Source organism: Lithobates pipiens, unplaced genomic scaffold (assembly GCF_037356315.1).
Source record: "Lithobates pipiens isolate NorthernLeopardFrog02 unplaced genomic scaffold, aLitPip1_a1.2 Scaffold_13, whole genome shotgun sequence".
Taxonomy (NCBI): Eukaryota; Metazoa; Chordata; class Amphibia; order Anura; family Ranidae; genus Lithobates; species Lithobates pipiens.
Window position 1 is genome coordinate 344,368,686 of NW_027507718.1, and position 576,716 is coordinate 344,945,401.

The 576,716-nt window shown below is 41.4% G+C and overlaps 1 protein-coding gene and 1 long non-coding RNA gene across 2 annotated transcripts; one reads left to right on the forward strand and one right to left on the reverse strand.

Moving 5' to 3' along the window:
- Window positions 1–34,438: 34,438 nt before the first annotated feature.
- Window positions 34,439–442,712, reverse strand: DCHS2 (dachsous cadherin-related 2). The gene is made up of 20 exons (XM_077477070.1): window positions 439,733–442,712; window positions 230,685–230,876; window positions 180,935–181,166; window positions 128,153–128,389; window positions 118,817–119,824; window positions 116,052–116,239; window positions 115,615–115,714; window positions 113,551–113,708; window positions 104,843–105,680; window positions 94,820–95,059; window positions 89,868–89,996; window positions 81,093–81,302; window positions 76,941–77,801; window positions 74,850–74,960; window positions 73,491–73,702; window positions 69,685–69,836; window positions 53,778–53,908; window positions 53,387–53,673; window positions 46,254–46,392; window positions 34,439–39,735 (listed from the first exon to the last, which is right to left on the reverse strand). Exons 1-20 carry the CDS (start codon window positions 442,178–442,180, stop codon window positions 37,121–37,123), a joined length of 10,488 nt encoding a protein of 3,495 aa, XP_077333196.1. The 5' UTR covers window positions 442,181–442,712; the 3' UTR covers window positions 34,439–37,120.
- A 120,058-nt stretch (window positions 442,713–562,770) lies between these two features.
- LOC143976117 (uncharacterized) lies at window positions 562,771–564,372 on the forward strand. Its single transcript, XR_013272518.1, has 3 exons — window positions 562,771–562,889; window positions 563,029–563,107; window positions 564,068–564,372. It is a non-coding gene; the product is annotated as an uncharacterized LOC143976117 (long non-coding RNA).
- The last annotated feature ends 12,344 nt before the right edge of the window (window positions 564,373–576,716 follow it).

Consider the following 576,716-nt stretch of genomic DNA (forward strand, 5'->3'; position numbering starts at 1 on the left):
TCCTTATAAGAACTTTTGTGGACCAAGCAGGTTGTGTATTAGTGTTTAGCAGACTGTACGTCAGTCCCTATACCGCTGAAGGACTGCTGCAGTATAGGGCAGCGGTCAGCAGTGGTGCACGTCAACCCTATCTATTGTGGACCGATAGCGGTCCTTACAGAACAGCAGACTGTACCGCACTCAAGCCTATGTACCGTAGCACCCTATACCAAGTTACCAGTCCTTATAAGAACTTTTGTGGACCAAGCAGGTTGTGTATTAGTGTTTAGCAGACTGTACGTCAGTCCCTATACCGCTGAAGGACTGCTGCAGTATAGGGCAGCGGTCAGCAGTGGTGCACGTCAACCCTATCTATTGTGGACCGATAGCGGTCCTTACAGAACAGCAGACTGTACCGCACTCAAGCCTATGTACCGTAGCACCCTATACCAAGTTACCAGTCCTTATAAGAACTTTTGTGGACCAAGCAGGTTGTGTATTAGTGTTTAGCAGACTGTACGTCAGTCCCTATACCGCTGAAGGACTGCTGCAGTATAGGGCAGCGGTCAGCAGTGGTGCACGTCAACCCTATCTATTGTGGACCGATAGCGGTCCTTACAGAACAGCAGACTGTACCGCACTCAAGCCTATGTACCGTAGCACCCTATACCAAGTTACCAGTCCTTATAAGAACTTTTGTGGAACAAGCAGGTTGTGTGTTAGTGATTAGCAGACTGTACGTCAGTCCCTATACCAATGAAGGACTGCTGCAGTATAGGGCAGCGGTCAGCAGTAGTGCACGGCAACCCTATGTATTGTGGACCGATAGCGGTCCTTACAGAACAGCAGACTGTAACGCACTCAGGCCTATGTACCGTAGCACCCTATACCAAGTTACCAGTCCTTATAAGAACTTTTGTGGACCAAGCAGGTTGTGTGTTAGTGATTAGCAGACTGTACGTCAGTCCCTATACCAATGAAGGACTGCTGCAGTATAGGGCAGCGGTCAGCAGTAGTGCACGGCAACCCTATGTATTGTGGACCGATAGCGGTCCTTACAGAACAGCAGACTGTAACGCACTCAGGCCTATGTACCGTAGCACCCTATACCAAGTTACCAGTCCTTATAAGAACTTTTGTGGACCAAGCAGGTTGTGTGTTAGTGATTAGCAGACTGTACGTCAGTCCCTATACCAATGAAGGACTGCTGCAGTATAGGGCAGCGGTCAGCAGTAGTGCACGGCAACCCTATGTATTGTGGACCGATAGCGGTCCTTACAGAACAGCAGACTGTAACGCACTCAGGCCTATGTACCGTAGCACCCTATACCAAGTTACCAGTCCTTATAAGAACTTTTGTGGACCAAGCAGGTTGTGTGTTAGTGATTAGCAGACTGTACGTCAGTCCCTATACCAATGAAGGACTGCTGCAGTATAGGGCAGCGGTCAGCAGTAGTGCACGGCAACCCTATGTATTGTGGACCGATAGCGGTCCTTACAGAACAGCAGACTGTAACGCACTCAGGCCTATGTACCGTAGCACCCTATACCAAGTTACCAGTCCTTATAAGAACTTTTGTGGACCAAGCAGGTTGTGTGTTAGTGATTAGCAGACTGTACGTCAGTCCCTATACCAATGAAGGACTGCTGCAGTATAGGGCAGCGGTCAGCAGTAGTGCACGGCAACCCTATGTATTGTGGACCGATAGCGGTCCTTACAGAACAGCAGACTGTACTGCACTCAGGCCTATGTACCGTAGCACCCTATACCAAGTTACCAGTCCTTATAAAAACTTTTGTGGACCAAGCAGGTTGTGTGTTAGTGTTTAGCAGACTGTGCGTCAGTCCCTATACCGCTGAAGGACTGCTGCAGTATAGGGCAGCGGTCAGCAGTAGTGCACGGCAACCCTATGTATTGTGGACCGATAGCGGTCCTTACAGAACAGCAGACTGTAACGCACTCAGGCCTATGTACCGTAGCACCCTATACCAAGTTACCAGTCCTTATAAGAACTTTTGTGGACCAAGCAGGTTGTGTGTTAGTGATTAGCAGACTGTACGTCAGTCCCTATACCAATGAAGGACTGCTGCAGTATAGGGCAGCGGTCAGCAGTAGTGCACGGCAACCCTATGTATTGTGGACCGATAGCGGTCCTTACAGAACAGCAGACTGTACTGCACTCAGGCCTATGTACCGTAGCACCCTATACCAAGTTACCAGTCCTTATAAGAACTTTTGTGGACCAAGCAGGTTGTGTGTTAGTGATTAGCAGACTGTACGTCAGTCCCTATACCAATGAAGGACTGCTGCAGTATAGGGCAGCGGTCAGCAGTAGTGCACGGCAACCCTATGTATTGTGGACCGATAGCGGTCCTTACAGAACAGCAGACTGTACTGCACTCAGGCCTATGTACCGTAGCACCCTATACCAAGTTACCAGTCCTTATAAGAACTTTTGTGGACCAAGCAGGTTGTGTATTAGTGTTTAGCAGACTGTGCGTCAGTCCCTATACCGCTGAAGGACTGCTGCAGTATAGGGCAGCGGTCAGCAGTAGTGCACGGCAACCCTATGTATTGTGGACCGATAGCGGTCCTTACAGAACAGCAGACTGTACCGCACCCAAGCCTATGTACCGTAGCACCCTAGACAGACCAAGTTACCAGTCCTGATAAAGAGCTTTGTGGAACAAGTGAGTTGTGAATGATTAGCAGACTGCAGCAGAAGGGCAGCAGTCAAGTATAATATTCTTTCTATATTTGGAAGAAAGAATATTATACGTGTACAAGCCTATTACCGTACCACTGATACCAGTCCTGAAAAGAACCTTTGTGGAACTAATAGTAACAGCAAGTCTTTAAAATTATCCTCACTGCCTGACACACTGCTTCCTGCCTGTCCCTATACAAATTGGCAAAAAAGAGTAGGCTGGAACGATTAGCTGGAACAGCTCTTTTGTGGACCTGATAGTAACAGCTAATGATGATGATGATGATGATGATGAAGAAAGACTAATCTGGCTGAGCTGTCCCTAAAATAGCAGCATACAGCGCTCTGTCCCTTTATCTAAACTGACAAAAGAAACTCAGGCTGCTGACCTAACACCTATACCAGTCCTGAAAAGAACTTTTGTGTACCAAATAGCTAGCGTTTTCTCTGTCCCTACTCCACACAGGATCCTTTCCCTACAGTGACAGAAGAAAGAATGTAAAATGGCCACCGGATCGGGTGTATTTATAGGTTAGGGGGAATGTCCAAGTGTCCATGAGCTGTCATGTCTCAATTGGTTGTCCTGTAACACATGATAAACGTGTCACGAAAGGTTAAAGTTCTTGTATACATTAAACACGTAAGTCCGCCGGGGCGAACGACGGAAAAAGGCGTTCGAACCCGCGGACGGCGAAAGTCGGAAATTCGCCGCGAAACGACCGCCGGGCGAACCGTTCGGCCATCACTAGTTATAAATGAAAGACTATTGAGAAACACTGAACTTAAGTACTCAGGTAACCTTTGTGGAGTAGATGGATCATGCAGAGAAACTGCGTGATATTAGGCTCTAGCTTGGTTGCCCACATGCCAGTACTGACAGTAGAGGGTCACTCACCTGACTGCAGAACACTTGCAAAGCTACCTCTGCCTCATCAAGTGTGGCCTCTCTGATCTGCTACGGGAGGAAAGCTGAGGGTCTTATCGTCCCTAAACATAGCGTTAAGGAGTAAACAGGGAGTTAAAGGGGCCTGATCCTGCATCTGAGCATGGTGAGTAAACAGGCACTCTGCTAAAGCCACAGACTGCACTACTGGATCACTGGTCTCCCCCAGAAGGGTACCAGCAAGGGACTAGTAATGGTAGACATAGAAAAGCAAAACGGAATTTAGAATGAGGGTTTTTAAATAAAAAGATAAGTATTATCCCAAGACTTTCAGCATTTTTTTGGTCAGATGTAAGTCTGTAAAAATAAGCACAAAGTGTACAATATTATTGAAATAATAATACGGCCCTTTAGCCAGAATAGTTTTGCAGATAGCAAATTACCAAAAAGCACAGCTGAATTTATACATATAAAATGAATGTTGTACTTTTCCAAGAACTAATATATTTATATGGTGATCCTGATTCATTGTGTAATGAGCAGGCTAGAATTGGAAAAATGAGAGAGAGAGTAGAGTTGTGTGAATCACAAGACTGGCTAAAGAGGTTTACAATATTTTGGTAAGTGAAACAGTAAATCTATATGTACTTTAAATGTTTATGTAGCTTTCTGTATGGAGTTCCATTTTGGAGTTTATGTATGTTATCTTAACTATAAACTTCTCTTATTTGCTCCTTTTTGGTCTGGTGGATATCCCATTAAAAGTGATTTGCTGTAGTTGTTTAACTTACTGCATTGGCTGCATTGTTATTAGTTATCTTGTTCTGAGACTACAGAACCCCGCTCATCTATGCTATGGACTAGAGGGCAGAGGCAGGGGAGAATTCCACATGGTCTGTCCCTTTTCTGTTTTATTGATACAGTACTGTGATGAAAATGTTGTCATACTAGGACAGGAAGGATATTATTGGCAAAATTGTTACATAAAAGTAAAAGAAACAATTCTGAAAAAGAAAACAAATGCAGTCACCATATTCAAAGATTGGAAAGCTGATATATACAATATATAATATTTGTTTTCTAGTTGTAGATATGCTTTAGGTAGATTTCTGTTATGGAGATTTTCATTCTATTCTGTGTATTCATGTTCTATACAGCATTTTTATAAACAGGGGCGGCAGGCGCAACATTTTTTTGGGGGGTGGCAAACAAACCTGGCCCCCTCACACACAACCCCCCCCTTTAGCTATCAATCTTGATGAGCCCGCTGATTCGTGGGAGACCACAAAGCTCCCGGGTTTATGCTGTTGCTTGACTCTGGGTGGCCTCCTCTTGCTGTTGCTGCGGTAGAGGCGCGGGGAGGAGGACAATGACGAGGTGGTAGTGTTGGTGCTGGATCCAGGGTAGAGCTCCTGGAAGAGGCTGCTGCTGCCCCTCAACCTGCTGCACATGGCCCGCAGCCTGCGGAGGGAAGAGCTAGGCCATTGCTTCTCCTCCCGTATGAACAGGAAGCAGGTCCTGAGACCCGATTGACCTCCAATCAGGTCTCAGGAACCCCTTCCTGATTGGCCGGAAGGAGAAGCAGGAAGATATTATGTCACACAACTGGGTGAGCCAACCCTTTCTGAAGCCAATTAGAGCCTCATGCTCTATTCATGTGCTTAAAAAAAAACACATTGAAATCCATGTGTCCAGTGCCCTGCACAGAAAATAGGGGCTGGGCGCATGGAATAGAGGGATGGAGCCCCTGCACCCCCTATTGAGCGGACCACCTCAGTTTTTGAGTGTATAAAACCACTCACATTGATCCTTGCTCCCTGAAGAAACTTAGAATTTAGTATCCCTACCAGAGAAATGCAGGCACACATACTGTAGTTTCGTCAGAAATCAATTTAGCAAAATAGTCAGACACAATGGAATGTAAACACTTCACACTTCAGTGGGAATTCATAAAGGGTGTCATAGACACCCTTTAGAATTTTTTGCTTCTGAAATTATTGGTGTCCAATTCATGTACCTTTCAGACTCATGACATTATTCTTTTAGAGCCCAGCACTGAAGATGGAGTGCCATACTAGACACTTTGCACAGTGCGCACTCTCCCTGACCCTTCCACTGTTACACGACAGGAAATTAGCCTATGGGTTCTGTAATATAGTGGGCAAAACTTGATGGTGTACTAAGAGACTAGTTCCCCATCAGGTTGTCTTGCTATTTATTGACAATGCATGGCAGTGGGAGGGTCCATAGCTATGATTCAGTACAATAGTGGATTTCAAATCCACCCTGTGCCATGAGCTCACTGTTTATCAAAAGTAAGGAGGACCTGATAGGGAACTAGTCTCTCAGTTCTCCAGGAGGTTCCATCCACCCAACAAAGGCTAAAGCCATATGATCCAGTCATTTCCCAAAGATGGGCATTGCCATATTTGGGTAATGGCATCATCAGTATCCCTAGCCCCCTTGTTTACAGTTTGCTTTCGGTCAGAGAATTATAACAGCTTCCCAGGAAAAACATGTTCTACTCCGAGCACAGGAAGACCTCCATATGCCAGCTCAGAGCTGGTCCTAATTACTGCCTGTGTCCTAACCTATGCACTGGTGGTAATTCTTTAACAATCTGTTGCTACCCTAGTGGCAGGTTCTTAAAGAGAGTAGTTAGCACAACCTGAATTCGGCACATATGTTGTAATACTGAAACCTGCTCAGTGCTTGCCTGAATTAGGCACAAGTAGTTTTAAATGAAACCTGTAAACCCTTTACTGAATTCCCCCAGTGTGTCTTGTAGAACTGGGCCCAGGAAACCTGTAAATCCTTTGCTGAACTCCCCAGTGTCTCTTGTAGAAACTGGGCCCAGGACTCAGGAAACCTGTAAACCCTTTACTGAATTCCCCCAGTGTGTCTTGTAGAACTGGGCCCAGGAAACCTGTAAATCCTTTGCTGAACTCCCCAGTGTCTCTTGTAGAAACTGGGCCCAGGACTCAGGAAACCTGTAAATCCTTTACTGAATTCCCCAGTGTCTCTTGTAGAAGCTGGGCCCAGGACCCAGGAAACCTATAAATCCTTTACTGAACTTCCTCACTGTCTCTTGTAGAAACTGGGCCCAGGACCTAGAAAACAGATAAATCCTTTACTGAATTCCCCAGTGTCTCTTGTAGAAACTGGGCCCAGGACCCAGGAAACCGATAAATACTCTACAGAATTCCTTTAGTGTCTCTTGTAGAAACTGGGTCCAGGACCCAGGAAACCTGTAAACTCTTTACTAAATCACCTCAGTGTCTTTTGTAGAAACTGGGCCCAGGATCCAGGAAACCTGTAAAACCTTTACTGAATTCCCCAGTGTCTCTTGTAGAAACTGGGCCCAGGACCCAGAAAACTTGTAAACCCTTTACTAAATCCCCTCAGTGTCTCTTGTAGAAACTGCGCCCAGAACCCAGGAAACCTGTAAACCCTTTACTGAATCCCCTCAGTGTAGGGTGACCACAACATCCGTTTAATCCAGGACACATATGAATTACACAGGTTCTGAGACTGATTTAATGCAGATAAGGCACCAAGTGAGTTTAATTATCACCTTAATCAGCCACAAAACCTGTGTAATTGATGTGTGTCCTGGTTTAAAGGGATGATTTGGCAACCCTACCTCAGTGTCTCTTGTAGAAACTAGGCCCAGGACCCAGGAAACCTGTAAATCCTTTACAGAATCCCCTCAGTGTTTCTTGTAGAAATTGGGCCCAGGACCCAGGAAACCTGTAAATCCTTTACTGAATTCCCCAGTGTCTCTTGTTGAAACTGGGTCCAGGACCCAGGAAACCTGTAAATCCTTTACTGAATTCCCCAGTGTCTCTTGTAGAAACTGGGCCCAGGACCCAGGAAACCTGCACATCCTTTACAGAATCCCCTCAGTGTTTCTTGTAGAAACTGGGCCCAGGACCCAGGAAACCTGTAAATCCTTTACTGAATTCCCCAGTGTCTCTTGTAGAAACTGGGTCCAGGACCCAGGAAACCTGTAAATATTTTACTGAATTCCCCAGTGTCTCTTGTAGAAACTGGGCCCAGGACCCACTAAACCGGTAAATCCTTTACTGAATTCCCCCAGTGTCTCTTGTAGTAACTGGGCCCAGGACCCACTAAACCTGTAAATCCTTTACTGAATGCCCCCAGAGTCTCTTGTAGAAACTGGGCCCAGGACCCAGGAAACCTGTAATTCCTTTACTGAATTCCCCCAGGGTCTCTTGTAGAAACTGAGCCCAGGACCCGAGCTCTGTAAGGACAGAGTGCAAACCACACAGTCACATTGCTGTCTCATTTAAAGTTAACCACAGTTTTCCAAGTATAATTTATCTACCTTGTAAAAGTTTGTAAAGTGTGAATGTAGGGCGATTTTAGAATTAATGCATGTAACAGTCATTTGTGGTAGACTGCTAATCCCAAACACAACAGGTTAGCCTGTAAAATATGGATTACTGCTGATTTTGTCTACTAATATGTTATACAACTTTGTCAGTATCCCCTCGGCATGCTATCAAAAATGCAAAGCTGAACCAGGCATACTGAAGCAAATGATGTGAGTTTCTGCCACAGGAATGCTGAGGGAATAATCAGTAAAAAAATTCTATGAGAATTCTCTCTCGGACAACTTTAAAAGCCTCGGATCTGATTCAATTAAAGTAAATCTACATCAATGTGTGTTACAGCTTGTTACAGATGTGATAATAATCTTTATAGATTGCTTTTAATAGCTTGTGGGGGTTTCGGTGAGAGGACACTTGATCATGAGAGTTTTAAGAATCTCGACAGTGATGGGGGTATAAATTATCCTGGAACCTTTGTTTAATTGCTTTTAGCATAGAAAAAATCCTAATACCTGAAAGGCATTACATTGAAGCATGTGTGACTTTATGGAGTGGAAGATACAACAGTTTGAAAAAACAGATGGTACTTAATGGCCGCTATCACAAAAATACCGCACCTGCATTTGATTAAAACATGAAACATTAGTATATGAAATATATAAAAAGTTAGTGAACAGCATATTCATTAGGTTTTATATATTTTTTGGTTATCTTTATTTATTTTGTTCTCCAATCTGCAAGACAAGCTATTCGGTAAAACTGATGGCACCAAGGGTTGGGACAAATAACATTGCCAGGGGGCTCTCTACGTTCACATGGCTTAAAGGACAACTTCATTTCACAGTGTAGTTGTCCTTTACCACAATGTCTCAAAAATAAAAAAAAATGCGATTTTATTAAAGACATCCAATAAAAGGAACCAATATCTGCAATTATTACAGGTATTGATTTCTTTTATTGGATGGATTTAATTAAATCGTACAATATATGTTTTATTTTTGAGACAACATGGTGCCAGATTGTTTTTTCTTTGATTCTCTAACTCATCCTGTTTATCATTTTGGGATAGCAGCATTATTTCAATAGATGCATGTAGTTGTCCTTTAAGTGCCTCTCTTCTCCCCCACCCTTCTGAGTGCAACCCATTTGGTGAAATACTGTCCTTCCTCCATGTTCCCACAATCTTCACTGTGAATCCCTACCTACCCAGTGCCACACAGTCTTTATAAAGAAAGGTACTTGGTTTGCTTCTTTTCCTATTCCACATGCATGTCACAAACCCATTATTTTATTCATTTATTTCAGGTACCGTATTTATCGGCGTATAACATTTTATGAATGGTGAAAGAATCCTGTAACTCATCAGACTCTCCTCCATTCACAAATGTCTTCTCATGCATGAGAGCAATGAAAGAATGATCCTTGTTGAAAACTTTTTCTCAGCAACTTCACAGAAGATTCAAAGCTACTAATCTCCACAACACCAGAAGTTCGGAGACAGAAAAAGGATGGGGTGTCCCTGCAGTGAAGATTTCCACAGGATCCAGCTGCCTGCACGACATCGGAAATCCTTCATTACATGTAAGTCAGTAAAGCTATAGAGAATGCTTTTTTATTTTACAGCTACATTTCATCTTTAGGGGGTTTATCTACCAACGTGCATTTATAAATGGCCCGATATACAAGTGATCAAAGCAAGTTCAAGGGTGCATCTGTTGGTTTTTGAAGCCAGTGAAGGAATAGATAGCTTTTATGGGGCTCTAATCATGGACCCCCTTGCTGTCTGTTTCCAGGAACTGAAGATTCCAGGACTTCAGTCATGGCAGTGAGAGCAGGAAGTGATTGGGGAACATCCAATCCCTGATAAACCCTATGTGTCTAATGATCCTGTAAGCAACATTTATCACATCACTTCTGGGTTCACAGCTGTCATGTCATGGCTATTGTAGCTTAGTTAGCAGTAGTAAAGGGCAGGGGAGACATCGAGAGCTTGTTAGTCCCCTTTTGATAGTAATAAAGTTGAGAAAAAAAAAAACGTGCTTAAAAAAAAAAAATAATAAAAACTTAAAGCACTCTTATCAACCTCAAACACACCCCAATTCAAATATCCAGTGTAGTAGGGCAAGCATGTATATCTAAATGTACAGTGTCGCCAATGGTTAATTGTGGGTACCATTGTATTTTTTTTTTTTTTTTTTTGCTATTTTAAAGGCATGTGCAATTTTATAGCTTGACTTGTTTGATACCTTGATGCAACCTAATATTTTATATTTTACAAAAAAATTGGGAATAATATTTTTTCTCTGCAGTAACATTTTAATGTATTTTTTCCTGGCAATACGACTTTGATAAATTGTTTTGCAATTCTAGTGCAAAAATTGTATATACCACCATTTTATTCTCCAGAATCTACTGTAGTCCTTTGCCTTCTGCTAGTCTTTTTTGTAGGCATAGCTTTTCCAACACAGCTCATCTTTAATAAACTGACTAAGGATAAATGAGGCATCACTCTACAGGTCATTTCTGACAGATAAGTCATTTTGAAAAGTGTGGGGGTCAAATTATTGCTGTTTGAAAACTCTTGAAGATTTGTGTGTAATCCCCTTGAGATATAAAAAAAACGTTAGAAGGCAGAAGTTCAGCAACTGACCTCAATAATAACACACACACAGCCAGTGTCTTCCTTTTCTGACCAATATTTTTGTACCTTACCCTTTTCTTGCATAGATCGTTCATTTGGCAGACTGTGCAGGAGCTGAGCGATCACATAACAGCCTAGCACTGAAAATAGGAATTGAAATAGGAGAAGTATGTCCCTGGAAGTCTATAAAGCTCATCATACACTACTTTAGATCTATCATCAACTGTGTAGTGCAAGGGCCTGCCTGACTGGATATAGAGTGATTGAATAGATTGGTGTGTCCTATATTATATAGATTTCATAAATCTAAAGGAGATTTACATAGATAGTACAATCAAATTTTATACTGTATGGCCACCTTTATACACTTAAAATGAACTAGTTGCACGTTTGATGCCATTACTTTTTAACAGCACCCCAAACATGGAGGCAAATGTTCATTTTGTCGAGTGCAAAAATGCTCAGTAAAAATGTGCAAACCGCAGTGTGCTAAAAATGCCCTAGGAGCTACTTTGCTGCATTTGTTGTATGTAGGGTAGACCATTGAAATCGGTGGGCTGCCTCATGCATGTCATGGGAAAAACACACCAAAAATGTGGACTTACGCTACACTAAGTGTGAATAGGGCCTTAAAGTGTGTTTTATACTCTCACCCTCCCCAAGCTGGACCTGGGTTACAAGAACACTGGCAGCTGAATCTCACTCTCCCATGTACTTGTATAAATCTGGCCAAACACTATGCAATATGTTTGTACAATCTCTATAAAATTTCCTTTTGATTTACTAAAATGATGCAATGCGAGAACCCACCTGAACAATCCATTCAATTTATCCCAAATTAGACAGGCCCTTGCACTACATTGTTGATGGTAGATCTTAAGGAAATTGTACAGTAAGGTTGTACAATGTATGGCCACTTTATAAGAAGAAGTAGGAATGTGAGTGGTACAGTAATGAGTGTGGTGTGTTCCAGAGAAGTAGAACACACCCTATTCTGTGATGCAGTAAGGCAGTGCATGATAGGAAATGATGTATCCAAGAAGGTCACTTGATGCCACAGAAAGTGTTGGGCTCAGAATGCATTTTTTACCATTTTGAACTGAGAGGTGTAGATTTAATCCTGACATAAGCACATTGGGATGGCCTTGGGTAGAAAAGGCATTCAAAAATAATTTTATTTATTATGAAAAGTGAAATTCTGCCTGAAAAGGTGAATTTAGCCTTTAAAGTTATTGTAAAGTCTCCTTTTTCTTCACTAAAAATAACAAACATGTTATATTTACCTACCCTGTGCAGTAGTTTTGCACAGAGCAGCCCCGATCCTTCTCTGGTCCCTCTTTGCTGCTCCTGTCGAGTGCCCCCACAGCAAGCAGCCTGGCCCCACAATGATGGCGCTGCTGCTGTGTCTCAGCCAATCAGGAGGGAGAGTCTTGGACAGCTGAGACATTCGTGGACATCGCTGGACTGAGATGGGGCTCAGGTACGTATTAGGGGGTAAGTATTAGGGGGTGCTGAGGCAGCTTCTGCACACAGAAGGCATTTTATCTTAATGCATAGAATGTATTAAGATAAAACACGTTCTACCTTTACAACTCCTTTAACACTCTAGCACATCTGTATTGTCTAAACCTAACACTCTGTGATATCCATCTTTTTTTTTTAAATTGAGTAGTTATTACTACCCATCCAATAAAGAAGTTTAGTACGATGTCAGGACACTGTGGACTTATCACAAAAACATATATAGTTATCTGGTAACTACTAGAAACATGTATATACAGTATCTTGCAAAAGTGCGTACACCCCTCACATTGGCCAAGACCATACAGCGATTTACCAGGACAGGTTCCACTCAGAACAGGCCTCACCATGGATGACCAAAGAAGTTGAGTGCATGTGCTAAGCATCATATCCAGAGGTGTCTTTGGGAAATAGACGTATGAGTGCTGCTAGCAATGGGGTGGGGGGTCAACATGTCAGTGCTCAGACCATACTGCATCAAATTAGTCTGCATGGCTGTTGTGCCAGAAGGAAGCGTCTTCTAAAGATGATGCACAAGAAAGCCTGCAAACAGTTTGCTGAAGACAAGCAGACTAAGGACATGGATTACTGGAACCATGTCCTGCGATCTGATAAAACCAAGATAAACGTATTTAGTACAAATGTGTTAAGCGTGTGTGGCGGCAACCAGGTGAGGAGTACAAAGACAAGTGTGTCTTTGCCTACAGTCAAGCATGGTGGTGGGAGTGTTATGGTCCGGGGCTGCATGAGTGCTGCCGGCACTGGGGAGCTATAGTTCATTGAGGGAACCATGAATGCCAACATGTACTGTGACATACTGAAGCAGAGCATGATCCCCTCCCTTCGGAGACTGGGCCGCAGGGCAGTATTCCAACATAACGACTCCAAACACATCCCCAAGATGACCACTGCCTTGCTAAAGAAGCTGAGGTAAAGGTGATGGACTGGCTAAGCATGTCTCCAGACCTAAACCCTATTGAGCATCTGTGGGGCATCCTCAAACAGAAGGAGGAGGATCCCAAGATGTCTAACATCCACCAGTTCCATGATGTCGTCATGGAGGAGTGGAAGAGGACTCCAGTGACAACCTGTGAAGCTCTGGTGTTGTCACATGAAAAAGATATAATAAAATATTTACAAATGTGAGGAATATACTCAGTTTTGTGGTATACTGTGCATATTTTAAAGAGCATATTCTAGGAATTATTTCTGTTTAATTTATGAATATATTCTCAGTCATGAGTAGCAGTTGTGGAACAACAGAGGGAATGCTGTTCCAAGGCGGTCCACCTAATAACACACCTCACACACATTCTAATCTGGTGCCAACCCAGCTCACAAGGCTGTACATGTATGTAATAAAGAAGATCCAGATGGCAGTGCTCCAAAATACAATTCCATAACAGGTAAAAAAAAGCAGCATAAAATAATAAAAATGACACAATGGAGGGAAAAAAAGGTTGATGCGTTTTGTGCTCCTTAGCACTTAATCATAACACACTACACTGATCGCATGGCAGCCTAATGCCGCGTACACACGAGCGGATTGTATGGCGTACTTAGTCCGTCATACCCTGTTTCCCCGATAGTAAGACACCCCCGATTGTAAGACGTATCGGGAGTTTCAGAGGGGTCGGCTAATATAAGCCGTACCCCGAAAGTAAGACATATGTCTTACTTTCGGGGAAACACGGGGGTATTGCCGCCTCCCTCTCATCTAGCTGCGCGCCGCCTCCTGCCCACGTCCGCACCGTCCCCCTCTCCATACGTCGCCGCGTCTGCCATTTCCCTCTGATCTTAATGAGCGCCGCCTCCTGCCCACGCCTGAGCCGTCCCCCTCTCCATACGTCACCGCGCCGTCCCCTGCACTTGTCACTGCCGCCTCCTGCTTAAAATATGGTAATGCACACAGTATTAATCATACATCAGTAAAACATACACACTGGCATACTGGGGTATCATCTGCTGTATGTAACCCAGTGGGTATCAGCAGGTGTCACACTGGATTAAATACAGCAGGTGGTACTGTATCACACATAAATCTGTTTTATCCTCCAGTATTCCACTGTTCGTTCTTACCATTTTTCATTGTTTTACATGTTATGCAATGTTGTAACAAGACATTCTTGGCACTTCCTTTTATAAAACTGTTTTGTGGTGAATACAATACTGTTCAGGTTGTTAATAAATGTTAATTTTATGGTTAAAACAAAAAAATCGACAATTTTTTTCCAATATAAGACATACCCCGAAAGTAAGACATAGTGGGGCTTTTGGGGATAAAAAGAAAGTAAGACACTGTCTTACTTTCGGGGAAACACGGTACAATCCGACGGACAGTCCGTCGTACTTTCCACTGAACGGACTTGACCACACACGGATACACAAACAGTCCGTCAAAAGCTTGCGCGATGACGTGTACAGCACGTACGATGGGACTAGAAATAGGAAGTCCAAGACACAGCAAAGCACCCTTCCGCCGTGTAAATCCTTTCTGGGCATGCGCCATTCTTAGTCCGTCGAACTAGCATACTGACGACCGTATTGTCCGCTGAAACCAAAGTACGACGGACAGAATTTCGAAAAAACCGAAATACTTAGTACTCCGGACTGCACGCTGAAAAAGTCCGCTGAAGCCCACACACGAGCGGATTGTCCGCTGAAATGTGTTTCGACGGACTAAGTACGCCATACAATCCGCTCGTGTGTACGCGGCATAGGCCGTCTCTCCAGCTGCTGACAATTGACTCTTGATGTCTCTCAAACACCTGAATCGTTCATCTTTTCTTTATTGCATATAATAGACATGGAAGTATTTAACCCTCATACAGTCATGGCCAAAATTTTTGTAGAAAATCAAGTATTTCTCACAGAAAAGCATTGCAGTAACAAATGTTTTGCTATACACATGTTTATTCCATTTGTGTATATTGGAACAAAACAAAAAAAGGGAGGAAAAAAGGCAAATTGGACCTAATTTCACACAAAATTCCAAAAATGGGATGGTCAAAATTCTTGGCACCCTTTCAAAATTGTGGATAAATTAGATTGTTTCAAGCATGTGATGCTCCTTTAAACTCACCCGGGGCAAGTAACCGGTGTGGAAAATATAAAAATCACACCCGAAAGTAGATAAAAAGGAGAGAAATTCACTTAGTCTTTGCATTGTGTGTGCCACACTAAGCATGGACAACAGAAAGAGAAGAGAACTGTCTGAGGACTTGAGAACCAACATTGTGGAAAAATGTCAGCAATCTCAAGGTTACAGGTCCATCTCCAGAGATCTAGATTTGCCTTTGACCACAGTGCGCAACTTTATCAAGAACCCCATGGCACTGTAGCTAATCTCTCTGGGCATGGACGGAAGGTTGATGAAAGGTTGCAAAGCAGGATAGTCTGGATGGTGGATAAGCAGCCCCAAACAAGTTCCAAAAGAAATTCAAGCTGTCCTGCAGGCTCAGGGAGCATCAGTGTCAGCGCAAACTAAATGAAATGAAATGCTATGGCAGGAGACCCAGGAGGACCCCACTGCTGACACAGAGACATAAAAAAGCAAGACTACAGTTTGCCAAAATGTACTTGAGTAAGCCAAAATCCTTCTGGGAAAACGTCTTGTGCACAGATGAGATCAAAAAAGAGCTCTTTGGTAAAGTACATTATTCTACTGTTTACCAAAAACAGAATGAAACCTACAAAGAAAAGAACACAGTACCTACAGTGAAATATGGTGGAGGTTCAATGTTGTTTTGGGGTTGTTTTGCTGCCTCTGGCACTGGGTGCCTTGAACGTGTGCAAGGCATCAAGAAATCTGAGGATTACCAAAGGATTTTGGGTCGCACCATAGAGCCCAGTGTCAGAAAGCTGGGTTTGTGTCCGAGATCTTAGGTCTTCCAGCAGGACAATGACCCCAAGCATACGTCAAAAAGCACCCAGAAATGGATGGCAACAAAGCGCTGGAAAGTTATAAAGTTGCCAGCAATGAGTCCAGATCTAAATCCCATTGAACACCTGTGGAGAGATCTTAAAATTGCTGTTGGGAAAAGGTGCCCTTCCAATAAGAGAGACCTGGAACAGTTTGCAAAAGGAGAGTGGTCCAAAATTCGGGGGGAGAGGTATAAGAAGCTTGATGGTGATAGGAAGCAACTGATTTCAGTTATTTTTTTCCAAAGGGTGTGCAACCAAATATTAAGTTAAGGGTGCCAATAATTTTGACCAGCCCATTTTTGGAATTTTTGTATCACATTATGTCCAATTTTCTTTTTTTCCTCCCTTTTTTTGTTTTGTTCCAATACACACAAATGGAATAAACGTGTATAGAAAAACATGTGTTACTGCAATACTTTTCTGTGAGAAATACTTGATTTTCTGGAAAAAATTCTGGGGTGCCAACAATTGTGGCCATGACTGTAGCATTAATCCGGACTCTGATGCCGCGTACACATGCCCGGACTTTCCGGCAGACTAGGTCCGACGGGATCAGTCCATCGGACAATCCGATCGTGTGTGAACAAGTCCGATCATTTAAAAAAAAAAAATCAGACGGACTTAGAAATAGAATGTTTCAAATCTATCCAACGGACTCAATTCCGACAGACTAAAATTGGGAAGACTGTTCGTCTGTGTGCTAGTCCAACGTACCAAATACGACTCAAGGGCAGCTATTGGCTACTGGCTATTGAACTTCCTTGTTTAGTCCCGTCTTGCGTCATCACATTCAAAGCGAACAGACTTAGTCCGTTCGTGTATGGCCAAGTTCGTTTGTTCGGAAAGTCCCTCGGAACTCCACTGAAAGTCAGTCGGGAAGACCGTCGGACCTAATCTACCGGAAAGTTCGGTTGTGTGTACGCGGCATGATACACACTTGCGTCATAATACTAATCTACTTGACTAGAAATTAAGACTCTCTCTTCAACACATAACTGAAGGGGGCAGGTAGAGAAGCAGTTGGTGCAGCGTTCTGCCTTAAATTATAACACAATTATGTAAGCAGGTATAGGCTGCAGCATTTTTTTCCAATCTGGAGATGGCACTTTACCCTTTTATACACATGCAGAAACCCATTTTGGGGAGGAAAAGAATCCTAAAAGATATCAAATTTCCACAAAATTTGGGCAGCCATCTTGGCTCAGAACAACACCATATAAATATTTAGTATAGTTTATTTGTCATTCGGTATGCCTGCAGCGTGGAACTAAGATAAGGACAGAGTTCCCACTGGATAGGGAGAGCAGCATTAGGGAGAGGTAGCTGAGAATGAGAGAAAGAGCAGGTTTGCCCTAACAGGGTCTCCTTTGCCAGCTTCCTAAACACTGACTGCTGGAAATCCACAGTGGTTTGCATGGTATCATCAGTAATACCATCACCACTGCAGGGGAAATGCTCTTCTGGCATCCCGTAATCTTTAATGTATATCATAACAATGCTGGAATCTTGAATTACTTATAAATAGGGATGCACTGATACCATTTTTTACGATTACGAGTACCAATTTTTATTTATTTTTTGTATTTTATAATAAGCTTTATTGGATTTTAAGAACAAAAACAATAAAAGCAAAGTATTCATGAAAGTAGGTGAGCGAGAGAATTATATTTATAGTGCTACAGATAAAAATAACCTTGGTGTATCGTGATTACAACATATAATATCAAATATCAACTACCAGAGGGAGAGGATTAGCGAGAAGATACGGAATGGACCATTTCCCTTAAATTTTCCACAAGCAAGTATAATTGGGTGATGGGAAATGGGGTTGTGAGAGCAGCAAAAAGAGGGGGGAGGGGCTAGCTAATTTCCTGGCTTTTCTAACATAGAAGTGAGCAAAAAAAAATAGTAATAGTATTTTAATTGAGAAGGAGAATAAGGAGTTAATTAAGGCTGATTAGATTAAATTGCGGGTAAATGAGGGGTTAAACTGAGGAAAATTTATTAATAAATAATAATAATACAATTTTTTTCTACGTGACAGGTTGCTTAAACTGACTTCATCAACAGATCGAAGTTCATACCTTTGATCTCTAGATGAATAAACAGAAAGATACAAAAAGAAACAATGTTTCTTTTTATCTTTCAGTTCAGCGGCTGAGCAATGTGGTTAATAATCATTGCCTGACTGCTTTTTTTTTTTTTTATATCTCCAATTGCCAGGACTTCATTTACATTTCAGCTGTCAACACCGGAACCCCACCGACAGCTGAATGAGTCATCGGTTGCAGCGGCCCCACTCCTTAACAACTGATAAACGCAAGCTTTTTTTTTTTACATTTCAGCTGTCAGTGGGGGAATCCCACTGACAGTTGAAAGAAGCGAGCATGAAAGTATCAGTTTCAGGTATTTACTCAAGTACCGATACTCATGCACGTGCTTAATATTAGCTCTTTCTTTACCTGAAGAACAGGTATAATCGACAACATGTGTAGTACCAATGCCATAACTCCCTTGTTTGTATAAAGGGTGTTCAGATAACTCTGCGTGGTGATTTCTCTCAATCTTCGGGTACACTGAGTAGACCCCACCTACAATTCTGTGCACACTTATTTTACCCTATAAGAATAATCCATACTACTGTGTATAGTCATACAGCAAATATACATACAAATATGACCTTCTTATTTTGCACCTGAAAGCACCCAACTGTGTCACAGTGATAGGGATTAAGTTGTCAAATTACCCTATACCCATTTAGTCAAACTAATTATCCATAGCAGGAAGGTATCCTACATTCATCCAGGTAACCCAAATAAAAACGGAAACCCTGATTGTTGAGGTTGGGGCTTCAGGCTAAGGGTTCGACATGTGTTCCTTCATCCCCATTCTGTACACAAAAAAGCAAATGAAATGTTAAAAAATCTAAAAAAGGAGACCCAGACCATTTAGGGGCTGTATAGCTGTGATGTACGTAAGTCTTTTTTTTAATGTGCCTTCTGTCACATAAATAATTTATGCTATATAAAATATTGTCTGTCATCATCAGTTTCTTTACATGTTTATCAGAGATTGCTCAGAGTTCATGGGTTGTGTAAAGTTTTTACGTTCTGTTCAAATACAACTGATACACAAGAAATACATCTGCATGGTGTTGTTCTTGGTAGTACATGCACAGTTTAGACATTTACAGCATATTAAACAGAACTAAAAGAACCAGACTTGGTGCTGAGTTTGCCTTTCTGGCCAACTGATGATGCAGCGGCCCACACAGACTTTATGATTTCTGCTCTAGCTGACAGAACTTTTTATGCAGAGGTTGGGTCAAAATAAATACATTAAAAATAATGCCCCTCCATTAAAGAAGAACCCTTTCCTACAGTTTCAAAAGACAGAGCTTTTAGGTCTCTGAATATAATATATTTAGTTTTAGTTTTTGAAGCTATTGATTTACAAAATATCTGTTCTTCCATGTTAGTGCATGCCCTACTTCCCAATTACAGGAAGAAATGCTGTGTCTGTCTCAGTTCCTATCATTGCATAATTATGACTAAGGCACAGTTAGGAGAGATGGTTAGCGGCATTTACTTTTCTCAGCGCTGTCTCTGTGTGAGGAAAGGAAAGCCAATAACTGTCTATTCTGTAAAAGCACACATTTACACTGTTTATCAGTGCAGCCCCTTCAGTGCCAATCAGTGCCCATTAGTGCAGCATATCAGTGCCCATCTGTGCAGCATATCAGTGCCGCCTATCAATGTCCATCAGTGTTACCTTATCAGTATCAGTATCAATATCAGTACCAGCTTATCAGTGAAGCCTCATCAGTGCCTCCTCTTCAGTTCCCATCAATGCAGCCTATCAGTGCCTATCAGTGCAGCCTCATCAGTGGCCATAAGTGCAGCCTCTTCAGTGCACATCAGTGAAGAAGAAAAATTACATATTTGCTAAATTTTAATAAAAAACAGAAAGAAAGAAAAAGTTTTTTTTTTCTTCTAAATTTCTGGTTGTTTTTGTTTGTTTAGAAAAAAATAAAAAAAATAAAACTGGTGATTAAATACCACCAAAAGAAATCTCTGTCTCCAAAAAAGTATACAAATTTCATATGGGTACAGTGTAGCAATCATCATTCAAAATGCAACAGCGCCTAACACTGAAAATTGATATGGGAAGGAAGGGAATGAATGTGCCCATTAGGCAAGTAGTTAAGGCACAAATGAACATTACCAAGGCTGTGTAATCTTAAAATTGTGGGAACATAACTTTATTATTTAGGTTAGGTTTAGGTTCCATAGCTGGCTGTTGGCTGAACTAATTCTCCACATGTTGGTTATCATAGGCTTCAAGGGCAAGTTGCCAAAGGAAATCATTTTATTCTAAAAGAGGAAAGTAAAAGAAGCAAAAAAAAAAATGGCAAACAAGAAGGGAGAGGTTGGGGGATAGATGGGCATATTCTAATAGGATAATTAGGGAAATACCGTTTATGGTGTATTTTATCACCCTCAATAAAAAAATAATACTTAGGCCAATAATAAAAACTGCCCTACCCCCTGCTTTTAGTTGATGTGTGGGATTAATATTTTGGCTCACTTAGTTCAGCTTTAAGGGCAATGTTTGAACTCCATAAATTATTCATATGTGGCAAATAACAGAAACATTGTGTACATAAAGGCTAATTTTTAAATCAACAGATGGTGAGTGATAAAGTTATGATTCAGCAGGAACACATTTACAAGTGCCTGTAAAAATGAAATGTTTTCATTCCAGTTTAGGTCAAATAGTTTGGATTAAATTTCGCTCAGCCAAAGACCTTCATGAAATGTACTGATTTTCATGAAAATATGTTTCTCTATATGGTATAGTCTAGGGGGTGGAGAACAACGGCAAGTAAAACTTGATATATGGACTTTTTTTATGAACGGTGGTCTATTGAGCAGTTACCAGTTGAAATTGTGTGATGAAAAAACTGTAAGCCCTTGTACACATGGTCAGAGATTCCGACTACCAAATCCGTCAGAGTAATTCCGACGAATTAATTCCGGAAGAGGTCCGGAAGTGATGTTGCATACACACAGTCGGACTAAGTTGTCGGAAAATCCGATTGTATATAACGTGATGACGTTATTTCATTAGACGGGACTACATTCAGGCTAGTAGCCAATAGCTTTGGTCTAGGAATTTGATCATTGAGCATGCGTGGCACTTTGTCCGTCGGAGTAGGCTACACATGATCGAAGTATGTCCGATCGGAGCATTTTATCGGAAAATTTTACCGGCAAGTTGGAAAACTTGATCCGTCGGATATTCTGACGGAAACAGTCGGATGCAGACCACACACAGTCGGAATATCCGACAAAACGGTCCGATAGGACACATTCCGTCGGAATCTCCGACCGTGTGTACAAGGGCTAATATCCACTGTTAGTACCCATACAGGAAGATAATTAGTAAACAACAGAATTCAAATAGCTTCATAGATGGTCACTATTCAAATTTGGACAGAATGAAGCAATGAGCAGCAATGAGCAGCGGAAAGTGAATAGCATGTAGCAACACAGCATAAATGGATTGATGGCACATCTTGGCACCCAGAAGATGAATGGCAAAGCAGAGGAAAGATACACAGAGCCGATGGAGCAGGCAAACTCAAACAGTAAGTCCTCATAAGAAGCAATGCACGAGATACACCAATCAACCTCAAAATTCCGAACAGCACTGAACAATCTTCAGAGTGTGGGGGACCTGGCCTCTGAGGTCACATCAATACCATGTCGGGTATAATACAGTCTCCACGATGTCCTGATGTGCTGCATGAATCGCCTCCACTGTGGTTGCCTGTTGCTGCCGATGTGTCTCTGTGGTGCTCGGGCTACATCTATATGCTCGTGTGGGAGTCAGCCCTACCCACGTAGCTAATCAAATTAGTGAAAGGTGTTGATCTCATGACTAGTGGAGTCTAGCATACGTCTGCATGATGTCAAGGCATTTCACTGGAGACCCAGCTTCGTCAGGACACCATACAATACTTTTGGTAATATAGTGTAGTGTACTAAAGAGATGTAACTGCTTATTAACCCTTACATATAGCAAACCCTTGCTTATAAAAAAGGGGTTCTTGGTTCACATCTATTGCAACACCGTGTTCAAGCTGGCCAACTGTGTCAAAGTGATCCCTCTCTCAAAATTCACAATGTATTTTAAAGAAAATCAAGACATTTCATGAAGGCATATAGTATATATAGTATGTATATATATATATATATATATATATATATATATATATATATATATATATATATATATATATATATATATATATATATAGTATATATCCTTGGAGAAAAGCTGCTTTTAAGGGTGATTATCTCAGTGTATTTTTGAAAAGAGAACCAATCTGCAGTCTTATAGAACTAAACAAACAGCAGATATTACATGTTTTAGCTGCAAATTAGAGATACTTCATTAAACTATATGTGTCCTGAAATGTCTCATCTTTTCTGCATAGTGAATGGTTAAGTAAAGTCTCTCTAAAGATGAAGAAGATGTGTGCTGGTGACATGCTTGCTGCACCAAAGGCATAATCACCCAAGCCACTTTAGCACCCACTACTCTCTTGCCCAGTTTCCATAAACTGGTAAGAATGACATTTGATCACTGATGCATATGACAAAACTTTTTTATAAACGTTAAAAAGATTGAGCTCTTTAGTGAGCCACAAATATTACTGTAGCTGTGTGGATGATGGCGCATTGTTGTATCCTATTAGTGTTTTGTTGCTACATAATAACACTTTCATATATTATAGCACACATCTCTTCTTGTTTTAATTGCGTTACAGGTTACCTATACAGGAAAAAAGAAAAATACATTTTCTAGTGTGTATCTTGTGTGACATTTATTGTTACAATTTTAGAAAATCAGAAATAGCAGAGACCATAGAGAATAAAATGTATTTGCGCAGCGGTCTTTTGAACGCAATTCTTTGGGAAAAAACACACTTTAATGATTTAAAAATAAAAAAATAGTATTAGTTAGCCAAATTTTGTTTTGTATAATGTGAAAGATGATGTTATGCTGAGTAAATAGATACCTAACATGTCATGCTTTAAAACTGCGCACGTTTGTGGAATGGCGACAACTTACGGTACTTAAAAATTCTCCATAGGCAACGCTTTAAATATTCTTAAATGTTACCTGTATAGAGTTACAGAGGAGGTCTTGAACTAGAATTATTGCTCTTGCACTAATGATCGCACCGATCATTAGTGTGGTTAAAACACCGTTTACTTCTGTTCGCAAGCTCAGAGGGATGGGGCACTTTAAAAAAATAATTCTTATTTACTTTACTTTTTATATTTTATTTTTAAACTGTCCCTTTGATTTGTATTTATTTTTTGATCACTTTTATTCCTATTACAAGTGATGTAAACATCCCTTATAATATAAATAAGCATGACAGGTCCTCTTTATTGAGAGATTCAGCATCAAAAAGACCCCAGATCTCTCATTTACCTTTTAAAGCAAAAAAAAAATGAATTTGTCCTCCAAGGGCATAGAACCATGTGGGGGGCTACCTTGCCTCACTCAGCTTCCTGCCCAGGGATCAGCTCCAGGTTTACCAACAGGTCCATTAAGCTCAGAGACGATAGGGAAGCAGCAAGGGAGGGGCACCGCTACTAATAATTATTCTGTAGATTTATAAAGCATTAAATAGCCATGTTTGCAGATTTATTTTTGGTAATTTTATTTTTATTCTATCCTACTCTATATTTATAAAAAACAATGTAAAAAAAAGAAGCAGAAAGTAAAACTGAGTTTTAGTTCCCCCTTTGTATCAGTCTCATATAGAAATTGCATGTTCAAAATAAATGTATGGTGTTGTATATTAAATTAAAAACATAAAAGTAAAGGATATTCAAAATAAATGTAGATCCTGGACTACAAAATGGCTGCTGCATTAAAAGGGTTCTGTATTGTATGGAGGTGGTGGACGTCTCAGTGTTTAGCTTCCATCTTCCTTTCAGTTCAGAAGTGCACCTCCTTACCCTTCCTCCTGGACCACACACAGTGCGCACAGAGGCCAGAGGAATGACAGTCCTCTACAGGCTGCAGTGGAGAGGAAGTGATGTCATCAGTGGAAGGAAGAAGGGGGCAGAAGCTTTCTCTCTCTTCTCTTTTCAGTATATAAATGCAAAGGTGAAAGCAAGGGGGAAGCGAGGACAGGGGAAGCAGTGTGTAGAGGCAGAGTTGCTCGTTTGCAGAAAGGTGCAGTATCTGGGGTGTTGGAGGTCATTGTCAGGGGCACTGGGAGCTGGGGAGGTTGAAAGTCAGGGGGCAGTGCCAGGGCTGTTTAGTTCTTCATAGGTCCAAATGCTGAAGCTGTCTACTTGGTAGCCTGCAGGGAGGCTTCTATGACTGAGTGCTATCCCCAAAGATATAAACTGCTTTTTGGGATAGCATATTGCATATATATGTTAGTTGCAAAGGGTTCAGTTAGCATGGGGAGGGATGTCATTACAATTAAGTTGTTTCAAAGAAGTTAGCTTTTAGGCCTCCTTCAGACCTACATATTGTGCTAATGTGTATTTTACTGCAATGATTACACAAGACAATCAGCGGGGGAAGTTGAGGTGCCATTCACTTAGAATGGCACCCCAAAGTACAAGAACATTAGGTGGCAAGAGAATCACATGTGCCTTGCATTGTAGTACCCTGTATTAAAAAAGGGTCTGTTTTTTTGTTTTGTTTTTTGGCCTTTTCATACAGTGGCAGTCCCTTCTCAATAAAATGGCTGCTTTAAGAGATCACATGTTTACTTGAATGCAGTAGTGCACTGCAATGCATACTGTGGAGGAAGTTTTAATAATTTCATCTGTGCTGCTTGCCATGTGAAGTGTGCACCATGAGGGCCTAGGAGTGTTCAAATTGATGGAAACCGTGATTTCCATGGCATTTTCTAAACATGCTTTACTCTTTTCCTTCCTCCCACTGTGCTAATTTATCCACCCTCCCCTTTCTCCACTGTATACTCACACGGTTCAACTGGAAACTAGTTCCACTGTTTACCAGTGGCTGGTTAGTCTGTATTCAGGAGACTAACCTGTCTTTGGACACCATGAAAGTCAATACCGTTCTACTGTGCATGTGTAGGTGGTGGGACCCAGATCCAGCATCTACTGACAGTAATGCTGATCTTCTCTAAACTGCAAGAATGCCTGCACATACCAACAATTTGCTCCTGGCACAATCTTTCATGCATATAACTAATTTGCAGTTCTCTTCAGTAAATCTTGTGACATGTGGGTCCACTCTGGGGGTATTGTAGAGTCTTTTGGGATAAGACTAAATTGTGTCAATACTTAGGGCACAGTAGCAGCAGAAAGATGATAACATTTCCTGCTGCTACATATTTATGGTATGATCAACATGTAAGCATAGACTAGTGCTATTCACAAAAGCCATAACCATTGTGTTGCACATCCAGAGTAGTGACTGCAGCAGGTGTGCCTGTGCCCTTCAGCTCGCACCACCTCACTATCCCAAACATCTGCTGTGGTTTACACCACCACACCTGCAACCCGCCTTCGAACCACTAAGGATTCGATTTGAGCTATTTGCAATGTAGAATTTGCAAGGACAAACAAACCGAATGGCCATATTGGGCCTGAACTACTGCCACTAAATTAAAAACTCTCTCTGCGCAAGCTGCATTGGTCACTAGAATGCTGGTGCCATATGCATCCTAGTATCCGGAGACCTTGTGCAGGACATCCATCTGCATTCTAGCAACCAATGATGTAATTTATGTTTTGATGACCTTTATTTGAGAAAAGGGACTAATACGTATTTTAGGATGTCCCCATGCAAGAAAAAAAAAAGAAAAGAAAAAGGTGTCCCCTCAAAATCTATAAACCTCCATTTGAGCAATATGGTCATTGATGTCACACTAACCCTGCCTTTTTGTTTACATGGGTGGGGATTCACACCCAATAAATAAATTGGACTGGATGACCTTACTAGTTGTTAAGGACACAGCAACCTGCCATCTCTTTAGCAACCTTTGACAGCAAGGAAACTGTCATAGTAGCGGTAGAAATACGGCTACATTAAAGAAGTTGTAAAGATTCATGTTTTTTTAAAACAAACATGTTATAATTACCTCTTCTGTGCAAGGAAATTGTATGACAGTTTCCTTGCTGTCAAAGGTTGCTAAGGAATTGGCCGGTCGCCGTGTCTTTAAAGGGTTTGTAAACCCTCAAGGTTTTTCATCTTAATGCATTCTATGCATTAACCACTTTCAGACCGGACCATTTTGCTGGTCAAAGACCAGACCACTTTTTGCGATTCGGCACTGCGTCGCTTTAACTGACAATTGCGCGGTCGTGCGACGTGGCTCCCAAACAAAATTGACGTCCTTTTTTCCCCACAAATAGAGCTTTCTTTTGGTGGTATTTGATCACCCCTGCGGTTTTTATTTTTTGCGCTATAAACAAAAATAGAGCGACAATTTTGAAAAAAACGCATTATTTTTTACTTTTTGTTATAATAAATATCCCCCAAAAATATATAAAAAAACATTTTTTTCCCTCAGTTTAGGCATATTACGTATTCTTCTACATATTTTTGGTAAAAAAAATCGCAATAAGCCATTATTGATTGGTTTGCGCAAAAGTTATAGCGTTTACAAAATAGGGATAGTTTTATAGCATTTTTATTAATAATTTTTTATTATTTTTTTTTTTACTAGTAATGGCGGCGATCAGCGATTTTTATTGTGACTGCGACATTGAGGGGGACCCATCGGACATTTTTGAAACATTTTTTGGACCATTGTCATTTATACAGTAATCACTGCTATATAAATACAGTGATTCCTGTGTAAATGACACTGGCAGTGAAAGGGTTAACCAGTGGGTGGCAATGTAGGGGTTAAGTGTTCCTAGGGGTGTGTTACTAACTGTGGGGGGGTTGGGCTTTCACTTAGTGAACACTGATCTCTGCTCCAATCACATGGAGCAGAGATCAGCGTCACTAGTTGCTAGGCAGAATGGAGAAATGCTGTTTACGCGGCATTTCCTCCATTCAGCCGTCCCGTGAGATGATCGCGGGTATGCCCGCGCCGATCGAGTCCGCGGGTCCCGCGACCGGACTCACGGGGGTCCCGACCAGCGCGGGACCTCCACTCACTACAGGATAGAGTGGGTCAGCATGAGGAATAAGCGAGAGCACTTCTGGGAGTGTCAATTGCCCAGTATAGTTCAGAGGGCCATTGCAGGAAAAGAGCAGCGATAAGGAACACAGACAGCAGGAAAAGTAAGTATTTACACTCATTTTTTTACGAGTATGCAATTTCTAGGAGTTTTCTATGCATTTATGTTAAGTAAATGTAATACCTCCAGATAGCTATCACCGAGATCAGTATACTCCCACTGACAATACCTTAATCTAATTTCTTTTTCAGAAAAATTAAACATTTTTTGTTCAGGATTTATACAGCCTCAGCATCTCCTTCCTGCACTGTGATGCTGGCTCAGAGATGAAAAAGTCTCCTAATTTTTAAAGTCTATACAGTTCTAGGCTGTGTTCACTAATGCCGCGTACACACGATCGGAATTCTCTTCGGAAAAAGCTCTGATGCTTTTCCCGACGGAATTCCGGCGGAAATCGGCTCAAGCTGTCTTGCCTACACACAGTCATATTGAATTCCGATGCTTTATAACGTGGTGGCGTACAACACGTACGACGTGACTAGAAAAAGGAAGTTCAATAGCCAGTAGCCAATAGCTTCTGTCTCGTAGTTGAATCTGAGCATGCGTGATTTTTGGCATGTCGGAATTGCATACACACGATCGGAATTACCGATAGAAAGTTTTTCCGTCTGGAAAATTGAGAACATGCTATCAATTTTTGGCTGGCGAAAATTCGGACAGCTAAATTCCGGTGGAGCATACACACGGTCGCATTTTCTGATGAAAAGCTCTCATCTGTCTTTTATTGGCCGGAATTCTGATTGTGTGTATGCGGCATAATGTCAGAGACATTCAGCTCCCATTCAGACTGAGAAAATGATTCCTTCTTCCTGCAGCTGATCGATTACATCATCTCAGCCTTAAATCACTGATAGGACCTCAATGATTATTTTTTATGATAAAATGAAAGTTTATTAGCTATATATTGGGGCATGTCAGTTATAGAGTAATGCACAACTTATGAGCCCTAGAATTTGGAAGATTAACAATGAGATTTGATTTATACTTATGGATTACACTGAACTGGAGAAGATGTATCTACAGTATCGGTAGTATTATTATTTTTTTGAGAACTCTATCGTTAGAGTTGTATAAACTGTTTTTGTTCATCTATGATTATGTTTTTTTTTTCTTTTTGTTTCTTGTTAAGTACAATGATAAATAGCGTGCCATTGGGAATAATATATCGATTTTTTTTATCATATATAACATAATATTTAAGTGTCGCACTTACTAATAATAAAACATGTTCAGTGGTTTTGTTCACCTGAAGAATCTGTCAGTTTCCCAGTGTAATAAAGAACAAATTATTTTGGCATGGCAGTACAAAAACATTTTTATACTAAATTGTTATTTCCGGCTTCTTAGCCATACAACATTTTAGCTGTCAACTTTCATTTATTTTTCTGCTATGTCATTTAATTTCTTTTTCTGCTATGTACAGAACATCCATATTCAAACTACCATTCTAAACTAAGTCAAACATATGCACTCGACATCTTACAAATAAATACCACATGCTTCAATTACTTAAATATATATTTTCATAAAATTTGTACAATAATACAGAAAAGCTTTTTTTTTTTTTTTTTTTTTTTTTTTACAAAGTCTTTATTTTGGTTTCAAATGAACATTGCATTGGAAAGATGTTATTTCAGTACATTTTGGTTCAATAAAAATAATTTTCTGCTTGTTTTATTTACAGACTTTCCTGAATGTAATGTATCTATAGAATATAAAACAATAATGTCAGGACAGGTCACTATATTTGAAATGTACATCCATAAGAATTTCCCACTCAGCCTCACAAAATAGATCCTTGGTGGGATAAGAATAGACAAGCTGAAATTTCAAAAAATTATAGGAATTTTAGATCAGAAATGGGAAACTGCTCAAAGTATCTCTGTCCCTTTATAAAAACACAAAAAAATAAAAACAAAACAAACTAAAGCTAACATGTTTAAAGTGTTTTCACCTAGAGTATCTGCCCATACCTACATTCGTTTTCAGTCCCCTCTCTCCTCCCAGGCCCTTTACTGTTTTGATCAGGCAAAGTTTCTGCAACAGGCAACAGTTTCTGGTAGATACCTGTCTACTGCTCAAGTGTTAAGATGGGTTTTCTCACTGGCCAGTAGAAATGGATGGAAAGAAGGGGGCAACCACACTACTGGGCAGTGCTGGAGCTTATGACCAATTAAACCTTAAAATACTAATGGGCTCTCTAGACTTTATATTCTCCATCCTAAAGCAGAACTCCAGGCGTATAACTAAAACACGACATGCAAAGTTGACCAGTGTCGACACCTTGAATGATGTGTGCAACTGGCTTATGTTTGACCCTAATGGGGAAAGTACATTCATTCAGGTGTCCAAAACTGATTCTCATTTGCAACTTTCTGTTATGGTGACCACTTACAGTATCTACATTCCTTTTCAGCTGTCTACGGATCACAAATTTACTTCACAGCAGGAAGCTCTAGCTTCATTATGTCTGTATTACATATGGTTGTGCCCTCCAACAGGTGAGAGTTCTGCATAATTTACCCATCTACTCACTGCTTACCACAATCTTCCAGTGCATATACTCCCGATAAGATGAGCTATGACCACTTTGCTGTCACCAACCAGAATTCCACCTCAAAAACCCACATGGACTATTTCATATAGTGGCTTCTTCACATCACTTATGGCATTTGTGTTTTTCAGCTGCTGCTGTCTTAACAGGATGAGAACCCTAATAATGTTTACAGTGATGGAGTGAACAAATAAAACATCACTGAATATATATTCAAATACAAATGTGATAAACAGTTACTCGTGACACTTTTATAAAAACAGAGGCAAAAAAAAAAAACACAATACGTGAAGAACACAGACAGATCATTTCCACATGTGCCCTGTGCCCATGGTTCAGCTGTGAAGATAAAGATATTTGTAAAACAATAGCCAATGTTGCAGCATGCCATTTACTTTCATTACCGTCTAATAACTGTGCCTGATTTGTATATACCTATAAGCATTTGAGAAGCAAAATGATACCCCAGCTCCACTGCCAATATGGTGATCTATAAACTGTGGACTGGTGTTCTAGCCAGGATGTTCAGGCCCCAAAATTTTGCTTAAACGTGAAGTCTGTTGGATCCATACCCTCAATACTAGAAAACCGTATGATTTGAATGATAGGTTGGACATAAATCTTTTTTTTTTTTTTAACATAATCGCATTCTTTAACATAGTCGCATTGTACATTTATTAATACATTTATTGCACAATTTGGAATATGCTTTTTTTGTTCATGATATGTCCCTCATATGCCTGCTGTTCTTCTCTCCCTTTTTTTTCTCCATGTGTTTTTAATTGTTCTAATTGCTCTGATTAGGATGCACCCGTCCCATTTGGAGTGCTTACTCTGTTATAAATATCAGTTTTTAAACCAAACACGTATGCTTTGATGAAGGCTTCTTAGCCGAAGCGCGTCAGTGTAGCCTGTGCCCGTATACTCATGCAACCAAATAAAGGACTTTTATTCAAGAGCATCTGAGTCGCCAGCCCTTTTCTGATTCAACTATAAGCATTTGATTTGAAATATCTGGCTGTTGCTGTGTAATATCAGTAAGCAGCCAGATAGCTCTGAGCCTCCTGTGCTGCTTGACCCTACAGCAGATGAACAGTGGTATAGGGTTCAGCTAAAAATATCACTCAGCCATGTGGTGAAATGAAGCCACAGCTGTAATAAATAGCTGTATGGCAGTAGACAAATCTGTAGTTAAATAAATAACCTATCAAACAAAGGTAATGAATCTGGTTAAAATCCTTCATACAGATTTCCTTTATCTTCCCCTCTATGGATGAGGTTCTGTTTGACCATCACCATGGTTACAATATTTGTAGTTCATAGAATTCATGCTCAGAATCCCCTAAGAACATTTTTTTTAAAACAATAATGCACTACATGACCTTTGATTTACAGTCAGCAGCATGGGGTGGTTCATGCAATGTGGGAGACACCTTGCAAGGAGGAGAGAAGAGATGCATGGTGTCTCTATGAGAGGAAACAGCCGCTCCCAGTACACATCTTGCCACCATTCACCCACTGCCTGACAAGCCACAAAGATGGGGTTAGATGTCAGGGCAGACTGCGGGCAGGGGGGTGCTCAATGAGCGATTTCCCATAACCACGGGTGGGAGGACATTAGGGTCCTCCTGGATCAGTCTGTTCCAAAGCATCCTCCCCATGTTGAGGGCATGTGGCCTGGTACGGTTCAGGAGGGGGGAGGGTGCTCTCTTTTCCTGCGGCCTACCAGGTTGGGTGCTAAGATAAGGGTCTGGTATGGATTTTGGTGGGGGGACCCCTTACATCATTTGTTTTTTAATTTTAGTGCAGGGTTTCCCTTAAAATCCATACCAGACCTGAAGGGTAATTTTTATTGTTTTACTTTAAGCATTATTAAAATCACTGCTCCCAAAAAAACTTCAATTTTTAAAACTTTTTTTGCATTGACCTGTGGTAGGACCCGGGTCCGCAAACAATTTTTATGACAATAATTTGCATATACGCCTTTAAAATTAGCACTTTTTATTTTCCATGTTAGTGTCCCATAGACTTTACAGGGTTCCACGGATTTTGAACTTATGCTTGGGCCGAACTGTATGCCCATCCCTACTCCTGAGTTTCCCCAAAAATGATCTGCAAAGTGGCCCTATAGTTCACTATCAACATATATCACATTACTGTGCTGAACTTAGGGATGGGAAGACCTGGAAAAATTTATATAAAAAAAAAATGTTCTACATTTTTTTTAAAGCTTTTTTGGGTTTTTGTATTTTTCTGGAAACATTAAAAAAAATTAAGTGTGGAATATGTTCTCTTACAATGATAAATACTATATCTATGACATGGTTTTCAAACCAAATAACAAAGACCTTAATTAAAGATTTCTGAGACATTAGGTAAAGTCTTAAACTATTGCAAGTTCTCTCAGCTCAAACAAGCAAATCCTGGAATACAATTCAAGTAACACTGTACTTCTCAATGTCGTTCTCAAACAAGATAAATATGCATATCTGCCACTAGGGGACACTTTAGGGGAAAGGCTCCAGTTTAGTTTGCTTGTGGGCTCTATATTTTATCAGTTGGGTGATTGTTGGGATACAGGAGATGGTAGTTTCTGTCCTCTCAGGCATTAATTGACAGGTAAGAGGGTAAATTTGTCTGACAAATCAGTGTCTTTATAACCTTTAAATGATTCCTATTATTGTTCTACACCAGCACAGCATAATGTCTACCTATACTCTGGTCAGTAAATTGATCTTTTCCTTCTCGGTAAAATGGTGAGACCAATATCTATAGTTTGGGAACATTTCCACGGTGAAACTTCGGCTGAGAGCAAAGTTGCAATTTGTAAATATTGTAAAATGAAATATTCTTTACCAAATGCTACAGTGATGACAAAGCACATCCTTGCATGCCAGTTGTGCCCTAAAGACATTAAAAACATGTTATGAAATGAGATGATGAGGGCCATAATGAAAGTGCAAGAAGCTCCAGTGTAAGAAGCAATCTTTCTGTTGCTTCTGGATCATAACAAAGCGTTTCTTCCCCAGCAGCATCTTCAAGTAAGGAAGTATAACAAACCACTGCCACACAAAAATACACAATACCCTAATTTATAGATAAAATAACACCTGAAAATCAGGAGAACGTTGATCAAGCTCATGCAAGCGCAATATATGCTTCTGGATCAGCATTGTCAATAACTGAAAATGCATATTGGCAGGAAGATTTTACAATATTATGAGGGAAAGGGGGTGGTTACACGTTCTCATGTTTAGCTTAAATGTTCTTAACATATACAGTCCTTGTTATTCTATTTGTAATAAAATACAATTTCAAAAAGCAAGTTTAGTTTATTTACTGAATAAGCTGTACTTTTGTTTCAAACATAATATTTTTTTATACACTGCACTATACCTTCCCAGTGTAACAAAATGACTTTCAATTTGTAAAACTACTCTACACTAAAAGAAAATTACATTTTTCCAAAATTTCCATTTTGTCTGAAACAAAACAGGGGAAAAACATTTTTTCCCAAGGCTTGAAAATTTCTGGAAATTTTCCATCTCTAGTTTAACCCACTTCCTTAACCATAGTTAGTTTTGGTCTTGAAATTATTTTGAAAGCTTCCATTGGCATTTAACATTATTAAGAATTCCCATCCCTGAATATTGATTTAGTTAATCCCTATTTGTCTGCTGATATGGAGCTGTCAGTATATCAGAAATGATATTCAAATACAATTTCCATTCCTGACAGAATCCATATCAGCAGATAACCCCCCCATTCTTGTGGCTTCCTACGGAATGCTGTGGGCTTGGCAGAGTCAAAATTTGTTGGCATATGGTCCTGGGGTGGGGGTTGAAGGAGGGCAGAGTCTGTCCATTTATTTGCTAACATGGAGCTTCTCAGGAAAGGAAAGTTATGATAAGTGCTTGAACATACATAATACACATAGAAATGGCCACTGAACCTCCTGAAAACTTCAGCCCAGATTTCCCTGTACTGACAAATCCCACACTAACAAAAATACCCTATTTTATAGTCTAGTATCAACTGAAAATGTCATCAAAGTATACAACATCAACAAATATAAAGCTATGGAGCTTTTCTCTTTTACATGACCTTTTTATTGAGACAAAAATTAAAACCAAAGCATTTGGTTTACATTCTTGTATAAATGAACAAGTGTTCTAAAAGAAAAAAGTCCAAAGATATTATATTTGTTGTAGTATTTTCAGTCTTTGGTAGTTCATAAAACAGGACTTTTTTTGTCAGTGTAAGTATTTGAATACTATTTTCTGATTTGCTGATTCTGATTTCAAAGACTTATGGCAACTCAGGTAAGTATCAGTATATTTCCAGTTACAAGGACACAAGAATCGCAGTGGTTGCATGAGTGAATGGGCCTTAAAAAAATAGGAGGTTTTCTCAAGCACCCTCTTTCTACGCCAGTTGCTACTGATGTAGCTGGTCAACCTTCACATTATACACCTTCCTGCTCATCCCTGTGGTTCCTCAACTTTCCTGCAGCTGTCATTTAGCATCAAAATAGTTCCATATGTGTCACTGTTAGCGAATGACAGTGGAAGAAAAGTGAAGGAGTCATGACAACAGACCCAAAAAGTAAGCTGGGGTGTTTAATGTTACTATAAATGGCATCAAAAGGTCAGAGAAGGGGACTTTTAACACTTGTGTAAAGACACTTCCCATCTTCCATTGACGAAACACCTGCAGGTAAAGTAAGTGCTAGATACACAACAAAAAATTCCAAATAACATTGGCAAACATGGAGTTCTCTAAAATGTGTAAAGTATTAAATCTTACTTTGCATTTATATGCACACAGTTTCGCAAGTACTAAAAAGTGAAAGTCATATTTTTCAGGCTGCTCCAAATATATGATCATACACATTGTAAATTCTTATATTCATGGGGTTATCTATGCTGGTACTGATACATCAGGATCAGTACAGGACATTGTTATGAATTACCCTTTTCTGCTAAAATCTAATTTAGCAGTTTCCAAATTTTTTGGAAGATTATTAAATCATCAGGTTACAGAAACACTTTTTGGAGAAGAACATGTCTCTATTTTAACTACTGAAGAATCAAAGATTTTTCCAACATCTTTTGTGTCCCCCATGAATATATAACATATTGATTTTTTTTATATAAAAGAATAATAGAAAGGGAGGACCCCACGATCTCAACATCCAATGAGTATATGTAGAGATTGAGAGGGTTTAAAAACTCTCTCAATTTTTATTTATTTTTTTATACAAATACTGCCTCATGGTATGCCCACAACGTCTGCCTTTTTTTGAGAGAGTTTTTAAACTCTCTCAATCCTTACATATAAAAGAATAATACAAATTTGTCAGTTTCCAAATTTTTTGGAAGATTATTAAATCATCAGGTTACACAAAAACTTTTGGGAGCAGAACATGTCTCTTTTTTTACCTACTGAAGAAACAGAAAGATTTTTCCAACATCTTTTGTGTCCCCCGTGAATATATAACATATGTTGATTTTTTTATATAAAAGAATAATACAAATCTATCATGTCAAATTGTATTGTGTTTAAATATCTTTTGCTTAAAAATTGACAAATAAATGATACAAACGTTTCATCAAAGTATGATGCATTAATATAAAGCATAAAAATACACTGGACTTTATTTATAAACAGCAAATTAATTGGAAATTGAGTTGGTGCCCATAGCAACCAGATTATAGCTACTGTACCAGGTTAAAATAATCTTAGTCTTGCATCCTCCAAACACATCCAGATTTAGCAAGGGTAACACAGGACTTCTGGATGGATCTGTAGCTTTTGATCATATGATTGTGATCTGTGCTCTTAGTACACAAGTATAATTGTGCTACTCTAGCTTGCTGCATGGTAAAATCTATATATAGTTGTGTTGTGATTTACCTAATTAACTGAATGGTAGTATAGACAGCAGAAGTAAATATGGAGAGTGCAGGTGGCCATGGGGGTGATACGTTTATAGTGGCAAGGTGGGCCTCTGATATAACCATAGTGCATTAACCACACGCCTGGGTGAAACACAATTCTCCCTCGGTAGGGAGGCTCTGATTTCTCCATGCAGTCTATTAATACAGTCCATACCATCATTTCAACTGGGATACGCATTTAAAGCAAACACCTATTTGGTATGGGCAAACCACCTAATTTCAACATATTTACATTAATGAAATCCACTATGGCAATATGACAATCACCCATAGCGGTATACAAGTAGACATTCATTCTTCACTCCATAAATTATGTTTGCCGAGGTATACATTTATTTCCTGCTGGAGTGGTTTCTAACAATGAGCTCTATCAGATTCCATACTAGTGGTTATAGGAAAATAAAATACTGTACCAATAATAACAGTTACTGTAAAGGATTATGAAACTTTGTAATCTTTCCACCAATCAGGGCCTTAGTATAAGGCCAAATAGTGAAATAAGCAACTTTGTAAATAGCATATCTTTCTTACTCCATTATGCATGTGTAGGTCTTTAAAATGTGTAGTGTACCCAGTGACAAATGTTTATATTTTTTTCTGTTTGCCATGGAGGTATGTCTACTGTTATACATGGCTGCTCAAAAAATGTCAGCCTAGACAAAGTATTCCATGTGTTTGCAAACATTGTTTGTTTTCATCTGGATTCACTGGGTTCGTTTTATTCTGTTGGGCTCCCATGATACAGTAAGAGCTCCACAAGCATAAGGGAACAAGTTAATAAATGCCATATACACAGTTCACAGTTTAGTAATTCTGCATTTCAACATCAAATCTATAAGAAAGCTAGATTTGGGAAATTTAAGGATCTCTGTATTACAGTTATTTCGCTAGCTGTAAATGTCAGTTATTTTTATGGATGGCAATATGTGTCATCTAGTCAATGTACATAATTCTATAGTTCAGTCCATAAATATTAACTTCTACTAATGGTAGTATTATTATATGTTTAAATGCTGGTAAATACTGGCCAGTTACAATGAAGTTACTGCTTGCACACATGAGTTTTGATTGAAACTTTTCATGCACTGTTGCGGGATTACAGGTATCCACCATGACAGGTTTAGACGTGTGGAACAAAATGTTAGCCTGCAAGTAAAATCCAGAGCAACCACCTACTTGACACTTTTTGATTGGCTAAGATTTATGCTGTATCAAAAAATGTAGGTAGCACAAATGTAACAATTGACAAACAATGCAGAGTCAAGCTGATTAGTTTAGACATGCCCTTTCTGGTCCTCATAAGTGTCCATAATTGAAAACATTCATTTTCACACCTGAAACTCTTGCTGTATTAGCAATTCTTCAGAGAGAGCAGGCACTGAAGTTCCACTAAGACCTGAATGCACAGGTGAGGTGGAAGGCGTGTGTACTGTGAGCATAGATAAGGAAGGAGAAAAGTTTGGGGGCATGACTGAAGACTGACATGCCAGGCTGGAGAAAAAAGGAGAACGGGGATATTTTACAAAGGTTTGTCCTGACATAATAGTTGGCATTCGAGGTGGTACAGCTCTTATCCCTGGCTGTGCAACAGATGTGATAAGAGGGGGTGGGAAAATAAAAGGCTTCTTTTGCTTCTGTACATTCCTGTTCATATTTTCATCTTTTAGTCTGCCAATGTCACCAAAAACCGAGGAAAGTGTCTGAAACCTGGGCTCCCAACTAAGCAGGTAATCCCAGTTATAGCTTCCTCTCAAGTCCTCATCAGAAGCTACTAAGGATGCCAGAGAACCGTATCTAGAATCATAGGACATGGGGACATAGATATAGTCTTGATTGATATCTTGCAAAGTGTTTTTGTCCTTTGGATTTGTGTCATTGCTGTGGTGGGTGGGTGGCAGTTCTGTTTTGCAGGTATAATGTACTTGACCCTCTCCATTTCCATTGTCCTCCTTAACTATCTCAACACTTTCATTCCTTTCTGACCCGATCACCACATCTGTTTCATCTGACTCACATGAAAGCAGATCAGACTCTCTTGGAATTCCAGAGTCTGGAACTCGTGAACCTCTTTCACTCAGAACAGAGCCAGATTCTTTTCTAATAGGGTATTCATTGATCATCTTTATTTCTTCATCTTCAGCAGTTTCCCCTTCTGTGGAGCCATGGCCACTTGAGTCTGAATTCCTGCATTTGTTCCCAGTGTCTTTCTTTTCTCTGATGCCAACTAATCCTAACCACTCAGATGTGTCTGGAGTTATGCCGTTCTTAACATTTTCAAACTTTGGACATTCATCAGGCATGCAGTCTTTAACATTTGACTTGGGAAGTGCAGGGATGGCAGCTTCTTTTATCCCACAAGCATTTACTACATCTTTGTGCTTGTATCTAAGAATAATTCCAATAAGGCTTATTGCCAGTAGCAAGAAAACCACAAACGAAATGCTAAAACTAATGGAAAGTATGTTTGCTGACATACCAAAGTAGCCCTCCAGAGCTGTTGAAATGTTAACTCGAACAGTACAAGTTGATGACTTTGAGTCTAGCTTTGGGCTTTGAGCTTTTACTACTAACTCCAAAATGTCATCATTTTTCTTAGCATTACTTCTTATTTTATGAACACTTCTGGTTAGATATATAGCTCCGCTCGTAACATTAACAGAAAAAAATTGTGAAGGTTTTTCAAGCGAATATTGGACAACACCATCATCTCCTTCATCCTTGTCTGAAGCTCCCACTTTACCAACAATTTCTCCAGGTTTATTTTCTATAGGCAAATCAAATAAATACTGATCCTCATGAAACACAGGTGGAAACTCATCCTGTCCATTAATGTCCACATATAGTAAAATACAAGCTGTAGATTCACTTTTATCTTTCACCTGAACAATAAGGCAGTATCTCTTCTGTGACTCGAAGTCAACTTTATACTTGGTATAAATATCTCCAGTTAATGAGTCTATGAAAAATGTATCTTGGCCTTTGGGTTCGTTTGGGCAAGTTGAAGGAATAGAGTAATTCAAGACACCAAATGGCCCAGAATCCAGATCAATGGCATTGGCTCTACATACTGGTGTAAAAGGGGGCATGTTTTCATACAGACTGCAGCTTAAACTGTTGAACAGGAATTTTGGTATGAAGTCATTATCATCAAGCACATTTATATAGAGTTTTGAAAAGGCATCATGCTTTCCATTTCCCCAACCATCAGTAGCCTTTATTATTAAAGTATAGATCATTGCAGCTTCATAATCCAGATGGTATACTAAAGCGACAGTACCATTTCCTGGATCTATTGTGAAAAATCCTTCATCATTCCCAGACACTATGCTGTAAATAATTTCTGCATTCTCTCCACTGTCGATATCATTGGCTGAAACAGAAATCACTTCACTTTTTATGGGATGATGTTCTTGGATGCTAACATGATATTCATTACTCTGCAGTAGAGGAGGATTGTCATTTGAATCAATAATAGATATCAGGACAGTGGTGCTGGAACTTAAGGAAGGTAATCCTCGATCTGAGGCAATTAACAGTAGCCTATGGTTTCTGTTGATTTCATAGTCCAAAATCCCATTTATAGCTAGTTTTCCAGTAACAACAAAAGGGGGCTGGGAAAGAATTCCAACACTTTCCACAACAAACATGTTTTGCATATTTCCACTGGCAATAGAAAAGTCAATGTATCCATTTTCATGGGTCCAGTCCAAATCTGTCGCTGTGAAAGTGAGAATGGTTTCCCCAATGGATGTATTTTCTCTGACACAGATCTGGTAAACTTCCTCTGAAAATATTGGTGCATGATTATTTGTATCGTGTACCTGGAGCTCAATAATCACAGTTGAGGTTAAAACTGGGAAACCATTGTCCTGAGCTTCTACCAAAATTGGAATCACTGTATTCTTGTCCTTGATTTCAACTGGGGTATCTGTATGTAATGAACCTAAAAAGAAAATTGAAAAAAAAATGAATAAGTACTTCAATAATTGTTATAAAATATAACATATTTTGGCGTACCTATTCTGCAGTACAGTAAGCTACAACAGGAAATGGACAAAGCACAGTTTAAAAATCTAGATCAGGGTTTTTAAAAGTCTTGCCATCTAAAGAAGAGGAGTGACCAGACCATGACAATTTGGGGTATGATCTGGAGCATTTAGATGCAATTGACTACATTTGTAAATAAAAAATAAAAAATGTAGTCTCTTTGCCGACGATGTGATCTTCTCATTAACCAACCCTTCCTCTTCCCTGGCTTCGGTACAGACTCTGTTAGATGAATTTAGTCATGTGTCTTACTATAGAATTAATGCGTCCAAGTCATACATACTGCCCTTAGCGATATCTCCTGAACAGCAACAGTACATGAGCGTCCAATACCCTTATATATGGTCTGCAAACTCCATCACATATCTGGGCATTAACCTGACAAGCTCTACCAAAGATTTTTACAAATCAAACTTCCCTCCATTCCTTACCACACTTTCTTCTGACCTAACGAATATCTCCAAACTCACACTGTCCACCTCAGGCAGACTTTCAAAATGCTCAAGCTCCCCCAGTTGCTATACCTGTTTCGAGCGTTACCCATACCTATACCTACTTCCTTCTTCAGGCAGACTCAATCGATAATTCATAAATTTATATTGCTAGGAAAAAAATCTAGAGTAGCACGTCGCACACTTATGAAACACAGAAAAATAGGTGGCTTGGGGTATACTGTTGTTAGAGACTATTATTTTGCAGCCACCCTGGCCCAACTCAAAGCCTGGTTCACTCCGGATCCTAACATCCACTGGTGTGCCATGGAAGCTTCTCAAGTGTTAGGAAATAATTTACATAACTGGCTTATCTCTAATCCTAATATTACGTCATCTAACAATTCCTTATCCCCAACCATAAAAGCGTCGGTAGCAGCATTCTCCTACTTCACAACACACTTTCCTTCTACGGCTCCCACCTGCACAATTCCCCTCCCCATTGAAACTCTTAACCTTCTAACCCAAGACATTCAGCTCTCTCCTTGGAAGAATAAGGGTATTTCCCATATCACTGATCTCTACGATGACGACTTCCTCTACTCTTTCACCTCCCTGCAAAATAAATACTCGCTCCCAACTAAAGAATACTATACTTATATTAGAATATCACATTGCCTAATTGAAACCCCCTCCCTCCGTCGTAATATCCCTAAAGTGGCATGGGCATACTTTTCTAATACTTCATCAACCATTAAGAGCATCTCCCTCTTCTATACATTATTGGATGGCAAAGATACTTTTGAGAAATTACCCCCTCTACTAAAGTGGGAAACTAAACTGGGTACCTCATTTTCCTCACAACAATGGCAGACTGCTTTACGAGCCACGTTTCTGGCTACGAAATCGGCAAATCTCTGGGACCTCACATACAAGATAAACCTTAGATGGTATATCACTCCATTGCAGATTCACAGATTTAGTCCCGCAACAGACCCTGCCTGCTGGAGACTATGTGGTCTCCCTGACAACCTATTTCACATTTTTTGGTCTTGCCCGAAAATAACCCAGTTTTGGGCAGACATCTTTTTAATCATATCAACTCTCACTCACATTGCCTCCCCGCCTAACCCAGCACTGGCGCTCCTAAATATTGGAATTGACAACTATCCACATCATCTCCAATGTATTGTTACGCACATATGCCTAGCAGCACGGTTGACCATTGCACGTAATTGGAAATCCCCTGACCTCCCTTCACGTACTGAAGTCATACGAACAACACATCTACATGGCATGTATGAACGTATGTATGCCTCTGCAGAAGGTCTAATGTCTAAATCCATTACTCGCTGGACTCCCTGGCTAGACTGGTACCAATCATCCATGCCTATACCTCCTTGAACATTCATCCCGTTTAGTATGAGAAGAATGTCTCACACAACTCCATGTACCTCTTCCACCTTTTATTCCCCCCTCCTCCTCCCTCCCCCCCAATTTTTTTTCTTTTCTTCTCTCGCTATTTCTCACCCCTCCCCCCTTCCTAAATATATCATCTACACAATAGATAACTGGTCAGTATTAGTCCATACCTTACGGACTTCTCTTCCCCATCATTATCCTTTAAGTCTTACGGTTACTATCTCATGTTATATACCCATACGGTACTATGCCTTACTCTTTGTATATATTGAGTATAGTGAAAACGCAACGGGGCTTGACATCATTGCTGTTTTTAACACGGGAGTGTTCCCTTGCTCCTGTGTACAGTGTGTTCCCAATTGGGGTACAAGGAGTAAGGCTATGCCCTCCTTTACTTTTTCTGTTTTAATAGCTAGATCCTATACTTTTAGAGGCATTGTACTATGTTTCCCATATGTTTTATGGCAATCTGCACTATTGATATCATACATTGTATTGTTACGGATATTCTGCGAATGTAATCTTCTTATTGTGTGATTTGCATACTTCCGTTAAATAAAAAATTATTGAAATAAAAAAATGAATCTAACACATATGCATAAAACTGCAATATGATGCAATTTGCAGACCAGTTATCTTTTTAGATCTCAACAGCTGGTAAGCCAAGGTATGCTGGCCATGGTAATGATTTGCCATTGCCACATGTCTGCCAGAGTCCTGCAACATTCAGTAAAGATTGAAGTTTTTGGGTTCTGCATTACATTGTAGGGGGAAATATTTTTGTGAAATTGAAGTAACATGAAGTATCTATGACATTGTGTTCCTGCTGCTTTACAAGCTTGCAAAGCAGCGTGGGGGCATTTATATAGTAGAGAAAAAGATAACTAGGGAAAGATGTTGTAGAACATTGTGAGGTTATGTTAGACATATGGCTGCTGCACATAGGCGTGCACAAGGGGTGTGCCGCATGTGCCTCGGCACACCCTAATCCTGGGGTTGGCAACCTGTGAATGGTTGGCAGTTGACAGGTAAACCGCAATCCTTCCTTGCCGACCCTCAGAACCTGTGCAGGAGAGGTGGCGGGGATGGAATTTAGTGTATCCGATCTGTATTGTCCTGCAGCAGCTGAAAGTAGGCTTCTCCTGCTCTCCCTTTTGTCAACATTCAGCTGCCACAGGAGGAAAATATAGGGGATTGGTACTTATATATACCACCCCTCCTTTCCCTGTTCCTCTTCCTTCTGTTGCCTGGGTCCACCATGTGCTCCCTTGCTCCCCCTTCCTCCCATTATTTCAGGATAGAGAGCGGGGAAGAGGCTGGTAAATATGTCAAACGCATATGTGTTGGAACTTTGGGGTGCACACCCTAATGCAAGAGGCTGCGCACACCTATGCTGCTGCATATGTTATAATAAATGTAGATAAATGGTTAGCAGAGATTCAAATAAGAAGATATCACAATGATAAATCAGTGACTCAGAGCTTTATGAATGGGAAGATTTATGAATGAGCTGTATGTGGATGAGTATGTTATTTTACATTGGGTTTAATCAATGATGGGGTTTGTTGACAAAAAAAAGCATTTAACTTTTAAGGAGCTGATGGGAGCAAGAAACCTTTGTCTGCTGCACAAATGTTTATTTCCAAGGCCTCCACATGGACCTCCTCTGTGCCTTTTTCCATAGCTAAGCAACATAACGCATATCTAGGATTAAAAATCAGCAATATCATTTAACCTCCCTGGCGGTATGATTATTTCAGATTTTAGGTTCTGAAAGCAGTGCAATTATTTTGCATGGAAATTTGGCGTTTATATTGTAGGCCTGTAATTCTTAGGAATAACTCACTTAAATCTGTCCAAACAAGAGTCTAGTAGACATCCCGGGTATGATAAAGTTTGAAAAACAAAATCATAAATTATAATATAATAAATAAAACTAAAAATAATTATAACAAATAATAATATAATAATAATAAAAATTATTCAATAATGTAATCAAATCAAAAACACTGAAATTTGCTCAATTGCAGAATTGTCGCTGTCATTACTTTCAGTATTTGATGACAGATTTCCCCACAAATCACTATCACTCAATTCTGCAAGTGATTCTAATTTATTATCGCTGTTTTCTAGCTGATCTAAAACCACTTTTGATGAAAAGGGACGGTTTTGTTTGCTATGGACAATCTCCAGTTTCCAGGCAGAAAGAACAGCATTTATAATATAAAACACTGGACAAACCACTAAGGACGAAAGGGATGTGAAATAAATTGATACAGTAATGTAATCTGTAAGATTACAGTGTACTGTTTATGTATTGTGTGTTTTACTTTTTGAATTTGGAGCCGTTCTCTGTCCCGTGTGTTGCAATGCTCAGTGCTCACAGGGAATGGAGCTCGGCTCTGTGATAGATCGAGCGGAGGACGGCTCACACACAGTGCAGGGAGACATGGCAGGATCCTGGGGACAAGGTAAGTAAGCTGTACCTGGATCCTGTGATGTGATCCCAAGTGTGGCTCGGGGTTACCGCTTTTTGTACTGAAAATCCACCATGAGCCACACTTGGGAATACCGCCAGGGGGGTTAAACTACCATCTGATGATTGCCAAAATAATAGGAGAGATGGAGGCATGGATGCACCTAACTTTGTCACTATTCAGGAGATGCCACTTATTCCAAATGGATTGCTTTGCCCCTCTTTTATATCCATTACAGACTATACCTTATTCAGCAAAAGGACATGCATAGGATACACAAAGCTATGCCATCTTTGGTGTGGGTCAATAAAAAACGTTGTATAGCTTTATCTAAACGTTATCTCTTGAAGAGTGAAGGCAGGGCGAAACTTGTAAATATCAGAGAGTATAATCTCGCTTGTCTCCTTCGTAATGGCCTGGATTAGATACTGCAAGCTACATGTTAGAATAATTATGGCTTTTAGAATAAGAAATTATATCTCCCTTTAACTTATCTGCTATATCACATTCCAGACTTAAGTTGTCACCTAATTGTTACAAAGCTGTCAACCTGAGTGAACAGGTTGGGCAGGACACAATGGTGGTGTGAACAATGCATAATCGATAGCTTTACATGATGGGAAGTACATCGATTCATTTTGCCTTGCAGTGAACATTACGCCAAGGTTTCACCTAATGCGAAACAGTATCTTACATGACAAATCTACCTACTGCAAAATAGTACACTATGCCCAATTATCAGGTGTGGTTTCAGTGTTCAAGAATAAACCAGTGAAGTGTACAGAGTTAAGGGGGTTGTGAGCAGACAGGTGGAACACAACATAGCTGGAAAGTACAAAATAAGGAGAAAAATATGTTTTGTTAACAGCTGATGTCAATGGCATAAGGCATAAACATTCCCACTGGCAACTGCATATGTTTATGCACTGTGCAGACAATCTTGATCTGAATGGAACATTAATGACTGACTATAAATGCATATCTAGATTTAGTAGTGGGTACTCCAATGACCTATACATAGTGTACATTTAGCCTCCAAATATTTGCTGAATGAATATTTGTGTCAGTTCATAAACTTTATTTAGTCTTACCAAAGATAGTTTATAATATCAGAACTGGTATTCCCTGTACAACAGTGTCAATGTGTAACTGGAATCATGCATGGATTGTACAAGTAGCACAATTTTATAGTTTACATAAAGGAACCCACTATTTTTCCAGGTAGCAGTGGATTTGTTTTGTATATTTACAGCAATCTATAAGAACTTATTTAGTATCGCATGCTTAATGGGGGGAGTGATCTGGGGAAAATGCACACTTAATAGGCCTTGAGTTCTGAGGTTGAGAAAAACTGAACAAACTATCACATTTTGACTGAAAGAGTGGTCTTAATAAAAATCTGCTGCAATATTTCCTACATTTAGAAAACTTAGTACTCATTACTCATTAAAAAGACTAAGAAGCTTTTTAACATTTATGCTGATGAGGCAAAGCGTCCAGTTTCCACCTCAACACAGTCATAAAAATAAATGTGTAGATCTGCTATTTAGAGAATAAAACAGTGGAATACTCTGTGTGATTTGAATGTGTTAGAATCCCTTCACACTGAAAAATATTTGTGTGGGTACACCTTGCTATGAGTACTATTTGCTAACAAGTAGGAAAACTAACTGTGTTTGTAAAGAAAATGATGACTCTAAAATATTAAATTGAGTTTATTTTGTAAAAAATGTAAAACTATTTTGAGTTTATTTAAATTTTATGCAGGGTGGATTGGTGGGTGATCGCAGGCACCACATCACTTATGAAAGCAAAAATCCCCAATTTTTGTTGTAATGGGACTTTTTTTGTGTTTGGCACCAATATAATCCCACCAAAACAAAGAACGCATATCTTTATTTTAATCTTGTTTAAAAACCAAAAATACATTTGTCAGATTACCCAGCAGTGCAAAATATTATTCCCTCTTCTCTTGGTAATAAATTAAGGTTATTTAATGAAACCTTACATCACTTGGTGAAAAATTTGCAGTTATTTGACCAAAACACATGCAGTATGAACAAAATATCAATTAATTTACATACCCGTGGTTGGATTAATTACAAATCCCTTACGTGGAGAAATAATTCTGTAAGAAACAGGCCCATACATCTCAGAGTCCCTGTCTGTAGCAGTTACAGATATGATAAACATATTGGACTCGGTCAATTCAGGTACAGTTACCTTCAGGGGAAAAAAAAAAAAGGAGAAAAGTAAAAAAAAAGTATAAATTGTCACAAATTAGCATTTTGTCTGAAATTTGGAAAAGAAAGCACATTTGACTCCAAAAAAATATACAGAATTTCACTAGTATTTTCATTGCTGATCTATGCAAAGTATTAAAAGATTTCTGAACGGTTCCAGAATTCATATGCCCTTTCTGATTTATTAAAGCCCTCAATTGGAGATGTGGATTTACATAGCATCATATCCTGGGCAATCTCGTGATGCAGCAGGACAGGGTGTAATTTAACACTAATAGAAGCAAGGCTTCACACAATATCACTGTCTGTGTTGGCTTGTGGTGGAGCAGCAGCTGCCATGCCATTGTAAATATACCCAGTGTTCTGCATACTTTCATAGGTTTGATTGACTTTGTACTTATTTGTATAATTTTTTCATCTTTTGCCTTAAGAGTCCATCAATATATATGATATCTGATATATGTGGAGATGGGCTAAAACTGAACTCTTTGTTAATGTTTTATCAAAGGGGCTTTACATCTAACTGTACTGAATACCAGAAATGAAAATATCATTATTTTCTTAATTCGTTATATCTCATGTGGTGGCTAAAAATTTCACCTTTAAAAGAGTTACGTACTTCGGTCAGATGATACAGAAGAGTTAAAGTACAGTATTATTTTCTTATTTTCAACAGTGAAATAAATGTATATATTATTATATTTTAAAGAAGCATACATCTATGTATTGGTTAGTCATTTGTTTTAATATGATAATATCTCTTTTTATCACATATTCCTTTACTAAAACTATCTGCCACATTTCATTCAGTAAGTTTTAAGAGAAATCAACCCTTTTTTTTAACTCATTGTATCACATTGCATTGATTTATTAAAGGAAAATAGGCTATTCCCTTTGTTAAGGAATTTTCACTTAGCTTAGTGAATGTGATGATTGGATGATCAAAGTAATCAGAGATTTACCATATTAACTAAGCCAATAGAAAATTCCATTGCAAAGCGAAAACCCCCTTGCAAAGAGAACAGTCTATTTGTCTTTAGTAAATCAAGCCCACTGCCTCTACCTATAGTTTTAATTACAAAATGAATCTTACACAGTCATATTGGTTTGAGAAATGGTGTTCTTTTAACGCATATATAATTTTAACTGGTTAAATAAAATTATACGTTTAAATCTACCATGTACTTGCTTTGGATGAATCATGGACTTTGTCTGGGCATCAGGGAGAGAAAGAAAAAAATGTGGAATGACAAATAGCCTTTGTGGTTCTTTTATATAACTTCATAAATTATAGTTTTTAGGCACTCCTCATGCTTTATAAGATTGGGGGAATGCAGTTGGTGTCTTAATTGTACACTATATATGCATGTCAATGTGGTATGAATCACCCATAAACTGAATACTGCTGGGTTTAAATTAAGATTATTGCCCAGGTGTTTTAAATAAATGAAAATCTTCCTAGTCTGGAAGCATGTCTTACTGCATTGTGGCAACCAAGAGAGAACCTCAGCATGGAGCCAAAAGAGGGGTTGTGCCTCTGGAACCAAGGATAAGCAATAACCAGCAGAAACTTAGGTGAGGAAACAACTTGGAATTTGATTATCTCATGATGAAGAGCCCCTACGGCCATGGACAATGGAACAGTCTCATGAGTCACATGGGCAGGCTGTAGAGGTCTCCCTTCAAGAGCCTCAATGACAAGTGGAGTGTCACGCTGCTGCAGCGGAATCAAGTGCTTCGATACAAAAGCAGCATCAATGAACAGGCCTGTATCTCGACGGACGACTCAGCCAAAGATAGGGTAACCGAAACCAGGGGCTTATCCTGGATAACTAGGAACCAAACAACGGCAGCTAAGGTCTGTCCCTGACAGGACCAGGCATTCCCTGAACAGGTAGGACAAGACTTCAAAAAGGGACCTGCCTGGCCACAATAAAGCACACTCTCTCCCTCCTTCTAAGGGTTCTCTCATCCGCAGAGAGACGTGTGAAGCCCAAGTGCATGGGTTCACCTTCACTGACCGACTTAGTACCAGGAGGCATGGGGTGTGAGGGAGGCAAGGGTAGGACTGCAAAGCTCGGAGACAAATGTACAGGAGGCTTCCGCAAGCGCTCCTTAAAAGAGAGTCTTTCTCTGAGTCTGGAGTCAATGAGGATGGCAAACATGATCAACTTCCCCAGCTCAGTGGGTATATCTCATGCTGCTATCTAATCCTTGATGGTATCCGAGAGACCATGAGTAAAAGCAGCCACGAGGGCCTCATTGTTCCAAGCAACCTCTGCTGCCAGAGTACAGAATTCAATGGTGTAATTGGCAACAGTTTTCATACTCTGTTTGATGGACATGAAAAGAAGCCACAAACTCAGAGTAACTCAAGACAACAGGTTTTTGCTTCTCCCATAGAGGGTTTGCCCAGGCCAAGGCTCTCTCAGAAAACAAAGATATCATGAAACCTACTTTGCTTCTCTCTGTGGGAAATGCCTGGGGCAGCATCTCAAAGTATATCTCAAACTGGTTGAGAAACCCTCTGCATTAGATTGGATTGCCCCCAAATTGCTGGGGAAGCAGAGCGGAACCAGACATACCTCTTATAGAGGTAATACTCGAGGCGGGTGCCTGCACAGAGAATGGAGCAGCAGCAGGGATGGCCTGCAATACAGGTTGTATCGGAGCAGCCACAGTGTGAGATTCCAGGTGAGCCGTGTGATTCAGGAGCATTTGTAACGCCTTGGCAAACTGATCCATGCAGTGATCCTGCTCATCCAATCTGGAAAAATTATTACCAACAAGTGGATTGACTGTATCTTCTGAATTCATGGAGTTCGCCTACTGTCAGAAACTATGAATCAGACTGAGACAGAAGTACAGTTAAATCACACTTGTTTAATAATAAAAGTAAATAGAACAAACAGAGTCAAAACATAGCCAAAGTTTGGTAATCGGAATGGATAGTCAGACAAGCCAGAAAGTCAGGAAGCCAGAGATCAGCATAGTGGAACAGAAAGCAGGATCTGGAGCCAGAATGAATGTCAGCCAAGCAAGTCTTTAACAGGAACGCAGGAGATCACTGTGATTTTGACCAAGGCGAAGGCAGAGATCATCTGGGCTAGACGGCTTAAGTAGGCAGGACTGACGAGCAGGATATCATCAACAGGTGAGTCACTGTGGAGAGATGGGAGCTGGCAATTAACCGATAGCTGACCAGCTCAGAGGAAGGAAGGGATGAGCCCAGCCCTGACAAGTACTTTCTGTATCCCTGATGCAGATATGCAATTCTGGAGCTTTAACTTCACTTTAGTCCTAATTAACTAAGCTTTATCCAAGGATAAGGATCTTTATATTCAGCCATGTGACTGTAATTTTAAATGTCATTGGACTTAACTGAAAAAATGTTTTTGAATATCCCATTAAAAGATAAAATAACTAAACCAGCTTTGCTACAATAATTACCTTAATGTCAGAAATGATACTGCCATCTAAAGGAGGTTGGGACACTGGCAAACATAACAATTATAAGCCAGATTCCATGTAATTTGAACCAGGGACCCCTATTGGTACAGGATCATCATCATCATTTTGGTCTTTCTCGGCTCCTTCTGATGAGACCAAGGCTTCCACAGAGACCTCCATGCCTACTTAAGATTTCCTAAATGTTTCTGCTCATCTACAAGGGCATTCTGCCCACATAGGCTTTCAGCAAGCTTTGGCCCCATCACCTTCTGAGTCTGTTTCTGACCCTCCTATGCCCTTTATATCAAACCAGGCTTGTAGCCCCAGTTACCATCTATGATTCAGGTCCCAATAGTCTATCCATGAAAAACTGCTTTTGAAACTTAGGCCGCGTACACACGGGCGGACTGTTCGCACAACTTAGTCCGCTGAACAGTGTTTCAGCGGACAGTCCGCTCGTGTGTGGGCTTCAGCGGACTGTTTCAGCGGACAGTCTGACGAACAAAGTTTTTCGGAATTTCCGTAAGACAGTCCGCTGAAACTTGGTTTCAGCGGACAGTCCGCTCGTGTGTAGGCTTGTTCGACAAACTAAGTTTCGCGCATGCTCAGAAAGGATTTACACGGCGAAGGTTGCATTGCAGTATATTGGACGTCGAATTTCTCGTCCCGTCGTACGTGCCGTTCACGTCATCGCGCACGCTTTCAGCGGACTGTTCGTTCATCGTGTGTGGTCAAGTCCGTTCATGCAAATTTTGAGCGGACTGTTTGTCGGATTGTTTGACGAACTAAGTTGGGCGAACAGTCCGCCCGTGTGTACGCGGCCTTAGATTTGCATTGAGTTGTTTCAGATCTTATTAATGAGGTGCATAGTACTGCATCTGGAGGGTCAGCCTTCTGTTCCAGGCCTTGGTTCTTTTAGAGCTTGGCACCCACTGACATCCTTAACAACCACTGACAGTGGAAAGCTGACATGTATAATAGCGGTATACATGATGTTTAGCTGAACGGGTGTTTGGGTCTTCATCCAAATGCCTGAATAGCCAAGGTTTCGTCCAAACTTGTGTTTCTGACCGAACCATAACCTCATCCTTAATGAGGATAGCTGTCCTTTGGAAGTTGTCCCCTCTATTCCCATTTTAGTGACTCAAAATTGTGGATTTTCCCTCACTTTCAGTGAATCATACTGAATCGAATTACTCTTTACACCATTCCCTTTGCATGTGATTAGTAAACACACATATGAATGCTAGGCTGAAATACTATTTAGCGTTCCTTTAGTGTCACATTGAAACATTAAAGAAAGACATAGCATTTGACTGGCATCACCTATTTTATTCCTCACTGGGTTTAATATATAAGTGAAACAGTAAACTTCTGGAGAAGTGTGAGATAAACTTGTGGGTGCCCAATTACATGGCAGTTCTTGGAAATCATATGAAAAAAAACAAGTATGAATACAAAAATAGGAAATTGTTGAAGCACATTTGTAAGCAATAACAAGCTTTAAAAACACCAGAAATACCAATGATGAGCAGTTAAAGCTGAACTTTTATGAAAAATTCCCTATTCCTTAACCACTTCCGGACCGGCGCACGCTGATGTACGTTGGCAGAATGGCACGGGCAGGCATATTGGTGTACAGGTACGTCCATTTCTATATGCAGCCCTGCCATTGCTTGCGCGCCACCGGCGGCGTGCTCGCGTGTCGGTCGACCCCCGTGAGTTTGATCGCGGGTCCCACAGACTTGATCGTTGTGGGGATACCCACGATCGTCTCATGGGGAGGCTGAACGGGGAGATGCCATTGTAACCAGCATCTCCCCGTTCTGCCTAGCAACAAGTGACACTGATCTCTGCTCCATGTGATTGGAGCAGAGATTAGTGTTCACTACCACAAAGTCCAGCCCCCCACAGTTAGTAACACGCCCCTAGGAACACTTAACCCCTACATTGCCACCCCCTGGTTAACCCCTTCACTGCCAGTGTAATTTACACAGGAATCAGTGCATTTGTATAGCACTGATTGCTCTATAAATGACAATGGTCCCAAAAATGTGTCAAAAACGTCCGATGTTTCCGCCATAATGTCGCAGTCACAATCGCTGATCGCCGCCATTACTAGTAAAAAAAAAAATATTAATAAAAATGTCATAAAACTATCCCCTATTTTGCAAACCAATCAATAATCGCTTATTGCAATTTTTTTTTACCAAAAATATGTAGAAGAATACGTATTGGCCTAAACTGAGGGAAAAAAAGTTTTTTTATATATTTTTGGGGGATATTTATTATAACAAAAAGTAAAAAATAATGCGTTTTTTTCAAAATTGACGCTCTATTTTTGCTTATAGCGCAAAAAAAAATCGCAGGGGTGATCAAATACCGCCAAAAGAAAGCTCTATTTGTGGGAAAAAAGGGCAATTTTTTTTGGGAGCCACGTCGCACGACCGCGCAATTGTCAGTTAAAACAACACATGCCAAATCGCAAAAAGTGGTCTGGTCTTAAGCCAGCAAATGGTCTGGTCTGAAAGTGGTTAAGGACATACACATACAGTAATAAATAAACTCCTCAGGACACTCAAGATTGAACATTTTATCCAAGAAAAAGAGGAGGGGAGGAAAGGGATATACAGGCATACACCACTTTTAAGTACGCAATAGGGTTTATTTACTAAAGCTCACTTCTGCATAGAAACCAATGAGCTTCTAACCCCAGCTTGTTCAATTAAGCTTTGGTAATAAAACCTGGAAGCTCATTGGTTTTTATGCAGAAGTGAGCCTGATTTTTCACTTTCCAGCTTTAGTAAATAAACCCCAATGTGTACTTAAAAGTGGGGTATGCCTGTATATAAATATGTGTTCATATAGTAGACTAGGGCATGTGTATAAAATCAACAAAGACAAACAATATTAGCCTGATAAGGGATGTATAGCCTCGAATTCATCAGCTACAGAATCAACTAAATAATCGTCACTTTGAAGGTATGCAAATGTAATGTTGGTCACAATTTATTTGTATATTTTTACATGATCCTAATAATTTAATTATTCACCTGCCTAGAATGTACTTAGATAAGATATTGGTGGATTGGTGCATATGATTTTCCACACAAAAGTAAAAGAGGTGTTGTAGGTTAGGATTTTGTTACCGAGTGCCAAAGACAGCTTTTCTTTCGTTTTTTGTAAAGCTGATTTTTGGCTATTAACGTGACTCAGCAAAAAAAAAAAAAAAAATGCATCTCCTGCTGAAATACTCACCTCCTTTCTGGAGATGACATTTGCGGGCTTATTTCCTCAGATGTCCAGTGCTGGACCTCTTCTGTTTAAATAATGGTCAGTGTCATTATTACACACCTAGGGATGTGGTCACCATGTAGACCTGAGCTCACATACAGCATAGAGTGAAGTCTTTAGTGAAAACCAGGAGCTGTTTAAAGAATAAGGGGTGACCTAAGGTGGTCACCTTGCAGTCAGCAACCATGGTCATGATATGATTGTATATGTTTGCATTTTTTTATGCTTACCTTATAGGAATCTTTGGTAAATAGTGGAGGGTTGTCATTAACATCCAACACCTGTACAAGGAGCTCTGCTTTAGTAAGATGAAATAAATCAGATGCCTGGATCCTAAGGTGATGTTGTGGTTTTTCTTCATAATCCAACAACCCAATAAGGGTTAAAACACCAGTATACTTATCAATGTCAAACTTCATACCAGGGTTACCATCTTCAGTAAAACTGTATGATACATTTGGTTTTAGATCCACATCATTGGCGGTTACACACATTACAACGTAGCCAGGAGAAGCATCTAAAATAGTACAGAGCTCTTGATTAACATTCAAAGAAAATATCTTGATATCTTATAAATTAGGTATAAATACTCTGCTGCAAATTATTTTTTCACTATATTACCTTCATTAATGTAGACGGTCTCCAGAGGAGGAATAGTGGGTGCATTGTCATTTATATCTGCAACCAAAACCATTACTATACTTGTTGCAGAAAGACTTGGTGATCCTCTATCAGCAGCTTGTAGAACAAGTCTAAAATTAAGAGAAATGTTCTTAGTAAATACAGCATAACATTCAAAATAAATATTTAATTCAAAATATTATTATAAAACAATATGTTCTGTGAAAAAAAAAACTTAAAATACAACTAGCATTGGATAGATTTGGAAAGGAAAGTGTAGTGTTCTTATATAGGTTTAGATATGTATAGGGCACCTTCCTAATGTTTAAACTTGCAGCCAGTAAGTAGTAAATGTAAGGTAATGGAGATATATGGACATCGGGCTTTGTTACTACTTTGTTGTGAATAGTATGTTGTAAATTACAGATTATACACACACTAACCACTACATGCGTGAATTCAGGGACACATCCCCCATTCTTTCTTCTATCTGCATGAGCAGTCCAAAAGTGTAGGGCTAGTGCTTGGCTTTCTTATTAGCAAGCCCAGCATACTGTTGTCAAAACGATATTTTAGAAGCATCCTGTATTAAATGTTTATTGTAAAATAAATAAAGAAATATACAAAAAATAAATATACAAACAGCAGTGCATACACTGGTATATGTTTTAAATAAACTAAATTCACAAATACATGGACTAAAATCCCTTACAACTTTTTATCAACATGTATACAAGTGTATAGCATGTACATATCTTGTTATAAACTCAAGGAAGTCAGTCCAAGTAGCTCAAGACCCAGTAAGATTTTTTTTTTTTATTGCATTAGCTTGCCCTGTGCTGTCCTGCACCATTTCCCTTTTTATGCCACCACAATATGTCAGTGCCATTGAGAAATAAAGCAAACAAACCTGAGGGGTGGGGTCTAGCAATATGGTATGGTCCATCCAAAATACAGTATAGGCCAGTAGCAGCAAAGTTTTGACTGCTCCAAAGCTCACCACAAGTTACAATCTGATTGTACAATCTGTTAAGCCGGCCATAGAAGGTGTGATTTTATTTCCTGCCACCATGGGCTGCAGGAAAGAAAATCGCTTGATTACCCCATCAACACAGTCAGAGTTGATAGGGGAATCCCTCCTGCGGAGCTATAGCCACTGGCAATAATTGCGTTAAGAATCTGACAGGCTGGTTGTACCCAAGTTGATCGATCAATCAACTTGGGTACAATCAGCCTGCCCATACATGGTTCAAACCATCTATGGGCGGCCTTATACCTACCAACCAGTATGTAGCGCAATGACCTGCCTTATTGGATAGTTTAGGTGGATCCTCATATTACATCACTTTGATAGATCTAAAGAGGATTGTACAGAGATTATAGGATTGGATGACAACGCATCTAGTGATCCTAAGAGATCTGATTTGCCACAGGTCACATGATTCTACTTGTAGCTCTAATAGTAAAGCTTGTTTTTACTGCAGTTACAAGACTAAATTGTAATGGTATGCTTTATATAACAATTTTTTTTCAGCCCAATTAGCAGTTTGTGAAAAAGTTCATCTATTTTTTAGGCATGGGCTATTGCCGAGAGGCGAGGAAAATTTGTATCATAGATAGATAGATAGATAGATAGATAGATAGATAGATAGATAGATAGATAGATAGATAGATATTAACAAGCAGATTTTTTATTTGAAAAAAAAATGTTTTTAGTGGAACCAGTTTTAATGGGTGAAAACTTCACATGCTGTGGGAAAAGTGCATTTTTAGTATTTATTCTGAATGCATCCTACAAGGGGTACCAGAATAATGCAGCTATCAAGCAGCATTTCTTAACACTAGCTCTTGTACTCTCCCTGTAATGCACTCAAAAATGAATGCTGTATTAATTTCAAAGAAAGATTTCAAAGAGATTTGCATAGTGAAATGTAAAGCTAGCATTTTTAGAGCACCGTCCAAAAATAGCTCATTGTTATGATCGACATACTGCTGTGCTATTGTTAGCAAATTTTGGCATTTAAATACCTGAGTGAAAAAGTAATTGTCCATGGAATGCAATCAACAAAATCTAAAGAAAAATAGAGAAAGTTTGGAAATAATGGTGTAAAATATCCAAATTTTACGCCCATGTTTAGTAACAGTAACTCATAACATATACTGCTTGTAAGACTGCAGATATGATTTGTTGTTTTAGAGTGGTGTGAAATGGCCAACAGCCAGTAAGATGAATCCAAACCCCACTAAAGTGTTTTCTGAGATTCATAATTAATGACTTGTTATTTTTAAAATACTACTTTCAAGCCAATTTTAAACCATAACAAATGTTGGATAACTACGTTAAAGGGAGACTAATGGACTGTGCCTTGTCTTGAAGAGTATTCATTTTATTATACAGTAAATGTCTCCCATTTGCCTAGCTTGAATACGTTTTTTTTTTTTTTAACTCTCCTTGTTGTTTTTTCAGGCTTTTATATTAGTTACCACTCAGGAATGATTTTAAAGTACTTTGTCAACATTTGTTTTATATCCAAACATATGAGAAGGATGTTTGGGCATAGAGCAGTGCTGCTGAAGGGGCTCTGTTCCTCACCAGGGTTAAGAATATTCGGTTGGCTGCTTATTGTCAGGGAACTGATCAGCAGCGCAAAGAAAAGTCTTTATGCTCTTTAGCATATATATATATATATATATATATATATATATATATATATATATATATATATATATATATATATATATATATATATATATAGAGAGAGAGAGAGAGAGAGAGAGACACACAGTATTTCAAAAAAGTGAGTACACCCCTCAGATTTTTGTGATGATCTTATTACAACTTTTCATGTGACAACACTGAAGAAATTACACTTTGCTACAATGTAAAGTAGTGAGTGTACAGCTTGTATAACAGTGTAAACTTGCTGTCCTCTCAAAATAACTCAACAGCCACTCATGTCTAAAACGCTGGCAACAAAAGTGAGTAAACCCCTGAGTAAAATGCCCAAATTGGGCACAATTAGCCATTTTCCCTCCCCGATGTCATGTGAATCGTAGTGTTACAAGGTCTTAGGTGTGAATGGGGAACAGGTGTGGTAAATTTGGTGTTATCGCTCTCACTCTCTCATACTGGTAACTGGAAGTTCAACATGGCACCTCATGGCAAAATAACTCTCTGAGGATCTGAAAAAAAGAATTGTTGCTCTACATAAAGATGGCCTAGGCTATAAGAAGATTTCCAAGACCCTGAAACTGAGCTTCAGCACAGTGGCCAAGAACATATAGCGGTTTAACAGGACAGGGTCCACTCAGAAAAGGCCTCGCCATGGTCGACCTAAGAAGTTTAGTGCACATGTTCAGCGTCATATCCAGAGGTTGTCTTTAGCAAATAGACATATAAGTGCTGCCAGCATTACTGCAGTGGTTGAAGGATGGGGGGGGGTAAGCCTGTCAGTGCTCAGACCATACATTGCACACTGCATCAAATTGGTCTGCATGACTGTCGTCCCAGAAGGAAGACTCTTCTAAAGATGATGCACAAGAAAGCCTGCACACAGTTTGCTGAAGACAAGAAGACTAAGGACATGGATTATAGGAACCATGTCCTGTGGTCTGATGAGACCAAGATAAACTTATTTGGTTCAGAAGGTGTCAAGCTTGTATGGGGGCAACCAGGTGAGGAGTACAAAGACAAGTGTGTCTTGCCTACAGTCAAGCATTGTGGTGGGAGTGTCATGATCTGGGGCTTCATCAGTGCTACTGGCACTGGGGAGCTACAGTTCTTTGAGGGAACCATGAATGCCAACATGTACTGTGACATAATAAAGCCCAGCATGTACCCCCTCCCATCAGAGACTGGGCCGTAGAGCAGTATTCCATCATGATAACAACCCCAAACACACCTCCAAGACGACCACTGCCTTGCTAAAGAAGCTGAGGGTAAAGGTGATGGGCCGGCCAGACATAAACCCTATTGAGCATTTTTGGGGTATCCTCAAATGGAAGGTGGAGGAGCATAAGGCCTCTAACATCCACCAGCTCCATGTCATGGGGGAGTGGAAGAGGACTCCAGTGGCAACCTGTGAAGCTCTGGCGAACTTCATGCCCAAGAGGGTTAAGGCAGTGCTGGAAAATAATGGTGGCCACACAAAATATTGCCACTTTTTAAAGGGGCTCATGAATATGGATGTGGTACCCAACTGGCCCATATTATAGATTTATAAATGAGATACATGACAGACTCTTTGCCCCCCTACCCACTGATACTCACTTTATTAGCATTTTTTAGCTGCTCCTTACCCCATTGCAGCCAGAGACGATACCTAGTGCTCCCTGGTATGAGTGGAGCATGTAACCTCCTCCAATGAACAGTCCGCAGATCCAGCAGCCAGATGTTGGGCCTCAGCAATATCACTTGTCAGAAGTAGTTATGTCAACATTCCCCTCTAGCGTCCATCACCAGATGATACTGGGGATTTTAGTGACAGCTCTACTCTTTCTATTGTTTTGGACCTCCTCAAAATCTCCTAATTTAATTTCTTTGTGATCATGTGATCAGACCTCCTGTTAGAGGGTGGCTATAATTGCCCTCCACTGTATGTGGGATTGTAGCCACATGGGATTTCTAGTGTGCACAGAGCCCTATGCATGACTGCAACTAACATGTACTAGTCATTTCAAACATACAGAAGTACGGATGCACTCTCAAAGACTTCAACCAATACAAATCTGCCCTCCAGAAATACTATTCTTTCCTCCACACTGCCAAGCAGACCTATTTTACAACTCTTATTAACACCTTCTCATCCAGTCCCAGGAAACTTTTCTCTACCTTCAACTCTCTACTTCATCCTCCACAGCCTCCACCCACTGACTCACTGACTGCCCAGGAGATTGCTAATCACCTCAAAACAAGATTGATACAAACTGTGATTTTCCCCAATGCTCTAAAACATGCACTGGTCACCCCCATACTTAAAAAGCCATCCTTGGACCCTACCAATCTTAACAACCTATGCCCTATCTCCTTTCTCCCCTTTTCATCTAAACTCCTCGAAGGCCTGGTTTACAACCAACTGAGTGACCACCTCATTAAGAATAACCTTCTTGATCCCCTTCAATCTGGATTTCACCCTCAACACTCCACAGAAACTGCTCTTTTAAAACTCACAAATGACTTACTAACTGTAAAAACCAACGGACACTATTTTGTACTCCTACTTCTGGATCTTTCAGCTGCCTTTGACACAGCTGACCACCCCCTCCTCCTCAAAAAACGTTACTCCCTCGGTCTCCGTGACTGTGCTCTTCAGTGGCTCTCATCCTACCTATCCCAATGCACCTTCAGTGTCACTTACAATTCTACTTCCTCCACTCCTCTTCCCTTCTCCGTCGGGGTTCCCCAAGGTTCTGTTCTTCGACCTCTTTTATTTTCAATCTACACCTCTGCCCTGAGTCAGCTGATAGCCTCTCATGGCTTTCAATATAATTTCTATGCTGACGACACCCAAATTTATCTCTCCACCCCTCAACTCACTCCATCAGTCTCCTCACGCATCACTAACTTGCTAACAGACATATCTGTATGGATGACACAGCACCTCCTCAAACTCAACTTGTCCAAAACTGAGCTTATAATATTTCCTCCCCCATGTGCCTCTTCCCCTGACTTCTCTGTCAACAGCAATGGCACAACCATCCACCCATCCCCACATGCCAAGGTTCTAAGTGTTATCCTGGACTCTGAACTCTCCTTTCGGCCCCATATCCAATCACTTTCCAAAGCTTGATGCCTCAACCTCCGCAACATCTCCAAGCTACGTCCCTTCTTAACCAAGGAACCCACAAAGCTCCTGATTCACTCCCTGGTTATCTCTCGCCTTGACTACTGCAACTCCCTCCTCATTGGCTTACTTTTAAATAGACTATCCCCCCTTCAGTCCATCATGAATGCTGTTGCCAGACTCATCCACCTTACAAACCGCTCAGTGTCTGCTACCCCTCTCTGCAAATCCCTCCATTGGCTGCCACTTGCCCAACGGATTAAATTCAAAATACTAACATTAAGTTATAAAGCCATCCACAACTCTGCCCCCAGCTACATCACTAGCCTAGTCTCAAAATACCAACCTAATTGCCGTCTTCATTCCCCCCAAGACCTCCTGCTCTCTAGCTCCCTCATAACAACCTCCCATATCTGCCTCCAGAACTCCTTCCGAGCCTCGCCCATCCTCTGGAATTCGCTACCCCAATCTGTCAGACTGTCTCCAAATGTATCCACTTTTAGGCTAATCCTGAAAACGTTCCTCTTCAGAGAAGCCTATCCTGCCTCCATCTAACAACTGCACTATTTTCTCCATTAGCTCACCCCCCACAGCTATTACCCTTTTGTATAACTTGACCCTCCCTCCTAGATTGTAAGCTCTAACGAGCAGGGCCCTCTGATTCCCCCCTGTATTGAATTGTATTGTAATTGTACTGTCTGCCCTAATGTTGCAAAGCGCTACGTAAACTGTCGGCGCTATATAAATCCTGTATAATAATAATAATAATAATGCACTCAGTACCGGCACATAATCACACCTTGGTCCTCCTCTGAGCCTAATGATCGCCCACTTATCTCTGCCCTCATGTTTTGACAGCAGCAGCAATTAAGAACCTGCACTGAACCATGGCATTTATAGTGCACAGTGAGCAGTGCATGTGACCACAACATGCACTGCTCATTCAAATAAAACGGAAGTGAGTGGGCACAGAAGAAGTATGGGAGCCTGAATCGGACTGCAGGAAACACAAATCAGTTTGCATGGTGAGAGGGAAATGCTGCTAATTCATTGATTGCTTCACTGCTATCAGTTATAACTAATTCAATTGTAGTGGAAAGAGGAATGGATAATGTCAACCCCTGGATACAATTAAGAAATGTATTGCTTAGATGCATTAGCTAAACAATATTTTTGATCAAGGTCTCTACTAGTATCTTGGAACAAATTACCACTACATACAAAATACTGTAAGTGTTTTGTTGGCCTGTTGCCTTTATATCATTTCCACTTTCCCAGGAATTGAAATGTATCAATGTAAGCAACAATTGCTTAGAGCCTCCATCTGTTAATTATGATATAAAACAAAGATAGCTCAACATTAAATTCCCAGAGAGACTCAATGCTTAGTCAGATTTGTTACTTCAATTTTGTATCATAATAGGCAGCTATCAAGAATTGAGCAAGTTTTACTGCATTACTGCATGTCCTATGTTGTTTATATGCGTAAAGCAGACCTTTTTTTTCACTTTCCATCTATTAAATCTTCTGCCCTTGTTGTTTTAACTTTGGATAGTATTTTTTTTTCTGCCAGTAAATACCTTATACAGCCCACTTCCTGTTTCTTGTCTGGTCATTAGCCTAGGCTTATGACATCATGTACAGCTCTCTCTTTAACTCTTGGAAGAGTTTGCCAGGAAGGGAGAGGGGGTGAGTCAAAAGAGGGCCAGTGAGAGCTGCATGGATGCAGAGCTGGTGGTTTGCCTCTGTGTGTCTGTGTAAATTCAGGAAGTAAACAGGCAGCAGCTTCAGCGGCCCACAGTTAAAATGGTTGCAACCAAACTAAGTGGAGGGAGATTTCTGAAGCATATTTGGCAAATACAGATTCACAATACAGTGAAACCTTGGTTTTCAAGTAACGCAGTTAACAAGCGTTTTGAAACATGAGCAACTGTTTGAAATTTTTAAAATCCTGACTCGGTTTGCGAGTGTTGTCTCTCAAAACGAGCAGGATTCAAGCCAATGGGGTGTGCAGTACCGCATTTGGCCAGAGGTGCGGGGGGTGCCGGAGACATTCGGAACGGTTCAGAGCCACTCGGAAATACTCAGAATCACTTGGAAAAACTCGGAAATACTCCATTCCCGAGTGTTTCCGAGCCTTTCTGAGTTCAGCCAAGCTGTCTCCGAGTATTTCTGAGGCTCTCCGGCGACCCCCCCCCACTTCTGGCCACATGCAGTATTGCATGCAATAGAAGTCAATGCAGAACAAATTATCTTTGTTTCTATTGATTTTTATGGGGAAACTCGCTTTGATATGCGAGTGCTTTGGATTACACGCATTCTCCTGGAACAGATTATGCTCATAATCCAAGGTTCCACTGTATATATAAAATAATATTCAAAGTGGTTGGAGGGAAGCTTCAAAATGACAAAGATAGTTTTATTACAAATTATGTGAGCAGACTGCAGTTCCTCTTTAATAATTGTCTTAAGCAAGGTAATCTGGTAGACTTTTATTTTTTTATTTTTTTTATTGCTTTGTACTTGTGGCATAAACCTGAAGCATAAGATGACCTTGTATTTGACCTGGAAGAGCTCCGAAAATTCAGGGGGTGAGTGGGTGTAGTCATCACGGAAGAATTAATTGGATTCACTGCTGGCTTTAGTGTTGTCCTAGGTTAAGTTGAACGACTAGCACGCCTACTAGTTACTTATTTTGATTCACAAAATATGTGTAACAAACAAAATTTCATTTAAATCATAACCATGTAAAATAAATAATGGAAAAATGTAGTAAAATAAAATACAGTAAAACTTTGGTTTGCATGTAACTTGGTTTGTGAGTGTTTTATGAAGGCCCTAATATTATATAATATTATTTAACTGCAGGTCACCTTGCTTTGCTGCAATGGCGGGGGTTCTTTTCAGGCTTCTTTATATGGAGGGGTAAACTGTTTACATGTGTGTATGTTGAGGATTCTATATGTTTACATATGTGTGGAGTTGTTATAGAATTTCATTGTAATTTGCTTGCGATGACAATAAAGTATTTATCTTATCTATCTTATCTTAAAATAAATGATGGAATTGTATTGCAAGTAACTTGGTCTGTGAGTGAAGAGGAGCAATTTTTTTTAATAAATTTTAACTTGATAAATAAAGCTGGATACACACTATCCAACTTTTGTTATTTGTTTTCATTTAGATTTACCTTCAACTATGTAGTGCAAGGGCCTGCCTGATTGCATACAAATTGAAAATGTTTAGGTTTGACCTCATATTACTGTATATGTTTTTTGGCAAATATAAAGGAAAAAATCTAAAGAAAATTATATAGTGTGTATCCAGCTTTAGGCTTGGTTCACACTGCTGCGACTTGGGATCCGACTTGTGAGACTCCAAGTCGCGTGACATGTGAAATCCCATTTTAGTCAATGAGAGCTGTCTTAAAGTGGTTGTATAGTCCGTTTTGGGACTTTTACCTACAGGAAAGCCTATAATAAGGCTTACCTGTAGGTAAAAAAAATCTCCTAAACCTGTATGGTTTAGGAGATATTCCCCTCGCAATGCGCCACTGACTGCAGCGGCACATGCGCACAGGGGATTCCCGGCTGAAAGCCCGGCAGACGACAGACCTTGCCGGGAAGAAATCTCCTGCGCGCATGCACGGGAGTGACGATATCACGGCTCTGGCCACTCTCAGCGCCGGGGGCTTCGTTCTAAGGTAAGTATTTCATAATGAGCTAGTAAGGCTCATTATGCCTTTTCCTTTGCAGGTAGGAAAAAAAAACACATCAGCGAGTATACAACCGCTTTAGCAATACTTACTCCATATGATTGTAGCAGAGATCAGTGTTCACTCTTTCAGTGTAAATGAAAGCCCAGCCCCCAACAGTTAGTAACACACCCATAGGAACACTTAACCCCTACACTGCCACCCACTGGTTAACCCCTTCACTGCCAGTGTCATTTACACAGGAATCAGTGCATTTATATAGCAGTGATTGCTGTATAAATGACAATGGTCCCAAAAATGTGTCAAAAATGTCCGCCATAATGTCGCAGTCACAATAAAAATCGCTGATTGCCGCCATTACTAGTAAAAAAAAATTATTAATAAAAATGCCATAAAACTATCCCCTATTGTGTAAACGCTATAACTTTTGCGCAATCCAATCAATAATCTCTTATTGCAATTTTTTTACCAAAAATATGTAGAAGAATACATATTTGCCTAAACTGAGGAAAAAAATTATTTTTATATATTTTTGGGGATATTTATTATAACAAAAAGTAAAAAATAATGCGTATTTTTCAAAATTGTCGCTCTATTTTTGTTTATAGCGCAAAAAATAAAAACCGCAGGGGTGATCAAATACAACCAAAAGAAAGCTCTATTTGTGGGAAAAAAAGGACGTAAATTTTGTTTGGAAGCCCTGTCGCATGACCGCGCAATTGTCAGTTAAAGCGGCGCAGTGCCGAATCGCAAAAAGTGGTCTGGTCTTTGACCAGCAAAATGGTCCGCGGCTGAAGTGGTTATAGTGGAGGGCCACCCTAAAAAAATATATATATATATCATTAATATTCTTAAAACATGTAAAAAAATATATATATATATTTTTTAACTTACCTGAAATGAAACCGCTGTTGCTAGACAGTCTTCCTAATCTGCCTCTTTCTATTCCGTGGTTCTTCCTCCTCTTCGGCGAGCGGCCCCGTGGCCTTCTGGGGCATGTGTGTATCCCAAAAACAACAGGGCCATTCACAATGTGCCGTGCGACTCGCGCATGCGCAGTAGGAAGCCGCAAGGCTCCACTGCCTGTTTACCTTCATTAAGGTGGAGGCGCCGGCAGCTGATCCGATGGACAGATCGGCCTTGGGCAGCCGACATCATGGGCTTGCTGGACAGGTAAGTGTCCTTATTAAAAGTCAGCAACGATGGTGTTGGTAGCTGCTGACTTTAAAAAAAAATCTTCGCCGGGACGTCCCTTTAAATTAGATCTGCCAGTTTTACAGAGCTCTGGGAGGCTAGCTATTTCTAAAGTTTCAGATCTCTGAAGTTGCATGCAGCTGCTGTGCCCACCCTCCTGTCTGCTGCCCATTCACAGAAGCCTTTGTATTTTGTGCACTCATTCACAAAATAAAAAAGGCCTCTATGAATAGGCAACAGAAAGGGGAAGGGGGTAAGGTCAGAGATGCTGTGTTTGAGGACACAACCTCCCTTCTTTCAGAGCCCCTGAAAGAGGTGTAGCACCTCTTGGGGCACCTTAAAGCTAACAGATCTACTTTAAAAAGATAAGTCTATGAGGTGGCATGCACCTTTAAATTTAAATAGCCATCCAAGTGCTAATTTAGCACTGACTTTAGTTATAACTTTAGTTATAAAACAATGAAAGTGGAAAAATTCCTCCAATACTCACGCTCTATGATATGAGTATATCACATTTTTTTACATTTCTGTATTTATGTGCAGACTTTTCAAGTCTACAGATTTAAAAAAAAAGAATGTTTCCTTTAAATTGGTTGTAAACCTCTGATTGTGATTTTTACCTATAGTTAAGCCCAGAATAAAGCTTACCTATAGGTAGGGCGCCATTTAGGAGATATTTGTTGTACACTGCGCCAATGATGTCATTGGCACATGCGCTGTGAAGAAACGGCCCTCCGTGCCGTTTCCTCACTCACAAGTCCTGTGACTGATGGCTCCCGCGCGCATGTGTGGGAGTGACATCACGCAGCTCTGGCCAGTCACAGAGCCGGAGTCTGCGGCTCCGGAAGGAAGAGGTGTGAAGACGGATGCAGCCATCAGCGGGGACAGCGTGGGCTTCGTTTGCAGGTAAGTGCCACATCATGGGCTAGTATGCAATGCATTGTAGCCCATTATGCTTTTACTTTGCAGGGGAAAAAAGAGGAAGTAAAACCCATCAGTGTTTACTTCATCTTTATCTTGAAGTAAATATCCAATAATTTTGCCCAGTCAAAGGGACTAAAAACAACTGAGATAATAAAATCTTTCACATACCCTTGCACTCTATTTTAGTTTTATACAGCTCTTATTTAGGGCTATATCCATCGAACATTCATATTTCAGTACTGGGCAAACACTGCTGTGCGGAGTTACACACCAGTTTATATCATGCCTAAACCTCAGTGCCAAGACTTACCCACTAAAATTTACAAACACGTCTCATGATCTCCCCATCAAATGTAAAGTAGTTATTACTGGAGATGGGAATCACTATTACATTGAACATGTCAGGTAGGGATGGTCCCGATTCATAGAACAAATGAACATATGGGGTGCTTGCGGGAAGTTCGCCCACTGCGATGCGCCCCATAATGCACTGCGAGATCTCAGTGCATTGAAGGCTGCTGATTGGCCAAAACATGCACCTGACCTGTGTACTTTGGCCAATCACAGCAGAATGTGACCAATCATGGTTTAGGGACTAAGTCCACACCCGACACTAAAGAAGGCTGCTTACACAATGTATATAGTGTTTATGAATAGAGAGAGATTAGGCAGGTTGGTTAGTCGATTGAGAATGCAGTCGGTGTAGTGTATATAACCATACAGTCTAGAGTATATAGTGCAGACAGTGTAGTGTATATAATGCAGTGCAGAGTATATAGCGCGGTCAAAGTAGTATATATAATACAGTGCAGATTATACAGTGCAGTCAGTGTAGTGTATATAACACAGTGCAGAGTACATAGTGCAGTGCAGAGTATATAATACCGTGTATTGAAGTGGTTAAGGGGAACCCTATGACAGAAGAAAAAAAAACAGCATGGGGTCCCTCCCAAAATTCATACCAGGACCTTTGGGTCTGGTATAGATTTCAAGGGGAACTCCACACCATGCAAGCAGCCTTGCAAGCCAGGAAAGGGGGGGACAAGCGAGTGCCCCCCCTCTCCTGAACCATACCAGGCCCTCGGCCTGGGGAGGGTGCTTTGGGGTACTCCCCAAAGCGCATTGTCCCCATATTGATGGGGACAAGGCCCTCTTCCTAACAACTCTGGCCGGTGGTTTCGGGATCTATGGGCAGGGGGCTTATCGGAATCTGGAAGCCTCTAGATCCCACCCTCCTATGTGAATGCGTATCGAGTACCACCTACCCATTCACCAAAAAAGTACTCAAACGGTAAAAACCACCAGAGACCGTATTTGACAAATATTTTTTTTTTTTTTTTTTTTTTTTTTTTTAAGTGTCTGGCGATGTAAATCCACCATCAATTACGTCACCCGAGGGACTTGAAAAATAGCAAAAATGAAGACACACCACCTCCATGGGAGGCCTCCTGGCGAATGCTGTCTCTTCGCTTTCACGGCTCTTAAATAGGCAAGGGTGGGGTCACCCGGTGACATAACCGGGTGACCGTGCCTATTCTGACACCACATGAGAGTTTTAATTTTTGCTATTTTTCGGGTCCATCAGGCAGCATGATTGACGGTGATTGCGGGAGACTTTTTTTCTTTTTTAATCATTTCCATACCGGGCCTATTTTGGCACTTCTTTCCTACATGTAAAAATCATAATTTTTCTGCTAGAAAATTACTCAGAACCCCCAAACATTATATATTTTTTTTAGAAGACACCCTAGGGAATAAAATGGCAGTCATTGCAATTTTTTATCTCACACGATATTTGAGCAACAATTTTTCAAACGTTTTATGATTTAGAAAATAGTAACAAAACAGGAAAGTTAGCCCAATTTTTTTATATAATGTTAAACGATGTTACGCTGAGTAAATAGATACCCAACATGTAATCCTTTCAAATTGTGCACACTCAAGGAATGACGCCATACTTCAGTACTTAAAAATCTCTATATGTGACACTTTCAATTTTTTTACAGGATACATGTTTAGAGTTATAGAGGAGGGCTAGTGCTAGAATTGTTGCTCGCACTCTAACGCAAGTGGCAATACCTCACATGTGTGGTTTGAACGGCGTTTACATATGTGGGCGGGACTAACATGTGCGTTCGCTTCTGAGCACGAGCTACCGGGGACAGGGGCGTTTTAAATTATTATTTTTTTATTTTTTTATTTTACTATATTATTTTAAATTTTTACTTTCTTTTACAACCTTTTTTTTTATCACTTTTATTCCTATTACTAGGGATGTAAACATCCCTTGTAATAGGAATCGTTTGTGAGAGATGCTGCAGACATCATTCAGATATCATCTTTTAGTGTCGGCGATTCCCTACACCATAAGAATGATCATAGTCGCTGTTCCACCGCTTGATCTTTCTTACGGGTGGCGAGAGGGGACACCCCCTCCCACCACCCTCCGGTGCTTCTACCGACTCACCGCTTCCAGCGGTGAGTCGGAGACAGGATCCACCAGCCCTGGATGGTGATCATAGAGATTTCTGGCAGACCAGATGGTCGCTGGAGTCTCTATGATCGTTCGGGGGCCGGGCACGATGTTATGACGTCACGCCCGGCCTCTGCATTCAAACGAATGGTGCCGCCTCGCCTGGGAAGCCGTGATCGTAAATGTTTTTTTTTTGGATTTCAGGCTTCCCAGCCTAGAGGTGAGATGTGGGGGTCTTATTGACCCCACATCTCACTTTAAAGAGGACCGATCATGCCATATTCCTATTAAAAAGGATGTTTACATTCCTTGTAATAGGAATCAAAGTGATCAAAACAAGTGTCAAACTAAAAAACTAAACATAAAACTAACAATCTTTTTTTTTTTTAAAGCGCCCCTGTCAACGTGTGCTCGCACGCAGAAGTGAACGCATACCTAATTCCCACCTACATATGAAAACGGTGTTCAAACCACACATGTGAGGTATTGCCATGAATGTTAGATTGAAAGCAATAATTCTAGACATAGATCTCCACTGTAACTCAAAACATGTAACCAGTAAAAAATGTTAAAGCATCGCCTATGGGGATTTTTACGTACCGAAGTTTGGCGCCATTCCACGAGCAATTGCAATGTGCAATTCTGAAGCATGATATGTTAGGTATATATTTACTTGGCGTAACTTCATCTTTCACATTATGAAAATAATTGGGCTAACTTCAGTGTTTTTGTTTTTAAAAGCATGAAACAGTTTTTTTTCCAAAAAAAAGTGTTTGAAAAATTGCTGCGCAAATACCGTGCAAAATAAATAGTTGCAACAAACGCAATTGTATTATCTAGGGTCTTTGATAAAAAAACATATATAATGTTTGGGGGTTCTATTTCATTTTCTAGCTAAAAAAATTATGAATTTTACATGTAGGAGAGAAATGTCAGCATTGACCTGGATGGGAAGTGGTTAATAAAGGATTTATCAAAAACTGTCTTTTGTGGTTTTTACTTTTTTGAACATTTTTGGTGAATGGGTAGGGGTACGGTGTACCCGATACCCATTCACATGGTTGGGTGAGATCTGAGGACCCCCTTGTTAAAGGGGGCTTCCAGATTGCGATAAGCCCCCTGCCTGCAGACCTTGACAACCAACAGCCAGGGTTGTCGGGAAGAGGCCCTTGTCCCTATCAACATGGGGACAAGGTGCTTTAGGAGGCACCCCAAAGCACCATGCCTATGTTGAGGGCAAGCGGCCTGGTATGGTTCAGAAGGGGGGCGCTCGCTTGCCCCACTCTTTTTCTGGCCTGCCAGGCTGCTTGCTCAGATAAGGGTCTGGTAGGGATTGTGGGGGGGTACCCTACGCCATTTTCTTTTTTTATAATAAGGGACCCCCCCCCCGGCAGGATATTTAAAGGAATGTTTAATTTTTATTGTTTCACTTTAGGCATCATTAAAATCACTGCTCTAATAAAAACAATCACTTTAAAAATGTTTTTTTTCCATTGATATATGTCCCCTAGGGCAGTACCCGGGTCCTCATACACTTTCTATGGCAGTAATTTGCATACAATCCTTTAAAATTATGACTTTTGATTTTTCATGTTCGTGTCCCATAGACTTCAATAGGGTTTGCATGACAAACATATGATTAGTTAGATCATAACTAATTAGTTAAATCAAACATATGATTTTGTTAAAGACTAAAGAGGAGAGATGAGATGTGAAAAATAATCATCACTACACATTGTCATTTTTCAAAATGTCAGACCAAAAACATATTCCAATTCATAAAATACAATAGCCTACATATTAAGACAGGTAACAAACCTGTAGGAGGATTTTATTTCACGATCAAGAATAGCATTAGTTGTAATAATGCCCCATCTGGAATCTACTAAAAAAGCTTGATTTTCATTGCCATCCACAAATGAGTAATCTATTTGCCCGTTCATGCCACTATCTGCATCAGTGGCAAAAACCTATAAAATAGACAAGAATTACATAAACATTACAAAGAATTATTATTTTTTTAATTGCAGTGTAAAAAACATACAAAGGGAAGAAGAAACATGCAAAAATATGATGAAATGTATACATTAATATTGTATAGAATCACAAAGTGCATACAAGTGTGGTTGATTAACTACAACTGGGATTTTCCAGACTCTCTGTACCACCAATAACCTTTTACTGGTATATGTCCAGCTTTAGTTGCAGATTTCTCCTAGAAACAGATAGGGGTTGACTTGATTTACAAAAACTGGAGAGTGCAAAATCTGGTGCAGATGTGAATGGTAGCCAACAGCTAGTTGGCTAGTTCAATTAAGCTTAACAAGAAAAGTCTTTGCTAAGCTGCACCAGATTTTGCACTCTCCCATTTTAGTAAATGAACCCCAAAGTTCTAAAGCACATTAACATGTTGCTTATGTTAATCACTAAATAAACTATTCAAACAAGTCCTAGATCTCTAACTTTGAGTGTCAACATAATCAGTGGGTATCCAATACGCACTAATAAAGACCGACTAAAAGAAAAAAGATCAATGCACAAGTACACCTATCACAGCAATGTAAACGTGATCACCTTTACAAAACAGTCCATCACTGGCTGAAAAAACAATGCCAAGATCATTAGCAGCCACAATCTTGTAATAAATGCTTGCTGACTAGATGTTTATATTCTTACATCGGTTAGTAAGTGGTTAAACTTACAGTTTACTGAACAGATTCCGAGTAGGAACTGACAATGCCAACACAGCCAAAGTGGCAAAGAGATACAATATAACAAAAAAAGATGCATACAACACAATACAATGTACAACAGAAAATAAAAAGATTGCAATAACATGGCTATCTTGAATCAGTTTGACTAAATGGTCACTAGGTGGCAACAGAGTCTATGAAGCAGTGCGTAGAGACGTAATCAGTCAGTACTAATGACTACTTGCATTTCCCTTGAAGTTGCTAGTGGTCCAGGTGAGCAGCTGAAGGATGCCTTAGGCCTGCTCCACAGGGCGGTTACAGAAGGGTCTCTGCTCCAGATACACAGGATAATGGTTGCATGCACTGGGTCACCCTACTTTAGGTTTAGGACTTGGGGCGCAGTGCTCTATGTAGTGATCTGGGCTTAGAAGGAATCTGCATATTCTTGTGCTTAAATAAGGTGGCCCACAGACCTGAACTACAGTAGGCAGGCCACTCACCTGATTACAGCTCACATGCCTAATCACTGCTGTCTCATCAGGTGCAGTCTCTCTGAGCACCAAAGGCAGGAGAGAGATAGCAATCTCTGGGAAACAGAGTCAAAGAAGCCCACGCCTGCATTTGAGAATGGTAAGGAATGGGGCACTCCACTACAACTGTTCTGTACAAGACCATGTTTTTGTCAAGCACTGCACAGCAGAAAAGCACATATGCTATGTATAAGTAAAAATTACTGTTTAACCTAGAACCTAAAGAACATTACAGTCAATTGATAATTAAGGTGTATGCAAGGCATTTTGGATGGAATAGGGCAGGATTAAAACCCGCGTCAATTTGTTGGATTTATTTGCCATCTGTGTACCATTGGGGAGATTTGACCTCACTTCCTGTCCTTTAGACACAACAGGAAGTGAGAGGAACCTGAGTGAACTCCTCTATTAGAGAGTTGTTTTCAGAACAAGTGTGTCTGTTAGAAGATGTCCCCGCTGTGACTGTCCCTTTCAATCCCAGCGACATTGATCACCAGAGCAAATAGAAATGGAGAGTCTCCCCGGGGGGGACTCAGAGAGCAATACAAACTTGGCAGGGGTTCCCAGCTTGTACTATTCTTTTAAAACTAGATGGGCTTCTGTCTTTTTTCAGCCAGACTATGTAAGTATCAATATAAAGTATCAGTATAAAATTAGAAGAAAAGAGGTCTAACCTTAAGCTACGTAGAGGGTTCTTTAGCGGCAAGGATGTGGAATTCCCTTCCACGGGCAGCTGTCTCAGCAGGGGGCATTTATAGTTTCAAGAAACTATTAGATAAGCACTTGAACGACCGCAACATACAGGGATATACAATGTAATACTGACATATAATCACACACCTAGGTTGTACTTGTGTCTTTTTTTCAACCTCACCAACTATGTAACTAGTAAGAGCATGGTGATTTACATCATGAGGAAGCACTGCTAGATAGCCCATAACTCAGCAAATTATGGGGGGAAGACATCCGTCATAGCCCATCACATTTTCTCCTAAAACCTGCAGGCCAAGGTTGTCTAGTGGGGTCTGGTGGTGCCTATACATATAATTTGTCCTATCTGGCTGATTTTGGATGTACTGGGGAAACTATCTCATATCCAAGATCACCTTCTAAAATCCATTTGAACAAGACTGCAGCAAATCCAGGCATGAGCAGACTTTCTCCCCCATACTTTTGATTTACAAATATGTAGTAATTGTGTGCTAGAGAGGATTATTTTTTGCTTGTGTTTAGTCAATGATAAACTCTTTGAGACTGTGTAATGTCAAAGTCCCGTCCCTCTATATATTCAGATTTAACATTCTCGGTAAAGGCTCATTCACACCTATGTCTTACAACACACATGGTTTAATATGCATGTGCAGAGATTCGCCATTTTAATGTTGCTAGTTCAAAAATATGTGGTACGTTAATAATATGTGGTAGCCGAATAACTCTCAAGTCTGATTTTTCAGCCATTGACAGGCATTATAGGAGCATTTGATAGAAATGGCAGCACATATTGGTGTATGACATTGCACCTGCCCAAACCAATAAAAAAAACAATGAAAGGGGAGACAAATGGGCACAAAGTCAGCTTAGGCTTTTTGGAATATATCAATGTTATATAAAAATAAACTGCTACTGTGTACAGTATATATAGTGTGGAATAATGTGAAGAGGTCAGTTTTGGAACTATGTCTCATAAAATCTAACGATATTACTACTTGAAGTTATTTTTCAATACGTGGTAGGAAAATTGTTGAAAAAAAAACTTAGCAGTGAGTACTTGGAGCCTAAACTCTTTGTGATTTTATGTTATAAATTATGGATCTGGGCGTTTGAAGCACAAAAAAATATATCAACTGGCAGTAGCAGCAGTAGTGGAGTATTAACAAATTTATGTTGTGGTCTCAGGCAAAGAGCATTTATAATCTCATACCATTTCCTACCATTTTCATGCTATAAATCTGGCGGTAATGAAATATTACATAAAAATACACTTCTGTATTAGCAAAACATATTATACTTCATAGTTGGATTATAAATTTAGGATTAAAATCAGTGTAAATTTGATAATTATGCAGGACTACAAGTGAGGAAAACACCTGAAATGTTGAGGTTGATTTACTAATGGAGTTTAGAATCTTTATTCAAAAATTGTGCAAATATTCACTTCAATTTTCAAATCCTATCAAAAGTATTCGCATTTTAGTGGGTACAGGAATTTTATATTACGGACTGGATAATTAAAGTGAATATTTTCACAATTTTGAGTGAAAATTCTTGAATCCTTTAATAAATTAAGCTAGTTATTTTTTAGATAATATTTAGATAACATTTAAACATTGAAAACCCCAAGTGTAGATGCTACTAAAATAACATGAACCAAATCCAGCAGAATTGTATGCAGTTACTGTACCTGGATAACAAACAGGTTGTATCCCTGACCTTCCAAAACAGAAGTTATATACTGGTCTCGATCAAACACTGGTACATTATCATTTTCGTCTTGGATCAATACTGAAACTCCACAGTATGCCACAGAAGTACTGCTTGTGGCAGCGATGACTAGATTCATTTTCATGTTGGCCTCTGCATCAAGTAACAAAGGCTCCCTCACTGTAAGCTCTCCTGTTAGACAAAATACAACAGATTTAAAAGATCTATAATGAAACCAACTTCTACAATGAGAACATGTAATCAAATGTATGGCAATTAAACTGTCCATTTTATACCACAAAAAAATTACAGCTAAATATTATTTACAGGAAACTTATAAATAGTGCAATGTAGATTTATTATTGCATTGCTTTTATTTCTTAAAATGTGTGTATTACCCACTTCATGACCGCCCACCACACATATACTGCAGCAGAGTGGCCGCTCTGTTCCAGATCACATACTTAGAAGATGATCTGACACTTCCAGGTGTGGGGCCTGCTCCCACTGTGATCACACACAGTGGGAGGCCAACGGCGGGTACCACAGACTCGATGTCCGACGGCCATTGGCTGATTGTTTAGTACAGAGGCATAACGGTGATCTGCCTATGTAAACAAGGCAGGTCTAAAAAAAAAGGAAAAGAAAGGCGCCTCTAAGTACAGTATGCAACATTTTATAAAGTGCACAAAGGGTTAAAAGCACTTACAAGATCTTTGAGTATTAAAAGACATGCTCTGACGAAGGAGCCGCACATGCTCTGAAACGTGTTACCGCCCTCTTCTCTCCACTGATACCATCAGCCTCATGTGTCCCGCAGTGAATACAGGCTTCTCTGCTGCCTCCTCTCTCCAACACTTATGAGAACGCTTTACAGCTTCTGGACGGCTCTACACTGTATGTTGTGGATGGTTTCCGTAGTTTTTGATGATTTTATTTTTGTATTATTTTTAACTTTTTTTATTATTATTTTTTTTAAATTTAGGAGCCCTGTTGGGGGGGCTTTGGTGAAATATCAGCAGAGGGAATCTGCACTCCATGAAGTGATTAGGGTGTGCCCCGATACAACTAGCACACCCCCTGCACATGCCTATGCTGGTTACTCTGCCAACGGAATGTTAAAGGGTAAAACTGATGTCACTTCGATTACCCCATCATGCTTTAGCAAAATACACAGTAAACAGGTTTTGTAGCTAAGATACCGAATATCTCCTTTTATAATAGAGCTAAACTGATAAACCATTAGAGGTTACTAAATGATAAAAAAAAATGCATTTCATGCTTTTATTTTTATTGTTACCCAAATGGTGGATTTATCACTGTAAATATAATAAAATACCTGTTTCAGAGTTTATCATGAAGGTCCCTTTGTCACCGATGATAAGGCTGTAAAATATGGCATCTCCATTCGGATTTTGGCATTTGGCTTCTACGGTCACAACTGAGGAACCTGCATTAAAAAATAATGTAGTAAAGACAAATAATATGCACGATATACAGGTGGATATAAAAAGCCACCTCTAAGTTTACTAACCAATATAACAACCAAAGTTAATATTTATAGTACAGAAGATATCTATGCACAGAAAGGAAAAAACGATTAAAGGTTGATGTGTGTGTATAAAAAAGTGTTAATGTTAAATACAGGCATACCCCACTTTTAAGTACACAATGGGGTTTATTTACTAAAGCTGGAAAGTGCAAAATCAGGCTCAATTCTACATAGAAACCAATGAGCTTCTAACCCCAGCTTGTTCAATTAAGCTTTGGTAATAAAACTTGGAAGCTCATTGGTTTCTGTGCAGACGTGAGACTGATTTTGCACTTTACAGCTTTAGTAAATAAACCCCATTGTGTACTTAAAAGTGGGGTATGCCTGTAACTGATGTATAAAGTTATACAGCATTAATCTCCTTTTATTTGCCATGCTCAGTGTGCACGTTCACAGACTGGCACAATCTCTAACTATATGTTTGATGGATGGAAGTTTTAATTCTTAAATGGAAAATTCAGGTCTCAGAATAATTAGCTATATCTATATTACGGTGAATCTTACAGCCACAAGGCCCGACGCTCTTTTGACATTTAACAATTATTTTTATTATTAAAGACCCCATCATCTTTACTTCCACTTGTTTCTGTGCACTTCCTAATTCACCCATTCTTTGCACATTGCAAATTATTAATTATTTTAAGTCTAAAATTCTCACCTGCATTCTCTTCTTACTTCCGTGGCTAGCAAAGAGGTTTTAATGAATTTGTAACAACAGATTTTGAAGAATAGAATAAAGCACACAGAAACATTCATTTCAGGCTATATGACAGAGGAGCAATTACTCTAACGTCCAATCATAACCCCGCTAAAGGTGTTGAGGTTTTAATGAAATTGCAACAATAGATTTTGAAGATTAGAATAAAGCATGCAAAAACATTAATCTCCGGCTATGTGACAGAGGAGCTGTCACTTTAATGTCCTAAACAGAGTAATATTCTACTAATTTATTGCCATTTATACTAAAGCATATAGTTCTGGCATGTTGGGCAATAGTCAGTAACAAAATGCCCCCCATGTCACGTTATAGCATTATAGTTATTAGTATTTACAGTATATAGCCTCACAATAGTAAGCATTACTTAACAGTGTCTTCATACTGGTGTGGGAACCTATTGCATTAACTGCATCTAAGTCCCTAACACCTCTACACCTTAAACTTGGAACAGGCCTGTCTGCTGCACGGGCGACTCCTTGTGGCTTGGACAATTTTTGCTTGTGTTTTTTCAACACTTGCACACAAACACACATGTACCCGCCCCCCTTTAATTGTGTTCTCAGTTATGGCTCATCACTGCCACTATAACAATGCTAAAAAGCAGTTTTAAATTTCAGCATTCCCTTTATAGGAAACAGAAAGCCTGAGACTTCTTTTATTGACTATGGCAGTGGTCATAGCTGGATAACTCAGGGAGAGGTGGGGGATTCAACCAACAGGCATGAACAGAAAATGAAATGAGCAGTTTTGGTTAGAATTATTCTTAAGAATTTAGTATAATATCAGCACATTCCTAACCTATAAAACAAACTCATATATAGTATTTAAAAGCGGTGTTATGATGTAGGGAGAAATAAATTACAGTACTCATTGGAGTTGATTTGCTAAAGCCAAATAGATTGTGCATTTTGCAAAGTGCAGTTGCTCCAGAGCTTTGTAACCGAGCAGAAGCCCTGCTGACTTCAATCATTAAATCATGTGCAAGCAAAAATTATGTTTTTTTTTAATTTTCTTTGCATGTGATTGGGTATTCTTTGCAAAGTGAAGATTTACCTTGTTTATTAAGCTCTGGAGCAACTGCACTGGCAGAGAGCACACTTTATTTGCCTTTCGTAAATCAACCCCATTACATCTAGCTAAGGTTTCAATAGAAAACATACCTGGTTCACTGTTTTCCAGTATTATGGCTTCGTATATACTCTGGAGAAAATAAATATTTATTTCCAGTCCTTCTAGGGTAACTGTAACAAGACCTGTGGATGTTTTTGCTGGGGTACCAAGGTCTGAAGCCTCCACTTTGAGAACTGCATTTGTAAAAGTAACGGGGGATAGCAGCTTAATGACTTTAATATCTCCTGTTTCTCTATTAATATGAAAGTGTGGATCAGCTTTCACAAGACTGTACACTACTGTTCCATTTAAGCCCAGGTCTGGGTCACTTGCATATACAGTAGCGATGGTTGTATTTACAGAGTGTTGGAGAGAAACAAGGACCTGCATAGGGTTAATTGCAAATATTGGCTCATTATCATTGGCATCATCAATATGTACTATAACTTTGGCAGTGGCACTTTTTTGACCATATATGCTACAGTCAGTTGCTAGCACCCTAAACACATATTGATGTTTAAATTCTCTGTCCAAGGCCTTTTTCGTCTCGATGTTTCCTGTTGTTTGGTTTATAGTGAAAGCGCCTTGTGTATCATCAATCAAGGAGTACATTAATTCTCCGTTTAAGCCCTCATCTATATCAAATGCCTGCAGGCTAAGAACCACTGATCCAATGGTTATGTCTTCTCTGACAGATGTGCGGTACTGGCTCTTAGAAAACGTAGGTGGATTGTCATTTTCATCCAAGACCTTAATGTGCAGTTTGGCTATGGTGCTTTTCCGGGGGCTGCCCAGGTCATAGCATTCCACAGTGATGGTAAAATTGCTGACATCCTCTCGATCTAAGCTGCGTGTGGCCCAGAGCTCCCCCGATGTGTTATTGATGGCAAAATATCCGCCTGTGTTTCCACCTTCAAAAGTAAAAGAAGCATTAAGCAAAAATTGACAGTAAAAGACAGACAAGCGGAAAGATATGTCATCATGGGAACACCAATGAAAAAATTGTTAATTCCAATAATATTAAGGATTTCTGCTTGTACAGCAAATGCTTAAGTGTCTCTGGCTTGTGACTGCCATGTGTTTGAATTAAAACCTGCATTTCATTTAAATCGGTGGGTGGCACTGACAGTAAATGTAGGAGCCCTCATCCATTACTGTGAAATTACTTTACCAGATGTAACCCTTTCTTCAAAAGTGATACACCTTATAAAATATGTATCTTAATACAAAATCAGCATGAGGACACGTAGCAGCTTTTTCATACAAATACAAAAAAACGCATTCAGTGCCAAAAACAACACATGTAAACTGTCCTCTGGTACCAAACAGCATCTAATTAACTGAAGTGGAAAGTTCTTTTTAGTATGATACTACCATCTACAGGGACAACAATTTATTTTAGAATGTGTTTCTAGGGGGTTGCCACTCACTGCTATCCTGAGTGAAGCTTCCTTAGCAAAACTATACATTCACCAACGAATGCAGGTCTCTGTAGGGGTTATTTGCTAAAATTGAAGAGTGCAAAATCTGGTACAGCTCTGCAAAGAATCCAAACAGCTTCCAGGTTTTATTGGCGAAGATTAATTGAACCAACCAAAGTTAGAAGATGATTGGCATCTATGCAGAGCTGCACCAGATTTTGCACTTTTCAGTTTTAGTAAATCAACCCCTATTGTCTTTTGCACTTTTGGCCACTATTAAAACGCACTTGTTATTTAAAAGATAACCTCTTAGCCCTTGTACACACGGTCGGAGATTCTGACGGAATGTTTCCTATCGGACCGTCTAGTCGGATATTCCGACTGTGTGTGGTCTGCATCGGACTGTTTCCATCAGAATATCCGACGGACCAACTTTTTCAACTTGCCGGTAAAATTTTCCGACAAAATGCTCCGATCGGACATACTCCGATCATGTGTAGCCTACTCCGACGGACAAAGTGCCACGCATGCTCAGATCAAATTCCTAGACCAAAGCTATTGGCTACTAGCCTGAACGTAGTCCCGTCCTAATGAAATAACGTCATCACGTTATGTACAATCGGATTTTTCGACAACTGAGTCCGACCGCGTGAATGCAACATCACTTCCGGACCTCTTCCGGAATTAATCCGTCAGAATAACTCAGACAGATTTGGTTGTCGGAATCAGATGTGTTAAATAAGTTATTACTAATGCAGAATCAAGAGTAAGCAATCACCATTGCCTCCTCTATACAGTGATCAGTACCTGAGCACTGCTTTCTGCCCAGAGGTAAATGAACCTCTACAACGTATTCTTCTACTCCTGTAGGTTACCTTTTGACATATATATATATATATATATATATATATATATATATATATATATATATATATATAGAGAGAGAGAGAGAGAGAGAGAGAGAGAGAGAGAGAGAGAGAGAGAGGGAAAGAGATAGCTAGAGAGAGAGAGAGAAAACAAATGGTGAGCTGCTTGCATTGCCATTATCAACATTCCTTGCTACAAACATCCTGCAGGCTTCCAAACACTGCTACTTATATGAATCCATCCAAAAAACAGAAGGGATGTAGCACAGATCTTCTTGTGTTTTCTTTATTTAATTTCTCAATTGACAAGAAACATAGAAATATGCAAAGAGCATAGAGCTTTAAAAAACTGCGACCTGTCATTATAGTTATCTGCACCTAGCCCACAATCACAGCAATAATCAGATTACTGCCGCTGTGGTGTGAACCGGCCTAAATCGCCAGTTTGAATGTAGCCTAAAGCCTTGTACACACAACTAGAACAAAAAAAACTGACAGCTCTGGTCGGAGCCACTGCACTAACAATCTGATGTTAGTACAGTGATATCCCCTGTTGTGCTATTGTGTTGTGACAGGGGGACAGCCCCCGCCACTCTGGTCATTGAGCCTGTCTGTAGACCTTTTTCGGTCATGACCCTTCTGTAGGACTGGCTGTCGTACACACATGGGTCAAATGTTGTCTGGTTTCTAATGAACTGGCCAATGCTGCTTGACATTCCACCTGTGTGTACTAGGCTTTAGTAATACATTATCTTCAAACAATAGTAGAGGTAATGTGTGCTTTTTAAATGTGCAGTTTATATTGAATATATTTAGAGTTAGATGGTAGCTTACTCTAGGTTACTAATAAATCAGCTATTAAATAAGTATGAATTCATGCAATAGGTATATATTATATACATTTGTTTCTTCCAATGGTAATTCCAAATTTTAAAAGCGTATACCTATGTTAGATGTATTGCTGAGAATGGAAGAATTATCAGTGCACCTACACAACCAATATTCCCATTTCTAAGACATATGGCTTCCCTGGATATCTTTTATGAAAAACCCTGACTTTGCAACCTTATTTTTCTAGAATTCCTTCATCTGACCCTAAAACTCCTATATATAATTATTATTATTTTTTTAATAGTATTGGAGATCTTGTCGACATGTCCATGTCACTGTTATTCCCCCTTTTTTCTTTTTTTCTCCTCTTTTCTTTCTCCTGTTCTCTCTCTTTTCTTTGCCCTTTTCTACATTTACTTATGGTTTTCAATGATTAATCTCTTAAAGTACAATTGTAATTACATTTAATTTTTTTATGGTAATCTATGTTATGATCCATAGGTATATCACTAAACATATTTATTTATTTGTTGTTAGTTGCATCTCTTTTCTTCCCCATGAAAACATTTTTTACATGTTTATGATGAAGATTTCAATAAAAATATATTAATCAAGATGTATTGATGCATTTGTTTCCCTCGCGTATTAAAAAATCGAATACACTTTTCAAAAGCCTTTACCTAGGTTTTATTACTATAGATACATGTAAAATATATACTGTTATTTAGGTAGAATTATACCTTATGTAAATTGTAATCTTAAAAACAAATCACACATTGGGGCTCTAAAATGTTAGAAGCTGACTTTGAATATTCAAATATGTTCAAGGGAAATGAAAAAACTGAATTTTTGCCATCACAGGACTGCTTTTGAAATGTACAGATTCATCGTTTTTACTAAGTTTAGTGAATATTCAAGTTGCAAAGTGAACATTTACATTACTAAGTGAACAATCTATGGTGCTTTATTAAATAAACACATCATAACCCCAAACCCATAATACTGGATACATAACAGGTAAAAATCTATATTTCATGCCGTGTTAGACATCTGTGCAGGCAGTTTAGGAAACATTATTAATTACCAATTATTTGGAAATGCACTCTGCCATTGTTGCCAGTATCCTTGTCTGTAGCCAGCACATTGTGAATTATTCCTGGAGCTTGGTTTTCTGGGACATGGATCTCAGCCTCAGGAAGTAAAAGCTCAGGAGTATTATCATTTTCATCTAGCACTGTACAAACAATTGTTGTGGAGCTGGAGAAGGAGGGGGTTCCACCATCTGTCACCAATACTAATGATAGAAGAATTACAGAAAAGGCATAGATTAGCAGTAAGGTCCAGAACCTAGCAGTCAAACACAATGTAAATAAGACAATGCAAATAATATCATATGCTATAATGATGATGTGCTAAACATAAATAAAAAGAAACTTGACAAAACTCACAGGTAGATGATATATCTCTATAGAGTTTGCAGCCCTCCATACTCTGAAATCAGTATGTCAGTTAATTATTCTGTTTATATTCACGTAGTGATAGTTTACAAGTTTACCTTATAACACACTATGCATGCAATTAAAAGACTGCATACAGTATTATCCTGTATGCATAGGAAGTTTTTAAAGTTGATGGAAAAGTGGAAAGGAAAGATGACATTTACTACAAGACTTTAATCGTCATATTTCAATCAATTGGTCAGACTGCCATGTACAATGCAATCCAGGCTCCTCATTTACATAGAAGACATTTACTCTTGATAAAATCAATTGGTTTTAAATGTATGGTAATGAGGCTCATTATAACCATGCAAAAGGGTTACAAACTTAAAGGTAGATAAAACGTAAGTCTGGGAGTCAGGAAAACCATGTCTTCCCCCAATGAGATGTAAAGAAAATGTTTTTGGACAAAATTAAGGTTTAAAGGTTATTCTTACTCCCATTTTATTTCATGACCACCCATCGAATATTGAGTAGGTCCCCCTTTCTCCACCAAAACAGCCCACAGGACCTTTGAATGTATGCTGTGGTATCTGGCACCAAGCCGTCATTAGCAGATCCTATAAGCCCTGTAAGTTGTGAGGTGGGGCCTCCATGGATAGGACTTGTTTTTCCAACACACCCCACAGATGCTCGATTGGATTGAGACCTGGAGAAATTAGAGGCCAAGTTGAAACCTCAAACTCATTGCTGTATTCCTCAAGCCATTCTTGAGCCATGTTTTCAGTGTGGCAGGGTGCATTATCCTGCTGAAAGAGGCCACTGCCACCAGAGAACACAGTTTCCATGAAGCAGTGTACTTGTCCAGCAACAATGTTTAGGTAGGTGGTATGTGTCAAAGTAACAGTTACATGAATGTCAGGACCCAGGGTTTCCCAGCAGAACATTGCACAAAGGATCACATTGCCTTCTCCAGCTTGCCTTCTTCCTATAGTGCATCTTGGTGCCACCTCGTCCCCAGTTAAGCAATTCACACCCTCCTGGCCATTCACATGATGTAAAAGAAAACATGATTCATCAGACCAGGCAACCTTCTTCCATTGCTCAATAGTCCAGTTCTGATGCTCTTGCACCCGTTGGATGTGCTTTTAACTGTGAAAACAGGTCAGCAGGGGCATTCAGACCAGTCTACTGCTATGCAGCTGCATACACAACACACTTTGATGCCCATTTTTTCTTCTTTCAACATATCAGCCTCAGGGACAACATGTTCACTTACTGATTAATATACCCTAATGATTTGGGGTGCCATTGTAACAAGAAAACCAATGTTATTCACTTTATGAGTGGAACCGGCCAAGATTCAAGCCGTGTATGGGCAGGCTGAATTTACCAAGTTGATTGATCAATCAACTTGGGTACAAGCAGCCTGCTGGATTTTACTTGTGATTAAGGCTAGCGGCTGCTATAGGTGCTAGCAATAATCACTGCCTTCTCCCGGTGGGGGAGGCTTCCCTCCAACCACAGGTTTCAGGAAATTTGCACCGTCTATGGCCTGCTTTAACCCCCCGAGCGGTAATCCCGAGTCTGGCTCGGGTTAGGAATTTGCTGATAGAAGCGGTAACCCCGAGCCAGACTCGGGATCGCTTCGCTGGATGCAGGGGAGGACACAGGGAGAGTTACTTACCTTGTCCCCTGGATCCAGCGATGTCCCCCGCACTGTGTGATCGAGCTGTCCTCCGCTCGATTCACAGTGCCGAATGGCGCCGAGCTCCGTTCCCTGCGACGTTACGACGCACGGGAGCGGAGAACGGCGGCAAATTCAAAAAAGTTAAAATACACAAAACACACACAGCACTGTAATCTTACAGATTACAGTGCTGTATTAAAAATGACACACCCCCTTTGTCCCTAGTGGCCTGTGCAGTGCCCTGCATGCACTTTTATATTATAAATACTGTTTTTTCTGCCTGGAATTTGGAGATTGTCCATAGCAACCAAAAAGTGTCCCTTTTTCAGTGTTTTTGGATTTGATTACATTATTGAATAATTTTTAGTATTCTTTATTATATTATAAACTTTATCATACCCGGGATGTCTGCTAGACTCTGGTTTGAACAGATTTAAGAGAGTTATTCCTAAGAATTACAGGACTACAAAATAAAACGCCAAATTCCCATGCAAAATAATTGTACCGCTTTCAGCACCTAAAACCGGACTGAATCATACCGCCAGGGAGGCTACTCTAGCAAACATACTGCTACACATATTTTGTTGACAGCAAGATTTAAGCCTCATACACACGATTGGATTGTTCGCCAACAAAACCGTGGAATTTTGTCCAAAGGGCGTTGGCCCAAACTTGTCTTGCATATACAGGGCCACACAATTGTTGGCCAACAATTACGTAGTGACGTTCTAGACGTACTACAAGCCGATAAAACGGAAGTTCAATAGCCAATAGTCATGTGCCACCTTTTGGGCTGCTTCTGCTAATCTCGTGTCGGTGAGCGTTGCTTCGCGCTTTTCATTTCACGCTTTTTATTTCGCACTTTTCATTTCGCACTTTTCATTTCACATTTTTTAGTTTGTTTCTAAACGGCAGCCATTTTGCGGAATTGGAGGAGATAAAGTGTTATTTATTATTGGCCTTGGAGTTATTGCTTTGACATCTTTTTGGTTGAATAATGATTTGATTTGGTATATTTTCTATATTTTTAGATGCATAGAATGCACTTTTTGGTTAAATTCGTTAAGTTCTATTGGCAGATAGCATGTCTAATTTTATTTGTTTTCTTTTTTTTTAATGCACGATAAAAAAATTGTGAAGAATAATACTTGGCTATGTATTTTACTTCAAATGACAGTTTGGGAGTAGGCAGTTACTTTAAAAAAAATACAATGTAAAATTGACAAGGGACACCAACGCAGTTGTATCTTAAAAACTACAGGATAACGGTGTTGTGGTAACAAAAAAAAGCATAATGATATTATTCTTGATATCACTAGAAAAAAAAAGCCTTTGAAAATTTGTTTGCAATAAGACCCCTTTCACACTGGGGCATTTTGCAGGCGCTTTACTGCAAACGGCCCTAAAACAGCTGCTCCCAAGGGCTTTCACACTGGAGTGTTGCGCTGACAGGGCGTCAGAAGTCCTGCCAGCAGCTTCTTTGGAGCGGTGAAGGAGTGGTGAACTCACTGCTCCTTCCCATTGAAATCAATGGGGCAGCGTTGTCATACCACCGGCAAAACACCCCTGCGGCAGTGTTTTGTGGACAGATTTAACCCCTTTTCGGACACTAGCGGGGGTTAAAACTATGGTAAAGCGGCACTAAAAATAGTGCCGCTTTACCGCTGATGCCCGGAGTGGCACAATGTGAAAGGGGTCTAACTCCATCAGTATGACCAGCAAAGCAGCTACATTATTATCCCATTAAAGAAGAAGAAAATTTTGCGCTGCATTTGGAGATTTCGTAAATTTGCCACGTCACAAATGCTAATTCTCCATGACGAGCGCTAGTTTACAGGACCGACCGCTTCTGCTTCCGAGCATGCGTGTTTGTACTTTGGAGTTTTGTCCGACGGATTTGTGTACACACACTCTGAAAATCCGACAACATTTGTTTGCGGAAAATTTGAAAACCTGCTATCAAACATTTGTCCGACAACAATTGTCCGATGGAGCATACACACGGTCGGATTTTCCGCCAACAGCCTGTCATTGAACATTTCCTGTCAGAAAGTGCTATCATGTGTACGAGGCTTTAGTGTAGCTAGGCATTGGAAATCTCCTCGCACCCTTGTGATCCTAGAGGTAAACCTAATTCAAATGCATTGCTCCTATGAATTATTGATAGTCTCTAGTAAGTCTCAGCAATATCCTTATGGCAACCCTGTTCACTTTTGCAAATGCAGTTGCTCCGGAGTTTAGTAAATGAGGTAAAGCTTCACTTTACAAAGAACACCCAATCACATGCAAGGAAAATTTAAAAAAAGCAGCAATTTTGCTTGCACATGATTGGATGATGGAATTCAGCAGCGCTTGCCTTCATTTACTAACCTCTGGAGCAAGTGCACTTGCAAAAGTGCTCAGTCAATGTGCCTTTAGTAAATCAACCCCAATGGTTCCAAGGCACATACTGTACTTGGCTGGTATCTCATAATACCTATCACACTTTTTCCTTAGCCTACTCAAGTCCTTGTTCTGGTATAGGGGACTCTTCGATTATTGGTTACTTTGACCTTTTTAGATAATGCATTTTATGGGGTTGATTTACTAAAACTGGAGAGTGCAAAATCTGGTGACGCTCTGCATATTTGTCAAAGCTTAATTGAACAGGCTGAAGTTAGAAGCTGATGCTGCCCATGACACCAGCTTTTGCACTCTCCAGTTACAGTAAATTAACCCATATGTGTTTAAGTCACTGCTTATTTTTAACTGCTTAAGGACCGCCTGCCGCAGTTGTACTGCGGCAGATTGGCTCCCCTGCACAAATCTCCATCATTGTACGTTGGCTCACGCAGGTGCAGGCTGGCCGTGGGTTGGACGGACTTGATTTCTGCCGATGGCCTAGTAGAAGGCGGATCCCCATTCTGACAGATGATATGACACAGATCTACTGTTCCCAGTTATTGGGAACAGTGATCTTTGTCATGTCCAGGCAGCCCACCCCCCCCTACAGTTAGAACACACCTAGGGAACATAGTTAACCCCTTGATCGCCCCCAGTGTTAACCCCTTCCCTGCCAGTATCATTTTTACATTATTCAGTGCATTTGTATAGCACTGATCAATTCAATAATGTCACTGGCCCCCAAAAAGTGTAATTTGGGGTCAGATTTGTCCGCTGCAATGTCGCAGTCCCACTAAAAATGGCAGAATGTCGCCATAACCAATAGAAACAATAAAAAAAAAGTCTCTAAATCTACCCCATATTTTGTAGACCCGATAACTTTTGCACAAATCAATCAATATACGCCTATTGCAATTTTTTTTTACCAAAAATATGTAGACTGATATATATCGGCCTAAACTGATATATATATACCGTATATACTCGAGTATAAGCCGAGATTTTCAGCCTCTTTTTTGAGGCTGAAAGTGCCCCCCTCGGCTTATACTCGAGTCATCGCCGTCTGACTGCTCGATCAGCATATCGAGCAGACAGACGGCGGACATACTACAATTCGAAAGCCGCGCCTCCGCCTCCGCTTCCGCCTGTGATAGGCGGAACACTGAATTTCCCAGCAGCCTGTGTTCCGCCTATCACGGACATCGTCTCATCCTCGTCCGTAGTACGAGGATGAGACGATGTCCGTGATAGGCGGAACACAGGCTGCTGGGAAATTCAGTGTTCCGCCTATCACAGGCGAAGGAGGAGGCGCGGCTTTTGAATTTTAGAATGGCCGCCGAGGCGCCGACGAAGAGCGGCGATCCTGGCACGGGACGGGACGGAGGCAAGGCAAGGCACGGCACGGGACGGGACGGAGGCAAGGCACGACACGGGACGGAGGCAAGGAGGCAAGGCACGGCACGGGACGGAGGCAAGGAGGCAAGGCACGGCACGGGACGGAGGCAAGGAGGCAAGGCACGGGACGGAGGCTCGGGACACAGGTAGGCTGGACACACACACACACACACACACACACACACACACACACACACACACACACACACACACACACACAGGGATGGATGGATGGAGACACACACACACAGGGATGGATGGATGGATGGAGACACACACACACAGGGATGGATGGATGGATGGAGACACACACACACAGGGATGGATGGATGGATGGACACACACACACACAGGGATGGATGGATGGATGGACACACACACACACACAGGGATGGATGGATGGATGGACACACACACACACAGGGATGGATGGATGGATGGACACACACACACACAGGGATGGACGGACACACAGGGATGGACGGACACACAGGGACGGACACACACACAGGGATGGACAGGCATGTCTCACCCTCGGCTTATACACGAGTCAATAAGTTTGCCAGTTTTTTTGGGGGTAAATTGGGGGCCTCGGCTTATATTCGGGTCGGCCTATACTCGAGTATATACGGTATATTTTTTTTTTGGATATGTGTTATAGCAAAAAGTTAAATAAATTGTTTTGTTTTTTTCAAAATTGTCACAATGTACATAGAAAAAGTCATAGATCTTTAAGTTCAGCTCATGATAAATAGTGGCAAACACAAAAGTGTTGCTTTTATAATTTTGCTCAGTGTATGTAGAATACATGTTGGCCTAAACTGATGAAGAAATTAGATTTTTAAAATAATTTTATTGGATATGTTTTATAGCAGAAAGTAAAAAATAATATTTTTCTTTTTCAAACGTGATGGTCTTTTTTTATTTATAGTGCAAAAATAAAAACCGCAGAGGTGATCAAATACCACCAGAACAAAGCTCTATTTGTGGGGAAAAAAAGCTGTTAATTTTGTTTGGGTACAGCGTTGCCCAACCGCGCAATTGTCAGTTAAAGCGACAGTGCTGTATCACAAAAAATGGCCTGGTCATTAAGGGGGTAAATCCTTCTGGTTAAATGATGCCCGTGATACTTGATTTTGCCCGTTTGTGACTTCACGGTACCAATGTCTCATCCTGGCCATGCTGTATATTTTGTACCTACTGGAAATGAGATGGATGCATACTCTTTTCTTGGTCTATAGTTTGTTCCTTAAATTTCATTCTAGAAACTTCAATAAACAGTTATTAAAATGAAAAAATAAATTAATATTATTTATGTAAAAGACAAAGTGTAATATATAATGTGGAAATACTGATAAAAACGTGCAGCAGAAGTATTATATGTAAATGTACCTACTTGTGTGATATGGTGTAAGAGTTATTTGGGGTATTAATTTTGCTAACTTGAATGTACATAGTACTTCTTGTATTCAGACACCTTTACTGTTTTGTACTGTACTGTAGACATGTGCTTTCGTTATTGGGCAAATGCATTTTCGCCGAATTTCGGGGGTTTCCGTGTTCGTTTTAACAAAACGGTAATGAATGCGCAGAATTCAAAAATCCGAAAGATCCGAAAAAAAAATCTTTATTTTCGTATCCATTATATTTTCATATTGTTGCAACAAAGGTTCGATATAGATAGATATGGCGGTGACAATAGCGATTTGTGTCTATTGAACCTGCGGTCGACTGTGCCTAACCTAACTCTATTAGTCCAAGAATATTCGACATAAAGGGAAAAGATTCAACACTATAGAAACAATAGTAAAAGAACTGTTAGTGGTCACTGTTGGAATGGGTGGAGGAAGTAAAATGATGATGATGATGATGAATGTTATTGGCTGATCAAAAAATATGTATAATAACCATTCGACGTGAAGATTTGACGAACCGGCTAAAAACATAGGATCGCCGCAAGCGGACATTTGCGGTCAAATGCTCTGCCCATAGGCTATAGAAAAATTCTAATGTTGTTTGAGTAGAAATAAAAATTATAATTATTACTAGTCAAACAACATTAGAATTCTTCTATCGCTTGTGGGACGAGCATTCAACCAGAAATGTACGATTGCGGCATCGTACAGTTTAGCTGCTTCGTCTAATCTTCTTAGAACATCCAACAGACACCATAAGCCTTCAACAGATTCGACCTTGAAGCGGAGTTCCACCCTTCACTTCCTGATTCCATTACTGATAATGCCGGCGTCTCCACCTGGGAGACGAGGGACGGGTCGGCGTCGGGTGAGGACATTGCAGGTGCCCTGGACAGGTAAGTGTCCTTATTTTAAAAGTGTAGTATTTGTAGCTGCTGACTTTTAATTTTTTTTTTCCGGGGGAACTCCATTTTAACCACTTGCCGACCACTGCAAGCCGATGTACGTCGGCACAATGGCAGCGGTGGGCAAATGGGCATACCTGTACATCCCCTTTAATTGATGGGGTTAGCAGCGTGACCGTGCCCATGGGACCGGTGGACTCGATGTGTCACGGAGCCGCAGAATGGGGAAGTGCCTATGTAAATAAAGGCATTTCCCCGTTCTGCCTTGTGCCATGACAGAGATCGCTTAAAGTGCAAAAAATAAAAATCGCAGAGGTGATCAAATAAAAAAAAGAAAACTCTATTTGTGGGAAAATAAAATTTTGTTTGGGAGCCACATTGCATGACCGCGCAATTATCAGTTAAAGAGGCACAGTGCCGAATCGAAAAAAGTGCTCTGGTCAGGAAGGGGGTAAAATCTTCTGGGGCTGAAGCGATTCATTTATTCAGATTTTCGTATGAATGCATTTTTTAACCAAACAAAATAAATAAAAATTAATTTCGGGAGTAACTAAATGTATTTTTCGAATATCTACTGTACTGCAGAAACATGTTTATATATTACTCATAATTCAATACAAGCAATTCAAATACCTCTAATGATAAAGCGGTCCTCTTTCTCTCTGTCGAATGTTGCTGATGTAACAATTTCTCCGGTCTCAGGTATTATTTTGAAAAGCTCATGGCTTGGCAAAATGTAGTAAGTAAGTATAGCATTCACTCCTGCAAAATATAAATAACATTCCACATAATCTTTCTAATATTAATTACCTTTTCTGGCAAGTTCAGTGTGTCGCCTGTGATCACAATCTAAGTAGAAAGAGATTACTACTAATGTACAGCTGGACGATGTTCATAGACAGGGACATATATAATAACCAACGTTATCACTGCGCACATACAGAAAACACTGAACTGCCCGCAGATGGATGCACAGCTATTATAATAACCTATCTGTGTGCATACATATTTCTGGTGTGTTGTGAAAAACAGCAAACAGGGTGGATCAAATGCAAAGCTTGAGGTAAATACTAAATGTAAATTATAATTGCCAACCATACCAGATTTGCTGGAACAGACCTGCTTTTTTGTCAATTATCCCACAATCGTTGTGTTCCAGGCCGTGTTTTGGGATAATAACACTTGCCAAAGCTTACTTCCTACTGCGTATGGGCATAGTGGGAAAAGCAGGTCCAATCACTAATTACCCTCCCCTAGCATGCCCAAGAGCCTAGATTTTTTATTTTTTTAAGCTGACCATACTCATCAAGAACTGGCCGAATTTTGGTCCTTGTATGGGCAACCTGGTTGTACACAGGTGGATTTATCGATTGTCTTGTGTAGAACCACCCTGTTGTGTTTTTCCCAAACAATTAATGCCACCAGCTATAGACTGCAACACTAATCATTGTGTTTTGCTGGCATAGAAGGATTGCCACACTCTCCGCTGACTGAAAACAATAGCTCTACTGGAGGAATTGACCCATCAACATTGATTTTGTTGATGGGGGAATCATGCAATTTTCTTTCCTTCCACCCATGGTGAAGGGCAAGAAAATTGCCTAATCTATGGCCTGCCTTGGGCATGCTTTCAGCAATCCATTCAGTCACACTTACTGACAGGCCGCTGCTTTGTTTTTGACAGTTTATGCAGTAGCAGCATTAGTGCTGCCCACTAGTCCTTCCTCCTGACTGCCGACGCTTCCAGCAGCATCAGTAGCCAAGCCCACTGGACCTACCCTCTGCCAACCCACCTTCAGATTGCAATGCTAGCTTATTGCATAATAGGCCGGTGGTGGGAGCATATATGAAGATGAGAAAGTGGCTGCTTAGAGACTCAGGGGTTGAGTTACTATAGGCAAAAAGACTGTGCACATTGCAAAGTGCAGTTGCCATCTGCAAGTTCAGTTGCTCCAGAGCTTAGTAAATGAGTCTCTATACATTGGGGGTCAGTCCTCTTATAGTCACTGACCACCAATGTGTGCATGTGTATGTGTGTGTGTAGAGGGGTTAACAGCACAACCACTGACTAGAGATGGTCCCGATTAGGGATGATCCCAATTTTCGAATCAGACGTAAGTTCAACTTGAACATCAGATGTTGGTTTGTCCGCAGAAGAACCAAACATATGGGGCAAATTCGAGTGCCGCAGAGCTCCCCATAATGCACTGTGAGATCACAGTACATTGACGACTGCTGATTGGACAAAGCATGCACCTGACCTGCATACATTGGCAAAATAACAGGGCAATCTGCTGGGAGAGCCATCATTGGCCAAAGGTTTGCATGTTCCATAGAACTTTTTGCCTGTTCACATGTTCTGGTGTAAACCAAACCGGGGGGGGGGGTTGGTCTTTCCTATCACTTACTGCCAATGCACTGACCACTGACCACTAATGATGGACTGTATTAAATAACACTACTTGAGACCATCAATGCAGTAAGCATGTTAAAGGGGGGATTAAATAACATAACACTGACCGGCAATGTGGATTTTATTACTGTGAGCCCATGCTGTGTTTTTTTTTCTCACTCACCAGTGATGGGGATTATTATTGCAGTCACTGGCACCAATGCTGGGGGTTATTATTGCATCCAGACACCCATGTTGGGGGTTACTATTGCAGCCAGTGACATCAATCCTGGGAGTTACTGTTACTGACACTGACACCAATGATGGGGCTTATTTTACACCTTCTTTCTCTTCAGTGTACCCAGCAGTAAGAAAAATACAGCAGGATCACAATTTTCAGGTGTTGAGGTGCGGTATAGCCCATGAATGGGCTACCTAACTCAATTCAATGCAGCTCAATGCATGAAAATAAACTGATTTTATGCATCCCTATTTCATTTTTTTTTGACCACCACTGAGCTACAAAATGTAGATAAAAAAAACAGCATTTATAAATCTTTGTATCATTGTCTTTTATAAAAAAACAAAAACAAAAAAAAACAACTTGATTATCAGTTTTGATCACTAATACTTGCACTCACAACTATGTAATATAATCATAAAAGCCTGGACAACACTGCCCCCATGTGGGAAAAAATCATTTAACAAGTAGATTTATAAAGCACAGACTGCATACCAGGTACTAATCAAGGAATGTCATGCTGAAACATTTCATTTTTACTGCAGGTGCTGGCATTGCCTGAAACTAGTATGTAAAAACTGACTTCAAAGGCTCTAAGGCCCCATTCACATCTGGCGTTTCGAGATCTCAGGCAGAATCCCTGCGATTCTGCCCGTGATATCAAATCACAATGCAATAGTGGCAAAATGCATCATGCACATCCAGGTGCATTGTGCAAAGCCTGTCAACCAAAATAAACTCTTGTTCCTTTTTGGGGTAACAAGCTTCACGTGATGCGCGGCAATCGTAGCGTTTATGTGCCATTGAAAAATTAATGAATGGCACCCCAGCATGCATTAGCATAACAACTCTTTATGATACCCTAATGTTGTAAAGCTCTGTGTAAACTGTCGGCGCTATATAAATCCTGTATAATAATAATAATAATAATAATGATACAGGTATGGGAGCTGCATCATTTAAAGTAGTATTAAACCCCTAACAAATTGAAGCCAAATTCCAGCTAATACCTTATAAGCAGTTACAACAAACAGTGTTTTTCCTTGTGGGATAAAGGCTAAAAATAAGTAAAAGCTGATCATTGTAAGCATCCCTGTTAGTGTTAAATGGTTTATCTCATCTCTGTAACTGCAATATAGATATTTAAAAAGACTGGACAGTGGAGCTGATTTGCCAAGGAGTTAAGAACCTTCACACAAATTTTGTGAATATTCACTTAATTTATCCATTCATGTGCAGATGAAATAAATAAACAGGTGATGTGACATGATTGAATAGCTGAATTCAATATTCAAACAATCTATTGTGTGAAGATTCTCAATTACTTTGGTAAATTAGACTTAATATCTATCTCTCTGACATTTTGGCTTGGTTCATTCTACCGCAATGTGACTTTGATGCGATTTCACAGTGCAATTATGTGGTGTGACTTTGATGCAACTTGGCATATTCTTTAGGGCCAAATAACATTGTAAATTGCACCAAAGTAGTGCAGGAACCTTTTCCAAAATCGCACCATTCCGGAGCACATTGATTAGAACAGGAACCATTGAAAACAACATGATTTCCCTTGTCATGCAATTCAAGCTGCACCAGAAGTCACACTAGTGTGAACCAAGTCTTTCTAAAATATAATTACCTGTATCCAGGGTTGCTAGACATAATTCTACAACTGGGGAGTAATGCTACTATATGTGAGAATCATATTTTCATAAGATGACTCCAATATAACTTACGAAAAATCTATTTTAAAAGTGGAACCTAAGGCAAACCACGAAATACACATTTTAAATATACAGTATAAATACATATATGTCTACTCTTGTGGTTCCAAAGGCAGAAGGTTTTTTACCTTAATGCATTTCATCCATTAGGGTAAAACACCTTCTGGGCACAGATCCCCCCTTGCATCTCGATCCAGCGATGTGCATGAGCAGCAGCTTTGTCTCCTCATTGGCTCACACAGCAGAGGGAGCCATTGGCTCCTGCTGCTGTCATTAAAAGCCAGTGAGCCAATGAGGATAGAGTGGAGGGCGGAGACAAGCCATGCTCCATGTGTGAATGGACAATATCCATTCACAGGAGCGAGGCTCAGGAGCGAGTGGTTTTCTATTGGGGACACTTGGCAGAGAGGGGAAGCCAGGGCCGCCGGTAGGGGATCCAAAAAGAAGAGAATCTGGGCTGTTCTGTGAAAAAACATTGCATAAAGCAGGTGAATATAACATGTTTGTTTTTTTTTTTGTTTTTTTATTTAACCTATAGAACCACTTTAACCTGCTAAAGCTCAGTCAAGCTTGAGATTTATATACATTTCCCAAACAGCACAACCCAACAGACAACACCTGTAGTTCTTAAGCAATTCATTCTACTATTTCACACACAAGTAAACAGACTATATACATTTAAAGTGGATGTAAACCCTCGGCTATACCCAGTGAGCTGAAAAGCCTTAGATGATACACAGAGATGAAACAAATATTCCTACATAAGTTTTACTTGCATATCTGCTATCTGCAGGTTTCTAGACACTTTAGAAAGTGCACATTGTGTTGTAAATGTTTTTTCCTGTTTCAGCAGTGGGAGGGGAGTCTGGGTATACACTGTGTATGAGCTGATTGGAGGAAAGGCACACCCCCCACATGCAGAAGTATGAAGAAACTTGCAGAGCTGTGCTGTGAATAGACCAGCTCTCTGCTTATCTATCTCTAAGTTCCCTCCCTGACACAAATTTCCAGCTGTTTTTATCTCCTGTGTTGGAGAACTTGTCAGAAGTTATCATGCTGATAATAGAGGAATGGAGCATATGGCTTTGGAGAGAGATAAGTAAACACTACAGATACTGTATATGTGCCCAGGTAAGATTTCATGAATAGGGTTTATATTCACTTTAAGTTACCTGTATATCATTTACTGTAAAAAACAAAATACAATATATAAGGTTCTTTTAGTTACCTGTATCCATATCCTCAGCTTCTACTTTCATTACATGCACTCCAGGTTCCTGGTTTTCAAGAACTGCAGCTTCATAGACGGCCTGCTTAAATGTTGGTGGCTTATCATTGACATCACCCACTGTAACTGTCAAAATCTGTGTAGCAGAAAGAACTGGAGTGCCATTATCTGTAGCCAGAATGGTCAAAATATAAGTCTCCTGAATCTCACGGTCTACTGTGGAGGATAAAGTTAACCAACCTGGATAAATAAAATATGTAACAGAAATATTACAATCAATACAAAAAAATATGAATACACAAGATTATAGAACTGATATTTGAAAAATATGATTATTTGGCACACTTGGCATTTGTATTTTGCTTCTGATTTATGTTATATGTCAAGCTTCTAAGGAATGCAGTATTCACTTACATTCCTTTTAATAAATTATTTAAAGGAGTAGAGTGCGCATGCGCGGGACTCACGGGAGAACCTCTCCTTCCAGGGGAACAAAGTTCAAATTTTTGCAGATATCTTCCCCACTACTATCCAAAAGCAGAGACCCCTTAAACCTCTCCTTGAAGTACTGGCGTAAAAAGCCATCAAATATCGCTGATCATTCCCTTTCTGTCTCCAGTTTCAATTTAGAGACAAATTATATGGATTCACCAACTTTTGAGATGGCAAACGCTTGTGTCACAGACCTAGCCAGGACAGAGGCTTTTGGAGGGGACTGAATGCTAGTCTCTTGCACACCGATCAGGGGCCTTGGCATTTGGGGGAACAGTGCTCTTTGTGAGCTGTATGCCTTGTGACCCTCGAGGTGGTGTTACTTTGGATTCAGGTCTATATCCCCCCAAGACATACAGACTCTGGGAACACTGTATATGCCATATTAGAAATAGTGATTGATTCATACTGTTGGCACACATACTGTTAGATGCTAATGTCATCAACTCCAGCCACCTGTCTGTTGTCTTCTACAATGTAAATGGGTCTAGTCTGGCTTGCCACAGCTTCTAAGAGTCTTTCACCCTTTGTAGTTTGTGCTAATTAACCTTGCTATTGTATGAAGGAGTCCTGGTTTGAGATGTATGATAATGTGTAGTGTAGTTAGGGAGTCACATGCTGCTTTAAGGGATTAGTTAATTAGCTCATGTTAATTTATGTTTCTGATTATAGGTGTATTGTTAGAGTAATATCAGCAGGAGGGGGGAACCTCCTATATAAGACTTGTATTCTGGTTCCATGTTCAGCAACTAAACAAGTATCGTCTTGTTTTGTGCTTGTTAGCGGTTGGAATATCTGATATCTATATTCAGACTGGGAGGAAGTGGTAAGTGGAATGTTTCATTACAGCTTGCTATTGCAACTAGGATTTATCACCCAAGAATTTCCACCTCAGCAACCTGCAACCAAGCCAGGCTTCTCCAAGCGACCCTTTCTGAGCAGCCCGCTGACCCTGTTGTGGAACAAGCAACTTTCAAAGAGACACCAAGACACCAAGACGCTCACCCCCCAAGATGAGATGCTCTCTCTTCAATCCCCAATGGGATGTTTTACCCTCGCTTCCGGGGCCGGTCCACTACACATTTGTTCTGGTGACTGGTTACCTTGTTAGACCCTTGGTCTCTTTAGGTTGGGTCCGATTAGCCCTCCTAATGGCTAATTGGGATACCTTCCTCTCCTCCAGTCCCCTACCCAGGTGAGCTCACTACCCACCCGCCAATGACTTTTTGCACAAAGTTATGCTCCCACTAGTTATCCTTCTCAGATGTATTTTGGCTTCCACCCTCCCCTCCTCTTCTCCTCCTTCCCTGGCAGAGATCCCCATAACTTAAAGTTAATGTGTGATGTCATTTACTGATGTGTTTTGTTGCTTCGAACCTGAATATTCCTCATAAATCCCTCCCTCTAGGGTCTCACAACTCCATGCTCCCCTATAGGGGGACCTAACGGCTGGAGCGGCCCAACATGCCACTCTTTCTGTTGTGATGCCGAGGAGCTTCCATCCTCTGGTGACACCAGGACAGCAACCTTTACTAGGGTTGCCTCTTCACCTATCCCACCCCTATCGGGGGGTTTGGTCTAGGACTTGGCTTGCCAGTCCTGTTGCTACTTTTTTAGATGCTGCATTTGTCTGAACTCATTGTTTCTATTTTTTTCTTCTCGCCCCTTCTTCTTATTCTCTCTATGCTCTGTCTCCCCTCCTCCAACCTTTCCAACTACTTCCTAGAGGAACCTTCTCGGGGAATACCCCCCGATCTGTACTCAGGACTTCCAGATACTCCCAGGGTCTCGAGGGTCGATCCTCCATCTCCAGAGGCAGAGGTAAGCTCACATGTACTTGCTACCCCCCTCAAACGCTAATGGTTGATTGAACCCTAACCATATGTCTCTCAGGATTGTTTCACACAACACAGGGGCTCAACTCACAATCCAAACTGCAGAAGGCACTTCAAAGCTACCACGCTAGAGGCCTTGATATTGTATTACTACAGTTAAACCCCATCCTTCCTCCACCGTAATTTCCCCACCTTCTATTTGGTGAATGCCAACTCCAAAAAAAAGGGGGTCGCCATCCTTTTAGCTAAGTGGATCCTATTTACACACTCACACACAGTTAGGGATCCAGATGGCAGATATATTCTGATTAAAGGGCTCGTTGAAGGGGTGATGTATTCCATCATCTCATACTATGCCCTTAACCGAGGCCAAGCGCACTTTTTTTCTCCATGTTGTCAACCCCTTCCCCTTACTGGAAGGCAGACGATTATAGGAGGTGACTCCAACATCACATTTACATAGTTACATAGTTAGTCAGGTTGAAAAAAGACACAAGCACATTTGATCATTTGCTAGACAAGTCAACCCATGACAGACCACATCTCAAACAACCACCTAAACAGAGTCTCCATATAGCCCGTCTACTGCACGACCTTGGCTTGATTGATGCCTGGAGGGAACTGAACCCCACAGTCAAAGACTATACACATAACTCGGCCCCACACAAGACGTAAGCCAGAATCGATCATATCTTTATCTCCAACTCGGAGAGCCACACACGCATCAATTCATGAGGTACCCTGGTCAGACCACTCTTTGGTTATCATGAGAACCACCAGCTCCTTTTTCCCCTCCAGGACTCCCCCCAATGGCGCCTTAGTGAATCCCTCCTTTCCAACCCAGTTCATTGTACTATGCTTCAAAAGGGAATTTGGGAATTCCTATGGGGGGGTAAGGGATTTAAAAGGGTAAAATGATCCAGCTTGCTTCCAAATTAAAAAGAGAAAAGAAGTCAGATATAGAAAAACTAGAAAAAAACTTCAAATCCCTCACCCAATCCCACAAGCGTAACCCTACTTCTGATGCAAATCTAGAATCTACTAGAGTGGCCCTGAATCTAGTCCTGATCACCAATGCGGACAAACATTTTAGCTGGGTGAGTGGCAGATTCTATTTGCAGGCCGACAAAATTGGCCCACACTTGGCGGCCAAACTTTCCCCCAGAATAAAAACTTTTTCCCTCCCCAAATTCAAATCTCTATCAGGTACCCTGACCCAGAACCCCAAAGGAATTCTGGAAACGTTTCACTCTTTTTACTCCAAACTTTACTCCGCACATGACCCGAATAACTCTAACTCTATTAAATACTTCCTGGAGGACATAAAACTCCCCAAACTCTCAGATTCACACGGCTCCATTCTAGAATCTCCCTTCCACGAAAATGAAGTTCTAGAGGTCATTAAAAATCTTAAAAAAGGCTCAGCCCCAGGCCTTGATGGCTTCTCGGCTCATTATAACCCCAAATTTTCTGAAGTCCTCTCTCCTCATCCGTCTCTACAACTCCCTGCACGAGGGCTCCCCCCGGAACTTAGCTTATATCACTGTTATTCCCAAACAGGGTAAAGATCCCGGTGAAGTGGGGAATTAGAGATCAATTTAGTTAATTAATAACTATTTAAAGATTATGACGAAAATCTTAGTTAATAGACTGGCTTCCTTCATCGATACCTATATCCATAAGGATCAGGCGGGATTTATCCCTGGGAGGCAGGGGCCGGACCAGATTAGGAGAGCGGTGGACTTAATTTCCCTTATGCAATCCTCTTGGGATGGAGACCCATTCCATGAGGGATATATCCTTTCCATAGATCTCCAAAAGGCCTTTGATACGGTCACCTGTCCCTACCTCTTCACCATCTTACAAAAATGGGGTTGCGGCCTGTAATTTATGAGAACCCTGGAAGCCCTCTATTCTTCCCCTAAAGCCCAAATCAAACTACAAAGTCACTTCTCTGACCAATTCCCCATCCTGAAAGGTACCAGGCAAGGATGCCCCCTTTCCCCCATTCTTTTCGCCATTGCAATAGAATATTTGGCATTAGCTATCAGACAACACGCGGACATACATGGGGTAAAATGTCGTCAGTTGACCCACAAATGTGCATTATTCACCAACAATGTTCTTCTTTTTGCCATCTCCACCCCCAATATTCCCTGACCTCCTAAAAACATTTGGATCAGTTTCAGGCCTGAAAGTTAACATGACCAAATCAACAGCCCTAAACATCTCCACCCCCCAAGACCTAGTTGATAGATTAAAAAAACATTTCCCCTTCTCCTGGAGCCCATACTCTGTCCCCTACCTGGGCATTCATCTCACTTCTAAAATTGAGCTATTACACCAATGCAATTACCCCACTATGTTTAAGAGATTGTCAGAAGACCTCTCTCAATGGTCCCTATATAAAATGTCCTGGCTGGGAAGAGTTAATCCAGTCAAGATGACTGCTCAGAATACTGTACCTCTGCTCCCTCCCCATACCCATAACAAAGCGTCTCCTAGATAAACTGCAGTCGGCGATTATATACGTTTAATCTGGGGTAGTAAGGGACAACGTCTATCCAAAATGGTTCTATTTAGAATCAGGAAAAAAGGGGGACTAGGACTTCCTAATCTATGGTGGTATTATCATACTGCCCAACTCTGCCAATTCTTTGTCATTTATTCCAAAGGCCCGAAAACCAGACTGGGTAGACACAGAAACACAGGCGACCCCCAACCATACCCTAGATCTCTTAATCTGGAGCCCACAGAAAGATCGACCCCCAATTCTTTCTCCCACGCTCTCACATTCAATGACCCTATGTGATTCCCTACAAAAACAACACTTTCTGACATCGGCCTGGCATCCCCGGGCGCATATTTTCCATAACCCCCTGCCCCCCCCCCATACAGAACAGGGCAATATTTCAATGATAACGGCCCTATCACACTTAGCTATTGCATTTCTATACATTTCTTGCGCCAGGTGTGGAAGAGTTCTGAGAACCCGCTCTCTGTAACTCAATATGAGCTTTGTTGTTCCTCTGCCTTGAGCGTGAGAGGGGGAATCTCCCTAATCTATTCAGCTTTAGATGAACCCTTGGAGAAAGCGACCTACATGCTGAAATGGGAGCAAGAGCTCCAGTTTGAGTGGAACCTGGATGAATGGCACACAGATTTTGCCTGCTCCTACAGGGGAGTCCTCAATAGTTTCCTTGTGGAGGTGGACCTCAAAGTCATTTCCCACTGGTCCCCACCTGTCTCACCAAATTTTACCCTCAGTCCTCTCCACATTGCTTTAGAGGATTTGGCCACATAGATTCCCTCCTGCACACTTTATGGGAATGTCCCAGAATAAGTACTAGAACAGAATCTTTAATCTAATCCGAAAATCCACTGGATATATAATATATTATAGAACTCCTTAATAGCTGAATCCCTGATGTACCCAAATTGACCCAATCCCTAAGCCACTTTATCATCCTGGGGGCCAAGATTACAATAGCCCGTGCATGGAAGTCCCCCTAAATCTCCTTCCACCTAACTAAACAAAAGATTTCCTGGATTATGTCTCAGGAAAAAATTTCTAACACCATGCTCGACACATCAGAGAAATTTAGACTCACTTGGGTACCCTGGGCCAAATATATAGGAATCTCTCTACTTCCCTAAGGAGCAGAAGCCTACTTAAACCTGAGCAAGGTATGCTGCTGGCCTGCATCCTCTACCCTCTGCCAAGGTTCCCCTCTCCCCTTTTTTCTTCTCTCTCAAACCTCTTTCTTCCAACTCTCTCTTTACCCCTCACTCTTCCTCTTCCCGCAAATTTCTTTCATTCTACCCTATGATCAACCTTAGGTTGAACTAGCCTACTACACGTTCTGGAGTTTGCTAACACTCCAGAATGGCTCATCAGTCAAATGTACTTACTCATTTGGTGGAAAAAAAAGAGGAGATTTTTTTTGTACCCTCCTCTATGATCTCAATTTGAGCACCACAAGTTTCTATTGTTAATACCATGTTTATATACTTAACATGACTCCCACTGTGGTATATATCGCAGGCAGGGGAGCGTCCTGGCCCTCTCCCTGCAGTTCCTGGTTGTACCCCCAGTTGCCCCAAGCACAGCAGGCTCCCATTTGGGGTGCGAAGGGCGAACGGGGGATGACTTTATGCAGAGTAATTTAGAATAGTTTTACCTACCAAAACCGGTTCATTCCTCTGTTTTGTTTGTTTTGTCTCCTTTATGTTTATGATGGAGATTTCCCTCATATTGCACCAGCTCCTCATATGGTCTTTCCCATTTTAGTACAACTGTTATATTTTTTGAATAAACATTTTAAAACTTAAAAAAAAAAAAAAATTAAAGGAGAAGTCCAGCCTGAGCTTGTTTGACTGGGCTTCTCCTCTGGGTCACAGGAGTGCAATTTGTTTTGCACTCCTGTGACTCGTTTTTTAGTGTGGAGAGTGGACTGAATCTGTCACTGCCATCAGTAGAGGCAGCGTGTCAACCCGACTTCCAAAGTCTGGATCTGCCAGCTACCTTGACTGATGGCAGTCTCAGCCTCTCAGCGAGCCGCTGAGATGACCGCTTCCTGCCCCTCCACAGCTCAGTGCTCCAATGAGCATGGAGGAGCAAAGAGGAGAGACACTGACTGACAGCCAGCAGTTCTCCTCTCGGGGATCTGTGAGAACTGAGCCATTGTTGATGTTTGGTGGCTTGGTTCACAGTGCAGAGATGGCGGGGGACAGGTGCAGCATCAGTCTGATGCTGCATCCACCTAGGTAAGTATGAATCTGAAAAAAAAAACATACTTTTCTTTTAAGTGACAAACAACATAGACACAGCCACCATTTTCCACTTTAAACATTGTGTGATGGGCACGGGTTTGGCAAGTAAGCTAATGTACATTGCAAACTGAACCTTCAGACATTTTGTTTCAAATATACAAATGCAAATCTTTAAATGGCTGGTTCAAATATACAAATGCACATCTTTAAAAAGGTTTTTTTTTTTGGGGGGGGGCGTAAACAAACCCCTCCAGGTCATCACTCACCAGAGGACACCGTGCATTCCATGGGATTAGAAGCCGGAAACTGGAAGTGACGCATTTACATATATTGATATGCTAAAATCAAAAGTAGAAGGGTTTGGGGTGCAGTACTCTGCGCCCCAAGGACAACCTAAAACAATCCAAATGGAACCTCAGCCTCAAATCGCATGCTTGCAAAAAATGTACGGACCTAATAGACACCCATTAGTCTGGTGCCCCTCACAGTGCAGGCACATAGAACAATTTATTTTTAAATAAATGATCATATGACTAACATTTCTTAACCTCTTAAAGTAGCTTTCTTCTTTGGCAAACTAACTTTGGGAACTTTGGGAGGGAGGTGCCCCTTATGGACCGGCCGCCACTGATTGGCAGTAAAAGTTAAACTAAGGAAAGAAGGTGGGTGACTAGAGCTCTGGGTTAGGTGGAAGGGAAGGGAGAGCAAAGATAGGGTTGGAGTTCTATAGAGGAATAAAATGTTTAATGTGGGGGTGAAAGCCTAGAAAAAAAGGAGAAGAGGGGAAAGAAGAAAAAAAAGTGTGGCGCTAAGAGGAAAGATGGGTAACTGTAAGAACAGGTAAGCTGGAAACACAAGAGGGCCCTGTGGCACGCTTGTAGAATTTAGCATTCAGTAAAGGGACCTGTATTCAGGAGTTCATTTTAAATCCTGACAGTAGAACAATATTTTCCTGAATTTCTCCTCTTGGCATCTAATGCAATAAGGACAGCTATCTTTTGAGTTTTGTTAACTGCGCAAACCCAGTGACTGGGAAAAGGTGAGTAATGGTTTTCTCATTTAGCCAGTATGCAAGCTCTGGCTACATTAAGACATTTATGTTTTTGTAAGTGCAGCATGTTCTATATTATTATGTTACTGATTTTATTCTTCGTTACAGTTCAAAGGGAAAAAATGGGAATGAATGGTAGATTAATTTACTTTAAAACATATATCAAGACATTTTAATTGTATTTCTAACATTGACATACATAATTAGTTGCATGTAAATCTTCCCCATTTCTTTCCAAGACTTGCCACTTTTGTTTTCCAGATTTTTCAATGTCCATATTTTTTGTTTTCAAATTTCCAAAAAAAGCTAATAATTAGGCAATGCCACTTTTATGCCACCTTTATTTCCCTGAGGGTGTATAGTGGTAAAAACATTATAAATCAGCATCTGCTTTGAATTCTCATTGGAATTCTAGTTTAGTGCAGAAATACCACTCAGGGGCGGTGTGATAGTGCAAAGCCCTGCCAATTTGAAAAGGGAAGTAGACATGACCCATTTGCAGAATTTGGGGCTCAGAAATATTGATTCTGAACAAAAAAATGTGTTAAACTTTCCCTGGGTTTTGATATTCCCAGATTGGGTTCTGGATATTTAAAAAAAAAATTGGAGGGAAGAAATACCCAATCCAGTATCCCGATCTTGCAGGAGACCATCAGGCTGTGAGTGCAGCGTGCACAGCTCTTATAATGATGGACCACTCTCGTTAGGAGACAGGTGTGTTCCACTCATGAGACAGCTCTCCTCCAGCACATGCTGGAGGAGAGATTCATTGTCTATAGGGCTGTGAGAATTATGAAGGCTACATGAGTCAGGGAGAGCCAAGCTGACTAGGTGAGTCCAGGGGACTGAGGAAATCTGAAAGTCTTGGAGGGGTGAGAGTGCCTAGGTGTCAGGAGGACTCATACCGAGAAGCTAGGGAGTAGGTCCAGACAGCAGGGTGCAAAAAGAGCCGAGTGAGTTGAGAGAGAACTGCAACTGGAAACATAGAGGTACTGTGTAAAGTGGTCTGGGGGATCAGAAGCCAAAGGCCAAGGGTTGGGACCCTGCTAAAGAGAGAACCAGGTCATATATGAGGAGTTCCTTTTTAAGGATTACTTTACTCATGTACCTAGTTTTTTGGTCTCTAGTTTTAATGTTGACACTATTACTGTATGAGTTATGGAAATCTAAGTTATAATGTATAATGACATAATATATTCCTTCATGTCGCTCTCTTTTATTAAAAGCACTTGCCTGTTCTTGAAAATATACAGTATTGAAAATAAACTAAGGAATAATCCAGAAGCCATTGACACGATTAGATAACGAAGTGTGAAAATAAATGGAGATTGCCTCATTGGAGTTTTGTTTAGCATTCTTCTACATAAAATGCAGTTGGTATCTGAAAAAAAATTACTTTGTAAGCTTCTAAGAGTTTTAAGAATGATTAATGCTGCATCCCTTTGCAGCATACTTTTCATTGTTATTGTCGGTCAACGTAAAGTGCTGTCTGTCGCAGTCAATCATTCCACTGCAGCTATATTTAAAATTAGACAATGTTATTCACATACTACATAACAATAAAGTCAGCGTTAACAAGCAGCAGAATAAACTGTCAGCTATTGGTGATTATACCTTACCATGCACAGACCATTTATTATCATTATTTCATTATGATATTTTACATAAACTAAACCCAGATGTGTTGAGCATTTTCTTAGCCAAGAATAGGTCCAGGCATCTGCACGAACAGTTAGAAGTGGGAAAATGGATCATCTGAAATACTTGTTCCAGAAACACATTTTCCCTTTTCAACCACCAAGTTGCAAATGTATCTACTGTCATATTTGAGTCCAAGGAAAATTGTCTCCCTTGAAAAATTAAGTACAATACCTGTTGTTTGGTCCAGCAAGAAAACTTGCTCTGAATTCCCATCCATGATGTAAAAGGTTATTTTTCCATTCCTTCCCTCATCCGGATCTTCGGCTACTACATGATGTATAAGCGAGCCAATTTCTGCATCCTCCATAACAAAGGCAGCTGGAGATGATAGGAAATTTGGACTGTTGTCATTGACGTCTTGAATGATAATCTGAGCTGTCAGTGAACCGTGTCGACGCTGTGTTATGTTAGCGGCCTGATCTGTTGCAATTACTGTAAATACATATGATTCAACCGCCTCTCTGTCCAGTTCTTTGTCTGTGATCAAGCTTCCATCCCATTCGTGAATAAAGAAAGGGTATTCTCCAGGTCCATCTGTTTTTAATGAATATTTAACTTTGTTGTTTGGTACATTCCCATCTCCATCTTTTGCTTCGAATGTATACAAGACGGTTCCTATAGGTACATTCTCTTCAAAGCCAATGACTACCATGGGGTGAGGAAAGACAGGATAGTGATCATTCTGATCTTCTATTTCAATCTTTAGGATGACAGAATGGTTTTGCGGAGGAATCTTGGTATGGTCCTGTATGTTAATGAGTAAAAGGTAGTTTTGGCTTGTTTCATAATCTAGTGGTCTGGAGAGGTATAAATCTCCTGAGGAATTTTCAATGACAAAATGGCTGTTGGGCTCTTCCTGAGAAATTTGGAACTGTATTTTTTTATTTGATAAAAACTTTTCACGTGACATTATTGAGCCTACTACTTGAGAAGGTTTTGCATCTTCTGGAATCTTCAAGGTTTTTAGTTCGACCGTGCCTTTCAATTTCTCTTTAGTAGTTGAAATGACCTAAAAGATATGATATAGAAATATTATGGGTCTAATAATATTCTGATGTTATTTACCATAAGGATGAGCCCTGTCAGTTCACCTCAAAATGATATGAGAATTGCAGGTTCACAAGGCTGGGCTAAATAACCGACTAACATCTTATAACTCTTGAGAATACCACCAATTAAAATGTCCCCAAATCAGTTCTCAGAACTACTCCTCAAATGACTTCCTCCTCCCGTTTAGTACTCTATTATTTAATATTAACTTTAAATCCAGAAGACATCCAGCAGACAATTTCCTGTCTTTAAAAAAGTTGGCATCTGTAAATGGCTATGAATATTTATGTGACAGTACAACTGGCTGCTTAGGCACTGAACACTGAGTTGTGGAAACCAAATGTGAATGTAAATTTTTTCTTGGGGCTCTGGCCTAGATTTGGGTGTAGGGAGTAGAGTGAGGAAGTGCCTTGGGATGCCTGTGGATTGGTTAAGTAAGCCTGTACTTAATACAACTTTACTCTAAAGTAATTTCATACGTGAGGTCAGATTTATAAAATGGAAACTGTACTGTAAATAAAGGATTCATTTTAACTTTTGGCCAATAATATACCATTTGCAGATTGTCTGCAAAGCAAAATGATCTTGCAGCAAGCACTATTAAACACAAAGCACAACCTTGATAAATAAAAAAGTACTGGTATATACATCTCCCTCCATGTAAATGTATCATTGCAAATTATGAATGGAAACAAATGCTGAAGTATTTAACACACTCAGACATTAATAACTCTATTTATACCAAGCTGGTTTACAATCAAAGTAAAGTGGTTTGTAAATATTTCTTTATTTAGTATTGTCAGCATTAAAAATACAATTAAAAACATATTTTTTACTTAAGTACTCTTGAACATTTTATTTTTATCCCCAGCCAACAGGTTACGTTCTAGGCACCTTTTTATATGTTTACATGTTTTACCTTAAAGCAAAACTAAAGTCTGCATCATGTTAGGCTAGGTTTACACCTATGTGTTTTGCAGTGCGTTTGCAGATGTGCAGAAACACACTACAGTCCATTTAGCATTAGTTTCTATGGGTCACGTTCACATTTATGCAGTTTCCACTGGTGTGTTTTTGGAAAGGTGCAGGGACCTTTTTAAAAGCAGCACAGTGCTTTTTTGGCTCCATAGACTGCAATGAAATTGCATCAAAAAAAGATGAAAGGCATATGTACATGCGTTTTTGGTACCTTTTTGTTGCGTTTTACTGCATGACAACAGGCACCTGCTCCTAGCAACATTAACACATTCCAAATCCACACAACACAATAAAAACTTATTAAAAATACATGAAAAACAAGCTTGAAAAAATGCTGAACACGCTGGAAAATGGGCCTCAAAAACATGCATAAATGTAAACCTAGCCTTAGGTGGCGTTGTTCTGTCACACCAATGGTGTATCCATTACTGTTGTGTTGTTTTGCATCATTAATGAATTAATGACGCCTAGTGGCCATTCAGTGTTATTACGTGTTTATTTATGCATATATCAGTGGTATGACCCAGCTCCCCTCTCTGTTGGGGCTAGTTAGTTTAGTCCTTTAGACAGACCCTCTCTTTTTATGTTCCCTCAGTGAGCTGCTATCTTTCAAAGACTGCAAAGATTATTGTCTTTTTACACTTCACATGAAGTTTAAGAAGTGAAATTATATTGGATTAATCGTCCGTGTCTTATTGAAGAGTTAAAGCAGAACTTCATCCAAAAGAGGAAGTTCTGCTCTAAGGCCTCCTCCACAACTCCTCTTCAACAAGGGCAATTTTTTGGGGTGAGGAAGGGAGCAGGTACATGGTTTAGACAGGTACCAGCACCTAATTCAACTCGGATTGCCTAGGGGACCCGAGCAGACCAGACGTTCTCCTCCCCCTTCCTTCCCCACAGTCTTTTGGGACAAGCCACGTGTCCCAGAAGACAGCAGGACCATTCGCAATCTGGTTCACGCAGTGGAGAGCCAGCTGTAGAGCCGCAACTGTCACAGCCAAGTTCCCACAGTTGCCGGCGCTGTCTTCGGCACTGGATCCTGGGACCAGGCAGTGCCTGTTTATTACAGTTTTAGTAGCTGCTGACTTTCAGAAAAACGACTGGTGCCCTTCTTTAAGCTATCTGTGGAGGGAGCATATTCAGCAGCTGATCATACTGTCCAGGTGGACTGGGGTCCAAAGGAGGTATGTCAAGGCATAATGCGGTACTTGAAACAGAACAGGGGTTTAGTAATAAAGTGAAAATATGCACAGCACCTTTAAACATTATTGCAGACTTAGTCTGCAAAGTACCCACCCTACAATTCAACATCTGTGGCCCCACCATTCCTTTTTTTCACTACCAGTGGGTCCATCACCTTCTGCTAGGGTTTAAGAATGTGGCCGTTGAACACTTACTACTGTGAACCGCACATTTGCTCTGTATTCCAGGTTCTGTTCCCTGTGAGCATCGCAACGCATTGGGGGCGGAACAGGTGGCAATTACAAAAAGTATAAAACAACACATACACAATACATTGTAATCTTATTGGATTACATTACTGTATCAAATTATTTGACCTCAGTTTGTCCCCAGTGCTTTGTCCAGTGCCCTGCCTGCAGTTTTACTGTTCTTTCTGACAGTAATTCTGCCTTGAAACTTGAGAATGACCAGCTTCAAAACAGCAATAGCGAATTAGAATCACTTGCCGAATTCAGCACTAGTGATTTGTGTGGAAATTTGTCATCAGACATGGAAAGTGACGACAGCGACAATTCTGCGACTGAGCTCAGTGATGTGCGAACATGGTGCTCTATTGACTGCGGTACGGATCACGCAGTGCCCCAAAGATTCCCATTTACTGGAGCACCTGGTATGAAAGTGGATTTTGAAGATGACAATCCCTTGGCATACCTACAACTATATAGTTACGGAGACAAACCAGTACCAAGAGCAACAAGCTACAATGCGTTGGAAGTTTTCCAGAAGTAGAAAGTGGGAACCAGTGACCAAAGATGACATTTAGAAAATTTCTGAGCCTAATAATACTTCAGCGAGTGGTGGGGAAAATTTGGGAAGTATCTCAAATGATTCCAAAATATTTCCAACTGAACTATGTGTCAGAAAGAGATATTAGCATAGATGAAAGTATAATGGCCTACACGGGAAGGCTCAGCAGGATACAATACATTGCAACAAACAGAGTATGATTTGGCATAAAATCCTTCATGCTTTGCGAATTGTTAACTGGCTACATTTGGAACTCAGTCCTATACACCGGGAAAGGAATAAAATTCAACCAAAAATACAGAAAGTATGGAATGGCAACATCTTCTGTTCTTTCACTGATTGAGCCATTGCTAAATCAGGGCTATTGTGTAACAACCGTCAACTTTTACATATCTCCTAAACATTATTAGTTTCTTCTGCAGAACAAAACAAATGCCAATGGATCTGTTAGGGTTAACTGGTGTGACATGCCGCCAATGTTCGGCAATAAGAAGCTGAAGACTGGAGAAATGGTTGCCTCGCAGAAAGGCAAAATTATGGCACTGCGATGGCGTTACAAGAAAAATGTGTGCCTAATGACCAAGGAAGACATTCTATCCAGCAATGAGGAAACTGCAAAAAAAGTACTACAAAAAGATCTTCATTACATTTTCTTAAGTAATGCTTGTGGAATGACTACATTCTGCTCAAAAAAGAGAGTGACAAGCCTGTAATCCATTCTGACTTTTGGAAAGTTTCTGAACTGATCTTTGTGTCAACACAGCGAGCAAAAGTCAGCACCTACAAGGATGTGCATGGTTTTTTGCTCGAAGCCAGATGACAGAGAACACAAAATCGGAAAGGAAACCAGGTTCCATTGTCCTGATTGTGACGTCTGACTTTGTGCAGTCCCATGTTTCACAATTTTTCATACCGGGATGTTTATTAAACCAATATGCAGTGACTAGTAATATTGCGCCCTTGTTTGGACAAATGTCAGTGTTTTTGACTTGATTACATTATTGAATAAAATGTATTATTATTATGTTATTATTTATAGTTAATTATTATATTATAATTTATGATTTTGTGTTTCAAACTTTATCAAACCCAAATGTCTACTAGACTCTTGTTTGGACAGATTTAAGTGAGTTATTCCTAAGAATTACAGGCCTACAATATAAAACGCCAAATTTCCATGCAAAACAATGTATCACTTTGGCATTCTAAAATCAGACATAATCATACGACCATGGAGGTTAGAGTGAGCTTAAGGTCCTCATTTTATTTTATTTTTTATAACAAACATGTTATACTTACCTGTCTGTGCAATGGAATTGCAGAGAGCAGCCCCAAGCAAGGAGGACAGAGTGAGCACATCAGCACTCTCGTGATTCACAACGGGAGAGATTGCTACATGTAGCAAGCTTTCAGCAGCGCTGTGCTTAACCCTTCCTATCCTTTGCCCTGGGAGATCTTAAGAGCAGCCAGGTAAGCTGGTAGTTCCTGCAGGCAGTAGAGCTCGAAGCAGTTCTACAAAGGAGAGGAGATACTCCTGTATGCAGTTTACAACATACTGTACTATTTTCTAAAGGGGCCTGAGAGCTCCGAGTCATCAAGGGACTTCTGCTTTTTTTTTGATCACTAAGGACTGATGATGTCCAGGAAGGAAAACAGTCCAGGATTTTGTACATAGGAAGGAAGTTGTTCCTATTCATTGCTTTGCTCATGCTGGGCGTCCCATAACCCCTTTACCCCATCCAAGTTATTATTCGTAATAAAACAACAAAACCAAGCTTAAAGACTGTTTTCTTGTGCACAGGTGAAAGTGGAAAATGCTTTATGCCTGGCTGTGCAGAAATAGGGGAACCTGTTACCAGCTGCCCCTCTGGCGGTAATGCTACACTTTCTTTCTAAACGTTCTGCATTTATCAATGACTAACAAGGTACAAAAATCAGCTAATGATATTACTTAGTATGTATGCATAACCTACAGTATACCATAACAAAATATCTACAAGAATGGGTAGACTTTAGGATATTTAGGAGTTGTCGATAATATATTTTTGTATTGTTCATACAGGATATAGTGAAAGAAACTGCCTGGATCTTTTTTCTTACATTTCAGTGAAATTATCTTTGTTCCAGTACAAACAATGAGTCCTACAGCAAGGCCAGCTTTGCTGTGTCTCATTAGCTTTACAGAGCATCTCAGTGCAAAACTGCAGGGGTAGCTGTTTGGCAGGAAGTATGAATTTTCTGCATATTATTAAACTGATTGGCAAGGTGACAGTGAACTTTAATTAAACCCACAGTGTTCGCTTTTCTCTTGATAGTCTACAAAGTCATCGTAATTGATATAAAATATTATGTTTGCAAACTATGCTACTTGCAGCAACTAATATTTTCAATGACTCTGCTGCAACAGTGTTTTGAAACATGACAATGGGGCCTGTCTGCACAGAGTTTTTTGGAAAAGACAAAAGTAAAACTAAAATGGTTACCTAAACGTCTCTAATCTTTGGGATACACTTCTTAAGCAAGCCTTAAAATGTAAGCCTTCCCTAGCTGAACCATAATGCCCCATACACACGGTCGGAAAATTCAGACGGAAAAAGTTAGATCGGATTATGTTGTCGGAAAATCCGATCGTGTGTGGGCTCTATCAGACTTTTTCTGTCGGAATTTCTGACGGAAAAAGTTTGAGAGCTGGATCTTAAATTTTCCGACAACAAAATCCAATCAGACTTTTTCTGATCGCGTGTAAAGAATTCCGAAGCACAAAGTGCCACGCATGCTCAGAAAAAATTTGGCTACTGGCCTCTACGTAGTCCCATCGTACGTTTTGTACGTCACCTCGTTCCGAATGATCGGATATTCCGACAACTTTGTGCGACAGTGTGTATGCAAGACAAGTTTTCGGCCAAAATCCGTCAGAAAAAATCAGATGGATTTTGTGGTCGGAATGTCCGACCGTGTGTATGGGGAATAACAGTTAAAGGGGTTGTAAAGGCAGGAGGTTTTTAGATAAAAATATTCTGTGTGCAGCAGTTCCCCTTAGCCCCCTAATACTTACCTGAGCTTCATCTCTGTCAAGCGATGTCCATGAGTTCTTCGACAGTCCGAGACTCTCACTCCTAATTGGCTGAGACAGAGCAGCGGCACCATTGGCTCAACCAAAGTCAGTCAGCCAATCCGGAGAGAGGGGGGCGGGGCCACGGGCCCCATGTCTGAATGGACACAGGGAGCTGTGATTCTGTTTGTCCTGTTTACCATTGTTACCGAAAGTGAAAGAAAATCCAAAATGTCGGGTTGTCTTTAGAACAGTAATAGAGGGGAAATCTAGTGTCCCCATAGTTCTGGTGACCTTGCTGTCAAGCAAGGATTTCCTCTATATTCATGTTTTGAGACAAAAAGTAATGGGAAATCTCCCCAATTGGACACAGATGAAAAACTAACAGAGGTTATAACCCTCCCTTACTCTATTCAAGATGAAAACTGAGACTCTCCTCTAACATTGCTGAATCAAGATGGGGCTCAAGTAAGTATTAGGGGGCTGAGTTTTTTATTTTTTTTAAAATTAAACAAACCCTCTGACTTTACAACCACTTTAATCCCTTTACAGTTGACCATAACGATCCTCACACCAACCCAACCCCAACTTAATCTTAACAAGAAATGACATCTGCTGCAGCATACATACCTTATTAGGTGCCCTTAAAGGGATATCAAAGGCTCACTTTTTTTTAATAATAAACATATTTAACCTGCTCTGTGTAGTGGTTTTGCACAGAGCAGCCCCCTCCTCTTCTCGGGTCCCCCGTCAGCACTCCTGGACCCTCCCCCTTGCTGAGTGCCCCCATAGCAAGCCACTTGCTATGGAGGCACTTCTGCGTGCTCGCTCCCGAACTGCATCTGTGTGCCAAAAAGACACACAGAGCAAGGGTAGGCCCTGTCTGCCACTCCCTCCTTACTGGCGGCGATTGACAACAATGGCTCTCCCTGCTGTGTCTCAGCCAATGAGGATGGCGAGACCCAGGAGAGCCGCTGTTCTCGTGCACATCACTGGATCAAGATGGGGTTGGGATGATGCCGCACACAGAAGGTTTCAGAATGTCAACATCTAACATCACTAAAATCACAGCACTAAAACCTACTGATCCAGGAGACCGGTCACCAAACCAAGTCTTGTCAGTGGGGATACAGACAGCAAGCAAAGGTCCTAACCTAATCCTATTATATTGAAAACATTTTTTAACTAAAATACCACTTGACTTATGATTTGCCAACACTTTAACTTGTTATTGTGAGTTCACTTTCACAACACTGGCCACACCTTGAATATGTATGAAGTATCCCTTGGCTAAAATATCCTGATTTGTAGTAAGCAAGTGTCATGCTTAAAGTGGTTGTAAACCCACATTTGTAAGATTTACCTATAGGTAAGCCTATAATAAGGCTTACCTATAAGTAGTGGAAATATCTCCTAAACGTGCTCCATTTATGATGTCATCGACGCATGCACTGTGAAGAGATGGACCATACGTTGTGCCGTTTCCTCACTCGTACAGTATGTGCTGTGACTGACGGCTCCCACGCGCATGCATGGGAGTGACGTCATGTGGCTCCGGGCCAGTCACAGAGCCGGAGTCCGTGGCCCTGGAAGGAAGAGGACAGAAGATGGATGCGTCCACCAGCGGGGACACCACAGTCTTCGTTTGCAGGTAAGTGGCACATAATAGGCTAGTATGTGATGCATACTAGCCCATTATGCTTTTACTTTGCAGGGTTTGCAGGGGAACAAAGAGGAAGTAAAACCCATCAGGGTTTACTTTCTCTTTAAAGATGTTTACAACAATAGGTCAATACACTTGTAACCTCACCTGAATATTCACAGTTGCATATTCCTCTAGAGGAGGGACTCCCTGATCCCTTGCTGTTACTGTTAAGCAATAGTATGACTTCAGGCTAACTGAGAAAGGTTGTGTTGTCCAAATTTCACCAGTAGAAGCATTAATAAAAAAATGACCAAGATCATCATCTGAAAACAAAAAGAAACATGAATAAAACTGACATCAGTTTCTAAAAATACATTTTATGCACTTGGCTGTACTGAGAGAAAAATCAGCTAGCTTGGCCAGTTTATGAAAGTTTGGGTTGCTGGATTTTACAAAATGCTGGTGTACATGGCAGAGCAGAGTTGTATGACGATAGCGAATTAATATTCACTTTTTTCTTTCTGATTCTCCAATCAGACCCGACTCGATTGACCAGGGAGTCTTATGCCGCGTACACACGATCAAACTATCCGCCTGTGTGTGAGCTCCGGCGGACTTTTTTTTACCCAAAAGTCCGGCGGACTCGCAGTCCGGCCGACAATACGGTCGTGTGTGTGCTAGTGCGCCGTACTTTTGAAATGAACGGACTTTCCCGCACAGAGAAAAGTCCGTTCATTTTGAACGCGGCTCCAGGTAGCCGGGACTAGCAAAGGAAGTCAATGTCGCCACCTTCAGCGGCAAGGTTGACACGTCGCTGGCCCCGTCACCTGGTATGGACTTAAAGGGGAAGCCCTACCCCGAAAAAAGAGCGTGGGGGTCCCCCCCAAGGTCCATATCAGACCCTTATCTGAGCACACTACCGTCCGGTCAGGAAAGGGGGTGGGGACAAGCGAGCGCCCCCCCCCCCCATCCTGAGCCGTACCAGGACGCGTGCCCTCAACATGGGGTGGTGCTTTGGGGAAGGGGGGCAGGTTAATTATATTTTCTGTAGTTCAATTTTTTAGTCATCTGTTGACTTGGAGTTCAGTTTAAAACACCTCTTTTATATGTTTATGATTAAAATTTGTTCTTAATGGTGTAATAGTTGAGGGCTGAATAATTCTATAGGGCATTTCAGGCGCCAGGCACCAGAAGTGTTCACTCAGCAGTTCACTCAGCTGTGTTAGAAAAGTGAATGAATATTTGCTTCCCTAACACTGAACCGCCTCTCCTCAGGTCTGTTACCTGTCACCTGATTGGCTGAAACAACAGGCGCTGTAATTGGACGCCTATCAGACATCTAATCATAGGAGAGGATGGGAGAAGACATCAAGGAGGAAACTGCTCGCCGCTCACCGCTGTCACCCGCTGCCCCACCGAGACGGGGCAAGTGGCGGGCAGATGGTGTGCAGGGGGGCACAGTGGTGGCATTCGACGGACACAGAGGGAGCATTTGATGGCACAGATGCAGCATTTGATGGCACAGTGGCTGCAAATGATCAGACAGTGGCAGCATTTGATGGCACAGTGGCAGCAGTTGATGGCACAGTGGGAGCATTTGATAGGCACAGCGGGAGCATTTGATGGCACAGTGGCAGCCTTTGATGGGCACAGTGTCAACTTTTGATGGGCACAGTGGCAGAATTTGATGGGCATGGTGGCGGCATTTGATGGCACAGTGGCATGAGTTTGATGGGTACAGTGGTGGCAATTGATGGGCACAGTGGCTGCGTTTGATGGTAGAGTGAGGCTGCAATTGATGTTTTTTTTTTCAGTTTGTTTGCGCCCCCCCAAAAAAAAAATTTGAGCACCATCTGCCACTGGATATATGTTATTCCTACTAGAATTTATTTGTTGCTACTTCCAATACTGGCCTTACCTTGTAGCCTACCCTCCTCTCGCGGGGGGATTGTTCTCTTATATCATACACTATTGAGTTCTACATGTCTGGTCAAGGCCCCTCTCTTGTTGTTCTTTCAACAAACCAATTGTTGATGACATATACTCTGTGTCTCTTTGTTGTTGTCTCTTTTTCCCCTTGTATATTGATATTTGTGTATTGATGTGCACACTGTTATACAATAATACAATATTTGAACAAGAAAATGGGATGTATAATGTAAACCGTAAAACACAAAATTAGTACAACTATTATCACATCTCATAAAACAGCATCAAGTTGTTGCTTACCGGAAGACAATGAATACCGTACTGTCCCATTACCACCAGCATCAGGGTCTTTTGCAAAAACAGCTGTCACCAACATGTGTCCTTTCTGACCTTCTGGAACCTGGAAAAAAAGAATTGAAAGCTGGTGAGTTATTAAACCTAAAACATGTGATGCCTCATTACAACAACACCTGATAAAACATTATAGTGCATTGCTGGCACAACATTCACATTTCCTGTGCATTTTTTTTTTTTTATTCCCTCTAATGAGCTTTTTTTTTTTGTTTCTACACAATTTTTGTATCTTAGCACAATATATTAAAAAGGAACAATTACTGTACAATTGTAATCACAAACATCTTGCTCGGTGCAGCATCCAGACAGAACACTAGGTGGCAGCCAGCTTTCACAAAAGGAGTAAAATTACACAGCTGTTTACTTTCCAATATTTAACAAACCTTGACATGCAGTTGCTTTCCTAATGGCAGTTGTGGAAAATATGGCTTGTTATCATTAAGGTCAGCAACTGTGATGTAAACTGTGGTTGTGGCATTACGACGTGGAGTGCCATGGTCCGTCACTAACACAGTAAACTGATGGTGTGTTTGCTTTTCATGATCTAAAGCAGCACAATTTATAATTTCACCTAAAGAATGCAGAGAAAGACACAAAAACATGGTATGATTTGCAGGTTCAATACAGCGGTAATAAAAGTGATTTTTAATTTTTTTTGCAAATAATCACAACCAAGTAGCTTTCCAGTTTCTGCAGTCATATTAGTTCACAGAAGATTTCTGATTGGTCGTCTTAGGTGTCTAGTTTTTGCCCACAGCAGCTGTACTTTAGGCTGCCTTATTAAATAAGCCTATGGGAGAGAGGTTCAATTTAAGCCTTATGCCACATGGATGAACAACAAGGCTCATTATAAGTCTCCATGCACACTGGGCTTAAAAAAAACATCTGTTCTCTTGGGAGTAAAAAACGCTCATATAAAGCATTTTTTGTAAAAGTCTAGACGAGTTTAGAAGAGTTTTACTTTTTTTTGCCAGTGAGCTCCAATCAGAAACGCGTACCAGAAGGTTTTCTTTTTCTTGCTTCTAAACGTTGAGCTCAATATATGTCTGCAAACGTCCTAATGAATATGGACACATAGGATAACATTGAGCCGCTTCTACAGGCAGAACACAAAACTCCTGTAGAAGCAACATTTTTTAATCCAGTGTGCATGGAGCCTAATTGTCCAGCATAGCATGACACAGTGGGGTTGTAAATAGGCATAGTTTACTTCGCAAGGAAATTTCCCTTAGCTTGGTAAATGTGGTGAAAATCCACTTTGCAAAGAATGCCCATTAGGCAAAGGAACCAAATTAAAACAAAAACAAAAAAAAAACAGTATTTTTGCTTGCACATTATTGGATGATAGAAGTCAGTGGCAAGTCACCACATTCACTAAGCTAAGGGAAATTTCCCCTGTAAAGTGAGAATTCCCTTCTGAAAGTGAACAGCCCATTAGCCTTTAGTAAATCACCCCCATTTTAACTAATATGCATTTTTTTATGTACATTTTTTAGTTTGTGAAATAGGTTTCTACAAACATATTATAAACACCTAAATAAATCTAGTTGCCATTAAATACACTGAAACTTAACATAAATAGTTTAAAGCACAGAACAAAGATAAAGGATAACATGCAAACAAAGGCTTCTAATGAACATCAACATATTGAAAAAGTAAATAACAAAAATATTGAAATAAAGCAGGCACCGGAAGGATGATTGGCCAATGCTAAAAAGGAATTAAAAATTTTAATTTTGTTTATCAGAATGTTGGTATAGAGATTATTTCAGAACCACATATTTTCAAGCGTTTTTTTTTTTGTTTTGTTTCATAAATACAAGCTTTTCAATCATGCAATACCATGTGATTACATGTGATACCATTCAGATCTATGAAACCCATTTTTTTTTTTGCTGGAAACCACATTAAAGTTGCAGCAAGCAGGATTTCTGCTAATGCAACACATCTAAAATGTGTAAATGTGAACAGAGCCTCAAGGCTCCCATTCTCATTGGGTTTTTTGATTTTTTGATTTATCATTCATTTTATGAAAGTGCTGGACTTAAAGTAAACCTGGCTGAAATATTGGCTCACTGGCTGCCATGCTGATTATAGACTCTGTTTGAAAGACCTGCAATAAGTATGGAAATTAGAGGTTCTGACTTCACCGGCTGTTTGCAAATTCTAGACCAGTGACTTAAAAAGTATGAGGGTCAGAGACAGCTAGGCAACTACCATTTTCCGAAGCATATCACCAATGGAAACCTTTATATTGCTCCCAGTATTTGTTTCCTTTTAGACCTCATTCACACCGCACGTGCATAAAAACTGATGGAAAAAAGCACAGATCTGACTTGCATAGAATATTTTGGGCTTGTTCACACTATGTACAGAGATGTGCATATTTATTACGTAGCAAACACACTATTCCCAATGCATATGTTCCTGTAAAAGTGGCTGTATTTAAAAATGGGTGCTAAAACGACCACCGGCTGGAACCGTGAACAATCAGAGCGAGATATGTCACCAGCACACCATGGGTCTCCAAAGTTGGGTCCGAAGGTTTATTCAGCCACGCAGGACCTCTTCATTAGGCAGGTGTCCAGCGCCCAGATCATATGCCTGATGAAGGGGTCCTGCGTGGCTAAGTTGCTGTTTAATGATGTGATGGATGAATGAAGCTTTGAACCCACGTTTTGTAGATCCATGGTGTGTTGGTGACATCTCGCTCTATTTATTATGTAGGTCTCTGCATTGAGACAAAGAAAACACAAGTTTCCTATGTGTCGTATTCACTGCATAACACTTCTGTCACGTGAGGGGTTTTTTCTGCGTGGAAATATGTAACATAAATTTTCTGCAAGGGCACAGAGAAATCCATTGTTCTCTATGTGCCCTGTTTACATCACAATGTTGATGTCACGTGGGGGTTTTTTTGTTCTGCACAGAAAACAGACACCAATGTTGTGGTATGATCAGGGCACATGGAGAACAATGGTTTTCTGTATCCCCTTACAGGGACAGGTGCAGAAAAACATGGTATGCACAAGGCCTCATATGGATGCCAAAATATTGTCTTCTATGATGCTAATCCTATGTTGAATATTGATGGGCTATTCCAGCTAGTAAGTCTGAAAACAACATAGTTGATAAGCCTATACATTACCTGTCTTCGAACTGATTTGGAAATAATTTTCTTCGGACAAGAGGAAAAATGAAAGCTGCCCATTTTTCCCAGAGTCTTTGTCAGATGCTGTGATTGTGCCAATTACTCCATTAGGACTAGAACTTTCCACAGTGGTGAAAAAATACATGGTTTGACTGAAAGCAGGGGAATTGTCATTAACATCCAAGACCTTGACAATTACTGTAGTAGAAGCCGTTTGCTCCTCTACAAAGTCTGTACAGCTTGCCACTACGATCAGATTGTACACATTGGTTCTTTCAAAATCCAGAGACCGACGCAAGAAAATCGATCCGGTATTGCGATGAATTGCAAATGGAACTGAACTTTCAGGCCGCAAAGAGTAAATAATCTTTGACAGCTGGCTTTGTGCGCCTTCAATGTATGCTTTCACCTGGAAGATTCTGGAATATACTGCAAAATCTTCATTGATTTCAATTCGATGCGCTAAATTACCAAAGGTCAAAGTGTTAATTGTGTCTGGCTTTGTGACACTGATGGTTAATGTAAGAAGAGAACTTAAGAACGGATGTCCATTATCTTCAGCTGTTATCAGCAGAATATGTTCACACACCATTGTTAAAGTAGTATTGAGGTACAAGATTCCAAAATTGGGGTCAATGACAAACACATCCTGGTTTTCACTTGCAATGCTATATGAGATGAGTCCATTGTATCCACTGTCAATATCCTGTGCCTGAGCTATATACAGGGCACTGCCAGGAGAAGTGTTTTGCTGCACACTTATTCTGTCATTCTCTCTTGGAAATACAGGTGGATTGTCATTCACATCAGTTATAGTTACATTGACTTGTGTGCTACTATAGGCTGGAGAGTTTCCTAGTTGGGACTGGATAGTGAGCACAACAACAGGCTGAGTTTCATGATCCAGTTGCTTTGCTGTAGTAATAATACCAAACTGGGGGTTTATGGAGAACATCTCTTGCAGATCGCCAGATAATATCCTGTATGAAATTGGCTCCATGGAATCTTTAAACAAGCAAAAACAGACTTGATTAAAAATGAATATTAACAACACATAGAAAATTGGAACTCAAAATATGAAGATGGATTATAGCTGTGACGATACATTACAACTACTGCATATAATAATTCATACCCTTATCTGCAGAATATATGAATATCTAATAGTTTAGCACTTTTCAGTATGTGTGAATGAATTGTTTACATCAAACTCTCAGCAACACCAGAAAATAAATGTTTTCCTAATAGCCTTCTATCCCCCACTCTTTATGTAATACATTGCTTGCCAACAATTTGACAAGCCAATGCATGTCTTTCTCAAAATGTCTTGAGAAAGACATATAGGGGTTGATTTACTAAAAACAAATCCACTTGAAAGTGCACTTGGAAGTGCAGTGGCTGTAAGGCCGCGTACACACGCGGGGACTGTTCGCTCAACTTTGTCCGTCAAACAGTTTCAGCGGACAGTCCGCTCAAAATTAGCATGGACGGACTTGCCCACACACGACGAACGAACAGTCCGCTGAAACCGTGCGCGATGACGTGAACGGCACGTACGACGGGACGAAAAATACGACGTCCTATACACTGCAATGCAAACTTCGGCGTGTAAATCCTTTCTGAGCATGCGCGGAACTTAGTTTGACGAACAAGCCTACACACGAGGGGACTGTTCGCTGAAACAGAGTTTCAGCGGACAGTTTTTCGGAATTTCCGAAAAACTTTGTTCAGCAGACTGTCCGCTGAAACTGTCCGCTGAAAGCCCACACACGAGCGGACTGTCCGCCGAAACACTGTTCAGCGGACAAAGTTGAGCGAACAGTCCCCGCGTGTGTACGCGGCCTAAATCTGAGGGTAAGATCTGAAATGAGGGGAAGCTCTGTTGATTTTATCATCCAATTATGTACAAGCAAAAATGCTCTTTCTTATTGTCCTTGCATGTTCCCCCTAATCTACAGTGGCTATAAGAAGATCGCCAAGACCCTGAAACTGAGCTGCAGCACGGTGGCCAAGACCATACAGCGGTTTAACAGGACAGATTCCACTCAGAACAGGCCATGCCATGATCGTCCGAAGAAGTTGTGTGCACGTGCTCAGCATCATATCCAGAGGTTATCATTGGGATATAGACGTATGAGTGCTGCCAGCATTGCTGCAGAGGTTGAAGGGGTGGGGGGGTCAACCTCCCAGTGCTTAGACCAGGGGTAGGGAACTTTGGCTCTCCAGCTGTTTTGAAACTACAAGTCCCATGAGACATTGCAAGACCCTAACAATCACAGGCATGACTCCTAGAGGCAGAAGCATGATGGGATTGGTAGTTTCAAAACAGCTGGAGAGCCGAGGTTCCCTACCCCTGGATTAGACCATATGCTGCACACTGCATCAAATTGGTCTGCATGGCTGTCGTCCCAGAAGGAAGCCTTGTCTAAAGATGAAAGCCTGCAAACAGTTTGCTGAAGACAAGCAGACTAAGGACATAGATTACTGGAACCATGTCCTGTGGTCTAATGAGACCAAGATAAACTTATTTGGTTCAGATGGTGTCAAGCATGTGTGTGGCTGCAACCAGGTGAGGAGTACAAAGACAAGTGTGTCTTGCCTACAGTCAAGCATAGTGGTGGGAGTGTCATGGTCTGGGGCTGCGTGAGTGCTGATGGCACTGGAGAGCTACAATTTATTAAAGGGAACCATGAATGCCAACATGTACTGTGACATAAAGAAGCATGATCCCCCCTCTTTGGAGACTGGGCCACAGGGCAGTATTCCTTCATGATAACGACCCCAAACACACCTCCAAGATGACCACTGCCTTGTTAAAGAAGCTGAGGGTAAAGGTAATGGACTGGCCAAGCATGTCTCCAGACCTAAACCCTATTAAGCATCGGTGGGGCATCCTCAAACAGAAACTGGAGAATCGCAAGGTCTCTAACATCCACCAGCTCTGTGATGTCCTCATGGAGGAGTGGAAGAGAGCTCCAGTGGCAACCTGTGAAGCTCTGGTAAACTCCATGCCCAGGAGTGTTAAGGCAGTGCTGGAAAATAATGGTGGCCACACAAAATATTGACACTTTGGGCCCAATTTGGAAATTTTTACTTAGGGTGTACTCACTTTTGTTGCCAGCGGTTTAGACATTAGTGTGTTGAGTTATTTTGAGGGGACAGAAAATGTACAATGTTATACAAGCTGTACACTTACTACTTTACATTTGTAGCAAAGTGTAATTTCTTCAGTGTTGTCACATGAAAAGGTATAATAAAATATATACAAAAACGTCAGGGGTTTACTCACTTTTGAAATATACTGTATATACACACTTAAAAACAGAAAAGCTGATCAACTAAATTAGGTACTGAAGATACACGCCTGTAAGGAAAGAAAACATACACATATTTTCTAAAGCAGCATTCTTCAGTAGAATTAATTTTCTATTGCCACCTAATGGAGTTGTGTCAGCATTTGTGAGTAACTGATGTTGTGATATGTCCAATTTCATAGCTACTGCAACTGCTGTTGAGTCAACACAATAAAGGTAACATAATGAAAAGCTGAAAATTAAAACTCCTGCAGTGGAACTGTAGAAATTTAGGTTTTTCAGCATAGCCAGTGTAGTTAGACATTCAACTGATGGGCAACTGCAATTTTCTGTGAGCTACAACAAAGCAACATATGCATTGCTGTACCTGATTTGGAGGGACTGTCCCTCTTCGGGAACAAAGTCCATCTGTCCCTCTTTCCTTCTAATTTTGGTCTCATGTATATGCATGTTCTTTAAAAAAAAAGTTTCTATTTAACTATCAAAAGGTGTATAATAGTGCTAAGCCTTTTATTGCATTTCTAAAAGGTTGCATTTGGAGATTTCAAAAGCCAGTATAAAGCAATAGTAGTGGTTAAAATGACTACTTTTTGCAATTTAATTCTCCAGATAATGGGGGTTTGGCACTGGTGTATGCTTTGTTTACATACTTTTGCTAATAGTTGCCCCTCTTTCCCATCCCAGAAAGTATATGCAACAAATAATATATATTTTAGTAAACCAAAAAGCAAGCAGTTACAAAATACATTAAAAAAAGCTCATCAGGATTTTCATCTATGAAATTATTACTGGGGACTTCAATATGGGATTTTGCATTTACTTGGTGAGATCTGTCACAGCATACCAATGCAATCTTCTTTCTCTGTAAGATTTCTATATCATTCTTAGTATTCAAGTTACAGTCTCTCACATATCAACAATAAGCAAAGCTATTTCTAAGCAGGCACCAAACAGATTCAAGCAAGTCCCAAAAAAATGAAAGATGAAATTGGAAAATCTGAAGCTATTTAGCCAGGGAAATAACATTTCTTAGTATTGACATTTTAATACAGTATGTAAAGCCGATTATCCTTTTTTATTTTTAGCAATCTAAAAAAGAAAAAAAAGAAAAAATCGGACATTTGCTACTACCAAACTACAAGGCGAGCGTGAGAGACTTGTCTTTTATATTGCTCTAGATGGCAGCAAAGACTAAATCCGTGTCTAGTTCTGAAGCTGTTCTACACATAGGATGGAAGCATATTTTCCTATTTCTTGTTGCCCAAGGTGTAACGTGGTGCCCGGAAATTCAATGTGGTTGTCATGCATTCTGCTAGTACGAGATCCATGTCCCTTAGTGCACTTGGTAGGACACATATACATTAGTAATGATAGGTATATTACAGAATATGACCAAAATTTTGTGGGCATCTGACCATCATGCCTATATGAGTTTATTGGACATCCCATTAACATGAAGTTGACCCCCCTCCCCTCTTCCCAACCCGTTCAGTTATAATAGCCTCCACTCTTCATCCAAAGATGTTGGACTCTATTCAAGTTTCTCCTTACCAAGCTACTTTAACCAGAATAGAGGCACAGCTAACACACTGTAGAAAGTTTGGGAGCCCTGGTTGGAAGTTTTTGGTTTAGCCCCCTTCTCATTATTTTCTTATAAAATATAGCAGTGCTAATTGATTGAGTGAGGGATAAAATACTGCAGTGACGAATAACACAAATCTAGAAAATAACTCAGGAAGGCATACAGATGGTAGAAAATAAGCACGCTGCTAGCACTAAGACATACAAAAACAATGCATTTCTTTTTAATGATCAAAAATGGTATAGTTAATAAATATATGAAGGTCCTTGCTGAAATAAACATACCACTGTTCTAACCCCAACAGCCCACAAAAAAACACCAATAGTGCAAGCATATACAAAAACATGGTGATAAATAGGGTATGCTTCTCATGATTCCATTAAATTGGCATAATAGGAAAAATTCCCCCCCCCCCGTAACTAATCCAAAAATCATCTCATTCATATAATTTGATATAAAGATATATATTATTATTATTAATCTTAAGTGACACAGCAAACTACCATAACAGGAATAATGAGAATCTGCACCATTCCTGTCAGGAATAATCCAATGATAAGCTATGACCTGCTTTGAAAACATCCTTTTCGAGTGGGATTAGAGCAGTCACAGTACATTTAGGCAACTGCTTTTATATACTGTATGTATTAATTAATGTTTTGACAATTAAAATACATATATTATTTTTGTATGTCTTGATGCTAGCAGTGTGCTTATTTCCTACATCTACATGCCTTTTTCAGCTATTGTTAGACAACTGTTAGGAGATTAGTTTCAGGATGTGACTCAAACCAGGTATAGCTGAACGGTAAAGAAAAAAAAAAAAATAACATGGAAAAGAGACAGACTATAACTCTGTTATAATAGTTAAATGAATACTACTTTGAGCATAAAATGTTTTTTAATTCTGTTTATTTTTGATATAAGAAAAATGCGTGACTCTTTGGAAAAGTTGATAACGCCTAAGGCCCGAAACACTTGAAAACACGAAAAATTCCACTGGTGAGTCCAATCACATGAAGATCAGGTGGATAGCTGACAAATCAAATATATCAAATAAATACCTAATGTAAACATTTATCAATGAAAATGCTATACAGCATTTCAAATACATTTCAAAGACATTTCAGCAATAGATATTACAACTTTAAATGTAATTATGACCTTGAGGTAGAGACACACGAATAAGCAAAAATCAAATGCTTTTTTGTGTATGCCATACTTGGTCATACAGTATATACTAAGTTAGGATCAACCTTTTCCCCTAAACAGTAGATACTGTTTTTTCTTGCAGACATTTACCCTCTATGATCTTCACCTTTCTAGTTTTTAGTATCGACTGCATGATGATATCCACAATATACGTGATTAAAATTTGTACAATTTGAGTTATGTGAGCTGGAGAAAAATACAGACCATCACATTCTGCTTTATGGATGAACATTATATATTTTTTTTTAATTTAAACTCAACTTCAACCAATAGATATATGAAGAACAGCTTCTCTTCTAAAGATGTGATTGCTTTGATCCTATTAGTGAATTGTGACAATTAACACTATAGTAAATAAACTAATAAATAAAATGATTAAAAACAGCTGACCTGTAAAACTTTTTCCTTTTTACTGAATCTAGCCCTTCATTTCATCACTGCAATTTGGCAGTTTCAATAAGAACTAAAAGACTCCTACATTTTGAATCTACAGATCTGTTTCTGTCCTTATTCATCTGACTGCTGAACCTGTTTCTGATGTCTATACTGTCTATCCAGCAGTCTTATTCAGCATCAGCATTTAACCGTTTAATATAGCCTTAATAGTTGCAGTGGGTGCTCACACTAGATATGTTTTGTCCCATAGTCCCCTTTCCGTACCACCCATTCAAGAAAATTCAGGAACTAGTCACTAAAAAAAAAAAATATATATATATATATATATATATATATATATATATATATATATATATATAAATTATAAATGCAACTTAAAGATCTATGACTTTTTCTATGTACACAAAATGCCTATTTCTCAAATATTGTTTACAAATCTGTCTAAATCTGTGTTAGTGAGCACTTCTCCTTTGCCGAGATAATCCATCCACCTCACAGGTGTGGCATATCAAGATGCTGATTAGACATCATGATTATTGCACAGGTGGGCCTTAGGCTGGCCATAATAAAAGACCACTCTAAAATGTGCAGTTTTACTGTATTGGGGGGTCCGAAAACCAGTCAGTATCTGGTGTGACCACTATTTGCCTCACAGTGCAGCACATCTCCTTCGCATAGAGTTGATCAAGTTGTTGTGGCCTGTGGAAGGTTGGTCCATTCCTCTTCAATGGCTGTGCGAAGTTGCTGTATATTGGCAGGAACTGGAACACACTGTCATATATGCCGATCCAGAGCCTCCCAAACATGCTCAATGGGTGACATGTCCGGTGAGTATGCTGGCCAGGCAAGAACTCTGATGTTTTCAGCTTCCAGGAATTGTGTACAGATCCTTGCAACGTGGGGCCATGTATTATCATGCTGCAACATGAGGTTGTGGTCGTGGATGAATAGCACAATAATGGGCTTCAGAATCTTGTCACGGTATCTTTGCCCCTATTGAATGCCTTGCATTCATTGAGAAAATTACAAGATGTCTGCTGAATGCCACTTGTGTTGAGTGAGCAATCCTCTGTTGTTATTATGCAGCAGGGCCAAGCATGGACCAAGGACCAAGGAAGATAATGTCAATTACTGTAGTAGTAGTGACTAATTTAGTGATTCTCTGTTTCCCCAGATGTCTATTAGGTATAAGAGATGCATTCTTTCATTGGTCCAAGATGGACCTATATAACTGTGCAAAAAAATCTATACGTAAACTTCAGCTTCAAAAAAATAAATTTAATCAAATGTCAACAGTAATTCTTGTGACCGTATAATACTCCATCAAGAAGCATGATTAAGGATCTTTGGCCTAAAACTGTTGGTATTTAGGGGAGTCCAGCAAAGATATTCCAGAATGTTGGAAACAAGAATGAGTTAATTCAATTGAAAATACAGAAAATTTACACTATTTAATTTGCCTGAATATGCAATCGTGTCCAAATTGCTGAGAATCAAAGAACGTAATATTCACAAACTGTGTTATTCTCTGCAGATTCTCCACAAAAATCTCACCTTATTTTGTTTGTCCTCAGTTTTTCTTTCACTGACACAAAGCTTCTTAAAGCTTCCTTTTTTTTTTTTCAAATCAATTAAATGACTGCAGTTACCATGATTTATATAGTACATCTGTACTATAATCCACAGCAGGACAGTTTTCTCCATTGACAGAGATCTATATATTTGATTTTGAATTTGGAAGTAACACAAAGTTTTCATTCCAATTAAACTATGCAAGCACAGATTTCTAGTGCTGACCTTTCAAACGAAGTCAAAATAACTAGAGAAAAAAAGTGCACATGCAGCTGCTAACTAAGGGGGCTACCATTTATCATTGTGGCTTTTTGAAACAATGAAAGAACAGCTGTTAACTGGGATCTTCAAGTTATATCAAACGTAAAGTGTATGTCTGCGCAAATAAGCATAAGGCATATTTAATACATTTCTGCAATACATTCACATTTCCCCAAGTTTAGTCAATCTCAAAATATGGCATGCACAGCAAATACCTGCTAATCTGTTTTGGCTGTTTGGGTATTTTGCTCGTGTTTAAGGTTTAGCGGCACTTCTAAAGGCTTAAAGTTTCTTACCTTTTAGGCATTGTATTTCAGAAGATTAAAAACCATCAGTGTACAGCCCCCCCCCCTTATACTCACCGATCACAATGTGCATGAGAGCAGAAGCTCCCCCAGGTCTCTCCCTCCTCACTGACTGAGACACAGCAGCGGCAGCCATTGGCTACTGCTGCTGTCACTCCCAGCCAGTGAGGAGGGAGCAGGAGGATGGGGCTGAGCTGTGCTCTGTGTGTCTAATGGACACACAGAGGTGGCTCAGGAGCAAGCACGCACGAGTGCCCCTCTAGCAAGCAGCTTGCTATGGGGAACTCAAGGGGGGGGGGTTGGGTTTGAGCACTGCTGGAGGACCCAAGAAAAGGAGGATTGAGGCTGCTCTATGCAAAACTACTGCACAGAGCAAGTAAGTATGACATGTTTGTTATTTAAAAAAATTCGGAACCTTTACAAACACTATAATGCAGTATAGGCACTGCCAGTTACAACTGCAATCCATCTAATCATGTTCACGCCTCTCTGTTCAAGTTATGAAAGTGTACTGTTTAGTAAATGGAAAATCAACAAAGACAGCAGAGAAGAGAAAAAACACACCTATATATAATTGGAAATTGGATAGTCTAGTCCTGATGCTAATGATTTGTTTGTATCTGTGGTACTTTACTTATGCCATTAACATATGTGCCGAACTTACATTGTAGTGAAACTTGTAGATACTTACTTAAAGGTTCCCTGGCCTTGACAATGCCGACAGTGCTGCCTTGTGGAGCATCCTCTGCAATTACAAACACGTAGCGTGATTTCTCAAATACTGCCGGTGCCACTGCAGTCTTCAGAATTTTAACAGTGATTGATGCATTCACAGAAGATGTACGACCACCCCGGTCTCGAGCACACACAAAGAAGGTCACTTGTGAATCTTCCAAATGATTGAGAGCAGAGATCAAATAGATAATTCCTAAATGTATAAAAAAAGACACACAGTTACAAGTTGTCCAAACAGCCCAACCTTCACTACAACAAACAGAAATCACCTGAATCACAATTTATAAAAATTTTATTTCAGTCTGCTTTTAGTCTATGTGGCAAAACAGTATACTGCATATGCCTGTGCTATGCCCACTAACCTTTCTGTCCTGTAATATTTTAGTAGACAACCATATCATCACACCACATCACATTAATTAAATGTAGAAACGTGATCCTGCGCAACGATATGTGAAGCACACACCTAAAAGTAATGAGATATAAATAGAATGGATAAATAATGGATAAATAAAACCAACAAGTGAAGTGGTTGATCCAAAATCTAGTAACATAGAAGTAAAAAATAAAAGTTGGAAAGATCTGGGAGGTGTCTAAAGACACTTATAAAATGAATATGTCAATATAGCTATCTTGTTAATTCTTGGATAATAAACTCTTGAATAATAAAACGCCTTTAAAAAAAACTCTTTCAAATTCAAGAGTTTAATATCCAAGAATTAACAAGATAGCTATATGGACATATTCATTTTATAAGTGTCTTTAGACACCTCCCAGATCTTTCCAACTATTATTATTTACTTCTATGTTACTAGATTTTGGATCAACCACTTCACTTGTTGGCTTTATTTATCCATTATTTATCCATTGTATTTATATCTCATTACTTTTAGGTGTGTGCTTCACATATTATTGCGCAGGATCATGTTTTTTACATTTATTTATTGCTTTGTGTTGTGTGAACACTACTAGATCGTGCTGCAGATTTATTTCATTGCACTGTTATTGCACTTTATTATTGCACCTTATTCAGGTTTGCACCTTATTTTTATTGTGACTACGTTTTAACACATAGTAGCGTGAAGGCTTCTTTTTATTATACATCACATCAATTGTCTGATCAAATCATTACATGTATGTGTATGGCCACCATTAAATCTCGTGTGTTTATATGATCATAGCACCTGCTGATAAACTGTATATCTTTGCAACTAATAGCAGTCCACACACTATACAGGATTCATTCTGCACCCCCAATTAGATTTGGGCGAACAGTCCACTTGCTCGCCTACCCCCATTTTCCTGACCTGCCATGCTCAGATAAGGGTCTGGTATGAATTTTGGGGGGGGGGGCCCAAAAGGCCTTGTATGGATTGGGGGAGACCCCCACACAGTTTTTAAACATTTTTGTATTGCTAGCAATGGTATTATATTTCCATCAATTTAAGTGTAATTTTTTTTTGTTTATAAATGTCAGTTTTGTTGCAGCAGGTTATATACATGGTACAGATTTGCCACTTTACAGGCAGAATAAGGGACCCCCCCCCCCCCCCGCACTATATTTAAAGGAATTTTTCATTTTTATTGTTTCACTTTAAGCATCATTAACCACTTCAATACAGGGCACTTTCCCCCCTTCCTGCACAGTCCAATTTTCAGCTTTCAGAGCTGTTAATTTTTAATGACAATTGCTTGGTCATGCAACGCAGTACCCAAACAAAATTTTTATATTTTTTTGCCACAAATAGAACTTTCTTTTGGTGATATTTGATTACCTCTGGGGTTTTTATTCTTTGCGCTACATATAAAAAAAGACCAACAATTTTGAAAAAACAAACAAACGTTTTTGTTTGTTTCTGTTACAAAACTTTGTAAATAAGTAAGTTTTATCCCTCACTGATGGGCACTAATGAGGCTGCACTGACAGGCACTGATGAGGCAGTACTGATTGGCACTGATGGTGAGGCATTTATATGCAGCACTGATGGGCACTGATAGGTGGTACTGATAAGCAGCACTGATGGGCTCTGATAGGTGGCAGTGATATGCAGCACTGATGGGCATTGGTAGGAGGCACTGATGGGCCCCCATAGGCTGCACTAATGGTCACTGATAGGTGGCACAAATGGGCAATCAAAGGTGGCATTGATGGGCACTTTTAGGTGGCACTGATGGGTCACACTGATGGGCACTGATGGGTGGCACTGATAGATGGCCCTGATAGGCAGCACTGATCAGGAGGCACTGCCAGGCATCATTGATGGACACAGAGTGCCATCCTAATGGCACTGATTGGCACCCCTGGTGGGCTCACCTGATGATCTGAAGTGGGCATCTCTGGTGGTCTGAGAGGGCATCCCCTATGGGTCTGCACTGATAATCAATGCACTGATTATCAGCGCAGACCCCTCCTGTCAGGCGAGCAGCCATTGGTTCTCCTCTACTCACGCTTGTCAGTGCGAGTGGAAGAAAAGCCAATAAACGGCTCTTCCTGTTTACACTGTGATCAGCTGTGATTGGACACAGCTGATTACATGGTAAAGAGTCTACCTCATAGGCTCAGCTGAGATTGGAGATGCGGTGTGTCAGACTGACACACCACACCACCGATCTTCACGCTTAGCGCACCCAATCCCCCCCCACCACGCGGAAGTACTAGTGGCTTTCCTGTTGGACGTCATATGATGCCCAGTCAGGATAATACAATCACTTTCCGGCCATCATTTTGCTATATGGCGGTAGAGAAGTGGTTAAAATCACTGCTCCTGTAAAAATGATCTCTTAAAAAAAATATGTTTTGCATTAATACATGTCCCCCACGGCAGTACCCGTGCCCCCCATAACCTTTTTATGGCCAATAACTTGCATATAAACCTTCAAAATGGACACTTTTGATTTTTAAAGTTTGGTCCCATAGACTTTAATAGGGCTCTCGGTTCGGGTCCAAACTTTTGCAATGTTTGAGAGTTCTTGTGCAAACCGAACTTGGGGTTGTTCAGCCCAATTCTACCCCCAATTACACGAATATGTTGTTATTTTTTTATATTATAGCTCTACTCTTTATATAGATTCACTACTAGCACCGATAAAATAAATATATTTACATACAGTATAATAATTTGTGGCCATCAACTTTTTGTTGCCTTATTGAGATGTATACCTGCATATTTTTTAGAATTCTGTACCTCATGAAAGTGCAGCTTTCATGCACAGAGACACAAAAGTAACAAATGTAAGCCAAATGAATTCAGTGTATAACATGCTCCAGCTAGATCCCATACAAAGCCCTGATAACAGCAAGAGGTACTAATTTTACACCGGAAATGTTTATGGAATTTTGACAAACACTGTGACTATCCAGATCCCTTTAGTTTTTTTAAAGCTGAAAAGTTATAGGTATAGCTTGGTATTCCAATTATTTTTTACAGGAACTGATAATGAACCAATACCCAATTTTATTGGTGGACTGCTAATTATAAGCTTTGGAGACAGCTTGCCTGGGAGTCAAGCTGTTTCTTTTGCTTTTAGGCTCCATGCACACTAGTATTTTGCATAATCTCAAAAAAGCTAGAAAAAAATTACTGGATGAAAAATGCAGTTAATAGAATTTTTGTGCCAGTTTGTAGTAGCATTTTAGTAGGTTTTAGAAATTTTACATGAAGAAAAAAAGAGCTAAAAAAAAGCTGTTATGAGCATTTTGGAAGTTTTTAGGAGCATTTAAGAGCGTTCAGCATTTTATTCTACTGGAAAAAGGCTCCAAAAAACTCTACAAAAACAAATTTTTTCTGCTCCTAGATGCCGAAGCTTGAAACACGCTAACCACCATGTAGTGTGCATGGACACATAGGATAACAGTATTTAGCTTCTAGGAGCAGAAAAAATTGCTAATAGCAGTTTCTAGGAGCTTAAGAAAAAAACACTACTACTTGCGAGTGCACATTTCTATAATTCCTAAAACCGAAGATGAAGCCCACGAACCTCGGGCCTTTTGCCCAATTTCCCCACTAAATGAGGACATGAACTTCCTGGGCAAGATCTTGGGCTCTCCCATTAATAAATACCTATATTCCCTGATCCACAGAGACCAGGTTAGCTTTGTGCCAGGCCATCAAGTGGGGGAAAATGTCTGGTAAGGTGGTTCACTTGATTACTCTGTTACATCGGGGATTTCTCCTTTCGCTTGACATATACAAAGCTTTTGACTTCCTTTCGTGTGACTTCTTGCAATATGTACTTCAGTGATGGGACTTCGGGGACTCAATTCTTACCTGGCTAGCCACACTCTACTCTTCTCCCTCGGCTGCTGTCCACAAAGCTGGCTGGCTGCTTATTGTCCTCATTCCCCATCTTCAGAGGAACACAGCAGGGTTGCCCCCTGTTTCCTGTTCTCTTTATCTTGGCCCTTGAACTGTTGGCCATAGCTCTTAGAGCTGACCCAAACATTACCAGAATTTCATATGCGGGTGCTAGAAGGTAAATATGTTCGCGGACGACGCTCTTCTGACCCTTACTAATCCAATTGTCTCCTTACCCTATCTAAAATCTCTCTTGACCTGCTTTGCTTCCATCTCTGGGCTCCAAATTAACCCACTCAAAACCATCATGCTCAATATCTCCCTTCCAGAATCCTTGGTTTCACACCGCTAATCTACCTTCCCATATCATTGGGCCAGCTCAGCTTAAGACTACTTGGGCATTAAACTGATTTTCTCCTACTACTCTCACTTCACTGCCAATTTTTATCCTTTGTTACGCTCCATCATAGGGCTCATGACATCTTGTTATTTATTCATTGCAGCCAAGCGTGCAATAGCTAGGGCCTGGAAGAAGCCAGCTGTTTTGTTTGCAGAGGTAAAGAGCATTTTAACAACTCTCATGATAAATTTCTTAAGGTCTGGGGCCCGTGGTGGTCTTACGCACCCTTGCACCCGACCAGCCTGGGCCACCCTAATCGATCTCCTCTGCCCCCTTAACCCACCTTTTTTGTTTTTGTGAGTTTGGTTTCAAGATTTATTTCTCCCTAATTTTGTGGACTGCTCCACACCGCAGTCCCTGAGCAATACAGCTCAGACACCCTGTGTTGACCAACGATTATGACCAGAGGGTTATTGCTGTTCGATAGTTCATCTCACAAAACACCTTCTATATGCAAATCTTATGCTGCACTATGAAAAAAAAAGGGTGCGGGGGGACTTAGTGGGCCATTATATGAAACGTATATGAATAGGTCTCCATCCTTGATTCAGTAGAAACAAAAAATAAATAAAATGGGACTTTATATGAGGTATGTATGGCAACAGAAACGCAGTCTATATAAAAACAAAATGTTTATTGCTAAATGATGATTACATAATAGGTTAGAAAAATCCATTCATAGGTTTGTGTCCATAATGACAACATGTAACAAACATTGTATTTAAAACAACAATAAATGATACAATGTATAATAAATATATATCAAGATAATACATTGTAGAGTATATATATAGCAGCCATCCTAGATGACATGGACCACCTCAGAAACAGTATAAAGTTAAAATCTTTATATATGGAACTGGTTAAGCCATCCAGTGGAGATGAGATGCATCAAATAATCCCTATGCGTTTCGTGGATTTAATCGTCTCTGCGGGGGCAAATGCATTAAATAGATGTAAAAAAACACAAATATATCAAATAGAAAATATTGTATAAAAAAAATCTAGACAGGGTGCCTGACAAAGATGAATACTAACCAAAGAGAGAAAAGTGCTTCTTCCCCTTGGGTACTTACATAGGAGCTAAATATGAAGTGGTGAGATAGCAACAAAAGTCCCGCTCAAGGCGTCTGTCATGGGAGCTGAGGTACTGGGAACCAAGGAGCAAAACAGGACCATAAAAGGAACCTGTATGGATGGAGATGCCTCCTTCATTCCCACCACTGGTCAAGCCAGCATGACGCTGGGCGGGGCCCTTTTCACAGATATTCAATGAATTTTCACCTGAAGAATGGATTAAATCCGACGAAACACGTAGGGATTATTCAATGCATCTCATCTCCATTGAATTGTTCAACCAGTTTCATATATGCATTACAGATTTTATCTTTATACTGTTTCTGAGGTGGTCTGTGTCATCTAGGATGGCTTTTATATATACCCTATAATGTATTTTCTTGATGTAATGGTCATATGTTTATTATACAATGTATAATTTATTGTTGCCAGTTTTTTACATACAATGTTTGTTACATGTTGTCATTATGGACACAAGCCTATGAATGTGTTTTTCTAACCTGTTATGCAATCATTATTTTGCAATAAACATTGTGTTTTTTTTTATATTGGCTGCGTTTCTGTCGCCGCACATACCTCATATAAATTCCCATTTTATTTATTTTTTTACTTATGTTGCACTATGCTAAATTCACTGCTCATATCCCCTGCATGGGATTTTTACAGCTATATATATTTTTCTTTTATTTCAATAAAAAATATTGTACCAGGAAAAAAACGCTACTGTGCATGGAGCCTAATTGACCTGTAGCATACACATAGCCAGTGAAGTCAGAAATCTTTATTAATATACTTGTTCAGGGTCAGTAGTTTAAGAAGTAATGAAGACATTAGATCAGCATAACAGCCAGGCAATTAGCATTTTCAAAAAATGAGATCAGCACAGATCTCTTTTAGACATATTTTAAGTTTAGAGCAATAAAATGATATTATGTTAAATGATTACAGCATATTTCACAGAAAATCTTTTAAGAAATGTCTGGGCTCTAAAAATGGCACAAAATGAATTTTAAGCGTTAGGACAAGTACGCAAATGAATTATGCCAGAACGGTAATTGTCCAATTAACCTTTTAGCTGTCTTTTAGCTATCTCTCCTTTGGGGCAAGTTCTAATATGTCGAGTCTTGTATATGGAGCTATAAAATATGTTTCCAAAGCAAGTGTGAATTCCCATTATTAGGATTTATACGTTATTTTTTCACTGGGTCAAATACAATACAATTCTTACAAGGCACACTTGCATAATTTCATTTGAGAAAGACGTTTGTTCATGTATTCAAGCAGCTTCAGGACACCAAATATAATTATGGGTTTGATGCCTGGGTCACTAAGAAGTCAAGTTTAAGTCAGACAGTCGGCAGATGGCCAAACATGGTTAGCAGTTTGTTACCTAAACTAACCTTAAAATCTAGTAGACAAATTATTTAAACATGTTTAAGATGGAGTTCAACTGAGCAGGATTAGACATTTGCATTGCCCACAAACCACTAAATCTGTTTTCAAAAGCATTGATTTGCCTGAACATGCACATAAAAACACACAAGGCTGACCGTATGAGAGAAGAACTATTAAACAAAATCATAAAATGAATATACATACCAATGGGATACTGGAATTTATATTTACTTTTTATTTGTATTAGTAATAAACATGTTAAAAAAAAAAATCATTCTCATTTAGAAACATTTAGGCTATATGTACACGAGCAGGAAAAACACACCTCTTTTGGAAGCACTTTTCTTTTTTTATGCCTCTAAACACAGCTCAGAATTAGCCAAAATGTCAATACACATTGTAATATTTATGTTTGTATTTTAGAGCAGCATTTAGGGGCATAGATGGCATAATTTACACATATGCATGCATAAACATGCATATGTGTGTTTTAAATTTGCAAAACCGCATGCATACGCCCATATTTCAGCCTGGTGGCTACAACAAATGAATATTCTAGCCCCTAGAATGAAATTATGAGCAAACATCTTACACAGATCAAGTATTTTTTTACACAGGAACTGGAAGGATAAAGTGTAAATGGGGATATTTTATTACGCATGTAATCTTTAAGTGTTTTTCGTTTATTAAAACAGCATCATGTTGCAATTTACAGTGTTAAAGGTGTCATTCTCTGGTATAGCTAGTAATACAACTTGGGCTGTGTAATGAGGAGAAAAAAAAGCAATCAATTAATCAAGCAAGTAAATAAATAAAATAAATAAATGGAAAAAGAATATAATTAATCTTGTGTGGATTGCAATAAGCCATTGTTTAATCCATGCTTTACAAGGTAAACATTCACTGAGCTTAATACATGCAAATAATATGCCAGCACAATCCCATCTCTTTATTGTTCAATAAGGGACACTGTATTCAGTTCATCTCAGACAATTGGTATAAGAACTGCTGCCTAAAGGAGAATTTGGACAAACGAAAGAGTCTACGGTCATCTACACATAGCTTTCCCTCCCCCCTCCAAGCACTCCTAGCGTACTTCAGGTTTCTTTCTAATGTCCTAGGAGGATGATCATTGTTCCTCTATTAAGAAAAGTTTATCCCCTTTTTACTAGTCATTTTATTTTATTTATTTTATCTTTTATCAAGATATTTTTTCTTTAACTCCTTCCCACTCCCCCCTGCTATAGCCGAAAGATAGCTACAGCATGGGCTTAATTTGCCAGGAGGGTGTACATGGACATCATCTGTGATCGGGTGGCATGCTCTATGATCGCCGAGTCCTTCAGACCCAGCTGATCACAGATCAAGGTAAAGGGCCAATAACAGTGGCCCTTTACCACGTGATCAGCTGTGTCCAATGACAGCTGATCATGGAAGTAAACACAAGCCGTCTTGTGTTAAGGGGACATCAGAACTGATAATCAAGTCCAGTCCCAACTGTGCCCACCAGTGCTGGCAATAAGTGTTCACCAGTCTGCCAATCAGTGCCCACCAGTGCTGGCAATCAGTCCCTACCAATGCTGCCAATCAGTGCTCATCAGTACTGCCAACCAGTGCCCATCAGTGCTGCCAGTCAGTGCCCATCAGTGTCACCTATTAGTGCTTCCTATCAGTGACCATCAGTGTCGCCTATCAGTGTCAATCAGTGTCACCTATCAGTGCCCATCGGTGCCACCTATCAGTGCACATCAGTGCCGCCTATCAGTGCCACCTATCAGTGCCCTTCCATGCTGCCTATCAGCGCCCATCAATGCCGCCTATCAATGCCCATTAGTGCAGCCTGATCAGTGCCTCCTCATCAGTGCCCATCAGTGCACCTCATGAGTGCCACCTATCAGTGCTCATCAGTGCAGCCTCACCAGCACACATCAGTGAAGAAAGTGGAGAAAAATTACCCGTTTGCAATATTTTATAACAAACTATACAAAACTTTATTTTTTTTCTAAATTTTTAGTCTTTTTTACTTGTTTAGCAAAAAATAAAACACCCAGTAGTAATTAAATATGACCACAAGAAAGCTCTATTTGTGCGAAAATAAAGCTAAAAATTTCACATGGGTACAGTGTTGCATGATTGCACAATTGTCATTCAAAGTGCAACACCACTGAAGGCTGACAATTGGTCTGGGCAGAAAGGGGGTAAAAGTGGCCACTCTCCTCTCCTCTCCTATCCCCTTCACCCCCCAGCACTGATTACACCCCCTACACTCGATTCTACCCCCCCTGCAAATCCACTCTCTGCACCTACCATTATTAGCTGTTATCTGTCCTCTTCCACTCCCACCAGCTTCAGGTGCTGCATGGGGCTTGGGGGATCCAGATGTGTCCCCCCTGCCAGTCAGATCGCCCCCCCAACTGCCCCCGGACCCCCGATCCACAGCTCCAAGCGGCATCTCTCCTTCCCCTCCTTCCACCTGCAGCTTCTCCCTGCACTGATTTCTGTGATCTGTCAGGCTGTGGAGCACGTGGGGGGGGGGGGGGGGGGGTGAAGTAGGGGCTTGGGGGTAGTAAAAATGTGTAGTACAGTGGCTATAGGAAGTGATTGCTCCTATATGAACTGACAGCTGATGCATAGTAACTGTGAGTGTTACAATGTGTCAGACTGTCATTTTCTGAATGAATGAGAAATCTCTATACAGATTCCTCATTCATTCAAGTAAAGTGCTGCAGAGAAAAGGGAGTATCATCAGTCACTTTCTCTGTCTCAAAAAAACAGAAATGGGGGTCTACTTAGACCTCTGATCTCACAAAAGACCTCCCCCCCCAAAAAAATACAAATTTAAAAGTGGCTTAAAAAAAATGTAAAAAGTTAAATAAAATAAAAAAATAACACAAACATAGTAAGACCCCCCCAGGTCCGCCCACACTCACCCCTCCACAGTGACACCTCCCCCCGCACTCACCCCTCCATGGCTTCCTCAGCTTCTCCTCCCGGCCAACCTGATCCATCCTGATTGGCCAGGAGGAGAAGCTGGAAGACAATAGCAAATATTAATTTGCTATTATCACAAGTGGGTGGGTTTGGGGTGCAATGCTCTGCGCCCCGAGCCCAACCTTTTTCAAGCCAATTAGAGCCTCAGACTACAATCATGTGGCTTGAAAAAAAAACTCATACAAAAGTATGGTGCCCTGCAGGGGAGTGGCGACGCAGCGCCCCTAATGGACCAGCCCCTCCCGGTAAGACCCCTTTGACATGGACTATGTCAAGCAGATCCGCCTGTTCAGTAGGGGATCTGTCTGCTGATCCCCGCTGAGCAGGTGGATGAAAGATTTAAGTGAAAACAAAAAAAGCAAAGGAAAAAATGCAAAAATGGTCTGGCCACCTGAGTGTACAAAATGGAGCACAGGGCATGGTAGTGAAAAGGTTAATGGCTGTGTGTTGAGATATTTTGAGGGGACAAAAAATGTACACTGTTATACAAGCTGTATACTCACTACTACTACATTGTAGAAAAGTGTAATTTCTTCTGTTGTCACATGAAAGGATATAATAAAATATTTACAAAAATGTGAGGGGTGTACTAATTTTTGTAAAATATACGCACTCACACAGTATATCACATGCCCCTGTAAAAAAACACTATTTTCTTCTGTAGTTACAGTGATTACTAATGTCTGTTAGATGTTTTGAACAAAGGTTTCTTTGTTTTAAATGATGCCGTATTTAAAAATCAAGCATTAACAATAATAATAGACTCAATTAGGCTGGAAATTTGGTATATTTTTTTAACTCTTACAATATTCACACAAATAGGACATAATCATTGGGATCTCTATTATTAAGCCCTTTCATTGCATGGTCCAGGAAAGCATTGGCTGTTTCAGGTAATTTAAGGGCTCCAATACTGGCTCCCTCTCCAATGCTAAGCAAGAGCATACGGCATCAGTAACGGTAGCTAGGGCATTCTTTAGCTTGGTTGAAATCTTCATAACAGGCATTTCATCCTGATTTGATTCATCCGAGGGTTCAGCCTTAATTGCCACCTCCTCCAAATGTGTCTGGGGGGTAAGTGTATATAGAATAAATGGAAAGCTGTTTTTTTTTTTTTTGCAAAAGAAGTACATTAATGCTATATTGGTACATAGAGAAGCTGGAATTTAGAAAACAAAAAAGGTGAACAAAGGTGAATTTTAGCCTTTAAAGAACCTGGGTCCTGCACTGTTTAATTAGGAAAATTATTTGATCTCTGCATGATTTTTGGGCCAGGCTCGATTTTCACACAACCCTTGGGTTTTCCATGAAAAAACATGATTTAAAGACTATAAATAACTGAATCCCCTTCATAGCCAAATTATAAATGGAATTTACCTGTTATAGCTTTGTTATGTTATGTTAACCAAAAAGTAACAGCAGCTACAGGTGTGACAATGGACATTTGAATTCATTTACATCTTTGTATTTTATACTTGCACAAAAATGTCAAATTCATATACAGGTTTGTTACACTGCTTTGTTTGTTCTACCATTTACAAAAGCTATTTCATCTCATCTTTCACAAATTACTCTGAAAATTTTATATATTCACTTCAAGGCTTGCCAAATGACTTTGCCCATCTGTTACAAGCAAACAAGAAAAAAAACAAGAAATAACATTTTGTAAAAAATTGTTTGTGAATTGGACAGTATATTAAGGCAAAGCAAATATGTTTGATCTCAGTAAATATTCTTGTTTCACACATGTTGATTGTTGTTCAAAGATAGAATTTCATAGTGGTGCTATATAGGTTTTTATCCCTAATATAAGCACTGTCCCCCTCACACTGAAAGTCCAGCACTGTGAAACTTAAAGCATAACTAAAGACTAAAACTTTTTTTTATTTTTTTTAGTTTTGGATAGAGTCGAACGGGATTAGAACACCTCTCTGGTTTTTATTGCTTTCTGCGCTCCTGTTAGGGAGATTTAGCCTCTCTATTTGTCCTGTTTACCGTAATCACTGAAACTAAAGGTGAAAGAAAATCACATATTTTGGGTTTTCTCTAGAACAAAACTTATTCTAAAGAACAAGTCTCCAAACTATAAAGCCTCATGCACACGAGACGCAGTTAAACGCGCGTTCAGATGCAGTTGGACAGTTTTTTCAACTGCACCTGAACTCATTCAATGTTATCCTATGTGTCCATGCACACAGTCTCGTTTTTTTCCGTTTATATGCAGTTGCGTTTAATCTCGTTTTTCCAGAAGCAAAAAAATGCGTTCAGAAACAAAAATTTCTGCGTTTCAGACGCAAAACGCGGCAAAACGCGGTAAAACGCGGCAAAACGCCGCTACCGCGTTTAGCCGCGTTTGCGTTTATATGCGTTTTTAAAGGTGACCTTTTTTTTTACATTAAAAATCTCAAAAATGATTGCAAATGATGAAAAACCATTAGAAAAATATTTTAAACAATTGCAATTGCAAGTGGACAATCCACAACTTGTGGCAAGTGACGTGGCAAGTGGACAATCCACAACTTGTGGCAAGTAACATGGCAGGTGGCAAGTGATGTGGCAAGTGGACAATCCACAACTTGTGGCAAGTGACGTGGCAGGTGAAGTGGCAAGTGACGTGGAAAGTGGACAATAGACAACTTGTGGCAGGTGACGTGGCAAGTGACCTGGCAGGTGACGCGGCAAGTGACTTGGCAGGTGACGTGGCAAGTGGAAAATCAACAACTTGTGGCAGGTGACTGGCATGTGACGTGGCAAGTGGACAATCCATAACTTGTGGCAGGTGACGTGGCAAGTGACCTGGCAGGTGACGCGGCAAGTGACTTGGCAGGTGACGTGGCAAGTGGAAAATCAACAACTTGTGGCAGGTGACTGGCATGTGACGTGGCAAGTGGACAATCCATAACTTGTGGCAGGTGACGTGGCAAGTGACGTGGCAAGTGGACAATCCACTTGTGGCAGGGGACGTGGCAAGTGACGTGGCAAGTGGACAATCCACTTGTGGAAGGTGATGTGGCAAGTGACGTGGCGAGTGGACAATCCACAACTTGTGTCAGGTGACGTGGCAAGTGGACAATCCACAACTTGTGGCAGGTGATGGGGCAAGTGATGTGGCAAGTGGACAATCCACTTGTGGCAGGGGATGTGGCAAGTGACGTGGCGAGTGGACAATCCACAACTTGTGTCAGGTGACGTGGCAAGTGGACAATCCACAACTTGTGGCAGGTGATGTGGCAAGTGATGTGGGAAGTGGACAATCCACTTGTGGCAGGTGACGTGGCAGGGGACGTGGCAAGGGACGTGGCAAGTGGACAATCCACAACTTGTGGCAGGTGATGTGGCTGGTGACGTGGCAAGTGGACAATCCACATCTTGTGGCAGGTGACGTGGCAGGTGACGTGGAAAGTGGTGTGGCAAGTGGACAATCCACAACTTGTGGCAGGTGATGTGGCTGGTGACGTGGTAAGTGGACAATCCACAACTTGTGGCAGATGGCATGGCAGGTGACGTGGAAAGTGGACAATCCACATCTTGTGGCAAGTGACGTGGCAGGTGATGTGGCAAGTGACGTGGCAAGTGGACAATCCACAACTTGTGGCAGGTGATGTGGCAAGTGATGTGGCAGGTGATGTGACAAGTGGACAATCCACATCTTGTGGCAAGTGACGTGGCAGCTGACGTGGCAAGTGACGTGGCAGGTGACGTGGCAAGTGACATGGCAAGTGGACAATCCACATCTCGTGGCAAGTGACGTGGCAGGTGATGTGGCAAGTGACGTGGCAAGTGGACAATCCACAACTTGTGGCAGGTGACGTGGCAGGTGATGTGGCAAGTGACGTGGCAGCTGACGTGGCAAGTGGACAATCCAAAACTTGTGGCAGGTGACGTGGCAAGTGACGTGGCAGGTGACGTGGCAAGTGATGTGGCAAGTGGACAATCCACAGCTTGTGGCAAGTGATGTGGCAAGTGGACAATCCACAACTTGTGGCAGGTGACGTGACAAGTGAACAATCCACAACTTGTGGCAGGTGACGTGGCAAGTGATGTGGCAGGTGAAGTGGCAAGTGACGCGGCAAGTAGACAATCCACAACTTGTGGCAGGTGATGTGGCAAGTGACGTGGCAGGTGATGTGGCAAGTCACGTGGCAAGTGGACAATCCACAACTTGTGGCAGGTGATGTGGCTGGTGACGTGTCAAGTGGACAATCCACAGCTTGTGGCAGGTGGCATGGCAGATGACGTGGAAAGTGGACAATCCACATCTCGTGGCAAGTGACGTGGCAGCTGACGTGGCAAGTGACGTGGCAAGTGGACAATCCAAAACTTGTGGCAGGTGACGTGGCAAGTGATGTGGCAGGTGACGTGGCAAGTGATGTGGCAAGTGGACAATCCACAGCTTGTGGCAAGTGACGTGGCAAGTGGACAATCCACAACTTGTGGCAGGTGACGTGGCAGGTGACGTGGCAAGTGAACAATCCACAACTTGTGGCAGGTGACGTGGCAAGTGACGTGGCAGGTGATGTGGCAAGTGACGCGGCAAGTAGACAATCCACAACTTGTGGCAGGTGATGTGGCTGGTGACGTGGCAAGTGGACAATCCACAGCTTGTGGCAGGTGGCATGGCAGATGACGTGGAAAGTGGACAATCCACATCTCGTGGCAAGTGACGTGGCAGGTGATGTGGCAAGTGACGTGGCAAGTGGACAATCCACAATTTGTGGCAGGTGACGTGGCAGGTGATGTGGCAAGTGGACAATCCCCAACTTGTGGCAAGTGACGTGGCAAGTGGACAATCCACAACTTGTGGCAGGTGCTGTGGCAAGTGACACGGCAAATGCAAGTGTACAACTGCTCTCTATGCTGCTGCTGCTCACTCTGATCAAAATAGCAGAAATAGTTAAAAAAAATGCTTTGAGAGCTTGGGGAGGGTCTACATGATGTTATCTTTATAAACGCGTCTAAACGCAAACGCGTCTAAACGCGCCTAAACGCGTCTAAACGCGACATGCAAACGCGGCAAAACGCGCGTTTCAGCTTTTTTTTAACAGAGGTTTCATCTGCGTCTCGTGTGCATGAGGCCTAACCCTCTAGTTGTTCAGGAACTACAATTTCCATCATGCCCATTCATTTCTGTGAATGGCAGAGTTTTACAATGCCTCATGGAACGTGTAGTGTCCGTACTTTGGAGATCCCTGCTCTCTAGAACAATAATAAAGGAAAAATCTTCCAATGGGCACGCAAGTTCTGGTGATCCTGGTCAAAACAAAGAATTACCTCACTTTGAAGGGATTTCCTCCCACTTCCAAGCTTTGACCATAGGACAGGAATAAGGGAGCTGGAGGACCTAAGTTACGAGGAATGACTATAAACATTAAACCCATTCTCCCTGGAGAAGAGACGCTTAAGAGGGGATATAATAGTGATATACAATAGGAATATAATAGCAAGATAGTTTCTAGCATACGGAGGAAACTTTTTAGTCTTCAATTGCTTGTCAGGATATGTGGACACTCAATGAAGTTGGAGAAGAAATGGTTTTACCTCAAACTGCATAAGGGGTTCTTTACTGTCAGAGCAGTAGCTCCCTTCTACAGTGGGTGGTGTCTGTGGGGAGTATCAAATTTTTAAAAAGACTCTTAGATCAGCATCTTAGTGAGTGCAAAATACAGGCATATGGAAAATGATACTAACATAAACACCCACATCCACACAGGTTGAACTGGATAGACTTGTTATCTTTATTCAACCTTACCAACTATGCAATTATGAAAGGAAGTGACGGGAAATCTCCCCAATAGGGCACAGGTGCCAAAAAAAACTGGCAGTGGTTATAATCCTCCCTTACTCTATCCAAAATGAAAAAAGTTTTGCCTTTAGTTCTACTTTAAAGAGTTAAGAGCCTCATCTAATAGGCCTCTTGTCCAGGTGTTCTAAATCTGTTTATTTTAGAGTTTAGCTTTTTCCATTCCAGATTTCTATGCATGCAGGGACCAGTGACAACAAAATCATTTATAAAATAAACCCAAATTGACAATCAAGTTTAGTAACAAATCAAACAAAATTTTTTTTTTGTAAACTAAAAATATGTGTTATAGTCTGATATCATAAAACATAAATTGTAGTATGTAAAAGTTAGATTAATCCATAAACATTTGGGTCTTTATTTAAAACTTTTTGTGTTTTTTTTTTAGTTTTTACTGTGATAAATTGCTTTCTGCCTGCTCATGTCTGTGCAATGTTGTTGTTTTTCCTAACCTATGTTAATTAAGCGGCATAATTGTCATGCTATTTAATCAGACATACACATAGATGCTGAATCGCTCTCCTAATTGACAATCAGCATTCCACAGATTATGTTAAACTAGGGCACAGGAAGTGGTGTTTTGAAGTTCCTAAGTGCTATGTGTTGCTTGTGTTTTATTCTGTAATTCCACATCCCAATCATTCTGTAATAAAAAGTTAATTTAGCCAGGTAAACAAGTCATGATTTTTCCCCCCCATCAGATGTGAAGTGTAATATTTGTGACAGTGAAAAACAGTGAAGTGGATTTAGATGCAAATACATAAACATGCCCAAGGTCATGGGCTTATTTGTACCTTTGATGAAATAATATAAAACAGCATGTTTTTTGGCGCATTGAGCTGCAACCAACGTCGCAGAGCTATCATCTAACGTCTTCAGCTGGTTCTTATTAAATACATCATATTTTTGCCTAATGGAAAAACAAGCAGGATCAAGCACTCAAGTTTTGAGTTAAGTTTAGCTTCAAAACATATCTACCACAAAGGTTTATATATAACTCAAATATTTAAACGTATCATGCTGTGCCAAGTAATCTTATTATAGAATGCTATTAACAAAAGTAAAATCTAAATAAGCAAATGTGTTTGTTTCCAATTGGGTTTTCATGCATCAAAAGCATAACACACAATGAACAAGCCAATTGTTCGGAAATGACTCTCAAAATCACAAGAGCTCTGACAGACTACACACTGGAGACCTTCTGCTAGTGAGCGTGTAATACTGCTTTAAGGTCATTGCTCCGGTCTAATTTCTAAGGTCGCATATCAGTGTTTTTGGATCTTGAAGACCCCTGTGTAAGCAATAGTCTGGTTCCCAGCAAGAAGGAATATTTTTACAACTTTTATCAATATACATTTGGAAACTGTTCTTTTGTGTAAGAACATTATGTATGTTTATTTGGTAGATTTGTCATAGTTAGAGGTTTATTTCTGCAAGGAACACAGTATATGTTGTGTACTGTCTGCAAGGAGTCTTCAAAAAGTGTACATGGAGGGCTGATTGGAAAAAGCGGAAAATGTTCAATAAAAGTGATTTTTTTTGTCTAGATTTAAGATTATACATTGAAATATAAAGCTCATAAATTAAACCTATCTGAATTAATTTCCCCCTGAATAGCACCCCCAACTAACACTATTTTATTTAAGAATCAATCCCTGTCAAAGACTGACCCCTCATCTTTTCTTATAAGTACTGCTAACTACTGATGATTAAATCAGTTGATTCATTAATTTTTACTTGTTATTTTCTGAATGCATAGAGCAAGTTTTCTATACAAATTAAACAAAAATATGTTATGACACATTGGGGGTTATTTATGAAAGGCAAATCCACTTTACACTGCAAGTGCACTTGAAAGTGCACTTGGAAGTGCAGTCACTCTAAATCTAAGGGGTAGATCTGAAATGAGGGGAAGCTCTGCTGATTTTTTCATCCAATCATGTGCAAGCTAAAATGCTGTTTTTTATTTTCCTTGCATGTCCCCCTCGGATCTACCGCGACTTTACTTCCAAGTGCACTTTCAGTGCAAAGTGGATTTTCCTTTAGTAACATGAATTCTATAGTGATATTAATTCAAACTCTCGCTAGCTTTCAAATTTCAGAATGAACCAGCAACCATGGAGTGTCACCACTGTATTAGTTACCATAACATACATCAGAATATAAAATTATTATAATTTAAATCTAGTTTTTAAGTTTTTGGATGAATGTAGATTTTAGTTTTTTAAACATTTCTTAATTCAAATCAAGGAAAAAGAAGGTTTATTAGGCTTTCCATAACAAACATATTTCCCTTTCGAGATCCATGCTTATGTTTACTCTATCAAATGTATTATTTACCATTCCCATGATGTAACGTTTCTGCACAAATCATCAGACCATCACATGAAATTAAAATTCAAGCCATTCCCACGGATATACCTATTCTACTAGATGGGCAGCTGTCTTCCTTTCGTGTTTTACAGTAAAGTTGTTTCCTGAAGCAAAATGATTGGCAACTGCCAAAAATAACCATTAAACCGAGCAACTATTTCATGCAAAAAATTATTTACCCAATATTTACTGTACATAAGTGCACTAAAACTATTTGATGAAAAATCGTTTAAAGTAAAACAATGAATAAAGTTGAAATAAGGGGACTAGTAACGACACAGTACTTTCTGTGATACTTTTTTTTTACATTTTCATTTCTAATGACAAAAAGTCAGGAGATCTGCTCCCTTGTTCCAGTCCAAGTAGCGTTGAGTACTGATTGCACCCCTAGAAAGAAAATTCCCTAAATCTTGTTCCGAAAATAGAAGTTATGCAGATGAGTATCACAAACAGTACTGTGCTGTTATTGAATGTCAAACTTGTATTGCCCATCGAGTAATGTAAATGCAAATATTTAGTTGAGCTAAATTTTAAAGTGGTTGTTAAGCCACTACACTATAAACATACCATCCCCTCTGTAAAATAACATTATGTGCCCTTGCGTCTGTGTTATATAACAAAAAAAATGCTGATTATAACTTATATTAGAGCATCTCTCTCGCTCACATGGCTCCTCAGCTCTTTCCTCTCCCAGGCTGACAGCTTTAGTGGGCGGGCCGAGCACTCCTGCTGATGTCAGCCAAGGAGGAGTAGAGAAGAAAAAAAGCACCACTGAAGCATCATTGAAGAACCACCGAAGTGATACAGAAGCATCAAAAGCACATTAAAAAAACATGCTAAAGCGGTAGGTGCTTTACTGTGTGTTGAAGTCGAAGTAAGTGTAGATGAGCCCTAAATCCTTTACTATGTCAGTCTTAATTTGTACCCACAAGACTAAGCAACTTATTCCTAAAATTGTCCTTATAGCTTTATGTAGCTTTTTAGCTTATATAGCTTATGTGACTTTGGACATTAGATGGCATCTTTTGAGCCAGGAATAGGATAAGTTCTCTGCATAAAGAGCTGCATAATATGTTGGTGCTTTACAATTTAGAACACATACATACTTAAAGGGGTTGTAAACCCTCATGTTTTTTCACCTATTGCATCCTATGCATTAAGGTGAAAAACTTCTGACACTGGCCAGCCCCCCTTTTAATTCACCTGAGCACGTTCGTTCCCACAGCGGAGACACACTCTACCTCCCTGTCCGTTGTCTATGCTCTTGATTGGATAGATTGATAGTAGGTTCCCGCTACTGTCAATCAAACCTAATGATGCGGAGGGCGGGCCAAGTCCGGCATTCTGTGTCTATGGGTGCAAAAGCAAGATTCGGGTGCATGCCTGCACGATAACCCCCTGAGAGAGCGCTTCTCCTACGGGCTTTACCGATGTGGGGATGAGCTGATAGCTCTGCCGGGGGACCCAGGAAGAAGATGATCGGGGCCACTCTGTGCAAAACGAACTGCACAGTGGAGGTAAGTATGATATGTTTGTTATTTAAAAAAAAATATAGGGTTTGCAACCCCTTTAATTGTGCTGAATAGCTGTTAAACAGAATGGTCAGCCAAAACATTTTTTTTAAATTTACGAAATTAAGTGAGAAAGGATTAGATCCCATGTTAGGTTTCTTCTCTATTACTGTTACTATAGCAAAGCTTTTACCAGGCAGGAAGTGAGAAAAAAAAAATCTACAACAGGGGCAATAACAGCATTAAAAAAAAAAACACAGGGGTTCAAATATTACCCTACTCTACTAAAAAGGTATTTGTATGTAACCCTGTAGAAGATTTCCTCTCACTTTTTTGTTTGGTAAAACCATTGTCACCTTAGTAAGTGAGGTGAAATCTCTCTTATAGAGTCCTAGGTAGCAATAAAAAGGGGTTTTAATAATTCCCACTCTATCCAAAAAAGGTTTTGACTGGACATACCCATTAAGATTTAAAAATTAGGTGAATGCTAAGGGAAATTCACATAGTAGTAGGACGTTGTAAAGATAGGTAAGTGAAGTTTTCATGTGTTTCTATAACATCCATTAATTTGGAATCTACATTTTAAACTTCTTAAGATAAAGAAGACAGCTGGTCCAAAGAGTTCCACTCTTTGTTGTTTTGTTTTTTTGTATTCAACATTTTGTGAACATCTTTGTACGTTCAAAGAAATAATTCAGAGAAGCAGGACTGTTTTTCTAGATATGTGTAGTAATAAAAATTCTACTACAAATCATGCACCAAAACAATTCATCACATGTAATTAACATTCCTTTCCATTCTGAAAGTCAATATGCTAGCAATTAAATCTGAAATAAACAACATGTTTTAAATCATCACAATAGTTATAAAAATAGCACAATGTATTATTAAATGTTACTGGTTTACAATTGTGCAATATAAAGTCACATGTAACATTTATTTCTGAGTGTATTTATATGGAAATAAAACACTCGCATTTCAGAACTACATACTCTTATGTATTTTTTTTTTTTCTTTTATTGGTTTTACCTGATTTTTTTCAGGCATTATATTTCAATTTTACAGCTCCATATTTGCAATTTTAAGCAAAAAATTATGTTAAACAAAATAACACAAAGAATTTCTGGCTATATAATAATCTCAGACACCTATAGGTCTGTTTATCAATGTGTGAAACTAAAATATGCCAAATGCTGATGCTATTCTATGAATGTCATAATTTTCCTATATTTTTGAAAACTGAAAACAATAGCAATAATATTTTATAAACCCACCTGCAAATACCACCAGTGCACTGAGTGTCCAAAATGTTATAGAAACCTTTCTTATATTGTGTTGATAATCCTTTTTTTGTTCCAGGCTAAATTTGTAGACTTAACAAGTTGCCAAAAGGATTTTTCAAGAATTTTGGATCATACCAACTCCGAGGATTCCAAAGCTGTACTGAGTTGGGGGATTTTTTTTTATTTAAAAGGGTGTACTACATCATGATAAAAGAACAGGTCACTTTATTAAAGTGAACTAAAATAATGCTTTTTACCACCAGTGGAGAGGCAGAGAACTGTAAAGCCCCATATACACGAACGGATTTTCCGACGGGAAATGTTGGATGTCAGGCTGTTGGCGGAAAATCTGACCGTGTGTATGCTCCATCTGACATTTGTTGTCGGACTTTCCAGCAACAAATGTTGGCTAGCATGTCTTCATATTTTCCGCCAACAAATGTGTGTTGCCGGATTTTCCAATCTTGTGTACACAAGTCCATCGGACAAAAGTCCAAAGTACAAACACGGATGTTTGTAAGCAGAATCGGTCGGTCTTGTAAACTAGCATTCGTAATGGAGAATTAACATTTGTGACATGGCAAATTATGAAAACTCCAAATGCAGCACACATTCTCTTCTTCTTTAATGAGATAATAATGAAGCTGCTTGGCTGGTCATACTGATTGAGTTATTGCAAACAAATTTTCAACAGCTTTTTTTTCTAGTGATATCAAGAATAATATTATGCTTTTTAAAAAAAAATAAAAAAAAAATTGGGGCAAGTTACCACAACACCATTAGCCCGCAGTTTTTAAGATCAAAGATACGAACTGAAAAACATGAAAAGAAAAGCGCGACTCAACACTCACCAAACATCTACTAACATGAAATTAGCAGAAGGAGCCCAAAGGGTGGTGATAAAGAGCTGAAAAAACACTTAGTACGTCAAGTACGTCATTACATTTGTAATTGTTGGCCAACATTTGTGTGACCGTGTGTATGCAAGACAAGTTTGAGCCAACACCCTTCAGACAAAATTCCACATTTTTGTTGTCGGAAAGTCAGATCGTGTGTACGAGGCATTAGACTCCAGCATCTACTTTGTCACTACTTTGGCATATGATAAGTTTGCTGCTGCAAAAGATAGTTAGGACAATGATAGAGTAAGAGGTTAGGGCTAAGGTTAGATAACCAGACCAAACTTGGCAGAAAATATATGCATCCATTAAGTAAACACGGTTTTTATAACCAACCTAAATACAGTAACGTTTACATCAGTTTTTTTTTTAAAGTTAGGCCTTTTGTTTGGTATACTGTTTTAATTAATACCCTACTCATTATTTTTAATTATAAGCTGAAACTGGAGAATGGAAAGATGCATTTTTAGTTAGTTTAAAGTATTTTAAAACTTTGTGAAAAAGCCACCACATAATCACCTTGATTGGCTGTCATGGTAATCACATGATCAGAAAACATGTTATATGGTTTCTGAACATTAGTCACAGACATTGCAGTCTCTGAATCAGCAGCAAATGCAGGTGCTCTCTGCTAGTTCAAAGCTTCAGCAAAGGCTAACAATCTCTCAGCATTGATGAATTATCCCTGAAAAGTTAATTTACAGATTGCAGTTAAGTTGATTATTAGGTTACATGCTTAGGGTTAATCTTAAATTGATACTATAATGGTTTGGGTAGATTTTTTTTTAATTTTGTTATACGTTTCTAAACTAGTTTTATATATTTCTATAGATATATTTGTTTTACCAACAAATATTAAATGAATAATAAAAGATTCCCAGAGCACCCTGGATTCTCAAACAAGAGATCAGAAAAAGTTGTTCCCTCTTAGGAAGTCTGTCTCTCATTCAAATAATACAAAATAATGGCTCAAATCGCACTGCTGAAGAATCACATGTAATTTGAACAGCAATTCTTGTTAAGAATCGCATGCCCCATGCCAGAAATCAACTGTGCCAGGCTCCAGGTACCAAATGTAAATGCCCTAAGAGAAATGAATTATGAAGTCCATTGTTTCACTCCTGGACAATATTTTGCTTGGGACACGGGGGAGATTTAGTAAAACTGGTGCTGTGCATAGTAAAAAAACAGCTTCTAGGTTTTAAGCCTAGGTTCACACTGAATGCAGGTTTGAAACGTTGCTGAACTCGCAACATTTCAAACCGGCATTTCAGTCCGACTTCAGGGCGATTTGAGAGACATCTGAGCGGGTTCATGCACAGATGTCTATTAATATCACCCCTGAAGTCACCAAAAGTAGTGCACCTCAAAGTCAGCGTCTTACCAATTCCGACGGTGGCATTGCTGGCAATAGGTTCTGATTTGGCATGTCAAATCGCATGTCAAAACGGCCCGGTGTGATTTTAGGGTTAATTGTCAAAGCTTAATTGAACAAGCTGAAGTTAGAAGCTGATTGGTTACTATGCACAGCTGCACCAGATTCTGTGTGTACCAGTTTTAGTAAATCACCCCCTTAGGTGTTATATTGATAAAATGTATGTTTTTAGATGACATATGGTAAGATGCTATTAGCTTATAACAAACTTAATAGCAATCACTGATATTTAGATAAATTAGTTATTAACTAAAAAAAAAATCCATATCAATAAGAATACTATGAACTGGGATGGAATTGGGCAGCTGTAGCCTATAGAATGATCACTAAAGCCGCGTACACACGTAGCCATCTGTCCGACGTACTTAGTCTGGCGGACTTCCCGCCAGACTGTCCGTCGGACTTTCCGAACGGGCTACTTGCCCACACACGGCACTTTTTCAGCGGACTAATACGGCGTACTAAGTCCGCCGTACTATCCGCCCTACTTTTGAAATGAACGGACTCGCCCACACACGCGGAGAAAAGTCTCCAGGTAGGCGGGGCCCATGAAGGATACGTCGCTGGCCCCGCCGCCTGGTATGGACTTAAAGGAGAACCCCAACACCGAAAAAAATCGGCGTGGGGGTCCCCCCCAAGTCCACAACAGACCCTTGTCCGAGCACGCTACCCGGCCGGCCAGGAAAGGAGGGGCGAGTGAGCGCCCCCCCTCCTGAGCCGTACCAGGCCGCGCGCCCTCAACATGGGGGGTGCCTTGGGGAAGGGGGGGCCGCGCGGCCCCCCCACCCCAAAGCACCTTGTCCCCATGTTGATGAGGACAAGGGCCTCTTCCCGACAACCCTGGCCGTTGGTTGTCGGGGTCTGCGGGCGGGGAGCTTATCGGAATCCGGGAGCCCCCTTTAATAAGGGGGCCCCCGGATACCGGCCCCCCACCCTATGTGAATGAGTATGGGGTACAATGTACCCCTACCCATTCACCTGTAAAACACAACACACAAGATAAAATAATTTATTGCACAGCTCCGGGGGTCTTCCGTCTTCGGGGGTCTTCTCGCCGGACTCCTTCGCTATCTTCTTGTAGCTCTTTTACTAGCGGAGGCATTCTTCTCCGTCGCCGCGGCCTCTTCTTCCGACTTCGGGGGTCTTGTCCCCCTCTTCGGTTCTTCTGCCGGGCCAGCGCGCCTTCTTATAGCTCTTTTACAGGCGGTGGCCCTTTCTTCTGTCGCCGCCGCCACCGCCGCCGCCTTCCGTTCTTCTTCTTCTCCTTCTTCTCCTGGAGATGTTGACTTGACGTTCTCTCCGGCCGCAATGCCAGGGAAGCGCTGCGCTGCGACTTATATAGGCACAAGGGGCGGTGTCACATGGGTTGATGTCACATGGGTTGGTGTCACATGGTGACCCAGCCCCCTTACGATGTCACAGTCCCGGAGGATGCTGGGACTGTCGCCATGTGACATCAACCCATGTGACACCAACCCATGTGACATCAACCCATGTGACACCGCCCCTTGTCCCTATATAAGTCGCAGCGCAGCGCGTCCCTGGCATTGCGGCCGGAGAGAACGTCAAGTCAACATCTCCAGGAGAAGAAGGAGAAGAAGAACGGAAGGCGGCGGCGGCGGCGACAGAAGACTGGGCCACCGCCTGTAAAAGAGCTATAAGAAGGCGCGGTGGCCCGGCAGAAGAACTGAAGAGGGGGACCAGACCCCCGAAGTCGGAAGAAGAGGCTGCGGTGACGAAGAAGAATGCCGGGCTCCTCCGCTAGTAAAAGAGCTACAAGAAGATATCGGAGGAGTCCGGCGAGAAGACCCCCGAAGACGGAAGACCCCCGGAGCTGTGCAATAAATTATTTTATCTTGTGTGTTGTGTTTTTTTTTTGTACTTTATTTTACAGGTGAATGGGTAGGGGTACATTGTACCCCATACTCATTCACATAGGGTGGGGGGCCGGTATCCGGGGCCCCCTTATTAAAGGGGGCTCCCGGATTCCGATAAGCCCCCCGCCCGCAGACCCCGACAACCAACGGCCAGGGTTGTCGGGAAGAGGCCCTTGTCCTCATCAACATGGGGACAAGGTGCTTTGGGGTGGGGGGGCCGCGCGGCCCCCCCTTCCCCAAGGCACCCCCCATGTTGAGGGCACGCGGCCTGGTACGGCTCAGGAGGGGGGGCGCTCGCTCGCCCCTCCTTTCCTGGCCGGCCGGGTAGCGTGCTCGGACAAGGGTCTGTTGTGGACTTGGGGGGACCCCCACGCCGATTTTCTTCGGCGTTGGGGTTCCCCTTTAAGTCCATACCAGGCGGCGGGGCCAGCAACGTATCCTTCGCGGGCCCCGCCTACATGGAGACCCGCTCGAAATGAGTGAACTTTTCTCCGGGCGGGAAAAGTCAGTTCATTTCAAAAGTACGGCGGACTGGCATACACACGGCCGGATTGTCCGCCGAAATGCGAGTCCGGCGGGAAGATTGGAGTGTAAAACTACATTCTAAGTCCGCCGTACTTTCGGGTCAAAAAAGTATGCCGGAGGCTACACACAGGGGGATTGTCCGGCGGACTTGAGTTTGCCACCCACTTGTTTGATCGTGTGTACGCGGCATAAGCTATACAACAAGTGACACCAGTGCTAAAACATGGCCCTGGTTAATAACATGGGATCTGAACCCAATGGAGGGATGGATAAACAGTGTACAACAAAAAAAACAGATCACTCAGGTCCATGAGGTGTTCCAACGTTCAGCACCCCTAGAACCCTAGCAACTCTGACTGACATCCACATCGGCCGATCCAGCCCTGGTTTTCCCCCTCCTTGAGGTCTACATCGTTTTGGGACACTCCCACATAGCTGGGATTCACATACATGCTGGGAACATATAGCGACATCTACACTGCAGCATCGCGCTCTCTCCTCCACCTATTAGTACGCCAGTGAACCTGGCGTCCCAGCCACGTGCAACTTGCAGTTCGGGTCTCCACCTTCCCGCTGTCAATCATTTTCGCTCTCAGCACGTCTAGCCCTTCTCCATAGATTCGGCCGCAGTACAGCCGGGGTATTGGTGCCCCCCCATGCTGCAGGTTCTTTGTAAACCCGAATGCCGTCAGTTCCTTGTTGCTCCATGGATCTTCTGTGAAACTGTAAGCTGTTGATTTTTTTAGTTTTTTTTTGCTTACCTATCTCACATTCCTTTCTGTCTGACAACAGGATTGTTCTTTTATATGCATCACTGAATAAACTAGGACTAATTATGTTCAATTATCTGCTGTGAGACTGTGTTTACTCCTCAACCCATTGAGCGCTGGTCTGTTTGTTTTGTTGTACAAATTTTACTAAGCAATAATGTTATTGAATTGGAATCACTATTCATTTAGTAACAACAGACATTCACTTAGGACAATGCTGTCAGTTGAATCTCCTTTTCCCCCATACTAGAGTCACTTTTCTTATAATCTTTTACAGGATTAATTTGGAGTGGTTGGCAGTAACTTTAAAGCAGAACTCCAGGCAGAAGTTTTTTTTCTTCCAGTTTGTATTAAAATGTTTCCTCTCAGGTGCATGCTATGGCTGGATCACTTCTCCATCCTTTAAAATAACTACTTTTCTTAATGCCAGATTATACAGCTACCAATGTACCTCTGGCCTGCTGTGGATCTGAGAGCTAGTGTTTTTTTATCCACCAAACTTGCCCATTAACAGAACACCTAGTATTCTGTGACTGAAGAGTGTTGTAATACATTCATACACTTCACTTCACAATACATTGTCATTTTTAGCATATTACATGTCACCTACAGCCTATAGTGAAATTTAAAGCAGCCTAGCACTGAAAGTTATTTTTTTATTTATACACGTGACAAAGATTTTAGCTAAAAATCCACATGGACCAAAAGATGCCAGAAAGGCCTTCTTAAAAATCCAAGGCAAAACAAACACAAACACAAATTTATTATTTTACTTTGGCAAAGATCGAATCCCAATTCTGGGCTCCCCTCTACTCCCTTTCTCCCCAGTGATTTCATGGCCATGGAGGAGCAGAGGATGGCACTGTGGGAAGAGAAGAGTTTATCCCAGATTTGGGCATATGCTTATCATTTTCTAAATTCATTATACTATTCACCTTAACCGGTTCCCGACCGGCTCCTGTATAAATACGTCGGCAGAATGGCACGGCTGGACAAAGTAGCATACCCGTACGTTACTTTGTATTTCCCGCCATGCGCGCACCTGCCGAGAGCTCCATGATCGTGATCACGGATCCCGCGAACTCGATTGCCACGGGTATACCATGGAGCTCAACAACGGGGAGATGCCGATGTAAACAGCATCTCTCCATTCTGTCTAGTGACAGCACACTGATCGTCTGCTCCCTGTCATCGGGAGCAGCGATCATTGTGGTGTCACACACAGCCACGCCCCCATACAGTTAGAAACACGCCCCTAGGAACACTTAACCCCTACACTGCCAACTAGTGGTTAACCCCTTCACTGCCAGTGACATTTTTACAGTAATCAAAATGCCATAAAACTATCCCCTATTTTATAGACGCTATAACTTTTGCGCAAACCAATCAATAAACGCTTATTGCGATTTTTTTTACCAAAAATATGTAGATGAATATGAATCGGCCTAAACTGAGGGAACAAAAATGTTTTTTATATATTTTTGGGGGATATTTATTATAGCAAAAAGTAATAAATATTTTTTAATTGTCGCTCTTTTTTTGTTTATAGCACAAAAAATAAAAAACGCAGAGGTGATCAAATACCACCAAAAGAAAGCTCTATTTGTGGGAAAAAAAGGACGCCAATTTTGTTTGGGAGCCACGTCGCACAACCGCCCAATTGTCAGTTAAATCGACGCAGTGCTGAATCGCAAAAAAATGCTCTGGTCAGGAAGGGGGTAAATCCTTCCGGGGCTAAAGTGGCTAAGAGCAGGTCCTCTTCTTTTTTGGATCTTCTCCTGATGGTGAATGGCCATAAATGATGCATAAAGTGCCATTGGCATAATATCATCTATGTCCCTCTGTGCATCATTACATAGTGAGAGAACAACCATACAGCCATAGTATATTCTTTTGGATTGAATGACCCAGGGAGGTATTCACCTGTACAATTGGGATCATCTAGTCACCAATCACTGCAGGATAAGCACTGGAGAGGATATAAGCCCAAGATGCTTTTTTTTTTTCATCACTGCTGGAGAATATTTAAAAAAGATACCAGCAGTTGAACTTTAAAACATGAAATCAGAATGGCTGTAAAAAGGCTTCCTACTTTTTTTAAAAGATTGCATCTTTCCTTCTTAGGTACTTCTAAATAGGGCCCTTATTGGTATTCAGAGCCAATACAGATAAAGTTCAGTGCATTAAACTGTGTATATGTTTATGCCTTGCTTAGTAACAATACGCAAGAATACCATGTGATGCTATTAACTTGGTCTCTTTACATGTTACTACAGAGAACGGGCACATTATATCTAGGGAATATCTATTTAGGATCAGCACATAAAAAAGAAGGATGTTAGAAATCTATGAAGCTTATTATGGTAAGAACATCTGGAGTAAAGCTCTTACTGACTCCCATTTACTGTCCTGGCAAAACAAGAAGATATTTTCTATGAAGTATTCTTATAGATGTTAGGGATAGCTTTTGACAATGATGGATAATTGTTATTAGCTATATTAATGAAAACAACATGTTGTATATAACAGTAATGATTTTAAAATAGAAATATTCTGTTTCATGTGTGCTTTAAAAACAACAATAAATGCAAAAAAAATCAAAACCCATATTCTATAAAATGATACACAATGGCAAGGATAAAATTAAAAGGGTACAAAAGAATTGTCTTGTGTAAATTGTATTTAATAATTATTTTAAATATTGAATCCACTAAAGTAAATAATATAATCAGATTGACCTCACACACACAAGTGTGAGGCATCACAGGTACTTATAAAGACCCTTCATTCATCCTTTTACATGTTTAGACCTGTTGGGGGGGGGGGGGGGGGGGTAGCAAGTGCCTTTTCCAGAAGATATTTGCTCTCACTCATTCCTTCACTCCTCCCTATATTATTATAGGCTTACCTGTAGGTAAAAATAAATAAAGCACGGGAGTTTACTACCACTTTAATAAATGTTATATACAAATTTTACTGTCATGCTTACTAGAAACATGTACCTTCTTAAGTTTTTTTTTGTTTGTTTGTTTGTTCAGTCGTGTACGACTCTTCGTGACCTCATAGGCCCTAGTGCATCAGGCTTTTCTGTCCTCCACTGTCTCCCAAAGCTTGCTTAACTTCATGTTCATTGTTTTGATTATGCTATTAGCCATCTTGTTTTCTGTCGTCATCTTCTCCTTTTTCCTTCCATGTTTCCCAGCATCAGGGTCTTTTCCAATGATTCGTCTCTTTGCATTTGGTGGCCAAAGTATTTGAGTTTCAGCTTCAGGATTTGTCCTTCCAGTGAATGTTCAGGGTTCATTTCCTTCAAGATTGACTGTTTTGATCTTCTTGCCGTCAAATGGACTTTAAAGAGTCTTCTCCAACACCATAGTTCAAAAGCATCCATCATATCTCCGGCGTTCAACCTTCCTTATGGTCCAACTTTCACAGCTATAGGTTACTACTGGGAAAACAATAGATTTGACTATACGGCACTTTGTCGGTAGGGTGATGTTTCTGCTTTTTATAATATTGTCACTTCCTGTTTTCTTTCCACATGATGTAAAGCCATGAAAAAGATATCCTCCATGAAAGTAAAGGTGTTCTGCTGTATACAAAAAGCTTCCAGCAGTTAATTGCAATACTCTGCATAATTGGTTATGGGTCCCAGGCATCCAGGCATTGGAGAGGATAACCCAGCGCACCCAGCATACCCAGCAGGCACCCAGAGGCACTGGAAATAATACTCAGTGAGTACAGTGAGTCAGAGAATACTGTATACAAGCTACGGAAACATGGCAAGTGATTCAGATGTGAAGTTTGCAATAGCAAAGCTGAGCAATGGCGATTACCATCTATGGAAGTTTAAACTACAAATGTTTCTCAGCAAGGATGACTTGTGGCAAGTGCTGAATATAGACAGACCCACAGACGGAGAAACGGAGGACTGAGACAGGAAGGATAGACAGGCAAAAGTGATTATAAGCTTACGAGTGGAAGATATCCAGCTTATCCACATAAGAACAGAGAAAACAGGCAAAGGTATGATTACAAAAGCTGCATGAGTGTTCAAGTCTAAACACCAAAACTGTTTTTACTACAAAAGTTATACAAGAGGAGACTAGAAGAAGGGCAGCAAATGTGTAACCACGTAAATGCTATTCTAGAGATCATAGCAACTGCGCACCATCAGAAAGGACATCAAAGATAACCATATTGTTATCCTGCTCCTATGCAGTCTTCCAGAGACATACGTGGCTCTTATTAATGCTTTAGAAACCAGACCTGAACAGGAGCTGACACTGGAATATGTCAAAGGGAAATTAATGGATGAATATGACAGAAGGAAAGAAAATATGCACCATGATGACAAAGCTCTTAAGATCTGCAAAGGCACAAAGCACAACAAAGAAAGCAGAGCCTGTTTGTGCTGTAAAAGGACCAGTCACTTAAAAAAGAACTGTTCTATCTGGAAAGTCGAGCAGTGAAAGCTACAGCTATCCACAAAAGAAAGAGTCAAAGCAACCACAAAGGAAACTGCAGACACATCATGGAGTGGCACCTTTAAAGTAGCACAGAGCAGCAAGCCACATGACTGAAGATGAGACCTTCTTCACAAACATTGATTACAGTGCAAAAGACAAAGTTTTCCTAGCAAATGGGAAAAGCATCACATCAGATAAAGGCCAGGGCTTCTTGAACTGCATTACATCACAAGGTAAGTGGAGTATACTTTTAGAGAACTAGCAGGCAGCCTTCTATTAGTGAAAAGTCTTGCAAACAACGGTCTCGCAGGTAAATTCCAGGGTGATGAATGCACAATTCAAAATAATCGGCGATTCCTTAAAAAAGGAAAATTGGATGATCAACTATACAGGCTCATCACCACAGACTAGCAAGCCAATATAGTATCTAATGACCTGCACAGCAAATGTATTAATTTATGGCACAGGCGGCATCGGCACAGAAGTCCAGAAACTATACAGGACATTATAAAGATAGGCTTATCAGAAGATTTGACAATAATGCCTTAAAAATTGTTCATGAAATGCAAGTGCTGTACTGAAACAAAAGCCATACGTGCTCCCCTTCCACAGGCTCCCCCCCTGAAGCTCATACACAGTTACATATGTGGTCCAATGAAAACTTCCACATCAGAAAGGAACAGATATATACTGATTTTCATTGATGATTATTGCAGATACACAACCACTTATCTGATGAAACACAAAGATGAAACATCAGAGAAACTTCAAGAGTTTGTTGCCATGTCTAGCAACAAATTCCAACAGAAACCAGCAATAATACTAACAGACAATGGTGGAGAATACATAAGCAATGAAGCGGCCTCATACCTGAAGAGACAAGGATTAGTACACCAGACAACCACATCATACACTCCTGAACAAAATAGTGTAGCAGAAAGGAAAAAACGCACTCTCATAGAAATGGCCAGGTGCATGTTGCCGGATTCCAACCTACCTCACAAGTACTGGGAAGAAGCAGTCATGACTCAAACCTACCTACCTACAGAACAGAATACCCTCAAGTGCCATTAAAAGTACTCCATTCAAAATGTGACATGGATCAAAACCTAGCATAGGGCACATAAGAGTGTAAAGCATATGCCTATATTCCAAGTGAAAAGCTATCCAAGCTGGAGAACAAAGTCATAGAGGGCATTCTAGTAGGCTACAGTGAGCAAACTGTGTTACAGAATACAATACCCAAAGACTGACAAAGTGACAATAAGCCGTAGTGTTTATTTTGATGAGGGCCCATCACCAGGAATACTGATCCCTGAAAGCTGTGAAACCAATAGAAAAGGCTGATCACAGCAAACCTGCAGGAGTCAGAGCAAGAGATGGAACTCAATACCTAAATCAAGTTCCCCACCAGATCCTGCTGAACTTACTGAAGTCAGAAGATCCACTCGGACTACTAAGGGGATACCACCCCACAAATTGTCATACACTGTCAAAACACACAGCATACTTGAACCAACATCCTGCCAAAACGTGAAGCCTATAAATGGTGAAAGGCAGCATTAGAAGAATTAAAGTCACTTCAAGAAAATAAAGCCTGGAAACTCATAGAGCTCCCTCCTAACTGCAAAATTTTAGGAAGCAAGTGTCCTTTCAAAGTAAATTCAGATGCAGTAGGGAATATCCACAAATACAAAGCCAGACTAGCTGCTAAGGGTTACTCCCAGAAATTCGGTGAAGATTATGATAAAACATTCGGTACCGTCATAAAACACTCCGCTCATCAGAACGCTTCTTATGCCATGTACACACGATCAGAAAATGCGACTGTGTGTATGCTCCATTGGAATTTATTTGGCCGAATTCCTGCCAGCAAAAATTTGAGAGCATGTTCTCAATTTTTCAGACGGAAAAACTTTCTATCGTAAATTACGAACGTGTGTATCCAATTCTGACGCGCAAAAACTCACGCATGCTCAGATTCAACTACGAGATGAAAGCTATTGGCTACTGGGTATTGAACTTCCTTTTTCTAGTCCCGTAGTACGTGTTGTACATCACCACATTCTTGACGGTCAGAATTTGGTGTGACCGTGTGTATGCAAGACAGCTTGAGCGAAATCCCGTTGGAATTCCATTGAGAAAACCATCAGAGCTTTTTTCCGACCAAAATTCCGATCGTGTGTACGCGGCATTAGAGTTGCAGCCCGGAAGGGCATGCAAGTGAAACACCTAGACATTAAAACTGCTTTCCTATATGCAGACATTAAGGAAGATCTCTACGTGGAGCAACCACCAGGGGTTGAGAAAGGAGATAACCTTGTGTGTAAACTTCAGAAGAGCATCTACGGTCTTAAGCAATCTGCAAGGATGTGAAATGAGAAAGTGAACAAAGTATTTACCAGAGAGGGATTCTCAAGAAGTAAAGCTGAAAGAAAATTTTGAAATCAAAGAGCTAGGGAACATTAGCTACTATCTGGGAATCCAAATAGAGAGGGAAGAAGATGAAAGTTATCTTCTCAAACAATCTCAGAAAATACCAGAAATCTTAGAACATTTCCATATGCAAGATGCAAAATAAGTGAAAATTCCTATGGAAATAGGCTATCTAAAGAACAATGAAGCAGAAAACTTGCTACCCAACATTGACATGTATCACAGAGCAAGTAAGAGTAACAAACAGTAAGCTGCTATATATTGCCACTGTGACAATACCAGACATAGCCACAGCAGTGGACATAGTATGCAGAAAAGTTTCAGTTCCTTGTCAGTGTGACTGGAATGCAATCAAAAGAGTAATGCAATACCTCAAAGGAACAATTCAGATGAAGTTAGAGTTACCAGCAACATCAAATAAAAAACTGGTCAGATATGTGGATGTTGATTGGGCCAGGGACTGTACAGACTGCAAATCCACAAGGGGATTCATGTTCCAGTATGGGGAAGGAAACATAAGTTGGTCTAGTTGAAAGCAAGCAACTGTCGCTCTATCTTCAACTGAAGCAGAGTACATTGTAGCAGCATCCGCATGTCAAGAAGCAATATGGATTTTTGGATGGATATGGATATGGCCTTTGTTGAAGGACTGTCATATCTATTTTGAGAAGAAGCTGAATATAATTTGACAAAGCACATGCTGTTGAGAAGGGGTGTCGAAAGAAGAAACTGCAAGTAGCGTTCTATAATTTGAACTATATATATGCACTATACCTATCTATACCAGAAGGTTGCACTGCAGTGTTATAATATGTATTCTATAATAAGGTAATGAGAGGAAGTACCATCCTTATTGTGTTATATGTTCTTGTATATTCCTGCTTCCTGTTTTCTGTTCTCTATTAGACATGTGCAGAGTGAAATATTTTGTTTCGGAATTTCGTTTTCGTTCAAAAAATAAATGTATTTAGTTACTCCCGAAATTTGTTTTTATTTATTTTGTTTTTCGTTCAAAAATTGCATTCGTCCGAAAATCCACATGAATTACGGTCAAATCTGTCTTTGAAGGCTTATGGTGTCTGTTGAATGTATAAAGAAGATTCGATGGTGCTGCTAAACTCTATATAGCCTTTAGGGGAAGCGTTTGACTCCGGAAATGTACGTTTGCAGCGTAATACAGTTTCGATGCTCGGTCTAATATTATTATAAACGTGTGTGTTTTTTGTTGCTTTGTCGAATCTCCGTCGTTCATGTTGAATGAATGGTCTAAGTCTCACAGTGTCAGGTGTCAGATAGTGAGTGACTGATAATAACGAATATGGTGGAAACTCATTGTGAGAGCGACATGGAGGCATTAGAGGACGTTCCTGGGCCATCTACAAGTGTTTCTGTATATATATATATATATATATATATATATATATATATATATATATATATATAATATACTTGTTCAAACAGAAAATGGTGGACTGGTGATAGCGATCACTGATCAGACAGGTAACAAGATTCTATAATTATTATTATTATTATTATTATTATTCAGGATTTATATAGCGCCAACAGTTTGCGCAGCGCTTTACAATATGAGGGCAGACAGTACACTTACAATACGAATCGATACAGGAGGGATCAGAGGGCCCTGCTCGTTAGAGCTTACAATCTAGAAGGGAGGGTCAAGTTGAAACAAAAGGTTTTAACTGTGGGGGGATGAGCTGATGGAGAAAATGAAAATACAGTTAGGTGGGGGTAGGGTAGGCTTCTCTGAAGAGAAGTGTTTTCAGGGATCGTCTAAAAGCTAATAAAGTAGGAGATAAGCGGACAGATTGGGGTAGGGCATTCCATAGGATTGGGGAGGCTTTGGAAAAGTCCTGGAGGCGAGTATGGGAGGAGGTGATGAGGGAGCTAGAGAGCAGGAGGTCTTGAGAGGAACGAAGAGGACGAGTAGGTTGGTATTTAGAGACTAAGCCAGTGATGTAGCTGGGGGCAGAGTTGTGGATGGCTTTGTATGTAATTGTTAGTATTTTGAATTTAATTCTTTGGCTGAGCGGGAGCCAGTGGAGGGATTGACAGAGAGGGGTAGCAGACACCGAGCGATTGGTAAGGTGGATGAGTCTGGCAGCGGCATTCATAATGGATTGAAGAGGTGCTAGACTATGTAGAGGTAAGCCAGTGAGGAGGGAGTTGCAGTAGTCAAGGCGAGAGATGACCAGCGAGTGAATTAAGAGCTTTGTTGTCTCATTGGTTAGAAAGGGGCGTATTTTGGAGATGTTGCGGAGGTTGAGGCGGCAAGATTTGGACAGTGATTGGATGTGTTGCTTGAAGGAGAGTTCAGAGTCCAAGACTACACCTAGAATCTTGGCATGAGGGGATGGGCTTATGGTTGTGCCATCAATTTTGACAGTGAGATCAGGGGAAGGGGCATATGGGGGAGGAAAAATTATAAGTTCGGTTTTGGATAGATTGATTTTGAGGAAGTGGTGTGACATCCAGACTGATATTTCTGATAGTAAATTAGTGATACGTGAGGAGACAGAAGGAGTGAGCTGAGGGGTAGAGAGATAGATTTGGGTGTCGTCAGCATAGAGGTGGTATTGGAAGCCATGGGAGGCTATCAGTTGACCCAGAGAGGAGGTATAGATTGAAAATAGGAGTGGTCCAAGGACAGAACCTTGGGGGACCCCAACAGAGAAAGGAAGAGGAGAGGAGGAAGTAGAGTTGTAAGAAACGCTAAAGGTGCGGTTGGATAAGTAGGAAGAGAACCATTGTAGAGTACGGTCACAGAGACCAAAGGTGTGGAGTTTTTTGAGAAGGAGGGGGTGGTCAACTGTATCAAAGGCAGCAGAGAGGTCCAGGAGGAGGAGTACAGAATAATGTCGATTGGTTTTGGCCGTTAGTAGATCGTTTGTTAGTTTTAGGAGAGCAGTTTCTGTGGAGTGTTGGGGACGAAATCCAGACTGAAGGGGATCAAGAAGGCCATTATCAGCGAGGTGGTCACTCAGTCGGTTGTAGACCAGACGTTCGAGTAGTTTGGATAAAAAGGGGAGCAAGGAGATGGGGCGTAGGTTGTTAAGATTGGATGGGTCCAGTGAGGGTTTTTTAAGTATGGGTTTGACAAGTGCATGTTTTAGAGAGTTGGGGAAGATGCCAGAAGAGAGTGAGAGATTGAAGATGTGAGTTAGAGAGTGTAGCATAGAGTCAGAGGGTGAATGTAGCATTTGCGAGGGAACAGGATCCAGATGGCAGGTGGTAAGGTGGACATTACCAAGTAGTTTAGCAACTTCGTCTATAGTGGTGGGGTTGAAAGAGGGAAGTAATGATTGTGACTGTGGGCATGAAGTGTAAAGCGTGGGGGGTATTAGAACAGTAGAGATCTCTGCGCGAATTGTATCAATCTTCTGTTTGAAGTGATTAGCAATCTCCTGGGCAGTGAGTGAGTTGGTGGGTGGAGGTGGTGGAGGACGAAGTAGAGAGTTGAAAGTAGAGAAGAGTTGACGGGGGCGGGATGATAGGTTGCTGATGAGAGTGATAAAATAGTTCTGCTTGGCAGAGAGGAGGCTAGAATTGTAGTTTTGGAGGGCAGATTTATATTGGTTGAAATCTCTCTGAGACTTGGTCTTGCGCCACAGGCGCTCATGAGCACGACTACGTTTTTTCAAACTTCTAGTGACATCTGTTTGCCAAGGTTGAAGGGGTCGGGGCTTGATCCTGTGTGTGGTGAGGGGGGCCAGAGAGTCCAGAGAGGCCAGAAGTGAAGTGTTGTAGACAGAAGTGGCTAGGTTGGTGCAGGATAGGGGTGAGATTTTGTCGTGGAGGTTGTCAAGAGCAGAGTAGAGAAGGGAAGGCTTGAGATGACGTAGGTTTCTGCGGGTAACTTTAATGCGGTTGGAGGGAGAGGAGGTGAAAGAGAGGGAGAGAGTGAAACTAATAAGGTGGTGATCAGAGAGAGGGAATGGATAGTTAGAGAGGTTGCATGGAGTGCAAAGGTGAGAGAAAACGAGGTCAAGGATATTGCCCCCGGAGTGAGTAGGATCATGTATCCACTGTTTCAGGTCAAAGGAGGAGGTTAGGCTGAGAAGTTTGGAAGGAGCAGAGGTGTTAGTATTAATAGGGATGTTGAAGTCCCCGAGAATGATTGTGGGGATTTCAGAAGAAAGAAAGTAGGGTAGCCAGGCAGAGAAGTCATCAAGAAAAGTTGATACTGGTCCAGGGGGCCTGTAGATCACGGCTATTCTTAAAGAAATTGGCGTGAAGAGACGAATGCAGTGTGCTTCGAAAGAGGAGAGTGACAGAGAAGGAGGTGGCTGAAGTACCTGGAAGGTGCTATGTGAGGCTAGAAGGATTCCAACACCTCCTCCCTTATGTCCATTGGATCTGGGGGAGTGAGTCCAAAGAAGCCCACCATGGGATAGGGCCGCAGAAGATGCAGTGTCTGATTCGTGGAGCCAGGTTTCGGTGACGGCGAGTAGGTTAAATGAGTTGGTGATAAAGATGTCATGGAGAGAGGTGAGTTTGTTGCAGACAGAGCGGGAGTTCCAAAGAGCACAAGAGAAAGGGAGTCTGGACTTGGGAAGAATAGAAATCGGAATTAAATTGTGTTGATTGCGGCTGCTGCCAGAGGGTGCAGGGTGATGGGTACAGTTTAATGATGGAGGTCCAGGGTTTGGGGATATATCTCCAGAAGTCAGGAGAAGCAGGAGGGTGAGGGAGGCAATATGGGAGTGTGATTTATATGAAGGGACATGCCCCAGGGTCTTGGAGACTTTTAGTGTGTGTGGATTTAGAATTAGCAGGAGTTGGTGGGTGCAGTAATAAGGAGAGGACAGGAGTGAGGGTGATATATATATGCTGTGGGGGGGAGAAGTGGGGTGGAGTTGAGATAATTTTAGTAGAGAGGACAGAGCTGTCAGAAGGAGTGGTAGAGAATGCATGTTATAAGGAGAAAGTGCTAAAGGGTTAAACAAGGTCACCTGGTGTCTATGCAGCGTTGTTCAAAGTATTTTCTTGTGTACCTTTGCTTTGTGCATTCGCTGAAGTGCAGAGTCAGAAGTGCTTCCACTTATTGAAATCCCCCACTTGGCGAAAGACCCCCAGCATTAGCTTCCCCCAAAGTGAAGGTTAGCTTTATACTGATAGGGGTGGGGTGTGGGTGGATTTCAATTATCAATCAGGAGGCAATAAAGCTTGGATGGTTAACAGGGCTAAATTCTAACTTCAGAAACAGGCTAGAAAGAGGGCACTAAAGTTAGAGGGGCCATAATTTTGGGTAAGACAAGGCAGATAATAAAGCATTGTGATTTGGACAGGGATACAGACTGTTGAGCAAAGAAAACATACCAGCATTTTTAAAGACAAACATGAAAGCAGATAGCAGTGTTTCAGTTTTTGGGTGGAGATGGTTCAGTTAGCACATACCAGCATTTTTAAAGACAAACATGAAAGCAGATAGCAGTGTTTCAGTTTTTGGGTGGAGATGGTTCAGTTAGCACATACCAGCATTTTTAAAGACAAACATGAAAGCAGATAGCAGTGTTTCAGTTTTTGGGTGGAGATGGTTCAGTTAGCACATACCAGCATTTTTAAAGACAAACATGAAAGCAGATAGCAGTGTTTCAGTTTTTGGGTGGAGATGGTTCAGTTAGCACATACCAGCATTTTTAAAGACAAACATGAAAGCAGATAGCAGTGTTTCAGTTTTTGGGTGGAGATGGTTCAGTTAGCACATACCTGTAGGGTGAGAGAAGAGATTCTCAGATGAGACAGTCAGATAATCAGATAGTCAGTTAATAAGTGCAGAGTCAGAAGTGCTTCCACTTATTGAAATCCCCCACTTGGCGAAAGACCCCCAGCATAATAATAAATCCCCCCCACAACACAGGTAGCCTCTGAAGCTATCACAACAACACTAGCAGCAACACTAGTATCACTATAAGGTTCTCACACTAACACAATAGCAGCAGATTATTAGGAAAAGCTAAGTTGAACTGTAGCTTGCTTCACTATTGTTATGCTGCTGTGCATATGCTTAATAATAATTCGGGTTCTCTGACAATTCAAACGGACCAGCTAAGATTGACTGTCTTCTGAAATGATTCAGTGTGTGTCTCTCTCTGCTAGCAATCGTAAGTGAAAGTAAGTTGGCTGTACATGTGTACTTAGTTCTAGCTATTTTACTGCTCCTCCTCTTTGGTTACAATCAGCCAATAACATTCATCATCATCATTATTTTTATTTTACTTCCCCCACCCAATTCCAGAATCTTTTCTCTCTGTCGAATCTTTTTTCTCTATATCGAAAATTTTCTCTCTGTCGAATCTTTGCTCTATATAATCTTGGACTAATGGAGGTAAGGTTAGGCACATTCGACCACAGGTTTAATAGACACAGATTGTTATTGTCAGAGACACATCGAATCTCCTATTCTATATCGAACTGTTGTAACAACGAAAATAAAGCATTTATTTATGTCGGATCTTTCATTTTTCGGATTCTGCACTTTCGTTATCGTTTGTCAAAACGAAAACGAAAATACCTGAAATTCGGATGAAAATGTATTCGGACGAAAACAAATGCACATGTCTATTCTCTATGATGTAAAGCCATGATAAAGATATCCTCCATGAAAGTAAAGGTGTTCTGCTGTGTACAAGAAGCTTCCATAGGTTAATTGCAATACTCTGCAACATATAGGTTTACCACTGCTTTCCTCCCAAGAAGAAAGCATCTCTTAGTTTCATGGCTACAGTCACTGTCTGCCATGATCATGGAGCCTAGAAGATAAAATCTGTCACTGTTTCCTTTTCTTCTCCCTCTTTTTTGCCAAAGAGTGATGGGATGTTCATGATCTTTGTTTTCTTAATGTTCAGTTTCAGACCAGCTTTTGCACGCTTTTCTTTCACCTTTATTAAGAGACTCTTTAAGGATCAAAGAAGAATTAAGTCAGTTTTGGGGAATAAGAATGCTAAGTGTCTGTTTGTACTACATAGAATATCTCCATCTATTTAACTATTAGTCTCTTAAAAGGACACGGTAACCTCTGCCCCAGAATTGTAAACTCACCCATCCACCCTCCCTTATTGCCTCTCTGCTCCATTGGTGCTTTTGCTCAATTTTTCTATTAGAATGGGCCATTCAGGGCCGTCTTTAAGGCAGGGCAAAAGGGGCAGCTGCCCTGGGCCCTGTCATTGTTGTGGGGCCCAAAGCAGCTGCCTCATACTTGCCAACTATCCCAGTTTACATTCCCTTGTCCCTTGAAGTTTTAGTCCTGTGCTGCTACTAATGCTGCCCAGCTCTGCCCTATTGTTGTGTACAGATGACTCACCTGCAGACCCTGTGTTTACATGTAAATAATGGCATTCATATGTAAATAGCATTGACATGCATATATCACATATGTAAATAAAGGCAGCATTCATAGGTATATGAAGGGGGGCTGCAGTGAGGAGAAGATGTGCTGTAACCTATAGCAACCAGTGAGCAGTATTACTGTACAGCAATCTCTAGCTTCCAATCAACAAGCAGAAATGTGCTGTAACCTCTAGCAACTAATCAGTGAGCCTTAAGGAGTGCTGTAACCTCTAGCAACCAATCGCTGCCTGATCTGATACAGTAAACTGATTTTAAGTCTAGCTGCTATTTATTGTATGTTTCAGAGAAGGTGGAGAGCAAAATTGCATGGGGGGAGGGGGGCCCTAAGAAAATTTTTGCCCAGGGTCCAATCAATATTAAAGACGGCCCTGGGGCCATTCAGGTATGGGGAAGCATGTGGCCTCCCTCACTTGTCATTGCTTTGAACAGGTGAGTTTTTAGTACTTGTGTTATAATGCATCACTTTATAGGGGACACTTGTCTATTTATATTAAAATCATTCTAGGCATAATTCTCCACTCATTTAGAGCTAGTAAAACCCTATTGGATTTGTGCTAAGATATGCAAAGTATATCTGCGTTTTTTGCAGCGTATTTCACTTTTGCAATTTAATCATTTTTCAAGGTAACTTGTTTGATATCTGCATGTTTCTATGTGTAACAAAGGTTGACAAAAAGAAAAAACATTTTACTTTACAAATTGTAAGCATATCATGAACATGTTTGTCTGATGAACCAGATTTTTATTTTCTTTTTACATTCTTTTTTTTATTGTTTATTTATTTAGGAAAGTAACACATGAGGAGGCAAATGCTGAAGATAAATATATCAGACCTAATGACGGTCTTTGGAGTTGCTGGAACATGGTCAGGGCTATGTCATACGAGTAGCTGCAAAACCTCTTGGTGAAGTGTTCTCACTGCTTCAAAAATGTATTATGGGGAAGGTAAAGGCTATGTCATGATTGCATTTGTATTTATTCTCAAGAAATTCACTTTCAGTAGTGTTACAGCTATCCACAATATCCCCAGCTTCAGTAGCTGTTCATGTTATCCATTGCAGATGCTGATGGCCATACCAGCAGTTTGTAGCTGCAAAGACCTGTCTTATATCCAGCTACAGAAGCAATTTAGTTGCTGCTCCAGATCTTCTTTACAAAACATTACTGTAGATTTTACTTCAGAAAAAAGAAAACTGCAAAAATTATAAAAGCAAAGATATCATTTAGAAGTGATAATGAACTCATACTTCAGTATCTAGGGTTTAATTTTCAATTATTTGGTCAATGGTGTTAGAGAATGTCAGTTGTTTACTGTATCTTTATATATTGCAGAACATACAAAAATTTGAAATACTCGTGGTGTACGCATATTTAAAACACATCTCAGCCCAAACTTTTTTTTGTGTTTTGAATAAACTGGCAGAGGGTTTGAATATCTATCATGTTTTTGTTTCTGTTACCTTTGGAGAGATTTCACTTCTTGAGTGGTCACCAAGACAAGATGTGAGCAAAACCCCTTCACCAAGGGCACAAAAAGGGGCAAAAAACATATTTTTCTTTAAAGTACAGTGGGGAAGAGAGAACATCTGTAATGTTTTGCTGCTATTTTTACTCCCATCAGGGGGGGTCACCAGGACAAGAAGTGAGGTGAAATCTTGATATAGCTACACTAACTCCAAAAGATTAAGACCCCCTCATCCCAAATTGGACAATTTTAGAGAGGTAGGAAATGGGGGTTTTCATGGTGCCACAGGTATAGACACATAATTTATTTTTCAATAAAAATAGTTTGTTAATATCCAAAAATGAAAAGGAAGTAAACAATGTTAACTCCCATAAAAGACATACCTAAATGATCACAGCGAGATAGGAACAATGATGTGCATATAAAGCTAATTATAGCTATATAAATGTCTGTGAGGCTCTACATATTTTGTTATAGTGCTTCTTCAGGAGATGTAAGGCATATATTGGCCATCATATATATGATAATTGGGATTTTTTTAGAATGCTGTTGTTCAAGTAAGAGCTGCAGATAAAAGAGCATCAAAATACAACAATGGTAGTCGCAGGGTGAGCACCAGAAAAATATCAGGATGATTCCTTATATCAATCACTGCAAAAGCGCCCAAGACAAAAATGATAACATCACAGTCATGCAATATGGAAAAGAAGTTCCCAGCATTTTAGCTACCAAATCTGAAGAAGACATAGGGGGTTATTTACGAAAGGCAAATCCACTTTGCACTGCAAGTGTACTTGAAAGTGCAGTCACTCTAAATCTAAGGGGTAGATCTGAAATGAGTGGAAGCTCTGCTGATTTTATCATCCAATCACGTGCAAGCTAAAATGCTGTTTTTTATTTTCCTTGCATGTCCCCCTCGGATCTACAGTGACTTTATATCCAAGTGCACTTTCAGTGGACTTTCAAGTGCATTTGCAGTGCAAAGTGGATTTTCCTTTAGTAAATAACCCCCATAGACTTACTTTCAAGCTCCCATAGGAATATAAAACCCAATCAGGTAGCCCACCAAAGAAATAGGAACAGCCTCCCCCCTGCTCTCAACAGGAACCGTGGTAAAATTTTGTGAAAAGGAAAATAATAAAACCTGAGCGCGGTCAAAAACTTAACTAAGTAAGCAAGATTCAGCAAAAATATTGGAAAATCTAAGTCTTGCTAAATATGAGTGTTAACTTTTTCTATGGGCACTCATTCTAAGATGGTAATAGAAAAGTAAAATGTCACCCAATTTAAAAAAAAAAAGGCTAGCATTCAACTTATTTCTGTCTTCTGCTCCAAAGCAAAATATCCTGCAATAAAATACCATGGAGACATTTAATTTAACTAAGACACTTGCAAAAATGCATGCTTAACAAAAAAGAAACTTTGAAAAGCATATAAGCAAACATATTTTATGAATTTTGATTTATACACTAGAGTAATCATGTCACAAAGTCTTGAGGAGCACATTCTTGCCACTTAAAATGAGTCTCATATCAAGGTAACAAGGTAACTAAGGCATGACTTTTGCCAGAGTTACCTTGCTACATGTAAGTGAGGCTTCCCACTGAGAGTCCATCCCTAACCACAGAGGGTTGCGAGATGAGATGTTACCTTCCCTGCATACTCATTGTGAGTACAATGTCATCATTCTTTATTAAAATGTACCTGTCTTGCACCCTGTTCTCTGCTTTCCTATTGAACAGAGAAAGTATTTCCTTTGGAATATTTCCCTTTATTGCTGTTCCCTCACTTTTAGTCCTGATGACGGTGTTAACATTTACAACAGGAGAGAGTCAATCTCTATAACAGAGACACAAACAGGAATAAAAACCTGCCAGGGAATCGAATCATCCAAAACTAAAAAAAAAATACAATTTAAATTAACTTTAGGATTTGTTTTATGTTACCTAGTATACTTAAAGCTGGAAAATGCTAATTCCACTCAATGGCTAGACCCTCCACCCCCCAAACAAAAATGCGATTTAAGGACATTTTAACAAATGAAACACTAGGAGAAAAACAATTGTAAACTTTCAATATTACCGAGCACATCTGTGCAATAATTATGCTGTCTAATCAGTATCTTGATATGTCACATCTGTGAGGTGGATGGATTATCTCGGCAAAGGAGAAGTGCTCACTAACACAGATTTAGATTTGTGAACAATATTTGAGAGAAATAGGCCTTTTGTGTACATAGAAAAAGTCATAGATCTTTAACAGACATTAAGAGAAAAACATTTTTTTGAGAGAAAAGGAATCTGAACGGAACAGATACCACGTCCCAATATTTATGAGAAAAGAAAAAGGAAAGGTGCCAAAAAGGGGCTGGGGAGTCACCAACCCCTGGGACTTTTACGGTATCAAATCAAAATATTCACAAAAGATTAAAATAAAATAATATAATTTTATTCATATTATGCAAAAGTATAAATTGAACATTCCTAAAAACAATAATTTGGCCTGGTCATGAAGGGGTGAAACCTTCCCAGGATGAATTGGTTAAATTTTCATGCAAGATCAGATTTAAAATGACCTCATTGACTAAAAGTCCCAATAAATGCTCTGCCTGAAAAAAAGAAAATTATTATTTGCCTCTCCTGCTCTCCATGACACTGAACACTGCTCCACTTTAGAGAAACTTCTAACTCTATTTCTACGTAAATGGACACACCCAGACATGTTGATCTCCTTGTCCCTCTCTGTGCTTGGTGGTTTACCCAGGCCACTAGTACTGGTGATGTAGGGGGTGGCAGCAGGAACCACTGAGCGACGCGGGAGGAGACAGGCATAGGCAATAAACACTCCCAGAAGTACAACAAAAAAATAAATGCATTTTTTGTGTCAGAAAACTTGAACCTTATAGAGGTTATTAGACAAATAAAAGTGTTTGGTCCCTACAGTGGAGACAGTGAAGCACCCTATGTGATGTTGTTTCTTCTATACCCCAACATCAGACTAAAATCACTGCATGTCTATGATATCTACGATACAATAAACATGCAGTACTTTTGAATTTGAGAGTTCAAGCTTCTAAATCCTAGAAGAGTTTCTGAAGAAACTTGGATGTGCAGGAACACTTCAGAAAAGATGGAAGGATATCTCACTGTTGTAAATTTAAGACACCAGGGACTGATTCATCCCACCACCAAAGAGACACATGATGTACTATTTTAATAAGGGGCATAAAAAGAGTAGCACTGTCAATCTGAAAACTTGGTTAAAGTCACCTATGGTCACAGTGACCTTGCAATCTTGTTTGATACTGAAAGGTCAGCTTATAGGTCAAAAATAACAATGCAGAATGAGAAATCTACTTCTTTTTGCCAAATTTAAGTGAATTTGTTTAGCAGTAACCTTACAGACAACTGAGAGGTGACAGGGTGACAACACAGAGGTCTCTGACTCTTGCCTACCCTCATTTGTTTGTTTGACCATAAAGGTGTTAATTTTAGGTGGGAATTACAATAAATGGAACAAAAAAAAGATAGACAGCATATAGGTTGTGAGCTATTGCCAATACCCATCAATCAGCTTCTACCATTTCATAGAAAAAAAAATCAACAATAATTCTGACTGACTGCCATGAGCAAGAACTCTACTTCTGTGCTCATTGTCTTTTTTACAGTTTTAATGAATCTTACCCTGAAGCTCACTGACCCTTGCCTATTCTGTAAGCTGACCAAAACCTCTCACCATCCAACCCTACCATGTAAAATATGATACTGTTTTCGCTGATGATAACATAACATAAAAGATTAACAAAGCACATCCTCCTATAGTGTTTATTTAATCCAAAGCACTGAGTGTCATTTCTCTCTGCTGCCTAGTTCCTCTGCTATGCAGTAGCTAAGCTCTGAGGAAGAGAATGTGCCCCTGAAACGTGTCTGCTTTTACCCCTTGATGTGATACGGTACATGCTCAGCATTGTGTGATTTTATGGCTCATTGATAGTTGCTACTTTGTGAGTACCCACTTTTTACTGATTTTAATTATTCAATAAATGTTTTTGGTAATAAACTATGTGCACGCTCCTTCCATTTTGTTTTGGTTTTAAAGGTTTTCCAGACTTTAAGCGATAGAGGGGAACGGGGGAGGGGCCCTCCGGCACACAACCTTTGATTGATAACCTAAGCTGTACATGTTTCCTATGCATTCAGCTATCAGATTACAGAAATTCTTTGTTCTAACTCTTCAGTGTGTGTGACGTCATATGCCTCCACTTTCTATTAAAAAAATACTGTGTGTTAGAAGAGAGAGCTGCAGATAAACAGGTACAATTTATGTAGGGGGATTTGTTCTAGTCACTTCATTGCGTATATGTAAAGGTTCGAGACCACTTTAATAAAGGAATTTAAAGCTGAACTCCAGGTAGATGTATCTCTAGTCAGATGTAATATATGATTAAGCCCATGGGGTTAAATATGTCAGAGCCGTGGTCCCAGTGGGCAGGAGCATGTGCTGAAGATTGTTGGCTGATTAACGTTTGCAGCTGTGTGCAGCATTTCCTTTGGATTATACCCAGTAAGATGTAAATTGCACAAATGAATGCAGCTCTGTATCTATAATTACATCACTAAATGTATTTTTTCTACATAAAAGCAGTGTAATTGCTTGAGTTTGACTTGGTTTCAACCTCTTACATTACCTGTATAATACAATCCAGACAGGGGGAGGGAAAAAACTGCACAAGGAGCCAACCAGTTGTGCTTCAGTTTAAGGAGCATGCTTATTGGAGGAAACAGCACAGTGACAGATAGATAAGCTCACCAGTATGCTGTTTCTGCTTTCTCTTTCCAGTCATTGGGCAGAGACATGACAGTGTAATATTTAATTGCAGCAGATAAAAATCAAGCCTCATGCCCTGATACAGTGATTCTCAACTAGGGTTCCTCCAGAGGTTGCTAGGGGTTCCTTCAACATTGGGCAATTTCTGCCTCTTGGATAAGTTCCCACAGATACTATTGATCTTTTTAGCTATCTGTAAGGAGGTAATTCTTCCCAATGACCACAAGTGTAAGGACCATTCTTCCCACTGACTATCACACTAATGTATCATGATTTGTAGATTTCTAATTTTAGAGACTGCAGAACTATTTCAAGGGTTCCTCAGTGTTGAAAAGGTTGAGAAAGGCTGCCCTGATAGAGGGGCTGTGCTATGAACCAGAGCTGTAATGGATTGGCTGAATATAAATGCAATCCTCATATATAGATATACCGTAGTTCATATGTGTGTTTAGCTGTATACCTGGAGTTCAGCTTTAAGGTTGCTTGGTTTTTGTCTTGGTTCAGTTGCTATACAAAAAAGCTGAAAATGTCAAGATGTCAGTAGCAATGTCTGTTACAATATAGTATATACTTTATAGGTACTACCATACATTTTAATAGGAACTATACAGAGGTAACTTGAGGTTTGTCTGATTAGTAACAGGCTTAGCACGCATTTTACCTAGAAAATATCACGCAGACACATCTAAGTGAAGACATGATATTTCACACACAACTTTTGCTACCTTGAGTAGGAGCAAAAGTTCAGAAACATCCAGGGGGTATTGTGTTCAGTCTAATAAAACTAGAGAAATAAAAGTACACACATGAATCGACTACAAATGTCATAAGTTTCAGAAACGCAGTGTGAGCTACCACATAACTGACTGATTTCAGAGGGGAGTGGATGAAGAGAAATCTCTGTTAGGGGCACAAAGCCTCCTTTAACTCCCACAATACCTTCTCATGATATTTAACATCTTGTACTGTGTGAAAATGTTTTGGACACAATGGCATGGTTTTGAACCTTTTCGAGTGTATCTTTGATTATCTGCAGGCTTGACAACCCATGGCTTTTTTTTTTGTTTTCTTTTCAATGTCAATTTTAATTAGTTTCTATAAGTAAGTGACGTATAAAATGAAGTACAATAAAAGTTGCCTCTATTGACCATTACAGCCAAGTAAATGCCAAATTTTCCTTTTCTCAAATTGGTTAACAAGATATAAATGAAGCCTCTGGATACAGTATTGGAAATGTACAGTGTTTGAGAAGTGAACCTACTTACCTGTTCTTTACATATTTAAATAGAACATAACTAAGAATAGGCACACTTCCCTCTGTTTAGAGGGGCTATCAGATTGTCTACTGCACGTAATGATGGTATTATTTTTACCCAGTTGATTGTCTCAGAAACAACAAATTTAAAAAATTAAAATTTAAAAAATGGCTGATCTGTTAATCTTTCATGGCCAAAGATGGTGGTCCATTCCATGGTGAAAGTCAAGAGATATCAGGTATTAGAGATGGTCAGGTCAGGAAGATATGGCAGTATAGGTGGGTTAGAAACAAGAGTGTTACAGACAGTAAAATATATCATATCCTTTAACACCTTTAATACCCATTCTTTAAAGGTTTACATAGAATATAACCAAGATGCACTTCTGCTTCTTTTGCAGGAAAGGGGCTGAAAGATTATCTAATGCTTATAACAATGGTATTGTTTTCACCCAGTTGATCATGGCTAGTTGGAGAGTACAATCTGTTAACCTTTCATGGCTAAAGATGATGGTCCATTCCATACTGCAAGTATGATATCTCTGATTGTCCAACAAGGGGACATGAATGTATTGTCAAACTAGGTGGGTTAGAAACAAGGGGGTTACAAGACAGCAGAACTTATCCTTTAACATGATATCCACCAGTGGAATATGGGGTCAGGGATGACACAAGTACAAGAGCAGGAGAACTGGATATGGACCTTTTGTGATGGGCCATCTAGGAATTTAAACTGCCATACAGTTTGTCACTCTTACTCATTACCCCTTAAATAGATTACTGCTCTGTGCACTGTCCTGTGACTGTATCTCCATGGGGGGGGGGGGGGGTATGTACCTGAGGAATAGACAGAATTCAACCACGTGCTCTCTATGTTTAATGTGAAACGCGTATCATCTTTTGCCCTGTGTGGATGGGAGGCTAAGACTTTGTTATAGATGCATGTGGGGAGAGAAAGGGGAGGGGGATTTAATAGTTGGAATTGGGTCCTTTTTCAAATGTTCAAACTTGCTAGCTGCCATAAGGAATTATTGTGTGGCTGAAATGCAGTGGGGTGGGCCACCTAACCTTCTACAACTCTGCAGAAGCACAGCAGTTGCCAGGGCTGGAGTTCACTGAGTTGCAATACTTGGCACGAATAAAAGATAATGTTTAGTTGAGAGGGAAGTGATTCAAGGGAACTGGATGAAGCCCTCTTCAGTAAGAGAAACTGGGAGATTAAAGGCCACTGAGGTAAACATCTACCCACAGTCTGCTAAGACATGTGTGGGAGCTCTGAGGTGAACATTATACTGTATGTATATGTACTGTTTCTATTGGGTACATGATTCTGTATACTGCAGCGTGTATAGTGTAGTGCAGACTTTCTCAACCTTTTCCACACAGAGGAACCCTTGAAATAATGTTTTGGTCCCAGGAAACCCCTGCTAATAAATGAAAATGGCTAAAAATGACTATATGTAAAACTCATGATACATTAGTGCGATGATCACTGGGAAGAATGCTCCTTATAACTGGAATTAATTACCCCCTTACAGAGCTAAAAAGATCAATGGTGTCAGTGGGAACTTATCTGAGAGGCAGAAATTGCTCATTGCTCAAGGAATCCCTAACAACCTCTGGAGGAACCCTAGTTGAGAAACCCTTTTGTAGTGTGTTTTGGGGTGCATGATGTACAGTGTGATGTGTGTTGGGGTGTATGATGTGGGGTATACTGGGGTGTACGGAGCTGTGGGTATTGGAGAGCATGGTTCAGTGTGTATTGGTCTTTTGGTACAGTGTAAATCAGTGTGCATGGTTCAATGGGTACAGGGGTGCATGGTGCAGTGTGTATTGGATTGCATGGTATTATGTGAATGGTGTGCTGTGTGTTTTGGGGTATATTGTGCAGTGTGAATCAGTGTGCATGGTGAGATAAGAATTTGAATGTATAGTGCTGTGAATATTGATGTTTATGGCACAGTTTGTAGTGGGGTGTATGGTGTGGTATATATTACAGTAAATGGTGGTTTCCCTAAAAAAAATTTATGGACACCCTGTCTGGCCCTTACTGGTAAGACACTGTAACATGACATTTTTAGATCACAAGGGCATTCCTGATGTAAGGCTACATTTATAAACTCCAGCACATATCATCACTAAGTTTTCTGTTGGGCAGATAGCTGGAAAACAGGTTTGCGTTTGCATCTGTGGAAGTAGTTCAAATATTTTCTTCTCCTAGAAAAACTGCAAGGTAATTAATGTAATAATAATAATTATAACAACATGAAGAGCAAAAAAATTAACAAAAATGTTCACACTGTGCTAACAAAAAAAAACAATAAAAATCATATTTAATTTTCTTGTCTGCTCATCTTAACAGATAAACGAGGGAATTTGTTACTACTTAAATAAAAATGTGGTAAATAAATGCAAAGGTTCATGAGACCTTGCCAGTGAACTGCACTGCACATACATTTATGCTTCTCTGCTGCCATTGCTGCCACAGAGGATAAATCAGGTTGCAAACACCAATACATTCATGACTAATGGGGAGGACATCCCAATAGGTTACTTTTCTTGGTTAAATATCTTGTGCTGAGTATCTCTTTAACAAAATCCCAGACATATTCCACTCAGAAGTGCTGAAGAAGCTATACACTTGTGGTGTAGCATTACACTATAGGTTTATGATATGAACCATAATTACATCAACACTGGATCTGGACAATATCTAGGATAGTTATCAAGAAACCTGGAAACATGGACATGAAGAGTGAGGCTTAAGTTATAAAAATGAAATGATGGTATTGTTAAGCTCCTGGGCATCAATCCATTGTTGCGTTTACTCATCTGCTCATTCATATGATTAGACGATATAACGTTAAGATTACCTCTCCATGTGGGATGACTTGTCTGGGATACAGACCTTAGGCTTGATATTGGTTAATTACATCTCTAAAGGGGTTTTCCATCCTAAAATCACTTTAATTTATTGGCAAACACACGCCTTACGGAAATGTCTACTACTAAACACATTGCTTTTTTGTCTTTCTTGCTTCCTCTTTTTCTTTCCTGTCATATATTTATATAATCAGATAGGGCTGTTTATTTGTATTGACCTCTTCTTTGGTGTTGTCTTCTTTGCATACTGTTTTGTCCATTGAGCAGCTTTGTGTCATATGATAGCACAAAATAAACAAGTCTGTCTAAACAGTATAAATACATAAAAGAACAGACTGAAGCTGATATAACAAAGCATCTTAAACAGGATAATTGCGATTCATATATTTCTAACATAAATGATGAAATACAATATGATACTGTATTTTCTTAACAATCCATCTATGTGTTTAGTGCTGACTGGAACAAGATAAAATACCTGCGTGCCACTGGCAATGCTACGACTTTATGTGCATGCCCTACAAAATCAGAAAATGTAATAGCATAGATTCTCTCAGTCCTGAAAATGTATTCCAGGCTCCAATTTATAGATCTGTAGACCTAAATCTCTTTGTGTGGCAGTACCACCATGCTGTACTTAAAATTAATTCTGGCTATACACTGGTAGATTCTTGAACGAGAATATTAGAATGAACATTTATATGAAAATGATTTGTACATTTAGTGACTGATGTTGAAAATCACATAGAGTGTTCAAAATTAGTCCAAGAAAAATTTTCAATCTTGGTCCTTCGAATTTTCCCATCACTGTGATGAGACCAAACCAAATGTTAATTTGACCCCATTAACCGTTACACAATCAAGTGAATGTTCTTAAAACAAAATCTTTTGAATGAAAATATATACATGTACGACCAGCTTTTGGGATCCAGCTTTAAAGTTATAAAGCAATACTATGGCCATACTGTTGCCTTATTTAGAAAACACAGCACTGAAATGTGTGTAATCATGAGGCTCTATTCAATGATAAGAGTCATAAAATACAATAAAGAAGTCATGTGACTGATCTCTCCACCAATCTCAGAGTATTCTCTACAGCATTATGCAGAGAACACTCTGTGGGACAATGAAGGCATTATAAGCAGCATGTAAAATGGACAGTACTGGTTTGCATAAATATTGTGGTGTCCAGTTTTTTTTTTTTTTCTTTTTAGAACTCTTCGGTGTTGCTACAAAGAGTAGAATGAATTATGATTTGTGAAAATTTAAAAAAGGAAAGTGCTAGGTAAAGGTTGGGGCGATTGACACTTTTTTGTACAGTTACTTTTTGCTGTCACTGCTTTTTTTTTTTATAAGCCCTGTATGGGGTGAAATATAGTGGTAGGTAAACAGAGACACCATTACCTGTAGATGAGTCAATGGTAAACAGTGATGTTTTCTCTCCAGGTATGATTTCATAAAGTACTCCTCCAAATATTCCTCCATCTTTGTCCTCGGCTAACACATTAACAATTTCTGTGCCTGCTTGAGTGTGGCTGCTGGTGCTTGCCACATAATTTGTTGTCTCAAACACAGGTGCATTGTCATTTATATCCTCTATATCAACACGAACGAAAGCCTGCGCGCTTAAGCCACCCTGTTAGATGTAAATAAAAGACAAGGTCATAAAACGCAATAGAATTAGAAAAATAAGTACATGGGTACAGCAATTATTACACACACTAAAAGCTTTGCATCTACAGATATGAAGCTGACAACATTCCAGACATGGATTGCAACTTTAACCACTTCAGTTCCGGACCAATAAATACCTTAAGGACCAGAGGTCTTTTTGCAATTTCGCACTGCGCTGCTTTAACTGGTAATTGCGCGGTCATGCAATATTGCACCCAAACGAAATTTGCGTCCTTTTCTTCCCACAAATAGAGCTTTCTTTTGATGGTATTTGATTGCCTCTGCGATTTTTTTTTTTTGCGATATAAATGGAAAAAGAGCGAAAATTTTGAAAAAAAAAGATATTTTCTTCTTTTTGTTATAAGAAAAATCGAATAAACTACATTTTAGTCATACATTGAGGGCAAAATTTATTCAGCCACATGTCTTTAGTAAAAAAAATGTCAATAAGCATATATTTTTTGGTTTGCGCAAAAGTTATAGCGTCTACAAACTAGAGTACATTTTCTGGAATTTACACAGCTTTTAATTTATGACTGCCGATCTCATTTCTTGAGGTGCTAAAATGGCAGGGCAGTACAAATCCCCCCCAAATGACCCCATTTTGGAAAGTAGACACCCCAAGGAAATTGCTGATGGGTATGTTGAGCCCATTGAATATTTATTTTTTTTGTCCTAAGGGATTGAATAATGACAAAAAAAAAAAAAAAATTTTTTTTTACAAAAAGTTGTCACTAAATGATATATTGCTCACACATGCCATGGTTATATGTGGAATTGCACCCCAAAATATATTCCGCTACTTCTCCCGAGTATGGGGATACCACATGTGTGGGACTTTTTGGGAGTCTAGTCGCGCACGGCACCCCGAAAACCAATCACCACCTTCAAGATTTCTAAGGGTGCAAATTTTTGATTTAACTCCTCACTACCTATCACAGTTTCGAAGGCCATAAAATGCCAAAATAGCACAAAACCCCCCAAAATGACCCCATTTTGGAAAGTAGACACCCCAAGCTATTTACTGAGAGGCATGTTGAGTCCATGGAATATTTTATATTTTGCCACAAGTTGCGGGAATATTACAAACTTTTTTTTTTTGCACCAAGTTGTCACTAAATGATATATTGCTCACACATGCTATGGGCATATGTGAAATGACACCCCAAAATACATTCTGCTGCTTCTCCTGAGTACGGGGATACCACATGTGTGGGACTTTTTGGGAGTCTAGTCGCGCACGGCACCCCGAAAACCAATCACCACCTTCAGGATTTCTAAGGGTGCAAATTTTTGATTTAACTCCTCACTACCTATCACAGTTTCGAAGTCCATAAAATGCCAAAATAGCACAAAACCCCCCCAAATGACCCCATTTTGGAAAGTAGACACCCCAAGCTATTTACTGAGAGGCATGTTGAGTCCATGGAATATTTTATATTTTGCCAAAAGTTGCGGGAATATTACAAACTTTTTTTTTTTTGCACAAAGTTGTCACTAAATGATATATTGCTCACACATGCTATGGGCAGAAGTCAAATTACACCCCAAAATAAATTCTGCTGCTTCTCCCGAGTACGGGGATACCACATGTGGGGGACTTTTTGGGAGCCTAGCCACGTACGGGACCCCGAAAACCAAGCACTGCCTTCCGGATTTGAATATAAAATGCTACCAAAAAACCTGTTAGCGATGGCAGGGATCAGGCCTGACTCTGCGATCGCTGCAGTTATGTGTTTAGTGTTTTGTAAGTGACAGTGATCGATCGATACTGCACTTGGGTGGGCTGGGCAGAGGGGCAAAACGCAGGTGCCAGCAGGTATTTGGGCTGATCCCGCTAACAATGCGTTTTTTTGGAACCCTAAACTGCTGGGGACGCTAGTATAGATCTGATCAGATCAGATATTGATCTGTTCAGATTCTATACCACTACGGGAGGTGTATGCTTTGCGTGTGGGTGTTAGCGGTACTGGCACTAACCTAGCGCTGCCTGGGGCAACGCAGACCCTGACCCTAAAACCTAATTGATATCACCCGCCGGGTGATCAGGGGGTTAAACCTTTATTGGGTAATAAATGGTGGGTGCCCTGATGCTATAAAAAACAAACTAACCAGAGTCACCCGTAACACTTATACGGTGATCAGTGGTGAAAGGGTTAACTAGGAGCAATCAGGGGGTTCAAATTTTTATTAGGTAGTATATGGGGGTCCCTGGCGCTATATAAAAACCTGACGGGGAACCTAAATAACTAATTGGCTAACCAGCGTCACCAGTGACACTTATACTGTGATCGCTGGTGAAAGGGGGTGAAAGGGTTAACTAGCAGCAATCAGGGGGTTAAAACCATTATTGGGTAGTATATCGGGGTACCTAGCGCTATAAAAACCTGGCGGTGAACCTAAAAAAATAACTAGCTACCTAGCGACACTAGCGACACTGATGCAGCGTTCAGAAAAATTATCGCTTAGTGACACTGGCAAAAGGGGGTGAAAGGGTTAACTAGCGGAAATCAGGGGGTTAAAACCATTATTGGGTAGTATATCGGGGTACCTAGCGCTATAAAAACCTGGCGGTGAACCTAAAAAAATAACTAGCTACCTAGCGACTAGCGACACTAATGCAGCGATCAGAAAAACGATCGCTTAGTGACACTGGCAAAAGGGGGTGAAAGGGTTAACTAGCGGCAATCAGGGGGTTAAACCCATTATTGGGTAGTATATCGGGGTACCTAGTGATATAAAAACCTGGCGGTGAACCTAAAAAAATAACTAGCTACCTAGCGACACATGCAGCGATCAGAAAAATGATCGCTTAGTGACACTGGCAAAAGGGGGTGAAAGGGTTAACTCTAGGGGCAATCAGGGGGTTAAATCTTTATTGGGGGGTGATAGGGGGCTACCCTGGACCTAACACTAACTGTCCTGACAGTTTTTACTGTCACAACTGACACTGAATGCATTGATCAGTAAAGAAATGATCAATGCAATCAGTGACACTGTGACTGGGGGGGGAGGGGGGGCGGGGGGGGATCGGGGGGGGATCGGGGGGGGGGATCGGGGGGGGGGTTTGTGTGCCTGTGTGTACCTACATGTCAGTGTAGTGTTGGTGCACACTTACTTTTACTCTTCTCCTCGTAGTCCGGTCAAAAAGACCGCCCCGAGGAGAATGACATCACTTCCTCCTTCCTGTGTAAACAATACACAGGGGAGGAAGCTTCTCATTGGCCAGGAGCGATCCAGAGGGGGTGGCCGAAAACCAACGGCCATCCCCTCATCACAAGGCGCTCCTGGACCGAATCGGACCGCCGTAACCAGCGGGAGGGGGTCCGATCGGACCCCCCACCCGCTGGAAGGCAATCACGTAGATGTACGTGATTGTGCCTGCCTGTGCCATTGTGCTGACGTACATTGGCAATACGGCGGTCCTCAAGTGGTTAAGAAATAAAAATGAGATCAATAAACAGCAAACAAGCAGCTGACAGGAGCAAGTTGAACAAACTTCTTTTATTTGCTCATTTTTAATCTGTGTAATGTAACCCTACAGGTTAAAGGACCGCATAAAAGCTGCAGATGGGCATCGGTGGCAAGAAAGCGCCCTGAGACGATTCAGTTCGTATAGGTAGCGCTATACAAGCGCTATACAAATCATTCATTCATTCATTCACTGGAAGCATTGTGTTATATCTGTTTGATAAGTGCAAACACAAAGCTTGTTGAATGTCAGAACTGTGCTGTGTACATTTCCTGTGTTATCTCAAAGTGACCTCCTAGTTCTTAACTTGGACTTCAGAATCATTACCTTTGTGTTGTAAAGATCTGAGAGTAGTAGTGGTTGAGTAGTTTAGCAAAATACACTGGGCAGTGTTGTCACCATTCAGTTCACAAAAATGCTGTGCATTGCCAACCCACAACAGTGTTTAACCACTTGCCGATCGTGCTATAGCCAAAGGATGGCTACAGCGCTGGTTGTCCAGTTCTGGGAGGGTGTCCATTGATGTCCATGTGTATGCAGATATGCAACCTGGCTTCTCTGGAGACAGCACAGCACAGTATTCTTTGGGCTCCCGGTGGTGAGCTTTTTTTAAACAGTTTGAATAACTTTCTGGTTCCCTCCATTAAATTGACTAGAAAGGTTGGGAGAATCTCCCACTCTATAGGAGCAGTTAAAGATATATCTTTGCCTTATTTCTGGTGAGTGCATATGTTGGTGGAGGCTCAAGGATGGTGATTCAGTGTTCAGATTACTGGGTGGAATGTAATGGCAGTTTAAGACTGTATATTCACTTGTTTCTGGTGAGTGAATAGTGAGTGCATAGATGAGTGCATTAGCCTCATGGTGGATACCCAAGTCCCTTTACGGACAGTTTTTGCACATATATTTTGGGACATTAGCACCATACTTTGGACTTTTACACATACGATTTTGTATATTGTTTCATAGCAATATAAAGCGCTGCACACCATTAACAATAATATATACAGTATATATAAGATATAAGCAGGGCTTTTTTTCTCAAACAATAGGTGCTGGAACTCAACCACGACCCCCCAAAACCCCTCCACCCACGCACACCCTCCAAATCACATCAAATAGTGGGTGTGGTCAGTCAAATTTCACAAACAGTAGGAGAGTCTTAAAGGGGCATTAAATACCAGGATTGTATTACATACAGAGTTCAGAGCTGTCACTTGTAATCACAGAAATCGGACTTCTGTGTTTACAAGTGATTGTGGTGAGCAGCCCCCCCCCCCCCCCCAAGGGTCTGAGCCAGAGGTGGTGGAACTGAGTGACCCCTGAAAAAAAGCCCTGGATATAAGAGATTCATTTAGGTTATGCTCAAATAGGTTGAAAGAAACCAGTAAGTTTTCTCTACTGCAAACATAAAGGTATTAGTATATCACTACATAAGGCCCAGATTGTTTATTTAGCACAATAGGCTTTTGTATTGTAGGTTCATTAGCTATACAGTACAGAAATACATTTATGGCATATGGAGCCACCTTATTGTAAGTTTTATAAAAAAAACTGTAAAACAGGGTGTGTAGAAAACTGTACCCAGCAGGGAATCCTTTAGGTACCAATGTTCATATGCTTAAAAGCTTCTGTGATGGGAGTGCACATGTGCAGGAGCTCCAAGATGGCCATCTAAGCCTGGAGCTCCGCATCAGCCCAGATGTATGGCACACACAGCCCCTCTCACAGCCACCCAGGACAGTCACCAACAGAACACTCCAGCCCCTGAGACACCCGAGCACATCCCTCTATGTCCATACGGCCACCAGATGAGATCTTGAGCCGCAATTCGACACATCAGCATGGGGTGGGTGTACCAAGATGGCCGCTGCCACTGCAGCAGCATAGCCACAAGCGACCTAGAGAGAGGAATCCCGGAGGCAACTCATAGCAACACTCACCTACTCCCAGGTGATCCATGTGAATACCCAGCTCTCCCTCTCCAGCCTCTACAGAGTCCCCACTGGGCAACGCCATGGAGCACTACATGCTTTTTCTGGTCGGGCCTTCCTTAACCCATATTATTACAACCCCATCCCCAGGCTTCCCAGGCCAGAACCTGGCTATTCCACCAGCAGACCTATTCCACAAGCTCTCTGACTTACCTGAGAGGAGGCTAGCCAACATGGTTAGCTAAAATCACAAGGGACAATAAATCTGATTTTCAAAACCTGGGATCCAGAATGGAGGCCATAGAAAACAAACTGAACATTACAGTATCCAGAACCAATCAGAATTCTACCTATATTCAAGTCCTCCAAGACCAGCTTGAAATAGCCCTTTCCAGAATTGCTGACTTGGAAAACAGATACAGAAGATATAGCTTCAGAATCCGGGGCCTCCCTGAGACCATCAAGGACATTTCCCCTGCAGTCCAGGAGCTTATCAAGGATCTAATCCCCAATAGTCCCCTTCACCGCCTGGAGTTGGACAGAGCTCACACGGCCCTGGGGCCCCCCCAGAAATGATGGATCCCCAAGGGATGTAATTGTGAAGCCACACTTCTACGCCATAAAGGAGGAATTCCTGTGACAATCACGCACCAAGCCAAAGGTGACATGCCAGGGTCATCAAATGTAAATCTTTGCAGATCTCTCCCCCTGAACAATTCAAAAGCGAAGAGCCCTCAAACTGCTCCTGTCAGTCCTCTCATAAGAGGACATTAAATATCAATGAGCCTTCCCATTTGCTGTGAAATTTTACACTGAAGAGCAAGACACACTCTTTCTCAAACTTGCCAGATATGGCGAAAAAGTCTTCCTAAACCTCAAGCTTATTTTGCATGAAGCATCCATGGACTTTACCACCTTTACCGTAAGCTCTACCAAGCATCCCCCCCAGCAAGCCCGGTCTCCCCAGTCTGGAACAAAGGAAATACCAAGAGATCCAAAGATGGCAGGCCTTCCTAAGACTGCAACTCGAGTCAACAAATACCCTACTCTCATTTGTTTTCCCCTCCCACAATACAGGTTCTATCTGTTGATGCAGCAATTCGCTCCTAACCTACGTGCCTAAACTGTTTGTCCTCCTGTTTATGCATTCCAAGTTTTCTTTCCATTGCTTGTTACAAGCAAATTACAGGACAAGACAAGTGTTCCTCTATTTTCAAAAAAAAGTGTTGTCAATGATTATATGCTACCTCAAAGGCCCTAGTTATTGAGAAGTTCAGAGCTCTAATCCAGAGCTTTTCTAACTCATCTCGAGTGCAGCTCCAGGGGTGCCAGGAATTTGAGCTTTCCCGTGGTCTAGGAAATAGTAATTTTTCATGCATTCAGGGCCCTAAACAGGCAGTCTCAGTGCCTTCAGCATGTTTCATGCTCTATACAGGGGCCCTCCCTTTCTTCCCCCTAACCGGGGAGGGGAGGGAGACACCCCAGATGTAGTCCTGGGAGTCCCCTTTTGCTTTTTTTCTTGTTTTCCATTGTTCTTTAGATATGATAATATTTGTTGTGTTTAATTTTTTTGTAACTGTTTCACATAAAAGTCAGGGTCAGGGGTGACCCGCCTGTGCCCCCACCTATCCCATAGTAGCTGCTTCCCTGTTTCTGTGAGATGGGTTGTCAACCCTCATTACGGGGCAGCCAATTTTTGTCGGTAGGAGTTTGGCAAGAGTGTTCCAAGCCAAACCCGATTCTTAGAAGACGCTTTTCCTTATTTTGTCTACGTTCCTCTTTTTTTCTATCTCTAGCTCTTTTTCCTTTTCTAGCCAATCTACAGGTTGTGACGTGTATCCGGTGCCAGCCCGAATCTAAATCTGCCGTATACTAAGTTCTATTTCCAATGGAAGAAGACGGCAATGGATAAGTAATGATAGCTTCAACAGCATTTCACCCCTCTGTTCTCATGGATAACTCAAACCCAACAGGGACAAATTTTAGGATAGCTACACATAATGCTCAGGGACTAAACTCCCCCCGAAAACGAAGGAAAGCATTTGAAAACGACTCTCTCAAACTAGACATAGTTATGCTCCACTTCCCAGCCTGATACAACCCCCAATTTCTCCATGCATATTATCCAACATTTTACCTAGCGAATGCAGCAAACAAGACCAAGGGGTGGTACCTGGTCACGCTATCCCATGCAAATTTTCCGGTCCCTCTGGTAGCTTCCGGATGACTTGGTGGAACACACGCGAACCACGGGGGGAAGCAAGGCGCCACACAGCTAATCAGCAGAAATAAACCAGCAGCCCCAGCGCCGGATAAAGGCACATCCACATGTAAGCAGCCATTTGGCTTTTGCTTTTTATGTACATTTTTAATAAAGAGGATTATGCTATGGGTTCTACTATCTTTCATATATCCCATGTATATACTCTGAGGAGGAAGGATTTGATACATCTCCAGGCTACACTTATGTGTGCAGGCACTATCCTGCTAAAGCGTTTTTGACTTTATTTTTAATTAAAGAGGTCAAATCATTCTGGTAAGCAGATTATTTATCTAGAACACATTGGGTGTCCTTTTGCTTGGTGAAGAATCACTCACTAATTCTTTGAAAGATTTTCTACATAGAAGAATTTCAATATGAACTGTTGTTTGTGACTATTCACCTTTTTTCAAATATCAATCACGGTTGGCTATTATGGAATTAGATTAATTAAGTTGATTAATTTATCTGTATATGTATTTATTTTTATATTGGGATATTAAAATTTATTTATTTATTTATTTATTAATTTAATTTATTTAAATTTATATTGGGATATTGATTTATTCACTATTATAAAATTTATATTGGGATATTGATTTATTCACTATTATAAATTTTCTTCAAGCACCCTCTATATACTGCACAATCATATTTTGAGTATTTTCTATACCCAATTAGGTGAGCAGCTTTTTTGTTTTTATAGCTTTTTTAGTGTTTACAAACAGGCGTGGAGCAGATATCACTTTTTCAAGACCAAGGGGGTAGCAATCTTATTCTCTAAGCATAGTAAATTCTCCCAGATCCCGGACTACAGAGACCCGGAGGGAAGATTTCTCCTAGTAAAGGGAACTGTGGAGGGACAGTTATACTCCATAGTATCCTACTACACTCCCAATAAGGGACAGACTAAATTCTTCCAGTCTCTCTCCGAAACCCTGAACCCCCTCTTGGAGGGCACGGTCATCATTATAGGGGACTCAAAGGATGCTTTTGACCAGGGGCTAGACAGGTCCAAAAGGCCCAGTTGACCCTTTCCACTAAGGCAAGTCTCAAAATAGCTAGACTCCTTAACTCACAAGGTTTTGTTGACATTTGGAGGGAACTGAACCCCTCAAAATGAGACAATACTCATTATTCCTGCCCCCACCAGTCTTATGCCAGGATCGACCATATCCTAGTTTAATCAAGCCTCATTCCATCCGCTCAAAAATTGACCATTAAAGATACAGTCTGGTCAGATCACTCCATGGTAGTGATCTCCCTACATACCACCCTTACAAGACAACCGTGAACGCACTGGCGACTTAATGAATTGCTCCTTAGTGACCCCATCAAAACTAAAGAAATAGATGACTCCTTAAAGAAATACTTTAACCTGAATGACGTTGACAATATTTCCCGGAGACTTTGTGGGCAGCCCACAAACTTACCATTAGAGGCAAGATAATCCAACTGGCGACCGAAATCAAGAGAGAGCGACAGATGGACATTATCAAATTATAAAAAACCTTTGCAACCCTAAAGACTAAACATAAGAAATGTCCAACTAAGGCCTCAATAGCACAGTTAGACACAGCTAGGTTAGAGCTCAATCTAGCTCTAATGGTAAAAGCGGATAAACACATTCGCTGGAGTGGGGCCAAATTCTAAAATTCTATTCTCAGAAAGACAAAATTTGCTCCATGTTAGCCTTTAAACTTTCACCTCAGTATCATGCCCACACCCTCCCCAAAATTAGCAGGACAACCCCTTACAGCCAATCCGTACAAAATACTCAAAGCCTTCCACAACTTCTACACTAAGCTCTACAGCACAGCCTCCACAGACAAGGGCCAAATAATCTCTAACTTTCTGAAGGAACTTCCCTTACCGACCCTATCTACCGAACACAAAAACCTTTTAGAGGCAGCCTTTTCAGTTGAGGATATAACGGAGATCATAAAAGACCTTAACAAGGGCTCAGCCCCTGGACCTGACAGTCTTTCAGTACCCTATTTCAAAAGCCTTTGCTGATACTCTCGCTCCCTACTTGTCAATGTTTTTCAACGCACAAACCTTAGGCTCTTCCTTAGACTCTCAACTCAAAAAAAAAAACAGAAAGAGGTGGAGAACTATAGACCCATCTCCCTAATAAACAATGACCTAAAGATTCTAACAAAATTCTTGCCAACCGCCTAGCTTCCTTCATCAGTTGGTACGTCCACAAGTAGGATTTATCCCAGGCAGACAGGGGCCGGACCAATTTAGAAGGTCCCTTTTACAATCAAGCTGGGGGAAGGGCCCCAAACAAGCACTACCCCTTGATATACGTAAGGCTTTTGACTGGATCGACTGGCCTTATATTTTCACCCTCATGGAGTGATGGGGATTTTTCCACTCCCTCTACTCCTCCCTGAAAGCTCTTATATGCCTCCAGGGACATTACTGAAGACCCTTTAGTATAGCTAGGGGCACTAGACTGGGCTGCCCACTGTCCCTCTTCATTTTTGCTATTGCGATCGAGTTCTTGGCGATCGCAGTACGCTTCAACCCCATCATCCAAGGGGTAACTTGTGGCTCTCAAACCCATAAATGTGGCTTATTTGCCGACAACATGCTGCTATTTATTACTGCACCGATTACAACCCTTCCCAATCACTGCAAACTATTGAATGACTTTACAGCTGTCTCGGGCCTCCAGATAAACTACTCTAAACATTTCTCTTAAGCCAGAAACAGTTACAACACTAAAAAGCTCTTTTGAGTCTGAGTGGAGCGACTCCTCTATTAAGTACTTGGGGATCACTCTCACAGCTAATATACAATGCTTATATTCATCGAACTTTCCACTCATGTAGCAGAAGCTAGAGTTTGACCTCAGAAACTAGACTAAGGGGAAGCTATCCTGGCTAGGTAGAATACGCTCCAAAGCAAAGTCACTAAATTCACCTTGGGGGATTATGCCACAGGATACCCCAAAAAACCCTATTCCAACCTAGGACAGGGGGGGGGTGGGTCTACCATGCCTTTTATGGCATTTTCAAGCAGCAAGAATAGATCAAATATCCACCGTGTACTTTAGACTTGAAAAACCTGACTGGGTTCAAATAGAGAGACAGGCAGCCCCCACTTACACCTTAGGTTATCTCCTATGTGTCCCCTCCAAGGATCCCCCCCCCCCCAATATTATCACCCATCCTATCACAAAACCTGACTCTCTGGGACAAAATGAGATCTGAGACCTCACTGAACTCTGAATGTCGCCCCCTCTCACATATCTTTCACAATCCAGACTTTATCCCCGGTCAAGACATTAAATCCTTTAAATGATGGTTGAACAAGGGGTTGTATCGCATTGGCCATTTCTTCACTCCCTCTGGACCAATTTTCCAGAGCTTCTGTGCTCAGAAGCTTGAACTCTTGACCTTGGAACAATACAGATTTCAACAAATACAACACTTTCTCCATAAGATCTGGAAGGGGAAACCTACCCCTCCCAGTTTCACAGGAATACGGGTCTAACAAATAATTGCTTTCATTTAGCTAACACATCCCTCCCTGTTGATTGACTATTTCTATGTTTCCTCTCTCTTCTCGTGATCAACTTTTCTCCTCTATCCTCTCATTTTTCTCCTGCACTATAGTTCATCCTAACATACAAAGTGAATCTAAATGAAAGTATGACAAACGGTCCTTTTAATTAGGCTTGAAGGTTTAGTTCTAGTGCTTTTCTACCCTCCACAAGGCGCATTGCTTCTTCATGGATTGTTGGGGTAGGCCTCTGGACACAGTAAGTTCCCATATGGGGTGCCAGGAGTGCTTCCCCCAAAGATCCTGCTACACTAATCAAAATGGAGGGCTTGTCTGGGTTTATGATGCCAAACCATGGTTGATTGTCTTAGCCCTTGTACACACGGTCGGAGATTCCGACTGAATGTGTCCTATCGGACCGTTTTGACGGATAATCCGACTGTGTGTGGTCTCCATGGGACTGTTTCTGTCGGAGTATCCGACAGACCAAGTTTTCCAACTTGTCCGTAAAATTTCCTGACAAAATGCTCCGATCGGACATGCTCCGATCAGACATACTCCGATCATGTGTAGTCTACTCCGACGGACAAAGTGCCATGCATGCTCAGATCAAATTCCTAGACCAAAGCTATTGGCTACTAGCCTGAACGTAGTCCCGTCATAACGAAATAATGTCATCACGTTATGTACAATCGGATTTTCCCACAACCTTGTCCGACCGTGTGTATGCAACAGTTTCGGACAAAATCCGTCGGACAAAATCCGTCGGACAAAATCCAACGGATTTGGTTGTCAGAATGTCCGACCGTGTGTACAAGGGCTTACTCTTCTTTGACATCTGGTTTTACATGTAATCACAAAATGTTTTTTCATTGCTTCACTAGAAATAGTTTATTTCATGTTTTTGTATTAAACAAATAAAATTCTTTGAAAGAAAAAAAGCTTCTGTGATGGAAATATGGCCTCCTTGCTCATACTTTAATCTAATAGTTGTGGAGGGGGCAATAAAATATACCCATTGCTATTCCTCAATTAAAAATATTTCCCATCAGTTTAACTGTCCCTTAAAGTGGTAATAAACCCTTACAACACACTTTGACCTACAGGTAAGCCTAGATTAAGGCTTACCTGTAGGTCCAAGAAATATCTCCTAAACCTACACGGTTTAGGAGATATTTGCCGAAAGACAGGCACTGCTGTCTACGGTGCATGCGCCGTAGATAGCGGCGCGCAGGCGCACTGAGTGCGGCACCAGTCAACGGCGATATGCTACGCGTGGCGGCTCCCGTGCGCATGCGCGGGAGTGACGTCATCGCGGCTTCGCCGAATGACAGCGGCAGAGCAGCGAGACCCACCGAGAAGATGGATGCGCCGGACTACAGGGGACAGCGGTGACATCGCTGGCTCCTGTATCAGGTAAGTGACACATAATGGACTACTATGCGATGCATAGTAGTCCATTATGCTTTACCTTTGCAGGGAATGAAAGAGGAAGTAAACTCATCAGGGTTTACTTCCTCTTTAACTGTACCTTTGATAGTATAATGCCGCGTACACACGGTCAAACTGTTTGACGTACTTAGTCCGTTGAAACACATTTCAGCAGACAATCCGCTCGTGTGTGGGCTTCAGCGGACTTTTTCAGCGTGCAGTCTGGAGTACTAAGAATTTCGGATTTTCCAAAAATCTGTCCGTCGTACTTTGGTTTCAGCAGACAATACGGTCGTCAGTATGCTAGTTTGACGGACTAAGAATGGCGCATGCCCAGAAAGGATTTACACGGCGGAAGGGTGCTTTGCTGTGTCTTGGACTTCCTATTTCTAGTCCCGTCGTACGTGCTGTACACGTCATCGCGCAAGCTTTCAACGGACTGTTTGTGTATCCATGTGTGGTCAAGTCCGTTCAGTGGAAACTACGACGGATTGTCCGTCGGATTGTATGACGGACTAAGTACGCCATACAATCCGCTCGTGTGTACGCGGCATCAGAAGTATAAAAGCAGTGAGTGTTTCAAGATTTGTTGGTTTGGCAGACAGAATTCACAAAATTTGCCCTGCATGAAGGAATGTTATTTGACATTCGCTGTAAATTTTACAGGAGCTAAAAGGCCTTTGTCAAACTGACAAGTAGCCATGGCTTTGAAAAAAATCGGTAAGCTTACCATGGTCTCAGTGACAGCTTATTACAATTTTAGAACCATGATTCAAGACATAAGTCGTCAGCACTATGGGATTTCTTTTTCTTTAATTTTATATTTCAAATTTCAATTGTATCTACATATTTGCATTAGAAATATAAGTTAATGTTCTCACTAGTTAACTTAACTCATATTTGTTAAGTCGGATTAAACTGTAAGCATAGATAAAAAAAAAATTACTTAAGAAGTGTCCAGATTAATCAAGAGCCTGAAAAAAATTATCAAATGCCTATTCTGAATATGTTGTCTGTATTAAGTGCAGAATGACTTTGCATGGTCTTAGGACATTTCATATTACTGATATAAAATTGTGAAAATGAAATACAAATTAATTCAAGCCACTGTAGCTCACTGTAGCTAACTTTCTTAGGATGAAGGACTTGGACACTATCTTCAAATTCCAATTATGGAAATGGCATGAGAGATACAGACTAGAATTTCAGATCATGATATCAGGTCACCTTTGTATTAGGGCTGTTACTGATTAAAATTTTTGTGTTCGATTAATCGTTTTTTTTTTTATCGATTAATCAACTAATTTCGATTAATTATAACGCACATACAGATCCAACTACTTTTAGCTGATATCCTTGCATTGCAACTCTGCATTAGTCAGTGGTAAATGTGGTATATACTATACACAATCACCCGACACTAGTTAGTTTCCATAATCCATGACTTAACTTCACAGTTCACACAAATACGTTTTGAGGGTAGGTTCACACTGCTACAAATTTTATTGTGAATTTGAACTGTTGCCATTTCTCAAATTCGCAAGTCATTTAAATTACATAGATTAACATTAGTGCCTTTCACATCAATGCGTTGCAAATATAACCTGCGGGAAAAAAAGGTCCTGTGCGAGTTTGATCCGTGTGTGATGTGAATTCAGCTCCATAGACTGCAAAATCTGCAGTAGAATCGCAAGAACACATAAAGAATTCACAATACATATTCGCAACGCAATCGGATCAAAGACGCGCTAAATTCTTACCACAGCAGTGTGAACATAGCCTAAATTAAAACTGTAGCACTGACATAAGTAATTTTTTTTTCCACAGTAGCCCTCCACCTCCGGTCATGCAAGCGGGTATCAAAAGGGTTAACACGGACCATAAACTTCTCTCACGTCTCCTTAGATCTCAGCAAGGACACCAGGTCATGGGTAAAAAGAAAAGATCTAAGTGCTCACTGCTTAAGTATAAGATTTCAACACAGCATGTAAAGCCAACAATCATGTTAGTTCTGTAGGGCAGCAGCGGGTGACGTCATGCGTAGCTCCTCCCCCGTACGCGTTAAGTTCAATCAGAACTTCAATGTCACCGGAATCCTCCCCCCTTCTCTTCGTTAGCAGACGGAGGCACTTGTGGAAGGGGGGAGGAGTCCAATGACATTGATGTCTGTGATGTCACTGGATCTCCGACGAAACTCTTTTGATCGATCAAAAGAATTCTGATCAATCAAAAAAATTTATCGATTAATCGAGGAATTAATCTTTAATTTCCACAGCCCTACTTTGTATGCTATGAAAATGAAACAGTTTTGAATTGTGTTCTCATTTACACAAGCAAACGTTTACACTGAATGTCTTATGTTTGCATTGGAAAATCCTTTTCCAAATCCTGCAGTGTAGATAGTGGTGAATCTAGATATTTCACTGTTCATCTTTAATACAATTAATGTTCATAGCAAACAGAGATCTAGCAAGCCACCAAACAACAGAATTGCATTAAGCTCCTGAAACCAAGACACTTTTCAATAACATGTAACCTATTGTATGTAACTTTCATAATAGGTGTGTGAACACCATTGATATTTAAGTAAACTTTATATATGCTAGAATCTAAGCTATCTTTCTCTCTGAACAAAAATATCTTAAAAGAAAAGTGTGGGATAAGGAAAAAATAAACATATCTACTGACCTATGTGGAGGCAGTATTGATCCCCCTCTGGTTATATACTGAGAATTGAGTGGTCAAAGACCACTGATCGCTCAGTTCTCAGGACCACTATGTGCACAGAGTACCCCACTGGAGTGCCAGGCTGTGCAGGGGGCTGGAGTGACTTGCTCAGTCTCCCAGCCCAAGCTGAGAGGCTGAGCCAACAGTTGATCAGGCATCTAGGGATCTGGGAACAGGGAGCATCGACTATTGAACATCTGCATTTTTCAGCTCTTTTTTTAATAGAGCACAATTATAATTATTATAACTAAAGCCAAATATTTGTTTTCATTTTGGATTGGGATGATTAAAACTAGTCATTATTTGACAAAGGAGGAATGAACCTCTGAAATGTGTTTGACCGCCCCAACATCATCCCCCAATTCTCACAAACACGAAGGGGTTTCCACGAGGTAGGCTGCGCTTGTGAAGGACGCTGAGGAATACTGGGCTTTCTGACCACTGTCATGATCTTATCTCCCTAATGCCACCTAGAGGCTCATACATTGACAGCCTTGCAGTTTCTTCATCCATCACACTATGTACAACCCTGTGGTGTTTTTCATCTGCCATCTATGCTGATTACCAAGATTTTAACATGTAAGTGTACTATTCGTTTTTTTAAAATAAATGACTTTATTATTCTAATGAGGATCTTGCGCTGCCATTTCTTTGTTGTTAACCACTTGCTTACTGGGCACTTAAACCCCCCTCAGTCCCAGACCAATTTTCAGCTTTCAGCGCTGATGCACTTTGAATGACAATTGCGTGGGCATACAACACTGTACCCAAATGAAATTTTTATCATTTTTTTCCCACAAATAGAGCTTTCTTTTGGTGGTATTTAGTTACAGCTCGGAGTTTTATTTTTTGCTAAACAAACAAAAAAAGATGCAAAAAAAAAAATCATGTTTTAATAGTTTGTTATAAAATTTTGCAAACGGGTCATTTTTCTCCTTCATTTAAGTGCGCTGATTAGGCGGCACTGATAGGCTGCACTGGTGGGCACTGATGGGCTGCATTGGTGGGCACTGATAGGCTGCACTGGTGGGCACTGATAGGCTGCACTGGTGGGCACTGATAGGCATAGTTAAGGCGGCACTAATAGGCACAGATAGGGCGGCACTGATGGGCACAGATAAGGCGGCACTGATGGGCAAAGATGGGCACAGATAAGATGGCACGGATGGGTGGCACGGATGGGTGGCACGGATGGGCACTGATAGGTACCACTGATAGATGGGACTGATGGGCACTGATAGGTGGCACTGATAGGTGGCTCTGATAGGTGGCACTGCTGGGCACTGATGGGCGGCACTGCTGGGCACTGATGGGCGGCACTGCTGGGCACTGATGGGCGGCACTGGGGTGCAGCACCTTTGAGGCAGATTGTGGGCACTGCTGGGTGGCACTGTAGGTGGCACTGCTGGGTGGCACTGTGGGCACTGCTGGGTGGCACTGTGGGCACTGCTGGGTGGCACTATGGGCACTGCTGGGTGGCACTGACGGGGGGCACTTACTTTTAATAAGTGGGGCACTGCAGGGGGCAGGTGGTCGCTAGCAGGGCTGGCCGTGATCGGGACTGATGTCCCGATCACGGCCGCCGGTGATCGGCTTTTTTTTTTCTCCTCGCGCTGTCAGCGCGAGGAGGAATAATAGCCGATTACCGGCTCCGTTATATCACATGATCAGCTGTCATTGGCTGACAGCTGATCACGTGATAAGGGGTCGGGATCGACCCCTTGCATGGATCGGTGATCAGGCGAGTTTAATGGACTCGCCGATCACAGAGCGCGCCGCGGGCGCCCCTCAGGGGGCGCGCAGGCCGCTCGTACACGGGGCGACGTCAATAGACGTCGTCCCGGAAAAGGAGATCCGCGCTGTAGCCGTCAATTGACTATAGCGCGGATCTCAAGTGGTTAAGCTCCCTGGATCTTCCTGGATCTTTACCTGGCAAGCTGCAGGACCCTTGTGTGTTGGAATGAAGCTGTTGGCTATCCTTTAAGAGAATAATAATAGATCGATTTAAATCATATCATTCTAGTCAATCAGCTAGTGGTACAGTCAAGATCAACAGGCAGCAAGCATCGTGATTGACAATGTATTTATAACTGTCTTTTTTATCTTCTATAGAGAACTAGGCATCATCTTTTTTGTGGATAAGTAGGGGGAATTTGTTCCCCCCTTTTTAGTCACATTGGGGGAGGTATCTGAAGGCCCTTTATTATTAAAGGGGCCTTTCAGATTACAATAACCCCCCCTGCAGACCCCCTTACCAAACTACTGGCCAGGGTTGTGAGGAAGTGGCTCTTGCCCTCATGAACATGTGTACAAGGTGCTTTGCCATAGGATATCCCTTATGTTGAGGGCATGTGGCTGACATGGTCCAGGAGGAAGGGGCTGCATGACCCGCTCCCCCCTTTCCTGACCAGCAAGGCTACATTCTCAGGTCAAGGGTCTGGTATGATTTTTTAGGGGGAGTTCAAGCTTTTTTTTGCATGGAGATCCCTCTTAAAATCCATACCAGAAAAAGGGGCCTGTGTTTTTTTTTTAAAGACACTTACAATGACATGTCATTTTCTGGCAATTTGAAACACTTTTTTTCTAATGCCAGTGATGCTGAAGCACTTTCTTTACATCACATTTTACTGTTCCACAGCATTTTTTTAAAAATCACTGCTCCTGGCCAAATTAAATGTGTCTTTTTTTTTTTGCATTGATGCACGTTCCCCATGGCAGTGTCCCCCATTGTTATTTTTTTACATCCCCTTGCCTATTAGCCCATAAAAAGGGCATTTTTAATTTGACGGATGTGGTTCCTAATAATTTCTATGGGGTTCGAGTTCAGCATCTGAACTTCTTTAAAGCTCTCGCACTGAACCCAGGGTAGTTTAGTTTTGCTCCAGTAACATTGTAAGGTGGGTAGCAAGATGATGAAACTGATTTAAAAAAAAATAAAGTATTCACATTGTGTTACTCCATGAATGTTATTTATCTGTGAATCAGAATTACATGGGAATAAAATGTCCATGATGTCAGGGATCAAGAATACACATCTGTGATTCATAGATAACCAATGAAAATGTGTTGAGGGCTGAAGTGAGGTCATACAAAACAAAGTAAATAACAAGAGTCATATGCTAAAGGAAGCCGTGAATCTTCCTTTAGCTTCAGGCTCCTGACAATGGCTTTGTAAATATTTCTCTTTTATATTTGATATGCTGAACTGACTGCCTTTGGACCAGCTTATCACCATAGGTCAAGGTTGAGTGGAAAACATATGGAGGAATTGTAAAAAAGCCTTTTCTTTTAACCTTTCCATCTGTTACTGTATGCTGTATGCTGGATGTACCGTAGGATGACTGAAGCAAAACTGATAAATGAATTACACTGGAAGGAAAATGCATTAAAGATGGTGACCAGCATATTTAGTGGTGATATCAAATGAATCAAGGTCTGGGACTATTCTAACTAAAAATACAATGTGGCACAAACCAGGCAAAGTTTGATTTGCACAAGGTACAGCGAGCCCAGAGGAAAGCCCACAAACCCTAAACCTTATAGAAATCTATGAAAACAAAATGTTTCTATTCTTTTCTATCTAATGTTTTCCAGGGCTGATTTACAAATTGATAGCTGTGTACTGCCATGGGTGAAATGTACAAATGCAAAACAAATAAATGAATAAAAATGATGTTCAGGTTCTTTTCATATGGCTTAAAGGGCAACATTGGTTATACACAAAACCTTTAAGTAACATACTTGGGGGGTGCCATAAAACTTCACATAAAGTTACAAAACATGAAAATGTAGTCTTTAATAGTGAAATTTACAAAAAATAGAAATAAAAATAAAAATAATTAGTTTCTCTTAAAATTTCCACCAGACCATTATCCAGGAATGCAGGAGTGGCTGGAATAAGGAGGGCTGTAAGCATACGCTTCCCCTTCCTGAACCACACCAGGCCACATGACTGTCAAAACTGAAGGGGGTAACTTGCAATGGGGGTGGTGGTGGCTGAGACAAAAAAGAGCCTGTTTCCCACATCAAATCACCTAAAAAGGATGTGGGAGTTTGTGGTGGTGGTGGAGGGGTTGACTTATAAGAACCCGGAAGCCTCCGTTGGAATACAATGGCCTTCAGACATCTGAACCCCATCTTCAGAATAATGAGTATGGGGTACATTATTTCCCAGGGCTGGGACCAGTAGAGGCTGGTGCTCCATGGGTCAGAGGGGGGTATATGGCGGCAGATGGACCTGACACCCTCCCTCTCCCTCCAGCCCGCACCGCACCCACCCCCCATTGCCAGCTTAATCACCCTGTACTGACAGGTGGCCACGGCTTCCCCCTCAGTCAGAATGCGTCTCCTCCATGTCCCAGAATGTGTTTCCTCCGTGTCCTGGGATATGTCTCGCCATACATCTCCTCCTCATAGGCCAATAGGATGCTTTCTCCTGATTGGCCAGGAGGAGAATCAGTGTGATAATAGTGAATATTCTTTCCCTATTGTCAGACAACTACACCCCAAGCCCACCCTTTTTTGAAGCTTACTCCTATTAGAGCCTCTGGCTCTAATTATATGCTTCAAATAAACCCCCCCCCCCATTGGAATCCATGGTACGGCGCCCTGTATGTAGGTCAGGGGGCCGGATGCATGGATGAGGGGGGCAGTGCTCGTGCACCCCTAATGGATAGGCCGCCACTGGTTGGGACAAAAGGTGTGTAGGAGGGACGGCTGTGCAATGTGTAAAGGTATACTTTAGGGCTGGGGGGTGCTATGTGGTGAACTCATTCTGCCTACAAGGCTGACAGGAGTTTTGTAAGCCAAGAACTAAAGGCAGCGAATAGAGCAGTAGAGAGTCAGGAAATCACTGGTATGAATGGCTTTGAATACCTTCAGCCCCATTGATTATGTATTAATCGGTATGAAGGTAAGAAAATCAATTCATATAGATGTAGAAAATGGAATTGAGGACAATAGTGACTCATCACTGTACTCACTTAAGGGATCAGAATTGTGAATGGATTTGCTAACTAATACAAATGAATTCATAAATGTAAAGAAAATAAGAATTATACAAACATTAGATGACTTTTATGACCTTTATGGTACATTAGAATGCAGTGGTTGGTGTGTAGTGGGATGACAGCAGTGAGGCAAATGTGGTGCATCACACTGTTCATTTTTAAAAACAAACTTTACTGAAATGTCACTCAGTGACATTTCATTAATTTCTACTGGCTGTGGCATGGATTGTCTCACACTGCTCTACGCTGAAAAAAGTAGTGTATGCTTTACCTTTTTCAGTGCACATGACCACACTTAAGTGGTGTGAACTGACCAGGCAGGAAATTAGGAATTTTGCAGTGGGTCTGCTCGGGAATAGCCACCCAACACTGTGCTGGTGTGAATCTACCCTTACAAACTTCTGCATGTTTTTGTTGTATTTTAATATTTAAGATATTTAAAAAAAAAAGAAAAAAGTCCAAATAGCTCTTTTTAAGATTTAAACACACATCGACACAAGCATGTATCCACTGTTAAAACTGCAAACGTTGTTCCTTTCCATCCCTTTTGTTTCCAAATGTATTAGCAACTAAATACTTGATGCATTTGTTACCCTAAAAAAACATAAAGGAAAAAAATAAAAAAAATAATCCTGTTCCTTTAAAGCATGAATAACAGCACAGTGCTTGTGCTGTGTAATTTGGCCCCTATATTTAACCTAAAATACCTGGCTGATCCTGCCTGGTTCTGCCCTCCCCCTGTAAACTGATTGTCGAGAAGAAATAAGGTATTTAGGAGATGAATTAATAAAAAAAAAAAGACATACAATATATGCTACATGTTATCCTAGCAGAGAGGCTGGCAGTGATTGTGAGCAGCTATTTACTTAGTATTGCAGCCGCTGTTTACACATGAATGCCGGTTATTTACATGTAAACAGATAACAAATATTGGGACACAGGAAGGGACTAAAACTTCAAGGGACAATGGAATTTAAACCTGGATAGTTGGCAAGTATGAGGCAGCTGTTTTGGGCCCCACAACAATGACAGGGCCCAGGGCAGCTGCCCCTTTTGCCCTGCCTTAAAGACGGCCCTGACTGGCACAAGGAAACCAGGAGAGGCAGAGAACACAGCAGGAAGATCCCATAACATCACTGCACACTTCCAGGTTCACGCAAAACCTGATTCACAGATCAGAAGCTGCGCAGTGAATTTTACATGCAATAAACTGCTGAGAGCAGATGCCCTAATCTGCAATATATTGGGGGGGGGGCGCCGTTTTGCATCTTTGATCCAGGTGATAGATGACCTTGTCCCAGCACTGTTAGTACCTCTCATGCATTTCCAAAACTATTAAAAAGTAGAGGAAGCCATCTACACTGTGAGATAGTACTTCTCCCTAAAAGTGCTGTAAAAAATGTGAACAATTCCTGATGTAAATTCATTATCAATTATGTTACGTAAGGATGTACTGTATATCCATTGCCAATAGTATAAACTTGCCACTTGGCAATGTTTTCCTCTTCTTGGTGATGTTTTCTGCCATTAAAACTGGATAATCACCTGGTTAAATAAAACCAGGCACTCTACACAGTTTTTATGTTGTTGTTTTTTTAAGGAATATTAGACATCGAAAAAGGCAAAAATGACATGGGGTGCCCCTAAAGTGTAAACCAGACCATTATCCAGGTATGTGGCCTGAGTGGCCAAGAAAGGGAAAGTAGCAAGTGTACAACCCCGTCCTGAACCACCCCAGGTCACATGCATTTTAACTTTGGGGGAGTTCTTTGCAAGAAGGGGTAGCAATGCCTTCCCATCTTGCAAGGCACCCTCTCCAAATGTTGAAGGACAAAGGTCTCTTCCCGATATCTCTTGCCCCAAGAGCATGCAGCAGTTTGAGGGGGGGTGACTTAAAGGAATCTGGAATCTTCCTCTATATTAAGTGACGACATTTCTCCCATCACAAATTTCAGATCCCTGGTGCTGCTGGAATGTAATCAACAGTGCCAGGAATCCTGGGTTTTGTCAATGATGTTGCCCAGAATCGCCAGCTGCGTTGTTTAGATTCTAGCAGTCAGGAATTCGTGTGGGCGAACTGGCCAAATATGGGCAGTTTGTTCAGTTATTCAGTTCATTCCTATTTGTAACCCATTACTTGATCGTCTTACTGTGGGTTTAAAAATAAATAAAAAGCAGACTATTTTATTCATAGATGCTCTGATCGATGTTATCTGAAGTTAGCTGTAAATGGTGCTTATTTGTTCCAAGACAAAGTGTACAGTTAAGTGAAGGAATTGGATGACGGCAAACAGCTGTAAATACAGCTGTTACACTTGGACATGGAATCTAGGTCTTAGAAAAAATGTGTATCTTAGACTGAACCTTCAGTTAAATTTAGTTTCAGGATATCTGAAAAAGGGAACATATTTCATAAAAAAAGGTTGTAGCTGGATCTCAGTAACATGTACTGACCTATTTCTAGCCAACTCAGTGCTTCTGTAGTATGTTGGAGAATGCTCCAATCAGCATATAATATAAAACAATATAGTACTCTTAGGTTTTGTCTCCATCTTAACAGGATATCTGCTCATTTAGATGGACACAGTTTTTTTAAGAATGTATGGACTTTTTTCTTTGATGGGACCTTGCTTTAGTTTACTTTTTTTTCACTTTGGTATTCTTTCACCAATTTTTTATGTATATTTATATTCACATATGCATGATTCAATTAGTGGTGCATCTTTTATTTATATTCTTTTCTATTGTTTTGTTAATTCTATTCTAATTTAAAATTTCAGAAGATAGTTTGATCTTTCTAATTAAATCTATTCTTTTTTTATTCTATTCTATTCAATTTTATTCTATTCTATTCCATTCTAATCTATTTTTTTATTTTCTATCCTATTTTGTTCTGTTTTACTCTATTGTATTAATTTTTTTTCTGTTATATTCTTTTCTATTCTATTCCTTTATTTTCTATTCAATTTTTTTTCTCTGCGGAAATTGGAAAATGATTAAAATTTGAAAACGATTGAATTGTATTGTAACTGTACTGTCTGCCCTCATGTTGTAAAGCGCTGCACAAACTGTTGACGCTAGATAAATCCTGTATAATAATAATATTCAAATTCGAAAACTATTTAAAATTGATTCAAAAACTTCTTGAATCGATAAAAATTGGAAAATTCTAATTGATTTGAATACAAATAAAGGACATGAATTCCGAAAACAAATTAAACGGATGAAGCTAATTGAATTAAAATAATTTATGTAAATAACAAAACAAAACAAAACAAATGTTTTTGTTCTGCACATGTATAGTATTATTTCAACTAAAGCAGTGAGCTGGACTCACATGGGTATTGCTTCTAAATGGCCATACAATAGATCAAGATTAAGATCAGAATACACCATGCTTTAAAGTTCGCCTAGAGACTTTTTGGCATGGCAATTTTAAGATGGCTATTACCCGGTTTGGCTTACAGGATATCCTGCTAACCGGTTTAGTGACTCAGGCCTGTGTCCTGTCAAAGTTGCTGTAACTGGAATGTTGTAACGTGATTTATGACAACTGTCAGCTGACTGTTAAATCTGATGATTTTTTGATGACTTGTAAATTAGGGAGAAATGAGGTGGCACTGTGCTCAGCATGACTCCCCATTCTCTACTCTATTTGGGATGCATTAGAACTGTATTATCATCACAAATAGAACATGCAAGCTGAGCATACAATCACCCTGTATTGCTTTTAAAACTGACCATGAGTCCAACCCAGGGATCCTCAAACTACGGCCCTCCAGCTGTTGCGAAACTACACATCCCATGAGGCATTGTAAAACTCTGACATTCACAGACATGACTAGGAACGATGGGAATTGTAGTTCCTGAACAACTGGAGGGCCGTAGTTTGAAGTCCCATGGAACCTGTGCCCAGCCAATACATTTCCAAGTGTTCCTCTTTAATGATGGGAATTGTAGTTCCTGAACAACTGGAGGGCCGTAGTCTGAAGACCCATGGAACCTGTGCCCAGCCAATACATTTCCAAGTGTTCCTCTTTAATGATGGGAATTGTAGTTCCTGAACAACTGGAGGGCCATAGTCTGAAGACGCATGGAACCTGTGCCCAGACAATACATTTCCAAGTGTTCCTCTTTAATGATGGGAATTGTAGTTCCTGAACAACTGGAGGGCTGTAGTTTGAAGACCCAAGGAACCTGTGCCCAGCCAATACATTTCCAAGTGTTCCTCTTTAACCCTTTGCCATTTGGGTTATTTAGATTGCATATAAACACTTAATAATGCATCACAGCTGCAATATATTAAAGAAAAGTTTTCGGTAGTGAAAAATCGAATAAAATATGTACCTGGACTATCATACAGTTGTAAAATTTATTAGAAAATGTGTGAATTCATGACACTGCAGCAGGAATGTTTATTGTGGCAGGTATTCAGGTTGTCTACGAAATTTATGAGGCCTGTCAAGTTTAGAGGTTCAAATGAAGCTTGTGTTGAGACGTTTCAGTACTGATTAATTATGTATACAAACATTTATCACTTTTCCATTCATTAAAACAACTGCTGGAAAAAGATAGAAGAGTTTATAGCTGCGTAAAAAGAACACCCTAGTAATGTTTTTTTCTAGTAATACAGCGCTCGTGAAATAATATAAGCTGCCTGAAAAGCACACGCATACATAGGGTAATTACATGATATACTCCAGCCAAAATTTAAAATTACATTGTAAGATGCAAACAGACACCGCTGTACTGCGCCAGTCCACCCCCCATTTCCTTTTGTTGCAAACTTGTAATCCTGGAGAACACCTGCTGGGAATGCTAGATTTTTAAATGATGGAGGCGCCCCATCTCTTCCGTTCATCTCCTAGTCTTTTCCCTCCACTCTTTCCTCCAGCATCTCCTCCACCCTATCCTTGCCTACAAGTGAATCTACTAGCAGAAACAGTGTACAGCATGAGATAGAAAAATACAACATATAAAAAGGGTAGGTGCATTTCAGAGTGATTAATCAATGTGACATGGGGAGCATTAGACTTGGTCGCTACATGAGAGGGTGGCTTGGTGGATGCAGGAGATGCACCCTGTCATTAGTGCAGGGATATAGCCCCCTCTTTATGGGAATAAAGATATGCCTAGATGGTGGATAGCAGGATTTAGTATGTGGTATGTTTTGATGGATTGACAAGGTAGGCTCCGGTGGGCTTCCACCCAGACATGTGAATGTGGCTCTAGAGGGAATTTAGAGAAATTCAGTCTGCTGTTGCTGTGGCTCTGATGAAGAGGGCACTCCCTCGTAATGCGTAAGCCGTTTGCAATGCCATCTGGTTCCTCCTAACATCCGATCCAGGTTGCAGGTGTCTAGAAGACATGGTTTTGAATCTTTGTAGCAATGTTAAGCCATTTTTTAAACGTTTGTTTGTGAGTATTACTTTTGTTTTTACTATTTAAATAAAAATTTTGTTTTTCTATATGGGAATGCTAGAGTACCCTCCTTGCTGCCTTAAATATGATTCTGATGCAGAAAGCAGAGAAAGGAAGTTTCACAGCCATCATGATGTACTCTTCTACTGATGATGTATATAGCTACTGTATATGTGATTATTAAGAAACTCATATAATTCAAGATGGTAAGCTAAATGTTTTCACAATTTATGGTTTGCATAATATCTGTCCACAGAATATTTCATGTGGAAGATGTTTCAAGGCACAAGTAATAATCTAGGACACAACCAGGTACATCATGAAGTTTGGAGAACATGCAAGTTATCTAACCTATTGGTGGCATGGCCAAAGTTTGACAGCAAGGAGTCGGAAACCTTTAATACAGACATGAGCCTGATATTTAGTTGTATTCAGGGATCAGCAGTAAAGGAGTTAGGAAGATGGGCAACTTAATCTACAACTATGGAAATTAGAAATATGAAAAAAAGGGGGGAACAGAGACTCTCATAGCTGTGCAAAAAGAGGAAAGTGGATCCCTGAAAAGTGTCAAAAAGGGAAAGCCGACAGAGAAAATTGATTACTGTCCGTGATACTTTTTTTACTTGCACTAACAATTTTTCAGGGCAAGCTTTTGGGAGGAATGTCCCCTTCTTCAAGGTCCAAGCAGTACTCGGGGAAAGCTGAAAGACATCTCAGAACCATCCCTAGTGATAAGCACAATGTGGAACCGATACTTGCCCCAGCCAACATCCCACCAATTTCAATCCCATAAAATCACTTTAACATCAATCAAGGTTGAGTGAAGCGATAGAGATTACAAAGTAGGCAAGATCGCCATCAGCTCCAGGCCCCAATGGTGTTCTGTATAGTGTTTACAAGAATACATGAGAGGTATGTGGCAAAAGCAAGCAAGCAAGTAATCCCTAAATCCTGGTCAAGAGCTAAGGGCAGTATTGATCCCAAAAGAAAAAAAAACAGTCACCATCAAACAGATTTGCCAAACAAACTTTTCCAATATAGATGGCAAGCTCTTTTTTAGCATGTTGGGGCGAAGACTTCAAAAGTATCTGAAACAAGCAGGACACAGCTAAAACAGGCCCTTTTTCTCAGGCCTACATATATTATGTTTTAAATTAATGATGTTACACAGTTCTACTGGGCACAACCGCATGGCTGGGGTGTCGTTGGCCCAACAAACCTTAACCACTCTTACGCTAAAGTAATCATTCTCATCGTCAAGATTGGTTTCTCTTCAGTTTAAAGAAGGATGATTAATGCCACTCTGGGACATGTTAATTGTATTTCTGTTTCAATGGTTTTTATTAATGGTTTTGGTAAAACAATAAAAAACAGTTAGTGGAACAGCGAACAATCCTCACTTGCTCTGCATGTGTCAGATAATTAAATTAACGAAAGAACAAACAGGCAAACAAATGTGGGGCTTACTGCAGACAAGTGAAGACCCAACACGCAGGTTAGGTCTGTTATGTGCCCCCCCCCCCAACATATTTCAACTAGAGAGTGAGGCAGGACATGTTATTTGTATTTCAAATGTATTGTATTATATCACGAAATGTTATTGTGTCATGTTCTCTGTATTCTGTTTTTATCTCCAATAAAATAATTGAACAAATAAAGTATCTGAAACAAAACTATTTAGTTAGTCCATCAATTCAAAAGTAGGTTTTAGGGTTTCCTTGAACATACCAGCATGATATCAGTGCCGCCTATCAGTGGCCATCAGTGCCACCTTATCAGCACAGCTTCATCATTGCCCATCAGCGTCCATCAGTGCAGCCTCATAAGTGCCTATCAATGGAGTCTATCAGTGCCCATCAGTACAACCTCATCAGTGCACATCAGTGAAGAAGACAACACTTTTATTTGCAAAATTGTATAACACAAATGAAGAAAAAGTTTTTTTTTTTTTTTTTTTAAACGTTTCAGTCTTTAACAATGAATAAAAAATCCAGTGTTAATGAAATACCACCAAAAGAAAGCTCTATTTGTGTGAAAAAATGTATAAAGAATTTCAGATAAGTACAGTGTTGCTTGACCATGCAATTGTCATTTAAAGTGATTGAAGTGGTTAAGGTGACAACTCACACATGATAATCCATATCAAACCCTTACCCATGAATGCAGCCTAGCTGGCCAGCTGGCTAGCTAGCAGTGAACATACTACCCCCCCCCCCCCCCCTTTAAAACATACCAGGCCAGATGCCCTCAAGGAGACTTACAGTGCCTTGCGAAAGTATTCGGCCCCCTTGAACTTTTCAACCTTTTGCCACATTTCAGGCTTCAAACATAAAGATATACATTTTTTATTTTTTGTGAAGAATCACCAACAAGTGGGACACAATTGTGAAGTGGAACGAAATCTATTGGATTTTTGAAACTTTTTTAACTAATAAAAAAATAAAGTGGGGCGTGCAAAATTATTCGGCCCCCTTGCGTTAATACTTTGTAGAGCCACCTTTTTCTGAGATTACAGCTGCAAGTCGCTTGGGGTATGTCTCTATCAGTTTTGCACATCGAGAGACTGAAATTCTTGCCCATTTTTCCTTGCAAAACAGCTTGAGCTCAGTGAGGTTGGATGGAGAGCGTTTGTGAACAGCAGTTTTCAGCTCTTTCCACAGATTCTCGATTGGATTCAGGTCTGGACTTTGACTTGGCCATTCTAACACCTGGATGCGTTTATTTGTGAACCATTCCTTTGTAGATTTTGCTGTATGTTTGGGATCATTGTCTTGTTGGAAGATAAATCTCCGTCCCAGTTTCAGGTCTTTTGCAGACTCCAACAGGTTTTCTTCCAGAATGGTCCTGTATTTGGCTGCATCCATCTTCCCCTCAATTTTAACCATCTTCCCTGTCCCTGTTGAAGAAAAGCAGGCCCAAACCATGATGCTGCCACCACCATGTTTGACAGTGGGGATGGTGTGTTGAGGGTGATGAGCTGTGTTGCTTTTACGCCAAACATATCGTTTTGCATTGTGGGCAAAGAGTTGGATTTTGGTTTCATCTGACCAGAGCACCTGCTTCCACATGTTTGGTGTGTCTCCCAGGTGGCTTGTGGCAAACTTTAGACGAGACTTTTTATGGATATCTTTGAGAAATTGCTTTCTTCTTGCCACTCTTCCATAAAGGCCAGATTTGTGCAGTGTACGACTGATTATTGTCCTATGGACAGACTCTCCCACCTCAGCTGTAGTTCTCTGCAGTTCATCCAGAGTGATCATGGGCCTCTTGGCTGCATCTCTGATCAGTCTTCTCCTTGTCTGAGCTGAAAGTTTAGAGGGACGGCCAGGTCTTGGTAGATTTGCAGTGGTCTGATACTCCTTCCATTTCAAAATGATCGCTTGCACAGTGCTCCTTGGGATGTTTAAAGCTTGGGAAATCTTTTTGTATCCAAATCCGGCTTTAAACTTCTCCACAACAGTATTACGGATCTGCCTGGTGTGTTCCTTGGTCTTCATGATGCTCTCTGCGCTTTCAACAGAACCCTGAGACTATCACAGAGCAGGTGCATTTATACAGAGACTTGATTACACACAGGTGGATTCTATTTATCACCATCAGTCATTTAGGACAACATTGGATCATTCAGAGATCCTCGCTGAACTTCTGGAGTAAGTTTGCTGCACTGAAAGTAAAGGGGCCGAATAATTTTGCACGCACCACTTTTCAGTTTTTTATTTGCTAAAAAAGTTTAAATGATCCAATAGATTTCGTTCCACTTCACAATTGTGTCCCACTTGTTGGTGATTCTTCACAAAAAATAAAAAATTTATATCTTTATGTTTGAAGCCTGAAATGTGGCAAAAGGTTGAAAAGTTCAAGGGGGTCGAATACTTTCGCAAGGCACTGTACCTGCATCTGGAAGCCCCCTAAAAATAACATGATATCATTGACCCAATATGGCCATAGTGAATGTTTACATTTGAGGTGAGGCTTCCACAGGGAGCTTTTATTTCTATTTTATGCATGGGGTGCCCCATTAAAATTCCTATCAGACCCTTAGGGGGACCCCATTTTTTTTTTTTGCATGGGATCTCAGCACAGAAGCTTAGCCACTGAATGAATCCATATGTGAGGCATGTGAGAATAATGCATTATGTGGACGGTCACTGATTATAATGAATGCAGACCATTATCAAAGGTAAGGATCTGGCATGTGTTTTTAGGGGGGTATCCCATTTTTTTTCAATGGGGTAATAAATGTAATTTTTGTTTTTCATACATCCTACAAGTATACCACTTCAGAAGCAGGTTTAAGACATCCCTTAAGCTTGTGATTTAAAGGAAGTTGTCATTTTAGCATTGCCCTTAAGAGCCTGTTCACACAGGGGCAACTTGGGATCCGACTTCAGGCTGCCCCAAGTCATGCTGTTGAGAAAAATCAATGTTAGTTAATGGAGCCGTCTTAATGTACACTACAGCAGTTGCTCCAACTTCAAAAAAAAGGTTCCTGTACTACTTCAATCCGACTTATAGGTGACTTGTACCCATTGATTTCAATGGAAGTCGCCTCCACGTAAGACCTCCATCTATATTGAAGCGTCAATGTCACCTCTCTCACAGAATAATCAGCTCTTGAGGGGGAACACCACGTCAAATTTTAAATAAAAAAACGGCATGGGTTTCCCCTCCAGGAGCATACCAGGCCCTTAGGTCTGGTATGGATTTTAAGGGGAACCCCCTACGCTGAAAAAAAGGCATGGGGTTCCCCCAAAATCCATACCAGACCCTTATACAAGCACGCAGCCCGGCCGGTCAGGAAAGGAGGCGGGGACGAGAGAGCGCCCCCCCTGAACCATACCAGGCCGCATGACCTCATCATGGGGGTGGGTGCTTTGGGGAAGGGGGACCCCAAAGCACCTTGTCCCCATGTTGATGAGGACAAGGGCCTCTTCCCAACAACCCTGGCCATTGGTTGTCGGGGTCTGCGGGCAGAGGGCTTATTGGAATCTGGGAGCACCCTTTAATAAGGGGGCCCCCAGATCCCGGCCCCCCACCCGTTGAGAATGAGTATGGGGTACATCGTACCCCTACCCATTCACCTGGGGGAAAAAAAGCTCCGGGGGTCTTCTTTCAACTTTCGGGGGTCTTCTTCCGACTTCTCCGCTCTGCTCGGCCTCTTCTCCTGGTGTCCGGCCTCTTCTCCCTCTCTCCGGTGTCATCTCCCGCTCTCTGCTTCTTCTGCCAGCTCCTCCGCTATCTTCTTCCAGCTCTTTTACTAGCGGAGGAGCCCGGTCTCCTCCGTCCTTCTTCCCTCTTCCCTCTTCTCTCTTCTTTCTTCTTCTGATGTTAACACAACACTCTCTCCCACTGTAATGGCTTGTGCGACGTGCATGGGGCGTGGTCACCGGGTGATGCCACATGGTGACCCCACCCATTATGATGTCATGTATCGGGGCATGCTGGTAGTGAAGTGGAAGTCGTGTTGCCCCTGTGTGAACCGGCTCTAAATGTATTTATTTATTAAATACAGCTGTTCTGTGAAGCCCTCAGAGGTTTGTTAGAGAACCTTCGTGAAAAAAAGCATCATGAAGACCAGGGAACACACCAGACAGGTCAGGGATAAAGTTGTGGCTAAGTTTAAAGCAGAGTTGGGTTATAAAAAAATATCCCAAGCTGTGAACATTTCACTGAGCACTGTTAAATCCATCATCTGAAAATGGAAAGAGAATGGCACAACGGTAAACCTACCAAGACATGGCCCTCCACCTAAACTGAGAGGCCAGGCAAGGAGAGCATTAATCAGAGAAGCAGCCAAGAGGCCCATGGTAACTCTGGACGAGCTGCAGAGATCCACAGCTCAGGTGGGAGAAACTGTCCACAGGACAACTATTACTCATGCACTCAACAAATCTGGCCTTTATGAAAAGTGGCAAGAAGAAAGTCATTGTGTAAAGAAAGCCATAAGAAGTCCTGTTTGCAGTTTGCGAGAAGCAATGTGGGAGACACAGCAAACATGTGTAAGAGGGTGCTCTCGTCAGATGAGACCAAAGTTGAACTTTTTGGCCTAAAAGCAAATGCTATGTGTGGTGGAAAACTAACACTGCACATCAACACTTCTTCCACTTCACAATTGAGTTCCACTTTATGTTGGTCTATCACATAAAATCCCTATAAAATACATTTACGTTTTTAGTTGTAACATGACAAAATCTGGAAAATGTTAAGGGTTGGAATACTTATTTAAGGCACTGTACTGGGGTCAGGAGTGGCAATGCCTCCTTTCTATCCCTGGTTCTACAAAAAGTATTAAAACAAATACATGAACACTTACCTAGACAAATATGGTTAACCATTATTCTTCTCAGTCTGGTAAGATATTTAGCAGGGCAATCGGCAAATTCTGTATTAGGACTACAAATCTCAATAAAATCATAATTTTTATCTTTGCTAACTGACCGAACACCAAGATTGCTAATGTTTAATGCTATACTGACCTAAAAAAGTGTTACCAGCAATGGGCTGACTCCATAGGTTCCTCATGCCTATCAATTTTTAATTTTTTCTGAAACCCCACTTGCCGACAGCAAACCTTAGAACTCCTGCCACTATGCCTGCTGGGTTTGTCCTGTTTCGCATTCCAAGCTCAATAAAGGCCAAATGAAAAGTAGCCTTTACCATTCCCTCCCTGGTAATACAGAGTTACTGATGTTGGGTGGTTGATATACATATAACAATATATATATATTGTATATATATACATTATATTGACAAAAGTATTGGAACGCCTGCCTTTACAAGCACATGAACTATAATGGCATCCCGATCTTAGTCCATGGGTTCAGTATTGACTTGGCTCACCCTTTGCAGATATAGCAGCTTCAACTCTTCTGGGAAAGCTGTCCACAAGCTTTAGAAGTGTGTCTATGGGAATGTTTGAGGTCAGGCACTGATGTGGACGAGAAGGACTGACTCACAGTCTCCACTCTAATGCCTTGTACACACAGTCGGACATTCCGACCACAAAATCCATCAGATTTTTTCCGAAGGATTTTGTCTGAAACTGGTGTTGCATACACACGGTCTGACAAAGTTGTCGGAAAATCTGATCGTTCGGAACGTGATGACGTTCGTTCGTTACGACGGGACTACGTAGAGGCTAGTAGCCAATAGCTTTGGTCTCGTAATTTGATCTGAGCATGCATGGCACTTTGTCCGTCAGAATTTTCTACAAACAATCGGAAAAAGTCCGATCAGTTTTTCTTGTTGGAAAGTTTTAGATCCTGCTCTCAAATTTCTTCAGTGGGGGTTGGGCTTGGCCCCTTAGTTCCAGTGAAGGGAACTTTTAAGGCATCAGCATACCAAGACATTTCAGACAATTTCATTCCCCTAACATTGTGGGAACAATGTTCCCCCTTCTAGTTCCATCATGACTGTGCACCAGTACCCAAAATAAGGTCCGTAAAGGCATGGATGAGCGAGTTTGGGGTGGAGGAACTTGACTGACCCGCACAGTCCTGACCTCAACCTGACAGAACATCTGTGGGATGAATTAAAGCGGAGACTTTGCCTTCCCAGAAGAGTTGAAGCTGTTATAGATGCAAATTGTGGGCCTACTCAATATTGAACCCTACAGGCTAAGATTGGGATGCCGTGCATGAAAGTTCCTAATACTTTTGGTAATATAGTATATACAGTGCCTTGCGAAAGTATTTGGCCCCCTTGAACTTTTCAACCTTTTGCCACATTTCAGGCTTCAAACATAAAGATATAAAATTGTTATTTTTTGTGAAGAATCACCAACAAGTGGGACACAATTGTGAAGTGGAACGAAATCTATTGGATTTTTGAAACTTTTTTAACTAATAAAAAAATGAAAAGTGGGGCATGCAAAATTATTCGCCCCCCCTTGCGTTAATACTTTGTAGAGCCACCTTTGCTGCAATTACAGCTGCAAGTCGCTTGGGGTATGTCTCTATCAGTTTTGCACATCAAGAGACTGAAATTCTTGCCCATTCTTCCTTGCAAAACAGCTCGAGCTCAGTGAGGTTGAATGGAGAGCGTTTGTGAACAGCAGTTTTCAGCTCTTTCCACAGATTCTCGATTGGATTCAGGTCTGGACTTTGACTTGGCCATTCTAACACCTGGATACGTTTATTTGTGAACCATTCCTCTGTAGATTTTGCTGTATGTTTGGGATCATTGTCTTGTTGGAAGATAAATCTCCGTCCCAGTTTCAGGTCTTTTGCAGACTCCAACAGGTTTTCATCCAGAATGGTCCTGTATTTGGCTGCACCCATCTTCCCCTCAATTTTAACCATCTTCCCTGTCCCTGCTGAAGAAAAGCAGGCCCAAACTATGTTTGGCAGTGGGGATGGTGTGTTGAGAGTGATGAGCTGTGTTGCTTTTACGCCAAACATATCGTTTTGCATTGTGGGCAAAAAGTTCGATTTTGGTTTCATCTGACCAGAGCACCTTCTTCCACATGTTTGGTGTGTCTTCCAGGTGGCTTGTGGCAAACTTTAGAAGAGACTTTTTATGGATATCTTTGAGAAATGGCTTTCTTCTTGCCACTCTTCCATATAGGCCAGATTTGTGCAGTGTACGACTGATTGTTGTCCTATGGACAGACTCTCCCACCTCAGCTGTAGTTCTCTGCAGTTCATCCAGAGTGATCATGGGCCTCTTGGCTGAATCTCTGATCAGTCTTCTCCTTGCCTGAGCTGAAAGTTTAGAGGGACGGCCAGGTCTTGGTAGATTTGCAGTGGTCTGATACTCCTTCCATTTCAAAATGATCGCTTGCACAGTGCTCCTTGAGATGTTTAAAGCTTGGGAAATCTTTTTGTATCCAAATCCGGCTTTAAACTTCTCCACAACAGTATTACGGACCTGCCTGGTGTGTTCCTTGGTCTTCATGATGCTCTCTGCGCTTTCAACAGAACCCTGGGACTATGACAGAGCAGGTGCATTTATACAGAGACTTGATTACACACAGGTGGATTCTATTTATCACCATCAGTCATTTAGGACAACATTGGATCATTCAGAGATCCTCGCTGAACTTCTGGAGTGAGTTTGCTGCACTGAAAGTAAAGGGGCCGAATAATTTTGCACGCACCACTTTTCAGTTTTTTATTTGCTAAAAAAGTTTAAATTATCCAATAGATTTAGTTCCACTTCACAATTGTGTCCCACTTGTTGGTGATTCTTCACAAAAAATAAAAATGTTATATCTTTATGTTTGAAGCCTGAAATGTGGCAAAAGGTTGAAAAGTTCAAGGGGGCCGAATACTTTCGCAAGGCACTGTATATATATATATATATATATATATATATATATATATATATATATATATATATATATTGTGAGGGGGTTCGCTCGGTAGCGGGTGTGTGTGACCCCCTGGATGGGTTCACAACACAAAGTCAGGCACAGCAGACAGCGTTGTAGGTGCAAAAAACAAAAGATCCGGTTTATTTAGGCTACATGCAGTGATACATATAACAGCCAAACAAAATAAAACAAGAAAATAAATCCTGGTCAGCTTGACCTCTAACTACACACATAGACTCCCTGTCTAACAACTGGGTGCAGCCTTGTGCTGCCCCAGTCCCTGTCCCTATTGTAGGGGTTTGCCACACAGGCGTTAACTCACCGCACAGAACAGGTGTCACACTCCCCAGTCTATACACACAAAACTGGTTCCAGGATGGAGCATCTCCCTATGCATGCTGGGGTTTTTTGTAGAGGTCTTAATGAGCCCACTTACTACAGCTGGGCTCATTAACTCTTCCCCTCTAATTGTAAAAGTCTGCATAAAGCCTGAATCTAGGACACACATATTTCCCATCCTGAATACAACCAGGTGATTTTACCTGCGTGCTGCCACAATATATATATATATATATATATATATATATATATATATATATATATATATATATATATATATATATATATATATAAAGTGCATTTTTACTATACTTTTACTTTACTCCTTTTTAAAAGAGATGCTCCCCATTGAAAGGGATATTTGATGTTTTTTTCACTGATATATATCCCAATAGAATTCACAATAATGTTCACATTTTGCAGATTTTTGAATGTGTTCGCCAAACCTGCTCTTGAATTGAACACAAATGGATTTGCTAATGTTAAAAGTACATGCCAATTGAACAGAATATTGTATGATGGCCATTTCCAAAAGAACATGTAATCCTTAAATGTGTTGCCAGATTAACAGCAAAAGTTGTAGAATCCTGTAACGTGATTTTACCTCAACATTACCTTTTACCTATATCTTATATGTATTTTGAACTATGTCGATTTTGCAAACTTGATATAGACAATCTAAAGTATGCATCTTATATTTTTTAATTATAACTGTCACTTCAATGTAGATAAATGTTATACCAGGTTAATATTACTTTTTTTGCAAACATTTCACCTGTGTACTGCTCCATAAGGTCCAAATAAAAATGTAAACACTATGCTCTATAGCTAAAATTTGCCTACCAAACTGATATCAGAATAATACTACAAATACGTATGTATACCAGCCCTAAAGCCATAATAGTTCTTAAAGTAATACGTATGTATACCAGCCCTAAAGCCATGATAGTTCTTAAAGTGATTGTATACCCTATAAAAAAAAACTGCAAGATAAAGCCATAATGAGCTAGTATGTTTAGCACACTAGCTCATTATTAATTACTTACTTTAGATCGAAGCCCTCACTGAGGTCCTCCTCGTACCCTGCTCCAGCCTGCAACATTGCTCCCGGAGTTACTTCCGGGTATCACGGTCTCCGGCGCTGTGATTGGCCGAAGCCGCGATGACATCACTCCCGCGCATGTATGTGCCGTTGCTTCAGTGAGCATGTGCTGATGACGTTGGCACATGCAGATACAGGGGCGATCTCCTAAACTGTGTAGGTTTAGGAGATATTCGGGGTAGCTACAAGTAAGCCTTATTAGAAGCTTAACTGTAGCAGAAAGTGGTTGTAAAGGGTTTACAACCACTTTGACTTTAAGTTTCTGCTAGCAGGAGAGAAACACCAGGGGTATATAAACTAATGCAAAGATCAATGCATTAAGACCAAGTACAAACAAAAATGATCTTCCAAGGCACACTATTTCTTGAATATATGAATATGAAATACATTCAAGACTCTGTATTTGTGTGATATACAAAACAGTTGTTATAAACAAATATATGTCTAAAACAATAGTCAATAATTTGTGAGAGCCCTGGCTTGATTTACCAAAAGGGAATGTTCACTTAGGAAAGTGAATATTTCCCTAACTCGGTGGATAAAGTAAAGTAATGTACACTGAGAACCATCAATGGATGAGATGCAACAAAGAACCAATAAGTATGATATTCAAAGAGATATATCCAGAAACACAGCAGATAGGTTCAGGAGATGGTGAGAAAGGGTAATTAAGAAATATTGTAAGGTCAGAATGGGCAGGCACAGCAATGGGAAGAAGATTCTGGAATACAAAGAGTGCAATCAAACAATAGGCAACCAGAGTCTGGGCATGGTGTGCCTTTAACCACTTAAGGACCAGGCCTCTTTTTCAGACTTGGCGTTTAAATGTTTAAGGCTGGGTTCACACTGGAGCGATGTGGGAACGCCGCGAATCCGCGGCGGGTTCTCGCATCGCACAGAGATCGGATGTGATTTACACTGCAGTGCGGTGCGAATCACATCCGGTTCTCGTAGCCGCTCCAGTGTGAACCCAGCCTAAAACAGTTTATTTTTTTGCTAGAAAATTACTATATATATATATATATAATGTTTGGGGGTTCTAATACCCTAGAGAATAAAATTACCATCATTGCAATACTTTTTTCACACCGTATTTCACACCGGTCTTACACAAGAGGGAGCAATTAGTGGGACTTTATATGAAGCACATTACTGAATCAGAATGGACCAATCAATAAATAAACGGTTATTTATTGCAAATGGTGTACATACACATAGAAAGAACTTTACATCAGATAAGTGACCATCGGGTCAGTGAAAAATGCCCAGCAGATGATTGATCAGAGGAGAACAATGGCCATACTCCCAACAGATGAGCAACCAAGAGAAGGTTGACAGTTGAGAATATATTGTTAACATTTTTTGAGATTTGTCACAAATCATCCTTATCTATATATAACTACCCTACTTTAATTTAGGCTGCATAAACACCATTTTCTGCTTCTCTCTTTGTACTTTTGCATGTCATTTTCACTGTGAATTGTTCTTTCACTAATTCTTCTGCTTTTCTTAAGCTGAAATAGCTAAACTATTTAACATTGCTTAAAGTGACAATAAGTAACAACAGTATTCAGAAATAAATCCCTTTCCTCTTATCTTACTGTCCCTTTGAATTAGATAACCTATAATTTAGTGGTGAAGATAGAGGGCATGTGTTACCTGAAGAATGCACAAATAATTAGCAGAAAGTTCCATAGCATCAGGCTCTCTAATTTAAGAAGCCTTCCAGGCAACAAATCCGTCAGCTAACATTGATATTCAGATACTATCATGCCACCTCTTAACATTTAACTAAATCTGTGTTCTGTGTAATACATTGCATCTAGAATTCAGTGAGCAACCCAACAGGGTCACTATGACTGTATTTCCTGAAGTCTTTGCTCTCTATCTGCTTACTGTATAACCACAAAATTACAAGCCAGGTTTGAATCTAAATGGTGGCTGTGAGAATCTTTTTAGTATCAACATTTTGATTCATGATCCTTTTAGATTGTAAGTTCTTGTGTGCCCTCTGAATCCTCTTGTATTGAATAGTTTTGTAACTGTTGTATTGAGCTGTGCAAACTGTTGCCACTATATACAGGGCCACTGATAAGCCAGTACAACTGGCCCTGTTGTACTGGGCCCAGTCAGCAGGGATACCCGCTCAATCTGATTGAATGAGAGTGCAGAATAATTTAAAAAAATATATTTCTCCAAGAAGCTGGCTTCCCACTGTAGTTTAGGAGTCTCTCACATCCCGAACTGCTGCTGCCGCCCCCCACCTGTGTGCTGTGTGTGAAAACAGCTGCATGGAGGCTCCGACAGAACAGAACAGGCTGCTGTCTGGACCAGGCAGTCTAATCCCCTGCCATTGCCCTTTGGTGATAAGAGAACAGGCATAACAGTCACTAAATTCCCAGGATGAAGCACAGGAAGACGTCTTTCAGGTGTTGAGCTGCTTGCGCGGGGGAGGTCATTTACAACATGAAGTCAGATAGCTGACCAGCCTGTCATCCTTAAAGTATATCACATGCTGAGTGTATAGAAGCTGCAAATCCCCTACCTCTGCTGCACCTTCCTATCCAGTCTGTGTCTATCACATAGGGGGGCTGCACACTTGTGTTCTGTCTAGTTTCTTCTTGGGATTCTTATGTAGCAATCTTGTCCCTCATTAGACGTTCATTTAACAGTATGCTATCCTTTTTTTTTTATTCCAGTGTTTTGGCAATGAGCCAAGTGACACTAAAAGGGTTTAATTTTATTTTTTAATTAACAACATATTCTTTCCTGCTGACTATCTCCTGTACCATGTCTGCAGTCTCTGAACATCTCCTTTACTATGTATGCAGTCTCTGAACATCTCCTGTACCATGTCTGCAGTCTCTGAACATCTCCTTTACTATGTATGCAGTCTCTGAACATTTCCTGTACCATGTCTGCAGTCTCTGACCATCTCCTGTGCTATGTCTGCAGTCTCTGACCATCTTCTGTGCTATGTCTGCAGTCTCTGACCATCTCCTGTACTATGTCTGCAGTCTCTGACCATCTCCTGTACTATGTCTGCAGTCTCTGACCATCTCCTGTACTATGTCTGCAGTCTCTGACCATCTCCTGCACCATATCTGCAGTCTCTGACCATCTCCTGCACCATGTCTGCAGTCTCTGACCATCTCCTGTACTATGTATGCAGTCTCTGGCCATCTCATGTACTATGTCTGCAGTCTCTGACCATCTCATGTACTATGTATGCAGTCTCTGGCCATCTCCTGTACTATGTCTGCAGTCTCTGACCATCTTCTGTAGTATGTCTTCAGTCTCTGACTGTCTCTTGTAGTGTGTCTGCAGTCTCTGCCCATCTCTTGTAGTATGTCTGTAGTCACTGACCATCTCCTGCACCATGTCTGCAGTCGCTAACCATCTCCTATACTATGTCTACAGTCTTTGACTATTTCCTGTACCATGTCTGCAGTCTCTGACCATCTCCTGGACTATGTCTGCATTCTCTGACCATCTCCTGTACCATGTCTGCAGTCTCTTACCATCTCCTGCACCATGTTTGCAGTCTCTTACCATCTCCTGCACCATGTTTGCAGTCTCTGACCATCTCCTGTACTATGTCTACAGTCTCTGACCATCTCCTGTACTATGTCTGCAGTCTCTGACCATTTTCTGTACCATGTATGCAGTCTCTGACCACCTCCTGTACTATGTCTGCAGTCTCTGACCATCTCCTGTACCATATCTGCAGTCTCTGACCATCCCCTGTACTATGTCTGCACTCTCTGACAATCTCCTGCACCATGTCTGCAGTCTCTGACCATCTCCTGTTCTATGCCTACAGTCTCTGACCATCTCATCTGACAACATATTCTTTCCTGCTGACTATCTCCTGTACCATGTCTACAGTCTCTGACCATCTCCTGTACTATGTCTGCAGTCTCTGACCATCTCCTGTACTATGTATGCAGTCTCTGGCCATCTCCTGTACTATGTCTGCAGTCTCTGACCATCTCCTGTACTATGTCTGCAGTCTCTGACCATCTCCTGTACTATGTATGCAGTCTCTGACCATCTTCTGTAGTATGTCTTCAGTCTCTGACCATCTCTTGTAGTGTGTCTGCAGTCTCTGCCCATCTCTTGTAGTATTCCTGTAGTCACTGACCATCTCCTGCACCATGTCTGCAGTCGCTGACCATCTCCTATACTATGTCTACAGTCTCTGACTATTTCCTGTACCATGTCTGCAGTCTCTGACCATCTCCTGGACTATGTCTGCATTCTCTGACCATCTCCTGTACTATGTATGCAGTCTCTGGCCATCTCCTGTACTATGTCTGCAGTCTCTGACCATCTCATGCACCATGTCTGCAGTCTCTGACCATCTTCTGTAGTATGTCTTCAGTCTCTGACCGTCTCTTGTAGTGTATCTGCAGTCTCTGCCCATCTCTTGTAGTATGTCTGTAGTCACTGACCATCTCCTGCACCATGTCTGCAGTCGCTGACCATCTCCTATACCATGTTTGCAGTCTCTTACCATCTCCTGCACCATGTTTGCAGTCTCTGACCATCTCCTGTACTATGTCTACAGTCTCTGACCATCTCCTGTACTATGTCTGCAGTCTCTGACCATCTCCTGTACTATGTCTGCAGTCTCTGACCATCTCCTGTAGTATGTCTTCAGTCTCTGACCGTCTCTTGTTGCATGTCTGCTGTCTCTGCCCATCTCTTGTAGTATGTCTGTAGTCACTGATCATCTCCTGTACTATGTCTGCAGTCTCTGACCATCTCATGTACTATGTCTGCAGTCTCTGACCATCTCCTGTACTATGTATGCAGTCTCTGACCATCTCCTGTAGTATGTCTTCAGTCTCTGATCGTCTCTTGTAGCATGTCTGCTGTCTCTGCCCATCTCTTGTAGTATGTCTGTAGTCACTGATCATCTCCTGTAAGATGTCTGCAGTCTCTCTGCAGGCATCTCATGCATTATGGCATTGGCAGAAGGTCTGTTCTCATCTGAAAACAATATTTATTTTCGATAATCAAACTTATTATGGGCAGGAGAAAGTTAAATAGCACTTCAAGACAAACCTGCACTTTTTTCAAGGTGGGTCTGAGGAGGGGCCAGGGGGCGGGCCATCGGTGGGCCTGAACGAGGGACCAGGGGCAGGACCAGGGGTGGGGCTGAAGGGGCCCCTTCATGTAGGCTGTATGGGGCCCCATGATTTCTATCAGCGGCCATGACTATATAAATCCTGTATAATCCTGATAATAATCAGGTTTTGTGTTTATGAGAGGCAGCAAGGAGTCCATAGTCAGTCTAGTTTGGAAAACCTCTCCAGTATTCTAAACAAGCTCTTATAGATGGAAGAGAACTGTACTGAATAAAGCCTGCTGAACCTACCGAGAATCAAACCCGTTTATGGGTAGGCTGAATGTACCAAGTTGATCAATTGATCTACTTGGGTAAAACCAGCCTGCCCCAGATTCTCTTGCGATTATTGCTAGTGGCTGCTTTCACTGCCTGGCACTGCCCCCCCTTGGGAGAGGACAATTGCTGATGTCAACACTGTCTGCATGCAAATTTGCACCATGTATGACCTGTCTAAGTAAGCGATACTCCCTATTTGCCCTAAAGTGATACTAAAGTCAAATGAGTTCTACATTTAAAAATAGCAAACATATTATACTTACCTACTCTGTGTGGAGGTTTTGCACAGAGCAGCCCAGATCCTCCTCTTATCAGGTCCCTCGCTGGCGCTCCTGGCCCCTCACTTTCCTGCCGAGTGCCCTCAGAGCAAGCAGCTTGCTATGGGGGCACCCGAACTGAGTCGTTGCCTGATGTGTTCATTCAGACACAGAGTCACGTTCAGCCCCGCCCCCTCTTTCTCCTCATTGGCTCACTAACTTTGATTGACAGCAGCAGGAGCCAATGTTGCCCCACTGCTGTTTCAGCCAATGAGGAGGGAGAGTCCGAGACATTGCTGGGTGGGCTCAGGTAAGTATTGGGGGGGGGGGGGGCTGGGAGGGAGCTGCACCCAGAAGGTTTTTTTTATCTTAATGCATACAACCACTTTAAAGGTTTCATTTTCAATTCAAAGTGGACTACACCTTTAAACTTTATCATAATAGGTAATGTTTTTGTCATTCAGATTATGTCTTGCTTCCTTCTTTCAGATTCTCTTCAGATGCAAATATTTCTGAAGTGAGGCACCGGCTTTGAGATTCCCCTTTCTGAAAAAGGTTAATGTCTTTAGCATATATTTACAAATCTCTTTTGAATTAGGACAAATGACCTGACATTACATGAAACATCTGTTATTTTTCATGTATTACTGTCTCTTTAACATATACAAAGATCAAGCTGCTCTGCAATCATCTGGTAATTAATTCAGCAGAGCGCTTGCTTATTTTCAGTCTAGCAGTGTAATTAGTTAATGTACATTTGTTAACTTTTATTTCCTAGCTTATTTCAGATAAAGAACAATTTTTCTGACAGCGCTAGTGGTGGCGAAATCTACATGCAGAGGTGCAAGATAGTGTATGGTGGATATCAAGCACAGAAAAGTCATCAAAAAGTTTTATGTACTGGACACTTTATTGAAGACAACTGTTTATGTTTATAGCTGGACACTTTTTAAAGAAGTTCTGCACTTTATACACAGTTTAATGTAATTTTACTGACTGTATATGCATTCTAATTTTGTTTTTATAGCACTGGATTTTTTTTGCAGTTATTTTGTAAAATTATTTTGCACTTTATTGAGATTTAATTCTTTGTATTGGTTCATATACAGTAGTAGGTTCATTTGCGCTAGCGCTCTCAGAAAGATTGTTTTTATTTGTTTGGTCATTGGATCAATAAGGATAGCAGTTGCATGGTCTAGTTAAAGGTGACTATTTGGTAATAGCTCTGTGGCGCAGTTCTACTTTAGTTAATATTTCAAATAAAGGTATACATTAAAGCGTCCTATACCTATTCCAAAAAAAAATTACATAAAAAAAAATTAATATAAAAGATTGTTATTTTAAGATGTTGAATAATTTAAGAGGGAGGAGTAATACATCCTGGTGTTATATTTTAATCAAAACACTTACCTTGAAAGCAAAAGAAATAAAGAAAAATCTGGATGTTAAACTTTTTAAAGATGGCTGCCACAGAGGGTTTAACTTCTTTATTCCTCTCATCCTAGAAGTGTGCACCATTGACCTCTCCCCCTGGGAACTCACACAACTTGCACTGCACCCCCAGAGGCCAGAAGACTGACTGCCTGAGTATTAAAGCATAGTTGTCAAGTGCATAGTTGTGATTTCACTCTGAAAACTTAGGAGGCATCCAGAATAAAGTGCCCCATGCCAGGTCGTCTGGCAGTTTAAGCAAATTTTTGAGTCTCTGTGAGGTTATCTGCATCTACAGCCAGGACATGATATCACCAAAGGGAGGAGAAGGTGGGCAGAGCCAAAGACAACATGGGCAGAGAGCTCAGACAAAAAACAGGTTCCTCCTCTCATATTTTCTGCATGTCCCTGTAAAGGTGACAAGGGGGAAAACAGGGACAAGAGGACCAATGGAGGAGTATGCAGTGGCAGAGTTACTAGGTGGCAGAAAGGTGCAGTGTCTATGAGTGTTTTGCTGCAGTGTCTGAGGTTGAGGTGTGGTTTTAGGGTTGTTTGGAGGCAGTGTCTTGGGTTTTGTAAAGCAGTTTTCTGGGTGATGGGTGCAGTTTCAAAAAATCTGGGTGGCATAGAGGTTCACAGTAAGGGGTGCAGTGGTAAGGGTGCTGGGTGGCAGGGAGGTTCGGAGTCAGGGGTGCAGTGGTAGGGGTGCAAGGTGGCGCTAAAGTTCAGCATCAGCATGTTCAGTAGTAAGGGTGCTGGGTGGCAGGGAGGTTTACAGTTAGGGGTGCAGAGGGTTTAGTGGTAGGGGTGCTTGGTGGCAAGGAGATGCAATGTCAGTGTGCAGATAGCCAGTTGTCCTGCATTTTTTATTCGGCCAAAAACCAAAGCTGTTTGCTTATAAACCTGCAAACTATATATTTTATTTAAAGAACAAATTCAAATTGAGATTGAGATTAGATTGAGAAGTGTAACAATTTTTGGTACTTCACCTTGCCTGAATACTGTAATTACTTCTGTCTTTGTCATTGTCCTCACTGTTATAATATGATGGCAAATATTGCGATATCATCAAAATAAAAATTATTACTGATATTTGTTTTATGGTATAGAAGATATTCTCTTGTATAAAACTGCCTATTATATTTTCCAAGCTACATTTAATCATATCTGCTTTTTACTGAACACATTAAATATTCTGTTCTAAAAAGCATATTCTGGGAATACATATATGAAAAATATTTTATGATTTTTGATCTCCTTACTTGAGTTGTTCCATTATGTCAAATGAAGCTCTGAATTTTGCCTTGGGTTGCATTTACATTGTGTTTTCGCTAAGCCAATACTGAATGTGTGTGAAAACTGGCACATACATTTACAATGAGATGTTTTTGCCATCATGAGGCTTCAATGGCAGCCATACTCCCAACAGAAGAATCAAAACTGTGTTTGAAAAAAGGATGAATATGTGTGCAAAAATAACATTTTCACACGTTTCTTTCTTGGGGAATTTAATATATGAGAATTACAGCTAATATTACTGTTACTTTATGCCTTTAGTCTTGGTAAACAAAAAAACTATAAACATAATAAATATAACATCGGTCTGTATTCCTCATCAAATTCTACACTTATAGGGAGGTCATTCTTGTTGGTCATCTGGAAAAGGTTTGACCCTAGCATCTACACCCGGGCTCATGTTAACTGTTTTCCAAAAAAAAAACACCCAAAAAAATGAAAAGAAAAGAAAGCAGAATATTTAAAACCAAGGACCATATGAACAGCTGGTAAACCTGATTTTCAAAGATTCACTTGGTTCTACCCAAAGCAATCCAAATACACAATAGATTTATTAAATACAAGCTAGACTCCTAAATGTACTTTGTTTTGAGCAGATATCTGTCCCTTCACTCACCAGGATACAGGAATGTAAAAAAAAAAATACTAAATTTGCCACCATAAGGGCCCTTTGTGTCAATGAGCTTTAGGCTTTTAGGGCTCCTTATGACGAGAATTTTACCTGTTTTAAAGTGGAAGTAAACCCTTCTATCGTTTTCAGTCAAGGAAGCTGCCATCTTGGCCTCTAATGATTCTTCAACTGCCATAATGCTGCACATGTGATCAGTTATGACACCAGCCATTGGATGGTTTGAAAGTTTGGTTGAGAGCACAACCAATGAGAAAGTTTGCATTTCCGGCATTGGGGAATGTAAGTGTTTTTTGAAACTGGGTTTACTCCCACTTTAAGTGAGTTTTGCATCACCTTAGATTTGTATAAGCAGAAATGTAAAACCCACTTGAAGTGAAAAAATACCCACTGAAACAGGCCCTAACTCAAGTCCAACTATTCAGTTGCACACTATCTTCCCACTCCCACACCACCTGATTTCATCCTCACTAGTTGTGCACCCCCCTTTTGGCTAAAGGTCACTACTGAATGTATGCACATTGTCAGCATACCTACAATAGCATCATCTTTTAAAATCTTTCTAGATCTATGTGTCAGTACCTAAGCAATCATTTCCTTCTCTGATCAACACTTGTCACCAGAGAGGCACACTAGAGGGCTACAACTTGGAAATTGCCACCCAGCCAAATCCAGACCTATTTATAGGGAACAAGCTGGAAGAACAGGCACTTTCCTCAGATACACTTTAAAAAATGGGGAGCCTGCTTCCCTTTTAGTCAGATAATCATACTATTTGCTGGTGGACAAGTCTTAGTAAACTGTGACCTGCAATCTCATTTTCTATCAAACTGATATTAGGAGTAGTACTTTTTAATAGGTATAACTCCACTAAATGACATACCTTGAAACCATTTAGTATTTTTCTAGATGCTAAAACACAGTAAATAGAAATGACTTATTTTTTTTTTATGTTTTTACAAATATATTTAGAATGTTTTTTAAGGATACAAATCTTTAGGGTTGTTGACCAATGTCCCATAAATTAAATCTGGAATGAAAATAATACCATTTACATTATTCCCTTACTGTATTTTATCATTGTAAACATGTAGTCCCTGTTGAGGGGCTACGGGCCATTCAAGTCATGTAAATATATACAACATAACCACTGGCACTATTTCTTGTAGCTAGCTATTTTGATCTTATTAGAGCACAATGGCATGTGATATATAACTATGTTGTAGTGTTCTGATAAGCTGAACAAAACAAACAGGAGTCTTACTTTATATGTTTCTCATGGATTTACTGGAAATATACATGGAAGAAATAAAGAGAACACAGAGAGCTGTCTCAGTAGCAACCAATCACATTCTTCTTGTTATTTCCAGGTATTTTTCATTGTGGGTTTATCTGTGTTGATGTAAGCAATCAATCAGTGGGGGCCATCCATAGGGAGCACTGGGGTGCGGCCCCCCTCAAAGCTAGTCACAAAAAAAGGTCCTTTAAGTGTTTAGGTGCACTGTGTTCGGGCGCCAGACACAGTGCACTATGATAAGTGTGGCGTCAATGCAGACAAGACTCATTTGCAGGGGTTTTTGCTGCATTGTGGCGCAATGCAGTGCACCCCTATAATCCTTCATTCTTGTTGATGGGCACAGTTGGTTGAATATGATGGGCACAGTTGACTGCATATGATGGGCACAGTGGCTGCATATGATGGGGACAGTGGCTGCATTTTCTGGGCACAATTGGCTGCATATGATGGGCACAGTTGGCTGCATATAATGGGCACAGTGGCTGCATTTTCTGGACACAGTTAGCTGCATATGGTGGGCCAAAGTTGGCAGCATATGATGGGGCACATTTAGCTGCATATTATGGGCACAGTTGGCTGCATATGATGGGCACAGTTGGCTGCATATGATGGGCACAGTGGCTGCAAATAATGGACACAGTGGCTGCATTTTCTGGGCACAGTTGACTGCATATGATGGGCACAGTTGGCTGCATATGATGGGCAAAGTGGCTGTATTTTCTTGGCACAGTTGACTGCATATGATGGGCACAGTTGGTTGCATATGATGGGCACAGTGGCTGCATATGATAGGTACAGTGGTTGCATTTGTTGGGCACAGTTGGCTGCATTTGCTGGGCACAGTTGGCTGCATATGATGGGCACAGTGGCTGCATTTGCTGGACACAGTGGCTGCATTTGCTAGGCACAGTTGCTGCATAGGATGGGCAAAGTTGCTGCATAGGATGGGCAACGTTGCTGCATAGGATGGGCACAGTTGGCTGCATACGATGGGCACAGTTGCTGCATACGATGAGCACAGTTGCTGCATATGATGGGCACAGTGGCTGCATATGATGGGCATAGTGCCTGCATTTGCTGGGCACAGTTGGCTGCATTTGCTGGGCACATTTGGCTGCATATGATGGGCACAGTGGCTGCATTTGCTGGACACAGTTGGCTGCATATGATGGGCACAGTGGATGCATATGATGGGCACAGTGGCTGCATTTGCTGGGCACAGTGGCTGCATATGATGGGCACAGTGGCTGCATATGATGGGTACAGTGGATGCATTTGATGGGCACAGTGGCTGCATATGATGGCCACAGTGGCTGCATGTAATGACACAGTGGCTGCATATGATGGACACAGTGACTACATATGATGAGCACAGTGGTTGTATTTGCTGAGCACAGTTGGCTGTATTTTCTTTGCACAGTGGCTGCATATGATGGGCACATTGACTGCATTTGTTGGGCACAGTGACTGCATATGATAGGCACAGTGAGGCTGCATATAATAGACACAGTGGCTGCATTTGCTGGGCACAGTGGGCTGCCTATGATGGGGCACAATTGGATTCATATGATGGGGCACATTTGGGTGCATATGATAGGCACAGTTGGCTGCATATTATGGGCACAGTGGCTGTATTTGCTGGGCATAGTTGGCTGCATAGGATGGGCACAGTTGGCTGCATATGATGGGCACAGTGGCTGCATTTTTCGGGCACAGTTGGCTGCATATGATGGACACAGTGGCTGCACTTGCTGGGCACAGTTGGCTACATATGATGGGCACAGTGGCTGCATATGATGGGTACAGTGGCTGAATATGATAGGCACAGTGACTGCATTTGCTGGGCACAGTTGGCTGCATTTGCTGGGCACAGTGGCTGCAGATGATGGGCACAGTTGGCTGCATATGATGGGGACAGTGGCTGCATTTTATTGGCACAGTGGCTGCATTTGATGGCACAGTGGCTGCATATGATGGGCACAGTGGCTGCATATATTGGGCACAGTGGCTACATTTTCTGGGCACAGTTGGCTGCATTTGATGGGCACAGTGGCTGCATATGATAGGAACAGTGACTGCATGTAATGGGCACAGTGGCTGCATTTGATGGGCACAGTGGCTGCATTTAATGGGCACAGTGGCTGCATATGGTGGGCACAGTTAGCTGCATTTGCTGGGCACAGTTGGCAGCATTTTCTGGGCACAGTGGCTGCATTTGCTGGGAACAGTGTTTGCATATGATGGGCATGGTTGGCTGCATATGATGGGCACAGTTGGCTGCATATGATGGGCACCATTGGCTGCATATGATGAGCAACGTGACTGCATTTGATGGGCACAGTAGCTGCATATGATGGGCACAGTGGCTGCATATAATGGCACAGTGAGGCTGCATTTGATGTTTTTGTTTCAGTATTTTTCAGAATTTTTTAATTAGTTTGCACCCCTCCAAAAATGTTGAGCACCAGCCGCCACTAAAATCAATAATGTGCTCTTAGATATAGGATACTTATGTTTACACAAAGACAAGTTACAATTTTATTATTATCATTATGTAACAATCTGTGAGAAATCACCAAATGTAAATCCATGACTTGATGTATAGTTTGTAGATGAATTGATTACAATCCATAAGCTCACCTGATCTTGTGCCTTCACCAGAAGTTCATAGCTCTCAACATCATCTTCTCTGTCAATATCTTGTGATACACATATACGACCAGAATCTCGTTCAATAAAAAACTTCTGAGATTCCTTCAAGGTATGCGATTTCTCATACAGGGAATAGTGAACTTGACCAAAAGAACCAGAGTCAGCATCTGTTGCTTTCACCTGGAGAGGCACAGAAAAGTTAATTTGTAAAAGACTGAAAATCTTTTTAGAACATGGCATTTAAATGAATACCTTGCATGCTATATCAGCAACAATCATTGTGCATTGTATAAACAACAATGGGGCTAATTTCTGAAAACTGATGCAAGTTGAGCTGCGGCCCATTATAACCAATCAAATTCAAAGTTCTTTCTGCCTAATGCAGGTAAGAGAAAAGCATTTAACGCTCAACTACTTCCCGAAAACATCAGATCAAATTCTTTTTCTCTAGTTTTATCATTCAGTCCCAGTCTATTCACAAGTGAATATAAATGTATTATTCAGATGTTTGTGTTTCAGAATAATTTCTATTAAAGCGGAGTTCCACCCATTTGTCTCCTCTCCCCCACCGGTGGCACCTTTCGGGGGGGATAGGGGACAGGGCCTTTGACAGGTATCCTGTTCTCACTTCCGGGAGTCCGGGCCGCGGCCTGTGACATCACCGCGAGGCTCCCTCCTCCTCTCCTTGTCATTGAGCCAGTAGGAGAGAGGAGCAGGGTCTTGTGCATGCGCAGTAGAGTTCCTGGCATGAACCCGCAATGGAAACATCAGCTGCGGTTGCCGACATCGCTGGACTCCAGGACAGGTAAGTGTCCTATTATTAAAAGCCAGCAGCTGCCGTATATATAGCTGCTGGCTTTTCATTTTTTTATTTTTATGGGGAGGAACACCGCTTTAAGTATCTGTATAGCCCATAGAGATATTCCAGAATATATTGTTAAGAATACATTGTGATATGCAATACATGGATGCACACGATAGTGATTTTAATAGACCAAAAAGTACAGGTATCTTTTTCCTTTATTATTGACATATTATATGAAGATTCACTTTGTAGACATGGTAACAAATAATTCTTATTGAACAAAAAGTGCAGCTTCAGTAAATGTTTTCCCATATGGCATTTTATAAGCCCTTGTTATCCCTTTATCATCACTCCTCTATTAATCCTTATCCTTTAAACCCATTACTTCTGCTCAGCATCTCAAATGTTGTAACAAAACAGAATCTGTGAGCAAGTAAAACTCCAAACCTGTGTGCTTGTTCTGAGACCAGATGATGATTTACTTAGAGGATACTCACTTATCAAGGTGAATGTTTAGTTTGCAAAGTGTGTGGTTATTCAGTCTAAAAAAGGTGAAGGTGTGTTCACTTTGAATACCTAATAGTGTCCAAGGAAAAGTAAGAAATACAGATTTTCTGCTTTTACATGTGAACACAGCTGCACAATATTCACTACGCTAAAGCTGGCCATACACCTATAGATTAGCTGCAGATTTTTTATGGTTAGATAATCTATAGGTGTATGGCCAGCTTTTGTAAGCAATCATATTCCTTTAGAAAATCAACCTAGTGATTCACTTTGCAGTGAAGTTGAGGAAAGGTAATGAGTGCTGGGAGAATGATAGTGTGGTAACTAGCAATTTTAGGAGTCAGGAAATGTGGCACAAACATTTCTCTCATGGCAAGTCCGCTTTATTTTGTAGAATGCTATTCCTCATCCATTTGCAAGAAGATTGAACATTTTTTAAATGCTCACTCACACCATCCTGCATGCTACAATGAGCTGTAGATGAATTGTTCAAGTAAGGTTAGTTTTAGCAACAGGAGCAATTAACAAAGCATGATGTAAGTACAATGCTTGCCTTGCATCATTTTTTAAATTGTAGAAAATGCAGAGGCTGTTCTTAACAAAATAGGTGCAACTCCCTTTGTTAATTAGGAATGATCAGCGCTCAAATCTGCCATGTCTGCAGACACATCATAAAGAGCTGGAGAAAGATGTTCTAATACCTTTGCCCATGTCCCTCCCCTCCAGTCAGTTCAGAGAAGAAGGGAATTGTGAGCCCTGCAGGCCATGCTTGTGTAGTGTAATCACTGCACGAGCAGAGAAGGGCTGTGGGAGGTCTGCTAACAGCTTACATCCCATGCAACAAAGTCATACCTGGCAGGAATTTGCGGCAGTTTTCTATATGGAAAGCTGCCGTATTCCGTCTGTTAATTAGGGAAGACCTAGGCCAGTTTCTACAGCACTCTGAAATAGAAATCTTCTTAGTTAGTGTGGCACACGCAACTCCTGACAGTTTCCAATGCTGAAGCTTTCCTCTGAATGTTTTTCTATACTCTCTTGCCTTGAGCCTGAGTAGATGTATGCACATCAGAAATGGCATGGTGTGAAAAAGTCCTAAGACTTGTGTGGGATAATATGGCAAGTTTTGTCTTTTGAAAATATTTGGCATTATAAATCATACGATAATGAACTCAGGTTTTACAGAAATAGGACACAGCAACTAAAGGGAAGGCTGAAAAGTAATTAAATAAGGTGAACCTTAGCATTGGCACAAAAAAAAAAAAACTGTGCGATGAAAAGTTCAAACAAATATACAAGCACAGCCCCAACCCCCCCCCCCCCCCCACACTTTAACATAGCAGAGGGTGATGTCATTGTTTTGATTTCAAGATTCTGGGTAATGCTTAGTATCCCAAATCTTCTGGAATGCTTTAGCATAGTGCAGAGGAGTTTTCTCATTTTGGGATTTACGACAGCATCATTGCCTAGCCACCAAGGGGGAAAGCCAGCGATAAGGTAAGTATATTTTCTAACTTTTTTCCCACAGGTATATTTTTTTTACTGCTGTCATACTGAGATTTCAGATGAGAAAGAGAGATCTGATGTAATAAGTGGACCTTGCCTTTAAGTGCATGGAATTGTGCTAAAAAAAAAATATAGGGGACGCATGCGCGGCGCGGAGCGAGCAGGAAGCTAAACCTAGGAGCTCCGGGGACGACGGAGAATCTAAGCACTCCCCAGGACGATTTTGCACACCGATCTCTACACAAAGTGCCTCTCCCTCCTGTGGGACCATTTGTGCATGCCGACATCCAAGAAGAGCAAGCGGAAAACCGCCCAACGATCCCTTACTAACTATCTTTTGAGAGTTACGGAGCGGCCAGAGATGTCCCAAGATGGCGCCCAGGCCTACACAGATGCGGAGACCTCGCGGTCGGCGGGCTCTCCTACAGGTACCGGGGACCCCCCCTTGACAAAAGCAGACTTAGAAGACAGTCTGGCCAGTATGTACGACAGATTGGCCAGGAAATTCCAGGCGGAATTACACAAATCTACTAGCACACTGTCGCAGGAGCTAGCGTCCCTGGGGGGTAGAACAGACCGCCTAGAAGTCAAGCATGACGAACTGCACTTGGCCTACACGGATCTCCGGAGAGACCATGAGGCGCTGGGGGACACGGTTGTCCAGCTCCAGAATCACTTAGAAGACCTGGACAACCGCAACCGAAGGAATAATGTGAGGGTGCGGGGGGTCCCCGAAACGGTGACCGACCTCTCGGCTGCGATTACTAAACTGTTTCAGCAGCTTCTGCCAGACCGCCCCGGGGATTCCTTCATTTGCGACCGCTTACATAGGGCACTGAGACCTAAACCTCCCCCGGAGAGACCCCCTCGGGACATTGTTTTGTGCCTCAAGGATTTCCTTGTGAAGGAAGACATTCTCAGGGCTTCCCGTACCACACCTCGCATTCAATTGGATGGGGCCATGATTCAAATTTTCCCGGACATAGCCCCTGCCACACTGGACAAGAGAAGAAAGATGCGGGAAGTCACCTCGGCCTTACAAACGCTGCAGATACGCTATCGCTGGGGCTTCCCATTCAAATTGATTGTACTGCACAATGGGACCACTCATATCGCTACTACAGTCGCGGAAGGTAAGGAGATCTTGGTGCGGCTGGGCCTGCAAGAACGACAACAAACGCCGAGACATCCTCCAACCCCTCGCCCGTCTCCCATTTGGGCCACCCCATCGCCTCAGAGAGATAGACGTTCCCGTAGACTACAACCGCTGCCTGAAATTTGACCATACACCAATATATACGGGGCTCATCTCAATGTCAGAGCAATGACTGCAGGTTACTAGTGTTTACCTTTAAGTCTAGAACCGGAGACATTTCCCCGTTTTCAGACTGGTGGGAGCCCCCTCTTCTACTACACTGAATGGATATGGCTATATTCACTACCCTGATTCTCCTAGTCCCCCGGGAGGATTTTATGTTTTTTTCTCTCCCTCTCTCTTTTTTATCTTTTGGTACTCTTTTTCTATTCCTTTTTTGGACTCGCCTCACTTCCCCCCCTCCAAACTTGCCCACCACTCTCCACCTTATCCCCTTTTCAGATTTTCAACTCTAGCTCCCCCATTGGACTGGGGCTCTTTTACTTTTGTTTTTCTCATTTTTGTTTTTTACTGGCACTATTTGGCGGAGGGTCATACCCTCTTGGACCTTTTTCACCAACCACATCGGTGGTGGGGTGTGAGTGGAGCAAGTGGAAGTACAGGCCGGACGGCCTAGTTGATTACACCTTTTTTGTCGGGATGGACTTTTCGTCTCGACCCCAGAGAGTTATAAGTTTTGTTACCTTATGTTTTTTTTGTTATTTTTGTTCTCATGCTGACTTTACTGCTAGACGTTTTATTAATTTGAATATACTGCCTTTTGTTAACCCTTATTATTGTAGGCCCTTTAGCCGGGATCGGTGTCCAGATGGACCACTCCCGGCTGGGGGTGCTGGTGGCTCCTCTGGCATTGGACTCTGGTATGCGATTCCGAACTCCTTTCAGATAACATTCAGCTGCGCTTATGTACTAAATAGACATTATGGGTCTGCAGGTTATCACCCATAATGTGAGGGGTCTAAATTCCCCCCAGAAGCGCAGAAAGGCCTTTCGTTGTTATAAACGTATGGGGGCTGATATTATTCTATTACAGGAGACCCATTTCTCTTCAGGGGCCTGCCCAAAATTTTTTGATAAATCTTATAGACTACACTATTGCACCACGTTTGAGTCCAGGGCCAGGGGAGTTGCGGTGTTTATCCGTAACTCTGTCCAGTTTGAACCTTCCCATGTCTATAAGGATCCTGGTAGTAGATTTATTATTGTGCAGGGACTGCTACAGGGCAAAGCGGTAACTATTGCTAATTTGTACGCGCCCAATACAGCGCAAGGGGCTTTCTATAGTGCATTTTTACGCACGCTGGATAGATACATCTCCCCCCATTTGATCGTGGGTGGAGATTTTAATCTAGTGGCTAGCCCTTCCCTGGACAGGAGCAAGCCGTCACACTATGCTAAAGCGTTCCCCAAATTTCTTACCAAATCTTTTCATAAATTGCAACTTATTGACACCTGGAGGGCATTGAACATTGGCGCAAAGGAATATACCTATTACTCCCATCCACATGATAGCTACGCTAGACTTGATTACGTTTTTGCCTCACCTATTCTATTAGCCAACTCAGCACTGGCAACCATCCACCCGTGCTCATGGTCGGATCACCAAATGGTGGCCTTTCATACTTCCCATGTCGGCCTTTCTCCCGCAGTTGCCTCATGGAGGTTGAACGACTCTTTATTAACAGACCCTGAAACATACACCCGCATAGCAATCATCTAGATGATTATTTTAATATTAATGATATAGATGACATCTCCCCCCAAGTTCTCTGGACCGCACATAAGGCGGTAATCCGTGGCCATCTAATTGAAATCGCAGTCACTTAAAAAAAACAGAAACTCCAAAGGATTCGAACACTTACCCGGGACTTACGCACACTATATCAGGCCCATGCTAGTACACACTCGGCAGATACACTACTATTGATCAACCAAAAAAGGGCTGAATTAGACACTATACTCTCAGAACATACTGAAAAATCATTGCGTTGGTCCAAATCATTACAACCTACACACGTCTATACATTGAGAAACAATTCCGGCCACCTGGTTACCCATCCTGGCAAGGTTCTGGACATTTTTAAATCCTTTTATCAACAATTATTATCCCCCCCCCCCCCCCCTGCAGCCTATCCCTCGTTCTGCTGGCCAATGGTTGTCCTCATTATCCCTCCCTTCTCTTTCAGATGCTCAGCTGGCAACCTTAAACGCCCCCTGTACTGACCTAGAGGTTATGGCCACCATTAAGTCACTTAAATCTTTGACCGCACCCGGCCCTGATGGCTATACATCTATGTATTATAAAAAGTTCTCCCAGATACTAGTCCCCAGACTGACAAAACTTATTAACCAAACGTTACAAGGACATACACTACCAGACGAAATGTTATGCGCTAATATGACATTGATTCCCAAACCAAACAAGGACCACGCCCTACCCCAAAACTATAGACCTATTTCGGTTTTGAACAACGACATAAAAATTTTAGGGAAAATATTAGCGAACAGATTAGCCCCTGTCATTGGTACCCTCGTAGGCCCAGAACAAACGGGTTTTATCCCTGATAGGCAAATTACAGATAATATTAGATTGGCCACAAATATAATCCAAGATGCAAAACTTTTCTCTCGCAAAGTCCTGATCTTGGGGTTAGATATTCACAAAGCATTTGATAGTATTCTCTGGCCATATTTAGATTTGGTTCTGACTAAGTTTGGTTTCTCGGGTGAATTTGTGAATGGGTTTAAGGCACTGTATCATGGCCCCCAGACTAGGATAAGGCTCCCTGGCTGCTCTTCGGATTATTTTCCGGTGGGCAGGGGTACCCGTCAGGGGTGTCCACTGTCCCCCCTGATATTCGCCCTGGCCTTGGAGCCCTTGGCTAGGGCGGTCATGGCGAGTCCGGATGTCGGGGGTTATGTAAAAGGGGAGGGGGAGTATAAGATAAGCCTCTATGCGGATGATGTCCTCATGTTTCTGCCCAACCCGGTGATGTCGATACCTAACCTTCTAGGGATCCTTCGCTCTTTTCAGGGGTTCTCTGGGTTGGGTGTCAACCTAACCAAATGTTCTGCCCTCCCAATTAATTTCACCCCTCTTGAAATAGACAACCTACAAAACTCATTCGGAATCGCCATGTCTAATCGCACATTACAATACCTCGGAATTCAGTTGGCCCCTTCCCTGGAAGATATATATAGGGCTAATTACCCCCCCACCTTTACTGCGGTCAGAAGATGGCTGAAACTATGGTCAACGTTTCGGATACCTTTGATGGGTAGAGTGGTAGCCATCAAGATGTCTATTTTGCCAAAATTATTATATTTTTTCAGAGCTCTCCCCCTCTATGTCCCCCGCCAATCCCTCACTGCACTGCAGAGGGACATTAACATTTTTATTTGGCAAAACAAAAGACCAAGGTTTGGGAAACTCATGCTGCATCGCCCTATGCCACAGGGGGGCCTGGGATTGCCCGATATTTGGTTATACTATCTGGCGGCGAGATTGGCTCAGACGGCGCAATGGCATGCTCCCACTGGAGGGGTACCCTGGCTCAAATTTGAAACTCAATCCATACGCCCGTACTTTCTCCCAGGCCTCTTGTGGCAGGAGGGTCTGAAGCCGGGAGACCTGGCTCCTCTTAATGCCATTGTCAGCCGTTCATATTACCTATGGTCTCTCTATAGACTTAAATTTAAATTAAGCCCTGCTAGGCCCCGGATGGCATCGTTTCTAGGCGATAGGAGATTCCCTCTGGCTTTTGAATCTCCTGGCGCCTTCAGATGGTGGGTCCAGAACTCATTGGTCACCTTGCGGGATTTGCATGATAACACGGTCAATTTCATCTCTTTCTCGCAGCTTCGTGCACGATATGAGATACCTCATGGGGAGTTTTATACGTTTCTTCAAATTCGCCATTTTTTTCACACACACTATAGGACCCCCCCAGGTTCCAGTCTGTGCACAGTTTGAATCTATATGTTATCGCCACTCAAGGGATAGAGGTATCATCTCTACTTTGTACAAATACCTAATTGAAACACAGCAACCGGGGAAGTCCAGGGCCATGATCTTGTGGGAAACAGATCTGGCCACGGAGTTCTCGGATGAGGACTGGCGAGCTATGTTTCAGAATATGCATAGATGCTCCAAATCGATGGCCATAAAAGACACTGTGGTGAAACTACATACATGCTGGTACCTAACCCCCACTAGAGTTCATCGGTTTTATCCTTCGGTCCCTGACCTCTGTTTCAGAGGTTGCGCGACGGCAGGCACATTGCTGCATATCTTTTGGAGCTGCCCCCTACTACGACCCATTTGGGACCAGGTTGCTACCATGGTGACCGCCATCCTAGGATATAGGATGGATCTCACGGCCGCTCACTGCCTGTTATTTGCACCGATCCTGGGGATTTCGCTAACAGACCAGAGATTACTCCATACTCTATTCTGTGCCATTCATTGGACGGTAGCCCTACACTGGCGTACACACTTGCTTCCCTGGGCACAGGTTCTTCATAGGATGGATTCTATCCGCCTTATGGAGCGCATCCATCATACTATTATGGATACTATGCACAGGCATACTGCTAAATGGGCCAAGTGGCCCACCAACAATGAACCTGCTGGAGTGGGGCCTCTACACGGTCCCCCTCCGGAGGTTATTTAAGGTCTAGATGGGGTTGGCCTCCAACAAGGTTGAGCTGGGTCTTCTTTTCCCACCGCTTCGATCCCTGAATATACGCTACCAGATGGGGAGGACCACCGATACACACTGAGCGGTATTCAGACGAGCTATGGAAGTGCAGGAAAACGATTTGAACAGGTTCCTATATGTATAGTCAGCGGTATAGTTTGACATTTGTTTTAAGTCAAGTTAATTTGTTGCGGATAACCTGGCTGTTTATGCCTGCTATCCTGTAATACGACTAGCTAGGGCTAGTCAAGAAGGATCTATTACGGGTTTTCCTTTTCTTCTTTCTTTGGTCTTTTATTCCTCACGATGCTGTATAATTTCTTTTGTTTTCTCTATTTTTCATAGCAATGGAATGTACCAGAATGTTAACCTATACTACGGCATTGTATCTGCTTTTGTGATATTGTTTGCTACTTTACGACCAACAAAATAAAAACGTTTGTATTAAAAAAAAAAAAAATATATATATATATATATATATATATATATATATATATATATATATATATATATATATATTTATTTATTTATTTATTTACAGTATACAGCTCTCAAAGTTAACACTCGCCTACTTGTACTTAGCGAGTGGAAAAAACTTGTGGGGTTGAATGGGAGCCATTCTCCCAGCGATTGGTCAGGAACCTGGGGAAGAGAGAGGAGAGGAAAAGAGAGCCGGTCACACAGAGCGGGGTTCTCCTGCTGTGAGACAGCTTTGATTTGAATTGCCGGGTGGCTGCTGTCTCCTGGATCAGCTCCTATGATAGGCAGCACACTGGACTAATTCCGGGATGTGTGATGCCTATCATAGGAGGCGGTCCAGGAGGCGGGACTTTGCATGACAGCAGCCGCCGGGCAATTCAAATCAAAGCTGTGTCACAGCAGGAGATCCCTGCTCTGTGTGACCCGGCCGGCTCTCCTCTTCCTCTCTCTAATCCCCGTGCATTGGTGAGGCTCCATTGTTGGGCACTGGTGAGGCTGCGTTGTTGAGCATTGATGGGCACTGGTGAGGCTGCATTGATGGGCACTGGTGACGCTTCATTAATGGGCACTGATGAGGCTGCACTGATGGGCACTGGTATGCCTGCATTGATGGGCACTGGTGAGGCTGCATTGATGAACACTTGTGAGGCTGCATTGATGGGCACTGATCAGGCTGCATTGATGGGCACTGATGAGGCTGCATTGATGGTAACTGGTGAGGCTGCACTGATGGGCACTGATGAGGCTGCGCTGATGGGCACTGATCAAGCTGCATTGATGGGCACTGGTGAAGCTGCATTGATGAACACTTGTGAGGCTGCATTGATGGGCACTGATGAGGCTGCACTGATGGGCACTGGTGAGGCTACAATTATGGGCACTGGTAAGGCTGCATTGATGGGCACTGCTCAGGCTGCATTGATGGGCACTGGTAGACTGGATTGATGGGCATTGGTGAGGCTGCATTGATGGGCACCGATGCGGATGCATTGATGGGCACTAATGAGGTTGCACTGATGGGCACTCATGAGGCGGCCCTGATAGGGTGGCACTGTTGGGCACTGATAAGTTGCACTGATGGGCACAGATATGCTGCACTGATGGGCACTGATAAAGTTGTTGGTAATATTTATTTTGTAACTTAATTCTGCATAAAACTTTTAACAGTGTCATTTCATGAGATAGTTTATGAGGGTTTGTTTATGGGTGGAATTAGGGGCAGTGCAGGGTAGGGTTTGGGTGGGGCAACTGGTGGTGAGTAATTCTTAAGGCCTGGCTAGTAGCTCAGGACTTGAAATGTTGAGCCCTGCAGTATACAGTATATACTGTAGCATTAGACAAAATAGTTGTATAACTATAATTAAACTGTACAGTTTATTTATGCAGTGACAATAATGAGAATATTCTTGGATAAACCTATAAATCACAAACAAGGATGAAGTCCATAAATTAAGGCTATAGTTAAATGCTTATGAATCATTGCTAGTGTATGGCAGTGAACCTACAGTGCGAAGGGTTAGTAGTTGTCATTTAGAAAGGCCTAAAAGTGTTTGAAAGTAGAATGCTCAATATCATGTTAAAGCGGCGTTCCACCCAAAAGTGAAAGTTAGACTTTGAGAACCCAACACCCCCTTTACATGCTACATTTGGCATGTTATTTTTTTTTTGGGGGGGGGGGGGAGTAGGTACCTAGTTTTGACAAGTACTTAGCTCCCATTTCTGCTTGGGCCCCTAGGCAATTCTTCCTCTCCCCCTCCTTCCCTGCAATCTTCTGTGACATGTCACAGGTCCCAGAAGATTGTCCAGCCACTGAGAAAGTGCGGCACAACTCACGCATGTGCAGTGCACACCAAGGTGTGAATCTGAAAGCTGTTACAACTTGATGCCCACACTTGTGATGCCAGTGCCAGGGAGAGGCAAGGGAGAGAACCAAGGAACAGGTGAGTGTCTGTTTATTAAAAGTTAGCAGCTACACTTTTTGTAGCTGCTGACTTTTAATAAACACAATTACAACTGGAACTCCACTTTAACCAAGCCAGTTAAAAACTTCATCTCATTCCTTTAAGCCATGAAAAAGGGAAACTTAGTTGCTGCCAGGACAACAGTTGGTCTTTTATATGAAAGGCCCAATAAAGCAGGGTGAAGCCTGTCAGGACAAGATGGAGCCTAGTTTGCTTTTACAGAATAAATAAAGAAAAGCTGATTTGATTCTGTGGTGGCTACAGATGCACTGAAGAGCAAACGTTATCTAGCAAAAGTTGAAATGTTTGCCAGAATTTTCTGATTGTGTTTATAAATTCCTTTCAAGGGGTACAAAGCTAATATCTCAGAGGTCATGGACAATGTGTTCATAGCAAGTATCAGCAGCTTACCATCTACGCCTTGGTTACAGTATTAAAATGCTCAATACAGAGTACGAGCAGAGAACCCAAAACCAAACATAGAGGGTTATTTACAAAAGGCAAATCCACTTTGCACTGAAAGTGCACTTGGAAGTGCAGTCGCTCTAAATCTAAGGGGTAGATCTGAAATGAGGGGAAGCTCTGCTGATTTTATCATCCAATCATGTGCAAGCTAAAATGCTGTTTTTTATTTTCCTTGCATGTCCCCCTCAGATCTACAGCGACTTTACTTCCAAGTGCACTTGCAGTGCAAAATGGATTTTCCTTTAGTAAATAACCGCCATAATGTTGCTTGGTTGTTGTCATAATAAGTTAAAAGCCATTTTAAGAACATTAAAACACAGTAAGGCTATGTTGACATATGTGCGGGTTAGAAACAGGTATGCAATGTGCTTCCGGCCGACAGAAAAGCGCGCTGTGCTTTAGCAGATGTCCCGGGTACCATTATTTCAATGCAGTGCAATTTAGAAAACAAAACACAGGGGACGTGTTTCTTGGCATTTCTATGGGTAGGGCAGATCATTGAAATGAATGGGCTGTCCTACCTGAAGAGCACAGATGCACAAGTCTGAACTGAGCTTAACAGATCAGAAAGCAGTGTTTACCTATTATGCTCATTCTTTATCTGTGCTCTTTCTTCCTCCCTTGGCTCACTCGGTCACCTTCTAGGGCCTGAACACACCTAATAAAATGACAACAGTTCTCTAGGAATAAAGGACAATATATTATAGTCAGGCTGAGAACCTATGGTAACGCCACAATAATTAGATGAAATTCTACCTTAACCATTTGACTCCTTGTTTCACTTTCCTAAACAAAAATATAACTAGGATTTAGAAAAAATACACATCATAAATTATATTGATGTAAATACTGACATAAATAAGCATTTGGATTCACACACAGGGCCTGATTTACTAAGGTTATAGGCTTACTTGGTTGACTGTTGACCTCTTGTGATGCAGTAATGATGCCCCACTTTGATGTGCATAACCAAAATGGCCACCAAAAGCCAAGTGCAAAGGACAAGTCACTTTTCTGCAGGGTTCCCCTAGTGCCAGAAATAAACAGCAATCAAGTGATTGCTGTTTTTTGCATCTGGATGCCAATACAAAAGTCAGTGAGTGATTTTTCGATTACCACCTGACCCCATGCTCTGCCACCTGCTCAATGGCACTCTCCTTCATGGCTGGCCTTAGTTTTGATGGTCATGAAGGCATTTCTCCAATTCCAGAGCTACTCTCCAGAAGATTTATATAACACTGAGCTAAGTAGTAAAGTATCTGCTAATTAATTGTCTCTGTTTGGCAGTTTCCCCTGTAGATTCTATTCCTGGTTAGATATTATTCTTGCATTGGAGGTATGTAGTCAAGCTTCATAACAAGTAAAACAAATATGGCTTTTTTTTGTGTGTCTGATTAGCACAATACTCTAATCAACAACACTCATGCTCCCTAAACAGCATTGTTAATTGGAGCATTTTACGAGGGGGGCGTGTCCAATTAATACATGAAAACCAAGATTTTAATTGGGTTTTAAAATGTAAGCAGTTAATGTATATGTAATGCATGGTTAGCGTACAAGCATTTTATAGCCTAACCACATAAAAGAAACCTAAACCACGGTATTTACCAACAGCTGAGCTCTCATTAATAGTACCACCCACACTTACAACAGATCCACCAATCTGTTTTATGGTGCAACCATTAATATACCATCTAAAGCATTAATTATGGAATAACGACTCAATAAAAAAAACACATATGCCTATTTTGGAATTAACAGAGTAAATGTTACTTAACTGTAATTTTAAGAAGAAAACAACAATATATCCAATTCCTGCTATATTGTACCATCAAATATTATTGGCCAGCAGAACGTATATCATAATGCATGTTTTTTTTGCTTTTGTTTGTATCTGGTTTGTCTTGGTGCACTTTTGCTTATTTGAGTATCATTTTAGTCATTTGGCTGTGAGCAGATGTAGATGGCAGAATAATCAAATGCTTAATGTCTACAGGAATGATATATGCAAGTTCATTACACGCCTTGTTTACCAAGCCAATTATTTATCAAAGCACATCATTTCCACATTTCAAAGCCTTCTAATTCATACCACCTTTCATTCAGAGGTTAATAATTGCAATTATACTCATGTGCAACTTATCTTTATTGGTAATAATTCTAGCTATATACCAATATTAATGCATGCCAACTGGAAAATTACAGTTAATATGAGTGTATATCATTAACCACTTGCCCACCGAAAGATTTACCCTCCTTCATGGCCAGCCCATTTTTTGTGATACAACACTTCGTTACTTTAACTGATGATTGCGAAAGTCATGCAATGATGTACCCAATGAAATGTATACCATTTTTTCCCACAAATAGAACTTTCTTTTGGTAGTATTTGATCACCACTGTTTTTTTTTGTTTTGTTTTTTGCGCTATAAACAAAAAAGAACCATCAATTTGATTTTAAAAAATAGTTACATCAGTCAGTAGGGATGGGCGAACGGGTTTGGCCCGAGCATGAGTTCAGACCGAACATTTGCCTGTTTGGCCGTTCGCTAAACACCTGCAGTTCCAGGGTATTCGCCCAGACAAACACCCTGCAATGTGCTGAGCACTGCACAGTGCATTCTGCTCCCTGATTGGGCAAAGCTTTGTCCAATCAGGGCGGGGTCTATGGTTGGCGCGGAGCTGGAAAGCCAGCCGGCTGCAACGTCGTTAACAACTAATGTTTCCCCACTGACAGCTAAAGAAAAAAATAAAGTGTTGCTAAAAAATGACATTGGGCCCCCCAAAATCCATACCAGACCCTGATCAAAGCATGCAGCCTGGCAGGTCAGGAAAGGGGAAGGGATGAACGAGCCCCGCCCCCCTGGACCTTACTGGGCCACATGCCCTTAACATGGGGGGTGCCCCTCGCCTATATAAGAACTGTCAAAGTGCAGAGCGGGTGTAAGTGCAGGAGGCGGAGCATTTTTTTCCGGGTCCAATGGGCATCGTGATCGTGATTGATGGATATACATTGAGTATTGAATATTTTTTTTATTTTTCATTTTTTAATAATGGACTAGTCAAAAACTGTTATTCGTGGTTATTACTTTTTTGGTGAATGGGTAGGGGTACTATGTACCCTTACCCATTCACATGGGGGGGCTTTTTAAAGGGGGCTTCCAGATTCCAAAAACTCCCCTGCCAGCTCACCCTGACAGCCACAGCCCAGGGTTGTTGGGAAGAAGCCCTTGTCCCCATCAATTGCCCCTGTTGAAGACACATATGTCGAAACGCGTCGGGCGAGCTGTTGGCACCCCACATTGCTTTTAATTTCATTTTGTTTTTTATGTGATCACCAAGTCATTAATTATCTTTTGACTTCAATAAACCAACATTTTTTATATCGTTTGACCCGCACCATGTGGAGCCTTTTTTTCTTTTTCTCCATTTTTTTGGTTTAAAACTTCACAACACCCCCCTCCTCATCCGGGGGAGGTTGGAGTATTGGTACAACGGGCTGCGTCTGAGCTTGATTACTTTGACGTTCCATCTGAAAGGATCCATCATTGAGCCTACAACCGCCCGGAGCTCTTCCATCAGCTCAACAGACCTCTCTCCTTATACTCCTTGGTCCCAGATTGTGACCTCAAGCCTTCTAGACTCAACCGTCATATGACTGTGTGAGTCCAACTGTTCCGGTAAGAAGTATTTATCTACTTTTCTCTGATGTTTACAATCAAGTAGACCCACATGAATACATTCGCCTAGTACACCATTTTCCTTCTCTGTGACGGCTTGGTCACTCCTATGCCAGCTACATAGTGGAATGAGCGCCTAATGTTGGACTTTTATCTCTAGGCATTTATATTTATGCGATTTTTGTTATATTATTATTATTTTTATAATTTATGTTGATCACATTTATTATTATTGAAGCGCTACACTGTTTTTATTATTTTACCTGTCGAACTTTGTTTGTTTTTGGTGTTGGCTGCTGTTGTGGCTGTTGTGGCCATCTCTTCACAAACTATAGCGCAGTGTTTTCCCTTTTTGTATTACTATAAATAATAGTTTTAACTTTTTGCTATAAACATTAAAAAAATCGAATTTCTTTATAAATTTAGGCCAATATGTATTCTGCTACATGTTTTTGGTTAAAAAAATTCCAATAAGCGTATATGGATTGGTTTAAGAAAAAGTTATAGTGTCTACAAACTATAAGTTTCTTTTTTTTATACTAGTAATGGCAGCAATCAACAACAGAGTGACAGCGATATTGCGGCGGACATTCTGACACTGACTGACACTTTTGACACTTTGTGGGAACCAGTGACACTAATACAGGGATCAGTGCTAAAATTATGCACTGTCACTATACTTATGACATTGGCTGGGAAGGGGTTAAACATCTAGGACGATCAAAGGATTAACTGTGTGCCCAACCAGCGTTTGTTTGTGATATGTGTGGAGCTTTCACTATGGGATGTGATGGATTTTTTTCTGTGCTTTGCAGGGAAAGAAAATCCATCACGTCCCCGCTGACAGGACAGTTTATTTACATATGCAGAGCTCTGTCCAACCTCTCTCTGCGATGATCAGCGTGTGCCGACACTTACTGATCAGCTTCTGCTGTGACTAACCAGAAGCACCCCCTACCTACGTGATTGTGCACAGAACAGCCGCAAAGTAGCAAAAAATCTGCTATAGAGCGATTGGCAAGTGATTAATATATAACAATAATTGCAGCTGCTATTTTTCACAAAAAATGATAAATAGCATGTTTTTGTGCTATCTGTATGATGAAGTAAAAAAAAAAAACAGATTTAGAATTCTGTAATATTAAGTCAGAGTAAAAATTTCAATATTTTTATAGTTTTGAAAATAAAGTGCCAAAAGAGCACTCTTTATATGGGATAGGAATTACACTGAATATAACCCACATGATAAAAAAAACTATCAATAAATGGTGTATTACATGCTGTTCACACTAAGGGTCCTTTCACACGGGGCGGATCAGTTCTGATCCGCCCCGTGGATGTCCGTTTGCTCAGCGGGGATCACTCCGCCGATCCCCGCTGAGCAGGGAGATGACAGGTCTGTCTCTGCACACTGCGCAGGGACGGACCTGTCACAGCGCCGCTCTCCCCTATGGGAGATCGGATGACGACGGACCGCAGTGCCCGTCGTCATCCGATCCGATCCGCAGACGGATGGAAAAATAGCTTTTTCCTCCGTCACACTTTTTCGGATCGGAGCGGGTCGGATGTCAGCGGACATATCACCGCTGACATCCGACGCTCCATAGAGCTCTATGGAGCACCCGTTCAGGTCCGCCTGAAAAACTGACAGGCGGGCCTGAACGGGACGTCGGTGTGAAAGAGGCCTTACTCAGCCACTATGAGATTCATTTTCTGTATTCTGGAAAAAAAAAACTGGTTGATCCTGCTACTCTCTGTCTCCACAATCTTTTCATGTCCCCAATTCAGCTAGGGATTTAGCCTCTGTGGTGTTAACTCTGCACATGCTCAGTTTTCAGTGAGTTTCTATGCTGAGCATTTCCTCCCAATCACATCTGAGCAGCCCATGTGGGGGACAGCTCACTTCCTCCTTCCTCCTCCATGCCCACTAACCAGCTAAACACAATATTTGTATGCCAATTAAAAACAGTTTATTGATATTATTTATTTATTTTTACTCTATGGGTCACTGACAGCAATATGTTGATTAGGAATAAGGTACTTAGATGATTTTTTTTTACATTAAAATAATTACAGTGTCATCATCCACACACAGAAATAGAAGGGACAATGTAGATTAAATAGTGTGTGTTAAGTATCACTTTAAGAAGGTATATGTCAAAAATTATTGGTTATACCCAGAATTCATTTTTTTCTATCATTATTTCTCTTTTATACTGTTTTTTTTAAATAGCAAACAAAATAATTCAAATAAAGGATGAAGCTGTTAGTGCAGAATAACACTGTTAGTAGTTACATAGTAAATTTTCATAGATACCTGTACATCACATCAAAAAAAGGGACAACCTAGAAGAAATGAGGGACCGAGGGATTTGGTTCCAAAAGAGGGACAGTGCCTTCAAACTAGGGAAAGCAGAAAGGTATGTGTACATATACATACTGTATATGGGATAAACTCAACTGGTGGTAATGGCAGCAATAAATAATACACAAGACAGGAACAGTCCAAAACATCTGCTTGCCTGAGCCACTAACTAAACGTAAGTCCATTCCTGACTTGTTACTTGCCCCCTAATGAGTTCCCCAAAACAATCAGGCAGCTCTGGTATCTTTAAGTCAACAGTCAGTTCTTCCATACGGCAGTAGGCTCTAACAGCAGAGACAGTAAAAGAGAGCCTCTAGCGTCAGGCAGCTCAAATATGAAAAGGTCTGTAGAGAGCTGAGACTAATTAGTGAGGTGTCTTATTAGGTAGGATGTAGAACTAGGACTGGAGGTTTTATCCTACCAAAAGCCCTACAAAGCCTCCAGGCTTCAGAATCTAGAGCAGAACTTATTACGTTTTGAGAAAGCAACAAAGTTTGTTTCCTCCATAGCAGACTCTGGAATCCCTCGCCATGTGTAAATGAGAAACCTAGGATGACACATATACACCATTGACAATCTCGATAGTTAGCACTTAAAAACATATATATAATATACCAAGGACTGACAGAATTTCAATCCATGTATGGGCATACTGGTTGTACACAAGTCGATCTATAGATCAACTTCTATACAACCAGCTTCTTAGGTTTTTCCCAAATTATCAGTGCCACCGGCTATAGCCAGCAGTACTGATCTCTATAGTCTGATGGCGGGGAAGGCTCCTCACCATCAGAATACATTAGCACAGCGGTTGTGATTTCCCCATCCACCTCGAATGTGTGGATGGTGAAATTGCATCTTTTTTTTTTTTTCTTTGTTTTGTTCAACCAGTGGGGTTGAATAAAAATATATATATATATATTAATGTGTGCCTTACTCCTAGCCAGCCCTGCCATGGCTGATCAATTGATGACTACTGCTTCTATGTTAGATTCTCCTGCTGGGAGGTTTCTTAACCCCTATTTAGAAAGGCATAGCTCTTTCTGTAACTTTCTCTGGCTTTAGGCTAAACACACAATCATTGCACTTTATATAATCTGGAATAGTTTACCTACAAACTGGGCCACAGATCTATCTCTGCTTAATCCAGCAAACCAATAAATGTTGCTTGAAACACTTTCACTTTGTGCAAATAAGTGTTTTCTTTTGCTACTAGCTACTGCAGTTATCACTCAAGCAGGAGCTGCTCTGATTGGCTCCTGTTTGTAGACTACATTTGTCAAGTTCAGATTAAGTCCTGGCAGGGGATACGTTGCAGTTGAAACAGTGGGGAAGGAAAGCAGCATAAAAATGCAGCATAAAAATGTCCTGTCATGAAAAGCTCTGCTTAGATAGCTTCATAAATTTATTGTTAGACTTGGGTGAACGGTCCTTCTCGCGCATCAGTTTGGGAGTAACATTGGCTTTTTGCCTGAATTTGCAGGATGTTTGTCCCATCGAATGCCCTGCAATGCACTGCATGCTGCACAGTGACTTCTGTGCCCTGATTGGGCAAAGCTTTGGCCAATTAGGGCGCAGTAAAAGCTGGCTGTTAAGGAGCAGGGCTGGGAAGCTGGCCGCAGTGTCCTTAACAACAGATCAGTCATCAACTGTCAATGGGCTTCTCAGCTGACAGCGGAATAAAAAAAACAATTTGCCAGTAAAAAAAAAAAACATGGTGTGGGGTTCCCCCCAAAATCCATAACAGACTTATCCAAGCATGCAGCCTGGCAAGTCAGGAAGGAGGGGGGATGAGCAAGCACCCCCTTCCTTAAACATACCAAGCTACATGCACTCAACATAGGGGGTGGGTACTTTGGGGAGGGGCAAGCACCTTGTCCTCATGTTAAGGGGGCAAGGGCCACATCCCCACAACCCTGGCCAGTGGTTGTGAGGGCAGTAGTGGGCTTCTAGATTCCAATAAGCCCTCTGCCCATATACCCCCACAATCACAGGCCAAGTTTGTGGGAAAGCACCTCCCCATGTTGAGGGCATGTGACTTGGTAATGCTCAGGAGGGGGGCACTTGCTCGCCCCCCCCTTACCTGACCTGCCAAGGACCTCACATCTTTTTTTTTTTTGCTTATTTTGCTGTGGGCCTACCCTTAAAATCCATATCAGACCACAAGGGTCTTGTATAGACTGGGGGCAACCCCATGCAATTGAAACCAGGAGTCAATTTAAATGTAATTAGATTTTTTTTTGTTTAGAAATGTCATTTTTTCCTGCAGCATGTCCTATGCATGCTACAGATGCGCCACTTTACAGGCAGACGAAGGGGATGCCGCAAACACTATATTCAAAAGGAATTTTTCATTTTTATTGTTGCACTTTAACGGCTTCTGGACCAGCTGCTGCAGTTATACTGTGGCAGGTTGTAGCTGTACGGCGGCTCTTTAAGATGCCTCTTGCGGCGCGCACCCATGCAAAACATATCCCCGAAGCCGATGTCAGTGCCGGTGGCCACGATGCCTGCCAGGCAACCGCAATTGCTCGTGACAGAGTGAGAACTGGATCTGTGTGTGTAAATACACAAATCCTGGTCCTCTCAGAAGAGAGGAGAGAGATTGCGTGTTCATACTAAGTATGAAAACCAATCTCTCTCATCCCCTAGTCAGTCCCATCCCCCTACAGTTAGAACACACCTAGGGAACACAGTTAACCCCTTGACCAACCCCTAGTGTTAATCCCTTCCCTGCCAGTGTAATTTATACAGTAATCAGTGCATTTGTATAGCACCACTTTACAGGCAGACGAAGGGGATGCCGCAGACACTATATTCAAAAGGAATTTTTCATTTTTATTGTTGCACTTTAACGGCTTCTGGACCAGCTGCTGCAGTTATACTGTGGCAGGTTGTAGCTGTACGGCGGCTCTTTAAGATGCCTCTTGCGGCGCGCGCCCATGCAAAACATATCCCCCCGAAGCCGATGTCAGTGCCGGTGGCCACGATGCCTGCCAGGCAACCGCAATTGCTCGTGACAGAGTGAGAACTGGATCTGTGTGTGTAAATACACAAATCCTGGTCCTCTCAGAAGAGAGGAGAGAGATTGCGTGTTCATACTAAGTATGAAAACCAATCTCTCTCATCCCCTAGTCAGTCCCATCCCCCTACAGTTAGAACACACCTAGGGAACACAGTTAACCCCTTGACCAACCCCTAGTGTTAATCCCTTCCCTGCCAGTGTAGTTTATACAGTAATCAGTGCATTTGTATAGCACTGATCGCTGTATAAGTGTCACTGGTCTCAAAAATGTTTTAAAAGTGTCCGATTTGTGCGTGTCAGAAACCATGAACCAGACCGAGACAAAAGTACTATTAAATCACACTTGTTTATTAATATAAAGGTAAATAGAGTAAGCGTAGTCAGCCAGTCCAGAGTTCAATAACCAGATCGGGTAATCAGCCAGGCCAGAAGTCAGGGATCCAAGTGGAACAACAGCAAGCAGGATAAGGAGCCAGAAGTGATGTCAGCAAGCCAGTCTTTAAACAGAACCGCAGAAGATTCTTGTGATGTGACCAAGGTGAAGGCAGAGATGAAGTGAGCTGGACAGCTATAAGTAGGCAGGTCAGACAAGCAGGAACAGCTGGGAGACTGCGGAGAGAGATGAGAGCTGGCAATTAGCCGACAGCTGTGCAGCCAGCCCAGAGAAGGAAGGGTTAAGCCAGCCCTGACAGTCCGCTGCAATATCACAGTCCCGATAAAAATCGATGATCTTCGCCATTACTAGTAAAAAAAAAAATAATATCCCCTATTTTGTAGGTGCTATAACTTTTGTGCAAACATATCAATATACACTTATTGCAAAAAATTTTACCAAAAATATGTAGAAGAATACATATCGCCCTAAACTGAGGAAAAAATATGTTTTTTTTTTTTTTCATTTGGGATAGTTATTATAACAAAAAGTAAAAGATATTAGGGTTGATTTACTAAAGGGAAGTGAAATTGAAAGTGCACTTGTAAGTGCAGTTGCTGTAGCTCACTGTAGATCTGAGGGGAAGATCTGAAATGAGGGGAATCTTTGCTGATTTTATCATCCAATCATGTGCAAGCAAAAATGCTGTTTTTTAATTTCCTTGCATGTCCCCCTCAGATCTACAGCGACTGCACTTCCAAGTGCACTTGCATTGCACTTCCAAGTGCACTTGCAGTGCACTTGTAGCGCAAAGTGGATTTGCCTTTAGTAAATAAACCCCATTGTGTGTTCCTTTGGTTATATATTGCAAAATATATAAACCGCAGAGGTGATCAAATACCACCAAAAGAAAGCTCTATTTGTGTGAAAAAAAGGATGGCAATTTTGTTTGGGTACATCGTCACACGATCGCGCAATTGTCAGTTATGTCGAAGAGGATAAACGCTCTGGATGACCTAGCGCTTCAAGAACCAAAGAAAATGTAGAAAAAAATCTGATTGTTCGAAAAGACCTCCCACTCAGTGTTCAAATACTAGCTGAATTTGTGAACATTGACAAAAACACCACACTTTTGTGTGAGGATCTTAACATGACGAAAATTTGTGCAAAGATGGTCCCAAGGGTTCTCACACCAGAGTAAAAAGAACTTTCCCAAAAGTTAAATCAGTGTTTAAAGAGGGAGTCCACTTGAAAAAAAATTATTAAAAGCCAACAGTTACAAATACTACAGCTGCTACTTTTAATAAATGGACACTTACCTTTCCTGGAGTCCAGCGATGTCGGCAGCCGAGACCAATCAATCGCTCGGCCACCGCCATTCTGGGTGAGGGAATCAGGAAGTGAAATGTTCCGGCTTCACTTCCCGGTTCCCTATTGCACATGCGCGAGTCACGCAGCGCAATGAAAATGCTCTGCGATGTCTCTGGGACCCGTGTGTGTCCCAACAAACAGCGCGGCGGGACATGTAGAGGCATAGACTCCCGTGGGTGTCTATGCCCGGAAGTGGATGCAAATACCTGTCTTAGACAGGTATCTGCACCCCCCTCCCCCCTGAAAGGTGCCAACTGTGGCACTGGAGGGGGGGGAAGGTTTCGATGAGCGGAAGTTCCACTTTAGGGTGGACCTCCGCTTTAAAGGGACACATTTTGAGTCAGTTGATGCTGTAAAGAAGAAAACGGTGGATGTGTTGAAACAGCTGACAGAAATTGATTTTCTCCATGCCTTCGACCAGTGGAAAACGAGACTGCAGCAATCTATTAATGCAAATGGGGAATATTTTACTGCTTACACAAAGTCTCTACACAAAAAATTATAATCTCTTCTAGTTAGGAGTGATGTTGAAGTTTATTTTTTATTTTTTTAATTGTAATTACTTTTGAAGCTCGTGTGTGAAGAGACAGCAGATGTTCCCATAAGAGTTTCCTCTTCTAGCTGTATAGCCTACTGCTGAGAGTGCCTGAGGATTCAACCTGATGTCATGGGCCCATTATCAGATTCTAACAGGAGGTGATTGTAGAATATTGCGTAAGGCACCCCATGCCACTGGGTTTTCACATCACAGGTGCAAAGATAAATATTATTTTATAATCCTATTAGAGAAAATGAGTCATCTTAGCTAGGTAATATAACAAATAATGATTTTGGTCTTATATACAGTAGATGGATAGTTGGAAATCAAGAAAATAAGAATTTCACGTGAAGTTTGAATTGATGACTACTCATTATTAAATACTGTAGCTCCATCTTATGACGTCCAGTCGGGTTGTACTGTATGTGGAATTCTCACAGTACCAATGAAGAGATACTTACTAGGTGAAAAGGTTTATTTAGGATGACATAGTGGCTAGACAGTCTACTTCTTAAATTTGAAAGTGCAAAGGGAAGCACTGACAACTGCTGAGAGAGGTGATATCTGAGGTCAAACAACACCTGAAGAGGAATTATAGTTGATCTCATATGGAAATCATAAGTACGTGTAAGAGGCAGGATATCAATTATATGGGCTCAAGTGGCCAGAGTTCATTTGGCTGTCGCTTTGTGACTTTTAAATCTGAGCACTATTTGTAATTAGCTAGCGTCCCTTTGGTTACAGGCAGTGACACAAGCATAAGGCTCACTACTTGGCTGCATGCCTGTACAACAGACGCACAACAAAAGGGTTTCATTAGGATTGTAAAACAAACAAAGATCTCATTGGCTCCATTTAGGTCCTGCAGATGGGGATCAGGGCATCTGACATTTTACAAAAGACAGAATGTTTTCATGAGTAAAAATAACAGAAATTTTGAAGTGGTCCAATTAGTTCAGTTTTCTACTTTATAATGGCATCTTAAGTCTCTATTTGTTGCATAAGTGATCGGGTCGCTTTGGCCTGCTGAATGTAATCTTTTGATGTGTAATTTTAACTGCTGAGCCCTTTGAGTATCGTTGCTTAAAAAATAAAGGCCAAGCTAATTAAAAGTCAATATAATGTTTTAAAATGAAGAGCTGTTAAACTTAGTGATTATATCCAATGAACGTTTTAACCTACTTTCCTTCCAATGGTAAATAGGTAGTAGCAGTTCAAGCATACCCTCCTAAACTATGGGATTCATTTATGAAATCAGAAATTATTTTCACATAATCCAGGAAATAAGTGTTCACTTCAAACACTTAATCGTGTGAACCAGTTGGCATGTCCTAAAATCTATCTCTACTTTATGATCACCCTTTCCATTTGCTGGCTGTTACCTAATACTGTATTTCTGGTCTCTGCGGTGCACACCTATACCCTAATCAAGAATAATTAAATAGACTGCTGAACGTGCAGATTTATGACTGATCAACAGGTTAGTCGTTTTCTCATGCCATAGGATATAAAACATACATGCATATAGCGATTTTGCACAAGGCAGTGTTTGCGTAATAACTTTAATAGGGTCTTGTGCATATAAATGCAAATTAATGCAGGTCTGTATTTATCAATATGTATCATTAAATATTAAAGTGATTGTAAACCCTCCTCCACAACTTCGTCCCATGTAAATCAGCATAAAAAATCCTAATGAACACTGCTTGTAGATATCTCCTTACTTGCTTAGTATTGTTGTAATCCTTGTTGTTCTTTAGAATGAAGTCACTGAGCATGCCCAGATCTCCCCTGATTTACGGCACACTCTCTATGTGCTTATCTATCTGTTATCAGGACTTTCTACGGCACAACACTGAACTCTCAGGAGACTTCAGAATCATTCAGAGCTTCCTCCTACACACCATGTGACCATGTGACATGATATGCAGTGTAAACTTGTCCATTACTGCAGTCTTATCAGCTGAAGCTGATAAGACTGGCAAAGGGAAACATTAGACATAGGCACAAGTAAATACTATGAAATAAAACAAGTCAGCTATGAACAGGGAAGCAGGGTTTCCATAGAAACGTTGGATTGAGAAGGAGGCTTGGTTAACAGTACAGGAAGTGCTCAATGTAAGGGCGGAAATACACTCCACTGTGGACTCAGAAAACAATACTTAAGATGGTGCTGCCTAACCCCTGGAAACAAGTTTTTTAAAGTTTCTTTAAACAGTAAGTAATATGCGATTTGGGCTGGATTACAGTGGCTATAGTCTGATAATTACTTATTATAATGAACTAAATGAAAAGAAGCATCAGATTGGGAGAGTTTACTTCCTCTTTAAGACTGGGCCTCTTTTTCAGACTCAGTATTTACAAGTTAAAAGGAAAATTACTTAGAACCCCAAACATTATACTTTTTTTTCTAACACCTTAGATAATAAAATGGCAGTCGTTGCAATACTTTCTGTCACACCGTATTTGCGCAGCGGTCTTACAAGCGCTCTTTTTTTCAAAAGAATACACTTTTTTTAATTAAAAAATAAGACAACAGTAAAGTTAACCCAATTTTGTTATATTGTGAAAGATAATGTTGCGCCGAGTAAATTGATACCCAACATGTCACGCTTCAAAATTGCACCCACTTGTGGAATGGCGACAAACTTTTATCCTTAAAAATCTCCATAGATGACATTTGAAAAATTCTATCGATTGCATGTTTTGGGTTACAGATTTATTTTACCTTTTATTTTTTATTTAAAAAAAATAATTGTGTCACTTTTATTCCTATTACAAGGAATGTAAACATCCCTTGTAATACAAGAAAGCATGACAGGACTTCTTAAATATGAGATCTGGGGTCAAAAAGACCTCAGATCTCATATTTGGACTTGAATGCAAAAAATAAAAAATAAATGTAAACATCCCTTGTAATAAAAAAAAGCATGACAGGACTTCTTAAATATGAGATCTGGTCAAAAAGACCTCAGATTTCATATTTGGACTTGAATGCAAAAAAAAAAAAAGTTTGTCATTTTGAAAAAATTATAACAAAAAAACGTGCCTTTAAGAAATATGGGCGGAAGTGATGTTTTGGCATCGCTTCCGAATTGCTATGGTATGGAGATGGGCGGGGGCTATCTTCCCCTCACTCGCCTCCATACCTGACAGGAGAACAGACGCAATCTCCTCCGCCGCTGCCGTCAGCTCCGGTAAGCGGCGGAGGGCACCGGTATGCGGCTGGGGGGGGCCTCTCCCGCCAACCATAAAAGTGATCTCATGGCAAATCCGCCACAGAGACCACTTTTATCTTGTAGCCAGCCAAAAATGGGATAGCAGATAGCAGACACTCACCAGATAGCGGATGTCAATGAGCCTTGAACTATTGCTATGAAGCAAAATGGCCTCCTGCCCAGGTGTTGCAATCAGATGGTGAATTCCAGAGGGAACATCCACAGATGGAGGACATCAATGCACAATGATCAATTGCTATGAAGCATAGTGGCCCCCTGCCCTGGTGTAGCGATCAAAAAAACTGGGAGGGGCCTACATACTGATGTCATTGCCGTTGGGTCCTCGGCTATTCTTTTTTTTTAATTGCAACATCTGATTGCAACTACTGGGCAGCAACACCTATTTTGCGTCAAAGCAATAATTCAAGGCTCATTTAGCTGTCCAAATCCTTTACACTTTGGGTGAAGTGCATTTTGATGCTTGATATTATTTGATTTCTGGTGAGTGTTTTGGACTAAACATGCTTGCCATTGGAATTACTTTGAATACACAGAAGATTTTCCTTAATCACGTCATGGATTTATTTGTTTTAGAACTTTATGTGTACATCATTTATTAAGATTTTCTGTATGTTTGTCATAGCTGAGCTCTGCATACCATTTTCTGGTTTACTAATCCATCCCTGTTTACATGAAGCGCAAGCCTGTAACTGATTTGTACAGTGGCTGTGTGCACACACCTGTGACTCCTGGGCACTGAAATATAGTGCTTCCTGATGGGGTATAGTCCTTTGCGCCTGTGAGCATGAGCCCTGAATGTCAGTGGGAATTGTCTCCATACATTGGAAGTAATTGTAGGTGACAGATTAATCTGTCATTGCTCACTGCTCATGAAACCCTTGGCAACTTCCAGATCAATCCTAGGGTTTCATGGATTCCCAGTTGACAAAACCTGAGCTAGGGAAAATAATGAAGGTTGCTAAATATTACTTTCCTGGCTGTTCCTTGCTGTGGTTCTGTTTGAATCACTGATCTGGAACTGATCAAAGTTTATATGGACATGCTTTCTCTGGATCAGTAACTCAGAGACTACTAAAACCAATGGAACTGTAATTAGGGTTGCCCGGACCGGACAGTCACCTGGACAGTCCGGGTTTTCAATCACATATCCGGGTTTTCAGGTGCACTGAATGATTCAGACTGGGCTGTGGCTCCCCAAGTAACCAAGATAGTCACACACAAATCTGTTGCTATCCGGGAGCTGCAGGTAGCTGTCTGGGGGCAGGTTCTGCATCACTGAGGGGCAGGGTGATCACATTAGCAAAGGGCAATTTGACCACACAAAATATGCGTACCTCATTACTACTCTCTTTGGGGCACCCAATGGTGTCCTAGGCAGGGCCGATCCTAGGGTTACCGACGCCTAGGTGCAAAAATATTTCTGACAACTCCACATGGGCGTGATCATCTTACTAACTCCTCCCCATTACAAATGTTTCTATGTCAACAACTCAAACACAAAGATGCTCCCCTAAGGAGTCTTCGTTACCCTGGGATCCTCCCATGATCTCTTAATAATAATCATATTACAGGAAGACAGTACACTAATGGGATCTGGAGGGGGTCTCTCTAACAGACACAGAGAAGGCTTCTGTGAGAGAGTCTAGTAGAAAGAGCCCCCAGACATACTACAGACATAATACAGGAGAAGGTCAGAGACTGCAGACATAGCGCAGGGGAAGGTCAGAGACTGCAGACATGATACAAGAAATGGTCAGAGACTGCAGACATACTATGGGAGCTGGTCAGAGACTGCAGACATGATATTACAAGAGATGATCATGGACTGTAGACATAGTACAGGAGATGGTCAGAGACTGCAGACATAGTAGAGGAGACGGTCAGAGACTGCAGACATAGTACAGGAGATGGTCAGAGACTGCAGACATAGTACAGGAGACGGTCAGAGACTGCAGACATGATACAAGAAATGGTCAGAGACTGCAGACATGATACAAGAAATGGTCAGAGACTGTAGACATACTATGGGAGATGTTTAGAGACTGCAGACATGATGATACAAAGATGGTCAGAGATTGCAGACATAGTACAGGAGATGGTCAGAGACTGCAGACATGATACAAGAGATGGTCAGAGACTTCAAACATAACCCAGAACTTTTTTTCCTCATAGAAAATAGGTGCAGGTACAGGGTTCAGGAGTGTGTAACACACAAGGCTTAGGAGTATGCATTGCCCAGGCTGCAGGCACAGGAGTGAGTATCGCACAGAGCACAGGAGTGAGTATCGCACAGACAGCAGAGGGTTCAGGAATGCGTATTGTACGGGTGTTGGGCTGAGGTCTGATTGTTTTGCTGGGCTGAAGAGTGCATGAAGTAGAGGGTTCAAGTGTGTGTTTCAGACAGTGCTCCGGAGTGTGCCATGCACATAACACAGAGGTAACACACTGGCCAGTGTACAAAAAATATTGCCCCCTCCCCTTTCCCAGTACAGACTATCCCCTTAAATTACCCCAATAGAGACTTTTTCTACTCCTGGCTCTCTCACAAGTCTGCAGAAATGGTATAACATGCTGTATTTGACTTCTTACACCCCACTGTCTGTAAGGGGGAGTGTCAGATGGACAACCTGAGTGACTTGCTTATGTGTCAGCCTACTGCTCACCACTTACAGCCTTCTATATTAATGGTAAGGGTCAGGGGGAAGTCAGTGAGGAGCTCAGGTATGTTCACTCTCCCCCCCCCCCCCCCTTCATTCCCAGGCTGTTCTGAGCAGCCTGCAGTGTACACAGACATTCTGTCCTGCTGCTGCTAACTGATAAAGTAACAGGCTCACTCATCTGCCTCTCCCCCTGCACATACCTGCAATCACTGGGAACAGCAGAGGAAGCCTTCCTTTACACTTTACAGACTTCTTTAAAGATCTTCCAGGACTACATGTCCCGTGATGCACTGCTAGCATCTTCTGATTGGCCTTCCACTGTGGCCAATGGAGACGGAAGCAAATCAGGCATCAAGCTGAGCAGCTAACAGGATGAGAGCCACGCTCTGCTGACAGGTTAAGGGGGGGCAAGCGGGGGAGATACGCTGACATCCCGCAGCTCGCCTCCCCCTTGTCACAGCACAGCCACTTGTGTTCATTGGCGGACTGCACCGCGGCCGCCTTCCCCATAGCGACACTACTTCACAAAACAAGGAGAGGAGGAGAGAGCCAGGAGAGAAGCACTCTGACACTTCAGCGCCTCCCCTTCTGCAGCGCCTGGGTGCAGAGCACCCCGTGCACCCCGCCCAGGATTGTCCCTGGTCCTAGGCCACTAAAGTGTTTGAGTTTGGCTTTAAGAAAAGGTAGCAACCCTAACCTGTAATGTCTGCCTTTGTTTTGGTAAGTACTATGCAAACTTTTGGCACTATATAAATCCTGTATAATAATAATAATAATCATCATGGTGATCTGTCAACAAATGTCTTTAGGAGTGGTCAGCAGCTACTGCTTACAGAGTTGCTTCACTACAGGTTTCCTGTAGTATGAACATGTATGCAACATATGTATAGTTCTAATATGGCAATTGTATACTGTAAATATGTTAAAAATGTATGCTGTACAAGTCATTGTGTTTGTCAGAAAATGTAGAACAGTTTGTGACTGCACTAGATACATCTGCTTTTGGCAGTTTATTGTTTTCATGTTCTGTATGTTTGACACAGTTTGAACATCAATAATAATATTCTTTCCATGTACTGTACTACAGTTCACACCTGATGAAGTGTGAACAGAAGAAGTTTGGTTGCAAAGAAAAATAGGACTTCAGTGCAGAAAATATATCTAGTGCTATGGTTTACAACTCCCTTTTCTCTACGTTTTTATATTACAACCACATATTCACACTGATCTCTGCATGCCTTAAATCGTATATCATATCATACATTATAGATGTGCAAGGGTGTGTAGAGATGCCACTCGAGCTTAGCTAGAGGTAGAAAAATTCAGGCTTTGCCTTATTTTCTTTTATCTTTACTTTTTTAAATCTGCCAAGAATGGACAGAACATCGGTATCAAAGAGACATATTTTTTTTATTTTATATGAGGTGCATAGAGCTGTAAAATATAACATTCACCAGCTGACAGCATGCACCAAGGTCACGTAATGAGTTCTTCCCACTGAATGTGGAATACTGTGCACACTCAGTTCTTGCCTCAAGTACTTAAAGGAAATGTGTAGTATTTTTGTATATATAGTATTTATGGTTGAAGCCCTTCAACCGAGATGGATGTGAAATTACATAAACACGCCATAAGACTTACAACATGAAATGGACCTCAAGTGTGTCCTGGTCTGCTGGTCGGTATACCAAAAAAGGGGGCAAAAACATTTAGGTAGGGGTAAACGCCCTTTATTGGTTTGTGTTATTCACTAAGCAAATTTGGTAAATAGTTCATTTGCGGTTGAGCCTGGGGTCTTTGGCCTTGAGGACCATTGATATGTCCTACCCAGGCATACGATTTATTCTCTGCCAGATTGTGAACCGAAATGAGGAGGGAAGCAAAGCTGATGTCCAAAATGTCCTTCCTGATGCTGGCTGGGACCAAGTGGGCTGGGAAGATAGTAGAACTCTTCCCATATCGTACCTGCAGGAGGGGGTGTCAGGTCTAGGACTGGGACCGAGTCAGAAATGGCCATGACCGGGCATCCCTCCGAGACTGTCACTTTGGCTTGAACATCAGTGACTGACGAGCAGGCACGAATTGGTGCGTCACAGATGTGACTGGATTAGAATCAGAGTGAAAGGTATACGAAATGTAACAAATGAAATGACTTGCTATTACAGAGGCATGAATCAGTGTGACAACGAACCAGACTTGGCATGAAAAATTAGATGACAAAACTAACCAGGATGAACCGGTGAGTCACTGATGCGGCTAGATTTGGATCAGAGGGAAATGTGAACTAAAATAACTGAAGTGATAGACAGTGGTTTCTTAAGTGAAATGGGCCTACTACGTGGCCTGAAACAATGAGTTATGGGAATGTACGAATGAAATTGACATTACTACCGGTATGTGACCTTGCAAGGGAAATTACACTCTGAGGTTGGTTTACTGAAACTGGACAGTGCAAAACCTGGTGCAACTGTGCATGGTAGCCAATCAGCTTCTAACTTGCTTCTGACAGCTTGTTCAATTATGCTTTGATAAAAAAAAAACTCCCTCCACAAGTGCCAAATGAGAGGAATGGAATTACATAGAATATAAATGCTAAATTAATACAGTAAATCCATGTTTCCTCCAAATCAAGTTCCCACATTACAACAAGCAAATGGGAATGTCTTCCCTTCCTATAAATACAACACAAATAGATATTGACGGCTATACCAGCCCTAGTTTTTTTCTGGCCTCTGGGCTTCAATACAAACAGCAGAGAAGAGGACGCATGCATGTAGAAGAAACAGGTAGATCCTGGCAAACTATCTCACTAGAACAATGTCTATGTTGTAAAGTTACTTCAGCTTATTGATTCTCATCCACAATTGCTTTGGGTTGCAGCTGACAAAATAATTAGGCAAAGACTAAAACTAAGAGCCAAAACTTGCAAAACTGCCAAAAATTATAACTAGCGGTGCTCTGTTTACAATATAACTATGTATTTTTCTTTAGTACAGCTTAAGTTTAAGCCTACCCCCGCCAATATTTTTAATTATTTAGTTTTGGGTAGAGTAGAGGAAGAGTAAAATATCTGTCAGGTGTCCCAAATGGGAAGATTTTCCCTCCAATAACCAATAACACATTATCAAAAGGTCTAACTCCTTATTGGCTCAGCTAAAAATGTGTTTATGTTTTTTTTTCGTGTCTCCTCTGAAGTGATTTCCCATCACTTCCTGTCTTGACAGGAAGTGACAGGAATTCTTTCCAGCTGCAACACAGATAATTGAAAAAGAAAACCCTAACAGAGGCTATAATAATCACTTTCTCTACCTTAAATAAAGTAATTCTTTGGCTGGGCTTTCAAATTTAATTCATTTTTCTCAGGAGGAAAATTTTTAAATCAGTTAAGAGTCCAGTGTTAAGAACGTGTCAAGATAGCTGGAACTCATCAAATAGTTGTCATGTTTTAAAACATATTTACTTTCTGTGTTTACAATGATAAATGGTGAATGGGTAACGGCTTACAATTTTTCTTTCGGTTGTATATAGTTGGGAGCTCTTCATTCTGCTTTGTGTCTGAACATTTAAGATAATTATTAAAATGTATTAACCCAGAATGAATATTATATTACACTGTTACACCATAACATCAATTTAGACACTGACAGACTTGTCAAGAAACAAGTTAGTTCATAGAATTAGTAAACTTGCTACAAGTCCAAACTCTATTTTCATGGGAACATTTTTTTTCCTTTTTTTCCTTTTTTTTTTAAGATGAACTGCCTCTTTTGTTGTTTTAGCAACAAGCATCACGCTTTGTTACTAAATCCTTCCTTGAGGTTGTTGATTCAATTCTCATATAACTATAAGGGAAGATTTATGAGAGGCAGAGTATGTGGTTGGGGACAGAAACCTGAGAATGTGAGCTGGAACAGAAAATATGGTAAAAAGATCAGTATAGTTTAGAGAATTGTCAACCACTCAAATACTATTATCACACACAGAGCTCAGTGAAGACTCTTTCATTCATGAGATGTCCACTTTTTTTCCTTTTTTAACCACAGATCCTCGTTGGCAATACCATTACATTCTTTGAAAAGTGAAAAGCATTTGGATAAAAATGGTAAGAATTAATTATGTAATGGAAATTTTATTGTGTCTGCATTTTTCTGTGGGCAATACCTTTAGCAGTGGAATTGGCAGTGTTTAATTATAGTCATGGTTTGAATTGTTTCATGGCATTAGTTAATTAGTTATTACAGTACAATATCTGAACATGCATAAGTTACAGAGAAGCAATGGGCCCTATTTAAGATAGTAAGAATAGAGGACAAATTTGAAAAATTAAAGTTTAAATTGAAAAGTATTTTTTTTTTCATTTAGGCCACATTCACAAACCCAATTAAGGACCTTTACTACCATTAATCAGCATACAGAAGTGGGGGAGATCACAGGTGTTTGTGACCAGCTGTGGCAAGGAAGCCTATACAAATCAATGACAGGATAAGTGCCATAGCTGTTCTCATGTAAACAGATATCCAAATGTTACATGTGATTAGGGATGGATGAGTAGTACATGGACTCAAGCTATGTCCAGGGCCACTCATCCATCCTTAATTGCATGCAACACCTCAAATGTTTCAGTACTCCTCATTCTGAGCGCTGTCCTCATATAAAGCTGGTCAAAGAGAGTGAAAATGTATTTCCTGCAGCCACGAGTTGCAGGAAAGACATTTTCCTGATGTCCCCATCAGCACAGATAGCGCTGACAGGGGAATCCCTCCTGCTGAGACACTGTTTTCTCCGGGCGGGGGAAGCCATCCCTGCTAGAAGAAGACAGTAACTATTGCTAGTGGCTATAGCAGCCGCTTGCAATAATCAGCAGGGAATACAGCAGGCTGGTTGTACCCAAGTTGAATGATCATTCAACTTGGTAAATTCAGCCTGCCCAATAGTGATTCGAACCATGTATGTTCAGCCTAAGCAAAAGATTAATCTTAGAAAGTCCATTGCCCTTTTCCAACTTGGGGCTTACACAGGGCATCCTCTTTTCATCCCAATGACCAATTTAAGTGGTAGGGAAGCTATGAAAGCTGAGTCTGTGAAGCCTGAAAGGACAGTAGTTAGGTGACCTGGCAGCTTTGCCATGTAAAACACATATTCACATTAATTCAAAGACCCAGAAAAGGTATGCACACACAATATGGCCAAAAGTTATTATAGAGTCACACCCTCTGCTCCTTTTGGGCCTTCATTCTTTTGGAAAGCCTTTCAGAATTTCTCAAAGATCCCTAAACCATACATTTTCTGAAATCAAAGGGTGTGTAGAATAAAAATATGGTGCTACTGGTTTTGTATCCAGCCAGATTATTGTGCAACATTTCTTATTTTTTAATTTAATTTAATTTATTGGTTTGAATAAAATGATGTAGGCATACACTTTATGCCAGCACAGCGCATTACAATGCATGGCCAGAGGCTCTAATAGGCTTAAAAAAAGGGTGGGCTCTGGGTGCAGAGGACTTCACCTGAAGCCCACCCAGTTGAGTGAGATAGCAATGAATATTTGCATTTTTCATGCTAAATTTCCTCATCGCCAATCAGGAAGTGGGTTGTGAGACCTGTTTCCCGATTGGCCAAAACGTCAGACGATCTTATTGGATGCCTAGCGCTTAGGAGGAGGAGAGTGGAGACGCACAGCGGAAGCCTCTGGAGGAGCAGAAGCCACTGGAGGAAGGGACACCGGAGGCGCTGCTTGCGCCTGGCCAACCGCTACCTAGATGGGGCCCACCTGCCATGCTGGAGGAGACACCAGAGCTGCTGTCTGCACCTCGCCACCTAGATGGGGCCCATCTGCCATGCTGGAGGGGACCCTGAAGCAGCTGCCTGCACCCGCCACCTAGATGGGGTAAGGACCGACCAGAAGACAGCGGGGGGTGTTATTATTCTGGACAGCTGCACTTCCAAAAATCCTTTTGTGGTAAGGACTAAGCACTAACATTTGCATGAAACGCGTCTATATTTTTGTCCCCTGCGCCATCTGTCAGCCACTGTCATATGAAGCTTCAATAAAAGGATTTTTGGAAGTGCAGCTGTCTGAAATCATCTCCTTATGTTTACACAGCATGCGAGCTGGGCTATCACCTGACTAGTGTGCGTGGGGCTTAACCAGAGACTCACTCACCTGGAGCAGTGAAGTTAAAGGTTTACATTAATTCTAAGATTAATTCTTAAATAAAATCCCAGCTTTTTACTTTGTTTGATGAATAACATACAAATAACGTGAAAAACACGTTAAGCTTAGACAAGTAACTAAATCATGGGGCCTCTAAAATTTACAAACCAAAAAAAAATCACTCACATTTGCAAAACATCTGGGCCAAAATGCCAGACTGATTGAACTACTATTTTAAAACCTCCTAAGGAAAAAAGAACACAGTAAAAATATTAATTAACCCACCACAAATCAGGACCACACCAAATCAACCCATGAATTCAAGATGTAAGTACTAACAAATTCTTAAAGAATTGCTGTTCTATCCCATCTGAAAAATTACATGAATTTAAATAAAACATTTTTTTTAAAACTGCAATTGCAACATTATTGTTGTTTATGAAATACAGTATATTCTGTTATTTTACTCTAAACAAATGTTCAGAAAAAAAAGTAATTTTATAGAAGAATGACCATATATAATATTTATATTTAAGGACTTATTGTGTGGTTAAACTAAACTCTGGGCTTTCATGCTCCCAACTATGTTGGGCAATCAGCATCTGCCTTGAGAAATTCTATGGTGATTGGACTAGGAGGACAAAGGTACATTCCTTGTTATCCATTAACACTACAGAAAAAGTTTGGTTGGAAGAGATTGATAATTATACCATGACCTGGGCGAATGAAAACCTTGACAGACATAAATGTTTTTAGAGAATATAAATGACTCATTACAGTCATCTATGTTTTCCAAAACAGCATATAAATGTGGTTATGATCTGCAGAGGCAGTGCCACATTGTACTTTTAGCTCATGTATATTGTTTCTCTGGAACTCCAGCTCAAAGTAGTCTTCATGACACTGACATGCTTGCTTCGTTTCAGAATTTACTAATATCTATAATCAAACGTTATGGTTATTGATCATTCTTTAAAAAAATTTAATAAAAAAATTGCACAAGAAGACATTACTTTTTAGTCACCTCTATAGTCTCTGTGCTTTCCATCAACACTAAGGGAGCAACAGGGTAAGTACTATGGAAATATACTTCAAGTAATGCTCAATGAGGATGACAACAGCATTATTAGCCCAGGAAGATGATCAGGTTGAAGTATGACAACCAGACTAGTGGCTGGGTGCAAAGGAGATGATGACAGTTTAAAGAATAGGCAGATCAGTGGTAGGCACCAGTTTCACTGTCTGAAAAGAGGCCAGCTGTGGGCTGGAGAGGGAGTTACTCATTGCAAGACAGACATAGATAGATAGACATATCTTTCACATGTGGTGGGAATGCCCATCCATTGCCCCATTTTGGACGTGTGTCTCCAACTTCAATCAAGATGTAACTAAAGTGCCTTTCATGCTACCCCCTCAGATGGCTCACCTGGCATCCAAAATGTCACCCTATTATTACACATATACCTATTGCTGCTCGCCTCTCCATTGACAGGTTCTGGAAACGAATGCACCTACTCTATACTGTACTATTGATATCTTAAATGACCATCTATCTATGGAACTCCTATTTGCCAAATCACAGATGAAAACTGATAAATTCTGTGATCACTGGCAATACTAGCTATCTGACCCCAGAGCTGCAGCATGCTCTTAATCCCTTGATTTGCCACCATCTTTAGTTTGATGATTATCCACATAGAGTGTCATCTATACCCATACTCGCCTATCCTTAATAGAGCACCGTTCATTGTTCGATGCAGTGTATAAAATAATATTGCTAAAATGTTTACTTGCTTTTCCAGTCCCTTCCCTTATCACCTTCCTGGTTTCTTTCTTTCCCCTCACCTATCCTGATCCCTGTTATCCCCCTTATTTAAAAAAATAATACCCTGAACACTTGACCCTCTCTATTTTAGGTCAAACCTGATATTGTATATTCTCCTTGTATTGTTTGCAACACAAATGTTGTTATTACTTACTCACCTACTGTATGTGTGGATTGGGCCTCCCCACTCCAGTTTTCTTTTCTTGTACCGTAACTGATTATCTCAATAAAGAACATATGAAAAAAGAAACACAGACATAGAAGAGACAATGCAAATCAGGAACTTATATTTTGTATTGTTTGCTGATTATTGCAGACTATAAAGAGTAAGTTGATCAGTGCATAGTCCCAGCTGTCCATATTAAACTATACTAAGCTTTGATGGAAATCGATTAGATAGATTTCCTAACAGCTGTTGAGGAGGTTTGTTTGTTCCAGTTAGTTTACATGTGAAAAAATTGATAGAACTAATTACAGAAATGTGCATACAAATGTCATGCTCATCAATGTTTCGGCTGATAATAAGCCTGTGTTTTCTAATATTATTGTAAATTGTACAATTATTGTTCCTTTCTGTCTGGGAACAGTCAGATCACCAGAGATGATGAGCAGTGGGCTGTGATAGTGATGTTCACTTGTGACCTAAAACACAAAATGGAAGGCATTTTTACTTGCATCCTCTGCCAGGCTCTGACAGATGATGTCATCTAATGCAGAACCTGGCAGAGGAAGAGATTAAATGGAAATCCCTCTTCTGCTGACTTTTTGCTAGCAGTCACCTACTTCATCCACTATTGTCACTAGCAGTCAACCTAGTTCAAGTTTCCACCACCACTGCACAGGTAAATGGTGACATACCTCCCAAATGTCCTGGATTCACTGGAACCATCCCGGGATTTGATGTAACTCCCAGGGTCACGGCGAATCAAGGTTGAGTCCCGGAGTGGAGCCCAGTGCAAGAAATTCCATGTCACAACATTCCACAACAGTATAATATAATTTTGGGAATTTTAAGCGGTCCCTCGGTTCAAGGCAAGCGATTGTGCCTAGACTGTAAGGTGCAATTCTAAAGAATGTTGGCATCAGTTTTCCACAAGCAGGAAGAATTAGTTCATTAGTCTCTCTACATAAGCATTCTTTTAGATTGTAAGATTTAGGCTTCATAGCGAGGTACAGTGGGGTCGCCTAAAGGCAAATATACTGTGCACTTTTGCAAGTGCAGTTGATCCAGAGCTTAGTAAATGAGAAGGAGAACTGCTGACTTCCATCATCCTATCATTTGCAAGCAAAAATGTTGTTTGTATATGTTACTTGCATGTGATTGGGTATTCATTATAAAGTGAAGCTGTACCTCACTTACTTTGCTCTGAGCTATTTACTGAGCTTAATGAGCTCAGTAAAGTACCAGGGTTTACATGATGTTTGTCATTTAGAGCAGTAGTTCCCAACCTCATTCGTCAAGTACCCTCAACAGGTCATGTTTTGGGAATTTCCCCTATATTAAATAGCTTTCATAAATACCAAGCCAATTAATTGAAAGCATCTGTGCTAGGTGAAATCCTGAAAATATCACTTGTTGAGGGTACTTGAAGGGTGAGGTTAAAAACACTGATTTAGGGAAAGCATTTCAGTTCAGGAAGTTGATTCCAATACTGGATTATCTGTAAACTAAGATGATGTTGGCCTATTGAGAAAAAAAAGGTAGATGAAGGCATTATCAAGAAAAGCATTGTGTGACCTTTTGTACACGACTGGACTTTCCGGCAGACTAGGTCCAACGGTCTTCCCAACGGACTTTCAGCGGAGTTCCGACGGACCTTCTGAATGAACGGACTTGCCCACACACGAACGGACTAAGTTCGTTCGTAAGTCCATTCGTTTTGACCGTGATGACGTAAGACAGGACTAAAAAGGAAGTTCAATAGCCAGTAGCTAATAGCTTCCCTTGCGTCGTATTTGGTCCATCGGACCGGCATACAGACGAACAGTTTTCCAGATAGGAATTGAGTAATTGAGAATTGACAGATTTGAAACATATTCTATTTCTAGGTCCGTCTGATTTGTTTTACCGAAAAACGATCAGATTAGCCCACACACGATTAGATTTGTCGGACCTAGTCCGGTCGTGTGTACGCGGCATCAGTGTTACATTTTCACATAGCATGTAGTATGCAAGGATATACCATGAAAAAGTATAACTGATGGTAGGTACCCTTTAAACACTGAGAAACTGGTAATCCAAAGGTGGTATTTCAATGTCTAACATTTTCATCATGTCCTCACTCCTGATGATGGTGATGCCATGCAGTTGGGCATCATATTACTGCTTTAGAACTACCAAATAAGTACATTTAAAATCAGGAATATCAAAAAGCAGCATACTGAACTAAACCAGATGGGAATCATTACCGACTGCCACTCCAAGGTGACATACAGAATATAAATTTGAAGATAAAAGAATAAGAGGTAGAACAGTATTCTTTATTTTTAAATTATAAGAAAGAAATGTATTATACTCAAACAGTGATTATGTTAGCCAACTTATAAACTGCTCAAAACATATCTACCGCTAGTTAGTGGAAATCTACTGTATCTAACTGCTAGTTTGTCAAATTAATGAAAGTTAATGGTGCATGTATGTTAGCCATCTTCCTGACAAATTATATACACCACAAAATATCAAAGTCGTAATTTAGAAACATTTGCAAGGCAACATTTTTAGCAGAACCCTTGCAAAAGGCTTCTTCATATGATGGAAGTTTCATTAGTCAATGAAATTGAGTTTTTTATTGGCATTCTTACTGAACAATGGATGGATTGTAACATCATAATGGATGCCAAAAGAGCTACATTCCCTTTTGTTTTATTAACAGTTTTCTTTTAATCATGCCCTGTATGTCCACAATCTCTTATTCAATTTTATTTGATCACCTCTATGGCCTTGGAGGACCAGAGCTATGATGTCACTTTCCGATCCAGGGTAGAAGTAAATTATTTTATTTTTTTATTTTTTATTTTTTATTAAAGCAAAATATTTAAAAAAAAATATTTTTTGATCTTTTGTTTTTAAAGGTAAAGAGGATTTTTGGGTTATTTTTGACCCCAGATCTCTCCATAAAGAGGACCTGTCATCATTATTTCTATTACAAGGGATGCTTACATTCCTTGTGATAGTAATAAAAGTGATAAAAAAAATTTAAGCGCCCCACCCCTCCTTGCTCGTACGCGAAAGCAAAAGCATACATAAGTCACGCAAAGATATGTAAACGTTGTTCACACCACACATGTGAGGCATTGCCGTGAACATTAGAGAGCAATAATTCTAGGACTAGACCTCCTCTGTATCTTTAAACTGATAACCTGAACGGGCGTTTAAAATATTGCCTATGGAGATTTTAAAGTACCGTAGTTTGTCGCCATTCCACAAGGGTGAATTTTAAAGCATGACATGCTAGGTACAGTGCCTTGCGAAAGTATTCGGCCCCCTTGAACTTTTCAACCTTTTGCCACATTTCAGGCTTCAAACATAAAGATATAAAATTTTAATTTTTTGTGAAGAATCACCAACAAGTGGGACACAATTGTGAAGTGGAACGAAATCTATTGTATAATTTAAACTTTTTTAGCAAATAAAAACCTGAAAAGTGGTGCGTGCAAAATTATTCGGCCCCTTTACTTTCAGTGCAGCAAACTCATTCCAGAAGTTCAGCGAGGATCTCTGAATGATCCAATGTTGTCCTAAATGACTGATGGTGATAAATAGAATCCACCTGTGTGTAATCAAGACTCTGTATAAATGCACCTGCTCTGTGATAGTCTCAGGGTTCTGTTGAAAGTGCAGAGAGCATCATGAAGACCAAGGATTACACCAGGCAGGTCCGTAATACTGTTGTAATACTGTTGTGGAGAAGTTTAAAGCCGGATTTGGATACAAAAAGAGTTCTCAAGCTTTAAACATCCCAAGGAGCACTGTGGAAGGAGTATCAGACCACTGCAAATCTACCAAGACCTGGCCATCCCTCTAAACTTTCAGCTCAGACAAGGAGAAGACTGATCAGAGATGCAGCCAAGAGGCCCATGATCACTCTGGATGAACTGCAGAGAACTACAGCTGAGGTGGGAGAGTCTGTCCATAGGACAACAATCAGTCGTACACTGCACAAATCTGGCCTTCATGGAAGAGTGGCAAGAAGAAAGCCATTTCTCAAAGATATCCATAAAAAGTCTCGCCTAAGTTTGCCACAAGCCACCTGGGAGACACACCAAACATGTGGAAGAAGGTGCTCTGGTCAGATGAAACCAAAATCGAACTTTTTGCCCACAATGCAAAACGATATGTTTGGCGTAAAAGCAACACAGCTCATCACCCTCAACACACCATCCCCACTGTCAAACATGGTGGTGGCAGCATTATGGTTTGAGCCTGCTTTTCTTCAGCAGGGACAGGGAAGATGGTTAAAATTAAGGGGAAGATGGATGCAGCCAAATACAGGACCATTCTGGATGAAAACCTGTTGGAGTCTGCAAAAGACCTGAAACCGGGACGGAGATTTATCTTCCAACAAGACAATGATCACAAACATACAGCAAAATCTACAAAGGAATGGTTCACAAATGAACGTATCCAGGTGTTAGAATGGCCAAGTCAAAGTCCAGACCTGAATCCAATCGAGAATCTGTGGAAAGAGCTGAAAACTGCTGTTCATAAATGCTCTCCATCCAACCTCACTGAGCTTGAGCTGTTTTGCAAGGAAGAATGGGCAAGAATTTCAGTCTCTCGATGTGCAAAACTGATAGAGACATACCCCAAGCGACTTGCAGCTGCAATCGCAGCAAAAGGTGGCTCTACAAAGTATTAACGCAAGGGGGCCGAATAATTTTGCACGCCCCACTTTTCATTTTTTTATTAGTTAAAAAAGTTTCAAAAATCCAATAGATTTCGTTCCACTTCACAATTTTGTCCCACTTGTTGGTGATTCTTCACAAAAAATAACAATTTTATATCTTTATGTTTGAAGCCTGAAATGTGGCAAAAGGTTGAAAAGTTCAAGGGGGCCGAATACTTTCGCAAGGCACTGTATCTATATACTTAGCATAACATCATCTTTCAGATTTTATAACAAATTGGGGTAGAAATCATGTTTTTTTTTTTTTTTTTATTTGTTCAAATATATTTTTTCCAAAAACATTGCATTTGAAAAACCACTGGGCAAATACCGTGTGACATAAAAAATTGAAACACCATTTTATTCCCTAGGGTCTCTGCTAAAAAAAATGTGTAATGTTTGGGGGTTCTAAGTAATTTACTAGAAAAAATACTGATGCTGATGTTTGATACTAATACGTGTTATTTTTTCTAACTTTAACTATGGTTAAAGTTAGAAAAACATCACGTACCTCCCAGTTCATGATGGAGTAATGGAAGAAGTGATTACCAGTTTATATCCTCACCTTCCTGTACATTTCCCCCTAATTATTTTATTGTAATCGTTCCCATCTTTGTGTAATCTCATTATACTGTCCATGAGACCTCTCTTCCACTCAGACTCCAAAACCGAATATTTTTGCTATGATCTGTATCAATAATTGTATAGCAGAAAATACTTCTAACATGCACAGGAGAGTGAACAAAAGGTTCCCAGAGGCATCTAACCTTGGGATTTATGAAGTTCCGTTTTGCTGTACCGTGCTGAACAATTTTCAGCATGGAACAATAAAGACATTTGTTTTGTCACTGAAATATCATCATCTATTACTGTCAAAACCTGGGATACCAATATGTCATTAAATGTTCACAGTCTGTAAAAGTCATCCTTTATTCCTATTTGACTGTGAAATGTATTAACCATGTACCTATTCCCACTCACCCAGTGCATCAATTTTATGAATCCCATTAAAAGTATCATCTGAATTAAGCATTTCCATGAGAAGAAAACTGTCCTCAGAAAACCAAGAATATGACACCTGGAGCAATGAAGCCATCTAAATCAGGAAAAAAATGTATTTTGTTCTAAAGTGCAATAAGGGAGACCAGCTATGGCGTGAGATGGTCGAGCACAAACTGTGTGAAAGGCTTTTAAACTAGTGAACACGGTGAGGCTTTGAAGAACACTGTCATAAATTTCAGTTCCAAGTATTTAAAATAATGTTCAGGAGATGACAAACAATGGCTAACGGAGAGGCTTCATTTTCCAAAGTGTCGCTAAATGTAAAGCATTATAGGAAGAACAAAGGCACTGCAGAGCATTCAGCCACTTGCTCTAGAGAAACTAGCCATCGTGTTCTGCAGACTGGAGACCTGTAATTCTAACTCTACTCGGTACTTAGTGAGAGAGACAGAATTTTAAATTACCTTACATTTGACAAAATGATTCTATACAATAGGAGAGCAATTAGTATACACGTGATTTTATTTTTATTTTGATGTTGTGCATACCTGTTGGCATTGAGTTTTATATTCAGTTTACAGATTTAGCTATAAGGGAAACTAATATTTCATACATTGAATATTGACAAATACAACTTTTTAAAACTTTTATTTTTTTTTATTTTTTCATAGAGCGGTGAAGGGTTAAACACCTGTCTGTGTTGTTTGCTGGGGAAATCTACCGTTATTTATTTATCCTGGTAACCATTATTGGTAGGAAAGAAAAGAGTTCACCCAGAATAAAAATATAGAAAATAAAATCTTCCAATGTGCACTATTCAAGTAACAACTAAAGGCCCATACACACTATATGAAAATCAGATGGAAAAATTTGTATGACGAGCTGTCTGTGGATTTTCTGATAGTTAGTACGGTGCTTTCGACAGCCTATTTCACTTTTTCGGCAGACAAAAGCTGGATGTGCAGACTATAACATTTTTGTCGGATGTGAACTCAACGTCTGATTTTCGTTTCATTAGCATGGTTTTCGTACGAGAAAAATCGTAAGAGCAAGACTACACATGCTCAGAAACTAAAGAATACATACAAAACTATTCAACATGTTACATCACTCCTGCTTTGTATTCTGTCATACAAAATTTTTCATATTGTTAGTAACCTCTTCACTTTTGACATGAGGCTAGCATGCCACAAAAATCAGACGTTCTGTCGTCCGAAAATCAGAGTGTTTTCCCCTCACTTTCTGTGGTGTCTTAAGGACAGAAAGTTGAAGTATAACTAAAGGCAAAACTTTTTTGTAGTTTTAGATAAAGGTGAGATGTATTAGAATACCTGGCAGTTTTTATTGCTGCCTGTGCCCCTGTGATGCCACGTACACACGACCAGACTTTACGGCAGAAAAGGTCAGACGGAATAATTTCATCGGATATTCCGATCGTGTGTGAGCTTCATCTGACTTTTTTCTTCAAAAATTCTGATGGACCTAGAAATAGAACATGTTTTAATTCTTTCCAACGGAATCAATTCCTATCGGGAAAACCGCTCGTCTGTATGCTATTCCGACAGACCCAATGCAAGAGCAACTATTGGCTACTGGCTATTGAACTTCTTTTTCTAGTGCCACCGTACATCATCACATTCCAAACAAACTTACTTTGGTGTGATCGTGCGTAGGCAAGTCCATTCGGTCAAAACTCCGTCAGAAAGACCGTCAGAGTTTATTCTGATGGAAAGTGGTGAGTACGCGGCATTAGAGAGAATTGCCCTTCTCTATTTGTTCTGTTTACCCTTACCATTGAAAGTGAAAGGAAAATCACAAATTTTGGGTTGTACCCAGAAAAGTAATAGCAGGGAAATATTAAAATAGGGACGCTAGTTCTAGTGATCTGGGAGGGGGTGGGCAAGATATTCCCTTAATATGCAGGGGTTTCTACATATTTCCTGTTTTGGCTATGGACAGGAAGTGAAGGTAAATCTCCCCTTGGGACAAAGATAGTAAAAGTAAACTTTATAGGGGTTATTATAACCCTCCCTTACTCTATCCAAAAGGAAAAAAGTTCTGCCTATAGTTCTAAAGTGAATATAAACCCAATTCATGAAATTTGACCTAGCCACATATATTTGTAGTGTTTACTTATCTCTCTCCAAAGCCATAAGTCCTGTATCTTTCTGCTGCTGCTCCTTTCCTCTGTTATCAGCATGATAACTTCTGACAAGCACTCTGACACGGGCGATAAAAGCAACTGAAAATTTGTGTCGGGGATGGAACTAAGAGAGAGATAAGCAGAGAGCTTGTCTATGACCAGCACAGATTGTCTATTCCCAGCACAGATTCAGAAACACTCATGTTTCATTCTAGAAGGACACAAGAGGCAGGCCTGTATGGCAAAAATATTAGTCCAAATCCATGCAAGTCTGTGCAATGGCAACATAAAGCAATAGAAAATAGTTATTTCTGATCCATCTTACACCTTACTAGCTAGAATCAACATGATCAACAGAATTTTCCTTTAACAATTAATTTCAGTGTTTCTGAATTTAATGTTTCTGGATCTGCTGCACTGCTGAATATTTAAAAGCTACAGCAAAAAGCAGTGGTTAGCACATTCTCCTAGCAGCACTGGGGTTGTTGGTTCAAATCCCAACCATGGCGCTATCTGCCTGGAATTTGTATGTTCTCCCTGTGCCTGCGTGGGTTTCCTCCGGGTACTTCAGTTTCCTCCCACACTCTAAAGACATGCTTGTAGGTTAATTGGCTCCAGTCTAAATTGGCCATATTATGTGTATGTATGAATGTAACTTAGGGGCATTGTAAGCTCTTGAAGTGAGGGACTGTTGTAAATGTACAATATATATGTGTAAAGCCCTGTGTAAATTGACGGCACAATATAAGTACCTGAATAAATAAATACATTTAAGTTATTAAAAATAACCCTAATTAATGATTACTGAAAGATGTGTTACGGTAGGGTTAAATATGTCTTCTTTCCCATGAAGCTGATTGTTGCTGACCCTTGTTTTCTGGTGAGACCATTTTATCCAGATAATATTTTAGGAAGTATTTGTTTTGCTTTACAGTGAAAACTAAGCGAACATCTGTGTATATGTTTTCCTTATGGTCATCCTAGGTTTTGGACAAACTTGTTAAAATAAGCTTAGCAAACGGGAAAAGATTTCATGAAAATGATTATTCCATTGCACTTTTGTTGCATCATGGCTGTACAGTTTTAAATAAATAAACTTAGCAGTATTTGTCTTGGAGAAGGAAAAGGTTTAGGAAATATGTTTGGTGCTACCGAAATAAAGAAACCTACACAATGTTTTTTATAACTGTCATTTTCTCAGTTTTGAATGAAATTAAAAAGTTGCAAGTAGAGGTCAAAATAAATCAGTTTTTCTCCGCAATTGTTTTATAATTGTATTTTTATTAAGATTTTTAAACAAATATAACAGTTCACAGATGCGTGCAGAGATATAAAAAGATCCAGAAAAATATTGACTAAAATGTTTTTATGGAGCAGAAGCTCCTCCCAGAGCACGTGCGGTTGATTTATTAAAACTGGAGAGTGCAAAATCTGTGCAGCTGTGCATGGAAACCAGGGCTGCAGTCAGAAATCAGGGGGCCCCGTACAACCTACCTGACAGACCCCCCTCCTGAAAATATCAAACTAAATTTTTGCTAAAACGCAATGGTTGCAATGCTGTTTTGCAGCCATGGCAGAAATTATACCCGTTCTACACCCACCCACTGACACCTGTTTTTATATTTATACTTTTTTTAAATTGCTGAATGGCAATTTTACATTGTGAGATTGCGCTGCAGCTGTGAGCCAAGAGTTTGGCTTGCAGTTGCAGAGCGGCCCCATTGAACTCAACGGGCAGTTTGATAGGTGGTGCTGCCTGTCAAACTCTGCAGCCTGTGTTAAAATTGCTGCAGCTGTGTAGTAAAACAATGCAGCCACAGCATGTATACAGCCCTGTCTGTGTTGTTAGGAAAATTCAAGTCTCATGTGAAAGAGCCCTTAGGCCGCATTCACACTTTGCATTTCCTAAACGTGACAAAGTGCACAGGAAATGCAAGCTTTGCAGTACATTTTAGAAAGGCACTGCAAACTCGTACAGCGCTTGTTGTGCCATTAATTGGTAATGGCACCCCAAAAACAGTTAACAGACTTGCGTTTTGCCATGTGGCAAACTTGCAAAGTTACATGATTGAAAAGAGCATTCTATGGTGCATTTATCAAAAGTAGGGCAGTTCAAGTGATTGGGCTGCCCTATGTGTGGAAAAACAGGCTGGAATAAAATGCGAGCAGGAACATGCATTCCCACTATGCTAAGTATGAATGGGGCCTCGGGGTGCCATATAGAAATGGTTGGTGCAGAGATGTCTATTAGGGGGAGGGAGAGGTGTGTTCACTGGTCTCTAGCTCCTAACAGTGCAGTGGTAGCCAGTGTCTACCCGCAGTTCTAGGCTGGCTCCTGGCACATTCGCCGCCTTTCTGCAGCTTCACCCCTCCACTCACCCCCTTCAAGCAGAAGCACTACAACATGCAGCCATTGCAGGTTACAGTGAACACAGAGATGTGGAGGTTGGGAGAGCCGATCGCAGTGAGATGAGAGGGGAAGTTTCAGAACCCGGCAATGTAAAGATTTCATGGCAAAGGCATATAGAGACTCTGAAGCTGGCCCTGCTGCTGCAAAATCTGGACACAGCCGAGAACAAAGCCAGCATGGAATAGCTTGCTAAATAAATGAACTGCAGACAAGTAAGTAGCATTTATCCCCTGCAGAGCAGCTGGAGGGAGAAAGCCAGAAGAGTTGTAGGGGATTCCACAGGAGTCAAAAGGTAGAAAAGCCAGCTCTCCTCTCCTGTAGGTGCCCGGGCCCTTTTCTGGGCTGATGAGGTTCAGGCCCAGAACTATCAGTGGCTCGGATAGAAACCAATCAGCTTCCAGGTTTTTTTTTTGTCAAAGCTTAATTGAACAAGCTGAAATTAGTAGCTGATTGGCTACCATGCACAGCTGTACCAGATTCTGCACTCTCCAGTTTTAGAAAAAAAACACCACAGTATGTGCCATAAAAACAACAAAGGTGAAAAATACTATGGTATAGCAACATTAAGAAGAGGGGAGATGAATTGATTTTAAAAGTTTCAGAAAGATGAGGATAACAATTACACATATCAATGGAAAATACAGGGTACTAGTGGATGTCAACTGAAGTTAAACTGCGATGAGTAGGAGTGGACAGAGGGAGGAGAGGCAACATAAGTGGACCTGACCCACAGGTCCTACATTTTTTAATTGGTCTAGGGCAGGGGTCTCAAACTGGCGGCCCTCCAGCTGTTGCAAAACTATAAGTCCCATCATGCCTCTGCCTGTGGGAGTCAGGCTTGTAACTGTCAGCCTTGCAATGCCTCATGGGACTTGTAGTTTTGCAACAGCTGGAGGGCCGCCAGTTTGAGACCCCTGGTCTAGGGTGTTCCCAATTTTAGCCGTGAAATGTTCCATCCTTCTATCAGAAATAATGTACAATAGAGTGGTGTGTGATGGTATGTCTGTGAACAGCCAATGCAGAGTAATAGCACTCCCAGGGGCAGTCAGAACATGATTGATTGATTTTTTAGCACATCTGCAGATTCTAGGAAAAGATAAAGCCCCCAAAAAAGGATTGGGTCTAGAGGGAAAGACATGTTAAAAATGTTTCTGCAAGGTTGATAATACATGAGCTCAAAAAGGGCAAATGCGAGGACAAAACCAGAAAATTTGGAAAAAAGAGCCATTTTCATGACCACATCTCCAGCACTTACCAGGGATTGTTGTGTTTTGAGCATGCAACAATCAGGAGTTTTGTACCAGACTATTTTAATTTTATAAGTATTCTCCCTGTACACCATGCATCAGAGTAACTTGGAGGCATATTCCTAGATTTTTTACCATAGTTTAGGGGGGATTGGTTGTTGAAGGGTCTGTGCCCATTTACTCATGTATACATGGGAATTATTAGTTAGAAAAGATTCTTCATAAAGTAATTTGATGCGGGTCTTGGGCGCAAATATATTAAAATTTAGTGGGTTTCCCCAAAGCTAGGGACGAGGTCCTGGTATAGAAGAAATATTTAATTTGGAGTTAAGGTTCGGTTCACACAGGGGTGACTTGTCCAGGCGACTTAGCAGCCTGACAAGTTGCGCTCCGTTCTGTACTATGGAACCGTTCTAATAAGAGCGACTCAAGTCGCTCCGACTTAGAAAAAAGGTCCCTGTACTATTTTTGGGGCGACTTCAGGCGACTTGCATTGACTTCTATACAGAAGTCGTTTTGCAAGTCGCCGCTGAAGTCGTGTGCAGGTCGCGTCTGTGAGTCGCGCTGCAAGTCGTGCCGCCCCTGTGTGAACCGAGCCTAAGAGTAGTAAACATGAGCAGGGATCTATTTAGAGATTTGTATGTTGCTGCTTTATCCCATGATAACATACACCCATAAGATAAGGCTGTTGGTGACCTCTGGGTTATATAGAACGTTAGTCAAAGGCGAGCAAGGCGTAGAGTAGAGAGAGAATACTTCAATGCACATTATTCCATATTGTCAATGTGAAAAGTATAGAAGCGATACAACTATGTTTATACAATCCATAATTGTTGAGAGCCCTTGATCAATGCCATATCAGGGAACAAAGGTGGGCGTGATACAATTGCACAGCTTTAATTTTAGTCTAGTGATTGGACAGGTATGGGCGGTCTGTGAAATGATAGACTGCAAATGAGTAACTAGTATTTCAGGAAGTCTAGTGCACCCAGACCCCCCTCCCTAGATTTCAAAGAAAACAGGACTGTGTGAGCTTGTTTGTGCCAGATAAAATTAACAATTTCTGCAGAGCTTGCAGTTTCACCATAGGGATTTGGATCAGGAGTGTTTCAAAAAGAAACAATAATTTGGGCGCAATAGACATTCTGAGTAAGTTTATTCTGCCAAGCAGAGACCTATTGTATGTATCTCAATGCCTCCATGATTGGACCATGGGTCAAAATAACGGGGGTAAGTCTGCTTCATACTAGATAGATTAGGTGGGTTAGATAAGTACCTGAGAGAGTGGGAGCAACTTCAGTAAGAATATTTAGCTTGTGACATCTTAGCGTTGCACCATTTTGGTAGTGTTGATTTTTCTAACCCTACAAGGAACTAAAAATGTTAAAAATCTTATGAAGTACTTGTAAAGAGATGTGAAGGTCTATAAGAGTACAACATCAGCAAAAAGAGACCGTTTCTATTCCTTATGGTGAATATAAGCATCATGCATATCTGGATTCAATCTTATTGCTTCCGTAAGGGGTTCTAAGCATAACAGAAATCGTAGGGGTGACAAATGACCCCCTTAACAGGGGCCATTGCCCGCCTGGAATGTATGAGACAAATTGGAAGCCAATTTGACTCAAGAGGAAGGGGAGGAGTATTGGGGCCTTCAAAGATGTTAAAAAGGACCTTGTTATATACTGCAACTTACCATTACCTAAATGTGGCAGGTGCATTCCTTTTCATTTTTTTCCCTTTATTTTCACCTGGTGATTCTGCCAGTAACACACTTCCTGTCTTAGGGTGGCTCCATGGGGAAGCAACAGAGACACCCTTAGGACAGAAGCGTTGTCAGCCTGTCTTGGATAACAAATTAAAATTGAACTCCAGCTAACACTTTTTTAAGCAGCTACAAAAAACATTTTTTTTTCCTTTTGGGAAAAGGATTTTAAATGAATGAATAAAAGCTGACTATTGTAAGCATCCCTGTCAGTAATAGATGTTATTTCTCAACCCTCTAACTGCCACATTTGCTGAACATCTTGTTCTGTTATAGCAAGTTGAAAAATAACACACTTACTGACTGAATCACCAGTTGAAAATAAAGGAAAAAGCCAAAAAAAATGCTGCCACCATATTTAAGGATTGGTAAATTGCAATATATACAATTTTTACCTTCGGGTTTAGATACCCTTTAAGAACATAATGAGTTTTTTTTTACTTATGGTGCTCAACAAATCCAAATACCTATTTTTTCCAAGAAGATCCAGTGCATTTAAAGTATGCATGTTATGTTATGCTGTGCATTGTGATAAGGTAGCTAATTCTGCAAATGAACCACAACAGACAAAATAAATTGGGCTAACACCATTTTGGTAACATAGGTGTTGATTTACTAATGGCAAATACATACCTCCCAAGTTTTTGATATGGGAATGAGGGACACCTATAACCAAAAGTATGCAAGATAGGACACACCCCTTACCACGCCCCATTAAAGGAGAATTGTACAAAAAAAAACACAAGTGCTTTTTTACCACTACTATTCCTTTATATTGGCTTTTGGAATTTACAAATACAGCAATTTAGAAATCAGATAAAAGGTTTAGTGCTGGAAAACAATTTTTGATAAATAAAAAGTGCACTTTATATACATCTATATAGATCAGATCAAAATGAGGGACACATGAGGAGGAATGAGTGACAGAGGGACATTACTCCAAATCAGGGACAGTCCCTCAAAATAAGGGACAGTTGGGAGCTATACCAATAGACTGTGCAATAGCACCTTAACAAGTGCAAAATCTATTTTCCTTTAGTAAATGAACCCCATAGGGTATGGGAAAACAAATCCGTTCCCTTGTGGTGTTGTGGTGCCATTGAAAATGTAAAGCATTGCAATGCACTAACGGGAATGATGTATTTCCATGTGTTAACATGCAATGCATAGGTGTCAATGGACTCTAAGTTTTTTATTGTGAAAACATAGTACTGCTTTAACCTTGCATGGTTGATCTATATGTATAGTAATATCTTGAAAAAATGATCATATAGCTAATACTATATACTGGAGGGGTAATTTATACCCTAGTCCAGTGATGGCGAACCTTGGCACCCCAGATGTTTTGGAACTACATTTCCCATGATGCTCAACTACACTGCAAATTGCATGAGCTTTGAACCTGAGCTTAGTAAGTAAACAAAGTATAAGACAACATTTTTGCTTCTTTGTTTCTTCAGCCACAATGTCATAGTAAGTTTAAAGCACCAAACATAAAAAGGCTTTTAACAATCTTTACTGAAATAAATAGAAATAGGCTTAACATACACCTGTGGCAGGGAAAGGGGTATGTAAAGGTAGGCAGTTTTACTGCCCCCCCAACTGCCCCCCTTAAGCTGCACATGAGACTGTATACATGCAGAAGCCACAATGCTTAATCTTGAGTAATACCTGCAGAATTGGTGCAAGCCAAAGACACTACACCTGACTTTTTTAAAACTTCACATAATTGAGACCAAGAAACACAAGTCACACAAGCGATAGATCTGTATAATTGCAAAATATTCTGGAAACAAGCCTGACATTTTAAGCATGGCTCAGCAGACCCTTAAATCTGATTACTCTTGCAAATAGTTATTGTAGAATGGGTTAGCTAAGCCACTGTATGCATGCGCCCATACTGATTAGGATGAAACTTGCTGGCAATCCATATAAAATATTCAAAATTGATTTAAAAAAACTGTTATGAATATGCTTTGCATAGCCGGTAGTATTGTCATTCAACAATGAATTTACACAGGATAACACATTTGATATAACACATTTAATTGAATACAATTAACAGGATATAAAGTTTTTGTTCAGTTCTTATTCTGAACTTCTATATGAATATGAAGCACTGGATTTCAGTTTCATAGCATTTTTTTGCAATTATCAGTAAATAGTTAATAAAATAGGGAAAAAAGAGGACATTGAAGTATAAGGAAAAAAAAAAAAAGCTGTGATATATTTAAAATGCATAACAAGCAAAACGTAGAAACATGTGTCGAGAACAGTCAGGTCAGGGGACTTGTAAATCTGTCTATATATAAATGTGTATGCGCAATGTAGCAATGTGTAAGTCGTATATTTCCAAACTTTTCTCTCTAACACTTTGCTGTCATCGTGCAGAATCAGCAGTAGTTTTCATTATTTGCAGACTGTGGGCCTACGTTTAAAAGGCAGCTTATGGATTTCAGAGACAAAATAGGTCCATTACGGATTGACAAAATGTATATGATAACAAGCTAACTTGGACAAAGTGGTTGTAGTAGTGCTGGTGGTGGGAAGGAGCAGGAGGGCAGGAGTTCTATTCCACTGTAGCAATAAAACAATGTTTTGTATATATATTTTACTTCAAAATCAGCTACAATAAAAAATTTTATCACAGATCACAATATTTTTTATTTTTTTATTTTTTTAATGCTGAAAGAATCCTACTATCTCAAAAAAAAAATATTATAATAATAATAATTTGAATGAAAGGAGAAACATGGATTTGTGAAAAAACAAACATACTCACTTCTATGCTGCAGCATCGGCGTGATGAGAGATCAGATGACTGTTGCTCCGTTCTCTATCTGATCAGAGTGGAGAGCAGTAACTGTTATGCCGCGTACACACAATCAGACTATCCGGCGGACATAGTCCGGTGGACAATCTGCCAGACTTTTCAGCGGAGGTCCGCCGGACTTTCCGAACGAGCGGACTTGCCCACACACGACCACACACGAATGGACTTTCCGCTGGACTTTTGGCGGAGGTCCGCCAGACTTTCCAAATGAATGGACTTGCCCAAAAACGGAGTAAAGTCCACTCATTTTGAACATGACTTCGGGTATGACGGGACTAGAGAAGGAAGTCAATGTCGTCGCCACCTCAAGATTGGCACCTTGCTAGCCCCGTCACCTGGTATGGATTTTAAGGGGAACCCCTATACCGAAAAAATGGCATGGGGTCCCCCCAAAATCCATACCAGACCCTTATCCGAGCATGCATCCTGGCCGGTCAGGAAAGGGGGTGGGGACAAGCGAGCGCTCCCCCCCTCCTGAACCGTACCAGGCTGCATGCCCTCAACATGGGGGGTGGGTTCTTTGGGGAAGGGGGCGCCCTGCGGGCCCCACCTCAAAGCACCTTGTCCCCATGTTGATGAGGACAAGGGCCTCGTCCTGACAACCCTGGCCGTTGGTTGTCAGGGTCTGTGGGCAGGGGGGCTTATCGGAATCCAGGAGCCCCCTTAAATAAGGGGCCCCCATATCCCGGCCCCCCACCCTATGAGAATGAGTATGTGGTACATCAAACCCATATCCATTCACCTGGGGGAAAAAGTGTAAATAAAAAAACACACAACACAGGTTTTTAAACTAGTTTATTAGGCAGCTCCGGGGGTCTCTTCCAACATCGGGGGGTCTTCTCACTGGGCTTTCTCCTTCGTCACCGTCCGGGGGTCTTCTTCCAACTTCTCTGCGCTTTCCAGCCTCTTCTCCCGCTCTTCGGTTCTTCTGCTGGGCTCCTCCGCTATCTTCTTCCAGCTCTTTTACTAGCGTTGGCCCGGTCTTCTCATCCGTCTCCGGCGCCATCTTCTTCTTCCTTCATCTCTTCTTCCTATGTTGACACAACGCTCTTTCTGGCTGTAATGCCAGGGACACGTTGCGTGGCCAATTCATATAGGCATAAGGGGCAGGGTCTCCAGGTGATGTCACATGGTGACCCTGCCCCTTATGATGTCACAGTCCCGGGGGATGCAAAATTGTCAAAAACAATTTTGAGTCAAGTCTTCTTTCAAAGTCCGCCAGACTTTTGGGAAGAAAAAGTCCACCGGAGCCCACACATGGTCGAATTGTCTGGCGGACTCTGGTCCGCCAGACTAAGTCCGCCGGATAGTCCGATCGTGTGTATGCTGCATTAGTCATCGCCTGTTAGTCATCGCCTTCCACTCTGCTCCTCTAACACTCACTGGAGTGCCAGGGGAGAGGGCAGGTGTAGCTGGGTCAAGCTATCAGCATAGCTAGCTGTCAATTAGGATGTTGGATGGAGCCCAACAATATTGTCAGGATCCTTTCAGAGCCTGGAGCACCTCTGCCACATCAGCTGATAGCAGGCAATAGTGGCACAGACAAACACACACATGGATTTCTTCAAAATAACAAAAGACATGATTTCCCATTTTCAAGTTGGATATTGAGGAGGACTTACGGGCACTGTCAGAGAGCTCCAGTGACAAGGAGGACCTATTGACCACATAGAGGGTCCACCAGTTCTGGTAAGAGTCCTCCACATATCATGGGTTTTTTCTATTCAAGATAACCCCATTTCCTTGTGAAGGTGGAAGTGACCTGGAGTTCATCACTTCACTGGAATCACCCCATCTCACACTGTGGAATCCTTTATGTGTGGACTCAATATTTTTTTTAATTTCTTTTTATGCAGAGTCTTTACTTATAGACTTATATTTGTGTTGCACTTGCATTTTATTTCACTTTATTTTATTTATTTAATCATTTTTTGTGATCACTCGTGCTGTATATGAGCGCAACTTATTTAATAGCCCACTATCAGCTGACATTGGGTCACAGGAGAACAAAAGTAAGTGCACTCCTATGACCTACAAGAGAATTCTCCAAATCATTCAGAAGGCATTAGCTATGGGTCTGTTAAATAACAACCCTCTTGCTAAACAACTATTTTTGCTGCCCAACTGATTTCATCCTTAAAATGTATGTTTTGCATTTTTGTTGTTTTAGTTTGGGATAGAGTGAGGAAGGGTTAGATCCTCTGTGAAATGTTCATTGCTGTCTATGTCACCACTAGGTATACACCTGTCCTCCTGTCCTAGTAATTGTTGTCAACGAGATTGAAAAAAAAAAAGGGTAAATCCAACAATTTAGAGTTGTCATCACAGCAAGAAGTTAAGGTAGCTCATCCAATTGGGACAAATGTTCTGGTGACAACTGTCTATTACAAAAATGCCCCTAATTATGAGGAGATTTTCTTTTATTTTCTATTGTGTTTCCAGAACTAGAAGTGAAATCTCTCTAGTGGGATATCAACAGAAAAAGAAAAAAAATCTGATAGTTGTTTTATCGCCTCACAAAGAAAGAAATGAAATAAAAAAGGATTTGGCTTTACATACACTATAGAAGAAATGAAATGTACTAGAAGACACTGGTCATATGGGAAAACATTCATACCTTCAAGTTTACATTGTTATTTAGCAGAACTGTTTTTATATTGTAAGGTAATAACTTCTTCAGGCAAGAATGCACAAAAATGCAACATATAGAACTATAGTTTTTTTAGAGCAAAAAAAAAAGTATTCACTTTCATTTTATAGCATAAGCATTGTCATAGTACAGACAACAATTATTTTTAACACTCTAATATTAGTTTACATGCAAAATCTCCTTTCGTGCTGTGAGCTTTTTCCGGTCAGCTGTCCATCTCTTTCCACCAATTCCTGGATTCCCAGCATGCTTTGCAGCTTCTCCTCTGCTGTTCACTTTCAATTTGTAAAGACCTTGCTGCCTAAACAGCCAATTCAAAAAGGCGCAATGGCATGGAAAGGACCCATCAGACCCTTTTTGTGATCACTGAGGAGATTTTTTACTTGATGCAATATATCTTGGAATATATGTAAAGCCTTTTTCTTCCAAATAAACCTGTAACCATACCGTTTTTCACTATGTGGTGGCTTTCTGTCGTTTTTCATAGATGCTTTTAATAAACCTACCAAACGGTTCTGTAGTGGAAGGAGGTTTTTTGCCATCTGGGACATTGCCATGTTGATCCATACTCTCACATGCCGGGTTGAGGTTGCCTGAGTTGGCTCAGCTGAGGAGGAGGAATTGCACCATTCGCTATCCAGAACTTTGATATCACATGCCTGATTGATGCTACCTTCTGGTAAGCATATTTAATCTTCTCCCCTGGGTGGTGGATGCACACACGGCGGTTACTCCTTTAGTCCTACACTCCTGGATTCCTTCCCATCAATATATAATAATGGATTCATGTTTTAATCACCAACGGGACTATACTACCAATGTTGATTTACAATTTTCACAGTGCACTTTATTTAGAGACGCTATCGATCAGATGATGATGTTAGAGTTTTTTGTCTACGCTGATCACTATTTATTTTGTATATCACAGTATGTTGATATGTTAATACCTAACATTTGATTCTTAGCACTGCACTGTTTTCACTTCATTCATTTTATTCATTCACACAATTTTTGTTAAGATTGTAGTGCTGGCTGCTATTGTTTATTTATGTGTATAGCGCAGTATTTTTATATTAATTCCTCTCACTATTAAAGCATTTGTTAACCCATTTGGACCCCCGTATCACTTGAAATACCTGGCTGATCATGCCTGGCTACACCCTCCCCTCTACAAACTGACCATGATAATCATGGCTGCTGAGCCCCAGTCCATTTGTCTGATTCCGTCAGCCACAGCCTGCTATTGGTCTGGCCTGGCCTGGCCTTGGCCTGTGTTCTGTAAAAGAACTTCCTAAATGTGTATCTATAGGAGTTTGGCTCCCAGCGCTCAGCTGATTGTCGGCGCTGTCTCTCTCGGTTCTCCCCTTCCTCCCCGGCTGATGTCAGTGGGAGGGTTCGGCCCCACCCACTGCAGCTGTGGGACAGAGAGAAAAGAGCGGAGAGGAATCAGCTAAGCGCTGGGAGCTGCACTCATATAGGTAGAATCGGGCAGTTTTTTACAGAACACAGGCACAGGGACAATTATTATAATGGTGCAGAGAGGATAGGAGCATTTAATAAAAGTGGGTTAACAACCACTTCAATTGCAGGATGAGAACAGCCTTCCCTATTCCAAGCGTAGGTAGGCCAAAAACACATGGTCCGTTGCCGGGGACAGGTTTTATTAATATTCTAATTGAAGGGCATAAAAAGGTATGTATCATGTGTTTTTATGAACACCCTTTCGACTTCTATGGGCCCCTTGACATGCATCGGCAGATTAAATAATGTACTCAAACTATTTTTCATGATGCATGACAGCGCAATGCAGATAAGTGTTTCATTAAAAACAATTGAATGCCAAGTAATATACATTGTGATGCCTTGTAACAGCACATAGGTGTGAACAGGGCCTTTGCTATGGACATTCCAGATTAGTTGAAAGCCTTGGTGCTAATTCATATAAACTGGAGATAATACAATTAGTGCAAAATTCTTGTCTCGAAAGGCAAAAACAGATTTCTTGTTGGCAGCAAATCTAATGTTGCAGTCATTTTCTTTTCTTATAAAGTTAGTGATTACTGCTCTCCATGTCAGAGAACAAGTAATATAATCTGTCAGTGACAGTTCTTCAGTGAGTGGCTCTTTGACCAGAGTATTGGAATAGTGTAGTTTCTAAACAAGAATTGGAAAGTGCTATCTTGAGCCATTGGAGTAGATAATCAGTCACAGCAATTAATATGGACAATGCTGCTTTAACAATGCAAAAGCATCTGTACCCTTTATATTTTATAGCTGGCTAAAAAATACAAAAAAGAGGCAGCAAATTTTCACCCTGCATCTTTCTCTTTTTTTTTTTTATATTCTTTATTTATCAAAAACTATTTTTTTTCTTTCCTTCCGACAGAGTATATTTAAAACAAAGTCCAACAAGAAAAAAGAGAAAAAAAAACCTTATTACACATATATTCGCTCATTCCTTAATTTCTTTATGGTTTAAACCTACACCATCATAATGTTAAATACCCCTCTGCCATCCCCATCCCCCCCCTACCCACCCCCCCCTTTCCTTGCAGGATTTCTAATGGGTTTCCTATTTGTAACCGTTATTTCTGGCCGGATATTGTTTTCTTCTTAAGTTTATTGTGTAATTTCCTCCACATATCTCCAGGACAATTTAAATTCTTCCCACGATGCCCATTTATCTGAGCCTCCCACTTCTACTATTAGATCTTCATCCCCTTCATTATAATTTTCTATTTTTTGTATTTCATTTATACGGAAAATCCAATCCGATATTTTAGGGCTCTCATTTTCTCTCCATTTTTTTGGGATTACGTTTTTGGCGGTGTCTAGCAGTATGGGAATTAACGAGGTTTTATATTGCTTTATGGGTTCGTCTGTCCCATGAAATAGGACCGTCCACGGATCTTCTCTTATTTCCTTTTTAGTTACAACTTTAATTATCTCTAAGATTTTTCTCCAAAATTTTTTAATAATGGGACAGTCCCACCAAATGTGGGCCATAGTCCCAGTTTTTTTACACCCACGCCAGCAATCCGAAGATTGCTCTACTACATATTTGGCCACTTTATCGGGTGTCACGTACCACCTTGCAAGACACTTGTAGTTTGTTTCTATCAGTTTATTATCTACTACCCCCGAGTGAATTAGTTTAAATATCTTATTACGGGTTTGTGTGCTACATTGTGACCCCAACTCTGTTTCCCACTTTTGGATGTATGGTGGGTCCTCCAGCTCGTCTCCCTCTGAGAGAATCTTATATAAATGAGTTATGTTTTTTTTTTATTTTTCTCTCAGGCATAGCCGCTCCAGAGGTCTTAGTTCCTCTTCACTTCGGATTGGCTGAGGTAAGTTTGAGATAAAGTGGCTTAGCTGGAGGAACCGCCATACATCAATCTTCATAAGATCTGTGTCCACACACAGTGCTTGAAATGAGGCTATTTTACCATTAACTAGTATGTCTTTTAATTGTGCGTTATCTTTCCTTATCCAATTACCCCCCACCTCCTGTTTACCCGGTGTGAAATATTCATTTTCTTTAAGAAAAATCAGGGGTGAATTGTACCCCCAATTATTTTGTGAATGTGTTCGATCCCAAATCTTTAATGCTAAACGTGTTATCTCGTGAACGTTTGGTCCAATGGACCTAAACTATGGAGGATTCCATATCGTGCGTCCTAAAAGTGCTTGACTCATTGCGTTCTCTACACTCACCCATCTCTTTTCATTTGCCTCTTTCGCCCATTCCACTACTCGAGACAAAACCACTGCATTGTAGTATCTTTTTAGATCCGGAACTGCCAATCCCCCTTGTTTTTTCCCCCTGCTTAACACCGCCAAAGCAATTCTCGGTTTTTTATGTTGCCATATGTACTTCGAAATTATATTTTTCATTAATCTAAAATAGGCCAAAGAGAGCGGGATGGGCAACATTTGAAACTTATATATAATCTTCGGGACCAGTATCATTTTAACTGCATTGATACGACCTAACCAGGAGAGGGGACATGTTGAAATCTTTTTTATTTCTCTTTTAATTTCATCGAGTAAGGGGATATAATTATTCGTAAATATTTTCCTTATGGTGTCCGAAAGAAAAACTCCCAAGTATCTGATCTCCTTGCGCCAGGGGAAACGGAATTCTGCCCGGAGCTTCTCCTCTTCCTGGCTACTGATATTGACATTCATAACTTCGGACTTGCCGAGGTTTATTTTCAAGTTCGATATTTTGCCGAATTTTTCCAACGCCCTCAGCAAGTTTGGGATCGTAATCCTAGGATTAGTGATGAAAAAAAGCACATCATCCGCATAAGCGGCTAATTTGTGTTCGTCCCTTCCCAGCCTGATCCCCTTTATGTCCTGATTTTTTTCGGATATAGGTCAGTAACGGTTCCAGAGATAAAGCAAAGAGAAGTGGGGACAGTGGGCACCCCTGTCTAGTACCGTTTCCCATTTGGAATTGAGAGGAGGATTCTCCATTTATTTTAACCGAGGCCTGCGGATGGTTATAGAGAACCTGGATCCATTGGATCATTCTTGTGCCTATACCCATAACTTCTAACGTTTCTATCATAAGTCCCCAGTCTACCCTGTCAAATGCTTTCTCTGCATCTATAGACAGGAATAGACCTGGGGACCCACTGTTTTTTAGGGCCTGGAGGAGGAGTAGTGCCCTCACACCATTATCCCTACCTTCTCTCTCGGGTATAAATCCGACCTGATCTGGGTGCACTAGTTCGCTCATCTTATTCTTCAGCCTAGACGCCAGTATTTTGGCGAATAATTTTGTATCCGCATTCAATAATGCTATTGGCCTATAACTTGAGCAAAGTAAGTGATCCTTCCCCTCCTTCGGTATTACCGTAATTGAGGCTCGCAAAGCTTCAGCTTTCATTTCGTATTTTGTGCCAAGCCCATTCATATATTTGCATAATCTTGGGACTAAGATCTCCTTAAATTTTTTATAATAAATTTTTTATAAAATTTTTTTATAATAAATAATCGTGTCTTTTGGACTTTTGCCCAATTCCGTATCCCTTAACGCTTTATAGATTTCCTCCTCTGTAATAGGTCTGTCTATATTATATCTATCACACTCTTGTAATTGGGGTAAGTTGGTATCATACAAAAATTCTTTAATAATTTCCTTATCCCCTTTAACACTCCCCCCTTTTTGGCCTACGTTATATAGGGCATTATAATATTGCCTGAATACCTCCGCGATTTCCTTAGTGGTATGGACCGTCTTCCCATTCTTATCCTGGATTTTATCAATAAAGTTAGTCCCCCTCCTCCCTTTTAACTGTCTCGCTAGATATTTGCCAGTTTTATTTTTCCCGTAATGTCTCTCTCTGACTCTCCAATCGTGTGCCCTCATTGCTTCCTGATCCATAAGGTCCTTAAGTTCCTCTCTCTTATTGATCAAAAGGTGAAAAAGTTCCTGCTGTTGGACCTTTTGTTTTTTATGCTCTTGTTCTAATCTATGGACTTCTTTTATCAAATTCTCCCTTCTCTGTATTTTAATTTTTTTTGTATTTGCGCCTATGGAGATGAGGATACCCCTGATATATGCTTTATGTCCTTCCCATAGGGAGGCACCCGAAGTGTCCCCTGTATCATTCGTCACGAAGTAGAATTCTAATTCTTTCCGGATTATCTCTATGGTATCTTTGTCCTGTACAAGATTTTCATTTAGTCGCCAAGTAAAGGGTTGTCTGTATAACCCAGGTATCCTCATCTTCATTGTCACTGGAGAATGGTCTGACAGGGAGACTATTCCTATCCCTGACTCTACGACGTCCTCTAACAACCTGTGGTCCACCAATATGTAATCCAGCCTGGAATACGTCCCGTGCACTGGGGAGTAGAAAGTGTAGTCTTTCGTTTTTTCATGTTGTATCCGCCATGCGTCCACCAATTGATATTGTTTCAGGCGATGTTTAAATATTTTCAGGGTCCTCTCATTCGTCCCCCTTGCACGGGACGTACTATCCATGACTGGTTCCATACAGAAATTAAAATCCCCTGCTAGGATTACATCACCAGATTTAAAATCTGCTAATCTCCGTAAAATCTGTTTCATGTATCCTAAGGGATTGTTATTTGGACAATATACATTTGCCAGAGTAAACACCCTATTTCCTAGTTCTCCCTTAAGGAACAAGTATCGGCCCTCAGGGTCAGTCAGTCTGTCGAGCAGAATGAATCGTGTATGTTTCTCGAATCCAATTGCCACACCCTTAGCCCTCCTAATTGGGGAGTCCCCATAGAACCAGGTCGGAAAGCTGTCTGAATATAACTTAGTATTCGTATCCTGGGATAGGTGGGTCTCCTGCAAAAATACCACTTCTGCTCTGCATTGATGCAGTTCCTTTAAGAGTTTATGCCTTTTGTTAAGGGAATTTAATCCTTTTACGTTATATGATATAAATTTTACCTCAGTCATCCCAAACTGGCTGATGACATGCTTAATCTACACCTATTTATCCTACCCATGATTTTCATGATTCTTTCGGTCCCCCCCTCTGCAAGGCAATTCTCCACCCACCCCTCCCGCCTCCCCCCCCGTCCCTCCACCCATCCCTCCGCCCATCCCCCTCCCCCACCACTGGCCCAGTCCTGGCCTATACTTGACATTGGGGGGCACAGCTCCCCTCTGCAAGTAATACCTTCTAGGGTGTGACTCCAACTGCGGCCTTCCACTTCAGCACCCCTTGTCCCCCCAGCCCTAGGGGGAAAAAGAGACAACGTCTCCAGACAAGGAGTGGTGGAGCCCGGGTCCGCCCAACCTATCCTTCCTCCTGTCCAACCCACCCCCGCCCCCCACACCCCCCCCCGGGCTCTCCCCCCCCCCTGCCCCCACCCTGAAAAAAAACAGACGTAAAAAAAGAAAAAAAAATGAAAGAAAAAAAAAACAACCGAAGAACCAAAGAGCCAGAGCAAGGTAAACTGACATCCCCCTCCTCCCCTCCTTATTGACCAACAACCATTAACATTAAATTTCGCAAGAGTCTCGGGGGATCTTAGGGGGTGGGATTCCCAGATTGTTACAAAAGTCCTCAAGTTCATCTAGGAACTTTAACTTGAAAGTCCTTCCCTCTCTCTGAACTATCAGTGCTGTCGGAAACCCCCAGCTGTATCTTATATTTGCACTTCTCAGTTGTTCCAGTAGGGGTTTAAGTTGTCTTCTCCGTGCCAGGGTCCCTGCAGAAAGGTCTGCGAAGACTTGTAGAGTTGTCACTTCGTATTGTAATGAGAGTGATCCTCTTAGTTTGCTCCAAATCTTGGTTTTGTCCTCATAAAGATGAAATTTTATGATCACGTCTCTAGGTACCTCTACCCTTAGTCCTGGAGGTTTCCTCACTCTGTGGACACGATCTATCTTTAATTCTTCACCTTCCACTCTTCCTAATAAAGGGTTAAATAACTTCCCCATTTTTACTCCAAGGTCTTCTCCTTGTTGTTCAGGTAGGGCTCTAATCCTCAAGTTCTGACGTCTGCTCTGGTTCTCCTGTTCCTCCAGTCTGTATAACATGTCCCTGTGAGCCGCTTGCATCTTTCTAGACTGTGCTTTTAAGTCCAGTATTTCCTGAGCCTGTTTACCCATTAGATCCTCTGTTTCTTCCATCCTCCTTAACAGGTGACCCATATCCGCCCTAACGGTTAAGATCTCTGCCTTAATTATATTTTCCAGTTTCATGAACATTTCTTGTATTTCACCTTTTGTAGGTATTTGGGAGATATCCGTCTGCTCCCTATTCTTACCTTCCATGTCCGACTCTATCTCTTCACCAGAGGAATCACCCTGAGTCCCAGTTGGTTTTCCTGCCTCCTTCCTCCTCTCTCGCTTACCAAGTTGTTTTTTTATCTAAGCCAGGACTTTTTTGGCTTGTTTCTTTGAGGTACTTCTGGATCGAACTTGTATTTAGACTCTCTTTAGGGGCTTTAGAGTCATTAACTTTTGGGTTTCTACCCCTCATGTTGTCCCTCTTTGTCTTTCTCCTCCCCAGGGTTCCCTTTCGTTTGATTGCAACTGGGAAATAGACTACGGAATTACAGGAAAAATACCAAGAGGCAAAAGAAAATAAAAAAAATAAGAAACTCCTTTCCTTTGAGCTTGCTATTGGCCTGTTTAGGAGATAGCAATCTCTTCACTAATGATCAGCCAATGGAGCACTCTGATCACAGTTATCAGAGGGAGAGGTCAGCCGTTCTTCTCCGTGAACCATAATATCTCCCTTATATGTCCGAGTCTTGAGCATCTTTCTCTTAATCAGATAAAAGCCGAAAATGTGTTGTCACCCTGGTTTCCCCTTAAACACCTTTGGCGTTTTAGCTTTTACTAAAAGACAAAATAAAAGAGATGCCCCTACACACAGTGGATATACTGTAAAAACTCTACACACCCCTGTTAGAATGTCAGGTTTCTGTGATGTAAAAAAATGAGACAAAAATAAATCATTTCAGAACTTTTTCCACATTTAATGTGACCTATAAACTGTACAACTCAAGTTGAACAACAAACTGAAATATTTTAGGTGGAGGGAAGTAAAAATAAAAACACTAAAATTAGAACGTGGCTGTATGGTAACTGGAAGTGACGTGAGTGCAAGGTCCACAGTACCATGAGATGTTACCTACTGAAGTCTGGCTTATCGCTGGTCGTATTTAGGATTATACCCAATGCTTGGTTTTGTTTTACTTGATGTAAGTGCAATATTTGAGGCTTTTAATAAATGGTGCATTCTTTGAGACATACTTCACTAGTGGAGCTCTCTTTCTTTTTTCCTCTCACAAGTTCATCTGTTTTCCATCACGGAGACTGTGATCGCTCTGTTGGATCCATTGCCCTGCTGAGTTTCATTCCTTGTTTGCCAAAATACGGGAGTGTGAGGTATGATGTTCTGGTGAGTGCAATACTTATGGGGAGCAGTATAAGGAGCACATCCGGTGTGGTGTGAAGATCACTATCTCCATGGAGGACTTCTTTTGCATATTATGATACACCTATTCAGTTATAGACTATGTTATGAACTGAGTTATTTATTGCATTTTTTTATTTTTTATTTTCCTCTTTTTTTCCACTATCACTGTATCACTATTGTTTTATAATTTTAATAACACTATTGCATCAGAGCGTCACTGTTCACCTATATGTGAATTATTTTGTTTGTTTTAGGTGATTATATTCACTAAAATAATATAGCTGAATAAATGTGCACACCCTTAAACTAATACTTTGTTGAAACACCTTTTTGTTTTATTACAGCACTCAGTGTTTTTGGGTATGAGTCTATCAGCATGGCACATCTAGACTTGGCAATATTTGCCCACTCTTCTTTGCAAAAACACTCTAAATCTGTCAGATTTCGAGGACATCCCCTGTACACTGCCCTCTTCAGATCACAGCACAGATTTTCAATGGGATTCAGGTCTGGGCTCTGGCTGGGCCCTTCCAAAACTTATTCTGGTGAAGTCATTCTTTTGTTAATTTTGATATGTAATTTGGGTCATTGTCATGCTGAAAAGTGAAGTTTCTCTTCATGTTCAACTTTCTAACTAAAGCCAACTTTTAATGAATCGCCTATCCTTAAATACTATAAGCAGATTATTTGCAAAGCTAGAAACCAAAGAAGCAAAGATATTTACATTTTGGTTTGGTAGATAAAGAGACCTGATACCACTAAGATGAGTCAACAAGATAAACACTCAACTGATTATTCTCCAGATGAAACCTCTGTCTGTGGACCGAGAATATTGTGAAGACTCCAAGAGTTATTTATCCAGCTAAACTGACTAACTATTCAATCAGACTGGGCAAAGTCCATGTTAGGCAACTCCAAGAACAATCTGATTTTTTTCCTTACTCAGAAATTTTTAAATGTGTACTAATTATGGTTGTGAATGACATATATATATTCTGTCTACATAAATATATACATATAGCACGTGTTTAATCCCATAATATCTACAAGAAGAATACATGTATCCATATTTAATCATTTTATGTTATATTGATGAGTAAAATTATACCTGCATAGTGTATTGGTTGCCAGAATTCCTAAATATTATATATATATATATATATATATATATATATATATATATATATATATATATATATATATATATATATAATATCAGCACCACTATACAAGCAGATACACATTATGAAAGTTGAACATATTACTTAGAAGATATTTCAGAACAAATATTTCTACCTTTGGACACGCCTGGAGGTTGAAAGAGATATTGCCTAAAGCTACAATAAGGTAATCAATAGATCTTTCAACCAATGAAAAATAAGTTACACCTTCTGGGCTAGGCGTATTATAATTTTTATGAGCCTATTGTCCAAAATGGTATATAGGATCAGACAGACAGACACAAAGGACCCACCTTCATGAAGATTCCTTGTCAGACTATACTTTGAAACTGCACCACGACAGCCATTTTAAAAATCTGGTAACCAGCAACTCAGACCAGTAGCCATTTTGGAAAGGGTGATTATGTCGTATTGATTCTTACCTTATTTTCATTTGTGTTATCTAAATTGTATTCTTTATTATATTCAGTTGGATAACTATTTCTCTCGAGTCAATAAGCACCTTGTAGAATTTTGTCTGAGCTTCAATTTTTCCTTTTAAATTTCTAGTCTCCATCCTATTGACATAGCAAACGTCTAATTTTATTTCACATTATTAATCACTTACAGTACTTGCCTGCAGTATAGTAACTGTTGAATTTGTGAAATACAGGCATTCTGTCTAATCGTCATTTTAGTTGGTTATTGATTCTTCAGAGAAGTTTTATCATTTCTGTGTCATTTAAAAAAGTACAACACTTCCATTAGCGGGTATTTCTATTGATATTTTGAATTTTATGTAGCCCAAATATTATTTTTTATTTTATGTAACATTTGTTTCTGTCAACCAATATATATATATATATATATAACTATTTGGTATGAATATATATCTGGTGAATAAATCTCCTATTTTTAGTCTGTGTTTATATTGATTGATCCTGTATCATAAAAATATTATCATTTAAAAGGACTTATTAATAAATACAGAGCAGGAAATATATCCTCATAAGTACGACACATCAGACCATAACACATTTTCCCACTTGCTTTTGGGAGACTTCAGATGTGTTTTTGCAAAATTTAGCCGGACTTGGATGTTTTTATTTATAAGAAAAGGCTTATATCTTGCCACTCCACCTCATTTGGAGAGACGTCCAGTTCTTGGTAATGTCACTGTTGTGCCATATTTTCTCCACTTGATGATGACTGTCTTCACTGTGTTCCATGGTATATCTAATGCCTTAGAAATTCTTTTGTACCCTGATACCTTTTAACAATGAGATCCCTCTGATGCTTTGGAAGCTCTTTGCAGACCATGGATTGTGTTGTAGGATGCGAATAAACGTCAGGAAAGACCTACTAGAACAGCTGAACTTTATTTGAGGTTAATCAGAAGCACTTTAAATGATGGCTGGTGTGTACTGACTCCTATTTAACATGAGTTTGAATGTGATGGTTTAATTCTAAACACAGCTATATCCCCAGTTATAAGAGGGTATGCACACTTATGCAACCACATTATTTCAGTTTTTTTATTTTTATTATTTTTTTTTTTTATCCCCCCCCCCAAAAAAAAGATTTTAGTTTGTTTTTCAATTGAGTTTTACAGTTTATAGGTCAAAAAGGAAAACGTTATGAAATGATTTATCTTTGTCATATTTTGTTAAATCCCAGAAACCTGACATTTTAACAGGGGTGTGTAGACTTTTTATATCCACTGTACCTGTAGATTCAGCAGTGTACACGGAAGGCTCTTTTTGCACCATTATGTTTAGTAAATATCCACAGGAAAGTACTGCCGTTTTTCATTAGTAAATCAGACCACTTTTAGATATTTTAACAGCCTAAAAAAAACCTCAATATAGAGAACCCACTTAAATGTCTATGTGAAACAAAAATAAAAAAGAATATCTGAAAACATCTATTGTGCAGAAGAGATTGCAGTTAATGGAGTAAACGGCTGTTTTACTTAATGCTCAAGGAGAGTTTGTAAAATCAACTATTAATGAGCAGGAAGTCAAAACACTGGCTACATTTTGAAGGGCTCAAAGCATATTGAAAACATTTTGGTCATGATGACTGCCTTTCAGGTTTTTGGCTGTTAGTAGTAGTCTGCCACCCAAGCTGTAGGACCTTTACAGGGAACAGTGAATTTTATTTGCCCAAATAAATCTTTTATTGCATTTCTTGTAAGAAAAAAAAATACAATTTAATAATTATAGTGGGCAGATTTTATATTATGCTGTTACTGGTCCAAGTACAGAAAAGGAGACGTTGGCACCCTGGTGTATCCAGTGAGAGAACTAATTTGGGCATGCCAGAAATTACAGTAATCAAATAACCTATATCTGCCATTTTGTTCTGGATCATCTCTTTGTTATTTCCTGCCAACAAAAGGGATGGTTAAAATACCAAAACCATAGGTGTGTAGACACATATTGCCCTGTCATCTGGGATTTTGCAGCTATGGCATGAGCCACCCAACATTTTTTAAAGGGTTGCATCCCACATAGTAGACTTTTTGATCAAACATTTTAGATTCTTGTTCATATTTCGCATACCATTAAAACTGCCAGTTTAAAAAAACTTAAAGTATATCTCTATCTTTATCTACCTATTTTAGTTTTCAATAGAACAGGTTTGACTCTATCATCAGGTTTTTTTTACCACCTGTATCCCATTGAGGAGAATTATCTTCATTTCCTGTCCCATAGATACAGCAGGAAGTAGAATGGCAAATCACCTCCTAAACGGCTGTTACTAGAACAAGGGCCCCTACAGGAAGATGTCCTCTTTATTCTTTTTATTTAAATATATTTATTTGTTTTTTTCATTTTCCCTCACTCTCAGTTCTGATGATAATGGTCAATAGGAGTTATGTATAGTGTGAATCTCCCTACAGGAGACATAGACAGTAATGAACCCTGATAGAGGTTCCAACCATTCCCTCTTTACACAAAACTAAAATGTTTTTACTTGAGATGCGCTTTAAAACTCAGTAATCCTGATGTTCCTAAATTTGATCTTGATAACCCCACAACATACATTCACTTTCTTGTTACAAATATAGCTATCAGGAGCACTATTCATACTTCCAATAAAGTTAGTGCACAAGGCCTTCTTTATTTATTAGTGATATTAATTTTATTTAAAGTCTTACTAAACCCAGGACCCTGCATTTACTATATCAGATCTCCTACAGTACACAAAACATGGAAATTAAATAATTTTAGTAAATACAAACTGCTAAATACCTTTTCTCAGCAGCAGTACATAGCAGTCTTGTGAATTCTATCAGTGTCTAAATAAAGCTTGTAGGAGGAGTTTTCATTCTCCTCTGACTTTCCAATGAGGCTACAGGAACTGCTGACCCTTTGTCTGGCCAGTGCTGATTGGCACTGTGCTGATCACATGCACTCTCCCAAGAAAAAAAAAACTCTTCAGGTATACTGAGCATGTGCAGAGTGACTCCAAAGGCTCTGTCTTATCAGCAGATGGATTGCGGACAGTGGAAGAAGGGGAGGATCAGAGAAGACTGGATCAAACAGCCTTTTTACACAATGCAAAGGATTAACCCCTTAGGTTCCACAGTGAGTACAACAAGCATGCTTTAATGCATACAGAGACTGATTTCATTGTTGCACGATTAGTAACAGAATAATGAACTTCATATTATCCTAACACTCAAGCCTATTTTGCTTGTATGATTTACAGTCCAGAGTTATTCCTTTATCTTGCTGCCATTTGGATTTTTTGGATCCTGCATATGTTATGCCCAGATATGCCTCCTTCCTTTATATGATCTTCCACTGTAGGGTGGCAATATACTGAGTGGACATTTTGTTTTTGTACTGTGTCTCATTTATATGTCAGCAACGTTTGCTCGAATTTGTTCTTATATTCTTATTTGGAAAACAATAAAGCCATCTTAAAAAAAAGGAAAAAATGAGACTATGACATCTACAGTGCCTTGCAAAAGTATTCACCCCTTTGGAATTTTTTCATGTTTTGTTGCCTCACAAACTGGAATTAACCACTTCAGCCACAGACCATTTGGCTGGCCAAAGATCAGAGCACTTTTTGCGATTCGGCACTGCGTCACTTTAACTGACAATTGTGCGGTTGTGCGACGTGGCTCATACAAAACTGACCTCCTTTTTTCTCACAAATAGAGCTTTCTTTTGGTGGTATTTGATCACCTCTGTGTTTTTTATTTTTTGTGCTATAAACAAAAAAAGAGCATCAATTTTGAAAAAAACACATTATTTTTACTTTTTGCTATAATAAATACCCCCAAAAAATATAAAAAAAAATATTTTTTTTCCTCAGTTTTTCTACATATTTTTGGTAAAAAGAAATCGCAATAAGCCTTTGTTGATTGGTTTGCACAAAAGTTATAGCGCCTACAAAATAGGGGATAGTTTTATGGCATTTTTATTAATGATTTTTTTTACTAGTAATAGCGGCAATTAGCGATTTTTGTCATGACTGCGACATTAAGGCGTACACATCGGGCAATTTTGATACATTTTTGGGACCATTCAAATTTATACAGCGATCAGTGAGATTAAAAATGCATTGATTACTGTGTAAATGTGACTGGCAGTGAAGGGGTTAACACTAGGTGGTGCTGTAGGGGTTAAGTGTTTCCTAGGAAGTGATTCTAACTGTGGTGAGGAGGGGCTACGTGTGACACATCACTGAACACCGCTCCCGATTACAGGGAGCCGTGATTAGTGACAGTGTCACTAGGCAGAATGGGGAACGAGGACCCGCCATCCTAATCATGGAGCTTGCGACGATGGCACATTCAAAGGGACGTACAGGTACACCTATTTGCACAGCCGTGCCATTCTGTCGACGTATATCTACATGCGGCGGTCGGGCACCGGTTTACATGGATTGTTTGAGGATTTGCCTCATTTAATTTACAGAACATGCCCACAACTTTGAAGATTTTTTTTTTATCAAGAAGCAAACAAGAAATGGACAAAGTAACAGAAAAAGTCAATGTGCATAACTATTCACTCCCCCCCCCCAAGTCAATACTTTGTAAAGCCACATTTTGCGGCTATCACGACTCCAAGTCACTTTGGATAAGTCTGTATGAGCTTGCCACATCTTACCACTGGGATTTTTGCCCATTCCTCCTTGCAAAGCTGCTCCAGCTCCTTCAAGTTGGATGGTTTGAGCTTGTGAACAGCAATCTTTAAGTCTGACTACAGATTTTCTATTGACTTGAGGACTGGGCTTTGATTAAGCAATTCCAACACATTTACCCTATTGTTTCCCCTTAAATCCCTAAAGTGTTGCTTTAGCAGTGTGTTTGGGGTCATTGTCCTGCTGGAAGGTGAACCTCTGTCCTAGCCTCAAATCACACACAGAGTGGTACAGGTTTTGCTCAAGAATATGCCTTTATCTAGCACCATCCATCTTTCCCTCAACTCTGACCAGTTTCCCAGTCCCGACTGCTGAAAAACATCCCCACAGCATGACGCTGCCACCACCATGTTTCACTGTGGGGATAGTGTTCCTTGGGTGATATAATGTGTTGGGTTTGTGCAAGACATAGCATTTTCTTTGATGGGCAAAAAGTAAAACTTTAGTCTCACCATACCAGAGCACCTTCCTCCATAAATTTTAGAAGTCTCCCACATGCCTTTTCGCAAACTCAAAATGTGCCATTTTGTTTTTTTGCTGAAAGTAATGGCTTTCTTCTGGCCACTCTGCTATAAAGCCCAACTCTATGGAGCGTACGGCTTATTGTCGTCCTATGTACAGATACTCCAGTCTCTGCTGTGGAACTCTGCAGCTCCTCCAGGGTTACCTTAGGCCTCTGTGCTGCCTCTCTGATTAATGCTCTCCTTGCCCGGTCCATGAGTTTTGGTATGCGGACGTCTCTTGGCAGATTTGCTGTTGTGCCATGGTCTTTCCATTTGGTTATGATAGATTTGATGACGCTCCTAGGGATCATCAAATATTTGGATATTTTTTTATAACCTAACCCTGGCTTGTACTTCTCAACAACATTGTCCCTTACTTGTTTGGAGAGTCCCTTGGTCTTCATGGCAGTGTTTGGTTAGTGGTGCCTCTTGCTTGTTTTGGAGCCTCTGAGGCCTTTTAAAAAGGTTTGTATATATAATGACAGATCATGTGACACTTAGATTGCACACAGGTGGACATCTTTTCACTAATCATGTGACTTCTGAAGGTAATTGGTTGCACCAGAGCTTTTTATGGGCTTCATAACAAAGGGGGTGAATACATACGCACATGCCAATTATCATTCTTTTTCTGAAAAATAATTTTATGTATATATTTTTCTAATTTTACTTCACCAACTTAGACTATTGTGTTCTGATCCATCATATATAATTCAGATAAAAAAAAAATTGAACTAAAGGCTGTAATGTAACAAAATAGGTCGCAACTACATACCTCCCAACTTTTTGAGATGGGAACGAGGAACACCTTTAAGCAAATATATGGAGGCATAGGGCACACACCCTGCCACTCCCCCTTAAAGGACAATTATACAAAATTAGTTAAACCCACACTTTGTTTTTACCACCACTATTCCTTATATTGGCTTTTGGAATTTACAAATGCAGAAGCTTAAAAATTGATTTAAAGTTTTAGCACTGGGAAACACTTTTTCAAAGATAAAAAGTGCATCTTATATACCACTATTTAGATCAGACCAAAATGAGGGACAAATGAGGAAGAAAGAGGGACAGAGCGACTTTGTTCCAAATCAGGAACCAGCTGTAAGCCTAGGTTCCGGCTGCAATGGGCTCTGCTTGCCACTGCTGTACTTGGAAGAACCTGACCCTTTATTTAGTGTTGTAGCATCATGCAGTATCAAGTACCCAAAACGCTTTGCATTTCAAATGTATTGGGGTGACATTAAGAACCAATGGTGCCACCACATGTCTGCAAAACAGCAGCATGTTTTGCCTGTGGATAGGAAAATGCATGCAATTTGCATGTGTTCCTGGACCCACTATAGTGTAAACCTATGCTCAGTCTCAAAATGTCTGACGTTGGACCTTAGTGGAATTGTTTTCTTTACCTGCTATCCTAATTGTTGCAAAGGGTTTTTGTATCAATTATCCTTTCTCCTGCATTTCAAAATAATAATTTACTGCATTTGGCTTAAAAATTCCATCTCTTCTCTACTCTATTTGTAACCAAGCTAAAGAAAAGATATTTGGCCTTGGCACCTTACTATGATTTACTCTTCTTTGCTATTTCAACAAAGTACTTTTCTTGAACTATTCCATGACTAGCACTTTGCTAGTTTTTAACATAAAGTGGTTGTAAAAGCACAAGGTTTTTTACCTTCATGTATTCTATGCTTACTCATGTACTCTAATACTTACCTGAGCCCCCTCTCGATCTAGCAAAGTCCACGAAAGCCTTGCCTCTCTGAGGACTCACACTCCTGATTGGCTTTTGGCAGTAGCGGAAGCCATTGGCCCAGCTGCTTTCAATCTCAGCTAGTGAGCCAATCAGGAGATGGAGGGGGCGTGCCGGGCAGTGGCTCCGTGTGTGAATGGACACACAGAGTCGCAGCTCGGGAGCAGGAGCATTGGTTGGGGATCCAAGAATAGGAGGATCTGGGCTGTTTGTTATTTTAGGAAGAAAAAAAAAGCAAGACTAATATCGCTTTAATACTCCTGGAATTAATGATCTTGCTTTTTCAAATGTTAGTGGTATGGTACATTAAGTTGGGGAGTTATGCGATTCACAACATAGCAGCACTGACAATGTTTTTATACTTAATAGGAAAGTGGGCAGAGACATTAGAATCTGATGAGAAAAACAGAATTGAAGAAAAGGACAAGTCCCATTTAAGAAGTTTGGGAGATAGATGAGGTTGCAAGAATATGTTGGGAGTCACATGTAAAAAAAACTATGGAAAAATGTGGGTTGCCTGTAAACTTCATGAAATAAGTGGATGGGAAGTTTCTGGTAAAGAAAGGACTCATGAAAGAATCAGAATAGAGAGTTGGTTGCTAAAGAAATGCAGATCATCTTGCTGTACATTTTAAGTACAGAGATTGGGGGTTTGTGCTTGTTTGCAATCCTTTTGACTGGTCTCTGTAGCAGAATTTTATTGAAATTATTGTTTTCCAGACACCTTACTCAATAAATGATTTCCTAAGATAAGATATTGATAGCCACTAGAAAATCTTAGCCCTTGTACACACGGTCGGACATTCCGACGGAAAATGTCCGATCGGACCGTGTTGTCGGATAATTTGACTGTGTGTGGGCTCCATCGGACTGTTTCCATCGGAATATCCGATGGACAAAGTTTTAGAGCTGGGCTATAAAACTTTCCGACAACATGATCCGATCGGACTTTGTCCGATTGTGTGTAGAGAATTCCGATCGGACAAAGTGCCACGCATGCTCAGATCAAATTCCTAGACCAAAGCTATTGGCTACTATCCTGAACGTAGTCCCGTCGTAACGAAATAACGTCATCACGTTCAGAACGATCAGATTTTCCGACAACTTTGTCCAACTGTGTGTATGCAACATCGGTTTTGGACAAAATCCGTCGGACGAAATCCAACGAATTTTGTTCTCGGAATGTCCGACCATGTGTACAAGGGCTTAGAGAATAGAGATCCTACAAACTTCCACTGGCCAAGAAACAGCAGGAGATAAGCACTTGGTGAGTGGGGCAGAGCTGGACCTGGTCAGAGGAAATCTACTGCAGCTCAACTTTTGCAGGTTAGCTTCAGACAAGGAGATGTTTTGACAGTTGGTGAGATGCTCGTAAATAAAAGTCTTCAGTACCACTGTAAAAGTTCATAGGGCAATAGCTAACATGTTATAGGGCAGTGATGGTGAACCTTGGCACCATAGATGTTTTGGAACTACATTTCCCATGATGCTTGTGCACTCTGCAGTGTAGTTGAGCATCATGGGAAATGTAGTTCCAAAACATTTGAGGTGCCAAGGTTCGCCATCACGGTTATAGGAGATCCCCTTCTTCTGGGTTTTTGGCAATGTTGTGGCTAGATTCCATGTCTGGCTTTTTTGGGTAATGTGGAGCAGCTGGTCCAGTCTGCAGCAGCAATTTCTCCTGATTGTTGCTTCAGGCTGGACCACATTAAAATGTGCTTTTCTGTAATTTTTTGTGGGTCTATGTAACTGCTGTAAACACCGTGTTCCATGTGTCTCTTTATTATATTAGCTTATAAAGAAAAACAGCATATTCTAATTATTATAACAGATCCACAGAACTGAGCCCATCACTAATATTTTAGACAATTCCCACATTCTTTCCTTAGTTTATTGCTAGCGTCGCATTAAAACCAAATGAAAAACAGCCTTTCCTTAATGTTTCATATTAATATAGTATATTTCTTTGAGGCTTTAATGTGTATACACAAATAAAAGCTCAAAATAAAAACGTATGTTCAAAGAGGACAGCTGTCACGCTAACTGCATCATTTGTAGGCTCAAAAGCTGTCTGCTATGGGTTCTTGTTCTAGTTTTTTAATAAATGCCCAGCTGCAGAAACAAAATGCCCAGCTGTAAAAAAATAACCAATCAGTTATGTTCACATAATAGTTTTTTTTTTAATGGCTTTACACTTTCTGCCTATTATACAGTATGTTCTATAGGTATTTTTTATAGGTGGAAACCATCACATGGGTAGTGCATACCCCCAAATACATTATAAAGATAATACATATAAAGGAGCCTTTTGGCAGACATTTTTACCAAAGAAAAGTAAATAGGTGTTACCTTATTCAATTTCTTAGGTTCACCCCTACTGAAGAAGTCAATGCTTTTACGATATGCGTCTAGGAGACCGAGCCTGCGTATTGACATTACATTGCGGCCATCTTGAGACCTATTGTGTCTGAAATGTGTTTTCAGCTTGCACGGCTTACAGTGCCACCTTTGTGAGTTTTATAACTTACCCTTTTTATAAATAATTAAACATTTTAAAAGGAAAGTATTAGATTCTGCTTTCCTTCTTTTGCATATCCATCATATCTGGTGAGATGGAAAAAAGCAGAGAGAAGCGCCTCTGAGTGCAATGTTTATTACATAATACAATAGAAGTATCCAACACTTACATGTAGGTAAGTACAGATATGCTCGTAGGAGAGTAACATCTCATGATGGTTTTGCTGGTGTCTAGAGTGTGTCCAGAGCAGTCCCAAGTCTGGGCTATGAAAACCGCAAGGAGCCAGAGAGGAAGCCGGCTGTTTCCTTCGGAAAGTCTGCTCGCGGAACAGTGTGTGACGTCAGTGGGATCAGGGGAAACACAACGCCTTTCAGAGCATGCAATAGGCCAATATGGAGCATGCACGCTTCTTTCTCAAGTGTACAGGGGAAAGGAAAGAGCAAGATTTAAATTCTCTTGCTTGAAAACAAGTGTCAGCTGGCTAAATGTTTAATAATTATACTAGGTGGCAATTAGTAAAATACAGAAAATAAAATAATGCAATAAGAATAACATTATTTAAATTTAAATTAATTAAATTAATAGTTTAAATAATTAATATACATTCACAGAAAGTAAAAAGTTATATATATATATATATATATATATATATATATATATATATATATATATATATATATATATATATATATATATATGCACACATGTGTATGCATTTATATACCCACACACAGTGAATGCTGGATAGACAATAAAATAAATTAAGAATAACACATTGGGTTGTAAAATTAATGGTGTAAGCTATGAGGTCAGGATGGCTATTGAGTAAATGGTAAACTGATGCTGATTATACCTCATTTTAGAGCGTCGATAGGCACTCACATGCCTGCCTGGCTCTCTCCTCTTCCTGTCTGACAGCTAGAGTGGGCAGTGCCGAGATTCCCCCTCTGACGTCAGTCGGGGGAAGGAGAGGAGAGGAGGAGAGAGCCGGCCAGTGCTCTGAAATGAGGTATGATCAAATTTTTTTTAATAAATCACACACACTGGAGGACACAGCATTAGGAGACAGAGCGGATATTATAAAAATGTACATGTTATTTCAGCAGCAGAAGGGGCGGGACGGGCACTGTCACAAGCTGACAGGTAGGGGGAGGAGGACAGAGCAGAGCTGCGGTTGACGGAGGCACGTAAACTGACCACAGTGTCAGAGCTCAGCAGCCATGATGAACCGTGGTCAGTTTACAAAGGGGATGGTAGAAACTGGCAGGATCAGACAGGCTTCTTAGGATATACAGGGGGCCAAATGACACAGCACATGCACTGTGCTGTATACCATGCTTTAAAGGGACAGGGTCATTTTTTTTGTTGTTTTTTTTTTTTTTAGGGTAACAAATGTTTTAAATATATACATTTTTATTTTGCAAAATTAAACAGACACCTTAGATTAGGGTACTGCATTCATTTTGTGACAGCCTTATTTTGTGCTGCCAGAAAAATGCATTGCTGTTTTCTGTCGAGCAGCCTGACTGCACGCCTGCAGCACTCTGACTGTGTTGTCACCAGCACTCTTAGTGACAGTGTAACATTTGAGAGCTGATAGGTCAGGCTCTCTGAAGGCAAAATGTGCACTATTGTTATGGGACCCTACTACATGCAACCATCAAGGAACACAAATGTGGTATTTCAATGACAGTAAATACACAGCAGAATCTATGATTTTAGTTTTTTACTATTTTGGCCCAGTTTTCTGACAAAATATAAAATAAAATGTAACTTTTATCTACAAAAGCTCTTTAAAAAAAAAAAAAAAAAAAAAGCTAACACTGATTAAACTAGAAAAAAAGTTGTTTTTTTTTTGTTTTTTATTATTGTGTTACCATTTGTGTCTACAGATTGCAAAAAAAATAGAATACACTCTTGAAAGACAATATCACCAAAACAAAGCCTTGTTTGTCCTGAAAAAATAATATATGTACTACGTATGTATACAATAAACGGCCCAGGGCAGAAATGAAAAATTGCCCTGGTCCAAAGGAGGTATACTGGTGTGACAACTGAAGTTGTTAAACAGTAAATTTAACAGACCTAAAGGGAGTAAACAACTTTAAAATTAGAATTGGGGATTAGAAATGAGAAATTAATGATTAGAACACCTGTTTGGTTCTTAATGCTGCCTGTGCCCCTGTTAAAAGTGAAAGAAAATACAAATTTTGGCTTGCCACCAGATCAGGAAAAGAGGGGAAATCTTCCAATGGGCACACAGTTATGGTGACCCTGCTGACAAGCAGGGGTTCTTACACTATGAAGGGATTTGACTATAGAACAGGAAGTGAAAGGAAATCTCTCCAATGAGACTCAGATGACAAAAAAATGAACCAAAGGGGTTATAACCCTCCTTAACGCTGTAAAAAAAAACATTAAAATAATGTTTTGTCTATTTCTATTTTTTAATGCAACAGAAAAATTTTAAGGAACACTCATTACCTTTACAAACTTATTAACATGCCTACAGCAATCAAATACCTAGTAGCGTCTGCACATAACTTTGTCACCTTTTTAAGAACCCATAAGAACCCCAAATATTTAGGTACACTTATACAGTATATACAATTTTACACTTCCATGCATAGCTAAGGCTAACCTGCCCTCTCACACATGGTGCACCTTGCTAATGCCCATTAGGGCCCCTTATCATGGTGATAGGAGAATAAAAATTTTGAGCTGGCTCCAAGAATATATTTGCCATTTATTAAAAGAGAACTAGTTTGTTTTTGCCAATATGATACACTTGTATTATTTTTTATTACAGGTATTTATGCAGTTCCGACAGTGATTTGAATTATGTACATTCACACCAGTCCTTGCCCGCAATGAGCTCCCGTGGTCTAACATGCATGACATTAGGCAGAAGCCAATCAATCTACTAGAATGTCTTTGGATGTCCAAATGTAATATTATACCAGTGCTATGCAGTATTTTTCTTGATTTTTATATGATTTATATGATTTATAATCAAACACAGCTTTTACATTAAAGTGAAAAAAACATTAGCGTGGAAAAAAATCAATAAAGTGAAGAAATTATATTAATAACAAGAGTCCTTTAAAATAAAATCTCCATGCAAAATTTCAGTGTCCCTGTCCTTATTATGACAGATTGTTCGTTAATCAAATTTGCTGCTTGATCTTCACATACAATCATGTGCATATTCCACCATACAAAGTGCAATCCCCTTCACCAACATACATATATACTCTCACCTCCTGTGAATGACTAAAAGACATTGTAAATCAAAATGCGCTTTTCCCTTTAACCAGGGTTGGTATAGTCACGATCGCTCTCCACCAGAACTCAATCCCTTAACACCTTCCCGCCTAGCCTATGGTACAATGATGGCTAGGCTGCAGCACTGTTGTACTGGAAGGACATCATATGATGTTGTCCCAGAGCATGCCTCTCGTGTGACCCCAGGGTTCGCACAGCGGTGCAATCTGTCACTGACTGTGTCCACCGGACACAGCCAATTAATGATCACTGTACCGACCCGTTGTCAGTACCATGTGAATGCTGTCACCACAGCAGATCACATGACAGTTGTAAACAATGGATGACTACCTTTCAAACCATCCAATGTATACAATTGTGTTGCTAGCTGTGATTGGTCAAAGTGATCACAAGAGCCAATCACAGCCCATCTGTACCATAAGATTCGCTTTGGCCAATCGCAGCTAATCACAACAAAAGACACTGAATGAACCAGTGTTTGGTGATTTTTTTTCATTATAAGAGCACATTATAAGAAAAATACTGCACAAAACATATATATTGTTAGCAGCAGTAGAATAGGTCTTTCTTTTTGTTTGAGAATGTCTTTGGATGTGGGAGGAAACCGGAGTACCCAAAGGAAACCCAGGCAAGCCCAGTGAGAGTATGTAAACTCTAAGCAGATAGTGTCCTGACCAGGATACCAAATGCTGGAAAATTACTGCTTTGCATAGTATGTATTGTTACACTTAATTCACACTAAATACAAGAAACTCTGAAATTACATTACAAAAGAAAAGTTTTGTATGTAGTTATACTTAAGTCATTTTGTTACATAAGGTTTACAGTATATTATTCTTCGAGCTATATAAAATATATACAAAAGGTGCTTTAACCTGCAGCACAGTTCTAGTAAAATAAATATACTCTTATACAATCAATAAAGCATTCAAGGTAAAACAGAACCATGCTTTGTACAAATGTTTTCACTTTCTATAAAACGACCCTATCAACTTGGCTCATAAAATACCTATCAGCAAAATGTGTACATAAGGTAGTTATTAAATATTGTAGCTCTACATACAAAAGTGCTTATCCAAATGAATTTCCTACTATTCATATGAATTTCCTATTCCTAATGGAAATTGTATATGCCACATGTAATATAATTACCTTTAAATAGCACACATTAAAAATAAAATCTATACATTATTTTTATATGGGTTCTACATGAGGAAGTTATTTCTGGCTATACGGATTCTTTTTTTAACTTAGAATTTGTATGACATTATTGTATTAGAGATATTTGCAGCAGTATTAAGTAAAAGACCGCTAAATAGTAAATGGTCTTAACAAGAGGTTAATATTCTGCGATTATTATACTGTTTAAGCGGGCTTAAAACAGTAGTAAACGCAGGAACATTTTTTTTAAATAAGCCCCCAGGTGGGTTATGCTATATTGTGCTGGTATGCACTGCATACTAGCACATTATGATAGATTTATGTCATAATGTGCCCTCCAGCTCTGTCAACAATGCTGTAAATCCTGGGCACATCCATCTTTGCCTGGTTTTCCTTCCGGGTTCTATCTGTTCGGTCTCTTGATGACTTCACTAGGGCTGCAATGACATTAACCCGCATACGTCAATGGGAGTCACATCACCGTAGCACAGATCAGGTGCCATGAATGTGGTCTGAGTTGCACACATGCAACTCAGATCACATTACTGCTGACAGACAGGGAGAGGCATTTTTGACAGAAGAGACCACAAGTGTTTCTTTTGTTATTAAATCCCAACCTGTCAGCGGTTTTTGCAAATTTTACTTTAATACTGTTTCAAGACAGGTCTCCCTGCTATTTGTGCAAATTGTGAATAGTAGGTTTGCCTGTGCAATGATGAGACATACTACCCTTCTATGCTAACAATGACTTGAAGCTGAGTTGAGGGTACTACATAGGTTCGTGTGGTGTCACCCATAGCGGTCCCTGTTCCTATAAGTCAAGCAAGCCTAGTGTACTGGTATGTGGGTGCCATGTTTACTGGCCAGAAAATACAGGAGGCTAAAGAAATGAAGAACAAAAAGTTCCTGTGGTTCCAGGAGTGCAGTTGTCTACACTGGGTGTCTGGAAGTGGTTTCTCACAGGAACGTAGTCAGGGGGATGTACAGATGGGTTAGTTCAGGTGCAGGCAGAAACATGGTCAGCAAACAGGCAAAAGATTGGTCCAGACAACAGCCAGAAACACGGTCAATAAAAAGGCCAGGAATAGTACACATGGTGGCTCTGTGATGCTTTGCTTCGCAGCTGGGAAAGGAATTATATTCCATGTACCCTTGCCAATTTGTGACCGATACAAGTTAATGGGGATGCTTGTGTGGGGTCCAAGGAGTTAAAGCAAAGGGTGAGGAGGCAATAAAATGCCTCTCACTTCTTGTCATATGCTCCCTGAAGAGCAGTCTGAACATGGATGGCTTTCAGACAGCATTGCACATGTGATCAAGTACTTATGGTGACATTGTGACTGCTGTTGCGGTGATCAGGGAGCCATAACTGCTGTGGCAGTGATCAGGGACACTGTAATTGCTGTGGTGGTGATCAGGGACACTGCAAGGCCCATTTCACATGGTCAGGTTGGTGCACCTTCCAGATTCCTGCGGGAAGAATATGCTGCTAGCTACAGTTTGAGACAGATGTCCGAGCCTGTGTGCAGTTAGACCGAATTTTAGGTATTTTCATTATCGTTTTAACAAACAATAACAAAAGTGCACAGTCTGAAAAACAAAAGATCCGACATAAACAAATGCTTTATTTTCATTTTCATTGTGACAACAGTTCGATATAGATAGGAAATTCGACATGACGCTGATGTGTGTCTTTGTGTCTATCGAACTTGTGGTCGAATGTGCCTAACCTTAACTCTATTAGTCCAGGATTATTCTACATAGAGAGAAAAGTTTTGGCAGCGAGAGAAAAGATTTGACATAGAGAGAAAAGATTCGACATAGAGAGAAAAGATCGCTGCTGGAATTGGGTGGGGGAAGTAAAATAAAAATAATGATGATGATGAATGTTATTGGCTGATTGTAACCAAAGAGAGAGGAGGAGCAGTAAAATAGCTAGAACTAAGTACACACATTTAGCTACTCCGTCAAATCTTCTTTGAACATTCGACAGACACCATAAGCCTTCAATGACAGATTCTACCTTAATTAATTTGGATTTTGCGGATGAATGCAATTTTTAACGAAAAATGAAATAGATAAAAACGAATTTCGGGAGTAACTAAATAAATGTATTTTTGGACGAAAACTAAATTCTCAAACAAAATATTTCAGTGTGGACACGCCTAGGTGCAGTTGACTATGTCCAGGATCAGACATCTCTCACTATCTGCAGCTAATCGCTCTGTGTGGCTACATGTGAACAGCCCACTATTACTTTAACCACTTGAGATCCGCGCTATAGCCGAATGACGGCTACAGCGCGGACCTCCTTTGCCGGGACGACGTCTATTGACATCAGTCCCGATCACGGCCAGCCCTGCCAGTGCCCACCTGCCCCCTGCCAGTGCCACCTTAATAAAACATAAGTGCCCCCCGTCAGTGCCACCCAGCAGTGCCCACAGTGCCACCCAGCAGTGCCCACAGTGCCACCCAGAAGTGCCACCCACAGTGCCACCCACAGTGCCCACAATCTGCCTCAACAACGGTGCTGCACCCCAGTGCCACATATCCGTGCCCATCAGTGTCATCTACCAGTACCCATCAGTGCCCAGCAGTGCCGCCCATCAGTGCCCAGCAGTGCCACCTATCAGAGCCACCTATCAGTGCCACCTATCAGTGCCCATCAGTCCCATCTATCAGTGGTACCTATCAGTGCCCCTTAGTGCCACCCATCCGTGCCACCCATCTGTGACACCCATCCATGCCACCCATCCGTGCCCATCTTTGCCCATTAGTGCCGCCTTATCTGTGCCCATCAGTACTGCCTTATCTGTGCCTATCGGTGCCACCTTATCTGTGCCTATTAGTGCCGCCTTAACTATGCCTATCAGTGCCCACCAGTGCAGCCTATCAGTGCCCACCAATGCAGCCTATCAGTGCCCACCAGTGCAGCCTATCAGTGCCGCCTCATCAGCGCACTTCAATGAAGGAGAAAAATGACCTGTTTGCAAAATTTTATAACAAACTATTAAACATGATTTTTTTTTTTTTGCATCTTTTTTTGTTTGTTTAGCAAAAAATAAAACTCCCAGCTGTAATTAAATACCACCAAAATAAAGCTCTATTTGTGGGAAAAAAATGATAAAAATGTAATTTGGCTACAGTGTTGTATGCCCGCGCAATTGTCATTCAAAGTGCATCAGCGCTGATTGGTCTGGGACTGAGGGGGGTTTAAGTGCCCAGTAAGCAAGTGGTTAAACAGACTGGCCACTGCTGATCATATAACCGGGTCATTCCAGCAGCAAGCTGGCCGCACCAACCTGGCGATGTGAAAGGGGCATAACTAATGTAGCGGTAATCAGGGATACTGCGACTGGTGTGGTGGTGATTAGGGACACTGACAGTTTGTATTGAAAAAAAAATATATATATATATATTTTGAATGTTTTTTTAATATTTGCTTTTACAATTTTAATATTGTACTGCTCTGGTAAGATGTTCGGGACTTTTTTCTTTTCTTTTTTACACTGTGATTGCATGTTACAGTGATGATCACTGTAATAGCAATCATTTAAACTGTCATGAATGGCTTTAATTCATGTCTCTTGTTTTACTCTTGTTTACTCGTGTGATGCTACGATTGGTCACAGATATCACATAGTACAGAGCCACTGTGATTGGCCTTGTACACCATGTGATCACTCTGACCAATTACATCATCACAATAGTTAATAATGGATCATGAATGGCTTTCATTCATGACAGTTATTTATTTGGTGAGCACTGTTTCCAACACACACAGTGGAACTGAAGTACCGGTACAGGGCTGCTGTGTCTGGCCCAGGTACCATGTGATCACTGTGACCAATCAGAGTGTTGAGTGCTGTGATGTTTACAAAAGTCTATTGGCCACTCTCACCAAATTTGGAGAAAAGAGCAGCAGACAGACCAAGTGATGATAGCACTAGGTCTTAAAGATGTATTTCTCAAAAACAGAAGCATTTGCATGAAATAAAATGTAATTGCACATTGCTCTGGCATGTTCAAACCCTAGCTAGGTGAAATCTTGGAGCCTAGTGCTGGAACTTGGGAAGGTCCCACCAGAACTGGGAGGTATGGATTTTTAGCAGAAGGGGGGAGAGGATTTGTGTTGGGGGGAGGTCGGGTGGGAGAATTTGTGATAGAACTAGGGAAAGCATTTGTTCTGCTGTGGGGAATTTGGGAGTTAAGAGGATTTGTGCAGGAAAGGATTGAGGGGGAGAGGATTGTTCTCTGATGGGGGATTATGTTGGAATGGGGATTTGGGGGAGAGGATTTGTTCTCTGATGGGGGATTATGCTGGAAGGGGGATTTGGGGGAGAAGATTTGTGCTGGAAGTAATGGTTAGGACGTATATTGGCGTGTGGCAGTCCCGAAGTGGCTATATGTGTCTGTGAGACTCTTGATTGTGGCACAGCAATCAAAGCATATTGTATAGGGACAAGAAATCCCAGGTTTTGTGTAATTGTGTTCCTTAAGCCCCTCCTCCCTATCAACTAAATAAAAGATCACTTAGTGTTGAAGGGACTTCAGTCAATAGAAATTTTCAAATGCATGCTTCATAGAATGGTCAACATAGGTTCCTCTCTAGGTCAGAGCACACAGCATTGCTGCCCAATACCTTTCCCTTTTCAGCAGCTCTATACTTCTCCAAAAGCCACATGGCCAGGTCGGTTTTCACTATTCTATTAGATACCAGTACTTCCTGTTTAGCTAAATTCTAGTTGGTTTAGCAACTTTAGCATTTAATTGAAGGGAATCCTGAAACTAGCTAACACTTAAAACTGACCTTCACCCTTCAACTAGGCAGCCCTTCTGCATTTGTCGCCTAACCAAGAATAATGTTTGTGCCTCCCCTGCACAGATTCTTCCCTCATGCATGACCAAAGATGGCTAATATGGAAGCCCAATACTTTGATGTGCCAAAGGGCTTCTTTTGGCACATCTGCATAAGCACCAAGAGGGGGGAGCAGAGCCACACAAAAAGGGACTGAAATTCCTCTTAAAATTGACTAGCTGAAATATTCCAATAAACCTCTCAGCTCTAAAATGGGAGCCTGATGCTTCCAATATGATTGCTATAAACTCACTTTAAAAATATAGCCCTGCCATTCGCCGGTAATGTGACCACTGGGAAATATCAGAAAAAAGTTTTTAAGAAAGTTTTCAGGTGTTAAAATGTGCAACTTTGCTATAATGAGGTTGATTTACTAAAGTCAAATTGACTGCTCATTTTCCAAGGGAAGTTTCATTTTACAAGAGAATTATCCCCAAAGCTTAGTGAATGAGGTGACGCTTTGCTAACTTCCATCATCCAATTACGTGCAAGTAAAAACGCCTTGTTTTATTATCCTAGCATGTAATTGGGTATTATTTGCAAAGTGAAATTTGACCACATTTGCCAAGTTCTTGGGAACATTCCTTTCAAACTTACCAGCCTATTTGCCGTTATTAAATCAATCCCAGTAATTTGATGAAGACAATACATGGGATTAGAGCCTTGTTATCAAAAGTGAAAGCAATTAAATAAAACTATACCAATGATCATGGTTAGATTATAAGGTTAAAAAAAAACCACTGACGTCCATTACATTCAACCTCTCTCAATTCCTGCAACTTTGGACTGGAGGAGGGCAAAAAAAAAAATGTCCTGTGTAATTGCATCCAATTTTGACACACAAGAAGAAAAAATGGCTATTGGCATATAAAGGGGTCCCACCAACCCATCTTGAAGCAAACTCATACTACATTGAACAGTAAACATGAAGTACACATGCAAACCCAAAGGAATAAAAAAAACTGCATTGAAAAGAGTAGAAATTAAGGCAGCCACCGATGCTGATGCATGCACTTGTGATCTGCACAGCATATAAGATATGAGCGACTGCATCAGATAACTATGGAATGCTGGTTTATAATACTTTCAGATGTTCTGTATAATAAATATCACAAAAAAGCTGATCGGACTGCTGTGAGCAACAACAAACCTAACTGAGAGTGACATGTGGCTCACAGGCCACTGATCACTTGTTGAGCGTCTGCTGAGATTGTATAGCATGATAATGGTTTCAATTTATTTAATTAATAGTTTGGCTAACATAGCTTCTCTCCATAACATTCTAGCAATGTTCAGCAAGCCACCAAACGTGTTCCTATTATACTGTTTCTGCAATGTGACAAGCTTAGAATATGTGAAGGAGGGGTGGGATATTGTTCCTTTTCCCCTTAAATTTCACTTATTGCAAATAATGTGCTAATGCAACATACCGACATTTAATTCTATAATAACAGGGAGAGGGAAATTCATTCTATTATCAATGTAAGTGAATAATGTATTTCAACTCTGAAAAGTGTTTTCCAAGGTGTAATAAATGAACAATGTAACAGTGCAACTGTACAATACACCAATCTGTGTCTTTCTATGTACAGCATTACAGCACTGCTGAGCAACATTCCTCTCTGTAAGAGCCTTTGTCAGGGTTATCTGGTACTGCCAGGAGAAATGCACAATGGAATCAAACAGAAAGTGGTATCATGCCTCTGCTTTTCCAATAAATGCTGGCATTCTGTAGAAATGAAGCCGATCGCTGCTGGTACATCTGATTGTGATCACTGCAGTGCTATGCCTCACACATACTGAATATTTAGAATTAGAATAAAGAGTTAGTCTTTCAATGTATCATACTCTTAACTGTCCTTAGTTTTGTAGTTGGCAACTCTGCTTTTCCAAACTTTTGTTTTAGCACTTTTAATAGTGTATTCTGTTACAAACGTGTTTCTCGATCTCATTAAATTATGTATTAGTGCAACACAGATATACCAGCTGACATGTGTCAGTGTATCTCAAATATATCTGTCAGGGCAAAGAGTGACATTTCTGTTTTCAATGTACATTCAATATTTATTGCAAATCTTTCAGCTTGTTGTGTTTACCCCTAAAATCAATGTTTTACACTCCATAGCCCCCATTATTCTAAATGTGTTTCAATCTTTTGTATTTTTCTGAGGTTTCTCTGTATTCATGACACCTGCAAAAGAAAATCAATAGAAATTTTGATTTTTTTCTCAGAGGAAAAAGTCTGCTAGGTTAAAGTGGACTTGAACTTAAAGCGGAGTTCCACCCAAAAGTGGAACTTCCACTTTAAGGAATCCTGACCCCCTGACATGTCACATTTGGCATGTCATTTTTTGTGGGGGGGGGGGGGGGAGTGGGTACCTAGTTTTGATCGGTACCCAGCTTCCATTTCCGCTTGGGCCGTCTAGGCAGCCCCTCCCTCCCTGCACACTTCTGGGACAAGTCACAGGTCCCAGAACATTGCCTGGCCATTCAGGACGCGCAGCGCGACTCGCTCATGCACTGTGCGCACCCGGCTGTGAAGCCGCAAGCCCACAGTAGCGATGCCGATGCTGCGGAGAGGAGAGGGAGGCTTCTGGGGGCCTCATCGCTGTACCGTGGGACAGGTGAGTGGGTATTTATTTTAAAAAAAAATATTGAAATTCCGTTTTAAAAACTGAACAATTGCTCTCTTATATGGAACATTTAGACATGTTAATTGTGCCTAAGCTGTACCCCAAAAAATGTAGCTGAAAATTAGCAGGGTACTTTTAAATCTAGATGCAGGGGTCTCAAACTGGTGGCCCTCCAGCTGTTGAGAAACTACCATTCCCATGAGGCATTGCAAGGCTGACAGTTACAAGCATGAGGCATGATGGGACTTGTAGTTTCGCAACAGCTGGAGGGCCACCAGTTTGAGACCCCCTGGACTAGAGCCTCATAGCTGTATATATGCATTGTGAGATAATGCACTGCTGTCTCTGACTGATTGGGGCTGATTTACTAAAGCTGCAGAATTTGGCGCATCTGTGCATGGTAGCCAACCAGCTTCTAACTTCAGCTTGTTCAATTAAGCTTTGACAAAAAAATAACCTGGAAGCTGATTGGTTTCTATGCAGAGCTGCACCAGATATTTTACTCTCCAGTTTTAGTACATCAACCCCAGAGTCTCACCAGATTTGGAGTAAGATTTAGTAATGTCATCACTGAGCTGCTCTCTGTTATTCTGAGAGCTGGATGGTGAAAAAGCTGCACCTGAGGTCCTGAAGTGCAATTATCTCCCTGCTTCTGCTCCATTCATTCTGCTGATTTGTGCTGCTTTAGGTCCCTTTCACACATGTGGACTGTTCATTTCATCCGTTTTTTTACATACACTACCAATGCAAATACAAATGAAAAATTTACCGTTTGTCAGTTTACATCTATTTTTCGTCCAATCCATTTTTTTTAATCGAAGAAAAGTAGCTGGATCGGAAGTACTCTTAGTACTTCCAAAAAAGGTACTAGAGAATTTTTTTTTTTTTAAAATATCAAAAAACGAGGGGTGGAGAGGTGGTCTTTCGTTTAAGACCACCTCTCAAAATTGGGTGGAACTCCACTTTGAGTAAACATTAAGCACACCTTCTGTAATACTGTTACATCTGTTTATTTAATATAATGAAGGCAGTGCTGAGTGGCTTATAACTACTATTTTTATGTTTTAGTTTTTATTAGCTATAGGTATAGCGTTTTTTTAGTTCACTATTAACCCCCCTGGCGGTATTCCCAAGTCTGGTTCGGGGTGGAATTTCAGTACCATAAGCGGTAACCCCGAGCCAGACTCGGGATCGCATTGCAGGATACAGGGAGAGTTACTTACCTTGTCCACTGGATCCTGCGATCTCCTCCCCACTGTGTGTGCAAGCCGTCCTCCGCTCGATTCACACAGTGCCCGAGTGTCGCTGAGCTCCATTCCCTGCAACATTGTGACGCACGGGAGTGGAGATCGGCACCAAATTCAAAAAAGTAAAAACACACAATACACATACAGTACTGTAATCTTACAGATTATTTTTTATTATTATTATATTATTTGTTTTAATTATTGATAGTTATTTATTATATTATAATGTATGATTTTGTATTTGAAACTACTATCATACCCGGGATGAGTTATTCCTAAGAATTGCAGGCCTACAATATAAAATGCCTAATTTCCATGCAAAATAATGGTACCGCTTTTAGCGCCTAAAATCCGAAATAATCATACCGCCAGGGAGGTTAAAAAAGAAGCTGCTTTATGGGAGGGGCCATGCAGTCTACAGTTATGGCATCAAAAGCTTGTTTTTCAAAACCTGAGCAGTGTACTGGGACAATGGACTGACTGGGCAATTTTGTTGTAATGGTGAACTAACTTTTTAGTGCTGGCTAAGCCTTTACGTAGTTTTTCTAAATATACATAAATGGCACACTCCCTGATAGGGAATCTTGGTAACATTCATTTGTAGAGCAGCCAAACCTTTTAATCAAAGTGTAGCTTTGCAGGACTCCAAAACACAAGTACTCATAAACTACCAATAAATACATATTATATATTTCAAATACGTCTTTAGCAATTATGTCATTACATTGTATCAGGATTTGTTAAACAGTGCCTCCTAATGACATCCTTTAGTTAATTCCCTTAATATACTGTCTAGTACAATCAGATGATCAGTACTGGGCTATAATTGAGTGGGTATTAGTGCAGAGAAAATGATAAAGAACTGTCTGCCTACATGTGGCATTTCCTAATTTATATAGTACATAATTAATCAGCCTTTATTGACTCAGAAAAGAGTATTATCACACACTTAACTTCTAATATCTGTTTGAGAGGCACTGCTGCAGCTGGATGCCCTACAGCTGCTCTCTATATCAGCAAGTGTATAATGCAAACAGATGAAATCCTGCTTACATCACTGATAAGGTACTTACAACTGTCTATCTAATCTTAGTTTTAAGATCGTGGTGGCAGTCCACTTGTAAATTCTACAATTATTAATTTTTTTTTATATATTGTCATTTTTTTTCCCAAGAAATTACAAAGCATTATATGTAAACAGAAAATAGAATAAAATATAATAAAATTACAAATAAGAAACTATAACAAGCAATCTGGTGATACAAGCACCAATATTTGTTTCTTTTAACATTTCAAATGTTTTGGGTACTAAAATAATATCTGATTTTGGAAATATTACTATGTTTAGTCTCGAGGCATGGAAGAATAATGTACTAAGAAAATGTATCATAATATTAGGATTGCTTTTAGTAAGGCATTTATAGCAGGATGCTCAGAAGAGCCACATGAAAAATGACATCAAATAAGGAAAAAAAAAAAACAATCAAAATAAAATCAAAGTATGGTTTAGTTTGCCCAGGAGAAAAAGAAATATAGAGTCACTTTAATATCAAACTGTAATTATCAGTTATTAAATGTAATTGTTTCTGAATTAAGGGAGGAAGATGAATTAGTGGAGTTTCAATCTGCCCAAAGTGTTTGAAAGGGTTGCTTTGTGGTACCAGTCCGTGTATCGAAACGGTGTCATTAGTTGTGTAATTTCTGAAGTTGACAGCGTTCACTCTATAAAAAGTTTCCATCTTGTAAGGAAACGACTCGTTGGGCCAAAGGATTGGACTATTGTATGTAACCTGTCGATATACAATGCAGCCTATAATTAATTTAAGTTAAAATGTACAATTACAGTTCTTGGAAAAGGAAAGTGTCTCTAGTTGTATGATAAAACAGCCATTTTTTTTAATGACATATTTGAGTACAATATAATAAATGACAAGGGGACAAAGAAAACCACACTGAATGACAGTTCAGTGTTTCCATAGTTTTTAAGGTTTTCCATAGTTTAGTAGCATGTGATTAATCCTTTTGGTAACTGTTTGAAGATGATTTTAGGGTTTTGCAGTGTGAGGAGAAACAACAGTTTATACACTTTCTAGGTATGTTGAAAATTACATTGATCTGCTAAGACAAGAGAGCAAATCAAATTGGGAAGGAGTGGGGCTTATCTTGAATGGAACTCCAACACTTTTATGAACTCTCAGGAGATATTTCATTAGTGCTGGGAAGTAAGGGTGAGAATATGTTTTACCACTACCATGGTTTGAGAAGAATCCTGTGGGTTTGGGATTTGCTGTCAAGAAAATTGATGTGCAGATTTGCCCAGAAGAAATAAAAATGTAATCCACTGCATGACCTTCGAATTATGACCAACAGGTTTAAAATGGCCGGTAAGGGGAGTTTTATATAAGCCAGCCCCCTCACCTTAAACAGACAGCACTTAACAGTCAATGTCATATTTAAAGCTTTTTTGTAAGGAAAGCATAGGGAAAGATGAAAACTGAATAGGGAGAAGTTAGTAAGTAAACTACAGTATGCTTTAATTCTGATTACTAGCTTTTATGTAATGAATCTCTTTGCTACCCTTTTTTGTTATAATTACTTGGGCTGTTTTTGTCTTTTATTCATTGTGTGGTCGATTTAAGGTTAGCAGTCCCTTTCATCTGCTGTCCTGTCCATATAGTGCAAGTCTTCCCCTAAAAAACAAAGGCTTTTTTACAGGGTTTTGTTTGAATAGGGCCTTTTTAGGTTTTGATGCTCAAAGTACAGCATTCAGTTGCTACTGATCATCTGTTCTTGGAGCTGACTTTTGTTTACTTTACACAGCTCCATTGTTTGAAAGAAAACACTAAGTTCAAGAAACCTGCAATTCCCATAGTAAAGTAAAAGTTAGGCATACACCAGTTAGGCCTCTTATCTGTGATTGAAAGAGTGCTGCTGCTGGCCAGTTTTACATCACTGTGTCATCCTTGGTCTCTTAGTTCTTGTAGTAAAACATCTGCCTGTACTCTTTTTCTTTAATACATTTCAGACAATTCTCCATCATGTCGATGTCCTGCTGCAGGTCAGATTTACATTGCTGCACCACCCGTTGTCACTCAATTCCTAAGCTTAGTAAAAAATTACCAGAAGTAGAACAGCTTTGCATCAGTGAGCACAGGGACAGTCTTAGGGGACTACTGGCCAGTTTCTATCTGCTCGTGAAAGAGGGCCTGTTACTGCTTCATGAAAAGCATCTGTTTCTGCTAAAACTACCTGGAAAAAAACCTTTTTTTTACTCAAATAATCAGTTTGGGGTGTTGCTGATTTATTTAACCCCCCTGGCGGTATTCCCGAGTCTGGCTCGGGGTGGAAGTTTTACACCAAAAGCGGTAACCCCGAGCCAGACTCGGGACCGCATCGCTGAATGCAAGAAGACTTTACTTACCTTCTCCCCTGGATCCAGCGATGTCCCCACGCTGTACGAGCGGCTCGTCCTCCGCTCGATTCATCATGGAGCCGATCTCCGTTCCCTGTGGAGCGTTGCGACACATGGGGACGGAGATCGGCGCCAAATTCAAAAAGTGAAACACACAGTATACATACAGTATAATGTAATCTTACAGATTACATTGCTGTATGTAATCATTTCACATCCCCTTTGTCCCTAGTGATCTGTCCAGTGTCCTGCATGCAGTTTTATATTATAAAAACTGTTCTTTATGCCTGGAAACTGGAGATTGTCCATAGCAACCAAAACTCCCTTTACATCAAAAATGGTTTTAGACAAGCTAGAAAACAGCGATAATAAATAAGAATCACTCGCAGAATTGAGCGATAGCGATTTGTGGGGAGATCTGTCATCAAATACTGAAAAGTAATGACAGTGACAATTCTGCAACTGAGCAAATTTCAGTGTTTTTGATTACATTATTGAATAATTTTTATTATTATTATATTATTATTTGGTATAATTATTTATAGTTATTTATTATATTATAATTTATGATTCAATTTTTCAAACTTTATCATACCTGGGATGTCTATTAGACTCTGGTTTGGACAAATTTAAGTGAGTTATTCCTAAGAATTACAGGACTACAATATAAAACACCAAATTTTCATGCAAAATAATTGTACCGCTTTTAGCACCTAAAATCTGAAATAATCATACTGCCAGGGAGGTTAAAGAGGAAGTAAACTCTCCTACTCTGATGCATCTTTTCATTTAGTCCATTATAATAAGTAATTTACAAACTATAGCCACTCTAATCGAGCCCAAATCGCATATTACTTACTGTTTAAAGAAACTTTAAAATAATTGTTTCCAGGGGTTAGGCAGCTCCATCTTAAGTATTGTTTTCTGAGTCCACAGTGGAGTGTATTTCCGCCCTTACATTGGGCACTTCCTGTACTGTTCACCAAGCCTCCTTCTCAATCCAAAGTTTCTATGGCAACCCTGCTTCCCTGTTCATAGCTGACTTGTTTATTTCAGAGTATTTACTTGTGCTGATTACCTAGTGTTTGCCTGTATAAGTCCTATCAGCTTCAGCTGATAAGACTGCAGTACTGCTGTCCCATTCCCTGCTTTGCACTGTATGTGAGATCACATGGTCACTTGGTGTGTAGAAGGAAGCTCTGAGTGATTAGCAGCCTGCTGGGAGTTCAGTGCTGTGCCGTAGGAATTCCTGATAACAGATAGATAAGACATAGAGAGTGTGCCATAAATCAGGGGAGATCTGGGCATGCGCAGTGACGTCATTCTAAAGAACAAAAAGGATTACAACAATACTAAGCAAGTAAGGAAATATCTACAAGCAGTGTTCATTAGGGTTTTTTATGCTGATTCACATGGGACAAAGTTGTAGGGGAGGGTTTACAACCACTTTAAGGCAAGCTAATTGTGAATGTAAGAAAAATAAAGTTCACAGCAAATACAGTATGTACTGCCAGCGTTTGCTTTCTGTGACAAATCATACTGTTCCATTACACTACATACAGCTTTAGGGCATCCCCAAGTCAGTTATTTGAAGGATTTGTGTTGCCTTCCAAGCCACAAGCTCTCATCTCGTTGTTCACTATTTTTCTTTCTTTTTTTTCTTTTTTACATTGGTACACATCGCCTATGGCATTCCCAAGCTCCCCATCCCTTTCTTTGATACCATAGTAGTTTGCCTATTAGCCTTAAAAATGTCTAGATTCTACTGACAATTGTATTTATTGCTAAGTTTAGATTTGTTGAATTTAAAACAGCATTCACCGAGCTCCCTGAAAATTGAACCCATTCGCTCATTTAAGATGAGAAATATGTCTCCACTAAGGAAGATAGGGACAGCTGTAGTGGAGGTATACATTGATGCTCCAATAATCAAAGTGATGCCATAAAACTATGACGTTAAAAGAAATAAAAAATGCCACATGTAGCTACGCATTTATTTCTGATCATGTGAATTTAAATGTTCACTAAAGGAATCTGTCTTTATGAAAAGAGTGTTCGGACATGTCGATTGGTGCCCTGTTTAATATTACAATGTAACACTAAATACACAATGGGTACTGTCATATTGACTAATTAACCTAATTGTCCTGTAACACAGCAATTCTGAGAGCTCCTGGTATTCAGTTAGAAATGTGTATAGAAGGAATCAGAGCAGCAACCACTTACAAAAAATGACAGACTCTATTTCATCTGGCCATAGAACAGTGTAATCTTGCTTTATGTTTGACAGCTTTGGTTTTACAGGGTAGCTATCCACAATGAACACAATACAGTAAGAAGAACATTGGATCATGTAGGTGCTGAAATGGCCTCAGAAATACTGTAATCATTTTTTTCAGTTTTTTTTTTTTTTAATCTTTACTTGTATCTGGCAACCCTGCTAATAACATACATCTTGTCCCAGGGTGGCTACGCTAAATCACTCCCTATGGAGGGAGTCATGGCTGTCACTAGGCAGGTAGGCTGCTGTCCTGATTTTTGGCTACAAACATGTCTTTCTCTTGTTATCTCCAATGTATTGTGGGTGGGGGATGCATGGTTTACAGAAGAAAGCTTTGTGGGAAGATAAAATTGTGTGTTTTAGGCTAGCTCAATGGAAGTTACAAGTATACAAAGTCATTGCATTTTTGTCAGGATCTACATGTATTTTCTATACTTGTTGAGAATGTTTTTAGCCTGAAAAATGGAAACAATTGCAGCCTTAATATCTAAGGACTGGTACGCTGAAATATATTACCTTTTTGTTCTTAGACCCCTCCAGGCATAATTCACTTACCTTAGATTTGCTTTTAGAATATGGTTACTCAATTTCCCATGGATACAAAGGAGTTAACATGCAACACCAGCTAAAACTTTTTGGACAGAGTGGGAAAGGGCTTGAAACTTTGTCAGGGTTACCCTTCGGGGAGATTTACATCTTCCTACTGTTATGTCACTGGGAAAAGAAATGACGGAAAATATCTCCAACGGGGTAGTAGATGGCAATACACAACCATACACTCATTTTAGTACAATAAGAAAGAATTATTATTTATTCAATTTTATTACTCTCATTGCCCCCACTTGTCTTCACCTCTTATGCCAGCAAAACAGGAAGTGAGGAACAATGACACAGACATCCACTGAAAAATTACAAAGGCTCTAACCCTTCCTCCCATCTAAAATGTAATAAAAAAATCAAAACTACTGGTTTAAAACAACAGGAAAACCACACTGGTTTTACATTTATTTTGGTATTCTCATACATCATTGGGGTTGATTTACAAAAGGCAAATAGGTTGTTCACTTTGCAAGGGAATTTTCACTTTGCACGTTTTTTTTCCCCTTAGCTTAGTGAATGTTATAAAAATTCACAGGACAAAGGATATTCAATCACATGGAAGGAAAATGAAAAACTGTATTTTTGCTTGCACATGAATGGATGATGGAAGTCAGCAGCGCTTTACCTTATTTACTAAGCTATAGGTCATTTTCCTTGCAAAGGGCAAATTCCCTTGTAAAGTGAACAGCATATCTGCCTTTATTAAATCAACCCCATAGCCATGACAATTCTGGGGATGAAAGGTTATATATAGTATGTAATAATTTTTCTAACCCATTAGCTCATCCTTGGCACTACAACTGTAAAAAATGCTTTTTCCTACAGCTAAAGTTCTTTTAATGAATTCTTGGCACCACATCTAAAGCTGGGTTACATTTATTAGATTCAGGCATCTACTTGGGATTTCTGAGAGATGAAGCTGACATATCCCTTTACTCATTTCTTAGCTTCAAAAAATATTATATTTGATTCCCAAACTCTGTCACTATGTTCATAAAATATGTAATCAGGTTCAGCAAATATCAGTAATTTGTATTATTTTAGGTAATTATTAGCGTTGACAATTTATGCAGTACTTTAATAATATATTGCACACTCCCATCGGTCCCTGCCCTCAAAGAGCTTACATACTAAGATCCCTAACTCACATTCCTATATATATATATATATATATATATATATATATATATATATATATACATACACATACTAGAGCCAATTTACTACCAGCATGTCTTTGGAGTGTGGGAGGAAACTCACACAGGCAGAACATGCAAACTCCAGTTGGGTAGTGCAATAGCTGGGATTTGAACCATCAACACTAGTGCTGTGGACAGAGGTGCTAACCACTTAGCCACTGTGCTGCTCAGTAATCCATTGTAATATGAGTGAAAAAAACTGAGAACATGTGTTGTCAGTGCAATATGTTTTCCAGTTAGTATATTATTTTTAGAGGTAATGCATGCTTTATTTAATGCATGTTTATTGCATTTCCTGTATTTTTTTACATGTATTTACTATGGTTGGGAGTAAAAATTAAAACATGTAAATACAGTACTCATTTCTTTTTTGTAAGTTACTTATGAAATATGAACAATTCATAATCACTGTCCACAGCAAGTAATGAAGTTAAGTCCGTTCACCATTCATCTCACCACTATGCTCATATGACTCTGTACAAGATTATCTTATTAGTAATTCAATACAGTTTGATAACATTGTATAAGAGTATCAACATGTAGGAAATGTTTGTTTGTAAAATAAAAACACTTAAAACCTAATTGATCCAATCAAAATAATTATGGTTTCCACTTAAGAATAGCATTTATGAAATATTTTACTTGAAGGAGTTGTAAAGGCAGAAGGTTTTTTATCTTAATGCAATCTATGCATTAAGATGAAAAACCTTCCGTGCGTAGGAGCCCCCCTCAGCCTCCTAATTACCTACCTGAGCCCCTTCTGTCTCTAGTGATGTCCACCATACCCTCAGCCACCCAGGACACTCCTCCTGATTGGCTGAGACAGAGCAGAGGTGTCATTGGCTCCCGTGGCTGTCAATCAAAGTCAGTCAACCAATTAGGGGAGAGAGGGGGCAGGGCAAGGTCAGGGCTCAGTGTCTGAATAGATACACGGAGCTCTGACTCGGCTTGGGTTCCTCCTGTAGAAAGCTGCTGGCTGAGGGGCATTCAAAGAACGGAGGGGCCAGGAGCAGCAAAGAGGGACCTGAGGAAGAGGAAGATCCATGCTGCTCTGTTCAAAACCAACTGCACAGAGGTAAGTATAACATGTTTGGCTTGCATCCGAGGGTACTTAGGGAACTCAGTAATTGCTAGACCATTGTTCCTAATTTTTACTGACAGTCTACTGACTGGAATGGTACCAGGTGATTGGACAAAAGCCAATGTAGCACCAATATTTAAAAAGGGCTCAAAATACATCACTGGGAATTACAGACCAGTTAGCCTAAAATCAATAGTATGCAAGCTCTTGGAGAGGTTGATAAGGGACTATATACAAGATTTTAGTAACAAGAACGGTATAATTAGCAGTAATCAGCATGGATTCATGAAGAATATTTCTTGCCAAACCAATCTATTAACCTTTAATGAAGAGGTGAGTTACCATCTAGATAAAGGAAGGCCCGTAGATGTGGTGTATTTGGAGTTTGCAAAAGCATTTGACACAGTTCCCCATAAACATTTACTGTACAAAATAAGGTCCGTTGGCATGGACCATAGGGTGAGTACATGGATTGAAAACTGGCTGAGGGTGAGTTCAAAGAGTGGTGATAAATGGGGAGTACTCAGAATGGTCAGAGGTGGGTAGTGGGGTCCCCCCCAGGCTTCTGTGCTGGGACCAATCCTATTTATTTTGTTCATAAACGACCTGGAGGATGGGATAAACAGTTCAATCTCTGTATTTGTGGATGATACTAAGCTAAGCAGAGCAATAACTTCTCCACAGGATGTAGAAACCTTGCAAAAAGATCTGAACAAATGAATGGGGTGGGCAACTACATGGCAAATGAGGTTTAATGTAGAAAAATATAAAATAATGCATTTGGGTGGCAACAATTTGAATGTAATCTATACACTGGGGGGGAGAACCTCTGGGGGAATCTAGGATGGAAAAAGACCTGGGAGTCCTAGTAGATGATAGGCTCAGCAATGACATGCAATGCCAAGCTGCTGCTAACAAAGCAAATGGAGTATTGGCATGCATTATAAAGGGGATCAACTCCAGAGATAAAAAGATAATTCTCCCACTCTACAAGACTCTGGTCCGGCCTCACCTGGAGCATGCTGTCCAGTTCTGGGCACTGGTCCTCAGGAAGGATGTTCTGGAAATGGAGTGAGTACAAAGAAGGGCAACTAAGCAAATAAAGGGTCTGGAGGATATTAGTTATGAGGAAAGGTTTTGAGCACTGAACGTATTCTCTCTAGAGGAGAGACGCTTGATTTCAATTTATAAATACCGTACTGGTGACCCCACAATAGGGATAAAACTTTTTTGTGGAAGGGAGTTTAGCAAGACACATGGCCACTCATTAAAATTTGAAGAAAAGAGGTTTAACCTTAAACTACATAAAGGGCTCTTTACTGTAAGAGCGGTAATTCCCTTCCACAAGTGGTGATTTTAGCGGGGAGCATTGATAGTTTAAAAAAATTATTAGATAAGCACCTGAACGACCGCAACATACAGGGATATACATTCTAATACTGACATATAATTCCACACAGGTTGGAGTTGATGGACTTGTGTCTTTTTTCAACCTCACCTACTATGTAACTATGTAACTGTGTTTGTTGTTTGTTTTTGTTTTTTTTTTTTTTTTTTAATGAGCTTTTACAATCACTTTAAGTAAACTTTTTCAAATGTTTATAGTTTAGACATGTTTATACCAAACTTACATTATTTACTGTCTTACACCTTGCATCTTGTTTATTTGTTCATTACTATACTGAACACTGATGTATTTTCCAATCCATTAACATTTACAGAACACAGGAAACATTTTCTTTTTAAAGGCTGTATTACTAAAAGTGAGCTTGTCCTGCCATCTTCTGAATTTAGGTGCATACATGAGGGTGCTTTGCTCTGAAAGAACAGCGCTGCTGCTAATAAAAAGTGTACCTTGTATAATAAATCCTAATCTCGGTGCCATAGATCCACATAAACATGTCAAACCTATGAACGTATATCAATCAATCCCAGTAGACATATATCATAGTGCAATATGACCAAGTGAATGTATAACATATATCAAAGTGTCATGTACATGTGAATTTTTCATAAATATAAATAATCTGTGCAACATATAGCAGAAATCTAAAAAATGTCCATGCAATTAACATGCATTCAAAGAGTCCCAATATAGTGAATCAGGGTAAAGTTTTTTTTCTGTTTCAATGTATTTATTGGTTTATTAAGTTTAATCAGCATAGGAAATCAAAAGCAAGCATATAAATCACCCACACAGGGGCTAAAGAATGATCAGGTTTTACAGAATAATCTGCAAGGGTTCCCATCATGGCAGCCAACACTAAATAACTCTAAACCATTGGGATGATACCAATAAGTAATGAATGCAGCAAAAAAAAAGGCCATATTCTCACAGCCTACTCACAATCACCCCAGGGGGGGCTCATCTTCTGCAACCAAGCAATAAGAGAGGTTCAAAGTCTAAAGTAAAGGAAAGGGAAGAGAGGTGAAGGGGACAATTCATATTCGGAAGCTTCAACAGAAGCAATCAAATAAGATCCAAACAAGCTGGTTGGAGTAATGGGAACTAATAGGAGATCCATGGTTTCCAGACCTTGAGAAATTTACAGTGTGAGTAATTCAAAATACTGGACATCTGCACATGGAGCATCAGAGTGGTCATATGTGACTTCGCCCCTGTAAAGTTATTTTTAATTCTTCTGTGTTCCAGCACACCACAGTGTAATCCACCACCAGATATAGTAAATAAACTCACCAGAAGTAAAGGCTGGTAACATTATAAACCAGCTAACAGAATCGGGAGAGAAATTACCTCTCCCCCCTCCCTCCCTGCAATCTTCTGGGACAAATCATAGGTCCCAGAAGATTGCCCAGCCAATCACAGCGCACAGCGTGGCTCACGCATGCCCAGTGAAGCCACAGCCAGCACCCACAGTAACAATTCCGGCGCCGGGGAGAGGAGGGTGAGGGGAGCGGGTCTTCGTGGGCTTTCATCGCTGGACTGTAGGACAGGTGAGTGACCGATTATTAAAAGTCAGCAGCTACACTTTTCGTAGTTGCTGACATTTAAATGGATGGAACTCCGCTTTAAAGTACATGGAAAGTAAAAACTTTTCTTTTAGTTTTTGATAATGTATGGAAGTGTTAAAATCCCTGTCAAATTTTTATTGCTGTCTGTGTCTCCATGGAGGGATCCACCCTCTGTATTTGTCCTGTTGACCTTTGTCTACCATACAGAAAGAGATGAGGGCATTGTTAGGAAGAGAGGGGACATCTTTCAATAGTGTCATCTGTCTAACAAGAGGATTTCTTCTTGCTTTGAGAGATAATTTATTGTGTCTCTGGGACAGAAGTGCAGGGAAATCTTTCTGATGGATCCTTATAGCGAAAAACCTAATAGGGGTCTTAATCTTTCCTTGCTCTTACCAAAACTAGAAAACAATTTTGCCTTTATTTGCATACAGTATTCTCATTGTAAGACTTAAAAACGGTGGCAATGTGTTTAAAACAGCAATTTAACATCAAATACAATTAGGTAAAAATTATGATATTTTGAAATATAATTATGTTTTCTAATGATGATATTTTGGAATATGTGCCATCATGTTTCATCCTTCATCAGTTTAGAAAAGGCAGAGCAATGAAAGAGGACTTCAGATGCAGCATATGTACCTGTTCTTTAATAAATAAACATAATAACAATCTAAAGACTTGTAAGATGCTTCAAAAGAAACAGAAATAAAAAAAGGTACATTTAGTCCCTCTAAGAAGAATTGCTGAATTATTTGAGTTAAGCTTCGATGCAAATGCAGTACTGTATTTTGTGCTGTTCTATAACAGATAGAGTTAATAAAGTTTTATACAGCTTAACTGAATTTAATCAGTGGTTGCTAGGATGGAGCTTCAGCTGCTAAAATATTCAATTATAATCCAGACTTTAATTCTAAAGAAGAGGAACTTGAGCTTTATTGATATACTTACTTGAAGCCACTGTCATTTCAAAATTACACTTGCTTAATTTTGCCAAGGGCATTGAAATATCTAGGCTAGACAGTCTTTTGCTTTCTGTCTATGCAGTCTATGAGAAAATTGTAGAATCTAAAAGTTTATCCTGGGGTCTTACCATCAAAAAAACATCTACAACAGGCAAGAATATTTTGTGCTTGTGGGGTACTGCTAACATAGAGGGAGGAAGCTCGTTCTGCAGTTGACTGCATTATTTTGTCGTGTTGTATTTTTTTTATTATTCTTTGGCCACATCTGTCTTCTTTTTGAGTAGGGTCAATCTGGGAATTTGGATGGCATGAGATTTGGACCACTCTTCAAGAATTTGGATTTGCAGAGCTGAATCTGAATTTCAGCATTCGTTTGGTATTTGAGATTTCTTTTATATGTTTCTGCTGTTGCTTGGGCAGCCCTAGATTAACTGCCAGTGCCACCAGGCCTCATCCTCTATTTTAGTAACTTTTGTTTAAATGAAGACGTTTACACTTTTTGTTTTGGCCTCATCACATCATCAGGCTGCCAGGAGCTTCCCAAACCGTTCTGGACACTTACTGTATGCATCATTTACTGCTTTATAATACACCCTTTTGAAGCCTGACTTCCATTGACTTTGGATTGGAAAAGGAAATACTGAAGGTTTTCAAATATTTTACAAGTTAAAGTATAACTAAAGGTAAAAAATTTTCTTTTATTTTTGGATAGAGTGGAGAGGGATTTGAACCACTGTCAGTTTTTGTTGCTGTCTGTGAATCTCCCCTTAAGGAGATTCCTACTCTTTACTTGTCCTGTTTATTATTATCACTGAAAGTCAAATAAAAAAAAAATCCCACATTTTTAGTTGTCCCCAGAAAAGTAAATAAAGGTGAAATCTTCCAATGAGGACACTAGTTCTGATGACCCGGGGGGTCCTTTATGGATTCCTTTAATCTTAGATTTCCTTTTCGATTCCTGTCAGACTTCTACGTACCTTACCGGTGAGTCCGATAGGGCAGGGGGGGGGCCTCCCTTACATGTCCGACTCGTGGCCCCTGATAGGTAGGAGGCACGGGAGTACGGAATGGTATGAGAGCCTGATGGCAAGGATCCAGATGCAGGAGGGTAGGTAATCTCCAGGCAGCAGGTTGGTAAGCTGAAACACAGGCAACAGGTGCTGAGCAGGAGCTGAGCAGACAGGTCGGGACTTAAGCAGGGTTTGGCAACAGGTGAGCAGCAAGGTACAGAGGAACAGGCAGTTGCAGACTCAAGAAAAAGGGGGGATAACACCATGCTAAACCTAGAAAAAAAAATGCCCCTGTTGATGACCATTTGAGTCGAAACACGTAGGGATGGCTATCTGAGAGTCCCATACTGCTTTTTTTATGATTTTATGCTATTTTTATTACATTTTTGTGTCCTTTTTCATGTCTCTTCCATTGCGAGAAATTTTCTAATAAAACATTATTGGCTGATCTGCACTATATGGAGTACTTTTTTCCTCCTTTTTTATATTTCCGGTACTGGTGAGCACTGACGAGGTGGATTCTGAAGTTTTGGACGAGTGTAGAGACCACTTGCGGCCGTGAACACATCCCTGGGATCGGGACTGTGTCATTGCATTCAAAGAAAACCACTCGGCACCTTAGCACCACACCCAAAAGACCACCCTTTATGTGCCTTTGACCCACTGCCAGATAGTATGTGTGTCCACCTCTGCTGGTGAGCACTGACGAGGTGGATTCTGAAGTTTTGGACGAGTGTAGGGACCACTTGCAGCTGTGAACACATCCCTGGGATCGGGACCGTATCATTGCATCAAACAACCACTCAGCACCTTGGCACCACACCCAAAAGATCACCCTTTATGTGCATTTGACTCACTGCCAGATGGTATGTGTGTCCACCTCTGCTGGTAAGAGTACCTCATTAAGTATCCACATTATTGATGTTATCCGTTCATATGCACTACTCCCTTGTGCAGTCATCACCTCTGAGACACCACGGTTGATTCACGTCTGGATTTAATTCCTCACATTGACTTACATTTTCTAGTTTTTCATTTTTAGTCATTGGACTTTTATTTGCACATTGCACTGCATTGTTCATCTACTGATTTTTTGTTCATAGTTGCAGACTCAAGACAGGCCGAGATTAGGTGCAGGTAGAAGACAGGGATATCCAAGTAGCAAGCCAGGTCGTCAGGAGGTCAGGAATACAAACACAGGTAACAGGAGCAAGGACACATGGAGCTGAAGGTCAGACAGCACCTAGAAGAGTGCAAAGACCGCCTAAATAGGCCGATTGCTGCCAAACGCCGAGTTTGTGCACACGCCAACGCGCACAGCGCGCACACCCGCATGTGCCCAGAAAACAGTGTGCGCATCAGTGCTCACAGGGACATGCACAACAGTGCCCACAGGAGCGCGTGGCAGTGCCCACAGGAGCTCGCGCCAGCGCGCACCAGAGTGGCCAGCACAGCGTCCATTATGGGAACTTCTCTGACACTTCCTGTTCAGCTATGGAACAAGAAGTGAAGGAAAATTGTAGAAATGGGGTAAAGATGGCAAAAAAAATTCTGACAGGGGTTATAAGCCTCTCTTGCTCTATTCAAAATTTAAAAAAAAATGTTTTGCCTTTAGTTCTACTTTAAGCAGAACTATAACTGATCAAATTTTCCAAAAGTTTCCTCATCTCTGCTTTTGGGTTTTGGACTTCTGACTTGCTAGCTAGTAAGAGGAAAAAACATAACACTTTACTATTGTTGTTAGGCCAGAAACAATGCACTTGCTACTGTGCATTGCTCTATTACCCACATTTCTTGCTACAGGAATTAGTCTTCAGTTTCTCACATACTAAGCTGCCTTAAAAAATATATATTCTTCAGGAGCTTCAGTCAAATTCACACAATCAATTTTCAAATGCACACTTGTCTATTAGTAAAATAAAAACCTTACTATTCAATTTGCTGTTTTTGGGCAAGAAATACCACCCATGTTGTTGTGTTTTATTAATTTGTTTCATAGGTTCATCCTGCTACACAGAATCATTTTTTACATTACTAAGGTCAAAGCTGGTGAGAAAAAAAAATCTGACCACACTATACTCCCAAACACACACTGCCATACCGTTGTCTGCAGTGAAACTCTTCATCAACACTTTTAAGAAAAGTTATTTTTGGCAATGGAATGACTAATCATAACATTAGAAGGTGTTGTAACCTAGAGCAAAAGCAGCAGTTGAGCAGCAATCCAAGAATACCACACTATGTCATAAACTTAACTGAGTAATAGTGTAGAATTTTTATCCCTGGTATATTAATTGACATGCAATAATCTAATTTTCATTGCTTTTTAATAACTTTTTTTGCTTCCTCTTCCTCTTTTCTATAAATAGCGATTTCCACCCACCAGCTGGCACAGAGAGCGACAAGACATTCCAAGCGTGTTCATTTCATTTGGAAAGTACAGGATACACTCCTGCATAGTAGGACAATTTTACTCCAGTTTAACAAGTCAATATCTGGTATATCCATATTTTAAAAATGTAATTCCAAACAGGAATTTGAGATTTCCTATTATGAATGGAAGAATATGTATTTCCTGCAAAACTGCAATGCAGGACACGAGAATATTTATTTTGTAAAGAGAAACAACATCTGTAAAGTATATATCCACTGTTTTTCATATTTTCTAATAATGAATAAAGACGACTTATTGTAAACAGTATTATGTTTTTTTTTGCAGCTCGGACTAAGTTATCGGAAAATCCGATTGTGCATAACGTGATGACGTTATTTTGTTACGAGGGGACTACGTTCAGGCTAGTAGCCAATAGCTTTGGTCTAGGAATTTGATCTAAGCATGCGTGGCACTTTGTCCGTCGGAGTAGGCTACACATGATCGGAGTATGTCCGATCGGAGCCTTTTGTCGGAAAATTTTACCGGCAAGTTGGAAAAACTGGTCCGTCAGAATATCCGACGGACCAATTTTTCCAACTTGCCGGTAAAATTCCAGAGTAATTCCGACGGATTAATTCCAGAAGAGGTCCGGAAGTGATATTGCATACACAACAACTAAGTTATCGGAAAATCCGATTTTACATAACGTGATGACGTTATTTTGTTACGAGGGGACTACGTTCAGGCTAGTAGCCAATAGCTTTGATCTAGGAATTTGATCTGAGCATGCGTGGCACTTTGTCCGATGCAGACCATACACAGTCGGAATATCCGATAAAACGGTCCGATAGGAAACATTCCGATGGAATCTCTGACCATGTGTACAAGGGCTTAGAGGAAGGCCCTTGAATTTTACAACAGTATTGATTTGGCAGTGGTGCCAACACATAAACAATTTTACTGCACATGTCAAAATTATTTATGTATGCTAATTTAGGCGAGCCCTGAAAACTGACTTATTCAGGGGAGCCTATCCCACCGCCACCTAAGAACCGTTCCCGAGCCACCTCCATCAGATCATACACCATATAGGAGACGGGAAATTATCGACGCAAAGTGGAGTCCGGAAATGCAAACAATGTTGAAGAATAAAAAAAGGAGCCAGTTCATAGGGAATTCATTAACAATTCATACAAAAAAATGGCTCATGCTATCAGAGTCCATTATTGTGTGATAAAATCCATGTCTAGTCCGAGTGTGGCCCGCTGAGGCAGCTCTGTGTAGAAGCAAGAAGTAGCTTTAGAGGAAACACAGGGAGACACATAGGCACCTGTGCTTCTCCCTATCAGATCATCCCCCACAGTTATTGCCTTTTGTACACCCCCCCCCCCTAGATTGTAAGCTTCATGAGCAGGGCTCTCCCATCCCTTCTGTATTTAACTGTATTGTAATTGTACTGTCCCCCCTCTACATTGTAAAGCCCTGTGCAAAATGTTGGCACTATATAAATCCTGTATGATAATAATAATAATAATAATGTACTTGACCCTAGCATAATTTTTTAGGCTGAAAACATGCAACAGAATTTGTCCACTTAAAAACAAATTGCTGTGTCTTTTGTATCACTTTATGCAAAATACATACCTCCTAAGACCCTGTCTGTCTGGACAGTATGCCAGCTTACTGACTCAAGAAGATTCACAGGCAGTGTCAACTCACCAAGAAGACTAATGCCCTGTACACACAGTCGGACATTCAACAAGGTTTTGCTCCAGGACACTTGCACCTACATTTTATTAATAGAGCTAGATAGTATAATGCCCTGTACACACGGTTGGGCATTCCAATGACAAAATCCCTCAGATTTTTTCAAACGGATTTTTGCCCAAACTTGTCTTGCATACACACAGTCGCACAACGTTGTTGGAAAATCCGATCGTTCAGAACGAGGTGACGTACAACATGTATGGCAGGACTATAAAGAGGCCAGTAGCCAATAGCTTTTGTTTTTATTTATTCTGAGCGTGCGTGGCACTTTGTCCGTCGGAAAATTGTCTACACATGATCAGAATTTAAACGATCGGATTTTGTTGTCGGAAAATTTTAGATACAGCTCTCAAACTTTGCGTGTCGGAAACTCCAACGAAAAAAATCCGATAGAGCCCACACATGATCGGATTTTCCGACAACGCGATCCGATCGCACTTTCGCATTTTGCGTCGGAAAGTCCGACCGTGTGTACAGGGCATTAGAATACCTTATAAGAAGCTTGGCATCACAAATAATTTTTTCCTATTATTTCTTGAATAGTAAAAAGTAATCTCTCTTTCTCTCTCTCTCTCTCTCTCTCTAAAGCATACTTACTCAACAAGGGTAAAACAAAAACTGGACTAGGTAATGGAAGGTAGACATGTGCGATTCGTTTCGTATGAATCTCAAGTTCGGGAGGATCCGAAATACGAATTGCCATGCGTCCGAATTCTGTACGGAATACAAACTTTTGTTTACGAATTCCGGATCTCAGTCATTATGCTTATTATGACTTGCAGAAGACTTCTGTGATAGAAGTCAATGTAAATTGCCTGAAGATATCAGTGAAGGACTTTCCTCCTCTCTGGGCAGGCTGCCAAGAAAAGAACAAAATGATACAATGTTTCTTCTTCAATGGGCTGAACTCCGTGTGTAGAAGTTTTCAGTTTAACCATTTAAAGACTAAATCTTTTCTGACACTTGTTGCTTACAAGTAAAAATCCAGTATTTTCTGCTAGAAAATCATTCAGAAGCCCCAAAAATTATATATATATTTTTTTAGCAGAGACCCTAGGGAATAAAATAGCAGTTGTTGCAATATTTTATGTGACACGGTATTTGCGCAGAGGTCTTTCAAACGCAAGTTAGCCCTTTATCACGGTGCTGGTGTCATTGCTGTATGTCACGCTGCTAATGTCAGTGCTCCCTAGAGGTCCACCGAAAAAAAAAGGGCTAACTTGCGTTTGAAAGACCGCTGCGCAAATACCGCATCACATAAAATATTGCAACAACCGCTATTTTATTCCCTAGGGTCTCTGCTAAAAATATATATATCATTTTTGGGGCTTCTGAGTGATTTTCTAGCAGAAAATACTGCATTTTTACTTGTAAGCAACAAGTGTCAGAAAAGATTTAGTCTTTAAATGATTAAACTAAAAACTTCTACACACGGAGTTGAGCCCATTGAAGAAGAAACATTGTATCATTTTGTTCTTTTCTTGGCAGCCTGCCCAGAGAGGATGAAAATCCTTCACTGATGTCTTCAGGCAATTTACATTGACTTCTATCACAGAAGTCTTCTGCAAGTCATAATAAGCATAATGAGCAATGTTTTTGCCTTTAAATTCATCGTAAAGAACGTTCGTACACGTTAACGACAATTCGTATTTCGTACGAAACAGAACGGAATTTCGGACACGAAATACGAAGTACGAATTAATTTTATTACGAATCGAAACGGAACAGAACGAAACAAATTTATTGACGGCGCCCATGTCTAATGGAAGGTTAGGGAATATCTAATGAGGGCAGGGGCGGACTGACAACTCATGGGGCCCCCGGGCAATAGGAGATTATGGGGCCCCCAGGCAATCAGACATTATGGGGCCACACAGTAGACACAAACACACACACACAATATACAATCACACAGTATACACATACATGTACACACAGTATACACAGACATGTTTCTATTGGCTGAGAAGGTACTGGAGAGGTGGGGCAGCTATAATCTTGGGATTTTTAGACCAAAAGGATGTTGGTAAGGGACATTTCAGAGACAGATGTAAAATAAAACACACATTTTTACATACTTTCCCTGGTTTTACTGAGGCTGGCAACCCTGATGGGGCCCCCTAGTGGCACGGGGGCCCTCGGGCAGTGCCCGAGTGGCCCAATGGTCAGTCCGCCCCTGAATGAGGGGCTTGTTTAACTAATATAAAAACAGGTAGAGGAAATCAGGGAGTTGTGTCTTTCCTCACCCAACATGCAGATTTACTGTTCATCCCTCCAATAGTGTACATAAGCCAATGATCAGGAGTGCTGGGTTATATCTCTATTCCTCTCTATTTTTTTTTCTGCTTTATTAAGAGGGATAAAAGTTAAGCCTACTATAAAAAATTCAACAAAGTCCTATTATTAGCAATGACTGAAAAGGCTATCAAGGTGACTGATCACACTTCAAATGTTGAAAGATCATTTCAGGGTTGCTCTGGAAATAAGCAACAGATAATCTTCCCCTGTACATGACTAAATGTGTGAAGGGCTGTCAGCTGTGTTGATTACACTGGACCATTCGAATTATCACTTCTCACTAAGTTTAAAGTAAGTAAATTGTGTCAAAACATAGCTTGAGTAATCTTCTAACGAGTTTTAACCTGATTATTGTGTGTTATTGTTTGCAGATTTCCATGCCGAGTTTATATTTTTTTTTATATAGTTTCTGGTCTGTTTCTGCCCCTGCAAAGATAGACTCAACATTGGTACAGCACCCAAAGAAGGAAAAAAAAACATTGAGTAAGTCAAATCTTTTTGTCCCTGATTGATTTGTGGAATGATTTTTGAATGCTGGACAATCAGTCACCATTAAAGGTGGATCCAGGAATTCAGTCACTTTGTAAAAAGTGGAAGCACACTATGAGTTAGGTCCAAAGAAGTGCATGTTATCTCCTGGCCTTCTCTCTATTAATTACATTTGAAAGGTCTATTGCTCTGCCGAGAAACACTCAGGGGTTTCAGAGCAGAGAAACACACACAACAGCTATGCCGCCCTTCCACACTGCTGCCCATTTACAGAAGTCTTTGTATTTTGTTAATGTTTTCACATAATACCAAGGCTTCTGTGATTGGGCAGGGAATGGGGTGGGGCGGGCATAGCAGCTGCAGAGACTCTCTTGTTCAAGATGCAGAGCTCAGAAAGATCAGCGTTACTCCCCCGGAACTATAGCGATAGCTGTCTTCCAGCAGTACTTAAAGATGTAAGATGTAAATAATAGAGCTAAGCCTGGGAGGTGTCATGCACCTCGCTGGACTTAACTCATAGTGTGCCTTCATCCTTTTTACAAAAGAGGGGGAAATTCTGGGATTCAGCTTTAAGTAGTCATGTGCCCTAAGAAGGGATCTTTGAATGGGGCTATAGATGTGAAGTAGACAAGTTGAGAAGAGAGGTGCCCCTGCAATCTGCTAATAACTTTTGGCTTTAGAAGATATTAGAAAAGCTGGTGATTTGAGGTGCAGGGGAACTGGGGGAAAGGCTGGGATGGGGCACAGCAGCCAGTTTTAGTGCAACACAGTTAAATTAACATAGCTCTAGAAATGCACAGCACTGCGCTCAGAATGCAATGTCCAAACTGACTAATAAAATGTACATTGTGGAGAACTTTGTTACATTTCTCTTCATTTGTTTTCCTTATGTACATGTTGTATTTGATCTAAAGAAGCATTTTCGTGTATTCTACAATTATAAAAGTGCTCTTAATTATATATTTTCTGGGAATCTCACACTTTGTCATACCCACATTCCACTGTTCAACCACAAAATGTGCAATCAATCCCCACTTGTGACACAGGAAATCACTGCCAGCCACATGGTCATTGCTTTATTCTAGCACATATACTAGATTAATTACAGTGCTATTAGCTTTAAGCAATTCATCTTCATGTGCAGTTCATTAAAACTGTACATGCTTTTACTTACAGTAATATTTTAAAGTCAAGCTTCTACAACAAAAAGGTCTGCTTCCTCCTACCAGGATGCTTAGAGAGATTTACCCTTGGTTCACACCTACATTTTTTTGTGTGCTTTGGGTTTTGCAGAAATGCACTATAGTCCATTTAACAAGGTTTCCTATGGATCTAGTTCACACCTGTGCGTTTTGATCCAGTTCATTTTTTGGAAAGGCTTGTGACTTTTTTTTCCTGCAGCAGATTGTGTTTCACGTGTAATAGACTTTAATTGGCAAATGTTGCGTTTCTGATGTGTTTTGCATTTTTTTTTGGCTAATAGGAAAGTATTGACAGCTCTGTTGAAGGAGTACGACTTAGATGAGACTTTGATGCAAATGTACACTCTTTGGCACTCATGTAGCATCAAACTCACATCAAAATATTGCAGGGTCCTTTATGTGTCCAAAGTTGCATGTTAAGATTAGAGTTAAGGGCTAGGGTTCAGGGTAAGGGTTAGGATTAAATGTTAGCGTTAGGGTTAGAGTTAAGGGTTAGGGTAATTATCAGGATTAGAATGCTTAACGTGGTTGTTAACCCACCCATTTAACTTCATATAATCCTGTGTGTTTGCTAACAATAGGTGTTCCTGTGTCTGTGTTTTATAAAAAAAATGCTGTCTATACCTGATTTTAGAGCATCTTCCAGCACTCCCGTGACTGGCCAGCTCTCTCCTTTCCACGTCTGACAGCTGCAGTGGGCTGGGTTGAGATTCTCCCACTGACGTCAATTGGCACGACAGAGGAGAGAGCCGGCTGGTCATGTGCGCGCCGAGGAGGACAGAGGAGAGCTGCAGATGAGGAAGGAGCATAAACTGACCACGGTGTCAAGGCTCAGCAACCATTATAAACTGTGGTCAGTTTACAGGGGGGAGGGCAGAACCAGGCAGGATCAGCAAATTATTTCAAGTGTTACAGGGGGCTAAATTATACCGCACAAGCACTGTACTGTATAACATGCTTTAAAGGGTAACTACACTTTTTCATGGAAAAAAATTGCAAATAAAAAAAAATATATAGCGTATACTGCCACACAAGTCATTTTGTAATCAAAGATTATTAAAAACATATCCTTCCTTTTCAATCTGCAGTGCTGTATTTGTCTGTAAAATGCAATGCAATATGATTACCTGGGGGCATTCCATAAACAAATGGTGTACAGAATGGCCCACAGATATGTCTTTTCCTGCTTGTGTAATTGGCTTGTTGATTTTCCCGAGAAGTCTACATTAAGATACAAAGTTGATTTTAGGCATCCCCTTCAACATAGTTTGTTAAAATTCTTGCAATGTAAATAGATCACCCAGAGGGGAATATTTTTTTCTCAACAAAAGTGGAGTTATTGCTTTAAAACCCAAAGAACATTATATATATTGTTTTAATATTGTCATACCTTGTAGTTTTCCCATTCACAGAACCACATATTTTGCAAATTCTGACAGCTAGCGGGGGGGGGGGGCTAGATCCCCGCTAGCTGTCAGGTCAGAACAGGGGTTCTGGGGAGCGGGGGCTGGTGTTACACCCTGAATATGGGTGTACCATGTAACATGTCTGTAAAAGGTGAACTTATCCTTTAAAGCAGTATTAAACCCCAAAGCAAACCCACATATTGTGTGTATATATATATATATATATATATATATATATATATATATTGCAACTAACCAATTCTTAGATGTAGTTTCTGCATATATTTTTAAAAATTTTAGGCTATTCTTACTTTTATTTTCACCTGTTTATCTGCCCAGTAATTCTGTTGATTTACTGGACAGACCAAGATAAGATATCAAGCAAATGTGGCAGTTAGATGGTTGAGACAAACTATTTAACTTATTTGACAGTGGTGCTTACAATGGTCAGTTTATATTACTTTTTGTAAACCTTTATCTCAAAAGGAATTAATAAAAAAACTCTTCCTATAAATATTTACATGCTAACTTTATTTTGTTAGTCAATGACATCTAAATTTTCTAATGCTTCTAATACTTCTCTCCCCAAACTGACAACGCTGCTGTCCAAAAGTGTCTCTGTTGTTCCTTCATCCAGAGTGGAGACACTTTATGACAGGAAGTGTCTTACCAGTCAGAGCCAAAGGGAGAGAAAAAAAAGAAAGAATGCGTTTAAAAAAAAAAAAAATACAGTCAACATATGTAAGATTTGGTAAGCTTCAGTATATACAATTCTTGTATTTGGGTGTATTACCACTTTAAGTCTCTACCTTCTCCCTGCTGGTCACATTGGATGAGCTCAATGTTCGGTCCGAACACAAGTTCTAACCAAACTTTTTCTGTTCTTGAGCTTGTCTGAACTTTTAGCCTATTAGGCAGGAGCCAAAAAGCATATATATATATAATAACAGTATTTCTACCACTACCATTTTTGACAGCTTCCTATCTGGTCGTTAAGAAAGCAGCAGGTGTTGGTGCCCGCTGCGTCCTTATCAATCAATGATGCTCTACTCCATTCATGGGATACCCTGGCTATGCAATCAAAGGGGTGAGGACAGGGGCGGACTGATCATTTGGCCACTCGGGCACTGCCCGAGGGCCCCGGCCACTAGGGGGCCCCATCAGGGTTGCCAGCCTCAGTAAAACCAGGGACAGTATGGAAAAATCTGTGTTTTTTTTTACATCTGTCCCTTACCAACATCCTTCGGGTCTAAAAATCCTGAGATTATAGCTGCCCCACCTCTCTAGTACCTTCTCAGCCAATAGAAACATGTCTGTGTATACTGTGTGTACATGTATGTGTATACTGTGTGATTGTATACTGTGTGGCCCCATAATCTCTGATTGCCTGGGGGGCCCATAATCTCCTATTGCCCGGGGTCCCCATGAATTGTCAGTCCACCCCTGGGTGAGGATACCAAGCTGTCCAGCAGGAACTATATTCTGTACCTTATTCAGTCATGTGTTGGGATGGGTATCCAAGTGTACCCTAATTGTTAAAAAGAGAGGTTACATTATTAACAACAGTCTGATTTTGAAGATAAAAGCCAGGCAACCAGCATTTTCAGAAGCTTTTAATGAGGAAATTGTCACTTCCACCTACTGTCTCCACACTGTGCTGTCTTTTTATTTACTGAAAATCAAAACACTATCTGGAGTAACATTTATAAATATCCTAACTATGGCATTTAGCCAATGTCTCTCAGACCAGCCTCTATCCATCACTGGAATGGCTATTGTAATCTATTTATAACATAATTCCTCAGCCACAACACTGCAGATATTTTTGGATTATTGCATGATGCAGTGGCTACATTTTAAAAGCCATGCATAATTTAAAACACATTTTTTTTATTTAGATATAAATAAAAATTATACTTTTCTCTCTTGATTTGTTTGCATAGAATATTATAAAAGAGTATCAGCTTTTTTTTAATAAAGAGTTCTTATTTGCAAGCGCATTAACCAACAACTATAAATCTGAATGCCCTCTGAGCAGGCAATCTAGTGCAAAAAAGATTCTGATTTGTTACTAATGTCATTTTCCACATTTAATTATTAACGTTTCATAATAAGAACTCTAAACTGAATAAGGCTGAGGCTAAAAATGTTGATAAAAAACTGGGTAGACGAATGTGGCTGCTGAGCATGTGCCACTATAATAATAAGCATAGGCTCTGACAGCATATAGATCAAGACAAAGAGTCTCAAGCATCCATAACCTTGCATATATACTGTATATAAAGGCCTGTAGACAGCTGAGAATAATAATGAGGTCTGCATACCAGGTAAGATGTGGACTTAGGAGCTGGTCTGTGGCCTGTGTTCTACATAAAATGTAAAATTTTGCAGAATTCGGAACGACCTTGTGACCCATGTATTGTTCCCTTTGTTCCAAGCCATCCACTGTAGAGGGTAATTCTGCACAGGCTATAGGGCTTCCTCTAAGTGGTGATGTAACCTTTAGAAACGGCTCCTTCGGCATATCTGCAGTGCTGCCTTCTTGTTCCAATTGCAACTTTTTTCAGCAAATAGATAAGCATTACAACCATTTTGTTTTTACTAAGGCATTAGTCAAAAAAATAATACTCCAGAGCTTGCGCTTGCTTTGGTCATCTTCAGTAGACTTGTGCCTGGCCAGTATATATGACTCTACCCACAACCTGATTTTGAATCTGCTTGTACTATCTGTCCCACAAAGCCCGTGTCTGCAACCTTACCCAAAAACCAAGGGTGTGGCCTGGTTGGAGCCTGGGCTGAGGCTGTCATGCACCTTTCTACAGGGTTTTGCAGAGATGTGCAATTTCCAGGACCTTTACCTTTTCCATTAGAAGTCTAGAGCTGGGACAAGCTCTGACCTTGTCTGCACCCCAAGAGATTCCTACAAAGAGGACACAGTGGAGGCTTGAGCACCTGTCAATTTAATTTGGCTTACCCAAAAACTCACTGTTAAGGATGAGCTGAACACCTCACAGTTTGGTTCACAGCAGAACATGTGAACAGGCAAAAAATTTGTTCGAACATGCAAACACCGTTAAAGTCTATGAGACAAGAACGTGAAAAATCAAAAGTGCTAATTTTAAAGGCTTATATGCAGGTTATTGCCATAAAAAGTGTTTTTTTGGGACCCAGGTCCTGCCCCAGGGGACATGTATCAGTGCAAAAAAAGTTTTAAAAACTGCCCTTTTTTCGGAGCAGTGATTTTAATAATGTTTAAAGTGAAACAATAAAAATGAAATACTCATTTAAATATCGTGCCTGGGGGGTGTCCTTAGTATGCCTGTAAAGTAGTAATCTTTCCCATGTCACAGCAAAATTAAATGTCTAAAGGAAAAAATGTCATTTAAAACTGCTTGTGGCTGTAATGTATTGTTGGATCCCAGCAATATAGATAAAAATACCAGAAATACCCAAAAAATTGCGTTTCTGTCCCCCCTACCCTAAAATCCACACCAGGCCCTTCAGGCTTTTTATGGATATTAAGGGGAACTCCCCACCCAAATTAAAAAAAAATGGGGTCCCACAGGCACTATATACTCTGATTATAAATATATATACTATACTGCCTGCCCTATATACTCTGCATAAAATTGGGCCTCAGGTGTTGGTGGTACCAGAACACTGTAATCCCTCACAGTTACTTTTGTTGGGTGCAGAAATGGGCCCTACTGTGAAATATTATATCAAGAATTGTAATGACATGCCCCTATTAAACAGGGGCAGAAAAATTGGGCCTTGGGTGGTGGTGGTGGTGATGCCACAACACTGTAACCCCATACTTATACTCTTGTTGGGTGCAGGAACAGGCCCTGCTGTGAAACATGACTGCCAGTTTCTTGTTCTTTTGTGGCACCCCCTTTCTCTAGGCTCACATTACTCCCTTCCTCAATCTGGGAACCAACATCGGAGCCTTCAAATCCCTGCGCATCCTCCAGCAGCATATAACTGACACTGTGGTCGAATAATTCTCCGTGCATGATGGTGGGGCTACAGGAGTGACTGTGGACAAGGAACTGGTGAAATAGGCCACTTTGGCAACTGTGTTGGAAGGCAAACTACTCTGAGCCTGGGTGACAGAGGATGAGGAGGATGAGGATGGCTTTGTTATCCACTCCACCAACTCTTCTGGGTGTTGTGGCTCAATAACACGTCCACAACCACCACTGTTGACTGTAGTCACAGAGGCTGCTTGCCCTCGTTTAGTGGCTTGTGAGCGTTTGCCTCTCCTTGGTGGACTTCCGAATATGGCGTAATTTTTGTTTTGTAACAGCACACTACACTGTATTAGATACTGTGTACACCACCAGAAGTGTAGTAGAAACTGTACACACTGTATTAGATACAGTGTACACTGCCTGAAGTGTATTAGAAACAGTACACCATGGAATGCACTGTAGATATAGGCTACACTAGATGCAGAGTATATACAGGACTGACTGTATATATCAAATACACTGCCACTAACTGACTAACCTGCCTGCCTAATCTAACTCACGCTATCTCTCGTGCCACGCCAACAACACTACACACAGCCGCTCTGTAAGCAGCCTTATATAGTGTGGAGCATGGACTTAGTCCCCCTGAGCTATGATTTGCCAAAGGCACCCTGCCTTCAGCCAATTATGGCTCTCTCAGCAGAGTGCTCTGTGATTGGCCAAAGCATGCAGGTCAGGTGCCTGCTTTGGCCAATCATCATACAGCTATGCTATGCACTGCAATCTCGCAGTGCATTCTGAGACATTCCACGGCGCTCAAATTTTCCGCGAACGCCCCATATGTTCGGTCCGTTTTAGAACAAATGAACAACCAATGTTTGAGTCGAGCGGAACCACAGGATCATCCCTACTCACTGTTAAAACTACTTTAGCCCTCCCAGTTTACAGAAAAAAATTCAGAACTCTGGACACTGATTATACAGAGAACTACCCCTACAAAGAATCTAATGCAAAATTGTAATATCTAAAGATATACTGATGAACAAAATATACTTACACTGCTTACTGAACTGGTTAGGAAAGAATGTTTGCAGAGGGCAGGTATTCAGGATTATGATGCCATTATTTCTTAACTATGCCCTGGGCTAGGTCATGAGGCAGTAAGTCACCCAGCCTACGGGTAATGTTAGCTCTGCTTGCTTTCTGCTTCCCTAAGCATCTCCACAACAGCCTTACCTGCAAATGAATGTATTTCCATTGCATCCATCAAAACCCACTTCAGGTACCTGACCTAATGTGTAGGACTTTATCCCACAATATCCAGAATATTGCAGCTTTTGCCAGGACTCCTCCTCGTTCCCAAATCCCAGTACAAATCAAAGGGAGAATGGAGATTCGCTGTCCAATGGCTATGGAACGCCCTACCAACCAACATGCGCTTGGAAGAAAACCACCAGGTCTTCAGGAAAAAACTCAAGACCTTCTTCTTCTAGAAGCTGGACAACAAAGCTCATCACAGCGCCTTAAGGAGATTCAGTTCACGTTGTGCACTATACAAATTATTTAATTCATTCATACAGTGACTGAAAGGTTGAGTTAGGTTACCAAAAACAGAAAAAATTCAGCATGACTCCAGTAATCTGTTTAGGTACAATAATTATCTCACTCCAGTATTTTTTTCAGAAATTAACAAGGAAGCCATAGACACACAAACATCATCCACAGAACAAAAAGTTAAAATGTATTTGGCCCTTTTAAGAGAATCAAAGGAATGTCATGATTCATTAAAAACTCATCAGGCATCAACAGTAAGCATGGAATACTTTGATCCAAGTTGAAACATCACCCTATGTGATAGACAGAGCTAGACACACCTGATGCTGTTTACTGCTTTTTAGGCTTCATTATAACAAGCAACCGTTTGTGCTGGGGGGAAAGGGGGGGTAGCTTCCGTGGCCCTTTGAACAAGACATGGCAAAAGGCCAGCAACCAATGTACCTGCAGTAGTAAATCAAGCACATCCACTATTATCCTGCCATCACAGACAGACGTTGTTCTCACAGTGAAAGCCTCTCCATGGGGAGGAAAATCAGAATCCCCCCATAAAACATGTATGTAGGCTTCCAATGTATCAAGGCTTATGTGCATGATAAAGTAAACTCAACCCTAGACTCCTGTGATAACCCCTTGGAACATTAGCATTGCAAAGCACTGACATGAAAAGCAATGCAGCAATGAAGAATAAAATGTGATAAAGGGGAAGGAGTTGCAGACACAGGGAACAATTGGTGGGAAAGTTTAAAGTGATATTGAAGTGAAGCAAGATCCCAATGCTGTAAAGCAGGATGAGATACTTCAGAAATCATTTCGCCTTTGGCTAAGTAATCATATGAGCGTACAATATCTATCTCTAACACTAAACATCCGTCTCAAGACATATCTGTCTGTTAATTTCTCTGAGTTTCTTAATCTGTTTCAGTTTATCTAGGTTCTGTGAAGAACAAATTCAAACAGTGTGAACTAAATTCCAGAAGGGGATATATTTTTCTTTAGAAGAACTTGGATGAACTTTAAAAATCTGCCTGAATAACACAGATGTGCTATGAGTTAGTTCACTCTTGTTTGGAGCCCATTTGCTGTTTTGGAAACTGTTTGTGACATTTATTAAATCTAAATGTCATCCTTACAACTTCAGGGATCTGTCTGAGGGATTTCTGCCTGCCAGAAGAACCTATACCCAACTTAGTGTAGCCAAAACCATCCCTCCATAGCCTCACCACAGGAAGTTGTAAAGCTGAGAAAACAGTTAACCCTACCACTGCTTTTGTTACAGGACTCTCTGCCAACATGTGGGCTAAAGAAAAACACATCAGTTCAGTAGGGAGAATATTTTAAAGGACACATCCACCCAGAAATATTATTTATGTGGAGGATAATGAAAAAAAAAATATTATAATTAAAATGACTAATCTTGCTTATTTTTCAAACAACTCTACTTAGCCACTGAAGCTTACTGAACCGACTGTTAAGGGAATGCACATTGTACCAAGACAGATGCAGAGAATTCGGAAATCTATCCTGTAAAAATGGCAGCTGTGATCTAGGGTGACTATAAACAGGAAAATAATTATTGAACATCACTTGTGATTATCAGCCATTTCTGACCAGCTGGGTGAAAGTGAGTACCCCTGGGGTCAAAGCCACTCTCTATTGCATAGAAAAATGTTCCTAACTGTAAGAAAGTATATCAAAGTACTTCTTGATATAATTGTTAGGCAAGAATCACCATGGATTCATTGTGCTTTGAATGATAAATATTGCTTTTTATCAGACATATAAATTGGGCTCAGTTTACAGCATATGCAGTTAGGTATTGTGTTCTGTGACCATTGAAGGTCACCACAATTGATGGCATAAATGTATGTGAACTTTAAGACTAGTTAATTAGTTTAATAATTCATATGTTTCTCAGCTAGATAACATTTATAAAATATGTCTATAAAGAAAACCTGCTGTTTTCTCATTACAGACCTTTAGTTAGATCATTTAGCTCTTTAAAACAAGAAACTCAATTTTGAAAATCCAAAACTGCCTCGTCTATCCTTAAAATGTTATAAAGGGTATTTACATTTGTCATAAATATCTGGAATACTATAGATCTTCCAACTTTAACGTGACCCGAGTTTTTCAAATATATTCACACCACTCGAAGAGTTTCTAACGCAAACTTGTACACCTACTTACACAGTATCCAAATTATGCTGCATGATGAGAACAATACCTCTAAATGTGAGCAATACCTACATAAATCTTTTTTTTTATTTATTTTTATTTATTTTTTTTATGGTTAAAAGCTATGTTACTATACATGGAATTTTGAGATAAAATAAAGGAATACTTGAACTAGTATACTATATAGATCTTCCAAAATCAAAAAATATTTCAAACTTCCTAAGCCAGAAAGGACTAGTAAAAAAGAAATGGTGCTTAAGTGTGAAAATCAGAGCACCGCACCAAAATGTAAAATACAAAATTAAGCTTTATTTCAAAATTTTAGCAGTTGCTGCAGCCAAAAAAAAAAGAAAACATTTTGAAAAAAATTTACTTTTATTGAGGTGTTGCTTTAGGCACCAAAAGTGTCTACAGGATTTAGCAATGGAAATTCAGCCCTGGATTATCCAGCACAAAGTTTGAAGTTTTATAATCATAGTTTTTGATAAAAAACTGAAAGTCCAAAGAAAAGTGAGAGGTTCTCTTGTAAAAAAAAAAAACTCGCTCTCACCTTTGACATTCTCCTCGGATGCTCTGCTGCTCAATCAGCACCTCTTTGCCATGCTCCCTCTTTAGATGGTCAGTCCTGGGTATCAAGGAAAGCGTGACTTCTTATCGGGATGCAGTGCTGAGGCCTCATTCCCTACATTTGTACTACATATCATGAGATTCTTAACTTTTTCTTGCCTCTGTCCCTCTCAAACTGGTTGGTATGTGGAAGGATCTACCTTTATTATAGCTAGCTGAGCAGTGCCAAGGTTTTAATTATAAAAGAAGTGGCCATGGCATAATTTATGTATTAGGAATCTTTGAAAGTATTTCACCAAACATGGAATACTAAAATTAGTTAATGTGTGATATTCTACCTCGAGTTTTGTTTAAGTTTTTGGGGAAAAATAGTGAGTCAACTATATAAGAGGAAATCTGAGTTTGGGGGGTGTTCTGCACACAAAGGTTATTTTTAATAGCATTAGATTACAAAGTAGCAAGTATACTGCATATGTTATATAAATGTTTTAGCAAAACTGTTTTTTTTAATATTGTGCATTTTGATGCATGATTAAAGTTTTCAACATTCATTAAAAAAGTAGTACTCTCCATCATAAAAGGAGTAATGTTCACTGTTTATTTTTTTTGTCTAACAGTGCCTATTTCCTAATATCACGATAATGTGCCCTAATATATTTAGACTCCTGTTGTTTTGTTTTATTTGTTCAATAGAATATAATATATACATGAGGCAAAACATTCTGAGAATATGAGCAGTGGACATTTTCAGCTCACTTAAAGTGGATTTAAACTCATATGCCGTGTACACATGGTCGGACTTTCTGGCAGAAAAGGTTAGACGCAATCATTTCATCGGATATTCCGATCGTGTGTGGGCTGCATCAGACTTTTTCTTTTGAAAATTAGAAAACTATTTAGAAATAGAACATGTTTTAAATCTTTCCGACAGAATCAATTTCTATCGGGAAAACTGTGATCTGTATGCTGTTCCAACGGACCAAAAACAACAAGGGCAGCTATTGGCTACTGGCTATTGAACTTCTTTTTTCTAGCCCTGTCGTACGTGTTGTACGTCAGTGCATTCTAAATGAACGGACTTTGGTGTAATCGTGTGTAGGCAAGTCCGTTTCAGTGGAACTCCATCGAAAAAAACCCATCAGAGTTTATTCTGATGGAAAAAACGATCGTGTGTATGCGGAATAACATATACCAAAAGAAATGACTGGCCTCAGGTGATACACAAAGATGAAACAAATCCTCCTACATAAGTTGTACCTGTTCATCTGAGGTCTTCTCTCCTCTGTATTCATTCAAAGTCCAGAATTTTAAGGCTTGTCTGAACTGTCAGAAAAAAGGGGGTGGAGAGCTGAAGTTACACTCACTCACTGAGGAGAGCTCTGACAACTTATTGGAAGGAAGGAACACCCCCCCCCCATTCACACAGCTGTCAATCATCTGGAGATCCCCCCCCCTGTCACCTTTTTTCTCTTGGTTTCTGGAACTCTGGTCAGAAGTTATTTATGCTGATAGCAGAGGAATGAAGCTGCAGACAGACGTGACACTTAGTGATTCTAATTAAGACAAGTATACACTATAGAGGGATATGCTTCGTTCAAAATGTAATATCTGAGATTTACAACCACATTAAGGGAATGGAAGGCTAAAGCTGAACTCAGGGCACAAAATCTTTTACTTAAATATATTCCTCGATAGCCTTAAAGAATATAATCCTTTTTGTGTGTTTCAAATGCCTTTGAAAACCCAGTTATTACCTTCTACCCTGTGCAGAGAGTTGAGCTGTGGTAGGCACCCAGTAGCCCCATCCACTGCAGGTTACCTATGGAACACTGCAGTTAGGCATAGACAAGATTGTTTACCCTACACAAGAAGGGAGAGCAGCAGTCACTGGTCTGCACAGAGACAGTTTCATACTGGGTTACTGATCAGGAACAAATACACAGAGCACACCAAGATTCAAGGATGAATACACATGGCTTCTGTATTTAGCCAAAATTTACTTAGCTCAGAGTTCAGATTTAACACTGTTACACAATGCAGCTATGTGTGATAAGGCAAACTATACGCTGAAAAATAATTACCTGAAAGTTATAAAAGGTGAGGTAGGTTTCTGAGAGACTGGGGTTTATTTACTAAAGGAATAGAGACATCAGTGTAGCCACATCCCCTCTACTTCCTGTCATCACCCAGTAGAGAGTCATCAAGGCCATTTCTATCTTGCTACATAGGGTTGATTTACAGTACTAAAACTGTAGAGTGCAAAATCTGGGTCCATATCTGCATATAAATCAGCTTCCATTTTTTTTTGTCAAAGCTTAATTGTACAAGCTGAAGTAAGAAGCCAATTGGCTACCATGCAAAGCTGCACCAAATTTTGAGTGTTGCAGTTTTAGTAAATCAACCCCACAGTACTTGTTTATTACTACAGGTCACTAGTATGCCATGGGCACCTGCATTTGGCTAGCATGAGCATTTATTAAAGCTCCAAATGCTGCAAACACTGAAAAAAAATCCCAAAGGAATCTCTTATACACAGGCCTTTCATTGACTGAAATGTAATTTTCTATAATGTCAAAAACAGTGATGCCTTAGCTGCTACAAGGCACTATGGAACTGAATACGAAGCTGCTGAAATCAATTTCTATAATCACAGATCATGAGGCTGGGCAACAAGATACGATCACCATGGGATAATGTGGGATGAATTTTAGTGACCTGACATGTGCTTTAGTATAAAAAGTATCAAAAGTCTTTCTTCATGGTACCCAGTTTCTTGATAGAACTGAAAGATAAGTGACAATAAGGGAAAAGGGCCACCCTGCCTCTGGGACCAGAAGCACTAATCTGGCTTCTGTAGTGGTAGCTCCATACTTGGAAACATTACAATAAATATTTAAACTTTTAAGCTTGAATTCACAATATTACACTTCACATAAAAAAAAAAAAAATAAGGAAATATTTAAGAGTTGCTCTATAAGTATTTAAGACTTTGAGTTGACATTTTTACTGTTTTCTGTTTCTTTGTAAACTGTGTTATTTGATAATTTAATTATTTTTAAATAATTATATAATGATTGTCACTCTAGACATTGTGCATCTTTTGTATACAATTATACAATTATCTTCAAGATCTTTAAAACACAGAGTACATGCTAACCTAGAACACAGTTATAAAATTATAAATTAGACATCGGATATTAATGGAAAATACAGACTTTTTATTTGAGCTGTCTGAATGTTTCTTCTAATGAAAAACAGAAAAAAATAAATATGCTTTTCAAAATATTTAAATTGGGGGGCGTGGCTAGCGCGCAATAGGAATGGACGCCTGATCCAGGAGCTCCGCTCCAGCGCAGGGACATCGCACTCACCGAGGCGGCGATTTTCGCCCACAGACACACGGGACCGGAGCTAAGCTCATCCCCAACACCGGAGGATGACTCGCAAGCGGGCCAGTGCAGCACAGCCGAAGAAAATGAAGGATTTCTTCCACACTGTAGGCCGACCGAGCCAAGATGGCGCCGGCGCCAACTCTCCGCTGTCTGCAGACGGCTCCCCTCCTGCAACGCCGAGCCCGAGATCCGACGGAGGATCACAGCGGCACTCTCCGGCTGCTTCAACCCCTCTCTCATGCAGTCCTGCCAAATCAAGACCTCGCTTGATGGATGAGCCTCTAGGAGAGAAGGTTAGTGCAATCAATAGTTCCCTAGAAGACACAAGGGAGCTTGCTGACAACATTAACTCCTTCCCAACCACGAGCCAGCCCATCACAGACACAACACTCAAAGACATGCTGATCTCTCTGCGAGGCTCACTACACTCAGACCTTATGGAATGCATGCGGAATTTTAAAACTGAAGTGACTGAGTTGGGGACCAGAGTAGATCACGTTGAGAAAAAAATGGGTGAATATGCAAACTCATATAACACCCTAGTTGACTCCCATAACGATCAGGGCGAGGAAGTGGCCTGGCTTAAAAACAAACTCGCGGACCTCGAGGACCGGTCGCGTAGAAATAATGTCAAACTGCGAGGGGTGCCAGAATCTGTTTTGCCGAACCACCTGCAGCAATATGCCAAAGACCTCATGATGGCGTTTCTCCCCTCAGCTCCATCTGCCGAACTGGTCATTGACAGGATTCATCGCCTGCCTAAGCCGTCTCACCTCTCGGACAATGTCCCTCGAGACGTCCTGATGAGGGTCCACTTTTACCATATAAAAGACCAACTCATGACGGCCTACCGTAGGAACCCCAACCCCCCGGAGCAATACTCCACTTTGCAACTTTTTGCGGATCTCTCGCAACACACGATGCAACAACGCAAGTCCCTTCTTTCGATTACCAAGGCTCTTCGAAACCACAGCATTGTGTACAGATGGGGATATCCCACCAAAATTATTGTCACGCGTGATGGCAAAACCTCCGTGATAGCAACACTGGAAGAGGGTCTGGCCCTGCTCCGGTCCTGGGATATCCTGCCAGCCCAGGTTTCTGACACTAACTCTGCCGCCCAAGGGGTGAACACTAGCGACACCTGGCAGGTAGTATCTCGCAAAAAGCATGTGAAGAAACCTGCTGTTTAGCTGCCTCGATCTCAATACTCCGAGTGAAACGACGAGATCCCTTGCGCTCTGGAGCTCAAAGACCCATGTTTTACCCCCTGTTTATATGTTTAAGCAGTATATCTGCCTACAGATTCCGGATGGAATCCACCTTTTTAGCTCTCTACCGACTTACCCTTTTGTTACTATCTGACTTTTGTTGCTCTTCTAACTACTTCTTTTATTTTTATTTACTACTTACTGGTGAATGGACTCGGAGAAATACCCATGGATACGAACAGCCAACTCATCTGTTACAGCCTCATGAAGCGGACCTGGACCAACAAGGTACTTTTTCAGCATCTCTCCCTTACTTGAACTATGTCTATTAAAATAACCTCTTTTAATGTGCGTGGCTTGAACCACCCAGCCAAACGAGCTTCGCTCTGGAAAGAGGCCTTCAGGCTCGGATCCGATGTTTTGTGTGTGCAAGAAACGCATTGGTCCTCTCTGAGCGAACCCATTTTCAAACATAACAAATTTCCACATATCTTTAAAGCCTCTGCTCCTACCAAAAGAAAAGGAGTTCTAATTGCTATCAAAGACACCGTTTCTTTTACGCTTCAACAGTCTCTTATAGACCCGGAAGGTCGATATTTAATCATACTGGGTAGCTTTAATGACAAGCCCTACACCATAGTAAATGTCTACGCACCCAATACCCATCAAACACGTTTTCTGAGAAAACTTCTTCGGAAGGTAGAACTACTAAAAAAGGGCGACCTGATTCTATGCGGAGACTTCAATATCATTCCTGATCAGGTCATGGACACGACCTCCAAAACACAGCGCCCAAGAATTGCTCTACAACCTTTGCTCCACACTGAGGACTTGTATGATGTATGGCGCTGCCAACATTCCACTGAAAGAGACTATTCTTTTCACTCTCTTAGACACAACTCGTACTCACGTATAGATTTGATTCTGACTGATAGGTTACTTCTTCAACGAATTACAAACTCGTCCATACATGAAATTACATGGTCGGACCACGCCCCCGTGTCCATCACGGTGGACGGGGGGCGCCCTCTGACTCCTGCTAGTGTATGGCGGGCTAATCCCCGCCTCTTTCAACAACCACAACAGGTCTCTTACCTAACTAAACATTTGCAAGAATTTTTCTCTTTTAATGCTACTCCTGATGTTAGTCCGTTTACCTTGTGGTGTGCCCATAAGGCTTTTATTAGAGGTATACTTCTACAAATGGGTGCAAGGGCAAAAAGGCAGAGGACACAGAGGCTGGACTCCTTGCTTTCGGAGATTAAATTATTAGAAGCCCAAAATAAATCCACGACTGCTACAAATCAGAGTGTTCTGCACAAATTGACCTCACTACGTTCGGATCTCAGGCTCCTACTACTAGAGCAATACGATAAACACGTCCACTCGCTGAGATTATCACATTATTCATCTGGCAACCGGGCTGGTAAATTATTGGCCCAGAGGTTAAAAGATCGTAAAGCTAAAACCAAGATCCCCTTTCTTTTTCGTAAATCAGATCAGGGTAAATTATATGATCCTAGCGACATTGCAAACGCCTTTGCGGACTACTACGCCTCTCTGTATAATTTAAGAGATGACCCCTCCACCCCACAACCTACGGATCAGGATATCCAGAAATTTTTCACCGACCTCTCCCTCCCCTCCTTGACCAGTGATCAATTAGAGACTCTCAATTCGCCCCTTACGGAACCTGAGATCCGACGGGCCATCAAAACTCTTCCAAACGGCAAATCCCCGGGACCTGACGGTCTTCCGAATAGCTACTACAAGATCTTCTCCCAGACTCTCTCCCCAACTTTGAGAGAGGTCTACTCTGCTGCGGTGTCCTCTGCCTCGTTCCCTCCTGAAATGCTTAAAGCATTTATAGTCACTATCCCAAAACCCGGGAAGGACCCCACGACTCCAGCTAATTTTAGGCCTATCTCCCTCTTAAATACCGATGTAAAATTGTTTGCTAAGATCTTGTCCCATAGACTTCTTCCGATCCTGCCGTCACTGATTAGGCCGGAACAGACCGGGTTCACTAGGGGAAGGCAGGCGTCGGACGCTACTAGAAGAGTCATTAATGTTCTGCATCACGCGCATTCCTGTCGGACGCCTTCTCTGTTACTGTCTTTGGACGCGGAGAAGGCGTTCGACAGGATACATTGGGGATATATGTCCCAGACTCTTAGTAGGTTTGGGTTCTCGGGTCCTATCCTGTCGGCAATCCTGGCCTTGTACTCTTCCCCCTGTGCCCAAGTTTATACCTCCAACATACTCTCCAATCCTTTCACTATCTCTAACGGTACTAGGCAGGGCTGCCCTTTATCCCCTTCCATTTTCAACCTTCTCATAGAGCCCCTTGCTGAAAAAATTAGAACACATCCCGACATTCACGGTTTTAAATTTCTTGACAAGTCCCACACCATTAGCTTATTTGCAGATGATATTATTCTTTTCCTGACCTCCCCACAGACCTCCCTCCTCCATGCACATTCTATTCTTCACGACTTTAGCTGTATATCTTATTATAAAGTAAACTTCACGAAATCCCTTATTCTAGACCTTAACTTACCTCCCCAAATCCGAACCAGTCTCCAGAATAGTTTCCCCTACGCATGGGCAGAGTCTAGTATTTCTTACCTTGGCTTACAGCTAACGTCTGACCCACTTAATCTAGCAGATGCCAACTATATCCCCCTTATTGCTAAAATTGAAAAAGAGGCACAAAGACTGGCCAAGACAGAACTCACATGGTCTGGTAGACTGGCATCCTTTAAAATGCTCCTGCTCCCCCAGATTCTGTATGTGTTTCGCACATTGCCCATTCCTCTCAAAAATACACACCTGTTAGCGTTAAATGGCGTTCTTCGCAGATACATCTGGGGGAGCAGGAGGCCTAGGTGCTCTAGACACCTCCTAATCAAGCACAGATCGGTGGGGGGCATGGGTTTGATCGATCTTAAAGACTATTATAGGGCAGCCATGCTTACAGCACTTAGATATTGGATATCACCATCGCCAGATGTACTCTGGTGTGACATAGAATGGGCTCTCAGCCCCACTACTGACCTGCGCATGCTCCTGCTGCTGGACATCTGGAGACCTCTCTCCTTGTGTCGACTTGCCCCTACTCTTCAGGCTTCGCTACTTGCATGGCGCGATCTTCAAAGATCAACCATTACAACTACTGAAGTCACAACACTCCCTGTCCCCATTGAGCTATTGTCTCACATGATTCCCAACACAGACTACTCGTCTTGGAAAACAAAAGGAATCTCTACAATTGAAGACCTGTATAAGGATAACTCACTCCACTCGTTCGTATCACTTAGAGCAGAGTTTAATCTGCCCCCTACAGACTTTTACAGGTTTCTACAAACCTCACATCTCCTTAACACTCTAAGATGCCCCCACGTTTCCATACCGACCAACCTGTGGCATTTCTACACAAAAACCCCATCCCCAACCAAAGGTATCTCCCTTTTTTACTCCACTTTCCAAAATAAACTTTTGTTTACCGACTCGCGGCCCTTCACTAAATGGTCAATAGACTTTAATAAAAGCTTTGATCCATGTGAATGGAAGAAAGCATTTCAAACGATCTATACAGCATCTCGATGTGTAAATCATTGGGAGCTTGCCCAAAAAATAGCCCTGAGGTGGTATCTGACGCCATATCTCTTAGCAAAGTTCTCACCGGCTAATTCCCCCTTATGCTGGAGGGGGTGTGGGGAGGTGGGTAATATTTCACACATGTTTTGGTTCTGCAGACACCTCTCCAGCTTTTGGGGCAGTGTGTTTCGATGTATCTCCAGTGTTACAGGAATCCTAACTCCGGTTAATCCTACATTGGCAGTTTTGAATTTGGGTATCGACCATTTCCCCCCTTTCTGCCGCTCGGTTGTCACACACATTCTACTGGCGGCTAGATTATCAATTACCAGAAATTGGAAATCCAACAAAACCCCCAACCTGTCAGAGGTGCTTAGCATTACCAGACAAAATTATGTGTATGAATCATTACTAGCTGGTAGAAGGGGGAGCAGAGCAAAATTTGACGACCAGTGGAAAGTCTGGGTCGACTGGTCTAAACAGTTCACGGATGTTTAGTTGTCTCCAATTGTTAATTATTAATTGTTACGTTGTATTTTAAGTTTGTTCTTGTACTTCCTTGCCAAGTTCTAGGGCAATAAGTAGCTTCTTTCCTCCGGATGTCCATCCACCAGATTACTGTTTCCGTTTTTCCTAATATTTCTTCTTCTTTTCCCTTATCTCTACTCTCTTTCTATTCTTTTGACATTCGACCTATATGAGCATGACAAATAACCCTCTTTATGTGTACTGATGTTAATCTGTATCTATGATTATTCTTAAAGGTGGCACAGCCACGATTGTTTTGAAATCTACTCATTTCTTGTGTGATTTGCTATCTGTTACACTATATTCTGTATGTAAAATTTTCTTCAATAAAAACTAATTAAAAAAAAATATATATATTTAAATTGAAGTATGCATCATTCTTTCTACAAAAACAATGTATCTATTATTATAAATACGGATTAAAATCATATTTTCTAGAAGGTATTTCCTGTATTATAAAGCATTTCCTATAAAAAGGGCACTTTGCAGGCATATGTCGTTTTTACACATGTGAAATGTTATCAGCATTCATTTTTTTTTGTACAGTTATTTGTTTTCACAAAATATGTATGTTTAAAGCAGAATGGCTGCAATCAATAACAAGATGAAAAGAAAAAGCCAATTGAAAGGTAAAATAAAAAGCTGCTTTTGTTGAAGTATTACTTTTAATTCAGAGCTTTTCCTTGCAGTACTTCTTTTGATGGCAATTCACTTCCCCTGAGGCTAGATTGTCCTGGAACCACCCCAGACTGGCCATTGAAAGTAGAAGAAGAAGGGACTTTATCCTTGTCAAGGTGACAATTGTAGAAGTGGGAACAGGTACTGATAAAAATCACTACTCGCCCTCTCATTTCCCCCTAACAAATCCTGTAACTCAGTTACAGGCAGGGGAGGGAGTGAATCCGTGGGACTTCACTTTTTTGTTGAAATTCTGCTTTAACCACTTTCTGACCACGCTACAGTGTGGCCAGCTAGTTCTGGGAGGCTGTCATATGACGACTTCCCGTGATCGCGCCCGCTGCAGGGCGTGGGCGGCACACTCTGTGATTACAATTTGTCCGGAAGACACTGCTGATCACAATTTTAGGTAAAGAGCCAATCAGCGATTCTTTACCACATGATCAGCTGTGTCCAATCACAGAAGATCACGGATGTAAATAGAAACTGGTCATCTGCACTCCTTTCCTCATGTTGACAGCATGAGGAAAGGAGAAGAGACTCAATAACCGACTTCTCTAAAAGGGACATCTACACTGATAATCAGGGCACCTAACAGTGCCCACCAGTGCTGTCAATCTGTGCCCACCAGTGCCTTCTCACCAGTGTCACCTATCAGTGTCGCCTACCATTGCCCATCAGTACCATCTATTAGTGCCAACTAGTGCCCATCAGTGCCGTCTATTCATTTATTTATCAAAAAATTCCAAACCCTGTGGTGATTAAATACCCCCCAAAAAAGCTTGCTTCAAAAAGAATAATTAATTTGGGTGCAGTGTTGCATGATTGTGCAATTATTCAAATTGCGACAGCACTAAAAGATGAAAATTGACCTGGGCAGGAAGAGGGTAAAAGTGGCCAGTAGGCAAGTGGTTAATACTGTATTAATGATTACAGATGGGCCAGATAAAAAAAAAATGTAAACAGACAGCATTTTTCTTTTCTTTTTCTTTATTCGCGTGTGTGTGTGTGGGGGGGGGGACAATAAACAAAATTTTGGGAATGAGTTTTATGTTGTAAGTTCCAGGTGCGTTAGTAGAGACTACTTTTGTTCAACTGATTTGTTAAAGGTGATACCTACTGCTGAATAACATGCAAAATTGCACATAAAACTTAAATTGTATCTGTAGTAATCCTCCTTAATAAATTGTCAGGTGGATTTAAAAACATTAACCTCCCAACCTAGGAAACTGTGTAAATACTGATTTTACCGTAACTAGGAAACCCATGCTTTGGCCTAACTCCTAAACCTTGCTTCCGGACAGTGATGCTGCCTATCATGTGAGCAGGCAATGGATAATAACTAAATGTGTAGACATCTGGAGGTGCCTGTTTTACAATCTACCTATCTGTTTATTAACATGGCTATCAGTACAAGTTGATTTTAAGCATAGTGTAACAGCTACAGGCATATGTAAAGGGACAAAAGAGAAAAAATAAGATCCACAGAGCAGCCAGAGTTCACATTACTACTACTGGTTCACATAATAGATGACTGCCAAGTGATTGCTGTGGGTAACTGCACATTGTACAACTCGTGGCACTTCACACTTTTCAATACCTATTTAAGTTCAATGTAAGCACTAGACTACAAAAAATAGTTTAATATTAAATTAGTAAGCAATTTTGGCAATGGAAATCAATATATTGCAGTACACTGCCTCCAATGTGTTGACATAAGGTAACTTCTATCAAAAGTAAAATTGAAAAAAAAACACTAGCATGGGAATTTTAAAGTTGCCTATAAAGTTGGGCCCTTAGGCTCCCTTGCAGCCCCCAGGGTCTTTGTATAGTGCCATTTGTTATGTGTCACAAATGAGGTCTCCTCTGAAACTGGCAGGATTTTATGTGCAATATGATATTGGGTTATCTTTGATGTGTGCCAGCAAATTGCCTTTCTGCAACCAGTGTAGGCTAGTTTAATGTGCTTCTGCACATGTTTCTAAGTACAAAGCACTGTGCATAAAAAGAAACCTGGGAGCACTTAAATTGAACAGAAATGTTTTCTTTACATGTACGGTACTCAATGGCGTGTTTCAGTAATAGAGATACCCCCCAAGTATTAAAGACAATCTAACAACCAAACAAGGACTGTGGATATTCCAGGCTTCCTGCAAATGCTTTTATAAGCTGTTGTGCTAGTAAATCTTTACCTATAACCCCATCTGATAAGGCTGGAACAATTACTACTGAACATTTCTCCAGTAAAGATCTGGTGTGATGGGCTGGAGCAATGAATTATCATTGCCTTTGTTCAACCTTGAAGCAAACATAGGTTGTATACATCATTTATTCATTACAGTATGTATTGTTGCTTAGAGACTCAGAGTAAATTGTATATAAACACTAACAATCAATGTATTTTATTTGATTCTTTTTGTCTGTTAAATATACATTTGAAAGTGTTTTGTTATATCTGTTTGATAAGTGCAAAAATCATGCTAATAACTCCTACCAGTTATATTGTTCTCAGCTATCTCTGGGGACTACAGAACTTTACTCTAGTCTATTAATGAAAATAGCAGAGGGATTGGGGTCTTGTAGCCCTATCCTGTTTCTGTTGCCCTGATATAGTAGCGTGAGGGTGGGGGGAGAGTAGAGGAGGGGGGTAGAGAGAGGGTAGGAGGGAAAGAAGGGTATAACAGAGAAAGAGAGAGAGTAAGGGAGGAAAAGAGAGACATAGAGGAAGGAAGACAGAGAGGGAAGAAGATGATATTTCCCATTATGGAGAGTGCTACCAAATCTGGGAAAGCATGCAGACCTTGCCAGGATGTACAGGAACGGATGCAAGCAAGCAGCTGCATAGGGAGTGAAATAGCAAGTAGCACAGTGTAGCTTAGTAGGTTTGGATTTAGGTGAAGTCATATAAAGGTACAGATACCTTTTAGAGATCACTACAACCTGCTATCCAATGCCCCAAAAAATTATTGGTAAACGTTAAGATTCAAAACTACTATACACAGACGGCCCACTGATGACAGTTTCCCTTTGCAATTTCTTTCAGTTTCTGATTTAATTTCAATATAATGAAACTTTAAGGGGTAGGGGAGCATATCCTAAAAGAACAACAAGCCCGGCTCTCTCCTGGTACCTCCTGCCAAGACTAGCTACTTAAACCCTCTACAAGGGTAAATAATCCTAGACAGTACTAGACCTTTTCCAATTTGACATTGGTCCAGCAGAAAATCAGTCTCTTCCCGAACAGGAAACTCCAATCTGCCAGGTACACTGATCAGTGTACAGCATTTAAGATTGGGTATGATCCCAAGAACACAGTTGGGGAAACGTTATATCCAGAAACAGCCTCCTGAATGTGAGAATTGTCTCTGGATCTCAGGGACATCATAAACCAGACAAGTAGGACTTTTTATAACCCTGTGCAATTGTTAAGCTGGCTATACACAGAATCGACTATAAATTGAAACCAGGGAAGGAAAACATAAAACATTTCAATTGTAAATATTGACCCAAATCTAAGATTACCTTACTATAGAACAACCACACCTTAAACATCATGATCTCTCCATTATGATGAAATCAGGATGTCATCTGAAAAATGTTTGTCTTTCTCTGGATGTTTACTGATTTATCCAGGCATCACTAGCAATAGAAGAATAAAATAAGAAGTCAAATTTAGCTGAGGGAGATTACTATGGAATGCTAAGTTTCAATTATTTTTTTACAAAGGAAAAGAAACACATCGTCTCTAAGTGCAATGTTGGTAAACCATTTAATAAGCCAAAAGTAAAACTACTCACAAAGGGAGCATAAATGCAATCATGATAGTAATCCTGCAGAAAAATCCGGAGGTGTTTTTTCTCCTAAATGTCGGTGTCTCTGAAGTGCAGCTGACAGCTCGTGCAGGTGTATTCCAACATTTACAGCCTATGAGAACAGCTGGGAACACAGGGGTGATGGGCGATGACGTCACTTCCGGGTGCAGGGTGAGAGGAGGTGGCTTTATGTTCGGTGCATGCTTGCTCCTTCCTCAGGCCATCTGTGTTCTCATAGACTGCGAATGCTGGAATCCACCTGCATGAGCTATCATCTGCACTTCAGAGACACGGACGTTTAGCAGATAAACCACCTCCAGATTTTGCTGCAGGATTACTATCATGCTTATGTTTATGCTCCCTTTGTGAGTAGTTTTACTTTTGACTTATTAAATGGTTTACCAATACTGCACTTAGAGGCGCTGTGTTTCTTTTCCTTTGTTGCATTGCAGAGACTGCTTCTAGCTCTTCTCACTGGCTGCCCTTAGTGCTGGTACATGGATTCTGCTCCCTCTTCATCTTAGAGACTGTTGCTATGGACTTTGTCCCTCCTATTGAGAGACTTTATTAATCACATTTATTTGATCTATGTACACCTCCGTGGTCTCTCCTCAAACGAGCGCTGAGTTTAATTTTTGTCATTTATTTTTTACAATGGCAGTTGTTGCTGGAGTTGGGAAGTCAAGATACTGTAAAATGATTTTGTTCAGTAAGCACCGCAACTGTGCTAAAGTCAGTAAGTTTAAGCAATCTGTGCTGTGTAACCCCCTGTAGCTGCAGCATATGTTTCTGAACATAAGGTCCGCAGCAGGGCAGTAGGATTGTATATCTTAAAACTTGTGTCTTTCTTTCTCTCTCTTTCTCCCTCTTAGTATAGTTGGTAATGTAGTTAAAGAGGAAGTAAACCCATCCATAAAACATGCCGGGGCATGCCGGAAATGTAACACTCCCATTGGTTGTGCTCTCAATCAAACTGTTAAACCATCCAATGGCTGGTGTCATGACTGATCACATGTGCAGCATCATGGTAGTTTTATATTAAAACAGAGGCAAAGATGGCAGCTTCCTTGGCTGAAAACTATAGGGGAGTTTACTTCCACTTTAATTGCTGCATAAATATGATGTATTCATATCTCTGCTACGATTGTTAAGCCGGTCTATTATGCCACTTTAAAATGTTTCCACCTTATTCTCGTGGATTGCAGGGTTTGAATCAAGTCTCACTGAGCACGGCCCTTTAATATTGATGAGAATTTTAGGGGTCTGCCTATTAATAATTAAAATACCTTTTTTGTTCAACTGTCATTGGTTATATTTTTGTGGAAAGATTCAAGATAAAAAGTGCATGGTCAGTTATTTTTTTCTATATAAAGGGGCTTTCATCTCTTCAAGTGTGCCTGGGGCAGCATAGACCTTTGATATAGGTATGTGTTTATTGTGCCAATTTGCTGCCCAGTGAATTCTGGTAAGGTATGTCAGAGGTATGTGGCATAAAATAAACTGTGTTGGCTAAATTGTGTGGCCCTGGCTTGGATCCATGTGAGAATCCCAGTGCAAAATTGGATACTGCAAAACAGTAATTGTATCAGTCAAAACTATTTTTGCCTGTTGTTTGTTTATGTGGACCAGAGCTACCAGTACTAAAATTCCTTTGGTGGAACCATTGCCAGAGCAGTCCACATGGTGGGTGAATAAGGGTTGGTGGCATAGCCCTTCACATCATGGTTGCTTAGATCTGCCCTTTCATATTTTGTGGACTGGGTGATCTCATAGTCCTAGCACTGAAATTGTTAGGCAGAACAAGCAAACAAGCTTTATTCCCCTTATCTTCTCTTCCCTCTAGTAATTAGCTATGTTTACACTAATGCTTTTGCTTTCTAACCCTCAATAATAGGTAGCATGCTTTATCCCACTGGCTATCTATGCAAGCAAGTATTCTGCTCTCTTACATTGGTGGCCAGTGAAAGGAAGAATGTTCCCTTACATTGGTGCTAACTGGGAAAAAGAATGCTTCCTTCCATTGGTGCTCAGTGGGAAAAAGAATAATGTACACCCGGTCAGAAATTCCGACGGAAAAGGTCTGATCAGATTATATTGTTGTAAAATCCCATCGTGTGTGGGCTCTATTGGACTTTTGAGAGCAGGATCTTAAATTTTCCAACAAAAAAATCAGATCGGACCGATCCGACAAAGTGCCACGCATGCTCAGATCAAATTACGAGACCGAAGCTATTGGCTACTAGCCTCAACGTAGTCCCGTCGTAATGAATGAATGTCATCACGTTCTGAACGATCCGACAACCGTGTGTATGCAACACCAGTTTAGGACAAAATCCGTCTGAAAAAATCTGATGGATTTTGTTGTTGGAATGTCCAACTGTGTGTACAGGGCATTAGCCTGTACGTTGACGTTCAGTGGGAGAGGGAATGTCCCCTACACTGGCAGTAAGTGGGAGGAAGAATGCCCCCTTACATTGGTGGTTAGTGGGAAAAAAAATGATCCGTTACATTGGTGTTCAGTGGGAGAAAGATTGCCCCCTGCACCGGCAGTAAGTGGGAGGAAGAACACCCCCTTACATTAGCGGTTAGTGGGAAAAAGAATAATCTTGTACATTGGCATTCAGTGGGAGAAGGAATGCCCCCTGCACTGGCAGAAAGTGGGAAAAAGAATGCCCCTTACATTAGTGGTTAGTAGGAAAAGCAATCTTGCTTATATCAGGGTTGCCAACTATCAGTAAATTTATGGACGGTTTGTAAAAATCAGTGAATAACTTCTATAGATATTAGAGGCTGATAATTTGCTATGTTGTGTTGACTAAGTATAAACCAATCAAATTACCTGTTCTTGATTTTCTTAGTTTTTAATGTCATTTTTCAGATTCTCTGTAAAAAATGTGCTCCGCCAGTAAAATTTCAATTTTTTTGTCAGAAAAAAATGCTGTGGGAGGTTGGCAACACTGCCTTACACTGATTCTCAGTGGTAGGAAGAATGCCCCCTTACACTGATGGTCAGTGGGAGAAATAATGCTCCCTTACATTGGTGGTCAATGGGAGGAAACATGCTCCCGTACACTGGTGGTCAGTGGGAGGAACAATGCTTCTTTACATTGTTGGCCAGAGGGAGAAGGAATACTTCCTTACATTGGTGGTCAGAGGGAGAAAGAATACTTCCTTACATTGGTGGTCAATGGGAAGAAATATGCTCCCGTACACTGGTGGTCAATGGGAAGGAAATATGCTCCCGTACACTGGTGGTCAGTGGGAGGAACAATGCTTCTTTACACTGGTGGTCAGTGGGAGGAAGACTGCTTAATTTGGAGGTTGTCAGGAAAACATGCTTCCTAAATATTTAATTTATATATTTGTTTTTGTATATTTAATAGCAACAAAGAGTAGTTTTTCTTTCCTAACATTGACCACCAATGTAAGGATGGACTTCTTCCTACTGACCACCATGTAAGGAGACAAATTTTGCCAATGACTACCAATTTAAGGGGCATTAGTGACGTGCTAATTGCCAAAGGATGGGGGCCTTCATTTTCCCACTGATCAACAATGTATGAGGCTATTCTTTGTCTTGTGGATCACCAATTTAATGTATATGTAAACCCTCACTTTGTAAAACATATTCAGTTTAAAATAGAAATGAAAGACAAAACATTTCTGTATATGTATAAAACATTATAAATACCATTTTCCTCCTTTGATATCAGTGATCACATAATCTGTGTTCTCAGCTGTATAAGGAGCTCAGAGAGCTGGGGGAGGAGAAGCAACAGCACACTTACTTTCCCAGTGAATGGTTGTGTGGGGAGCAGGGAAGGTGTCAGCACAAGTCTAATCATTGCAGAAGAGCAGGCTGATGTCTCAGCACAGCTAGAAAGCTGACCACACTGTGTTCTCTTACCTAGAGTGGTCAGTTTGAAATAGGAGAGCATGGGTACTGGCAGAAACGCCAGGTATTTCACACAAAGGAAATAATGCAAAAGAGAACAGGATCCTTTTTCTTATAAGTAAATATGAAATGTTGGGTTTACATATCCTTTAAAGAAGGAATATTGAACCTATTGGCCATTAATGTAGGAGTACTTCACACTGACTGCTAGTATAAATGGCCATTTATCTGCCCAGTGAACACCAATGTAAAGGGGACATTTTTTATTTCCGTCAACCATTGGTGCAAGGGAGAACTTTTTCTCCCACTGGCCACCAAGGGAAGGGAATGTTCTTCCTCTAAGTGACTACCAGAGTATAATGAACTCTGCTTCATACTTCTTAAAGCCACCAACGTAAATAAGCATTTTTACTCCCACCAGTATTAGAGAACACGTTTCTACTGAACAAAATAGAAAAACTGAATTTAAGAGGCTGGCGGCGCGCTCGCGTGCTGGCCGGGACCCCGTGAGTCCAGTCGAGAGTCCAGCAGACTCGATCGCCGTGGGCATACCCGAGATCGTCTCACGGGGCGGCTGAACGAGGAAATGCCGTTGTAAACAGCATTTCCCCGTTCTGCCTAGCAACTAGTGATGTTGATCTCTGCTCCATGTGATTGGAGCAGAGATCAGTGTTCACTAAATTAAAGCCCAGCCCCCAACAGTTAATAACACACCCCTAGGAACACTTAACCCCTACACTGCCACCCACTGGTTAACCCCTTCACTGTCAGTGTAATTTACTCAGGAATCACTGCATTTAGCAGATATATATAGTAGAGATTGCTGTATAAATGACAATGGTCCCAAAAATGTGTCAAAAATGTCGAGAGTCACAATAAAAATCGCTAATCGCCGCCATTACTAGTAAAAAAAAAATATTAATAAAAATGCCATAAAACTATCCCCTATTTTGTAAACGCTATAACTTTTGTGCAAACCAATCAATAACCGATTATTGCGATTTTTTTTACCAAAATTATGTAGAAGAATACGTATCAGCCTAAACTGAGGGAAAAAATGTTTTTTTATATATTTTTGGGGGATATTTATTATAACAAAAAGTAAAAAATAATGCGTTTTTTCAAAATTCTCGCTCTATTTTTGTTTATAGCGCAAAAAATAAAAACCGCAGGGGTGATCAAATACCACCAAAAGAAAGCTCTATTTGTGGGAAAAAAAGACGTCAATTTTGTTTGGGAGCCACGTCGCACGACCGCGCAATTGTCAGTTAAAGCGACGCAGTGCCGAATCGCAAAAAGTGGTCTGGTCTTTGACCAGCAAAATGGTCCGGGGCTGAAGTGGTTATTCAGTCTATTTCTGATCCAAGGTTCCCATTGAGCTTAGAAACAAGAGGTCTTTCCTTCTATATTGCCCAACATCAATTATATTCTACAAAGGTAATTTTCTTGAGGCAGAAGATGAGATCACCTGCTACTGTTTGAAATGTTAATTTTATTTTTTTTAAGCTGTTTTCATAATATACCATTGTTAGCTATAAGCAGATTAAAAGACCGTCCTGTTTTTCAAGGAAAGCAATAGCTTTTTTATGAATCAAGGCATATTTTTAGCCATGAGTGCGATCTAAAAATAAATGTTTCTCCTTCTTTTCCGGCTCTAGATTGTGAATGGATTGTGTGTAAAACCCAAAAACCTTCCATTGCGTAAATGCCTGCTAGTGTTGATTTTTTTTAAGGTGCTTTAAATTCAAGATGAAAAGCTGCATTGAATCATTTATCTGCAAATTAGTGTCAGATTGTTTGCAATTGGTACTTTTAATTCAGGATTGTTTTTGGGTTGGTTCCCAGAGCTTGCTAAGAAAAGAAGTGTACCATATGATTTAACAAGCCTAGTCAAAATACAGACCTCAAGTTATCAGTCTCATGAATAACTTATCCTAATCAGACCTGTATAAGCCTTGATAAGAAAGGCATATGAATGTAACATCTGAGAAGAGTCACCTCTTTTAATGTTTGAAAACAGATGGTTGAGATGATCCAGAAATAGTTACTCCTTAAAGTACATCATGAACAAGAAAAAGTCATTTAATTTCCTACTACAGCCTGTCACCAACCTGAAAAATTCAAAACAAAATATGATGAAAAATACAGCAGACGTTACCTGCAGTGAAAGCTGCAACAGAAGATCCAAAGATACAGCTAGAAAGATCTTATGCAAATGTGGACTTTTCCTATAAATGTCAAGTTTGATCCAACCCTTACTAACTCCCAAGCCTCAAAGTGGGTCATTTAGAGTGATTGTGTCACTGACATAAAAGTGGGGGAAAAAGTGTCCCCCACAAAGAAGATGAATGCTTACCACTCCTGCTGGCTACACTGCTGATCTCTACTTTATTTTAAAAGAAATCGTTACCTGAAGGATCTTCAGGACACTTTGGGAATGGTTGGATTTCTGGTCAACTGCTGCAATGTTTGGTTTTTCCTGCTGGTCCCTATGTCACCGCAGAACTTAGAAATGATATAAGGTAGACATACGCATGACCAAAATATTTGTTTTATTTTGTTTAGATTTGTTAATCTAGTTACAGTCATACCCGTCTTTTAAGTACACAATGGGGTTTATTTACTAAAGCTGGAAAGTGCAAAATCAGTCTCACTTCGGCATAGAAACCAATCAGCTTCCAGGTTTTATTATCAAAGCTTAATTGAACAAGCTGGGGTTAGAAGCCCATTGGTTTCTATGCAGACATGAGACTGATTTTGCACTTTCCAGCTTTAGTAAATAAACCCCATTGTGTACTTAAAAGTGGGGTATGCCTGTATTTAGTTACAATAAATTTGGTTAATTCGTTCAATTCGTATTCGGCATTCGTATTCAGAATTGATATTTGGAATTCGTTTTTTGTCTTTTTTGAATTTTCTTAGAATTTACAGATTTTTTTGGATTTGAAACTTTTGAACATTTCAAATCAGCACTCTCCATTTTTAGTAAATCAACCTCAATGACTCTTTAAATCATCTTTGGCTTAACAAAAACAACATTATTTGAAAATGGCACAGTCTTTTGATGTAAAATTTGATTTTCAATTTGAATTTCGGACACTCTGACAAATTTTGTTTCGTTATTCGGAGCATTCAGTAAACTTTGTAATTGGGGTATTCGGACATATCCAAATCTCAGAATAACGAAAAATTTGTCTGAATATTTATTCGGAACGAAATGAACTGCACATGTCTAATGCAGGGGCTGCCAGATCGACCCACTGAGTATGTTGAGAGCCTAGGAACCTTACACTTCCATAAGTGTATGAAGATTTTTCAGGTAATGGTTTATCTTCAATATAGCAGAGATCATTCTTTGCCACTGTACAGGTGAATGCTCAAGCACAATTCATCTTAGCATGTTATCCAGCTGCATAAGATGAATAGCCAAGAGGAGTCAGAGCCACTCATCAGGTACAAACATATATTTTTTATATTTGATCAGCTTGCAACTTTAAAGTGTGAGTACCTTTCCCCCCGCCCAAAACCTTTTTCACAGGCAAATAAAAAACATTCATCTCACAGAGTCTGGCTTGCCCAAGGCTTTCATTGCTTGCAAGTCATGGCTTAGTCCTTTGTTCAGTCCTCATACTTCAAAGACATGTGTGTCTCCATGGAAAGTTTTGATCGTACTTGGTATGTGTGTAGTTAGGAGTATGGATATCATTATTTTCTCTGGGCTTGCAGTGAGACTGAGAGCAGCACAGGGACTGGACGGAGATGTCAACCTGAGAGAGGAATTTTTAGAATGATACGGCAGTAATACACTGAGCATAATGTAAGCTTAGCCAAACCACCATAATTCTAGGTACTGACAAGAATTGCAATATTAATTATATTACTTATACAATAATGTACAAAAATACAGTCCACGTAGATTGCTGACTTGTTTCTTCTTCTGTATAATAACCACAAAAATATTGTTTCAAATGCTCAGAATTATACAATATTATAAGAATAATATACTACTGTGAAGCCTGTCTCCGGCCTGCTCTCTACAGCAGTTTCTGTTTTATCCCAGAAAAAAAAATGCTTGCCACCATTGAATAAGGACTATTTCCATCACAGAAGTTTGTAAATTGTATGCAAGGAAATGGCCACCATCCCCACATGTCATAGGTACACATGAGCAAGCTTGGCAGCAAAAGGTAGACTTTTAGCGTGGATTCAAACTTATATGTTCCTGTGCATTTCATTAGCACGTACAGTGGGGAAAAAAAAATATTATTTGATCCCCTGCAGATTTTGTAAGTCTGCCGCTTACAAAGAAATGAAGGGTCTATAATGTTTATTGTAGGTGTATTTTAAATGATAGAGACAGAATATCAACCAAAAATCCAGAAAAAAATACTCAAAACAAACGCTATAAATTAAGTTTCAGTTCAGTGAGTAAAATAAGTATTTGATCCTGAAGCAAAACATGACTTAGTACTTGGTGGAGAAACCCTTGTTGGCAAGCACATGGGTAAGACATTTCTTTTAGTTGGTGACCAGGTTTGCACACATCTCAGGAGGGATTTATGTCCACTCTTCTTTACAGATTGTCTCTAAATCCATAGGTTTCTTTGCTGTCTCTTGGCAACTTGAAGTATTAGCTCCCTCCATAAATTTTCTATAGGATTAAGGTCTAGAGACTGGCTAGGCCACTCCATGACATTAATGTGCTTCGACTTGAGCCACTTCTCTGTTGCTTTGGCGGTATGTTTTGGATCATTGTCATGCTGGAAGACTAATCTACGACCTGTCTTTAATGTTCTGGCTGAAGGAAAAAGGTTCTCATCCAAGATTTTACAACACATGGCTCCATCCACTGGCCCCTCAATGCTGAAAATTTGGTCTGTACCTTTAGCATAGAAACAGCCCCAAAGCATAATGTTTCCAATTCCATGCTTGACTGTAGGGGTGGGGTTCTTAGGGCCATAGTCATAATTTTTCTTCCTCTAAACTCGGCTAGTCAAGTTAATGGCAAAGAGCTCAGTTTTGGCCTCATTTGACCACAGCACTTTCTCTCAATCTTTCTCTGAATCATTTAGATGTTCATTGGCATGACTGTACATGTAAACTATTCAAGGCCACCATCAGGGGGGTGAAGCCGACTGGTGGGGATGTGAGAAAGCAGGGAAGCTCCGTAGAAGTGCTGGCTTTCTGAATGAGTGTGAGTTGACAGCTGCTGCTCTGTGTCATTGAGCTCACATTGGGGTCTTTGCTGCCACCTCTGGCAATTTCCTGCATGTGCACTCCTCGTGTGTGCTGCACAAGAGCTGGGACTAGAAACACCACCTAACAAGGAAGAGCTGTTGCACAACTGAAGGGGGGTATCTCTCTGTGTTCATGTGTGTGTGTTTTTGTGTACATGTGTGTGTGTGTGTGTGCACATGTCTGTGTCTGTGGGTGTGTGCACATGTCTGTGTGTGGCTTCTCCAAGCCACACAATATCTTCAACATAACAGAACAGGTTTAGTTGATTGTGAACAAATATTTCTAGCTGCACCATGACCTGGACAAATATGTGTGTGTGTGTGTGTAAATGTCTGTGTGTGTGTGTGTGTGTGTGTGTGTGTCATGTTAGCCGATTATTCAATTTCTATCCTGTATATGGGCACTATTTTTTTAATTTTATATTTAACACAGTTGACTAGGGGGTACTTACATTGTAACTCACCCTCTCTTATGAATACATGGTATTTCTATTTTCTGTGCACACCAGTTTGTTTTAATAAACGTTTTAAAGGTACTCATGCATCAGGCCATGTGCCTTCTCTTTCTTCTTTTAGTTTAGCATTCTGGACTTCCCCCGGTTGGCCAAGGCAGCGGTGCATGCATGCTTAATTTTATATATATTAATATCTATATGAAAATACTACCAGTTTTACCAAGACCTATCCGCACAACAGCAGGAGAAATAAATTTTTCTCTGTTTATATGGCAACGCATGATAGCACATTACAGTGTGCTGCAGCGCATGCACGTCTGAGCTGCATTGTTTCTAAATGATTGGCACTGCAGCAGAGTAACACACATAGCACCTGCAAAAGTGTACTTCAGCCCTAATGTGGAGCTGTGATAAGGGGGGTCCACAGGAATAAGAGATGAGCTCATGGGTACAATTGCACTTACATTCTAAGTGGGCATATAGTAATATTTTTCAGGGCATTGTTATAATAAATATTGCTATGGATACAATACTGACTATGAAGTAACTATGAATAGAAGAGCAGCACATGCAGCTAGGGTTGCCAAATGTCTGGAATTTACCCAGACAATCCGGGGTTTAAATCATTCAGTCGCCCTGAAACCGGGACACATTATTCAGAGAGGAATGTGGTCCAGAAAAGGGCTTGACAGGAGGGTGAGGGGGCACTATGTAAGCCGCATTACTATTCTCTTTGGAGACCCCAAAGGTGTCCCAGATCTGTTATCCTATTGTGTATACTAAAACAAGTATACACGCTAAAGTGTTCAGGGTTGGCTTGAAGAAAACGTGTCAACCCTACATACGGCTCAGGTTGATAGCAATTAGAAACTATAATACCAAGTACAAACAAACAGATCTCAATTCCTCTTACCAAAGAGAACAGCTAAATAACTTTGAAATAGGATATTTTCTAGGAAAGAGCTCTAAAACATGATAATAAAAATGACTGCCTTTATGTCTGTACAAGTATGGATGCTAAATATAAGCAAGGTGTAAATAACTTGTGCGAATAAAGAGCTTGTTGAAGTAATCCTGCAGATTACCGGTGAGAAACCATGAGACGTATCTCTAATCAGCTGTGTTAATATCTCTTAATCAAGTAGCAACATGTTAGCTGGAAACGAAAACGGTGCTTATTCAAATGCTGCAGGCTAAAACATGCTACATAAAAGAATCTCAATAAGATCATTTGTGATTTGCTGGACTCCTAAAACAGTATATTTAATGCATGTGGTTACATGTAAATCATTGGAAAATATTACCTTGTTCTTTCCATGCTTCAAATAAGTAACAGACTAATACAGTAAAAACAAGGAGGAAACATATTTGTAGAATGATAGTTTAAGTAAAGCAACTCTGTCTCTATTAAAAAAAATATATATATTTTTTTTAAAAAAGCATCCCTGCAAAGAAAATGAATATTAATCTGTACTGTACCACAGATATTCGCTCATAAGACACAGGCTCCCCAAGATGGTGACTGGAGCTCATGGAAGAGGACACATTAGATCTATGCCACGTTCCCTCTAGCTTCAGTAGTAAGCAGCAGTCATGTGATCACTTTATTTACTACTGGAAAAGTTAATTAGCGATATAGGATCTCTGCATCACACTTTAATACTGCTAATCAAATAGAGCTTTTGTATTCTTGGGTACAACAGCAACACTCCTGTCACCTATCCCACCTGCCTACACTCTGAAAAACTTACCATTTATTTTTGCTTCCCTTTGCCCCCAACCATAAACAGACAAGTGTGGCATTAAAGAGAAGGTAGCTACAGCAGTGGTCATCAACCCTGTCCTCAGGGCCCACTAACAGGCCAGGTTTGCAAGATAACTGAAATACATCACAGGTGATATCACTTGCTGCTCAGTGATTGCAATATTCTAGTCTGCATCTCCCCAAGGTAATACATAAAACCTGGCCTGTTAGTGGGCCCTGAGGACAGGGTTGATGACCACTGAGCTACAGTACATGCAGGAAAGGGGGCATTAAAGTGAAGAGGTTACTTTGCCCTGCATTGTCAGGTAAAAGTACTGTATATGTGAATACACATTACCTAAAGGGCATTGGTAAATATTATGAGTGTCCATCTAGCTGTCATTGCATCTATGTATTTAAAAAAGCTGATTACTTTTTATTGGTTGTTTAATATGCAGTCATATGACTGCACTACCTTCCATATGTTCCTTATATGCATAGCAGGGTGGGGGGTCAATTTGTCAATTCTGTAAGGTTAAACACAGAGGGGAAGTACTTTTTCCATCTGTATTTTGCTTTTCAGAAGTGTGCCCTTTGTGTTCCATTTACACCATATTGCATGTTATCCCCTAAATGTGGGTCTAACATGGTGCAAAAGATGGAGTTAGCCTTTAATTAAACCAATAGTCTAGCTGTAAAAGCTCAGACTAAGCACCCCAATAATGACTCATTTTAACAAAATAAATGTTGTCCCTCCAGCATTATGCCCTGTACAAACAATCAGACTTTTCGCCAACAAAACCGTGGATTTTAGTTCGAAGGATGTTGGCTCAAACTTCGGTCACGGTCACACAAATGTTGGCCAACAATTACGAATGTGAGAACGGGGTGATGTACAAGACGTACGACGAGCTCAGTAGCCAGTGCGCCTCCTTCTGCTTGATTCTGAGCATGCGTGAACTTGTCTGACGCACTTGGGTACGCACAATCGGAAATTCTGACAACGTTTTGTTGGTGGAAAATTTTGAGAACCTGCTAGCCAACATTTATTGGTGGAAACTCCAACAACAAATGTTAGATGGAGCACACACACGGTTGGACTTACAGCCAACAAGCTCACATCCAATATTTGTGTGAATGAGGCATAAGGATAGATTACCACCCCCTAACAAACGCCAGGAAAAAATATCCTACTAGGAGGGTGGGAGGGGGACTCTCTGCTGCTCCTGATAGGACTGCAACATAGGTGGTATGGCAGGGGCTTAAATGGCCGGTGGCTGTAAGTGAATCCCCATCCCACCAGTTTTCACCAATTACCATTGGTTGAGCCACTTGAATCTTCTGCTACAAGTGATAAGATAATCAGTCAGTAATAATAATAGGAATAGTAGTAACAGCCAATGATCCCTGCACTCATCCCATAGATGGCTTTGTTATATCAACAGCCATTTCCATTATTGTGTATGTTGTGGCTTGACAGCAAGGCTGCAGCTAGGAAATGCTGTCCATCAGCCAAGTGGTGCTGGGCTTAGGACATGTCTGTATAACTGACTACACACTTTCAGATACAGCCAATCTGTGCATCAGAAGCAAACTGACCAGGCAAGCATGTATCTGCATTCGTGCTTGGTGCGGTCAGTTTACAGAAGTAATTTATTGGGCTGGTAGGATCAGCAGATATTTGTGTCCAAAAGAAACATTACACATTGATCCACTACAAGTTCCTACACAGAATCTACCTCACCCCGACTAGACTGGCAAGGATTTTGGAACCCAGCACTCCCTGTGCTGGAGATGTGCTGCACCCTTAGCTAATTGTATGCATATTTTCTGGGAATGCCCATCAATTAAAGCTTATTGGCAAGCCATTGCTTCCTGTACAAGGTCAGTCACTTCAATCTTTACCCCTGTGTCCACTGAGGTGTGTCTTCTACACTTAGTGGAGCCCCTGGCCACTATCAGGGCCATTCGGACCCTTCGTACGCTGTTACTGTTTTATGCTAAAAAGTGCATTATCCTTTCATGGAAGATCTCTGTGTCACCGACTTTGGGGTCTTGGAAAACATTGACCAACAAGGCAGTACCGTTTTACAAGGCTACATACTTGAGCAGAGGGGCTCTGAACAAATTTGAGAAGGTTTGGGGGGGTGGATGGCTTCCATGGACACCGCATCAGATTAATCACACTAGAACACAGTCCAGGATCCTTGGTAGGCATAGGAACTCGGAGAGGAGATTGTCTTGAAGGGCTAGAAATTATTGAGTGGTCGAAGAACTGGTGCACTGCATATTTGGGGATGGGCAACTCTCCTTAATTGAACCATGTCACTAGGGGGCAGGGGGAGGAGAACGTCACCACTCCACGGAGGATATTTACTAGATCATATGGGAAGTCGCGGAACTGTATCCTTGTTTTATGGTAGACTGCCTCCGGCTGGAGGTAGGAATGTTCGTGTACCTATCTGGGCAAAGTTAGGGGGGGATACAGCACAATTTTATGTGATACCTCTTATGTTGTACTGTTTTCTGTACCGGTAAGTTTGTGGCTGGTTGTTGCACACAATGTGTAGCTTGTTATAACATGTATTGTATAAAACGAAATAAAAAAATAATAATTTTCAAAAGAATCAATACAAGCATGCAATACACATATCGGCTATAATAAATTTAGGGATGACATACACTTTAACTGCTCTGCTGAAAAATGCCAGGACTGGGCTGCACAACTGAAATCCATTTTTTTTTCACACGACTGAATGAGTCAGAAAAATCAATTCCCCCTTCCTTGCCCCATAAATCTCTGTACACTGTACTCGAATCATCCCAACCCCAACATCCAGACTGGCTCTTTTACAAAAAATTCATAAAATCATACCAAGAGGGAAACATGCATGTTAAATTATAAGTGTTTCTGACGGCAATGGGCTCAATATGTCCCAAATAAAACAAATGACCAGTCCAAAGGGATTATGGATATGACAATCATCTATAAATAGGAGTGGGTGAAGCAGGCACAATCACACCCGCTGTTCTTTTTTCTTCCTGTATACCCAGCAATTAGACTAAAAACCTGGAAAAAAAGCTTCTTGAATTATCTTTACAATACACGTGCCATCTTTCCTTGTCTTTTTCTTGGCCACTTCATAGCATGTGCTACTGCTTTCCAACAAAAGATGAGTAATGATGCTTTAAAGTCTGTAATGTATTTTCGCTTAGTTACTCCATTGCAGAAAATGCATAGAATTCTCCATTCAAGGTTAAATGAAACAAAAACACCCTTTCTGTTTTTAACAGAGGTCAATGCTGCAGACTCCTGTTTATCGGAATTACCTGCAGCTATTTAGAAAAGTTTAAGACTAAAAACACATATATTTTGTTTATAATAATTTAGCGCATTTCTAAAATGTTAAAGGGTTAGAGCCAGAAGTTAGCATGGATAATTACTAACAATTTGTTAAAACATAGGCATTCCTTTTGCTCTAAAATAAAATGCCAAAAGTGATGTATTATGAGTAATTTTCACACGAATAACGTAATGTTTTTACTTGTTTTTTTCTATGTTTTGGCTGTACAAAGGCCGGTTCCTACACTTACCCTATATGGGCAGACTGCTGTGTTAGTCATAACAGCTTTGTTTAAGTGTACATAGTATCACAGAGCTGCCCAGGATTTTAAATGTAATAATTAATAGTTGGCCCTAGCTGCCACAAAAGAGCTTAAGTACTAACACATCAGTTTACTAAATTGCATGAGTTATTTTATCATTGTTTGGTATTTGATAATATTACATTTTTCCTCAAATTTCATTCCCATTTTTTCCATTTACAATAATTTTGTTAAGTGAAAAAACAATTTGTTTTGACTTAAAACAGGAATTGCCCATCCATCCATTTCTCCATGCTTTATTTTGCTGAGAAATCATTAAAAAAACACCCTCTTTCTTGTTATGGTCATCTTGAATAAGGGCATATGATTCATGTAGCATTTACTTCCTGGAATCCACCTGCCCCTAGCTCAGGCATGCAGAAAAACCCTCCTCCCTTCCTAAAGACTCCTGACATGTGTGACTATTATTTGCCTAGGCCTGGAATGGAAACCAGGAAGTAACTAAAGAAGTGTAAAAAAAAATTAACCACTTCCCATGCAGAATGACGTCCGGGAAGTGGTTCTGTTATCCTGACTGGGCGTCATATGACGCCCAGCAAGATAACATGCCAGCAGACGCCCGCGGGGGTGCGCAGTGTGGCGATCGCAAATGTGTCATGTCAACCTGACACCCCGCATCTCCGATAGTGATATGGAGCCTCTGTCAGAGGCTTCTTACCACATGATCAGTTGTGACCAATCACAGCTGATCATCCCGAGAACCAGGAAGTGCCTGTAAACGGCATTCCTTGGTTCGCGCTGACAGGGAGAGCCAATCTGCGGCTCTCCCTGTCAGAGAGGAGATCTGTGCTGATAATCAGCACATTGATTATCAGCACAGCCCCCTCAGATGTGCCACGACACCTCAGATGTGCCTCCTCAGCTGTCAGTCAGTGCCCCAATTAAAACTCAGCTCACAGTGCCCATTAAAGTGCCAATCAGTGCCCATATCAGTGCTAATCAGTGTCCACAACGGTGCCAGTCAGTGCCCATCTCAGTGCCCAGCAGTAAAACCTGTCAGTACCTCAACATCAGTGCTGCCCATCAGTGCCCCCTGTCAGTGCCAATCAGTACTGCCTATCTGCCAATCACAGCCGCCTGTCAGTGCCCATCAGTGCCACCAGTCAGTGCCCATCAGTGCCCATCAGTGCTGCATATCAGTGCCACCTATTGGTGCCCATCAGTGCTGCATATCAGTGCGGCCTATCAGTGCCCATCAATTCTACATATCTGTGCATCCTCATCAGTGCCCATCAGTGCCACCTTATCAGTGCTGCCTCATCAGTGCCCATCAGTGCTGCCTGAACAGTGCCCATCTGTGCTGCCTCATCAGTGCCCGTCAGTAAAGGAGAAAACAACATTTTATACCGAAACAAAGAAAAACCTTGTTTTTTCCAAAAATGTCTGTTTAGCAAAAAATAAAAACCACAGAGGTGATCAAATACCACCAAGAGAAAGCTCTATTTGTGGGAACAAAATGATAAAAATTTTGTTTGGGTACAGTGTAGCATGACCGCACAATTGTTATTTAAAGTGTGACAGCGCTGAAAGCTGAAAATTGTCCTGGGCAGGAAGAGGCAAAAGTGTCTGGTACTGAAGTGGTTAAATAAGTAAATATGTTATACTTTCCTATCTATTTATAGCCAATGATGACTGAGAGAGTGAAATTCTGCTTTAATAATCTGGGCTCTTTTGCAGCTGGTTCAGGACCCTTAACGATATCAGGAAGCAATGCTGGTAGTGCTAGGAATGCTAGAGAAGACAAAGCTAAGTTGATAGGCACACCTATCATGCTGTTGGTTTCCTGTGATTTTTTATGGCAAACAGGTTCTAGTTAGGTATGGGAATGGGTAAATCTGCCCAGGTTTATGGTCTATGGGTGTGGAGGTGAAACTTGATACTAAATTGTGGCACATTTCAAAGCCAATCGGCACGCTAAAATAAAATAAAGAAAATTAAAAAAAAAGAAAATCAATTACAGTGCAGACAGGGTCCTGTTGATGTGGCTTCAATGGCAATAAGGAAATCACATGAATCTTTCAAATAACAGGTCTGAGGGATGCCTTAAAGTGATTGTAAACAAACACCTTGTAAAACAACTCATTCAGTTTAAAATAGAAATGAAAGGCAAAACATTTTTGTATACATATACAAAAAAAAAGTATAAATATATTTTTTACCTTTTTATATAAGTGATTCCATTCTCTTTGTTCTCAGTTGCAAAAGAGCTGTGGGGAGGGGGGAGGAGAAACGGCAGTACACTGAGCTTCCCAGTGAATGGCTGTGCAGCAGGGGCGTATCAGGACATGTCTGATCATTGGAGGAGAGCAGACTGAGTTCACAGCACAGCTAGAGAACTGACTACGGAGTTCTTTCCTGCTTAGTGTGGTCAGTTTTTAATAGCAAAGCAAGGGGACTGGCAGGAACACCAGGGATTTCACACAAAGTAAGCAATACAAAGAGAACAGGAGACTTTGAGACTTTCTCATACAAGTACATGGTACAGCAGGCACATATCAGGAATATGAAGAGTTGGAGTAACAAACGCTTTAAAGCTGTACATTGTATTTTGAAGCCAGCATGATTTTTGGTTAGGCTGCTTTCACACTGGGGCGGGAGCGGCGTCGGCGGTAAAGCGCCGCTATTTTTAGCGGCGCTTTACCGTCGTTTTAGCGGCGGTCTGCGGGCGCTAGCGGGGTGGTTTTACGGCTTTCACACTGGAGGGAAAGGGGCCGTTTTTTTTCAGGCGCTACACAGGCGCTATTTTTAGCGCTGTAACGCCTGAATACCGCCCCAGTGTGAAAGCAGCCTTAGAGTGTACTTTGGCAGCATATTTTTGGCTGTGGAATTAAAGACAGCAGCAGTCAAACCTACTTCTATTTGATTGATATCAGTTAAAAATACTTTTCAGGTAGAGTGATTGGCAGGAGTAGTAGCACAAAAAAGCTGGCATTGCGGATGCAGTCTGTTCTGTCTCCTTCACTAATCCCGCTGTAATGGATGTGATCATGAGTGTTATAAGTGAAATGCCTGTTTCTGGTTCTCTTATAGATATAAGTGCCTATCTTTCATTATCAGCTATCAACCTTAATCATACTCATTTAATCATAATTAAGATGTCTGCCAGCTTCTCCCTTCATGTGGAACGAAACTGCAAGGGTTAAAAAAAGAGCAATGTCAAAAAGAAGATTGTGCCTGTTTTCGGAACCATGAGACTACACCCAAGAGGAAGAAGGGGCTGAAAACAAGACCCTATTTTAGCTATGATAGTTTGCTTTTCCCTTTTCTAGACATAACCCAGCTAAAAAGCTTATACTCCGTCACAATAATGAATATGTATAATTTGTGGTTTGTACACGCTGTCTTTCATCTAATTTTTAATTTGATAGTAAGATATCCGGCTCATTGTATATCATCCGGAGTTCAGAAAATAAAAAGGAGAAGTATCTGAATACTGAACTACGTGTGTGTCAGTGTTTGACTTCAAGTGTGCACACTTTTATATTGAGGATTAATTTGGCCAGGGGGACAGAAACAAAGGTACCGAGCTGTTCTAGTTCGGATCCAAAACACTGCCAGAACTTTTGAAATTGGCTATGACAAGATCCAGTAGAATTGTTTGAGCACTCCATTTCTGAATTTCTGGAGCAGCCAAAGGATGGGGTTGCATTGATGCCTAGGGTACTGCCCTGCCTCTGATTTGTTTATGTCAGCACGGTTTTGACCATCCTACCAGGATGTTCTTTCCCCGCTACACGTTTCCCTGTGTGTAGCTTGACATGCAGCTAAACCTTTCTATTCTGCAATAGGCCAAACTGTCAATTTGAAGCTTTAGTAACAAAACAGGGTGGGGTGAAACTATTGAGAAAAAACAAATACAGATATATATAATCAGTATATAATGTATACAGAAATGCAATGAATAAGCTAGGCTGTAGATGGCAATAAGCAATTCTTACCAGTGATTCTGCATTTATGGGATGAAAGCAAATGCAAGTTTTAGTCCAACAAGTGCTCTGATAGCTATTTCCTTCTTTCAGTTCCTAGGGTGCACCTGTTTCCCTTCTTTAGACTGAAGAATGATGGGAACTTTTATTAAAGGTGAACAGTTTCTCGTTTCTGCAAAAACAGTAAATTCACCACTTGCTCCATCTTGTGGTAAAATCTCATATTGCAGGCCACTTAATTAAAATCCTGCTGGTGGCAGAACACTGAGTATGTTTTTATTATTTTCTTTAACCACTTAAGGACCGCCTCACGCTGATATACATCGGCAGTGCACTTGCGACCCGGTCCTGAGCTCTATGACCGTGGCCGCGGGACCCGGGGACCCGATCGGCGCCGGTGTCCCGCGATCGGGTCACAGAGCTGAAGAACGGGGAGAGGTAAGTGTAAACAAACCTCTCCCCATGCTTCCTAGTGAGCCTGTCACTGATCGTTTGTTCCCTGTCATAGGGAACGACGATTAGTGATGTCACACACCAAGCCACGCCCCCTACAGTAAAAAAAACACATTAGGTCACACTTAACCCCTACACTGCCCCCTAGTGTTAACCCCTTCACTGCCAGTGACATTTTTACAGTAATCAATGCATTTTTAATCGCTCTGATCGCTGTATTAATGCCAATGGTCCCAAAAATGTGTCAAAATTGTCCGACGTGTCCGCCATAATGTCGCAGTCACAATAAAAATCGCTGATCGCCGCCATTACTAGTAAAAAAAAAAAATTATGAATAAAAATGCCATAAAACTATCCCCTATTTGTAGACGCTATAACTTTTGTCCAAAAATATGTAGAAGAATACGTATCGGCCTAAACTAAGGGAAAAAAAATTGTTTTTTTTATATATTTTTGTGGGATATTTATTATAGAAAAAAGTGAAAAATATTGATTTTTTTTCAAAATTGTCGCTCTATTTTTGTTTATAGCGCAAAAAATAAAAACCGCAGGGGTGATCAAATACCACCAAAAGAAAGCTCTGTTTGTGGGAAAAAAAGGACGTCAATTTTGTTTGGGAGCCACGTCGCAACGACCGCACAATTGTCAGTTAAAGCGACGCAGTGCCGAATCGTAAAAAAGGGGCCTGGTCCTTTAGCTGCAAAATGGTCCGGGGCTTAAGTGGTTAAGGATGCAGTGAGGTGTTGTGAAAAAGAAAATAGCTCTTGAATTGATTGTCAGTAACAACTGTGCATTGCATTGTAATCACCCCAACCTAACGGATATGGTTACAAAAAGTAGCAACATTTTGAAGATTAAAGAGCTAGCAGAAAAGTTGATGTGGATAGATATTGGCCTTAAAAGAATGTTTTGGTGTACAGATCTGGGAATAAGAGAGCTAAAGTAGATGTAGATCCAAACACTAATATCTCATATAAGCTTTAACATGATACTCTTACTGGGATAGCTTTTTTATTTTAACTGCTAACTTACATGAAAAAAACAGCTGCTGATATTAATTTAAAGGCTCTTGTTTTGGGCACTTTGTGTTATGCGGAGATTACCTCTGTCTCCCACAATCTCCTGCCTGTAGATCCTACACAGGCTCTACAAAAGACATCTATAAGCTGCTGTGGTAATGCACATAACCCAAGCATATTGCATTGTTGTCACCAAGGCTAACAACAATTAGGTAATATGTTCTGTGTAACTGATCTGGGTTATTGCAGTAGCTTTAAGGGATTTTGATGTACTGCACAGGAACAGGCTGCAAAGAGGCTACAGAAGATCAGCAGCATGGAGAAGTAACAAAGAATAAAAATAGGTCCCCTGCCCCACCACCCAGGGCTCCCACCTCTCCTCTGAAGCCAATCACATTAATAGACCAGAGCACCCTCAGAGTATGCAAGTATAAGCATCTTCTTTTCATAGGGTAGTTTGAATAGGATCTAGAAAGGTGGGTGGCTGTAGGTTTATGCATAGCTAGCAATAGCCTGAAATTATAAATGAAGTCAGGAAATTCTGAAAAAAAGTAAAAACATTCATTTTTCATTTCATTCTTCATTTTTTGCACGATTTCATTTGTGTTTTGCATTTAAAATAATTGAAATTTAGATTTTAAAATAAAAAATTATTCTTAAGTAAACTGCCACAGGGCAGACCTAAAAGGGGTTAAGTACAGTTCTGGATTCATCAATAAATCATATTTTTTTTTTCTGTATCTAGTATAAGTACCTGAATTTGAAGTGGTATTAACCGCAGTCTCCGATACAGTAGCACTGGAGTGGAGAGGACAGGACAGGGAGCCAATTAGGTGATCTGCATACAAATGTAGAAAGAGCAGAGAGATGACCTAAGCTTCATTCTGCTGCTTTTTTACTGTCCGGTCAACAAGGTTTGGGAGCTTCGGGTGGAGCTAGCATCAAGGGCATTGGCATCTATTAAACCCCATATCTTTCCTCTGGCCTCCAAAAGCATCGACTCAAACCAAGATTGGTTTGATTACATGCTGTTCAAGTAGGTAATGGCTTGTAAACAACAAAACGAAACCAGATGTGACAAAATCCTTGTGGCTTCAGGTTTCTTTCATCACAGAGGGGACGTGGGTAAAGGTGTACTTTCTTCTCCTCTCAGTTTTCAAGTACATTGAGTGATGTCAGTACCTTGCTTCCCAATGACTCATGATGTAAAAGTGATCAGGTGGCTATAGAGCCTCTAGGATCACTTCTACAGAAAAGCCCATCACTTGCTGAAAATCTCAGTACTGGGATGATAGATGCAGCTGTCGCCTTCATTTCAGTACAGCCACTTCAAACCAAGGGCGTGCGGGTACATCCTAAAGGGTTAAAGTGGTTAAAGTAACAGCAGTAAGAACTACCTGAATTTGCTGCACGTGTCGGTAATGTTACCAACACTGGCACAAATACTTGCCTAAATTAGGCGCAGGTAGATTTTAAGGAAAACACTTCCAGAAAAATGCCGTTAGGGCTGTTTTAAATTCTCCTGAAAGTGGCATATCATTTGGCAGTGCCATCTTTCAAACCCAAGGCTAAGCTTATATTTTTTTCAGCTAGCACAGGTTTGTGATTAATTGTATTAAAGATGTATATGATTTGAATGCATGCCTCCTGTCCTGATTGCAGGGTCTCAGAGCACAGCTCTATATCGCAGCCTGCTACTGGAATCACAGCGCCCGAGGAACAGATGTGCAGTTCTGTTAATCAACTGGGACTGATAAATCAGGAATAAAAATTGCTAAATAACTGAAATGTTATGATTAAATGAACCAGAGAAGAGAAGGTGCAGAATTACTGCTCGTACACAAGAAATTAACTTGTCTCTTGTTTACAGATGGCCCAGGGCCTGTTTTCAGCATAGGTCTTATAATACACCCTTCAGTTTACTCCATGTTACCATGTAAACCTTCCAAAAATAAATAGAAACACATCCTTGTAAAGGTGAGCTCAGCCACACAGTGCATATAGATTACACACAGCTGGGGGGTAGAAGACGGATTTTGTCAGGCGCATGGAGAACGTCCTGGCCTGCAAAGCATCATGGGATATCATAACACCAAAAACAGGAGTCGGTTTACTAAAGTGCAACCCTTGGTATCAACAGGAAAGCATCATAAAAGAACCCGCACACTGAAAGTAATCCCTTTACTGACATTTTATTGAAATATCTGATTATAGTATGTAGCCTCTTGATGTTCTCCTGTTTTATTATTGTTTTAAGTAATGTCTGCTGCACTGACCTTGATACAATTAAATGTGTACATATTGAATACTTACAATAAGGGACTGTTTAAGGATTTATTCAGATGGGCGACCAGACCAATCCCTTTGAATCAAAAAAGGGCTGGCGACTTGGATGCCCTTGAATAAAAGTCCTTTATTTGGTTACATGGGTACACGGGTACGCGTTTCGGCTAAGAAGCCTTCATCAAAGCATAGGCCCGTCCCCTGATCTAAACTGCTATCTATCTATCCTCCTCGAAGCTACATGGCAGCCCATAGAAGTAGATGCACATAAAGCAGCTGCATGGACGCAATCAAAAGCCCCTGTCAGGGTGATAAATGCCATTCTCTATTAATTCCTGTTACCATTGAAAGTAATGGGAAATCCAAAATTTTACAGTTGTCACAGAAATATGAAGTTAAGGGAATTTCTTCCAATTAGAATTTCTGTGACAACTCTCTATGAGGGGATTTTGCCTTGAAGTGGAGAGATTTCATCTCACTTCCTGTTGTATCTCCAGGACAAGAAGTGAAGGGAATTGCCAACATATTTAACATTGGATTTATTTTCTAAGCATTAGCCTATGAAATCTTGGGAAGGAATAAGGATGACGTTCCTTTATTATACAGTTTCAAAAATAAGCTATTAAAGGCAGCTGTAATATTTCCCTACTGACAGGTGTGTTTTATATTTGAATAATTTAAAATATATCTGGAAATAGACCAGCTTCACAAATTAACTAATTGTATTTATTTTATTTTAATTTTTTTTCCTTTTTTATTTCTTTATTCTTTTGTATTCTTGGTGTTTATTTTCTATCTGGTTCCTTTTCTTTTCTTTCTTTCTTTTTTTTTTCTTAAAAATATGCTAACAACTGATGGGGCACTGCAATATTTCCCCCTACACATTTGTTACTGGTACTATATAGAATATCTCTGATTAGGTGGTCATGTTTTATTTTATTTATTTTTTTAAAAGCACAGAGCCAAGTAGACAAAGTAGGTAAATGCAATAACTTTTCTATCTGATACATAATTTTGTTAATGAGGTCAAAAGTTTCTGATGTATAATACATAAGGGAATTTTGAGAATTTGTAGATTTATTATGTGTTAAGGTATATGAAAATTCATGGTTTTGTATTTTAGTCTGTTGTTTCAAATAAAATAATGGGGAAGAAAAAAATGAAGAAAAAAAATAAATTAACCAATTTTAAAGTGTATGTCTAACATGTTTGTGGCACCCAGTGTTTATTTAACCATTGCTCACAATAACTAAGGGTGGTCAAAACAACTGGGTTCTTTTCAGGTATTTTACTTTGAGCCATTTGGTATACAAGAGGTGATGGTGATTTAATGTAATGAAAGACTTTATGTAAATTCATATAGTCAGTCTAATGCAAATACCACTGTTACCTTTTTGTTTGAAAAACATTGTGCACAGCAAAGTAATTACGCATTATTGTATTGTAGCACCCTCTAGTGTGTGCTAATAGAAGTTAGTGTAGGTAAAAGTATTTGACTGGCTTGGAGATAAACCTGAGTCACTGAATCTGGGTCAAGGTTATTAGAGTTCAGGGCTGAATGACTCATCCTCTGATTCCCTGCCCCCTCTCCCTGTTTCTCCAGTGTTGGAGAACGTTCTAGAAAATAGTGGGTGGAGGTTAGGAAGGGCTGCCTTAAATATTTATGGACCATAGCCAATCCCCAGGAGTGGGCCTGGCAGGGGACTGAGAAAGGCATAATGCCAGCAAGGGATGTTGGGTGGACGATAGCGTAGCAGTTTTGAGGGAGGCTGTCGGTGGCACTTGAGGGGGGTTTACCTTGGGTTGGAGCTTGGGAAGCTGGCCTGAAAGGATCCCACCACAGGAGGAAGTTGGAGGAATTCAAGTCCGAGAGGCAGTGGAGAAAGAAAGGATAGACAGTGAGTAGATCAGCATGGTGCAAGGACAGACAAGGGGAGAGACTGTCAGCTGTGGCAACCTTGAAGACATCAGTGTGCCAAGTCTTCATCAAACCTTGCCCTGGGGAATCTCCATGTGCATGTCAGTCAGGAAGACTTGGAACAGGAAGACAGGTGAGGCTGGGGACAGCCAGGTGGGCTAGCATCTTCTGCAAGCAGTGGAGCTGAGATTAGTGGCCACAGGGAAGCAGTAGGAGCGGTTATATGTTGTTTCACTCCATATGTGCTACTTTTCAAGGGACTGAGCATTCCTGCCTATAATGGGCTGTTGCTAAACTGATAAGAAGCCTATCAGTTCACTCAGGAGTGAACCAGCAGAAGCTGTGCAAAAGAGGAACAACGTTTGTGCAGGTGGAAGGCTGAAGAGGAGTCTGTAAATAGGGAGGAGGCGTCCCTGATGTTAAAGTTGTTGTGCCATTGGGCATCCCATAATCCCTTACCCTATCCAAATTATCATCCCCTAACAAAACAACAAAACCAAGCCAAAGACTGAGTTCTGTGCCCAGATGAAAGAAATGCTGCTCTGGCAACTCCATAGACTTTGTTGCTAGACCTTTTTTTTTTATAGAGGATTTATACTCTATCCCATTACTGATCTATTTACTACAGGCATTCAGCAATGTACACTGCATATAATATACAGTATATAATAATATACAGCATAAATATATATATAGAGAGGATGAGACTGATAATCCTAAAGCGATACATTTAACATTTAACAATCTTTTTAAAACAAACAGTTTGCATATCAGTGCTTCTGTATCAAATCATCTCAATATCTGATATGAACAATCATTAGCAAGTTCAAGAAAGTTATGGGAGGCTTTAATAGCACCAATTAAGACATAGCTTTGACAATATTCTCAAGAAAATAACTGAACCTCACAGAAAAATCTTCCCGTCTCAAAGAGACAATGTGAACCTTGTCACTAAAGTTTATTTTGATGAAAACATAAGAACTGTGATAAAAATTCTATCTAAACAAGCTTGATTTATACAGTTCTGGTGTAACATTAAACAGTCTTTAAAGCATAATCTTTGTTAGAAGAAAAAATCCTACAATAGTGGGCATGCTTAGTGAGGTTAATCAGGATTTTAAAAATCATACAGACGGTGCTTAAACGAATGCGTAAGTACTTGGTACTGTTTTCCTTGAAATGGAAATCCTTGAAATCCTTTCTGTTATCATTTGGTCGGTTGTATATCACCATGGGTTTTCACTATTTTTTCATTCCATTAAGGAATTTTCATCAAGGCCACCTATGCAAAGTTTTATCTTTCTAAGTTCCTCTTCCTTTTTCTGTATTTTATAACAATGTTACCTATAAGATCAGGAGACTAAAGAGATCTAAACCCAAAAATAAAAATGTAATATATTGAAATTTACCAATTGTTAGATAGCATGGCCTCATGAGTTTTCTGTTTTTATTTTTTTATTTTTCCTTTATTTTCACCTGGTGATCTGGCCAGCGCACACTCCTGTCTTAGGCCTCTTTCACAAAGGGCAGATTTTGTTTTGATCAGCATGTTATCATCTCACAGATACCCATCTGATCAAAGCAGAGCAGGCAGATGTTACATTTATATACTTTCAGTATATGTAGAGCGGATAAAGACAGAGCCAGCTCTAAACTATAGGAGGCCGGGAGTAAACTGACTCCACTGTTCGTTTACACGGACTACACTTTGATCAGCTATAAGTGGAAGAGGATGAATCGGCACGATCTGTGATTGCTGTTTCCACCAGACACAGTGGATCACCAAACAGGGTAATGGGCTGCTGTGATTAGCCCTGGTCTCAACTACAACAGCCCTGTACCATGTGGTAGCTGTGGCCAATTACAGCATTCACAATAGTAAATAATGGCATCATGAATGGATGCCATACACAGTAAAAATTATTATACAGTGATCATACGAACAAAATTGTGACAAATACAGGCATACCCCACTTTTAAGTACACAATGGGGTTTATTTACTAAAGCTGGAAAGTGCAAAATCAGGCTCACCTCTGCATAGAAACCAATGAGCTTCCAGGTTTTATTACCAAAGCTTAACCCCCCTGACGGTCTTCCCGAGTCTGGCTCGGGGTGGAATTTTTGTACCATTAGCGGTAACCCCGAGCCAGACTCGGGACCGCATCGCTGGATCCAGGAGAAGGTTTACTTACCTTCTCCCTCGGATCCAGCGTTGTCTCCCCGCTGTACGAGCGAGCCGTGCCTCGCTCGATCTATCACGGAGCCGATCTCCGTGCCCTGTGAGCGTTGCGACGCACGGGGACGGAGATCGGCGCCAAATTCAAAAAGTGAAACAGACAGTATACATACAGTATAATGTAATCTTACAGATTACATTGCTGTATGTAAATATTTCACATCCCCTTTGTCCCTAGTGGTCTGTCCAGTGTCCTGCATGCAGTTTTATATAATAAAAACTGTTCTTTATACCTGGAAACTGGAGATTGTCCATAGCAACCAAACTGTCATTTTACATCAAAAATGATTTTAGACCAGCTAGAAAACAGCGATAATAAATTGTAATCACTCGCAGAAATGAGCGATAGCGATTTGTGGGGAGATCTGTCATCAAATACTGAAAAGTAATTACAGTGACAATTCTGCAACTGAGCAAATTTCAGTGTTTTTGATTTGATTACATTATTGAATAATTTTTATTATTGTTATATTATTATTTGGTACAATTATTTATAGTTATTTATTATATTATAATTTATGATTTCATTTTTCAAACTTTATCATACCCGGGATGTCTGCTAGACTCTGGTTTGGACAGATTTAAGAGAGTTATTCCTAAGAATTACAGGACTACAATATAAAACGCCAAATTTTCATGCAAAATAATGGTACCGCTTTTAGCACCTAAAATCCAAAATAATCGTACCACCAAGGAGGTTAATTGAACAATCTGGGGTTAGAGGCTCATTGATTTCTATGCAGAAATGAGACTGATTTTGCACTTTCCAGCTTTAGTAAATAAATCTCATTGTGTACTTAAAAGTGGGGTATGTCTGTAATTACTTAAAAAAACTCACCATCCTTCTTCACAAACACCTTGGAGTCCCTACTTTTCAAAAAGGGGTTGTTTGAAGGGTATTTGCATTGTCCTGACATTTTAGGGCCTCAAGAATTGAGATAGGCAGCCAGTACATCATACAGTATGTTGTAGTTACATAGGGGTTTATTTACTAAAGCTATAGAGGGCAAATTAGTCACAATTCTGCATAGAAACCAATCAGCTTCCAGGTTTCAAAGCTTAATTGAACAAGCTGAAGTTAAAAGCTGAATGGTTTCTATGCAGAAATGTGACTAATTTTGCACCCTTTAGCTTTAGTAAATAAATCCCATAGTTACATATGAGGTTGGAAAAAAGCACTAGTCCATTTAGTTCAACCAATAAAAATAAAAAATAAAAACACACACAAATAGAAATCCTCCATATACACTATCGTATACCCAAAGTCGATCCAGAGGAAGGCAAAAAAAAATGATAAAGCATGATCCAGTTGGCTCCAGTGGTGAAAGAATGGTGATCAAATGAAAAAACCCTAGACATTATGCATCAAGTCCAAACATTCAGAGCTGTCTTCTGATACTAGGAGAGGACTGGGAACATTTGGCCAGGAAGGCAAACACAGCCAATTGGTTCGTTCATGTTATGGAAGTTTCCTAGGAGCTATAATTGTAAATAAATACTTGTACACATAAAGATCATCTTTCAGTCCAAGCAATATCAGCAAACTGATGGTCATTCTATTTCTAGGGAAGCCTTTACACATATATGATTTAAATAATTACTTAAGGCATGCAGAACATACAACAGGCCAACAGTTTACAAATTATCAGGCAAAACTTTGAAAACCATAAAAGTGAAATAGCCAAAAGCAATGATGTCCCTAAGCTCTCTTCTCTAACAAATTTCATGGCTAATTGCTACTCAGAGGAAATAACCACAGGCTATTAGCCAGAAACACGTCCGGGGCAAGAAGCTTAGGGATCTTTCTGTTTTTAGATGTTATGCTTGAATTACAGTTCTGATTTACTAGTTATTGACTGATGGTTTTAGAACTGAAAACAAAGAGGATACAAGGTTTAAAGGGATTTAGGGATGTTAAAGGTATTCTCTGAAAGATATAAATGCCAGGTGTTATTGTCATAAATGCAGTGTAAACCCAACCAGCCACATTTTTGGTTGTATATGTAGATTTTAGATGCATTTTAACTACAGTATGAACATAATCAATTCTTCCATAAATAACAAAAAAAACATTTGCTCCTGGACCTATACTCCATTTATCATAAATGAAGTACATCAGGAAAGAACAATATACAGTACATACACACTGAAGCCATACTGAAAAACAATCTAAATTCCAATTTAACAAGATTAGCAGAGAAAGAAAAAAACTTATTTTTTTTCCAACATGTAAAGGAGTAAAGGAGAACTGTGCTGGTATACACATTTGAGTGTAGACAATGTTTTTTGGTGTGACAATTAAGCATTACATTGGCCAAAGTCACTGCAACAAATAGCCTTACAACACCGAAGTTAGCCAAAATGTATACACAGGATCTTTTTTCTTTCAGCTTTAGTGATGGCCGAACGGTTCGCCCGGCGGTCGTTTCGCGGCGAATTTCCGACTTTCGCCGTCCGCGGGTTCGAACGCCTTTTTCCGTCGTTCGCCCCGGCGGACTTACGTGTTTAATGTATACAAGAACTTTAACCTTTCGTGACACGTTTATCATGTGTTACAGGACAACCAATTGAGACATGACAGCTCATGGACACTTGGACATTCCCCCTAACCTATAAATACACCCGATCCGGTGGCCATTTTACATTCTTTCTTCTGTCACTGTAGGGAAAGGATCCTGTGTGGAGTAGGGACAGAGAAAACGCTAGCTATTTGGTACACAAAAGTTCTTTTCAGGACTGGTATAGGTGTTAGGTCAGCAGCCTGAGTTTCTTTTGTCAGTTTAGATAAAGGGACAGAGCGCTGTATGCTGCTATTTTAGGGACAGCTCAGCCAGATTAGTCTTTCTTCATCATCATCATCATCATCATCATTAGCTGTTACTATCAGGTCCACAAAAGAGCTGTTCCAGCTAATCGTTCCAGCCTACTCTTTTTTGCCAATTTGTATAGGGACAGGCAGGAAGCAGTGTGTCAGGCAGTGAGGATAATTTTAAAGACTTGCTGTTACTATTAGTTCCACAAAGGTTCTTTTCAGGACTGGTATCAGTGGTACGGTAATAGGCTTGTACACGTATAATATTCTTTCTTCCAAATATAGAAAGAATATTATACTTGACTGCTGCCCTTCTGCTGCAGTCTGCTAATCATTCACAACTCACTTGTTCCACAAAAGTTCTTATAAGGACTGGTAACTTGGTCTGTCTAGGGTGCTACGGTACATAGGCTTGGGTGCGGTACAGTCTGCTGTTCTGTAAGGACCGCTATCGGTCCACAATAGATAGGGTTGCCGTGCACTACTGCTGACCGCTGCCCTATACTGCAGCAGTCCTTCAGCGGTATAGGGACTGACGCACAGTCTGCTAAACACTAATACACAACCTGCTTGGTCCACAAAAGTTCTTATAAGGACTGGTAACTTGGTATAGGGTGCTACGGTACATAGGCCTGAGTGCGTTACAGTCTGCTGTTCTGTAAGGACCGCTATCGGTCCACAATACATAGGGTTGACGTGCACTACTGCTGACCGCTGCCCTATACTGCAGCAGTCCTTCAGCGGTATAGGGACTGACGCACAGTCTGCTAAACACTAACACACAACCTGCTTGGTCCACAAAAGTTCTTATAAGGACTGGTAACTTGGTATAGGGTGCTACGGTACATAGGCCTGAGTGCAGTACAGTCTGCTGTTCTGTAAGGACTGCTATTGGTCCACAATACATAGGGTTGCCGTGCACTACTGCTGACCGCTGCCCTATACTGCAGCAGTCCTTCAGCGGTATAGGGACTGACGCACAGTCTGCTAAACACTAATACACAACCTGCTTGGTCCACAAAAGTTCTTATAAGGACTGGTAACTTGGTATAGGGTGCTACGGTACATAGGCCTGAGTGCGTTACAGTCTGCTGTTCTGTAAGGACCGCTATCGGTCCACAATACATAGGGTTGCCGTGCACTACTGCTGACCGCTGCCCTATACTGCAGCAGTCCTTCATTGGTATAGGGACTGACGTACAGTCTGCTAATCACTAACACACAACCTGCTTGGTCCACAAAAGTTCTTATAAGGACTGGTAACTTGGTATAGGGTGCTACGGTACATAGGCCTGAGTGCGTTACAGTCTGCTGTTCTGTAAGGACCGCTATCGGTCCACAATAGATAGGGTTGCCGTGCACTACTGCTGACCGCTGCCCTATACTGCAGCAGTCCTTCAGCGGTATAGGGACTGACGCACAGTCTGCTAAACACTAATACACAACCTGCTTGGTCCACAAAAGTTCTTATAAGGACTGGTAACTTGGTATAGGGTGCTACGGTACATAGGCCTGAGTGCGTTACAGTCTGCTGTTCTGTAAGGACCGCTATCGGTCCACAATACATAGGGTTGACGTGCACTACTGCTGACCGCTGCCCTATACTGCAGCAGTCCTTCAGCGGTATAGGGACTGACGCACAGTCTGCTAAACACTAACACACAACCTGCTTGGTCCACAAAAGTTCTTATAAGGACTGGTAACTTGGTATAGGGTGCTACGGTACATAGGCCTGAGTGCAGTACAGTCTGCTGTTCTGTAAGGACTGCTATCGGTCCACAATACATAGGGTTGCCGTGCACTACTGCTGACCGCTGCCCTATACTGCAGCAGTCCTTCAGCGGTATAGGGACTGACGCACAGTCTGCTAAACACTAATACACAACCTGCTTGGTCCACAAAAGTTCTTATAAGGACTGGTAACTTGGTATAGGGTGCTACGGTACATAGGCCTGAGTGCGTTACAGTCTGCTGTTCTGTAAGGACCGCTATCGGTCCACAATACATAGGGTTGCCGTGCACTACTGCTGACCGCTGCCCTATACTGCAGCAGTCCTTCATTGGTATAGGGACTGACGTACAGTCTGCTAATCACTAACACACAACCTGCTTGGTCCACAAAAGTTCTTATAAGGACTGGTAACTTGGTATAGGGTGCTACGGTACATAGGCCTGAGTGCGTTACAGTCTGCTGTTCTGTAAGGACCGCTATCGGTCCACAATACATAGGGTTGCCGTGCACTACTGCTGACCGCTGCCCTATACTGCAGCAGTCCTTCATTGGTATAGGGACTGACGTACAGTCTGCTAATCACTAACACACAACCTGCTTGGTCCACAAAAGTTCTTATAAGGACTGGTAACTTGGTATAGGGTGCTACGGTACATAGGCCTGAGTGCGTTACAGTCTGCTGTTCTGTAAGGACCGCTATCGGTCCACAATACATAGGGTTGCCGTGCACTACTGCTGACCGCTGCCCTATACTGCAGCAGTCCTTCATTGGTATAGGGACTGACGTACAGTCTGCTAATCACTAACACACAACCTGCTTGGTCCACAAAAGTTCTTATAAGGACTGGTAACTTGGTATAGGGTGCTACGGTACATAGGCCTGAGTGCGTTACAGTCTGCTGTTCTGTAAGGACCGCTATCGGTCCACAATACATAGGGTTGCCGTGCACTACTGCTGACCGCTGCCCTATACTGCAGCAGTCCTTCATTGGTATAGGGACTGACGTACAGTCTGCTAATCACTAACACACAACCTGCTTGGTCCACAAAAGTTCTTATAAGGACTGGTAACTTGGTATAGGGTGCTACGGTACATAGGCCTGAGTGCGTTACAGTCTGCTGTTCTGTAAGGACCGCTATCGGTCCACAATACATAGGGTTGCCGTGCACTACTGCTGACCGCTGCCCTATACTGCAGCAGTCCTTCATTGGTATAGGGACTGACGTACAGTCTGCTAATCACTAACACACAACCTGCTTGGTCCACAAAAGTTTTTATAAGGACTGGTAACTTGGTATAGGGTGCTACGGTACATAGGCCTGAGTGCAGTACAGTCTGCTGTTCTGTAAGGACCGCTATCGGTCCACAATACATAGGGTTGACGTGCACTACTGCTGACCGCTGCCCTATACTGCAGCAGTCCTTCATTGGTATAGGGACTGACGTACAGTCTGCTAATCACTAACACACAACCTGCTTGGTCCACAAAAGTTTTTATAAGGACTGGTAACTTGGTATAGGGTGCTACGGTACATAGGCCTGAGTGCAGTACAGTCTGCTGTTCTGTAAGGACCGCTATCGGTCCACAATACATAGGGTTGACGTGCACTACTGCTGACCGCTGCCCTATACTGCAGCAGTCCTTCATTGGTATAGGGACTGACGTACAGTCTGCTAATCACTAACACACAACCTGCTTGGTCCACAAAAGTTCTTATAAGGACTGGTAACTTGGTATAGGGTGCTACGGTACATAGGCCTGAGTGCGTTACAGTCTGCTGTTCTGTAAGGACCGCTATCGGTCCACAATACATAGGGTTGCCGTGCACTACTGCTGACCGCTGCCCTATACTGCAGCAGTCCTTCAGCGGTATAGGGACTGACGCACAGTCTGCTAAACACTAACACACAACCTGCTTGGTCCACAAAAGTTCTTATAAGGACTGGTAACTTGGTATAGGGTGCTACGGTACATAGGCCTGAGTGCGTTACAGTCTGCTGTTCTGTAAGGACCGCTATCGGTCCACAATACATAGGGTTGCCGTGCACTACTGCTGACCGCTGCCCTATACTGCAGCAGTCCTTCATTGGTATAGGGACTGACGTACAGTCTGCTAATCACTAACACACAACCTGCTTGGTCCACAAAAGTTCTTATAAGGACTGGTAACTTGGTATAGGGTGCTACGGTACATAGGCCTGAGTGCGTTACAGTCTGCTGTTCTGTAAGGACCGCTATCGGTCCACAATACATAGGGTTGCCGTGCACTACTGCTGACCGCTGCCCTATACTGCAGCAGTCCTTCATTGGTATAGGGACTGACGTACAGTCTGCTAATCACTAACACACAACCTGCTTGGTCCACAAAAGTTTTTATAAGGACTGGTAACTTGGTATAGGGTGCTACGGTACATAGGCCTGAGTGCAGTACAGTCTGCTGTTCTGTAAGGACCGCTATCGGTCCACAATACATAGGGTTGACGTGCACTACTGCTGACCGCTGCCCTATACTGCAGCAGTCCTTCATTGGTATAGGGACTGACGTACAGTCTGCTAATCACTAACACACAACCTGCTTGGTCCACAAAAGTTCTTATAAGGACTGGTAACTTGGTATAGGGTGCTACGGTACATAGGCCTGAGTGCAGTACAGTCTGCTGTTCTGTAAGGACCGCTATCGGTCCACAATACATAGGGTTGACGTGCACTACTGCTGACCGCTGCCCTATACTGCAGCAGTCCTTCAGCGGTATAGGGACTAAGAGTTTTGTCACAGGGTGATTTAAAAAATGACAGGCAGAGGAAGAGGCAGGCCCTTCCGCAGGGGTGGTAGGGGTAGGGCAGGAGCAACAGCCTTGAGCCAAAGTGGGAAGTTGCAGAAGGTGCGTTCAATTACTTTAAAGGACGCACCAGACTTGGTTGAGTGGCTCACTCAGCCTTATTCTTCTGCACCCTCCTCATCCTCTCGATCTGCACCCTCTTCTTCACTCTCTGCTATGTGCACCCCCAAAGACACTACCACCAACAACACCACCACCACCACATACCTTCCGCTTGAGTGCAAATGGGGGCCTTCATGCTCCAGTGTTTTAATAGGGACCCCCGTATAAAAAGCATGAGGGTCAAGGACCAGTACTGGGTGGCAACGTACTTAGATCCCCGGTACAAACACAAAATGGCGGAAATGTTACCGCCGTCGCAGAGGGCTGTCAGAATGCAGCACTTCCAGGCCTTGCTTCGAGAAATGCTGCATTCTGCTTTTGCGTGCGCTGGCAGAGGAGCAATTCCCACTCCCAGAGAAGGATTTGCGGGTACCAATCCAACAGCGCCTGCAAGAAGAGGCCGGTTTGAAGATGTGTTGGTGACTTCGGATATGAGGTCATTCTTTCAGCCGACCCATCGACAGGTGTCATCCGGATCCAGCATCAGGGAACGCCTAGACCGTCAGGTGTCCGACTACATTGGGTTAACGGCCGATGTGGACGCTCTGAGGAGTGATGAACCCCTAGACTACTGGGTGGGCAGGCTTGACCTCTGGCCAGAGCTTGCCCAATTTGCAATCGAACTGTTGGCTTGCCCCTCATCCAGTGTCCTGTCCGAAAGGACGTTCAGCGCAGCAGGGGGGATTGTGACCGATAAGCGTACTCGCCTAGCTCACGACAGTGTTAACTACCTCACATTTCTAAAAATGAATGAGGCATGGATCTCGGAGGAATTCAACACATGTGATCAGTAGACCATGTATATGTCTATAAACAATTTTTGGAATCAAGCACACAGACCTTCTTAATTCATTTGGCTCACTTCCCTGACCCAAAAAAGCACACCGTACTATATGCCCCTACCCTCCTCTTTGAAGAGGTTGAGCGGTGTCATATTTCTACTGGGGCTGCTTATTATGAGGGGTTCCCACCATCCCTGTGCTGTGCTGACTTCCTCCTGGGTGTTCTTATTATGAGGGGCTCCCACCATCCCTGTGCTGTGCTGACTTCCTCCTGGGGGTTCTTATTATGAGGGGCTCCCACCATCCCTGTGCTGTGCTGACTTCCTCCTGGGGGTTCTTATTATGAGGGGATCACACCATCCCTGTGCTGTGCTGACTTCCTCCTGGGGCTGCTTACGGTGCTGCTGTCAGCGCTGTATGTCACGGAGCTGCTGTCAGCGCTGTATGTCACGGAGCTGCTGTCAGCGCTGTATGTCACGGAGCTGCTGTCAGCGCTGTATGTCACGGAGCTGCTGTCAGCGCTGTATGTCACGGAGCTGCTGTCAGCGCTGTATGTCACGGAGCTGCTGTCAGCGCTGTATGTCACGGAGCTGCTGTCAGCGCTGTATGTCACGGAGCTGCTGTCAGCGCTGTATGTCACGGTGCTGCTGTCAGCGCTGTATGTCACGGAGCTGCTGTCAGCGCTGTATGTCACGGAGCTGCTGTCAGTGCTGTATGTCACGGAGCTGCTGTCAGCGCTGTATGTCACGGAGCTGCTGTCAGCGCTGTATGTCACGGAGCTGCTGTCAGCGCTGTATGTCACGGTGCTGCTGTCAGCGCTGTATGTCACGGAGCTGCTGTCAGCGCTGTATGTCACGGAGCTGCTGTCAGTGCTGTATGTCACGGAGCTGCTGTCAGCGCTGTATGTCACGGAGCTGCTGTCAGCGCTGTATGTCACGGAGCTGCTGTCAGCGCTGTATGTCACGGTGCTGCTGTCAGCGCTGTATGTCACGGAGCTGCTGTCAGCGCTGTATGTCACGGAGCTGCTGTCAGCGCTGTATGTCACGGAGCTGCTGTCAGCGCTGTATGTCACGGAGCTGCTGTCAGCGCTGTATGTCACGGAGCTGCTGTCAGCGCTGTATGTCACGGTGCTGATGTCAGTGCTCTGTATTACGGTGCTGCTGCCAGTGCTCTGTATCTCCTGCACCCTCTTGTTTGCCTACCCTGGTCCCTGACCTTCCCTCTCCTCCATTGCCTTCATTAGCTCCATAGTCCTGAATTGTCAGAACAATTTCCCAAATAAAAAAAAAATGCTTGTAGTTATCGATCCCAAATTCACCTCATACATGTATTATGCTATTGTCCAGGTGGTGGGACTGCGTGCTACCCCCTAATAATTACCCCGTGGCCGCAAATTCGACCTAAAGGTTTGCGAAATTCGCCTCCCATTGAAGTCAATGGAGCCCGCGGCGAACGGTCGTTTTCGCGAACGTTTGTGCCCGTTCGCGTTTCGCGTTCGCGAAACGTCCCGTCGGAAGTTCGTCCATCACTATTCAGCTTGATATTTTTTGCCAAAAGTGAACAACAATTATTTAACCTCCCTGGCGGTACGATTATTTCTGATTTTAGGTGCTGAAAGCGGGACAATTATTTTGCATGGAAATTTGGCGTTTTATATTGTAGGCCTGCAATTCTTAGGCCGCGTACACACGGTCGGATTGTCTGCCTAACTAAGTTCGTCAGACAATCCGACAGACAGTCCGTTCAAAATTTGAATGAACGGACTTGACCACACACGATGAGCAGACAGTCCGCTGAAAGCGTGCGCGATGACGTGTACAGCACGTACGACGGGACTAGAAAAACGACGTCCTATACACTGCAATGCAACCTTCGGCCGTGTAAATCCTTTCTGAGCATGCGCCATACTTAGTCCGTCCAACTTGCCTACACACGAGCGGACTGTCCGCTGAAACCAAGTTTGGACGGACAAAACCAAGTTTGAACGGACAAAATTACGGAAATTACGTAAGACTTTGTTCGTCAGACAGTCCGCTGAAAAAGTCAGCTGAAGCCCACACACGAGCGGATTGTCCGCTGAAACACGATTCAGCGGACTAAGTTGGACAGACAATCCGCCCGTGTGTACGCGGCCTTAGGAACAACTCTCAAATCTGTTCAAACCAGAGTCTAGCAGACATCCCGGGTATGATAAAGTTTATAATGAAATAAATTACTATAAATAATTATAACAAATAATAAAAAAATTATTCAATAATGTAATCAAATCCAAAAACACAGAAATTTGCTCATTTGCAGAATTGTCGCTGTCATTAGATTTAGTGTTTGATGAAAAATTTCCCCACAAATCGCTATTGCTCAATTCTGCAAGTGATTCTAATTTATTATCGCTGTTTTCTAGCTGGTCTAAAATCACTTTTGACATAAAGGGACACTTTTTGGTTGCTATGGACAATCTCCAAATTCCAGGCAGAACAAAACAGTATTTATAATATAAAAGTACATGCAGGGCACTGCACAGACCACTAGGGACAAAGGGAATGTGTATTTTTTTTATACAGTACTGTAATCTTATACTGTATGTGTTTTGTGTTTTTACTTTTTTGAATTTGGCGCGATCTCCACTCCCGTGCGTCGTAACGTTGCAGGGAACCGAGCTCAGCGGCACTTGGCACTGTGTGAATCGAGCGGAGGACAGCTCGCACACACAGCGGGGAGGACATCGCTGGATCCAGGGGACAAGGTAAGTAACTCTCTCTGTATCCTGCAATGCGATCCCGAGTCTGGCTCAGGATTACAGCTAGTGGTACTGAAATTCCACCCTGAGCCAGACTCGGGAATACCGCCAGGGAGGTTAAAGTACATCTAAAGTCTATGGGGTGATTTATTAAAGGCAAGTAGACTACACTATACAAGTGTGGTTTCACTCATTTTCTCCAGAGATTAGTATATGCCAGGAAGCTTCACTTTGTAAAGAATACTCAATCCAGTGCAAGGAAAATATAAAAAACAGCATTTTTGCTTGCACATGATTGGATGATAGAAATAAGCAGAGCTTCGCCACATTCACTAAGCTCTGGGAAAAGGAGTGCTACTGCACTTTCAAAGTCCACATTCTATTTGCCTTTACTAAATTAACCCCTATGTCCACCAAAAGCCAAATAAACACAAACCTGTAACTCTAATTCTAGTCACACTATTAAAAGCCTTTTATTAACTCCTTCAGCCTCAGCAAGATTTGCCCCCTTAAAGTGATTGTAAAGGTTTGTTTTTTATTTTATTTTTAAATAACAAACATGTCATACTTACCTCCACTGTGCAGCTCATTTTGCATAAAGTGGCCTCAAACATCCTCTTCTGGGGTCCCTCAGCAGCTCTCGTGGCTCCTCCCCGCATCAGATAGCCCCCTAGGCGTAGTACTCTCCTGGGGTTTACCTTGTGGGTGCGCTCCTGAGTCCAGCATTTGCGTCCATAGCCCTCCCGGCGCCCATGTCATTGGATTTGATTGACAACAGCGGAAGCCAATGGCTGCGCTGCTATCAATTTATCCAATCAAGAGCTGAGAACCCCGGGCAGAGGAAGAGCGTGTCTCCGGCGCGTGAAATTCCAGGGTTTAGGTAAGTAAAACAGGGGGGCTGGGGGTCACTGCCAGGATGCATTAAGGTGAAAAACACAAGGGTGTTTGACCAGACAATTTTTTGTGATATGGCACCGCGTCGCTTTAACTAACAATTGCACAGTCATGCGCCGCTGTACCCAAACAAAATTGATATCCTTTTTTTTCCCACAAATAGAGCTTTCTTTTGGTGATATTTGATCACTTCTGTGTTTTTTTATTTTTTGTGCTATAAACAAAAAAAGGATGACAACTTAAAAAAAAACAATAATTTTAACTCTTTGCTATAATAAATATCCCATTTAAAAAAAAAAAAAGCAAATGTCTTCATCAGTTTAGGCCAATATGTATTCTTCCACAAATTTTTTGTAAAAACAAAAATCGCAATAAGCGTATATTGATTGGTTTGCGCAAAAGTTATAGCATCTACAAAATAAGGAATAGATTTATGGCATTTTTATTTATTTTTTACTAGTCATGGCGGCGATCATTGATTTTTATCGGGACTGCGACGGACAGTTTGGACACTTTTGACACTTTTTTGGGACTATTCTTTTGGTTGTATTTGATCACCTCTGCAGTTTTTATTTTTTGCACTATAAACAAAAAAAAAAGTGTCAATTTTGAAAAAAAAAGCAATATTTTTTATTTTTCGCTATAATAAATATCCCCCAAAAATATATAAAAAAAACTCATTTTTTTCTCAGTTTAGGCCGATATGTATTCTTCTACATATTTTTGGTAGAAAAAATTGGCTTACGCAAAAGTTATAGCGTCTACAAGATAGATTTATAGCATTTTTATTATTATTTTCTCTTTATTAGTAAGGGCGGCGATCGTGATTTTTATCATGACTGCGGCATTATGGTGGACACATCAAACACTTTTGACACCATTTTGGGACCATTGTCATTTATACAGCGATCAATGCTATAAAAATGCACCGATTACTGTGTAAATGTCACTAGTAGGGAAGGGGTTAACAATAGGGGGCGATCAGGGGGTTAAATGTATTCCCTCATGTGTGTTTCTAACTGTGGGGGGATGGGACTCACTGGAGGAGGAGACCCATCACTGTTCCTGATTAATAGGAACATACAATCTATCTTTCCTTTCCTGACAGAACTGGGATTTGTGTGTTAGTGCGCAGTTAGCATAGGGCTGCCAACCTGCTGCAGTATATGTACGTGAGCCAATCGGGAAGTGGTTAAAGAAATAAACAGCCCATAAATGATTCCGTTTTTTTCATGTAACCAGCGGATTGAAGGAAAAAAACTGACCTGACTACAAAGAGATGAAACAAATCCTCCTACTTAAGGTTTACTTGTTTATTTGCAGTATTCTCCCCCAGACATCCCTTCAAAAGGGCAGAATCGTGTTAAAATCCATTCACATATTCGCCAGGACACTGTGGATCTTCAAATGCAGTCCAAAGCTTTTATTGCAGAAAGATCACATCACAAAGGACCAAGTGCAAAGTTTCAGAGCCGCGCAGGACCTCTTCGTCAGGACCCTTTGCACACCAACCCACCCCCCCATGCTCATTCATAGTCTGCATCTTGTCTAAGGTTGAACAGACTATTGAATAGAAACACGTTATGGGGTTCATTTACTAGAACTGGAGAGTGCAAAATCTGGTTAAGTCAATTTAAATCACAATTTAAATCATGATTTAACTCACTAGTAAAAAGGCTTGATTTAAATCAAATCGATTTAAATCATCATTTTTAAAAAGCAACTTTCATCCCTGTCCCACAGCGGTTCCTCCTCTGACCCGCTGTTGACTCACCGACAGTCCCATTCACGTTAATGGGGCGGCTGGTAATGCGGCAGTGGCAACAAGATGAGGGTGGTGGCGGCAGCAGGTGAGTGGATGCCCCGCTAACAGGCGCTGCCATGATGGATCTGAAATAACAGGTGCTCTTTAAATGTAAGGACTCATTCCTGCTGGCACTTAGAATCTTTAATATTTGCAAACAAAACGAAGGTTTCCTATTTAGAATAATAAGCTGTCAGGTTAGTAAAACAGCAATAGCAGAATCGATTTTAATCATACAGTTTGTAGTGTAGATTTGTAAAACAATGGGATAAAAAAAAATATTCCTGAGCTTTGGTTTATCTTATGGTTACTGTGAAATTGTGTGAATGCATCAATGCAGTGCATGTTATCACTGCTTGCAGTGCTTAGATTTATTTAATGAGTTTGCCAAAAATGTAAATATTGCAGAATATACAGCCTCATGCTACATAACTAAGCTCCATTTCATGCTGACTAAACGGAATGATTAATGTATCTTAAATAGAAAACTATCTTTTGATTTTTACTCCAAAAGCATTTTATTAAAATACAGGCATACCCCACTTTTAAGTACACAATGGGGTTTATTTACTAAAGCTGGAAAGTGAAAAATCAGTCTCACTTCTTCATAGAAACCAATGATCTTCTAACCCCAGCTTGTTCAATTAAGCTTTGGTAATAAAACCTGGAAGCTCATTGGTTTCTGTACAGAAATGAGCCTGATGTTGCACTTTCCAGCTTTAGTAAATAAACCCCATTGTGTACTTAAAAGTTGGGTATGCCTGTAAATTTGATTTAAAAAAAATCTGATTTAAATTTAAAAATCAGATTGACCATTGATTTTTATCCACCCTGATGGTAGCCAATCAGCTTCTAACTTCAGTTGGTTCAATTAAGCTTTGACAATAAAACATGGAAGCCGATTGGTTTCTGTGTAGAGATGTACCAGCTTTTGCACTCTCTAGTTTTAGTAAATCAACCCCTATGCGTCTGCACCATATTCAGTAATCTCGTTCCCACTTTTAAGAAGGTAAAAAAGGTAAGACAGATCATTTCTGAAACCAATCAATAGCAGTTATGGTACCTACATAGTAATAACTGTATTAGAAAGTGTCTATAACATATAACAAGTTTTGCCATCCTTATTATTCAGTGTAATCTAACTTTTCACTGACCCTCATCTCCCAAGCATGTCTCTCTTTTTCAAGTTTTAAAATTGGAAGTTGAGAGATGTGTGTGTCAGGAGATTCTACAAAATCAATCAAATCTCAGCGCTCACTTACATACTTAATAATGTCTCTAGCGATGCTGCTCTCCTTGAGCGGGGAAACTCCAAATCACTATGAAGAAAAAAAAGAAGGGCGCAAATGCCTAGTGCATTACCTTCAACACCAATTATTTATTTATTGAAAAAACGCCAAAAGACATACTCAAAAACATGAGAAGATTAAAAACATATCATTCACAACTTCAGTATCGGGGATGACAAATCTCTGCAGAGATACTGGAGTTGTGAATATGTTTTTAATCTTCCCATGTTTTTGAGTATGTCTTTGGCGTTTTTTCACTAAATAAATAATTGGTGTGTCAGGTGCCCTGTAGTTCCCCACTGTGTCCAGGTTGGACCTCTTTTACAGCAGAAGTTCCAGCAGCGCTGGCTGGCAGACTTGATCACCTCCATCAGTCAAAGAATGTTAAAGAGCTTGTTTACACAACTTTCTACACTGGATAAAAATCAGTCACTGCAAGGGCATATAGAAGAGAATTGTTTTCTACAGTATGTGCCCAGTTCACACCTCAAGGCTGGTGTAATATGCAGTATGACTGCATTTTTACACAGCGCACTGGATGGCACCTGTCACATGTGACACTTCAAATAGGTAAAAAAAAAAAGTAAGTAGTGTAATGGTCTTAAATGTGCTTCCTGTTGGACCTTACACATGTGAACCGGGGCTGTCTGACCATTTGGAGATCAGGCAATTCATTAACTGGTTGCTGCCCACCCACCAGCAAATGACATTGGGGCGGTGCGGCTCTCGTTCTGGGGCGGTGTGCCTTTCAGTGCTGCCCATCAATGCCCATCACTGCTGTCGATCAATGCCCATCAGTGTCGCCCATCAGTGCCACCCATCAATGCCCATCAGTGCCTACCCATGCTGCCTATCCGTGCCATGTATCAGTGCCCACCAGTGCCACCTATTAGTGCCCATCAGTTCCACATAACAGTGCCCATCAGTGCCGCCTATCAGTGCTCATCAGTGCCACATATCAATGCCCATAAGTGCGGCATATTAGTGCCTCTTCCTCAGTACCACCTCATTAGTGTCCATAAGTGCCACCTCATCTATGCTTTCAGCCTATCAGTGCCCATCAGTGCCGTCTCATCAGCGCATATCAGTGAAGGTGAAAAATGACTTAGTTACAAAATTTACTGACAGAAGAAAGCAAAAAACATATTTTTTCTAAATTTTTGGCCTTTTTTTGGGAAAAAATAAAAACCCCAACAGTGATTAAATACCAGCAAAAGAAATCTTTATTTGTGTGAAGAAAATGATAAAAAATGTGTTTGGGTACAGTGTAGCATGACCGCGCAATTGTCATTCAAAGTGTGACAGTGCTGAAAGTTTAAAAATGGCTTGGCCAGGAAGGCGGTGTAAGTGCCCGGCAGACAAGTGGTTAATGGCCTGATATACACATTTGCCATTCCAAGTATACAGGTGAATTACTATTGCTGCCTTTATCAGCATGGATGAAATGAACATCAAACTTCCCAGCCCGCCAGATTCTCAGTGACTGGTATCTTCAGGTCCACCAGGGAGCGATGGTTACTGTTGATTAGTTCTGAATATCTTTTAAATATTCATCCCTTTGGTAAAGCGCCCCCCAGATCGTTCATAAAATTCGTTCTAACCTTGGTGGTTCCACATCCTTGCATTACATTTAAAAAAAAAAGGCTTTCTCTTTGATGAAGAACATTAAATGTCACATACTGTGCGGGAAAACATCTACAAAGAGCAGCCACTGCTGTTTGTAAATGATACACACTCAGCTGAACTCATCAGCCATGCAGTCAGAAGCTGCTTATACAGTGCAGCAATCCGATCTCTTGTAGATAAACATACAGGACCTGCTCTGCAAATCCTTTGTACGTACTGTATATGTTTGTTGTGCTGTGTGTTATTTTTTTTTGTATTCTCCCTGTGTGTATTTGACATGACGCTATGGGTATACAAAGCAACTCTTGTCTATGTTCTTCTCACTCAGCTCAAATCTTCACTTTCTACCTTAATTGATGCTTTGTGGGATTCTGTGAATGCCGTTTAGCAGCACACACTAAAGGCTATAAACGTAAAGTGTAACTCTAGCCAAAACTACAGTTTGACTTTTGATAGAGTGGACTCTTCATGTTTTAATTGCCGTATGTGTCCCCTTCATAATGACTGTACTGGGCAAACTTATTCTGACCACAGTAAATTTAAAGATAAGTATAATGAAAGTCAAACCTTTTTTTTAAATGTTGGATTTCTGTGGGTGTCCCTGCTAGGAAGAATAACCTTTTCTATTTGCCCTGGTGTCCATTATCATTGAGAGTCAAGAAAGTCCCAAAGTTTGAGTTTCCAACAGGAATAGAGGGGAAATCTTCCAACTCGCAGAAAAAGACAAGAAGTGTACCAGCCTTGTGCATTACCTAAAGCACAGTTTATTATTAAAACAAATACAAATATACTCACAAAGGCCAAATGGTAGTAGGCATAAAATGTATCCTAAAATATTATCACTTGGAAAGCCTTGCACATTGTCCAATATGAAGGACCTGGTTGACACACCAAGGCAGATGCAAGAGCGGATGCATTTCAAAGGGTAGACTCTTCCTCAGAGCTCCTACATCTGCTTTAGAGTGTGGCCCAGGTCTTCTTATTGGATCTTGATGTCCAAGGCTTGCCAAGTGAAACGTTCCAGGATTAATTATATGCCTGATACCATTTGGCCTTTGAGAGTTTGTATTTGTTTTATTAATAACTGTGCTTGAGGTAATACATAAGGCTGTTGAGCCCTTTTTGTCTTTTTTTGTCATTTAGAACCAAAAGATTCCTCCAATCTGAAGAGGGCAGCAAAGCCTGAAGCCAAAATTGGAGTTTCTGGTTATCAAACCCATTTGTTCCAAGACAATTAAGACAGTTTTTCCGATCAAGTATTTGTTATACATAATTTTAGCACTGTTGTGGTTGTTCTTATAGTTTTTCTGTTTGGAAATCTTTCAATGGTGGCTCACATTCTGGGGATTCATGACAATGAGCGGTTTCCTCTAAGTTCTTGTTGTGGTTATGGGACAGGAGGTGAAGGAAAATCTTCCCAATGGCCAAGTATTACTACTTTAGTACAGTTCCCAATAGCCAATAGATACTGAAAACTATATTCCAGCTCCTTGGATAATATATTAGAATTTCAGGAATGCTCTGTCTTAGATATATTGTTTCCATGCCTCTTACCCAGGCATGTCTCAATGTCTCAATTAAGAGCACTAAGTGTCATTTTTGTCTGCTGCTTCCTTCCTCTGCTATCAGTATGAATAATTTCTGTAAAAATTTCCCAATACCAATAGAGAAAAAAGGTGACAGGGGAGGGAACTCCAGCTGATTGACAGTCTCAGCTCTGTTCCTGTGTGCTGTATGAAGGGGGGGGGGGGGGTTGTCTCTTCTCTCCAACCAGCATTCAGAACTCCTCACTAAGCTCTGTAGAGTCTAATTTCAGGTATCCACCACCTTTTTTTTCTTTCAGCTCAGAAAAGCTTTATAAATTATGTCATTTGAGCAGGTGTTGAGAAGAGAATATGCAGATAAATAGGTACAACATATGTAGGAGGATTTGTTTAATCTATGTGTATCACCTGTGTATCTCCTGATGCCAATCACTTAACTGGGTATATGTGAAGGTTTACAACCATTTTAACTGAACAAACTGAAATTAGAGGCTAATTTGGTACTATGTACAGCTGCACCAGATTCTGTGCGCACCAGTTATAGTAAATATGTATAGGGCCAAGCCAATACACAAGGAATCATTTATGAAAGTGAACATGTATAGCAAAGATGTGTTGGTCCTTGCAAAGGATCTGGCAAATGTGACTTTTAAATCTCTTTAATGTGTATGTATAACTTTTTCTAGACCTGAACTGGCATTAGTAAGAGCCAAAGCTTTTGCCCATACAACTGTGAATGTGCTAAGCTATAAATGTAAACTAATATAGAGTCTGAGGGTTTACAAGAAATGAAGCAAATAAAATAGTGATAGTGAAAACATAGCTGTGGTTAAATGCACAAAGTAAAGTACAGTTAGCCACAGCAAGAGGAAGTAATCTATTCATCATTTGACCATATTAAACATAATATTACATTGATTTAGCTGAGTTACTAAACTTTACAAATGTTAAAATGACCATATTAATCACTTACAAAATTGAACTGAAAGTCTTCTGTAAAAGAAGAGCTCTTACACTCACCCCTCTGGTGGGTCATGTCTGCAACCTTTCCTCCATTCTGGTTTTGTAACCTCTGTCAGTCTCTACTAGAGACTCTAGACGCAGGGATTTCCAAGCTATGGCCCTCCAGCTGTTATGGAACTACACGTCCCATGAGGAATTGTAAAACTCTGACTCACAAACATGACTAGGCATGATGGGAATTGTAGTTGCTGAACAACTGGAGGGCCATAGTTTGGAGTATTCTACTCTTCTGGGTGTCCCAAGCTTCATGCTGTGGTTCCATCCTCTGAACCCTGTACTAATGCTAAGTCATGCAGTGACATAGGGGTGATAAAACCACAGAATGTGAGTTGAAGAATCAAACCATGGCATGTATCAGGAAAACAGGCACTAGACACTTCTGGAAGTGTCAAATGAAGAGTCACATGGAGGCTGTAGCACTGGAATGGAGGGAGGGGAAGAGATATGGACCACTGGAGAGACATGTGTATTACTCGTTTGTTGCAGGTGGCTTTGGGCTTGATTCTTTTAAAGTGTAAAGGTAAACATATTTTTTTCTTCATTTTGGATAAAGGAGGATTATGATCCCTATGAGGGTGGTGTCACCAGTGTCACCATTGGAAGATTTCCCTGTACCTGTTCCACTGATAACCCAAAATGTGGGATTTTTTTTTACTTTTAAGCCCCGTACACACTATCAGATTTTCTGCTGATTTTGTCTTCAGATTTACTAAAACCATATAATATGAGGTCAAACCTTAGGAGTTTAAGTTTGTATGCAATCAGGCAGACCCTTGCATTACATGGTTTTGGTAAATCTGAAGACAAAAATCAGCAGAAAATCTGATAGTGTGTATGGGGCTTAAAAGTAAAAGAAAACCCCACATTTTGGGTTATGGGGCTTAAGTTTCCATGATTATGGTAAACAGGACACATAGAAAGGTTGTTTCTCTCTAATGGGAGCACAAACAGCAATAAAATCAGCAGGTCCTTTCCACTCTATCCAAAACTAAAAACCAAAACAAAAAATGTTTTGCCCTTAGCTACACTTTAGGCAAATGACTAGTTCCCTTTAATGCTCTTTGTACTGAATGACAGAATAAACTGTAAATCCAATCAATATAATTATAGACAGCATGTAAAATAAGCTTAGTCCCATACAGTATAGAATAACTAATAGAAAACGTTTCATATGATCCACAATTTAGATATGCTGCTTAAAAAATTGTAGACAGGAGTGCATTAAAAGCCATGCCATTTAATGACTAACTACTTAAATGACTAAATGTCAGAGTAGATAGCAGATTTCCACTGAAATTACAATTTTATGTCAGTGAAGCCCACAGTCTATATGATGCTTTTTCTATAATGAGGAAACATATTACAAATTAAAGCAAACAGGTTGCACTAATATTATACATTGACTCCATAACAAAAAACGAAAAAGGCAAAAGGATTGGTAAACAGCTATAGGTGTCTGTATGTTAAAGCTATCTGCATGTAAATAAGCCATTATTAACCACTAGCCAACCAGCGCACACGATGTACGTCGGCACAATGGCGCAGCTGGGCAAACAGGTACGTCCCCTTTAAATTGCAGCATTGTGGGTGCGCATGTGCCGCATGCTCCGCGACGTATCCGGGGGTCCCACGGACTTGATGTCCACCAGGGGTCCGCGATCGTGTCACGGAGCAGAAGAACGGGGAGATGCCTATGTAAACAAGCCATTTCCCCATTCTGCCTAGCAACATGACAGAGATCTACTGCTCCCTGTCATCGGGAGCAGTGATCACTGGCATGTCAGCAGGGGCGGGCTGGGCAGGGGGGCAGGGTGGCAATTTCCCCCAAAGCTGTCCCAACTATATATCCAAAATGGCCGGCGCCCTGCCTGATGCCAATTACATATTTTCTCTGAGGAAGGCGGGCTAGGGGCATTCTGGGAATGGTAATCCAAGCGTGCTCAAGCTCCCGGTGGGGGAGAACTAAGAGCAGCGCAATGCAGCCAGGAAACTTCAACTCCCAGAGCTTGGTGGCAGGCAATGGCAGTAGAGCATGCTAGGGAGTCAGGACCCATGTGACTGTCTCAGGCTGCAATTTTACTTGACCCCAGGAAAGGAACATCAAACACCCAGGACCGAAGGAGGCCATGCAAGGACCTGGTGAGCTGGCATGGTCAGCTGCCATTGCTGAGGTGACAGACTCTGACACCCACAGCTGAACCCCACATCTACCCCCCATACATCCTATTTACCCTGCCCAGGCCAGTGTCCACCCAGTAACCTCAAAATAGCCCTCAACACTGTGGGTCCTGCTGGGAGCTTGCCATGGCCTGTTGATCCTGCTGGGAGATGGCCATGCCAAGCAGGACCTAGAGGCAAGCATCCAGCAGAACCTAGAGGCCAGCAGCCAGCAGGACCCACAGGCCATGGCCAGCAGGACCCACAGGCCATGGCCAGCAGGACCCACAGGTCCTCAGGCAGCTCCCAGCAGGGTCCCGCTGGGAGCTGTCTGCAGACCTGTGGGTCCTGCTGACCACTGACCTGTGGGTTCTGCTGGCTGCTGTCCTCTAGGTTCTAGGTTGACTGGACTTGCCCCCTAGGCCTAAGGCTGCCAGCCCTCCCCTGCATGTCAGTGGAAGCCCACCCCCCCCCCCCCCCCCCCACAGTTAGAACACTTCCCTAGGATACACTTAACCCTTTGATTGCCCCCTAGTGTTTAACCACTTCCTTGCATTGTCATTTAAACAGTAATCAATGCATGTTTATAGCACTGATAGCTGTATAAATGACAATGGTCCCAAAATGGTGTCAAAAGTGTCTGATGTGTCCGCCATAATGTCGTAGTCATGATAAAAATCACAGACAGCCGCCATTACTAATAAAGAAAAAATAATAATAAAAATGCTATAAATCTATCCCCTATTCTGTAGACGCTATAACTTTTGCGCAAACCAACCAATATTGCAATTTTTTGAACCAAAAATATGTAGAAGAATACATATTAAACTGAGAAAATGATGTGTTTTTTTATTTTTTGGGGGTATATTTATTATAGCAAAAAGTAAAAAATATTGCTTTTTTTTCAAAATTGTCACTCTCTTTTTGTTTATAGTGCAAAAAATAAAAAACTGCAGAGGTGATCAAATACCACCAAAAGAACGCTCTATTTGTGGGAAAAAAGCACGTCAATTTTGTTTGGGTGCAACGTCGCACGACTGCGCAATTGTCAGTTAAAACGACGCAGCACCATATCGCAAAAAAGTGCTCTTGTCAGGAAGGGGGTAAATTCTTCCCGGGCTGAAGTGGTTAATGTTTTTTTTTTTTTTTCATTTTCAGAAACAAATTGAATTCTTTACATTATTCTCTGTCTACCTCTTTATATAAATATATTTTTTTCCTTTTTACTAGGATATTCATGAATTATAGCTTGTAACAGCCTCAGCCAGCTTCCACTGTTTTGCTATCCACCAGAGTCTCATTGTCTGCACAAATCGTGTTCCGTGTGCGCACAGCTGCAGTCTAAAGTGCGTGTTCTGCATATACCCACTGCTCTTGAAGTTTCCAAATATTTCAGTGGGTCATGTATTTTAAGTATCAGAGGGAAAGTGAGAAGAAGGGATAACAACAAGACTAATTACAGCCTTTCTCTGCAGCAAGTCAAGGTACAGAAAGGTACAAAACAGGTATGCCATGTATACCTTAATTAGCAGGGGAAGCTTGTATCACACCACAGTCATGGCACATAAGAAAACAATTAAACATTGTTCCTTTAAGATGATTAATTGGCTTAAAAAATCAATACACATCTGCAGTCTTGTACATTAAATTATAGCCTGATGTTTACTTCCAGGACAAGTTGCTGGAGAACGGAAGACAAGCTTGATGTGCACATTTTTTTCCATCTCTAACAAAATAAACCTTTTTTTTCTCTCTCTGTGTTTTACTTAACTTATCACACAGCAATAAACTCGCTTACTTGTTCCCTTTAATTAAACCTCATTTAAACCATTTAAACCTTTTTAAATGTGTTTTTCATTATACTAGTCAGCTACCCAAGTTGTAATTAAATCCCTGCTTTTGTACATACAAGATTAAGTACCTGCATATTGTTCACTATACTGCCACTGCAACTGAAGGCTTTGATTTATGAAATACCCACTCTGTCCATGAAATTGACAGTTTGTGTTTTCAGACCCGCTATAAAATATTCAGTAATATTTAAGTTTTAAGTAGTAAAGTTGGTGCCTGGATACAAACATAGACCAGTATTCATGGGGTGCAGCTCAGTTTACATTCCAGCACAGAGTCTCTATCCCAGGATGACGGATCTCCTGTGCATGTACCATAATGACATCATCTTGTGTTGGCCAATCAAAATGGAGGAAGCCGAGAATATGCTGGTACCAGCTAAGGACCTCCTGAGCACCAGACCGTTGTAAGCAAAAGTATTGTTGACTGTTAATACGGACCTGATTATAGAAATTCTAACGGCTTTTTCAGAAAATCTATTCTGGGTTAGTGGCCCAAAGCACTGATGCAAGGGGGTTCTTGATATGTTTTCTGAAAATGCTAGTTGTCTGGCAGTCATTTTTAGCCTCTGGTTTCACTACTTTATAAGTTAAAAAAAATTTACTGTAATGCTCACGCTCTGACTTTAACCTCCCTGGCGGTACGATTATTTCAGATTTTAGGTGCTAAAAGCGGTACAATTATTTTGCATGGAAATTTAGCGTTTTATATTGTAGGCCTGCAATTCTTAGGAATAACTCACTTAAATCTGTTCAAACCAGAGTCTAGCAGACATCCCGGGTATGATAAAGTTTGAAAAATGAAATCATAAATTATAATATAATAAATAACTATAAATAATTATACCAAATAATTATATAACAATAATAAAAATTATTCAATAATGTAATCAAATTAAAAACACTGAAATTTGCTCAGTTGCAGAATTGTCACTGTCATTACTTTTCAATATTTGATGACAGATCTCCGCACAGATCGATATCCCTCAATTCTGCGAGTGATTCCAATTTATTATCGCTGTTTTCTAGCTGGTCTAAAATCATTTTTGATGTAAAGTGACAGTTTTGGTTGCTATGGACAATCTCCAGTTTCCAGGCATAAAGAACAGTTTTTATAATATAAAACTGCATACAGGACACTGGACAGAACACTAGGGACAAAGGGGATGTGAAATAATTACATACAGCAATGTAATCTGTAAGATTACATTATACTGTATGTAATGTGTGTGTTTTACTTTTTGAATTTGGCGCCAATCTCTGTCCCCGTACGTCGCAACGCTCGCAGGGAACGGAGATCGGCTCTGTGATAGATCCGGCGGAGGACGAGCCGCTCGTACAGCGGGGGGACATCGCTGGATCCAGGGGAGAAGGTAAGTAAACTCTCCCTGCATTCAGCGATGCAGTCCCGAGTCTGGCTCGGGGTTGCCGCTTTTGGTACAAAACTTCCACCCCGAGCCAGACTCGGGAACACCGCCAGGGGGCTTAATACTTTGAGTTACTCACCTGGAACATGGATGCACCAACATAGAACAGACACAGAAAAGGACTCAGGACCTTTTTCTGAGCTTCCTGATCTGTGATTTGTCTCAGGGGCTTGACTTAGAAAACATTAATGGCGCGTACAAGGTTGGAGTTTCGGCCAGCAAAAGACCGATGAGAGCTTTTCATCGGAAAATGCGACCGCGTGTATGCTCCATAGGAATTTTACTGGTCGAATTTCCACCAGCAAAAGATTGAGAGCAGGTTTTCAATTTTTCTGATGGAAAAAGTTTCTATCGGAAATTCTGATCGTGTGTGTATGCAATTCCGACGTGCAAAAACTCACGCATGCTCAGATTCAACTACAAGATGGAAGCTATTGGCTACTGGCTACTGAACTTCCTTTCTCTAGTCCTGTCGTACGTGTTATACGCCACCGGGTTCTTGGCAGTCGGAATTTGGTGTGATCGTGTGTATTCAAGACAGCTTGAGCGGAATTCCGTTGGGAAAACCATCAGGGCTTTTTCGATCAAAATTTGGATCGTGTGTACGCGGCATAAGAGTGCAGTCACACTATGGGGGTTATTTACTAAAGGAAAATCCACTTTGCACTGCAAGTGCACTTGAAAGTGCACTGAAAGTCCACTTGGAAGTAAAGTCAATGTAGATCCGATGGGGACATGCAAGGAGAATAAAAAACAGCATTTTATCTTGCATATGATTGGATGATAAAATCAGCAGAGCTTCCCCTCATTTCAGATCTACCCCTTAGATTTAGAGCGACTGCACTTGAGTGCACTTTCAATGTACTTTCAAGTGCACTTGCAGCACAAAGTGGATTTGCCTGCCGTAAATAACCCCCTATGTATTGCATTATTATTAATATTATCATTATTATTATACAGGATCTATATAGCGCCAACAGTTTGCACAGCACTTTACAGTCTAAAGAGAGACAGTACAGTTACAATACAATAAAATACTAAATGGTTAAGAGGGCCCTGGCTATTAAGGATGAGCCGAACACCCCCCACGGTTCGCACCACAACATCCAAACAGGCAAAAAATTTGGAAGAACTCCGTTAAAGTTATTATTATTTTAAAGGCTTATATGCAAGTTATTGTAAAAGTAAGTGTTTGGGGATCCGTGTCCTGCCTCAGGGGACATGTATCAATGCAATTTTTTTTTTTTAATGGATGTTTTTTTGGGAGCAGTGATTTTTTTAATGCTTAACCTCCCTGGTGGTATGATTATTTCAGATTTTTGATGCTCAAAGTGGTACAATGTTTTGCATGGAAATTTGGCATTTTATATTGTAGGCCTGTAATTCTTAGGAATAACACACTTAAATCTGTCCAAACAAGAGTCTAGTAGACACCCCAGGTATGATAAAGTTTGAAACACGAAATCATAAATTATAATATAATAAACAGCTAAAATAATTATAACAAATAATAATATAATAATAATAAAAAATATTCAATAATGTAATCAAATCAAAAACACTGAAATGTGCTCAGTTGCAGAAGTGTCGCTGTCATTACTTTTTAGTGTTTGATGATGAAATTCTGTGGTTCTAATTTATTATCGCTGTTTTCTAGCTGGTCTAAAACCGCTTTTGATGTAAAGGGACACTTTTTGGTTGCTATGGACAATCTCCGGTTTCTAGGCAGAAAGGACAGTATATATAATATACAATTGCATGCAGGGCACTGGACAAACCAATAGGGACAAAAGGGATGTGAAATAATGTGATACAGTAATGTAATCTGTAAGATTACAGTGTACTGTATGTGGTATGGGTTAACTTTTTGAATTTGGCGACGTTCTCTGTCCCTGTGCATCGCAACGCTCGTAGGGAATGGAGCTTGGCACTGTGATAGATCCAGCAGAGGACACAGCTCGCACACACAGTGGGAGATATCACAGAATCCTGGGGACAAGGTAAGTAACTTTCCCAGGATACTGCGATGCAATCCCGAGTGTGGCTCGAGGTTACCGCTTTTGGTACTGAAAATTCACCCCAAGCTACACTCGGGATTACCGCTAAGGGCGTTAAAGTGAAACAATAAAAATTAAATATTCCTTTAAATATCCTGCCTGGGGGGTGTCTATAGTATGCCTGTAAAGTGGCGCATTTTTTCAGTGTTTACAACAGTACCACAGCAAAATTAAATTTCTAAAGGAAAAATTGTCATTTAAAACTTATCATGGCTGTAATAAATTGTCGGGTCTCGGCAATACAGATAAAACTCATGATAAAACTAATTGAAAAAAAGGGAATGGGTACGGTATGAATATTAAGGGGAATCCTGTGCCAATTTTTTTTTTAAATGGTGTAGGGGTCCCCCCCAAAATCCATACCAGCCCCTTCAGGGCTGATTTGGAAATTAAGGGGAATCCTGTGCCAAATTTTTAAAAAAATGGCGTAGGGGTCCCCCCCAAAATCCATACCAGACCTGACTTAAGGGGAAACCTATGCCAAAATGTAAAAAAAAATGGCGTGCCCCCCCCCCCCAAATCCATACTAGACCCTTATCCGAGCACACAACCTGGCAGGCTGCAGGAAAAGAGGGGGGCGAGAGTGCGCCCCCCAACCATACCAGGCCGCTTGCCCTCAACATGGGGAGGGTGCTTTGGGGTCTGACCCCAAAGAACCTTGTCCCTATGTTGATGGGGACAAGGACCTCATCCTCACAACCTTTGACAATTTATCAAATTGTCACTGCAGATAAATCAATCATTGTAACTTAAAGCGGAAGTAAACTGCAGATGATGAAAATAAAAATAAAAATAAAAATCCCCTGCAAGGCAACGTCATGCATCATATTAGCACATTATGAGATACTTACCTTAGAAGTAAGCCCTCCAGTGCTGCCCTGTCACTGCCAAGATGGCTGACATCTTCCACCGGTCTTCCTTCCGGGTAGGTACAAATGGTAGAACAAAGTTTACTACTACTTTAAAACACAGAAACCGGAAAAATACACCTGAAGAGAATGTTTAATGAATGTCACATTCACTGCTTTATTAATATACCCCATGTCTAATGCAAGACATTTAAATGTTTCTAAATGACAGCAAATAGTGAAAAGGTCTATGACCAACCTTTTCTGCTACTTTTTTTTTCTGGCATTACTGACGATACTTGGTCCACATAAAAGATATCAGTCCTAATCTGAGAGAATCAGATCCAGCCCACCTGCTGATTGAACCTTTAGATTACAACCTTTTATGTCACACTGTGTATATAATAATGAACGTTTTTCTATTACATATTCCAAAGGGATTGGGGTTCTAGCTGAGGCATCTTTCATCATGTACGATTCTTTGCATGCAGAGGAAACATGGTAAGAGCCTATTCCAAACACTGACTTCAAAGTACTGTTGGACGTCATAGCTTGAACGTTTAAGAGACACCCCGAAGTAAATCATGCTACACAATATCTAGCAGGACCAGTACAAATGAATGCTAATTAGAGTCTCTTTTCACAAAATGTTAAATGATTAGACTAGGTATAAAACAGTAAAATGAACTGAAATGATTGCATGTCTAGTGTAAGTACTGATTGTACATCGACACACAAAAATGTTAAAGCTGAACTCTGGGATAAACCAATATTGTCTAAAAACCAAAAGCATGTGTATTCGTCTTTGAATCCTGTGCTTTGTGTATTTCTTCCAGATCTGTGCAGTAATCCAGTGTGAAATGTTGTCTTAAATATGTATCTAATAAAGACCGCTGACTTTCAATATAAGATCTCTGACTTGTCCAGGGATCTCACAATGTCAGCATCCCGAGCCAATTTGTCAATCGGCTTTGGGTGCAGGCGCTGGAATTGTAAGTAAGGGAAACCAGCAGTGAAGCCTTTAGTTTTCTCAGACGGAATCCTACGGCGCATGAGTGAGTCGTGCTGCGCTTTCTGAATGGTCCTGCCCTGTCTCCTGGAACCTCTGTGTTTGTGTCCCAGAAGGCAGCGGGGGGAAGGAGGAGGGCCCGGAAATGCACATAGATCACCGATCGGCGATCTTACCCAGAAGTGTGAGCGAGTACCTGTCAAAACCAGGTACATAGTTACATAGTTAGTAAGGTTGAATAAAGACACCAGTCCATCCAATTCAACCTGAGTGAGTGTCTACAATTGTCCCTATCCCTGTACATTGTACACTCCCATCAGTCCCTACCCTCAAGGAGCCCACAATCAAGGTCCCCTTTCATATACTAGGGCCAATTTTTCATTAGCCAATTAGCCTACCTGCATGTCTTTGGAGTGTGGGAGGAAACTGGAGTAAACCCACGCAGGCAGAGGGAGAAAGCGAGAGTGCTAACCACTACACCACTGTGCCGTCCAACTACCTACTACCCACCAAAAAGTGTGGCAGTGGAGGGGGGAAGGGTGCGAACAAGCGGAGCTTCCCCTTTTGGGTGGAGCTCTGCTTTAACTGTTAACCTTCTCCAGGAAATATAAAATAAAACTCTTCTTACTGCAGGAAGACAGCTGGTTGATGTGTTCTCCCGAGATGGGGAAACACCCCGATCAAGTCAAGCCCATACTGTCAGCTCTGGTAACACATATGGGTTTTTGCATATTGTTTCATCAGTATATTCCAGAAACCCCATTCCCATTGGGTAAGAATCATCAAAAGCCTCCCCACCCAGAGAAATAATATATAAGAACTCCAGATGTTAATAAAGCTCTGATGATCACAGTAATTCCACCAATCTGTTCCCACCCAGATATCATAACTGTATTGCTGCTTCCAACATGAAAAGTATATTGCCATGTGGCCTGCTATTTGCATTGTTTAGGTTATACATTCTATGGAATAATTCATGTAGGTTGCACCAATTTAGGTCATAGCTATGTTCATAATATAATTTGCAATAACAAATAAAAGTATTACTTTAAGCACAGGCTGCTTTGTTGGTTGAACAGCCTCTGAAGTCTAAGCCCAAAATAGGGGAAATCCCAGCAGTTTGGTGTGGCTAAGCGGATAAACATTAGACAAAACAGTAATTGTAATATTTTTTTCCATTACGACAGACAAAGCTGCTTCAGTCTTTAATGATGAAATCTTAATGTTATTCTCTTTTTTGCTGTTCTACTAATTTAACAAATTGTTACTCTATAAGCACACCATTACAGATTTTGTATACGTAGCAATCAACCGGCAATAGTAAATAATTACTGAAGACTTTTGATTTTCAAATTCCCCAACTGAGCAATACTATGGTTAAACAAAATAAGTAATTTATAAGCAAATTAAAGAACAGAAAGAAGGCAGAGGAAGAAAAAAAAACAGCAAGAAAGGAAAACAAATGAATGCAAAACACATAAATCCACAGTCAGTGAGTACAGAATTTAAGGATTTCAAAATTTATAGTAATGGTAATTAATGATCTCAACTGGTAAACTTGTGCCATTCCAGAGTAAATCATTACCAGTAATGTTTGCCATGTCTCTTTTTCCTCTACAGACTCCAGAGCATAAAATAAACTACAAAACATAAATATACTTATAGTCAGACAAACAAACTTTAAATTTCCAGTGCAGGAATATTCAGCTTAGTATGCAAATAGACATTATTTAGCATCTGAATAAAGTCCCACAAAATATTAATTACAAACTAGTTTATGCAACAATATAATGCTCTGTTATGGTGAGGTAGGCACAAAGCCTTCCACTACAATAATGTGAAGTGAAACCTTGCCTTTTTCTATTCAGTGTACATTCTTCATTCCTTCATTTTTGTAGTTAAAGTGATTGTAAACGATCACCTTGTAAAACAGCTCATTCAGATTAAAATAGAAATGAAAGGCAAAACATTTGGGTATAGATATAGAAAAATGATAAATAATGTTTCCCCTTTTTTTTATAAGTGATCACATTCCCTATGTTCTCAGCTACATAAGAGCTGGGGGGAGGAGAAGCAATACTAAACTGAGCTTCCCAGTGAATGGCTGAGCAGTGGGGGCTTATCAGAACAAGTCTGATCATTGTAGGAGAGCAGGCTGAATTTCCAGCATAGCTAGAGATCTGACAACAGTGTGTTCTCCTGCCTAGTGTGGTCAGAGGGACTGGAAGGAACACCAAGGATTTCACACAAAGAAACCAATACAAAGAGAACAGGATACTTTTCCATAAGTACAAGGTAAAGCAGGCACACATACACACACACACACACACACACACATATATATATATACGGTATATATATATATATATATATATATATATATATATATATGAAATGTTGGAGTAACAAACCCTCAGACGTAAGATAATTGCTTCCTGATTCTGATGATTATTTTGGCCGTATTACTTAATAGCCCTTAGGTTAAAAATAAATAACAGCAAATAACCCCAGCTGATTACAGGAGAACAGGTAGTCAGGCAGGTTGAATACTTTCAGAAAGCTGCTTTAATTTTCACAAGATCAGAGTAGGGGTTATCGCCTCTACTTCTCCATAGCACTATAAAGAATACTTTGCCTATACAATGATCTTTTCAGAAAACAAATATTGCACCCAAATAAAACCCACCATCTAAATATGTCAGAAAGCACAGAATTGTAGGTGATTCCTGATATACAAGCCACAGTTACCATTTTAAACTGTCCTAAAGTATTCTGTGCATGGGCTGACAAAATCGCATTCAGTGAAATCTATCATGAGACCTAATGATAGATGACCTTTCTGTAAAAGTAATGGGATTTGTTTGCACATGCGCAGAAATGTCTGGACCGAGAGATTCCATCTGCATGTATGGAAGTACCTAAATACAAAATGCTTTTTCAGTAACTTTAGACTATAGAGAAAAACAAGGACATGGCAGTAAATACCTTTTTGGTCTATAGGAATAATGGCCCCTTTTGAAGGTTGTGCAGAGGAAGCAAGGATAACAAGAGATTTTTAAGAGTCACTTTGAAAACTGATACAGTGGAGTAGAATCTAATGGGGCATAGTAGGTAACTAGTTACAGCTCAGATCTTACAAATTGTAAAGCCATGCTTGAGTAAAGGTGATCAGAGGGAAAAGTGGTAGTTCAGTGGCACACAAGGGGGATGCCATCTGAGCTATATAATACGCAAAGGAAATCTTCAGTTCAAGTATTAAAGTATTTCATGCATACAGTAATTACTTTCTAGATCAGCCATGTTATCATTCTTTTGGGATAATTATATGTAAGCAATCATCCCATCCTGTTGACGAAAAGCATTAGATACATTCCAGATATTTATTGAAAAGTGAATGCTAACTTAGTTGTAAATATTGTGTATGTTTATAATAACCTGTAATGTTCAAGAGAAATTAAAAACTAGATTTTGGTTAGTCGTTGTTGGACAATTAAAGAAGACACAACTTTACCTTATTCACTATGGTAAATTAGCTTTTTAAAGCAAGCATTCTCTTTGTGAGTTATGAGTTTTGTTCTTTAGTAAATCAACCCCCTTAGTTCTTTCAGTATCTAGGGATGCCAACAACCTTTGCATATATAACCTCTTGCCTTTTCTTTTCTGGACAAAATAAAAATCGTTTCTGTATACATTCAGATTGTCTACATCTGCACTGCAGCTTCTTGTTGCAGACAAGTAGAGTGAGAACAAGGAAGGCATCTGCAATATGTAACATTTTGATTCAGTTAGGATGATTTACTAAATGATTTGAGAATGTTCACAATTTTATTATCCAATTCTATAAAAATAAAATCGCTGTTTACTTATTTCAACTGTACTTGATTGGATAATTATTGTGTGATAGTAAAGTAACCTTAAAGTAGAAGTCCACCCTAAAACTAAAATCCCTGCATCTATAGACACCCACGATCCAAGACTAACCTATCTAGCCCTGTAAAGAAGAAATCAGTATACATACCTTTTCTGAAGCTGATCCAACCCCGATCTCCAGCGGTGGAACCTCTGCAGAGGACACAGACGACAACCACTGTGAAATGCATGGGAAGTGATGTCACCCATAGACTTAGGCCCCTTTTCACACTGGGGCGGGGGTGGCATCGGCGGTAGAGCGCCAATATTTTTAGCAGCGCTTTACGGTCGTATTTGCGGAGGTATTCGGCCCCATTAGCGGCCGATTTTCCGGCGGTATAGCCCCTCTGCCCCATTGATTACAATGGGCAGGAGCGGTGGAGGAGCGGTATACACACTGCTCCTTTACTGCTCCAAAGATGCTGCTAGCAGGACTTTTTCTTCCATCCTTCCAGCGCACCGCTCCAGTGTGAATGCCCTTGGGCTTTCACACTAGAGTGAATGGAGCAGCACTTTCAGGACGCTTTGCAGGCGCTATTTTTAGCGCTGTAGCACCTGTAAAGTGCCCCAGTGTGAAAGGGGTCTTTCTATGGGGATTTAGTTGTTGGCTGCCTCCTCTGCCCCATCTACATAGCGAAGCTGCGCCTGACAGCTCAGCGCAAGATTGGGTCAGAGTGGCTCCAGAAAATGTATGCATACTGATTTTTTCTTAACAGGGCTAGATAGGTTAGTGTTAGATCGTGGATGTCTATAGATGTAGGGGCTTTAGTTTTAGGGTGGACTTCTACTTTAAAAGAGCTGTATGGTCAAAAGCTATTTTGGCCATTTTGGCCATACGTCTACAGGGGACCACAGTGGTGGACTTAGTTTTGTCCGCTGTCAGCTGATGTCACTAAGCCGGTCCAAGCTCTGCAGGAATCCCGACAATAATGTCAGGATTTGCCCAGATACCTGACCGGCAGCCATTCTCCTGCCCCCTCCACTGCCCAGCGCTCCAATGAACACTGGAGGGGCAGAGCACAGAGCCAGTGACTGACAGTCACCACTCCCTGCTCACCAAAGACAGAGAACTGAATGATCTGCATTCCTTCAGTTCTTTGTGTAGAGCCAGTGGGTAACAGCTGCAGCATTGGATCTAGGTCAGTATGTTTGTTTTTTTGTAAAGCTGTGCTTCTCTTTTAGGCTTAATGTAGACGGTACATTTTTACAGCCTCTCCTGAACGATTTAACTTGACAAATATTAACCCACATTTAAAACGTCTGTTTTGCCGCGTTTAGCCACGTTTGCGTTTAGAAGCGTTTGAAAAAAAAAAAATTTTTAAATGGCCAAAAAGGAAAAACGCATGTAAACGAAATGCGGCTAAATGTGAGTTACCGCGTTTATTCGCATTTAGTGTCTGAAACGTCGGAAACTGCAGCGCCTGAACTCATTTATTTCCCTTCAAAGAAAAGCCTATAAACGCAACTGCCTAAAAACAACATTAAATGCACCTGTGTACATGTACTAAGATAACATTGGATGAGTTCAGGGGCAGCTCAAAAAAAGCATCTAACTGCCTCTGAATGTCCATTTAGAGTCATGAATGATGATTTCTGTGTTGGAATGACTGTATCCAAACAATGGAGATCACAAACTGGTATAAGGAGAAAGCCTCTGCTAACTGAATAAAAATCCCAATTTTTTACAAAAAAAAAGTGTCTTCATTCATCATCACTTTATCAAAATGTTGAATCTTCCATCATTTTCTGCCATGGTGACAACTGCCACAAAACAAATATAGAAGAATACTCTCCACAGTGGGTACAAAGACAGCAATAAAACCTGGAAGGTTCTAACCCTTCCCTAGGCTACCCAAAACTGAAATAATGTTATGGCTATATATCCACATTAAAACGGTAGTGGTTAAATTAAAAAAACTAAATTCTCTGCAAGGCAATGTCATAATGTGCTAGTATGTGCCGAGGGCACGATGACGTCACTCCTGAGCATGCGCGCAGGAGCTGCCGTTTACAGCACAGGCTCTGAAGGTCCGGCACTGGTGATGTCATTGGTTGCATGCACTCTGAATATCTCCTAAACTGTGCATGTTTGGGAGATATTAACAGTACCTACAGAGTTCACTACCACTTTAAGTAAAATCTTTGCTATCCAAGTAATTTGCTAAATTTGCCTATACAGCAAATTCTGCTTTCAAAAATATTCTCCAAGTTTTTTGTTTTTTTGTTTCTTGTTTTTTTAACCTCCCTGGTGGTATTCCAGAGTCTGGCTGGTGGTGGAATTTCAGAACCAAAAGCGGTAACCCCAAGCCAGACTCGGGGTTGCATCACAGGATCCAGGAAGAGCTTAGTTACCTTGTCCCCTACAATGTCCTCCCCGCTGTGTGAGCAGCTCGTCCTCCACTCGATTCATCACGGAGCCAAACTCCGTTCCCTGCGAGCATTGTGATACATGGGGGCGGAAAACGGTGCCAAATTCAAAAAGTGAAACACACACTATACATACACTATACTGTAATCCTACAGATTACATTACTGTATGTAATTATTTAACATCCCCTTTGTCCCTAGTCGTCCCTAGTGGTCTGCCCAGTGTACTGCATGCAGTTTTATATTATAAAAACTGTTCTTTCTGCCTGGAAACTGGAGATTGTTCATAGCAACCAAAACCGTCCCTTTACATCAAAAGTGGTTTTAGACCAGCTAGAAAACAGCGATAATAAATTAGAATCACTCGCAGAATTGAGCGATAGTGATTTGTGGGGAGATCCGTCATCAAACACTAAAAGTAATGACAGTGACAATTCTGCAACTGAGCAAATTTCAGTGTTTTAGATTACATTATTTAATAATTTTTATTATTAGTATATTATTATTTGGTATAATTATTTATAGTTATTTATTATATTATAATTTATGATTTCGTTTTTCAAACTTTATCTTACCCAAGAGGTCTACTAGACTCTGGTTTGGACAGATTTAAGTGAGTTATTCCTAAGAATTACAGGCCTACAATATAAAATGCCCAATTTCCACGCAAAATAATTGTACCGCTTTCAGCACTAAAAATCTGAAATAATTCTCCCGCCAGGGAGGTTAAAGAGCAAGTCTCTTTAGATCTTTAACTCAGATGTAAATAATTATCAGAGATGAACATGATGTGAAAGTTAAGTTTATGGTCTACTTGTTAAAGAACCTATACATAGAAAATCTATGATCAACCATTTTATAAACAATTATATATATTGCAATCAGACACAGATAAATGTTTGCTTTATATGATTTCAATTTGTATAAGGAGGAAAACAGACTTGACAGTGCATTCTTTCTCCATGCTGATTAAAGTTTACCAGTGCAAAGAATGTTTTGTGTTATATGGATCTCACAAAAGAATGCATATAGTTTTTGATCAGAGTAGATGTACCTTGTCCATGGTGGAATCAGTTGCTGCTATGTGGACATTATTCACCGTTAAAACAGCTATTACTAAGCATCACAAAGCACTGCTGACAGCATCTCTTTAGATAAGGGTTTAGTGGTGTTCACTCTACTCTCCTCTTGACATTTCTCATAATATAAACAGAGTATCAAGTTAAGGATAAGACACCAGAGCATGACTGAGTCAATTTAAGTGAGCTCAGGATTTAATATGGCCTTGTCATGGAAGCAGACCCTCCCGTATATCATTGTTCATAAATTATATTCTACCTTTCTAGGGAAATACATCAGGTTTTCTCTAGTAACCACTCACATCAAATTGTGATCTATTAATGTACTATATATTGAAATTGTTTCCTTCTATGACTTCTTTGAAGCAAAACTCAACCTTAGCAACCCATATAATTAGATAAAGTAAAACAATAAAATATTTGGGATTGCGAAGATTATTAAGTAACAGTTTTTTGTCTTGGTATCACTCGATAATTTAAAGTGGAGTTCCACCCAAAAGTTTAAGCTCCGCTTATCTGTCTCCTCTTATTTGGCACCTTTCGGGGGGGAGGAAGGAGCGGGTACCTGTTTTTGACAGGTACCCATCCCCACTTTCGTCAGACCTTGCCGTAGCAAGGTACGTCAGAAGTTCGGCCCCCCTCCTCCTCCCTCCTCCTTCCCCTGCTGCTGAGCCAGTAAGAGAGCATAGTGTGCTTCGTGCATGCGCAGTAGGGAATGGGCTGTGAAGACACAAGGCTTCACTGCCGGGTTCCCTTATTATGAATAGCAGCAGCAGGACCCGAGAGCCGATGGAAACATCGGCTGGGGTGTTGACATCGCTGGATTCCAGGACAGGTAAGTGTCCTAATATTAAAAGTCAGCAGCTACAGTATGTGTAGCTGTTGACATTTAATTTTTTTCTTGTGGGGATGGCGGAACTCTGCTTTAACTGCAGAATATTTTTAGGCAAACCTAATTACATGTTACATTGTTTCTAGTTCCCACATGATCATATGTATATTATTCTGAACAGTGTATGGAGAAAATAGGTAACCAATGTTGTTTACAGAGTGGAAGATTTTGCTTTCATGACTTTAAATAGTCACTTAGCTAAAAAATGTTAGCAGTGTTGATCATGTTAGTAATTTGCTAGTCCATATATTTGAAGTTGAATGTGTACATGTATGTAACTGACACAATCTTTCTGGAACCAAGCTCATAATATTTCCTTTTCGTGCCCATCCATTCTCCCTGACCTTTCCATCACAAACAATAATACAATCAGTCCCCCCCCTCATGCCAGGGTACAAGGCGTAATCCTACCTAGACTCTGGCCATTCCTTTCAGCCCCACATCCAATCACTGTCTAAGCCCTTGTACACATGGTTGGACATTCCGACAACCAAATCCGTCGGATTTTGTCAGACGGATTTTATCCGAAACTGTTGCATACACACAGTCGGACAAAGTTGTCAGAAAATCCGATCGTACTTAACGTGATGACGTTATTTCATTAGGACTGGACTACGTTCAGGCTAGTAGCCAATATCTTTGGTCTAGGAATTTGATCTGAGCATGCGTGGCACTTTGTCCGATCGGAATTGTCTACACATGATCGGACAAAGTCCAATTGGATCATGTTGTCGGAAAATTTTATAGCCCAGCTGGAAAACTTGGTCCGTCAGATACTCCGACGGAAACAGTCTGATGGAGCCCACACACTGCCGGATTATCCGACAACATGGTCCTATCGGACATTGTCCATCGGAATGTCCGACCGTGTGTACAAGGGCTAAATCTTGTAGACTTCACTGTAACATTTCTAAAATACACCCCTTTCTAACCAAAACCACAAATCAATCCATTCACTCCCTTATTTCTCGCCTATTGAAACTCCCTTCTCAGTCATAGACCTATATCTACACAGGCTATCCCCCTTCTGTCGGTCATGAATGTTGCTGCCAGGTTCATCCACCTTACCAACAGCTCAGTGTTCAACACTCCTCTCTGCTAATCCTTCCATTGATAGAAAATAAAAAACAGCTCTCGCAGAATATTAATCAAATGAATTCAGTGACATAGTGGCTGGTGGCATATAGATCAATATGCATTTGTCACTAAAATCAATATATAAACAATAACGAATAATTATACACAAATCTATAAAAATCTATAAAGTGTTTGGTGCTCATATGATGACAGAAAAAAGAGCGAACGATGATCCAAACTTGAAAAGTGTGAGGTGCCACACAACCCCTTTGGTGACCCCACTCACCAGAAACAATGAACCCTCAGCTTTGCAGTCTGGGGTCAAAAGGCTGTGATTGATTGATCTGGGGTATGTAGGATGGTTGCTAAAAGGCTCCTCAGGGGGGGGGGGGGGGGGGTTGCTTTGTAACAGAAAGGCTATGTCACACTCCATAGATGGGGAGACAAAGAAAAAAGCTCATAGTGAAATACCGCTAGAATGAAATGTAGAGCGCAATCTAGGCGCCACTTACAGGATATCTGGTAAAAACAGGCATCGGTAAAACATCCGAGTCTGCCGCTGTATGGCGTGCGTTCCACGGTGGCAGAAATTGCGTCAATGGTTAACGCGAACAGGAATTAAGTCAATGCGTTTCACCCCTCCTCCAGGGTGTCATCAAAGGACCTGTCAATGCATTTTGCCCTCCATTGGCTTATGATCGCCCAATGAATAATACAATTCAAAATGCTAACAACAACATACAAAGTCATTTACAACTCTGCCCTCAGCTACATCATAAATCTTGTCTCAATATATCACCCAAACCATCCTCTCTGCTCCTCTCAAGACCTTCTGCTCTATAGCTTGCTTGTCTCCTCCTCCCATGCTCATCTCCAGGACTTTTTTCAGAACCTCTCCCATCCCCTGAAACTCTAGCCCTTAATCTTTCCAGGTATCTCCTACTCTGTCCACATCTGGGTGATACTTGACAACTCATCTCTTCAGGGAAGCCTATCCTGCCTCCACCTAACAACTGAACTTTGAATACTTCCATCAGCTCATTCCTTACCATTACATTCTTTTGAACTACATACCCTACCCTTCACGTACAACCAGCTATAGAAGTGAATGTCTGTACATAATGGTACCTGGATATCTGAAACATACGCATGTGCGTATGACGTATAGGCAGACTAAAGAGGAGAATGCATTTACAATTCACACCCCGAAGATCTAAGAAAACATACAAATGAACTCAAGCCTTTTGTGTACAAGAACAAAATCTTGAAGCAATATTCCCGAACATTCTCTTGTGACATATGAAAAAAAAGCTAATTGGGAGAAGTTTCCAGCCCAGTATAAATAGAACGTTTCCCTGCATGCACTAAAGATACACAAGTCCTACTGGGATGACAGCATGCCACTCTTTTGCTGCAGATCCACAAACGTGATATACCTAATAATTTGTATAACATGTCCGAAAGGACACTGCGTTGGTGAGAAACCATGCGCTAAGGAATGAATCTACATGCATTCATTGGAATAGTGCTGACAAAACAGACTTTAACAGATGGACAGCACATTCTGCTATATAAAGTGCTGTATTTGCTGTGAAATCCCAGAATACCTAATTCCTGCAGAAGTTCCCTAAATAATATGTACTTCTACAGTACACATGATCAGGATGCCAAAAAGTGCTGAAAGTAATGACATGTTTGACGTTTGTAGAATATTATATTTCTGGGACTGCAGCATAAAAGATTTCTGCAATTAGGAGTTCAAAACACTCCAGTCACTCTGTCTCTAACACTTTGCCATATGCCACGGAACTGAACAGAAGGTCAAAGCAATAGCGCACATGGAGAAAATAATCTGTTATTCCCTGAAGACTTTGACATTTGATAACTTTTATGATTTTAACATATTGATAGAAGGTTGATAGGGTGAGATAGAAGCAAAGGAATGTACAGAAGAATGTTTAAAACTTTTTCTGGGGGGGGAGAGGCTGCTGTGATCCAACTTCCTGTTAGAGGGTGCCTACATTCATTCTCCATGGTCCCACTGTATGTAGGAAGTTGGAACATAGCCATCCTCTAGTATTTGTGTATGGATTACTTTCAGAGAATTAAGATATTATTTATTGTCACTTTAATTACAGTGTTTACTGAGCCCTTAAAGGGTTAGTCTACACCTGGGGATCAGCAACCTGTAGATCGTGATCTACCAGTAGATCGCGGACTGGTGACTGGTAGATCACAGTCTGGGCTTGTTGACCCACCATTCCAAAGCATCAGAGTGCAATGCAGAGGGACTACTTGTAAAGTTGGAGGTGTAGAAGGGAGCAAGTAGTGATGGGCTCGGGAGTGTTTGGATCAAATCTGCCAGGAAGCCTTCACTGAACACCGCCAATCATAGGCAGTGAGGCATTTCTCGGCTTGCAGCTGCACATACACATGCTGCCTATGATTGGCGGTGTGCAGAGCCGGCTTCCTGGAGGGTTCGATCCGAAGATGCCCGAGACCTTCACTACTCCTCTGTAGTGCTGCCTCCTCCCTACTTGATTTAAACCCTTGATTGCCATGCAATGCACATGATTGTGACACGGTAGTACAGCAATTGGAGGTTTAAAGTGTGAGGAGACAACACTGTGCCGTGATCTTTGATTTCTCCCATGTTGTTCAGGTAGATTTCCACCTCTTTAATGTTGCCTACCCCTGGTCTACACCAAACTCACACCATGCTTTGTTATTGCTGGGGGGTGTTAAAGTATTTAATGCTTTTTAATCTCTCTTGGATATTTCTGTGCTTGAATTTCCAGGTCTGCACACTTTTTCTGGCAACTATAAGGGTTTCCATTTGCTCTGTCATTCTCATTAATTCACTTTATTACAAAAACATGAAATGGGAACACTTCCGTATGGTAGAGAACACCCTAATCCTCATGATAGACAGCATAAAGCCATAATCTATAGCAGTGAGATCTAGCTGATTTGAGCGCAGGAGATAAAATAAACCAGCAGCTAAGTTCTTAAGACCCCACAAGTCACCGAAATATAATTAGTGAGCCAACTAACCTTTGATTGTATAACACAAATCAAAGTTTTAATTTTACTCTTTCAAATTGCTTATTTTGTGTTTTCTTTTCTATGTATGCAGTGACATACATCATATGCCTATTGCAACCAAAAAAAGTAACAATGAAGTAGGATTTAATTAGTAGGTATAGCTAAGTGTTTAGTCCTAGATCTGAGGACATGTGAATTCAATAAATATAAACTCGCTCAATCTGACAACAGCAAAGACAGTGGGATGTATTTTATCAAACAACACTAACAATAAGTAGGGGGTAGGGGCAATGGTTTTAAAAGTCATAACTGAGGTCAGATCATAACTGGGGTAGAAGTCCTTTTTCCAAATGTATTAAAAAAAACTGTATCCAAACAGTCACTCTGCAAGTTTTTATTCTGTAGTATGAGCTTTATTACCTTAAAAACACTAAACAGAATGCAAGCATTCTCTCAGGGAAACCTTCATTGATCCAAAAAAAGTGGTGCTTAAACTGCTCTTGCTGACCACCAACCCTATGGCAATATTTACTCCCACTGACTGTTGCGGCATTTTTTATTCCCACTGACCCAGATCATGTTTTACTCACATTGGCCACACATCCTGGGGTATTTCCCCCCTTTTTGTCAGAAGAACAGTGAACTGGCCCTTTGTTTAAAAAGTACAAGGCCCCTTTAACAGTGTATACATGTACAGTGAGTTAGCAATAGGACAACAGAGGTAGTAACTACCACCATGGCTCATGGGGGGGACCAAGTTAACCGAGATTTGAGACTTATTGGTGTTGATTTAATAAAGGCAAATAGGCTGTTCACTTTGCAAGAGAAATTTCCACAGATCTCAGTGAACGTGGTGAAATGTCACTTTGCAAAGAATATCCAATCGTGTGCAAGGAAAATAAAAAAAACAACATTTATTTTGCTTGCACTTGATTGAAAGAAGGAGAGCTAAACCTCATTCAGTAAGCTGTGGGGATCATTCCCATGTAAAGTGCAGCTTTCCTTGTGAAGCAAATAGTCTATTTTCCTTTAATAAATCAACCCCCTTGCCTCTTTATCTTTCACTAATCTAATGGACACATGATCATATATGTATTAGCTAACATACTCACAGATTTGTTATACCATAAGGCCTCCCTCCCCTTCGCAAGTTCCCAGACTTTTAGTGCCTTATTTCCTACATAGTGATATTCAAAGCAGTTCAAGAACTAGGAACCATAACAGTAGCTTAAGGGCAGTTATCACTAAGGGGAAATCTGAGAAATTCCATGTTGTAACTGGAGTGCTGTGACCCAAACCTGATCGATTGCTCTGAGGCCCATGGGGCTATGCAGGTAACAGTAGTAAGGACATAGCATCAACACATAAAATAAAAATAAACACATAGCTTAGTTATCTCACATCATGCAATGAATAGGATATAGTAATGTAATACAGTTGTTATAAATGTGTATTTTATTAGGGTAAAGAGCTCCATGACCCCATACAGAAAGAAAACAACCAAGTTTAAAGGTTTTGATTAATAATAAAAGTATTATAATATAAAAAGCTAAACTGTTTAAACACCACTGTTGAAGGGGTTTAAACACATTGAAAATGGTTGGAGTGATCTAATATTCAACCGCTTTATTTATAATAAATAATAAAACAATTAGGTTCCTGACTTCCCACTATAAAACCAAACACTCTTTCTGTTTCTTAAGGTGGTAAATCTATTAGATAAAACCAATCAGATTCCAAGTAGTTACCTTAACAGACACAGTATAAATAACAGAATAGAAAATAGAAATAACTGAATTTGGCATTTTATTCCATTTGGCATTTTATTCCAATAGAAAACTCTGGGTTAACTACTATGCACAGCCTATAACAAAATACAGGCATACCCCACGTTTAAGTACACAATAGGGTTTATTTACTAAAGCTGGAAAGTGCAAAATCAGGCTCACTTCGGCATAGAAACCGATGAGCTTCTAAACCCAGCATGTTCAATTAAGCTTTGGTAATAAAACCTGGAAGCTGATTGGTTTCTATGCAGAAGTGAGACTGATTTTGCACTTTCCAGCTTTAGTAAAATAAACCTTATTGCGTACTTAAAAGTGGGGTATGCCTGTACTATACAAAAGGAGATCATGGACCCTTCAATCAGTAAAATCTAAATGTTGAGACCCTGATGTGTTAAAAAATGAATTTCACCAAACATTAAGACTAACAGTAATTTATTGCACCATTCTCAACTAATCTTCACTTTTTTACAATGAATGAATGAATGACTTGTATAGCGCTATCTATACGAACTGAATCGCCTCAGGGCGCTTTTCTTGCCACCGGTGTCCATCTGCAGCTATTTATGCGGTCCTTTAACCTGTAGGGTCTCGACACACTTACAACATTGACATACACATATTATGGGCAATTTTTTTTTTTGGACAGGGTCTAATTAACCTACCTGCATGTCTTTGGAGTGTGGGAGGAAACCAGAGTACCCAGAGGAAACCCACGCAGGCACAGGGAGAACATGCAAACTCCAGGCAGACAGTGTTGTGGTTGGGATTTGAACCAGCAACCCTTTTGCTGCTAGGTGAAAGTGCTAACCCCTACACTTTTAGAGCATACGCGACAAACACACTTTTTTTTTTTTTTGCTTAGCGAGTTAGTTTTAATTCCTGTAGTTTGCCACAATGCACTGCAACCCGCCTCAAGGCGGATTAACACAAGTCAATGCACATGGTGTGTACAAGCCTATAATGCTCTGATGGACACTGACATCTACATTTACCCTTTCCTTGGAGACGTAGGGGTATCCCCCCCCCCCATATCAGAGCCCTCATTTCACCTTTAACATCAAGGCCCTGAGTCCCCCCCCCCTTCAGATATTCAAATGAGAGTCCTCAGCCTCTCATTCACATCAAAGTCCTAACTCACAATCCTCACCACAGTGCTGCGGCAGCGATATAAAGGCAGGAGGCAGAGCAGGTCTGACCCATGGCATCATTGGTTGTTATGGTGCTGGCAGCTGGCGTGCCTGCACCATGGAAACACATTAAATACTGGACAAACTGCATCCTGTATTGACGTTTACTTTGAAATCTGGGATGATTGATACTTTATGCGATAGGCAACAAGCCTACACCACATTAGAAATTTGCCCCATGTCTTGGGACCCTCTAGCCCTGTATAGTGACGTTATGACTGCCAGTCCTAAATAGGCTTATTCTGAATGTATGTTTCCTCCATACCATGTGCACTTCTTCCCCCAAACTCCAAGAACCCATTGATAGACTAATCAGCTTTGGACTATACAGTATAAACCGCAGTGTTTGCACCTATATGGCTGCTGTAGGAAATTAAGTGATTGTAAAGCTTTGTTTAAAAAAACTGATTTTCAAACCTTTTTTTTTTTTCTAGTGATATCAAGAATAATATTATTATGATTTTTTTTTATTTGGACAAGTTACCACATCACCATTATCTGTATTCCTTAGTTCAATCAATCTGATCAAAGATACAGCCGTGTTTCTTGTTAATTTTACATTGTATTTTTTTTAAATGTAACTGCCTACTTTCAAACTGTCATTTGAAGTAAAGCACATAGCCAAGTATTATTCTACACAATTTTTTATTGTGCATTAAAAAAAAAAAAATAGAAAATATAACAAATCAAATCATTATTATTCAACCAAAAAATAAAATAAAAGCCTCATGCATGTGTCCTGCTTCTTAATATAGGGGGTCAACAATGCCAAGAGTTGGTGAAAGCAGGGGTCCGTCATCTGGAGAGAATTCAGAAAAACATCTGGATTATTCTCCTGGAGCTCCCGCAGCAATGGCATATGACATAATTGGTCAGGATTAATAAAGCAACCAATTTTTGGTCCAAGAACTCCTCCTACTCCTGTTGCTGGACTGGACTTGGGGCAAAACAATAACTCCAAGGCCAATAATAAACAACACGTTATCTCCCCCGATTCCACAACATACCTGGTTGACGAATGGCCATTCAGAAAAAAAACAAAAAGCGCAAAATGAAAAGCACGAATCAACACTCACCAAACTTCTACTAACACGAAATTAGCAGAAGGAGCCCAAAGGGTGGCGCTAAAGAGCTGAAAAAACACATAATATGTCAGTATGTTTGTGTTTGTGGGCCAAAAATTCCTTGCCGTTTGTATGCAAGACAAGTTTGGGCCAATGCCATTCCACGGTTTTGTTGGTCAACAATCCGATCAAGTGTACGAGGCTTAAGACTGCAATTGAAAGCAATTGGATAATACATTACAAAGTATTAACTGGGGTCGTATAGGTTATTTTACAAGATTTGTCATGGGGAATGACATTTGCAATGGGTTTGTCTCTTTATAAAACATATATTCACAGCACAATATATAAACTAATTTTTACAATATTTCAGCCTAAGGTGAAAACATTCCAGCAAATCCTATTTTGAAGATACCTTTCCACTAAAGATGGACATGGAAGCATCAAACTATAGATATATCTCCTAAAGTTAAGCGCAAACATGCTAAGTATTGATTGAGCACACCTCTTGCAGAGATTTTGCCCCTATTTTTCTTTTAATCTTCTTTTTCTACAAGAAGGAAGACTTGCACTATATTTCTTCATGCATCATTCAGATTCCTCATCTACTTTCTAGACTAATTCAAGCCCAGCAATGATGCAGTTTTATAAATCCCAATACCTGTTCAGTAGCATTTAAAGGGTATACTTATCCTTCCTGCCTATCCCCCACCCCCCAACATAAAGCAACCAATCTTTTCCTATTCAAGAAGCATATATACTTAAAGTGGAATGTCAGTCATTTTTTCATCTTTCCATCTATTAAATCTTCTGCCCTTGTTGTTTTAACTTTGGATAGTAAAACATTCTGCCAGTAAATACCTTATACAGCCCACTTCCTGTTTCTCGACTGGTCATTGGCTTAGCCTTATGACATCATGCACAGCTCTCTCGCTTACTCCCGTGAGAGTTTGCCAGGAAGGGAGGGGGGATGAGTCATAAGAGGGCAAATGAGAGCTGCAGAGCTGGAGGTGTGCCTCTGTGTGTCTGTGTAAATCCAGGAAGTGTGGTTGCAGCCAGACTCAGTGGAGGGAAAATTCTGCAGCATATTTGGCAAGTACAGTATCACAGTATATATAAAATAATATGCAAAGTGGTTAGAGGGAAGCTACAGAATGGCAAAGATATTTTTATTACACATTATGTCAGCAGACTGCAGTTCCTCTTTAAGTCTGAGAGCCAAGGCATACTCCAACTGTGTTGAAATCCAAAATGACCTTGCTCCTGGCCACCTCTGTGCAGTTGACCCTATAGCCTTCAATGGGAATATCTCCAAAGCATCTCCAGCCTCAGCCTCAGGAAATTGTCCCCTAAAAGCCTATGTGGATTGACTGCTAAGGCACCACTAGCGGTACAGAGATATCCTATGGGATTTCAACACAAGATTTTAGCTCTGAGATTCAGGTTAGCTTGCATCTGGAGAAAGGAAAGGTGTATTACTTTAGGTCAGGATGACTAGGCAATAAACATAAGTGTTCTTCATGTGAAAGTGCTTTTGGGCTGTGTATATAAAGTTTTTCTCAGGCAGAGGTGCTTCTCACCCTGTGACCTGTTATAATATTTCAATAGGCAATTTAGGTGTATGGGAATATCCAGACCGGAGATTAAGCATTATTGTTTAAAGCTGAGCAGGGGTGATCTGTTCTGCATACTTACATTGGTCCAGCTTGGCAGAATTTAAGTAAAAACTGAAATTCACTGTGGAAGTTTTTGATTTTACAGTGATAGTGGCAATACTGCTGCGATTATTAAAGTGCCATGTTTTTGTTCCAAGAAACACAAGACATTCCTTGATTGGACATGGTGGGCAGTGGACGAAGTGGGTAGTGACATCACAATCTTCACCTATCCAATCAGAAACATTTATTGTATTCATTGAAAAAATGAACAGGCTTTCTAAAAATAGTGGTGGTGCCAAGCAAGCATGCAGAGGGGAAGCTGCTCATGCAAAACCCTGAGCAGGACCTGGAAGATCGTGATTATCACTGTAATAGTGCAGAATACTACAGTGATTTTCAGCTTTGCCAGCTGCTCATCTGGTATAAGATATGCACACTTACATTGTGCCAACAATCTGATAATACAATATAGAGGATTCTTGGAGTTCAGCTTTGATAAATGTGCATTATTTTTTATTAGATTTGTTGCTATACAGTAAATTGTGACATGTATGGGATCTAATAATCCAGATTTGTTAAAGTGGCTGTTGAAAAAAATAATGAAAAGTCAGCAGCTACAAATACTGTAGCTGCTGACATTTAACAAAAGGACACTTACCTGTCCAATTGTTCCAGTGCCGTCCTCACCCGGGCTAACTCTTTACTAGCCTTTGGGTACCCAGTGCTGGCATCCTAACTGTGAGCAGCCAGCTATGCTGCTTTCAGCGTCACAATCAGTTTCCACTGCACATGCCTGAGCCCCGCTGCTATTTGTGAATAGTTCCACAGTCTTTTGGGACCTCTGATGTGTCCCAGAAGAACTTGAGGTGGGTAGGGGAGGAGAAGAACTTTTTCTTGGATTGTCTAGGCAATCTACTCTGTTTCTCCGAAAATAAGGCCTACAAGGACTTTAACTAGGGCTTATTTGGGGGGTAGGGCTTATATTGCAGCCATCACCGACAATCACGCTAGGTCTTATTTTCGGGGAAAGAGGGTAAGTGGAAGTGGGAGGGGGTACCTGTCAAAACTAGGTACCCGCTCCCTCCACACATGCCAAGTATGGGAGGAGAGGTGGGAAGAGCTCCACCCAAAAGGGGAAGTTCCGCTTTAAGGACTCTTCCCCCGATCCTCTTTAAGAAGTGCCACTTTTGTGGAGTGGGGGGGGCGGGTACCCTATTTTGACAGGTACCCACTTCCATTCTCCTCCTGGAGAGTTATCCTCCCTCCCTCCCCCCTCCAGAAGGAAAGAAGGCAGCAGGTGAAACTGACTGGGGTGAGCACACCGCTGGATCCTGGGACAGGTGAGTGGCTGTTTTTTAAAAGTCAGCAGCTACAGTTTTTGTAGCTGCTGGCATTTTTTTTTTTATATATAACAGCAGTTTGGAACTCCTCTTTAAATGCTTGTTTTTTCCCCCCCTGGGATCCAGTGCATTTGCTTACCTTATCCCTTTTCCCACAGGCTCCTACTTCCATGCAGCCAGTTCCCCACGGCCACTTCTTATCAAAGCTTAGCTGTGATATCATGACATACAATGCAGGACCAGCAGTCCTGCATTGTAAGTGAGGACACCAATGTTACTGCCCACCAGCTGGAGTATCAGAGGAGGAAGAGATAAAGAAAGTAAAAGCACTTTTTATTGGTATGCTAATTGAAGACAGGAAGATGTGATTTTTTAAATCTTTGACAGATCTTTATACTTTTTACCATTTCCTTAACTTGAATTTTATGTTATTGTGCATATTCCCATTTCAGACATTGGAGAAAAATGGTAATAAGGCAGTATAAAAAAAAAACAGAAGCATTTTTTTTATGGCTTTCAACAAACAGATCCCTGTAAGTGTATAATGATAAAACCAGGAATGAAAAGCTGCGATCAGACATCTACAGTATGTATACTGCAGGAAGATTGTGGATTTTGAAAAAGATTGCTGCAGGGTGCACCTGGCATCAGAAAGAGGTTATACCAACATAAATCAAAAAGCTGAAATATATATATATATATATATATATATTTGCTTCATACATTTTTAAAAATATCTTAATACTGTTATATCTTACCTGAAGAAAGCAGTGCCCCAAAGCTGAATGTTCCTGCAAGGTTACATTGTAGAACTGTTGTAAGAAGACTGGTTCATTGTCATTGGTATCCTCAACCATTATGGTCACATGACAGCTAGATGATAGTGGAGGGTTACCCTGGTCAGTAGCTATAACCACCAGATTCATTACAGTCTCTGTTTCATAATCCAATGATCTTGTAATGCTCAGAACCCCTGTATGTGGGTCTAGTTTAAAAGCAGTAGAAGAGGCACTGCTCTGCAGTGTGTAAATTATTCTGGCATTTGGGCCGTCCTCATCTAAGTCCTGGGCATTAATACTGAGGACAGCAGTGCCAGGGGAAGCAGATTCTGAAACTGTCACTTGGTATCCATTAGGTTGGTTAAACATTGGAGGTTGGTCATTTAAGTCAGTGATACTAAAAAGTAATGTTTTAAGAGTCTGTAAAGGAGGGGAGCCTGAATCACTAGCAAGCAAGCGCAGTTCATATAGATCTTTTTGTTCGCGATCAAGAAGAGCATCAACACACAGAAAATACACTTGTGGTCCAACAGGTCGAAGAGAAAATGCACCATCAGCACCTTCCAAAGTCAGTGACACTTGTTGAGGTGCTCCAGTGCTTCCAGGATTAAAATGTTGTCTTTCTTCAGCAACATTCAGAGGATTTTTGCTTTGTGAGATATTTACAACAGGTGGTATTTTTGCTAGTGAATGTCCTACCACACCAACATTTCCTCTACTATCTTGAAACTTGCCTACATGACTTTCATTGCCCATATCACTGCTGGTTTCCCAGGGCTTGCCCTCAAGCTCTAAATCAGGGTCAGAAATGGAAATTCTTGCTAAGTACTCTCCTATTCTTGCTCCTTCTGATACTTCTGGTTGCCCACTTTCAGTGAGTAGGGTGACTTGTATGCTGGGTTTGTTATCATTAACATCAAGGACATTTACCATGACAAGGACACTAGAAACTTCAGGTTGGGATCCACCATCTTTGGCTTGGACTACCAGCTGATGAAGAGCTTTTTGTTCTCTGTCCAGGGGGCGACTGACCCTTACAATTCCAGTACTTTCTTCAACACTGAAATATTCCTCACCTGACCACAAGCTATAAATAACTTCCCCATTGCTGCCTAAATCAGGGTCCACTGCATGAACAGCACAAATTAAGGTGCCTGCAGGGGCATTTTCCCACACCCAACCCTTATATTCAGACCGGTCAAAGCTTGGTGGATTATCATTTGCATCCAAAACAGTTATGTTTACCAGAAGTCTTCCAGTTCTACGTGGATAACCACCATCAAAAGCTTCAACCTCTAGCTGATAGTTATCAATTGCTTCTCTGTCAAGCCAATGTACTAACACTAGATCCAGAGGGTTGAGGCGAGAATCAGTAGATGACCATTCTACCTCTACCTCTTCCTGTGAATCAGAACTGTCAGTATTTCCCCTTGTATTGGGATATACTTCATACACATAACCCCCAGGATATGTATCATGCCCCAGGACAGGTGATTTTAAATGTTCAGAAATTACCTCTTCCCCATTAAATCCCCCCTCTGCATCCTCTATGTCAGCTGCCCTCTCCCACTGCTGCCCTCTCTCTGAGTATGAGTCCTTATTTTCTTCTTTACTGTTATCAAATGAAAGCAATTCATCACCCCTTATCCATGACCCCTCAATGTCTGGTCCTAATCCCTTACTGGTTGTCCTAAACTCTGCTGATTTGTCCTGGCTAGACTGATCTTTTTGCTTCCAAACCTGAAGAGTTGCTTTTGGTCTATAAAAACCCCTTTCCCCCCTTACCTGTTCTGCTACCCGACCCCACTCCTTCCCTGCAGCCCCTGCACCAGACATGCTATCCCCATACCTGATGATGAAGGCAGCTTCCTGGCTACCCCTGAGTAGTGAGTAGCCTAATAACCCATGCTCTCCCTTATCTGGATCCCAAGCTGCAGGTAATCTGAAGGTAGTTCCAGGTGGAGTTAGCTCAGATACTTGTAAACTAAGTGATTGTACAGGAAAGGTAGGAGAGTGATCATTGACATCATGTACTGTGATCTCTACCTGCACCACCTCCCCCAGCAATGTGGCAGCCACAAAACTGTACCGCTCTCTTCTCTCTCGATCCAGAATTCGGAGGGTTCTTACAATTCCAGTGTCTGTATCTATCTGAAAGTCCCTGAGCACTGGGGACTCCCCACTTTCCTCTGATAGGAAGAAACCTTCACCTGGGCTCCCCTCTGGCAGTCCTGCACGGATGTCTCCTACTAGGGTACCAGGTGGTAGACCTTCATCCACAGCCAGGCTGAGATTGTACACCTGAGCTCTGCAGCAGCAGTCCATACAAAGCAGCATCAGCACCAGCAGAGAGTGCAGAGGTAAAATGTGTCTATAGCATCCCATCACTCTGTCCCCTCTGCACCTCACTCTATTCCTCATAGCCATCCTCTGCTGCTACAACTGCACCAATACATCCAACACACTCCTTACATCCAAGACTTCTTCTCTGCCATGCACATACATAGATGCCAGTCACTGCCAAGCTTATTCTCTTCTATCCAATATGCAGACCTTGTCTAGGTCCTCTCTTGTCTGCAGTTCATATTTAAATTCAAGGACTGTTTTTAAGGTCCAGATGACTTGGCACAGACTGCTAGTTTGATGCAGATTCAGAAAAAAAACTCCCTCCTGTGAACAAATGCTGTATCCTGTCTCTTGTATTGTCCTATGCAGAAAGAAAAAAAAATCTTTAGTATTTCCATTCACATCTGGTTTTCTTCTGCTGGAAATCTGTCCTTTCCCATCGAATCAGGTGCATGCTCTGTATTATTGAAGTGCATTTTTTTTTTCTTCTTGAATAGGAAAATAATAGAATCCTCTGGAGCACAGATAAGAGACGAAAAAGAAGCAGAAAAAAAAGTTGATGGGAATAACAAGTGTGTGTGGCAGCAGCAGCAGCCCCTGTCCCTGCAGTGTCTCCTCCTCCCTGCTCAGACAATCTGTGCCTCTCTCTCTGATCTGCCTGTCTAGAGCTGTGCTGGTCCTTCTGAGCACGTGATCCTCAGGCAAGGGCAAAGCCTGCTCATTGCATTGCACTGCAGTAAGCATCTGCTACTATCACTATTCACATACACCAGGCTGCTCCACTAATACACCCTTCCCTGCCTGCTGACATGGACAACTTTATCATCTCTAGTACAAAGTAACCTGTACACTAACATAAGCTGATCACACAAACAACATAGTAACTTTGTATACACTTTGTGTATTGCTATTATGTTTCTTTTTTTTTTTTTTTGTTTATGTAACTATTATGCTTTTATAACAACAACAACAACGTTTTATTTTTTATTTTTTCCTGTTGGGTCATCATAGTTCTTTTTCTCACCATACCAAAAATGTATAAAAATGATCAGCATATCCCTATTTGTAACCTTAAAACATCAACATTTTTTCATCTTTATTTTTGCTTTGAATGAAGGCTTACAGTGACACTAAAAGGTTCATGTTTAAAAAATAAAATAAAAAAATAACAAACATATCATACTTACCTCCAAGTAGCCCCAAACCTGCTCTTCTGGGGTCCCTCGGCGGCTCTCCCGGCTCCTCCTCACATCAGATAACCCTCTGGGAAATGCGCTCTCCCGGGGAGTTAACTTACAGGTGCGCTCCCGAGACCAGCATTCGGTGTCCATAGATGCTGCATCATTGGATTTGATTGACAGCAGTGGGAGCCAATGGCTGTGCTGCTAATAATCTATCCAATCAACAGCCGAGAACCCCCTAGCAGAGAGACAGCACGTCCCCGTGGGACAAGTTCAAGGGTTCAGGTAATAAAAACGAGGGGGCTGGGTGACGGGTCACTGACAGGTGACTTTTTACATTAAAGGGGTTCTGCACTCATAATACAACATTTGCCCATTCTGTTGCCTCTAGTTAATATATCTCATAATGCCACCTGTTTTTTTTTTTTGATTCACCTACCTTTTGTAATCTTCAGTAGTTTATTTTAAACCCCTGCGGCGATGGGCGGTCTCTTGCGGGGATCAGCGTAATTTCCTGTTGAAGCCCGCACTGTCTCCTGGGATCTCGTTCGTGTAATCCCAGGAGACATTGCGGCTAATGCACCCGACATCTCGCGAGATTTCGGGTGCTACAGCCGACATCTCGCGTGATTTTGGTAATTACAGCCGAGATCTCGCGAGATCTCGGCTGTAATTACCGAAATCACGCGAGATGTCGGCTGTAGCACCCGAAATCTCGCGAGATGTCGGCTGTAGCACCCGAAATCTCGCGAGATGTCGGGTGCATTAGCCGCAATGTCTCCTGGGATTACACGAACGAGATCCCAGGAGACAGTGCGGGCTTCAACAGGAAATTACGCTGATCCCCGCAAGAGACCGCCCATCGCCGCAGGGGTTTAAAATAAACTACTGAAGATTACAAAAGGTAGGTGAATCAAAAAAAAAAAACAGGTGGCATTATGAGATATATTAACTAGAGGCAACAGAATGGGCAAATGTTGTATTATGAGTGCAGAACCCCTTTAATGTACTATATTAAGGTGAAAAAATACAAAACTTTACAATCCCTTTAATCCCCTGCTGACATGGACAAATGGACAACTTTATCATCCCTAGTACAAAGTAACCTGTACACTACTTAGTGTGTTCAACATGAGCTGATCACACAAACAACATAGTAACTTTGGGGGTTATTTACGAAAGGCAAATCCACTTTGCACTACAAGTGCACTTGGAAGTAAAGTCGCTGTAGATCCAAGGGGGACATGCAAGGACAATAAAAAACAGCATTTTAGCTTGCACATGATTGGATGATAAAATCAGCAGAGCTTCCCCTCATTTCAGATCTACTCCTTAGATTTAGTGACTGCACTTTCAAGTGCACTTGCAGTGCAGAGTGGATTTGCCTTTCGTAAATAACCCCCATAGTGTTTAACATGAGCTGATCACCCAAACAACATAGTAACTTTGTATACACTTTGTGTATTGCTATTATGTTTTCTTTTTTTTTTCTTTTCTTTTTGTAACTATTATGCTTTTATAACAACAACAAAGTTTTGTTTTGTTTTCCTGTTGGGACATCATAGATCTTTTTCCCACCATACCAGAAATGTATAAAAACGATCAGCATATCGTTATTTGTAATTTTAAACCATCAACATTTTTTCCATCTTTCTTTTTTGCTTTGAATTTCTGCTGTCTGTGTTCCATTTTTCGTTCAGTTTTCGGACCCACAAACATAACAGAGTGAAAGGAGATCTCTTCTAAAATGAGGATGGTCCATCCTAAGGATCACCATACACATTACAATCTAGCCATACAATCTTTGTGCAATCAACTTTGGGTTTGCCAAAATGATGTAAGCTGGAGACCTATGCCTGGTACACACGATCAGATAATCGGGTGATAGAAATCACTTTCGGATTGATCGCACGATATTTTGATTGTTATTACACAGCTTTAGACAGACGATCACGACAGTCCGTCCAACAATATCCGAAGTGATAAACAAGAAAACTTTGCTCGGACGATAACCTGACAATCATTTAATCAGCACAGTATGCATCCGCTAAAAATTGATAGACAACCACCATGCATGATTGGAAACATGAAAATATCCTGGAAGGAGATGGGGGAACATAAACAATGTTCCTACCACTAAAATAGTCATCATTCATCCTTATTTTTTTTCAATAATTGTCTGGATTGTCCTCTTGCAATCTCTTTTAGAAGAGACATGTGGGCGTACTTCTGTCGGTCCTGCAGCCATTGCTTGGACCATGCCCTCCTTTTTATTTTCTCTTTTAAAGGACATTCTGGATAGCCAATATCCCCAACATGACAACAGGAAGTACTGGGTCCTGCATTCCTTCTGTAAAGTTTGCTGTTCTACATTTGTTAAGAGAATGAGCGAAAAAACGCACACAAATGAAATGTGCGGAGAACAATACATGAATATGCCTCTACACTACGAACGGATAGTTAAAAGGCGTGGCAGACACAGGGGTCAGGCGTATTTGACATAATTTCTGATACATAGCTATGAAAACAGGAAGGTTTTCCAGAATCGTACGTCAAAAATCATACATTTTGTAGAGCACATTTTTGCACTTTTGTATTCAATATTAGTATTACGCAACAAAATGTGTCGTACAACTATCTGATCATGTGTATGAGGCATTAGACTGGTATCACACAAGTGACCGGATCAGGTCTGCCTGTGAGTTTTTCAGGCAGACCTCATGGGACCAGCCATTGTTCTCTATGGAGCGACAGATGTCAGCAGACGTGTCCGCTGAAACCTGCCGGCATCCAATCCAATCCTGTCAGCTAAAAACAGACGGATGGGGGGTACATTCCCCATCCATCCAGCGGATCGGATGAAAGTCGGATGATCATGAACAGGTGGTCCATTTCCATCCAATAACCCCATAGAGAACAATGGGGCTGTGTCTGTGTCCGCTCTGAATAGAAGGCGTGGACACAGACCTGTCATCCACCTGCTCAGTGGGATCAGCGGAGAGATCCGGTGGATGCATTTTATGGAGTCCACCCTGTGTAAAAGGGGCCTTAAAGTGGTTATAAAAGCTTATATATATACTAGACTCTCCCTCCTGATTGACTAAGACTCCCACTGCTGTCAATCAAAGTCAGTTAGCAATGAGGAGAGAGAGGGTCCAGGGCCAAACTGCAGCTCCATTTATGAATGGACACACAGAGTGTGGGTGCCCCCATAGCAAGCTGCTTGCTGTGGGGGCACTCAGCAGGAGGGAGGGCCAGGACCATGGATGAGGGATCTAAGAAAAGGAGGATCTGTGTTGCTCTGTGCAAAATCATTACACAGGGCAGGTAACAATAACACGTTCATTATTTTTAACCTCCCTGGCGGTATTCCCGAGTCTGGCTTGGGGTGGAATTTCAGTACCACTAGCGGTAACCCCAAACCAGACTCTGGATCGCAAACCTTGTCCCCTGGATCCTGCGATGTCCTCCTCGCTGTGTGTGCGAGCCGTCCGCTCGATTCACACAGTGCCCGAGTGCCGCTAAGCTCAGTTCCCTGTGACGTTACGACGTATGGGAGCAGAGATCGGCGCCAAATTCAAAAAAGTAAACACAAAAAACACATACAGTTTACAGTACTGTATAAAAAAATATGCATCCCCTTTGTCTCTAGTGGTCTGTGCAGTGCCCTGCATGCACTTTTACATTATAAATACAGTTTTTTCTGCCTGGAATTTGGAGATTGTCCATTGCAACCAAAAAGTGTCCCTTTATGTCAAAAGTGATTTTAGACCAACTCGAAAACAGTGATAATAAATTAGAATCACTTGCAGAATTGAGCGATAGCGATTTGTGGAGAAATTCGTCATCAGACATTAAATCTAATGACAATTCTGCAAATGAGCAAATTTCTGTGTTTTTGGATTTGATTACATTATTGAATATTTTTTATTATTATTTGTTATAATTATTTATGGTTAATTATTATATTATAAACTTTATCATACCCGGGATGTCTGCTAGACTCTGGTTTGAACAGATTTAAGCGAGTTATTCCTAAGAATTGCAGGCCTACAATATAAAACGCCAAATTTCCATGCAAAATAACTGTACCGCTTTCAGCACCTAAAATCAGAAATAATCATACCGCCAGGGAGGTTAAAGTAAAGAACAAGACTTTAATATCACCTCAAAGCAGGGGCGGATCCTCCCTCCACCACCTCACCAGATTTAGGTTTCAGGAGGCATCATCTAAATGCAGCTGCAGGGACTTTATTTCAGCTTCCCCCTACTCCTCGCAGCTCCCAGGTGGCCTAAAATATATTCCCTGGGCCCCATCATTTAATTTAGAGGGGCCTAGAGACTTTTTTTTTTATTCAGTACTCAGGCGGATTAACACCACCAGGAGCCGCATTTTGCGATAATGAAATGAAGGTTCCGGCTCTGGCGGAGTGATATCAGTCAGCAGTCTTATTACTGCCTAACTCTATCAGCCAGATCGCTGCCATTACTAGTAAAACAAAATAATAATAATAAAAATGCCATAAATCTATCCCCTACTTTATAGAAGCTATAACTTTTGCACAAACCAATCAAGTTATGCTTATTTCGATGTTTTTTTACCGAAAATATGTAGAAGAATACATATTGGCCTAAACTGAGGAAGAAATTTGTTTTCTGTTTTTTTAAATTGGGATATTTATTATAGCAAAAAGTAAAAAATATTGTGTTTTTTTCAAAATTGATGCTCTTTGTTTATAGCACAAAAAATAAAGACCACAGAGGTAATCAAATACCACCAAAAGAAAGCATATGGGTACAATGTTGTATGACCATGCAATTGTCATTCAAAATATTACAGCTCTTATAGCTGAAAATTGGTCTGGGCAGGAAGGGGGTAAAATGCCCAGTATTTAAAGAGGGATTCCACCTAAAAAAAAAATATTAAAAGCCAGCAGCTATAAATACTGCAGCTGCTGACTTTTAATAAATGGACACTCACCTGTCCCGGGTTCCAGCGATGCCGGCAGCCGAGGCCGATCGATCGCTCGGCTCTCGGCTGCTGCAGTCACCATTCTAGGTGAGGGAATCAGGAAGTGAAGCGAATCGGCTTCACTTCCCGGTTCCCTACTGTGCATGCGCGAGTCGCGCAGCGCAATAGGAATTCTCCGCGCTGTCACTGGGACCCACGTGTGTCCCAGCAGACAGCGCGGCAGGGCAGGAAATGACATAGACTCCCACGGGAGTCTATGCCTGGAAGTGGGTATCTCCACCCCCTCCCCCCTGTAAGGTGCCAATTGTGACACCGGAGGGGGAGAGGGTTCCGATCAGCGGAAGTTCCACTTTAGGGTGGAACCCCGCTTTAAGTGGTTAAAGTGATAATAAAGGTTTGGAGTTTTTTTGTAAAAAAAATAACAAACATGTTATACTTACCTGCCCTGTGTAATGGTTTTGCACAGAGCAGCCCCAATCCTCTTTTTATTGGGTCCCTCACTGGCTGAAGCTGCTTGCTATGGGGCTACTGGAGCATGCTCGCTCCCGAGACCTGCTGTAAGTGCCTATAAAGCAGCATCTCACCCCCTCACCGCTCTCTCCTCATTGGCTCACTGCCTGTGATTGGCAGCAGTGGGAGCCAATGAGGAGAAAGAGACCCAGGACAGCTAAGGCTCCTGTGAACATTACTGGCTCAAGAGTGGGCTCAGGTGAGAATTGGGGGGGGGGGGGGAGCAGGAACACAGGAAGGTTTTTTACCTTCATGCATAAGAAGTGTGAAAGTAGAAAATCTTCAACCTTTACAACCATTTAAAGCCAGCCATAGAAGGATCAAAATTCCTGCTGCCAAATGTCAATCAATCTATGGGCAGTATGGTTGTACTAAAATTGATCTATCAATCAGCTTCTGTACAACCAGCCTGTCGTTTTTTTGTGGGGTTTTTTCATTCCATCACTGCTGGCGGTTATAGTCACCACCAGTGATCATTGTATTCTGATGGTGGGGAAACCTCCCCTCTCAGAATACAATAGCACAGTGGAAGGGATTCAATTGACTGTGTTGATGGGGTGATCAAGCAATGTGGTTGAAGGAATGAAAATTGCATAATGCATGGCCTAACTTACCTAATCTATCCAATAAAGTTGTATCCAGTCAGACAGATCCTTGAACAGTTGTTGAATAGTTGTTCTTAGGGTGACCATACATGTTACAATCTGTTAGAGTTGCCAAATCTATGTATAATGAAGCAAGCAATGTGGTTGAAGGAAAGAAAATTGCATAATGTATCTGCATACCTAATCTATCCAAGCCATTTGTATCCAATCAGGTAGGACCTTGAACTGCATAGTTGTTGGTAGATCTACAGGAGATTGTGTAATCAGACTGTAATGTGTGTGATGAGCTTAAAGTGTTAAACCCAAAACTAACTGCACAGCCTGTATAAAAGGACTCTTGAGGTCAGGGCTGATACATGGGGGGGGGGGGGGGGGGGGTGTAAGGGGCAGAAGCCCTGGGCGGGACAATTTACTGGAGGAAGGAGGGCACAAGTGAAGTAGTGTGCTGCTAAAACCTGGCTGGATACATACACTGTGATTGTACACACCGGCTACGCTAAAATACTGCAGAGCCAGTCAGAGCTGCAATGCCAACGATGTGCCAAGTGCGCTCCTAAACCCTGCATAAGCCTAGGACCAGCTCTTCATTACTTCGCCTAACAGGCACATTCTAGTCCCAGTCTGGCATGGCAATACTGAGAGGCTGGCCAGGAGGCGGGAGTGGAGAGGAGCACAGGGTGCTGCCAGAGCTGCCAGTGCAATCTAGAGGATGAGGAAGCAGTGTATTGCACAAGCCATCTGCAGATGAACTAGTTAACTCTTTGGATTGGGGTGGTTAATAAATTACAGTACATATACTGCGACGGGGTGGCAGTTACAGGCACGGCGACGTACCTGTATGTCGCTGCCTGTTTCAGGTTTTTCGGCGCATGCCCCCGCCCACCTACTCCCCTGTGATTTGGCACAGCGGAAGTCTGTCAGCAGATCCCAGCCAATGATTCATGGCCGGGACCTACTGACCGTCTGTGTCAAATTACAGCCCAAAGCCCTGTGTTGACAATCAAGGGCTCTGTACAGAGGGAGCGATCACTTTTTTCCCCCTGCAAAGCACAGAAAATAAATGAATCATCTATGGTAAAAGACAGCACACAGTACACACATTACACATTATTTGGCACACAATTAACCCCTTGATTGCCCCTGATGTTAACCCCTTCTCAGCTAATGTCATTAGTACCTTGACAGTGCATATTATTAGTACTAATCACTGTATTAGTGTCAATGGCGATCTCAGTGGCAGTTAGTTCCCACAAAGTGGCAGTTAGTGTCACTATCACAATCCTGCTATAAGTTGCTATTTCTTTACACGGGGGGGGGGGGGGCAGTTTTACATCTTCACCTTGGGCACTGGATGACCTTGTCCCGGCACTGCTTGGGGTCACCACACATGTTACAGTCTGACTTTTTAATCTTTGTACAATCAACTTTTCATTTACCAAAAATTAGGACCCACCCAATTTATCCAATCAATTTGTATAAAGTCAGACAGGACCCTGCCCTACATAGTCATTGATAGATTGTTAGATTTTCTCCAGATTTGCCAAAACCATGTAGTGCAAGGACCTGCCTGATTGTATACAAATTGAAACTCTTAAGATTTGACCTCATATTATATGGTTTTGGTAAATCTGAAGACAAAAATCCGCAGAAAATCCTAATAGTGTGTATGGGGTCTAAAAGCCTGCACACATGGTCAGAATATCGGAAGTTAAATTTAGTCCGATGAGCGATCTGCCGATTTTCTGAACGTTAGTATGCTGCTTTTGACAGCTGATTATGAATTTTCGGCAGACAAAAATTGGATGTGCAGGCTCCAAAATGTTTGTCTGATGTGACCACAACGTCCCATTTTCTTTTTACTAGTACTTTTTCCTGCAAAAAAAAAAAAAATCTGAAGAGCAAGACTAGGCATACTTAGAAATGAAAGAACACATACAAAACAATTCAACACCTTACGTCACTTCTGACTTTGAATTCTGTAGACCGAAAATTTTCAGATGGTTAGTACCCTCTTCACTTTCAATTTGAGACTAGCATCCAACAAGAAACTGACAAAAATGTGTCCAATAATCTGACCGTGTGTACAAGGGTTAAGACTGCTCTCATCAGAACAGGTAACCCCACTGGAATATTTAACTTCACCTTTTGTTTTGATGACAATTCCAAGGCCCCTTGCACACCAGAGATCCAATCGCCTTCAGCTGTCTGTTTTTTAGCTGGACCCTCCATTCTCCTCTGTGGAGTTCTGGATGTAAATGGACTTGTGTGTCTTATCTCTGGCCTATCTCTGGGTCCAATCCATTCCCCTCTGGCTGGTCAGATCGGATCAAAGGAAATGTCAGGCTGGTTTTATCTCAGTTGTCGGAGAACTTGTAAGATGTTATCATGCTGATAACAGAAGAACGGAGCAGCAGAAAGACACAGGACTTAATGCTTTGGAGAGCGATAAGAAAACACTACAGATATATGTGCTTAGATCAAATTTCATGAATCAGGTTTAATTACACTTTAAGTACCTTATTCCTACAGCACTGTTGTGTGGTCACATGATCGTTCCTGCTATTTGGCATCTGCAGGGAGGAGCTTCTACTATCCTGCTGATGTATGCTCACTACAGTGTGAGTCTGTGTCTGGTCAGACCAGATTGGTGCTGTGCCAGTCACATGACAATTTTATTTTTTTCAGAAGAGCAATACAAATTAGATTATACATATCAAATACCTGTTTTACAGCTCCCAATAAATCTTTATTGAAAATCAAATGTGTATTTTTTGCGCGCTAATATGCTTTCGCATTGTTCAGACAGCATCTGCATCCAAGGCTCTTTTTTACTTTACAGATATTATCAATTACATTCGATTTGGTAATACTCATTTATATTAAAACTAAGCTTTTTTTGGTGGCTTTCTTAGTGAATGTAATCAATCAGCATACTATATCCCACTCCCATAATGTTTAGCAATAGGAGGACATGGAAGGGAAGGATGGGAGGGGAGTGTCATTTACCACTGTGTATAAGCCCAGGATGTGTGACTCTATACTTGTGGGGGCTGCACAGATAAGAAAAAGGCAGGTATGAAGGCCTAGCTGGCCTACTGGGATACCTGGACATTTAGGCTGCCTGCCCTGGGGCCGCTTTGATCTATGCTTTGGCTGCCGTGCTCTCCTCCCTCCTCCATCCCCTCATCCTGCCTACTTGTCTCACAGCGGGAGACCGCTGTGGCATGGAGCTGAGTGTGAAAAGTTTGGCCACGCTGTGATAAAAGTCCCACCATCCTCCTAGAGCAGCTCGTGTGATAGACGCAGTGTTCTGTCTATCACACGAGTTGGTCTAGGAGGAGGGCGACAATTTTATCAACTTTTCACACTCAGTTCCGTGTCACAGTGGGGGTTCCCCACTGTACGTAATGCACACACTGACTGGTGAGGCTGCAATGAGGGCATGGTAAGGCTGCAATGATGGTGAGGGAGGCTGCAATGAGGGCACAGTAAAGCGGAAATGATGGTGAGGCTGCAATGAGGGCATGGTAAGGCAGCAATGATAGGAACAGTAAAGCTGCAAGGATGGGCATGGCGAGGCTACAATGATGGACACAGTGAAGCTGCAATGATGGGCATGGTGAGGCTGCAATGATGGGCCCAATGAGGTGGCAATGATGGGCACAGTAAGGCGGCAATGATGGTGAGGCTGCAATGAGAGCACGTGAGGCTGCAATGAGGGCACGGTAAGGCGGCGATGATGGACACAGTAAGGTGGCAATGATGGGCATGGTGAGGCGGCAATGATGGGCACATTGAGGCTGCAATGATGGGCACAGTGAGGCTGTAACGATGGGCACAGTGAGGCTGTAACGATGGACACAGTGAGGCTGCATCGACGGGCACAGTGAGGCTGCATTGATGGGCACAGTGAGACTGCATTTGATGGGCACTGTTGAGGCCGCATTGATCTCTTGTATCATGTCCGCAGTCTCTGAAAATCTCTTGTATCATGTCTGCAGTCTCTGAAAATCTCTTGTATCATGTCTGCAGTCTCTGACCATCTCTTGTACCATGTCTGCAGTCTCTGACCATCTTCTGTATCATGTCTACATTCTCTTAACATCTTTAGTATCATGTCCTAAGTCTCTGACCATCTCCTGTACCATGCCCACAGCCTTTGACATCTTGACATCTCCTGTACTATTGTCAGGGCTGGCTTAGCCCTTCCTTCGCTGGGCTGGCTGCTCAGCTGTCGGCTAATTGCCAGCTCTCATCTCTCTCCACAGTTACCAGCTGTTCCTGATCATGCTCGTCTTGCCTGCCTACTTAAAGCTGTCCAGCTCACTTCACCTCTGCCTTCACCTTGGTCACATCACAGCTCTGTTTAAAGACTGGCTTGCTGACATCCCTTCTGGCTCCTTGTCCTGCTTGCTGTTGCTCTACTTGGATCCCTGACTTCTAGCTTGGCTGATTACCAGATATGGTTATTGAACTGTGGCCTGGCTGACTACTCGATCCGCTTACTGGGCTCTGGCTATGCTTTGACTACGCTTTTTCTATTTACCTTTTTATTTTTATTTAATAAACAAGTGTGATTTAATTGTACTTATGTCTCGGTCTGATTCATGGTTTCTGACAACTATGCCCGCAGCCTCTAACCATCTCTTGTATCATGTCCGCAACCTCTGACCATCTCTTGTCTTATATCATGTCTGCAATCTCTGAAGGAGTCTGGAGAGCAGTCAAGAATGGCAGCACCGCCAAGATGGGGATCATGGGAGAAGTCAGATATGTGTAGACTGTGGAGAGGGCACCAAGCAGGAGCCAACTGACTGATCCCTGCAAGGTGCACCTGAGAGGAGGTCAGTGACAGCGCCGCAAGGCCAGTCTGGGGGGGGGGGGGGGTCACTGATGTAAGGGGGAGTAAATACAATAATGTAAGGGGGCACTGATATAAATTTTTGTGAAAAACGTGTAGCGCTTATTTGTTTTTACCACATTACAATGTGACCAATGTAATCAATACATGTGTTAGACTGTGCACAAAACACATAAAAAAGAAATATATAAACACTCAATTACTGTATATGTAAAGCTAGAATGTCCAAGTAAATAAATATGAGAAAAAAAAAATAAATGTGTCCACAAAAGTGGAAAAACAGCATGAAAACAGATGAAGAGTTCTCCAGATTTTCCAAGGTTACTGTGTGTGACACGATGAAGTGAAAAACAGTCCTACACCTTCTCCAAAGGATAATCACACAATCACCGCGTGAACCCTCCACCACATAAAATGGGGGCTTACCAGATTTAATGGATCCTACTCAAAATTATATTTGGAGGATCATATGTGCTTGTAGGTATACATAGGCTATTTTTGGAGTGTTGTCTTTTTCTGGAAGGCTTTCAAGTGTAGCTATTTTCTCTGCGGTATGTCTCCATCCACATAGATCATCATAGGTAGTGGGATAGATATAAAGGAAGAGAGCAGGGACCAAAATAGTGTAACTCCGTTTTTCGTTTCAAATAATTTAATTAAAAATTATCAAACTCACGTGTACAAAGAACATAAGCGCTTTTTCAGTAAAATCTCAGGCTGCAGTGAAGTCCCGACGCGTTTCGTCTTAAGCAGACATCATCTGGGGTACAACTTCAAGGCAGCCCTCCAGTTTATATAGCTAGACCCCCAATCAGGACAAGATTTCCTCCATCAGTGTCACCACCCATCACTTCCGGTATCCGACATGGCCGCCGGCGTGCGTTCCACGCCTCTTTTTAGTAATGTGAAGGTTCTAGTCAAATAGCTGTTAGATCCCATACTCTTATATATATTAGACGAATGACTTCCGTATATTTAAACGAACGTCCTAATGCCAATAACGTCCAAATAGAACGCAGGCATAAACATTGAAAAGTTCAGCCGATCTTTTAACCTTAGCGGAAGTAAAAGTAAAATAAACGTGACCCCCCGCGTATCTCACGAACGGGAGTGGTCAGCCTGGAACGCACCAACTTTATCCACATCCCGGCGCCATAACGTCACTTCCGTGTCCCCGTACTCAAAAAATAGACGTATAAAAGAACGCCATCTCTAGGGTAATGTACAGATCGGTACAAGAACGAATCTTTTTTTTATATATTAGATAAGGAAAATATAGAATATATACTCTCAGCTGAGGGATATATCTAGTAGAAAAAGCATTGGTAAAAAATAAGTAAAGAAGTAAAAAATATAGACAACATTAAACATTCGGACGCTGCATCAAAATAGGAACGCAGTGCCTATAATCGCATATTAGCTTGTGTAGCCACATTTCACAGGAAAAATAAATAGAGAAGGCAAATTTCGAAAGGATATTATTTCCAGAAATTTTACCCAAAAAAAAGTGTAGTTAAAATCTACCTAAGGGTGTTAACTGAAAATTGAATGGAAAAATGTGACCAGATCCACTCAAATAGGCGATTATTACATCGTAACACTCTTACATGGACGATGGCTTACGCATAAAAAGGGAATTTTTATTCTAATTTTTAAAAATTGAAAGTATAAAAATATAAAAACTTATAAAAATCAAATGTAGTCATGAGTTTTAAGGTATATATATATATATATATACTCAGATGTAGCGCTCTATTAATATAGTGGCCCAATCAAAAGGAGACCGGAAGTAATATGTGTCGACACATTAGGTGGACCAAACCCGAGTCGCCTTTAACCATCTACAAGTACACAAAAAGTACATTTTCCCCACATATTTCTACCATATATACCCAAAAAAGGAGGGGATAAGTGGAATAAAGTAAAAATATAGGTAAGAGAGATGGACAGACCTCATCTATCATCGATAAATGCATCTATATTACACACCAAGTCCGAACCAAACGGGGAGTGGGACCCAACACCCTACATCAACCATTATCGATGAATGCATTGATGTCCCACTCCACGTTTAGACCAAACGGGGAGTAAGACTTGATAGTGTATATCCAATACGTCTCTAACTTGGATACACCCCTGGTCATGGCACCCCCCCTCCAGGGTGGCGTATACCTATCAATGATCAAAAACTCTGTTCCTGTAGGGTCACTATTGTGACACTGCTTATAGTGTCTAGGGACAGTGTGTTTTGAATCTTTACTCTTGATAAGGGATATATGTTCGCCTACCCTGATTGCAAATGTCCTAATCGTCCTCCCTACATATTGCTTGCCACATGGGCAGGTGATTAGATATACCACATACTTGGTGTCACAAGTGCAAAAAGGCTTGATACTATGTGTCTTATTAGTGATTGTAGAGGTAAATTCAGTGGCCTTACGTCTCCCTAAGGTATTGTATCTACATACACTGCACTTTTTACAGGGGTAGAAACCCGTCATATTGTGGAAAAAGGATGGACGATTGGGTGGATCTAAGATATTGGGGGCTATACTCTTCTGTAGGGAAGGAACCCCCCTGAAAAGTATCTTAGCTTGTTCGGGTAGCTTGGGGCCCAACACGGAATCGTTTTTTAGTATACTCCAATGTTTGTTTATAATAGACTTGATCTGTCTATGCTGTGATGAAAACGTTGTTATCATAGACCATCTGTAAGTATCATCAGGTGCATTTTGTGTTTTCTCAACAATGAGGTCCTCTCTATTGGTTTCCGCAACCTTGCATATTTCCCTATCCAAAATAGCTCTATCGTACCCCTTATCTTCAAATTTCTGCCTAAGATTTTTGGCTTGTATTTTGAATGTCTCTAGATCTGTACAATTCCTCCGGAGACGTAGAAACTGGCTCCGTGGAACAGAATTAAGCCACGCTCTGTGGTGGCAGCTATCTAGGGGAATGAAGCTGTTCCGATCAGTTTCACCCTCCTTTTTTGGGTATATATGGTAGAAATATGTGGGGAAAATGTACTTTTTGTGTACTTGTAGATGGTTAAAGGCGACTCGGGTTTGGTCCACCTAATGTGTCGACACATATTACTTCCGGTCTCCTTTTGATTGGGCCACTATATTAATAGAGCGCTACATCTGAGTATATATATATATATATATACCTTAAAACTCATGACTACATTTGATTTTTATAAGTTTTTATATTTTTATACTTTCAATTTTTAAAAATTAGAATAAAAATTCCCTTTTTATGCGTAAGCCATCGTCCATGTAAGAGTGTTACGATGTAATAATCGCCTATTTGAGTGGATCTGGTCACATTTTTCCATTCAATTTTCAGTTAACACCCTTAGGTAGATTTTAACTACACTTTTTTTTGGGTAAAATTTCTGGAAATAATATCCTTTCGAAATTTGCCTTCTCTATTTATTTTTCCTGTGAAATGTGGCTACACAAGCTAATATGCGATTATAGGCACTGCGTTCCTATTTTGATGCAGCGTCCGAATGTTTAATGTTGTCTATATTTTTTACTTCTTTACTTATTTTTTACCAATGCTTTTTCTACTAGATATATCCCTCAGCTGAGAGTATATATTCTATATTTTCCTTATCTAATATATAAAAAAAAGATTCGTTCTTGTACCGATCTGTACATTACCCTAGAGATGGCGTTCTTTTATACGTCTATTTTTTGAGTACGGGGACACGGAAGTGACGTTATGGCGCCGGGATGTGGATAAAGTTGGTGCGTTCCAGGCTGACCACTCCCGTTCGTGAGATACGCGGGGGGTCACGTTTATTTTACTTTTACTTCCGCTAAGGTTAAAAGATCGGCTGAACTTTTCAATGTTTATGCCTGCGTTCTATTTGGACGTTATTGGCATTAGGACGTTCGTTTAAATATACGGAAGTCATTCGTCTAATATATATAAGAGTATGGGATCTAACAGCTATTTGACTAGAACCTTCACATTACTAAAAAGAGGCGTGGAACGCACGCCGGCGGCCATGTCGGATACCGGAAGTGATGGGTGGTGACACTGATGGAGGAAATCTTGTCCTGATTGGGGGTCTAGCTATATAAACTGGAGGGCTGCCTTGAAGTTGTACCCCAGATGATGTCTGCTTAAGACGAAACGCGTCGGGACTTCACTGCAGCCTGAGATTTTACTGAAAAAGCGCTTATGTTCTTTGTACACGTGAGTTTGATAATTTTTAATTAAATTATTTGAAACGAAAAACGGAGTTACACTATTTTGGTCCCTGCTCTCTTCCTTTATATCTATCCCACTACCTATGATGATCTATGTGGATGGAGACATACCGCAGAGAAAATAGCTACACTTGAAAGCCTTCCAGAAAAAGACAACACTCCAAAAATAGCCTATGTATACCTACAAGCACATATGATCCTCCAAATATAATTTTGAGTAGGATCCATTAAATCTGGTAAGCCCCCATTTTATGTGGTGGAGGGTTCACGCGGTGATTGTGTGATTATCCTTTGGAGAAGGTGTAGGACTGTTTTTCACTTCATCGTGTCACACACAGTAACCTTGGAAAATCTGGAGAACTCTTCATCTGTTTTCATGCTGTTTTTCCACTTTTGTGGACACATTTATTTTTTTTTTTCTCATATTTATTTACTTGGACATTCTAGCTTTACATATACAGTAATTGAGTGTTTATATATTTCTTTTTTATGTGTTTTGTGCACAGTCTAACACATGTATTGATTACATTGGTCACATTGTAATGTGGTAAAAACAAATAAGCGCTACACGTTTTTCACAAAAATTTATTATGTCACATTTGTACACCTAGATGTTGTGTTAGCTGCTGTTTGTATACTGGTTACACATTCGAATAGCGCAGTGTTTTTGGTTCTTTTTGGCACTGATATAAAGGTTTCCCCCATATCACTAACCCCCACCCCCCCCTTACCTTAGTGTATTCTTAGTGTATTCTTTTCTGTGGAAGGTGGTCTCTGGTCACCAGAGTCCCGCCCCCCCACATTCCCAGTGTCCCAGGTGTCCCCCTTGATGACTGCTCCACTATTACTACTTTTAACTGAAATGTACTGTTTTATTTATATATATCTCTATCTATCCCTAGCCCTATGTGCTTTCATATATTTCTTATCTATATATAATACGCTCTTCAAATGTGCTTTAAAATGCATGGATTTCCCTTTTTATGAACAAGAAAATAATGATGTTATGATGGTTATGATGTTGGACTGGTATAATGATGCTATGGGGCTGGTATGAAATTATTTCCAGGGCTGGTTTTTATTCCCAGTCCGGCCCTGCATGTAATGAGAGTTTTTTTTATAGTCTGGGTTTAATGACTCTTTAAGCAGCCCAGAGATTACTCAATTTTCTTTCCTTCCTCCATGAGTGGAAGGTATGCCTAGGGTAACAGGATGTCTAAACATCATTCTGGTAAGTTTGCAATTCAGGTGTATTACTAATTTCAACAACCATTATGTAGAGTTCTGTTATCGCTTCACTATTAGAAAATAATTTGTAAATTTTTTAGGGTAACTCATACATAGATCATCTTTTAGCTATACTTGCTTTATTTTTTACTTATAACACGTACACTGTAGATATAAGTATTGTTTGTGATGACAAGATTAGAAGGAACATTTTTATTAGCTAAATGTAAATTGATCATCTGAGAAAGTGAAACAATCTTGCCCAAGCATGCTTGGAACCTGTCCATTGAACTAACCACTGACCCCTTACATTACCACACATGTGATTCTGTTACTTTTGGAAACTTGCCAGCAATAAAATCACTAAGAATCATTTCCCATTTCTATGGCATCTCCCACTCAGTGACCTAGCAAGTGTCACTCCTTCACCCGCAACTAAGAATAAGAGAGGGCAACATTCATAGGGACAGCTACAGTTTAGGGATCCTGTCACTGGCTAGGGATGTTGGCATCAAGATCTTTGCCCAACATTATACAGAGTAGCTTATGTCTAGTGATTGATGTTGCTGTAGAATTTGAAACCCTCTCCCTCTCTACCTGTTGTGTTGTACCTAACAAAGATGTGAAGCCTATCCCAGTGATTTAAACTCCCAGGGTAGTTATACATTGGGGAACTATGAGAAAAATACTATAGTTGCGTATTTATTAAAATATTCATTATATCTGTTGTGAATGTTAAACATAGCTAGTGTAGGGACTCAAATTCTGTTTTATATTAACATCTCTAAGGCCACACAGTAGGAGTAGAGGAAAGAGTTTAAAAGTTCATGTATAATCAAAACTTTTTGTTTTTGTTTAGTTTTGAATAGAATAGGGAAAGATATAACCCCTATCAGATCACTATATGCTGTGTCCTGCCGGGGAGATTTACCACCATTTCCTGTCTTGGAAATCCAACAGGAAGTGAAAGGAAATATCCCAAAAGAGGTAACATTTTTATCTAAGGCCGCGTACACACGAGCAGACTGTATGGCCTACTTAGTCCGTCATACAATCCGACGGACAGTCCGTCATACTTTCGACTGAACGGACTTGACCACACACGGATGCACAAACAGTCCGTCGAAAGCTTGCGCGATGACGTGTACAGCACGTACGACGGGACTAGAAATAGGAAGTCCAATACACAGCAAAGCACCCTTCCGCCGTGTAAATCCTTTCTGAGCATGCGCCATTCTTAGTCCGTCGAACTAGCCTACTGACGAGCGGATTGTCCGCTGAAACCAAAGTACGACGGACAGAATTTCGAAAAATCCGAAATACTTAGTACGCCAGACTGCATGCTGAAAAAGTCAGCTGAAGCCCACACACGAGCGGACTGTCCGCTGAAATGTGTTTCGCGGACTAAGTAGGCCATACAGTCCGCCCGTGTGTACGCGGCATAAGATCTCATCACATTTCTAAAATTTAGGATATTTTTATCTAAGCTCTCGTCACATTTCTAAAATTTAGGATATTCTCTAAATAGGAAGACATTTATTGATTCTGCAAGGCAATGCTAAACAGGAACAGTGAGACAGATGGCGTGGCAGATTTACTAAAAGGTTACAGCTTGATACATTCATTTTTATCTCAGTTGCTCTATAGAAGTACTGCATCAGGATGAAAGCTGACCCTGTCCACTTCGTAATTGTGCTTCTGGAGTAAAAATGTGTTTCATCTTATCCAGTAAATCTGTCTTAGAACTTTACAAATCTGTCTTAGTTGGTTTCTCAAGATTCACAAATTAATAATATAGCAGCCTAAGGAGATTGTGTACATTGTTCAGTACACTACTAGGTTATCAGTAATGTCATTCAGAACCCTTTACCTTTTTTCCTTTCTTGGGTCAAACATACAAATGTGAACACATTTATAGCTAATGGGGTGGACTTTTCTTGCAGGCAGGCAGGCAGAGGGATGATAAGGGGCGGTTTATATTTTTATATTGTACTCTCTTTAGAAAGCCCTATGTGTTAGCAAACATCTATATTCCCCCTCCATACTCCCCGGACGTTCTTCGGGAACTTTTGCATTGTATTTCAGACAAACCAAATATCCTATGGTTAATAGTAGGGGGCTTTAACAATTATTTGAATTTTTCATTAGACAAATATCATCCTGTTGATAGTCAATCAGCCTCAGTTCCTAATGCGCTTGCTAGACACAGTTTCTCACAAAAGTGAGTACACCCTCACATTTTTGTAAATATTTTATTTTATTTTTTCATGTGAAAACACTGAAGAAATGAAACTTTGCTACAATGTAAAGTAGTGAGTGTACAGCTTGTATAACAGTGTAAATTTGCTGTCCCCTCAAAATAACTCAACACACAGCCATTAATGTCTAAACCGCTGGCAACAATAGTGAGTACACCCCTAAGTGAAAATGTCCAAATTGGGCCCAATTAGCCATTTTCTCTCCCCGGTGTCATGTGACTTGTTAGTGTTACAAGGTCGCAGGTGTGAATGGGAAGCAGGTATGTTAAATTTGGTGTTATCACTCTCTCTCTCACACATACTGGTCACTGGAAGTTAAACATGGCCCCTCATGGCAAAGAACTCTCTGAGGATCTGAAAAAAAGAATTGTTGCTCTACATAAAGATAGCCTAGGCTATAGGAAGATTGCCAAGACCCTGAAAATGAGCTGCAGCATGGTGGCCAAGACCATACAGCGGTTTAACAGGACAAGTACGACTCAGAATAGGCCTCACCATGGTCGACCAAAGAAGTTGAGTGCACATGCTCAGCGTCAATTTCCAGAGGTTGTCTTTGGGAACTAGACGTATGACTGCTACCAGCATTGCTGCAGAGGTTGAAGGGGTGGGGGATTCACCCTGTCATTTCTCACACCATGCACTGCACGCTGCATCAAATTGGTCTGCATGGTTGTCACTCCAGAAGGAAGCCTCTTCAAAAGATACTTCACAAGAAAGCCCGCAAACAGTTTGCTGAAGACAAGCAGACTAAGGACATCGATAACTGCAACCATGTCCTTCAGTCTGATGAGACCAAGATAAACTTATTAGGTTCAGATGGTGTCAAGCATGTGTGGCGGCAGCCAGGTGAGGAGTACAAAGACAAGTGTGTCTTGCCTACAGTCAAGCATGGTGGTGGGAGTGTCATGGTCTGAGGCTGCATGAGTGCTGCAGGCACTAGGGAGCTACAGTTCATTGAGGGAACCATGAATGCCAACATGTACTGTGACATACTGAAGCAGAGCATAATCCCCTCCCTTCAGAGACTGGGCCATATTCCAACATGATAACGACCCCACCTCCAAAATGACCACTGCTTGGCTAAAGAAGCTGAGAGTAAAGGTGATGGACTGGCCAAGCATGTCTCCAGACCTAAACCCTATTCAGCATCTTGGGGCATCCTCAAACAGAAGGTGGAAGAGCGCAAGGTCTCTAACATCCACCAGCTCTGTGATGTTGTCATAGAGGAGTGGAAGAGGACTCCAGTGGCAAGCTGTGAAGCTCTATGCCCGAGAGGATTAAGGCAGTGCTGGAAAAAAATGGTGGCCACACAAAATATTGACACTTTGGGCCCAATTTGGACATATTCACTTAGGGGTGTACTCATGTTTGTTGCCAGCGGTTTAGATGTTAATGGCTGTGTGTTGAGTTATTTTGAGTGGACAGCAAGTTTACACTGTTATACAAGCTGTACACTCATTACATTACATTGTAGCAAAGAGTCATTTCTTCAGTGTTGTCACATGAAAAGATATCATTATTATTATTATTATTCAGGATTTATATAGCGCCAACAGTTTGCGCAGCGCTTTACAATATGAGGGCAGACAGTACACTTACAATACAAATCAATACAGGAGGGATCAGAGGGCCCTGCTCGTTAGAGCTTACAATCTAGAAAGGAGGGTCAAGTTGAAACAAAAGGTATTAACTGTGGGGGGATGAGCTGATGGAGAAAATGAAAATACAGTTAGGTGTGTGTGGGGTAGGCTTCTCTGAAGAGAAGTGTTTTCAGGGATCGTCTAAAAGCTAATAAAGTAGGAGATAAGCGGAGAGATTGGGGTAGGGCATTTCATAGGATTGGGGAGGCTTTGGAAAAGTCCTGGAGGCGAGTGTGGGAGGAGGTGATGAGGGAGCTAGAGAGCAGGAGGTCTTGAGAGGAACGAAGAGGACGAGTAGGTTGGTAATTAGAGACTAAGCTAGTGATGTAGCTGGGGGCATAGTTGTGGATGGCTCTGTATGTAGTTGTTAGTATTTTGAATTTAATTATTTGGCTGAGCGGAAGCCAGTGGAGGGATTGACAGAGAGGAGTAGCAGACACCGAGCGATTGGTAAGGTGGATGAGTCTGGCAGCGGCATTCATAATGGATTGAAGAGGTGATAGACTATGTAGAGGTAAGCCAATGAGAAGGGAGTTGCAGTAGTCGAGGCGAGAGATGACCAGCGAGTGAATTAAGAGCTTTGTTGTCTCATTGGTTAGAAAGGGGCGTATTTTGGAGATGTTGCGGAGGTTGAGGCGGCAGGATTTGGACAGTGATTGGATGTGTTGCTTGAAGGAGAGTTCAGAGTCCAGGACTACACCTAGAACCTTGGCGTGAGGGGATGGGCTTATGGTTGTGCCATCAATTTTGACAGTGAGATCAGGGGAAGGGGCATATGGGGGAGGAAAAATTATAAGTTCGGTTTTGGATAGATTGATTTTGAGGAAGTGATGTGACATCCAGACTGATATATCTGATAGTAAATTAGTGATACGCGAGGAGACAGAGGGAGTGAGCTGAGGGGTAGAGAAATAGATTTGGGTGTCGTCAGCATAGAGGTGGTATTGGAAGCCGTGGGAGGCTATCAGTTGACCCAGGGAGGAGGTATAGATTGAAAATAGAAGCGGTCCAAGAACAGAACCTTGGGGGACCCCAACAGAGAAAGGAAGAGGAGAGGAGGAAGTATAGTTGTAAGAAACGCTAAAGGTGCGGTTGGATAAGTAGGAAGAGAACCATCGTAGAGTAAGGTCACGGAGACCAAAGGTGTGGAGTTTTTTGAGAAGGAGGGGGTGGTCAACCGTATCAAAGGCAGCAGAGAGGTCCAGGAGGAGGAGTACAGAATAATGTCGATTGGTTTTGGCTGTTAGTAGATCGTTTGTTATTTTTCGGAGAGCAGTTTCTGTGGAGTGTTGAGGACGAAATTCAGACTGAAAGGGATCAAGAAGACTATTATCAGCGAGGTGGACACTCAGTCGGTTGTAGACCAGACGTTCGAGTAGTTCGGATAAAAAGGGGAGCAAGGAGATGGGGCGTAGGTTGTTAGGATTGGATGGGTCCAGTGAGGGTTTTTTAAGTATGGGTTTGACAAGTGCATGTTTTAGAGAGTTGGGGAAGATGCCAGAAGAGAGGGAGAGATTGAAGATGTGAGTTAGAGAGTGTAGCATAGAGTCAGAGGGTGAACGCAGCATTTGCGAGGGAACAGGATCCAGAGGGCAGGTGGTAAGGTGGACATTACCAAGTAGTTTAGCAACTTCGTCTAAAGTGGTGGGGTTGAAAGAGGGAAGTAATGATTGTGACTGTGGGCATGATGTGTAAAGCGTGGAGGGTATCAGAACAGTAGAAATCTCCACGCGAATTGTATCAATATTCTGTTTGAAGTGATTAGCAATCTCCTGGGCAGTGAGTGAGTTGGCAGGTGGAGGCGGTGGAGGACGAAGTAGAGAGTTGAAAGTAGAGAAGAGTTGATGGGGACGGGATGATAGGTTGCTGATGAGAGTGATAAAATAGTTCTGCTTGGCAGAGAGGAGGCTAGAATTGTAATTTTGGAGGGCAGATTTATATTGGTTGAAATCTCTCTGAGACTTGGTCTTGCACCACAGGCGCTCATGAGCACGACTAAGTTTTTTCAGACTTCTAGTGACATCTGTTTGCCAAGGTTGAAGGGGTCGGGGCTTGATTCTGTGTGTAGAGAGGGGGGCAGTGAGTCCAGAGAGGCCAGAAGTGAAGTGTTGTAGACAGAAGTGGCTAGGTTGGTGCAGGATAGGGGTGAGATTTTGTCGTAGACGTTGTCAATAGCAGAGTAGAGAAGAGAAGGGTTGAGATGACGTAGGTTTCTGCGGGTAACTTTAATGCGGTTGGAGGGAGAGGAGGTGAAGGAGAGGGAGAGAGTGAAACTAATAAGGTGGTGATCAGAGAGAGGGAATGGATAGTTAGAGAGGTTGCATGGAGTGCAAAGGTGAGAGAAAACGAGGTCAAGGATATTGCCTTCGGAGTGAGTAGGATCATGTATCCACTGTTTCAGGTCAAAGGAGGAGGTTAGGCTGAGAAGTTTGGAAGGAGCAGAAGTGTTAGTATTAATAGGGATGTTGAAGTCCCCGAGAATGATTGTGGGGATTTCAGAAGAAAGAAAGTAGGGTAGCCAGGCAGAGAAGTCATCAAGAAATGTTGATACTGGTCCAGGGGGCCTGTAGATCACTGCTATTCTTAGAGAAATTGGAGTGAAGAGACGAATGCAGTGTGCTTCGAAAGAGGAGAGTGACAGAGAGGGAGGTGGCTGAAGTACCTGGAAGGTGCTATGTGGGGCTAGAAGGATTCCAACACCTCCTCCCTTATGTCCATTGGATCTGGGGGAGTGAGTCCAAAGAAGACCACCATGGGATAGGGCCGCAGAAGACGCAGTGTCTGATTCGTGGAGTCAGGTTTCAGTGATGGCGAGTAGGTTAAATGAGTGGGCGATAAAGATGTCATGTAGAGAGGCGAGTTTGTTGCAGACAGAGCGGGAGTTCCAAAGGGCACAAGAGAAAGGGAGTCTGGTCTTGGGAAGAATAGAAATGGGAACTAAATTGTGTTGATTGCGGCTGCTACCAGAGGGTGCAGGGTGATGGGTACAGTTTAATGATGGAGGTCCAGGGTTTGGGGATATATCTCCAGAGGTTAGGAGAAGCAGTAGGGTGAGGGAGGTAATATGGGAGTGGGATTTATATAAAGGGACATGCCCCAGGGTCTTGAAGATTTTTAGTGTGTGTGGATTTAGAATTAGCAGGAGTTGGTGGGTGCAGTAACAAGGAGAGGACAGAAGTGAGGGTGATATATATATGCTGTGGGGGGGAGAAGTGGGGTGAGTTGAGATAATTTTAGTATAGAGGACAGAGCTGTCAGAAGGAGTGGTAGAGAATGCATGTTATAAGGAGTAAGTGCTAAAGGGTTAAACGAGGTCACCTGCTGTCTTTGCGGCGTTTTTCAAAGTATTTTCTTATGTTCCTTTGCTTTGTGCATTCGCTGAAGTGCAGAGTAATATTATAATAAAATATTTACAAAAATGTGAGGGGTGTACTCACTTTTGTGAGATACTGTATATACAGGAACTTGGGCCAACCGATCTCTGGAGGCATAGTAACCCTACAACCATGCAATTTTCATGCTTTTCCAGTACCCATAGATCTCTTTCCAGAATTGACTTGACACTGGGAACAGCATCACTTTTACCTATGACCTCAGATAATGTATATGAGGCACGAGGTATATCTGATCATTCCCCTTTAACTATAAAGATGTCTTTACAATCCAGTCCAAACCGCTCCTTTTGGAAGGTAAACCCCTACTTGTGGTCCCTTCTTTCTTCACCGGATAGTATCGTATTGGATTTGGCAGCTTATAGTATTGCCAATAGATCCACTGTGACTCTCCCAATAAAATGGGATTCACTGAAGGCCTATCTTCGAGGTGCCTTATCTCCAAAATTTCCAAAATTAAACAGTGCTCAAGGAAATGGAAAAAATTGCTGGCTAATGAAATGTTACAGGCTGAAAGCCAATGTGTTAGTAACCCTAATTCTGAAACCCAATTACAATGCTTACAAAGCAAACAAAGGTATGCTTCTGTTGCTATACAGAAAGCTGACCATAAAAGTTTTTTTTCTTCAACAGCCATATTTCAAGGAGGGGGGGGGTACAGGACACCTCTTGGCTACAAAAGTGAGGGCTCAGAGGCCTTCAGGCTATGTGTCAGAAATGCAACTTCCCTCAAATATAAAGGTGACTACTACTCAAGGGATTTCTAAGGTATTCTGTGAATTTTTTCAAACACTATACAGTAGTAAAGTGTAATATTTTGTGGAAGATCTAATCAAGTTTCTGGATACCATTAATTTACCAGTTTTGTCAGAGGCTGAAAGAGAAACCTTATGCCACGTACACATGAGCAGAATGTCCGACAGATGCAAGCTTTTCATCGTATATTCCGATCATGTGTATGTCTCGTGTGTACAGGGCATAAGAAGAGCCTTTAACTCTTGATGAATTGATGGCCTTACAGGAGAGCTGTATATAAAACCTATGGGGGAGGCGCTTTTGCTTCTGGATATATTCAATAATGCCTTCAAAGTGGGATCCCTTCTGCCTCTATGACTGAGGCCATAATTATAGTATTTCTGAAGCCAGGCAAGAACCCTTGTAGTCCAGACTCCTACCGCCCAATATCCCTACTCACATCAGACATTAAGCTCCTGGCAAAAGTACTAGCTCCCCAGCTTTCAAAACATATTGCTAAATTAGTTCACCCAGACCAATCCAGGTTTATCCCAATTAAATCCACAGCCATTAACATCAGGCATCTATTCCTAAAGTTACAAATCCCAACACTAAACACAGGAAAGAGAGCCATACTGTCGCTTGGTGTGGCAAAAGCCTTTGACAGAATAGAGTGGGACTTCCTATGGCACTGTCTCCAGCGGTTTGGATTTGAGCCATGTTATATCCAGTGGATACAACTTCTCTATACTACCCTGAAAGCCAGGGGTCAAGTTAATGGCTATATATCAGACCCTTTTTCATTGTACCAGGGAACAAGGCAGGGGTGTCCCGTCATCCCTCCCATTTGGGCTGGTGCGGGAGCCTTTGGCAGCAGCTGTTAGGGAATCCCCAATATCACTGGATTTAAAAGGCCCACAGGTGAAGATAAAATAGCATTATATGCCGATGACACCTTATTGTTCTTGGGAGACACTTCTTAATCATTGGATGCAGCTATGTCACTAATAGATACCTACAGCTCTTCCTCCAGCTTTAGAATCAATTGGGACAAGTCGGTAATTTTGTCCCTTGACCCTATACCAGGAGAATACCATTGCCCCTTGACCCTATACCAGGCGAATCAAATAGTGATAGTCACATTTTTCAAGTACCTAGGAATTATAGCTACACCCAGAGTTCAGGATTACATAGTCAGAAATGTGGTCCCTCTACTTACTAGATTCAAGCAAACAGGTAAAACCTGGAGTAAATTGCCTTTAACGGTAATAGGCAGAGCAAACTTGGTTCAAATGGTATGGATGCCACAATTACTATATATCCTTCACAACTGCCCTGTTTGGTTGCTGCAACGCTTTTTCTGAATGATTGATTTCACTTTTTGTGATCTTATCTGGAGATATAGACTGCCTGGAAATAGACTTTCTGTATTACAGTTAGCTAAGGATAATGGTGACCTTGCAGTGCTCAGTGCAAGATTGTACTTTATTGCTTCCCTATAATTAGCCCGTAAAATCACATTACAAAAGTGGATCTCAACCAGGCATGTACTGGCCATTGGGACTACCGGGAGTTTCCCGGTGGGCCGATGGCTCAGTGGGCCACTTTGAGTGACAGCCTGTCAAAGTAAGGGCTCCAACAGGATCACAGGAGGCCTCATGATACTCTCCTGTTCCCCCCCATGCTGTCCCCCTCTGTCCTCTACCCTCCACGCTGTCCCCCTCTGTCCTCCACCCCCACTGTGCCCTTCACCCCCCACTGTGTCCCCCCTGTGTCCTCCACCCCCACTATGTCCTCCGCCCCCCATTGTGTCCTCCACCCACACTGTGTCCTCTACCCCCCCCCCCACTGTGTCCCCCTGTGTCCTCCACCCCTACTATGTCCTCCACCCCCCCATTGTGTCCCCCTGTGTCCTCCACCCCCACTATGTCCTCCACCCCCCATTGTGTCCCCCTGTGTCCTCCACCCCCACTATGTCCTCCGCCCCCCACTGTGTCCTCCACCCACACTGTGTCCTCTACCCCCCCCACTGTGTCCCCCTGTGTCCTTCACCCCCACTATGTCCTCCACCCCCCCATTGTGTCCCCCTGTGTCCTCCACCCCCCCCGTGTCCTCCACTGCCCACTATGTCCAACTGTGTCCTCCACCCCCCCATGGTGTTCAACTGTGTCCTCCACCCCCCCCCCCCCCCCCGAAGTGTTCTCCTGTGTCCTCCACCACCCACACTGTCCCTCTGTGTCCTCCACCCCACTCCCCAACAGCATATATATATATATATATACTGTTTTTGTGCATGTTCCCAAAACTAAAGTGGCCCGGTCTGGATGAAGTCCAGGGCCAAATTTTTGTCCCAGTCCAGCCCTGATCTCAACCTCACCCCTAACGCATAAACAATGGTGTGATAGTCTTACCTTAATGCTAAGGAGAGAAGAATTAACCTTTAAACATAGGGAATGCCCTAAAAAGTTCAAAAACATATGGTCCTGGTGGGTGGACTCTAATAATTCCCTGTATGCTCCTTCAGAGTTCAGAGGATTCCTCATCTAATTTGTTTATTATTTTTTAAATATAACAAAGATTGACAAAGAGAGTACATACAAGGATGGTGGTACAATATTCACATAGCAATAGAGCTAAACATATCGATTTATGAACAGGATGAGTATATAACAATGTAAAAATGTAACGAGTAGCGCAACAAATAAACCAATAAAGTATTACATCGAAAGCATTATAAAATGCCATTCTATTCTATTGGTTCATTTTCCAAGAGCAGTAATAAGGAGATCAATCTAATAGATATATGTTAAAAACAGAAGAGATAATCTGTTTATACAATATGAAAAGAAAGGTAGTAAAACAAAATAGGAGTAGATAAAGAGAAGAGGGTAGAAAAAAGGGGAGAAGAAAAGGAGGGCGGGGAGTTGCAAGTGGTGATGCGATCAATCCCAAATTAATAAAAAGTACAGTCAAGGCAAATAGAGTAAAATTACCAAGGCCATAATAGTGTGTCATCAAAGTCTGGAGGTAAACAATGCTCAACCCAAGGAAGCCAGAGTTTCTCAAATTGACCAATTCGATCTCTTTCGATTGCCACCATTTTAGCATGAATAAGAGCTTTATTAGTTCTGTGTATGGTTTCAGCTAGAATTAAATATTTCGTTTTTCATGCCTTAGCAATGATTTGTTTTATGGCTGTTAGGAGCTATAAAACAAGGTGAAATTAATTCTGTCTGATCCCATCAGGTTTCAGGATTAATAGACAAAAATATTTCCCCAAGAAAGGGGAAAGAAAAGTAAGGCTCAAAAAGTGACAGGGAGTGCAGTCTGCTGTATATAATGAATAAATAATCTTTAATGGTACAATTGTCTAAAATCGTGTAAGCTGAATTGAAGCCAAAGCAGTGGGGGACATATAAAAAATGCACAGCATGACTAATGAAACAGGCCGGCATGGGTCAAAAACATTAACAGACAATACATATAACATGTAACATGTACGTCTGGACGCCAGGTAATTTGGCACATGGAGCAACACCACGAAAATGGCATGTATACATCTATGAATGGAGCAGTCTATATGTGGCATCCATGTGTCGACCCCCTGGGGGCTCGAGCTGTAGGAAGGGAGGGAAGGGAAGAGCAAGGTGGTGAATATCTAACCTATAGTCCGGTGAGAATACTGGTAGGAAATCAACACAGATATCCTGTTAGGGGTGTTGCAAAACGCTGTGAAGCTGGAAAAGAATGATCATATCAGGTTTCAGGTTGAATAGGGCTGTGGCAGGATTGTATAGGTGTATCAAAGATTTTGGAGGCTAAGTCAAAAACTGCCTTCCAGAATTTTTGGGCAATTGGGCAATCCCACCAAATATTAGGTTCAGTGCCAGACTCTGAACAGTCGCGAAAACAAGGTCCAGGGTAATCAGAAGCCTATTTCTATATTCTAGCAGGGAGTTCAGAGGATTCCACTTACCGTAAGCTAAAAACAAAACCTGTTAGATAAGACGACACTTAGGTGGTGGTGGAGGGGAAACAAATAATGTAGGAGGTGAAATGTGGTCACTGAGGGGGCATCATCTAACTGAAAGGCAAAAGTATATCATACTGGGTCGGTTAAGGGTGTTGCCTAACATTTGAGTTGACCAATATGTGTCCATGGTATACACACTAAGTTGTACGTGATATTAATAAAAAATCTATTGAGTCTGTGAAGTGCTTTGTACTGTTTGTTTAGTGTTTTATTTTATATTTTCTCTATTTTCTTAGTTTTGTTCTGTATCAAATGTCCCTCCTTTTGATACTCTTTTGCTAATACTTATGTGTTTTTTGTAAGCATAACAAAATGGTTAATAAAAAAATTACCTGATTATATAAATTTTTTTTTTATAAATCACTGATTGAATGTTTGAACTTCTTAAACTCTGCGAGGTAACCATCAAATCAGCCACCTAGTGTATTATGTGCATGCAAAACAGCATGGGCATATATTCACAACATTAGTGGAGTAAAACCATGGTAAAGTAATCCTATCCTACCCTTTCTATCCTATCCATACTATTTTATCCAATCCTATCCTACATAGTATATTGTACATGTTCTATTTTGTTTGTCCCTGGGAGATTCTTCCTCCAATTTTGAATTTACCTGAACTGAACATTCTGTAGCAGTGGGATTGCATCCCCAGCACTCACATTGGCCTTTCTCTAGTATCCTTTCTTCCGCACACCCAATCTCCAATTTCCATTCCAGCGATTCTCCACTCTGCAATCCCACCCAACACAAATTTATTAAACTATCATATAAACAATCCATGCTAGTATAAGTTCTTAAAGGAGCTTGCAGGAACAACTATAAATGTCGTTTTTGTTGCAAACTTTAAACATTTTAAATAAAAAGGGTAATGCATACCACCTTACACCCCTCCCCTGTGTACGTTAGCATAGGAGCACTCAGTTATAAGCCAGTGTAAGTGCGGATCAGTGTGGGAGCAGGGAGGGGGAGCACAATTTGGTTCTACTATGACTAGTGTGAGTGCACCTTTCATGCTTGATCACAGTTTTTTGATCATTGTATGTGTAGACCAGTTTGCAATACTGAAAGGAAAAGAGTTTTGTGTCTGAGCAGCAGAGGAAATTCTACACAGGCACAGCTGCAAGGAGGGGTTGCTACTACAAACTGTGAGCAGCCAGTGTTAAGGCCGCCCTCCATATACTAGGGAAACCCCCGAGGATGTGGACTACTAGATACACTAGATGGGGAGAAGTGTGAAAGATTTTGGGAGAGATAGTTCCATAAAGGCTAAGCTAAAAGAACTGCAGATCCCACCGTTTGGAGAGTTCTCAGTAGAGAGGAAGATGGGGGCTTTTTCTGGCCAGAGGCTGATGAAAGGAGGTCATGTGGAGAGTGTGTGTGCTCTCTGGTTGCTGGTGAAATGCTGACCACCACATCAGAGATGGAGAGAGGCACTGGAAATGACACCTTCTGACACGCAGATCGTTACTAATTAGTCCACTGTATAGCTGTCGGGGAAAAGCATTGTGGTTGCAGACAGAATGGGTCATTGATCGGGCACTGAGAGAGCTCACCTGTTGTCATCACAAAAGTTAGTAAGGGGCCGATGGCCAACCCTGCACTACACCTTAATAAAAGAGAGACCGAGTTATCTGCAAGAAACAGTGTCAGTGCCTGCTTTAGCTCTTAAAGGGAGACTACCCTGAGTGCTCCACCAATATGGTTGGTCCCCAGTGAGCTGGCCAGCAGAAGAAATACAGTAGTACATATCGTCTGCTGCTCTGTTTTAGTGGTATACCTTTTCCTAGTAAGAATTGCCCAAGTATAGGGTTTAGGAAGGGTTGTGCTTTATGGCAATTATTTCCGCAGTTGTTTCCGCAGTTTATTTCTGCTAGTTTTTCAGTGTATTTCTCCTACTGTTTCTTAACCATTTGCTGTTTCATTATTGGTATCTATATACCTTGAGCCATTAGGATATATATATATATATATATATATATATATATATATATATATATATATATATATATACCTATATCTGCAATAAGTATTCCCCACCCAGCCAGGTGTGTCAGTGTGTATGGTGCTATTTTAAAGGGTAACTCCACTTTCGTGGGGGGAAAAATAGCATATAAAGAAAAAATTATATAGCTTATAGAATTGTGATACAAGTCATATTGTAATTGAATGTTATTAAAATTACCTTTCCTTTTCAATCTGCAGCCACTGTAATTTTCTATAACTGCAAAGTAACATGGCTACATGGAGTTGTCCTATACACAGAATGTGTGCTGACCACTCCTCAGAAACATAATTTCCTGCTTGTGTGATTGGCTCACCAATTTTCCCAGAAGTCTGCCTAAAGTCAAAATTAAATTGTTGGTGAGATATTTACAATAGGAACACGTCTAAAGGGATGCAGGCCCAGCAGCTTTCCTCATTAGTGCTCTGCAGGTGCCATAGCTGACTGATAATTAGGAAATCACTCCCATTAGGCTCACTCAGTCAAGCGATACAGACAAACACACCTGGATTTCTTCAGAATAACAAAAGATAGGAATCTGCAACAAAAGTTGTTATAATCCTTGCAATGTACATAGATCATCTAGAGGGGAATGTTTTTTTCTCAACAAAAGTAGAGTTACACTTTAAGAGTCGTGGGTGCAGGAACAAGGGACCAAATACATTCAGTGGCTCCTTCAGAGGGAAGTACTACATTTATTACATCCCAACTTTGTCCTTTTTAGAACAGGCACATTTTTGCTGGTAATGTACAAACTTGTAGTAACAAGTAATCCTACATTTCTACAAGGCCTACAGTCCTCTAGTCTTTTATGGCTCTTAAAATGTTAATGGTGTGTTACAAAATGTATGAATATAGGTATATGAGTATAGGGTTGGCTACAGGTGATTAAAGTGAAATTTCACTCTCTCAAACAACATTGACTATTTGTAATCCTTATGCTGCTAGCATTAGTAAATAGATAGGAAAGTATATCATATGTACTTGTTTTCAACTTGTTTTTACATTTTGTTAGTTACTTCCTAGTTCCCATGCCTAGGCAAATGATTTCATACATACCAGGAGTCTTCAGAAGGGGAGGAGGGGCTTTCTCAGCTAAGCACACCCTCCAGCCTGCATGTCTGAGATAAGGGAAGATGGATTCCAGGAAGTAAATACTGCATGTATCGTCTGCCCTTACTAAAGATAGTCACTGCTAGAATTGCTAGGGGGCGTTTTACAAAGTGGTTTCTCCGCAAAATAAAGCATATAGACATGGATGAATAGGGGAGTTTGCTTTGAATTTTAAAAATGAATAAATAGTGCTTTTGGTTTGTGGTGCTCAAATGCAGTGTAGTGCCACTTTAAGTACAGGTTGAACTGGATGGACTGATGTCTTTATTCAACCTTACCAACTATGTAGCTACGGGGTTCATTTACTAAAGACAAATAGACTTTGCACTGTGTAAAGTGCAGCTGCACTCTGCAAGAGCAGTTGATCCAGAGCTTAGGATATCAGCAGAAGCTTTGCTGACTTCCATCATCCAATCATGTGCAAGCAAAAATGCTGTCCTTGCATGTGATTGGGTGTCCTTTGCAAAGTGAAGCTTTACCTCCTTTACCAAGTTCTGGAGCAATTGCACGTGTAGAGTGCAACTGCACGTTGCAAAGTGCACATTTTAATTGCCTTTAGTAAATCAACCCCTATGCAATTAAGTAGCATGTAGAAAACATAAATAAAATATTAATGATTACTTTTAATCACACTGGTGGGGTCTAATCATTTTTTGAGTTGAGATCTAGCAAATCTAAAGTTCCCATATAATTACAAAGTCCACTGCTGATTCCAATACACACACAATCTGGATGTTGGAAACTAGGATAAAAAGATAGGATAGGATAGGGCAAAAAAAGCAAAGATTTACAACATCACACCAACCAATCGGTGTTCTAAATTGTCCCAAAGGGACAGATTACTTCACTACACTTTACAACCTGTTATAAACTAAAAACACAGAACAAGCTTTGTGATCTACTATACAGACTCTTCCCTCCAACGTAGTTATAGTGTCTTATTAATTTTGCTGTTAAGGTTAAAGTGCCGTACTTCATGCATTGTAAACTCATCCAGTACTATTGGGAACATTAGGCCATTACCCTGCTACAAATGTGCGAATTAGATTTGTCACATGGAAAACTGAGCTAAAGAGTGTGAGAAAAACAGGATTTTGGATATTAAAAATATAGTTTTACATAAAAAAACAGCTGCGGCTTTCCAATAAATTATTCTTCGTCCCCTTGACATTTTTGATTAGGTGTAGGTAACACTACATTTTTGAAGAAAACATTTCTTGTAGCTTAAAACAAACATTTGTTAGAATATTGTATATACAGCCAAATGTATAACTGCAAAGCTGCATTGTAGGAGCAAACATAAAACCCATAATACCCAATCGTGTTCAGCAGTACTTTGTGCAGGCATGGAGAGTTAGGATCGGCTCTTGCAGAATGGCTCGTCTTGCTGCTTTTTATGTTGCCTATTGCCTTGGCATCTACTCCATCCACTCCTCTCTCTACAATGCTGGTATTAGCCAAGACATGCTAAAACAAGGGGGAGTAGGCAACAGCCTTAAAGAGGAAGTAAACTCTCCCACTCTGATGCTTCTTTTCATTTAGTCCATTATAATAAGTAATTATCAAACTATAGCCACTGTAATCCAGCCCAAATCGCATATTACTTACTGTTTAAAGAAACTTAAAAAAACTTGTTTCCAGGGGTTAGGCAGCGCCATCTTAAAGTGGGGTACCCCCTAAAAAAAAAAAATTAAAAGTCAGCAGCTACAAATACTGCAGCTGCTGGCTTTTAATAATCGGACACTTACCTGCCCCAGGGTCCAGCGATGCGGGGGAACGAAGCCCCCCCTCGCTCCCCGCTCCGCTCACGGCGCCGTCATGCATACTGTGGGCACCCGGCTGTGGCTTCAAAGCCGGGCACCCACTGCGCATGCGCGAGCGGCGCAGGGCGCCGTGATACGCCGTACAGTCACCTGGGACACATGACAGGTCCCAGGTGAATGTGCGGCGTGAGGGGAAGTGATGTCACCAGCCCGGGCAATGAGGAAGGCAGATTACGAGGGACCCCCTAGCAACCGGTATTTAGAGGTGAGTAAAAATTTTTTTTTTTGCCAAAATTTTTTTTTTTTTTTACGAATTTTAAGCAGTTTTAATTTTTTGGTGGCAACACCACTTTAAGTATTGCATTCTGAGTCCACAGTGGAGTGTATTTCCGCCCTTACATTGAGCACTTCCTGTATGTTAACCAAGCCGCCTTCTCAATCCAGCGTTTTTATGGCAACCCTGCTTCCCTTCTCATAGCTGACTTGTTTTATTTCATAGTATTTACTTGTGCCAATTATCTAGTGTTTGCCTTTGTCAGTCTTATCAGCTTCAGCTGATAAGACTGCAGTAATGCTGTTTGATGCCCTGGTTTACACTGCATGTGATGTCATATGGTCACATGGGGTGTAGGAGGAAGCTCTGAATAATTCTGCAGTCTCCTGGGATTTCAGTGTTGTGCCATAGGAAGTCCTGATAATAGATAGACAAATACACAGAGTGTGTCGTAAATCAGGGGAGATCTGGGCATGCTCAGTGACGTCAGTCTAAAGAACAAAAAGGATTACAACAATACTAAGCAAGTAAGGAGATATCTACTAGCTCATTAGGGTTTTTTATGCTGATTTACATGGGACAAAGTTGTGGGGGAGAATTTACAACCACTTTAAACATCTACCATGTGAGTGATCTATGTCATGTTTTTTTAACAGCAAGACATTTTTAAAAAGTTTGTGGAGTTAATACCATACAATAATAGCAACACTGCTTAACCACTTGCCGACCAGCAGTTCAACCATTTGACCTCTGGAGGATTTAACCTTTTATATAACCAGAGCATAATTTGCTGTTCGACACTATGCTATTTTAACTGGCAATGGCACTGTCATGAAATGTTGTACGCAAATTATATTTTATAATTTTTCCCCCAAATTGAGCTTTCTTTTGGTGGTATTTGATCAACATTGTTTTCTTTTTCTTTTTTTTTTTTTTTGCAATATATAAACGAAAAAATTTGGAAAATTTTGAACAAAAAAAAAACTATATTTTTTACTTTCTGTCAGAAAACATATCCAATACAAAATTTAAAAAAAACGAATGTCTTCATGAATTTGGGACAAAATGCATTCTGCTACATGTCTTTAGTATATAAAATCCTGCTAAGTATATGTTATTTAGTTTGCTTGAAAGTTATATCGACTGATATAGATATTGGAATATATTTTTATGCTAGTAATGGTAGTGATCATCAACTTATAGTTCGACTGTGATAGTGCAGCGGGTGATCTGACTGTAGCTGGAACTGGCTAGGGGGGTACACTAACTGATATCAATACAGTGATCAGTGCTAACATTATGCACTATCACTGTACTAATGACATTTGCCTGGAAGGGGTTAACATCTAGGGGCGATCGAGGGGTTACATGTGTGCCTAAAAATGTTTACTGTGTGTGTTATATGCCACTTTTACTAGGTGATCTTGCTGTTTTTTCCCCCCTGCTTTGCAGGGAATAAAAAAAAAGCAAGATCCTCTTTTTGAAGCTCTGTGATGTTTTCACCCCTGTCATCTAGCCAGTGTCATTAGTACAGTGGCAGCGTTCAGTATTAACACTACTCACTGTATTAGTGTCACTAGTGATGTCAAATAATGTAATTTAGCCAGTTAGTGTCCCTCCCAACCAGTGTCATTTAGTGCCAGTCCCTGATTGCCCACCACACTATCCACTAGAAATGCGATAGGCAGTCAAAAAGCCAGAGCTGCACTAAAAGCTGAGTAAATTCCAGTATACTGTATATACCATAATTTGTATACGCTATAACGTTCACACAAACTAAATAATATACATTTATTGTGATTTTTATTTACGAAATACAATTAGCAGATTACAATTATTCAGTCTCTTCACCCCACAGTTAGAAACACCTCCCAGGGAACACATTTAACCCCTTGATTGCCACTAGTGTTAACCCCTTCCTTGCCAGTGTCATTTATACAGTAATCAGTGCGTTTTTATAGCAATGATCGTTGTATAAATGTCACTGGTCCCAAAAAAGTGTTAAAAGTGTGCGATCTGTCCGCCGCAATGTCACAGCCCTATTTTATCACTATGTCTAAGTGTTTAGCACGTTGTGTATAGCAACTTCATTCATTTATTTTTTTTCACCCATTTTTCCACACCATCAGCGCAAGTTTATATATTTAGATTATATATTTTCCTAAAAATCCCAGATTGCCGCCTAGTATTACTAGTAAAAAAAAAAAAAGAATAATAAAAATGCTGTAGTGCTATAGTTTGTAGATGCTTATTGTGATTTTTTTACCAAAAATATGTAGAAGAATACATATTGGCCTAAACCGATGAAGAAATTAGTTGTTTTACATGTTTTTTTGTGGATATTTATTATAGCAAAAAGTAAAAAATACAGGCATACCCCACTTTTAAGTACACAATGTGGTTTATTTACTAAAGCTGGAAAGTGCAAAATCAGACTCACTTCTGCATAGAAACCAATGAGCTTCCAGGTTTTATTACCAAAGCTTAATTGAACAAGCTGGGGTTAGAAGCTCATTGGTTTCTATGCAGAAAGAAGCCTGCTTTTGCACTTTCCAGCTTTAGTAAATAAAACACATTGTGTACGTAAAAGTGGGGTATGTCTGTATTGTTTTTTTTTTTTTTTCAAAATTGTCAGTCTTTTTTTGTTTATAGCACAAAAAATAAAAACCGAAGCTGTGATCAAATACCACGAAAAGAAATCCCTGTTTGTGGGGAAAAACAGACCAATATCTTTTGGGTACAATGTCGCATGACAGCGCAATTGTCAGTTAAAGCGACGTAGTGTCGTATCTCAAAAAATGGCCTGGTCATAAGGGAAAATCTTCCGGTCCTTAAGTAGTTAAATATGAATATTGCAACAGATTGATGTACGTGTGTCGGTAAGGTGTATATTAACCTGTTGCCAATCTGACAGAACTGTCGCAAGCATCTTTCCTGCAAAGTGCCTGAGTTTTACAGGCAGAGAAGGTATTTGGAAAAGTTAGAAGAGTAATCTAAACTCATGAAATATCAGTTCCTGTTCCAAAATCTGTTGCAGAATTGTCACAAAGATGTGACACAATAGTTACACATGTTACACAATCCAGAATTTACTCCACCAAGGACTAGGTTTTATTTACCCCCTCATTCTTTATAAGCGCTATGGTGGTATTTCTTTATGAATGTGTCACAATAATAGCGCTATACAGTAAAAGTGTCACAAATAAATACTTGAATTTGTTGCACATGTCGGCACTAACCTTAAAAATATTGCAAGGTTTATATGAATTTGAATACATACATGCCAAAAATGTGTTGCAAATGCCTTATTAAATCGTTCCCAATATTCCATATTTACCTTTTATTTTACTTCTAAACAAAAAAGAAATGATTTAAAGAAAAACAACATATTGCCTTTTAAATAAGCAGTGTGACTGTCAAAAATCCAATATTTAAAAAATGTAGACTATATTATCTGTTATTCAGGCTTACATTCAATAAACATATGGAAGAACATTTTATAAGCCTCATGTTTGTTCTTGCATCACATTTATAGTCTACGTACAATTAGTTTGCCAGTCTTTATACACAAGCCATAATGGTTTCTTACGTGGGAACAACATGACTTCCACTTCTAACCGTCATTAACCAGATCACTGAAGATGGAAGATAATGCAGAAAGTTACCAAAACCCTTGAATTCATTTCCTGAAGGACCTAAATACAATATCCTTTGGCTTGGCTAAACAGCAAATGGTTTGTGTAAGTTAAATAGCTTTTCAGTGCACAGAGTGCATTCAAGTTAACTGTGAAATGCGCTTCATTGCAACTCTAGCCAGTCTCGTAAAATGAATTTGCTCTGAAGTGTTTTGGCTTGTTAAATTTCAGGCAAAGTACAAAATGTGAACAACATGAAGCTGGAATAGAAAGTGAAATACAGTAAATTGCTCAGAAACATCCAAATAGTTTGAAAACATGCAAAAACGCTAGTAGCTGTTTTTTTAAAATTGTACTGATTTATAAATAGCGGGTTGTCATATTATGTGCATAAAACAACATGTGTAGCTTGTAGCCATCTTCATCCATGGAACGCCCTTACAGATAACCAAACTTAAACTAATGAGGTCACAACATGGAACACCTGTTTTCTGTGGCTTTGTACATTGTTCATTATGGATGACCCTGATTAAACCTATTAAGCTGGTTACTAGCATTTCTTAATTTCTAAGGATAAGCAGCTAATGGGGTTATTACATATAGTATACGTGAACAGACCCAATCTGGCTATACTGTCAAAAATCAATAGTGCAAACTTAATTAGAGCTTTATAGACAACCTAGGAGATTGTTTTACCGCCATGTTATGCAGAATGACGATATGAAATATAGGTAGATAGAAAGATAGATAGATAGATAGATAGATAGATAGATAGATAGATAGATAGATAGATAGATAGATAGACAGACAGACAGAGAATCCATAGACAGTAAATACCTTTATGGAGCATTTGGCACACAGTTTAGTGACACTGGGGTTGATTTACTAAAACTGGAGAGTGCAAAATCTGCTGCAGCTGTGTATGGTAGCCAATCAGCTCTTAACTTCAACTACACTTTGACAAAAGAAAAAAAAACTGAAAGCTAATTGGTTTCTATGCAGAGCTGCACCAGATTTTGCACTTGTTTTAGTAAGTCAACCCCACAATGCCATTAATTCATCGGTTCATATTTTAACCTGCATCAACCAATTAAAGTGTATCTTTCATAAATTCAGAGCAATAAGAAAAATCTAAAATTATTGTTGATTGTTTAATGATTTTTGCAAATTTTTTCTAAACCCTTACTTGATCCTGGGTGGCAGTAAACTGCCTGATCTCCCTAATTTTAAGGCATTGATAATTGCATGAGAATAGGGCTGTATAAGTCAATGCTAGTGGATGATAGTGAGGTTTCCCGATTATCAAAAGGATTTTTTTATCACATACAGGAATTACCAACCTGTTGGAAGATGGACCCAACAACTATAACCCAATGAAATAAACATAGTATTTATGATTTATTATTATTATTATTATTTTTATTATTACTAATAATAATAATTTGATAAATACTGTTCAGATCTTGACACAGTTTCTTCACTCCACAGCATCAAATGTATATAGAACAAAATAGGTCAAGCTCCTCCTGCATCATGGGAAGCTGCAATCTCAAGATGGGCCACAAGATGGCCCAGAAGCACATCTTAGAATAGTAAGCACAATCAGAGGAGAAGAACACCAGGTATGGTGGGTGAAAAAGTGTGGACTCCCTATGCAAATTGAGAAGGAGAGGGCTTTTTTTTGTTTATTTTTTACAGTTGGTTGCACTGTTTTTGGGCTAATAGAAGAACCAAAGAAATGCCAAACACAGAGATTTCTCCATTTCAGTTGGACAGTAGTGGGGAATGTAGATCTGTCATTGTGCTCTATGCTGCTCTACTGTAAACGGTATTATTGTACCACCTGTTGACTCCCCTTGTGTGATATTTTCTACCTTTTTGTCAAAAATTTAAGTTTGGTTTTATCTCACAAAGATTTTCCAACAGGTTGTAAATTGTGTGTGATAACGAGTACTTCTGACAGACAAGAAAACTCATTATCATCTTCTAATGTAGATCTATTAAGCCTTATCCTTGACTAGTTGTCGATGCCATGGTGGTAAGATTGGGCAGGTTGTTTCCATCCAATATTGTTAGATCATGTGACAATGGACCCTGTTTAAAGAGGAACTTCACCTCTACCTATTTTTTTTTATTCCCAGGTAATTGTTCTGTAAAAAAAAAAAAACATACCTACTAGTTTATAGAGTCCAACATTTCCTCCTTCCAGCCTCATGTTCTTCTTTGTTGTTGTCCTTTAGGCCGCCATGTTTGTTGGACATTTCGCACATGAGCAGACATGCAGTGGGTATCTGCCAGGTCTAGAGACCTGGTACAGCCATGCATTATAAGACTGTGCATGCACTGCAATGCACAAAATCCCACACACATGTACAAACATGCAAGGTGGTTCTGCCATGTCCCATAGACTGGCAAAGACCTGCTGCTTTGTGCAAGCGCATGGGAGTTTTTGATGCAATTCTGAAAATGCGCAGACACTCCACACAACTCTGTCAGTTTCTCTAGATACCGTGGCATGTCTGCACATGTGCAAGATTGCAGGATTGTGCTGCATATATCATCCTTACCTAGGCTAGAAAGCAGGAAAGTAAACATGTAAGTGTCCCCAGTTGTGTATGAGAAAAGGGGGAGGCATCAAAGGAGAGAGAAAAGCATAAACAAAACCAATAAAAAAACTAATAATATTTAAAAAGAAAATATTTTATTAAACATACAGATAAAAAACAAACATGGCTGGAGTATACAGAGCCACACGTATAGTTCAAACACCACAGCAATATGATTCTAGTTGCTAATATGGTAGAAAAGGGGCACTGATGCTTTTTAAAGCCCACTTCTTCCTCAGAAGTGCCACATGCAAACTGAACTATGATTGAGAAAATTACAATACACAAAAGTTAGTTTAAATATAATATGGATATAGTCTTTTGTATATACTGTACATAGTACAAACAATATTATATACCATATTAGCTACTAACCTTAAGTGCACTGAGGATATACATATGCAGCCACTAAGTAGAAATGTTAAAACCAAAGTTGATGAAATTCCACAGATTCATGCAGCGGAATACGGGAAGATCACCCCAAAGCCAACATCCCCCACTCTTCCACTACTGGGGCAGCAAAGGATGGGAGCCCAGAAAAATATATAAGAATATCTGTGCTTGTATATGGCCAGTGCATATGCACTAAACCAGGGCTTATAATAGCAGTATTAAAAGTTACCAAGTACTCACATGTTGAAAGTGTGTAATAATGCAAGTCAATTGGTATGAAGTAGGTGAAAGACTGAACCAGAACGGTGGAGGCAGCCACATGGTGATCCCGGGAAGTCTAAAGAAAAAGGGAATGGGTACAATGGCTTTGTTTATGATCTAGGTGGCCTATAATAGTCTCGTATTCAATTTATAGGGTATTTTCTTTGTGTTCTATGTTGGGTTGATGGCTACTTTTTGACACCAGATCCTGTCAGCCTTAGTTTTTATGGGTAAAGGGCCATTTTAGGAAAGGAAAGAGCACAGTCATTGGGTGTACACTCTGATGGGTAAGAATGCTAACAACATGGTGCCATCCTTTTATTATATCATATTTGTAGAGATAGATGAATAATGCAATGTGCGTTGTTGGTGACAGGTAGGTGTATGATTTACAGTTTGCAATACTCTACATGTTCCTGCTTTCTTAATATTGTGTCATCGGCCTTCAGCTTTCAGTGCCTTTTCATATATCTACACAAACTGGTGATTTATACTGAGATTGTTTCTTTATTAATTCTTCTGAGGTCACCCTAATGAACTGAATGATCCATTTTAAGTTAATTAGTCATCTGACACTTTCTCTAACACATTATTCAGTTGCACAGGAAATCATTAAATGAACATAGCAAAATAATGATGTTGTAAGACCCAAAAATAAACCAGGCTAAATGTTTTTCTCTGTTCATGTAGTATTAATAAGTTGGGTGATCAAATCTATTAGTAATGAAATATGAAAGGAGAAAAATAGCAACATTTCCCCCCCTAGTATATTGTATAACAGATTTCATCAGCTTACTTTTATAAATGTTCTTTTTAAATAATGATTCAAACAATTGACAATGTTTCACTTGTAGAGGCTCATGTCTGATGCTGTGGTCTAACGTGCAAGACTTGTTGTCTCATCTAATCTTTCTTTGTAAAATCAGTTGGTAAAATCTTCAGAAAATACACATTTGTAACCGGCAGCTAAGATTAAAAAGTAGATAATGCAGACCTTTGCAAAGTATTACAAAACTTCCCTTACAAAGCTGAAGCACTACTGCTGAACAAATACTGTCCATTGGGGCACAATCATCCAGACCTGGATTTGTGGAAAGGCTACATAGGCCAGTTTCTTGGGGCAGCTGACTAGCCCTTAATTTGTCATGTTTTCACACTTCTCTAATTTAAAGCTGAAATGTAGGTATGATTTTTTTTTGTATAGTTACACTGGTCCAGCTTGGATCTAGTGTGCATATCTCATAGCTGAGCGATCTCTGTGGGAGCTGTATATTTCTGTAGTGGTCATCACTATTACAGTGATAGCACCAGTCTTGTGGGTCCAGTCAGGGCAGCCATCAGAAATTTTGGGGCCACTTACACAGCTTTAGGTCTGGGCATTCCCAGGCCTGACCACAAACATTCCTCAAGGCCCACCCACTGGCTGTCCCACCTAATCCATCCACTAGCCATCCCACCAAGTCCTTCAGTGCACCCACATTCATTTTAATCTTCTTGCAACCTAATATATTCTACATCCTATGTCCTCTTCCTCCTCCACTCCCATATCCTCCTTCTCCATCCCATGTGCTCCTCTTCCAGTCCTATCTCCCCCATCACATGTCCTCCTCCTCCATGCCATGTCCTCTTACTCCTCCAGTCCCATCTCCTCCATCCTATGTCCTCTTTCTTCTCCATGCCCATCTCCTTCATTCCATGTTCTCCTGCTCCTCCAGTCCCATCTAGTCCATCCCACATCCTCCTCCGTCTGCAGTCCCATCTTCGCCATCCCATGTCCTTCTCCTCCATCCCATGTCCTCCTCCATTCTATGTCCTCCTCCATTCCATGCCATCCTTCTCCAGTCTCAAATCTCCTCTATATTCGTCCTCTCTAGCAGTGTCCTCCCTCTGTAGTCCTTCTATCCCTTCTGCGCCCTCAGTACAGCCCAGATCCAGTCCAATGTAATCCCTCCAGTATGTAGAGAGGAGAGGAGTGTGGAGGGTATGACAGTGGCAGAACGAGGAAGGATTTATTTTAATGGCAGTCTGTGGGGTGACCAGGGAGTGATGTTGGACAGATATAGGTCCGAATGATGTCTGTCAGCTGCATGTATGCAGTGGTCTGGGGGGTCTGGGGGTTATGCAAGCTGGGGGGGGGGGGGGGGGTTATAATAAAAAGAATCTATTGTGCTCATCTACTAACATATACAACAATACATAAAACAGAATTGGTACTCAAAGAAAACATCCTCCTGTTATAAGATGTAAATACTGTATATATCTATATAATCCAGCCTCTAGCACTCTGTTTATGTCCGGAAGATGTGAACTTAATTTATGACAATTAATTTAACCCCTGTATCTAAGCTCTGAGTCTGTACAATCAGAAGTGTGAACTCACCACATAAACACAGGGTTACATGAGTGGTCATAAATTACCTTCACGGTTATCTGGACAGAGTGATTGGGGGATGTTTATATAGATAGGGCTGTGTGCCAGCTTGGGAGATATCTGTCACACTCACTGTCTCTTGACTCTCCTTGTCTCCTTATCACTGCAATACCTACAAGACAAATTCTAACAGAAACTTTGGTAGATTTTCATCCAAGGAGACTTTTCTCAGAAAAAAACTCAGCTCACCTCCTCCCTGTAGAGCATCGGCCAGCCCGGCCAGTAGTAGCTACACTGCACTCAGCCCCCCTCAGCACACGCACTAGTGATAGGCTGCGCTGATGAACACTGATGGGCTGCACTGGTGGGCACTGATGAGGTGGCATAGATAGACACTGATGAACTGCACTGGTGGATGCTGATGAGGTGGCACTGATGGACACTGATGAGTTGGCACTGATGGACACTGATAGGCTGCACTGATGGACACTGATAGGCTGTACTGGTGGGGACTGAGGAGGTGGCACTGATAGGCTGCATTGGTGGGCACTGATGAGGTGGCACTGATGGGCTGCACTGGTGGGCACTGATGAGGTGGCACTGATAGACACATATAGGCTGCACTAATGGACACTGATAGGCTGCACTGGTGGATACTGATGAGGTGGCACTGAAGGACACTGATAGGTTGCACTGATGGACACTGATGGGCTGCACTGGTGGGCACTGATGAGGTGGCACTGATGGACACTGATAGGCTGCACTGATGGACACCAAAAGGCTGCACTGGTGGGCACTGATGAGGTGGCACTGAAGGACACTGATCGACACTGATAGGCTGCACTGATGGGCACTGATAGGCTGCACTGATGGACATTGATGGGCTGCACTGGTAGGCACTGATGAGGTGGCACGGGTGGACACTGATAGGCTGCATTTAATTGACGCTGGTAAGGCTGTATTTTATTGGTAGGAGTCAGCACCAGCGCAAAGCGTCACCTCCCTGAAATGAGTTTTTGCAGGTTGGGATGTCTGTATCACTGCTTAACAGAATGAAACACTTCAGTTCAAAATGCACATATTCTTTGGCTCTAAGGCAATAGCTACTGCATAGAGGAGTCAAGAGCCTCTCTGCAGTCCAAAAACATGCAGCCTTGTCCAAGTTCTGTGTAGGCTCATGACAGGTGTACTGTACAGTCTATATATTGCATATTCTGGTTTCTATTGTTCACAGTGATCACATAGCATACGTTCTGACACAGGGATTGGAGCCTGTACATTAAGAACATCATCAAATATGTAGGCAAAGGCTGTTTTTTTTCTGAATATAACCCTGCATCTGAATTATAAGCTGTTGATAGGAAGAATCATTGCCAGTTGTTTACAAGAACATTTTCAATGGTCGGCAAAACATTTGTTGGCAGGCTGTTCCGAGTCATTGTTTTGCGACTGTGAAGCTGGAAAGAAATATCATGCATTTTTAGTGATGATTTTTACAGTGATCTCAAAATCTGCGGAATTACATTTCCAGATTGGAAACTGCAAAATAAATTAGTCATGCGTTTTGTTAGAATCCGTGTCCTGCTGTTGGGGGGGAGACAAGGTTACCTCATCTCTCTAGAACTAACCTGAAACGTAGCTAGCCCCGTCTGAGAAGGACTTCCTTCCTAGAGCTGTACTCTATAGGTAGTTTGTGTATTTAGTGCCACAATGGAATAACACTTTATGGGAAATTTAGAGGATCAAACAATTTGTGTGCGCTCTTGTGGTAGTTATCTAGCTTATTAATTGCACAACTAATACTGACGTTTGTTGTCGTTGGAAGGAAAGCTTGTAATGCACAGTGTAAATATACCCAGAAAAGTTGGTTTTCATCTTTCAGACACTTTGAACATAACAGTTACTCAATCAAGTCCATTCACGGGAAATCCTACAGTGCCTATAGGGCAATTATCTGCGTATTAAATGACTTTCCTGTCTGATTTGTTCCAGACCCCAGAGAAACAAAAAAGGGTCAGGAGGAAGCTTGAAGACAGCTTTACTAAAGTGTAATAATATACAAATGGCTTTGGAAAGCCTCACACCGGAGTTCATGAAAGCACAATTAGCAGCACTACCTAGACTAGGAAATATTGGAATTGTAGGTGTTATGTACATAAAGGTTTCTTTAATTGAGATATAGAAAGTGATTTTTACGACCAGAGGTCCTTTTGAGGGTTTACAGTTCACTAGTTGGCAAATATCGAAAATCAAATATAATATGTACATAGTATAAAGGTTACGTTTTATATTCGCATGTATGTAGTAATAAAAAAATATGTACTTTCTGGTGAATTCCTATCATTTGAAACATCTGATAACACAAAGAATGTAAACCATTTAACGTATTATTGCTTTCTGGATGTTATAAAAAAAATACATTGAAAGATCATTGTGTTTTCTTAACCTCTTGTCAGCCGCCAACAGTATATTTACTGCAGGTAGACGGCACAGCCAGGCACCGTGACATAACCGTACATTGCTGTGTACTTCCTGGTTTTCGAGCTTGTATGTGCGCACCACCTGCTGCCCTGTGCTGTGACTGGGCACAGGATGAGTTTGTCAGCAGGTTACATAATGATTATGGCTGTATACCTGCAGATGGGTTGTGACAAATCACAGCATAGACTTCTGTGTTTGTAAGCTCTGGCTGGATTGCTCCATGCTGTTCAGAAATGAAAGCTTGGAGCGAAACCCAACCAGATCAGCGAGTACAAGCAGCACACATAGGGCTAGTTTACACTTGCTTTAAACATGGCTTTGGACACGCTTTTTTAAAGCTCTCTGAACACCAGTTAAAGCTCCTGTCTCTAAATAAAATGGTTAGCTTACAGTCCTGTTTACACCTTGCTTTTGCTTGGTGCTTCTATGAGGCTTCAATGAGGCTTTGGTGGGGCTTCGATGAGGCTGTGGTGGGGCTTCGATGAGCCTTTGGTGGGACTTTGATGAGGCTTCAGTGGCAGTGGCATCACTAACGTGGGGCTAGAGGGGGCCCTGACCCTCCTAACATTATGCTGTGCTCCCTCATGTGCCCCTCAATTAAAATGCCTTTTGTTGCAATGGGTGCCCCGCGGCCCGCATCTTGCTCGGGCTGCCGTCAGAATAACACAGGTTCTCCTGAGAAGGAGAGCGCCCTGTCACCCCTTCCTTCACCCTGCGGGATATCCCCCCTCCCTTCACTCCTTCACACCCTCCCTCTCCATCCATGCTGACACTCTGCAATCTGAGAGAGAGAGCCTCCCAGGTATTCAGAGCGCAGCGTGGGAAACACAGCAATAACAGCTTTCATTTCAATTGCTGTGTTCCCCGCCGCTCGCTGTCAGATACAGCCCCTCCTCCTGGTCCTGGAACTTTGATAGACAGATCACACATCCAATCCCAGCGAGGCTGTATATGACATTGCACGGCAGGAACACGGCAATTGAAATGAAAGCTGTTATCGCTGTGTTCCCCACGCTGCTCTCTGAACACATGGGCTGCGCTCCTGTTCCTCTCCTCCCCTACACAAGTAGACTGGATTGGCGGGCACAAGGCTACATGGTGGACACAAAGCTGCATTGGTGGGCACAAGGCTGCATTGGTGGGCACACTGCTGTATTGGTGGGCACAAGGCTGCATAGTGGGCACAGGGCTGCATTGGTTGGCACAAGGCTGCATGGTGGGCACTGGGCACAAGGCTGCATTGGTGGGCACAAGGCTGCATTGATGGGCATGAGGCTGCATGGTGGGCACAAGGCTGCATTGGTGGGCACTGGGCACAAGGCTGCATTGGTGGGCACAAGGCTATATTGGTGGGCACTGGGAACAAGGCTGCATCAGTGGGCACAAGGCAGCATGGTGGAAACAAGGCTGCATTGGTGGACACTAGGCACAAGGCTGCATTGATGGGCACAAGGCTGCATTGGTGGACACAAGGCTGCATTGGTGGGCACTGGGCACAAGGCTGCATGGTGGACACAAAGCCACAGAGGAAGTCGGACAGGACAAAAGGAGCGGTGAGCTTACACTTTAATGGCCACTGGAGTGATACTAAAAAAACATCCCTTTATTTAAATAGGCAGAGGGATTTTGTATAGTGTGCAGGTAACTTTCTCCTTGTATGTATTGTTGCAGGAGTACAGGGCTTAATATTGTATATTTGTATGCACTTTATACCCATTGTCAGGATATATAAAGTTATATATTTTCCTTTTATAGTTGGCCCCCCTACTTTTGTCTCTGTCCCCCCATGTGCCCCCTAAATATGAAAGCTGGAGATGCCACTGTTCAGTGGGGCTTCAAGCGAGCTTTGCCCTAAACTTCAATGAAGTCTTTGAAGAGGCTTTGAAGCAACACTAACATGGGGTAACATTTTTGAAGAAAAGCAAAGCTAAATGTAAACAGGGCTGCAAGCTAACCATTTTCTTAGTGGCAGGAGCTTTGACTAACATTCAGAAAGCTTTAACAAAGCTTGTCCAAAGTCTTGTTTTTAAGCAGCCGTTAATGTGTGTTGAAGCTGAAGCAAGTGTAAATGAGCCCATACACTTGTAAGCACACAGTTAGCCCCCCCATCACCAAGCCAGTGCCATTAGTACAGTTTCAGTGTACAGTATCTTCACTGATCACTGTATTAGTATCACTAGCAATGTCAGTGTTGGTTGGTCAGTTAGTATCCTTCCCAGCAAGTGTCAGTAAGCAACAGATTGGCAGCCACATTATCACAGTCACACTTTACTTTCAGGTGTTGGAGGCTGATGATCAGTCATGGCTGGAGGAATTTTTTTCTCTGCATTCATTCGTTTTCTATTCAGGTTGCCCGAGCCCCCCTGCTGGCTGGGCCCGCTACAACCCAGCCAGTTGTATTGGCCTATCAACGGCCCTGATTCAGCCCCCCTGAGTCAATGCTTTGTAGAACCACCTTTCGCTGCAATTACAGCTGGCAAGTCCTTTTGGGGATGTCTCTACCAGCTTTGCACATCTAGAGAGCGTCTGTGAACAGCAAGTTTTAAGTCTTGCCACATATTCTCAATTGGATTTAGGTCTGGACTTTGACTGGGCCATTCTAACACATGACTATGCTTTGATCTAAACCATTCCATTGTAGCTCCGGCTGTATGTTTAGGGTCGCTGTCCTGCTGGAAGGTGAATCACTGCCACATTCTCAAGTCTTTTGCAGACTCTCCCACCGGAGCTGTGGATCTCTGCGGCTCCTCCACCATGAGTTACCATGGGTCTCTTGGCTGCTCCTCTGATTAATGGTCTCCTTGCCTGGCCTGTCAGTTCAGGTGGACAGCCATGTCTTGGTTGGTTTGCAGTTTTGGATGATGGATTGAACAGTGCTCCATGAGATAACCTAACCCTGCTTTAAACTTCTTTTTAACTTTTTCCCTGACTTGTCTGGTGTGTTCCTTGGCCTTCATGATGCTGTTTATTCACTAAGGTTCTCTAACAAACCTTCAAAAGAACAGCTGCATTTATACTGAGATTAAATTACACACAGGTGGACTCTACTAATTAGGTGACTTCTGAAGGCAACTGGTTCCACTAGATATTAGTTAGGGATATCAGAGTAAAGAGGGCTGAATACAAATGCACGCCACACTTTTCAGATATTTATTTATTATAAAAATGTTTAAAACCATTTATCATTTTATTTCCACTTCACAATTATGTGCCACTTTGTGTTGGTCTATCACATAAAATCCCAATAAAATACATTTACATTTTTTTTGTAACTTGAACACAAGTAGAAAATTTCAAGAGGTATGAATACCTTTTAAAATCACTGTAAGGGAGTGGAACTGGGGCTCTGTGTTTTGCCCACCACAGGAGCTAAGGAAATCACAGGTCTGATCCAGTGCTTTTGTTCTACCCTTGTTGGGGGGCAGGGAGCTGTTGAGGGGTTCCCTGCATAGGACATCCAGGGGAAAAGGTGATTCTAATCTGGAACTGGATATAAACACAAGAAACAAACTGGGCCCAGGACTTGGTGCTTTCCTTGGTTCTTTCCTCCAGGGAGAGGTAATTAGTGGAACTAGGGGACCAGGGGTGGAGAGCATAGGAAGGAACAACTTAATCGTTTACCGAAGGCACAAGTACCTCCCAGTATGAGCATCCAGTATTTGACTACTTCAACCATCATTTGGACAGACACTTTCTTATGCCAATATATGGATTACCATATTTATCAGCTTATAACACTCACTTTTTTCCCCTTAAAATCAGGAGAAAATCGTGGCGCGTGTTATACACCGATCCCTGCTGTCTCTGAGAGTAAGGAGAAAACGAGCGGCGCCAAAATAGATAGAGCAGAGTGTACTGTGTACTAGGCTTGGCTAGCCTCCAAATGGAGGCGTGGGTTCAAATCCTACTTCTGACACCAAAAAAAAAACTAAAGTAAAACTCCCGGTCGTCCTCCAAATCAACCTAATGACAAACACCCCGTAGAACCACTTCAGGTGTCAGACTTGCAGGATAGACCCTTAACCAAGCAAAGTATGGCCATCCTCACTGATTTTCCTTTATGTCTAATGGGAAGGGACCTTATGTCCTCATTGAGGATAACCATTAAATTTGACCTACAAGGGGGAATGACTGCCAAATCAGCCACATGTGACCTAACAATGCCAACAAAAGAAGAGATTTGACATTTTACTTTATGACCATACCAGCGCCTCTAGAGACTCACCCAACATGGGCAAAGTCCAAGACAGATGTAGGACATGTCAAATGTACTCCCTATGTCCCGACTTTCAAACCTAACATTACACCCTTCTTTCAAAAACAATACCCACTACACACTCAAAAACTACAGAGTATACAGCCACAAATTGAAGAGTATTTACAAAGGGAAATCCTTAAACCCATCATCAGTCCCTGGAATACCCTCATAAATCCTGTTAGAAAGGCCAGTGGGGAGTGGAGGATGGTGCAGGACCTATGAGGATTAAACAAATGCATACAGACCCTTCCGCCTTTGGTTTCAGACATCACAGGGATCTTTGTTAATATTCCTGCCACATCCACCACTTACACGGTACTAGACTTGTCCAATGCTTTCTTTAGCATTGATGTACATGAAGATTTTCAGGAAATCTTTGCTTTCGCCTGGGACTCCATCCAACTGACCTGGAAGTGTCTCTCCCTCAGGAATATGTGGACAGTCTGGCAGCCTTTTCTATGGTTTTGAAAGTCACATTGGATGACTGGGTGCCACCTCAGGGATCCGTCCTACTACAATATGTGGATGACCTACTGTTGTGTAGTGAGAGCGGGACACAGTGTGCAGAAGACTCTGAGAGCCTGATGACCCATCTAGCCCACAAGGGCCACTTGGCGTCTCGGAAAAAGATCCAGTGGTGCAGGCACAAGGTGGAATATCTAGGATGTATTATCTCAGGTGAGACACGACAGGTGTCCCCTGAACGAGTCAAGACTCTGACCTGTCTCGGTCCCCCGAAGGATAAGGCAGCGCTCCTTTCCTTCCTCAGCTCTATCGTCTACTGTAGGCAATGGATCCCAGACTGCTCTTTTTATGACTCAGTCCTACGCTCTGCCACTGCATTGACTGCCCCACATTGGGCGTCAATTTCTGTAAGGTGCGCCCCTCTAGTTCTGCTCGAGCTGGACTCTAGTGGTCATTGGAAAGACTCTCTGACCGGTCAGGTAGTCAAGACAACCATGCACAATGAATGGATTATCGAGAGTACGATTCTTTATTCCGTGAACATTGAATATATGCACTTAGAGAATACACAAGACACAAGGGGGAAGGCCCTTTAGTCAGCCAATCAAATTACACAAAACACAACCAATCATATACATCCACATCTATGTTAGTCATGCAATAAGCAAAATATTTAGGTGATTTCTGCCCAGAAATAATTTCTGTGGAACATGTATAAAAATATGTTTTTATAACCTTAAGCTCTTATCATGTTTTGTAAGTATGCAAAACCCAAATGTCAGCTGTGACCACAGGCACATCCTGCTCCTTGCAGACTTCAGAAGAAACTTGCAAAGCATGGTATGGGAAGCAGTTTCACTAACCTTCAGTATATATCTGTTCAAGCAGAGTCTAAATGTAATAAGAAGAGTATAAACCTAAAGGGTGACTCTTCCTATCCTTACACTAAACTTGGGGTGCGTGTTATACACCAATAAATACGATATTATGTATCAACTGCTTGAAGCAGTAAAGAAAGGCTGAAAGATCTGGTCTCCATGTAAATATTTAGGAGAGACATGCCTATTCATACAGCCAATGTCTGCAGGGTGAGATGAGAGGAGAAATACTAGGTTCACACCTATGCGTTTTTTTAGTGCCTTTTACAGTTTGCAGAAACAAACTACAGTCCATTTAACATGGTTTCCTATGGTACACGTTCACATCAATACATTTTTCTGCCGGTTTTTGGAAAGGGTCAGGGAGCAGATTGCGTGTAATAGACTTCAGTGGACCCACACCAAAATGCATGTTCAAAAACACAAAACGCACCTGAAAACCATTGATTGCAACCACATAGATGTGAACCTAGGGTGAGACTTTGCACACCTTTTGTTTTGATGCAGTTGGAATGTATTAAGCTAATTTAAATTGGAAGTTTGGCTGAGCTTTGAAGGATAAGTTCACTTTTTAGGAAAAAAAATAATAAATGCAATTTTTTTTGCAGGTAAAAAAATGTGCATTTATTTCATTTAGTTTTTTTGGAGCCTGTAATCTTCTGTTCTCTAACTTCCCCTTCCCCACAGTGGTAATCTTCGGGTACTGCAATTATTTTATTTTTATTTTTTTATCCAAAAATAATTTTATTATAGATTTAACATTGCCATGCATAACAAAACAGTACATAGCCCATTGTACACATACCCATCTGATGAGTCAGCCATTTATACAGATAAACCAAAACAACTGTAATAAATGAATTATGTCTTTTAGACCAGAGGTCATCAACCTTGTCCTCGGGGCCCACTAACAGGCCAGGTTTTATGTATTACCTTGGGGACATGCAGACTAGAATACTGCAATCGCTGAGCAGCAAATGATATCACCTGTGATGTATTTCAGTTAGCTTGCAAACCTGGCCTGTGGGCCCTGAGGACAGGGTTGATGACCACTGCTTTAGACGCGTACCTCCAGTTGTTGGCTAGACCTCCCATCATGTAGTGCCATCACCTGTTCCCACTGTGGAGCTAACCCCCTTACCCAGCATTAAGTCTGAGCAGACGGTCCATGATCAGATCCACTGAGGCAAGCCCAGGGACATCCAACCAAGGAGCCCACAGTCTTTCATATGTAAGTGTTTAACCCCTGTGCTGGTATATGAATTTCTCCATTTTCAACATATTGCCTATGATCCCAACCCATTCCCCCCACTGTAGGAGGGTCTTCAGACTTCCAGTGCACCATAATTAATTGTATTGCCTGGAATAAGACTCTGGTTATGGCCTCTCTAGTGTACCTTTCCCAATCATATTCCTCCAGTATACCAAGCAAGCAAGATTTCGGGTCCATGGATAAGGACACTTGAAATACAGAATATATAGCTTCCCAGCCCCCCTTAAAACAAAGAGAAGAAAGCTGAATTTTTCCTTGCTGGAAGTTCCAGGAAAGAGCATCAGAAAATGGTAAGCTGCATTTTTTTTTTGCTATGTGAATGCAGATATGTAAAAAAAAGTAAGTATTGTTGCAATTTACCCTTTAAGTTCATCTGTGCGTGTTATGTAGTTATATCGTTATTCAGGTTCAAAAAAGGCAAGAAGTTTATCTATTTCAACCAATAGAGGAAAAGAAAATGAATGAATAAATAAATTGAACACATATACAGAACAGTCACATCAGCATTTTCTATTATTTATACATTTACAATAATATGGGGGTTATTTCCGAAAGGCAAATCCACTTTGCACTACAAGTGAAAACTACAAGTACACTTTGAAGTGCAGTCGCTGTAGATCCGAGGGGGACATGCAAGGAAAATAAAAAACAGCGTTTTTACTTGCACATGATTGGATGATAAAATCAGCAGAGCTTCCACTCATTTCAGATCTACCCCTTAGATTTACAGCGACTGCACTTCCAAGTGCACTTTCAGTGCAATTTGAAGTGCACTTTGCACTTGTAGTTTGCACTTGTAGTGCAAAGTGGATTTGCCTTTCGTAAATGACCCCCAATGTCTATAAGAAGTAAAAAACGATAAAGTACATTGCATAATACACAATTGAATAAGTGACCTTTACTGCATTTAAAACTGCTAACAGCAAATTACGCTGCAAGTGTCAATGGCTGCATTATAGTAGAGGGAACCAAAACTTCTTTGAAAAGCCATATGATGGGAAACCCATATTATACTTTGCCACAAAGTGTTTACAAGCTGGTTACAGCTGGTTACAGTCTTTCTAGCACTTCGCATTAAGTAACATGTTTGTGTAACTGCGGTAGGAACTTAGGGTTGCAAATTCACTAGAATTGAAACTGATCTATATGGTTTAATGGAGAGCAGTCATCAGAATCTGAACTAACATCCCAACTTCAGCTGGACATTGCCGGTTTATAATATTTAATAAAATTTTATTATTAAAAGTGATATTTTTCACTACAGTTGTGAATGAGCTTTTGTGACACTAAAATTGATACTTGGCAAAGCATATTTTTTATTTTTTATTTTAGCATGTCGTTTTGATGACCTACCGTTACCATGACAATGTTGAATCAATTATGTACAGATGAGACGAGGACACATTAATCCTCAATAGACAGCAAGACCTTGTCTTTGTTTCATTTCTGCTCATGTGACTAAGCAGCAAGCAGTCATTTCTAAAATACTGCAAATGCTGGTCACCTCCTAGGGTCAGCTTGCAAATCTCAAAGAGTTAACACAAAATAAAGAAATAAATGTTAATTCTTCCACATGAGAACACATGAATTTTCAGTGTCGGTTAGTGTAGCATTTTATGTATTCTTATTCTCACTTTAAGCCTTTTTGCTATGTAATGTTCATCTGCAGTGCTCATTTTATGGCTTAATTCATTCAATTTATGTACACCCATAAAAAATAGTTATTGTACAGCATTAAGATTTCAACAGTTAATGGTTTCATATATGTATTACTTTCTGCAGCAACTTAGGTCCCAAAAAAAGTAAAATGAACGCAGATCCACCTACATTTCTTTGTTGCTGATCCAAGAGAAGGCAATAAAAGCAAACTGAAGCCACATCCAATTTATTGTAATCTGATTCTTCTTAGGAAAACAATGGCATCTTTTCATGGGTCTTTTGTTTTATATCTTTGTTTTTTTTTGCTTTTTTTTTATCTAAATGGAGGCCGTTTACAGAACTGCAGCAGTTGGGACAAATAAACCTAAAAATAAACCTTAAAATAAACCTGTCAAGTCACCACTAAAGACTGCCATTGATGTAAGAGGGCTGTTTGATGTGCAGGCATTATCCAATCACCATCAGGCAGATGTGCCAAGCAGATTTTCTGTAAGCCCACATTATTCGATCTGAGTAGTATTGTAGAAGAGAGGAGAATGGGAGTTGCAGACATTAATCTTGACAGCTTATAGGTGGAAAAACAGTGGGGTCTGCATAAGATTTTCCAACATGTCGTGTTTCAGCCTAACGGGTCTTGACTGGCGTTGTTTGCTTGAGCATGATACACATCTGAAACATAAAATCAGGAGGTTGTTGTCTGGGTACCTTAGAGCAGATCCCTAGTCAGATTTTTATTAATTATAGGTAGTTATTTAGCATTGACAATTTACACAGCGCTTTACATATACTGTATGTTGTAAATTCATATCAGTCCCTACCCTCAAGGAGCTTATGATCTAAGGTCCCTAAAGCCTGCTATACATGGATCAAAAATTTCCCGGTTCAGGAGAGCTGATTGTACCCAAGTTGATCCCTTGTTTGGCTTGGGTACAACCAGCCTGTCAGATTTTTTTACTTTGATTACTACTATCCATGGTAAAAGGAAAGAAAACCAAACCATCTATGGGCTGCTTAAAGTGATACTAAAGTCTTGGGGGGGTTTTTAAGCACTTGTTCATGCCCTGACTTGATCATGCCCCAACTTAGTTGGGGTAGGCGGAACACTTTGGTGGGGGTGGTTCAGCCAGACCTCTTAACCTTTGACCTCTGGGGACATGCCTGCTGACCTTTGACCTTTGGGGAGGTCCCTATTCCAATCCCTGAGTCTTAACTTTGTTCTTCTAGTCGAAACCCTAACCTTAACCATGACCCAGACCCTAGCGCTAACCCTAACCCTAGATATCTATCTATCTATCTAACCCTAACCCCAAACCCTTTTAAAAATAACAAACATGTTATACTTACCTTCCCTGTGTAATGGTTTTGCACAGATCAGCCTAGCTCCTCCTCTTCTTTGGTCCCTATTCAGTGCTCCTGGCCCCTCCCTCCTATTGAGTGCCCTCACAGCAAGCAGCTTGCTATGGGGGCACCCAAGCCGAGTTCAAGACATTCAGATATGGAGCTGCAGCCTGGTCCACCCCCTTTCTCTTCTCATTGGCTGACTGACTTTGATTGACAGCAGCAGAAGCCAATGGCACCGTGCTGCTGCCCAATGAGGAGGGGAGTCCCGGGCAGCCGAAACAATTCTACAACATCGCTGGTTCTAGATGGGGCTCAGGTAAGTATTAGGGGGGCTGAGAGGGACTGCAGCACACAGAAGACTTTTTGTCTTAATGCATAGAATGACTTTACAATCACTTTAACTTATATTCGTGTACCAGGGCCAATTTACTTACTAGTACGTCTTTGGAGTGTCGGAGGAAACCCGAGTACCTGAAGGAAACCCACACAGCAAAGGGAGAACATGAAAATTCCAGGCAGGTAGTGCCATGGTTTGGATTCAAACCAATGACCCTAGTGCCGCCAGGCAGAAGGGCCAACCTCTTAGCCACTGTGCTGTACATGACACAATCTAGGGTGGCTTTGTATTTATTCATATTCTTTTAAATGCAAACAGTGTAAGTGCCTGTATTTGACCCAAAATAAACTTCTGGCAATACCCTTTACGGGAGAGCTCAGACTGGAAGCGGGGAAAAAAAAATCACAGTCAGGATTCTCTGGCTGACAGCTGAATTGGCTAGGGATGACCTATGGTTGTTAGAATTCTGGCAGTTACCTAACAACCAGTCTGAAAGAAACATTTAGCTGTCACATTTAACAGCAGAAGTAATAATTCGTCACTCCACTGCCGCTGGAGGTTTGACTCGCCCGAACACCACTTTAGTTTGCCTGTTTGCTGAACCTCCGAACAAGCAATATTCGGTCCAAATCTAGGTTCAGACCAAACCGACAGCTCATCCGTCCTGATAATACCTGGCTGGATGTGTCAGAGTTCTGACTGATGGTTAGCACTTGCTTGTATAATTATTTTTTGAAAAAAAAAATTTGATTTTTTTTTTTTTTTTAAATCTATACGTGTTATCATGCTCTCCCTTTTATCACCAGGTAAGAAGCCCTGCGCGACCGCTTTTTTTGTTTTGTTTTGTTTTTTACACACAAGCAGTGAGCAAGCTGAGCTAAGAATGCCTGTGTATAAATATAATTAGATTTTTGTTTTTGGAGCAATTATCATTTTGCCTGAAGTTGTTTTCTGTACTTTGTAGCATTTCTTTTTAAATATTCAAAGTGCTCCAGACTAGGATTACCTCGAGTTTTTTTGTGTTGTGCCTTGTAATTATCTGGAGATGCAGAGCTTTGTCTGATGAAAAGGAATTCAGTTTCATTGGCGTCAGGATTGTTTGCTGTCTTTTTTCATATTTTCATAATTATCCTGAGCATAAAATGTAGTATTTGGTTTTATGGATCTATTTAATGTATTGCTATTTTGTTGCTTAAAAAAAAAAAATATTGTAAACATTTAAAATCTGGATTCAGTTTTTTTTGGGCTAAAGATTAATGAATAAATGCATTGTAATCCCCAGGTTAAATTATTAAATACACTGTATAATACAAAAATGTCAATTTTTCTTTAGAAATCCAACTTACTAGCTATTCTAAATGATCTGATTGCTATGAATTACATTACGTCCCCATCTTTTACATCAAATTAAATATGCCAGGCTGTATTTAAAAAAAACAACTGTTTTTAAAGTGCTACTAAACCCACAATAGTAAAATCAGTCTGTATATGCAGTAAAGCATACTTGTTATACTCACTGTGGAACTTAAAGTGGAGGGCCACCCTAAAAGAAAATAGCATTAATATTAAAAAAAATATATATATTTTTTTATTAACTTACCAGAAACCCCTGTTGCTAGGCAGTCTTCCTAATCTGCCTCTTCCAATTCTGCGGCGATTTCTCCTCTTCGGCGAGCGGCCCTGTTGCCTTCTCAGACATGTGTGTGTCCCAGAACACAACGGGGCCATTCACAAAGCTTTGCGCAACTCATGCATGTGCAGTAGGAAACGGGCAATGAAGCTGCAAGGCTCCACTGCCTGTTTCCCTTCGTTAAGATGGCGGCGACGATAGCTGATCCGATGGACGGATCGGCCTCGGGGGAGCCGACATCGACATTGCAGTGTCCTTATTAAAAGTCAGTAGCTACAGTTTTTCTAGCTGCTGACTTTTTTTTTAAAAACACATCGCGGCCGGAACATCCCTTTAAGGGGTTAATCCTCTGCACTGTGTAAAAATACCATTTTATCCTGCCTTCTCTGATGCTCTCCTTCTTCCGCTGTCCACAAATTATCTCCTGATAGTACAGAGCTTTGGTGGCACTGCGCACAAGCTCAGTTTGGTGTGTATTGCTAGAGAATTTTTAGAGGGTGCATTTGATCAGCACAGGGCCAATTAGCACTGTCCAGACAGAGGGTCAGGGGTCCTGTCGGATAGTCAGAGGAGAATGAAAAATCCTAAAAGGTATTCAGTTTATATTTACTAAAATAATTGCATTTCCATGTTCTGTTTACTGTGGGAGAGTCGATATATAGTGAATGCAGAGTCCTGGGTTTAGCAACACAATAAAAGTTTGCAGGTTGCAGAGATTAAAAACATTGATCTAAATATAGAAAAAATGGGGGAAAACACTGCGCTATGACTAATTTAGACAAAGAAGATAGCTGCCAACACTAAAAACAAACAAAGTTCAACAATCAAAAGGTAAAAAATAGTGTAGCGCTTCTACAATGGTGAATGTGATAAACACGCACATAAACAAAAAATTGTGTATATAGAAAATGGTCACATGGGGAAGTCCGTAATCATATAAACCAAAGTCCAATTAGAATGGGTAAACACTTCCGTGATGTAACTGGTACAGGGATGGTTAGACCGCTTCAAGGGACATAGAGGTCTTGCTAATCAGATATGCCCATGTAAATCAGCTTGTCTGTAGACATTAGAAAGATAGATAAATACTCTTACCAACTGTGTTGGACTCACACGGTCGTATGACGGTTGAGTCTAGAAGGCTTGGGGTCCTAACCTAGGACCAGAGAGTCAAAAAATATAATAAAAAATTAATGACTTAGTGATCACATAAAGGCTGAATAAAAATAGAGATAAAAGCAATGTGGGGTGCCAACAGCTAGCTAGCTGTTGGCACCCCACATTGCTTTTATCACTATTTTTATTCAGCCTTTATGTGATCACTAAGTCATTAATTTTTTATTATATTTTTTGACTTTTAAATAAATTTGCCGCTTAAAGACCGTCTGACCCGCACCATGTGGAGCTTTCTTTTTCTTTTTTCTTTTCTTTTTCTGGTCTAAAACCTACATCATCCTTCACCCCATTTTTGGGGTTACCTGTGTTGATCGTGTCACGTCTGAGCTGGATAAGAAACTACCCTGATGTTCCATCCGTGAGATACATCGCATGGTTTACAGCTGTTTGGAGTTTCCTCACCATTCTGACGGACCCCCATCGATCCACTCTCTGGTCCTAGGTTAGGACCCCAAGCCTTCTAGACTCAACCGTCATACGACCGTGTGAGTCCAACACAGTTGGTAAGCAGTGGCGTAACTAGAACCTTCAGGGCCCCGATGCAAGAAACCATGAAGGGCCCCCCTGAACCCCAGCCAGGGCCCTTCCCTCCGAGTCTGGCGGTGGAACTCCAGGGCGTGGTCACAGGTATGACCTTTGTGAGCCCTGTAGTTCCACCACTGGTATCAGTAGTTTTTCTTTTATTTATTTTTTTATTTTTAGGTGCCCCATTGGGGGACTGTCCCTAGGCAGGATGGGGTCCCCGTCCCCAGAAGAGATGAGGTCCTTTTCTCCAGGGCAGGTGAAGTTACTGCCCCCAGGTGAGAAGGGGTCCCGGTCCCTAGGGGAGGTGGGGGTCCCTGTCCCCATGTAAGAAGGGGTCCCTGTCCCCAGGGGGAGATGGAGGGGGTATGTAATGGTGTGTGGGGGATGGGGTCCTCTCACTCACCATGACCAAGCTGTAGGCCACGCACTCATCCATGTTGGCCTGGGCTCCATCCAGAGTACTGGACGGGTGATCAGCATATCTCCCAGAAAGACCTTTCATCATCTGTGTATGACGGGGGAGGAGGGGGGCTAGCAGACAAGCTTGCAGTGTCCTCCGGGGAGCTGGCTCTCATAGGGCTGCACTGCATCTGTGTGCTTAAAGTTTGTTTACCCGGGAGAAGTATGCAGTGCAGTGTGGGCCGGACTCGGGGGGGGGGGGAGACTTTGGCTGGGGAGAACAGACATCGGACTGAGTGGCAATGCATGGAGCAGGAGAGGGGTACACTGAGGAGCCGGCCAAGGACACAGATCATGCGGGGAATGCACAAGTAAAGAGCAGCCAGTGCAATAGTCGAGCATGGAGCTCTGCTAGTCACCCTCCACCTCCAGCCACCCGTGTGCATGGTGCACTGCTACCCCTAGCTGCCTATGCTGCTGCTGGCCATATGTAGAGGGGGCTGCATGGGCCCCCTGCAGCACAGGGCCCGGTTGCGGTCGCGACTGCTGCACCCCCTATAGTTACGCCCCTGTTGGTAAGAGTATTTATCTATCTTTCTAATGTCTACAGACAAGCTGATTTACATGGGCATATCTGATTAGCAAGACCTCTATGTCCCTTGAAGCGGTCTAACCATCCCTGTACCAGTTACATCACGGAAGTGTTTACCCATTCTAATTGGACTTTGGTTTATATGATTACGGACTTCCCCATGTGACCATTTTCTATATACACAATTTTTTGTTTATGTGCGTGTTTATCACATTCACCATTGTAGAAGCGCTACACTATTGATCTAAATATGTTTTATTGGACGTGAACATATAAAACATTTTTTTATATATAGTTTAGTTTTCACTTAAAGACCAGGCCAGGCCTCTTTTTCAGACTCAGTGTTTACAAGTTAAATACACGTTTTCTTGCTAAAAAATTACTTGGAACCCCCAAACATTATACTTTTTTTTTCTAACACCCTAGAAAGGTATTTGCGCAGCAGTCTTACAAGCACACTTTTTTTGGAAAAAATTCTATTTTTTTGAATAAAAAAGTAAGACAGTCAGTAAAGTTAGCACAATTTTTTTTTTATATTGTGAAAGATAATGTATGCCGAGTAAATTGAAACCCAACATGTCACGCTTCAAAATCGCATCCGCTTGTGGAATGGTGTCAAACTTTTACCCTTAAAAATCTCCATATGGGAGGTTCAAAAAATTCTACAGGTTGCATGTTTTGAGTTACAGAGGAGGTCTGGGGCTACCATTATTGCTCTTGCTCTAATGATCGCGGCCATACCTCACATCTTCATATGCGGGTGCTACTCATGTATGCGTTCGCTTCTGTGCTTGAGCTCGTCGGGACGGGGAGCTTTAAAAAAATGTTTTCTTATTTGTTTTACCGTATATACTCGAGTATAAGCCGAGATTTTCAGCCTCTTTTTTGAGGCTGAAAGTGCCCCCCTCGGCTTATACTCGAGTCATCGCCGTCTGCCTGCTCGATCAGCGTGTCGAGCAGACAGACGGCGGACATTCTACTATTCAAAAGCCGCGCCTCCGTCTGTGATAGGCGGAACACTCAACTTCCCAGCAGTCAGTGTTCCGCCTATCACGGACATCCGCTCATCCTCGTACTACGGACAAGGATGAGAGGATGTCCGTGATAGGCGGAACACAGACTGCTGGGAAATTGAGTGTTCCGCCTATCACAGACGGAGGCGCGGCTTTTGAACAGAGGAATGGCATAAGAGGCGCCGATGAATAGCGGCGATCCTGGAAGGACGGAGGCTCGGCTCGGCACGGGACGGAGGAGGCACGGGACGGAGGAGGCACGGGACGAAGGAGGCACGGGACGGAGGAGGCACGGGACGGAGGAGGCACGGGACGACGGAGGCACGGGACGACGGAGGCACGGGACGGAGGCTCGGGACACAGGTAGGCTGGACACACAAGGCTGCACGGACACACACACAGGGATGGATGGACACACACACAGAGATGGATGGACACACACACAGGGATGGATGGACACACACACACAGGGATGGATGGATGGACACACACACAGGGATGGACGGACACACAGGGATGGACGGACACACAGGGATGGACGGACACACAGGGATGGACGGACACACAGGGATGGACGGACACGCACACAGGGATGGATGGACACACAAGGATGGACGGACACACAGGGATGGACAGGCATGTCTCACCCTCGGCTTATACACGAGTCAATACGTTTTCCAGTTTTTTGGGGGTAAATTGGGGGCCTCGGCTTATATTCGGGTCGGCCTATACTCGAGTATATACGGTATTTATTTTTACACAGTTTTTTTAAATATAAATTTGGGTCACTTTTATTCCTATTACAAAGAATGTAAACATCCCTTATAATAGAAAAAAGCATGACAGGTCCTCTTAACCAGTTGCCGACCGCCGCACGACGATGTACGTCGACAGAATGGCACGGGCAGGCATATGGGCGTACCTGTATGTCCCTGCCTTCCCGCGGGTGGGGGGCCCGATCGGGCCCCCCCCCCCCGTGCCAGCGGCGGTCAGAATCCGTTCAGGAGCGATCCGGGATGTAATCTCTCCTCCGTGTTGGTATTTTTCATTCCGGCACCGAGGAGAGAGGATCGGTGAGTTGCACCAACACTACACTACACAGTAGAACATGCCAGGCACACTCTCACCCCCCCCTTCACCCCCCGATCACCCCCCCCCCCAATCACCCCTGCACCCCCAGTCACAGTGACACCAATTGCATTTTTTTATTTTTTTTGCATTGGTGTCATTTGTGACTGTAATAACTGTTAGGGCAGTTAGGGTTAGCCCCCTTTAGTTCTAAGGTACCCCCCTAACCCCCCCCCAATAAAGGTTTAACCCCGTGATCACCCCCCGTCACTAAGGCTGGGTTCACATTGCAGCGGTTTATGAGAACGGATGTGATTCGCACCGCACTGCAGTGCAAATCACATTCGATCTCTGTGCGATTCGAGTTCAGCCATACAGATAGTATGGCTGAATTCACGTCGCACGCCGCAAACTCGCACGGGACCTTTTTTTTGGTCCGCAGCAGAATCGGATCGCATGGGTGTTCACACCATGCGATCCGATTCCTGTCCGAGTTTGCAGATCGCACTGCGATATGCGAACTGATCTGGGGGTGTCATTAACATTTCACTGACACTCCCAGCAGTTCGCATAGGGCAGTGTGATGCGGGAACCCGTCGCAGATTCGTGGCGTTCCCGCATCGCTCCAGTGTGAACCCAGCCTAATAAGCGATCGTTTTTCTGATCGCTGTATTAGTGTCAAGGGTGACGCTAGTTAGGCAGGTAGGTATTTAGGTTCGCCGCAGCTTTTTATAGCGCCAGGGACCCCCATATACTACCGCATAAAGCCCCCTGATTGCCCCCTAGTTAACCCTTTCACCAGTGATCACCATATAACTGTTACAGGTGACACTGGTTGGTTAGTTATTTTTTTATAGTTTCAGGGCACCCGCCATTTATTACCTAATAAAGGTTTAACCCCCTGATCACCCGGCGGGTGATATAAGTTTGAGGGTCAGATAAGGTCTGCGTCGCCCCAGGCAGCGTCAGGTTAGTGCCAGTACCGCTAACACCCACGCACAAAGCATACACCTCCCTTAGTAATATAGTATCTGATCAGATCTATATTAGCGTCGCCAGCAGTTTAGGTTTCCCAAAACGCATTGTTAGCGGGATCAGCCCAGATACCTGCTAGCACCTGCGTTTAGCCCCTCCGCCAAGCCCAGATCAGCCCACCCAAGTGCAGTATCGATCGATCACTGTCACTTACAAAACACAACACACATAACTGCAGCGATCGCAGAGTCAGGCCTGATCCCTGCGATCGCTAACAGTTTTTTTTGTAGCGTTTTGATGCAGTCGCTGACAGCCTAGGTGCTTTTTTACCTGTGAGTCTCACTAGTGTACCCCTAAATTTAGGGGTGTCTACTTTCCAAAATGGGGTCATTTGGGGGGGGTTTGTGCCATCTTGGCATTTTATGGCCTTCAAAACTGCGATAGGTAGTGAGGAGTAAGATCAAAAATTTACACCCTTAGAAATCCTGAAGGCAGTGCTTGGTTTTCGGGGCCCCGTACGCGGCTAGACTCCCAAAAAATCCCACACATGTGGTATCCCCGTACTCAGGAGAAGCAGCAGAATTTATTTTGGGGTGTCATTTCACATATGCCCATGGCATGTGTGAGCAATATATCATTTAGTGACAACTTTGTGAAAAAAAAAAAAAAAGTTTGTAATATTCCCGCAACTTGTGGCAAAATATAAAATATTCCATGGATTCAACATGCCTCTCAGCAAATAGCTTGGGGTGTCTACTTTCTGAAATGGGGTCATTTGTGGGGGTTTTGTGCCATCTTGGCATTTTATGGCCTTCAAAACTGTAATAGGTAGTGAGGAGTGAAGTCAAAAATTTACGCCCTTAGAAAGCCTGAAGGCGGTTCTTGGCTTTCGGGGCCCCGTACACGGCTAGGCTCCCAAAAAATCCCACACATGTGGTATCCCCGTACTCAGGAGAAGCAGCAAAATTTATTTTGGGGTGTCATTTCACATATGCCCATAGCATGTGTGAGCAATATATCATTTAGTGACAACTTTGTGAAAAAAAAAAATAAATAAATAAAAGTTTGTAATTTTCTCGCAACTTGTGGCAAAATATAAAATATTCCATGGACTCAACATGCCTCTCAGCAAATAGCTTGGGGTGTCTACTTTCTAAAATTGGGTCATTTGTGGGTGTTTTGTGCCATCTTGGCATTTTATGGCCTTCAAAACTGCGATAGGTAGTGAGGAGTGAAATTACAAATGTATGCCCTTAGAAATCCTGAAGGCGGTGCTTGGTTTTCGGGGCCCCGTACGCGGCTAGGCTTCCAAAAAGTCGACCACATGTGGTATCCCCGTACTCAGGAGAAGCAGCATAATGTATTTTGGGGTACAATTCCACATATAACCATGGCATGTGTGAGCAATATATCATTTAGTGACAACTTTGTGTAAAAAAAAAAATAAAAATTTTTTTTTGTCATTATTCAATCGCTTGAGGCAAAAAAATAAAATATTCAATGGGCTTAACATGCCTCTTATCAATTTCCTTAGGGTGTCTGCTTTCCAAAATGGGGTCATTTGGGGGGGTTTTGTACTGCCCTGCCATTTTAGCACCTCAAGAAATGAGATAGGCAGTCATAAACTAAAAGCTGCGTAAATTCCAGAAAATGGACCTTAGATTGTAGATGTGACAACTTTTGCGCAAACCAATAAATATACAGTTATTGACTTTTTTTTACCAAAGACATGTGGCTGAATACATTTTGGCCTAAATGTATGACTAAAATTGAGTTTATTGGATTTTTCTAATAACAAAAAGTAGAAAATATCCTTTTTTTTCAAAATTTGCGGTCTTTTTACGTTTATATCGCAAAAAATAAAAATCGCAGAGTCAGTCAAATACCTTTAAAAGAAAGCTCTATTTGTGGGAAAAAAAGGACGCAAATTTTGTTTGGGTACAACATTGCATGACCGCGCAATTACCAGTTAAAGCAGCGCAGTGCCAAATTGTAAAAAGACCTCTGGTCATTGACCAGCAAAATGGTCCGGTCTGAAAGTGGTTAAATATGAGATCTGGGGTCAAAAAGTCCTCAGATCTCATATTTGGACTTAAATGCAATAAAAGAAAAAAAAAATTGTCATTTTTTAAAAAAATGACAACAAAAAAATGTGCCTTTAAGACATATGGGCGGAAGTGACGTTTTGACATCTTTTCCGCCCTGCTATGGTATGGAGACAGGTGGGGGCCATCTTAGCCTCACTCGTCTCCATACCCAGCCATGGACAGGTCCCGATCCCCTCCGCCGCTGCCAACGACTCCAGTAAGCAGCAGAGGGAACGAGAGAGGGGTGGCCCCTCTCCCGCCACCGATAACAGTGATCTTGCGGCGAATCTGCCGCAGAGACCACCATTATCGTAAACAGAACCACCGGCTCCAAAGATGGATACCTCAGTTGTGGCAGCAGCTGCTGATGTTACCGAGATATCCATCTTCAAAGTGCCGATGTGTATATGTACAGGAGCCGGTCGGCAAGTGAATAGAGAAGGAAGGATTAGAGCCCCTGTCAATTGTTATGGCTGTATGTGTCCTCATTGAGGAGATATATTGTCCTGGTACCAGTGTCACTAAGATAAAAAGTGATGCAAAGTTTTACAGTGGACACTAGGACAAAAGGAGTAAATAAATCTTCCAAAGGGTACATCTGTTCCATTGACAGCTGCCCACAAAATGTTTGGTCATACATACACTTTGAGGCCACATTCACATCAAGTGATTTGAAAGGCGCATTTTTCACATGCTTTTTCCTGCGACATGCATAGGGCAGCCCATTGATTTCTCAAAGAGCAATTTTGCCTCCTTTATCGTGCATGTGGCAAAATGTACATTTGCTTCCAGTGTTTGGGGTGCCATTAACAATTAAAATGATATTAAAGCCTGCTTTTTTATTTTCAATTCATGTTCCTTTTAAATAACAGTAACCCATAAATGGAATCTTATATTCTAGAGCTCTTCCATGGTAGAAGTTTTCTGTGTGTTATTATAAACTTTTTTCTGTCTTCTATTTTAAGTCCCCCTGCCCAACACCGATTCAATGTGGGCACCTGTGCCTGTTCACATTCTTAGGACTAAATTCTCATGTCTTATGTTGCCTTTGCCCACACGCACAGGCATCAGAGGACGCTGCAGGCGGGAATTAGGAGTGCCTGAAAGGAGTAGCAGCTTTCTTCCAATGATGGCAAGTCTGCTTGCTCATCGTTGCATCAGCCTACTGAAAAAGAACACAGGTGCAGAAGTGAAAAGCATGATGGGATGTGTAGTCTCAAAAGTTGGTTGCATATGATGCCCAGGAGCGCATTCCCTCTGCTGGAAGCTTTGAAACTTTAATGCAAGGAACGCTGAGGATGCGACTATTAAAAGTTGGTATATGATGTTAGCTGGATTTTTTTATTTATTTTTTAATAAAGAGTGGCGGATGCTTTAGAAACAGTTTATTAGAATTGCAAGTGGGATGCATGTTTTTCACACATTTCGGGAACGCACAATGAAACGCCCGTTTCTGTAGATGTTCCCGGAAATGCACAGATATGAACGGAGCCTAAAGCTGAACGCCAGGGATTTTTTGTATTATATACTCACATTGGTCCGTTTTGAGAGAATGTAAGTATACGCATCTCGTGCCTGATTGGCCGCTTCTAATGCCAACAATCACTGTGGTAGCTGGCCCTATTAAAGTCATAGCCGCAATCTTACAGGTCCTGCTCAGATTCTGTGTGAGAAGCTTCTCCTCTACACACTGACCACAGGGGCTCAGCACCTCCACCACCACTTTTTGTTTTTTGTGAATACACAGCATTCTCCGTTTGGACAAGGTAGAGAAGAGAGGCAATGACATTACAATCTCTACTTCACCCAAATTCATTTAAAAAAATATATAAGACATACTATGAATGGCAGCAGTGCCAAGCAAGCGACCCCCTGTGGTCAGTGTACAGAGAGAAAGCTGCACAGGACCCAGAACATTGTGGCTATTGTGTAATAGTCCTGGCTACTACAGTCATTAGAGACTGCGGTCCCTCAGCTGTGAGTAATGCATACTTAGGTTGTGCCAAGCTGGACCAATGTAAGTATGCAATAAAGATCATACCTAGAGTTCAGTTTTACAGTTTACTTTTTTACTTTCCCCTTTGCGTTAGAGCTGACTGTTTCATTATACCTCGTCGCTTATGTAAGGTGTCAAAGTTTAGTAATAACTTATGTTAAAGAACATAATTGGACATGAGCTGTGAACACAAAAGTCAAAATATGGTAAATAATAATATAACCCAGGTCACTGAACTGTAACAGGGAACTATTCATCCACAAATGGGTCATATCATGTGGCAGCACATCCTGCAATAGTCATTAACTTTAGCTAAGTGAAATTTATCAGAAATACCGAACGTGTGTAATGTTGAACACAAACATTACATATTTGCACACAACGATATCATTTTATTCTACACTGAAAAGGTTTTTTGGCAATATAACGTCATTTTGGTTTTCAAGTTTTGGTAATTCAGTATGTAAAAACAGCTAAATTACTGTGGGTGTGGATACATTGACCGTAATTAAAATATCGATCTGTCTGAGATCCGTTTATGGCATTTATTAAAGATGGGGAATTGCATGCATAAATTGTTCTGTAAAAAAGCTTATTTCTAATCAAATACCCAAGAATAATTCTCAATTATGGGAAGAAATTGCTCCATGTGTTTGCAGCCTGATAAAAATATATATACAAGATAAGTGTATAGCAAATATTTTCTATGTGTGAAGCAAAATTTACATGCTGCTGAGATGTAAGGTAAATGTGCCTACCATATTATTCCGCGGTTTATGTACCAACAATGTCCCAAAATAATTAAAGCCCAGCACAAGGCAATCTCTGTATTTTTTTTTTGTGGTTTAAACCCCTGTCAGATGTCATTGCTCTCTCAAAGCCAGCTTCTGAAGCATGTTTTTAAATTTAAGGAGTCAACTTATTCCAGAGTTGATTTAACCTTTCATTAACCAATAGGTGTTCAGGAGGGAACCCTATAACCCATGAAATGTGCTGGCTTGTCATTTTTGTTATTTTTTTTTCTGAGATGAAAAGATAACAAGGTAGTTGGCTTCATATTCCCATATTTTCAATATGAAGCTCAGATTAAGAACATGGAAGTATGACCTCAAACTAGCAGGAGGAAAGTTCAAAACTAATCTTAAAAACTATTATTTTACTGTAAGAACAGTTAATGCTTAGTATATACTTCCAGTAGAAGTAGTGAGTCAGTCAACAGTAAGTGTATTCAAACATGCTTGGGGCAATCAGAGATCTGTACACAGAAAATTTTAAAAAATGGGGCATACTTGATGGACCACTTGGTCTTTTTTCTTTGTCATCACTCTTCTATGTTTCTATACATTTGGACTCCTATACTATTCATGTAGTGCCTGTTTTTGTTTTCTTGCACATTTCATTGTTCACCCAAGGTACCTTTATGGCCAATTCATGTTAGAGAACTGGCTAACCTTTGGTCTTTGTACTCCATAGTATGGACTCGCCTTCACAATGAGAACCAAGATCACCCACCTAAATTGTCTAATGCTGTCTGTGTACCTATTGCTGTCCTTATGTTAGAGAAAGCTTCCTTTATTTTCCACCCTGAGGACCTCATATCACACACCTATGATACCATTAAAGTGTGTGGAATCTCTCCAATGAAAACTGACATCTGTGAAAGTGTGACACAAAGTTGACCGGTCAACATCAGCAACAATAACACATTCTGCCAAAACAAGCTGCTGAATCAGACAAAAACAGGGCCAAGGGCAAGTTGAGGTTGATAACATGAGACAAACCCCAATGGCTCTCCTACATTGCCCGGTTCCTGGCCTGCGCGGCCCTCAACAGAAGCTGGCTACCTATCTGTTTATAGCGGCCAAGCGGACCATTGCCCAAGCCTGGAAGTCGCAACGGGTAGATTTTCAAGGGGTTAAGACACGCATGACTGCTATGTTACTTCAGGAACGTATGTCCAGTATTGTCCATGATTCTCATGCTAAATTTCTAAAGATCTGGGAGCCGTGGATCTCTTATGAGTTCCCCACGCTCCAAGCGGCATGCCTGGGCTTGGTCTAAATTCCCCTGGCGGGGCGTCCGAGCCCGAGCTTTCCCCCCTTCCTTTCCTCCCCCTTTTTTCTCCTTACCCTTCTTTCTTCTGTTCCCTGTCTCTATTCTCTCTCCTTAGTAATCTCTCCCATTGCTAATAAAAACTGCTACCTCCCATGGACGGGGGTAGTAGGAACAGGGCTTACTCGCAGAACATGATTAAGGAACGAGTTGTTTGGCACTGAACCAGCCTAGATTCCATCTCTTGCTCATCTCCCTTCCTTATCTTGAGTTTACTAGAAATATATTGTGATGGTTAGCCCTTTGGATTTATATTCATGATTAGTGGCCCCTGCGAGGGCTCACAAGGAGTTGATTGTAATCTCTTGTTTATTACTGTTTATTCAAAAATTCTCAATAAACATATTGAAACAGAAATATAACCCTTCCCATACCTTATCTATGGCCATTTCTACAAGGGGTTTAATAGGAGATTTATACTCTTCCCTCCAATCCGCTGTTAGTACTCATACTCATGTAAACAGCCTTATTTCGATCCTTTGTGACTAGGGATGAGCTTCGTGTTCGAGTCGAACGTACGTTTGACTCGAACATTGGCTGTTCGTCCGTTCGGCGAAATCCGAACACTTTGGTCCGTTCGCGTCAAATTCACGTGGCGCTCACGGCCCACAATGCACTGCGATGGCGCAGTGCATTGCTGGCTCATGATTGGCCAAGCATGCACTGTGACCCCCCATGCTTGGCCAATCGCAGCGCCAGCAGCGAGGAGAGCCATGATTGGCCACAGGCAGGATGCCATTGCGGTGGCCTCGTGTAGTGTGTTGGCGTCTGAAGCAGTGGGTGTTCTGTGTACCTTCAACACAGTACACACCGATCGTTTTCGGCCGATTTTCTATCTTGCTGTTGTGTAGTGGTTATTGTCTGCGTGCCTTGACCGCAGTATACACCGCTATATTCACCTCACCTATATAGCTAGTGATCTATCTTTAATAATAGAGCTTGCAGTCAGTAGTGTTAGGAGATAGTGCGTGCTGTCTGTGTGCTCTGTACCCAGTACATACCGCTATATCCACCTACATAGCTGTTCTCTATTTGAGCCCAATTGCCATCTGCAGGAGTTATTGGAAGTTGTGTGTGCCTCCAGCACAGCACAGTATACATCTGTATATACCCCTTTATCTCTGCTGTTTTCTGGTTATTGTCTGCGTGCCCTGACCGCAGTATACACCGCGATATTCACCTCACCTATATAGCTAGTGATCTATCTTTAATAATAGAGCTTGCAGTCAGTAGTGTTAGGAGATAGTGAGTGCTGTCTGCGTGCTCTGTACCCAGTACATACCGCTATATCCACCTACATAGCTGTTCTCTATTTGAGCCCACTTGCCATCTGCAGGAGTTATTGGAAGTTGTGTGTGCCTCCAGCACAGCACATTATACATCTGTATATACCCCTTTATCTCTGGTGTTCTCTGGTAATTGTCTGCGTGCCCTGACCGCAGTATACACCACTATATTCACCTCACCTATATAGCTAGTGATCTATCTTTAATAATAGAGCTTGCAGTCAGTAGTGTTAGGAGATAGTGCGTGCTGTCTGCGTGCTCTGTACCCAGTACATACCGCTATATTCACCTACATAGCTGTTCTCTATTTGAGCCCACTTGCCATCTGCAGGAGTTATTGGAAGTTGTGTGTGCCTCCAGCACAGCACAGTATACATCTGTATATACCCCTTTATCTATGGTGTTCTCTGGTTATTGTCTGCGTGCCCTGACCGCAGTATACACTGCTATATTCACCTCACCTATATAGCTAGTGATCTATCTTTAATAATAGAGCTTGCAGTCAGTAGTGTTAGGAGATAGTGAGTGCTGTCTGCGTGCTCTGTACCCAGTACATACCGCTATATCCACCTACATAGCTGTTCTCTATTTGAGCCAACTTGCCATCTGCAGGAGTTATTGGAAGTTGTGTGTGCCTCCAGCACAGCACAGTATACATCTGTATATACCCCTTTATCTCTGGTGTTCTATAAAAAAGGCATCTGCAGGAGTTAGTGGGTGTTGTGTGCCTCCAGCACAATATAAACTACCCAACTGCTGTTTTACCCAACTCCCTTCAGGCCATTACCATGTCTGGAAGGCCAGCAAGGAGAGGCAGACAGGCGCGAGCCGATAAAAGAGGGCAAGCAGGCTCTGTGTCTAGAGACAACAGTGCTGGTCGTGGACGCGGTGCATTGTCATCAGCACGTGGCCATGGGACATGCTTGTCCTTCTTTTCGGCAGCTGGACATGTTGAACCGCAACATGCCAACGACTTGGTAGAGTGGATGACCAAGCCCTCTTCATCCTCCTCATCCTCTCTCACCCAGTCTCAGGGTAGTAGCAAAGCAGCTGCCAACGCATCGTCTTCCCTCCTCTCAATGTCATCATCAGTGACTCCTTCCCTAGACCCACCACGTCCTCCTGAGGAGTTTCCTGAACTCTTTGAGCACAGTGTTGGGTACATGCTCCAGGAGGATGCCCAGTGTTTTGTGGGCTCTGATGATGACACTCAGCTAGAGGAAGGCAGTAGCGTGAGCGCAGAGAGAGGGGATGCTCAAGAAGGACAGCAATCTGGCAGTCATGTTCCACAAGCTGCAGCATACTGCCAGGTTTGCTACAGCGATGAAGAGGGAGGGGATGATAAGGGCACTGACTCCACGTGGGTGCCTGGAAGGAGGGAGGAGGAGGAGGAGGAGGAGGCACATGTCCAACGAGGCAGGATGCCCTCCGGGGGCCAGCTTAGGGTCAGCACACCGACTGAATCACACCGCAGAGCTCCGCCTGTGCAGAGCGCTGCCTCTGCGCGTTATTCTAAAAGTTCTTTGGTGTGGGCCTTTTTTGAGACGAGTGCATCAGATCGCACCGCTGCTATTTGCAACATATGTCTCAAGCGTGTCTCACGTGGCCAAAACATCAGCCGCTTGGGCACCACATGCTTGACCAGACATATGTTGACCTGCCATGCAGCTCGTTGGCAAGCATACCTCAAAGACCCACACCAAAGAACAAAGTGGACCTCTCCTTGCTCCTCATCAGCTGGCATCTCCAACCCCACTAGACCTTCAGTCCTCTCTGAAACCTGCTCTGAGAGGAATGAAGGTGTAGAATTAGGTGTGTCACAGCCAAGTGCTTCCGGGAACTCTGCTAGCGGTACACCCACGTCCGATTATAGCAGGCAAATGTCCCTGCCCCAGCTGCTGGACCGGCGGAAGAAGTTTAATCCCAGCCATCCACATGCCCAGCGGTTGAATGCTAGCTTGGCTAAATTGCTAGCACTTCAACTGCTGCCTTTTCAGTTGGTAGACTCGGCCCCCTTCCGTGAGTTTGTACAATGTGCGGTTCCTCAGTGGCAGGTCCCCAAACGCCACTTTTTCTCACGGAAGGCGATTCCGGCTCTCTACCGGCATGTGGAAGGCAATGTCCTTGCCTCGCTGAACAGGGCGGTCAGCGGTAAGGTGCATATTACCGCTGACTCATGGTCCAGCAGGCATGGACAGGGACGTTACCTGTCTTTCACGGCCCATTGGGTCACTCTTCTGGCTGCTGGGAAGGATGCAGGACAAGGTGCAGTAGTGTTGGAGGTTGTTCCGCCACCACGCCTCCAAAATGCTACTATTGGTTGTGACACACCTCTCTCCTCCACCACCTCCTCTTCTTCTTCCTCCATGGCCTCTTCCAGTGCTCTGTCCTCAGAACCAGCGGTGCTCCGTAGGCGTTCCAGGGGCTACGCAAGTACGCAGGCAAAACGATGCCATGCCGTGCTTGCGCTGGTTTGTTTGGGGGACAGGAGCCACACTGGGGCGGATGTTTTGTCAGCTCTGCAGAGGCAGGCCGAGAGGTGGTTGACGCCACGCCAGCTTAAGCCAGGAATGGTGGTTTGCGACAATGGCACCAACCTCCTCTCCGCCCTCCGACAGGGACAACTGACCCATGTGCCCTGTGTAGCTCACGTCCTTAACCTGGTGGTGCAGCGGTTCTTGGGCAGGTACCCCGGCTTACAGGATGTCCTGAAGCAGGCCAGGAAAGTCTGTGTGCATTTCCGCCGATCATTTAATGCCTGTGCTCGGCTGGCTGAGCTCCAAAAGGAGTTGAACCTGCCCAAGAACCGCCTTATATGTGACATGCCTACCAGATGGAACTCAACATTGGCCATGCTGCAGCGGCTGCACACGCAGCAGAGGGCCATCAATGAGTACCTGTGCGACTACGGCACCAGGACAGGGTCAGGGGAGCTCGGTTTTTTCTCACCACGCCAGTGGGGCATGATCAGGGATGCATGCACTGTCCTGTCACCGTTTGAGGAGGCCACAAGGATGGTGAGCAGTGACAGTGCATGCATCAGTGACACTGTACCTCTTGTCCACCTCTTGGAGCATACGCTGCGTGGAATAATGGACAGGGCACTTGAGGCAGAACAGAGGCAGGAAGAGGAGGACTTCCTTGCCTCTCAAGGCCCCCTTTATCCAGACAGTGTTCCTGCTGTGCCACCCATCACACAGGAAGAGGATGAGGAGGAGGAAGAGGAGGAGGAGGATGATTGTGTCAGCATGGAGGTGGAGGCTGGCACTCAGCATCAGCAGCAGCAGCAGCAGTCTTGTAGGGATGATTTACAGTCCCAAGAAACACGTGGACTTGTACGTGGCTGGGAGGAGGTAGCTGTGGATCATGTTGCCCTTAGTGACCCAGAGGACTGCGGACCGAATGCCTCAGCTAACCTACGCTGCATGGCCTCCCTGATCCTGCAAAGCCTGCGGAAGGATCCTCGTATTCTTCGGATCAAGGAGAGGGACCATTACTGGCTGGCCACTCTCCTTGATCCACGGTACAAGGGTAAGGTTGCCGACCTTATCTTGCCATCGCAGAGGGAGCAGAGGATGAGACATCTCCGGGAGGCCTTGCAGAAAGGTCTGTGCAACGCGTTCCCAGAGACTGGGAGGTTACAAACTCCTGGTCCTGGACAACGTGTTGCTGAGGCATCGGTCAGAAGGAGCGGTGGAGAAGGTGGCCGCCTGACTGATGCTTTCAGACAATTTTTTAGTCCGCAGCCCCAAGGTATGATCGGTTCCAGCACCCATCGCCAGCGTCTGATTTACATGGTGCAGGAATACCTAGGGGCAAGGTCAGACTTGGACACCTTTCCCACCGAAAATCCTCTGGCTTACTGGGTCTTGAGGATGGATCACTGGCCAGAGCTTGCACAGTATGCAATTGAGCTACTGGCCTGTCCTGCATCCAGCGTTCTTTCGGAACGCACCTTCAGTGCTGCTGGTGGCTTTGTTACCGATCACAGGGTGCGCCTGTCCACCGAATCAGTTGATCGACTGACCTTCATCAAGATGAATCAGTCTTGGATCACCCACAGCTACCAAGCACCTGAAGCTGATGTAACCGAATAATTTTTTTTCAAATACCACATCCCTTCAAGACTGCCTATGCTGATGCTGAGTGACTGTCCTGTTATGTTGATTGGCTATCCTCTTCCTCCTCCGCTGATATGTTGGAAGAACATTTCTGGTTCTGGTTGATGCCATCAGCCCAATTTTTCTGCCCCTGTTTAACAGGGGCGTTTAAGTACAATTTTTGATGCAATGCTTTGCAGCAGGGCTAATTCCTGCAATAAAACTAGAGTATATGGCAGAGGTTGCAGTGTGGTGGCACCAGCACCAGTGCCTAAGGCCCAATTTTTCTGCCCCTGTTTAACAGGGGCGTTTAAGTACAATTTTTGATGCAATGCTTTGCAGCAGGGCTAATTCCTGCAATAAAACTAGAGTATATGGCAGAGGTTGCAGTGTGGTGGCACCAGCACCAGTGCCTAAGGCCCAATTTTTCTGCCCCTGTTTAACAGGGGTGTTTAAGTACAATTTTTGATGCAATGCTTTGCAGCAGGGCTAATTCCTGCAATAAAACTAGAGTATATGGCAGAGGTTGCAGTGTGGTGGCACCAGCACCAGTGCCTAAGGCCCAATTTTTCTGCCCCTGTTTAACAGGGGCGTTTAAGTACAATTTTTGATGCAATGCTTTGCAGCAGGGCTAATTCCTGCAATAAAACTAGAGTATATGGCAGAGGCTGCAGTGTGGTGGCACCAGCACCAGTGCCTAAGGCCCAATTTTTCTGCCTCTGTTTAACAGGGGCGTTTAAGTACAATTTTTGATGCAATGCTTTGCAGCAGGGCTAATTCCTGCAAAAAAACTAGAGTATATGGAAGAGGTTGCAGTGTGGTGGCACCAGCAGCAGTGCCTAAGGCCAAATTTTTCTGCCCCTGTTTAACAGGGACATGTAATTACAATTCTTGATATATTATTTCACAGGAGGGCCCCTTCCTGTGCCCACCCAGAGTAACGGTGAGGACTTATAGTGTTGTGGCACCAGCACCACAACCACCAAAGGTCAATTTTTCTACCACTGTTCAACAATGGCATGTAATTACAATTCTTGATATAATCGTTCACAGCAGGGCGCTCCAGCACCCACCAAGAGTCACTTTAAGGGCTTACAATGTTGTGGCAAAACCAACACCTTGTTCTGCCATTTCTGCAGAGCATATAGGGCAGGCCCCTACTTTCAAACATCCAACTTACAAACATCTCCTACTTGCAAACGCAAGGAGACAACAGCAAGTGAGATGAAAAAAGATGGACGACAAAACAAATTATACAGGGGTGATAACCCTTCCCTATGTTTTCCAAAAAGCTTAAAAATAGTTTTTTGGACTGGAGCTACACTTTAAAAATGTACCAGTTGAAAATTACAAACAGATTCAATTTAACACAACAAACCTACACAGTCCCTGTCTTGTTTGCACCGCCTGTATACTGCTGTTCTGAGTATATAGGGCCTGGGGGCCACACGCATTTCCTTTTTTTAATATGGGTGCAGGGTTCCCCTTAATATGCGTACAAGACCCAAATAGGCTGGTAATGGGCAGGGAGGGCTACCCATGCCATTTTTCTGAATGATTTTCAACCATATTGCAGGAACCAGATATAACATTAAAACCGCAAGCAGTTTTAAATGGTGTTATTTCCGTTTAATGTCATTTTGTGCAGGGACTGTTCTAAACACGGGAAACACGTGGCACTTCACAGGCATACTACAGACACCCCCCAGGCACCATATTTAAAGGAATATTTCACTTTTTTTTTTCACTTTAATCGTCATTAAAATCAGTGCTCCCGCCAAAACGGCCATTTTTAAAAACATTTTAGGCCATGACCCATGTCCCCTGGGGCAGGAGCCAGGTCCCCAAACCCTTTTTAGGAAAGTATCTTGCATATTAGCCGTTAAAAATTAGCACTTTTCATTTCGAACGTTCGAGTCCCATAGACTTCAATGGGGTTCTAACGTTCGTAAGGAACGTGGGGTCCGTTCGAAATTTCTGGTGCGAACCGAACCGGGGGGTGTTCGGCTCATCCCTATTTGTGACATAAAAACTTCTTCTATAATCCTTTCGCCAAAATCTGACACAAAAACCTTCAGTATATCTGCTGGAGTGATCATTTCCTTCACTTTGTTCCTAAACAGAAAGTAGACTTCGGATTTCAATTTTAGAGATAGTTTGACAGCAGGTAAAACTTGCTTCATGATAATCCTATGACACACCAATTTCATCTTCGTAGCCATTGTCAGAGTTATGGTATCCGATGATTGCTCCATCCCAACAGAGATCTCTGTGCAAATGGCTGGTCTTCGAGAACCTCTCTGGACAGTAAGGCTTGAGGACAGTTATAGCCTATTAACAACCCTACTTCACATTCAAAGTTGAGGAAATATTTAAGTTGATAGGTGTTCTAGATGGGGCCAGTTCCTTGCGGTGTCATGTGTGGTTATATGGGATGTATTGGCAGGTATGTAGTTTCTGGTATAAGTTAATAGAAGTTTCATTTTTATTTCAGACTTGATGCCTCTTACTTGTAGACCAATACATTTTTGGTTACACACAACCTTTGTTTTAGAAGTTATGGTAGAAATCTTGAGTTTGACTGGCTCTTTTTTTAATATCAAGTATTTCAGCTGTATCTTTTAGGATAAAAGTAGTGTCACTTTGGTTCTCAAGCAAAGCGTACACTAGAATTTCTTTCCATGGTTCAGTTATTGTTGAGAAATATGAGAATAATTGATTAGGTATAAGTGTTAATTCTTTCTTGGAGAACTCTGTTGGAAGTAACTTGCACAGACTCTTGTGTCATCTGTGAATCATCTGTTCTTTCTGCGGGTCCATGATCTGGCCTTGTCTGCTTTGGATTGTTTATGACTCTTTGTTCTTGATCTTTATTCTCACGATCTTGATCTAGGCATGTTGGGTGACGTCTATCACATTTATCACACACACTTATGGAGGTGCAATTTTTGGAGTTGTGACCAATTTTAAGACAGCCTAAGTACAAATTCTTTAACTGTACAAACTTCACTCTTTCTTCCACAATTTTTTCCATAAGTTTGTGACACTTCTGAAGAGTGTGGCCATGCCTCTTACAAAAGGCACACATGATGCTAGTCCTTTCACTAGAACTAGTTCTAAAACAAATTCATGGAGATCTTTAATATCTTTGGTGGCAATTCTATGCCATGCTTGTATTTTGTCACAATAGAACTTTTCCAACTACAAACGGATTACCGAATCTATCATCAAGTATGTCCCAGGCAGCTCAATAAGCGGTTTCTGTTCCAACGAAGAAGTGTCCTTTAATAGCTCTCTTTGCTGGGCCACAAACTTGTAAAAACGTAAACATAAAACGTGTAAAAAGAAAAGCTTTTCTTGGGTTGACAAGTTCTTGTGGTCAATTAATGTCTGAAAAGACAATTTCCAGTCATTATACTTCAGAGGGTCTCCAAAGAAAAAAACAGGTTCTGGAATTGGAATCCTATTGGCCATAACTGCTTCAGCGAGTGCTTTCACAAGGTCTTTAGAACCTTGATTGGAGGTAGTAAATATAGCTGACTGAGGGACAGGACCTTGGGATGATTGGAACCCTTTGAGGGGTAACATGGGGTTGGTTTAAATCAGCTGTGACTTTAGTGAGCAGACTGGCTGAGAAAGAGTAGAAGGAACACTTGGTTGAGAAACATGACCTTCCAGTCTTTGTTGAGGAAAAGGAGTAGAATGTTGTTCGCTTTTGATGCTTCCAGCATACACTTGTAACTTTGCTTGTGCTGCATTGTGCCTTTCTAGTTCCTCCAATTGTTCCACTTCTTTATTCTTCTCTTCCAACTGCGCTTTTTCTTGCATTCTCTGCTTCTATTTCCCTTTCTTGGGCGACTCTCTCTGGTGTTAACCTCACATCCTCTGCCTCAAGATTTCTAATTTCTTTTTCATATTGATGTTGTGTCTTCATTATTTTAATCACCTCTTGTGCGGCTGCTACTTCAGCTGCTGCTTCTCATTTTTTCTGCAGTGACTCGTGAGTAGTCTGACTGGACATCTTGGAAACAGACCTTAATTTACTGGAGGTTGCTGAAATGATGCTAGACACAATAGTTTCAAACACTGACTCTCAATCAGGCCAAGTAAGGACTTCTGGACCTTCTTGAAAAAGTGTTGAACCTTTTCATTTGCTGTGTTAGTGATTGCAAAACAAGTGTCCTTTTTCCTCCTAATTTCAGGTTCAGAGCTTGTGATGCTTCTTATGTCACCATAAATATGGTCAACCTCAGACTGAGTGGCATTGATTGTGCTCACAACTTCAATAATCAATTCTACATTATCACCTTTCTTAAGGGCACTTTTCAAACCATTGATATGATATTTTCATCTTCTATATTTCTGTTCGAAATACTTTATTAGAGAATTTAATTTAACATCTTGCAGTGCTTTACCTTTTTCGGGGAGTGTGCGTGTATGTTGACTTCTTCTAATGTTGGGAGCGGTGTATTATCCGAGCTCACCTCAGGCTGTTGCATTTTTTGCTGCTATTGCTGCTTGCTGTGGTGGGTTGGCTTGCTCTGTATTAACATCTTGCACAATAATGTCAGCAGGACTGACTTCTGAATTGGTCAGCACTGATTTTCACTTGTGTCTGGTATGTTAATCTGTTCCATATTAAAGGTGCTTGCTTTTTCAGCCTTTACTTGTAAAGGCTAATAGCTACTGATACCAATAGTTGCCTCAGTCAATTAATTGTGAAAGTTTACAATGTTGTACTTCCCTTATCAAACGTATGGCTTTCCTTGCTAGCCAATTTCTGCATGCAGCTTCACGGTTTCCTGGCCTTCACAGACACAGCATAGTTTTCTACTTTGACCTTCACAGACGCAGCAAAGTCTTCTACTTTGGCCTTCATAGACGCAGCAAAATGTTATACTTTGGCCTTCACAGACGCAGCAAAGTGTTTTACTTTGCTAGTCAATTTCTGTGTGCAGCTTCACAGTATCATGGCCTTCACAGACGCAGCAAAGTATTCTACTAAGCTGCCCTTAGTCACAATAAGAAGGCTGAGGTTCATTTATCACAGATGTTCAATGCACAGAACAAGTTCTTACACCGACCCTTACATCAACACCGTAGAACTAAATAAAGAGGACAAATATGAAGGACAAATCATCAGACATACACTGAATTACATTTAAAACAAACATGACTTGAAACTCATAACTAGACAGAAATGAATCTGCATACCACTTTTGCCTGCTTGTGAGCTAAAAGAGGGAGTTTGTATCTTGAAGATTCTTAATCAGAAGGCTTACTTTACACACAAAAAACACTTTAACCACATCAGCCCCAGAAGGATTTGCCCCCTTCCCAACCAAGCTATTTTTTGCACTGTGTCACTTTAACTGACAATTGTACGGTCCTGCGACATTGTACCCAACTTTTGCTATAATAAATATCCCCCAAAAAAAGTCTTCATTAGTTTAGGCTGATATGTATTCTTCTTCATATTTTGTGTTAAAAAACAAAAACAAAAAAAAATCGCAATAAGCGTATATTGATTGATTTGTGCAAAAGCTATAGCCTCTACAAAATAGGGTATAGATTTATATAATTTTTATCATTTTTATTTTATTTTTACTAGTAGGCGGTGATCAGACACTTTCTTTTGGGACCATTGACATTTTTACGCAGCGATCAGAGCTAAAAATAGCCAATGATTACTGTATAAATGTCACTGGCAGTGAAGGGGTTAACACTAGGGTGCGATCAAGGGGTTAAATGTGTACCCTTACTGTGTGTTTTATCTGTGGGGGATGGGAGTGACTAGAGGAGGAGTCAGATCGTGTGTTCCTACTTAGTGCCCGGCAGGTCATGCTGCGGGCATATAACACCATGGTGGCACACACGTGCCTGCAATAGTGTCTTGAAGAGCCAACGTATACCTACGTCGATTTGCGCAGCTGTGACAACCTGCCATATTATAACCGCAGTGGCTGGTGAGCTAGTAGTTAAACCTTGAGAGAACCGCACTGTACAATCTTTTTTTAGTTGCAAGAAAAAACAGGAAGCTAACATTTTGTGTATGCCAGTACATAGTCTATAACCTCTAGTAGAAATGGACGAACTTCCGACGGGAAGTTTCGTGAACGCGAACCGCGATCGTGGCCAAAAGTTCGCAAACCGCAAAGTTTGCGGCGGGCCCCATTGACTTCAATGGCAGGCAAACTTTAAAAACCTACAGGTCATATTTTCAGCCACAAAATACTTACTAGCTGTTCACACATAGTGCCACCACATGGCCACTGACATAACACATGTATGAAGTGAATATGGGATCGACAACTACAAGCATTCTTTTTTTATCTGAGAAATTTTGACAATTCAGGACTCAGGAGTGCATGAAGGCAATGGAGGAGAGGAAAGGTCAGGGTAGGCTATGAAGAGGGTGCAGGAGATGATCACCAGCACCGTGATATAGAGCACTGACACCAGCACCGTGATAGAGTGCACTGACACCAGCACCATGATATAGAGCACTGACACCAGCACCGTGATAGAGTGCACTGACACCAGCACCGTGATAGAGTGCACTGACACCAGCACCGTGATATAGAGCACTGACACCAGCACCGTGATAGAGTGCACTGACACCAGCACCGTGATAGAGTGCACTGACACCAGCACCGTGATAGAGTGCACTGACACCAGCACCGAGATAGAGAGCACTGACAGCAGCACTGATACCAGCAACTCGCTGCTGGGCCCCAAAAACATGACATCGTTCAACCTCTTCAAACAGGAGGGTATGGGCATATAGTACGGTGTGCTTTTTTGTACAAGGAAGTGAGCCAAATGTAGAAAAAAAAGGTCTGTGTGTTCGATTAAATAAATCGTTTATAGAGATATACATGGTCTACTGGTCACATGTGTTGAATTCCTCCCAGATCCATGCCTCATTCATTTTTATAAATGTGAGGTAGTCAACTCTTTCTCTGGGAGTGGGAATTCCTCCTCTGTCAGCGCACGCAAAAGCAGAATGCAGCATTTCTCGAAGCAAGGCCTGGAAGTGCTCCATTCTGACAGCCCTCTGTGACGGTGGTAACATTTCCGCCATTTTGTGTTTGTACCGGGGGTCTAAGTACGTTGCCACCCATTACTGGTCCTTGACCCTTATGCTTTTTATACGGGGGTCCCTGGTAAAACACTGGAGCATGAAGGCCCCCATTTGCACTAAACTGGAAGCGGTGTGGTGGCCTGGCTCCTGCTCATCATCCAGGATAATCTCGTCCTCCTCTCCCCATCCACGCACAACAACAGGGATCCCAGAAAGGTTAAAACGCATGCTCTTCTTGCTCCTCCTCATCCGCCCCGGCACCATCCTCCTCTGACTCCGCTTTAGACTCCTGTTGTTGATTTGTCTCAGATAGAGTAGACCCCCTGGGAATTCATCCAGCATTGCGACTTCCTTATTTTCCCGCTCCTGCTCTTCCACGGCTTGATCAATGACACGACGCAATGCACGCTCCATAATGAAGGCATAAGGTACCATGTCACTGATGGTGCCATGGCTGCGACTGACCAGTTTGGTGATCTCATCAAAGGGCCACAGAAGTCTGCATGCGGCACGCATGAGCAGCCGCTGGCACGGTGAAAAAAAAACAGCTCCCAGAACCTGTTCTGCCACAGAGTTCGTACAGGTAGAAGTTAACTGCACGCTTCTGCTGGAGCAGCCTATCAAGCATATAGAAGGTTGAGTTCCATCGCATCGGGCAATCGCAAATAAGACGTCTGACCGGCAGATTGTGTCGCCGCTGAATGTCAGCAAGGCGAGCCATGGCCATGTAAGATCTTCTGAAATGGGCTGAGATTTTCCTTGCCTGCCGCAAGATGTCCTGGACCCCAGGGTATTTGACAACGAATCGCTGCATGACCAAGTTTAAGATGCGTGCCATGCATGGCACGTGCATAATTTTTCCCTGTTTCAATGCACTAAGCAGATTGGCACCGTTGTCACACACCACTTTACCAACTGTCAAATTGAGCAGTGTTAGCCGCTGATCTGCCTGTGAACGCAAAGCTAAAGGACTGCAGGGCCAGTGTGGCTCTTGGCTTCCAGGCACAACAGACGCAGCACAGCATGTCAACGTCTCACCTGGCATGTCGAATAGGCTCTGGGGAGCTTGGGCGGCGCAGTGGAAGAGATGCTAGCAGCGGAAAAGGAGGAGTCAGCCGAGGAGGAGAGGGAGGAGGATGGAGTAGGAGAAGGAGAAGAAGAGGCAGGCCTGCATGCAATCCGTGGCAGTAAAACCAAATCTACATGGGTGCCACGGGTTACATGCTTGACAGCCGTCAGAAGGTTCACCCAGTGGGCAGTAAAAGTGATATACCTTCCCTGCCCGTGTTGGCTAGAAAACGTGTCTGTGGTCAGATGTATCTTGGCACCGACACTATGTGCCAGAGATACATTCACTTGCCGCTGAACATGGCCATATAGCTCTGGGATGCCCTTCTCTGAGAAATACTTCCTTCCTGGGACCTTCCATTGTGGGGTTCCAATGGCCATTTTCGAAAGGCCTCCGAGTCCACCAGTTTATATGGCAGTAGTTGGCGGGCTATCAGTTCTGACAAGCCAGCCGTCAACCATTGGGCAAGAGGGTTATCCGGCCTCATCGTTTTTTTTACGCTCGAACATTTGGCCCAGGGAAGCCTGCCTTTTTTGCAGAAAAACGTGAGGATGGCATGACTGAAGGTGGAGTGGAGGACAATTGTGAGGAGAAGGAGAAGACGAGGCTGGACAGTGAGAGCCTGAAATATGGCTTTGTGTGTTCCATTGCTCCCACTGGGCTTGGTGATGGCAGCTCATGTGCCTTCTTTAGACGGTCATCCCTAGATGAGTGTTGGGCTTACCGTGACTTATGCGTTGACTGCAAAGATTGCAAATGGCAACACTATTGTCAGCAGCGGACACGTTAAAAAAAGCCCACACTGCGGAGCCATGTGCCGGCGTCCTGGGAGCGCCAGATGTGACCGTACATGCTTGATGCCTTGCTCCTGATACATTAGCAGTCTGCTTTGTCCCTCCTGTGCAATCTAAGTTCTTCCTGCTTCTCCTCCCTATCTGCTGGTCCATATCTCCCTCTGAACTCCCCTTCTCTTCCTCTCTTGTGGGCACCCACGTGACATCACTAGACACGTCATCATCGACGTCACCTTTCCCACCGCTATAATTAGAGATCTCTGAGTAGGGAGCAACAGCAGGGACCAACCTCCTCCTTGGGCTGATCTGGGTACTGTCGTCAGACTGCTGAGTGGCGGTTGCTGCTACCCCCTCTTCCTGATCCAATGCCAAGAGTGGCTGCGCATCGGAAATGTCTTGATATGGATCGGAAATTAATTCCTGTGACTCAAGCGGAAGGTATATGGTGGTGGTGGTGTTGGTGGTAGTGTCTTTGGGGGTGCACATAGCAGAGAGTGAAGAAGAGGGTGCAGATCGAGAGGATGAGGAGGGTGCAGAAGAGTTAGGCTGACTGAGCCACTCAACCAAGTTTGGTGCGTCCTTTGACGTAATCGCACGCACCTTCTGCAAATTGCCACATTGGCTCAAGCCTGTTGCTCCTGACCTACCCCTACCACCCCTGCAAAAGGGCCTGCCTCTTCCTCTGCCTGTCATATTTTAAATGACCCTGTGACAAAAGTCTCTAGAGAAGTGCAGTATGTATGTGGAAGAAGGTATATAACTTCCCGCTTCAATCTGTCGTTTTTGGGGGCCACTGGTCTACCACACCAGTTATACTTTTTTTTATTGCATTTGTCACTCTTTGTAGTATCGCTGCAGAACTGCTCAGCAGTCACAATGCTGCACAGTGGAAATGCACTATACTATGCTTTCCATATGTGCAAGTATTTTATACGTGTATTACACACCTATATACTGCACACCAAATAGTACACCTATACCAGTCCTTAAAAGGACCTTTGTGGACCTAGTAGCTAGTGATTTGCAGACTGTCCCTCAGTCCCTACACTGATAAAAGACTGCTGCAGAATAGGGCAGCAGTCAGCAGCAGTGCACCAGCACCCTATATATTGTACACCTATACCAGTCCTTACAAGGACCTTTGTGGATCTAGTAGCTAGTGATTTGCAGACTGTCCCTCAGTCCCTACACTGATAAAAGACTGCTGCAGAATAGGGCAGTAATCTGCATCACAGCCCTGCACCAGCACCCTATATATTGTACACCTATACCAGTCCTTACAAGGACCTTTGTGGACCTAATAGTAATAGCTAGCTAGTGATTAAACTGACTGTCCCTGCTGCACACAGCATCCTGTCCCTCCCTACACTGACAAAAGACAGGCTGCTGCAATCACCAGCACAGCAGTGCACTGAACCCTATATACTGTACTACACCTATACCAGTCCTTAAAGCAGGGTTCCACCCTAAAGTGGAACTTCCGCTCATCGGAACCCTCCCCCCCTCCGGTGTCACAGTTGGCACCTTTCAGGGGGGAGAGGGGTGCAGATACCTGTCTAAGACAGGTATTTGCACCCACTTCCGGGCATAGACTCCCATGGGAGTCTATGCCTCTTCCTGTCCCAGCACGCTGTCTGCTGGGACACACACAGGTCCCAGAGACAGCGCGGACCATTCCTAGTGTGCTGCGCGACTCGCGCATGCGCAGTAGGGAACTGAGAAGTGAAACTGCAACGCTTCACTTCCTGATTCTCTCACCTAGAATGGCGGCAGCACAGCCGAGGGCCGAGCAATTGATCGCTGGATCCTGGGACAGGTAAGTATCCATTTATTAAAAGTCAGCAGCTGCAGTATTTGTAGCTGCTGTCTTTTAATTATTTTTTTTTTTTTACAGTGAAATCCCTCTTTAAAAGGACTTTTGTGGACCTAATAGCTAGCGATTTGTGTCACTACAGTCTCTCCCTGCTCCACACAGCATCCGGTCCCTAAACTGACATAAGACAGAATGTAAAATGGCCGCCAGATCAGGTCTATTTATAAGGTAGGGGGAATGTCCAATTGTCCATGTGCTGAAATGTCTCAATTGGCTGTCCTGTACCCCATGATGGATGTGTCATCATGGGTCAAAGTTCTTTCACACTGTAAACACATATGTCTGCCGGGCGAACAGCGGCAATAATCCGCCGATCGGGCGAATCGCGAACACGCAAAATTCGCTGCGAACCGACCGCCGGGCGAACAGTTCGACCATCCCTAACCTCTAGTAGCAATCCAACACATCCCAACTTTAAAATATAAAATGGACATTTTAGCATGCATAAACCCAGCTAAAAAAGTTGCCATTATTACCAAGTACACTCAAACTTTACCAAGCCCCACATCTTTTATAGTTTTAAGTACCCTCCTGACAAAATTGGAGCATTAAGAGATTCCGCAGTTTAGACCTGAAAGACAATGTGAAGTGGTATTGGCTGGAATCCAGGGGTTACATACAAAAGAACCCTTCATCCTATTTTTTGACTTCCCATAATTTTCTTGCTCCCCCCATACACAAGGGATATTAAAATGTTCTTCTTTTTATTGTAAAGTATCTAATGCAGAATGTGGACCTGCAATTGTTTTTGTTTTTCCTTCACCTCCCAAAACCTCATAGGATATTGATGTCACACATCCCAAGAGGTTTCAGCCAATCTCCACTGTACTGCATATGCAGCAAGCAATACTAAACTAATATGAGGAAGAGACAGCCAGCCCATGGTGACATCAGATGAGAAGATGGAGGCATAGGACCCTGGCAGTTGACGATAGACAATGCTTGATTCATTGGGCATGTGAGCATGTTTTTTGGGGGGCAACCCAGTAGACAATGCAAGAAGGGAAAAAAATGTTTAGAGGTTGTAGTGAAGTTCTGCTTTCTCCCAAGCCTTTGTACTTTTGTTCCTTTAAAAATAGAAGCATGAACCATGTTGGGTTAGTTGTATTAAATAATGCAGATAACTTTTTTCGCATTTTGGATTTGCGAAGAAGCATATAGTTGAAATTGTTCATACAAATTCAGAAGCCTACATGTTTTGTTATGGTAGCAATGGGGGTGATTTTAAAGTTCATAGTTAGTGTATATTGCTCCAGTTATGCTTCAGTTCCATCTGTTCCTTGTCAGTGAAGTGTCAAACAGAGGAAACACTAAAATCACTGCTTCTACTCTCCAGGACATAACAAGTGAACTGGCACTTCCTTTACTGTTTATAGTAAGGGGCAAGGGACAGGACATCTTGGTTAACCCCTTAATGACCAGAAATCACTGAAGCCTAGTTGCCCATATCAAGTTTAGCTTAAGAATACATGTGTTAACTAGATTATACCTCTTTGACTAATTTGTCTGTCTAAATCATTTTTAAATTGTTTTATGGATTTTTTTTTTTTTTTTTTTGGTGCACTAGTTTAATAAATACCCTGCTTGTTTTTTCACAAATAAATATTTTTTGTTTATTTAATTTTTTAACCCACTATAATGATTTCAAATAATACACTTCTTTCTCTGTGCACAGCAAGGGCACAGTGAGAGAGGCACAGTATAATCTACAGACTGGCAAAGTTTGTTGACAAATTTCTCCAAGCCGTATGGTCACCATAATTGGTTGTCTTTGCGATTATTTGATTAGAAGCCATGCTGATTGATTCTTGATCATTAATTTAGACTGCACAGTTACAGAATTAGAACACAAAGTTGCAATTTTTTAGTTCTTAGGTGGAACTTAGGCTGCCATTTTCTCATCACAGGAAGCTGAGAACATTTAACCCATAATTGTTATGTGGCTATTAGGTTTATCATGTTCAAAAACCATAAAAATGGCAAAATGGGACACATTTGTTCTATTTAAAAAAACACATTTTATTCATTCCTCTAAAATGCCATAATGTTACATTAAAACTCACGATACAATACATGGTCTTAAGGCTTGACATTTCCTAGTCTTAGTCCACTTTCTTAGGAGCCATTGATACATAATATGCACAGCATGCAATCTAAATAGAATCAAAGATATCAGCAAACACTTCTTAATCATTTCATATTCCCACCACCATCCATTGCCACCAAATAGTAACCCAAGAAATGCTCAGATCCATAAGGGGGGAGCAGGACTCACTGATGGAGCTAAGGGGGGAGCTCCCATGCCCCCACCTACCAAAAAGGACATACCACCCCTCTTACAGGTTGGACATATACAGTGCATCCAGTGTTTCACTTTTTCCACATTTTGTTATGTTACAGCCTTATTCCAAAATGGATTCAATTAATTATTTTCCTCAGAATGCTACAAACAATACCCCATAATGACAGCATTAAAAAAAAGTTTGTTTGAAATCTTTGCAAATTTATTAAAAATAAAAAAATCCTATGTACATTAGTATGAACAGCCTTTGCTCAATACTTTGTTGAAGCACCTTTGGCACCAATTACAGACTCAAGTCTTTTTGAGTATGATGCTACAAGCTTGGCACACCTATTTTTGGACAGTTTCTGCTATTCTTCTTTACAGGATCTATTAGGTTCGATGGGGAGCGTCCATGCACAGCCATTTTCAGATCTCTCCAGAGATGTTCAATTGTGTTCAAGTCTGGGCTCTGGCTGGCCCACTCAACGACATCCACAGAGTTGTCCCATGGCCACTCCTTTGTTATCGTGGCTGTGTGCTTAGGATTGTTGTCCTGTTGGAAGATGAACCTTCACCCCAGTCTGAGGTCCAGAGCGCTCTGGTGCAGGTTTTAAACAAGGATGTCTCTGTACATTGCTGCATTCATCTTCCCCTCAATCCTCACTAGTAGGGATGAGCTTCGAGTTCGAGTCGAACTCATGTTCTACTCGAACATTGCCTGTTCGCCTGTTCAGCGAACAGTGAACAATTTGGGCTGTTCGCAGCAAATTCGAAAAGCCGGAACACCCTATACAAGTCTATGGGAGAAATCTAAAGTGCTAATTTTAAAGGGTAATATGCAGGTTACTGTCCTAAAAAGTGTTTGGGGACCCGGGTCCTGCCCCAGGGGACATGGATCAATGCAAAAAAAAGTTTTAAAAACTGCCGGGTTTTCAGGAGCAGTGATTTTAATAATGATTAAAGTGAAACAATAAAAGTGTAATATTCCTTTAAATTTCGTAGCTGGGGGGTATCTATAGTATGCCTGTGAAGGGGCGCATGTTTCTGGTGCTTAGAACTGTCCCTGCACAAAGTGTCATTTGTGCAGGAAAAAAAGTCTTTTAAAATCACTTGCGGCTATTATGAATTGTCGGCTCCGTAATACAGAGAACACTCAATGAGTGTTCTCTGCATTAGCCGACAATTCATTCATTCATTGATAAAAAAAAAAAAAACGTGGGGGTTCCCCTAAATTCAATTACCAGGCCCTTCAGGTCTGACATGGATATTAAGGGGAACCCCGTGTCAAAAAAAAAAAAAATTGACGTGGGGGTCCCCCTAAATATCCATAACCAGACCCTTCAGGTCTGATATGGATATTAAGGGGAACCCCGCATCAAATTAAAAAAAAATTGACGTGGGGGTCCCCCTAAAAATCCATATCAGACCCTTTATCCTAGCACGCAACCTGGCAGGCCGCAGGAAAAGAGGGGGGACGAGAGAGCGGCCCCCCCTCCCTCCTGAACCGTACCAGGCCACATACCCTCAACATTGGGAGGATGCTTTGGGGGTCTGTGACCCCTCAAAGCACCTTGTCCCCATGTTGATGAGGACAAGGGCCTCATCCTCACAACCCTGGCCGTTGGTTGTGAGGGTCTGCGGGCGGGGGGCTTATCAGAATCTGGAAGCCCCCTTTAACAAGGGGACCCCCAGATCCCGGCCCCCCCCCTGTTTGAAATGGTAAGGGGGTACAAAAGTACCCCTACCATTTCACAAAGAAAGTGTCAAAATGGTTAAATAAGACAAACACACTTTTGAAAAATTCCTTTATTAAAAATAAAAAAAATAAAAAAAAGATTCCAGCGGTGCTAATCCACTCTTGCTATCCAGCGACGGGTCTCCGGGGTCCAGCGATGGATGATCATATCCAGCGACGGGGGATCTCTCAGTCCAGCGCTGTCCATACATCCTTCTTCTGTCTCCACTCCGGAGACACTGCAGAGATCCCAGCGCTGACGTTTCTTATATTAGGAGGGCGGGGCCACCCGTCACCTGACCCCGCCCCTCTGACGCTGGAGAGGGAAGCCAGGGGTTCCCCAGTGACGTGTGGGTGACCCCACCCCCTCTGATGTAACGCAGATTTCCGTTACATATATAAGAAACGTCAGCGCTGGGCTCTCTGCAGTGTCTCCGGAGTGGAGACAGAAGAAGGATGTATGGACAGCGCTGGACTGAGAGATCCCCCGTCGCTGGATATGATCATCCATCGCTGGACCCCGGAGACCCGTCGCTGGATAGCAAGAGTGAATTAGCACCGCTGGAATCTTTTTTTTATTTTTTTATTTTTAATAAAGGAATTTTTCAAAAGTGTGTTTGTCTTATTTAACCATTTTGACACTTTCTTTGTGAAATGGTAGGGGTACTTTTGTACCCCCTTACCATTTCAAACAGGGGGGGGCCGGGATCTGGGGGTCCCCTTGTTAAACCCTCACAACCAACGGCCAGGGTTGTGAGGATGAGGCCCTTGTCCTCATCAACATGGGGACAAGGTGCTTTGAGGGGTCACAGACCCCCAAAGCATCCTCCCAATGTTGAGGGTATGTGGCCTGGTACGGTTCAGGAGGGAGGGGGGGCCGCTCTCTCGTCCCCCCCTCTTTTCCTGCGGCCTGCCAGGTTGCGTGCTCGGATTAAGGGTCTGATATGGATTTTTAGGGGGACCCCCACGTCAATTTTTTTTTTAAATTTGATGCAGGGTTCCCCTTAATATCCATATCAGACCTGAAGGGTCTGGTTATGGATATTTAGGGGGACCCCCACGTCAATTTTTTTTAAATTTGACACGGGGTTCCCCTTAATATCCATGTCAGACCTGAAGGGCCTGGTAATTGAATTTAGGGAAACCCCCACGCTTTTTTTTTTTATCAATGAATGAATGAATTGTCGGCTAATGCAGAGAACACTCATTGAGTGTTCTCTGTATTACGGAGCTGACAATTCATAATAGCCGCAAGTGATTTTAAAAGACTTTTTTTCCTGCACAAATGACACTTTGTGCAGGGACAGTTCTAAGCACCAGAAACATGCGCCCCTTCACAGGCATACTACAGATACCCCCAAGCTACGAAATTTAAAGGAATATTACACTTTTATTGTTTCACTTTAATCATTATTAAAATCACTGCTCCTGAAAAAACGGCAGTTTTTAAAACTTTTTTTTGCATTGATCCATGTCCCCTGGGTCAGGACCCGGGTCCCCAAACACTTTTTAGGACAGTAACCTGCATATTACCCTTTAAAATGAGCACTTTAGATTGTGAACGTTCGAGTCCCATAGACTTTAATAGGGTTCTAAAGTTCACACGAAGTTTAGGTCTGTTCGCAGGTTCTGGTGCGAACCGAACAGGGGGGTGTTCGGCTCATCCCTACTCACTAGTCTCCTAGTTCCTGCTGCTAAAAACATCCCCACAGCATGATACTGCCACCACCATGCTTCACTATAGGGCTGGTATTGGCCAGGTGGTGAACGGTGCCTGGTTTCCTCCAGACATGACTCTTGCCATTCAGGCCAAAGAGTTCAACCTTTGTTTCAGCAGACCATAGAATTTTGTTTCTCATGGTCAGAGTCCTTCAGGTGCCTTTTGGCAAACTCCAGGAGTGCTGTAATGTGCCTTTTACTGAGGAGTGGCTTCCATCTGGCCACTCCTACCATACAGGCCTGATTGGTGGAGTGTGGCAGAGATGGTTGTTCCTCTGGAACAACCTTCAACATAAAAGGTGTGCTATGGTCTGTCAGTATCTCTTTGGGGAACCCAGTTTGTGAAAACATTTGAAACAACACCTGGGCGATGGCCTTAGAGGAAGTTTTCCTTAAAGGGACTGCTTCTGGCTACCTAGTTGCATAATCCAAGACTACTAATATATATTGGTGTCCCCTTTCTGACTTTACTAAGGGCCCCACCAGATTCATAGAAATTTGTTCAAAGGGCACCTCAATTATGGGCAAGGGAACCAGGGGGTTCTTGTAGTGTGACACTGGGGCAGTTAACTGGCAGGTGGGGTAGGATGCACAGTACCTTTTTACCTTTTTCTACCCCTGGCCAGTAAAACCAGTTGGTTATTCTGGCCTCTGTTTTCTCAGCCCCTAGGTGTCCCCCAGTGCATCGTTGTGGGCTAAATCGAGAAGCATCCGCCGATAGGGCTGGAGAACCAACAACTGCTCTACAGTCTCCCCTCAGCTTTCATCTACTTGATAATGCAAGTCCCTGTTCAATGCAAAATGAGGAAACCTTTGATCCACACCAGTCACTTCTGGGACTTTATTAACCACATAAGGAAGGAGTCTCTTTTTAACACTTGTTAAAATATTTTTTTGCTAGGAAATTACATAGAACCCCCAAACATTATATATATTTTTTTCTAACACCCTAGAGAATAAAATGGCGGTTGTTTCAATACTTTCTGTCACACCGTATTTGCGCAGGGGTCTTACAAGCATTCTTTTTTTCAGTAAAAAATACACTTTTTTGAAGTAGAAGTCAACAGTAAAGTTAGCCCAATTTTTTTTTATATTATGAAAGATAATGTTACGCTGAGTAGTGATGGCCGAACGGTTCGCCCGGCGGTCGTTTCGCGGCGAATTTCCGACATTCGCGGTCCGCACGTTCGAACGCCTTTTTCCGTCGTTCGCCGCGGCGGACTTACGTGTTTAATGTATACAAGAACTTTAACCTTTGGTGACACGTTTATCATGTGATACAGGACAGCCAATTGAGACATGACAGCACATGGACACTTGTACATTCCCCCTAACCTATAAATACACCCGATCCGGTGGCCATTTTACATTCTTTCTTCTGTTAAGATAGGGACAGGTTCCTGTGTGGAGTAGGGAGAGATAAACCACTAGCTATTTGGTACACAAAAGTTCTTTTCAGGACTGGTATAGGTGTTAGGTGTTGATAGGTTTGCTGTGCTGCTGATTCTTGCAGCAGCCTGAGTGTCTTTTGTTAGTTTAGAGAAAGGGAAAGGACGGTGTATGCTACAGGGACAGCCAGATTAGTCTTTCATCATCATCATCATCATCATCATCATTAGCTGTTACTATCAAGGTCCACAAAAGAGCTGTTCCAGTAACCACTAATCGTTCTCTTTTTTTGCCAATTTGTATAGGGACAGGAAGGAAGCAGTGTTGTCAGGCAGTGAGGGTAATTTTAAAGACTTGCTGTTATTATTAGTTCCACAAAGGTTCTTTTCAGGACTGGTATCAGTGGTACAGTAATAGGCTTGTACATGTATAATATTCTTTCTTCCAAATATAGAAAGGATATTATACTTGACTGCTGCCCTTCTGCTGCAGTCTGCTAAACATTCACAACTCACTTGTTCCACAAAAGTTCTTATAAGGACTGGTAACTTGGTATAGGGTGCTACGGTACATAGGCTTGAGTGCGGTACAGTCTGCTGTTCTGTAAGGACCGCTATCGGTCCACAATAGATAGGGTTGACGTGCACCACTGCTGACCGCTGCCCTATACTGCAGCAGTCCTTCAGCGGTATAGGGACTGACGTATAGTCTGCTAATCACTAACACACAACCTGCTTGTTCCACAAAAGTTCTTATAAGGACTGGTAACTTGGTATAGGGTGCTACGGTACATAGGCTTGAGTGCGGTACAGTCTGCTGTTCTGTAAGGACCGCTATCGGTCCACAATAGATAGGGTTGACGTGCACCACTGCTGACCGCTGCCCTATACTGCAGCAGTCCTTCAGCGGTATAGGGACTGACGTACAGTCTGCTAAAAACTAATACACAACCTGCTTGGTCCACAAAAGTTCTTATAAGGACTGGTAACTTGGTATAGGGTGCTACGGTACATAGGCTTGAGTGCGGTACAGTCTGCTGTTCTGTAAGGACCGCTATCGGTCCACAATAGATAGGGTTGACGTGCACCACTGCTGACCGCTCACCTATACTGCAGCAGTCCTTCAGCGGTATAGGGACTGACGTACAGTCTGCTAAACACTAATACACAACCTGCTTGTTCCACAAAAGTTCTTATAAGGACTGGTAACTTGGTATAGGGTGCTACGGTACATAGGCTTGAGTGCGGTACAGTCTGCTGTTCTGTAAGGACCGCTATCGGTCCACAATAGATAGGGTTGACGTGCACCACTGCTGACCGCTCACCTATACTGCAGCAGTCCTTCAGCGGTATAGGGACTGACGTACAGTCTGCTAATCACTAACACACAACCTGCTTGTTCCACAAAAGTTCTTATAAGGACTGGTAACTTGGTATAGGGTGCTACGGTACATAGGCTTGAGTGCGGTACAGTCTGCTGTTCTGTAAGGACCGCTATCGGTCCACAATAGATAGGGTTGACGTGCACCACTGCTGACCGCTCACCTATACTGCAGCAGTCCTTCAGCGGTATAGGGACTGACGTACAGTCTGCTAAACACTAATACACAACCTGCTTGTTCCACAAAAGTTCTTATAAGGACTGGTAACTTGGTATAGGGTGCTACGGTACATAGGCTTGAGTGCGGTACAGTCTGCTGTTCTGTAAGGACCGCTATCGGTCCACAATAGATAGGGTTGACGTGCACCACTGCTGACCGCTCACCTATACTGCAGCAGTCCTTCAGCGGTATAGGGACTGACGTACAGTCTGCTAATCACTAACACACAACCTGCTTGTTCCACAAAAGTTCTTATAAGGACTGGTAACTTGGTATAGGGTGCTACGGTACATAGGCTTGAGTGCGGTACAGTCTGCTGTTCTGTAAGGACCGCTATCGGTCCACAATAGATAGGGTTGACGTGCACCACTGCTGACCGCTCACCTATACTGCAGCAGTCCTTCAGCGGTATAGGGACTGACGTACAGTCTGCTAAACACTAATACACAACCTGCTTGTTCCACAAAAGTTCTTATAAGGACTGGTAACTTGGTATAGGGTGCTACGGTACATAGGCTTGAGTGCGGTACAGTCTGCTGTTCTGTAAGGACCGCTATCGGTCCACAATAGATAGGGTTGACGTGCACCACTGCTGACCGCTCACCTATACTGCAGCAGTCCTTCAGCGGTATAGGGACTGACGTACAGTCTGCTAATCACTAACACACAACCTGCTTGTTCCACAAAAGTTCTTATAAGGACTGGTAACTTGGTATAGGGTGCTACGGTACATAGGCTTGAGTGCGGTACAGTCTGCTGTTCTGTAAGGACCGCTATCGGTCCACAATAGATAGGGTTGACGTGCACCACTGCTGACCGCTCACCTATACTGCAGCAGTCCTTCAGCGGTATAGGGACTGACGTACAGTCTGCTAAACACTAATACACAACCTGCTTGTTCCACAAAAGTTCTTATAAGGACTGGTAACTTGGTATAGGGTGCTACGGTACATAGGCTTGAGTGCGGTACAGTCTGCTGTTCTGTAAGGACCGCTATCGGTCCACAATAGATAGGGTTGACGTGCACCACTGCTGACCGCTGCCCTATACTGCAGCAGTCCTTCAGCGGTATAGGGACTGACGTACAGTCTGCTAAACACTAATACACAACCTGCTTGGTCCACAAAAGTTCTTATAAGGACTGGTAACTTGGTATAGGGTGCTACGGTACATAGGCTTGAGTGCGGTACAGTCTGCTGTTCTGTAAGGACCGCTATCGGTCCACAATAGATAGGGTTGACGTGCACCACTGCTGACCGCTCACCTATACTGCAGCAGTCCTTCAGCGGTATAGGGACTGACGTACAGTCTGCTAATCACTAACACACAACCTGCTTGTTCCACAAAAGTTCTTATAAGGACTGGTAACTTGGTATAGGGTGCTACGGTACATAGGCTTGAGTGCGGTACAGTCTGCTGTTCTGTAAGGACCGCTATCGGTCCACAATAGATAGGGTTGACGTGCACCACTGCTGACCGCTGCCCTATACTGCAGCAGTCCTTCAGCGGTATAGGGACTGACGTACAGTCTGCTAAACACTAATACACAACCTGCTTGGTCCACAAAAGTTCTTATAAGGACTGGTAACTTGGTATAGGGTGCTACGGTACATAGGCTTGAGTGCGGTACAGTCTGCTGTTCTGTAAGGACCGCTATCGGTCCACAATAGATAGGGTTGACGTGCACCACTGCTGACCGCTGCCCTATACTGCAGCAGTCCTTCAGCGGTATAGGGACTGACGTACAGTCTGCTAAACACTAATACACAACCTGCTTGGTCCACAAAAGTTCTTATAAGGACTGGTAACTTGGTATAGGGTGCTACGGTACATAGGCTTGAGTGCGGTACAGTCTGCTGTTCTGTAAGGACCGCTATCGGTCCACAATAGATAGGGTTGACGTGCACCACTGCTGACCGCTGCCCTATACTGCAGCAGTCCTTCAGCGGTATAGGGACTGACGTACAGTCTGCTAAACACTAATACACAACCTGCTTGGTCCACAAAAGTTCTTATAAGGACTGGTAACTTGGTATAGGGTGCTACGGTACATAGGCTTGAGTGCGGTACAGTCTGCTGTTCTGTAAGGACCGCTATAGGTCCACAATAGATAGGGTTGACGTGCACCACTGCTGACCGCTCACCTATACTGCAGCAGTCCTTCAGCGGTATAGGGACTAAGAGTTTTGTCACAGGGTCATTTAAAAAATGACATGCAGAGGAAGAGGCAGGCCCTTCCGCAGGGGTGGTAGGGGTAGGGCAGGAGCAACAGGCTTGAGCCAAAGTGGGAAGTTGCAGAAGGTGCGTTCAATTACTTTAAAGGATGCACCAGACTTGGTTGAGTGGCTCGCTCAGCCTTACTCTTCTGCACCCTCCTCATCCTCTCGATCTGCACCCTCTTCTTCACTCTCTGCTATGTGCACCCCCAAAGACACTACCACCAACAACACGACCACCACCACCACCACCACATACCTTCCGCTTGAGTCACTGGAATTATTTTCCGATCCATATCAAGAGGACATTTCTGATGCGCAGCCACTCTTGGTATTGGATCAGGAAGAGGAGGTAGCAACAAGCGCTACTCAGCAGTCTGACGCCAGTACCCAGATCAGCCCAAGGAGGAGGTTGGTCCCCGGTGTTGCTGCCTACTCCGAGATCTCTACTTATAGCGGTGGGGAAGGTGACGTTGATGATGACGTGTCTAGTGATGTCACGTGGGTGCCCACAAGAGAGGAAGAGGAGGGGAGTTCAGAGGGAGATATGGACCAGCAGATAGGGAGGAGAAGCAGCAATGACTTACATTGCACAGCAGGGACAAAGCAGACTGCAAATGTATCAGGAGCGAGTCATCGACCATGTACGGTCACATCTGGCGCTCCCAGGACACCGGCACATGGCTCCGCAGTGTGGGCTTTTTTTAACGTGTCCGCTGCTGACAATAGCGTTGCCATCTGCAATCTTTGCAGTCAACGCGTTAGTCGCGGTAAGCCCAATACTCACCTAGGGACGACCGCCTTAAGAAGGCACATGAGCAGCCATCACCGAGCCCAGTGGGAGCAACGGAACACACAAAGCCACACTGCAGGCTCTCACCGTCCAGCCTCGTCTTCTACTTCTCCTTCTCCTCTCTCCTCACAATTGTCCTCCACTCCACCTTCCATCACGCCAAGCTCACATTTTTCTGCAAAAAGGCAGGCTTCCGTGGGCCTAATGTTTGAGCGTAAAAAAATGATGATGCCGGATAACCCTCTTGCCCAACGGTTGGCGGCTGGCTTGTCAGAACTCATAGCCCGCCAACTACTGCCATATAAACTGGTGGACTCGGAGGCCTTTCGCAAATTTGTGGCCATTGGAACACCACAATGGAAGGTCCCAGGAAGGAAGTATTTCTCAGAGAAGGGCATCCCAGAGCTATATGGCCATGTTCAGCGGCAAGTGAATGTATCTCTGGCACACAGTGTCGGTGCCAAGATACATCTGACCACAGACACGTGGTCTAGCAAACACGGGCAGGGAAGGTATATCAGTTTTACTGCCCACTGGGTGAACCTTCTGACGGCCGTCAAGCATGTAACCCGTGGCACCCGTGTAGATTTGGTTTTACCGCCACGGATTGCATGCAGGCCTGACTCTTCTTCTCCTCCTCCTACTCCATCCTCCTCCCTCTCCTCCTCAGCTGCCTCCTCCTTTTCCGCTGCTAGCGTCTCTTCCACTGCACCGCCCAAGCTCCCCAGAACCTATTCCACATGCCAGGTGAGACGTTGCCATGCCGTGCTGCGTCTGTTGTGCCTGGAAGCAAAGAGCCACACTGGCCCGGCACTCCTTTCAGCTTTGCGTTCACAGGCAGATGAGTGGCTAACACCGCTCAATTTGACAGTTGGTAAAGTGGTGTGTGACAACGGTGCCAATCTGCTTAGCGCATTGAAACAGGGCAAAATCACGCACGTGCCGTGCATGGCACACGTCTTAAACTTGGTCGTGCAGCGATTCCTTGTCAAATACCCTGGGGTCCAGGACATCTTGCGGCAGGCAAGGAAAATCTCGGCCCATTTCAGAAGATCTTACACGGCCATGGCTCGCCTTGCTGACATTCAGCGGCGACACCATCTGCCGGTCAGACGTCTTATTTGCGATTGCCCGACGCGATGGAACTCAACCTTCTATATGCTTGATAGGCTGCTCCAGCAGAAACGTGCAGTTAACGTCTACCTGTATGAACTCTGCGAAAGAAACGGTTCTGGGGAGCTGGGTTTTTTTTCACCGCGCCAGTGGCTGCTCATGCGCGACACATGCAGACTTCTGCGGCCATTTGAGGAGATCACCAAACTGGTCAGTCGCAGCCATGGCGCCATCAGTGACATGGTACCTTATGCCTTCTTTCTGGAGCGTGCATTGCGTCGTGTCATTGATCAGGCTGTGGAGGAGCAGGAGCGGGAAGATGAGGAAGTCGCAATGCTGGATGAATTCCCAGGGGGGGCTACTCTATCTGAGACAAGTCAACAACAGGAGTCTGATGAGGAGTCAGAGGAGGATGGTGCCGGGGCGGATGAGCAGGAGCAAGAAGAGCATGCTTTAAACCTTTCTGGGATCCCTGTTGTGCGAGGATGGGGAGAGGAGAATGAAGAGGACGACATTATCCTGGATGATGAGCAGGAGCCAGGCCACCACACCGCTTCCACTTTAGTGCAAATGGGGGCCTTCATGCTCCAGTGTTTTAATAGGGACCCCCGTATAAAAAGCATGAGGGTCAAGGACCAGTACTGGGTGGCAACGTACTTAGACCCCCGGTACAAACACAAAATGGCGGAAATGTTACCGCCGTCGCAGAGGGCTGTCAGAATGCAGCACTTCCAGGCCTTGCTTCGAGAAATGCTGCATTCTGCTTTTGCGTGCGCTGGCAGAGGAGCAATTCCCACTCCCAGAGAAGGATTTGCGGGTACCAATCCAACAGCGCCTGCAAGAAGAGGCCGGTTTGAAGATGTGTTGGTGACTTCGGATATGAGGTCATTCTTTCAGCCGACCCATCGACAGGTGTCATCCGGATCCAGCATCAGGGAACGCCTAGACCGTCAGGTGTCCGACTACATTGGGTTAACGGCCGATGTGGACGCTCTGAGGAGTGATGAACCCCTAGACTACTGGGTGGGCAGGCTTGACCTCTGGCCAGAGCTTGCCCAATTTGCAATCGAACTGTTGGCTTGCCCCTCATCCAGTGTCCTGTCCGAAAGGACGTTCAGCGCAGCAGGGGGGATTGTGACCGATAAGCGTACTCGCCTAGCTCACCACAGTGTTAACTACCTCACATTTCTAAAAATGAATGAGGCATGGATCTCGGAGGAATTCAACACATGTGACCAGTAGACCATGTATATGTCTATAAACTATTTTTTTAATCAAGCACACAGACCTTCTTAATTCATTTGGCTCACTTCCTTGACCCAAAAAAGCACACCGTACTATATGCCCCTACCCTCCTCTTTGAAGAGGTTGAGCGGTGTCATATTTCTACTGGGGCTGCTTATGATATCCCTGTGCTGTGCTGACTTCCTCCTGGGGGTTCTTATTATGAAGGGATCACACTATCCCTGTGCTGTGCTGACTTCCTCCTGGGGGTTCTTATTATGAGGGGATCACACCATCCCTGTGCTGTGCTGACTTCCTCCTGGGGCTGCTTACGGTGCTGCTGTCAGTGCTGTATGTCACGGTGCTGCTGTCAGCGCTGTATGTCACGGTGCTGCTGTCAGCGCTGTATGTCACGGTGCTGCTGTCAGCGCTGTATGTCACGGTGCTGCTGTCAGCGCTGTATGTCACGGTGCTGCTGTCAGCGCTGTATGTCACGGTGCTGCTGTCAGCGCTGTATGTCACGGTGCTGCTGTCAGCGCTGTATGTCACGGTGCTGCTGTCAGCGCTGTATGTCACGGTGCTGCTGTCAGCGCTGTATGTCACGGTGCTGCTGTCAGCGCTGTATGTCACGGTGCTGCTGTCAGCGCTGTATGTCACGGTGCTGCTGTCAGCGCTGTATGTCACGGTGCTGCTGTCAGCGCTGTATGTCACGGTGCTGCTGTCAGTGCTCTGTATTACGGTGCTGCTGTCAGATGCCTCTATCACGGTGCATGTGTCATTCCGGTATGTCACGCTGCTGGTGATCATCTCCTGCACCCTCTTCTTTGCCTACCCTGGTCCCTGACCTTCCCTCTCCTCCATTGCCTTCATTAGCTCCATAGTCCTGAATTGTTAGAACAATTTCCCAAATAAAATAAAAATGCTTGTAGTTATCGATCCCAAATTCACCTCATACATGTATTATGTCATTGTCCAGATGGTGGGACTACGTTTTACCCCCTAATAATTACCACGTGGCCGCAAATTCGACATGAAGGTTTGCAAAGTTCGCCTCCCATTGAAGTCAATGGGGCCCGCGGCGAACGGTCGGTTTCGCGAACGTTTGGGTCCGTTCGCATTTCGCGTTCGCGAAACGTCCCGTCGGAAGTTCGTCCATCACTAACGCTGAGTAAATTGATACCCAACATGTCACCTTTCAAAATTCTAATGATCATGGCGATACCTCACATGTGTGGTTTAAACACCGTTTTCATATGCGGGCGCTACTCACATATGCGTTCACTTCTGCGTGCAAGCTCGTCGGGATGGGGCACTTTAGAAAAAAAACAATTTTCTTATTTATTTTACTCTTCATTTTTTATTTTGATACAGTTTTTTTTTTATATTCTGTAAACATCCCTTGTAATAGAAAAAAGCATGACAGGACCTCTTAAATATGAGATCTGGGGTCAAAAAAATCTGGTTTACCCAGTGCTGCAGATCATCTGGCAGGGACCACAGATCCATCACCACCGTTCCACCATTTGAGGGCCGGTCAACTTTTCTGGTTGCAGCCAAATTGTTTTACCAGCTGAACCAGCTCACGCATCTGGGACCTTGGTGTTCGATCAGGTCTCTGTTCTCGGACAGCTGTAGTCACTCCCAGGTGGGCCAGGATTTCTGCCTTCAGTCATTTATAGTCTCTGAAGTCACAGTAGGTATTTTGCAGGTCACAGTAGGTATTTTGCAGGTCACCAGTAAGAACGGTGGAGATAACGCAGTCCCACTGGTCATGGAGCCACCCCACTCTCTTTGCTATCCTCAAAAAGGTGGTGAGAAAGGCCTCCACATCATCACTGGGTGTCAGTTTCTGCAAGACATGGTTGGCCCTCACGGCTACTTGGTTGCCAGGTGCAACAATCTCTTGCTCTGATTCCTGAGCAAGACGCCGCACTTCCTCCTGCAAGGCAGCCACTTGTGCCTATGTGGTTTCCTGCTGGGATGAAAACTGGGTAGCCAGCAAATGGGTATTTTCCTGCTGTGCAGCTACAGCCTGTGCCAAGGCCTCCTGCTGCTGAGCCATCACCTTGTCATGGCGATGGTTTTCCTCGATGGAGGCTTGCTGCTGGGTCACAGTGGCTTGCATAAGTAACTTGATGACCTCCTCCATGTCTTTTCCTGCTGCTTGCAGTGCCTGAACAGATTTTACCCAAGACATGCAATAGGTACACTGTCTCTTTAAATGTCAGTTTTAGGTTTAAATGGCTTTTGCGGCGGCAATGCACTCCGCCAGCATCCAAGACACCAGTTGTAAAGCTTGGTGGTTATAGCTCCATGGGGCCAAAGCCATTTAATTTTAAACAAAGAGGTGTTTATTTTTCTTTAGGCAAACACAAAGAAACGTTTCCAGCAGCAAAACAAAAATGCAACACAAAAAGTCTGCTTGTCTTCAGTAGAACAGCATAAACAAAATATAAAGAAACACACAGCTCATAGATGGGACTTTACCCCAGGGTTTGCACAGTTCCAGTCTGGCTATCTGGCAGCTTCCAGCCTACGTGCAGCACTCCAAACAGATGTCTCTCTCCAACTCCTACTCACCACACCTTAAAACTACTTCCTGTTTTAAGTGCTGTTTCCTCGAGTCTCTTAACCCTTTGGGGACTGGAGTCCCTGTAGTCAGGAGTGGAGGCCTTTTTCCCACCCAAATGTCACTTCAGGGCCTCTAAAATTCCAGGTCCCAATTACCTCGCCACTAATACAGAGTCAGAACTTTCCTTTTTATGGCTAATCCGGAATTCCTCACCTATCACGGATGAGCCCCCTGAGTACCACACACTTTCCTTAAAGGGACCATAACCCAAACACTGGAGACATAGCATCCGTCCAGGACCCACCCTTGGCGTCCTGTACACTGTTCACAGTTGTGTCACCAATCAATTATGACGGACTGTGACCGATCATTAAAAATAAAAAATATATATATACCTAAAGCAGCTCGCCACCTTTGTCACCAAGTGATCCTCAGATCCAGCCAAATGAAGGGAAGAGAGAATGCCAGCCAGGTGCTATCTCACATAAATAGGGTCCCCCTAATGAGCCGCACCAAACGGCATTAGCTGGCCGGCGATCTGGCCACATTCAAGATGGCCTCTGGTGCCTCTAGGAGTAGTGTGCATGCGTGCGCACATGCCCAGACAGCATAAACCAGCCCAGGGAGGAGCCAGTGCCCTGTAGCAGCCCCTGGGCTGGGTCGCACAAACATCACCCTGATCACATAATGACAGTGTCATGTGCCCAGTAAACTGGGCCCAGCTCTGGCGCCTGAATCCATCTAGCAGATAATCCCACTCCCCACTCTGCACATTCTGTACATAACGGGCCAAACAATGGAGGGGTCATTTAAAACAAGACATTTGTTTGCAATTTAAAACAAGACAACACAGTACTACTAATAGCAATGATCAAAAATAGCATTTCACCTGACAGCATTTAAACCGGCCACCTACCTATCAACATAAATAAATATAATATATTTCTACTAGCTCTAAAGAAAAAAAGTAATGTCTATGAATTCACAAAAAAGGCGCAAAACGAATGAAATCATTTATCCCTGTGGCAGTCAATGAAGCTCGGCTAAAGATGGAATGTTCTCTGACATCAACAAATAAAAGTTCATAAGGGAAACTGAACAAATGTGCAAAAAAATAAAAAATCTAAGAAAGAGTCTGTTCAATGAAGAAAGTGATGGATAATCATCTGTAACAGGATCACCGGATCACCACCATCCAGGGGTAGGGTAGGTACTCTTACTGGAGAATGTGGACTCACAAGCCAGCGGCAGTGAGTCAAACAAGCGTGAGGATAGAGGCTGGAACTCTAATGAACCGTCACTGGAAATCCAGATGCAATGTGCCAACGTTTAGTCCAGCGAACCTGTTCGTCACTCCCGTAGGGTCCATGCACATGGACAAGAGAGCAGAATCGCTGGACGAGATGTTGGCACATTGCATCTGGATTTACATTTATGGTCCTCAGGCACCATGACTCCTTCTAAGATGCATAGGAGATACGGGGTATCTTTAATATAGGAGGGAAGGCTAGTTACAGACTGCATTAAAATGAAATCAATAAACCTACTGGTGAATTTGGAGTATACTGCAATTCCCAAGATGATGGGACTCTGAGGATCTGTAGTATTCTTGTGGATCTTTAGTAGTGGATAGAACACTGGTACTTTGGGATGTTTCACTGTCAAAAATGTATTGTTTCTTCATCAATATTCCAGTATTGTAAGCTGTAGCAATTAGTTTAGTAAATTTAGATTTGAATACATCAAAACTATCCTTGTGAATTGGTTTGTACAAATTTTTGTTTTGCAATATGCTTTTACACATTCCATCATATCGGTCACCATCCATCACCACTTATCGGCTGGTTTAATAACTATTGAAGAGTTTTTTCTTAATCTGTCCAAAGCCTGTAGTTGGTCCTTGCTAAGATTCCTATTTTGTAATGGGGAAAGTTTAATGATTTCACCTGCTATTGTCACCTGTGTACCACTAGCTCCTAGTGTCTTATCTTAGTGTGTGGGGGGTGCATAACTTCCTTGATCCCCCTTCATTTTCATTGAGCAATTGGATAAGGTCTCGTAGAGCTCTGAAGTCACTCATTATATAATTTTTGAATTTTGAATTGTTCTCTTTTCCTTTTGTCCTCGACTTTTTGGAGTGCGATTTATCATAGAGAAATCGAAACGTTAAATATCTTGCAAGCAGATAAAGATTTGGTTATTGCAGATCCTTAGACTCTTTAATTCTAAAGTTGTATACATATAAATGCAATGATCTAAACTCTTATTTTTTTTCTATTGTTCATTACTTAGCAATTGCAGCATAAATGTAAACAGGGTACAATATGGCTATTTCAAGCAGTTTATAAAGTGTAAAGTCAGTCCCTGGTATTGAGTTATATAAAGTATAAAGCCAGATCTTAGGAATTTAGTGTGTCAGGTTTGATGTCAGTCCCTGGTAATGCAATTTTTAAAGTTTATAATTGGTGTAAACTCTGATCCTTTTCTTGGTCCTCAAGTCCGGTGTTTCTCAATTTTTTTCAGTCAAGGCGCCCTTTAAAAATTCTGCTCTCAAGGCACCCCATTGTAAAATGTAAAAAACTAAACAAATTGTTTTACATAATTCAGCAGCATCCACACACATCGGGCACCCGACATTAAAGGTAATTTATTGATTAGTATTCCAATGTTTCTATTCTCTCTCAGTTTCTTCCCTTGGTCAGCTAATATGACCCCAATGCTGAAATAGAGGGGTGGATGGGAAGCAAACAAGGGTGCCGTGCAAGGTGCCCTATGTCCTCCCTATTAACAAACGACATCATAAGTTGTTAGGACTCCAGCAGCTGGCCCAAGGCTATAATGATGCACAAGGAAAACCTGAGGCTTTGTGTAAAACAAGGCAGGTTTGATCCACCCGCTGGTTTGATTACAATTTTGGGGAAATTTGGAGCAGTTTTTAGGCATTTTGTCAAGGCACCCCTGAAGAACCCAGATGGCACCCCAGAGTGCCACAGCAACGTGGTTGAAAAAGGCTGTTCTAGTCTGTAACATGTAATTCTAGTCTTTTATAGTCCAGCATGTAAGACTTAATGTCAATCCTTTGTATGTAAAGTATAATGGTGCATTGCAGGTTAATGTCAAAACTGCCGAGCTGTTCAATGTTTAAAGAGCTTTGCTTGCCCTTGGTAGTCTATTCTATTACTATTGTTATTCACGGCAAAGGCATGTATTACTCTACAGACGAATCCTTTAAGAATATGTCTTTATATTCCTTGCAGTTGAATTAGGATCTAAGAAGCATCTATAAAAAATCGAATGTCTTCCCCTCCAGTAAGCATTTCCTTTTGAAGGGTGTTAGATGATGTCCCTTCCTCGCCATGGAGCTTATACTGTAGTGACAGACAATGTAGACAGCAACCTGCCTGACAACACAGAGTTCACTTGTTATGCATGAAAGTATCACAAATAGTAAATGCGTGACAAATGTAATTTTGATTCACAATGACCGTTTTTCTTCTATTTTCTAGCTGATGGGCAACACTTTAGACAACATGCAAAAAAATGAGTTAAAACCTAAATTACAAATGAATATTTTAAATCACTTTCCTTTCCTGTAGAGCGAGAAAGATAAGACATTTAATCATTATGCAACGCCCTTTACATCATGTGTTTGCAACAGGGATGCAGAGCAGCGAGGGAAGATTCCCTGCAGATCGCCTAGTACAGAGATGCTCAATAAACTGCAAACATTTTTTTGTTTTTCCTTAACAAATGTGTGCTGCATGTCAAGTGGCTGCTCTGAGTTTCAGAGAATTTTATTATATTTAGCTGAACTGACTGAAGGGGCTCTCCATTCCAGTTAATCGGAGTGATGTATAGCTGCTGCAATGAACCATAATGGCTCTTACTGAAAAAGAATTTGTTTTATGACTCATGGAGCCAACAATCTGCACAAAGTCAGCTATAACGATATTTCATACACTATCAAATTAAAATCTGGTTAGGGGGCATAACAGAGGTATCTCACAGCAGAGATATCTGCATGCATGATAAACGACACACCATGTATAATTACATCTCAGTAAACAAATTTGGAATCTGATTAAAAGGTCTACCCACCCAAAATTGGAACTTCAGTTTTTTATAGGTGCTAGAGAGTTTTCTGACAGTTTCTTATGTATGTTGGTGAGATATCTGTGCTTGAGTTCATGGATTTGAACACCTGTTGTAGTATTTATGCAAGTTTCTCACTCTCCCCAGTGGAATTTAAATTTTATATAATGGGCAATACAATAGGGGGGACTGAAACATGACAGAGTGGGCAGAAACATGCAACACTCTCAGGTAACAGGATCGGGGGGGGGGGGGGGGGAGTTAAGGAAGATATCACAGTTGGAACATCCAAGACATACAAAACCAGGAGTTGATTTAGCCCCCACAAATATAAAGGCGAGCCGGTAACACAGAATCCAGTGATGACCTGCAAAGCACACAAAACAAAGGCCAGTCACGCAGCAACACTGGCCCCAGAGGTAGAACAGTAAAAACCATTACAGACACAGAACATCCTACTGCAGTGTGGGAAGGTCACAGATATCAATGAATCAAAAGGCGCACAAGGTTATAACATCCCTCCTCACATATAAGCCCCCCCACTGTTGCCTCCACTGCAACTCCACCACCTAAAAAAAGACTGGGGAACATAAAGATACCCCAAGTCTTTCGATGTATACCACACATGGGACCAAGAGACAGCAAAAGAAAAATGTATACCAGGGACCTGCAGTCAGGGGAGGCAGGTGAGGCAAAAAAAAAACCCAAAAAATGATTGAGTTCTGAGGGTCGTAGCTTGGCGACCTGTGGTCACACAGACTACGTAGCTGAAGTCCTACCTAACCACGGTCAAATTTGGGGCTCCTTCCACCTATTGTTCCGGAGATACGAGGATTCTTGTGCAGCCTGTTAGAAGCTACATAGAGTGGTCAGTAGGGATGAGCCGAACACCCCCCGGTTCGGTTCGCACCAGAACTTGCGAACGACCCCCACGTTCGTTACGAACGTTAGAACCCCATTGAAGTCTATGGGACTCGAACGTTCGAAATGGAAAGTGCTAATTTTAACGGCTAATATGCAAGATAGTGTCCTAAAAAGGGTTTGGGGACCTGCCTCCTGCCTCAGGGGACATGGGTCACTGCAAAAAAAAGTTTTAAAAATGGCCGTTTTGGCGGGAGCACTGATTTTAATGACGATTAAAGTGAAAAAAAAAAGGTGAAATATTCCTTTAAATATGGTGCCTGGGGGGTGTCTGTAGTATGCCTGTGAAGTGCCACGTGTTTCCCGTGTTTAGAACAGTCCCTGCACAAAATGACATTAAACGGAAATAACACCATTTAAAACTGCTTGCGGTTTTAATGTTATATCTGGTTCCTGCAATATGGTTGAAAATCATTGAGAAAAATGGCATGGGTAGCCCTCCCTGCCCATTACCAGCCTATTTGGGTCTTGTACGCATATTAAGGGGAACCCCGTACCCATATTAAAAAAAGGAAATGCGTGTGGCCCCCAGGCCCTATATACTCAGAACAGCAGTATACAGGCGGTGCAAACAAGACAGGGACTGTGTAGGTTTGTTGTGTTAAGTTGAATCTGTTTGTAATTTTCAACCGGTACATTTTTAAAGTGTAGCTCCAGTCAAAAAAACTATTTTTAAGCTTTTTGGAAAACATAGGGAAGGGTTATCACCCCCTGTATAATTTGTTTTGTCGTCCATCTTTTTTCATCTCACTTGCTGCTCTCTCCTTGCGTTTGCAAGTAGGAGATGTTTGTAAGTTGGATGTTTGAAAGTAGGGGCCTGCCCTATATTATAGCGGTATGTACTGGGTACAGAGCACGCAGACAGCACGCACTATCTCCTAACACTACTGACTGCAAGCTCTATTATTAACCACTTGACCACTGGGCACTTAAACACCCTTAATAACCAGACCAATTTTCAGCTTTCGGTGCCCTCACATTTTGAATGACAATTACTCAGTCATGCAACACTGGACCTATAGGAAATGTTTGTCCTTTTTTCACACAAATAGAGCTTTCTTTTGGTGGTATTTAATCACCTCTCAGTTTTTTTTTTGTTTGTGCTATAAAAGAAAAAAGACCGAAAATTCTGCGAAGAAATGAATTTTTCTTCGTTTCTGTTATAAAATTTAGCAGATTAGTAATTTTTTCTTCATAAATTTTGGCCAAAATTCATACTACTACATATCTTTGGTAAAAATAAGTACAAATTGGTGGATATTATTTGGTCTTTGTGAAAGTTATAGAGTCCACAAGCTATGGTGCCAATATCTGAAAATTGATCACACCTGAAATACTGACGGCCTATTTCCTTTTTTTTTTTCCACAAAATTGTCATATTATCAGGTTATTTCACACACACAGCATATGCATACCACAAATTACACCCCAAAACACATTCTGCTATTACTCCCGAGTACGGCGATACCACATGTGTGAGACTTTTACACAGCGTGGCCACATACAGAGGCCCAACATGCAGGGAACGCCATCAGGCGTTCTGGAGCACCCAGGCCAATTCTGACATTTCTCTCCTACATGTAAAAATCATCATTTATTTGCTAGAAAATTACAGAGAACCCCAAAACATTATATATATATTTTTTTTTTAGCAAAGACCCTGGAGAATACAATGGTGGTCGTTGCAAATTTTTATCTCACACGGTATTTGCGCAGCAATTTTTCAAACGCGTTTTTTGGGGGGAAAAAACAGTTTTGTGCTTAAAAAACAAAAAAAAAAAAACAGTACAGTTAGCCCAATGTTTGCATAAAGTGAAAGATGAAGTTATGCTGAGTAAATAGATATCAAACATGTCACTCTTCAAAATTGCACATGCCCGTGGAATGGCGCCAAACGTCGCTACTTAAAAAATCCCCATAGGCGACGCTTTAATTTTTTTTTTACTGGTTACATGTTTTGAGTTGCAGAGGAGGTCTAGGACTAGAATTATTGCTCTCGCTCTAACGTTCTCGGCGATACCTCACATGTGTGGTTTGAACACCGTTTTCATATGTGGGCGGGGCTTACGCATGCGTTCGCTTCTGCATGCGAGCACATGGGGACATGGGCGCTTTAATTTTTTTTTTTTTTTTTTTTGTTCATTTTACTTTATTTATTTTAGTTTGACATTTTTTTCCCCAAAAATATATTTTTGATCACTTTTATTCCTATTACAAGGAATGTAAACATCCCTTGTAATAGGAATATGGGGTTACAGGTCCTCTTTACAGTGAAATCTGGGGGTCAATATGACCCCACATCTCACCTCTAGGCTGGGAAGCCTGAAATAAAAAATAAAAAAAAGATTCTGGCTTTGATCGTACTGGCGAGTTGGTAGAAGCACCGGAGGGCGGTGAGGGGTGGGGGGCGTCTATGGCTGGGTATTTCAGGGTATCACCGAGTATGGCTGGGTATCTCCGAGTATGGCTGGGTATGGCAATTTATGGCAGGGTATTGCAGAGTATTGGGGGGTACTCCAGAGTAATGGCAGGGTACTGCAGAGTAATGGGGGTTACTGCAGAGTAATGGGGGGTACTGCAGAGTAATGGCAGGGTACTGCAGAGTAATGGCAGGGTACTGCACTGCAGAGTAATGGCGGGGTACTGAAGAGTAATGGCGGGTACTGCAGAGTATTGGGGGGTACTGCAGAGTATTGGGGGGTACTGCAGAGTAATGGGGGGTACTGCAGAGTAATGGCAGGGTACTGCAGAGTAATGGGGGGTACTGCAGAGTAATGGCAGGGTACTGCAGAGTAATGGCAGGGTACTGCACTGCAGAGTAATGGCGGGGTACTGCAGAGTAATGGCGGGGTACTGCAGAGTAATGGCAGGGTACTGCAGAGTATGCACTGGTATTGCAGAGTATTGGCAGGGAATTGAGGGGTTAAATTCGGTGAGCAGCGATGTGGGCACTGCAGATGCAGCCCACATCGCTGCTGACACCGATCTCTTTCCCCTCCGCTGTACCGATCGGTACAGAGAGGGGAGGGAGGAACCGGCGTCATAACATGACGCCGGTTTGTTTACAAGTGATCACTCCGTCATTTGACGGAGCGATCACGTGGTAAACGGCCGCGACGAGCGGCCGTTTACCGTGATCCGTGATGCGCCGGGTCCTGTGGACCCGGCGGTCACGGATGCTCTCGAGTGCGCGCCCCAGGGGGCGCGTGAGAGCAGAATTCTGGGAGGCCGTTAATTAACGGCCTCTCAGAGTTAAACAACCGCCCTGAAGCCGTTAATCGGCAATGGGCAGTTGTTAAGTGGTTAAAGCTAGATCACTAGCTATATAGGTGAGGTGAATATAGTGGTGTATACTGCGGTCAGGGCACAGACAACAACCACTACACAGCAGCAAGATAGGAAATCAGCCAAAAACGATCGGTGTGTACTGTGTTGAAGGTACACAGTACACCCACTGCTTCAGATGCTAACACACTACACGAGGCCGCCTCAAAGGCGGCCTTATATAGTGTGGGGCGTGCACTACACAGCCTGAGCTATGATTGGCCACAGGCAGGATGCCTGTGGCCAATCATGGCTCTCCTCGCTGCTGGCCCTGCGATTGGCCAAGCATGCGGGGTCACAGTGCAGGCTTGGCCAATCATGGGGCAGCAATGCACTGCGCCATCGCAGTGCATTGTGGTCCGCGCGCGCGCCACGAACGGCCCAAACGTTCGGAATTCGCCGAACGTCCGAACAGCCAATGTTCGAGTCGAACGTACGTTCGACTCGAACACGAAGCTCATCCCTAGTGGTCAGTTTAAATACAAGCTGGTACACTCTGTTTGCAGCAGACTAAGAGGATGAGCTCACAGTGACTCTCACTTCTTGTCAGAAGCACTGAGCTTCTTAATGGGTAGCTTTGAGCCTTGAACCAATGGTAACAAGCCATCCAATAAAAATGCTGCAGTAGAGGCTGTCCTCTCACTGCAGTGTCATAGAAGGCGGCATGTGTCTAAAAGACATATACTCCCTTCCAGCCCTGCCCTCTTAACTAGAAGGAAAAAGCATGGGTTTATGGGCATATGATTTACCTATAATCCCATGTTTTTCTCACACAGTTAAGAGTGGAGAATGAGAATCTGCTGCTGCTGAAAAGGTACTGTTTTAATCAAGCTAAATCATATATTATGCTATATGCTATAACATAATAATTTATTATTTATCTATTAACTGTGAAATTACAGTAATTTGTCCGTTAAGCCACCTGCTTGAGTACAGTTTTTGAAATTATAGTAAATTGCCTAAAAAACAATATATAATAATTATTTGTTTATTACTTACTTATGGTAATTAACCACTTTCAGACCGGACCAATTTGCTGGTCAAAGACCAGACCACTTTTTGCGATTCAGCACTGCGTCGCTTTAACTGACAATTGCGCGGTCGTGCGACGTGGCTCCCAAACAAAATTAACGTCCTTTTTTTCCCACAAATAGAGCTTTCTTTTGGTGGTATTTGATCACCCCTGCGGTTTTTATTTTTTGCGCTATAAACAAAAATAGAGCGATAATTTTGAAAAAAACGCATAATTTTTTACTTTTTGTAATAATAAATATCCCCCAAAAATATATAAAAAAACATTTTTTTCCCTCAGTTTAGGCCGATACGTATTCTTCTACATATTTTTGGTAAAAAAAATCGCAATAAGCGATTATTGATTGGTTTGCGCAAAAGTTATAGCGTTTACAAAATAGGGATAGTTTTATAGCATTTTTATTAATAATTTTTTATTATTTTTTTTTTTACTAGTAATGGCGGCGATCTGCGATTTTTATTGTGACTGCGACATTGTGGGGGACCCATCGGACATTTTTGACACATTTTTGGGACCATTGTCATTTATACAGTAATCACTGCTATATAAATGCAGTGATTCCTGTGTAAATGACACTGGCAGTGAAAGGGTTAACCAGTGGGTGGCAGTGTAGGGGTTAAGTGTTCCTAGGGGTGTGTTACTAACTGTGGGGGGGTTGGGCTTTCATTTAGTGTACACTGATCTCTGCTCCAATCACATGGAGCAGAGATAAGCGTCACTAGCTGCTAGGCAGAATGGAAAAATGTTGTTTATACAGCATTTCCTCCATTCGGCCGCTCCGTGAGACGATCGCGGGGATGCCCGCGGCGATCGAGTCCGCGGGTCCCGCGACCGGACTCACGGGGGTCCCGACCAGCGCGGTAGCGCGCCGCCGCCGGCGCGCTCCCGATGGCACGGCGGCAACGAATATTGGACGTACATGTACGCCAATATGCCTGCCCGTGCCATTCTGTCGACGTACATCGTCGTGCGCTGGTCGGGAAGTGGTTAACCACTTGCCACCCAGGCCAATTCTGACAATTCTCTCCTACATGTAAAAAACAATCTTTTTGCTAGAAAACTACTCAGAACCCCCAAACATTATATATATATATATATATATATATATACACACACACTTGTTAGCAGACACCCTAGGGAATAAAATGGTGGTCGTAACGTTTTATGTCACACGATATATGCACAGCAATTTTTTAAACACATTTTTTATTTTTTTTTGGAAAGAAACTGTTTAATGAATATATACAGTGGTGTGAAAAAGTGTTTGCCCCCTTCCTCATTTCCTGTTCCTTTGCATGTTTGTCACACTTAAGTGTTTCGGAACATCAAACCAATTTAAACAATAGTCAAGGACAACACAAGTAAACACAAAATGCAATTTGTAAATGAAGGTGTTTATTATTAAAGGTGAAAAAAAATCCAAACCATCATGGCCCTGTGTGAAAAAGTGATTGCCCCCTAAACCTAATAACTGGTTGGGCCACCCTTAGCAGCAACAACTGCAACCAAGCGTTTGCGATAACGTGCAATGAGGCTTTTACAGCGTCCTGGAGGAATTTTGGCCCACTCATCTTTGCAGAATTGTCCTAATTCAGTTACATTAGAGGGTTTTCGAGCATGAATGGCCTTTTTAAGGTCATACCACAACATCTCAATAGGATTCAGGTCAGGACTTTGGCTAGGCCACTCCAAAGTCTTCATTTTGTTTTTCTTCAGCCATTCGGTGGTGGACTTGCTGGTGTGTTTAGGATCATTGTCCTGCTGCAGAACCCAAGTTCGTTTCAGCTTGAGTACACGAACAGATGGTCGGACATTCTCCTTCAGGATCTCTTGGTAGACAGCAGAATTCATAGTTCCTTTTATCACGGCAAGTCTTCCAGGTCCTGAAGCAGCAAAACAGCCCCAGACCATCACACTACCACCACCATATTTTACTGTTGGTATAATGTTCTTTTTATGAAATGCAGTGTTCCTTCTACGCCAGATATACTTGGACACACACCTTCCAAAGAGTTCCACTTTTGTCTCATCGGTCCACAGAATGTTGTCCCAAAAGTCTTGGGGATCATCAAGATGTGTTGTGGAGAAATTGAGACGAGCTTTGATGTTCTTTTTGCTCAGCAGTGGTTTTCTCCTTGGAACTCTGCCATGCAGGCCATTTTTGCCCAGTCTTTTCCTGATGGTGGAGGCATGAACGCTGACCTTAACTGAGGCAAGTGAGGCCTGCAGTTCCTTGGACGTTGTTGTGGGGTCTTTTGTGACCTCTTGGATGAGTCGTCGCTGTGCTCTTGGGGTAATTTTGGGCGGCCGGCCACTCCTGGGAAGGTTAACCACTGTTCCATGTCTTCGCCATTTGTGGATAATGGCTCTCACTGTGGTTCGCTGGATTCCCAAAGCTTTGGAAATGGCTTTGGGTCTCGGCATGATGTGTAGCTTTTAAGGATCTTCTGGTGGACCTTACTGTGTCAAGCAGCTCCTATTTAAGTGATGCCTTGATTGTGAACAGGTGTGGCAATAATCAGGCCTGGGTGTGGCTAGAGAAATTGAACTCAGGTGTGGACAACCACAGTTATAGTATGTTTTAACAAGGGGGGCAATCACTTTTTCACACAGGGCCATGATGGTTTGGATTTTTTTTCACCTTTAATAATAAACACCTTCATTTACAAATTGCATTTTGTGTTTACTTGTGTTGTCCTTGACTATTGTTTAAATTGGTTTGATGTTCCGAAACACTTAAGTGTGACAAACATGCAAAGGAACAGGAAATGAGGAAGGGGGCAAACACTTTTTCACACCACTGTATGAAAAAAACAAACACTAAAGTTAGCCCAATTTTTTTGTATAATGTGAAAGATTATGTTATGCCAAGTAAATAGATACTTAACATGTCACACTTGTGGAATGGCGCCAAACTTTAGTACATAAAAATCTCCATAGGCAACACTTTTTTTTACAGGTTGCATGTTTAGAGTTACAGTGGAAATCTAGTGCCAGAATTATTGCTCTTGCTCTAATGTTCATGGTGTATGTAACCTGTTTGTATCTGGCTCTGATACTAGCTATTGCCTCACCAGCCACAGACCTCGCTGCACGTTCCTGATGTATACATAATTATAATAGAGCTAGCATATTGTCAGCCAGCTATCATGTATCCTTGTGCACACTCCTCGCAACAACATGGTCATACAAGAAGAACAGACCTACTGCAACTTAGGAAGCGTTTAAAACGTAAAGACTCATTCAAACCAGGTGCAGAGGTGGCGTTAAAATTAAATATCCATCTTGCCTCTCTTTGCAGCAACTTTCTATCAAAATTCCCTCCCCTTGAATACCAAAGGACTTTCTTGAGAACAGTGAATTTGACCATAGTGGTGTCATGGTTAAGCTTAAGGGCCACATGTCTACCTATCAGTGTGTACAAAAGATTGTTCCTAATATAATAGATATGAACATATATTCGTCTCCAGAAATCTCTAATTGTCTGCTGACATAAATCGCCCTATACCTGCAGAACATAATATAATTTCTATCTTTCTATCTTGCTTAATTATAGGCTTTTTTAAAAGTAGTTTTGGTATATCCTCTAAGCAACATTCTGTCCCTCAGCCATTTTGCTTCCTCGTCAAACTGTTCCTCAGTGGAACAGTTCCATTTAAATCGCAAATATTGTAACCATGGAATACTTTTGATTAGGGGCTGCGGGTGGGCAACATCCGCATGGAGTATGGTATTCCCAGCAGTGGGCTTCCTATATAAGGATGTGCCCAAAGTACTATACGACTGCTTAGTAATATACGGATCAAGAAATGACAGTGTGAGATTGTCACATTGCATAGTAAATTTTAATTGTAAGCAGTCAGATGGTTCATGAATTCCTGCAGCCTTGTTCTATCCGAGTTCCATATGAAAAAAAATATCCTCAATATACCTGTACCAGCATATTATGCTGGGCAGGTATGCTGAGGACAGTTCATCAGCATATTGATCCCACTCCCACCCCCCCAGGTACAGGTTAGCATACGATGGGGCACAACATGTCCCCATCACAACCCCCTGCACCTGGAGGTAGTGGAAGCCATCAAAAGTAAAAACACTCTTGGTAAGGATATCACGTAAAATCTGTGAGACAAAGGCATTATAGGGTTGAGCAGTCAGTCCCTTCTCATTCAAAAATACAATATTCAATATTATGAATACCTAAATCATGGGGAATACTGCAGTAGAGAGCCACTACATCAATGGATACTAGGAGGCTATTGGGCGGTATTATAACAGTGTAATTTCATTGTGTAATTTCCTTAAAAGATCCATAAAGATCCATACAGTGTCCTGAATATAGGATGGAAGGCTCAAAACATGAGGGCGTAGAAAGGCATCTACCAGACGGCTCCCCTTTTCCGTTTTTGCCCCAATACCTGAAATTAAGGGGTACCCGGAGGTCTTCTAAGATCCTTGTGCATTTTTGGTAGTGCATAGAAAGATGGAACTCTGGTATATGGGACTTGAAGGGTCTCATAGACATCTTTGTCAATAATCCCATTTCTATATGGATTGCCAATAAGTGTGCCAAATTCATTGTTGAAATCAAGGATCTTCCCCTCTTGAATGATTTCATACCAATCTTTGTTGGAGAGAATATCAAGACACATACATTTTGTATCTAGATATATCCATCACTACAACATTTCCTCCCTTATCAGCCATCTTGATAGTAAGACTTTCATCTCTCTGAAGTCTGTCCAATGCCTGCCTTTGCTGTGGTGATATATTGTTCTGTATATAACTACTGAGATGCAGTTGCTTAATTTCCAATGTTATTTGGGAAAGGAATGTCCAGATTTTGGGATTTGCTTATAGTGGTGGAAATTTAGTCAATTTACATTTTTTTTTTAATGGCAAAGTGGGAGACTGTGTCTGAGAGGAGGACCCTGGATCATTCTCAGGGGAACCCCCCATCGACAGAGTCTCCCACCGCCATTTCATTTTCATTAAATAAATCCATTAAGTCTGTCAGGAAAGGTTTCACCTGCTAGTGGCGCTCTCAGACATTTGGCGTGCAGTATTGATGTCCACCAATGGGTGTCTCCTGGCAGTCTGGAACTGTCAGGGGAGCTTTCTCCTGCTGGTGGTACTATTTGATCTTTGGGCCACATTGCTGGTGTCCACGAGTGAGTGGTTCCAACATCATCTCCTGTGATCAAGCGTCACCTTAGCCTGATTGCAGGAGATGTGTATTAATACCCAGCCACACACACACACATAGTTGCTTTGGTATCTTCCTTGCACAATGACCTGAACCTGAGAGCTCTGTACCTGATCCTGATCCTGTCTCTTATCTGAACCCTGTACCCTGTACTTGAACCTGTTCCTCCTGTGTCCCTGTTACCTGCAGCCTTATCCATCTATCCTCTCCTTGTTCTGTTTGTTCCCTGTTCCCATCTGCTGGCCTCCCGTTGATGACCCTGGCCTGGCTACATTTATGATTCTGGTATTCTACAATATATATATATATGTATGTGTGTCTGATTATTGTTATTTGTGGGTCTCTGATTTGGTTAGTTGTGTATTATATTATATTGGAGCTGGTTGTGTTTATATTTTTCATTTATCTTTAATAAATCACAATATTTTTACTTATATCCGTCTGGTTTCCTCTGTTGCTGTCCACGCAGTTCTGGTCTCTCCTGATACATGACAAAGCCCTTGAAAGCCATAAAGTCCCTGAACGTGAAGCCTTTCCATTGTTCTTTCTATTTTTTCTTTATTTTTCTTTAATCATCATAAAGATATTTTTATGTAAGTTTACGTGCAAAGAGATTTAGATCTTTCACTACTTCAAAGCCATCAGTCTTCATCATGAGACAAAAGCTCAAACCCAGACTCGGTACTTCAGTTTCAACCAACGAAAGTCTCTGAGAAGATAGGTTTATAACTTGTAGTTTTGTCCTTGATTACTTGTTCCTCGGTACATATCGATCTAAATTGTGGGGGGCTATCTCTTTGGAGTCATCTTGTTTGGGAGGATATAATAAAAAATCCTTATCCTTAGTGCTTTTTCGAATCGCACCAGAGCTGCGAGGTGCATCCATTTGTGTATGTACTTTGTGCTGAGGTATCAAACTATTATTGTTAACCGTCAGTACAATCGGGGTAGCAGCCTCTAATTCACATACCGGATCTTCACCCAGTGAAACTTTACCAAAAAACACCCGTGTCAGAATAAGAATTGTCATGTGCATATGCTCCTGTTCTTTTCTTACCACCACCAGTATTTGTAATACGTTTTCCCCCTCGTTGAGGCCATTTATACACATATTTGCCATTAAAGTCAATTTTGTCTCTGATGAACTTGACATCCTTCTTATAAATGAGATCTCTAATAAATTTCTCTATATGGTCCTTAAATTCCTTATCCAAGAACATTGGATGTGCACATAATGATGTATTTTGTTTTTGTACTTCAAAAATCTCTTTATCAAGATCCTTGTTTTCTTTAGTATAATGCTCAATCAATAAATTCATCATCTTTTTGTGCAATCCTGGAGATTCATCTCTCATAGTATTTTAAAATCACGTTTGATTTCCCAAAGATTAGGGAACACCTGGATTCTGTGGCACTGAGGGTTCAGGTCATCCCTAATATATCTCTCCAGGAACTTCACCTGCCAGAAAAAATTGGACTTTGTTTCAAGTGCTTGTTTTAGTTTTTGGATAAGAACTTCTATTTCTAGTTCAATACCATGATCATCACCACAATCTTTGTGGATTTTGGACATGAAACCATTCCATTCTGTCCCAGTATAGTCCATCATTATGCAAAAGATAGATATTTAATATTGTTCTAATAATAAAAATTCAATTAATTGTAATAATTATCTGTTCAAAGAATACCCAGCTCCTGAATATTGGAGCATGGGTAAATAAAGCCCACAAAGAAAATATGTTTTGCTGCCAAATATAACAGATACAAAATTAATTAGGACTATTGAAAAGTACCTCATCCATATGTAACATGTAACAAAATAGAAATATTGGACTTTACTGGTACCAGAAAAAGAATGATCATTGGGTAATATAAAAATATCAAAATTTATTATACACAAATATTACAAAAAAGAGAAAATTGTTAAAAACATGCATCAATATACACCATAATCTGAAGCCAACATGTCTTTTGTCTTGCCGAATGGCCGTACACACATGAAAGACATCATGTGGACTGCCAAACCTCTGCAGTCATATACATTATGTTCTGCAGGTGTGGGGCATTTTAGACAGTTAGAAATTTCTGGAGACTAATATATGATCATATCTATTACATTCGGAAAAATCTTTTGTACACATTGTTAGGTAGACATGTGGCCCTTAAGCATAACCACGACACCTCTATGGTCAAATTCACTGTTCTTGAGAAAGTCCTTGGGGGTCCAAGAGAAGGCAATTTTGATAGAAAGTTTCTACAAAGAGACGAGATGGATATTTAATCTTATACATCTAAAGACTTGGGGTATCTTTGTGTTCCCCAGTCTTTTTTTTAAGTGGTGGAGTTGCGGTGGAGGTAACATAGGACCCCTTCCTTTATCATCTCTTATGGTGTGGGGGGCTTATATGTGAGGGGGGATGTTATAAGCTTTTGCGCCTTCCCACATTGCGGTAGAATGTTTTGTGTCTGTAATGGCTTATTACTGTTCTACCTCTGGGGGCAGTGTTGCTGCGTTACTGGCCTTTGTTTTGTATGCGTTGCTGGTTGTCACTGGATTCTGTGTCACCAGCACGCCTTTTTATTTGTGGGGGTGGTATTGTGTGGCCGTTTTCCATGCCGATTTGGATTTTTTGATTATGAATTACTATCCAGCACCGCCGTTTGCATTGCGCATGTGTGAAGGAAGCTTATTGCCACAATTTTTTGGATACTACTATGCCACACATGCATGGTTAGGTTGGTTGGCTGTCGGTTGCGGCAGCGCGTCTTCATTGGCTGGAGTGGTTGCCGATGGATGTCCACAATGGCAGCTGCAACACATGTTTCTTTTGCATGCTGTGTTTAATTGATTACAATGATAGATTCAGGTGATGGTATAATGAACACTAATTGACTTGTATGGAAATCCCTGACACACTGCAAAGGAGTGTGGGATGATGAGGTCATGTTTTTTTGGCACCAGGGTCTGATATATAGACAGCATGGTTACTCATTTGGATGAATGAATGCTGGTGGACACATTGTTGTATTAAGACTGTGGGGTAAGTGCAATTACTTTTTTGTTTTTAGCCAGCAGTGTTTCCATTCTGGTTTGTTGTTTTGGCTATTGATCTATTGATATTATTGCAGGTTGTTTCCCTATCTGGTTTGGATTTTTGAAAGTAATATCCTTATTTATAGGACTGAATACAAAGTCTGGTGGACCTTTCCATTTTGGGCCCTTTTTTCCCTCTCCCCTTCTCATCCATCTTTGGAAGTGGTAAATTATACTAATAAGGCATATGGCAAATAATGTCTTTGTTTATTCCACACCAGTATTTTATATATATTTTTTATTTTTGGATCATTGTATTTTTGGTATTGTGTCTAATTGTATTTCATTGATAATTGTAGGTCTTTCACCCTATTTGTGGATATCTAGACAATAACCTTGTACATCTGGGGTATGAGCCTACGTTTGCTGTCTTTTCCATACCATGCCTTTTTTCTTCATCTGTAGACAAGTGAGGCCGCGTACACACGGGCGGACTGTTCGCCCAACTTTGTCCGCTGAACAGTGTTTGGGCGGACAGTCCGCTCGTGTGTGGGCTTTCAGCGGACAGTTTCAGCGGACAGTTTGACGGACAAGGTTTTTCGGAAATTCCGTAAAACTGTCCGCTGAAACCTTGTTTCAGCGAACAGTCCGCTCGTGTGTAGGCTTGTTCGTCAAACAAAGTTGCGCGCATGCTCAGAAAGGATTTTCACGCCGAAAGCTATAATGCAGTGTATAGGACGTCGTATTTTTCGTCCCGTCGTACGTGCCGTTCACGTCATCGCGCACGGTTTCAGCAAACTGTTCGTCCGTCGTGTGTGGCCATGTCCGTCCATGCTAAGTTTGAGCGGACTGTTTGCCGAAACTGTTGGACGGACAAAGTTGGGCGAACAGTCCGCGCGTGTGTACGCGGCCTTAGTCCTGTACTATGGGGATATTGTATTATCTGAGGAGGTTATCTTGGTTGACTGCCCATTTATTTATTTAATTTCCCTTTTATAGGGCTACATTTGTATATGTTATTCTACTGTCCCACACTACTTATCTTGTCTACACTATATGTTCCACTATCCTTGTGCTATGCCCCTGTGACAACATGTGAGTTGACATATAAGATGTAATAAACTGTATGGATATCTTGACATACGTTGAATACTTGTTGATTATTGCAAATTTTCTTCTGTATAGGCCATTATCTCTGCTGCCAAATCAATGGGGTCCTGAGGAAGTGACTATGTGAAACGCGTCAACCTTTTTTGCATTAGCATAAACACGGCTTCTCATTATGGCATATATTTTCTGTCGCATTGATGCATGTTTTTAACAATTTTCTCTTTTTTGTAATATGTGTGTATAATAAATGTTGATATTTTTATATTACCCATGTGGCCGTCCTTTTTCTGATACCAGTAAAGTGCAATTTGTATAGTTTTTTGTTACAAATTTCCAAACCCAACACTGACTGCAACACTCTGTGTATTACGAACTCCTGACCCCTGCACTTTATAGACCATTACGGACTGCTGCACTATACTGTATATAACATATTGTGCATTATATAAAGCACTTTTTTTATTATTATATAAAGTACTTTTTACCAAAATGTTTATTGTCTCAACGGTTGCTGACTGCTAAGCAGTCCCTGCATATTTTAAAGTAGCTGTAAACCCTCTCATATACCCAGTAAAATGAATAGCCTCAGATGATACAGAGAGATGAAACAAATCCTCCTAGGCCGCGTACACACGGGCGGACTGTTCACCCAACTTTGTCCGCTGAACAGTGTTTGGGCGGACAGTCCGCTCGTGTGTGGGCTTTCAGCGGACAGTTTCAGCGGACAGTTTGACGAACAAGGTTTTTCGGAAATTCCGTAAAACTGTCCGCTGAAACCTTGTTTCAGCGAACAGTCCGCTCGTGTGTAGGCTTGTTCGTCAAACAAAGTTGCGCGCATGCTCAGAAAGGATTTTCACGCCGAAAGTTATAATGCAGTGTATAGGACGTCGTATTTTTCGTCCCGTCGTACGTGCCGTTCACGTCATCGCGCACGGTTTCAGCAAACTGTTCGTTCGTCGTGTGTGGCCATGTCCGTCCATGCTAATTTTGAGCAGACTGTTTGCCGAAACTGTTGGACGGACAAAGTTGGGCGAACAGTCCGCCCGTGTGTACGCGGCCCTACATAAGTTTTACTTGTTTATTTGTAATATTCTCTTCTCTATATCCCTTCAAAAGATTTGTGATAAAATCCTTCAGCATCTGTGAGGAGCAGAGATGAGGGGATGGAGAGCTACATCCATAGCATGAGAGAGCTGATTGGAGGAAAGGGACACACCCCCCTCCACACGGCTCAGGACTAGAGGAAGGATACAGAGCTTTGTTCTGAGCTTCCGCCTCATCACAAATGTATCTTATGTGTCGGGAAAACTTCTCTGAAGTGACTTATGCTGATAACTGAGGGAACAGAAAGAAACAACACTTAGAACTACAGATATATGTGCTTTGTTAAGATTTCATGACTGAGGTTTACAAGCACTTTAATGAAGTTCTTCTTTAACCAATTGCTTACTGGGCACTTATACTTCTTCCTACCCAGGCCAATTATCACCTTTCAGAGCTGTCACACTTTTAAATGACATTTGCGCGGTCATGCAACACTTCCCATATTCAATTTTTATCCTTTTTTTCACAAAAATAGACCTTTCTTTTGGTGGTATTAAATTGCCACTCATTTTTTTATTTTTTGCTAAACAAAAAAAAAAAAGACAGAACAAAATGTTTTTCACATTTTGCAAATGGGGTTTTTAACGATGCCCCTTTAGCCTGTTCCACTGTTAACAGTTTGAGCAGTGGCCCTCAGGGACTCAGTGCAAGAAACCATGAAGGGCCCCCTTGACGCCCAGACAGTGCCCTTTCCTCCGAGCCTGGTGGCGGAACAAGAGGGCCCGGTCGCAAGTGGGTGGCTGCATATAAAGGAACCGATTTCTCAATTTCCCACTGCAAGCATTCAGTGGCTGCACGAGGAAAATGGAGAGATTGGTTCCTCTATGCGAGTGTTTCTCAAACTTTTTCCAGTCAGGGCACCCTTGAAGTATACCCCTAGGTGAATGGGGCTGCACTGCAAACACCCTGCAACTGTGTGCATTGCATGCAGTTGCAGAATATAGATTATGCATTTAAGGGGTTAAAACAGGCAGTGAGGAGGCAACATATTGCCTCTTTACCAAATGCCTCTGAAAAGCGATCTGAGCATGGCTCGCTTTTCAGAGGAACAGCATTTTTTTGCTAGGCCAGGATTAAATATGCATACATAAAATGTGCATACATGTAAACACACGCACACACATATACTGTATATATAAACCCACACATATATACAGTATAAATGCACATATGCACACATATAAACACATGCACACACACACCTACATATGTACATGCACACATATATACATATATACATATATGCACACACACATACAAACACACATACATACAGAAAGCCTTTTAAAAAACGGCAGTGCTTTACCTTACCGCTTCCTGCCGGGTACTGCACTGTAGGGGGAGACAAAGAGCACAGCACACACTGTGCTTTCACTTTAGGTCAAATCAGTGTCACCAGCTTCCTGCAGTGCCGATTACAGTTTGGCTGAGGATCGGGGAGCTCGGTCTCAGCCACCCTTGTCGCTCTTCCTATCGAGGTATACTGGGGGCCCTGCAGCATGGGGCCCAGTCGCCATGGTGCCCTCAGCGACCCGTATACTTCCGCCACTGAGTTTGACCACACCCATTCTTTGTTGCGGTGCGCACAGAGCTGCATTACTGCCCTCCCTGGGGTTCTGAAAGTTGTCACAAGTCCTATAAAATCCTAGCAATGCCCCTGGGGGGGGGGGGTGCGCTGGGAGCTCCTCATCAGTGGGAGTGACTGCAGTGTCACTCCTGTCAGAAGGGGCCTGATAGCTGCTGAAGGGAAGATTGTGCGCTCTTCTCCTTCCAATAGCTGCCTACTGTGGAACATACCACAGTCTCAGTGCAGCACCACTGGGGAATGAGGGCAGACTGGCTTTCTTTCTGTCTCTTGTCATGTGACATATCACATGATCTAAGTTAGGAAGGAGACGCTGCCTTTATTCTCAGCTGGCGCCATGCTGAAATGGAGATATGAACTGTAAGTACCCAGAGGATGGAGGGGCAACTTAGCCGTAGACCTCCCCCCTCCTCCTCAGAACCCCCTAAGAGTCCTTTAGCTTCATCCCTTAGAACTCATTCACACCCTCTGAAGAGCAATCATTAATGAAAGCTGCTCAAACATGGACTCTTTTCAACATAATCTCTATGGCTCAATTAGGGAAACGCGGCTTCATAGCATAGTCTCCATAAGAACTCCATAACAGTACAGAGTCACAATTTCAGTAAAATATTTCAGAACACAAACAGCTTCTTGAGGCTGTACTAATAAACAGTGTCCCTTTCAGTAAATTCAAGGGTAGCTCTAGTAACACAGGCGAACAGCTAGAATAATCCAAGGCACAAGGACGAAACATTAACCCACTGGAATCGGAATATTCTGGTAGTGATGGGGAAGGGGGGGAGGGCTCTCTCCATAGTATTTGTTATTAGACTCTGGTATGGCTGTCCACATGCCAGTTCTGGCAGTGGAGTGCCACTAACTTGGCTACAGCTCACCTAGCTACCTCTGCCACATCAGGTGTGGATTCTCTGAGCTGCTGAGGAATGGAAGCTAAGGTATTTATCTTTTCTTGCCCAGGAACCCAGGGAGTTTTGGGAAAAAGTTACAAGGGCATGTGCCTGCATGTGAATATGATACAGAGTAATACCAATGCCCCGTACACACGAGCGGACTTTTCGACATCCAAACTCCGACGGACTGAGTCCGGCGGACTATCCGATCGTGTGTGGGCTGCAACGGACTTTAGCGAAGCTAAAGTCTGACGGACTTTAGAAATGAAGCATGCTTTAAATTTTCCCGACGGAACTCCGCCGGACCCGGTCCCCTTTGAAAAATCCGCTCGTGTGTGTGCTACTCCGACGGACTAAAACCGACGCTAGGGCAGCTATTGGCTACTGTCTATGAACTTCCTACGTCGAATCCAGTCGTACGTCATCACGTTCGACTCCGTCGGAGTTTGGTGTGATGGTGTGTGGTCAAGTCCGTTCGGTCGAAAAGTCCGCCAGAACTCCGTCGGAACTCCAGCGGAACTCCGGCGGAACTCCTTTGGAGGTCTGTCAGACTTAATTCCTCTCGTGTGTACGGGGCACAAGGAATGAGCAAAGCCATCAATGAACTGCTAATGCTATCTAGAAAGCATTTCAGTTGTGTTAAAGTAACACAATGTGGCCAAAATCCAAATGGTAGGCAGGTGTGCTGAATGGCATCACAATGCACCTTCATATCGCTCCTGTGTTGCAGTATACCCAAACACATGGCTAAGCATCACTATGCATTGCATTGTGCTGGAGAAAATGGTCAATGCAAGATTTTTTGTCAATTGTGATGCTGTGGTCAGTCCATTTAATTGAAAAGACTGACTTAGTGCATGTAATGCATGGCTTAGAGCCTGCTAACACACATACATTATTACACCATAATTTACTATGCCTGTGCTGTGCATAAGCACCTATTGTACCTTGTACCAGGTTCATTAATCTGGCCAATATTCCAGGAAATGCCACATAGACAAAAGGAAGGGGGTAGAATATTTTTCATGGGATAATATTGCCTAGTTTTATTTTTTTAGCACATTTAATATATTAGATTAATGCTACATAACAGCATAGGATAATAATATAATAATTAGTCAGAGTTGCTATAAGGTATAGAGGCATATTTATAGAGGGATCTCACATGTTCCCAAAGGGGCATTCACTCTACTACATTACTTTCTACAAGATGAAGAATGTCCAGTTTTAATGTTTTATTCCATTTAATATATCAGATTAATGCTATGTACTAGCATAGGTAAAATTACATATAACTAGTCAGAATTGCTATCAGGTATAAAGAGTTTTCACATTCACAAAGGAGCCATTCACCCTAGTAAGGCAGAACTGCCTCATATTACCCTGCACATTCACTGGGTAAGAAGCATTTGCCCATATTTACCAATATTTATTTAATGGGAAAGGTGCTTACTGTACTATTCACAGACATCTTAAGTCTCCCGCAACTTGCGGGAATCTCCCGCATTTGATGGCGGGCTCATGGACACCCAAACTCGAGTGTGGCACGATCTCCCGGGTGTCAGCAGCAGCAGCCTGAGCCACCCACCTCCTCCCAGCCAGGAGAGGCAGTGGCATCGCTATGGGGATCAATTGTGCCAAAGCAAGTGCGGCAGTGAACTTCCTATGTGTCCCAGACTGTTGCTCCGCCCTCCTCTCATAACCCTCAAGCGCCCCCATTCACTGAGCACCCCGCCCTCTGCCAGTCCAGCTCAGAGAGAGTTGGAAGCCGGGACAGCCAACCGGGACAGCCAACCGGATGTGAGCAGCAGCTGTGGGAGCTTGTGTCAGATTCAACAGAGGAAGGAGTGAGTCCAGGAGTGAATGAGAGAGATCTGGTGAGTGTGAGGACGGCAGTCATTACTGTTGTACACTGCAATGTCTTCTCTAGCAGCACTGTGTTCCTGGCTGGCTCTCTGTGTGCTGCCACACAAAGCCTGGTGACCGTGCAAGCAGCCCCTGAGTGGTGTACATACATGGTGGGAGCATGGGAGCTATAGAGGAGTGCTGGTACCTGGGAGGCAGGTGAAATAATTTGGTGGGAAATCCTGACTAGTCAATTATTTTCCCAGGTGACCTTGTCTGGGGACAGGGGGACACTGATCAAAGGGGGCGTAAAATTTCAGCTGATTTCTCCATTTCTCTGTATGCATCCAGATCACACTGACCCTCCCCAATGTCTGCTGGCAGGTTGGCGGAGCCCTGATATAAAGGGGAACTCTTCAAACTCTGATGGTGATATGTGTGTGTGTGTGGGGGGGGGGGGGGGGTTGCATGAAAAGCCATGTGGCGTCATCTCCCTGAAATGGGTTTGCCACCTCCCTGAGATTAGTTTTTTTCAGGTTGGTATTTACAATGCAATGTAGGGAGTCTGTGCAATAAAAAAAGTTCTCAAACTTTGAATTGTGTATATGTGCCCATTCACACCTTGCTCAATGATGTTAGAGGTCTAACATTATTTGCTCAGAACTGATGAACAGCTATTCTGCTTTTAGCTGCAGGTGATAGGCTCATCACATCAGAGCTTGGTTTTTTGTTCTGATGAGTTATTTGATGATGAGGCACTGCAGATTTATTGATTTTCTCAGCCAGCCATTTGACCAAACTTTTTGATCTTATTATTTGGAACTGCAGAGGGTAAAAAATTGTGCATTGCAATTGTTGTAGCCGTACAAGCTGCTTGTATAACTTGGTGTTAAAAATGTTAATACGGGGTTTCACCTCTTGGTGGGGTGTGTAATTTCTTGTGTTAACCAGGCCTTTTGCTCCCTAAACCCCCATTACGTCCCAGGCAGTTTTTTTGTTTGTTTGATTTTTATTGTTTTGACAATGTCTCCATTCTACACACTGTTTTTTAGATGTGTGGTCTACCTTAAAGTGTTATACATCATTTTTTGGGGGGACAGAAAGAACTTAAATTTGGTAGCAAGTTCGGATACATATAATTTTTATTTCCTTGTTTTTTGAGTGGTAATAAACAGTAACAAAAAATTTTCAAAATCAATTAGGTAACTTGCACAACAACATATATTTATAACAAATATATTCAACAAAATCTATGGATTAACCACTTCCTATCCTTAAGCTGTTTATAAAACAGCCTCAGGTTGAAGTGGTTATACCGGAATCATGGTTGAGGTGCATTTTTTACAGGAGGTGATTCTTTTTTAGGTAAAAATGATCCAGGTGACTATACAGACACTGGATCACTTTTAAAGGCGGCAGAAAGGGGGTCTTTGTTCGATCAGGGAGCAAAGTAAGGATGCAACCGATGGCTTCTGATTTTGTTCCTACCACTGTGTAATGTCAAAAACAAGAAGCACCAGAAAGCAGATTTTATCATTTCTGGTTTTGGTCTGATGTAAAATTCATTATCAGCTTGTCTAATAGACCCCAGATCTCTCATGGCCCATGCTATCGCAAGGGATGTTGTTCATCCCAATGTTAAATGTTAAAGAGCAAAACTGAGCTACCTTGTATAATTGCATAATTTTAAATGCATACACATGTTCAAATGCTGTACTACAAACATAAAAACAAATGTGCAATATGTGCAAGTTAATAAAGCGCTAGTAGTTAAATGCAAAGGTGCAATGCACTATGGTGCAAACATATATTCAATTGTGCAATATGTGCAAGTTCATAAAGTGCTAATGATTGCGTACAAAAATGCTATGCCCAATGCTTCGATACTAGTGCATGAAAGATATCAGTGTCAGGTAACAAACAATGAAAAAGTCCTTATAATATGTTCCAAGTGTGTTCTCAGTGAAGGCAGTAGAAATATATCCTCAAGGAAATTCCATGCAACAATGCTCCACATATAGTACATTCAAGTGTATCACTGCAAGTCCCCCTTCCGACTCCCACCAAGCTATGCACTCACCCACAATTATGGATACACTAGGTGTATACCTTCGCAGGTCAACAAGGTTTCAGAGTATTATTATACTATCCAGAAGTATGGGGATCACATTGCTGGACCAAACTCAGGAGAAACACAGAATCATAGGATATATCGTAGCGCAATACCGTTTATTTAAAAAAGCATAGAAGATAAAAATGATGTACACTCACATGCTTGGCACCCAGGTGTGTTAGAACAGTGAATAAATATTTGCTTTCCTAACACTGAACCGCCTCTCCGCTAATCAGGTGCTCGGATCTGTTACCTGTCACCTGATTGGCTGAAATAACAGGCGCTGAGGAGAGGACAGGAGAAGGAGAGGGCAGGGGGAGAGGACGGGAGTAGACACATGGAAGACACAGCTCGCTGTTGTCACCCACTGCATTTGATGGGCACAGTGGCTGCATTTGATGGGTACAGTGGTGGCATTCATTGGCATAGAGGCAGCATTTGATGGGCACATAGGCAGCATTTGATGGGCACAGAGGCAGCATTTGATGGCACAGTGGCAGCATTCAGTGGCACAGTGGCAGCATGTGATGGGCACAGTGGCTGCATTTGATGGCACAGTGGCAGCATTTGATGGGCATAGAAGATAAAAATGATGTACACTCACATGCTTGGCACTCACAGTTCACCCAGGTGTGTTAGAACAGTGAATAAAAATTTGCTTTCCTTACACTGAACCGCCTCTCCACCAATCAGGTGTTCGGGTCTGTTACCTGTCACATGATTGGCTGAAATGACAGGCACTGAGGAGAGGACAGGAGGAGGAGAGGATGGGGGAGAGGACAGGAGGAGACACATGGAAGACACCGCTCGCTGTTGTCACCCACTGCATTTGATGGGCACAGTGGCTACATTTGATGGGCACAGTGGTGACATTCATTGGCACAGTGGCTGCATTTGATGGGCACAGTGGCTACATTTGATGGGCACAGTGGCTACATTTGATGGGCACAGTGGCTGCATTTGATGGGCACAGTGGCAGCATTTGATGGGCACAGCGGCAGCATTCGATGGCACAGTGGCAGCAAGTGATGGGCACAATGGTTGCATTTGATGGCACAGTGGCAGCATTTGATGGGCACAGTGGCAGCATTTGATGGGACTATGATGTAAAAAGGGACGGGGTCGCCATGTGACATCACCCGGTGACCCCGCCCCTTATGCCTATATAAGTCGCCGAATACCGTGTCCACGGCATTACAGCGGGAGAGAGCGTTGTGTCAACATGGGAAGAACAGAACAGAAGAAAGAAGAAGAAGAAGACGCAACGATGAAGGAGAAAGCTGGGCTCCTCTGCTAGCAAAAGAGCGTCAAAAGAGCAGAAGATAGAGGAGGAGCCCCAGCGAGAAGACCCCCGAAGTTGAAAGAAGACTCCAGGACGGCGATGACGACGAAGGAAAAAGTCAGGCTCCTCCGCTAGCAAAAGAGAGGCAAAAGAGCAGAAGATAGAGGAGGAGCCCCGGCGAGAAGATCCCCAAAGTTGGAAGAAGATCCCTGGAGCTGCCTAATTAACTACTTTAAAAACCTGTGTAGTGTTTTTTTTAGTGACACTTTTTCCCTCAGATGAATGGGTAGGGGTACGATGTACCCCATACTCATTCACATAGGGTGGGGGGCAGGGATCTGCGGGCCCCCCTTGTTAAAGGGGCTCCCAGATTCCGATAAGCCCCCCGCCCGCAGACCCCGACAACCAATGGCCAGGGTTGTTGGGAAGAAGCCCTTGTCCTCATCAACATGGGGACAAGGTGCTTTGGGGTGGGGGGGCACAGAGCACCCCCTTCCCCAAAGCACCCTCCCCCCAATGTTGAGGGCATGCGGCCTGGTATGGTTCAGGAGGGGGGCGCTCGCTCGTCCCCACCCCCTTTCTGACCGGCCGGGTTGCGTGCTCGGATTAGGGTCTGGTATGGACTTTGGGGGGACCCCATGCAGTTTTTTGGCGTAGGGGTTACCCTTAAAACCCATACCAGGTGACGGGGCTCGCAAGGTGTCAATCTCGCCAGTGATGGCGTCGAGATTTACTTCCTTCTCTAGTCCCGTCGTACCTGGAATCACGTTCAAAATGAACAGACGTTAGTCCATGTGTGGGCAAGTGCGTTCATTTGGAATGTCCAGCGGATTGTCCACCTGACTAAGTCCGATCGTGTGTACAGGGCATAAGTGGTTTTTTTGCACAAATAAACCTATGTATTATGATTTAGCAATTTGCACTTTTGAAATTTGTCACTTGTTGATTAACTTGTTGATCAATTTGTTTATTTTATGGTATTTCGCTGCACACATTAGGTTATTATTTAAAAAGCAGGGCCAAGTCCACTTGCCCTTTGATACCCACATAGTGTTTACATTCCCTTGGGGGACTGTGACATCATAATGGGCGGGGACATCATCCAGTGATGTCCCTATATAAGTCGCCGCGCGCCGCGTCCCTGCCATTGTGAGCAGAGGCAGCGACGAGGCAACATCTGAAGAGAAGAACAGAAGACGGCGATAGCGGCGACAGAAGACCGAAGAGGGGGACAAGACCCCCGAAGTCAGAAGAAGAGGGTGGCTGCGAAGAAGAAAGCCGGGCTCCTCCGCTAGCAAAAGAGCTAGCAGAAGATAGCGGAGGAGTCTGGCGAGAAGACCCCTGAAGACGGAAGAAGACCCCCGAAGCTGTGCAATAAACTATTTTAACCCTTGTGTGTTGTGGTTTTTTTTACATTTTTTTACAGGTGAATGGGTAGGGGTACATTGTGCCCGCAGACCCCGACAACCAACGGCCATGGTTGTCGGGAAGAGGCCCTTGTCCTCATCAACATGGGGACAAGGTGCTTTGGGGTGGGGGCGCCGCGCAGCCCCCCCTTTCCCAAGGCACCCCCCCATGTTGAGGGCACGCGGCCTGGTACGGCTCAGGAGGGGGGGGCGCTCGCTCATCCCCACAACCCTTTCCTGGCCGGCCGGGTAGCGTGCTCGGATAAGGGTCTGATGTGGACCTAGGGGGGGACCCCCACGCCGATTTTTCAGCTTAGGGATTCCCCTTTAAAATGGTCTCAAAATGTGTAAAAAATGTCCGATGTGTCCTCCATAATGTCGCAGTCATGATAAAAATCACTAATTGCCGTCATTACTAGTAAAAAAAATATATTAATTAGAATGCCATAAAACTATCCCCTATTTTGTAAACGCTATAACTTTTGCCCAAACCAATTAATAAACGCTTATTGTGATTTTTTTTTTTTTTTTTTGCCAAAAATATGTAGAAGAATACGTAAACTGAGGAAAAAAATCGTTTTTTTATATATTTTTGGGGAATATTTATTATAGCCAAATGTAAAAAATAATGTTTTTTTTTTTTCAAAATTGACGCTCTTTTTTTGTTTATAGCGCAAAAAATAAAAACCGCAGAGGTGATCAAATACTACCAAAAGAAAGCTCTATTTTGTGGGGAAAAAAGGATGTCAATTTTGTTTGAGAGCCACATCGCACGACCGCGCAATTGTCAGTTAAAGACGCAGTGCCTAATCACAAAAAGTGCTCTGGTCAGGAAGGGGGTAAAATCTTCCGGGGCTGAAATGGTTAAGATAGCATTGTCCCAGTCGCCACCCCTAGGATTAGGGGAGACAACTTCCAATACAAAAAATGAAATCACTGAATTATTAAATCTGTGATGTAAACCTATGTGTCGAGTAACTGGCATCACAATTTTATCTCCACCGGAATAATAAAGATGATCTCTCATCCTTAATCCAAGCTCACAAATGGTCTTGCCTATGTAAAATGCATGGCATTGACAAGTCATCAAATAAATCACTCCACAGGTAGCACAATCAGCATATTGTCTCAATGGGAACCATTGGCCATTAGGTAGATAATGACCCTCACAGATCCATGGGCAGCGGCTACATCTACCAGAGTGGTAGTTTTTTTTTAAAATATCCGTTTTTTATTCCTAAAGTATTTTCTTTTTTATGCAACAGTGACTTCACTTTTCCTGGTTCCCGCACTCGCCCGGGAGATTGCCAATTTTTGGCGTTGTGACGCCCAAAATCTGGTGCCGGCTATGTGGGCGAGTTTCCTTTTTTGCTCCAAAATCAACCATTTCACATGGGCTTAATCCTTAATATTGAGGAATATACTGAGGGGCATAGTAGATTCTATGTTTATTGATTTAAGATGCATGACAGTATATCATGAAGGTTGGTTATTAGTTATGTGTTTTTGATTCTAATACTGTATATTTAAAGTATATGCTTTCTTGTAGATAATTTTCTGACCTTCTGACCCATTTTCTTACCCCCTTCTTCTGACCTGAAGAAGGGGGTAACCCTGAAACATGTAGAGTGTGTAACTAGAAGAGCAAATCTCTGTGTGTTAGCCCTTGTACACACGAGAATCTGTTGGAATGAGTCTTATCGGACCGTGTCGTCAGATAATCCGACTGTGTGTGGTATGCATCGGACTGATTCCGTCCGAATCTCCGTCCGACCCAATTTTCCAACATGTTGGAAATATTTCCCGACCAACTGGGCCGGACGGACCTAATCCGATCATGTGTAGAGCATTTTCATCGGACCAAGTGCCACGCATGCTCAGATCAAATTCCTACATCAAAGCTATTGGCTACTAGCCTGAATGTAGTCCCATCGTAACGAAATTACGTCATCACGTTCTGAAAGATTAGATTTTTCGCCAACTTCGCCCGACCGTGTGTATGCAACAGTTTCGGACACAATCCGTCGGACTGAATCCGACGGGCAAAATCCGACGGATTTGGTTGGCAAAATCTCCGACCGTGTGTACGTGGGCTAACAGTGCAGGATTATTATTATATAAGTTCTTCCAATTTGTGTCAGACAAGTGGATGCTCCATGATTGTCATTTATCTACTATTGAAAGCTTTTTATGATGTGTGTATCTGTGTATAATGTATATATTTTTGTAAATTGACTGTTGTAAATTTATACCGTACCACAAGACCATGTTGCCTACACAATTGTCCAAATTTCTAATTAATAATAGGACGGAGGTACATTCATTCTTTGCAATTCCTACGTTTTTCCTATTGTTATAACCCCACCCCTCCCTCTATCCCTTCTATCAACCCCGCCCCCCCTCCCCTCCCCTCTTATATATAAATTGGTGCTTTTATCCTACAGTATAGCATAAATGTGTTATAATAATTCCCGAACCTTTTATGTACCCTACCCT

Coding starts and splice junctions, on each gene's coding strand:
- DCHS2 (XM_077477070.1), bottom strand. CDS start 442,180: ATGGCTATGAGGAATAGAGTGAGGTGCAGAGGGGACAGAGTGATGGGA. Junction 89,997..94,819: donor AGCTGAGGATATGGATACAG/GTAACTAAAAGA, acceptor TATATTTTGCAG/GAGTGAATGCTATACTTACT. Junction 53,674..53,777: donor GACCGTCTACATTAATGAAG/GTAATATAGTGA, acceptor GTACTATTTTAG/ATGCTTCTCCTGGCTACGTT.